General features: G+C 44.5%; 4 protein-coding genes and 1 pseudogene across 24 annotated transcripts; 3 read left to right on the plus strand and 2 right to left on the minus strand.

Annotated features, from left to right (window-relative positions):
* The first annotated feature begins 47,765 nt into the window (after positions 1-47,765).
* LOC129465798 (peptidyl-prolyl cis-trans isomerase A-like) lies at positions 47,766-50,473 on the plus strand. The gene has a single exon (XM_055248376.2). It carries the CDS (start codon positions 47,955-47,957, stop codon positions 48,444-48,446), a length of 492 nt encoding a protein of 163 aa, XP_055104351.1. The 5' UTR covers positions 47,766-47,954; the 3' UTR covers positions 48,447-50,473.
* Positions 50,474-54,284: 3,811 nt separating this feature from the next.
* Positions 54,285-308,580, plus strand: ABLIM1 (actin binding LIM protein 1). Of its 10 annotated transcripts, XM_055248339.2 has the most exons (24): positions 54,285-54,363; positions 137,056-137,190; positions 163,895-164,078; positions 168,066-168,175; positions 191,517-191,643; positions 194,530-194,623; positions 248,389-248,476; positions 252,541-252,599; positions 255,184-255,267; positions 266,588-266,665; positions 267,409-267,564; positions 271,995-272,030; positions 274,396-274,525; positions 286,343-286,447; positions 288,154-288,201; positions 291,734-291,880; positions 294,368-294,459; positions 295,633-295,738; positions 297,935-297,999; positions 298,647-298,707; positions 299,636-299,643; positions 300,496-300,570; positions 301,849-301,929; positions 303,384-308,580. In XM_055248339.2, exons 1-24 carry the CDS (start codon positions 54,300-54,302, stop codon positions 303,495-303,497), a joined length of 2,247 nt encoding a protein of 748 aa, XP_055104314.1. In that variant the 5' UTR covers positions 54,285-54,299; the 3' UTR covers positions 303,498-308,580. The 10 variants fall into 10 exon arrangements, with proteins under 10 accessions (XP_055104314.1, XP_055104325.1, XP_055104334.1 ...); XM_055248350.2 differs by lacking the exon at positions 255,184-255,267 and having other exon boundaries at positions 291,740-291,880; XM_055248310.2 differs by lacking the exons at positions 54,285-54,363; positions 255,184-255,267 and adding an exon at positions 81,210-81,468 and having other exon boundaries at positions 291,740-291,880.
* LOC129478196 (uncharacterized) lies at positions 82,833-82,943 on the minus strand (annotated as a pseudogene).
* Positions 308,581-332,810: 24,230 nt separating the features above from the next.
* AFAP1L2 (actin filament associated protein 1 like 2) lies at positions 332,811-442,751 on the plus strand. 12 transcript variants are annotated; one of them, XM_055248409.2, is made up of 20 exons: positions 332,813-333,162; positions 397,364-397,492; positions 404,475-404,549; positions 405,871-405,965; positions 414,488-414,578; positions 418,057-418,140; positions 421,975-422,180; positions 423,692-423,871; positions 427,319-427,408; positions 429,242-429,326; positions 429,843-429,947; positions 432,723-432,934; positions 435,162-435,307; positions 436,174-436,285; positions 436,927-437,172; positions 437,256-437,424; positions 438,195-438,350; positions 440,200-440,381; positions 440,513-440,635; positions 441,531-442,751. In XM_055248409.2, the coding sequence occupies exons 1-20, from the start codon at positions 333,147-333,149 to the stop codon at positions 441,555-441,557; spliced, it is 2,529 nt and encodes an 842-aa protein (XP_055104384.1). In that variant the 5' UTR covers positions 332,813-333,146; the 3' UTR covers positions 441,558-442,751. The 12 variants fall into 12 exon arrangements, with proteins under 12 accessions (XP_055104452.1, XP_055104487.1, XP_055104384.1 ...); XM_055248419.2 differs by having other exon boundaries at positions 437,259-437,424; XM_055248401.2 differs by having other exon boundaries at positions 332,816-333,162; positions 437,259-437,424; positions 440,200-440,393.
* A 332-nt stretch (positions 442,752-443,083) lies between these two features.
* Positions 443,084-498,990, minus strand: VWA2 (von Willebrand factor A domain containing 2). Its single transcript, XM_055248524.2, has 14 exons — positions 498,678-498,990; positions 489,757-489,818; positions 484,289-484,363; positions 482,957-483,090; positions 476,427-476,536; positions 464,882-465,076; positions 459,817-459,950; positions 459,026-459,158; positions 455,273-455,328; positions 452,874-452,981; positions 451,026-451,598; positions 448,059-448,610; positions 447,187-447,312; positions 443,084-446,330 (listed from the first exon to the last, which is right to left on the minus strand). Exons 2-14 carry the CDS (start codon positions 489,806-489,808, stop codon positions 446,233-446,235), a joined length of 2,346 nt encoding a protein of 781 aa, XP_055104499.2. The 5' UTR covers positions 489,809-489,818; positions 498,678-498,990; the 3' UTR covers positions 443,084-446,232.
* Positions 498,991-504,274: the final 5,284 nt, after the last annotated feature.

The raw sequence follows: 504,274 nt of genomic DNA on the forward strand, positions 1-504,274 counted from the left end.
GTAGCTTAGCGTTGTTGTTTTTTAATATCCAACCCAGTCAGCCAATATACTCATCTAATTCTTTGTCCGTGTTTGGATTGGCTTGATAATCAAACCCAGAATGGCAGTGAAAATTAAGTCACTATGGCCCATTTTATTACATTCTTATTTATGAGGTCTTTGCTTAATGCAAGCAGTATCTGTGTTAAATTTCATATTCTAGGGCCAGGCTATTCTTTACAGGTGACAGATGGTATAATGGTGGACTTCAAAACCAATGCCTTCTGGTTCCTGGGGGGCACTTTAAGGTTATGGAAATGATTCTAGAAAAACATCACCACCTGTCTGAATCTCTTTTGCAGGAAGTTTAGCTCTCTTTTGGGGGTACATTACATAAAATCATTGCCTTGCCAGCATATTTAGATGTCATATTGCTCCACAAGTGGTGATGTGGGGAGATCTTCTGGCCCTTCAAAGGATATTTAGTCAGATATTTTGAGAATAATACAGAAATTTGTGATCACATATTCATACTCTTTCACCTAGTCACTAAAGATAGTGACAGAGGCACACATGCTATGTTGTAATATTTCTTTGACTATTGTATTCCTGTTCCAGCTTTGTATAATAAATATAACTTTGACTTGACCACAACAACAGTTTGACTGAAACATTTTTCATGATAAGACCAACACATTGGCTGGGCACAGTGGCTCACACCTGTAATCCCAGCACTTTGGGAGGCCGAGGGGGGCAGATCATGAGGTCAAAAGATCGAGACCATCCTGACCAACCTGGTGAAACCCTGTCTGTACTAACAATACAAAAATTAGGTGGGCGAGGTAGTGTGTGCATGTAGTCCCAGCTACTCAGGAGGCTGAGGAAGGAGAATCGCTTGAACCTGGGAGGTGGAGGTTGCAGTGAGCCGAGATCGCACCACTACACTCCAGCCTGGTGACAGACCGAGACTCCGTCTCAAAACAACAGCAACAACAAAACCCAGCACATTTATTAACCTAAACCAAAAAACCGTGGGATTGGCTCTCAGTTGGCTCCCAAATCCCTCTAACATACAGAAATTAGAGTTTTTTCATTGTTGTTTATCTGTGTTCAAAGAAATAAAAGACATTTCACTAGAGGCCTATCTGTACTCGATTGCACTACAAAATAATAATCTTAGATACCTGAGGAAACCATTGCTGTTTAGACTGAGATTCTTCATCATTAGCCCAGGTATCTGCCTGCCTTCCTCTCTTCATGTTATTCCGCTGTCTGAAACATATTACAGTAAGTAATCAGGGGCTTGTGCTAGCCTACTCGATTGGGGACTTCTTGAGGTCAGGGACTCAAGAATCTATCTTGTCTTTGTAAACCTTTGAAGTGCCTAGAACTGCATTTTGTATATGGTAGAGAAAAAGAAAAGAATTCCAAGGCTGTACTTGCTAACTTGCTGCATTTTATGTAGTCACTTAAGCCCCTTTAAGTCCATGCGGGCACCAGTGTAGATAGCATGTTCTCACTTAGTTATTTACTAAGTTTTCACTAGATGAAGGGCATTCTGTTGGGCAGTGTGAGATACATGCCAAAGAAACCCGACCCTCAGGAAACTTACCATTTGGTTGTGAAGAGGATTTATCCCTTTTGAAAATTCAATAATCCATGCAGAGTCATCAGATGAGGATTTGGTGCCAGGATAAGTCATGTCACGGGCAGGAAAGCACACAACCTTATTATGTGCCCCGTGGTCTGGGAAGTCTTCCTCCCCCAAGGAGATGAGCTAAGAAAATATTTGCAAATCATTGCAAAGGATTTGGAAAACAGAGGGTGAGGAGGGCCTTCCAGAGAAGGAGGATTGAGGGAACAAAGTGTGAGAGTTAGAGGGGTGTTGTGTTGAAGAAGTGTTTGGGAGAAACTGAAGGAAACCAATTTGGCTAGAATGGAGACTTTGGGAGAGTGTCATTGGAGTAAGGTTGGAAACCTGGGTTAGGACCACATTATAGAGGGCATGAATGTGAGGTTATGGATTTAGCTGTGTAAACAGAAAACCATTTTGAAGGTTTTGAGCAAGGGAGTGCCATCACCTAGGTGGTATTTTAGGGAGATTTGGTGGAGAACCAGTTATAGGGTGAATTATATTAGGTGACAGGGAGCTGGGGCAGGGAACAAAGGCAGGAAGACCAGTTAGAGTTACTGAATCCAGCTATTAAAGTTGCAAGGTCGTGGCCAAGAGCGGTGGCTCATGCCTATAATCCCAGCACTTTGGTAGGCTGAGGTGGGCGGATCACCTGAGGTCAGAAGTTTGAGACCAGCCTGACCAACATGGCGAAACCCCATCTCTACTAAAAAAACAAAAATCAGCCGGGCATGGTGGCACACGCCTGTAATCCCAGCTATTCGGGAGGCTGAGGCAGGAGAATTGCTTGAATCTGGGAGGCAGAGGTTGCAGTGAGCCAAGACTGTGCCACTGTACTCTATCCAGCCTGGGTGACAGAGTGAGACTTCATCTCAAAAAATAATAATAATTTAAAAAAATAAAGTTGCAAGGTTCTCAAATCTGGAGTTGCTGGTTAAAATATAAAAGAAGAATGAAATGCCAGAAACATTTTTATAGAACAAATCAGTAGTGGAGGTGTATGTTTCTGATACAGGTGGTATTTGGCGGATGTACCTGGTCTGCGACTTATTGGGAGCAAACACATCCTTTATCTAATTATAAGAATACTGAATCTGGATGTTGTTAATCGATTTCCCCAGGCACTACCTGTGTTCCTGGGTACTGAAGAAAATGGGGTGTGACATCTTGAAGGGTTTATCTCAGCAGGGTCCAGTTCAGAACATAAATAAACAACTTTAGCTCAGCATGCTACAAGAAGGCTGACTTTACATTGTTTATAGCATGTCTGATTAAATTAATTTCAGAGACTAAACTTTAAATCTTCAAAGGGCATGTTTTCACTCGGGGTACAGCTTTACAGTAGCTGAATTACATATGCTCAAGCCACATCAGCATTAGGTTATTTTGTTCTAAAGGGCAATTTTTTTGGTCCTACTTTGTATTGCTAGAAAATTCAAAGGATTCAGAATGGTTGCTGTTTTCCCTGTGGTCTTTAATTAGGACTCTGTTCCCTCTGTTCTTCCACCCTGGACCTATCAATCACCTATCACCTATTAGTACCTGATTCACACTGTACCTGGCATCCCACCCAATCTTTCTAACCTGCCAATGAGATTGTGTCACTTCCTTGCTGAAAACCCTTCTAAGCAGTTTTGCTTGCAGAGCAAAGTCCAAATTCTGTAACTTCACACTCATGGCCCTCCACAATATAATCAAGCCACTTTTAGGATTCATAATCTGGAATCAGTGATTCCAGCACATTCTTAATTATTATATTTATGCTAGATGGACATCATAATATAGAGGAGAGAATCTGAACATTAAACAAGGCTTATATCACCTGAAGTTCAGTTGGAGCATGAGTCAATGCAAAAGATTCACTTCTACATTTTGAGTTTTATCTTCTTTAGGTTTGTGTTCAAGGATTATTTGTCGTAGATATTTCCATGTATTAAAGTAATTTATATAGTTGTCCTTTTCAGGGACTATGACTTCAAAATTAATTTATTAATCTTTTCCTTTCTTTCTAGAAATAATTTAAGGCAGTTTATAATGATGTATAAGACATACCATGGTAGCATAACTAAAAGTAAGTGAGATAGAAAAAAACATAGGTATAAATCTTTATGACCTTGGACTAGGCAATGATTTCTTAGCACAAGCAACCAAGGAAAAAATAAATGGAATAGACTTCATCAAAATCATAATCTTTTGTGCTTTAAATGACAGTATTGAGAAAGCGAAATTGCAACCTACAGAATGGGAGAAAATATTTGCAAATCATATATCTGATAAGGGTCTATTTTTCAGAATATATAAAGAACTGTTATAACTCAACCAAAAAACCCACAGATAACCTAATTTTAAAATTTGCAAAGGACTTGAATAGACCTTTCTACAAAGAGATATATAAATGACCAACTAGCACATGAAAAGATGTTCGACATCATTAGCCATTAGAAAAATGCAAATCGAGGAGAATCGCTTGAATCTGGGAGGCGGAGGTTGCAGTGAGCCGAGGTGGTGCCACTGCACTCCAGCCTGGGCGACTGAGCGAGACTGTCTCATAAAAAAAAGAAAAGAAAAGAAAAATGCAAATCAAACCCAAAAGATATCACTTCACACTCAATAGGATGGTAGTAATAAAAAAAAGACAGAGAATACAAGTGTTGATGAGAATATAGAGAAATTGGAACACTAGTACATTGCTGGTGAGAATGTAAAATAGTGTGCCACTTTAGAGAACAATTTGGCAGTTCCTCAAAAAGTTAAATATAGAGTTACTATGTGACCTAGCAATTCCACTCCAAGCTATATAACCAAGAGGACTGAAAACACTATGTGCCAGGCGTGGTGGCTCATGCCCGTAATCCTAGCACTTTGGGAGGCCGAGGCATGTGGACATTTGAGGTCAGGGGTTCAAGACCAGCCTGGTCAACATGGTGAAACCCTGTCTCTACTAAAAATACAAAAATTAGCTGGGTGTGGTGGCACCCGCCTGTAATCTTAGCTACTTGGGAGGCTGAGGCAGGAGAATCGCTTGAAACTAGGAGGTGGAGGTTGCAGTGAGCCAAGGTTTGAACCTAGGAGGTGGAGGTTGCCAGTGAGCCAAGGTCATGCCACTGCACTCCAGTGTGGGCGACAGAGTGAGACTCCATCTCCAAAAAGCAAACAGACAAACAAACAAACAAACATGACTAGGTGCGGTGGCTCACGCCCATAGTCCTGGCACTTTGGGAGGCCGAGGCAGGCAGATCACCTGAGGTCAGGAGTTCAAGACTAGCTTGGGCAACATGGTGAAACCGTTTCTACTAAAAATAAAAAAATTGTCTGGGTGTGGTGGTGGGCACCTGTAATCTCAGCTACTAGCGAGGCTGAGCCAGGAGAATTGCTTGAACCCGGGAGGCAGAGGTTGCAGTGAGCCAAGATCGTGCCACTGCACTCCAGCCTGGGCAACAGAGCGAGACTCCAGCTCAAACAAACAAGCACATCTATGCAAAAACTTGTACACAAATGTGTACAGCTGCATTATTCATAATAGGCCAAAATTGCAAACAACTCAAATATACATCAACTGGTGAATGGATAAAGAAAATGTGATATATCTGTACGATGGTATATTATTCAACAGTGAAAAGGAGTTAAGTAGCGCTCATGCATGCTATAATATGGATGGACCTTGAAAACACACTAAGTGAAAGAGACCAGCACCAAAGATCAGATATTGTGTGATTCTATTTATATGAAATATCCAGAATAGGTAAATGCCTAGGGACAGAAAGTAGACTAGTGGTTGCCATGGCCTGGAGGAGGGGGAATGAGGAGTGACTGCAAATGGACACATGGTGTCATTTTGGTGTGATGAAATATTACAGAATTAGGTAGTAGTGATGGTTGCACAACTGCATGAATATACCAAGAACCACTGAATTGTACACTTTAAAAGGGTGAGTTGATATGTACGTTGTATCTCAAAAACAAAGTCAATGAGAAAGTTGAAACAATCATATAGATATTTAATTGATTTATGAATAAAACCAGTATTATTCTTTAAAGATCCATATACTTGCCATTGGTTGGCTATGAACTTAGCTCTAATTTGTGTAATTTAGGGATCAGTTACATAATCCATCAATAGTTTCATTAAGTCCAGTGGCTCCAGATTTCTCTTGGTGACTGATCATAACTTACTCAGCCCTTCTTCTCTACGTGGAATTCTTTTTTCTTTTTTTTCTTTTTTTGAGATGGAGTTTCACTCTGTTGCCCAGGCTGGAGTACGGTGGCACAATCTCGGCTCACTGCAACCTCTGCTTCCTAGGTTCAAGTGATTCTCCTGCCTCAGCCTCCTGAGTAGCTGGGATTACAGGCATGCATCACCACACCTGGCTAATTTCTTATTTTTAGTAGAGATGGGGTTTCACCATGTTTCCCAGGCTGGTCTGGAACTCCTGACCTCAAGGGATCCACCTGCTTTGGCCTCCCAAAGTGCAGGGATCACAGGCATGAGCCACCACGCCCGGCTCCTAAGTGGAATTCTGTACTTCATTATAGGAAACAGCACTCCAGCTACTTATATTCTACATTTTCCATTTACGGAATAAACTATTTGTGTTCACATTATTTCAGAAAAGAAATACAACCGTTTGTATGAAAAGTAAAGGAGTTTTTGGATGAAGAATAGAAAGCCACTGAATTAGGTTGACTTATTTGAATGAAATGAAAGTTAACTGACATAATAATGGCCCTGTTCTCAAAACGTTTGTATTCTAGTGAAGTGGCTTAAAGAGTGAGAAAACTGTTGTTTTTAATTGGCTTATTTTTTACCCAGTAATTGTACTGGCCAACCTGAATAACATGGCTTTTAATTAGCAGAACAGTAGACCACAGGCCAACCATTAGAAGGGAGTTTTGCCTAGCAAACTTCAGTACCGTCAGAATATTGCCTTTTCCCTGTTTCTCAAAATATGGTTGTATGGTCTCATTTTCTCAGTCATGGGTTTCAGAAACACTCTGGATTTGTGTCCAGATTCCATTCCTTACCCACGCCACACAGTTTTCTATGTCCTGTGTCCTTAGGGCAGTCATGGTCATTCACAGTCAAAGAACTTAAACACTCATTCAATAGCTTCTGTTTCAGTTTGGGAATTGGACTGTGCAAATTACTTCCAGATTTGGCCCTTGGGGTATTTTTATACTAGAGATAATTAGCTGTGGTCATGAGAGACCAGAAGCCCTTAATCTTTTTAAAATACAGTCCTCATTTCCCTGGAGCCTTAGAGTTTGATGGTGTGGTCAGCGTGAGAACAGGGTGGTGCTGCCAGGCTGAGTGGAAGGGCCAGCATGTTTTGGAGCTCAGGGTGTATCCATGCATTTAAGCCTCTGGATGTGGAGCGTCATGGTGGAGAACACTGGCTTTGGAGTCCTTCTGGGTCATATCTTAGCTCTGCTGCTTGCTCACTGTGAGACCTTGGTCAAGTACTTTCCCTAGGCCTCACTTTCCTCATGAGAGCATGAGGGTGAAATGAGGATTAAAGGATCTAAAGCGTGTAAGATGCTTAGCACAGGCCTGTAACTTGGGTATGCAGAGTAAATGTTACTGTTGCAATACCTAGAAAGGTGCCTGCTTATGCTCAGTATATTTGAATGAATGAAGGAATGCATGGATGGACTCCTTAACTGCATATTGGAAAACATTACTTCATGAGCACTTTAAAACAAAAAGTGTTTGGAACATACAGAAAAGAACAGAAAAAGTATGATATGCACCCTGCTATATAGAATGTTACAGTTTTGCCATACTTCAGATTGTTTTAAGAAATAAAATGTTACAAATACAGCTGAATTCCAATAGATTACTCTGTCTTTTTAAAATTGACTTGTAGGTGTTGTTTGTAAATTCTGGGTATTCATTCTTTGTTGTATATTTTACACATTTCCCAGTTTGATTTTATGGTGGCTGTTTTTGAACAGAAATTTTATTTATTTATTTTTGAGAAAGGGTCTTGCTCTGTTGCCCAAGCTGGAGTGCAGTGTGGCATGATCATGGCTCGCTGTAGCCTTGACTTCCCAGGTAGCAAGGGCTACAGGCATGAGCCACCATGCCTGGCTAACTTTTGTATTTTTTGTAGAGATGGGGTTTCTTCATGTTGCCCAGGCTGGTCTGAAACCCCTGGGCTCAAGTGATCTGCCCACCTTGGCCTCCCAAAGTGCTGTATTACAGGCGTGGGCCATCACATCCAGCCAGAAATTTTAAGTTTTAATATAGCCAATTTTATTAAATATTTTCTTTATGATTTGAGTTTTTTGACCCCTGTTTAAGAAATTCTTTCTTGCTATGAAGGCATTAAAGCTATTCTGTATTCTCTTCTAAAAGTTTCAGTTTGACTTTTCCTATTATGATTTTTAATGCATTTGGAATTTATTTGTTTGTATACTGTAAAGTGGTTATCCAGCCTTTTTTCTACGACATGGGCAATCCATTGATAAGAGACCACTTTAACATTGGGAAAATTCTCAATTCTTGGATGACTGAGAAATACATTTTTGCATTTGTTTCACATCTTCCTAGATATCATATTATACTCTTTTGATATTGTATGAAGACACAAACACAAAGTTTTGAATTGTCACTTGAGATTTTATGTTGTTCCTAAGGTAAAACTATTCTTTCTGGGTGAAGGCTTTTTAAGCATTTGTTTGTTTTGGCAGGTGACACCATACATTTATCTTGGTATGCCAGCAGACTCACTTCAGAAAAGGTGGCAGGGAGATTAAATGAGCCTGTTGATTTGTTTATACTTTGGTGCATGTCAATTTCCAAAGGAAGGTAAAGGTTTTGATGATGACGTTTTGAGATTCTGTAGAATTCTTTGGCTTGCTTTATTGCTATTCTTTGTATGGGTTCACACTGAACATTGTTTCTGCAAGGTAGACCAAGTTGAATTGCTCTGACTCACTGATGTAGTTTAAATGTATGTCCCTACCCAAATGTCATGTTGAAATGTAACCCCCAGTGTTGGAGGTAGGGCCTGGTGGGAGGTGATTAGATCATGGGGGCGGATTTCTCATGAATGGTTTAGCACCATCCCCTGGGTGCTGTTCTTTTTTGTGTGTTTTTTTTGAGGTGGAGTCTCACTCTGTTGCCCAGACTGGAGTGCAGTAGTGCTATCTCCACTCCCTGCAACCTCTGTCTCCCAGTTCAAGGGATTCTCCTGCCTCAGCCTCCCACGTAGCTGGAATTACAGGCACCCGCCACCACGCTCAGCTAATTTTTTTGTATTTTTAGTGGAGACGGAGTTTCACCATGTTGGTCAGGCTGGTCTGGGACTCCTGACCTCAGGTAATCCACTGAATGTTGTTCTTGTGATAGTGGGGAGTGAGCTATTGTGATCTCTGGTTGTTTAAAATCTCCCCCCGAGCCTCCCTTTCTCCTGCTTTCGCCATGTGATGTGCCTGTTCCTTCCTCCTTTGCCTTATACCATGATTGGAAGCTTCCTGAAGTGTCCCCAGAAGCAGATGCCACTATGCTTCCTGTATAGCCTGTAGAACTGTGAGCCAATTAAATATTTTTTCTTTATTAATTACCCAGTCTGGAGTGTTTCTTTGTAGCAACACAAGAATAGCCTAATACACTCACAAAAACTTTTTGCCCGCTGGCAAAATTGAACATTTTGGTGAAAATTACTTTCTACTTACTCAGGTTCGTTTTGTAACAACAACAACAAATTTCTAAACCTATTCCCTAAAACTTTTTAAAAATCACACACTCATATTTTTTGGAAGTATAAAAAATAATTATTATTAGTTTCTTAAAAATATAGAAATACTTAAAAAAAATGAATTTGAACTCAAGTCACACAAGGCCAGGCATGGTGGCTCATGTCTGTAATCCCAACACTTTGGAAGGCCAAAGTGGGAGGATCACTTGAGCCCAGGGGTTCAAGACCGGCCCAGGCCAAATAGTGAGACCCCATCTCTACAAAAAACAGAAAAAAATTAGCTGTGCCTGGTGGTACGTACCTGTACTTCCAGCTGTTCTGGGAGGCTGAGGTAGGAGAATCGCTTGAGTCTGAGAGGTTGAGGCTGCAGTGAGCTGTGATTGCACCACTGAGCCTTGCCTGGATGACAGAGCAAGTATACACACACACACACACATACATTATATATATTGAATGGCAGAAACCGCAATTACTTTTGCACCAACCTGATACCTACATAGCTCTCATCTGAATGGTTCTTGCAGAGACTTCCTCCTTTCCTAACTCCCAGTGCATCTCCTCAAAAACAGTTTCTTCGTGCTCTTGTATTCTTCCAGAAGAAATACACTTCATTTCCCAAACGCGATCATACTCTACACACCATTTTGTGCTTTCTTTTTTAAATTCGATAATCTCCCTTGGGGTTTTGTCACATTGGCACAGACAAGTATGCTGGGTTCTTGCTAATGAATATGAATTTATTGTATAGATCATCTACATTTTATAAAAACCAGCTCCACATTTCCTGCTAATGGATATTTCAGTGTTTCTAGGATTTTGTCTTTGTCTCTGTTTCTTGTTTGGTTTTGGTATTTATAAACTGTGCTGTAGGAAACATCCTTGTACGTACATCTTTGGCCTGTTTTTGCTGGTATATCCACCAGGTAACTTGCTAGTTGTGGAATTTGTTAGTTCACAAATTATGTGCTCTTTAAATTTGGAGGGATATTGATCAATTTTAAAATTGGAGGTTTTAAAAATACATTCTTAAATGCTAGTTTTGGAATGAGGGCCCGATGCTTGTTGAGAAAGATTTTCTTTCCCTTTTTAAAAATGATATTAAATTATTTTGTGTGGCTGGGGAAGGAGGGAGAAAAGAGAAATGAGAAACATCATTTTACTTGTTTAAATTAATTCTTTTAATTGAATGTACTGCACGTGGCTATAAGAGAATAAGCAGGCCTATTTACTGCCTGAAGCAAGGCAGACATTGGGCATCTGGTGGCTCAGCCTGGTGTGGTCAAGGAGCACCCTGCAGCCAACTCGCCTATTTCCCCTGGGTGGGGAAACTACACAAGCTGTCCCCTGGCCTCATAGCCTTCTTTGAGTCTCTCCTTAGGGCCGGACAGTCCAGGTGAGGGCCTGGCCCTTGGAAAGTCTTTGTGAAAAGTGCCTGCTGTCCTCGTGAGAGGAAGGCAGGACTTCTCAGAGCTCTCCTGGCCTTTATTAGGATGGGACCATCTTCACCTTGGAAGGCCTTGAAAGAATTAATTACAAAATAAATACCTTTCAGTAAAGCCTCTAGGGAATGATGGGAAGGAGATGGGATGAGGGAGAGGGCAAGTTGGGCAAGACAGGGTGACTCTCAGGGCAGGCCTTGTGCAAGGGAATGTCCATTGCCAAAGACAACTTTGCCTGTTTCATGGCCTTAGGCAGAAACAGGAGAGGCTGAGTTTACCTAATTTCAGGAATTCCTTACTTCCATAAAGGTGGTAATGACAGTGAGGATAGCTCTCATTTGACAGCCTTCGTAGCCTTGCTCATACTTTCAACTATATTCTCTCTTGATCCTCGCAGTGGCCACATTTCACAGATGGAGAAACTGAGGCCCAAATAAATTAAGCAACTTACTCAAGGACCAACACCTAGTAAGTGGCAGAACTGAGGACCCCTGTGAGTCTCTTGTTACAGGCTTTTTCTGTTGCACAATAATAATGAATGTGCAATGTAAATATCATCAATCACTTTCCAGATACAAAATGAGGAAGCTTCTTTTTAATAAAGCAACCAAAATTTTGGAGTAGAGGCAATCACAATTGTTAAAAGAGTTTTCATAAATAGGTAAAATCATGACTCTCCTGCAGATATCAAAATGAACATATGTCAAAGATTTTATTTTACTCCACGAATGAAGGAACCACGCAGATGTTATAACCAAGTCAGAAGAGAATTGAAAAACATACATTTCTAGATCACAATATTGAAATGAATATGTAAATGGAGACAAACTGATTTTTCCATAGGGTAGGAGGAAAGATAATTGAATCTCTACCAGGCAAGACAAAGACTGCATATTTATCAGTTAGTTACCTACAATATAAAGAGGTGCAAAAGAGTTCACAGACAATGAACAGGGCTAGAATCAGATAACCCTCAAGTGTGTGCTGTGTAGACAAGGCATACTTTTCCACTGAACCACAAATTATTTCTACTCAATTAATGTAGGCATGTCAGGTGGGCTGCAAAAGCAGTGAAAGCTGCCTGCATGTTAGGTGGTGGAGAGGAGGAGGATGGGCAGGAGTCAGCCAATAATAGGTTGGTGACATTTTGCAAGGTTTTGTCAAGTTCAAGGTGCATTCTGCCCTTTCCCCTCAGCCCTTTGATGCTGGCCCGGCTCAGTGCCCCCAGTAAAATCCCACCTAAATTTGTCCTCCAAGGTAGTAGCCCATGCTTTTATTTATTCCCTTTTCAGCCATTAAAATTTCCCTGCCCCTTTATTCCATTTCCAAAGAACCCAGACTTTGGCCAGGTTACAGATTCCTCTCTCAGATAACCTGAGGATATTTACAGGGGCATGTCCCTCTAACACGGTATGTCCCTCCAGCACCCATAGCTGTCCTCTCACCACTGCACATTGAGATTCTGGTCCTCACCTAAGCCGGCCTCTCCTGGGTACTCCTGTGCTTTGGTTCTGTCAGTTTCTCTCCCTCACCAAAATCTGGTCAGGCACTTAGAAAGGATTGAATAAGCAAATCCACACTCTGGTATGCATTCATTTATTCAGTGGATATGTGTTGTGCTGATCTGTGGCTGTACACTGAGCTAGGTGCTGGAGGTACAATAGCTCGGCAAGGAATTCCTGGTTTACTGGTGAAACAGACATGTAAATAATCATTATGGTACAATGTGCTCAGTCTGCAATCAAGCTATATACACATCCATCCATGATTACAGAAGGAAGGAGTAACTCAGCTTGAGCTGGGTTTTAAAAAAAATTATCTAGCCTAAAGTGTCATTGAGCTGGTCTGGAAGCATAAACGGGATCTTGCCAGAAAAGAGGGGAGAAAGGGAAAAGAACTATCCAGGTACTGAGTCCTCCTGCCTCTCCAGCTAGCAGCACTCATGGCTCTGCATCTGCCCAGGCAAGGACAAAGCATTACCTGCTTAGAGTGACTATTTTGGGCACCAGTGGGATTCCTATAAGCAAATGCTTGGGGAAAAAGAAATACCAGGAAAACAAATTTTCTTCCTCACCTTGTCCCTTAAAATGTGTTCATTTATGTGTGTTTGTGTGTGTATATGTAAATATGAAACGGAAACAGGGTAAATGAAGACAATGGCTTGATTTAGAAGTTTGGATCTCTAGTGTTTTATTTTAAAATATGACTAGACATGTGATATAGTTGGATTTGTGTTTCCACCCAAATCTCATTTCAAATTGTAATCCTCAATGCTGAAGGAGGGGCCTGGTGGGAGGTGATTGGATCATGGGGGCAGATTTCTTCCTGGCTGTTCTCGTGATAGTGAGTGAGTTCTCACGAGATCTGGTTGTTTAAAAGTGTGCAGCACCTCCCCCTTCTCTTCCTCCTGCTCTGACCATGTGAAAACGTGCCTGCTTCCCCTTTGCCTTCCACCATAATTGTAAGTTTCCTGAGACCTCCCCAGCCATGCTTCCTGTGCAACCTATGGAACCATGAGCCAATTAAACCACTTTTCATTATAAATTATCATTATGAACTTTCCTTATAAACTATATCACATGTCTAGTCACATTTTAAAATAAAATTCCAGAGATCTGAACTTCTAAATCAAGCCATTAACCTTAATTAAGAAGTAAAATTGTCTTCATTTACCCAGTTTCCATGTCATATTCACATATACACATGCAAACACACACACATGCACACATTTTAAGGGACAAGGTGAGAAAGACAATTTGTTTTCCTAGTGTTCTTTTTTCCCCAAGGCTTTGCTTATAGGAATCCCACTGGTGCCCAAAAGAAGCCTCTCGGGTATTTCTTTACAGCAGTGCAAGAACAGACTAATCCAACACGGAACTTTGATTATAAGGCTTAAAAATTATCTGCTTGGCCGGGCGTGGTAGCTCATTCCTGTAATCCCAGCACTTTGGGAAGCCGAGGCAGGTGGATTACCTGAGGTCAGGAGTTCAAGACCAGGAGTTCAAGGGCCAACATGGTGAAACCTCATCTCTACTAAAAATACAAAAATTAGCCAGACGTGGTGGTGCATGCCTGTAATCCCAGCTACTCAGGAGGCTGAGGCAGGAGAATCATTTGAACCTGGGAGGCAGAGGTTGCAGTGAGCCGAGATCATGCCACTGCATCCCAGCCTGTGTGACAGAGGGAGACTCTGTCCCAAAAAAAAAAAAAAAAAAATTATCTGCTCAGGGCATTTAGCTGTTCTCAGGGCCTGCTTGGCCATTCACCAAGGATGCCCCTCCAGACTGATATGTCTGGGAACAGCAGGGAGCGATCACCTGGGCACCTCCTTAGACATACGTGCTCAATGGGGTCCTGCTGGCCAGGCTGAGTCCATATCCATCACCCACGAGCTGTGAAAGGACTTATTCCTGAGGCCAAGATTTCCTTGTGCTGCCTCCACTCCCAGAGGTGAAGCTCACCTGTCAGGGAGTTACTGCTAACTAGGGAAGTTGCCCCCAAAGGGATCACGCCAGTAACGTGTTTGGAAAAAAAACACAGTTAATCCTCCAGTGCCACCAAACCAGACTTTGAAAAGCTAGTCGATCTATTAATAAACAGTGTGGCAGCCCTCCTTATCTCAACTGAGCACAAGTGCCAACTAGTTTCCAGGTCAGGCGTTTATGTAGTAATCAGTGACATTTGATGTTAGCCAGATTTACCAGCTGTGCTGACCCTGGCTTAGGATCTTTGAGAGCAAAGTAGGGACTGGGGTCTCAGACCTTCTGGGTTTGGTTCTAAGCCACTGCTGGGAATAACTTCTTTATTTAGACACCATTAGTTATTCTTGCTTGTTTATTTGCACAGCTGGAGTGGTGAAGATTGAAAGTAAGTGGCAGGCAAATGTCTGACATTGAATATAAGGACTGTGTTTGGTGGTTCACGTTGTGCAGAAATCAGGTTTGGTTGTCTTCTTTTCTTTAAGATTGTTTTTATGCTTGCTGTTTTTTTATTTCAATGCATTTTTCCTTGTCTTGTTACTCCCATAGTTGATCCCAGCTAAAAAACGTCAACAAGGAGGTTTCAGGATTATGATTCAAAGATTCCTTCCCAAAGATCTCTCTCTGCATTTTCTCATTGGCTGAAGTAGCCTGTGGATCTCCTAGGAGTCCTGTGAAAATATGTTTCTCCAACAGATGCTGGCAAGGCTGCCAAGAAATAGGAACACTTTTACACTGTTGGTGGGAATGTAAATTAGTTCAACCATTGTGGAAGACAGTGTGGTGATTCCTCAAAGACCTAGAACCAGAAACACCATTTGACCCAGCAATCCCATTACTGGGTATATACCCAAAGGAATATAAATCATTTTGTTATAAAGATACATGTACATTTATGTTCATAGCAACACTATCCACAATAGCAAAGACATGGAATCAACCCAAGTGCCCGTCAATGATAGACTGGATAAAGAAAATGTGGTACATATACACCATGGAATACTATGCAGCCATAAAAAGGAACGAGATCATGTCATTCGCAGGGACACGGATAGAGCTGGAAGCCATTATCCTCAGCAAACTGACACAAGAACAGAAAACCAAATACTGCATGTTCTCACTTATAAATGGGAGCTGAAAAATGAGAACACAGGGACACAGGGAGGGAAACAACACACACTGGGGCCTGTCGTGGGGTGAGGGAAGGGAGAGCATCAGGAAAAATAGCTAATACATGCTGGGCTTAATACCTAGGTGATGGGTTGATAAGTGCAGCAAACCACCGTGGCACACATTTTCTTAAGAAAGGTTAATTGGATTGTTTGTGGTCATAGACACTTCTTCATGGCTTAGTTTTATAAGATAAATTATTGAGAATTATTCTGAAGGAATGGAGGAAAGGGCAGGCATATTTGATTAAAGAGAGGGGATTCTGAAAATGTTTAATTAGCCTTGGGAAGATGGGATTGTTCACAGAGGCCACCAGAATGCTAAAGCAGGGAGGCTGACTTCAGCCAGAACACCCAGCACAAAGCTGCTGGGATCATCCAGCAAAGCACAGACATCAGCCTTTCTGTTTCCTAAGGTCAGCCGCGTGACATCTAAACCTGGGCACAGGGAGAGATGCCCTTATAACTGCAATATCTAGAACTGTATAGTGTACGCCTGACACCAGCCATCCAAAGGTCACTAATCTTTCCCAAATATTCTGAAGAGGGTGAGGTCAGTGACCTTGATAGCGTACTTTCACCTAGCACTCTGGAAATGTGGTGAAGTGTAAGGATAGGATTTGGCATCCAGCCCAAGCCTTTGTGTGGCTGTTTAAACAACTAAGTAACCCTGGACAAGGTCCTTCAGTTCGTAGGTGAATAGAGATCCTCCTTCTCAGGGCTGTTCAAAATTCAGCTGAGATCATCTGTGGAAACTGTCTAGGACTAGGACAGTATCTTGGCCATAGCAGGCAGTCAAAAAATGCTTATTTCACATTTTGCAGAGAAGTCTTAGATATTTAATTTTCAGACTCTTATGAAACTATAGCCAATATAAATTTTATCATTTAAGACAGAGAGATCAATGGTGTTTTTTTGTTTGGTTTTGTTTTTAATCCGTTGGCTTCACATTATCCTCCCTACTTTTCACTGTAACCCAGGCCATTCTTGCCAGGTTTACCCTATGATGGTTGGTCATTATTATATAATAACATACATACATGAACAAAAATCAAACTGCATAAAAGACTCTTCAATGAGCGCATCCTCTGACTATAGGCCCCACTTATACTCCTGGAGGTAGCACTGTTAATACTTTCTTTGGTTTCGGAAACCTTCTAGTAACTTTTCCTGCATGTATACACATATTTATCTTATTCATTTCATACATGAGAGCAACCATACATACTCTTCTGCACCTTGCTTTTTGTTGTTGTTGTGGAATTTATATTAAATTAATATTGAGTGATACAAAGCCAGATTATTTGGAAGGTGTTGGGCAAAAATGAGAGCATTGACGGTTCAATGCAAAAAATGAAATTGTTTAAGAATCTAGGACTTGAGCACCTTTAAAACTGCAAGGGATTTAATTATATTCCTTTGGCTTCTAGTCTGATTCCCCCCGGAAGACCTTCTGGGTTAATTATGGGTCCCAGGGACACTTGGCAGACACAGCTGCTGCATTGCTGTTCTACAGAGGTAATTAATCACCCCGCCTGAATCAGGAGCGAATGCTCTATTCTTTGTCCTCATTACCAATAGTTTTTGGAGAAGGAAAATTTTTGAACAAAATGGAACCACATATGATTCTTTTTAGAATATACAGCAGGTGATTAGGAAGGTGTTTATGTATTGGGCTTACTACTATACAGTAGAGAAAACGTGTGTGTGGGGGCGGGTGGGCTATGGAGAGAGCAGTAAATCACTTAACTCTTTGGGGCTGGCTGCTGATAATTTGAAAGTTTTATTTGAAGGGACACTCTACATACTTATTTCTCCACCATCTAATTAGTTACCTGCCATTTTTAATATTACAGAATCCTAGCTTAAAGAGGCATTAGTGCCTGCCTTTCTTTCTCTCTTTCTTTCTCTTTCTTTTCTTCTTTCTTTCTTTCTTTCTTTCTTTCTTTCTTTCTTTCTTTCTTTCTTCCTTCCTTCCTTCCTTCCTTCCTTCCTTCCTTCCTTCCCTCCTTCCTTCCTTCCTTTCTCTCTCTCTCTCTTTCTTTCTTTCTCCTTCTTTCCTTCCTTCCTCTTTCTTTCTTCCTTCCTTTCTTTCTTTCTTTCTTTCTTTCTTTCTTTCTTTCTTTCTTTCTTTCTTTCTTTCTCTTTCCCTTCTTTCTTTCTCTTTCCCCCTCCCCTCCCCTCCCCTTCCTCCCCTTCTCTCCTCTCCTTTTGACAGGGTCTTTCTCTGTCATCCAGGCTGGAGTGCCATGATGCAACATGGCTGACGGCAGCCTCAACCTCCCAGGCTCAAGCGATCCTCCTGCCTCAGCCTCTTGAGTAGCTGGGACTATAGGTGTGCATCACCATGCCTATTTTTTATTTTTTGTAGAGACAGGCTTTTGCCGTGTTACCCAGGCTGATCTTGAACTCCTGGGCTCAAGTGATCCACCCGCTTCAGCCTCCCAAATTGCTGGGATTACAGGCATGAGCCACTGTGCCCCGCTGATCATCTATTTCAATGAATAATTTCACCTATTTATTTATTTGGAGGCAGTTTTGTCCCCTCAGGGGACATTTGACAATGTCTGAAGATGTTTTTATCACAACTGGGAGAGGGGTGCTACTGGCATCTACTAGGTAGAGGCCAGGGATGTTGCTAAACACCATACAATGTGCATGATAGCCCTCCAAAACAAGATATTATCTGGCCCCAAATGTCAAAAGTGCTGCAATTCCTAGCTGACAGGTTAGTCCAGTGCTCTCCCTACATGATTTCAGTCTTATTGTTTTTGTATTTGGGTGATAGACAGGAATGGCCACCAAGTAATTTATTACAATGCTGAAATATTTCCTAAGACCACAGACTTTCCGTGCAGCTGTTAAGATTCTCAGAATTTCTTCCCACAAGTAGAAGCAAAGACATCAGCACAGAGCAGTTCACTTGCTCCTAACAAATGATAATGGTAAAATTACTTCACTGGTGAATCATTCACAGAGGAGGGCTGTCTTATTTGCTGTAGGTTCCCCAGCCCCAGGCAGTACTAGGGGCTCAGTAGACATTGGTTGAATGAATGAATGAATGAATGAGATACCATGATGCTTTGGCATCAGTGGGATGAACTTAGGGCAGTGATCTGAGCAGAAATTTGGCACACATGTACACTTGGCTTTATGGTAAATATAACTTCCATGTCAGCTCTGTGTTCATGTGGCAGCTCTCATTAATGGAGCTCACTGTTTCTCCTGTGTTTTCCTGCTCTTCTGCTTTTTTTTTTTTTTTTTTTAACAGTTCCAGGAAGTGCAAGCAATTATAGTAAAATTTATACATAATTGGCATCTGCAGAAGAAGCTAGCATGAACTGAATGTTGAAGACCTGCACGAAACCTCTCAAGTAGAGTGTTATTTGTTCTTGGAGTTTTAAAGGACTCACTTTTGCCTCAGATTCCCAAATCTTTGGTGGTATAATTTAGACCAGATGATTCTAACTTGAAAAGTGTACTGATCTTAACAGTTAGCATGTGTGTTCAGATGAGGTATATCAAGTGGAAGAAAACTTAGTACCCTTAAGAAAACATCCCTTGTAAGTTCAGGAGATAGTGGTCCCCACATAAGACAAATCAGAGGAAAAGTTTTACCTTGACACCCGTTTCCTTTTTTTTCTCTTTGAGGCTGTGGGAAGGGGTGTGTGTGTGTGTGTGTGTGTGTGTGTGTGTTTGTGTGTTTCTCTCTACCAATTTGAGAACACTAACTGTGAAAAACCCTTAAACCTCTCATGCATCTACCTACCTTACTTAGCTAATATAGCAGCAGAGTGGCAACCAGAGCTGCAGAAACACTGGCCACAAAAGATAGAATTTTCCTTACATGGAGGAACATGCCAGATGATGACAAAAGTTTCTGTATTTTCTCCACTTCTTATTGGATAGTTACTTCCCTGGCCTGGAGGACTCCAGATCATTGTCTGAGACATATAATGTCAGCTCTTGGGATGGGTGGAAAGTGTGTTTCTCAGAGTGCCAGAGAGATTTCCTTCCCTATTCTCACAATATCATTTTGTGGAAACACTTGATTGTTTGGGTTGGCAAATAGCAGGAGAAGGTAGAGACAGACAGAATTTCTGCAACCTGGATCCCTACGATGGCCTAGTGGAATCTGATTGTGCTGACCTGTGTCCCTAACTCTTAGGATGAATGTCAAGGGCAGTGTATAACATGTTGATGGTTTTTAGGTTTATTTCCATGTATACTTCTAGTAACATTTTCCTCATGCAAATGAAATAATTCTTGCAAATGGAAGTATAATCTTTGATTGCAAATGAAAAATCAGTGTTCAGAAGAAATTCTTTTTTAGATATATGTACTTCAATTTTTAACTTTCAATAGCCAAACACTCTACGTATTAAGTATATTGCTGTATGTTTCTTATGAAAAGGAAAAGTCACAGTGAGGGCTGAGGTCAGGAAGAACGTTGTTGACCTCTTTGAACTGCTTGCTGGTTCCCTCTGCACCTTCTTTTCCTTGGCGACCTGACTTTGTGTATGAGCAGCCAGGCAGTTCTGCCCACTGTGCCAAGGGAGGGTAATCTGAGCTGCAACGTTAGCCTGGGTCTCTTATCAGGGAGGAGGCATTGTTAGGAAATACGTGTCTTTTAAGGAGTGTAATTTGTTTTTGTTTGGTTTCACTAAATGGGTTCTTACTAAGGAAAGAGCAGAAGATTCCCAAACTTCCAGGCTTGTTCTTTTCTAGCGACTGATTTTACTTGGAAAGAATTGAAGGAAGGGGCTCGGATACTGATCTTTGGTGTGTTTGTAAAAATTAATGGTGTTTGGCTAGCTAATTAGGAGGAAAGGGTAACATTCTCTAAGCAGAGCAACTAAGATGACTGGAATTTTCATTCTTGGCTCGCTCTTCTAGTTCCCTTGGCCCTTAGCCTGTCTGGGAAATCTTTTTGCCTTTTTTCCCTGCATCAAAGAAGAAACTCTGTACTCACATGAAAGTTAGTGAGTTTATTAAGGATAATATTATATTAAATATGAGTAACTTTTCAACCTATTGAAATTTTAAGTGTACTTTCTGCTTTGATTTGGGGGTTTTACTTTTCTTCCTTTTATTTTTCTTTCCTTCTCTCCTTCTTTCTTTGAGAGTGCTTAGAAGTTGACATTGGAGTCAATCTTGCCTTCATGGCATAATAGGGAGATGGAATGGGACAAGGGAGAGAAGAAGGGAGACAGAGAGGGATAATCAGAAGATGATTTTTTGAAAAAATAACAATCCCTCATCTAGATATATTATAAGAATATATGTAGGGTCAATTTATTTACTTCTTGTTACAGCAACTGCATAATTGTCTTCTAAAGGCTTTCTCTTAGTTTTCTGAATCTGTAGTTTATATACCATAATCTGCTATTGACTTCTGTGCAGCCTGCTTGAAACCAAGCCAAACCAACCCCTCTGGGTGTATGTATCATTCCAAGGTAAACAAACGGGCGTTTTGCATTCCTCTGTGGAGTTTGCCTGCTCCGGTTACAGGCTGAAGAACAGCACAGCATTGGTAGCACATGAATATTGGACACATCCAGCTCTGATGTGGGAATCTGTTGGTAACCTCAGTCACAATGACATCACATGCCCCGAGTTCCCAAATCTTTCTCAAGTGCGGCTTTCAACTTAAGATGTCAGGATCACTGGCTTCTTTCAGCTCTGCTTGTTGACAGCCCTTTTTAAATGGCTGTGTTTGGCTTGCGACCCAGAAGTGCCATGGCTGAAAAAGCTCTATACTCCGTGTCCACAGACCTGTGCTCTGCTCTCAATTTGATTAGCTGCCTCATCTGCAGCAGGTCACTTAACCTCCGTGAACTTTAGTTTTCTCATCTGTAAAATGAAATGTTCAGTCTGAGGTCCCCAATGGATGATTTCATGATCTAAATGAAGTTAATTAAAAAACCAGTTCCAGCCTTGCGATTAATAAACAGGAAGAGAAGGCATTCAATTCCAGGCTAAACAACGTAGAAGGGCCACTTCAGACAGTGTTCTTTTGGGAAGGATGTTCTACAAAGTAAAATATTTGGGAGGACTGATAATTTTCATGGCTGTTTCTCTCTAGGTATTTCTGGGAGATGATTTTCAAGTCCAAGTTGGTGTGTAGACCCTGTGAATTTAACGCCTTCCCCGTGCAGAATGCAGTTAACACAGACAGGGTTGGAGTCAGCTTCCCGTGTTTGTCTCACTCGGTTCCCTCTTCGTTGCCATTCAATCTGTTGTGTAAATTTTTTGAGTAAGGAGGCATGATGTTCTCTACAACTGTGATATTTAGCTCTTACTATTGTTTGCATTTAGAGAAAGATGTATGTGAATTCCTCACTGTTTTTATTATTCTGTAACTGAAAGGATTGAAGTGTTCTTTAAGGCTGCCTCCTGATGGGAAACAATCCTACTGAATGAAATTGGTTGATTGAAATGGGGAGCAGCCCGTAACTCCCTGAAAGTTCTTTAGTGCTACTAAAAAAAGACCAACACAAATGAAAATGTTATGCTTTCTCTAAGTAAATACCAGTGGTAGGAAATGGGAGGTTAGAAGCCTTTTTATTCCCTTCACTGGGTAAGAAAAACACTGAGGGATAACTTCCGGACAATCCCTGTTTTTGATTTTCCCTTTCTCTTCATCTTGCACTTGGTTTTGATTTCTGTGGGTTGTATAGTTTATTGTTGGATCTTACTACTGTGAACTTAAAAACTATGCTATTTGCCGCCCCAGCTCTACTGTCTCTTAGGGTCATAGCTCCCCTTGAATGCAAGGATTTTATGAATAGTGGGATCTTGGCCATTCCATTTATCCTGGTTCCAGAGCAAAGACCTCCCTCCTGCTCTTCTGCTGTCCTTGGTAAGTAACCCATGTGCCCTAGGAAGAGGACAATACTGTAGCAATTGACTTCCTTCTTCCCAGGCATTTTCTCATACCAGGATAATGTCTCTTTAGCTGCTCCTCTCTTCCTTATTAAATCATGAACCACATATCAAGATATTCTGCCCAGCTATGTTATAGAAAAAACTGGGCAAAAATATGTATATTCTTTCTTTTTTTTAAGAGACAGGGTCTTGCTCTGTCAGGCTGGAGTATAGTAATGTGATCATAGCTACTGCAACTTTGAACTCCCGGGCTTAAGGGAACCTCCCGTCTTGTCCTCCTGAGTAGCTGGGACTACATGTGTGAGCCACTGTGCCTGGCCATGAAGATGTGTGTTTCATTAATGGATGGAGCTCTAAGTCGGGGCAATCCATTGCCCTACAGTTTTATTTGTAATCAATAAGAAGTAATTATAGAAAATCATTGACAGTTTTGCTGGGCAGGTTCAACATTACTCGAAGAAACCCCAAATATTCCCATATTATAGATCATTTTGTACCAGGGTTGTTCTACATACCACTGAAAGTTTTCACTAGTAGCCTCAGACTGTCACCTAATTCTTCCATCCACTTAGCAGGCATGTCTCACAATATGGTGACAACGAAGTAGAAAACCAAACCAAGAAAGCCAGCATGGCTTTGGGGAGCCGGGTAAATAGCAGGTGACCTTGGATAAATACAGCTAATCTGACTGAGGGGAAGCCCATAATAGGCTGTTGCCTTTTTTGTTCCTAAATTTCTTCTTATGCATTTATTATGTTGGCTTGAAAACCATCTTTTATCTCTATATTGTAATTTTTAGGTCTTATGAAGGAACTACTATGGCTTTTAATTATAGTATTCATGTACTTTTTTTTTTTTTTTTGAGACAGAGTCTCGCTCTGTCACCCAGGCTGGAGTGCAGTGGCGAGATCTCAGCTCATTGCAGCCTCTGCCTCCCGGGTTCAAGTTATTCGCCTGCCTCAGCCTCACGAGTAGCTGGGATTACAGGTGCCCACCACCATGCCTGGCTAATTTTTGTATTTTTGGTAAAGATCAGATTGCACCATGTTGGCCAGACTGGTCTTGAACTCCAGACCTCAAATGATCCAACCACCTTGGCCTCCCAAAGTGCTGAGATTATAGGTGTGAGTCACCGAGCCCAGCCATTAATGTGCTTTGTAATGAAAACCTTTTCCCTGTCACCCTGGAGACCCACAGGCAGGGTATGCTTAATATTTTCCGCACGCTCCTCCGATTCCATTCTCCACACTTTGCCCTGCTGTGCTCCTAGAGACTAACCCCGATGGCTATAGCAACGGCTCCCTTGACTTCTGCTTCAAGTTGGGCCCAGTTTATGTGGGGGGCACTTAGCAGGATATCTGAGGGTGGGAGGAGAATGTAGTTGGGGTATTTATTCCCTGGACTCCTTCTCTACCAGGTCACCATTGGTTATCTGTCTATGAAAGGCCACACACAGGTCCTGACAAGCCCCCCTCCCTCTCCACTCAGCTACTCACTTCAGGTTCTAGCATCGACTCCACCCCTTGCCTCTTTAGGCCTAGAGGTAAGCAACAGCGCTCATTGTTGATGGCTCAGGGTAGTGCATGCCCCTTGTGGGTTTACCTGAACCCTGACCACACCTTTGTAAATATCCCCTTTGTTAAACTTTTTTCAAATTCTCCAGTTTGATTGTAACATCTGTTGCCTGCCAAGACTCTGGCTGATATGCAGGTCTAGCATGGGGGCTGGCACACCTGGTGTTAGAGTGGCGTCTGTGACTGTGAGATTTGGGTCTATCATAAGCTTTACACTTGGCTTCTCAATGGTCTTAACACTGTCACCATGGAAACTGAACATCAAAAGACAAGGGAAGGTTATGAATGAAGAGGCTCTGAGACATACCCAGTACCCTATAAAAGCCATTGTATAGCAACAGGAGGGCTCTTGGTAAGTTGAAGTGGGATGACTGCAGACAAATGGCAAAAGAAAATGATGCAAACCCCTAGTGAAACAGAATTTCTAATGGGAGCCTGGAAAGCAGAAGCCATTCCGTTCCTTACGTGTAACAACCAGAAATAAGATGACTTTTGCTACTTTTGTTCTTGTGATTGATAGGCGGAAAACATAGATCCCCAGACAGAAACAGAAGACATATAGGGACAATAGATTCTTCAAAAGAGTAGGAATATCCTGAACATTGTCCTAGTCATGGAGTGGCCTTCTTAGGCCCACATATAAACTGGCATGAGCTTATAGGTCATCTTCGAGTGGAACCCATCAGATGTCTTTGGGATTTTGGAGTGCGTGAGGGATAAGCAAATGCTCCAAAGCCTTGCCTTTCCTACTGATAGAATGGAACACAAATACTTAGTGTGCAAATATGGTCCCTTGTGTTTCTTTCTGGGAAGCCAAAATATGTGTTCTGTGAAGGTTGCTTTATTTTATTTTTATTTATTTTTTGAGACACAGTGGGCTCTGTCGCCCAGGCTGGAGTGCAGTGGCACGATCATGGCTCACTGCAGCCTTGACCTCCTGTGCTCAAGCGATCCTCCCACCCAGCTCCCAAGTAGCTGGGACTACAAGTGCAAGCCACCAAGCCTGTTTAATTTTTGTATTTTTAGTAGAGATGGGTGATATGGTTTGGCTGCGTCCCCACCCAAATCTCATCTTGAATTGTAGCTCCCATAATTTGCACATGTTGTGGGAGGAAACTGGTGGGAGATAATTTAATATGGGGATGGTTTCTCCCATACTGTTCTCATGGTAGTGAATAAGTCTCATGAGATCTGATGGTTTTATAAGGGGTTTCCCCTTTCGCTTGTCTCTCATCCTGTCTTGCCTGCCACCATGTAAGATATCCGTTGCTCTTCTGCCATGATTGTGAGGCTTCCCCAGCCATATCGAACTGTGAGTCAATTAAACCTCTTTCCTTTATAAATTACCCAGTTTTGGGTATGTCTTTATTAGCAGTGTGAGAACAGATTAATACAATGGGATTTCACCATGTTGCCAAGGCTGGTGAAGATTGCATTGTAATACAATTCTGATAGTTGCCAAAGCCCTACTGAGTCACTCTAACTCTGGATCTGTTGGGCAGTTGAGCTGTAAAAGAAGTGGATAGCGAGTCCAGTGGAAATCTTTGACCTGAGTAACCATTTACTTCAGAGAATAGGAGGTTTTAGTTGTATGACAACTCTTGCCCAAGTAAATATGTGTGTGTACACATGTGTGCACATGGTGGGGGTGGTGGTATATGTAGTTATTATCACAGATTAGGGGGAAGTCAAGGTTTTATGGACCCTGAGGCTTATGTAAGTTTGAGAACCCTGTTTAGAAAAAGCATAAAAAATTATGAACACAAAGTTAGATATCAAAGTGAATATTTAGGAAGGGAAAAAAGTCACCACAAATGACAAGATTTCGAAAGTGGTAATTCCTAAATATCATAAAATACAGAAAAATAACAAGTAGCTGATTAATAAACATGTTCTGACGTACCTGTATAATAATTTCCCTGCTACATTTTTGACAGCATATTCCTTGATTGCCTCTTCATATGACATAACTTTGTAGTATTTTCTATGTAGAGAAAAGAGCCTTTCGTCTTTCCTCTAGCATAGTTTATTGAAATTTATCTTTTATTTTTGGTAGCTGGTTTACATAAAACAATCTCATACACAAATGTACTCACTGCTACAGTTTTAGGTCAATAAATATAGGAATTTTGATCATCTCCATTTCATATAGTGGCCATTATAACTGTTTTAAGCATATTTATGACAGGAGAGAACTTTCGTTTTGACTATGTTGATGAAAACAGGATCCTCTGCTCCTAATATTACAGGTCTGATGGCTGGAAGATGTTTTTATAAACCAGCTTTCTGCTTTATACGATTCAAACTTTGTTTCTCTTCCACTACGTAACAAACTCCAGTGTTGGGTGCTAAGGAACACATTCCTATCTAACTCCAGTGTTGGGTGCTAAGGAACACATTCCTATCTAACTCCAGTGTTGGGTGCTAAGGAACACATTCCTATCACAGCATGGCTTCTGGTCTTGCATTTCCATATCATGACTCTAGATGAGTCACCCTAGTAAATAGTAAAAGTTTCTGGAAATCATTTCCACAATTTGCGGTAATAGCTAGCAGTAACTTAACTACGCAGGGAAGTGACCATACAGCCATACAGGTGGTCTATGAAATCTAAAACTAAATACAGCCCTAATCAACTTCCCCTTAGCCAAGTTCTTAAAAAATACTTCTTGAAAAGTACCAACACCAGTGCCATTCCAATGCTGACCTGCAAGAGGGGAGGTCAAAATGGAAAGACATGGTAGTCTTAAAAGATGGTGATTAAAATATCACTTTTTGGTACAGATTTTACAAACCTATGGCCGTGTGGATAAAGATGAGGACTTTGAAGGGGGTCCCTGAACCTTAAGTATGATCAGCTTTGTGCAAAGTTTATCAAGCACTAAAAAACTGACCCCAGATTTTATCACCTAGAATTGACTTTTAGGATACGTAGATTTTATTATTTAGTTGGTTATTTTCTTTGCTCTTCTTTCCTCTTTCTTAACTTTGCTTTTATCCCCCAAATATAGATGGAGAATAGCAACTCCTTTAAAAATTACTCAGTTCATTTGCTTTCCTTTTGTTGTCTTCTTATTCTCCCCATTTTTTCCCCTCTACCCCCTCTTGCTCCTTTCTTTTGCCAGAAATACACAACTTACTTTCATGGGTGTCATGTCTACCTCTATTTACCATCCCCATGTAGTTTTGGGGTCCCATGGAAGGAGGGTCGCTGTCCCTTCCTCCATGCTCCTTGCCAAGCAGGGAGGAGGGAACTGGGACACTCCTTTTTCTGTGGCAGAAGGAGCCTGGAGAGGACTGGAGGAAGCTCTTTCAGGGAAACAGCGGCTGTTTTTCTAGGCCAAGAGATTCGTGATGGCCTTCAGAGGGTGTAGCTGTGTTGCCATCATAATTACAGCTTTGGAATGGTGCCTGTTGAGGTCATTTTGTTTCAGAATGTACCAGAAGCTGGATCACTTTGTCTAGAGGTAGCTCAGCATGCATTTCACGCTTTCCATCATTCTCATGGTGGCTCCTTTTTTAAATGCTCTTTTCCTTAGTGACTGAGGTTGGTTTTAACAATGTTTTCCATCATCCATACCGTTGAGTTGCACCTGTTTTGTCTGCAGCACCACATGTAAACAAATAAAAGACCTGCCACCAGGGCAGGCTTTGAAAAACAGTGGTTAGCGTAAAGGCTTAGTACAAAATTGAAAACTGTTGGTAATTAGTTTTTGTAGTTGTTGTTATTTGTTTGTTTTGAGACGGAGTTTCACTCTTGTCACCCAGGCTAGAGTGCAATGGTGCAATCTCCACTCACCGCAACCTCTGCCTCCCGTGTTCAAGTGATTCTCCTGCCTCAGCCTGCCGAGTAGCTGGGATGATAGGCACCTGCCACCACGCCTGGCTAATTTTTGTATTTTTAGTAGAGACAGTGTTTCACCATGTTGGCCAGGCTGGTCTCGAACACCATGGCCTCCCAAAGTGCTGGGATTATAAATGTGAGCCACCGTGCCCGGCTGGTAATTAGTTTTTTATGACTAGTAGTCAGGAAGCCAGGGGCAGCGGGATTGATGGTTTAGCAAATTTTTCATTAAAACAAATCTGGGCCAGGTGTGGTGGCTTACGCCTGTAATCCCAGCACTTTGGGAGGCCAAGGCAGGTATATCACTTGAGGTCAGGAATTCAAGACCAGCCTGGCCAACATGGTGAAACTTCGTCTCTACTAAAAATTTTAAAATTAGGTGAGTGTGGTGGTGTGCGCCTGTAGTCCCAGCTACTTGGAAGGCTGAGGCTGGAGAATCGCTTGAACCTGGGAGGCGGAGATTGCAGCGAGCTGAGATTGCACCACTGCACTCCATCTTGGGTGACAGTGTGAGACTCCATCAACAGCAACAACAACAAAAAACTGAACCCTTACTGGAGAACTGTGGGATATGATGGTCTCTAATTGCACTGTACGTATGGTAGTCACCACATGTGGTCACTGAGCACATTTGAAATGATAGTATTTTTTTTTTTTTTTTTTTTTTTTTGAGACGGAGTCTTGCTCTGTCACCCAGGCTGGAGTGCAGTGGCGCAATCTCGGCTCACTGCAAGCTCCGCCTCCCGGGTTCACGCCATTCTCCTGCCTCAGCCTCTCCGAGTAGCTGGGACTACAGGCGCCCGCCACCACGCCCGGCTAATTTTTTTGTATTTTTAGTAGAGACGGGGTTTCACCGTGGTCTCGATCTCCTGACCTCGTGATCCACCCGCCTCAGCCTCCCAAAGTGCTGGGATTACAGGCGTGAGCCACCGCGCCCGGCTTGAAATGATAGTATTTTTGATAGGTTAAATAAAAATCTTAAAATTAATTTTACCTGTTTCCTTTTACCTTTCTAATGTAGTTACTAGACAAATTTAAATTACATTTGTATATCACATTCTATTTCCGTTGACGGTGCTGGTCTATAATACACCATTCTGTATGCCCGAAAGTATATTAGTGATGCCTTCCAGGCTCCCTGTAAGTTTCGGGAGAGGTTGTTTTGGTTTTCTGTAGGACTGGGCAGGGCTTAATTTTTTTTTTTTAAGTAGAAGAAAACTGACACATAATGAATCACAGTAGCAGGCCGTTCTCATTATAAGAAATGAGAATTAGGGTTATGAAACCCCTTGGGGGATGTAACAAAAACAACAAAACAAGTTCTCAGCTTTTAGGAAAATACTGCCCTGAAAGGTTATCTCTTGTAACCCTGCTTCCGCAGATTATAATTCAGCAGTTGCTGTGGATGTCTTTAGCCTCAGGCTTCATTACATTGGTGTGGAGAGAGAGAGAGAAATATGTAGTTCTCTCTCCTCCTTCAGACTCTTAAATCATACCTGGCATCCGCCTCCAGGGAAAAACTTTGGTGCTGGGATTTATAGTTGTTTATTGTTTGTGCTTCCAGCATGCGGACTGTGCATTAATTTGTTTCTCAGGGTCAATTTTGGTATCATCATTGCCAGCAGATATTTGTGAGAATAACTCGTAGTTTAGGATTTATTTATTGATAAGTGTATTCCACAAAACTTTGACAATCAGCTGATGACTGAGCTGGTACTGCTCCTGCTAATTTAATATTGTTTATATAACTTGGATGATAAAATGAACCTCGTAAAGGAATGCTGCAAAGTCTGTCCTAGGAAGAGGACTTGTGCCTAAATCAGTTGAACTCCCAAAGTCTTCCCAACTCCTGGCCTTTGCTGTACTGATTTGTATGTAGTTTTCCCTTCTGCTTCTCTAATTATATCTTACCGTTTTTTTACACAGCAGATACTCAACAGATTCTTCTTGCATGGTTGTCAGATTCTGAGATTGTCATCAAGAAGGACTGTAGTCTTTCTTGCACTTGAGATTGAGGTTTAAAGATCTGAGTTTGACTTGGTGATTTTTTAAAGGATCCAGTTCTTTAGGGTAAGAATGATCACTGCCTTGTATTAGAGGTTTCAGGATAAACCTGATCTGTTGCCTCTTCGTCTTGGGAATTAACCTGGTGAAATGTATTAACAAGTAATTTGGTCCATACTTCCACTTCGCTACTCTGTCCTTGCACTGTGGTCTTCTGCACATAAAACAATATATATCATCAAATTTCAAATTTTTTGTTATGATTTTCTCTATTGAAGTTGTCTATGTGATGAAAATATCTTACATAACTTCCTTTGGAAAATAGGGATACAGTTTCTTAACCTTTTCTGCTTTGGCATTGCACTGAATTTTAGAGAGATTGCTTTAGTTTTTGTGCCTATCATGGTGCCCAGCCTTTCTCACCAAGGGTCTGAGTAGATTTTTGTTGAATGAATGACTTCTTGTATTTTCTGTCAGTCTCCTGTGTTTGCCCATCCACAAACCATCTCCATTTCCCGTTTCCTTCATCCTTACTTGTTATGTCAAGCCTCTGCAAACTGTGGCTTTCAGAACATCCCCTCCAGATTCCACTGTTTGAGGTGTTTGCCTTGCCCTCTTCATTTGCATCCTGCCCACTGGTGACCTATCCCCTCATGAGCCATGGCAAGATCCCCGTGGGTGCCCATGTTTCACTTTAGGATATGGGATGATGCCCAGCAACTATTGTGGGTTTTGTATCCTAACCTCAACTCTTTATCAATAAACTTTATTTTAGTAACTGCTTTAAAATATGGCTCACACTGGTTGGTTCTAGTCAAGTCAGAATTCTTCGTACTTCCTGTGTTTTAGCATTTAAAAATGTCCTATGCTGTTCCCTAGAAGTCTTAAATATCCTAATGTCTAAGATAGTTTAAGTACACTTTTACCTGGGGTTGGAGCTTGAACAGATACTTCTCAGGCCCCTCTTGGAGCTGACTCCACACTTGCTTAATCTAAGAACTAGACCTGATGCTAATGAAAAAAAAAAAAAAAAAAGAACTCGAACTTCCCTTTCTTAAACCTCACCGTGTCAAGGCACAGCCATGGGTTTGGAAATTTGGGGCATGACTACCAAATCCTTTGAAAATGTCTTAAGACTGGTATACATGAAGGGAATTCTAAAGTAGTCTTTCTCCTTAAGCTGATGAACTATTCATGAGTTTGTCTTTGAGAATCAGAATGCACTGAAGTTGGGCTTGATGCCTTATTAGAGTCAATGATCCATTAAATCTTTATCCTTGGAAACAATCTGTGGATTCTCTTTGTAGCAATACCCTATAACAGAGAGGACTTTCACACTCCCATGCATGCCAGAGAAAAGACCTTGTACCCCACAGCCTCCGAGGAAGGGAGAGATATTTGCTCTGCCCGATTTCTCTTTCTCCCTGCCCCCACCCCCCTTAGAATGACCAAAGGCAGGCTTTGGCTGTGAATCACTTTATAGAAAGTGATATGAAGCATAAATGAGCTATAACCAATTTAAGGAAAGCTTGAAACCGGGCATTGGGAAATCTCTGCCAATAGGTAATACTCTTACTAAATTCTGGCTTAGTAGCCGCCAAAGCAGATTTATAGATAATCCGCATTTATGAAAATGCTCTACTGAGAAGCACCGTGCAGTTACTTTTTAATAGTTTATGTGGTAACAATTTAGGCTCTTGTTATTCTAAGATACCTCGCAGATGTAATGCGTGCGCGCGCGCGCGAGGGAGAGAGAGAGAGAGAGAGAGTGTATGTCAGAGAGAGAGAGTGTATGTCAGAGAGAGAGAGTGTATGTCAGAGAGAGAGACTGTTCGAGTCACTATCTAGAAAAGCCTAATCACACGAGTGCCAAATAAATTATGCTGGCAGGTGGCCAGCTGAAATTTAGACATAGGTTCTCCGTATTATTCAAAAGTCAGTCCATGTTGATCTAACCACACCAATGAAAAGAAAATAAAGAAAATAAAAAGTGATTCCTGTTTCATGAGAGCATTAAGTCCAGTATCTTTATTTCTGGCACTCCTGGGCATGTCAGTTTACACTTTGCATATTATTTCCACAAAGAGAATCCACACATTTTTCCAGGGATAAAGATTTAGTGAGTACATTCACTCCTTCACATTGACTCTGAAAAGGAGTCAAGCTCACGTGTAGTGAGAAACGTGAATGTTTCCTGTAAGAAACTGATTCTCCAGTAGAGGGTGGTAGTGTTCCGTGCCCCCAGCCTCTATCTGCGACCCTTCTGGGCTCTGTTCAGATGAATGAACTGATAAACGATTTTAATTGAATATCTTATTCTCACAGTACATAATGTAAACAAAGGCCAAAAAGCATTTATAGAGCATGTAACGTGTGGAGCACAGACCAGGTGCATTGGAGGCATTGAAGATGACTGAACGCTGACTTCCCGAGGTGTTCCTGAAGGCAGTGCCCCTTGTAGTCTTTAAGAGAATGGGCTGGAGAGGTGGGCACCTTGTACTGGGATCCTGGTGCTGCCACCGTAGGTGAAGTGATCTTAGAGGAAGTTATTTCACCTTTTTCAGTCTCTGGTTTCTCATCTGTAAAATGGGTACAATTATGCCAACCACTTACTTCACCTCTACTGAACTAAAAACAGGGACCTGCTGGAAGGCGCACACGCAGACAAATACTCCTGTAAGACGAACATGCCATAGTCAAGGTTAGATAAGCTGCTGTGGCAGCAGAGAGTAGGGTGATGCATTCGGACTAGTAATTAGAAGGGATTCAGGGAAAAAGTAACCTTTGAGCTGAGTGTTGAAGGTAATTAAAATTCTTTTGATCAATGGATGGAGAGGATGTCTGTAAGAGTATGAAGGGCATTCCAAACTGAAGGAACATAGACAATTTCATTTTGTTTATTTACATCTAAGACTGTAAAACTCAGAGTATTTTACAAAGGCGGTTCCGTGTATCAAAACTATTAAGTTTCATTCAGCAAAAATTATATGTAGTGTAGAATTTTCCTATTAAGAGATTTCCAAATGTCTGAGTTAATTCATCTAGGCACTCCCGAAGTTTATGTATTTATTTATTTATTTATTTATTTTTTCTTTCTTTTTTCTTTATTAATTTTTTTTTTGCACACAAAAACAATAAACATTTTCTAAAAATACATACAAACAAAAAGATGCATATCAAACATATTAGGTTGCACATGGGAAGTCGGGGAATAGAAATGGGGGGTGGGAGTTAAAATAAATGAGAGAAGGACTTTATATGGATCAGTGATAATAACTCAATCCTCTATTTGACAAAGAAGAGGGAGAAGGAAGAGGAAGAAAAAGAAAGCGGGATAAAGGATCAGAAAGGGAGGAAAATAGAAAAAATTAGAGTATGACTCCAGGGTAGACCTGTTTTGTTGTCACTGAGTTGGTTGGTTGGTTTGTGTGTTGTATTTTTCATGTTTTGCCAAGTTGGCCAGACTGGTCTCGAACTCCTAGCCCGAAGTGATCAACCCGCCTCGCCCCCCAGAGTGCCGGGACCACAGGCGTGAGCCACCACGTCCAGCCCCCACATTGCTTCTGGCCTCCGTGGTAGACCTCCCAGACGGAGCGGCCGGGCAGAGGCGCTCCTCACTTCTTCCCAGACACGGGGCAGCCGGGCAGAGGCGCTCCTCACTTCCCAGACGGGGCGGCCAGGCAGAGACGCTCCTCACTTCTTCCCAGACGATAGGTGGCCGGGCAGAGGCGCTCCTCACTTCCCAGACGATGGGTGGCCGGGCAGAGGCGCTCCTCACTTCCCAGACGGGGCGGCCAGGCAGAGGCGCTCCTCACTTCCCAGACGGGGCGGCTGGGCCGAGGCGCTACTCATTTCCCAGACGATGGGTGGCCGGGCAGAGGCGCTCCTCACTTCCCAGACGATGGGTGGCCGGGCAGAGGCGCTCCTCACTTCCCAGATGGGGCGGCCGGGCAGAGGCGCTCCTCACTTCTTCCCGGACGGGGCGGCCGGGCAGAGGCACTCCTCACTTCTTCCCGGACGGGGCGGCCGGGCAGAGGCACTCCTCACTTCTTCCCGGACGGGGCGGCCGGGCAGAGGCGCTCCTCACTTCTTCCCGGACGAGGCGCCTGGGCAGAGGCGCTCCTCACTTCTTCCCGGACGGGGCGGCCGGGCAGAGGCGCTCCTCACTTCCCAGACGGGGCGGCCGGGCAGAGACGTTCCTCACTTCTTCCCGGACGGGGCGGCCGGGCAGAGGCGCTCCTCACTTCTTCCCAGACGGGGCGGCCGGGCAGAGGCGCTCCTCACTTCCTCCCAGACGGGGCGGCCGGGCAGAGGCGCTCTTCACCTCCCAGACGATAGGTGGCCGGGCAGAGGCGCTCCTCACCTCCCAGACGATAGGTGGCCGGGCAGAGGCGCTCCTCACTTCCCAGACGATGGGTGGCTGGGCAGAGGCGCTCCTCACTTCCCAGATGATGGGTGGCCGGGCAGAGGCGCTCCTCACTTCCCAGATGATGGGTGGCTGGGCAGAGGCACTCCTCACCTCCCAGACGGGGCGGCCGGGCAGAGGCGCTCCTCACCTCCCAGACGGGGCGGCCGGGCAGAGGCACTCCTCACCTCCCAGACGATAGGTGGCCGGGTAGAGGCGCTCCTCACTTCCCAGACGGGGCGGCTGGGCCGAGGCGCTACTCATTTCCCAGACGATGGGTGGCCGGGCAGAGGCGCTCCTCACTTCCCAGACGATGGGTGGCCGGGCAGAGGCGCTCCTCACTTCCCAGATGGGGCGGCCGGGCAGAGGCGCTCCTCACTTCTTCCCGGACGGGGCGGCCGGGCAGAGGCACTCCTCACTTCTTCCCGGACGGGGCGGCCGGGCAGAGGCGCTCCTCACTTCTTCCCGGACGGGGCGGCCGGGCAGAGGCGCTCCTCACTTCTTCCCAGACGAGGCGCCTGGGCAGAGGCGCTCCTCACTTCTTCCCGGACGGGGCGGCCGGGCAGAGGCGCTCCTCACTTCTTCCCAGACGGGGCGGCCGGGCAGAGGCGCTCCTCACTTCCTCCCGGACGTGGCGGCCGGGCAGAGGCGCTCTTCACCTCCCAGACGATAGGTGGCCGGGCAGAGGCGCTCCTCACCTCCCAGACGATAGGTGGCCGGGCAGAGGCGCTCCTCACTTCCCAGACGATGGGTGGCTGGGCAGAGGCGCTCCTCACTTCCCAGATGATGGGTGGCCGGGCAGAGGCACTCCTCACCTCCCAGACGGGGCGGCCGGGCAGAGGCGCTCCTCACCTCCCAGACGGGGCGGCCAGGCAGAGGTGCTCCTCACCTCCCAGACGATAGGTGGCCGGGTAGAGGCGCTCCTCACTTCCCAGACGATGGGTGGCCGGGCAGAGGCGCTCCTCACCTCCCAGACGATGGGCGGCCGGGCAGAGGCGCTCCTCACCTCCCAGACGATGGGTGGCCGGGCAGAGGCGCTCCTCACCTCCCAGATGATGGGTGGCCGGGCAGAGGCGCTCCTCACTTCCTCCCGGACGGGGCGGCCGGGCAGAGGCGCTCCTCACTTCCTCCCGGACGAAGTTTATGTATTTAAAAGCGACAATGGTTTCTAATATACTTTCTATTTGAAAACATCAACAAAAAAAATAATTATTTACATATTTTTCTTTTTAAGAACAAATGACTTGAGAGCTTCTAAATGTCTAGTGAGGGAAAGTATATTATGATTGGTGGAGTTGATTTATTATTTATATGAATAATTCTAGCTATGATGTGTTATGTCATTAAAAAATATTGGCTCACGCTTGTAATCCCAGCACTTTGGGAGGCTGAGGCGGGCGGATCACGAGGTCAGGAGATCGAGACCACGGTGAAACCCCATCTCTACTAAAAATACAAAAAATTAGCCGGGCGTGGTGGCGGGCGCCTGTAGTCCCAGCTACTCGGAGAGGCTGAGGCAGGAGAATGGCGTGAACCCGGGAGGCGGAGCTTGCAGTGAGCCGAGATTGTGCCACTGCACTCCAGCCTGGGTGACAGAGAAAGACTCCATCTCAAAAAAATAAAATAAAAAATAAAAAATTTGTTCTTACTTCTATATTGTTCAGTGTATAATCATGATAGACCAGTGATTAATGACAAGAAACAAAAAAACACTGATGTTAAAATACAAATGAATCACTTTTATCGTTAAAATTATTTTAATTCTGCAAATTGTTGTTCTCAAGTTGATCTTCTCCAGATTTGTATGTTTCACTCATCTCATTAAAATTCTGTAACTCGTTGGAATATCTGTGATATTTCAAAAACCAACGTTTTTTAAAGATCATGTATTAATGATTGTCTTTTTGGTTATTAGCAATATAGGCTTTCACTTGCAATGTGGTATTTAGAGAGAAAATATTTGCAAATAGACAACTGAAATCTTATGTTTTAACTTACTATTCATAAAGAATTAAAGTAATGAAAATCAGCCAGCTGAATTTTTTAAGCCCAAACTATTAGAATTCTAAACATCTGGTCATGTTGCTGTAATGCATAGTTAAAATTCAGTGTACATTTTTTACTTTGCATATGTTTGAATATTTCCATAATAAACAATAAAAAAAATAGTATAATGAACCTCACGTACCCATCGCCCAGCTTCAACACTCTGCCATTCTTATTTTATCTAAATTTCTACACCCTCTGTTATTTTTAACAGTTGTTTTTAAGGTATAATTGACATACATTGAAATGTACAAATCTTGGCTATAGAAGTTTTACAGATAGATACACCTATGTCACCCATAGACCTTTATCACAATATTGAATATTTGCATATCTCTAGAAATTCTCTTGTGTTCTTTGTCAGTGAATCCTCTCACTCCCAGACAACCAAGGTCCTAATTAGGTTAGCCTTTTCTAGAACTTCACATAAATGGACTCATATACTATGCACTGTTTTGTGTAAGGCTTTTTCCACTCAGCGTAAGGTCTGTGTGATGCCTCTATTTTGTTGTGTATGGGAGTAGCTCATTCCTTTTTATTGCTGAGTAATATTCCATTATATAGGTATATCACAATTTGATTATCTAGTCTATTGATGGACATTCATGTTGTTTATAGCTTTTTACTAATATGAATAAAGCTGCTGTGAACATTCTTGGAAAAGTCTTTTTTGTGGATTTATGTTTTCATTTCTCTTGGTAAAAGATCTAGATGTGGAATTGCTATGTCAGAGGGTAGGTGTATATTTATAATAAGAAAAATTGTCAAACCTTTTTCAAAAACTGTTGTAACCATTTTATATTCTCACTAGAAATGTATTAGAGTTACAATTGTCTTACCAATATTTGGTAATCAATGGTACAATCCTCACCAATATTTGGTATTTTAATTTGCCATAGTGGTATCTTGTTGTGATTTTACTTTGCATTTACCTCATGGCTAATTATTTGAGAACTTTTTAATGTGGATAATGGTCATTTGCATATCTAACCCTGTGAAGTATCTATTCAAGTCTCTCTGCCCCTCCGTTTTTAACCTGTATTATTTTTCTTATTGAGTTGTAGGAGTTTTTTTTAAAAATGTATTCTAAATACAAGTTATATGTCTGCTTTACATTTTGCACATACTTTTCTCCCAGCCTGAGGTTTGCCTGTTTATTTTCTTAATAGTGTCTTTTGATGAATGGAGTGTTTAATTTTGGTGAAGTTTAATGTATCAATTTTTATACATTTTTGTGATGTTATTATCCTATCCAAGGAGTTTTTGCCTAATCCAGGATATCCAAGGTATTCTATATTTTTATGACAATATTATAGATTTAGATTTTAAGTTTACATCTATGATTCGTCTCAAAATAATTTTTGTGTATGGTGTGAGGTAGGGGTTGAGGTTAATTTTTTTTTTCACAGGGATATATAATTGTTCCAGCCTTATTTGTTGAAGATTCCCTTCCTCACTGAATTGCACTGGGGCCTTTGCAAAAAACCAATCAATCATTTATAAGTGTAGATCTGTTTCTGGAATTCCTATTCTGTTTCATTGATTAATTTGCCTTTCATTATGGCAGTACTACACCATCTTAATTATGCCATGTAGAGTAAGTTCTCCATCCTTTGAGTGTGTGTGTGTGTGTATGTGTGTTTTAGTTGTTTTTGGCAATCCTAGGCCCTTTACATTTTCATGTCTATTTTGAAACCAGTTTGTCAACTTTTATCTAAAACATCTGCTAAGAATATTATTAGGGTTACATTGAATTCATGAATTAATTTCAGAGAAATGAGGATCTTATATATTGAACCTTGTAATCCATAGACATGATATATATCTTCACTAATTTAGGTTTTCTTTAATTTACCTCAGTGATTATTTGTAGTGTTCTATGTAGATCATTCTCTCTCAGTGAGGTTTTATAAGAGAAGTAATCCATAATGTTCGAATGCATCCTTCATATGTAATGAATTAACTTATTGCTTATGCATCTGGAAATGTATTAGCTTGTTAGACTTCTTTGGTAGAATCAAGAGTAGAGTCCCGGGTTGGATGTGGTGACTTGTGCCTATAATCCCAGCAACTTGGAAGACTGACATGGGAGGATCACTTGAGCCCAGAGTTCATAGACCAGCTTGGATAACATAGTGAGACCCCATCTGAAAAAAAACAAAGAATAGAATCATTAAAATAACTTTTTGCTTAATTCTCTCATGGATTGGGGAAACATCGTGCAATACTGTGGTATAATATCACAACCAGTATATTGACACCAATTCAGTCAAGATATACAACAGTTTCATCACCACAAGGATCCCTTGGGCTGCTCTTTTATAGCAGTGTTTATAAAAGTTTACTTTTTACTTCTGGATGGTAATACTATGATTCTAAGTAATATGTTTGGATTTATATTTATTTCAACAATGTCTCTCAATTGGTTTTACTGTTCACTTCCAGAGTTTTATTAGTTTTAAATCTACTATTGATATAGAGCTATTTTATAACTCTAAATAATATACTGCTATTTTTTATCTGACTCTAGATAATACCTTCTTACCCCCATTATGTAGAATGAGGACATTATCACCCTTCCACCTCAATTCTCTTCTCCTACCCACACTTTCTGTCTTCTGACTGCTGTCAGAAGACACCTTACTTTTACATTGTCAAGGTTTATATATTTTAAATCTAACTTTTATGCTTTCTTGTTTATAATAAGTTGATTTTTAGAGCTGAAAACCAATATAAATTATCTCTAACATTAAAATTATGCAAATATTCTTCACTGCAGAAGCAGATATTGTGACTGGACCCATAGAGAAGGAATTATTCTGAGCACTGAATCCGTCTTGCTTGAAGTACATGTTTAGGCATTATTAAAGCATCATCCAAGGGCCCTTTTCCAACAACCTCCTTTTTTTTTCTCAAAATTTTATGACTCTTTAGTTTGCTTCATATTTAGATTATGGTTTTTTATACAGATTTTTAATTTACATAGAGCTTTTAATTCAAATCCTTTTTTTTTTTGCTAAGCAAAATGAATTTATTAATAGCATTACTAAGATTGTCCAGGCTCTGAATCATAACTTGTTGAATGAAATCTACTTTCTTGAAGATGTTTTCTTGGAGACTCTATCTTCTAATTTGGACTCACTGGCTTCTAGATCTGTTATATAGCTGTCACTGTGGGATTCCCCCTAATCCCATTTTATTTCTAAATGAATTCCACTTTTTCTTGGAATCTATAGTCTTCTGTTTGGGAATTAGTTTTTTCTCCTGTGTGAGTCAGTCTTCAAGTAATTTTTTTCAGTAAGGGTGCATAAGAGGTAAGTGGAATCCTTCCCTGTCAGAAAATTTCTTATTTTCTCCACATGCTGACTTGTTTTCTTCTGACTTCACAGTGGCTACCAAGCCTCATGGTAGCCTGAGTCCTTTTCCCTTCTTGGTAACCTGAACTGCTCTCTGATAGCTTTTAGGGTGTTCTGTGTATGTTCAGAGTTCTAAAATTCCACCAGTGTATGTCTAGCTATTTTGTCATTTTTCTTCATCCTGTCCAGCACTTGGTTTGCTCTTTCATTCTGAAACTTGTGTCTTCCTTCAGGACTGGAGAATTTTGTTTTTTCAGTTTCTCTCCTTTACTCTCTTTGTTCTCTCTTTTTGGAACTCCTATTCAACAGATATTGGACCTCTTCCATATCTCTTAATTCTTTTTTTACATTTTCAATCTCCTTTATTTTGCTCTACTTTCTGGGAGAGTTTCTTGACATTTTGTTTTCTGGCCTGTCTGTTACATTTCTTTTTATTTTCATAATTATTTTTTTTTTATTTCTGTAAACTCTCTTTTTCTCTGATTGCTCTTTTAATTTTTTCCCGGTTTAACTTCATGGATACAGTTTGTTCTCAAATTCCTTAGAGGATATCAATTTGAACTTTTATTTAGTTCTTCTGTTGCTTAAATTATCTATTTTCTCTAGAATTATGTGTTTGTGTATTCGTCTTGGTCCAATTTTGTGCTTTTGTTTTCCTTAAATGTCTTAGTGATTCTTGTTTTTTCATATATGTTAATTAACTAATGGGGGATTAATACAGAGATTTCTATGTGGGGGATTAATGTTTCCTTCTGTCTTTTTGCTGGTGTAATTTTCCTCTATAGTTGTATTAGTCTGCAACCACAAGAGATCTCTAAAATGTAATCTTCAGTGTATTCAATAGTATATTGATTTAAAATAATTACTTTAAAGCACTTACTTATCATATACCAAATGAAATGGCAAAATGATCTTTTAAAACCCTAAGGAAGATGATATAATTTTATATTAATATGAGAAGGTTTTGAGAACCAAGTTTAAAACTTGATGATATGAGGAATAGCTAGATTACTAAAATGGAAAATTAGGCCTAAGTTAATGGATTTATTGATGGGCATAGGTTTTCTTTTTAATAGCATATATCACTCTTGTTCTGTTTCTGTTGTGTCATGGTTTGGATACCTATAAACCCCAAATACCTAATTCGTTTTTAGAAGCCATTGGCACACACCCTGTGTGAAGTGAGCACCTCCTGACAGGTTCGCGCTGTGCAGGTTTTCCTCCCTCCTACTCGCTGGCATTTACAGTGCCGCTGCCCTGGGCTGAGTGGGCTGGCCCGGAGGCTGGCTCTGGTCCCTAGCCCCTACTGCTGGGCAGATCAGCTGCTTGGAAAGCCGCATGCCAGCTCCTGAGGGCTGATCACCACTTGCCCCAGGGCAGGAGAAGCCTTGCAGGCTGCCAGATCGGAGTTCTTTAGTTTGTACTTTTTAGTAACTGGTTGTGTCTCTGACTCAGATTGTTTTATAAGTGCCACTTAAATTCTCAAAAAAACAGAGTGGCCGTACTTGAGCTGTGATGAGTGGGGTGTGGGGAGGAAGGTGGGTTGGGTTGGTGGACAGTGAGACTGAGAATTGTTTTTCTCTGATCCCATGGAGCAGAAATGAGAAGGGAAGGGGCGTGTTTTGTGTCTGACTTGGAATTTTGTTCTCTTCCTTCCTCCCCCAGAGTGCCCTGAGTCATGAGTCTGAGAGATTCAGATTACTGTGAATTCTAGTTCTTACTGAACCCAGACTGGACCAGAAGGCCTCAGCATAGCCCTAGGACTTAGTGATCCATTCAGCATCTGTTATGAGTTGAATTATGTCTCCCCCAAATTTCTGTGTTGCAGCCCTAACTCCCAGTATCTCAGGATGTGACCGTATTTGGAGACAGGATCTATAAAGAAGTAATGTAGTTAAAATAGCCTAATCCAGTATGAATGGTATATTAGTTCATTTTCACACTGCTGATAAAGACATATCTGAGACTGGGTAATTTATAAAGGAAAAGAGGTTTAATGGACTCACAGTTCCATGAGACCGGGGAGGCCTCACAATCAAGGGCAGGAGGTGAAAGGCATGTCTTATGTGGTGGCAGGCAAGAGAGAATGAGAGCCAAGCGAAAGGAGAAACCCCTTATAAAACCATCAGATCCCACGAGACTTACTCACTACCATGAGAACAGTATGGGGAAAACTGCCCCCATGATTCAATTATTTCCCACTGGGTCCCTCCCACAACACATGGGAATTATGGGAGCTACAATTCAAGATGAGATTTGGGTGAGGACACAGCCAAACCATATCAAATCATGTCCTTATAAGAAGAGGAAATCTGGACACAGAGACAGAGAGACCAGACATATCTGTCCAATGAAGCTCATCCATGTGAGGTCACAGCAAGAGGGCCGTCATCTGCAAGCAAGAAGAGACGGCTTAGAAGAAACAAAACCTGCCAGCATTTTGGTCTTGGACTTCTAGAGCCTGTGGTATTTTGTTGTTGTCATCTTAGCAACTAATATAGCGTTTTTAGCCAACAAATCCTGCTTTGTTCCCCCGCTGCCCTCTCCAGGGATGGAGGAGGGAGGCATTCCCTGGGTGGAGCCTTGGCAAGGACCCCTCATCACTGGATCCTAAAACCTGTGTCTCTGATTTTCCATAGACACTGGGGCTATCAAGGAAAGATTTTTGACTCATCTTGCCAAGTTCTAAACTATTTGGATATCAAACTTGGGTAAAGACCTAGTGTAGGAAATCAGGGAGGCTGCAGTTAGGAGAATTTCACAGGCATGCAGAAGTAATGTCGTGTCGGATGCTAGCTGAGATGTGTGGATAAGCATCAGTTGCCACAGTGATGGTGTGATGGCAATAAGAGTCTGGAAACTCTGGTTTCCCAAAGAAACTGACATCCTAATAATCTCTTATGATCAGAGATCGAAATTTGAGGTGCCTTGGTTTGGTTGTATGAAGCTTCATACATGGAAATCCTTCTTTGTGTTGGGTGTGTTTTATTTCCAACAGAACTAAAATGCCATTGCACTGTCTCCAATGCCATTGCATTATCATTGCCATTTCCAGCAGCAGAATTCTTTAATTTGAAAAAGTTGTTGAATTGTAATGGACCCAGTTCTAACCTAAGTTTCAGGTTGGTGACTTTGTATAATTCATTGACTCTCTGTGTCTCAGTTTTCCTTATCTAAAAAGGGGGATAATTATGGCTGCTCCCCAGTGCACAGATACATTATTTTGATGTTGTGGGAGTGGGGTTTGAATTTGTAGAAAAAGAACGGATTTCAAAAAGGCCTTTTTCTCCCATTTAATTTGGTCTTGTGAAAATGATGTAGCCTCTCTGAGCCTCAGTTCTCTCCTCTATAAAATGGGGATAGTAATGGTTACTCCAATGGGGGGCATGAGTATTATTAAATGAGAACATATGGAGAGCACCTTACGTTGATTCCTGCATGTTTTAAGGGCTCTATAAATGTTAGCGCTTGATGATGATATTTTAAAATTATTGAAATTACTAACAAAAGGTGAATTAGTTGCTTTAGATACTTAAGTATTATGCTGCCCCTTAAAGGGGCATCTGCTTAACAGGTGGTTAGTTGACCATTTAGCATGAGGCTAATGGAAAGGAGTGTAAGATTTAGGACAACGTACGGAGATGTAACTAGAGAATGAGGTCTTGTTTCTTTGACCTGTAAATGCTAAACTCTCAGTACATACCATCAAGCAGGCTTCCTCTAACTGTAACATGCACATAAATTCCCCGGAAATCTTGTTGAAATCCGAATTCTGATTCAGGACGTGGAGAGTCCGGGTTGGGTGCTGACATTCTGCATTTCTAAGAGGTTCCCAGGTGAGGGCGCTGCTGCGGCTCAAGGTCTGGGTTTTGAGCGGTGAAGAGAAGATGGTAGAGCCAGCTATGATCCCAATCTGTAAGTTTCACTTTTTATCAGCCAATTATTATTGTCTATCAACTTACATTAAGCTTCAGAAACATTTCATTTTGACTTTTCATGTCAAATTCCCCAGCTCTTGCTACTTTCCCCTGGCCTCTCTATTTAGTACTTAATGTCTTTTTTTTTTCTTGTTTAAAGAATAGTAACAACAATGACTTATATTTGTCAGGAATCAGGAACTGTTTCCTTAAATTTTCACAACATCTCTTGAGGTGGGTATCATAATTATCCCCATCTTACAGGTGGGAATACAGAGGCACGTATAGATAAAATAAAATAACTTGCTAAATCACCCAACTAGTGAGTGGTAAACCAGGACTATTTTAAGAGTTTATTTAAAGGAGCTCTTATGTAAATGAGAATCCCCAGGGATAGCAGGCATAGTGCACCCCCCCTTATCAGTTTTTGTTATGCCTCTTTAGGTTTTTGTCACATTTTAGAAAATGTAGAGCCCCCCTTCCAGGAGCCAGCAACTGTGGCATTCATCCAGAATGCAACCCCAGGTGACTGCAGAGTCTAGGAAGTCCGTGATGTTTTCTCAGAGTGGCACCCGGGCCAGAACCCACACGGCTCAGCTGTGGTTTTCTATCTTTCGAGTGAAGGCTGTAAGAGTGAGGGTCACAGCCAGCAGACAGATCCTGTAGGGTGTGTTCACATCCTTTCCACCTGCTTCTTTCACAATTTGAGTATAAATTCAATTTTTATCAACCGAATATTATTTTCTATTGATTTACTTCTGGAGTACTGACTTCTGAAAACTTCAGAATATTTTTATTTTTCGTCGTACATAGGCAGGGCTTTTGCTACTATTCTGCCTGTGGCCTCTGTGTCTAGTACTTTAAAAATGATTAAAGGCTGGGCGCGGTGGCTCACGCTTGTAATCCCAGCACTTTGGGAGGCCGAGGCGGGCGGATCACGAGGTCAGGAGATCGAGACCATGGTGAAACCCCGTCTCTACTAAAAATACAAAAAATTAGCCGGGCGTGGTGGCGGGCGCCTGTAGTCCCAGCTACTCGGAGAGGCTGAGGCAGGAGAATGGCATGAACCCGGGAGGCAGAGCTTACAGTGAGCCAAGATCGCGCCACTGCACTCCAGCCTGGGTGACAGAGCGAGACTCCATCTCAAAAAAAAAAAAAAAAAAAAAAAAAATGACTAAAATAGACTGGACATGGTGGCTCATGCCTGTAATCCCAGCACTTTGGGAGGGCGAGGCGGGAGGATGGCTTGAGGCCAGGAGCTCAAGACCAGCCTCAGCAACACAGCAAGAACCCAATCTCTACAAAAAAAAATTTTTTTGTTTTAAATCAGCCAGGCATGGTAGCATATGCCTGTGTCCTAGCTGTTTGGGAGGCTGAGGTGGGAGGATCACTTGAGCCTGGGAGTTCGAGGTTACAGTGAGCTATGATCATGCCACTGCACTCCAGCCTAAGTGACAGAGCAAGACCCTGTTTCTGAAAGAAAAAAAAAAAGAAATAAAAAGAAAGAAGAAACGCTTAAAATTATATCAGCAACAACACCCTACCTGCAAGACTGCACTTATATGGCTGTGGGCTGTGTGAGGAAGAGCTGCAGGGGATAGACCTGAACCTGTGATGGATGACAGGGACACGTCCTGTAGGGGCTGTGTGCTTGGCGATCTGGGGAGAGTGCATGCGTGGGAGCACGTTGCTCAGAGCCTGTGGCTGGTCCACCCCTGCCTTGGCTACTCATTCTCTCACTTGCTCCAGTCACTTACACTCACAGGCCTTCATTTTCCTCATTTCTAAAATGAAAGGATTGGGTAGGATGGGGATTTTTCAACGTGTGTGTTTATTTTTAGCTATGGAACCCTTTCTTCAGATGAAGGCTCACCTGGAAGCCCAGAAAATAAAGCATAAGAGCTGAATTTTCTTTGGTGGAAGTTGGGCACAGAACCAACTCTCCGCCTTCCCCGCGCTGCATCCCTCACCAATCCCAATACAGCCTCCTCCTTCTGTTTGCTAGAAAACAGCTGGCCTAGATAATAGGAAGCCTCCCTTTAGCTTCCACACTGTGCCTGTGCACTCAAAGGAATAAAACACGGGGTTTCAGAAAGCTGCTGTTAGGGGGGAGTATTTGCTAAAGGCAGTTTTGTTTTTAACTCCAGTGGCTGGTTATTATAAACCCTAAAATGATTCAGCAAGGTGTCCTTGGTGTTGACTTATTTATTTTGCAAGGTTTAAATGCATTTTGTGTGTGTGTGTGAGAGATGGAGTCTTGCTCTGTTGCCCAGGCAGGAATGCAGTGGCACCACCTCAGCTCACTGCAATCTCCGTCTCCTGGGTTCAAGCAATTCTCCTGCCTCAGCTTCCCGAATAGCTGGGACTACAGGCACCCCCACCACGCCCGGCTAATTTTTTTATTTTTAGTAGAGACGAGGTTTCACCATATTGACCAGGCTGGTCTCAAACTCCTGACCTTGTGATCTGCCCGCCTTGGCCTCCCAAAGTGCTGGGATTACAGCCATGAGCCACTGCACCTGACCCGTTTTTTTACTCTATTATTAAAAAGACTTTATCCTTTTGAATTTAGACTTTTGTGACTGAAAGTTTCTTGTTTTGCGGATGATGGGGGGTAAGGTTTTTTGGGGAAATATGGAAGATCATTGCAAGGGACAAAGTAGAAAGGTTTTGTTTGTTTGTTTGTTTTTGACAAGCTCTATAATGTTGTGATGCGTATTGAGCAGACAAGCCCATCTTTGCTGAAGCAATAATCTTGGAAGAGACAAAAGTTGAAAGGAGGCAGAGATAAGACACGAAGAGTTTCAGAAATCTTTGAAATCTTTGAAAGTCTTTTTGAAAGTCTTCAAAAATCTTTGAAAGTCTTTGGAATAATTAGTTCACTTGAGACCATCAATAAAATGCTTACTTTCATTGGAGACTAGGTATGAATGTTTTACTCTCAGCAGAATTGTTAACTAGAGAGGGTAATACAGAATGTTAAATAAATTTGAAGTCTCCCAAATTAAACTGGAGAGCTGAATTGATGTCAATGATCTGGAGTAGCGTTCTTATTCTCAGTAGAATATGGCATGTTTTCTCTTCCCACTGACTTTGAATGAAGCTTCCACAGAGAAGGTGGTGGAATAGCTTAGAAGTAATACACACTGCGTGAACAGTGCAGGAGAGAGACAACGATGTAGTAACATCTCTTGGGCAGGTATGTGTCTTCTAGGTGTTTATTCTGTTTTCCTACCCTTTCACAACAACAAAAATCTGTATTAAATGTAGCCTTCTGGGTATAGCACAGTCAATAAATATCCTCTTTCATTCTCTGGGGGTGAAGCTATGTGTGGAATATTTTGCAATTGCTGTGGTCATATATCACTCATGTGCCAAATGAAAATGGTAATGAATGTGGAAGTTATAAAAAATCCACACTATATCAAGTCATTATGATTTAACCCAATGCTTCATCTGTTTACAATGAAAGAACATAGAATCTCCTCGTTCTGCAGTAATTTGTTTCCTTTTAGACTTTATCACTACAACTTTTTCAAAGGCACCGCGAGTGGAATCCCCTGATTCCTACAACTTATTTGCATCAAATGAGTCACCAAAGAGAAATGCCTGTTGTTTTTGCAGGGAATACGGCATGCATTTTAATCCTCTCTAACATAGCAGACTGGGAGGGAGTGAGAGGCAGAATGAAATGGATAAAAGGGAGAGGAGAGAGACACAGAAAGTCCATCACTGTAAACTTCTTAGCTGTGTCTGCAAATGTAGAAACTGTTTTATGGATACCACTAAGTGCATTCCGCTTCTAGTTATTCGTTTGTATGAAAAAATTCATGCAAATAACAGCATTGATATTAATTAATTGGCATCCACATATATTCTTTCAGCAGAGCTACAAGAAGAAGCTGTGAGAATGTTGAGGCAGAGCCATTGATCACGTCTCCTAATAGCACAGAGATCAAGACATACAGACCTGAGTTCGAATCTCTGCTCTTCTGCATACAAGATGTGACTCTGAAAAAAGTTACTGTCTTTAGACTTAGTTTTCTCATCTTTTAAAGAGGGATTCATAATTGTCCTTATCTCCTAAGGTTGTTAGAAGGAACAATTGAAAGATACATGTCAGAAATGTTTACTATAGTCAGAATAACTATTTGAAAAATATTAGCCAGGGCCGGGCGAGGTGGCTCGCACCTGTAATTGCAGCACTTTGGGAGGCCAAGGCGGGAGGATCACTTGAGGTCAGGAGTTTGAGACCAGCCTGGCCAACATGGTGAAACCCCGTCTCTATTAAAAATACAAAAATTAGCTGAGTGTAGTGTTGCATGCCTGTAGTCTCAGCTCCTTGGGAGGCTGAGGTGGGAGAATCACTTGAACCTGGGAGGTGGAGGTTACAGGGAGCTGAGGTCACACCACTGCACTCCAGCTTGGGCGACAGGGCAAGACTCCATCTCAAAAAAAAAAAAAAAAAAAAAAAAGGCTTTTGCAGACGCTGCCGCTGCCAGGAGCCCTGTAGTATCAGCCATGGTCAGTCCCATGGTGTTCTTCAACATTGCCATCAATGGTGAGCCCTTGGGCTGCGTCTCCTTTGAGCTGTTTGCAGACAAGCTTCCAAAGACAGCAGAAAACCTTCGTGTTCTGGGCATGGGAGAGAAAGGATTTAGTTGTAAGGGCTCCTGCTTTCACAGAATTATTCCAGGGTTCATGTGTCAGGGTGGTGACTTCACACACCATAATGGCACTGGTGGCAAGTCCATCTATGGGGAGAAATTTGATGATGAGAACTTCATCCTAAAGCATACAGGTCCTAGCATCTTGTCCATGGCAAATGCTGGACCCAACACAAACGGTTCCCAGTTTTTCATCTGCACTGCCAGGAATGAGTGGTTGGATGGCAAGCATGTGGTCTTTGGCAAGATGAAAGAAGGCATAAATATTGTGGAGGCTATGGGGCGCTTTGGGTCCAGGAATGGTAAGACCAGCAAGAAAATCACCATTGCTGACTGGACAACTTGAATAAGTTTGACTTGTGTTTTATCTTAACCACCAGACCATTCCTTTTGTAGCTCAGGAGAGCACCCTCCACCCCATTCGCTCGCAGTATCCTAGAATCTTTGTGCTCTTGCTGCAGTTCCCTTTGGGTTCCATGTTTTCCTTGTTCCCTATGCCTAACTGAATTGAAGAGTTGAGTTAAGTTTATGATTATGAAATTAAAACTAAATAACTATAAAAAGTTAGCCCCATTTTGGGGTGGTGGTGGCAGATGCTAAGGGGCAGCATCAAGCAGTGATTAGGATAAGCATCAAGTCAGGAAATGGATTCCCATGTACTCACTACTCTTCCCTGTCCAGCTTATTGTTGAATGTAGAGTCCAGTTTTCTGTGTGCTAGAAATTTCATCTCGAATCTTTTTTTGAAAGATACTGATCATAAAGAGGAAAAAAAAAGAATTGGGAAAGAAGGAGGCAAGGAAAGGAAAAGAAAAAGAATTAACAGAAAAAGTGCAGCCAGGCGCGGTGGCTCGTACCTATAATCCCAGCACTTTGGGAGGCCAAGATGGGTGGATCACTTGAGACCAGGAGTTCAAGACCAGCCTGGCTAACATGGTGAAACCCTGTCTCTACTAAAAATACAAAAATTAGCTGGGAGTGGTGGTGCACACCTGTAATCCCAGCTACTCGGGAGGCTGAGGCATGAGAAAGGCTTGAACACGGGAGGCGGAGGCTGCAGTGAGCCAAGATCGAGCCACTGCACTCCAACCTGGGCAACAAAGTAAGACTCTGTCAAAAAAAACCCAAAATACAAAAAACAAAAACAGTGGGTGAACTCTGTCATCCTCATTGATTCTAAAGTAGATAGGACGGGTATTATTGGCCCATTTTACAGATTTGGAAGACAGGTGATTTGCCTAGGATCATTGGTGAGCTGATGATAGGACCAGGACAAGAAGCTGGCTCTTCTGCCTCTTCCTGGTCTGGCACATGCTGGATGGCAGCTCCTGCCTGAACTTGATAAACTGCCCTGTACAGTAGCCATGAGGTGAGAGAAGCAGCCTGCTACGATGGCCTCCCTCTCTGCAGCCTCCGTAGAGACAGGGACTACCTGTCAGCCGTCTTTTTGAAAGAGATTAATTCAGGAGAATCTCTTGAAAGCAGAATGTGACTCAGAAAAATGATTCTTCTGACGTCAGTAATAAGAACCCCTCCCTGCACACATACAGTCTTTGAGTATTCAGACTTTTTGGAAAAAGCATAAACAGCCTTTGGGTATACGCTAAATTTTTGGACTGCTGAACTTGTCTTTTATATCACTCTACCATTACTTCAGGCATGAAAATGGCTTTGGCATCTTCTCTGATTACTGATTCATCCTGAGCTGTTTTAATATTCTTGAGAATAGTTTTAGCATCCTGGGCACAGTCTCCGATTCTAGCTGCTTATGTCCAAATCCCAACTGTACTCCTTGTTAGCAGAGTGACTTTGGGCAATTTCTTTAACTTCTCACCTTTTCTCTAACTGCTTCATCTTTAAAATGGAGATGATGATGGTCCCTGTCCTAGAGGGTTATAAGAAATCAATGAGGGAATCTTTGTTCAATGCCTGCAGAGAGTGAGCCCTCAGTCAATGTGAGCTATGAACAATAATGAGGCCATTTTTTTTCTCTCTCTCTCTCTTTCTCTCTTTCTTTCTTTCTTTTTCTTTTTGCAGTTTATGAAGCTTTGCAGTTTATGAAGTTTATAGGACCCATGATTTGGGCTTATAATTGAATATCATTGGAGTACAAGTTCAAGGAAAATGACAAACATTACTTTTTTCCTGTGCCTTTCTAGATAAAGTCTAGAAGTTTCTTGATTACATGAGTTTTTTCATATAAAAAGAATAATTAGAAGCAGAATGCACTTAGGGACCCTATGTAATAGGGGTTGATAACAGAAAAGCTCATGAAGTTTCATTTCCAGTCACAAAAATAATTTCATGGGACCCACCTGGAAATTATAAGCAGAAATTGGAATGAATAGTAGCACGGAGGACGTAGTTGTGTGCTATGAAGACTATTTCTAGGTTAAGCTTTCTGTTTAAGTGTGTGGTGAACTGCACGCTCCTTTTATTAGGTTGGGGCAAAAGTCACTGCGTTTTTTGCCATTACTTTCAATGGCAAAAACCGCAATGACTTTTGCCCCAACCTAATAGTTCTGGAAACTGATCTCCAACAAAGTCGTATAGCTAAGCTTGGGTTGGGACCAGTGATTTGGGCTTATAATTGAATATAATTGGAGGACAAGTTCAGGGAAAATGCCAAATCATTACTTTTTTCCTGTGCCTTTCTAGATAAAGTCTAGAAGTTTCTTCTTTCTTATTGAATCTGACCTTTTAAGAAATTTAGTTTTTATCTTTCCCAAAGGAATCATTTTTCATGTGGAATTCAATTTGCTTCAAGTTTCTGTCTCTTCTGCTTAGCTTAAAAGATGAGGCCAAGGCCCTCTGAATGTTTTGTTACTGATATCTGCTATTTTTCACTCTCAGCCCTGTCATAAATTACATGGTGGTAAGCTTTGTCTCCTATTCTGTAATTGCAAAGCAGACCTAAGCCAGGTCTTTTAACATAATCTGTTGTAAGGTATGCTGTTTGCCTCAGAGCACAGCAGCATCTGTGTTACCAGGGGATGATAGCATCACTATCAGTCATACCTTAATTGCAAACAGGGCCAAGCATGTTGGCCTATTGCAGCCATTCAAAATGTTGCAAGGCAGAAGAGAATTGTTCTCCTTATATATCCTGTGCTGGCCTTGGGCAAGTCCCTAAATTCTTTTGGCTTTGAAACTTCTTATCTTTGAAACTGTGATGGAAATTATCCCTAAAACCCTTTCCAGCCCTCTCCTTCCTCAGAGAAATGTTTTCCAAGCTCTGTTTTGTGAAAAGTTCATAGTTGTACTGGGTTGGGGGTTCTCTGGTTGAATAAATTCAGGAAATGCTTCTTATCTTATTTATCTCTTAGTTACAGGCACACTTGCATATTAATACATAGTAAGTCCATGGTTAAGAAAACTGTTTAACAATATTTAATTAAGCATTTCCCAAATACAGGTGAAGATGCAATTTTAAGCATTTGTATTTGTTTTGCTAAGTGACAGTCACTTTCCTGTGAAGGGTTCTAGAAGCATGGTTGGGAAAGATTTCTGCTCTGTGTTTCTAAGATGACTGAATCAGATAAGGTAAGGAACACACAACCGTGTCTCTGATTTTAAAATGACATGGTATAAGCTCCATTGCTATTTAATTAGAAAGTGGTTGTGTGAGGCCGGGCACTGTGGCTCATGCCTGTAATCGCAGCACTTTGGGAGGCTGAGGCAAGAGGATTATTTGAGTCTGGGAGTTTGAGACCAGCCTGGGCAATATAGGGAGACTCTGTCTCTATTAAAAAAAAAAAAATAGCCGGGCGTGGTGGCACATGCCTGTAGTCCCAGCTACTCGGGAGGCTGAAGCAGGAGAATCACTTGAACCTAGGAGGTCAAAGCTGCAGTGAGCTGTGATTGTGCCAATGCAATACAGCCTAGGTGACAGAGTAAGGCCCTATCTCAAAAAGAAAGAAACAAAGAGAGAGAAAGAGAGAAGGAAGGGAGAAGGAAAAGAGGAAGGAAGAGAGAAAGAAAATTGTGCATTTTAAACAAATTTCTAAGCAGTTGGGGTCACCTCTTTTGTTTTTGTTTTTTTTTTTTGAGACAGGGTCTCACCCTTTCACCCAGGATGGTGTGCAGTGGTGTGATCGTGGCTCACTGCAGCCCCAGTCTTCTGGGCTCAAGCAATCCTCCTGCCTCAGCCACCTGAGTAGCTAGGACTATAGGTGCAGGCCACCATGCCTGCCTATTTTTTTTTTAATTTTTAGTAGAGACAAGGTCCTGCAATACTTCCCAGGCTGGTCTGAAATTCCAGAGCTCAAACTATCCTCCCATCTCGGCCTCCCAAAGTGCTGGGATTACAGGCATGAGTCACCACACCTGGCCAGTTTCTTGACTGTAATAAATCATCAACCAAATTATCTGTGGTTCAACTAACACAAGTCAAATTTGGAGGACTATGATTAGGAAAGAATCACTTTATTGCTTAACATTCAAAAAAATCAAAGTTTCAATATTGGATTGCCTACTCCCCCACTTTGCCCCTGTCCTGCCTTGTAAAAGGCAAGGAACCAATGCAGTGCAGGTTATTTTTAAACTAGAACCCTATTTTAGCCCCTGAAAATAGCTGTAGCTCTGCACTTGGTTTCTTCTCTCATTTAATATCAGGTAGGAATAATACTTCGAGATTTAAAGGAGTAGGAAAAACTAGCCTCCATTACATTTTAAATGAAGGCTAACAAGAATAAAGAATGCAAGGATGAAAGACTTCCATCCTTATGGTAAAAATCCCAAGACACTAACAAAAAACACATTAGGCTAAAATATGGAATCACTATCATGAGAATGCAAGGCATTAGGTGTAATCAGAAGATTTCAGTTGATGCGACTGGCCTTTGGCAGCAGCTGACACATGACAGCTCTGCAAATGGCAAGCATTTTATCAACGAGCAATCCAGTTGTGATTCTTTATCTGGCGCCTGGTGCTACAGCCAAGTCAGGAGGATGTTATCAGAGGCACCAAGTTCCAGGCGGTAGCCTGGACCAGGGGAAGGGCACATAGGGTGACCCATGTGGATGGCTGTCTACCCGAGTCATTTCAAAACAAAACAAAAAAGCCACTTAGCTGGGGAAGAGAGTAAGCCGGGACTCTTCAATTAATCAAACTTTGTATTTGGCCAACGTGTTTCAAATAGTCTTGTTTTTCAGTGGATTGATTATAGGCCTTACATTAAATTAATATCTCACAATGAGTGCTGCTGGTTACATCTTTATTGGAGGAATTAAATGTTTTACCCTCACATTTAAAGCAATTATGCCAGTTTCCTCCTATTTCTTAGCCAATGTGTGTATCTGATGCCAGGGACATTTGTCCTAAGGGTCTTTTTCCATTTAAACTGTCTTCATAACTTTTCCAATATGCAAAATTCCTGGTGTTCAAAAATAACTGGAAGAAAAGTTGGATTGTGGGTGGTGGATAATCCAGCCCAACATCAGGGCATTACTGACGAAAGGAAAAAAATGCCTCTTTCCTGAGTCTTTCCGGATGAGGTCATTGTTTTCAGACAGCGTGTATACCTAATAGAAAAAGGCTCAAAGTCCACGGCTCGTCTCATACCAGGAGTTTGTCAGGGAACTGTTTCCAAAGCCATAATGAATAATCAGGCTGTTAGTAAAAGAAGCATCTCCAAGTTATAGTATTTTTTTAAAATTCTAGTACTGAAGAAAATAATTAAAAGCCCATCTAGATGAGATAGTAATTCATTAAGGAAAAAGAGGAGGCAGGAATAATCGATCCTTTTCTTTCTTTATTTCATGCGTTTCAGTTATTGTGAAATGATAGTGATCAAAATCTGGATTCTGGATTGTGCAGAGTGCAGGAAAATCCTAGAAACATTCTTGGCGTGTTCTAATAGTGGCTTCCCAGAAACGAGAGTTTTCAGTGGGTGTGGCATCAGTGAGCTGATGTGCTTTTGCGAGGGGTCTCTTTAGAAGTAGTGGGGGCAGGGTTGAGAGAAGAAGGGGATGCAGAATCTGTACATGAGGAAGGTGCCAGACTCACTCAGGAAACTCCTCATTCTTCCTGTGCTGGCTGTGACACACCCACCGGTGGCACACCCCTCCCTCGGGTCCAGTTCAGCCCACAGACTCCTGGGAGGAGAGCCAGGGCCCCAGCCTCTCCTTTGAGGAGTGTTGCAGCCTTTCTGTGTGCCAGATGCCTAGTGAAGAAAAGCTGAAACCCTGGAGCTTTGTGCATGTTAATGACCTTGGAAATGACTGAGCTCATGGACCCTCATCACACCGTCGGAGACTACAAAGGTTAGACCGTCCATTTGGTCAACTCAGCATATATTCTGTCTGGGGTCGACCGTGTCTTTAAAGATGAGGAAAGATGCAGGGCTTTTCCATTTGATAAAATTGTTTTACACTTATTATCATAAACGACAATCTATTTCTGTGATAGTATATATCTGTATAAAATGCACAACTTCTTTGTCAACATATTTACAGATATTCTTAATATAATAGGATGTTAAAATCGACATGACTCTTTTGTAGCAGTAGCCCAGCTCAACTCAACCAACAGTAGGTTGGTCCTTTGGGCACATTAAAAGGCATCTTCAGTGACTGTGGGGCAAACACCTGTGATCCTATTTCTGGGCATTTTGTTTGAGTTTGGATGCCATCTCTAGGATGCTTTCCCTACAGTTGTGTTTGATGGGAGAGTTTGTTCCGTGGTGAGGCTGGCTGCCTTCAGGAGTGCTCCAGCTGGTCCTGCTCACCACGTCCAACAGAGCTGCAGAGGGTAGCCCCACACAGTCTCACAGGCTGCTCCGTTGAAACCTAGGGACTGTGGCGATCGGTTGCTGATTCCTTTGATACTGGACCCCTTAAGATAAGAGAGTGTAACTTATTTTGGTTCCTGGAGAGTAGACTCGTGGGTAATTCCAGATAAGGCAGATAGGCTGGGCCCCCTCCCTCCTTCATTTCCGATCTCGCCACTCTTCTCTGTTTCGCAGGACCTCTGGTGAGCTTGGGTTTGCCTTTGTACCCAGGACTGGTAGGACTGGGGAGCCGGGTCTGCTACACTTCACATGTATACACTTGTTAAGAGGTACAAAGGAATCCAAGTTTGGCACACGCTGTAACTGATGAATAATTCATGGTGGCTTTTTATGCCACACAGTTTTCTCCTGTAAATGAGCATGATTTTGAAAGACTATACTGATTTAAAAGTCCAGTAATGTGGTTTCCTATTCCTCACTGGCCTGCCTTAGACGTTTACTGGAAAGATGAAAGTTGACAAACATTAGAATAGTAAAACTTAAAGTTGACGATGGCCCCACATGGGTGGTCAGCCAAGAACAGCCCTCCCCTGTTCTTTCTAAAGGATAACGTCACCTCAGGTTTACACAAGACTGTTTGACATTCTGGACTTTCCTCAAATACAGAATTTGAATTTTAATAAGGACACTATGCATATTAATTAGAATGCATTCGTGTATTCCTGATATATTTAGAGTGGAAAACTGTGATGTTATGTCTTTTCCAACTGAATGGGGTCCTAGTGATAAAATTAGGATATCTCAAGATGTCTAGATGTCTTTATTTAAATGAATTTAAAGTCCTCTGTTTTTCTTGTACTGTACAAAGAGTGGATTTTAGTTTGGCTTTCCAGAAAGATAGAGCAGGTTTTGGAAGAAATCTTACATGCAGAGAGACTGTAAGTAAACAGAGTAAGTGATACATCTAATTATATTTTTAGTGGTCAAGCCAGAAAGAACAACTTTCTTTCTCTTCCTTGTTTTTTAACTACTCTCCTCCCTTCTACTCCGTGGCATATTTTTAAGGTATTTGGAGTCTTTCCACTTGCTACCAGCTGGAATCTACAGAAACCGTATCTCTAGAACACTCAACAGTTGACTTGAAGCTCAGTCATAATTAAATTGGATGTTGGCGAATTATTCCAAGACTTAAAAACAGGCACACCTTATGTTTGGAACATAAGGGGTTTTGCTACTCTGCATTGTTTTAAATGTACTCTCTGTAGGGAATATGGGCAATAATTTTAATTAACTTTTTTTAAACAAAAGGATAATTTGAAAGGATATGTAATAAATAAGTCTGACCCTGCTTACATTTTATTTATTATTCTCAGTAGCTGGTTCCCTGATGTTTTAAAACAACAGCAAAGCTTGCAGCTGTTCATCCATCTCTCTTTAGTAAGAGAAGATCATCCTGTCCTTTCTCTCCTGGCACACCTTGAAAGCATTAGCTAGTTAGGTGGCTGTTGATTTAAGACTTTGATACAGTGACTTACAACCTTCTGCTCTAAAGGATATACTTAGAGCTAGTGTTTGCATACAATTAATAGTAATTTAGGCCTTTGAGATATTCAGCCATTAATTTTATATTAAAATCTGACTGCTGACATGTATGTCTCCATCGTTAACATAGTTTTAAATGTTGGGGTGGTAGCCAGGATAGCAATTCAGAATATTGGGATTTTACAAGACTTATCACTAAATGTCATTCATTTCTAAAAAGAGGGAAAATGCATCTTGCTGATTAGCACTACTTTTAGGTTTCATATGAGAGAATGGAAATGCCAGACCGGTTTTCCTGCTTCCAAAGGCAGTCACAGCTGCCACTGCAAATGAGCGCTGCCACAGTTGGTTAACAGTGGGTCAATCAGAGCATGACATTGCCACGAACGTGCCCAAGGAGTGGGAGCAGGCAGCATGCTGGGAGAATTGGGCACTGGATTTCCATAAAACAGTTAACAACAGAATGAGTCTTGGGAGCTTCTGTCTGAGTCATAGGCTCCCTAGGCTTGTGACCACACCAGGGTACCTTGAATATCTTGCTGGAACAGAAACTCCCCAAGCCTGGTATTACTCTTCTTTATAATATTTTGCCTGGGAAACGTATGTCCTGCTGTCATGTGAATTGAAGTGGCGTAGAGAGTTAGAAGGGGATGTAGTATACACAGTGCTCTTGGGAAAATGCCAGCATGTTAATGGGGTGGCATTATTTTGTGGGAAGCACATCCCTGGTGACTATTTTTAAATGGTTTAGGCTAGGTGTGATGGCTCACGCCTATAATCCCAGCACTTTGGGAGCCCGAGGCGGGCAGATCACTTGAGGTCAGGAGTTCGAGACTAGCCTGGCCAACATGGTGAAACCTCATCTACTAAAAATACAAAATTAGCCAGGCATGGTGGCACACGTCTGGAATCCCAGCTACTCAGGAGGCTGAGGCAGGAGAATCACTTGAACCCGGGAGGCGGAGGTTGCGTTGAGCCGAGATCGCGCCACTGCACTCAAGCCTGGGCAAAAAGAGCGAAACTCTCTCTCTCAATATAAAAATTAAAACAAAAAATATATAAAATGGCTAAAGTGGTCTGGTAGCCCCATTTTCCATATATAAGGTAATGCTGGTTGTATGAATAGCTAAATGTACCTGCAGATTCATGGATTAATCAGCCACTTCACTGATTGTGGCTCTTGGCCCCACCCACATCTTTATTTTTTTACATTTAGAGTGACTCTTACTGTAATAGTCTGTCTCTAATTGGTAGCTTCATCAGGGAGGGTCTGCTGATGAGTCATGGAGCCATCCCTATACTTGGCATTAGAGCCGTTAAGTAACATTCTGCTGTAATTAATTAACAAGCACTTTTCAACAGGTGGCAGGCACCATGCTAGGGACTGTTCGGAATAAATCTGTTATTTAGAATGATAATCCTGGAAGGTCCACTGGCATATATGGGCAACTAATCAACATGAGACATTATGTAATTACCTGAGCAAGAGTGGAGAATGCAAGTGTTGGGATAAATGATGTGAGAGGATGTCATCATCTAAAGATGTTAGAATGCTGGCTAGGGAAAGCCCAGGGGATCCTTTGGGATATAGATGACCTCGCTGGTTACAAGGGGCAGATCTGAGCACGGGTCGCTTCTCACCATGGTCCAGTATGAAGGAAGGGTGCCTCTTGTTCTCAGAAACCATTTCTGCCCCTTCCACACTGCCAGAGCCACAGAGGATTGGGGATTTAGTTTCCCCTTGCTAACATGATTGTTCTTTGGTAAATTTCAAAGTGATTTTAACAAACATAAACGCATAATTATGGACTTGTAGAAGGAAAGCATGCTCCTTTGAGCGTGATGCGCTGGTGAAGTGCTTGAGCTCTAGAAGCAGAGAGATTTGGTCAGGTGGCAGCTTGGATACCTACTGGCTGTGTAACCTTGGCCAAATTTCTCAACTTCTCTAAGCCTCAGTTTCCACATCCATAAAATAGAGATAACAATACTGTCTGCTTTAAAAGATCGTGAGGATGAAGTGAGAATATCTATAAGACTCATGGCATAGTGCCTCCCGCATAATAATGAATGGGTTATATAATTGGCAATTAGAGTTTCATCTGGGAGATTCAGATTCTTGCAAATTATTTATATCATTGAATAGTGCTATGAATCCGAGGCCTTGATTCTAGTTTGGTGATTTTATTTTAGTTTTATGTCTGTGTGTTTTGCTTATTTTTGATTATAAAAATCATACAAGAATAGGCTTTCACTGTAAAAATTTCAAACACTACATGAGAGGCAAAAACTCCCTTTGACCACTGCCCAAACTTAGGGGATAACAACTATTAGCTGTTTTATTTATCTATTTTATTTTCATCAAAGTAATCCATATTCCCAGTTTTAAAAGGCAGATAGTGTCTTCTCGCATGAATGGGAGACAAAGGAATGAGAGAGCCAAGGAGTACAGAGTTTTTCTGGCCTGATTTCTTAGGATGACAAAAACTGGGGCATTTCTGTTCCAGAATGTGGCATTTCCCAATGAGACATTTTGCATTTTTATATTTCATGGTTGAATAAACATGCAATTTATTAAAAGGTTTAAGATACTTCTTTTTTTTTTTTTTCCGAGTTGGAGTTTTGTTCTTGTTGCCCAGGCTGGAGTGCAATGGCACGATCTCGGCTCACTGCAACCTCTACCTCCAGGGTTCAAGCAATTCTTCTGCCTCAGCCTCCTGAGTAGCTGGGACCACAGGCACATGCCACCATGCCTGGCTAATTTTGTAATTTTTAGTAGAGACAAGGTTTCTCCATGTTGGTCAGGCTGGTCTCGAACTCCCGACCTCAGGTGATCCACCCGCCTAGGCCTCCCAGAGTGCTGGGATTACAGATGTGAGCCACCACTCCCGGCAAGGTTTGAGATATTTCTAATTTGGCCTGTTTGGTGGGGAGAAAATTAATAGTAAACAATAGGTGTCTGGCAAGCCCTCAGAAGAGCAGGCAGCACACTTTTTCTGTAAAGAGCCAGATAGTAAGATTTTAAGTTTGATGAGACATAGGGTTGGTGTCATGCTGCTTTCTTTCTCTTTCTTTCTTTCCTTCTTTCCTTCTTTCTTTCTTTCTTTTTCATCAAGCTGACGCAGAAAGGCAAGAGAGCATGTAGAAATATGCGTGACCTTTTGAGGGCTAAGTTCATAACTGGCTCGCTGTCACTTCTTTATTCTATAAGCCAGATGAGTCACATCATCAATTCCAGTCTCAGAGTGAGAGGGCATTCAAAGTTACATGGCAAAGGGCATGGATATAAGGAGGGGTGATAAATTCAGCCACTGATGTAATCCACCATAGCTTCTACGCAGTAGCAGTGGTATTGGCATGAATGGACATTTATTGAGACTCAGTGAAATAAAATTATTATGCTCAGTTAACCTGAAATACTTTATTCTTGGTTTAAAAAAGAAAATAAAAAGACAATCTAACCCTTAGGGAACTTTCTAACAAACTCAAGGAAATGGTACACAGATGAAACCAATAAATAAGATGTTTATAGACGAACAAGCTAAGAAATACAAGATTTGAATGCTTTGTGTGATTAGCCTAAAGCATACTTTTTCTGTAAAGGGCACAATAGTAAATATTTGAGTCTTTGTGAGCCAAATGGTCTCTGCTGCAACTACTCAAGTCTGAGATTACAGCACAAAAGCAGCCATAGACAATACATAAATAAATGGACATGGCTGCTTTCAACAGAACTTCATTTACAAACACAGGCAGCAGGCATGAGTTTACAGACCACTGCCCTAGACTACTAAAAGAGATAAGAAAGAGTCAGCTATGGAAGACTTCTTGAAAAAGAATCCATGGTTTCAAAGGCGATAAAGATTAGTTTAGCTTAACAAGACATGCTTTAGAAATGAAGTCAGAAAACAATTATATGATCGTTCAATTAATTTGCCAACAGGTTAATGTAGTTAGTTCAGTCAGAATGAAAACAATAATGAAAACTCATCATTCTTTCAAAATGTTACTTGGTACAAATTATTTCTGCTCTAAAAGCCTGTTTGAAAACCTGTTTGCTAAGAATGTTCATGTTTTTGCTTAGCTGGAGAATGAGGAAAAAAAGGATTAGAAATAAAATGAAAGAAATACCTAATTAAAGTGATTTGATTTTATGCCACTTTAAAACATTTATTTGATTGATGTGACCTAGATGTGTGTAAAGGAACTAAAGGAATTAAAAAAGAATGGTTGATTTTTAACCATCGGGAAACCATGCAAATTCAAGTGAATATTTTTCTATTGTCAGTTGTATTTCACCTAGATTTTACTCACCAATTTTCATGTGTTTCCTCTCCATATTTGGAGATAGAATGAAGCCTGGAATACTGTTACAAAATGAACAGTTTTTCGCTAGGAATCTTTAGTACCAGTTTACTCAATTACAGTCAGCTTGTAGTTGGGAACCTGTAGTTAGATGATTTCATTTTTATTTTTATTTTTTTGAGACAGAGTCTGGCTGTTGCCCAGGCTGGAGTGCAGTGGCGCAATCTTGGCTCACTGCAACCTCCACCTCCCAAGTTCAAGTGGTTCTCCTGCTTCAGCCTCCCAAGTAGGTGGAATTACAGGCACATGCCACCACACATGGCTCATTTTTTGTATCTTTTGGTAGGGACCAGGGTTTTACCATGCTGGCCAGGATGGTCTTAAACGTCTGGCCTCAAGTGATCTTCCCGCCTCGGCCTCCCAAAGGGCTGGGATTACAGGCATGAGCCACTATACCTAGCCAGTTAGCCAGATTTCTGCTGATTAAACCCAGATACAGAACAGTTTGGAGTGTTGCTTTAGGAAAGGTGGGAAGGCAGAATGCTCCTTGGATAAGAGGCTTAATTCTATCAAGATTTTTCTCAGGCTTTATACTTTTCTCAGGTATTTCTGGGTTTTTTGTCCTGACGGCAATGTCATAATACACACAGAAGAAGGGGCGTGAGGGGGATTGTTTTATTTCATTCATTTCACTATTATTTACTGAGCTCCTACTATGTGCCAGTCACCATGCTAGGACCTGGGGATACAGTCATGAGAAAGGTGGCTGAGTCTTCCCTTTGTGGAGCTCATGGGCCAGCAGCAGTGGCAGACAAGTGGACCATAGCATGCCAAGGGTTCCAGGAGGATCCCCCAGAGGGAGGGAACCAGGCTTTTCAGAAGTAAGAGGGATTTTTCTTGAGGTAGATAAACTTGGCCAGGCACGGTGGCTCATGCCTGTAATCCCAGCACTTTGGGAGGCCAAGGAGGGGCGGATCACCTGAGGTCAGGAGTTCAAGACCAGCCTGACCAACATGGCAAAACCCCATCTGTACTAAAAATACAAAAGTTAGCCAGGCATGCTGGTGCACGCCTGTACTCCCAGCTACTCAGAAGGCTGAGGCAGGAGAAGCACTTGAACCCAGTAGGCAGATGTTGCGGTGAGTCGAGATTATGCCACTGCACTCCAGCCTGGGTGACAGAGACTCCATCTCACAGAAAAAAACTTCATACTGATTTTACATACATGTGATTAAAATAAAACTGCACATTGAAAGGACTTAGGAGGCTCCATTCCTAGTCATAAAGCCTGAGATTGGCAGTAAAATTTAAAGGAATTCTTGAGGGGTTTTGAGAACACAATAATCTGAAATCCCCGAGTTTCTTGGGAATACCATTTCCCCAAGAAACATAATCGTATAAATCCACTCTCATGGTTACTGATTGTTCTCTTACATTTTCTTTTTTTTGTTTTTTCGAGACAGAGTCTTTTTTGAGATGGAGTCTAGCTCTGTCGCCAGGCTGGAGTGCAGTGTCGCGATCTCGGTTCACTGCAATCTCTGCCTCCTGGGTTCAAGCCATTCTCCTGTCTCAGCCTCCCGAGTAGCTGGGATTACAGTCACGTGCCACCACACCCAGCTAATTTTTGTATTTTTAGTAGAGACGGTGTTTCACCACGTTGGCCAGGCTGGTCTTGATCTACTGACCTCGTGATTCACCCACCTCAGCCTCCCAAAGTACTGTGATTACAGGCGTGAGCCATCGCGCCCAGTCACATTTTCTTTTCATTTGTTGTTATACCAGTTGTGTTTCCTTCTTTTCTTGAGAAGTCGTCTTGCCCCACTGTCAGGTAATTTCCTTTCTTGTGGTTATGCATTGAATGGTGTCCTCACAAAAGACACTGAAGTCCTAATCGCCAGTACCTGTGACTGTGACCTTATTTGGATCACCTCAACAGACCATCAAGTTAAGATGAGGTCATGAGGGTAGGCTCTAACCTAACATGAGGTGTCCTTAAAAAAAGGGAAATTTGGATACAGAGATGGACACACATGGGTAGAAAATGGCATGAAGACACAAGGAGAACCATCTCCAAACAAACAAAGGCCTGAGCCTACCAGAGAGCAGCAGAGAGGAATGGAACAGATTCTCCCCCACAGCCCTCAGAAGGAACCGACTCTGCAGACTCTTTGACTTTGAATTTCTAGTCTCCAGAACTGTGAGACAGGTTCTGTTGTTTAAGCCACCCAGTCTACGATACTTTGTAATAGCAGCCCCAGAAAGCTAGTACATCTTAGCTAACATGTAAGGTCCTGGTAAGCATGACGGGAGTTTTATATGTAAATACACGCAAAGGCTAGTGGCTGGTGTATTAGTCTGTTCTCACACTGCTATAAGGACATACCTGAGACTGGGTAATTTATAAAGGAAAGAGGTTTAATGGACTCACATTTCCACATGGCTGGGGAGGCCTCACAATCATGGCGTAAGGCGAAGGAGGAGCACAGTCACCTCTTACATGGTGGCAGGCAAGAGACCACGTTCAGGATAACTGCCCTTTATAAAGCCATCAGATCTTGTGAGACTTATTCACTATCACGAGAATAGCATGGAAAAGACCCACCCCCATGATTCAGTCACCTCCCACCAGGTCCCTCTAGTGACATGTGGGGATTTGTGGGAGCTACAGTTCAAGATGAGATTTGGGTGGGGACACAGCCAAACCATACCAGCTGGTACATACTTGTCATCTTATTGTTATGTAGGCTTCAGCTTGGGAGTCATCAACATGGGGCTCTCTACCCAATGATGACAGCTCTTCAATTATTGTGGATACTTGACTACATAGGGTGAATGGGACATAGGGAACACAGGGAACATCTGGGACATAGGGATGTGCAAGAGGTTCCATCTCAGGACATAGGGAGCATTTGGTTATAACCATGCTGATACAGAGGACTTTCTACCATTATATGAGGGCCATGGAAAGAGCCATGTGTTCAGATAGCAAGAGAGCCAAGAGAGGTTCTAAGGAGAAGGATTAGGTCAGGGAATTCTGGGCAGAAACTGCCTGAGATCCAGCCTCCCACAAACTGTCATCTGTAAAGATTTTCCATCTTTATGAAGAAGAAAATTTTTTTCTAGTCTCTTCATGACTCTCAGAGCATTCTTATAAATTTCTGATTTTGAAGGTTTAACAGTATCCCTTCACTTCAATTCCACTTTTGAGATGGAGCAACACTCTATCTAAAAAAAAAAAAAGAATAACAATTATTAAGATAGCTCAGATCTTTTGAGTCCTCACTCTGTGGCAGGCACTGTGCTATGTCTTTACATATCATATTATCTCATTTAAATCTCATTTAATTGCCTTAACAGTTCTAGGAAGGAGGTGAGGAAACTGTCACTTACAAAAGTATCTTGCCCAGCTTCATGGTAAATAGTGGAGCCAGAGCTTGAACCCAACTTGATTGCAGAACTTACGCTCTCACTACCTTCCGACTCCCTGAACAGCAAGTGGCTGAGAATATGAAACATTTTTACAGTTACGATGTACATTTAAAATAATAACTGCTAAACTGATTCTTAGGAATTGAGACCAAAGGTGTGTACAAAAGGTCTCTCTTCTTTTTAATTTATTTATTTTATTTTTTTTGTGACAGAGTCTTGCTCTGTGGCCCAGGCTGGAATGCAGTGGCATGATCTTGGCTCACTGCAACCTCCACCTCCCAGGTTCAAGCAATTCTGGTGCCTCAGCCTCCTGAGTAGCTGGGACTACAGGCGCATGCCACCACGCCTGGCTGATTTTTGTGTTTTTAGTATAGATGGGGTTTCGCCATGTTGGCCAGGCTGGTCTCGAACTCTTGACCTCAAGTGATCCGCCTGCCTCGGCCTCCCAAATTGCTGGAATTACAGGCATGAGCCACTGCACCCGGCTGATTTTTTAAAATATTAAAATGGAAGAGAGTAGAATCCATAAACAAACCCACTCACATGTGGTCATCTTATTTACAACACAGGTGCCACTACAATTCAGTGCAGAAAGAATGGATTTTTCAGTAAGTGGTGCTGGAGCATGAGATATCTATGTGGGAGAAAAATGAACCTTGATCCCTATCTTATACTATTTATTAAATTTAATTTGAGATGGAACATAAAAGCTAAAACAAGCTTCTGGAATAAAGCATAGAATACCTTCAAAACCATGGATTAAACAAAGATGTTTTAAACAGGACCAAACCCAAACACTAGCCATAAAAGAAAAAAAATACTAATTGAATTACATTAACATTAGGAGCTGTTCATCAAAGGACATCATTAAGAACATGAATAGGCCAGCCATCATCTAGGAGAAGATAGTAACATTATGTTTTTCTGAAAACATACTCATATCCAATATATAAAAAGAATCGGCCATGCGTGGGTGGCTCATGCCTGTAATCCCAGCACTTTGGGAGGCTGAGGCAGGTGGATCACCTGAGGTCAGGAGTTCGAGACCACCCTGGCCAACATGGTAAAACCCCATCTCTACTAAAAATACAAAAATTAGGTGGGCATGGTGGCACATGCCTGTAGTCCCATCTACTTGGCAGGCTGAAGTGGGAGGATTGCTTGAACCTGGGCGGCGGAGGTTGCGGTGAGCAGGAATTACACCACTGCACTCCAGCCTGGGCAACAGAGTGAGACTCCATCTAAAAAAGTAAAAAATAAAAATGAATAAATAAATAAATAAATAAATAAATAAATAAATAACTCCTGGCTAGGTGTTGTGGCTCATACTTGTAATCCAGATCCTTGGGAAGCCAAGATAGGAGGATTACTTGAGGCCAGGAGTTCAAGACCAGCCTGGGCAACATAGCCAGATCCTATCCTAAAAAATTAAAAATAAATAAATAAAACAAAATTAGCTGGGTGTGGTGGCACACATCTGTAGTCTCAGCTAGTCAGAAGGCTGAGGTGGGAGGATTGTTTGATTCCAGGAGTTGGAGGCTGCATTGAGCTATGATCATGCCACTGCACTCCAGCCTGAGTGACAGAGAGAGAACCTGCCTTTAAAAAAAAAAAATCTAAAAAAGGAACTCCTACAAATCAATAAGAAAAAGGTAGATAAGCCATACTTCACAAGGGTGTATACGTCACAAAACGGCATATCCAGAATGGTCAGTAAGCATATGAAAAAAGTCTCACTTTCGTTAGTCACCAGTGAAATGCAAATCAAAACCTCAATGAGACTCCATTTCAATAAAACTTTATTTACGAAGTTTTATATGTCTATCAGCGTGGGTAAAATTAGACGTTCTGATAATACTAAGTATTGTCAAGGATGTGGAACAACTGGAATTCTCCTACATTGCTGGTGGGAGTATAAACTGAACAACTCACTTTGGAAAAGTGTTTGGCAGCACCTTCAGAAGCGAAACGTGCATCTTCTATACATCTATATACACCTGTATGATACATCCGTGTGTGTGTGTAAACATAAACATATACACTATACATCTATAGCATGAATGTCAACCAATGGACATGTACAGTGATATTCATCGCAGCTTATCCAGAATAGCCCCAAACTGGAAAAACGCAATTGTCCCCAAACAGGAGAATGGACGAATGAATTGTGGTATATTCTTTCAACGGAATATTACCCAGAAATAAAAAAGAATAAACTGCAGATACACACAACTGCATGGATGAATCACATAGGCATTATGTTGAGCCAAAGGAGCTAAACATGGAAGAGAACATACTGTCACATGAATCATGCATGAAGTTCAAAACTAGCAAAACTAATCTTTCATGGGATTGAGTCAGAATAGTAGCTATCTGGAGGGATGGGGATGCGGTGTAAGGAAACCTTCTGGGGTGTTAGGTATGTTCTGGATCTTCATCTGACTTGGGAAGTAGTTACATAGTTGTACACACATGTAAAAATTCACTAAGTCATATACTGGAGATTTGTGAACTTTGTAGGTAAGATATATATTTCAATAAAAAATTTAACATTAACAATATTACAATATATTTGAATAAGTGGGGGAAAGTTTCAAAAAAGCAAAGTTAAAAATTGCATATGTAATGTGATCTGAACTCCATTAAAAATTCATGGAAAAAAATCTGTGGAAAGGCTGGGTGCAGTGGCTTACGCCTATAATCCCAACACTTCGAGATTGACTTGAACTTCTCATCGCTTGGGCCCAGGAGTTCAAGACCAGCCTGGGTAATATGGTGAAATGGTCCATGTCTACAAAAAATACAAAAATTAGCTGGGCGTGGTGGCACATCCCTGTAGTCTCAGCTACTCGGGAGGCTGAGGTGGGAGGATTGCTTGAGCCCAGAGGTGGAGGTTGCAGTGAGCCAAGATCGAGTTGCTGCACTCCTGGGTGAGGGAGCAAGACCCTGTCTGAAACAGACAAAAAACAAAAAAAGAAAATTGGCTGAATAATTAATAGTGGTTTCTGGATGGAGGGATTTTATTTCCATTTCTCAATAGATTTTAGTATTTTCTCAGTTTTCTCTAATGTATGTATCTTATTTCCATATCAGAAAAATTGAAATGGGAGAAACAATCACTGAGTTGATTTTGACATAATTTCAGGGAATTGTAAATCAAGTTTGAAACTTTAGGGATGAAATAGCAATTCAGAGATGGGCAAATTTAGAAGGCATCACAGAGGGATAGACCTGAAGGGGAACTGGAACAGCATTTTGGGAAGGATATGAATGAAAGCAGGAATGGGGGATGGTCAAGGAACCTTGTGTGATGTTTCCTTTGGCCCGTGTTCTTCAGCCTGTGCTGGTCTGACTTTGTTTCCATCTAGTTCATGAGTTCTGCAGTCCCTTCTGTGGGCCTTCAAGGATGTACTAGCTTTTTCTTGCACTCTAACGTGGTGATTTGAAACCATTTATGATTTGTATCCTTAACAAGCTCTTTTCCTAGCCTTCTACATTTTTAGGCATTACCATTTGCTCTGTTCTCTATTTTGAGGCTGCCTTTTCTTCCCTGCTGCACCATATGCCAATGTGAGTTTAAAAATTAATTGTGCCAAGCCATTCTCTCCTCCCCCAAAATAAATAAATAACCCCAGATCCCCCTTCCCTCCCGCCACAACACACACACGGAGTTCCAGATGATCCATCTGTCCTATTGAAGATATCCACCACCCACTTCATCCTGAGGCAGGCTATTTTTGTTTGCTTTGTCTTGAAAATTCCTATATTGTAAGCTTTAAAGAGTACATTGGTTTCCATCAGAAAATGAAAAGCAAAGCACTTTGTTCTCCTGTTTCATACCTATTGCAGGGCTGTGCACAAAGAAATGCTCAATAAATGCTGATTGAATTGCCTTGATGCAGATCATGGTCTGTGCCACATTTTAGATTTTTCTGTGCACATTTTTACTGATGATTGCACATTTATAATCATAAAATGGATTATGAAAGGGGTAATATTCCCTGGAATCCAATATTTTCTGGATCTGTTTTTTGCAAATCTGTATCCTCTTAGGTGAGGTTAATTACCAAATTTTCGAATTCTCTGTGGTATCCAAGGATGGCTGGAAGCCTTCTGTGAGTGCTGTTTTGTTTTGTTTTGTTTTGTTTTGTTTTGTTTTCAAACTGCTTCTCTCCCTTTCCTTGACAGGGTAAGTAATAGCATTATGCTGTGTTACTGGAAATTTTAATCAATAAAATGTACATGTCTTTAATTAGGATGCTAGGAAGTACTGCTGAGTTAGATCATTTAGTTAATACAATGAGCTAAGAGGCTCAAGCATTTATGTGCGCAGGGTCAATTTGAGTAAATTTGAGCTTAGATGGGCAGTTTTCATATTTTTTCCAAGATAACCCAAATGAAAGATTCATTTTAAGGTCCAAAGTTCATAAATGTTTGGGAAAGCAGTTCTCCTGAAACAGACATAGAAATGAGGAAGACTAGCCTTGCTTTTAAGAAGTTCACAGTTCAGTGATTCCTTTTCTCTTTCATCTACGCCTGTGGCTCAGCTCTCACCTCTGGGTGGATGGATACTATGAAAGCTATCCCTCCTGCTCTGACTTTTTGTGAGACCTAGAGCAGCATTCTCAGTTGCCAGCTGGACACTACTTCATGGATGTTCTGATGACCTCTTAAGCTTCTTATTACATCTGAAATTAGCTCATTGTTACCTCTTTCCACCAAAACTCATTATCTTTCCTGTGTTTCTTATGTAAATGGCTCTACTTTTTTGCAGTCAGTCTCTAATCTTTGGGATTCTTTTTGATGCCTCCCCTTACATTGAAGGTTGATTTCAAGCTGGGCATGGCAGTGTGTACCTGTAGTCCTAGCTACCTATGAGGCTTAGGTGGGAGGATTCCGTGAGCTCTAGAGTTTGAGTCCAGCCTGGGCAACATAGCAAGACCCCATCTCTTAAAAACTAAATAAATAAATGAGAGAAAGAAAGATTGATTTCCCCCTTATCAAGTATCCATGTCCTTTTTCTTCTGGCTATTTTTCTATTAGGGCCGTCTCCTATAAATAGTATCCATCCTCAGTTTGGCTGGGAATATGAACCCATGTAAGAAAGGAATGGCCCAGTGGGGTACTATTTGTGAGACGATCTTAGATCTTGTTTTCCTTATCTACTAATATCCCTGTCTCACTCCACTTGTCCCTTGGTCATCAAACTTATCCATCTCTCCTCCCACCTCCACCTAGGTTGAGTGTTCTTTCCTTTCTTCCTCCTCTCTAATGCAGATGCATAATTGACTACTTCCCCATTTACAATTTTTTTATTCAGTATTTGTAGAAACAGCTCTTCCAATGGATTCCCTCCCCCAAGCACTGCCCGCTTTCAATCTGGTGCAACCTGAAGTCTGCCCATCCCCTGGTACTGCCCATCTCGAAGGACCCCCAACCATACCCCTCAATGACATGGTGTCAACACTGGCATGCTTTGGGGCTCCAAAGGTAGACATGGCATTTGTTCTCATTTCCGAAATCTCATGGAATGGATGTTTACTGCACACAGATGATGATTTCTAACACACTGGAGAGAAGTGATTATTTTTGCATTGGGATGCATGCTAAAGGTAAAACTCAATGGGGGAATATGGATGAGTCTGAAAAACATGCTGAGTGAAAGAAGCTGGGGTGAAAGGGTACATATTGGATGGTTCTATTTATATGAAGTTCTGGAATGTGCAAAAAATGATAGAAATGGGAACAGTGGCTATGGTGTGAGGGCAGGGATTGACTGGGAAGGAGCACAGAGGAACTTTCTGCAGTGCTGGAAGTGTTCTGTATCTTGACAGACGTGTGGTTTACATATGTGAAAGCACTTGTTAAAACTCATCAAATTGTATACTTAAGATCTATGCTTTTTGCTGTATGTAAATTATACCTTAATTTAATAAAAGAAACAAATTAATTCAAGGGGAAAAATTGTAGAGTAAAATGTGTAATAGTATCCTACTAGTGGTTAAAGAGAAAAGACTGTATGTGTAGGAATAAACAAAATAATATAATAGGGAGAGGAGCAGACATGCTCTTGTATTTGTTATTTGGAAATATTTGCTTTGGAAGTGCTACTAGTTAATATCATACACTGTTTTTGGGAATACATGGTCACTTTTGCAGTGGTTCACAGCAGATTAAAATCTGATTTTAGAAATGGGAAGGTATAGATTTTCTCTGTGGAAACTTCCAATGCTTCTAAAAATCTTGCACCCTGCTACCTTCCCCCGGTACCCAAAATAAATCACAACTGTTTGGTTTAAGCTTGGTGAGTAGGAGGGTTTAAATCACAGCTTTTATAATAACTAATATGTGGATCCCAGACTGATAGCCTAAAGGCCATGGTAGGCCTATGAACATGTTTTGTTCTGTTTTGTTGGAGGGTGGAGACGTGGACAGTGGTGCATTTTTCTTTTTATGAGTTGCAAATGTTTGAAACTTGGGAAATTTCCGATAAAAATGTGAACATCTGGCAATACCTGGCTGGCTTTGATTCTAAAACAGCAATAATGGCTTGAATCTGAGTACTGGCTCCTCCCTTTATAAAATTAAGATATAATTTACTTTATATATATGCCACCATTCACAGTTATCTCAGGACCAATCTACTGCCTCCATTAAAAAAAATTCTACTTTCAGTCCTATTTTAATTTGCAACTTCTGGATTAACATTTATGGAGCCCTTTCTATGTACCAGGAACTATCAAGGATATCAGGAACTATTTGGTATATACACGAGGGAGATATTCTTATATCTGTTTTACAGATGAAGTAACCAAGCTTCAATAAGAACCCACCTGAGGTTGCTCAGCAGCAAGTAGCAAAACCAAGATTTGAGCTAGGTATTCTTACTCCCAGAGCCTACAGATTTACTGACCATGTTGTTGTTTGTTTTTTACTTTTAACTTTAGTTTCATCTATTGTTGAGTAAAAATTTAGTACTTACCTCTGGTTGAGTTCTGATTAGTTTCTTTGTGATTTATTTTGGTAGAATAATCCCTGATCTCCAAACTCTATTGATTTTGCATCCCTAGCAGTAAAAAAGAAAAACAATGCATAATATATATGTATATTATTTATTGGTAAATAATAAACTTGTGCTATATGACCATTATCTACACTTTTAAACATATAGGTAAAGTCTTAAAGAATAAGAATATATATATGAAATCCAGAATTTTCTCTCCACACTGCAGAAAATTATGTTGTAGGTATTGCACACCCTGTCTTGGCAGCCAATAGATTCAGTGATGCCTGGACAATGATTCTGCCCAAAAGCATTTTCATATCAGAGACTGCCAATTTTGTGTCCAATACATTGTCCTTTCTAGATAAAGGATTCAGGAAAAAGGTCACCTGATTTGCCCACACTGTGGGAAGACAGCAGAAAGTTCTCCATTGTTAGAAAAGGTATTGTCTCTCTGTAGCCACATTTAAAAGACTGTATTCTAAAACCTTCTATAACTGTGAACTCCAAAATAGCCAAAGGCATCTTTTATTCCTATTAAGGCCTTGGATTCCCTTTTGGGAAGCTTAGGTTCTTTTCAAACATCTAATTTTGACTGTGGATTTAATGCAGAGAAAAGCAGTACCCTCCTGGGTCTCAGTTTCTCAGTCTGAGATGTGGGGGCTCCATCTCACAGGACTTCTGCTATGATTAACAAATTTGTGGTTTTAAGTACTTGGAAAAAACAAGTGCTGAGAGAGGCTGTTAATATTGAATCAGTGTGAAATGTATTTGTGGATCCATGCCAACAGTTTTCCCAGAATTCTGGTACTCTAAAGAAAGAATGACAATTGAGTATGCTTTTAAAGGCTTGCTTTGTGCCTTCTCAAAGGTCACGCCATGTTATCTCTCTAAATAGAATTGTTTATATGTGGAAGGATAGGTTTTTCTTTCTAAGAGCTTCTCCATGTCCTTTGACCTCCTTCCCATCAACTTGTGTGATCTGAGTGAAGCTTTTTTCTGGAGCATCCTCTGTTTGGAATGTTCTTTTCTGCCCTCCCCTAACCTCCTTATTCCCTTAGTTAGTTTGTCTTCAAGGCCCAGATGGAACAGCAGTATCTTCACAATCCTAGCAGCACCAGGGTGACTTAATCTTTCCCTCTCATGCTCTTTCAAAAAATCAGAGTGCAGCATGGAGGGAATGCAAGGGAGCACATTTGACACACCCCTTGTGGACTGAAAGCCTTGTGTGTGTGCGTGTCATCATTGGGAATGCAATAGAAATACATAAAGTTGTTCATGTAAAGTGTGAAACATACACCACATCTCTGTTCTGGAACATTTTTTTTTTTGAGACAGAGTCTTGCTCTTTCGCCGAGGCTGGAGTGCAGTGGCGCTATCTCAGCTCACTGCAAGCTCTGCCTCCCGGGTTCACGCCATTCTCCTGCCTCAGCCTCCTGAGTAGCTGGGACTACAGGTGCCCGCCACCACACCCGGCTAATTTTTTGTATTTTTAGTAGAGACGGGGTTTCACCATGTTAGCCAGGATGGTCTCGATCTCCTGACCTCGTGATCCGCCCGCCTCGGCCTCCTAAAGTGTGGAACATTTTCTTTTATTATGAAAGAAACATTAGGCTGTGGCTCACACCTGTAATCCCAACACTTTGGGAGGCTGAAGCGGGCAGATCACCTGAGGCCAGGAGTTCGAGACCAGCCTGGCCAACATGGTGAAACCCTGTCTCTACTAAAGATACAAAAATTAGCCAGGCATAGTGGCACACACCTGTAATCCCAGCCACTTGGGAGGCTGAGGCAGGAGAATTGCTTGAACCCAGGAGGCAGAGGTTGCAGTGAGCCAAGATCACACCACTGCACTCCAGCCTGGGTGACAGAGCGAGATTCCGTCTCAAAAAAAAAAAAATGAATAAAATTTTTTTAAAAAGAGAGAAACATTAAAAAAAATTTAAAAGACAGAAAATTAAAAGAGATCATTAACCATATCCCCAAACTCTAAGCCAAACCCCCAAACTCTTACTGCTGTAACGATACACTGGCATGGTATTTACCAAGTTGCACTGTAGTTAGGCACACCCACGCCTGGTTTCCTGCTAATGTGTGTGCTCTTTGTGGGCCCCTACGTTATTCATCATTAAGACTGCTGACACCTGGCCCATCCTGTTGTAGGCACTTAATGAATGTTTTAGTTAGCTCACAGTCTCAAAGGATAGAGAAGGGCCTGGCACTGATTTTAAACCAGTCTCCTGTTCTATTCCTTATCTAGCTTACATATTTCTTGTGATCATAAACTACAGGAGTTCTGTGAAGCTAAAGCTGAAGTCCACATGTGAAAGATCTCAAAAAAGGAAGCCAGTGAGCGAGAAGCCCTGATAATAGCATAGTCAGAAAATAGATTATCTGGGGTATTGGAGATTTCCTAGTAAATTGACAGTGAACATGAGGTTTGCCAGAGTGAGTCAGAGCTTTTCAGTGTTGAGAGAGACGAATTATAAATACTTCAAACGGTGCCATTAGAAATGCTTCCCTCTGCATTTTTCCTCCTGGGAGAGCCATGGTGGGGAACCTGGAGCAGGCAGGCACTGTGCACCTGCTCCAAGGTCAGCACCTCCGTCAGGGGAGGTGCAGAGAAATGCTGATGCTGGGGTTTCTGGTTCTACACTCAGCTATTTATCCCACCAGCAAGGACAGCCTGTCTCCTAATTACCAACCACTGGGACAGCTTCCTATGTCCACAGCTGGCCAGGGCCTCTCGGGCATGTGCCTGCCACTTAGTGCCTTCCAGTTCAGTGGCACTTAGCTATGCTGTAACCAGGAGGATGATAATTATATCTTGCAGCTACATATGTGGTATAGAAGTTCTTAGACACCATGGTATAGAATGTGTACATTTTCCTCTCCTAGCAGAGCGTTAATAATGGCCAGAGTGTGTTTTGTCTTTGATATCTGCCTTTTCAACTATTGGCTACTCATTTCACAGTGACTTATAGAGAATTACCAAATGTTATTTACAAGGCATTGAGCACCAAGTATGTACAGAGCCTCATGTAAAGGAAACAGGGTGACAAAGGCAAGGCTCCTGCACTTCAGCAGCTTAGCAGCTGGCAAGAGAAATAAGACAGTCTATAGATAACCTTATTGCAAGGCAGGATTACAAATACCATGGGAGAGCTGCTATCTGGGGACAACATAGGAAGAAACTGATTCTAGCCAGAGTGATTCTGGAAGCCCGTATGGAGGAGGTAATGTTTGAGCTGCATTTTTAAGCACAGGTGGATTTTCAGAAAGTTCCAATGGGAAGGAGGTTGAGGAATTTCAGGAAAAGCAAAAGAAGCAGGGGAAGGATGAAGAGATATGTTGAGGGCATAGAGAAGGTTTGACCGCTGACAAAGACTGCAGCCTGGTGGATTGTGATGTGTGGGCAGCAACTTAGTGCTCTGATTCTACGGAGAAGATTCATGGGAGAGTCTTGTCTAACATATGGAGTTTGAGCTCAGGGGGTGCCTGTGACCCCACTCTGAGCTGATCTTCATCTGTGGCTGCTTCCTTGAAGGCATTCCAAGCCTGCCTTTCATTCCTCTTTGGGAACGTTGCCTATGCAGAGTATTGTCAGAGAGTAATTTGAGACACTTGATGCCTGTTAAACTAATTATGCTTCAGTCCTCAGAGTGCCGTGGTGCTCTTAATCCTGAATGCTCAGCAGATTTTATGTAGTATCTGAATTATTAATGGAGAAGATATGGAAGAGGGTGTTTGGCTGCTTGTTCCATTTTGAGCGGGTCTTGGGCAAGTGGCATTACGGGAAGAGAAGCAGCTGCATGCAGAGGGATGGAGGAAGCAGGCCTTCCAGAGGAGACCTGCCCAGACCGGAGCCTATGCCAGTATGCTCAGAAAATCACAGCCTGCTTTGGAGGGATGGGTAAGACCCTTTAAAAATTGGGCTTTGCAGAGAAGATGCCCAGGGCTGACCATGCAGAAGGACTGAACTTTAGGACTTGCGGGGAGCAGGGAACAGGGATAGCCACTGCTGAGCAGGAGAACCTCGAATGGGCCGAGTCATCACTGTCTGGAAGTCCAATTGCACCCCCTTTTCACAGCCTTCCCAGTTAATCTGTTCTGTTTAGCAGCAAAGATCATTCTGACTTGTGAGCAACTGCAGGTGTTTTTGGAAGGCATGCTGAGCTCTTTTTGTTCGTTCATTTTGATTAAGAAACAACAACAAAAATGAAAAGTAACCCCATTATCACTGACGAGGCCACAGGCTAACTGCAGACCCTTTCCTTGGCAAACTAAATTCCATAAATATTCACATTGTAAGGTGGCAATTTGCTGTCTGAGAAAATTTTATTCTTTAGTGAGAAGCAAGTAGATCCTAGCAGATGATTTAAGCAGGGAGGGGACACTTGTCTGAGAAAAAAGACTTAAATCACTATATAGAATAAAGTCCGTGTTCATTTGTGGAGAATCACCGTGACTGATGAAGAAAGAGCAGTAATTGAGGCATCTGTTCGCCAAGCACTGTGTAGCCCCCAAACGCCTGGCTTTGGGCTGGGGCTCATCACGTCAGGTGTTTATTGAGCTCCTACAGCATGCAAAGGCTGGGTGTCCTCAGTGCCCCTTGGTGAATTTTCCCACTGATGGTTCATTTTCATAGTTTATCAAAGAAGAGCTTGAGTAGGTACAGTGGAACTGCTTCTAGAAAGATTAGGAATTTTCTATCTGATAAGATACACAGGCCAGCAAAATCTTGGGCAGAAGTTCAACATTTGTAATTATTATTAGCTTTGTAATGTGGTGCATTGTCATATCATATCATAGAACCACAGAAACGGTCACAAAACCCACTGCACTCCTTTGTGATTACTGTGACTGTAGTTTTACGTGGGCTGTGGCAGAAGGCAGCAATGAAAGACCTGAATCCACTGGTGCTTCTTTAGGGTCTTCCCCAACTGTGCTTTCCTGGGTGAAGAGGTTGCTCTCAGGCAGATACCACTGCAAGTCTATTTTTAAGACTGGAGGCTTGGTCTCTGTGAGGTGTTTAACCGGAGCCATGTGGAGGAGGGTAAGTGAAAAGCTCTGAGCACTTGGGGAGTGGAACTTAGTTCACAGGTGTCTGCAGTCACTGCTGCCAGCATCTGAACTCTCATCCCTCTCCACTGCCTGAGAATGGAGTCAGCCCCCTCACGTTTATATGTAGTTCGGTTGTCTTTAAATGCAAGCAACCATTTGTTTTTCTCATTAGCCGTCTTATGATCCATATGTAGTTTACTTTGCATCTTGACCTAAAAAAGTATCAAAATTCTTACATATAATTCTGTTATTGAATAAGAATTTATTTTCTTTTCCTTTTCGCAGGCTCTTAGAAGACAGTTGCATCTTGAACTAAATATATGAATCTGTAAACTTGTAAAAAAAAATTTAGGAGTGTTCTGTGTATGCTCTGCAGCTACAATGGCTAAGCACTGAGGTAGAGTTAATGCAGTGGAAATAGTTTTTGTGGGCAATGCTTGACGAGTTTAGGGACCAAGAAAGCTGAACAGCTTTGTTATGGAAGAGTTACCTTTTTTCCAGGTCAGGAAGATGCTGGGTTTGAAGGAAATAGTCTGTTTTCTGTCCAAAGTCTATGTTTGTGCATTGTTACTGTGTTCCAGAGCCTGCCTTCAAAGTGGCTGTATCATGTTCCTCTATATAAATCATCTATATTTCACAAAAAGACCATGTAAGCACATATAAGCAAGTAGCTGCTCAGGTTCTCAGTTTGCAAAGAGCAGAGCTCTAGGAAACCCAGCAAGAAAGAATGAACAGTGAAAGGCAGGGGTTCCCACACTACAGTGTTTATTAGAAAACACTTTAGAAGAACCTGGTAGGGCTGAGGTGGCCCTCGGGGATCTCCATCTTAAACAAATTGGCCCAGAAATCACATTGTGGGAAATATGGTTTTTTTTGATGGATGAATGCCACTTTGTTTTTTTTCCAGTTGTATATCTTTTCTTATCTTTTTTTTTTTTTTTGGAGATTAAACTAAGCCCTTTTTATTCTTTTTTATTTATTTATTTATTATTATTATTTTTTATTATTATACTTTAGGTTTTAGGGTACATGTGCACAATGTGCAGGTTTGTTACATATGTATCCATGTGCCATGTTGGTGTGCTGCACCCATTAACTCGTCATTTAGCATTAGGTATATCTCCTAATGCTGTCCCTCCCCCCTCCCCCCAACCCACCACAGTCCCCGGAGTGTGATGTTCCCCTTCTTGTGTCCATGAGTTCTCATTGTTCAACTCCCACCTATGAGTGAGAACATGCGGTGTTTGGTTTTTTGTCCTTGCGATAGTTTACTGAGAATGATGTTTTCCAGTTTCATCCATGTCCCTACAAAGGACACGAACTCATCATTTTTTATGGCTGCATAGTATTCCATGGTGTATATGTGCCACATTTTCTTAATCCAGTCTATCGTTGTTGGACATTTGGGTTGATTCCAACTCTTTGCTATTGTGAATAGTGCCGCAACAAACATACGTGTGCATGTGTCTTCATAGCAGCATGATTTATAGTCCTTTGGGTATATACCCAGTAATGGGATGGCTGGATCAAATGGTATTTCTAGTTCTAGATCCCTGAGGAATCGCCACACTGACTTCCACAATGGTTGAACTAGTTTACAGTCCCACCAACAGTGTAAAAGTGTTCCTATTTCTCCACATCCTCTCCAGCACCTGTTATTTCCTCACTTTTTAATGATGGCCATTCTAACTGGTGTGAGATGGTATCTCATTGTGGTTTTGATTTGCATTTCTCTGATGGCCAGTGATGATGAGCATTTTTTCATGTGTTTTTTGGCTGCATAAATGTCTTCTTTTGAGAAATGCCTGTTCATGTCCTTTGCCCACTTTCTGATGGGGTTGTTTTTTTCTTGTAAATTTGTTTGAGTTCATTGTAGATTCTGGATATTAGCCCTTTGTCAGATGAGTAGGTTGCAAAAATTTTCTCCCATTCTGTAGGTTGCCTGTTCACTCTGATGGTAGTTTCTTTTGCTGTGCAGAAGCTCTTTAGTTTAATTAGATCCCATTTGTCAATTTTGGCTTTTGTTGCCATTGCTTTTGGTGTTTTAGACATGAAGTCCTTGCCCACGCCTGTGTCCTGAATGGTATTGCCTAGGCTTTCTTCTAGGGTTTTTATGGTTTTAGGTCTAACATGTAAGTCTTTAATCCATCTTGAATTAATTTTTGTATAAGGTGTAAGGAAGGGATCCAATTTCAGCTTTCTACATATGGCTAGCCAGTTTTCCCAGCACCATTTATTAAATACGGAATCCTTTCCCCATTGCTTGTTTTTGTCAGGTTTGTCAAAGATCAGATAGTTGTAGATATGCGGCATTATTTCTGAGGGCTCTGTTCTGTTCCATTGATCTATGTCTCTGTTGTGGTACCAGTACCATGCTGTTTTGGTTACTGTAGCCTTGTAGTATAGTTTGAAGTCAGGTAGCGTGATGCCTCCAGCTTTGTTCTTTTGGCTTAGGATTGACTTGGCAATGCGGGCTCTTTTTTGGTTCCATATGAACTTTAAAGTAGTTTTTTCCAATTCTGTGAAGAAAGTCATTGGTAGCTTGATGGGGATGGCATTGAATCTATAAATTACTTTGGGCAGTATGGCCATTTTCACAATATTGATTCTTCCAACCCATGAGCATGGAATGTTCTTCCATTTGTTTGTATCCTCTTCTATTTCATTGAGCAGTGGTTTGTAGTTCTCCTTGAAGAGGTCCTTCACATCCCTTGTAAGTTGGATTCCTAGGTATTTTATTCTCTTTGAAGCAATTGTGAATGGGAGTTCACTCATGATTTGGCTGTCTTTTCTTTTTTTTTAATTTCAATAGTTTTGGAGGGAACAGGTGATGTTTGATGACATGGATAAGTTCTTAGTGGTGATTTCTGAGATTTTGGTGCACCCATCACCCGAGCAGTGTACACTGCACCTAATATGTAGTCTTTTATCCCTTACCCCCGTTTTGAGAAACATTGATAGAACATCTTACATTGTATATCTGAAGGTTCTTCAAAATAGGCAAGCAGGGAAAAGAACACATACAGATTGTTTGACCTGCTTTGTAAACTGTTTTTAGAGGAAGACTTCGGAGGTTGGTGTTGGGCTTAATTGCCAGAATTTTGGAGCAGAAATTTTGAGGTGTGACTTCGGTAGTGGTAGAAGTCCCATGTTCCCACTTTCCCCAAGTCCACCTCAGTCTGAGTGCCTCTAGGCAGCATCTGTTTCTTCCATTCCCACAGTGCTTCCCATTGGCATAGAATAATTCTAGCAAATTGGAATTCTCAGGTTCTTGAATTGTGTTGCCAATAGATTAGGAACTAGTAACAAAAGAAGCAAGAATTTCCTTTCTCTGCTTCATCTGCCTGGGGCCTTTGTGGAAGGACCTGACTATTGGATAGGAAGAGTCATAGCATGGGAGTCAGAAGACCTGGCTCCACCCTAGGCTTTCTGCATTGTCCTGAGAAAGTCACATCTTCTCTGAGACTTACCTTCCTCATCTTAAAGGCTGGCATAGATCAGTGCTTCCTGAGTGCTGGCACTAGTCTGGGAGAACGTTTAGAAATGTAAATGACGAGTTAATGGGTGCAGCACACCAACATGGTACATGTATATATACATAACAAACCTGCACATTGTGCACATGTACCCTAGAACTTAAAGTATAAAAAATGAAAAGAAATGTAAGTTCATGACCTCTATGTGCAAGAATCCCATATATATATATTTTGTATTTTTCAAAAGTTCTACAGATTTTTTGTTTTGAGACAGTCTTACCCGGTCACCTAGGAGTACAGTGGCACAACTGTAGCTCACTGTAACCTCAAACTCCTGGGCTCAACCAATCCTCCTGCCTCAGCCTCCCGAGTAGCTGGGACTACAGATGCATGACACCACACTTGGCCAATGTTGTAATTTTTTTTTTTTTTTTCTGTAGCGACAGAGTCTTGCTATGTTGCCAGGGCTGGTCTCGAAGTGGCCTCAAGCAATCCTCCCACCTCAGCCTCCCAAAGTGCTAGGATTACAGACATGAGCAACCGCACCTGCAGATGGTTCTTACGCACAGCAATATTTGGGAACTACTGGACTAGATTACCTTTGATGACCTTTTCAGCTCTATATTTCTATTCTAGGGTTTTAATTAAAAGGAATTTATATTAGAGCATAATAGCCCAATGACAGGAGAAGGAGTGTGAGTTTATTCATTTTGACTTGTGACTTTTGTGTGGTTGTAGATGGTCACATATTGTACTGCATCTTACTGTGTGGATGTTAAAGAGTAAATGATAATTACTGGGGTTGTCCTTTTTATATCAATATACTAATTCCATGAAGGTCCTTCTAGCTTGTAACTTTGTGTAAAGCTGAAGCTACCCACATGTTAATTCTGTCTCCATCATATGATTCTGCCATCACAGAAAACCCATGAAACATTAAGACAGTAAACATTAGCTTAATGGAATGAGGCAGAAGGATTTTCCTGGCACTGAGGGGAGGGGTCCCCTTCTAGAAAATGGAAAGGAAATGATTGTTTACTATGGCTGAGAGCTGGATTTGTCACGAATTGAAGCTGAGGATCTTTATCGAGCCTCCCCCACCTCCACCTGTGAGATCTGAAATACTGGAAAACTTGGAATTATTACTCTGGGATTTTTCTGATAGACATTTTTAGATTATATAAAATATGTGTATATATCCCTAGCCCTATTCTCAATACTCTTACCAGATGATACTGAATATTCTAGGACTATTTGCAGGAGAATTCTTTTAGATATGGCAGCTATATTCTTTCTCTTATTCTGGATATTAATCTGATTTTCAAATATGCATTCATGTCTGAGACTGACAGTCTCGAGTTCCTGGTAGTGGCTGTTTTTATACCTAGTCATCTGACTGAGAATATGGCGCCCTAAGCTCTTGAGGGTAATCACTTAAATACATCTCCCTTAATCTTCTTTGCTGGGCAGTGAGAAAAGGAGACAGTAAGGAGCCAGGGGAACGGAGAGAATTGTGGGGCAGCACCGCTCCTTGGGCCCCCGCTGCCCATTTCTCATTTCTTGGAAATCCATGCCAAGATGCCTGCCTTCCTTGGTCTAAAGTGTCTGGGGAAATTGTGCAGCTCTGAGAAAAGCAAAGTCACCTCATCTGAGAGAACCAGTGCCAGGGGCTCGAACAGAAAGAGACTGATTGTTGAGGACCGGAGGGTCTCTGGGACCTCCTTCGCCGCTCATAGGCGTGCCACTATCACTCATTTGCTGTATCTCTGTCCCGAGGACTACTGCCCACGTGGGCATGTATGTAACAGCGTTGATCCTTTTGGTAAGTAAAATAACCCTCTCTGGACATGGTTTTGTGTTTTGTGATTGGCGTAATTAAGAGAGTACTATCCACATCATTCTTCTGTAATGTGTTCTCAAAGGAAACACTATCCTTAATATATAATTAATGGGGGTGAGAGTGGGAGAGATGGAGAATGTAACATAAGTATAGCTATGGAGCTAAATTCCGAGGATATTTTTGTCCAGGATTTTATGATCTTCAGTAACAAACGTATCTCTTTCCGAACTTGGTATGAGTAATTGTCAGTAATAGGAAGTATGATGGAAAAGAAAGATCTCTATCTGTAGATGCTATTATTTCATATGACAAAGGATGAATGGAAAGGAAATATTCAAGGGGGGAGATGGAGGCTAGCAAAAGATAAGTAAAGTTGAGGTCCAAGTTGTGTCACTGTATAGGGAGGGCTCGTCTTGTGAAATGTTCTAAAAAAATAAAATAAAATAAAAAGAAAGCGTTTTAATATTGAGAGAACTTGTTGAGGCTTCTTTTCAGTGAAGTTCATTAAAACGTGTCACTCATCCCTCTGCCTGGGAAAGAGGCGGAGAAGGCCCACTCTGAGGATAGAGTTATTGCACTTAGGAGTTTTCAGACTTTGAAGTTATCATGGTGCCTTTGTTAATGAAGATGATACCTACCCAACTGCTCACACCTTGTCAAAGTCAGCACTAGAATTGGTACAGGAAGCAGAAAGCGATTAACTATGGTCCCTACGAATGTATGAAGTTAAGTCAAATGAACCAGGAAGCATAATGTATTCCTCAGCATTCTTGGACAGCCAGAGTTGAATTGGATTCAGTTTAGCTGAAGCAAGGGAGTTCAGATGTTCTGTTTTGTTGCAATCAGCTTTCAACAGCTTTATTGAGTTATAATTCATATGCTGTAAAATTCATCCATTTAAAGTCTACAGTTCAGTGTGTTTTAGTATGCAACTGATATGTTACATATATATTTTCATTGCCTCAAAAAGAAACCCTGTACCCTTTAGCTATTGCCTCCCCACCCCAACCTCTTCACCCCTATCTCTCAGCCTTAAGAAATCAAAATCTACTTTCTGCCTCTTAGATTTCCCTATTCTGGATATTTCATGTGAATGGAATTTATAATATGTGATCTTTCGTTTATGGCTTCTTTCACTTAGCATGTTTTCAGGGTTCACCCATGTTGTAGCACGTGTCAGTACTTTATTCCTTGTTATGGCCAAATACTGTTTCACCATATGGAAATTCCACAATTTGTTTCTGCTTACACCAGCTGATGGACATTTGGGATGTTTCCAACTTTTGGCTCTTATGAATAATGCCTCTATGCATATCCATATACAAGGTATTTTTTTTCTTTTTTCATGTCAGATGGGTAATGTGCCAATGTCATAACAAGGTTCGAGGGTGGCACACTTCACACACATGTGTATGAACACATCAAAAGAATCTTCATATACAGGTTTTTATGTGGATATATATGTTCAGGGCTCTTCAGTGTATACCTAGGAGTGGAATTTCTGGGTCATATAATAACTCTATGTCTAACCTTCTGAAGGACTTCTAGATCATTTTACAAAGCAGTTACTCCATTTTACATTCCCACCAGCAGCATATTAAGGTCCCAGTTTCTCCACATCCTTGCTAACACTTGCTATTATCTGCCTTTTTTTTTTTTTTTTTGAGACGGAGTTTTGCTTTGTTGCCCAGGCTGGAGTGCAATAGCCTGATCTCGGCTCACTGCAACCTCTGCCTCATGAGTTCAAATGATTCTCCTGCCTCAGTCTCCCAAGTAGTTTGGATTACAGGCACGTGCCACCACACCTGGCTAATTTTGTACTTTTAGTAGAGATGGGGTTTCACCATGTTGGCCAGGCTGGTCTGGAACTCTTGACCTCAGGTGACCCTCCTGTCTCCACCTCCCAAAGTGCTGGGATTATAGGCGTGAGCCACCGCACCTGGCCTTATCTGACTTGTTTATTCTAGCCATCCTAGTGGGTGTGAAGCAGTATCTCACTGTGACTATACAGAGCTTTGGCTGGGACAGAGAGGGCTGACAAGCAGATCAGTGCTCAGGCAAGACAGGACACTGACTTCAACAGCTGCTGATGGTGACAGCTCCTTGTCTCTTATTCTTAACAGTCTTCTCTTCGTGATTCCAGGCACATCCCTTTTTAGGGGAGCAGGGAGCAGGGATGGAGAAGCCATGCCTTCTGCCCTGTCCCCTTACAAGCTCTGCTAAGAAGACTTTGTTCAGAACCAGCTGAGCATGCCTATTGCAGCAAAGGACACCTCCCTCAAAAATCAGATCCACATATTAGTGGATACCTAGAATCCCTTTATTGAGGAAAAAATGTTTTATTCCACAAATAGGAATAAAAATGAAACATGTAGATTTCTGCTGGAGCTAACACTTTATTCTGAATGACTTCGGTGCTTCTATGGAATGTTTCTACTCAAAGAGACTCAAATCAGATATTTTTGGAATGAGCCACTGTTGCTCTTGAAAGAGATAAGATCTGTTGGGAGGAGAAGGCAGGAAGGCAAGGGGAAGCCAGGTAAGCTGAAGTTTAATGAAAGCATGCTGGATAATGACTTATCAGCAGATTCCCTCACGAGGGAACAAGAGAATTAACAGTATCAGAGAGAATTCTGGATACAGGAAAGGCAGTCATCATTGGGATATCCATATCTTAGTGGAGGCAGATAAGGAAATCTGGGAGATTAGTTAAGTGTGGCTTTGAGGTTGGACATTCCAGAATTTGACTCCCAGCTCTTCTACTCACTAAATGTGTTACTTTGGGAAGTTAGTGATTCCAAGTGCGTTTCTCTGTCCCTAAGGTAGGCAGGGAATGCATACCTTATATGATTGCTTTGAGCAGGCCTATCCCTAGAGTAGATGGGGCCCTGGGCAAATTTTTTTTCTAGGGCTCCTGTTTATATAAACAATTTGAGTCACCCAAAGCAGTGTGTCAACAGCTCAATCTGTTTCAATCACGGAAAAGAAATGCCACACCAGCCTGAGAAAGTGATTGCTTGCTAGGCTTGTCCCCTAGAATAAAGCCAACTCCAGGGCCCCAAGAAACCCATTGGCATGACTCCTGGGGCTCCTTGGGGCATCTGGCCAACCCCTTGCACAGTATAGGAGAGATGCAGAGAATCACTAGAGAGATCTGTGAAGAGGAGGCTCAGAGTCCCCATCCAGACAGCACTGCTGGCCCCAGCGATCCCAGGTACCAGTGCGCACTTAGACATTTTTGAGGAAGGAATGGGGTTAGGGCAGGGGCCCTGCTTGCCTGTGTCTAAGGGTAGTATTGATTATGAGGACTAAATGAGAACCTGGCTGGGCATGGTGGTGTGGGCCTATAGTACCAGCTACTTGAGAGGCTGAGGCAGGAGGATCACTTGGGCCTAGGAGTTCAAGACCAGCCTGGGCAAACTTGCAAGACCCTATCTCAATTTTAAAAATTGTAAAAAAAGATAAAAATAAAGAATGAGAACGTGCATATCAAAGTGTTTGGTGTAGTGGCACACAAAAGCATCCACTAAATGTTAATTTCAGTAATAATAATAGAGTTGCAATATAGTCAGCATTAGTCATTTTTGACAGTCTCTATGGAGGCTGAATTAAAAAATAAGAAAAATTGTTTATTATTGTTAAAAATAATTTCTATTGTTTGCCTTCCATGCTGTGAAACAATAGAGGCCCAGAACTATAGATGCTGCACAGGACGTGGGATTCCCAGGAAGCCACTGTGTGCTCAGAGCATCCTGTTTAGGACAGGTGCTTGGAGGAAGTGCGCCCTCCTGCAGCCATGCGTGTTCCTGTGCTACGAAGCCCCAGAGCGTTCAGGAGCAGCTCCTGGCAGGGTGCTTGGGAATATTTGGCAAAGGCCTCCTGCAGCTGCCAGAAAGATCTCAAGATGCTGCAGCTTCCTGTTGTTGTCTGGTGCTCAATCCCTGCTTTGAGTTGTGCTGGACTCCATGATTTTCCAAGTGTCTCCATGCATATCTGTCCTTTGTCATGCTCCAAACAACCCTTGGATGTTGCAAGGGAAGAAATTGTTTTCCCCACTTAACAACAGCAATGAATTAGCAAGAAGATGGGAAAAGTGGGCAAAACAAATATATCAGTGAATATACAGAATAGCTTCTGCAAAAATATATCAGTGAACATGTATCAGTGAAATAGATCAGTAAACCTACAAAACAGCCTCTGCAGCTTCTGACTGTAGATGTAGTACTGTTCTTGAAGAACGGCTGTCATTCATTGAGGGCCTACTGTGTCTCAAACATTGTGATCAGTATCTTTTTTTGTTTGGTTTTGTTTTTGAGACAGGGTCTCCCTCTGTCTCTGAGGCTGGAGTGCAGTGGTGAGAAGAGGGCTCACTGCAGCCTTCACCTCTTGAGCTCAAGTGATCTTCTTGCCTCAGCCTCCCATGTAGCTGGAACCACAGGCACATGCTACCATGCCTGGCTAATTCTTTGATTTTTTTTAGAGACAGGGTCTCACTTTGTTGCCCAGGCTGGTTTCAAACTCCTGACCTCCAACAGTCCTGCTTTGGCTTCCCAAAGTGTTGAGATTACAGGCGCAAGCCACCACACCTCGCCTGTGCCAAGTGTTTTATGATTTTTCCATGTTTGATATTCTCAATAACTCAACAAAGCAGGAATTACTTTTATTTCATTTTACAGAGAAGGAAACCGGGGCATATGCAGTTAAGAGACCTGCCAAAGGTCACAGAAGTACTAGATTTGGGCCCAGGTCTGCCTGACACCCAGGTGTGTGGTCTCAACCATGATGTCACTCTGCCTCAGCCTGAGGAGCATAAGAGTGGGTCATTCATGAGGTACGCTGAACACTGGCACACCTAAAGTTTGTAAATGATATTGCTAATTACGTACTTCAGCAGCTCAAATTTGAAGACTCGCATAAAGTAAATCGCTGTTGCCAGGAAAATTAGCAAAGATTTCCTTCCTCTAGCTCATAAATACAAGCTGTCTGTAGGAATGTTCCCTTACCCTCCTGTAGGAAATTAGAGTGAACTTTTTAAATCTGTGTTTCTTTCTGTCCTTTGGAGCTTTTGGGTCTTGTACAAGTGGAAGAACATATTTAGGGCAATTACCTTCTTGACAAACAAACAAGAGACTGGCACTATTATCAAAAGCCCCAAGGATATCTGGAGAGGATTCAGTGATTATGTTGTCAGCTGAGTCCAAATCCCAAAGCAGAATGTTCTGGACTGGAGAACAGGGACCAAAGTAGACTTGGCAGTCCCCTCCCTGGAAAAGCAGTTCATATCCCAGAAGAGAGAAAGGTGGTTCATGTCTGATTCAGGCACCTGCTGAGACCTTTCTGTTAGGTGCAGCACACCAGGGGTTGTCTTCACTCGGAATGGTCTCCCAAGACCCAGATACTCAGAGTGTCACGTAAGTGAGAGAACCTCTTGGGTACATTATTGTTTCTTAAAGCAATACCAACCTGTTTGCAAACTAAGCAGAACATGTAACACTATAATATTTTTCTTTTAGTGTGCCCTTCTTACCCTGTTCACTAATCTGCAACCCCAGACCGGTACGTCAGAGGGCTGGGGAAGCGTCTTGGGTATAGCAGGCCAGAGGCCACAAATGGCTTTGTTATCAAAAAGACAGCATATTCTTCAAGACGCTGTGGAGCTTTTCTATAGCATCTTCCTGGTGACATTGAGAGGCTGTGTCAGGGAAAAGGTTTTAATTCTCTGCAAACCCTGAAACTCAGGTGTGAAGGCCCTCTATTACATTTGAGAGAAGTGTTTGAGCTAGCCATGAAAAATATATTCTGGGAAAGTTGTTAAGAAGAACCAGCATGTGGTTCCTGCCCTCAGACCCGCTCTCCTGACTGACGGCTTTGACTAGGCTGCTTTGAGAGGCAAAGTAGTGACAGGCGTCTGCTGCTGGCAAGGAGACGCACTGCATTGTGGCCTCCTGTTCCTCCAGCATGCTGGGTCCCCAGGGCCACATCCAGTTTGTTGATGGGATATGGTTCCCCGCAAACAGCAGTCTTTAACTTTTGTTCTCCTGAGGATGGAGATGATAGGTGGTGGCCAGTTACTTCTACATCTTGCAAGGGCATGAACGGAGAGGGATTTGAGGTTTCAGCTATTTGGGAAAGCATTAGATAGTTTGCATTTTTTTTTATTATTTATAGTTACCAATAACCCCTGTTCAATTCCCTAGGCTTCTCATTCCATTAGTTTAATCATATTTCCCAGAATCATATGTTTCAAGCTCTTGACCGTTAAGCCTTTCTATCGCGTCCCACTCTTAACTCCCAAACACCCGCATCAGTCTTCTTTGTCACAGATGTTTGAAGGACGCTTTCACGTTGGGCCTCTTTGTACGTGCAATTCTGCTGCCTGGCACCGTCTCCCCGGTTCCTCTGAGGCCCAGCAGGATGCAGGTTAAGCTTTTCCTCCTCTGGGGAGGCCTGGTCTTACCTCTTGCCTCGTCCTCCTCTGTGTTTTCATAGCATCCTCTGCACATCTTTGTTCGAGTCGCCTGTTTATAAGCTTCTCCCTTTTCATACACTGAGGTCATTTCTGAAGGCAAGGAGAGAGCTGTGCTCTTATTTTTATTCCATTATAGTACCTGGCATGGAAAAAAAGCTGTGAGTGATGAGTAAATGAATGAGTGAATGTTCGCAGAAATCAAATACTATGTTCGAAGAATACAATTCGTCATTAAATTGTCCCGCTGCCTTCAAGTAGCTGAGGCCAGGAGAAGCTGCAAAGCAAACTGGTTGCAAAGTCAGGGCTATGGGGTCAGACCTCGCTGCCAAGTTCAAAGTCCAGCTCTGCTCTTTGCAGTTCTGTGACCTGGGCAAGTTACTTAATATATCCGAGCCTTCGTTTTCTTGTATATAAAATGTGGATAATACTACCCACATTGCAGCGGTATTATGAGCCCTAAGAGAAAATACATATTTTAGAAATGCTAGCATTTAGTTGGAGCTCAATAAATACTTCCCCCCTTCTTCTCACCCAAATGTGTGAGAAGTTGAATAATTGTCTAGATAAATACAATTAGTTTTCAAAGGAAAGAAATATCACTGAAGGGAAAGAGAAAGTAGGATTTGCTATTTGAGCTGGAAAATAGATATAATTTACCCAAAATACGAGTAAAGGAAAATAGCCCAATGATCTGAAAGTGAAAGAAAAAGGTATAAGTAAGATATGTTTCACCTAGTTCCACTGGCTGAATCTACTTGGTCCAGCTTTTTTTGTTTTATTGATGGTTGCTTTTTGTTTTGTTTCTTTATTTTATTTTTACTCCTAGGAATGTGGGCAAGTAACTATTTTCACATGAAATGTTCCCATATAAATTACTTCCTTGAGTAACTAAATGTGCTGCAATGCCCCATTCATTTTAATTAAATGTACTTAAAAACTAATCTTATTTAAAGTCAGAGGGTAAAGCAGTCTGTTTAAGTTTATTGTTTGACATTGTTTTAATCCAGGCTTTAAACAAATTTGAATCTTACTAAGAGTGACTTACTTTCAAAGAAATCCCTGATTTCCCATCCTTTGATCCTAATCATTCTGGGGCGTGACCCAGTGCTGATGATTATGGATGGACTCCTGTTAACTTGGCAAATTAGCCATGGACGTGTGACGGCCGTGGGTACAAGACAACGCTGCTAACAGAAAGGGAATATGGATTGTGTGGAGGCTGGGCACAGTGGCTCACCCCTGTAATCCCAGCACTTTGGGAGGCCGAGATGGGTGAATCACGAGGTCAGGAGTTTGAGACCAGCCTGGCCAACATAGTGAAACCCCGTCTCTACTAAAAATACAAAAATTAGCCGGGCATGGTGGTAGGCACCTGTAGTCCGAGCTACTCGGGAGGCTGAAGCTGGAGAATTGCTTGAACCTGGGAGGCAGAGGTTGCGGTGAGCCGAGATAGCACCTACTGCACTCCAGCCTGGACAACAGAGTGAGACTTTGTCTCAAAAAAAAAAAAAAAAAAAAGAGGGGGGATACGGATTGTGTGTTACTCATTGGGGTGGACAGGTGGCCAGCACAGGCTTGATTTGTCTATGGGCTACAAGACGAAGGCTACCGGTAAAAACGTAATACAAGGTGAAGAGGTGGTCAACAGATGGGTGATTCTGTCCCTGGGGTGGAAGATGAAGGCTGCCAACAGGAAGGCAGCATAGTCTGTGTGCTGTTTGTTAGGGTGTGTAGAGGTAGCCAGCAGGAAGATTCCTTTCTCAATCTCAGAAAGCAGCACACCCAGAATACACCAGAGAAAACCTTTGCAGAATCAGGATTTAAGTATGTCAGGATTTTAGATAGACCATATGGCATGCATGAGGATTGTAGATATTTCTCAAAGGTAGAAATAAACCTTTGATATCAACACCTTTATTTATTTATTTATTTATTTATTTATTTATTTATTTTGACAGAGTCTTGCTCTGTCACCCAGGCTGGAGCACACTGGCATGATCTTGACTCACTGCAGCCTCTGCCTCCCAGGTTCCAGCGATTCTCTGTGCCTCAGCCTTCTGGGTAGCTAGGATTACAGGCACGCACCACCATGCCTGGCTAATATTTTTGTATTTTTAGTAGAGATGGGGTTTCACCATGTTGGCCAAAGCTGGTCTTGAACTCCTGACCTCAAATGACCTGCCCGCCTCAGCCTCCCAAAGCACTGGGATTATAGGTGTGAGCCACTGCGCCCGGCCAACACCTTATATTTATAGGAAATAAGAGACTGAGGTCCAGAGAAGTAAATGACTTTCCTAAGGTCTATGGTATAATTAGAGGGTAGTGTTAGATTAAGACCCTAGCTCTCCTCTCTCCCTGTTTAATATTACATGAGAAGAGCAAAGGATTATTCTTTTTTTTTTTTTTTTTTTTAAGTTTAGCTGGAGATTCAGCTCAGGTGAAAGTTTCCTGTGGAGTCTCTCCAGACCTCTCCTCTTTTGGGCTCTGTTGTGTACCACACAAATGCCCATCCAAGCACCTCTATGCTTGGCTATTTATATCTGTTTGTTTGCATGTCTCCCTACCAGGTAGTAAGTGCCTTAGTGGCAGGACGGTTTTTTTGTAGTTTCTTCAGGCTATAACACAGTGCTTGGTAAATAAAGGTACTTCATACATTTTAAAATTGAGATGTAATGTAGTACACCATAAAATTCATCACTTTAACACGTACAATCCTGTGCATTTTAGTAGAACCACAAAGTTGTGCAACCATCCCACTATCTAATTCCAGAGCATTTTTATCAGCCCAGAAAGAAACCCTGTGCCCGTTAGAAAACATCCCCGATTACTCACATTCCTCAGCTGCTGGCAACGACTTATCTCCTTTAGGTGTTTGTGGATTTTCCTATTCCAGACATTTCATCTGATTGGAATCATGTAACCTGTGGTTTTTGTGTCTAGCTTCTTTTACTTAGTATAATGTTTTTAAGACTCATCGAGGCGGTAGCATTTATCAATACTGTATTCCTTCTTATGGCTGAATAGTATCCCATTGTAGGGATATATCACATTTTCTTTATCTTTTCATCAGCCGATGGTCATTTGTGTTGTTCCTACTTTCTGGCTATTATGAATAATGCTGCTATGAACACTTGTTACACGTTTTTGTGTGAACATGTTTTCAGTCCCCTGGGGTATATACCTAGGAGTGGAAATCCTGGGTCATACGATAATTCTCTGTTTAACTACTTGAGAAACTGTCAAACTGTTTTCTACAGTGGCTATACTATTTTACATTCCCACCACTTAATACAATTTCAAATTAAATTAAAGCTATTCCCTCAAAGTGAAATAACCAGCTTTCCCATATGTACAAAAATCCTATATGTGCATTCATGTCTATCTACATCCTATATCTTAATCTTCAAAACTGCTTATATCTTTACAACATAAAGGTCTGCAAACATTATATAAAGAAAGGTAGGGCCTTTACTTTGAGAAATCATTTAGCTGGCTTTTAAATTCACTTTCTGTAAGGGCCTTACTGTGGCCCCCCAAGTTTTGTTTGTTTGCTGTTTAGAAGTCTTTCCTTGTCCAAGTTCTGTGGCCATAGATAACAACCAAAATTAATCAGAGGACATCAGAGACATTATGACTCACAGAGCCCAGAAAAATTTAGCTCACAAAGGTTTGTCTGCAGCCCAAGTGGAGAGGGAGAATTCTCATGACACAGAGTAGGATCTCCTGGGATAAAGATGAGCTGGGGAAGAAAAGTCAAATAGCTAGGGCCACAGCCAGCACTCAGCCAGCTCCCTTTCTGTCCATCACGACACGGATCATTTTGTAAGGTCATTTTTGACATCACTAGAATATTCTGGGGTGTTTAATATTTGCTGTCCTTGTGGGACAATTCCCAGTTCTGTTTCATATCGGTCTTTTCCCTGAAGTGCTATCATGTGATTCTAGTGTGCAGCTGGTTATGTTCTGTTATCTTTTCCTTGGGCTCTTGTCCCTAAAGGGCACAGACTCTATCTTCACTTGGTAGCCAGTGGCATTATAGGGGCAGTGGCTACTTAATAACTGCCTAGGCTGGGCACAGTGGCTCATGCCTGTAATCTCAGTACTTTGGGAGGCCGAGGTGGGCGGATTACCTGAGGTCAGGAGTTCAAGACCAGTCTGGCCAACATGGTGAAACCTTGTCTCTGCTAAAAATACAAAAAAATGAGCTGGGCATGGTGGTATGCACCTGTAATCCCAACTACTTGGTAGGCTGAGGCACGAGAATTGCTTGAATCCAGGAGGCAGGGGTTGGAGTGAGCCAAGATCATGCCACTGCACTCCAGCCTGGGTGACAGAGTGAGACCCTGTCTCAAAAATAAATAAATAAATATTAATTAATTAATTTAAAAAACTGTCTAATCTTTGAGGTCATCAATTGGTCCAGTATTATCCATGATGGGAATGCTAAGTGAAGTTAATTGTTTAGTAATACTTCAGCTGAACTTGATTTAACGTAGATCGTGGTTCAGTTGGTCAATTTTAAGAGTTTAAAGAAGATGCAAACAGGATCCAACACATTTCCTGGTTAACTTCTACATCTACATACCAAGAGTGATCCAGTTCATTTTCTATATGTTGCAGCAGCTGGTGAAAAGATGTTGAGCCCAGCCAACCTTCTGTAACTCTTCCTGTAGTTGTGAAGACCACATTAGACTTGAAGCTCTCCTTATCTCTCTTGCTGAGCGGCAAGCATTCCTTCCTTTGAATCTTCATACCATTTGGTCAGTATCTCTGATTCCAGTCCCTTTCTGCCTTGTTTTATAGTTATTTAGGTCCTTGTGCTATTTGCTCTACTTAGATGTAAGGTTGTTGCGGGCTTAGTTTAGGTATCTTTGATCTCTATACCACTTTTGGCTCCTTGAAGGTGATGCTTTGCATATTGCAGATGCTCAGTAAATCAACATTCATTTGTTTCTCTTGATTTCTTCCTTGATTTTTGCCCACCTAGTTCTCAATTGTGGATGCTATGGCTGAATGCTCATCTTGTGACATAGTTGCTTTTTTTTCTGTGTGCAAATTTAATGGCCAATGAAGCATATTGGTAAATGCTCAGTGCTCTTAGTATATGTTATTCAGGAAAAGGAAATATTGTGTAATCCAGATCCAAAACCAAGAAGAATTTAAGTTCTAAATATTTTCCTTCCTGTCCACCCTCTAGTCTCCTCCAAATCCCAACAAATCCAATACATATGCGGAGTGTTTTCATCTTGCTAGAGATAGTGAGAGAAAGGAAGGGAAGAGACCTACCTTCTGTATCTCTTTCGAATGTACAGCCAACTTGGCATATGGCATATAGTACTAGCACAATCTTTGGTTGAATTGTAGCAATATGCAGCTGTTTAAAATTGTAAAAAGAGAGCCCATGTAATATATGTGTAAATGTTATAAAATGACTCATCTTTATAGAGCTTGGTAAATGTCATAAGTCACATCCTTCTGCCTAAAACATAAACACAGGCCAAAAAGACGTTTTGGGGGCATATTTATTTATGAGGCAGTTGGTAGTTCTGACCTCTGCTACCAGAGTTAATCTAAGTTGTCTTCTTTACATATTTTAAAGGAAGAAGTACTTTGGCGTAGTATGTGTGCATACAAGTTCCATTGTGTTTGTATAATAAGATGATTCAGTTAATGATTGATTTTCTTGAGAAAAAAATATATTCTGTCTGATGAACATGCTTGGTCTTTTCAGGATATTGTTCTGTTTAGAATCTATCTCTGTTATCTTTAGATGAAAGTGATCAGTGACTCAAGACAAAATTTTTTTTAGCATAAAAATATGGATCCTAGATTCTCTTTTGTTTAGAACTCCCTGCCAAAAAAAAAGAGACTCTGCAAGGAAAACTTAAAAGCAAGTAATTTATTTGGAAGTTGATCCTAGGAATCACTGGTAGAGGAGTGAAGCTAATAAAAGGTGCAATATCCAGCCAGTTACTAATGTAGGCAGCAATTCTCAATCCACTGGGAAGTCTAAGAGGTAGTGTGGGATGTGCTACAGAGATATCCCAGCCAAGAGGTGAGGAAGCTGGGGTATTTATCTACCACCTCCCCATCACCATTGTTTGACAGCTGCTTTCAGGTACATTAACTCACGCATTTTCATGCTTCTAATAATCACATCTAACTTGTAGAGGCGAGTGCCACGGAGGTATGGGTAGGGCACTGACAGATTCCATTGCAAATGATACCAACTGAGGTATTATTTTGGTAAAAATTCCCTCTCCATTCTAATGTAGGATATTTTGTTTCTGAAGAACAGAACTCCACTTATACTTTTCAATAACCCAATCAAAATAGGTAGAGAGATGGGGGATAGGAACCCAGGAAATGCTGGACAGCCGGGCCTCAGGAAGTACAGAATATATATATACACGTGTATATATATATATATATATATATGTACACGTATATATATATATATACATATATATATACGTATATATATATATATACATATATATATACGTATATATATATATACACGTATATATATATATATACACGTGTATATATATATTTTTTTTTTTTTTTTTTTTTGAGATGGAGTCTCACTCTGTCACCCAGGCTGGAGTGCTGTGGTGTGATCTCAGCTCACTGCAAGCTCCGCCTCCCGGGTTCATGCCATTCTCCTGCCTCAGCCTCCCAAGTAGCTGGGACTACAGACGCCCGCCTCCATGCCCAGCTAATTTTTTGTATTTTTAGTAGAGATGGAGTTTCACTGTGTTAGCCAGGATGGTCTCGATCTCCTGACCTTGTGATCTGACTGCCTCGGCCTCCCAAAGTGCTGGGATTACAGATGTGAGCCACTGTTCCTGGCCAGAACCATGCTATTTTTTAAAAATTATTTATTCATCAGTCTGTCTGAAAGAAACATGCTGTAGAAATCTTAGATGTTAATGAATTAGAAACAATTTTGATTATTGCACTAAGAATCTGGATATAGGCTAGGGTCAGTGACTCACACCTGTAATCCCAGCACTTTGGGAGGCTGAAGCAGGAGGATTGCTTGAGCCCAGAAGTTTAAATCTAGCCTGGGCAATGTAGTGAGACCCCCTCTCTACAAAATAATTAAAAATTAGCTGGATATAATGGTGCATGTCTGTGGTCCCAGCTACTCAGGAGGCTGGGGTGGAAGGATCACTTGAGCCCAGGAGTTTGAGGTTGCAGTGAGCCATGATTTTGCCACTGGACTCCAGCCTGTGTGACAGAGTGAGACACTGTCTCAAAAAAACAAAAAAAAAAAAAAAAAAAAAAAAAAAAAAAAAAGAATCTGGATATAATAATCAGTAAAAAGTTAAAGCTATGTCATCTCCCTTTTCTTAAAAAATCCTGAAGATGTATTTGCCTTATGATACAAGTGCAAGAAACAGGAACTGGGGTATAAACACAGTGATGAGATTTTATATAATCTCTAAGCAAAGTGAAGTGATTGGGTGATGTGATCTGAGGTTGCTTCTGTGAGATGCTTAGATGAAGAATCTTGTACAGTCTGGCGCCAGTCATTACCTCCCTACTGTGTACATGAGGACAATAGCACTCTCATAGTTCTCTCCTACTCACCTCCGATTTTTGTTAGTTGTAATGTTGTTTTCACATTTTCCTTTGCTCAAAACATTTCCATATTCCTCTCTAACCATAATCGGGTAATTGTGTCATTTTCCTATTTAACTGAATTCACTGCTCACTACTAGCACTTTCAGTAGTGTTTGCATTCCTGAGTTTATTTTAATTCATCTCTTAATTGGCTGGGTGTTGTTTTCCAGCAGTTTTCCCAAGGAGGGTTCATGGTGTTGTGCTTCCTGAACACCTTTCTGTTTGTGGTGGTTTGCCCATTGCCCTTATCTCTGAACAACGTTTTGGCAGGTGTAAGTTTCTTGGTTCTTTTGGCAGGTTCTTGGACCATTTTGGCAGGTGTAAGTTTCTTTCTTTCCCTCAAGACATCCAGGTATTGCTTCATCATCTTCTAAGTATCAGTGTTGCTGTTGAGAAGTCTGAGGCTAACCTGAGTTTTTCTCTTTTTGTGAGCAGTAGGGTTTTTCTGCCTGGACATATGGAGAATGATATCTTTTGGAGTTCTAAGGCTTATTCTAGGACTTGGAGTCAGCATTCTGTATCAAATTTTGCTGAAATATATTATATCTGTACTCTTTAAATCTGTGAATTCAGCTGTCTCTTCATTTCAGAGGTATTCTTGTATATTTAATCTTTGAATACATCTGCTTCTTAGGTTCTTTACTTCTAGGATATACATTTAAAAAAATCTTCTGCCAGGCGCGGTGGCTCACGCTTGCAATCCCAGCACTTTGGGAGGCCGAGGCGGGCGGATCACGAGGTCAGGAGATCGAGACCACGGTGAAACCCCGTCTCTACTAAAAATACAAAAAAATTAGCCGGGCGTAGTGGCGGGCGCCTGTAGTCCCAGCTACTCGGAGAGGCTGAGGCAGGAGAATGGCATGAACCTGGGAGGCGGAGCTTGCAGTGAGCCGAGATTGCGCCACTGCACTCCAGCCTGGGCGACAGAGCGAGACTCCGTCTCAAAAAAAAAAAAAAAAAAAAAAAAAAAAATCTTCCTTCATCTTGCACATCTATTGTTTTCTCTCTTTGTTTGAGGCTCTTTCTTCTGCATTCATTGAAACCACTTCAAAGTTTTCACTGTGCTAGGAATTAGGTATTTTATCAGTGTTTCTTTTGTTCTTTGATATTTCCATTCTTACTATTGAAATTATCTTTGTCCTTGGCTTTTATTTCTTAATTTCTCTAACCTTTTTCGTCTAATCCTGTTGTGTCATCATCTCATCCGTGAGCTCTTTTTTATTTCATGCAGTAATTCAGCACTCTGCCTCTGTGCTCACTCTCCTTAACTCTAGTTTCCATAGAGCAGCAGAGGATCCCATGGAGCTGACGATCAGATCATGCTGCTTTCTCTGCTCAAATCCTGCAGTGGCACTGGGTGCAGTGGGCTCACATCTGTAATCCCACCACTTTTGGAAGCCAAGGCTGGAGGATCACTTGAGGCCAGGAGTTCGAGACCAGCCTGTGCAATAGCAAGACCCTGTCACTACGAAAAAAATTAAATATTAAAAATCAGCCGGGTATGGTGGTGCACACCTGTAGTCCCAGCTACTTGGGAGGCTGAGGTGGGAGGGCCACTTGGGCCTTGGAGGTTGGGGCTGCAGTGAGCTACGATCATGCCAGTGCACTCTGGCATGGGTGACAGAGCGAGACCCTGTCTCAAAACAAAACAAAACAAAACAAAACAACTTATGGGAAAAGCCAAGGCCCTTTACAATTACCTGCAGGCCCTCACCCCTCCATGTAACTAACTTCATGCCTCCTGCTGTCTGCTTCCTGATCTCACCAGCCTCCCCACTGCCTTGAACATACCAGGTGGGCTCCCGTCTCAGGACGTTTGCACTTATTGCTCATTCTGTCTGGGGTGGTTTTTCCTCAGAATCTACATGGCTTTTTCTCTTCCCTTCTTCAGGTACTTCTCACATAGCACCTCCTCAAAGAGGCCTTCCTCTACGACTCTACTTAAAACCACAGCTTCTCCCCCAACAGTCTCTGTCCCCGGCCTTGCTTTCTCCATAGTACTTACCGCTTTCTAATATATAATCATACATATTTATATATATGTATACGTTACTCATGTATTTTATTATGTCAACTTCAACCTTCCCAACCAAGACATAGCTTTTTCATGGCAAGGATTTTTGTCTGTTTCCTTTGCTGTGATATCCCAACACCTAGAACAGTTCCTGACAGTTAGTAAACACTTGATAAATATGTGTTGCATGAATGAATAGGCTGAAGATAACAACCATGTCTTCCTGGGAAGATTTTCTAACATCGAAATCCACCCTTTTTTTTTTTTTGGTTGGCTTCACAGTGACTTTCTCATTTGGCAGCAGAGGTCATATAACAAAATATCAGGAGGGGGGTCTAAATTCTTTAAGATGTTACAGGTTAAATCCCCCAGCTTCGATATTATTAAAAGGCTCCTTATACCTTCAAATGCTTTTGAAAACTTGAATTTTACAGTTTTCAAGCTTATCCTATTTTATTGTGAACTGATGAGGCAGTGAGAAATGAAATAACAATAGTTATTACCCTTAACTGCATTCCTTCTTAGTGCTAGGTACTTTCTTTTGGGATAGAACACCTGTTATTCTCACCCAGCACAGGATACATAATTTTCAGGCCCAGTGCAAAAAGGAAAAGGTGGGACCCCTTGTTTAAAATGCAGGAGAAAGTGCCATTAGTGGTACTAAAATATAAAGCTTTTTTCTTTATTCCCCAGATTCTCTCAACTCAATAGTTTTCATTTTCTATTTAATGTCATCCTAAATAAAGTAAAATTAAATTTTTAAATTATTAATGTGAATTTTACCTTTTATTGTGCAATGCCAATTTTAAGTGCAAATATAACGACTTTTAACTCGATGGAATCACTGAAATTACACAATTTGTATTGCACGGGTCATAGATGTTATGTACTTTATTCTTTTTAGAACGGTAGAAATACACAATACACAAATCTGACTCAACTTTTTGTTGTTGTTGTTGTTGTTGTTGTTGTTGTTTGTTTTGAGATGGTGTCTTGCTCTGTCATCCAGGCTGGAGTGCAGTGGCACGATCTCGGCTCGCTGCAGCCTCCGCCTCCTGGGTTTAAGCGATTCTCCTGCCCCAGCCTTCCAAGTAGCTGGGACTACAGGTACCCGTCACCATGCCCGGCTAATTTTTGTATTTTTAGTAGAGACGAGGTTTCGCCATGTTGGCCAGGCTGGTCTTGAACTCCTGGCCTCAGATGATCCTCCCGCCTCGGCCTCTCAAAGTGCTGGGATTATAGGTGTGAGCCACCGTGCCCGACCCTCAACTGTTTTTATTTCACTTCTTGATACGTGCACGTTTTACCAATGTTCTCTACCTTTGACTTATTGATGAATAAGGAAGGGCTAAAAGGAAGACAGCGCTAGTTTCCCTGTCTTTCCCTTTCCTTCTATGTCATCATTTTTGGTGTGAGTGGTTGGCTAATACAGGGAACTAACACGGATAGGAAGGAATATAATAAGATTCCTTGGTTGTTTGTATTTCCTAGAACATCATTGCCTTCTCTGCGCATTAAGCATCCTGGTTTGAAGGGAATGTGACTCAGTTATGGATATAACACGCCTTGTCCTCACTTTGAGTCTCCCTGAATTCCTACACATCGTGACTGCACTGGAATCCTGTGCTCACGGGGTGTTGCAAACACTCTGTGTGCATGGGCAGCAGGAATAGCAAACACACAAACTGCACACATCTCATCTGTTCACATGTGTGCTCCACTGTCCCATCAGACTTCACTTATAAAACACAAGTTCAAAGACTAAATTATTATAAATGTCAGTATAGCAATAGCAAAGCATTAAACCAAACAGAGACATCTTCTGAGCGTAGGACCCTATGCAACGCTGCAGGGTACATGCCATGAAGCTGCCCCTGTCCTCACCACAACCTCACAAGTGGAACGTCTCATACCATTCACAGCTGAGACTGCTGAAACCCAGAGAGAGAAAACAATGTGCCCAGGGTCACTCAGCATGTGGTGGAGCTAGAATTCAAACCCAGCCTGTGTTTAATCAGGCTGCCTGTGTGGCCAGTGTGGCATGATAGAATCACCACTGGGTAGGCGGCAGGATCTGAGGGGTTTTGACCCATTTCTAAGTAATTGTGTAACCATGGACACATCTGCTTTAGGACTTCTGCTTTTATCTTAATTAATGCCTATTTATGAATACAAGTTATAGATTTCCACAAACCAGGGTATGGGTTGCATGGTCTCTTCTCTGTACTAAGAACTAGAGAAACTTGCTGAGACGTGTTAGATGACAAAGCTGCCATTCCTGTGGTAGCACATGCAGTAATGGTTGTGTGTGTTGCATGTTTTACTTGGCTAGTTCCTCCGATGATGACTGACAAATCCAGGAGTATGAGAGAGAGGTTATTTTCTGGGATTGTTCCAGGGCGTAATTAGGAGAATTTATTATAAGGCCAGATGAGGTAGGGGAACAAATGTAGGCTTTGTAAACCTTACAAAATAATTTTTTAAATTTTAACTTGCTGTCTACATAAACCACAGAAATGTCATTCCTTAAGAATGGTTAGTCAGGGTGGATGATTACACTGCACTTTTGAAGTCTTGCTATGTGGGTCTGGGTACATCATCTTCCCCTGTGCAGCCAACGGTGAGTGCCACAGGCCAAGGTTATGATGCTATTCACCTGACAGGTCCTTCCATATGAAGTCCAAGAACCGATAAAGGATAAGGTATCTGGAAAAAGGATTGCTTTACACAGGCAAGGCAAAGGGCAGCATCATTGTTATCAGGCCAGGCCTTTTAGAAATGCCTGTTGATGTACATTGAGTGCACCTTGAGTGCACCTTCAGAAATGCTTGTGTGTGTGTGTGTGTGTGTGTGTATGTGTGTGTATAGACAGGGCATGGGATGGGAGGCCCTTTAACAACCCGTGCAGAAGGGAAGGCCCAGTAACCCAAAGAGAGGACCCATGGCTTTGGCCTCTTACCAACCACTTGTCTCACATATAAAGTATAATAATATGTACTTCATCCAGTTGTTATGAGGACAAGATGAGGTGATACATGTAGAGACTAGAATGGTGGCTGACACATACTGGGCTCTAGTGGTGACCAAAGTAGCTGTGAGGGTAGGTTAAAAAGGGGACTTTGTAAAATGACTGCCTGATGAAGTTCCTCTTTGGCTTACTTTCTCTCCAAAGTAATTATTGGTTTGTATCTTGGCAAATACTTTGAAGCAATCACTAAATTTATTTTTATCTAAGAGACTGAATCTACTCTTAATTTATTTGAGTCAGATTTTGAAATCAGTCTATTTGGTTATGAAAAGGGATATTTATTTATTCATCAAATATTGCATTCCTACTTTGTGCCTTTGTGTATTACTATATGAATACAGTACAAATACAATAACATGTGACCCCTTCCCTCAGAGAGCCCACAATCTTTTGCAAAAATAGATATGTCCATGCTTCATTACAACATAGTCAACTTCAGAGCACTTGGTGGTGGTTAAGTACCAGAAAGAGGGGAGTGTTGTCAGGGAAGGCATTGCAATTCTACCTGATAGAAAGCAATGATTTTTCTGTCCTAATAACTGGATTTCTATCTAGAAAATATTACAATAAAAGAGAAAGCTGGTAGTAAACTGTTTTTAAAAATGGCCTTTTCCCAAATAATTCAGAGAACTATTTTTGTACTTGTGTACTCATGAGTCTGAAGTTAGGCTAAAATCTCTGAAACACTTTACTAGCCCAAGATCCTTAGAATTCTAGTAATAGCTTTTGCTGCTCTTGTAGGAAAATGATTTATTTTTTGTTCACTCTGTCATTTATATCCTTACTGATTTGTTTATAGGGAGCTTTAAATATACCATAGTAATTTTCACAATTTTTCTTGAGGTGCAACAACCTATTGCTTGGGTCCAAACTCAGAATTGGCTTTTGAAAAAGACCATGGAGAAGTTTGGATACAACCATAAAATAGTTCTACTTTAAGAACTCAAGGAAAAGAACTTTGCTGGGCATTGATTCTATGAGATTCATATGGAAAAAATCTTGAGAATTGTCTGTTGAGGACATGAGAGTGAGTAGGATCAAGAGGGATCAGATATTTAGGAATTTGTCCCAGACTGTAGGAAACTTTGGAATCACCACTTCTAATAAATTCTCCTTAAGATTGCAGTGAATGTCCAGCTGATTGTTATCTTGGCCAACAGAGAGTATAAGGATTGTTTTTCAGATCTGATGGCACGGTATATAGCTGTTTGTAAATCTCAGTCTATCCTCGTGCTTTGCAAGCCAGCTTATTAGCAAGGGGTCCTTAGACACTCGGGAAGCTGGCTGCCGCTCAGGCCTCCTTCCCAGAGAATCTGAGTTATCAGTCAGACCTGAGGTGGGGACCAGGTGTCTGCATTTGGAGCACCCCTTGCATTTCTATCCCTGGTGATCTGCAAACCACCACACTCTTTTTTTTTTTTTTTTTAAAGAGACAGAATCTCACTGTGTTGCCCTGGCTGGAATGCAGTGGTGCAATTTTGGCTCACTGCAACCTCTGCCTCCTGGGTTCAAGCGATTCTCCTGCCTCAGCCTCCCAAGTATTTGAGATTACAGGTGCATGCCACCATGTCTGGCTAGTTTTTGTATTTTTAGAAGAGATGGGGTGTCACCATGTTGGCCAGGCTGGTCTCAAACTCGCGACCTCAAGTGATCCACCTGCCTCAACCTCCCAAAGTGCTGGGATTACAGGTATGCACCACCACACCGAGCCTTGCAAACCACACTCTTATCAGCCTAGTGTGAATGAAACCCTCCTTGCCTTCAGAGAGCTTACAACCTACTTGTGAACTTGAAGCCATGACAATAGAAGGGATAAGCCAATCCCAGACGGCTTGTCCTTCTTAAAATACTGTGTGTGAGACATGTATGGCTATCTTTTTATTCTGTTGACCTAGGAAATGTTTAAATAAATGAATAGACACTTCCTATGCATCTATTCCATGTCAAGCTGTCTACTAAACACCAGAAATGCACACACCAACGCAATCCAAATGGAGGGAGGAGGCAATATGGTTGGAAAGAGATCATGCTGTACCTTGAAATGCAGCCAGAGCCTTTGAACTCCATTTAGAAAGAAATAGGTAGCTTAGGTTTGAGACTTTAACCACAACATTTCTAAGGTCCATTCTTTAGAGTGGCCTTGAGGGCCCTCTGTCACCTGTCACCCAGCCTCATCTTGAGCCTCTCCCTGCTCCCCACCAGTAGTGAACTACTGGATGCCTTCTTGCCCTATTACCTCAACTTGGAATGACTTTCCCTCTTTCTGCACTTGACCAGTCATTACTTACCTCCTTACTCTTCCTGGAAGCCCCTCCTGACTCCCCAGGTTGGACTCAGCACTGCCCTGTACCCTGTGCCTACTCCTATCTTAATACCTTCCTCATTTCATTGAGAATATTTGTGTGCATGTATCTCCTCTGCTAGATGGTGAGCACCTCCTGGGCAGTGGTTTCTCTCTTCTTGCTTTTGTACACCCAGCCCAGAACCTGGCACGCAGCAGGTGTCCCATAAATCTCTGAGATGAGACTAATTGATGCCAACACTAAGTAGAAAGCAAATAGGAACTCATTCTCCAGGTTTCTTTCAGCTGAATTCTGCTAGAAAAGATTCTGAGCTTGCTTTTTGCTAAAGAGTCCAGTGGGGGCTGGGTGCAATGGCTCATGCCTGTAACCCCAGCAGTTTGAGAGGCCAAGGCTGGTGGATCACCTGAGGTCAGGAGTTTGAAACCAGTCTGGCCAACATGGCGAAACCCCGTCTCTACTAAAGATACAAAAATTAGCCAGGCATGGTGGCGCACCTGCAATCCCAGCTACTCAGGAGGCTGAAGCAGGAGAATCGCTTGAAACCCAGGAGGCAGAGGTTGCAGTGAGCTGAGATTGTGCCACTGCACTCCAGCCTGGGTGGCAGGTGAGACTCCGTCTCAAAACAACAACAAAAAAATGAGTCCAGTGGTGTTGGGGGGTAGCAACTGGATACCTGATGTTCCAGCCCCACAGAGGGATCCTAAAATTCCTGCACTACAGGTGCACGTACAGTAAGTGACCCATGGCTCTGTAGAGGAGAATAAGCAATGAGGAAGTGGACTCTGCCGGGTTGCTTGTTTCTAGTTGTAATATTTCCCTCCTAATTGGCATCGCTACTGAAATGATGTAAGCTTGAATTTTTGCCAAGAGTGGCTGTATGCTAACAAGCTTTTCTCTCCAACAAAATGGTTTCTGTCCTTTGGTCACTTGTGGACAACCCTTGCTTTATGTTGTAAGTGAATGAGAAGGAGGCAATGGGTCAGTCTGATAGGGCAAAAAACAACAAATAAAACCATGGGTTGGTGTCCATATTATGAAGACTTACATCATCTGAGTGGAATGAGATTGAGATAAGTTCTTTGGAAATCATCCCAAGATATAAGAATAAAAAGTTCTTTCTTATGAACTATAAATTTCATTTTTATTCTTGATTTACTTTGCTGCACTTCTTGCAGCTTTAGCTGTAAAGTAGAAAATGTCTATGCTTTGCTTCTGTTCTTAAAGCTCTTTAGCAATTCTGCCCTGAGGCAAAGAGGCAAAAACAATTTGTTTTACTCTCCCACATTCCAAAAATAACTTTAGTAATACACTCTTTGGTTATCTTAAAAGTGCAGAGTGGATACTTTTATCCCAAAGTAGCAGCGTCTGATTGGCGGGGGGACTTTTGCCGTGTGACTATTACTTAGCAACTAAATGCTGGTGACTCATTCACTTTGACTGTGGTACAGGAAAATTCTTTCCATGGAAAACACAGGCGGGGGGAATATCTCTCTGAACCACTATGTAGTATTTTCCTTTAGAAAAGGCTTCTCTGAAAATGAATAGGCACCAGCTGTTACTCTGCCAGCTTAGTCTCCAAAGCTGCCAGAGAGCCTTTCCAAATTCTGTTTCTGTGCGATTTATCCACCAAGGTATACAGATAGGTTCAGAACTGTAATAAGAGACCAATTTGGTTAGTAAACTTAAATCTCGGAGTTTTAAACTGCCATCCCAAGTAAAAGAAAAATTGAGCTAATGGCATTTACAATATCTGGAACACTTACATATGATCGGGTTTGCTCTAGAAACCAATGGTGTTTTACTGTCACATTATAGTAGCAAGGAAGGGGTGAGCAGGAGTGGGGGCTGGTGGGGGGGAAGGAAAGAGAAAGAAAGCTGCTTCCTTAGCTTTGGGCTGAATAACATGAGAGCTTTGGAGACAAGTGCTTAAGTGAGATGCCGATGTACTTAAGCAGCAAAAATATAAAATAGATTCACCTGCTAGGCTCACAACACAGCCTAATTCCAGCTCTCTGCAGTTAATTTTGCTTGTCAGCATCTCCTTAAATCATCTGAGGGTGATTAGGAGTGGGAAAGTACACAAGTGCAGTTTTAGCCATGAAAATTGGGGAACGTGAAGGGCTTGTTTCCTGGATGCTCTCGAACTCTGCCATCCCTCTGGACTGGAGGTCGAGTCGCTCTCACGCTTGGCTCATATTTATGAATGGAGGTTAGAGAAGCCGCTTAAACGCTCTTCAGTGCTTACACTCCAGCTGGCTGCTGACTTAGGAGAAACATGACCTTATGGGGCTGCCATGGGTGCGGGGAGTGGTGTGGGCGAAGTATGTTGTCATAGAAAAGACAACCCAGGGGCTGGAGGGGACTTAGCTCCTACTTACAGCCTGAGACACCCAAGCTATTAATAGTAAAGCCCTGAGTCACAGATGTAGGAATGTCACAGCTGCCTGAGATGTGCTACTGTTACACATCAGAAAACCAGCAATGAAGACCTGCCCAGGATGAATGTGAAGAAATGGGCATTTTTCCCCCTTCTCCCCAGACCCACCAAATGTAGTTCATTTCATCCATACACACCCTCTGAGTCAAAGAGGAGGCAGGTTGATTGACTTCATTCCTTTCGGTTCCCCTGGCTCTCTTAGACTCAACATGTTACAATATTTGCAGTAAATACCGTCTAATACTGGCTGTGCATTCTGGTTCTGAAGGATGTGTTGGCCATCTGCTGCTCTCCCTGCCATGTGATGCCTGTCGTTTTGTCTCTTGCTCATCCCATTTTTCACACATGGTGGATGTATATGGCATGCGGTCGGGGTCCGGTGAGCTGGATTTGGGAGACAGAGGCTGGAGTCGGGTGGGCGTTGGCTTTGTGAACCAGAAGTCCTCAGCTCACAGGACAGCAGGACAGGTCACAGGACAGCCCATGACCCTTTGGGTCAGAAATCAAAAGCCTCCTGAGGAGTTGCTGCTGTGGGGTCAGGCTTAGGCTGATCCTGGTGGTGGACCGTACTAGATGAGGCTGTTTGTCCCTTAATTGTGACTGGAGTGCATATGCACATCCAAGGGGCTTGTCTAAAAACTCCGATGAAACAGAGGGAGAAGTGGGAAGTCGAAATCCCCCCTAAATGAGTAAATCAGATTTTAACTTTGATCCTGAATTGGATCCTGGATAAGGAATAGAATCCTGAAAGATCCTCTTCCCGGGCTGTCTCTCAGTCTCTACCTTCCGCCAGCCGCATTCAGGTAAATTATAGCGGGGAGCAGCCTTGCAAACCAAATGTCATTATTCATTTTTCATAAGAAAGTGAACTTGAAATTGCCATTAGCATCATTATTCTGTTTTTGTTTTACATTAAGGCCAATTTTATTTATCCAGTTTGCCTGAAAGAAGCCGTAGTAAAAATTGAAAGCGACTGTAACAGGGAGCTAATAAGCCAACCATTGACTAGTTTTACTTATTGGAACCGTCTCTAGCTGGTGCTCGGTCCTCCTCCTCCTGGCAATCATTTATCAGACTGTGGGAGGGGGCCAGCGTTCGGGAGCCTTTCATAGCCCGTCCTCGGTGCGAGGAATACAAGGTGGTGTCAGTGACCAGAGATTAGGACAGTGGAATTTTGCATTTGTTACAGCAGCAGCTGTAGCGAGTGGTTTCAGCCGCAGGGCAGAGTCCCCGAGCAGGGCGCGGCTGCAGCTCGGCGGGCGGGCGGAGAAGAGCGCGGGGGCGATCGCGGGGCGGGCGTGGGAGCGGGGCCCGCCGAGGCGGGGCGGGACTCGAGACCGCAGCCCCGGACCTCACAAGCGGATGCCGGGGCTTCTCCTGGCTGCCCCAGCGCCTGCGGATCTGTCTGCCAAGGCGCGCTTCCACTCCCAGAGTTTATTCCTCGTTCCTTCTTCAGTCCTGCTCGTCGGAGGACCCGGTTGCCATGGTGAAGGAAAAAGGTAATTATAAATATCGATCACTGTGCATGGTTGCAGAAGTTGGAATGGCACCGCAGGGCTCGGCCACCTAACGGGGAATGATCAATCGAAAGCCGGGCGGACATGTTCTCGGTGTGAGAAGCTCCGTATTGTGAAGTCTGGGTTTCCATCGAACCGAGACTTCGTTCAGAATCTTTAATTTCACCACCGCATCGGAAGCACATCCTATTTCTGGAGCACAGCTGAGCTCTGGGGTGTGTGTCTCTTTTGATTGCTGTCGCATTTTGAATTTTTTGTTGTGTTTGAGACTTGCCGTCTTGCCCCCATCCCAGCCATCATTCTCTTCCTCTCTTACCACCGCGCCCCACCAATCAATAAGTTAATTAAGATATGTCATGAAAGGGCCCTTCCTGCCAGGGCTGGGCTGTGTGGTGCTGGGACGTACCCAGGCCTCGCTAGATCCGGCTGAAAGGAGAAGCTGGGCTGTTTTAAAGGCTTCAGGTGCTCTGCGTGTATAACCTGTCATTTCACTATTATCCCTAATCACTCCTCCAAACACCTTCTTAAAGGATGCTGCACATGGCAAAGGAAACCACATCATATCACAAGGAGAGTGTTAAAAGGGAGAGGACAGGTGTGGCCTGAACAGGTGTACATTGTTTATGCACTAGGCGTGGTCCTGAAATGGAAGGTACATCTTTCAGAATTGAATGATAGTTGAAATGATTTGTTTCTCTGGGAAATGTGAAAGAACACCACAGTGCTTGTTTTGAGTTTTTCAAGTAATATATAAATACACCTTGTCTTAAGAAAGTAAAATGTTGCAGGAGAATCGGGAGGGAAAGTGAAAGCCCCTCACTTCTGCCTTGTCAGCTTCAATTCCCCTCTCCTCTCTGGAGATAAAAATTGTTAACAGTTACTGTGTATCTTGCTAGACCCTTCTAGACTGGAATTAGAGAGAGACAGACACATATGAATATAAAAATTGAATCATTCTATGATCGTTTTTCTGTAACTTATTTTTTTCTCTTTTATTATGTCTTAGGGACCTTCACCAAATGATTTTATAATGTAAATAACCACTCTTTAATTTTGCTGTCTAGTACACTTAGATTTACTGTCACATTTTCTTACCGTGGGGACATTCTTTCCTCCCCAAACACAGACATCTATTCTTTCAGGGCGGTCTTGAACCATTTCAATGACTTACCTGTGTTTACTTTGTCTTAAAGCTACTACAGGGAATAGATTTCAGATGAAAATGCTGAATTCAAGTTGATCCTTGTTGCTTGAAACTCAGTTTAGTTCTATTATACTAATGGATGGATTGACTTACAGGATCCTGAGAGCTTAACAGTGTAAAGGCTGCACCTCAGGACAAAAGAGAAACGTGATTCTGCTCTATTCACTCTGCTCCTATAGATCTTTAGTAATCACGTGCTGTAGCTTTGGTTTTTCAGTGGGTAAATGGTAATTGAGTGAAATGATTTGGTGTGAATAAAGGTGCTTCTAATAATATTTCCAGTCTTTTGGGAGTGCTTCCAGGAACCCTCAGTACCAAACACAGATGTTGACATTTACTGCAGGTCAGATCTCTTCATTTGTAGCTCCCACCCAACTATGACATGGCCCTCATCTCTGTTGCTAATGGATTTGAGTTTGTTTCCCTGATATGAGTAATTTATGAGTGATGGGAAAGGGAATTAGAAAGCCCCATCTTCATTCCTGCGGGACTCTTGGAAGACCTAGCGTTGCTATATATGGTATATATTATAGATCAGTAGTCCTCACATAGCAGCTCTTTTTCTAAGTCATTGTAGACTTTCCAAAGCTTAGATTGCCTGGGTTCACATTGCTCTACAAGTCAGTGGCCACCTTCTAACTGGAACAATTTGGACAGGCCACCGAGAGGTCACATACTAGTATTATCTTAACCCTTAGCCACTGATTAAAGGCTGTTCTGTTTTATTTTGAGGTCTGTGCCAGTCCACACCACTGCTTTCTGATTGCACTGACCTCAGCCATCAACAGAGAAGGGCAGGTTTGTTTCATTTTGTTTCATTTTTGTTTGTTTGCTTGTTTTTGGTAGCTACACAAGGGTTTCCACAGGAAAAAGGGAACTTCATCATAGCCCTTAAAGTGAGAAGGGCACTGGGGATCGTTTAGTCCAGGCATTCATCCTAGAGATGAGAAAACTGGGGATCAGAAAGGGTAAGTAAGTTGCACAAGGTCACACAGCAGATCGTGGACAAAGTACTCATTCTGTGTGTCTCATCACACCATGTAGTGGATGAGAGACCACAATTGCCAGTGTGTTGACAGCTGCTATCTCTGTCATAAGATGGTGAGCCTTTCAGAAGTGGCACTGTGTCTCCATCTTTAACTTTCCAGTGCATAGCTTAGTGTCTCCCCCACTGTAGATCTTCAAACAACCAAAACAGGTTGGCCCGTTGTCAGAGCAGGAACAGGAACCTGTGCCTTCTTGATTCGGAAACTTCTCCAATCCTCTCCATTTCTTCTTGTTCCCAGAAAAGTCTAGCTCCTTCCTTTCCTGTGGAGCTGTCAGGAATCAACTCGAGGAGGCTCAGGTCCTGGCAATGTCCATCCCGAGGAACATGGCCGGCCCAAGGAGGAGTGGCGTAGACTCCCTGTTGTGCTTGCCACTTAGAGCTCACACTGGCTTGTCTCGTAGTTTTCTCTCTAGGATAAAATACCTGGTTTGGGGCTGACATGGGCAGGAGAGAAAGCACGCTGGCTGATTGCCTCCACTAGTGTGGAGTGGCATTTGCTGACATCCTTTGACCTCACTATCTTTTGTTCTCCTGACCAGGCACCCATTCACTTCCAGCTGCAGACACTTATTGATTCCGGAATCTTGATGAAATGTTTATTTCTCTTATGTCTTCAAGGGTATCTTACCCTTGCTGTATCCTGTAACAAAGAAGCACAGGAGATTTCTGCGGGTTTATCTGTCAATAACTGCTTTCCTAAATACACGCTCGTCAACCTATACTCCAGAGCCCACTATACTCATTTAAAAAGCTGTAATTTCTAGCTAATGGGTGTTATAGTGCAAGTTTTAAGAATACAAAAGGGATTTATTATTTATTTTTGTTACAGAAAATAAAAATAAGCAAATATTAGAGATTAAGCTCTATAAACACTCATTTCAAATAATAAAGAATGCTTATGGTTTCGGAACCATGTGAAAAGACTAAGAATTTAGTCACAAGACAAAATTCAAGGTAAATAGAATTTTACATTTAGGCACATCATTTTTTGTTGGTTTTGTTTTGTTTCCTGGAAGTTTTCTGACATTGTTGGATGGCCCAACTTGCTTTTGGGATAGAGCGGGACCCAGTGAAACTCATTGCAGTGTCTAAGTGGAAGGATGTTCACCTTCCACCTGACATTCTTGTGTGTAGGGACACACACATACACATACCCACAAGGCAAGTACTTTCTCTAGAGCAAGGTTTTTCAACCTCAGCATCACTGATTATTTTGAGAGATAATTCTTTGTGATTCTGTCTTGTGCATTGTATGATGTTTAGCAGCAATCCTGACCTCTACATACCGGCAACACTGACTTCTTACTCATGACAATCAAGTATGTCTCCAGACATTAGCAAATGCCCTTTGGGGAGCAGGATTGCTCCAGTTTGAGAACTACAGCTGTAGAGAGCGGTGGGGTGCTAAGACACCTTGGTCACAGTTCTCTTTAAGGTTTAGATCAATGGATTCCCTTGAGCACAGAGGGTGACAGATGCGAACAATTAGTCTTTTTTTTTTTTTTTTGAAACAGAGTTTCACTCTTGTTGCCCAGGTTGGCCTGCAATGGCCCTGTCTCAGCTCACTGCAACCTCTGCCTCCCAGGTTCAAGCAATTCTCCTACCTCAGCCTCCTGAGTAGCTGGGATTACAGGCGTGCACCACCACGCCCGGCTAATTTTGTATTTTTATTAGAGATGGGGTTTCACCATGTTGGCCAGGCTGGTCTCGAACTGCTGACATCAGGTGATCCACCCGCCTCGGCCTCCCAAAGTGCTGGGATTACAGGCATGAGCCACTGCGCCTGGGCTAAGATGTGAACAATTTGTATGGAAAGTCAATCAGACCACCACAGCTCCTGCTTGATGCCATTTAGCTTTTGGCAGAAACAGATGCTTCAAATAATAAAGCTACGGAAGGACTAATAAAGTCCTTCCTCCTTCTTTATGGGTCTTATTTCCCAGCTCATTTCAGTTGCTGAAAATGGAAGAATCTTCTTCATCAAAGTAGATATGTCTACAGAGATGTTCTAGCTTAGCCCTTTCTTTTCCTTTAGAATTCTGTAAGCCCCATTCTGGTCAGGAAACTTCCCTATTCTGTTATCATCTCCTGCTTGCCCTTTCTGTGTTAGGCAAAGTGCTGGGTACTCAGGAAGCTCTCAAGGGTTTAGAAGATACAACAGCTGCCCTCTGCTTCTTTACCACCTATCGAGGAAGTAAATAAGCTCACAAATAACTAATATTATGTAGATGTTTAAAGAGGCGTTGGTACAGTGCTCTAGCAGGTCAAAGGTGGGAGACTTAGCTTCCAAGTATGCTGATCAGGAAAGGCTCCCTGAAGCAGGCAGCTCTTAAACTGAGGCTTTAAAGATTGGGGATATGTGGACATATAATAAATTGAAGTGAAAAGAGAATGGTAGATTTGAGAGAAGCCACCACATTAGAATTGATGGGGCCTGACAACAGGTTGGGTGATTGTAATGAGAAGGATTCAGAACGAATGATCTTAAAGTTTTGAGTCCAGGTAGCTCAGGTATCAGTTTGCTAGTGGCACTGTAACAAAGTACCACAGACTGAGCGGCTTAAACCACAGAAATGTATTGTCTCATAGTTCTGGAAGCTACAAGCCTGAGGTCAAGGTGTTGGCTGAGTTGGTTCCTTCTGAGGGCTGTCAGGAGAATCTGTCCTATGCTTCTCCCCTGCCTTCTGGAGGTTTGCTGGTAATCTTTGGTGTTCCTTGGCTTATAGAAGCAACTGTCTTCATGTTCACAAGGCATTCTCCCTGTGCACCTGACTCCGTGTTTCCCCTTTTTAAAAGGACACCAGTCCCAGTGGATTAAGGCCCACCATAATGATCTCATTTTAACTCGATCACCACTGTAAAGACCCTATCTCCAAATAGGGCCACATTCTGAGATACTGGGGGTTCGGACTTCAATAGATGAGTTTGGAGGGTGATGCAGTCCAACCCATTACACGCAGGCACCAGTGTTAGATGTGGCTAGGCTTGGAAAGGAGGACTGAAGAGGAGCAGAGTGGAATCAGATGTGGGATGGGAGAGAGTTGCTAGTGGTGAAGAGGAAGGGAGGAGGTTGATGGGAGGAAGGAGATGAGCTCAGTTTTATAGACCTTAAGCCAGCATTGGGAATAAAGGACTAGGGAGTGATTAGAAGTGAGTAGTCCAGTTCATACCTCTTGGACAGACTCTGAAATTTCTTGGCCGATTTGTACAAACCTGCTACAATCTACCTTAAGGAAGATAACAGTAGAAACAGGCGTTGCTTTCCCTTTGGAATAACAGGAGGCATTCAGATGTTAGGCATCAACAGGGAAGCCAGTACCACACCTTTCTGCCTCAAGCTGCTGGGTCCAGCACCCTTCATGGTTTGATAGTAGCCTCTTCCTGCCGCATCCAAAGACCACTGCAGCCTTGTTCTTGGCAGCTCCTGAGAACAGTGGTATACTGTGTCTCAAATGTGACCTACACCCTGACACCAAAGTAATCCTTTTAGGACATTGAATCATTTCCCAGCTCAAAAACCCAAATAAATGACATAGTAAGGTTCAAAGCTTCCTGCTTGTCATGGAGGGTTCTCCTCAAGTCCTTAAAATACCTCCTCCCTGCTTACTTCTAAAAAAAATTATTCTAAGCCAATCTTATTTTATTTTCATTTTAATATTATTATTAAATCTGTCAGTGATTGAACACATACTAAATGGCAGAGCCTCATATACATTGTCTTTAATCTTCAAACCCATCAAGGTAAGTAGTATCTTCCCCCTAATAGGTGAGGGAAAGGAGACTCACAGGAGATCAGAGATCACTTAGCTAGCAGGTAGAAAAGCTAAGTTTTCTATCCATTTTTCTGCCTATCTGGCTCCGAAACCAGTGCTAATGTCCACCCTGAACCCTTTTACCTTTTGAATAACCACAGGGGTGGTATTTTGTGCTCTAACCTCAGTCATACTGTCTACCTGCCTCGTGAGACATACTGTACCCCCCTTTTATGTATTTATCAAAGATCTAACTCAAGTTTGGCTTTCTTATAGAGCTCTTCAAAGGTCCATCCCTTCTGCGAATTCTTCTAGAATTATTCTGTGCACCTAAGTAAACACCAGATAAACAGCAGTTGTTACCTGTGCAACTTAGGACAGTGCTCTTTTTCTCAAGTATTTGACTTCATATGCAGTCTTGTAAAACAACCTTAGGAGCTGTGAAGTGTTGCTGCCTCTAATGCTATCTGCCTTCCCAAAACACACACCCACACAGACACTACCTACTCAGATGCATGCACACTGCCTGGTGTAATCAATACCCACTTTTATTCCATCCTCAGGAAAGGCTAAGAACAGTAGGTTTTTCACTGTGGTGTAATAATTCCTTATGTGTGTGATGACTATTGAGTCACTATCCAGGCATCTTCTTTCACATATGCTAGCCACTCCTAGCTGTGGGTTGAAGTTTAATGCCTCACCCCTACCTGCCCTTGGATTTGTCTTAACTTCAAAAGCCCCAGTCTTTTAAAGGGGATACCACCAACAAGGTCATTTCCTAAGTAAGGTCTAAAGGGAAGTGATAGATTAAAGGAGACATTACAAGGCTACAAGTTTCAGAATAAATTGTTCTTGATCAGTGACTTATTCACACTACTCAACTGTGAATTTCCCATCTTTGTGGGGAGGGGTGCTTCAGTTTTTGTCATCATATTCTGCTTGAGAGAAAGCAATCCAAGTGTGAATTGCTCGTAGTATTTTATAAATGAAAGTGCTACTCTTACCAGGAAGTGTGGCTCTGCTTCACTCCAGAAGTACTGTCTGAATAATGGGATTTCCAAAGCTAAGGGAAAGGATTTCACATGTTTAAAAGAAAAAAAAAAAAAGATCATAGCAAATCTCCTGCCCTCTAACACCAACTAATTGTTGTCTAAAAAATATTTATCCAGAGAGAAAAAGATGTCATTTCTACAATATAAATAAATATGAGAGAAGGAATACATTGACTTGAATGTGTTCAAGGCTCTTGAGGGCAATTTTTGATGACAGGAATGAAGTCAAGAATATGTAGACAGTGGGCATCTGAAATGGAGGTTGGGCCTCATCTATTGTTAGCTACTCTCAGACTTTGGAGGTGGTATTGCTTCTTGCCTTTCCCATGCCAGGCCAAACGACCAGGAAGGATGAACAACTTATATTGCATCACATAGAGTTTCTTTTAAAGAACGACAAATTGACTTTTCCAAATTCCTGCAGAAGATATACTGCAAGAGACTCATCCCACCAAGAAGCATATCTTGGCATTTGATTCATTTTGAGGAGGTGGCCCTCTTTGCCATCGTATTCACAGCCCTAGGGGTCAAGAAAGAGGATCCTGGTATTGTTGGCTTCTCCTATGCCAAAGTCAAAGTGCTGAGTGTTTTCCTGAGCCAGCATTAAAGAGCCAGAGAACTTTTCAGAAGGTTCAGTGATCAGTGAGTGGTGCAGGATTTCTTCCCATTGTGGTTGAGTTTGATCCGGGCACACCACAGTAAAAACCAGCCCAGCTTCCTATTTCATTGTGTGTTTGTCTGATGGTGACTTATACCGAGAGGTATGTTTATCCCAAACTGGCAGGAGCTGTGTATTCAAGGGCAAATTTTGTTAACAGTGGGGAGAGCGAATATTTGTTATGCATGACCTCTTTTCTCTGAAACATTGTATTTGTGCTCAGACTGACATAATTAATGTTATTATGGTCCAGTGTCCCCTGGGGGTGGACCAGGGGTGAGTCTGTGTGTCCCTGTTGCAATCAAACAGGCTGGCTTGTTTGAATACTTGCATTTAACTATGAAGATCCTGGCTTTTTTAATACTTCTAAGGAAATTACTGTCTAGGACAGTGCTTCTCAAATTTCAGCTGGGATCAGAATCATCTGGAAGGCTTGTGAAAACACGGATTTCTGGGCCCTGCCCTCGGAGTTTCTGATTCAGTAGTTCTGAGAGAAGGCCTGAGATTTTGCATTCCTAACACTTCCCAGATAATGTTGATGTTCTTGATTCAGGGACCACACTTTGACACTGTGCAGGTAATCTGTGGTTTCTGTGGGTAAAATGACCAGCCCTACAGGTGGGTAAGTCAAAATTTTTATAGAAGTAGCTTCTTCATTCCCTTTTGCAAATATCATCTTGCTCACCACGCACAGATGGCAAAAAGAAGGTAAAGAACATCACTGTCACTGGCTCTCCTGCAGGATGAAACAAAGCCATGTTTCATAATGAAGCAGACCTGTGAGATCCCAGCGGCCAAGAAACTGCTGTCAGCATATGATACTGGGAGCAAAGGTTGGCAGGAAGTTTAAGTGACTTTTTCATGGGGGTGAGTTGGGGCTCAGCGTGACTTGGAGAAGGCAACATTAATTCAGAATGAAGGCACAGATGTGCATATTCTGCAGGCATCACTCCTATGTCTCCAAGACTTAGATGAGCATGTTTACCTGGAATCATAGAGCTGTTTGGAATTTTTGGGTAAAAGTTCATTAACAATACAAAAATTAGCCAGGCATGGTGATGCATGCCTGTAGTCTCAGCTACTCAGGAAGCTGAGGTGGGAGGATGGCTTGCGCCCAGGAGGCAGAGGTTGCAGTGAGCTAAGATCACCATGCACTCCAGCCTGAGCAGTAGAGCCAGACTTTGTCTCAGAAAACAAATGAAAAAAAAGGAAAAGAGTTCATCAGCTATCTTGGCTCACACAGGCTACCACTCCCTCTTTAATCTTTGAGGAATTAAAATATGTTATTTAGGCTTGGAGTGTTTCACTTACTACCACTTTACAATATTTACTGTTCATTTGGTGGAAGTAGATCATCATAAAGGCCTTTATCCTCCTTGTCTTTATGCTGAGCAGGTGAGGAGAAGGAAGAAGAGGGTTTGGTCTTGCTGTCTCAGGGGTGGCAGAGGTAGAAGAAAATCTGTGTGCAAGGGGATCTGTGCAGTTCAAACCCATGTTGTTCAAGAGTCAACTGCATTCTGTCTATGTCCTAGTAGTCTGTATTTTTTCTTCTGTTCATTTCTGTGGTTTTCTATTTAAAACATGAGAAGGGAAAAGTTTAAGAAGAATTAAGAAAAGTGGGTCAGGCACAGTGGCTTGTACCTATAATCCCAGCACTTTGGGGGGCTAAAGCAGGCAGATCACTTGAGCCTGGGAGTGCGAGACCCTGTCTCTCCAAAAAACAAAATTCCCCCCTACCACCCCCCGAAAAAAATAATTAGCCATGCATGGTGGTGTGTGCCTGTAGTCCCAGCTACTCAAGAGGCTGCAGTGGTGGGAGGATCATCTGAGCCTGAAGGTCGAGGCTGCGATGAGCCATGATCATACCACTGCACTCCAGCCCAGGCGATAGAGTGAGACCCTGTCTCAAAAAAAAAAAAAAAAAAAAAAAAAAGAAAGAAAAAAGAAAAGTGGATGATAGGAAAAGGTGCCAAGTTTGTTCCTCATTGGAGTGTCTGATGGGGAATGGGAGAGAAAGCTGAGTACTCCCTTCCTGGAAAAATGATAGGGGCTATGGGTGCCTGGGTCCATGGACCATCTCATAGTGACACATGAGCTAGGTGGGTGTCCACTGGACTGCTGCCATGTGCCACTTGAGGGACCCCTTCTGAATGGCCATCAAGGAGCAGTTTTAGGACTGATGGGGATTGGAGTCCGCAGAACGAGAGCCCAGTTATGCTGGGCACTAAAGAAGGAGTGGATGCCCCTCTGTCCCTGCTTACCTGGAAAATGCTACCACTTCTGGCATGTGTAGAGGTCCTAGCCTAAAACTGAGAAATCGCAATGAGCCATAGCAAAGGGCTTCTAGCAGTGGCCTGATCACATTACAATTTTCTTGAGGTCTCTTATCTGTGAGGCACTTCAAGAATAACTTGACACACTGAAAAGATCCTACCTTTAGTGGATGAATGGGTTAGCAGGTGTTGAGAGGGATGCTGATGGAGAATGCAAAATGGAGGGGACACCAGGTGATAGAACAGGGGTGAACAATCTTCTATGGGGGTTCTAAGGAAGGAAGAGCTATAGTCCCAAGGGAATCAGAAAAGGCTTTATGGAAAAGGGGGCATTTAAGATTGGTATTTGAGGAGTTCTGTAGGTTTCTTAATGTTGGTGATGGTGTTTGATTCAACCTGTGTTCGTTACACGGTGTCTGCTCCACAGTAAGCACTCACTGAATGTTGAATGAACTAATAAGTGAATGAATGAGGTGTATGGGTTGGGGAGATGGTTATTCTTATTTGGGAAATTTTTTTTACAATCTGAGATAAGCCATCTAGATATAGCAACAAATAAAATGCAGTTCTTGACCTGAAAGCACTCACTTTCTAGCAAGAAACAGACACACATAGATAAGTCATTATGATACAATGTGAAATGCACTCAAAGGGGAACTATGAAAGTAATATGGGACTGCAGGACAGAAAGTGATGAATGCTGTTGGATGGTCATGGAAGACTGGGCTTTGAAGGATGAACAGGAATGCAATAGTGGATAAAAAGAGGATTGAGAGAAAGGGACTCAAGTGGGTAAAACAGAAGCAATAAAGTATGGCTCCTGTCTGAGGAGATGCAAGCAGCTCAGTTTAGCATTTTGGCCACATCATACATCAATGGACATAAGGAGAGGTAAGTAGGGGGGGTTTGTGGGTCACATTGAGCTAAGGATGATTAGAACTGGGGTCAGACACATGGATGCCCCGAGAATCAGCCAGGTGACCTGAGTGGAGCCTGGGGCAAACTACAGAGCATGGCCCTCCCTAAAGGGAAGAGTTACTTTGTCCTTCATCCTAGGTCCCATGGAGGGATGCACGTCAAGTTGCCAGGCCTTCCACTTTTCAAGAGCAGCTGGAAATAGGGATTTTTATGTAAAATCTCCAGATGTTTAAATATTGGCAAATGATTTCACTTTCTCTTTAAAAAATATTGTGTGTGGCCAGGCACAGTGGCTCATGCCTGTAATTCCACCACTTTGGGTGGCTGAGGTGGGCGGATCACTTGAGGTCAGGAGTTCAAGACCAGCCTGGGCAACATGGTGAAACCCCGTCTCTACTAAAAATACAAAAAAATTAGCTGGGCCTGATGGTGCATAACTGTAATTCCAGCTACTCAGGAGGCTGAGGCAGAAGAATCGCTTGAATCAGGGAGGTGGAGGTTGCAGTGAGCCAAGATCACGCCACTGCGCTCCAGCCTGGGTGATAGAGTGAGACTCCTTCTGAAGAAAAAAAAAATATAGTGTGGGCCAAACAAAACATGTCTGTGGGTAGGACTCAGTCAAAGGGCCTCTCGATTATGGTTTGAAGTTTAATGACATGTCCACCACGCCTACCAGGAAGAAACACACTTTTACACAGCAAGACACAGGATTCATATACACATGCATATAAATGGGTGAAATAAAACTCACATGAAGCAATACTTACCGTTACTCTCTGCTATTTTCTTTTCTACTTTTTAAGTATGCCGGTGATGATCCATTAAACTTATTTTATGTTCCAGTGGTTCAAGACCCGAAGTTTGAAAAGCATTGGCTTAGACCCTGTACACTAACTAATTAAACTTTTATTGATGAAACAGAATAAGGTACTTCTGTGGGCAACCATGTTTCCGTTCTGAGTACTCCTGTTATTGTGATAATAGGTATGTTTGGGTTACGTTGGGTTTCTTCACTTGCAACTGGACAGGTTTTGACAAAAGAATGTCTGAACCTTTCATTTGCCACTTTATCCTTAACAGAAGTTGGCCGGAATTTGGTGTCATCTGTCTTAGGTGCTTGATACAATTAAGAACTAACCCAACTGCTAAATTCAGAGTAAAATACTGTTTGAATTCCAGCTGGAAGTCCAAAGAAAACCCTCGTAGAGCCCATGTCAGCTTTCAAGCCTAGTATTTCTGGAATTGCTTTTTCAGTTGGGATCACTTTTCCCTACGAGTCTGCTTCTCCTCTTTGTGTTCACCACACTCACCTTGTTTCCTTGCTTTTGCATCACAGCCAGGGATAGAGGAGCAAGATCAGGACCGGGACTGTCTGTCATGCATCGTCCCATCCCTCAGTGACCAGCTGTTGATCTACGTTGTCGAGCATTACATGCTGGATAGCATTCATTTTTGACGTATAAGAGCTTTTCCAGAAAAAAAGTATCATTTCAGCCAGGCACAGTGGCTCACGCCTGTAATCCTAGCACTTTGGGAGGCCAAGGCAGGTGGATTGTTTGAGGTCAGGAGTTCGAGACCAGCCTGGGCAACATGGTGAAACCCCGTCTCTACTAAAAATAAAAAAATTGGCCAGGCATGGTGGTGCATGCCTGTAATCCCAGCTACTCGGGAGGCTGAGGCAGGAGAATTGCTTGAACCCGGGAGGTGGAGGTTGCAGTGAGCTAAGATCGTGCCACTGCACTCCAGCTTGGGTGACAGAGCAAGACACTGTCTCAAAAAAAAAAAAAAAAAAAGAAAAGAAAAAGAAAAAAAAAAGAGAAAATATAATTTAAGGGCTTTGGAGAGAGTTCACCCCTCCCTCAGGAATGTCCGAAAGGTGAGTATATGTCAGCAGGCCTTCCATGCAGCAGGAAAGGTTTAACCATTCCTTGGGTGCAGGGCATGTCTGTCATCACCCCTATCTTGACTTGAAAGCACCCTTGCAATATAGAACAGGATTCAAAAAGCACTTGGACTTTTGCAACAAGAGCCCAGGAATGGCTTCTTGCCATTGGAGAGAGTTGATATGATGGAGACACCCCTAGGGAAAGGCCATGCCTGCCATGAAAACCACACGATCACAGTGAGGCAACACTAATATGGTAGTTTTGCATAATAAGTAGGCAAAGATGCCAACTACTAAACATGAATCAGGCAAGCAAGGCCAGCCAGAGAGTCGGCAGTCAACACAGTACTTTCAGGTTGGGGGCTAGTGTGGTGCAAGATGACCAGGAGCAGCATTGGAAACGAGATTGGAAGGCACCTTGTTGACAGGGCTGGCGCCTTGCTGCTCCAGGGCACTGCTGTCATCTGAGTTGGGGGCAGCACCCTCTGGAGTTGTGCAGCCACAGCCTGCACATCTTTACCCAGGGGCAGTGTGCTTCCAGGGAGCTGGCGCTGCAGTTGGTAGCGGGCAAATCACGTCTCTACCACTTCCTGGAGGACGCACAGCCAAGCTCCTAACCTGTCTCAGAGTCAGGGTTTTTTTCAGTTAAAACAATACCGAGAACACCCAATTTTCTCTCCACATCAGGAGGTTTGATAAGTTATCTGGTGAGTTTGAGCATTGGAAAGAATTATTAGTAGATCACAACAAAATAGGTAGAAAACATGATGGATTATTCATCAGGAGCTAGGCAAGTGGGAGAAAGGGAAACGATTAAATCTAAGAGAACAAAAACCATTGTACAAGAAAGGGAATCTATTCCTAGGAAGCACTGCAGAGTCTAGTAGAACAATAATTACATTCTCAAAGTGTAAACACTGACCATGGGTTTAACCAAAATGTGTGGTGTAGGCCTATCAGTAAGAGCCGAATCTTCACCTGCAGAAACAGGATGTCAGTAGCTAATGGCTGAGTTGCTATAAGCATAGTGTTAAGAAAAAACACCAAAAGTTGAGCACATTTGCCTATAGGGGTTGGGAGGAGTGGGGCAGGCAATTACCATCATGCATTGTAAGCATATTTGTTTCTTTGGGTTTTTTAAACTTTTTTTTCTTATAGAGACAGGGTCTTGCTATGTCGCCCAAGCTGGTCTCAAACTCCTGAGCTCAAGCGATCCTACTGCCTTGTACTCCCAAAATGCTGGGATTACACGTGTGAGCCACTGTCCACAGTTAGCCTAAACTTTGATAAAAAATAAATAAATATGGGGTAAAAAACCCATACTTCCCACTCCATATCTTTATTGTTAGGGTTAATTTAAATGAAATAGTGTGCGAAAACTTCAAACGTGGCCTGTGCCATGCGCTCAATAAATGTTAATGAAAGTCAGTTGGTCTGTGCAGTTTCTTTAAGCGTCAGTGTAGGAGCACAGCCCAGAGCCAAAGGAATGGCCCGAGGTCCCTTGCAGATAAAATAGGACTAAGAAGTAGGTGGTGAGGAGCTGAGCACAGTGGCTCATGCCTGTAATCCCAGCACTTTGGGAGGGTGAGGCAGGTGGATCACCTGAGATCAAGAGTTTGAGACCAGCCTGGCCAATGTGGCGAAACCCCAACTCTACTAAAAATACAAAAAAAAAATTAGCCACATGTGTTGGCATACACCTGTAATCCCAGCTACTTGGGAGGCTGAGGCAGGAGAATCGCTTGAACACGGGAGGCAGAGGTTGCAGTGAGCCAAGATCATGCCATGGCACTCCAGCCTGGGCAACAAGAGCAAAACTCCATCTCAAAAAAAAAAAAAGTAGGTAGTGAGAAGAACTGAATTTGTAACCAGAAGGAGAGACAGTGTTCAACTGCCTTCGGCTAGGATTTTCAGAGGCTGGACGCCCTTTCCTGTAGTATATATCCTTCTCTTTCTCACTTGCCCCTTGTGGTACAGTTGTCCTTCAGTTGCCTTGGTGGCTTTGTAAAATTATTTCCTAAAGCTTCAGGATTTTATAAGTTTGCCTAAAAAGTAAGTCGTGTTTATAAATGGAAGCTTTGCAACCAGTCTTCATGGGTTCGAATCCAGCTCACCTGTTTACTAATTGTGCCACCTTGGGCAAGTCACTTAACCTCCTGTTGCCTCAGTTTCCTCATCAGAAAATAAGGACAATAATAGTACCAATTAATAGGGTTATTTTGAAAGTTGAATCAATTAATCCACATAAAGCATTTAAAACAATGCCTGGTCACCCATCGCCTCCCGGCACATAGCTCAGTAATTGCTATTCCTTCTGTTACTACTGTCCTTCCTTTTGACTGAGTAAAATCAGGGCAATGTGTCCAATGAGATGGAGTTTAGTAACAGATTAGTTTGAGGATCCCGGAAAGTAAGTAGAGCTGAGACAGGTGAGTCGAGGAACCCAGGAGGGTCCACCCCTTTTCACTGGACAATGTCTTCCAGCTTGCCTAAGTAGAACAACGCTTTGTCACCTTTGTCATGCCACAGTACTCCAGGACCACATCAATGGCTTCCTGTGGCCAGTAAGCTCTACTGTTCAGTGATGGAAATTCACCAAGGAACTGGACCTGTTGGGTTTTCAGTGCCCAGATCCTTTGGGCAAGCAAGCTGATGAGACTGCTCTTTTTGCTGTGGAATGAAATGAGGTGGCTAATGATGCTTTGATGCAGGAACATGCTGGCATCATATGAACAGTTGCAAAGTGTTTGAGGCTGGAAGCCATGTGTGCTCAGGACACCCACTGGAGGAAGCTGCCCACCTGCTCTGCAGCAGTCCCTGCTGGCTGTTGGCTATAGGGGTTGGGAGGAGTGGGGCAGGCAATTACCATCATGCATTATAAGCATATTTGTTTCTTTGGGTTTTTTAAACTTTTTTTTTTCTTATAGAGACAGGATCTTGCTATGTCGCCCAAGCTGGTCTCAAACTCCTGAGCTCAAGCGATCCTACTGCTTTGTACTCCCAAAATGCTGGGATTACACGTGTGAGCCACCACCCACACTTAGCCTAAACTTTGATAAAAAATAAATAAATATGAGTAGAACACTACTCATCATGTCCTGTTCTGGGGACATGCCACTTAGCGTTTCCAAGGCTCTGGGGCCACCCAAACTCCTCCCTGCAGGTCAGGTCAGCTGGAAATTGTGCTTTGTTGTGTGGTTCTCGTTCAGAGAGCTTAGCCAGGGTTGGTTTGAGACTGGTCCATCAGCTCCTTCCATCAGCTGTTTTTTTTTTTTCTGAGTCAGAGACTTAAATGAGTCTTATATCTTTTGTCATCGGTTGAGTGGTATTGACATCATTCAAATTACCTAACTGATAGTAGATACTGTTGGTGAACCCAAGGTATTTTTCTGACTTTTAGTTTCACCCAGACTGTTGCTCTGGAAAAGAGACAGAAAGCCAGGCTGGTATTCAAAACATGAACATATTGAACATGCATTTATAGAGTGCTGACTTTGTGCATACAACTGTGCCAGACCCTGGGAATACAATGGCAATTAACCTTGTAATGGAGAAGATGGAAAAGAAAAAAGAAATAGAATGTTTAGACTGTGGTAAATATAAAGAGAGGAAACTGAGATGGGGGTCGGAGGGAGACTGCCTTTAATGAGGTAGTTCAGGGAGAAGTCTCAGAGGAGGTGACCTAGAAGCTTGAGGGTGTGACCAGAAGGAGGAGAGGGAGCTGGGTTCACAAACAGCTGGGAAAGAGCCTTCTGGGAAGGGAAAAGCATGCCTGGAGATCTGGAAGCAGCAAGAGACAGAGCTTGGGAGGATGTGGAAAGAGTGTGAGAAGAGGCTGGAAGAGGTGGTGGGGCCAGAGCGCATCTTCCATAGGGCAGTGAAAGAAGGATTAGTGGAGTGATCTGTATATAGTACACACTTAAAAGATCATTCTGGTTGTTGCATGGCAAAGGGATTGAACAAATGAGTTGACAGTCCACACTATTTGAAGATACACACTCATGTTTTTCTTTCTTTCTTTCTTTTCCTTTCCTTTCTTTTTTTTTTTTTTTTTTTTTTTTTTGAGGTAGAGTTTTGCTCTTGTTGCCCAGACTGGAGTGCAATGGCATGATCGTGGCTCACTGCAATCTCTGCCTCCCAGGTTCAAGCGATTCTCCTGCCTCAGCCTCCCAAGTAGCTGAGATTACAGGTGCGCACCACCATGCCTGGCTAATTTTGTATTTTTAGTAGAGATGGGGTTTCTCCATGTTGGTCAGACTGCTCTCGTCCCAACCTCAGGTGATCCGCCCACCTCGGCCTCCCAAAGTGCTGGGATTACAGACGTGAGCCACCACGCCCAGCCCACACTCGTGTTTTTCATAGCTGTGCCCTGAACCCCTCCTAGCACCTTACTTTAGTGAGGGATCAATTACTTATAGGGATATCCTAATGTTTCTAATTTTCCGGCAAATCTCTGGTGCTGACACTGGTGTTGACATTCCTCTAGGCAAGTTGTGTTTGTGAAAACTCCCATGTGAGTGGGAAACTGGTCTGATGGCATCTCGTTCAGATTTTTTTATATCTGTCTTGTTATGGGCTCTTTCCTAAAAAGGTAGCAGAGATGTAATGATATTGAGGACATTTGCTGGGGTGGGGATGTGTTGGTGAAAAACATGTCTAATACTTTAGTGGGGAGGATGGCATGCATTAATAAGGTGTAGGGGGTGCAATCTCAGCCCACTGCAACCTCTGCCTCCTGGGTTCAAGTGGTTCTCCTGTCTCAGCCTCCCCAGTAGCTGGGATTACTGGTGTGTGCCACCACACTTGACTAATTTTTGTATTTTTAGTAGAGACTGGGTTTCGCCATGTTGGCCAGGCTGGCCTGGAACTCCTGACCTCAGGTGATCCACCTGCCTCAGCCTCCCAAAGTGCTGGGAGTACAGGTGTAAGCTACTGCACCCGGCCTATTTTCCAAGTGTTGGAAGGTTACATTTAGGAGTTCCATGGAGGGATTTAAAATTTTTTTCTTCCTCTCCCTTCTCCTCCCAGTCCCATGTTGGACTTTAACATATTTTTTCTTTTCAAGCCATAGTCTTCACTAAGTGCTTTGTTAAACTTTGGGAGATAATCTTTTCTTCTCCACTCAAGCAGAGGCCATTCTGAAGGTAAATAAGAGAATGATCAACCACCAGGGTTATGGTCCCTTGTCACCTGGATGAACAGAAGAATACCTAGCAAGGTGACAGATTATATATGTTTGCATTTTCTTGCAGAGGTTACACCCAGCAAAATTAGGTCATAAGAGAGCTTGAACGAGCCTGAAGTTCAGGTCTGGGAGGAGTCAGGAGCCTAGGTGTCTAGAGAGTAGTTCTAGAATGTGTAGCATTCGAGAATGTCTGACATTGCACGTTGGATGCTGTGAACACAGGTCTCATGCTTTCATCTCCCAGTGGGTGTGCAGACACTGGAGAGACCTAGGGGAAGGCGGGTTTGTGTCTTTATTCACAGTGCAAGAACAAGAGTGCCTTTTCAGAAAGGGTTCACATTCTTGTGTCTGAAATTTATAAGCACTTGAATGAAAAGCTTCACTCTGCAATTTGGAAGCAGTATAACCTTGGGCACAATGGTGTGCAGGTAAATGTTTAACAACCAGCTCTCCAGAGGGCAGGAAGAGGAAAGCCCTGATCTGTAAAGTTTGCCAATTTCCATGGTGTAAATGCTTCCACTGCAGCCAATTTCAAGCTGTCAAGGTGAAGTCAACCATACAGTTGGGAAGGGCTGGGCATAGCTGGCTCTCCCAAGCAGGTTGGAGCTCTCCACTGCAGGGGTGAATCCCTTAAAATTTTATTTTCTTCTCCCCAGAAACCCCCTTAAGATTTTCGAAGTCCAATTTCTGTATCTGAAGAATCAGTATAATTGGGGTTGATGGGATCACAGGAGTTATTATCTTTGAATACCTTTTATAAATTGTGAAGTGCCACGCATGTATTAGCTTTTTTCATTAGTTTGTTTGAAATGCTGTTTTTAAGTACTTAATGATTCTGAGTATGTCCTGGAAGTAGAAGCAGCCAGAAAGAAAAGGCAAGGACAGCTGGGAGACTTCCTGTGCTGGAGACAGACAGATCTGTGCCGCAAAGAGACACATCAATCAATATCTTAGTTCTTTGGTTTTTGTTTTTGTTTTTCATTCCTCTGAGGTGTCTGGATTTGGAATTAGAGGGTAGAAGGTAATGGTGGTACCATGCTTAAACTAAACCCTGTCTCAAGACCCTAGGCCACGTGATAATAGACTCTGAACCTCTCTCTTAACTTGTATTTCTGTAAATGGCTCAGATGGGACCACAATCACTCCTACTCTCAGAATCAGGATGGATGTGGCTCTCTTGTTATCCATAAAGATGGGATGTTCTGCCAGCAGAGTTTAGACTGAAGCCAATGCCCATTTGTTAGACTGGATTCATTTCTAAGTAGAATTGCTGGTGCAGGGATAGTTTGAGATCCCTGGGTGACCTTAAAAGATTCAATCAAATTTCAGAAGGGATTTTTGTAATGCTTCAGAAATTCCTGCTCATACAGGTTAGTGACAGTCTTTCCTGACATTCAGCTGACATGGGCATGTGTGTGCCAGGCTGAGGCTGTGGGGGCTCTGTCTTAGTCCATTTTGTGTTGCTAGAACAGAATATCACAGATTGGGTAATTTATAAAGAAACAGAATTTATTTCTTATGGTTCCTGAGGCTGGGAAGTCCAAGGTCAAGACATTTGTATCTGGCAAGGGCTTTCTTGTTGCGTTATCCCATGGTGGAGGCAGAAGGGCAAGCTAGGGCATGAGAGCGAGGATAGGGGCTGAACTTCATCCTTTTATCAGCAACCTGCTCCTGTGATAATTCACTCACTCCTGCTGTGACGGCATTAATCCATTCATGAGGGCAGAGCCTTTGTGACTGAATCACCTCTTAAAGGTCCCCCTCTTAACGTTTACAATGGCAATGAAATTTCAACATGATTTTGGAAGGGACATTGAAACCATAGCAGGCTCCTAGGAGGATATGGCCTCACACTGTCTCCACTACCACCCTGGAAGGTCAGGCATGTATTCTTGGCCCCTTTTACAGTCTCAGGGAGGTTGAGGCATGTGTCAGGAAAGGCAGGACTGGGAATCCAGTCCCCTAATCCGAGGTCCCTTCTAATTACAATTAGAGAGAAGAGGTGGGAGTTGCATACAAATGGTTGAACATGGTCAGAGAAAGGCTAGGAGAGGTCAAAGAAGGGTGTCATTTCAGTGAGTCATCTCAGTCAAAAGGTGTGTCAAAGGAGTCATGCTTTTAGGAGGAGGAGGAAAAGGCACCAAGCCGATTTTAAAATCCCTTTCTGAGCTTAACCTTCACATAGAGAAGGCAGGTGCAGGACAGCAGGGCAAGTGCGCCAAGTGATTTATAAGAAGGAAATTTCCTGGCTGAATTATGATAATCCTAGTACCTCTTTGCCTTGGGGGAATCAGATTAACTGGATTTGAGCAGAGGCTGTTTCTATAATCAGGAGTCCAGCTGACGGTTGCTGACAGCGTCTTTTATGTTTGGAGGAATAGCAAGGACCTATCACGTAGCCACGGAAAAGGCAAATCAAGTATCAGAAGTATAAGAGTATCTTTTTTTTTTTTTTTTTTTTTTCTAGGCAGAGTCTCACCTATCATCCAGGCTGGTGTGTAGTGGTGTGATCTCAGCTCACTGCAACCTCTGCCTCCTGGGTTCAAGCGATTCTCCTGCCTCAGCCTCTCGAGTAGCTGGGATTACAGGCACCTGCCATCATGCCTGGCTAACTTTTGTATTTTTAGTAGAGACGGGGTTTCGCCATGTTGGCCAGGCTGGTCTCGAACTCCCGACATCAGGTGATTTGCCCACCTTGGCCTCCCAAAATGTTGGGATTACAGGCATGAGCCACCATGCCCGGCCAAGTATCAGGATATCTATTTTTTTTTTTTTTTTTTTTGAGACGGAGTCTTGCTCTGTCCCCAGGCTGGAGTGTGGTGGCACCATCTCAGCTCACTGCAACCTCCGCCTCCCAGGTTCAAGTGGTTCTTCTGCCCCAGCCTCCTGAGTAGCTGGAATTACAGGTGCGTGCCACCACACCTGGCTAATTTTTTGTATTTTTAGTAGAGACAGGGTTTCACCATGTTGGCCAGGCTGGTCTCTAACTCCTGACCTCATGATCTGCCTGCCTGGGCCTCCCAAAGTGCTGGGATTACAGACATGAGCCACTACGCCCGGCCAGTATCAGGGTATCTTAACTGGTGAAAGCCACAAGTGGCAGGGAAGCCCACCATTGTGCTGCCCATCCCCTGGGAGTGTTTGTGCCAACTAATAATTCTGTTTACTGAACTCACATGGTATACGAAAATGAGGTCGTGGAAGCCAATTTAAGAGAAGGATCAGTTTGGACAACTAATGACAGGGTAACTGTGTATGTAGCTTCAAGTAACCACCACTTGCCACAGCAGGAAATGGGCCTTTAGGTAAACTGCAAATTAAGCACTCTATGCATTTATTTAAACTGTTGAGTTTCTTGTTTTCTGGGCTCAATACTAGTGCCGGTCTAGCACAAAGAAAGGGAGTAGGAGGTAGGAGAGTGCACAGCTCTGTGATATGTGTTTACAATTCAGTGGGAACCAATGGGGTAGAAGCAGAGAAAATATTCTAGGTAATGAAGCAGTCTCTCTCAAACGTAGACTGCCATGAGAATAGGACTCCTGTCTTTAAGCAGAAATCAACCTTACCATACAGAGGAGCATCTTAGGATTGCGAATCCAGACCAGTCTCAACCAGAGAGAGATTTCCAATCCAGGCCTCAGCTCAGGCTGGAGGTGGCCGAGAGGGTCCTCCCAGTGGTGGGTCGTGTTTCCTTGCTATCTCACCCTGACTCTGTACATGTTCTTCTCCCATACCTGGTTGCAGCCTGGAAGAATTTCTGTTTGTACTTCAACCATTGTTCCTCATCTGACTAGCAGGTGTTGCTTTTGGAATGATGACGCAGCTGGGCATTCCCCAATTCTGAGCCATGCACCAAGGGCCTAGTGAGGACATTAGACTAGCCTGATTTCCTTCTATGCTAGATAATCTTTTCCTGTGGAAATTCCTTACACAGTGCTTCCAAATGTGGCCAAAGTAAGACGGTTTCTTCTTAGCTGTATCTTCTTGGACAAGGTTTTTAACTCATCTTAGCCTTGGTTTCCTCCTCTGCAAAACAGGAATTGTGCAACAGTCCCCCATACAGCAATCGTGACACCGTTATTTTGATTGTGAGTAGCAATTAATTGTTATAGTGTCTGGAACATCATTAAGTATTCAGTACATTTTACTTGTTGTAATAATATAGTAGTGTTCTGGAGTGATTTATTGCAAATGTCAGAAGTTCAGGACCCTGGACCTTCGCATGGGAGATGTCCCTATAGTGCTATTAGGGGTAACCCTATTTTCCCTAATCCAAACATTGAACTGAGAAGTACAGGGATGACAACTCAGGCTATTTGATATTTGAAATCAATATCAGAACTATTTCAGACATTTGGAGGAACTGACCATTGAGCTTGCAGTTTTGTAGGGCCAGGATTGTGAAATAAAAGCAAAAGAAACACAAACCAAGAGAACCATTGGTGATGGTACAGATATTCAGTGCTGGAGGACATGGAGGAGAAGGAAATATTTTCTCAATCTAAGCCAGCATGAAAGCTTCAGAGAAGCACTAGGACCTGGGCTATGCTGTATGGGTCAAGTTTGATTTGAACAGATGAGAGAAGAGAAACCACAGCAAGTGAGGTTGCAGTGGGAGTGAAGCACTGGCGAGAATGAAGATGCTAGACCAGAAAGTGGTCAGAAGGCCTCTCTCAAGGGAGATTTATAAATTAATACAAATAAATAGTAGAGTATTTTAGTGCTTGGTCTCCAGAGTCAGATTGTCTGCGATCACATCACTTAGCACAGGGATAAGTACTCAGCAGAGGTAGTTGTTTCTTAAACACCTAAAAAGCTGACATGAGCCATGTTATTGAAGATCTCTGAAGTTAGGTAGAGAACTTTAGGCTTGATGATTTGGGACTGAGAGAGCTATTTGGAACTTTTTTTTTTTTTTTTAATTTTGTTTGAGGCAGAGTCTCACCCAGGCTAGAGTGCAGTGGCACGATCTCAGCTCACTGCACCCTCCACCTCCTGTGTTCAAGTGATTCTCTTGTCTCAGCCTCCCGAGTAGCTGGAATAACAGGCACCTGCCACCACGCCCAGCTAATTTTTGCATTTTTAGTAGAGACAGGGTTTTGCCATGTTGACCAGGTTTGTCTGGAACTCCTGACTTCAGTTGCTCCACCTGCCTTGGCCGCCCAAAGTGCTGGGATTACAGGTGTGAGCCACCGTGCCCAGCCTTTGTTTTTCTTTTTAAAATAAGCTTTATTTTATTTGTTTGTTTATTTATTTATTTATTTACTTTTTGAGACAGAGTTTTGCTCTTGTTGCCCAGGCTGGAGTGCAATGGCACGATCTCGGCTCACCACAACCTCCGCCTCCCAGGTTCAAGCGATTCTCCTGCCTCAGCCTCCCAAGTAGCTGGGATTACAGGCATGCACCACTACACCCAGCTAATTTTGTATTTTTAGTAGAGACAGGGTTTCTCTATGTTGGTGAGGCTGGTCACGAACTCCCAACCTCAAGTGATCCGCCCGCCTTGGCCTCCCAAAGTGCTGGGATTACAGGCGTGAGCCACTGCCCCCAGCCGTCTTATTTATTTATTTTTTTTGGTGACAGAATTTTGTTCTTGTCTCCCAGGCTGGAGTGCAGTGGCGCGATCTCGCCTCACTGCAACCTCCACCTCCTGGGTTCAAACAATTCTCCTGCCTCAGCCTCCCATATAGCTGGGACTACAGGCACACGTCACCATGCCTAGCTAATTTTTGTATTTTTAGTAGAGATGGGGTTTTACCATGTTGGCCAGGCTGGTCTTGAACTCCTGACCTCATATGATCCATGTACCTTGGCCTCCCAGAGTTCTGGGATTACAGGCATGAGCCAAGGCGCCCGGCCTATAAGCTTTATTTTCTTAAAACCATTTTAGATGAATAAAAAAATTGAGAAGATAATACAGGTATTTCCTATATACTCAACACTTGGTTTCCCCTGTTAGTAACATTTTGCGTTGGTATAACACAGTTGTTATCATTACTGGACCGTATTGGCACACTGTTATGAACTAAAGTCCACACTATTCAGATTTCCGTAGTTTTTACCTAATGTTCTTTCTCTGTTCTGGGATCCCATCCAGGATCCCACGTTACGTTTAGTCATCACATCTTCGTAGGCTCCTCTTGGCTGTGATCATTTCTCAGACGTTCTTTGTTTTTTATGATCTTTACAGTTTTGAAGAGTACTTGTCAGGTGCTTTTGTTTTGTAGAATGTCCCTCCATTTGGGATTTTTCTCATGATTTCATAGGGATTATGGGTATTGTTTTGTTTTGTTTTTGGGAGGAAGACCACAGAGGCAAAGTGCCCATTTTCATCACATCACATCAAAGGTACATTCTGTCAACATGACTTATCACTGTTGATGTTTACCTTGCTCAGATGGCCGGGGTATTGTCTGTCAGATTTCTCTATTGTAAAGTTAGTCATTTTTTTCTTCCTATCCACATTGTACTCTTTGGGAGGAGATCACTATGTATAGCCCATACTTGAGGAGTGGGGAGTTAGGCTGCACCTCCTTGGGTAGAATACGCTTTGCTGGTTGCATCTGGAGAAAAACGCCAGGGGCCGGGTGTAGTGGCTCACGCCTGTAATCCCAACACTTTGGGAGGCAGAGCCGGGTGGATCATGAGGTCAGGAGATGGAGACCATCCTGGCCAACATGGTGAAACCCCGTCTCTACTAAACTACAAAAATTAGCTGAGCGTGGTGGTGCATGCCTGTAGTCCCAGCTACTTGGGAGGCTGAGGCAGGGGAATCGCTTGAACCCAGGAGGCAGAGATCGCAGTGAGCCAAGATCGCGCCACTGCATTCTAGCCTGGTGACAGAGCGAAACTCAGTCTCAAAAAAAAAAGGAGGGGGCAGGGGGCAAGGGCATAGGAAATTTTCAGCAATCCGAGAAAAAGGAGTTGAGGGCCTGGGTTCATGAGGTGAGAAAAGGGATGAGGCACAGGGGATGTGAGGGTGGACAAAATTTGGTGGGAAATGAAAGAGAGAGCAGAATCAAAGTTCAAGCACTGGTGATTAGGGGATTATTCTGGTATAAAGGGGTCTGGATTAGAAGTCACTGCACTAGGTGACCGCCAACTCTTTATTTCTTGGCTGCGCCACCTTGGGTGAGTCACTTCGTTCCTCTGAGCCTCAGTTTGTCTATTTCTAAGAAGGGGTTGACGGTACCTGTTCTTCCTACCTGAGAACTCCTGTGAGAGTGAAATGAGATAGAGAAGAGGAAAGGGCTTTGGAAGCCATCAAGCACCGTGTTGTTCCAAAGGCTTATGGGTTAGGGAGTGATGGTGCAGTGGGGAAGGAAAGGGGCTTGAGAGGGAGAATGTGTATGTTACCTGCGAGATACTGAGTATTTCAGATGACCCAGAGCAAGCTGTAACTAAGAGTACTCTGGGCCGGGCGCGGTGGCTTACGCCTGTAATCTCAGCACTTTGGGAGGCCAAGGCGGGCAGATCACGAGGTCAGGAGATCGAGACCACGGTGAAACCCCGTCTCTACTAAAAATACAAAAAATTAGCCGGGCGTGGTGGCGGGCGCCTGTAGTCCCAGCTTCTCGGAGAGGCTGAGGCAGGAGAATGGCATGAACCCGGGAGGCGGAGCTTGCAGTGAACCGAGATCGCGCCACTGCACTCCAGCCTGGGCGACAGAGCGAGACTCCGTCTCAAAAAAAAAAAAAAAGAGATTGAAACCATCCTGGCCAACATGGGGAAACTCCGTCTCTACTAAAAATACAAAAATTAGCTGGGCGTGGTGGTGTACACCTATAGTCCCAGCTACTAGGGAGGCTGAGGTAGAAGAATTGTTTGAACCCGGGAGGCAGAGGTTGCAGTGAGCTAACTAACATCGCACCACTGCACTCCAGCCTGGCAACAGAGCAAGACTCTGTCTCAAAAAAAAAAAAAAAATTGGATTCTGTCACAGGTTTGTGATATTTACCTGCTACTGCTAAGGAGATTTTTATTTCAAGTGTGCTTTCCCAGATGTTCTGTTTCTGGCAGTCTAGTTCCACAGTCTGTCCCCCAGGGAGAGGTAGCTTGGGCAAGATGAGGCTAGTCCTGGATTTGGAAAGAGGGACTCTGCTTAGCTTTGTGGACTTCCTCTTATGACCTGTCATGGCCTCTGCTTGACTGCACTGAAGGTTACTGGGATTTCTTTAATGGTCTCATTCCCCGAGTCTCATTGCCTGAGATCGTTAATAGACATTCCAAAAGTAACACATCAAAAATGGCATTTTTGCTTTCTGTCCTGCACTGGAGTTCAGAGACGTGGCTGATCTGCTTTGCTTGACTCTGAAAGACAGTGTGAAACTCCTCAGTAAGCTATGCAATCGGCTACTGTAGCTGAGTAGTGAGAATTCCTCCAAACTGGGTATTCTGCGGTGGAGGAATCCCGTTACCTTTTCAGGCAGGTAGACTCTTGGCTCTGTGTAGGTATTTCCTCATTGTTCAGAGAGTGTGCAACCATGCTTTTGGTTTTTCATTGTACGATCCTTATTTAGGCAACAACATTGATGAGCCATGGAAGGTTTGAACTGTGTCTGCTCAAGTTCCAGGGTAAATCATTGACTACCCGGTACAGTGGAAAGTGCTGGGAGCCTGAGTGCTAAGTATGTCTCTGCCAGTAACTCCTGATGACTTTGGGCAAGGAATGTAAACTCTTTGCTCGTCAGTTTCCCTATCAGTAAAATAAGTAGGGACCGCTTGGGCCTTGAAAGATGGAACAGTCAAGTAAAAATTTGCAGCAGAGCCAGGTGGCAGATAAGGGGGGTGCAGAATCAATGTCACGTCTGTATTGGAAATGACTCAGCATATTTCAAAATTGTAGCATCGAGTCAACAAACATACATTTGGTAATAACAAGACTGTCAAAGACAGTTATATAAAGTTAACCTCTTTATTCGTTTTGGAAAAGGAGAGATATTCCTTTCTTGACACTGACTTGAGTTGGGATGAAATAAGAACTGAATCTTTTGGTCTTTGGATTCTGTCCTGCTCTAGTAAGAAAAGCCCATTTCTTTACAAATAGATTGTTCTGAGATGTGTCTGCCTAGGCTGTTGTGTGAAGGAAAGGCAAGTAAACAGTCTAGTCTCTGGGTGAAGGCAAAGCAAGTCATCTCTGGGCACGGGGGACTTTGTGGTGTAATGTATATTTCCAAAGGGAAATTCTTGCAAAATGCAGACACTGATCCCAGTTCTGACCTTGGTAGCTGGTGCCAGCATTGGCAGTGCCTCCTTTATTTGGACATAGAGAAAAGCCAAGAAGTGAAGTGATATTTTCCTTCCCTCATCATTACTCAGCATGACTGCCTTGCTTAGCAATAAGAAATTCAAGTGTCAAGAGAAACTGCAGTGCATTTTCTTATCCAAAAATGCATTGTCCTGTGTAGTCAAGAGATTCACTATGTTCTCATATTGTTGCTGAAGAGGATGGTCTTTTGAATTACTTTTCAAATTCTAGCTCTTCTCTGTAGCTGGCGTATTCATATTGTCTGAATTCTAAAGGGAAATAGCTCTTAAATTGGAGTATGCGTAAGAATCACTTGAGTAGTTTACTAAAAAGGTAGATGCCTGACTCCCACTCCTAGTCACTGGGGCTGAAGAACCTGCATTCTTAATACATGGTACAGAAGGTTCTGATCTGGGGGATCCATAGAGTTGCCTTGAGTGTTACCACCTGGGTGCCATGCTCAGTTATCAAAAGCCTTATTGGTACATGTGTCCCCTTTACAAGCCAAGCCCTAGCCGCTGTTTTTAGAACGGCACTTGAACCTGCCATATAAATTAAAGGCATAATGATAATACTTATAAATAATAATTATTTTTGACTTACAGCAATTTTCTGATTTATACAAACAGCATGGAAGGAGCATGAACTTAGCAGTCAGAAAGGCCTGGGTGTGGATCTTTCAGCTTCCTCTGCTTCTTGGGCAGGTTGTTCAGCTCTGCGGCTCTGTTTCCTTATCTGTCAGCTGTCAAATGGGAGCAGTATTACTCACTTCACTGAGAGAGAGGGGTGGTGAGGATAGAATAAAGTGGCTTATGTAAACACCCTGCACTATGTGTGGCATTTAGTAGATGCCAATAAATATCACTTGTCTTCTTTCTTCTAAGAAGCAGGAATTAACTTTAACACAAGGACTTAAAGCAGATATTTTTAAGGAAAACTTTTTTTTTTTTTTTTTTGAGACAAAGTCTCGCTCTTGTCCCCCAGGCTGGAGTGCAATGGTGCGATCTCGGCTCACTGCAACCTCTGCCTCCTGGGTTCAAGCGATTCTCCTGCCTCAGCCTCCTGAGTAGCTGGGATTACAGGCGCCTGTCACCACGCCCGGCTAATTTTGTATTTTTAGTAGAGACGGGGTTTCACCATGTTGGCCAGGCTGGTCTCGAACTCCCGACCTCAGGTGATCCGCCCACCTCAGCCTCCCAAAGTGCTGGGATTACAGGCATGAGCCACCGTGCCTGGCCAAGGAAAACTTTTTTTTTTTTTTTATGTGCAAGGGATAGGTTTTTTGGCCTTCACACACATCACTTTAAAAGTCAGTCATTATTTACAGATCTTGAGAGCATGTCCCTCCTGAATTCCTTTCGATAATAATTGAGTTATGTTGTAAATACAGGTTTTCAAGAGAGATCCCAGGAGGTAGATAAGGAATTGCAGGTGAATTGCAACCTTGGTATCTTTGTGGCCATTCCCAGGGTCCATTGCAGAGAACACAGATCAGGTGTTCAACCTGAAACTACACCTGCTCCTAGTCAGAATCTCATAAGAAGAACCTTGTTTCTCAGAAGTTAGCTAGTAATGGATTATTTGGACTATCTTGTTCAAACTCTTGCCAGGCAAAATGAGAACACTGCTGAGGTCTGAGAGAAACAGTGAACTATTATATTGTGGTATACAGCGAGCTCCTTGTTGTAAGGTGTTTTCTAAACTGAGTTTCAGCAATATCTGCCCACATCTACCCCCTGCTCAACCTGGTTTTACCTTTGGACAGAAAATCATCTTTGTGTTGGTTGATTAATTTTAGGTTCAATGTTCTTGTCCCATATAACGCTCATGTCATTCCTTAAGGAGTATGTTTTTATATATCACCATGTTCCTCCTTCTGAGGCCCCACATCAAAAAAGGAATTTGGTAGCAAACACTGCCTATCTGCATTCTCTGGCTGGAGAAACTGCAAGTTAAATGAAGACTCTTGGTGAGCTCAAAGCCACAAGTGTCCCCTCACTGCCTTCTCTCCGGGCCTTTGTAAAGGGGAGGCTGTACATCCCAGTCCCAGGGCTGGGCAGTCACAATAACTTCTAGTCTCTGAAGGCCACACTGGAAACTAAGAGTATTCTTTTAGTATTCTCTTAGTATCCTTGTAAGCCCCATCATGTGATGGTAGGGTCTGAAAAGACCGTATGAATTCCCTGGGCCAATCCCGTTTGTTTTATGGGCAAGGAAACTGAGGTTCAGAGAGATCTATGTCGTTCCTAGTTTATTTTTTAAAAATTTTCTGCCTGCAGTGTGTGTATCAGACACTATGCACATAATGGGAGGCTAATCATAGGCCCGTAACAGGTTAGATGAGTTGCCATTTATGATCAGGAATGACCCTCTGGTAAAGCAGTTAGAAACTGTCCAGCACATACTAATTAATAAGTAAAGAAACATTTACTGAGCACCTTTGGTGCATGAACATTCTGCTACGTCCCAAGAAGCTGGGAGAAGGAGGGAGAAATACAACTGGTGAGACAAAAAGGATAAACTTTAAGAAATGGTCCCCATCTTCAAGGACTTACAGTGCACAGTGAACTCCTTCTGAAGGTGCCTTCTAAATCAAGATAAAGACATATAACAAATCCACATTACAAAATATTGAACTAAGCAAGATTGTGTATTCAATAGTTCAATGATGTCATACTAGAGAAATTTGGGAGGAAGGGAGAAGACAGCAGGCTCCATTGAGGAACATGCCTGGTGTTTTCTCCCCTGGACTGTCAAAGCCACAACTGTCTCAACTGTCTTATGGGTCTTTGTGTCTCCAAGATTATGGCTTGGAGGGACTGCTCCGTTCACACTGTCGAATCAATCTCTGTGCCTCATTTGACACCAAAATTACAGAGATACCGTGATGACCCCTTTTGCAGGAATGCTCTCTACTCACCTGGATCTTTTGTTGATTTTCTTTCAGTGGCCCACCCTCAGGACCCACACCACCCATCAGAGAAGCCTGTCATTCACTGCCATAAATGTGGGGAGCCTTGCAAGGGTGAAGTGCTTCGGGTCCAGACCAAACATTTCCACATCAAGTGTTTCACCTGCAAAGGTATGGTGCCTCCAGCTTCGTGGCTCAGTGGCATGCCACGGTCGGGGCTTGCCTTGGGTCCAGCCCATCCCCTTAACTCCACATCGGGTCATTGGATGATAAGCGAATGCCCTCAGAAGCCCTGACATCATTTACTGCCAGTTTGGGATTCAGTTAGACTCTAGGGTGAGAATGAGTCCTGCTAAAACCAGTGATTCATGGGCCTTTGGGTGCTCACTGAGGCCCCTTCTCCTGGAAGAAGGGACTAACACTGAGAACGAGCAGTAAAAAGGCCAGGCGCGGTGGCTCACACCTATCATCCAAGCACTTTGGGAGGCTGAGGCGGGTGGATCGCCTGAGGTCAGGAGTTCAAGACCAGCCTGGCCAACATAGTGAAACTCCGTCTTTACTAAAAATAAAAAAATTAACTGGGTGCGGTGGCGGGCGCCTGTAATCCCAGCTACTCTGAAGGCTGAGGCAGGAGAATCACTTGAACCTGGGAGGTGGAGGTTGCAGTGAGCCGAGATTGTGCCATTGCACTCCAGCCTGAGCAACAAGAGTGAGACTCCATCTTAAAAAAAAAAAAAAAAGAAAGAGCAGTAAAAATAAAGTTCTGTGGTTTTTGTCTTATTTTTCTTTTTCTCTGAAATGAGGAACTCCTGCTACAAAGTAGCTTGTCCTAATATCCATTAGTTATAGGAGGCCTGGAAAACTTGCAAGATTGGGTGCCAAGTCACTGGCTTCTGTGTGTGTGTGTGTGTGTGTGTGTGTGTGTTGAGATGTGAGAATTAAGCAGGAACACTTGGAAGACTTCTAAGCAGAAGAAGACCTCCCATCCAAGAAGCTACCAGTTTGGTGTTGATTTCCATTAACAAGCCTACCTTTTGGGGTTTACAAAGATTGGCATCTTTGTACGAAATATACCGACCTGTTATTTCAGAGCCAGGGCATGGCCAACTGGGGAAAAACAGGAAGAAGAATGGTTTTGTGTGTTTGTTTGATAAATAGGTTACTTGGGCTGAGGGCATGTCCGGGTAGCTCAAGATGGGGTTCAAGGATGTCAGAGAAGGAAGGGAGGTGAGACTCGGAGTGCACTCTGTAGATTTACTCTGTGCCCTGCACGGGGTAAGCACCCTCATTCCTATGCCCTGCCTGTGGTAAGCACCTTCATTTCTGGAAACTGGGTTTCATTTTGAGTGTCATACGTCACAAAGACTTAGCATTGTCATCCTAAGCCATCTATCCATGGCCACGGGGGCTCTCGGGTAGGTTCCAGTCTTCCTAGTGACCACAAAATACATGAATAAAGGAGGAGGGAGTGCTTTCCTGGAGTCCACAGCTGTTCCTTACACTGAGAGTAAAGTTTTCAGGCGAAAGAACACTAGCATGTGTAGCTAGGGTAAGAAGGTGGAAGGAGTGGAGGGCATGAGCTTGACTCCCACAAATGAGTTCAATGCTCAACGCATGACATGCATTACAAATGCTGTGTCCACATCTCAGGCAGCGATTATTTAATCCTCCTGAAAACCTCTGTGAGTAAGTATGATAAAGCCCAGTTTTCACCCAACCCAAGATGGCCATGAGGAAATATCAAGGTCACACCCAGGGTGCTGGGCTGTCACGCTGGGTGGCTTGAGTCCTGCCTTGCCATTAAGCAGCTGTCTGATTGTGGACAAATTACTTGTCTCTCTGTGGCTCAGTGTCCTTATCTGTAAAATAAAGAGACTAGACCATATGAAACTTGTATCATCCCAGGTCTGAAGTTTGCAGATTCCATATACCAGATAAGTGTATATTAATATAGAACGCAATTAGAGCTTCTCAGGGGTATGTCAGAGAAAAAATGTTTTCTAGTTATATCCAGTTTAGCTAACTTGAAGTCAGCATTGTATTTTTATTTTTCCTCATAAATTTATTGAGACATGACTCAAAGGATAGATTTGGTATGAAATAAATACAATCCATAAATGACTGTAGCCGCATATATTTTTTATTTTATTTATTCTATTTTATTATTTGTTTGTTTATTTGAGATGGAGTCCTACTCTATTGCCAGGCTGGAGTGCAGTGGTGTGATCTCAGCTCACTGCAACCTCCACCTCCTAGGTTCAAGCAATTCTCCTGGCTTGGCCTCCCAAGTAGCTGGGATTACAGGTACCTGCCACCATGCCCAGCTAATTTTTGTGTGTGTGTGTGTGTGTGTGTTTTAGCAGAGATGGGGTTTCATCATGTTGGCCAGGCTGGTCTCAGACTCCTAATCTCAAGGGATTCTCCTACCTCAGCCTCCCAAAGTGCTGGGATTACAGGCGTGAGCCACTGCGCCAGGCTCTCTCTATATTTTATATTTCTACTTTGAAAGTATGAAGTAGTAGACTCAGATCTGGGCACTCACTGTTCAACACATCAAGGTATTTGAATAGACATTCATTTATCCCCTGTGGGGTGAAAGCTCCTTGCTTTTTTTCCCTTTTAGTTTAATTCTATGGACCAAATATAAATTCCTCATCTTGGAAAGTTGTATAATATATCTTGTTTCATGCTATAAATGTGTTCTTGAAAAGTCGAGTTTTTATTTAAATTCTATTTTAAGAATATTTGCTATCTGTAGGAATTATTTTTCAATTTAACAAAATGTTACTAAAATAAATGAGTCATCTATCCTTATAAATTTAGATTTTCTCACACTTAATCTGGCAGTGGCTACTATCTTGTGTCCCAGCATTCTGGAATCACCCTTTTCTTTAATATCTGAAGAAAGTGGTTTAGGTTCCCCATGCCTTATACCATAGGGAGTCCGTGACTTTTCCCAAGATTCTAGAACAGCACTGTCATCACTGCTATAACTGTGGGGAGCCTTGCCAGGGTGAAGTGCTTCAGGTAGAAATATCATGCAAGCTAGCACACGTTTACCTGTGTGACAAACCTGCACATCCTACACGTGCACTCCAAAACTTAAAAAATAAATTTAAAAAAATGCAAGCTACTTGTATAATTCTAAATATTCTAATAGCCATATTGAAAAGGTTAAAAGGGAAAGGTGTAGTTAATTTTCATTAAAATATTTTATTTAACCCTATCCAAAATATTATCAACAAGTAATATAAAAAGTATTGAGATACTTGACATTCTTTTTTTTATACTACTTTAACACATCTCAATTTAGACTAGACACATTTCTTTTTTTGTTTGTTTTTGTTTTTGTTTTGTTTTGTTTTGTTTGATACAGAGTCTCACTCTGTTGCCAGGCTGAAGTGCAATGGCATGATCTCAGCTCACTGCAACCTCCGCCTTCCGGGTTCAAGGGATTCTCCTGCTTCAGCCTCCTGAGTAGCTGGGACTATAGGTGTGCGCCTCCACACCCAGCTAATTTTTGTATTTTTTTTTAGTAGAGACGAGTTTTCACCATGTTGGCCAGGATGGTCTCTATCTCTTAACCTTGTGATCTGCCTGCCTTGGCCTCCCAAAGCACGGGGATACAGGCATGAACCACTGCACCCGGCCGCACGTTTCCCTTTTTTTTTTTTTTTTTTTGAGATGGAGTTTCACTCTTGTCGCCCGGACTGGAGTGTCGGGGAGTGATCTTGGCTCACTGCAACCTCTGCCTTCCAGGTTCAAAGGATTCTCCTATCTCAGCCTCCTGAGTAGCTGGAGTTACAGGGTTGTGTCACCACACCCAGCTAATTTTTTTTGTATTATTTGTAGACACGGGGTTTTACCATGTTGACCAGGCTGGTCTTGAACTCCTGACCTCAGGTGATCCACCCACCTTGGCCTCCCAAAGTGCTGGGATTACAGGGGTGAGCCACCGCGCCTGGCCTGGACTAGACACATTTCAAATGGTCAGTAGCCACATGTGGTTAGTGGCTACTGTATTGGACAGCACAGTTCTAAAGATTCCTTGAGGCGTGCATTCCTGTGGTTCCCTCACTCCAAATTCTTGCCAGTGTCAAAGTCTTGGTCTCCTCCTGTGAGTGCTGTGCCTTTTTCATCGCTTCATCCCACACATTTTTCTTCTCTCTCCTCTTACATAGTACCACTACCCCAAGGCAGCTGTTTTCAGCAGACTTACTGAAGGTCTGGGCTAATGGTGGGAGGTCACAGCACAGAATAGACACCAACTGCCCTCGTATTCTCAGGCCATCTCCGACACCAGACATTTCTCATTAGCTAGAGCCTTTTCTTTTCTTTTCATTTATTTTCTTTTCGTTTTTCTTTTCTTTCTTTCTTTCCTTTCCGTTTCTTCCCTTCTCATTCCATTCTATTTCTTTCCTTTTCCTTCCTTCCTTTCCCTTCCCTTCCCTTCCCTTCCCGTCCCTTCTTTTCTTTTCTTTCATTCTTTCCTTCTTTCATTTCTTTCCTTCATTCTAGAGAGGTTTTAGGTTTATGGGAAAATTGATCAGAAAGTACAAGCCAGGGCCATTTTTCAGACTTATTCCAAACCTCATTCTGCACCATCTTGACAGGACTTGCTCTCTCTACAAAGACCCTTCTCTGTCCATCCTGATCAGATCAGCACTCTGAATTTCCTTAGTGTCTTTACTTTTTATAAGTCCCAGCAGCAATAGCAGTCTTTTACCTGAGGAATGCTGTCTTCCTCCTAGCCCGAGTGACCCAATTGCAGCCAAGTCCTAAAACAACAGTTTCGTTTTCTTCCTGTTTCACCTAGAGTGGCGATGTTCAGGTACTGAGCTGATGTCCTGGGACAGAGGATTTTGGGTGGGGAGCATGTGCCAAAACAAGCCCGGGATTTTGGTCAAGACCTGGCTGAGTGCACAGGGGGCACATTCCAGTTCTGACTGTGACCTCGAGTCCAGCCAAGCTTTCTCCCTGGAATTCCCTTCCCTCCCTCCCACCTGCCTCTCCTTCACATGTATACCTTGTCGACAAAGCCTTCTATTTCTTGAGTGGGGGCAGAGGTTGATTTCCCCTAGAAAGAAAGGCCAAAGATGTAAATGCGTTTGGGAATGAAAAGCAAGGATGAACTCTTTTTGCTAAAAATAGGTTTTGAAAACAAGGAGAAAGGGGACACTGAACATTTTACACAAGAGCTAAACAAATTTGAAGGTGGGAAAGGGTTGCAATGGAGGAGTTAGAGTTGATAGCACAAACTTAGATCGGTTTCAGACCCCATGACTTCACAGGTTTAGCTGTGACAAGGTAGGGATTGGTGAGCAGAAATTGTGTTGGTGAACTCGTGTCACTTTCTAAAATGCCTGACATTGTGGGATCTGATTGTCCATGAGTTACTCATCCATTTACTACTGTTGTATTTTGTGATGGAGGGGGTCTCGCTGTGTTGCCCAGGCTGGTCTCAAACTCCTGAGCTCAAGTGATCCTGAGTAGATGGGAATACAGGCATGTGTCACCACGCCAGGCCCATTTACTAAATGTTAATTGAACACATACTCCATGCAGGACATTGTGCTAAGTGCTAATAATAGAGACAGCATACCAGGTTGTCAACGAACTCCTGGGGTATTAGAAGAGACATATAAGTAAGCAACATTTATGAGACCAAGTAGTAAGTCCTGTGATGGAGAGGTGCATAGCATGCAGGCCGGGAGGGCCACAGGGGAGTTAGAATGGAGATGGGGAGAGCCACAGGTGGGAATAGTGTAAGGTAGTAGCAGGTGCAATAGAAAATAGAAGATTTAAGAGACAAAGTTAGGGTTGATAGAATTTGATGACTGACTGAATGGGAGCAGTGAAGAGGGATTCATGTGTCCAGCTGAGCTGCCTGGGTAGATAGATGGAGTTGCCACCAACTAAGAAAATACAGAAGCACCTTGCAGGGCAGTGCTGGAGAAAGATGAGTTCAGTTTGGGGTATATTGAGGTTGAGTAACATGGTACATCCAGAGTCCAGTAGGGCTCTGAGATAGTGGTCTATGTTGGGAAGAAGAATTCGGAAGCCTTTGGCATGTGGATAATGGCTGAAGCTATATAACTGTGTGTGAAATTTCCCTGGGAAAGAGCAAAAGGCAGGAACTGAATACTGGAAGATGCCAGCATCTGAAGGAAGGAGAACCTAATTCCCACTTGTCACCTCAGAAAATGTACCCAGGTGGTAATGAGATGAAGAAAGCGGTTTAATTGATGGATGGATTCTGTAATTAAATGAAAAGCAGATCCCAAAAGCTTATGGTATTTCTTATAATAACCCAGTGGGAGTAGAACATGGCTGCAGGGTTCTGAGTGGAGCTATTCTATCTTCAGTATTCAGTCGCTTTGTTTTGCATCCTTGTCCATTATAGCCTTCATCCCACTAACTTAAAGGAGTTGTTTTAATGTGATCTGTTCATTCTGTCATATCGTTCCAGTGATAGGTTTTTAATGTTTTACTTTGTCTGTATCATGGTTGTATTTTATACTGTATTAGAGAATAAGAAACCTGAAAACAAAAGGGAAGCATTCATCTCTATTTGGATTTGAATGTGTTGGTATTTGTGCAGATTCTTCTCTAGGGGAATTGCTTCTAACAAAGGACAAATTAGCACTGTCTGGCATTTCTAAGTGTCTCTTTAAATGTGAATTATAGTTCATTTTAAGTATACATATTATATATTTTGTTCATTATTTTGGTCTATAATTCATTATAACTATTGTCATTTATCATGAGCATTTTTTAGGGTAAGGACCAAGATCTATTTTTTTTTTTTTTTTTTTTTTTGCCAGAAAGTTCTAGACCATTTAGAAAAGACCAAGGACCAAGGAGACTGCCCAGAGAATCAAGAAGATTGTTCAGCCAAATTGTCTGTTTTCAGTGATCCTTTCCTGGGCTGTCCCATATATAAAATCAACTACTCCCTATATCACATGTCCCTGCCTTATCTTTTTTCTTTTGCATCATTTAATACATTGTATTAATTTATCTTCACCTCCTACTAGAGAGTAAGCTCTTTGAGGGCAGAGATTTTTGTCTGTTTTATTCACTATAAAGCCAGTGCCTAGAACAATGCCTGACATGGCAGGTACTCATAAGGTGAATGAATGAATGAATGAATGAACAATAACCATATGTTTATTTAGAACTTCGTTATTCATAAATTTGTTTTGTTTTGTTTTGTTTTGTTTTGAGACAGAGTCTCACTCTGTTGCCCAGGCTGGAGTGCAGTGGCACAATCTTGGCTCACTGCAACCTCCACCTCCCAGGTTCGAATGATTCCCCTGCCTCAGCCTCCCTAATAGCTGGGATTACAGGCACTCACCACCATGCCCAGCTAATTTTTGTATTTTTAGTAGAGATGGGGTTTCACCATGTTGGCCAGGCTGGTCTGAAACTCCTGACCTCAGGTGATCCACCTGGCTCTGCCTCCCAAAGGGCTGTGATTACAGGTATGGGCCACGGCACCCAGCCTGGTAAATGTTTTTAATGGCATAGCTAGTTACAAAGATTTATCAGTTACTTTACTATAATGTGTGTCTTCAAATGGCTACTAGACAGTAACATTATCTTCTGAAAAGAAAGAGTGCGAGTAAAGATATCTATCACAGATGACTGAGCTACAAGCCTGCCTGGCAGATACCACAGGTAAGGAAACATATGCTCAGGCAGTTCTTGGTTAAACTGTTGCTGCTGCTTAGTTTCACTCTGGTTTAGACCCTTAGCTTTCTCATCTGGGCTCACAGAGGCAGACTGGATATGGGTTATTTTGGGGCAAAACTAGAAAACTGATAAAACACCAGAAAAATAGAAGTAGTTTCTTGCATTCTCCAAAAGCAGAGCTCAGCATTTTATTACCTATCTAGAGAATCTCAGTCATTCACAAACTGATTAAAAGGCAGGTTAACCAAAATGAGAGAAACATAAGTGTGATATAAATGTGCTCCCTTCTTATTGCAAGTGGGAACCCACTTTCATACTGTCTTTGTTTAGTGAAGGATGATCCTGAGTATTTTATTTTTTGAATTTGTTGCCATGTTGAAGTGTTACCTGGTCAAATAAATATAATTTAGTTTTTAAAACATTTAGGTTTTGAATTCCAAACTGGAACAGGGTAAGGTCTTGTAATCTTTCCAAAATACACTGCTTACTGATTTTGACTCTTGTTGGGAGATAATTATCCATGAGTCTCTTGTGAGCTGAGGTGCTGATAACTTTTTGTTTTGAATTATCTTTTCAAGGACATTTGCACAACAAACAACCCTGGAAGATAGAAATAGTTTTTCCCTCCAGAGTCAAGGGCAGATTTGTTTGCTGTCTAGTACAATAAAGATAATGTCTGCCTCTGGAGGAAGTATTGGGCAGATTTTCTTGCAACTCATTATACAAGAGTGGGGCTTCCTAAGCTCAGGGTTCCTCAGCTCTTATACAAACCCACTGAGAGTGCAGCATCCAGCTAGCCTACTAATGTTGCCCCAAGGGATGTGGGGAGCATGGAGAAACCAGTAACAAATACAAAACTCATGCTGCCCGCTGTGCTGTGAGTCTTTTGTTTCTGATCCAGGAGTTTCATGTCTTCTGCCAGTATCCATTATACTGGAGCAGGTGAGCTTGTTAGCTTGCAAGTAGGGTAAAATCTCAGATTCTTTACAGTTCTTGACAACTCTAAGGTCCTGTCTATGAATGCTTATTTCTTGAGGAAAGGCATGCTAAAGTTCACCCAGCTTTGTCAAGGAAAAACAAATTATCTAAGAAAACGATTAGTACAACCATGGTTGTGAGAGAGTTTGTACTATAGAAGGAAGAAATTTGAAATTTTCATCAATCATTTTTAAAATAAGCATTTCACCACTTATATTGCTGGTTCTTCTTATCTCCTGGCCTTGAACCATTGAGTGCCCCATGCTCAGACCTCTTCTCCCTGTCTACTTTCTAGTGACCTCATCCAGTCTCATGGTTTAAACACCATCTGTTCCCTGACAATTCCCAAGTCTGTACTTCTCCTCTGCAGTCCAGACTAGTATCTTCAACAGCCTTCTCAGCATTTCCAGTAGACATCTCAAATCAAACTCTCCTGATTAGCCCCATACCCACCCCCAACCTTCTTCTCCAGCCTTCTAATTTCAGCAGATATCAAGACTTTCCTTCCACTTGCTCAGGTTAAGAGCCTTGGAGTCATTCTTAACTTCTCTTTTAATCTCATGTGCCACAAATAATCTATCAACAAGACCTGATGGCCCCATCTTCATAGTGTGTACAAAATCTGACCATTTATCTTTATCCCAAAGATAACCACCCTGGTCCAAGCCACCATTACCTCTTGCCTGGATTAAGAATTTTAGTGGGTCTCTCTGCATCTGCCTTTACCCGCAGTCCCACCCCACTTCTCCCTCAGTTTATTTTCAATGCAACAGCTAAGATGATCCTTAAAAAAAGGTCAGATCCTGTCACCTTTCCCAAGAACTTCTCATCTTTTGGAATGAAATCCACAGACCTCAATTTGACCTTCAAATCCCCTCTCCACTGTTACTCTTTGAGCTCGTCTCCCTCCATTTTCTTCCTGGTTCACTCTGCTGAATTCTGCTGTCCTTCCTCAACGTTCTTAAACAAACCAAGTACCAAATAGCCTTAGGACCTTTGCACTTACTATTTCTTTGCCTTGACAAGCTCTTCACTTGAATATGTGTGCCTGGTGCCCTCCCATACCTCCTTTGGGTCTCTTCTCAAATGTCACTTATCAATAAGGCCATCCTTGACACCATCTGATATGTATATGCGTATATATCTGTGCATATGCATGCACATATATATGTATTTATATATTATATAAGTTATGTATGGTTTATTTGTTTATTGCCTGTGTCCTCTGACAAGAATGTAGGTACCAGTGGGGCAGGAAGTTTGTACTAGCAATTCTTAGGAAAATAGTCTAACTTATAGTAGGCACTCAATAATATTTATTGACTTGAATGATTGAGATGTTTATCATTGAATGATATATGGGTTGAATATCCTCGATCCCAAAACTTCAAATTTGAAATGCTCCAAAACTCTAAAACTTTTTGAGAGCTAACAGGACACCCAAAGGAAGTGCTCATGGGAGCGTTTTGGATGTCAGATATTTGAATTAAGGATGCTCAACCAGAAAGTATATAATGCAGATATTCCAAAATCTGAAAAAAATCCAAAGTTTGAAATACTTCTGGTCTCAGGCATTTCAGATAAGAGATGCCATCTGTACTATTTATAGATAGTTATTTACAAATTATTAAATTATTTACAAATTAATAAATTATTAAATCCAGGTCACTAAGACTTGGTTTCAGTTAATATTTTTGTTAAGTATGAGAAGGAAGAATTTTTTTTTTTGTGGTTCCCAGACACAGCATTTTTCACACAGTGAGAAAGTATTCTCTCTTTAATCCTTTTTTTATCCTTCTAATTTCATGAAGCAGAATATCTTTATAACAAAGATAGAATAGCTTTCAGGCCCAGGGATTTTATCAGACAATGGTATCAAAGCTCAAATTTAATTATACCACTTAATATATATTTTTACAGATTATATATAGAGGACATGATAACTGGCTATTGACTTACGACAGTGGTATATATTTGCCTTTTTAAATAGTCATATTTAATAAAGGTAAACTGATTTTTTTAAATTAAGGAAATAGAATAGGTAGATAAAAACTATGGCAAATAATAGTGAGGGTGGTATCTGAGTGAAATTGGAAAATTCCAAGAAACGCCCATCCTGATGGCATGCTTGAATTTGCATCTGAAGTGATGAGGTCATTTTCAATGTAGTCTTCAGAGTCAACTTTACCATATTATAGCCATGACATCTATTGAGAAGTAGAAAAACTGCACTTACCTAAATATAGTCAAACAGTTGAACTATTAGGGTGAGATTGGTCTGTCACTAATTAGATTGAATGAGTGAAATTTGTATTGTAATTTGAAAAGTATGATGTAAGAGTTGACTCTATTTTGGCCATGATTTTCTTCCATTTAATCTGAGAAGGGATTTTGATAATGTCTAGAGAGGTATTCTAGACCAAGTGGGAGGTAGAGGACAATAAGAGGGTTCCTTGATAAGATCAACCAAGACCAAATGAAATAAGCACCTTAAAATTTTTTTGTCCATATTAAACCCATGCAGAAGGGCTTGGAGTGGCCTTTCTCTGTGATGGATGTGTCATTTGGGGGTACCTTCAAGGTGTCTTCTTCATCCTTTCCCTGTAGGTCCCCATTGTCCCACTATCTGCCATGAAGAGCCTGGGCAGGGCATGGGGTGGATCTCACTTTCCTTCCAGGAGATAGTATTTACAATGTACTTCAGAACCAGTGACAGCCTTTCTGCTATGCCTGCAGAACTAAAACTAACTAAAACCCTGGGTTTCTCGTTATTTACATCACAAGTAGCAGAACCTTTAGTGAGAAGAATGGAGAACCTCATAGATATCATGTATCAGGAAATACTGTATATACAATTTAAAAGCTAAATGGAGAGGGGTTAAACTTCTAAAACTCTTTAGTACAGAGTTCATAAAGTGTGGACCAAGAAGAACCTAACCCAGAGTGACCCAGATGCTGATTAATGATTCACATTCCTGACCTCTCACCTCCACTCTCACAGTCAGCATCTCCGTGGTTGGGGTCTAGCATTTTCAACCACCTTCTTAAGTAAGTACATCTTATGTCACTCAACAATGGGGGTATGTTCTAAGAGACACATCATTAGGTCATTCCATTGTGTGTGAACATCATAGAGTGTACCTCCACAAACCTAGCTGTATAGCCTACTGCATAGCTAGGCCATATGGTATAGCCTATTACTGCTAGGCTATGAAGCTGTATAGCATGTTACTGGACTGAATTTTGCAGGCAATTGTAACCCAATGGTAAGTATTTGTGTATCTAAACATATCTAAATATAGATCAGGTATAGTAAAAATATGGTATAAAAACTGAAAATGGTACACCAGTATAGGGCACTTACCATGAATGGAGCTTACAGGGCTAAAGTTGCTCTGTGTGAGTCAGTGAGTGAGTGGAGAGTGACTGTGAAGGCCTAGGACATTACTGTACACTACTGTAGACTTTATCAACACTGTACACATAGACTATGCTACATTTATATATAATGTTTTTCTTTACTAATAAATTAACCTTAGCTCCCTGTAATTTTTACTTTATAAACTTTATTTTTAAAAACTTTTTGACTCTTTTGTAAAACATTTAGCTTAAAACAAACTCTAAAAAAAAGAAAAAAGAAAGAGCTACGCATGGTGGCACATATTTGTTGTCCCACCTACTCAGGAGGCTGAGGCAGGAGGATCAAGTGAGCCCAGTAGTTCAAGGCTGTAATGGACTATGATCGCACCTGTGATTAGCCACTGCACTCCAGCCTGGTCAACATACCAAGTCCCTCTCTCTCTCTCTCTGTTTTTGAGACAGAGTCTCACTCTATTGCCCAGGCTAGAGTGCAGTGGTGTGATCTGGGCTCACTGCAATCTCTGCCTCCCAGGTTCAAGTAATTCTCATGCCTCAGCCTCCCAAGTAGCTGGGATTACAGGCGTGCACCACCATGCCTAGCTAATTTTTGTATTTTTAGGAGAGACGGGTTTCACCATGCTGGCCAGGCCAGTCTCAAACTCCTGACCTCAGGTGATCTACCTGCCTCAGCCTCCCACAGTGCTGGGATTACAGGCATGAGCCACTGTGCCCAGCAAAGACCCTGTCTCTTAAAAAAAAAAAAAAAAATCACAGACAAAAACATACACACACATTGTACAGCTATACAAAATTTTTTTTTTAATATCCTTGTTCTATAAGCTTTTCTCTATCTTTAAAATTTGTGTTTTTAAAACTTTTAAAACTTTTTTTTTGTTAAACTAAGACATAAATGTACACATTATCCTAGGCCAAGACGTCACTAGGTGATAGGAATTTTTCAGCTCCATTATAATCTTATGAGACCACCATCGTATATACATACAATCTGTTGTTGACTGAAATATCATTATGCAGTGCATAAATTAAATATACCAAGTTTGAGAACCACTGCTTTGTTGGACATAGGATAGGAAGTTTCTAGCTTGAATTGGTAGTGGAGTGATGGAGGGGGAAAATATATAGGTCCACGAAAAGGACAAAAGAAAGAGTATTTCAGGCCAGATGCGGTGACTCATGCCTGTAATCCCGATACTTTGGAAGGCCGAGACGGGCAGATCACTTGAGGTCAGGATTTTGAGACCATCCTGGCCAACGTGATGAAACCCCATCTCTACTAAAAATACAAACAAATTAGCCAGGTGTGGTGGTGCACGCCTGTATTCCCAGCTACTCGGGAGGTGGAGGTTGCAGTGAGCTGAGATCGCACCATTGCACTCCAGCCTGGGAGACAGAGCAAGACTCCGTCTCAAAAAAAAAAAAAAAAAAAAGAAGAAGAAGAAGAGTATTTCAGCTACCTGTTCAGTTCCATCTAGATAAAGGTTCTCTGATCATGGCCTTTGTGGCCTAGGAAATTCCCTGGAATTGGGCTTTTTTTCAAAACAGCCTCATTAAATGTAGAATGTAGGTAGGAGACACTCAACTAAAGAATAGACAGAAGAACTCATGCTCTACCCTTACCTGACTGGCAATGGGGAGATGGGAAACGTCCTGGTACCCAGGTGTGCCCTGTGATTCTGAGGAGGAGCAAAGGAGCAAGAGTGAGAAACTCCCTATCGTACAATTTTTCTGCACCCAGAAGTTCAAAGCTGAAAATTGAAACCAAATGAACTTCAATGATGAAAACCCTGGTTAAGCTAGGGGCATAGCATAAATTCTGAGTGCTCAGGCACTCGAAAATAAGTTATACATAATCAAATTACATACAGACGTGATCTCTGCCTTCATAGGGATATTAATCAGACATTCAAATGGTCATAGAAATATGATGAGTTGAAAGGTATATATGACACGGTACCTATCCCTGAAGAACCTGTGAGCTGGAGAGCAAGGTGCTTACTAGCGGAAGCGTAGCTGGTAGCAGGACAGGTGCGGTGAGCAGTTCAGACGCCAGGTGCCAGTGATTCAGAGACCACTTAGAGCTCAGTCTCATTGGTCTGGGGATGTTGCCAAGGAGGAAACAAGATTTGAACATAAACCTCCAGAAAACTGAATAGCCTTCCCAGGACTAAAGAGGGGAGCATGGTAGGCGTAGTCAGGTGTGGGGGCTGCCTTGTTCAAGGCAGTGGGTGGTGAGGACACAGGTGTAGCTAGAGTTGACAGTTACCTTAATTTGAGCAAGCAAACTTTCTACTAGAAATAAACGGAACTGTGATGCTCCTATTGTCATTGAAAAGATGGTATTTAAAACATTAATTAGAATAACTTTATTCCCTTTCAAAAATTGAAGTAGTTTTATCTGTTATTATAGCCATATTATTTTAAAGAGAATTCTGAACACTGGGCGTCTGTGGAAAATTTTTAAAAAATCAGATCATGTAAGCTCTTCTTTCAGGGTAGCATCGGCAGAAATCCTTATGTAGAATAGAATGATATTTTGATAGAGTCTGTTACCACTTAGCAGTGTGAGTCTTAACTATGTGTTAGAGGGTGTGGGAAATGATACCTTTTGATGCTTCTTTAATCCCTTGCTCCTCTATCTGTGATTTTCAATCCATCAAGACAGCCCATAAACATCAAAAGTATTGTTACAGTGTTAATCTAAAGCTATTATAAAATTCAGATTACAACAATGAGTTGGAGTAAATTTTTCAAGAATTAGCCTTTTTAAAAGATTGTTCTCACTCATAGGTGGGAATTGAACAATGAGAACTCATGGACACAGGAAGGGGAACATCACACTTGGGGGACTGTTTTGGGGTTGGGGGAGGGGGGAGGGACAGCATTAGGAGATATACGTAATGCTAAATGACGAGTTAATGGGTGCAGGAAATCAACATGGCACGTGGATACATATGTAACAAACACATTGTGCACATGTACCCTAAAACCTAAAGTATAATAAAAAAAAATAAAAAATAAAAAAGATTGTGTTCTATGAAAGGCTTGGGAAAAACATCCCATCTCCAATAGTACTTTCAATTTTTGCCGTTTTAGGCTAAGATGTTTACCAGGTCAGGATCATTCCATGTAGGACATGTGAACTTATAAAGTGCATGGATATTTGTGCAGTAAAGTGGATGAAGATGGGGGTAGGCAGTTGAAGATACAGATTAAGGGTTTTCTGTGTTTCATTTTTTTAGGTAAAATTGTATTATCTAATTCCTAAGATATAAGAACTAACTATATATCATTTCTGAAATGGAGTTTTGGAAAGTAGTTAAAATGATGAGTTTGGACTTCCTTTCATTGCAGTGTAATCCCTGGGATTTCACCTAGATATTTAGGTCAGGAAAACAGCATGATCATATTGTCCATATCCACAAGGATGAGTGTGCTGGCTGTCCTGGATAGGTGTACCATTTATTCTATCATAAATATTTCCGAATCAAATAGAATAGCTCTCCTCAGGAGCCTGCTCTCATTTGCAGTTGCCTTCAAGGTTAGAATTTATGTAACCTACATCTCTTAGTACATGTAAAACAAATGCTTTCCCATTTTGTCCTCAGATGGAAAAGAGCTGATCATTGATTTCCTTAGAAAAACCCATGATACACTTAAAGACCATCATTACCTTGACTTCTTTTCCTTTGGTCTAATCCTATCTACTTTTTTAAAGTGCTCCTTCCCAGCCCTTTAATTATTCCTGTTGCTACCCTGTGATCCCATTCTAGTTTCTTCTCATTTACCTTAAACTATGGTGCACTTGACTAGCCACAGTCTTGTTCTCTGTAATCAGGGCCTTCTTAGTATAGCTAAACACAAAGTAGAGCATAGCCCAACGCTACACACAGCACATGTGAATGGAAATTGTCTCTTAGGTTATTGAGTTGTGGTCAATTTCAGTTGCTAAAAGAGTTGAGAAGAGCCTTAAGTGACTAGAGAAGTTGGAAGATAAGTGAAGTTTCTACCTTGGCACCACTATTTTGATGCCAATTAGGTAGTTTCAAGGGCAAATATGGAATTACTGGCTTAAAGTCATGCAGAATGCCCTTTACCTGATGCTATGCCAGAGGAACTTGGCTCTCAACACAGGGTCCAGACACCAGCCTGATTTAAAGTAGTATGAAATAGGGGGTTAAGAAAAATAATTGTCCATCTCTGTAAGTATTGTGGAAGACATAAAGCATAAGAAGTGGTCTTTGCCTTCAGTAAGCTTGCAGTTGAGATGAGGAGACAATCACAGTGACAGTGGATGGAGTATCACAAGAGATCATATTAAAAGCCAGATGTCAATCATTGTTCTGTGTCTCAAGGATGCAGAGCCCTGGAGGACAGGAGGAGGCTGTCAGCTTTGCCATAAGGGCGAACCTGAGAGGGGCTGGGAGCCTGGGTGAAGTTGGCATCACCATAGTGGTGAAAAGAATGTCAGTGGGGTGCTGAGGAGATTGACCGGAGTAAAGTGCTGGTGTTTGAGAAGAGTCAGATGAATGTTTGGAAGATGTGGAGGGCTTACATGCAAGATCAAAGCATTTGGCAAAGTGGAGCAGGAAAACCTGTTGATGAAAGCATCGTCTTTACCATATTAATTTGGAAGAGGTAAGCAGGGGAGATCGGGCAGGGGAGCAACTAGAGAAAAAGAGCCCATTAGGAGGGATAATAGACCCCATGCTAATGGCTTCCTGTAGTTGCTGGTAAAAAATGACATTTGTGCCTTTATTTTTTTATAAGGTCAGTTTATAGACACACATATAGCTATGGCTGGGGCTGTCTCTTGTGCCTGGAATTTATAAAAGGCAAAGATACATGACCTTTTATGTATCTTGTCATCCATGTATGTATGGTCGTGTATCTGGAGACTAAAAAAGGGAAAGGGATAGTAGAGAATGTAGACCTTAATAAAACTTACCTTTGAGTCCAAAATTCAAACGTGTGGCCTAGTTTGAAATGTAATTCCCTGGGGTTAGCAAAGTCATTCCTATTAAACATAGCCAGCCATTCATTTCTTTCTTGTGCCTATTTTCAGCCCTAATGCCTGATATTAAAGTAATCTGTGCTATGGTAGAAGACTTATTTTTCTGTTATGGGCCAAATCTTAGAAAGCAAAAAAAAATTGAGTGAGAATATTTATTTCTGGATGATATCATTGTTTCTTCAGCTGTTTATAATTAATATTGTTTTCACATGAAGTTCTACAACAAGTTAAACAACAAGCTTACTGTGCAGTCAAAGATTTTATTAATAGAGGTTTCAAAATGATTTCTTTCCAATCAAGGCTCTTTACTTAATATTGTAAATTCAAACTCTGAATTACGTACAAACTCTCGAATGCCTTGCTGTGGGGCCCATTTTATCATCTGGTTGAGCTTGTAACTATCATGTTTCCAAGAAATGATAATTGATTTTGATGTACATTTAGAAGTTAACGTGAAACACTCTTTTTTTTTTTTTTTGAGACGGAGTCTCACTCTGTCACCCAGGCTAGAGTGCAGTGGCGCAATCTCAGCTCACTGCAAGCTCTCTGTCTGCCAGGTTCATGCCATTCTCCTTCCTCAGCCTCCCGAGTAGCTGGGACTACAGGCGCCTGCCACCACACCCGGCTAATTTTTTTGTATTTTTAGTAGAGACGGGTTTTCACCATGTTAGCCAGGATGGTCTCGATCTCCTGACCTCGTGATCTACCCGCCTTGGCCTCTCAAAGTGCTGGGATTACAGGCGTGAGCCACCGTGCCCAGCCGAAGCACTCTTACAATATGTTTTTTGAGGCTTAGTATTTGCTTTCAGAACAATGCGTTAGCAAAAGATATTTCTGGTGGGAAGCTGCCCCCTCACATTATTGTTGATGAGTCTCTGCTCAGCTATTTTGAGCTCCGGGCTACAGTGGATGGTACTTTTGAGCTGCCGTGTGTGGTACTTTCAGCTACACTGCTCTGGGTTTCAGAGCAAAAATGGATTAACTCAGATCCCACACTGTAATGAAATTTTTGGTGGTTTGAGAAGACATTGTGTCATAGTCTGCTTTTGTATTCTCTAGGAAGATAGGGTGTGATGAATAGATTAACATCTTGGATGAAGTAAAACTTTAAAAAAATTTAGTTGGAGGACAGAGGCAGAGGATGGGAAGCAGTTGGTATTCACAGTGCTAATTGGGGTGAAGTGTTTGAGAGTTCTGTACCCTGCGTTTGCTCCAGCTCGGCTCTAGCACATGACAGCCTAGGAAGGTGCAGGGATGGTGTAGTCCCAGGCAGAGAGGAATAGGACTTTCTTTTCTTCTCTTTTCTTTTTTCTTAATTTTGACTTTTACTTTAGATTCAGTGGGTACATGTGCAGGTTTGCTGCATGGGTGTATTGTGTGATGCTGAAGGTTAGGGTATGATCGAAACCATCACCCAGGTAATGAGCATAGTACCCAATAGGTAGCTTTTCTACCTTTCCCTGCCTGCTTCCCCACCCTTGCATTCCCCGGTGTCCATTGTTCCCATCTTTATGTCCATATGTACCCACAGTTTAGCTCCCAATTATAAGTGAGAACATGCAGTATTTGGTTTTCTGTTTCTGCATTAGTTCGCTTAGGATAATGGACTCCAGCTACATCCATGTTGCTACGGTGGACATGATTTCATTTTCTTTTATGGCTGCATAGTATTCACCGTGTATATGTACCACATTTTCCTTATTCAATCTGCCATCGACAGGCACTTAGATAGATTCCATGTCTTTACTGTTGTAAATAGGGCTGTGATGAACAGACGAGTACATGTGTCTTTTGGTGGAACAATTTATTTTTCTTAGGCTATATCCGTGGTGATGGTATTGCTGGGTTGAATAGCAGTTCCATTTTTAGTTCTTTGAAAAGTCTCCAAACTGCTTTCTACAGTGACTTAACAAATCTACATTCCCACCAACAGTATATATATATATATATATGTGTGTGTGTGTGTGTGTGCGTGCGCGCGCGTGTGTGTGTATGTGTGTGTGTGTGTGTTCATGTGTTCCCTTTTCTCTACAGCCTTGGGGCATCTGTTTTTGTTTGTTTGTTTGTCGTTGTTTCTTTTTGACTTTTTAGTAATAGCCGTTTGGACTGATGTGATATGGTATCTTGTTGTGGTTTTGATTTGCATTTCTCTGATGATGAGTGATGTTGAGCATTTTTTCATATGTCTGTTGGCTTCTTGCATATCTTCTTTTAAGAAGACATGTTTTTTGGCCACTTTTTAATGGAGTTATTTGTTTTTTGCTTGTAGAATTAAATTCCTTATAGATTCTGTATAATAGACTTCCGCTGGATGCACAGTTTGTAAATATTTTCTCCCGTTCTGTAGGCTGTCTGTTTACTCTGTTGATAGTTTCTTTTGCTGTGCAGAAGCTCTTTAGTTTAATTAGATCCCACTTGTCAATTTTTGTTTTTGTTGTAATTGCTTTTAAGGAGTTAGTCATAAATTCTTTGCCAAGGCCGATGTCCAGAAGGGTATTTCTTATCTTTTCTTCTAGAATTTTCATAGTTTTAGGTCTTACCCTTAAGCCTTTAATCTATCTTGAGTTAATTTTTGTATATGGTGATAGGTAGGGGCCTAGTTTCATTCTTCTGCATATGGATAGCCAGTTATCCCAGCACCGTTTATTGAATAGAGTCCTTTCCTCCATTGCTTATTTTTGTCTACTTTGTTGAAGATTAGTTGGTAGTAGGTATGTAACTTTATTTCTGGGTTCTCTATTCTGTTCCATTAGTCTATGTGTCTGTTTTTGTACCCGTACCATGCTCTTTTGGTTACTGTAGCCTTGTAGTATAGTTTGAAGTCAGATAATGTGATGCTTCTAGCTTTGTTCCTTTTGCTTAGGATTGCTTTGGTTATTCAGGCTCTTTTTTGGTTCCATATGAATTTTAGAATAGATTTTTGTAATTCTATGAAAAATGATGTTGGTAGTTTCATAAGAATATCACTGAATCTGTAGATTGCTTTGGGCAGTATAGCCATTTTAACAAGTTTGATTCTTCCAATCCATGAGCATGGAATGTGTTTTTGTTTGTTGCATCATCTATGATTTCTTTCAGCAGTGTTTCATTCTCCTTGTAGACATCTTGCACCTCTTTGGTTAGATGGATTCCTAGGTGTTTTTGTGTGTGTGGCTATTGTAAATGGGATTGCATTCTTGACTTGGCTCTCAGCTTGAACTTTCTTGGTGTGTAGAAATTATACTGGTTTTTGTATATTTATTTTGTACCTGAAACTTTATTGAAATCATTTGTCAGTTCTAGGAGCCTTTTGGTGGAGTCTTCAGGGTTTTCCGGGTATAGAATCATATCAGCAGCAAAGAGAGACCGTTTGACGACTTTTTTTCCTATTTAGTTGCCTTTTATTTATTTATCTTGCCTAATTGCTCTGGCTAGGACTTCCAGCTCTATGGCATGGTGAGAGTTGGCATCGTTGTCTTGTTCCAGTTCTTAATGGAAATGCTTCCAGCTTTTGCCTGTTCAGTATGATATTGGCTGTGAGTTTGTCTTAGACAACTCCTATTATTTTGAAGTATGTGGAACAGGATTTTGGCCTAAGGGTAAATTAGTACAGCTGTAACACATGGCCCTCATCACTGGAAATGAGAAGGGTGTAAGACAGGTCCCAGAACTTTCATGGGGCAAATTCAGAAGGGTTCCTTCTTCCCTGAGAAGAGCTGACCACCTGGCAGCATGCTAGATGGGTTTTCCTAGGAAAGAGAAGAAAGGACTCACCCAAGGCTACTGGCACCCCAATTAAAATGCTCATGTTGCTCAAAACTGAATTGAAAACATTGGTCATGTTTGCTTAGCATCCCCCCTCTCTTACTGGTACAAATTGATTAAAACCTGTATGAGAGCAGTAGCACAAGAAAGAGATGTTCAGTCTACTGATATGGATGAAGAAAATGTCTTTTACATTTTGCCCCCAAACCCACCATTGGGTGGAGTTTTAGGTATGACCCATTCTCTTAAATGTTTGGCAATACGAACTAGTGGACAGGCAGATGGAGTGTTGCTGCAATGAATTTGTTGGAACATAAAATGTTACTACTGTTTTTAGAAGGTTGAAGAAATAGTTGCTACTGCAGCCCTGTTCATGCCATTAAAATACTGTTCTGTTTTCACCCTTATTGGACACCCCCATACTTTGTTCCCCTCCTGTTCCATGGTATTTTTACCACATGGGCAGCTCCTGTTACTTTTTAAAAAAGATTTAAGCTTTTAAAATATGCCTGTTACTAATTTTGCAACTTTTATATAAAATTTCTTGGATGTACATGTTCTTCTTTAGTAGTTGATTGTATTCAGTGGTTTCTAGAGAATGAATTCCAGAGCATAGCATCCACAAGCCACAGGACTTTTTATAGCCAGGCTTTGGTGGTGGCAAAAAACGGCAGGATTGAGTTGGGTCCTTGAGTGGGGAATGTTTTAAATAATTGATCAGAAGAAAGCAATTAATCTCTTTCACTAGAAGCCCTATTTTTTAATGAAAGGAATCTATGCTTTTCCCTGGGCATATGCTAACTGTCAGCTAAAGACTAATGGAGCACCCAAAGTAAAAATCTAAATGTACCCTACTGAAGTTTGACTTTACTAATTGAGATGTTTGTGATCATTTAGATGTGAAAGTTTTGCTTTGTACCACCAGTGAAGAGTATTTGCTAAGTTATTAGTATCAAACAGACCAAAGCTTTTGTTAAAAAAAAAATAATGTTCACCTTTAGATATTTTTGGCTAAAAAGAGTAATGCCTATGTCAAAGTATCATTTTCAAAAAGTATAGGACTCTTATACGAATCTGGAATGAGCATGTATCAAAGATTTATTCAACTTATTAATGACAGAAGCAGCAGGATGTTAAAGTTGGTTCCAAGGAGAAATAATGTTGGGTTGGCTGGGTGCAGTGGTTCATGCCTATATTCCCAGCACTTTGGGAGGCCAAGGCAGGAGATCACTTGAGGCTGAGAGTTCAAGACCAGCCTGTGTAACATAGCAAGAAACCAGCCTGTGTATACAAAAAAATTAAAAATTAGCTGGGCATGGTGGCACACGCCTATAGTCCTAAGCTACTTGGGAGGCTAGGGCAGGAGGTTTTCTTGCACCCAGGAGTTGAAGGCTGCAGTGAGCTATGATCACGTACTCCAGGCTGGGCAACAGAGTAAGACCTTGTCTAAAAAAAATATATATATATAATATTAAAATAAAGGAGTGGGTTATAAAGGCATTCAAAAAGGAATGTCAGAATAAGATGGCTGGGCTAGACGTAAAACTGATTCATGGTTCAACACGATGATAAAACCAGACAGTAGTCATCTGCATCTCTACTGGGCAAGAATAAAAAAGTTAACACTAACTTCTAAAGTCTGGGCCTTTCATCAATAGGAAAGGGCTTGTCCAACACTGATCTAGTCTCCCCTGGATAATGAAATAATCCTTGTATGAGCTGTTAAACAATGCCCCAGTATGACATTTAAAGAACATGCCTTCTTCCCTTTACCTTGTTTACAAGTTTTGGATAATTTTTCTTAACATTACTATGATTAGAGGTGAACTTCTATTTATATGAGGAACCTAGAGGAGTTAAATTCGTAGAGATAGAAAGTAGAATGGGGTTGCCCAGGGCTGGAGGAAGAGGGAATAGGGATTTTAATGGGTGCAGAGTTTCAGTTTTGCAAGATGAAGAGTTCTGTGGATGGATAGCAGTGATGGTTGCACAACAATGTGAATGTATCTAATGCCACTGACCCTGTACACTTAAAAATGATTAAGATGGTAAATTTTTTGTTATATGCATTTTGTCACAATTAAAAATAAAATTACAAAATGGACTGACACGTGGGTATATGAAGAAAAAATTAATAATTCTTTACCCTCCTGAAAGAACCAATTTAATGGTTCTGTTTATGTTAATTCACTTTACCTAGTTCATAAAAACATAACTAGACTTATCTAAAAATGAGATTTTTAAAATTGTTTACTCTGTGACATTTGTTCTTTTCACTGAACAATATATCATAGACAGATCAATATCTGCAACATAGTGGGCTGTCAATATCCACAATCCAGAGGGCTAAATTCATTCTTTTTAATACCAGCTCCATAGACTGGACATAGCAGTAATTTATTCAACTATTTTTCTACTAATGAAAGTTTAGGTTGTTTCCTGTTGTTTTTCTTTTCCTGCCAATACAAATGTTGTTAAAAAAATTGTTTTACTACAGCAGAGCCGTGCTGAAGGCTAGGTTTTGAGTAGCGATAGCAAGAAGGCAGAGGAGGGAATGGATCAAAGAAACACCTCATTGGGCCAGGAGCAGTGTCTCACGCCTGTAATAACAGTACTTTGAGAGGCCAAGATGGGCGGATCACCTGTGGTCAGGAGTTCGAGACCAGCCTGGCCAACGTGGTGAAACCCCATCTCTGCTAAAAATATAAAAATTAGCCAGGCGTAGTGGCAGCGACCTGTAATCCCAACTACTCAGGAGGCTGAGACAGGAGAATCACTTGAACCCGGGAGGCAGAGGTTGCAGTGAGCTGAGATCGTGCGACTGCACTCCAGCCTGGACAACAAAAATGAAACTCCATCTCAAAAAAAAAAAGAAAGGAAAAGAAACACCTCATTGGGGAAATGGGTTGGATTTGGGTCCAGTTGAAGATGTTGATGTCGGCTGGGCATGGTGGCTCACGCCTGTAATCCCAGCACTTTGGGAGGCCGAGGTTGGCAGATCCCCTGAGGTCAGGAGTTCAACACCAGCCTGACCAACATGGTGAAATCCCATCTCTACTAAAAATACAAAATTAGCCGGCTGTGGTGGCACATGCCTGTAATCCCAGCTACTCTGGAGGCTGAGGCAGGAGAATCGCTTGTACTGGGGAGGTGGAGGTTGTAGTGAGACGAGATCGTGCCATTGCACTCCAGCCTGGACAACAAGAGCGAAACTCCATCTCAAAAACAAACAAACAAACAATCAAACAAAAAAACAGAAAATGTTGATGTTGATGTAAGAGTTAGAGAATGGATACAGCTACCATTTTGATGAGAAAGGGAATAGAAAAAGAATAGCAGAAGGTTTTATGGGGGATGACAGAGAAACTGCGAGGAAAGGGTGTGTTTGGAAAATGCTGGGTTTGAGATAGGTATGGGGTCTGCCTGTGCCCAGCATACAGCTACAAATCAGGGTCTAAAACTTCGGGAAGACATCACAGAGAGAGATCATTAATTTGAGCATCCCTCGCATAAAGTCATAGTTGAGACTGTGAGAGTGAATGAGATCTGTTCCCAGGGAGGCCTTACATCATAGAGGGATGAGATGGCACCCATAGGAGTGACCTGCATTTAGGGGCCTGGATACTGAGACTGAGAAGGAGTAGACAGAGGAGGAGAAACAGGGAAGTAAAGCCTGGGGAGGCAAGAGAGGGAAGAGTCTGAAATGATGTGACAGCTGGTCCGTTCTCAGGAAATGTAATAATGTTAAGTATCTTTTAGGTACTGGCATCATAGGCCCCCCCTTCTCACTGCTTGTTGCATATACCTTTAACAACACCTGCCTCTGGGAGTCGCATCAAACACTGGTTTCCTTGCATAAACCACCAGAAATAATGGTATGGTTTGGTAAGCCACCTTGAGCACTACTTTAAGGAAAAAGCCAAATCAAATCATAATAAGGCACAGTTTGAATGTAGCTTGGCATCTCTCAATAGTGTTAAGAATTCATTTTTTAAGGCTATGTTATGTTCACAGAAAGTAGGACTTTATTAATAAAGGATACTGTATGTCAATTTCACAAAACCATGTGATCTGAAAAAGGCTGCAGACAGGTGTCCTAAGAAAGCAATGAATACAAAGAATTTCTAAAACAGTTAGCATTAGCTTTGAAACTATCTCAATCTATTTTTTCTGTATTGCCACCAGATTACCCTTTTGACACCAGATCTTTGTATAAAGACTCTGTGCATTTTTAAGCCATAGCTGACTGGAGGAGAGAATTTAGGGAATTACCAGTAGTCTGGATGCCTTGTTTTGTCACTTCTTAGGGCTCTGAGAAATCCTAAGTTTGGAAAAATAACTGAGTCATCAGAACTTGATGTCACTGAGGAGTGAAATCAGTGGGAACCTGCCAAGTTTCAGACAGGATTCAGTTTATTTCAAACATTGTGTTTCCTGCTTTATATTAGATACAATTAGGTTCCTGAAGAAGAATCAAAAGAAGACTCTCACCCCTCAAATACCTTGCCATCTTGTAGAAAAATAAGATCTGCACATAGACAGATATTAAAGAAAACACTCTAAGGTTCTGTGACCCTCTACCCCCAGACTGCCTCTTGTTGCTGAAGGAATTTGCAATCAGAATGAGGCCAGTCCACACGTGGGTTCCCCTGACCCACAGGACTCATCTGGGGAAGAAGAAGTAGGTGGGAGAACAGCGGGGGCAGAGGAGAGGTTGGCAGGTGAGAGGAGGCAGCAGGTGGTGAATGAGCTGTTTTCCAGATAATATGATCACAGGAGTATTTATAGGGTGGTCAGTTTCAGGCGTGATGGACTCAGGCCATAATCTTGGGTTACTTAATTGTAAATTGCAAAGAAGAAGGTCATGACTGTGGAGTGTTGATCTAAACAAAGACCAATGAATCCACAATGGAAAGCTTGTTTGTGGGTTTCGGGTCACCTTGAACGTCTTCCGTGGCTTGTAGTTAGTGAAGAGTCCTGACTGAAGGTGGAGGAGTCGTGACTTTTATCAGAAACTTACTGAAGCCCTAGTTCATCTAGATGAATTAAGGAGTCATGGGAACTCAGCAGACGAACCCTGGGAGCATTTGAGCAGGTCCTTAGGAAAGCAATTTACTGATTGAACTCACCTTGTCCCCACACCAACTGAATACCAAATAATCAAGAAGAATCCTGGATTCTTTGCCTAAGGAATTATAAACTGGAATCAGTTGACCTTGGAGATAGCGAGGTTAAGGTCAGAGATTTCCCGCTTTGGCTGTTGCTTCTCAGCCATTTGGCAGAGAGAGATCTTTACTGTCAGGGACTGCTTTAGGCTTTATTTGCAGACAAGTTGTTGTGACCTACTCTGGTCTTGTCTGAACACGTAGAACCAGGCCCAAGCTCCCATTGCCTGTTTGCACCATCTCCCTAATCCACAGCTGCACAGTCGGAAGGAGATGCCAAAATCCAGACACAATAAAGCATCCAAATGACAGGTCTTTCCTCTTTTGCCTGTTCATTTTTTATCTCCCTATAATATATAAATAATTGGCTTATTCTATTTACTGCACAAAGAAAAAATGAAACGTCTGAATTTTTCATGGCAGTGGAAAGTAGTTCCAGAGTGTGAAAAAATATAGCTATTGGAAATTTCAGCTACTGCCTTTGGTATAATGGAAATTTATTACTCAACTCCTAAAAATCTTGGCCCAAACCGTGCAGTTGTGTGGGCAGGCAGTGGGCACCTTTCCTAAATAGCACACTGCCAGGGACACCTTTGCTCATATTTGAGACAGCCTGAATGAAGGGTATCTCTCTATCAAAGACTGTTTGATTATCTCAGAATTTTAGACATATCACAAAAGCCGTTGAGACCTAGCCAGTGGATTTTACTTGTATGAGATATTGCATAGCTCCCAAAGGGAGGGTCAGAGCCCAATAATAAATAGCTCTTTGTACCCGTCCCCTCCCTAGCCCCAAACCATTGAGATCACAGGGTAAGCAACTGGTCAGTATTCAGTCAAAGGCAGTGCTGCCCAGCAGTGTGGCAGATAATGACCAGATGTGAACTTTGTCTCTCTACAGTGTGTGGCTGTGACCTGGCACAAGGGGGCTTCTTCATAAAGAACGGAGAGTATCTCTGCACCCTGGACTACCAGAGGATGTACGGGACACGCTGCCATGGCTGTGGGGAGTTCGTGGAGGGCGAAGTGGTGACTGCTCTGGGCAAGACCTACCATCCCAATTGCTTTGCTTGTACTATCTGCAAGTAAGTGAGCCTATCTTCCCAAAGCCTACACCTTCCTCCAACAGAGAAATGCTGGTTTGGGCTGTTAAAGCTTGGATTATATACCTTTTGTCTTGAGTAGCACATAAGCTTATCCTTAGATTTCTTTCTTACTGTACTATCAGCCCTAGTAAAAAAGTAGATTAGTTGGAAACCATATGCGTGATGTCCTCTACAAAGTAATATGACTGATTTTTAGTAGATTGAAACTAATTCTGAAAGCAGCTCTGGGTCTCAAAACATTTTGGAGCAATAAAAATATTGGGGGAAATGGCATAACTGCTTAGAAGGATAAAGCTTATTTGGAAGTATAAATTCCTAGGCATGTGTGTGTGTTTAAAATGGTCTCTTTCATCTGTAATAGGGGGTGGCAAACTGTGTCCCATGGGCTGAATTAGGCCCGATACCGGTTTTTGTGGATAAAGTTCTGTTGGAACGCAGCCACTCCCACTTGTGTGTGGCCTATAGCTGCTTCCGCGCTGCAACAACAGAGTTGAGTCATTGCGACAGAGACCATATTGTCCACAAAGTCTTAAAAAATTTACAATCTCATCTTTGGGGGGAAATATTTGCTAATCCCTGCTCTCTATGTATCTGTCATCTACCAAGGTTGTATCTTAACTGTGCAAACCAGCTTGATTAAAATGGTCAGGCTGGGCGTGGTGGCTCACCCTTATAATCCCAGCACTTTGGGAGGCCAAGGCAGGTGGATCACCTGAGGTCAAGAGTTTGAGACCAGACTGGCCAACATGGTGAAACGCTGTCTCTACTAAAAATACAAAAAAATTAGCCAGGTGAGGTGGCAGGTGACTGTAATCTCAGCTGCTTGGGAGGCTGAGGCAGGAGAATGGCTTGAACCCGGGAGGTGGAGGTTGCAGTGAGCTGAGATTGTGCCACTGCGCTCCAGTCTGGGTGACAGAGTGAGACTCCATCTCAAAAAAAATAATAATAAATAATAAAATAGAATGATCAGTCAGAGAACAGAAGAAAACTATGTGAAGTGTGAGTGGGAAAATGTGGGGCTTTTCGTGGTTTTTGTGTTTTGAGGTCTGCATGTTATAAAACTTAAGATAGGTTTGATTCCTGTAACTAGGAGACTCACCACCAAGGGTCAGCTGCTTTATTGATCAATTCTGATTTGGCAATTTTGCAATTCAGTGCCTTTTCAAGTGGTGATCTATTTGCTATGCCTTTCTAAAAACCCCAATTCAGAGGAGATGTATTGTCTGTTTTTCAGCATTTTATGTTTCTAAGCCAGAGAGATGTAAGCTAGAAGGGAAGATTCAATATTGTATAATTAATTAACAAGATATTACTGATAATTACAAGATACTATTGTATAATTAATTAATTATAATTACAAGATATTATTGTATAATTAACAAGATAATACTGATAAATCATAAGACACAAAATATTCATAATAAAATTATTTAAATAACTTTATAGCTATGTATTAGCTCATTTCTCCATTTCATTTTTTTAAAATCATAATTTAATAATTCTAGATGAATGAACTGAATATTTTTCTGTATTTAATCAAAAGCAAAGTTCTGCCCTGATTTTTCCCTTTTCAGGCTGTGGCACACAGCCTGGTTAAGAGTCCTGGGCTGGCATGGAGCCCCAAGTCCTAGTCTTACTTCCCAGGTTGAATTGAGACCTCTGTGATTTAGCTTTTTCAAGACAATTGAAATTGTCTTCAAATGAGAAGACTGTGAACTAGATGCGAGTCATTTTTCAAGCCTCGCTGATCACTGGAATCTCCTGGATGGGTGGGAGTGGACTAGAGATGGGAGTCTCTCTACAAAGATCAATTTCTAGCCTATTTTCCCCCCAAAACCTGCATGGTAATTTAGTAGTTTCTGGAGGGTTCTCATGTATGTTGTCACTCAGCTGGGTTGGAAGCCCCTGTTCCCAGTAAACTCTAAGAGCCCTTCTGATCCTGACCCTGAGAGGTCATTGCTTTGAAGTTGGTATAATGATAAACAAAGATTTATTAACTATGGCCCTGTCCCTGGACATTTGAGCCAGCAAAGGAGCACTTACTACTACTGCCTCTACTGCTGCTGATTGACAATAATTCTGCCTGAATTGGAGGCCTCCTTTTTAGCTGAGGAGTTATATTTATACAGAAGTTAATTTCACCCTCTTAGCAATTCTTTGAAGGGAACCAGGAGTTAATATCTCTATTTATGAGTGACTTTGAGGCTCACAGTTTAAGGGACATTCCCAAGTTAACGTTAGAACTCAGGTTTTCTAACTCTAAATCCAGGTCTCTTTCTATTATAAAGATGCATGCAAATAAAAGAAGGAAGTTATCCAGTATGGGCAGAGGATATAGGGAGGGAGGAAATTCCTGAAAAGGGCCATTTACAAAACAACAAAACCCACCCTTCAGAAGGCCCAGCCCAAGTTGAGAACTGGACTCTGGCTTGTCCCCTAGAGGATCCACGTGGGACTCGGGTCTAAAAAAATATGCTTGGATGGGATGGAAGGCTTGGGCTTGGGTGGGGTAAGCGAGGTGCCTCTGGGCATGCAACAGGTAAAGGGCACTTATTCTCAGGGTCCTGCAAGTGCAGGGTCAGCCACGGAGCACGAGTGCCTCTTTAAACGCTGTGTCCAAGTCCGCTCCTGGCCTGGTCAGAGGCAAAAGAATCTGTGCGTGTTGTGTCGAGTGGATCCTTAACTTCCTGACTCCCTCCTTACAGAAGAGATTTAAGACTTGTTCAGGTTTAGCTAATGAGTGTGAAGTAGTAGGGCTACTGGCATCCAGCAGAGGGTGATTTTTGATTCTTAAAAATAAAACAAGTTCTAAGTTGGTGGATGCCATCTGCACCTGCCTGTGACTTCATCTCCGTAGCTGGTCAATCCAGGCATGTCACTTCACCTCTCCGAGCCTTCACTGTACTGCAGAAAGTGACACGGCACCACAAGTGGAGAGGACACCACCTCTCCTCGGGACTTCTAAAATGTAAGGGTGTAAGAATTTAAAACTCTCTGTGATGACTGGAGCCAGCCACATTTGTGGGGTTAAGTCCAAATGTACCTATATGTTGTTTATTACAGTTAATTACCAATTGTTAGGCTACTGAGGGACAACTTAAAGGGAATGTAGCAGCTGTGGAAGTAAAAACGAATATAAAAAAGCTGGTACTTGCTCTTAAGTAATTGCTTCTGACTCAGATTTGTGGTGATGTTCAGCTTGTGAGTTTCACATTTCCTAACTGACAGCATCACACATTTGAAAAATTGCGTTGATGAAGATTATTGGCGCATAGGCCAAGGGCAAGTGAGTGGGCATGGAAACTGTCATATGTCTGTTCATTAATGACTTGTTTAAAAGGCTGCCTGCCTGGTGACCTGGGAGAAGAAACTGATCATCTACATGCAGAAGGCAATATTTTTGCAAAATGTGCTGCTATTGATGAATATCTACTATGAAGAGCAATTGTCTTACTGAAAAGAAGCTAATATGAATTCTTAAACAGATATTTACAGCCTGTCCCATTTCTCCCAGTTTATAAGGGACTGGGTCTCCAGCACCATGAAACATATTCTGTTCACCCACGTAGGTGTCCTGCACAAAGTCTAATTCTGCATAATCATCACAGAGGTCTAGGCACGGTCCCAGGGAACTGAAAGGCCTACTGCTTGCTGCTTGACCTGTAGCCAGGTCTCCTGGGGCGGGGCCTTAAGCTTCACTGGGAATTCATGGTATTTAAAATATTTTTTCATGAAGGACTTTCCATTTGGAAACTTACTGTTCTGTGTGCCCTGCTAGGTCACTTGCTGGAATATCCCTTCACTAATGAATGTAGGTAAATCATTCCATTTTACTACCTGGTTGCCCTTATAACCAGTACATTCCCCTTTCTTCTCAAAATGAGGCACATTTATTTGTTTGGACTGTCTCCAGCTGGCTGGCTTGGTTATGCAATAACCTTGAGGGCGATGTCTTTCTGCCTCCAGGCGCCCGTTTCCACCCGGAGACCGAGTCACATTCAATGGGAGAGACTGCCTTTGTCAACTCTGTGCACAGCCGATGTCGTCCAGTCCGAAAGAAACCACCTTCTCCAGCAGTAAGTGCCCCGGCGACCCGCTGACATGAATACCTATGTAGTCCAGAGGTAGCTCAGGCAGGTGCCTTCCTTTTTGAGAAACCCTGTTAGCTGGAAATGAGAGTCATCTATCTACTTGAATAGATATTTCTCCAAAGATGACATTAAAATGGCCAACAGGTACATGAAAAGGTGCTCAATGTTATAAGTCATCAGGGAAATGCAAATCAAAACAACCGTAAGATACCAACTCATACCTGTTAAGATAGCTATTATAAAAAAGACGTGATATGATGAGCATCAGCCTAGGTGTGGAGAAAAGGGAGCCCTTGAACACTGTTGGTGGGAATGTAGATTATTAATGTAGGCATTATGGAAAACAGCATGGAGGTTCCTAAAGAAATTAAAAATAGGCCAGGTGTGGTGGCTTATGCCTGTAATCCCAGTACTTTGAGAGGCTGAGGCGGGAGGATTGCTTGAGCCTCATTTAAAAACAGCCTGGGCAACATGACAAAATCCCGTCTCTACAAAAAATGCAAAAAGTAGCTGGGTATTATAGTGCACATCTGTAGTCCCAGCTACTTGGGAGGCTGAGGTGGGAGGATGGCTTGAGCCTGGGAGGTGAAGGTTGAGATTACAGTGAGCTGAGATTGCACCACTACACTCCAGCCTGTGTGACAAAGCTAGACCATCTCCAAAAAAAAAAAAAAAACCAGAAAAATAGAACTACCATGTGACCCAGAAATTCCTTTGCATACACAAAAATATCTAATATGTGAAAAAAATTAAAGTAGGAATAAAATTAAAGCAGAAAAAAAGAGCTGCATTTATATGGGGCTGAGAAGACTTCTCTCAAATGTGACACCTAAGGAGAGGTTTGAAGAAAGTGTGGGAAAAAGCTGCACATATATCCGGGGACTTGTCATTATTTACAAGGTCTTGTCTGACCTGTCAGAATCCATAGAGAACCTACTTACCCCCAAATAAAAATAGTGGCCAATTGCACCACTTCTGGAAAATAACATTGAGTAGGTCAGTTAACACACATTTTAAGTTGATGCATTATGAACTGTGGGCACCAAGCAAGGAAGCTCTACTCCCATCTCTTTCCTGGGACATTAGGAAGTGAACTAGAGGTTTGCCTTGGTTTCTGTGGCTTTTGCCAGTCCTTGGGAGATTTGGAATAAACCTCTTTAAGCCCTTAAGTGAGTCTTAATACGTAAGAATGAGATAAACCACTTCTGCACCAGAGAAATTCAGTGCAATTTATAATAGTGATTCCAAATCTTCCTATTAAAGAGAAGTGTTATACTTGTTAAAAAGAAGAATGTTCTGACCAAAGCATTTGCATAGAAATTGAATTTTTGACCATTGGGAGGAAAGAAGAAAATACACATATTAGCACATGTTATTCAGCACACATGACTGGATCCTTTGCATGTGAATTTATGTGACCTGCCGACAAATAACAGCAGCTTGGATAGGATAACAGCTACAAAGCAAGGCACCATCCTAGACCCCTAGTAGGGTTTCAAGTCCTTCACCATTCTTGCTACCCTGCCCCAAACACAAGAGATACAGTTAGCCTCTGGTCACTGGGAAGGTAACCTCCAGTGGGAATTGTCACCCCATTATTTGGGAGGGCTTGCTTTGAAAGTACGTTACCAAAAACTTTGAAGGAATTCTTGTCTAGTTAAGAAAAAGAGGCCCTGTAATCCCAGCACTTTGAGAGGCTGAGACGGGTGGATCACGAGGTCAGGAGTTCAAGACTAGCCTGTCCAACATGTTGAAATCCCACCTCTACTAAAAATACAAAAATTAGCCGAGCGTGGTGGCAGGCACCTGTAATCCCAGCTACTCGGGAGGCTAAGGCAGGAGAATCCCTTGAAACTGGAAGGCGGAGGTTGCAGTGAGCCAAGATCGTGCCACTGCACTCCAGCCGGGGCAACAAGAGTGAAACTCCATCTCAAAGAAAAAGAAAAAGAGGCTTTTATGATTTTTATGAGTTCCAGAATATGGTGATAGCTGTAGCAGAGAACATGTCCACGAGGCCCGTCATGAGGAATGGCTGTGTCCTCATTGTGAAGTCCTTTAGTCCAACTATGTTTTTTGATAGGTGGGGAAATTGAGGCCCAAGGGCATACTTAAGGTCACATAAGCTATCTAATATGATGGGGTCAGATGCACGTCTTTTGGCTCCTGGTTTTTTGCTTGCTCTTTCTCTCTTTTTTAAATCTAATACTCTTCATTGTTTGGTTTAAGAAATAGTAGCATGATATCTTTTAAGACTTCCAACCCTCTCTGGCCATGCAATTTGGGAACATGTTTCCTAGTCACAGTTCTACCGAAATGTCGATTCTAATTTTTATTACATTTCTTTATCTATATTTTGTTTTTATATGGCATACATGTTATGCACATGTAAATGAAAATTAAAAACACAAAAATATAATCTCACTCAAGGCCGTTGCATGTTTAATATTAGATTTAACCATCATTTTGCTTATGTGCAAATTGTTGGACCAAGTCGTATTTTCTCCTTTGCTTCCAATGGATGAAATCCCATTTCCATGCAACTGCTTTGGTCAGGACATCTTTATTTTTAACAAGTACTTGTCTATTTAAATAAGTACTCAAATGGCATTTATGGGGTGTGTGTGGGTGTCTATAAAAAAGAAAGCTCTTTTATATGGATACACACTTGCAAGTTACCCAGACTAGACAGGCACACAAATATTAGAGCAATGGGAATTTCTGGTAAGTTTCAGAAATTCATTGGAGCATAATTAGAAAACACTTGTTTGCTAATTGTGACTCTTCAAGAATTGCCCTATACTTTAAAACTAGCCTGGTGACTTTAGTTCCTCTTTTATGACTTTTTAATTTTTTAAAAAAATTCCAGGGTACATGTGCGGGACGTGCAGGTTTGTTACATGGGTAAACGTGTGCCATGGTGGTTTGCTGCACCTGTCAACCCATCACCTAGGTATTAAGCCCCGCATGTCTTAGCCCTTTTCCCTTTTTAAACTTAGTAAAGCTTCCTAAGTGGAAGTAGAAAGTAGCCTTTTTAAAATATGAATCTCTCCCTTGATAATGTTCACAGAGTCGGTGAAATCTACCAGAAAGCCAAGACCAAGGTCCTCTTTTTCCTTTGAAATATTCTGTTCAGAAATGAGTTTGCTCTTCTGAACCACAGTTTTATTTAACATTCTTGACTGGTTTCCCATCATCTCTAAATAGGAGGGGAAGACAGCAGATAGGTAGAGAAATACAAGCGAAGTGGATGGAGTGGACGTTTATATGAAAGAGTCTCTGACCTTATTGAGGAAAGTTGCAGCCTTTTTCTTTCAGCTGCTCAGCAGCTGCCATGTCTGTATTGTTCTGCTTTAGGAAGAGCTCCCACTGCAGTGCTCTGTTCAGTGCTTCCTCCACCTTGCGGTAACTCTTCTAACCTTGATATCTGGTTTATTTCCCTCATCAAGCACTCACATAGTACTTATGATATATCAGGTACTGTGTAACTGGCTTACATTATTAACTCATTTAATCCTCATAACAATCCTATAGCTTGGCACTAATACTATCCCCTTTTCAGAGAAGAAGAAACAAAGGTCCATAGAGGTTAAATAATTTGCCCAAGGTTCCATAGACAATATCAGAGCTGGGATCTAAACGCAGGTGGTCTGGCTCCCGATGCCATGTTCCTGTCCCTGATATTTCTTTGATGATGTAAGTATCACTCTCTGATTTTCAAAGATGTGAGTGCTGAGCCTTGGAGCAGTGGCACATTCATCTGCAGATTATCCAGGTGCCCTGACTCCAAGAGCTGTGCACTTTCTACATGTCACAGCAGCCTCCCTGTTATATCAGGTTTTGGTGAATGGAAACCACAGACAGTTTTTGTTTTTGAGACAAGAGTCTCACTCTGTCGCCCAGGCTGGAGTACAGTGATATGATCCTGGCTCATTGCAACCTCTGCCTCCTAGGTTCAAGCGATTCTCCTGTCTCAGCCTGCTGAGTAGCTGGGATTACAGGCATGTACTACCATACCTGGCTAATTTTTATATTTTTACTAGAGATGTTGTTTCACCATGTTGGCCAGGCTGGTCTCTAACTCCCAACCTCAAGTGATCTGCCCACCTCAGCCTCCCAAAGTGCTGGGATTATAGGCGTGAGCCACCATGCCCAACCAAAATCATTAGGAAGTTATTCATAGACACAAACAATTTCAATGAAAGATTATTGCCTTGAAGTTATTTAAAACTGTTGCTGCATCCAGTCTAATGCAATTTGAATCCAATAAGCAATAAACATTACATGGAAGCAAGATAGTAGTGAAAGTTAGCACACAGGGTTTTGATGAACATTAACTAGATTGTTTTATTAGCTGATTCATATTTTTTTCAAAGTGTTATGCCCAGAAGACATGCTTTACCAGAAGGTTAAGTACAATCTTTGAAAGCTTCATTCCACTCCCTTCTTCATGTATTTACCAATAACGGAGAGAGGGGCTGGATTCCCATGGGTTAAGGAGTGATGTGACAGAAAGTCTGTGTGTGGCAACTGAGAGTGTAGGGAATCGGGTTTGGGTTGTCGTTTCCTACAGGGCTGCTATGTATTTCAGACATCTGAGCAGGAGTGGGCTGCTGTCTATAGCCACCCTTTCCATGTCAAAGGGTGTCTGACTAGTGTCTGATGGCGTGTGGGTTTGCAGGGATTGACAAGATAACACCCACATAAACACATGCAGGCTCATCTTTCTTTTTTCCCTCCTCTGTGTGCCGCATCATTATTCTAACTGCAATTGGAACTCCTACAGGTATCAAGACAAATGCTGTAGTCTGACTGAATTGAAATCATTTCGACCGGGCATGGTGACTCACGCCTGTAATCCCAGCACTTTGGGAGGCCAAGGCGAGCAGATCACGAGGTCAGGAGATCAAGACCATCCTGGCTAACACGGTGAAACCCCGTCTCTACTAAAAATACAAAAAAGTTAGCCAGGCATGGTGGCGGGTGCCTGTAGTCCCAGCTACTCAGGAGGCTGAGGCAGGAGGATGGCATGAACCCAGGAGGCGGAGCTCGCAGTGAGCTGAGATCATGCCACTGCCCTCCAGACTGGGCGACAGATCGAGACTCTGTCTCAAAAAAAAAAAAAAAAAAAAAAAAAATTCAGATAAAGCATCATGTGCATGTTTCCAAAGGGGAGGTAGACATTTCCAATTATTTCACTTTTCTATTTAGTCCAGTAGCCTTTAATACATGCAAGATAACTTTCTTTTATCTTTATGTTCTCTCTGAAAAAAAATCATTGTCAGGTTGAGTGAGAACTGTCTGCCAAGGTAGCGTAGGGAAGATCTGCCCTGGCTTCCGAGTGCCTAGGGTCAGGTCCTGGCTCTTCCACTTACTAGCAACCCTTTACTTCCCCATCCTCCACTTTCTCATCTGTGAAATGGGATGGTCATAGATCCCTACATTGTAGGATTACATGAGTAAATAAAGTGCTGTGTACTTATAAAACAGTAACTTACCATTCAGGCATTGATTTCTGAATTTTCTTGGAGGACGGTTCCCACATTTTGTGACTCTGCTTTTGTCACTCTGCTGGTCGTGACATCTGCCTTTCTCTGCTCATTTGATATTTTCTACCAGTATAAAAACTGACAAAGGCAGGAATGCATCCACACATGTAGCACATGGATTGTTGGAGTTTGACTCATAGTGATGAGTTTTTATGACAGCATCTCCAAAAACAGATCTGCCTCTCCTTCTTTAGACACATTGTCCCTATAGGATGCAATGGCAGAGGAGGCCTGGCAGGGAACTGCTGAAGAGTAGGGGTTCTGGACAAGTTCTTGGCTGGTTCTAATTCCAGCTCTAGCACTTAAAGGATATGTGGCCTTGAGAAATCAATCTGTCTATGTCTCTGTTTCTTTGCCTATACAATGGGAAACAATAGTAGTTCCTTTCTCATAGGGTTGTTGTGAAGATTAATAAAAATGGGGTGCTTAGAAGATTGATGACATATAGGAAGCACATATGTGTGGCCATTATTCTTTAAGGAAGTTGTGAGCCTGGAACTTGAGCCTAGGGATACTCAGGACCAGAACAGAAAGAAAAAAAGAAAAGAGCACAGCATAATGGTTGACAGTGTGGGCTCTGCATTTCAGAGTGCCTGGGTTGGAATCCTGGTCCTACCTCTTCCTAGTCATGTAGGGTTGGGCAAGTCATTTGATATCTCAGAAACTCAGCGCCCTCGTCTATAAATTGGAAAATCTCTGCTTCAAAGAGTTGTTATGATGACTAAGTGAGATACTTCATGGAAGGGCAGTCTAAATGGGGAGAGGGGACCTGTAAAACCCACATAGGAGGCTGGGCGCAGTGGCTCATGCCTGTAATCCCAGTACTTTGGGAGGCCGAGGTGGGTGGATCATGAGGTCAGGAGTTTGAGACCAGCCTGGCCAATATGGTGAAACCCCATCTCTACTAAAAAAAAAAAATATATATATATATATATATATATACACATACAAACATTAGCTGGGTGTGCTTGCATGTGCCGGTAGTCCCAGCTACTTGAGAGGCTAAGGGAGAAGAATTGCTTGAACCCGGGAGGCGGAGGTTGCAGTGAGCCGAGATCATGCCACTGCACTCCAGCCTGGGCGACAGAGCAAGACTTCATCTCAAAAACCAAACAAACAACAAACAAACAAACAAACAAACCCATGCAGGAGGAAACCCACCCAGAACAAAGGCTTTGTTATTGTGTGTCTTGAGAAGTAAAATTGGAAGACAGAGCAACGAGGCCGGGTCCAGGGACGCCTGGAGGAGTTTGGCCACACGGAGTTCCTGAAGATCGTTTTAACCTAGAGGATGACCAGATGAAAACGATGTTCTAGAAAGACTCAGGTAGAGAGAGTGATATGCAAAATCACTGATTTTGGATCAGGGGTCAAGGTTGGGGGGACCATTGATTGTAGTTACCGATAATGGCTGTGGGAAAAGATGAGGAAGGTAAATGAAAATCTCATGTTTATAAAGATCTAGGATGCCATTCACTGATTCAACAAACATCTCATTGAGCACCTACTGTGTTCCAGGCATTGTTCTAGGCACCAGCTAAATTTTTTTTTTTTTTTTTTTGAGGCAGAGCCTCTCTTTGTCACCCAGGCTGGAGTGCAGTGGTGCAATCTTGGCTCACTGCAACTTCCGCCTGCCAGGTTCAAGTGATTCTCCCACATCAGCCTCCCAAGTAGCCAGGACTACAGGCATATGTCACCACGACTGGCTAATTTTTTTTTGTGTGTGTATTTTTTGTAGAGACAGGGTTTCACTATGTTGGCCGGGCTAGTCTCAAATTTCTGACCTCAAATGATCGACCCACCTCGGCCTCCCAAAGTGCTGGGATTACAGGCATTAGCCACCAGTCCTGGTCTAAATTCTTTATTATATACTTAACATATTATATTACTATTATAATACATTTGTCACAACTAAGAAACCGCCATTGGCACATAACCAATTGCATTTTAATTGTTTACATGCGTGCCCACCTCCACTACCAAGAAAATGAAAACTCATGGACAGACAACTCTGTTGTCTGTCTTTCTTATATAAGGCCTAGCACTTAAAGTCCTAGATAAAAGTTCCGGAAATTGAATCAAAGCTTTCTCTCTCTCTAGACAGGGCTAATTACAGTCTTCTTGTTTTAAGTATTCGTTGAAAAACAACACACAGATTACAGAAACATACAAAAGAGATAAAGATCACCCGAAATCCCATCACTAAGAGGTGACCTCTGTTAACATTTTGGTGAACATTCTTCTGAATATCACTCTAAATGCTACAGACATGTACACGGTTTTACATAACTTCTTCCCATAGAATTTTGTTTGCATGTCTTCTTTTCCAAAATCATTTATTCATCTGAGTGTCACACAAAAGGCTGAAAACCTTAAATTTACTTGGGTTGCTTGGCAATGGGGTGAGCTCACGTGTGTCCTGGCAAAGCTGTGCTTTAATTTCCTTTAGAACATATTACCATATAGCCCTGTTACCTCCTGGTATGTTTCTCTCTCTCTGACCAGACCGTCAGCTACTGAATGGCAAGGACTGGTTTTTTTGTTTGTTTGGGGATTTTTGGCTTTTATGAATAGCACTGTGCGCCTAGCAAGCACACACATGTTCATTTAGTGAGTGAATTGATACCACCCCAGGAGAGCCTTTGAGGGAGTAAATCTCAACTCCCAGGTCTGAATGGTGAGGTCTGATTGCTGTTTGAATGAAGATGCAGTTTGCATGCATGTGAAGTAAGGTGTACTAGCATGTTTAAACTCTCTGTCATTTTCTCATCTTACTCACAAGTGTTTTCCCTTACTTAACAGGGGAAGCAGTTATCGCTTCTGATAAATTTGTTAACAGAATCAAAACTTTTTTTTTTTTTTTTTTTTTTTGAGATGGTGCTGTCTCGCTCTGTCGCCCAGGCTGGAGTGCAGTGGCACAATCTTGGCTCACTGCAAGCTCCGCCTCCTGGGTTCACACCATTCTCCTGCCTCAGCCTCCCGAGTAGCTGGGACTACAGGCACCTGCCACCATGCCCGGCTAATTTTTTGTATTTTTGGTAGAGACGGAGTTTCACCGTGTTAGCCCAGATGGTCTCAATCTCCTGACCTTGTGATCCGCCTGCCTCGGCCTCCCAAAGTGCTGGGATTACAGGTGTGAGCCACTGTGCCCGGCCAAAGCATGTTTTTAAGAAAAGGTAGAGGTGTCAGGGGATGGATCTCCTAAACTTTGACTATAACAGTGAAGAGCAGCTACACTTCTCTGAACATACAGGGAGCCAGCCCCTGACCTGGAGGAGGGGTGACCTGGTGTGGCAATTTCAATGTTGTTCTACTGGATATTGAGAGAGGTGTCGAGAGGCTTTGGAATCTTACACAGTAGCCAAAGGTTCATTGCAGAGACAAGGTATAGTGCAAAGAGAAACAATAATATTCAGACTTTTCCTACTGAAATCTGTAACAATTATGACCCAGACATCAAGATCCCAGAGTGATCCATCTTTTCCCTCATCCTGAGCCTGGATTATCTAAGTTTCAAGAATGGAAGAAAAATTCCTGCTTTATAGGGAATGGGTGCAACTCAGGGATTAATTTAAAAGTGCTTTCAGTAGGTGGAAAGCTAGTGGCATTTTGTTATTTGCTGTTTTTGTTTCAGCAGTTATATGTCTTATGTGATAAAGCCCACATCTAAAAACTTATCAGTAGAACTGGAATTTCAGTAGTTGGAACAGCAGTCATTTCCCAGTTTAATTTTAATTTTTAAGTAACAGTAAAAATTTAGCTGTTTAGAAGCACTGGTTTGTATATGTATAATTGTATATTTATACAGATTGTTCCTGGAAGGATATTTGAGCAATTGCTATTAGTAGTTGCCTCTAGGAAGGGAGAGAGAGAACTGGGTGGCTGGGAGACAGGGAGAGAAGGGAAATGATTTTTACTGTATTTTTCACCCTATGTTTTTACCTATTTAAAAGCAAAGTATATTAAAAATAAAATAATGTTCATTTTTTAAAATAAAAGGCTCATTTCAAAGTCTTGCTGATGCCCGCCCTTGCTGTGACCTTCAGCCATGTGTGTATTAAGTGACAGGTCATGTGATGAAAGTACTAAAAGTGACATTCTGCCCCTCCTTTTCTTCTTCCTATCTTTGGAATAGAGTAAATGAGCTGAGGTTTGCTAATGAGTATGAATCTGAGAAGCTGACGTAGAACTCAAGTATAATTTCCTCTTGGGCCAGAGCCCAGGTATGCTAGGTGAATATAGCCAGTTAAAGATTTATCATAAACCTCTTCACCAGGTTAAAGTTTACACCTACATTAGGGAAATCAGCTCAAGAGCAAATTTTCTGGAAACAATTTTTTTTTAATTGAGGTGAAATTCACATAGCATAAAATTGACCATTTTAAAGTGAACGTTTCAGTGGCCTTTGGTGCATTCACTACAAATGTGCTTTTGTACAACTGTCACCTGTATCTAGTTCCAAAACATTTTCATCACCCCATAAGAAAATTCCTGTACCCATTAGGCAGTTACTCCCCTTCCCCCACTTTTTCCCAGTCCCTAGAAACTACCAGTGTGCTTTCTGTCTCTATGGATTTACCTATTCTGGATATTTTATATGAATGGAATTATACACTATTAGCCTTTTGTATCTGGCTTCTTTGTTTAGTATCATGATTTTTAAGGTTGATCCAGTTCGTACCATTTGTCTGTGCAGTTGTGTTGCTCAACAACAGGCATACGTGCTGACAAATGCATCATTAGGTGATGTTGTCATTGTGTGAACCTCATAGGGTGTACTTACACAAACCTAGATGGTATAGCTTACTACACACCGAGGCTATATGGCATAGCCTATTACTCCTAGGCTACAAACCTGTATAGCATGTGGACTATACTGAATACTGTAGGCAGTTATAACACAATAAGTGTTTGTGTGTCTAAACATATCTATACATAGAAAAGGTAATGTATTGTGCTTCATGTTACAGAGGCTACAGTGTCACTAGGCGATAGGAATTTTTCAGCTCCGTTGCAATCTTATGGGACCACTGTCATGTATGCAGTCTGTCACTGACCCAAACATCATTATGTGGTGCATGACTGTACTTCATTTCTTTATGGCTGAATAATGTTACATTGTATGGCTGTATCACATTTTGTTTATCCATTCATCTGTTAATGGGCATTTAGGTCATTTCCATCTTTGGCTATTATGAATAGTTCTGCAATGAACATTCACGTATGAATATTTGTCTGAGTACTTGTTTTTAATCCTTTTGGGTCTTGGTACATTTTAAGGGGAGTTTGCTAAGAATGATCCCAAATCTTGAAAGCAGTGGTGGCCAATTTTCTTAAGCTCTCCCAGAAATTACTGGGCTGGTGCCCACTAAAGTTTATGGCATGGCAGGCTATGGCATGGGCACCATTGAATGGCCTTAGGTGACAGCAGGTAGCAGAGTTCATCTGGGTGCCTTTCTTCCTCTCTTGTTTGCTTTCTCTCCCACTCTTAGATCCTTGCCTCTTTCTACTGCTTTTCTTCTGCTCTATTGCTGGCCATAATTTGAGCAGAGGACCATATGGCCATTGCTTAGCCTGCTGGTAGAAATTTACCTCAGGTTTTCCAAACTCTCCAGAAAAAAGAGTATCAACAGTGCTGAGAACACAGCCTTCAAGCTTCAGCTGTGTTACTTCTGTCTTCCTGCAAAAAGATACAAAGTCCCTTGTGGCTCAGGGATCACACAATGTTTGCAAGGCATGTCTGGATTATATTTTGTAAGCAGAAGGGAGAACAGCTCCAAGCCCACAGAGAAGCACTGGTAGAGCCATGTGCTAGGTGGGTGGTCACTTGCCCTGCCCTGAGGGAGACCCCAGGGTGAGCACACCCTGTCCACTATAGCCATGGCCAGAACTTTTCACCCATGAAGGTTGGAAGTCAGTATCTTTTTCTTTTTTCTTTCTTTTTTTTTTTTTTGAGAGACGAGTTTTTGCTATGTTGTCCAAGCTGGTCTCAAACTCCTGGGCTCAAGTAATCCTCCCACCTCAGCCTCCTGAGTAGCTGGGATTATAGGCATGTGCCACCACACCCAACTGGAAATCAGAATCTTCAAAGTTGCCCCATGTGACCATCACCTTTTCTGAGAGCATCCCGTGATTGGGTGGCGCTTGGCTTTGTTTTGATAGCTTCCCATTTTCCTCTTGCTATGCAAATGGCATTTTCAGGCAAAAGAGAACTCGACTTTTGATTTCAGGTCGGTCCATATGATGTTTACATCCTCAGAAATGATGTGAGCAACCGCATGGGGCCAGTGGAGGAGGGACTGGAAAGCAACGATGCTCCAGACCTGTCCTCCATCAGCTGGGCTTTTGAAATTGTTACCTGGTCATTTTGAAGTTAAGAATATACTTGTTAGGGTGATGGTTCATTCTATACATGTAGCCCCTCCTTTTAATTATAGTTCTGAAAACATACATGTATACAGACACACACACACACACACACACACACTAGTTTTCCCTGACAGGACCTGAAACCTTAAAAATTGGAGCAGGTGACAAAACAGTCTTAATGTTTTGTGCTAGTACTTTTATTTCCCATAAAAGAATCTCTGTTACATTCCCAGGAAATACAGGTTTATTACTATTTCTATTTATTGTTCAGAGAAATGGAAGAGAGGCAGTTTAAGAGATTCTTATCCAAGGCAATAGACCCTGTCTTTAAGCAGATGCTAAATTTCTCAGCTCCTAGCTAGTTTTCAACAGCCTTTCAAAGTACATGTTCTGCTTGATAAATGAATATTCTCAAGTAGCTGGAGTACTTGCTGTCTAGAAGGCACCCGCATCCTTCACCCTGCTCCAAGCAGGCCCTGAGAAATTCAGCCCTCATGGGCTCATCAGATCAGCCATTGAGTCCAGCCCTGATTGCAGTGGCAGGTGTGGGGGCCGTTTAAAGCCTTCCTCCAAACGTCATTAGCAGAAGTTCTCGGATTCTCAATTCTAATACTTCTGGGAATGGGGTCTGAGTTGGTATTAAGTCCACAATAGACTATCTTCTATTTCTTTTGTGCTCACCATCATACATAGAAGCATTTGCCATGGGATTCCTGCGTAATAAATTGTTAATCAGTTAATCCAGAGGAAAGGAAAACAACCTGACTCCTTTTAGTTTCCTGTGCACATCCTGGTCGTGGATATGGGGGGCGGGGGAACACAGTACTAGCTAAAGGAGAAGGGTTCTTGACCTTGAGAAGTGGTTACCGAAACACCAGAGATTTGTTCTAGGTCCTGCTGCTCGCTGCACAGAAAGTCAATGACTGAGACAACAATTATTGCAAGAAGAAGGCTTTAATTGGGTGCTTCAGCCAAGGAGATGGGAGATCAGTCTCAAATCTATCTCCCTGACTGTCCAAAATTAGAGATTTATATAGTACAGAAGAAATGTAACAATGTGTAATGAAACAGGAACTAAGGAAGGGGTAAGGAAGCAATCATGATGAATGAGGAGTCTGGCATCTCATTGTCTGGATGGGTGATCTAGTGAGTTTCAGTTCTTTGATTTTTTTTTTTTTTTTGAGAGTCATAAGGGTCCTTTTCTGAGAAAGGAACTCAGATAAAACAATTATTTTTGGGCCTTGTTACATTTTAAGGGGAGTTTGCTAAGAACTATCCTAACTATCAGGCTTTAAGACCAGAAGGGCCAATTTCTATGTTTATCCAAAAAAAAAAAAAAAACCTCTCCATGGAACTATTGGGTCAGTTTCAAGTCTATAACACTCCTAACAGAATTCTGTGGCACTGGTTTAGAAATAAGAATTAGAAATTCAAAATGTGCCATGGCCTCTATTTATGAAAATTACGACCAAAGTAACTAAAACTCTAAGTATATATGATATATACTTAAAACAGAGGAAAGATTGGATTTATTGCCAAAATCCAGGTTGCAGAGGATTCAGAAAATGGCTGCTGCCCTGCCTGCCTTCTGCTTTCCTGATGAAGGCTGACCCTCTGTTGCTGTTATAGGCCACTCTGTTGCTAAAATTTGTTTGTTGTGCAGTAATTATTTTCCAAAGACAACAAGAACCTTTACTTAAAATAGCACTTCAGAGGCTTGCCCTGGCTTTCAGTGTGTCCAGCATGGCCATTAAGACAGCAAAGTGAGCAACTGACCTACAGGGACATGGGTGACTATGCAAGGTCCAGTTCAAGGTTACATTCTCAGGCTCCACATAAGCCTTTCAAAATCATCGAGGCATTTTTCGTAAATCTGAGATGTAAAATATGTACAGTATTGAGACCCCCTTTTCCCCAGAGTGGGAAGACTTTGCACTCACATGAATGTTTTGACTCCCCCACCCAGTATGTGTCTTCTGACCTTGTATTGCTTTTCTGGCTAATGGCAGCATAGAATTTCAGAAGCTAAAAAGTAGTTTTTAAAAATAATCCTTGAAAAGTGCTTAGCCTAACAACTTTGTGGTTTCACATTCTGTTTTGTACTCTATTCTTTCTTATGTTGACCTCATACCCATGGTGTTTGCCATGACATGCTAAAAAAGAAGATTGTGGACTCATTTGAGTGACTTGCTTTAAATAAAAAACATGGACTGTGGCCAGTCAATATTTGTCAACTCCTAGGTGTCTGATTTGGGACCTGGCAACATTGAACAGCCTGGATGAAGATGAAGGTCAACATTCAACAATATCCACTTGCTAGACCAACATTCTTATCACTATTAATGATGGGGACTTTTTGGTCAAGGAGAGGTTTTCAAGTGCCTAAATCATTTCTGTCTTAAAGATGTTGAAACTGTTGCCCAACTCTTATACAAAAATAACATAAGGAAAGTCTGGGTTTTTTAATCCATGTGTTGCAAACTCATGGTCCTAGGAAGGCAAGGCTAGTAACACAGTTGCATGTGGTCAGTTCAAGCATGAGAACAGGTGGCAACTGACACACTTATGGAGGGATGGAAACTCTTGCTGACTGGAACTATCTGTCCTGTATAAAGTGAGCAGTCACCACGTGTCTCTAAACAGTGATTCCCGTGGTGGAATCCACATGTCAGGGGCTGAGCTAACATGTTGAAGGCTTGTGTTGAAGGCAGCGTGTTAGCAGAATCTGATCCACATTCGGGTCACCCTTCTCTTGTGCCCCTTCTTTCTCTTTTGGATAGAATGAGTATTCTCCCACATTCGACCTCCACCATTTTATTACACAAGATTGGGAAATCCATATTCTGTAGGAACAATTGAATGACAAGATAGATGACATTAAATTCAGGACCTCAACTTACCCAAACCCTAGAACTTAAATTTGTTTTTTTTTTCTTGGAGCGCCTTAGTTTGAGTCCTGGCCAGGGATAAAGTACTATAGTTAACAGTCTATTAAAAGGATATTTTATAAGGTCTCCAAAGTCTTATTCCATTTTCTATTAATAACAACCTAATCTGAAATGATTTTGTTTCTATTTATTTTTTATCCATGTGTGTAGCCATGAACTTATTTCATACTTTTATGACAAATACGGTTTTTTTTTTCTTTTTTTCTTTTTTTTTAAGATCTGTTGTAAAAAAGGATTCCAAGGAAAGCTTGAATTTTCTTGAACATATCTGGGCAACAGTTTCAATTCTGACAATTGATTTTTTAAATGCTTTATTTAAAAATGTTTATAGTAAAGGGCATGCTCTGAACTGTCTTAAAATCATTCTGGATGTTTTATAAGTCTCAGTTATCTCAGTGTCTCAGCAAGCATTGATTAGATGCATAAAGTTTCTCCTTAGTTTTTTAATGTAATGACTTACATTCAGTTCAGAATAGTTCTCTGCATAGTCTTTACCTTTGAAGGAACACCTCATGCTCTTGTTCTATAGTGTCTGTTTTTGCCCATTTACAATGAACGAGGCAGGAACCAGAGAAACAAACCCAGGATCGGAGGTTTAAAGTCAGGGCAGTCCTGTAAGCATCAAAGCCTGGGTTCAAGGGCATTTGAGAAAAGAAGATTTGTCCTCTGTGGTTAATTGGGCAGGCAAAGCCCAGGCCCACTCCAGGCCTTAGTTTCCTGTGTGTAAAATGAAGCATTTGCATCAGATGGTCTATAAAGTCCCTCTGGTTCTCAGATATTCTGTGGTCTGTAAAACGCAGATAATCTCTATTCTCCCAGGTTAGTGGGAGCCCTAGGGTAAACTGAGATAACAGACATGCAAACTTCAGAACACATGTTAATTTTCTTGTGATGATTATGAAACTAATGAGAATCTAAAATGCCTTCCCCAGAAGCTGACAGTGGGCCATTTAAAATGTTTCGAAGGGAAGAGGAAATGTAAGTTATGTTAGATTATCGCAGGTATCAGGACAGTAGAGACACCGAGTGTTTACATGTATGTGACTGAAATTCGGCTCGGCAATTACACATATTACCCAGCCTGGGGAAGCAGGTATTGCTAACCTACTCATTTTACAGATGAAAAAACTGAAGCCCAGTGGTTGCCTAGTTTGCCCAGGGTCCCTCTGTTCAGTGTCAGAGCTGGAATTTGACTCCAGTGCTTTTCAGCTCCATAATCCTTAACTGCTGTGAGTTGCCCAATTAGTGTCTAGAAAAGGCCAAGACACACAGGGGACAAAACAATGAAGACTTTTTTTCCCCTATTGCTACTTTTCTTATCCTCTATCAGAGCTCCCTTTTCCACCTTAATTATGTCTTTTAGAGACAGGTTCTCACTCTGTCATTCTGTCACCCAGGCTGGAGTGCAATGGCGTGATTATAGCTCACTGCAGCCTTGAGTTCCTGTGCTCAAGCAATCCTCCCACCTCAGCCTCCAAAGTAGCTAGGACTTGCAGTGGCCATTTTATTTTCTGTAGAGACGGGGGTCTCACTATGTTGCCTAGGCTGGTCTTGAACTCCCAGCCTCAAGCGATGATCTTCTTGCCTTGGCTTCTCAAAGTGTTAAGATTTAAGGTGTGAGCCACTGTGCCCAGTCTGATGATATCTTAGATTACATAGCTTTCTTGTCACTTTCAGCTCTTCAAAGTCCAGTCCTATTAAAAATTCTCTTCCCACATCCATTTCAGAGCTTCACCCTTTCCTAGGTCAGGCCCAACCCAAATTGGAGACCTGCAATTAGTCTGATCTTTCTTATCTCCTTTCTGTTCTTTGGGGTTCCTTTGGGGTTTTGGACAGGGGGTGGGGAATTAGAAGTTGAGGGGACAAGGTGTTAAATAACTGGTGTTATTGTGCTTCTTTCTGCTAACACTGGCTGGAGATTTTTAGTGGGGATGGGGGATACATTTTGAGTTATTTGACCAAAATTTCTGATTAACCTCTTGCAACCCACCCTTCTCCATTTCGCAGAATCAGCCCCTACTTCCTCATGGTCTCCTCATAGCTTGTTACTAATGAAGTCCCCCTACTCAGCAGGCACCTTTCTCAGTTGGATTCATCAAGATGCTTGGGTGTGGGTACCATCCATGTGATACTCATGCACCCCCAGTAATGTGGGTACCATCCATGGTACATTCATGCACCTCCAGTGAGCTGAACAGTGGAAGTTCACACCACATCACTTCTGTCTTGTCATTCACCTGCAATCAAGGGTGGCTCCAGCCAGCTTCCTGCCTTCCCAATTCAGTAGGCTCCAGACTTTTTGTCCATGAATGCTTCCAAGCTCCAGGATACATCAAAAGCTTCTCTTGACTGGCACAGCAGCGATAGGGCCTGAGTTTCCCCACTCAGTAAACATCTAGGCAGAGTGGGAGGCTGTTCCTCCTTCTAACAGGATCCTGTAACCCTTGCAGCGGAGCAGAGGGGAACACCACTCTCCTGCTGTGTGAAGAGCTCCCTGCTGACTCTCAGCTCTCTGTTTTCCAATGTCTGATTTCAGAGTTGGGTAGGCCATAGGGTTGATAGTCATCAGGTAGAGTCTACCATCTTTTGATAAGTCCTGCAAGGATATTCCTAGCACCCTTCTTTGGAAGATGGGATACTTCTCCCCATCGTTCTCAGCTCGGAGGTTTTAGCCAAAAATTCCAAGACACTAGGAAAAGTCCCATTCTGTATTCTGGAAGCTTTGATCCTGGCTAGGTAGTTGCTCTGAATGGCAATTACTACCTTTATAAATGACTCTGCACATTCGAAGCATGCAGGCCTGGGACGGTAGTGGTGGCTGGGAATTTAGCTAGCACATGGTTCTCTTTTTTTAAAGCTAGCCCCATGTCCTCAGCCTTCTTTTCCAGAGAGGCATCTTCACAGAGTAAGACATTTTTGGGGCCCTTATTCATCTCAAATGGGAAATTCCAGGCAGGCAGAAATAGTTCTCAAGGAGAACATTAGGTGCCTAGGCTGAGAGAAGCTTAATTGCTGCCCAGGAGATGACTTCTCTCTTAACTTTCTATCCCCTAACAGTGGTCTTTATTTTCAAGTTGTGTCTGCTTCTTTCATAGCTCTGGGATGTCTGAGCACTAAGGTGCTTGTAAAGAGCCCAAGACCTAACTCTGCTCCTAACCAAGGAAAAAGGGAGTCTATTGAGTGGCTCACATGTACCAAGCATTGTATTATGCAAAACACTTTACAGTGCATGATCTCTTCTCTTTTTTCCTGAAAGCAACATGTCCCCTTCTTCAACTTACCTTTGCAGCCCAGGTGTCTATAGCCCTATGCTCAAATACATAAATAAACAAATAAATATATTAAGAGTGACAGGCAAGATCCCTATTGTCAAGGATATTAATTGCCTTTGAACAAAATGGTATCAATTTGGAAGCGGCTATGTAGATGGATGTTAATTTAACCTGGACGTGAGTAGCCAAATCCCTGCTTTTTTCTGGCTTTTGATGCCAAGAGTGAAGGGCTCAGGGTCAAGTGTTTAAGGTCAGGCTTTTTCTCTCTCTTTTTTTTTTTTTCCACATTAGGTCATTATTTTTCCTGGGTAGGACACTGGCGAGTTGCTCATGGGTTTTATTTCCTCGATGCCACTGCATATCACCTACTTCTGACGTTGGCAATAATTCCAGTGCCAATCACCAGCTTTCTATATTTATCGGCAGCTGCTTCAGTGATGTGGAAACAATTTTCTCAACAGCTGAAAAACATGAAGATACAGAGTAGGACATTTTGTTCTTTATGAAAGAGCTTAGTTGGAGTGAGCGTGGAAGGAGTGAGCAATCCAGCATGAATCTTTTGTCTCTGCATCTTTTCCACTCTCTCCAGTACAATGTCAGGCTCGAGTGAAGACCATGGCTTTGTCCAGGCAGGAGTGGGTAGGCTCTGTGAAATACACCAGAATACTTCGGGTCAGGATTCTGACGTGGGCTGGTATTCCCTTATCTAGGAGGTGCTCTTTGTTGATTTGCTTGGTGTGTATTGTAGGGTTTGGCAGGAAGGAGGCCTAACCTTAGCCTTAATTTCCAGCCCAAACTTACCAGCTGGCTGGCTTTAAGCATTCAGTGAATATTTTTCCGTAAAACATATAGAGTGGCTGTCCCCATGAGGCACCGTGCAGGGCATGGAGGAGCTCAATGGCATAGATAGCACCTGTGAAGTCAGAGAGCTTCCAGTCTGCAAGGCACTTTGACTAGAATGATTGTGAAAACTAAATGGTACCATGTTTACAAAGCCCTCACATGGTACCTGATTCTAGAAAGCCCTCAGTGCAGAATGATCATAGTGGTGAGGCAGGAAATAGGGTCTAGAGACTGGGAGCCTAAGGCGAATCTGAAGTTGACTTCCTAGAATTAAATCAAAAGGAAAACTTCAGCCTCTGATTGGTCATGGGCCAGTCTTTCACTTCAGTCTCTGATTGTTTGCAGGTCAAGTTTCCACTTCAGCCTCTGATTGGCCATGGGCCAGTCCTTCATTTGTATAGGGTGTAACTCCACTTCAGCCTCTGATTGGCTGCAGGCCAAGGCCTCAAGACTTTCTATCCCCTAACGGTGGTCTTTATTTTCAAATTGTGTCTTTGCTTCTTTCATAGCTCTGGGATGTCTGGGCACTGAGGTGCTTGTAAACAGCCCAAGACCTAACTGCTCCTAACTGAGGAAAAAGGGAGTCTATTGAGTGGCTCACATGTACCAAGCATTGTATTATGCAAAACGCTTTACAGTGCATGATCTCTTTTCTTCCTGATAGCAGCCTAGGCAATGGCTGTTGTCCGCATTTTACAGGTGAAGAAATGAGGGTTCGGAGAGAGTAACTTGCCCAAGTCTTCCTGACACCAGTGCCCATGCTGCTCCTACCTTCCCCACACCATCCACCTCCCTGGACCTCACTTTTGGTGCAGCAGGGAGACTGCAAACTGCTTTGTCAACCTCCCTGAGCCCATCCATTGTCATTTGTAGAAATGAAAAGCCATCTCTGAAAGTTGATTTTCTCCTTTAAAAATTCTATTAAACAGCATCTTCCTTATTATTTAAATCTTTGCTGCCACCTAGTGGGAATTATGTAATTAGGAGAATAAAGAAAAATTTCAGTTAGACTTGGATTAAAAAATTGTCCATTTTGTCCTGGAAAAGGCAAAACTATGTAGACAGTGAAAAGATCAGTGGTTTCCAGGAGTTAGGATGAGGGAGGGATGAATAGGTGGGGTACAGAGAGTTTTTAGGGTAGTGACACTACTCTGTATGATACTATAATAGCGGGTACATGTCATTATACCTTTGTCCAAACTCAATGTCCAACATCAAGACTGAACCCTAATGTAAGCTGTGGACTCTGGGCTATCATGATGTGTCAATGTCAGTTCATCAGTTATAACAATGGTTCCCCTCTGGTGGGGGATGTTGCTAATGGGGGAGGCGGCGCACGGGTAGGGACTGGGGTTTTATTGGAAATCTCTGTACCTTCTGCTCAATTTTGCTGTGAACCTACACCTGCTCTAAATAGTCTTTTTTAAAAAAAACTATCAATTTTCTTATATCCATACTGTGCTCCTAACCTTTAAAAATTATATTTTTAAACAGATATCGTGGCCTTCCATTTTTATCTTTATAGTAAACTACCAGATGTGAGATTCCTTTTATAAAAATTTTGGTCAGATGTTGGAATTCATATAAACCCCAGCTTTTAAAAAAATGCTTAATCTTTTATGACCATCTAATATACACTCATATGCATATGACCATCTAATACACACTCATATGTGTACTAGATAATGGGCTATATGTTAAGAAATTCTAATTTGCAATATTCAGAACTTATATTTTTAAATTTTATAAATAGTCAAATTTTTTACATTATCATGGTTTAAAAATTCAAACACAGAGGATGTGAAGTTAAACAGTAAAGTCCTCCTCCAGAGAGGGAAGTTTCTTAAGAATTTTTAATGTTTTCCCCCAGAAATGTTCTATTCTGGGACTAGGACACACACACCATTTTCTTTACTACTTTTTTATGAATGAGCTTATGCTATGCTTACTGTTCTATGGCCTGCTTTTTTTACTTGATCTATTTTGAACATCTTTCCATGCCAGAGCACAAATCTGCCTCATTCTTTTGAACAGCACATAGTATTCCATTATCGACTATACTATAATTTATTTAACTGGCCCTTCACTGATGTCCATATAGTCTATTTCCAGTTTTTGTTATTAGAGAAGTGCTGTAGGGAACATATGCATGCACATATGTGCTTTTGCAAAATATATTTGTAGAATAAAATCTTAGACATAAAATAATTACTGGATCTCAAGGTTATGTGAACACCCACTGACCAAGATCACCAGAAATACACCTGTCATTAAAAAGAAAAAAAAAAGAGCGGGTCAAACTAGCTGCAGCAAGAGGCAAGCCAGAGGAACTGTGAGTCCACTCTGGATGCAGTTTGGAGGAGTTTTCACAGCATTTGTGCTTGTGCTGGGTAATTTTATTTATTTAATTTATTTATTGAGACAGAGCTTCATTCTTGTTGCCCAGGCTGGAGTGCAATGGCATGATCTCAGCTCATTGCAACCTCTGCCTCCCAGGTTCAAGCAATTCTCCTGCCTCAGCCTCCCGAGTAGCTGGGATTACAGGCGTGCGCCACCATGCCCAGCTAATTTTTTTGTATTTAGTAGAGGTGGGGTTTCACCACGTTAGTCAAGCTGGTCTTGAACTCATGACCTCAGGTGATCCATCCGCCTCGGCCTCCCAAAGTTCTGGAATTACAGGTGTGTGCCACCGCACCCAACCCACGTGCTAGGTAATTTTAAAGAGGATTCAAAGGAGCAGAAGCAGTTCTAGGTTAAGTGTTGTCAAGAAGCAGGACCAGGTCAGTGATTGGGTCTCTTAAGTTTTTCTGGATGGTCAGAGAATTAAAGTTGGGCTAGAAGCGTCATTAGGAAAAAGCAGTGGCAGTCACGGATGTGGTCAGAAGAGGGGGTTGTTTCATCACTTTGTGTACCAAGTGGACTTTGTCTTGGTCCAAACCTGGCTACTAAATGGCCTTGCCAAGACGTGGCTTTATTCTGTGTGTGTTCTGTCTGATCAGCTGGGAACACCGTGGCCAACTTGACACATGCTTGCTTTCATTCTCCCAGATACATTGATTTGGAATGTCTGTAGATGAAGTTGCTTTCCAGAAAGGTTGCACCAATTTACAGTCTTCTGGATTCGTTTAAATACCCAACTTCCCTAACAGAATGAAGCAGTCGATAATCAGATTAATTATGGCAATTGTAATCACAGCAAATGTTTCTAGTCACTTGCAATGCGCCATCTACTGCTAAATCTATTAAATGCACTGAATCCTCCTCAGAGGCCTGAGAGCAGGTGCTGATAACATTCCCACTTCCCTAAGAAGAAACCCAGGCTTCAAAAGGGTGTAACTTGCCTTGATCACATAGCTAGCCAACGAGGAGTTAGCTGGGGTTCAGCGCTGGGATGTCTCATTCCAGGCCCACACTGTTTACCATGAAGAAATAATTTCTCCTTTATTATCCTTCCAGGAGCCTGCCAAGGAGAATTGAGAGCTAAGGAATTAAGAGCCATTTAATTGATGATCACAAATCTTTGAAAGGCTGGTTTGGGTTGATAAGGAAGTAGGGTCCCATTTACAAAAATGAGATTTACGGGCAGCCTTCCAGGAGTAATCACGTATATAGTGTTAGGCGAGGCATCAGCATAAAGTGCTGAGTTGTTCACAGTGCCCTCAATTAATAAATGCCTATGCGCGCTTTCTTAAAATCACAGCCAAGACACTATAATTAAATATTCTCTGCATAATCTGTAGCTCAGAGTGTGCATTAAAAAAACCCCAAGTAAGCAGATGGGTGAAGGACACCCATCCCCTTAGATCCACGGAGGTTAATGAAGCTTCCGTGCTGTGTCCTTCCGAGGACGCAGCCTGTGAGCCTTCACCGAGAAAGATTTTGTGCAGGGAAAGAAACTGACCTGAGACGGTGCTTGAGTAAATATTGATTGAGTGTGTGATGGGCACACAGTGGGGTTGACATTGGGCTGCCTGCTTGGATTTAGCAAAGGAAATGTGTTGGGCCGGGCGCGGTGGCTCAAGCCTGTAATCCCAGCACTTTGGGAGGCCGAGGCGGGCGGATCACGAGGTCAGGAGATCGAGACCATCCTGGCTAACACGGTGAAACCCCGTCTCTACTAAAAATACAAAAAATTAGCCGGGCGTGTTGGCGGGTGCCTGTAGTCCCAGCTACTCGGGAGGCTGAGGCAAGAGAATGGCGTGAACCCGGGAGGCGGAGCTTGCAGTGAGCCGAGATCGCGCCACTGCACTCCAGCCTGGGGGACAGAGCCAGACTCCGTCTCAAAAAAAAAAAAAAAAAAAAAAAAAAAGGAAATGTGTAGTAACCACTGGCGGCTGCTCTTTTTCAGATTGTGCCGGCTGCGGAAGAGATATCAAGAATGGGCAGGCGCTGCTGGCGCTGGATAAGCAGTGGCACTTGGGGTGCTTTAAATGCAAGTCCTGCGGGAAGGTCCTCACCGGGGAGTACATCAGCAAGTAAGGCTGGGCGTGGGCACGCGTTCCTTTCAGTGGGCACCGGGCGTTGTGGTTCTTCTGCAGGTCCTGGTCTCGGGGACCCCACCCCATCAATGATGCTGAAATTGTTCACATCCTACCATCAGAATGAACTTGTTGCTATAAAACTTTTGAAAAGAATTGTGTTCTTTTGCTTTGGCTACTATAAACCTAATGATACGTTAATCATTGCCTAATTTAACAATTAATGAAGCTGACAATGTTACACTGTATGTCATTACCAATTAAGCGTTTAATAATTTCCCTGTTGCTATTCATTCTCCTATGAGGAACTAGTAAGCCTTTGTCCTCCTTCCAGGGCTGGAGTACATTTATAGACGCCCTCCAAAAACACACAAAGCCTAGGTCGTGGGCCCTTTAGGACTGTGCACAAAACAGCCTGCCAGGAAATGGGCTCATGTTCAATAATAGTGGATAACAGCTACAGTTAAGGAAGTGAGGGTTTTTTTTTTTTTTTTAAATGTAGCCTGGCAATAAGGGGAAATTCTTCACTGTATACCTTTTTATGCCTTAAAAAAATTTTCCTGCTGGGCGCGGTGGCTCACACCTGTAATCTCCACACTTGGGAGGCCAAGGTGGGAGGATCACTTGAGCTCAAGAGTTCAAGACCAGCCTGAGCAACATAGCGAGACCTCATCTCTACTAATAAATAAATAAATAAACAAACAAATAAATAAATATGCAAGCCAGGCATGGTGGCACATGCCTGTAATCCCAGCTACTTGGGAGTCTGAGGTGGGAGGATCACTTGAGCCCAGGAGATCAAGGCTGCGGTGAACTATTATCGCACCACTGCACTCCAGCCAGGGCAACTGAGACCCTGTCTCAAAAAATAAACAGATAAATTCATTCATTCATTCATTCATTTCCCCAACCACATGAAATCACCTATTTGAAAATATTCATGAATATAGTTTAAAAATATAGTGAAACAGGCCGGGCGCGGTGGCTCACGCTTGTAATCCCAGCACTTTGGGAGGCCGAGGCGGGCGGATCACGAGGTCAGGAGATCGAGACCACGGTGAAACCCCGTCTCTACTAAAAATACAAAAAATTAGCCGGGTGTAGTGGCGGGTGCCTGTAGTCCCAGCTACTTGGAGAGGCTGAGGCAGGAGAATGGCGTGAACCCGGGAGGCGGAGCTTGCAGTGAGCCGAGATCGCGCCACTGCACTCCAGCCTGGGTGACAGGTGAGACTCTGTCTCAAAAAAAATAAAAAATAAAAAATAAAAAATAAACAAAAAATAAAAATAAAAATATAGTGAAACAAACAAACAAACAAAAGGGCCCCACCCGCTAGAAATCTAATTCTACAGGCCCAGGGTAGGGCTGAAACACCTGCATTGAAAGGGCAAGAAGGCTGGGTGTGGTGGCTCATGCCTGTAATCCCAGTACATTGGGAGGCCGAGGCAGTAGGATCACCTGAGGTCGAGAGTTCAAGACCAGCCTGGCCAATATGGTGAAACCTCATCTCTACTAAAAATACAAAAAATGAGCCGAGCCCGGTGGCAGGCGCCTGCAACCCCAGCTATTTGGGAGGCTGAGGCAGGAGAACTGCTTGAACCTGGGAGGCGGAGGTTGCAGTGAGCCAAGATTGCATCACTGCACTCCAGCCTGGAGACAGAGTGAGACTCCGTCTCAAAAAAAAAAAAAAAAAAAAAGGCAAGAAGCTCTTCGGGTGACCATGATGGACAAAATAAGAAGACAGGTGCCTGGCTTCTAATGGAACACTGCAAGCTATGCAGGGGTGGGTAACTTGGCAGTCTAGGGTGGCACTCTATAGCTTTTCCATGCAATCACACACAGGATATAATATTTTTCCTGTGCTCCAAGGTAAATGGTGGAGGTTGCCTGAGCTGGAGGAGGCGGCCCTGGGCCCCAGAGGCCTCCTGAGAGCTGAGGAGGTGGTGTCTGGAGGCTGTTCAGAGGCTGTAGTCTGGCATGTGGGCCCCTTGTGGGGGGATGAATGCTGAGCCCACATCTGATGGGCTCAGTGGTTTTTTTTTTTTTTTGAGATGGGGTCTTGTGCTGTCACCCAGGCTGGAATGCAATGGTGCGATCTTGGCTCACTGAAACCTCCACCTCCTGGGTTCAAGCAATTCTCCTGCCTCAGCCTTCTGGGTAGCTGGGACTTATAGCTACAACCCACCACACCTGGCTAATTTTTGTATTTTTTTTTTTTAAGTAGAAACAGGGCTTCCCCATATTGTCCAGACTGGTCTCAAACTCCTGACCTCAGCTGTTCCCAAAGTGCCTCGGCTTTCCAAAGTGCTGGGACTACAGGCATGAGCCACCGTGCCTGGCCTCAGTGTCATATTAATAACCGTATGTATTATATACATTAACAATATTTTATAGCTTTGCCTTTATTGTGGTTTTAATGAAATTGTCTCTAGTGTTTTGCCTTCAGGTGTGATATTGCCTATTGATTTGCCAGTATCTTCTTCAGGTTCATTAATACCATTCTTTTTCTGGTTTATTAATTATTGTTATGTGGGCTCAGTGGGCTCAGTGCTCCTCCATGCCCAGGGGGCCTGTGGAAAGAGAATGCTGCCAGGCTTTCTGCTAGTTAGCTCTGAGACAGTAAAAAATCAGCAAGGGTGACCATATGGCAGCATGGCTGTTTCGCCTGTGTGGCACTGAGAGCTGCAGAGCGCTCTCTGTATCGTTTTGTTTGTGGTTTTGATCCTGTCTGGCCAGATCTGACTGGATTGCCAGGCATGTGAACACTGGGCGGGGGAGAAATATGTCCTGTCCTTCTGTGGAAAAGCCTTGGAGAAATGTGGTTTTGGTGTCTTCTCCAGCCCCTGGCCACCTCCTCAGGAGCCGAACACGTTTTTTTCTTGCAGGGATGGTGCCCCGTACTGTGAAAAGGACTACCAGGGACTCTTTGGGGTGAAATGTGAGGCGTGTCACCAGTTTATCACAGGGAAAGTCCTGGAGGTAAGTGGCAGACCGGCTCCCTCACAGCTACCGCCATCTTCCTCAGCGGCCCTCAGAAACACACAAGAGGGGACCCTTTCCCACCTCCTCCATCTTTTTTTCACCTGTGGAGAAAGAAAGTAGTCGCAGGTGACTGTTTTCAAGAATTGAGGTGCTGCACTCTCCTCAAAGGCTCATGTGGAAATTGGAATGATGGAGAATTTGCAAAGGAAAAAAAAAATAATGATAAGGGTTCTGATGGGAGTTATGTAGGAGAGGCTATATTAGACCATTTTCATTTTTAGAAGTTAGATAAGAGTAAATGAAGAGGGTGTGAAATCGTGTGTATACATCCATGTGTGCGTGTGTGCATATGTGTATGCGTGCATCTGTGGGCGTGTGCAGATTCAGGAAGCAGAGGCTCAGAATGGAAGCTAGGAAAGGAAGAGTGGGGGAAAGGTAGAGGCGTTGGCTTCCCCAACCTTCAAAAACCACATCCTGTGTGACCCAGAGCACCCTGTGGCTGGGGCTGAGCTGAAGCCTGTCAAGTTCAGGTGCGACCGCCTCCAGCTAGGGAGCTTTCTTCCTGCTTTCTCAGCAGCTGCCACACAGGCTTCTGCCTCTGGGCTGAGGCAGTTCCTCTGGGGTGAGACACAGAATTCTGGGGCCAGAGTTCAGAAGGAGTCGCTACCCTACTTCTCCCAGGCCTGTGGGGTGTCAGCCAGGTCCAAGGAAAAAGTAAGACTGCCTCATCTGTGGCCCACCTGCCAGCGTGGAGAGTATGGCCCAAGCAGAGGTGGGTCAGGAAGCCCCACAACTAGGGGGATGACTACAGGTCCTGCAGCTTGTCACCTTGCTTAGTCAGGCACCAGGCTGCTGAATCCACGGAGCCATCCATGTTCCACCTTCCCAGCAGGGCACATTTCAGAGACACAGACACAGATCCGAGGCCCCCCCCTCCTCACCACGGTGTTTCTGGGCTGTGCTGTCTCTTCCATGGGGTTTCACAGCAAAGGTCCAGTGTAGCCCCCTAAATCCCACTGTAAGCCCTTTCCATGAAGCACAGAGGGGCCAGCATTGGCTATGTGCTGGGACCTGGGCAGCTGATTGCATTTGGGAGAGAAGGGTGTGGTTGTGGTCAAATGCAGTTGCCTCTTAGCCCCAGGAAGAGGGTTCTGGGAAGAGGGTTCTGGGAAGAGGGAGCAACACCTGCAGAGGCTCAGAGGTGAGGAAAAGCACAGGATACATAAGAAATGTCGGTTGGGCAGGAGCACGGATGTGACAGATGATGCTGGAGAAGTGGGCAGGGTCCCAAGAGTCACATTCTGGAGTTTGGGTGTTACCCTAAAAGCAGTGGGAAGCCATTGCACTGCTTGTAGCTGGAGTGTCATGTGATTAGACCAGGGTGTTGTGTAAAGAATCTATGAGAGTTCTCAAATCTGTGTACACACATGTTCACAGCAGCCCTATTCACATCAGCCGAAAGGTAGAAACAACCCAATGTCCATTAGCAGGTGAATGGATAACAACACGTGGTGTATCCAACTAGTGGAATATTATCCAGCCTTGAAGCAGTGCTGCCGACCACAGGATGAGCCTTTAGGTAAAAGAAACCAGCCACAAAAGGCCACATATTGTATGATGCCATTTATATAAAATATCTAGAATAGGTAAATCCATACAGATAGAAAGCAGATTGGTAGTTGCCAAAGGCTGGGGGAAGGGGAAATAGGAAATTACTGCTTTATGGATGCAGGATTTCCTTTTGGGGTGATGCAAATATTTTGGAATTAGCGGAGGTGGTTGCATAGCATTGTGAATGAATGTACTAAGTGCCACTGAACTGTTCACTTTAAAATGTTTAATTTTATAGTACGTGCATTTCAGCTCAGATGTTTTTTAAATGGCTGGAAAGCGAGTTGGGGTGGAGACAGGCCAGCTAGGAGGCTACTGCAGAACTCTGGGCACAAAATGATGGTGGTGCTGGCTGGAGTGGAGCCTGAGAAATGGCCCCCCACCTCTGCACACACAGGAAGGGTGGAAAGAGGTTCTCTCATAGCCTTTTCAATAAAGCTTTAATTACTGACCCAAGGACACTTCAAAACTAGTGTCTTGACCAGGGAGAAAGAAGCATATCCCCAGGAAGGCTGTTGGAGAAGGTGGATGGGACCCACCTGATGGGGAGCTTGGAGTCCGAGCAGTCCCATTACAGCGCTCAGAGTGTGTTGCACAGGAGGTTGGTGCCTCCCCTCCTGGCCCCAAGTCCATCCCTCATCTCTCACCAGAGAGCTCTTCTCAGAAGTGCCCTGAATGGGGCCTGACACCATTTCCCTTGGGGTTCCTGAGTTTGATCTCTTGTGGAGGACTGAAATAAACCTGTTGAGTTGCGAGCAACTTGGAAATTTCCTTCTCCTCCTCCTTCTTCTTTCTTCTTCTTTCTTCTTCTTCCTCCTTCTGCCTGCTTTCTCCTCCTCCTCCTCATCCTCCTTCTCCTCCTCCTTCCTCCTCCTCTCTCCTCCTCCCTCCTCCTCCCTCCTCCCCCTCCTCCCTTCTCCCTCCTCCTTCCTCCTTTCTTTCTTCTAACTTCTTTCTTCTTTCTTCCTTCTAATTTCTTCGTCGTCTTTCACTTTTCTTTTTTTTCTTTTTTTTTTTTTTTTTTTTTTTTAGAGACAGGGTTTTGCTCTGTTGCCCAGGCTGGAGTGCAGTGGTACAATCATACCTCATTGCAACTTTGAACTCCTGGGCTCAAGCTATCCTCCTGCCACAGCCCCCTGAGTAACTGGGACTACAGGGGCATGCCATCACACCCAACTAATATTGTTATTTTTTGTAAAGAACAGGAGAGTCTCACTCTATTGTCCAGGCTGGTCTCTAACTCCTGCCCTCAGGCAATCCTCCCACCTCAGCCTCCCAAAGTGCTGAGATTACAGGCATGAGCAACCAAGCCTGGCCCTCATAAAAAGAAACAATAAAACATCAGAATGATTTCCCAGATGTCCAGCTGTACAAAGAGAGGCGAGAAAATACTGAACGTGGTCCCCACATTTGTGACAGCCATGTTTGCAGTCTTCTTAGTCCACATGTGGAGCTGTGTTCCCCCAAAACATGTTGGGGAGGGAAAAGGGCTCTGTGTGTATGTGTGTCTGAGTGTGTGTGTGTGTGTGTCTGAGTGTGTGTGTGTGTGTGTGTGTTGATTCCCTTCAGATTTAGCTCAACAGCTGTGGGGAAGAAAATCTAAAATAAAGCTAGATCCAAGAACATGCCATTTGGAAGAAACATCTGCTTACTCTGTTTTCTGCTTCAAGACCTGAGTCATTTGGCATTCACTGTGGCTGCAGAGGCCTCTTCTCAAATTGGCTTCAGGTTTCTGTGAGGCCGTTTTGTGAGGCTTAAGACTTGGAGACTTTCCATGCGGGGCTTTCAGAGTTGAGACGTCTGGGAGTAGTTTGCACCATGTTCAGCCTCAGATTCAGAATCCACCCAGCAGACGTAGTCCTCAGATGGGCGTGTGAGCTAGAAAAATGTCCTGCAGGATTATCACACTGACGTGTGACAGCTTGTGAGTCGGTTTGGCTTGGTTACCAACACAAAGCAGGACGGTCTCCACACACTCCTCCCTCGGCCTCTCATGCTTGGGTCTTGGTGGTGGTGAAAAATTATGATGGTGGATTTGTTGTAAATACTGTGAACCTTGGGTTTTTGTGGTTTTTTATATTTATTTTATCCACAGATGAATTTATTTTATCCCTTTACAAATGTATTAGTTTTCTGTGTCAGCTCTAGCAGTGGTGGCTTAAAACAACAAGCTAAAACAGTTCTAGAGGTTCTTGAGGTTAGTTCTTAAACTGAGTTCTCTCAGTTCTTGAGGTTAGACGTCTGAAAGCAAGGTGCGGGCAAGGCCATGCTGTCTCTGAAGGCTCTAGGGAAGGGCCTTTCTTTGCCTCTCCCAGTTTCTGATGGCTCTGCGTGTTCCTTGGCTTGTGGCAGCCTCCAAATCTCTGGCTTTGTCTTCACATGGCTGCCTTTTCCGTGTTGTCTCCTTTTCTCTGTTACAGTTCCCTCTGCCTCTTTCCTGTAAAGCCACTTGTCGTTGGATTCAGGGCCCACCCAGATAATCCAAGATGACCTCCTCATCTCAAGATCCTTTGCTTAATTACATCTGCAGAGACTCTTCTCCCAAATAAGCTAGCATTCGCAGGTTCCAGGGATTTGATATGGAGTCTCTTTTGGTGACGATCAGGTCACCATTCAACCCGCTCGGGTAAGCCTGGGAAATCATGCAGCGAGGCCTGCAGACCCTGTGTGGTTTTAATTTAACATTCACTGAGCCCTAAGAGGACCCTAAGGCCTCTCTAGGTGTGGTGTCACCAGAGATGCCACCAGACACCTGAGGGTCCTTTGAGAAAGAGAAAGGTCGCTGGACAATGATAGAGAAGAGATGCTCCAGGTCTGGCTGTGTCACTCATTCCTGAGTGACTTAGGGCAGGTTGTTCAGCCTCTTGGGGCTGTCTTCATTTCCCAGGTAAAGAGACTGGCATGTAACCTCCAGCAGCCCTCGAGTTCTCTCTGTCTCTGCCATTCCTTAATCCTTGTAAGCCCTGAAAATTACATCAGCTTGAATGGGTGGGGAGGCGAGCCTGAGCACCAGCGGCTCAGGGAAAAGGCTCTGGGTGGAGCCAATCTGAATCTGTACTCACCAGCTGGGGGCCCTTGGGCAAGGCTTGCCACTTCTTTGAGCCTCAGTTTTCTTTTCTTTAAGTGCAAGAATTGAAAATATACATGTAATTCCAAGACTTGGGCTGCTAGACCTCCTGGAGTCCCTTCGGCTCTAAGGATCTGAGTTCTAGAATTCTCATGTCTTGGCTGTAAGGGATCAGACAGAGCCAATGGTTCTTTTTTTCTGGGAACCAGCACGTAGCACTCAGCACAGAGCATACACTCAAATTGTAGCTTGATTTCTCATCACTTGCTTTCAGTTTTGTTTTCGACAGCAAGATTCTCTTTTTAGGGAGATCTCGCTATAAATGGTACATCTTCAAATGCTTCTGCTGATTAACCTATAAATTTAGGAGCGTTCTGAAGATATTTACAACCTGCCTCCTGATTAAGAAGCACAGGGGCAAATTAGTATGAGATACTTCAGTTTGCTCTCTCCATCTTTTCTCCGAACTTCTCTGAAGCAGCCTTCCTCCCCCTTCCTTCTCCCCTCCTCCTCCCCCTTCCCCTGCCCCCACCTCCTTTCTGCCTAACAGCCTAATGGTAACAGGAAGCTAGAAGAGACTTCAGACTTAGGTCACTAATGTCATGGAGGAGTGGGGCATCTCTTTGGAATGCATTTCTTCCCATCTTTGGTAGATAGCCCTAGGAGAGCTCTCACTCCAGCAGACATCCTTTCCAGGGTACAGGTGGTTAACCTGCTAGCCTCATAAAGAAAAGAAACAGCAACAAAATGGTTGTTATTATCAACAGCAACAGCTAGTTTCAAAATGAAGGCAGCTCATGGTGGGTGCAATCAAGTAAGGACTCCCAAATTTATAAGGGGGTTAGTCTCATCTCTCCAACCCTAAATTTAAGTAAGACAGCAACTGAGTTTCTTGGTCTCTCTTTACAAAGATATGACCATCTCTAGGCACATAGCTAAAAGTAGATTTTTTTTGATGGTGCTTTCTTAAGATATGGAATCTTCTCTGGAACACCACACTCTTATGTAATACTTCCCATACCTCTTTTTGTTGTTGTTGTTGTTTTTGTTGTTTGAGACAGAGTCTTGCTCTGTTGCCCAGGCTGGAGTGCAGTGTTATGATTTCAGCTCACTGCAACCCCCACCTCTTAGGTTCAAGCGATTCTCCTGTCTCTTCCTCCTAAGTAGCTGGTATTACAGGTGCACGCCACCATGCCCAGTTAATTTTTGTATTTTTAGTAGAGATGGGGTTTCACCACATTGGCCAGGCTGGTCTCAAACTCCTGACCTCAGGCGATCTGCCCACCTTGGCTTCCCAAAGTGCTGGGATTATAGGCGTGAGCCACCTCGCCCAGCCCCATACCTCTTTGGATTAGATAGAGGTTGAGTCTATTCTTGACAAGTGTTTGGAAAAAAAAGCAAATGTCCAACTGAAAACAGAAGTCTGGAGGGTAAAGGAAAAGGTTTTGTCCCACGTGTTCTTCCCCTAGTCTTGAGCTGTTTTACCAACAGACTAACAAAGGGTGGGCTTGACTTTCTCTTGGCCTCTCAAGCTGTCTTGCACAATTCCTATGCCCCCAGGGGCTACCTGTGTGCACGGAGCACTGCACTGGTTCACTCAGGACAAAGGTGCTCAGCCCTCTTCCCACACTGCAGAATGGTACTTCCCTGAGCAGGCACCTGCCAGGCTGCACGGGAGCATTCTTTTCTTCTCTTCCCTGAAAGGAAAGTTGTCTTAGGTGCATTCTGACCACAGAGAGAGAGGGCGGGGCTCTGAGTCCCACGATTTCCCTTTCCTCACATCACCGCACCCAGCAATCAGTTGGCCTGGGCTCATCTGGTCTTTCCGGGCGGGCTGGTGACACCTGTCCTTGTGTCGCATGGCATTTACTGTGCCGCCTGTGCTCTCTGGGAACGTACAGTGATGTCTGTGACAGCCTGTACACCCACCACATAAGAAAGAGCCTCAGATGGAGCCGAGGGAAGTCCTCTAGACCCTGGAATGCCTGTCCATTCTGCCCTACGGGGCCACCCTCCCCTGTCTTTATCTGTTAACTTGGAAAGGGTGGATGGTGGGACAGGATTTAGACTCACTTTTAGACTCCTCCTGCTGAACTCCTGGAGTGAAGGAAATGGAATCACAATGGGATTCAACCAAATCCTTTTCCTCGACTCTCAGAGGAATTAAAAACTGGTGGTTCTGTTTTGTTTTGCTTTTGGACTGATTAAAAAAACTGCTTTTTCACAAAGCTGAGGGACAAATGTTTATGACATTTCTGAGGCGAATTCACATTATAAATTGGAGGCCCTTGTCCCCTTCCTTCTTTTTGGCATAGGTATTTTAAGTATGTTATGTTGCAGTAATCATAAGCGGTGAGTAGGTCTTCTTCTGGGCTAAGCTATTCTCTAGTGAGCAAAACATAGGTTATCCTAGGATGCTTGCATGACATCTAATCTTTTTGTCACCATCAGAGATGTAATTTGCAAAAGAGAAGCTGAAATGTCAATTCCCCTTTTCTTGTTCTGTATATATCATACACATGCAAGGAACAAATAATAACCCGTGTCCATGCTGGAGGCTAATTGCATTCTTCTCATTCTCACTGTGCTCAGAGGAATTCATGCTTTCATCCAATTAATTAATTGTAGACCCAAATATTTTTGAGGACCATGGAAGCGAAAAAAAATCAAGTTACCTGAGTATACTGGTTGAGATGGTCTATGTCCCAGTAGACAGTGAGCCACCACTGTCTCCTGACTTTGTATAATATTTTTAAAATCTGCAAGTGATCTCATAAACATTTAATTCTCACCACAGGCCTGCAAGCTGGTCAGGGCAGTTAGTTACTAGTCACCTTCATTTACAGATGAGGCTACTGAGTGCCCGAGACTCTGGAGCTAATTGGTATGACAGAACCATGATTAGAAAATAGATCTCTTAGGTTGGTGTACGGATACGAACATGCAGTTAGAACAAAGAAGTTCAATGTTCAGCAGCAGACTAGGGTGACTACAGTTAACCAGCAATATACTGTATATTTCAAAGTAGCTGGGAGACATAGAGATGATAAATACTGAAGGTGATAAATACTCCAGATACCCTGACTTGAGCATTATACATTATATGCATGTAAAAAAATACTCATATGAACCCCATAAATATTTAAAATATATGTATCAATAAAAGAAAAAAATAAGGAAAATAGATCTCTTTCAATTCTCAGAAGATAGGGACATACACACATAGAGACAGAGAGAGAGAGTGAATGAGACTGAACTTTATTATCTACCTGACAATAATCATTACAGAAAACAAATAATTTGCCCCTTGATATAACCTGCTGAAGGACCAAAACTAACCATTCCTGGTGGATGGCAAAGGCCTGTCTCAGTGGCCCTTTTATACCTATTCTCAGGACAATAAACATGTACTGCTTGGTTGGTTTACTTTTTACCAGTGTAAAATGTCACTGAAAATCAGTGACTTTGCTCATAGAGTCTGCTGTGTTTCTGTGCCTCATAGTCTGGCCTCCTTGAATCATCTGTAGCCTCCACCAGGCCATCTGGCTCTGCCCTTAGAGAATGTTGTGGATGGACGAAGCTGTCTCAAGTTTGAGAGCATATTTTCTTCATGGAGCTCTAGTCTCAGACTCTGTAGATCAATGGACAGTCAGGAGGGCCCTGTGAAACAGGGTCAATATTGAGACACTGGTCACCTTGTCTATCGTCAGACCATCGCTTGACAATAAACTGGAGAAACTGCTTCATTTTAAATATGAATTAAGCAAAAGGTGGTATATTTAGAAAATGGAATATTATTCAGCCATGAAGAGAATGAAGTTGTGATATATACTACAACTTCGAGAAACCTTGAAAACATTATGCGAACAAAAAGTCAGGGCCAGGCGCGGTGGCTTGCGCCGGTAATACCAAGATTTTGGGAGGCTGAGGTGGGCAGATCACCTGAGGTTGGGAGTTCGAGACCAGCCTGGCCAGCATGGTGAAACCCTGTCTCTACTAAAAATACAAAAATTAGCTGAGCGTGGTGGCAGGTGCCTGTGATCCCAGCTACTCGGGAAGCTGAGGCATGAGAATCACTTGAACCTGGGAGGCGGAGGTTGCAGTGAGCTGAGATCATGCCATTGCACTCCAGCCTAGGCGACAGAGTGAGACTCCGTCTCAAAAAAAAAAAAAAAAAAACAAGAAAGAAAGAAAAAGACAGTCACAAAAGACCATAATTGTTCAATTCCATTTGTATGAAATGTGTGGAATAGGCAAATCCACAGAGACAGGCAGTAAGTTAGAGAATGCCAGGGGCTGGGGGAAGGGGGAAATAACGAGTGACTGCTAGTGGGTATGGGGTTTCTTTCTGGAGTAATGAAATGTTCTAGAATTAGACAGTGGTGACGGCTGCACAACTAAATGAGATAGTCATTCCTCAGTATATGCAGGGGATTGGTTCCAGGACCACCATCCCCCTGGTAAATCTGTCAGACTTAAATCCCAAAGTCAGTCCTGAGGAACTGACTTATAGGAAAAGGCAACCCTCTGTGTACAGAGGTTTTGCATCCCTTGAATGCTGTATTTTCAATCCACGTTTGGTTAAAAGAAAGGGAACCATGTGGTTCAAACCCATGCTGTTCAAGGGTCAACTGTATACTAAAAATTACTGAATTATATACTTTAAAAGGGTGAATTGTATGGTATATGATTTATCTCTCAATTTCACATACACACATCTACATATCTAGCTATCTATACAAGAATGGGCATTCAAGTCAATAAATGTCTTAATGCAAGATTCTATGCTAGGCTTGGCTAGGCACGGTGGCTCATGCCTGTAATCTCAGCACTTTGGGAGGCCGAGGTGGGAGATCACCTGAGGTCAGGAGTTCAAGACAGGCCTGGCCAACATGGCGAAACCCCATCTCTACTAAAAATACAAAAATTAGCCGGGCGTGGTGGCGCAAGCCTGTAATCCCAGCTACTCAGGAGCCTGAGGCAGGAGGATCGCTTGAACCCAGGAGGCAGAGGCTGCGGTGAGCCGAGGTCATGCCACTGCACTCCAACCTGGGCAACAGAGCAAGACAACATCTCAGGAAAAAAAAAATCTATGCTAGGCTCTTTCCCTCTGTGGGAGTCTAAACTTTTGTTCCCTTATGTGGCAAGAGGTTGCCACCGCACAGGACGTGGCCTTGATTGTAGAGTGTAGCTTAGTGAATGTAAAATCTCTCCAGTGCTGGGAAAGTAGACTCCAGTTGAAATCCAATACATGGTTTGTGTTGGTTGGTTTTGCAACACTTTATAGGAGAACAACAACCTGGTGCTAATATTTTGTCCCCTTCACGGCTAACAGGTTAGGAATTGACCCAGTAGGGCAGAGCACATTGACTGAATGAATGATTTGAGGAAAATCTATCTGATTCACCCAGAGCTGGCCACTTTCTCTTACTTTCACAACAGGAGGAAACGTGTTGTGACAGGGTACCAGCAGACTGCATTCCCATGCAGTAAAGATTTAATATTTATGGAAAAATCACCCCATTTCCTGTCAGCACAAATGGAAGGGCTTTCTTATCTGGAAATAACAGTTTGAAAAGAATTTCTATTTATCTTGAGTTAAAAGGATGTTTTGTTTTTTTTCAGCGTTATTTAACTTCAGAGAGTTGAGCTCATGGCTGAAATGTGTGAGCAGGGGAATAACTGACCCGGCAGGTCAAGGGAGGCTCTTCCAGGAAGTCAACCAGGATTATTGAGCACGTGCTAGGAGCCCCACATGCGGCGGGATGGTGGCGGGGGCGGGGGGTGGGTCACAAAAGAAAATGTAAGATTTAGGACTTGTTTTCAGAGAGATAAGGCATGCATCTTTAAAAGTCATGAAAACTTCCCGGAGTGTCCCAGGAACCCCCGACCCCCGCCCCCTCAGGGATCATGAGTGCCCGGGGCCGTTACAGCTTCTTCAGAGACCCAGGGCGTATGGCAGTTGAGAAATGGCTGGGATTCAACAACAGCAGAGAGACACAGCCTGCCTGGACAAGTTACCACCAAGTGCAGTAAGGGATAGAGTTCCCGGACTGGCCACTATTCTGGGCACCAAAATGATGTCCGCAGAGTAGTCCTTTCTCCTCTCCCGAACCCAGCACATCAGGGCATCAGAAGGACCCTGCATCTGCTTTCTTAGGGACACAGAGCAGCACCCTTCCCCTTCCTGCTTTTCCCTCCCAGCTCCCATCCCTGGCTCTGCTTACCTCTTCTTTTACCACTATAGACATAAAAGGGGTGATCATGCCCCTTCTTCTAAATGATTGATTCCAGGGTGCCCCACCTACCCGACAGAGGTGATCTTCAGTGAATTCCAAGGTGATTTTCATGACCTTCTCTTGGGGGAGCAGAAAAAGAGTTTAATCTTTGGTGGTGTCTCTCAGTGCACAAAGATAATCCAGGGCCAGATGTGATAGCTCGTGCTTGTAATCCCAGCACTTTGGGAGGCCAAGGCAGGAGGATCACTTGAGACTAAGAGTTCAGGACTAGCCTAGGCAACACAGTAAGACCTCACTTCTACTAAAAATTTAAAAAATTAGCTGGGTGTGGTGGTGCGGGTCTATAGTCCCAGCTATTTGGGAGGCTGAAGCAGGGGGAATGCTAGAGCCCAGGTGTTCGAAGCTGCAGTGCTGCAGTGAGCTATGATCATACGCCACTGCACTCCAGCCTGGGCGACAGAGCAAGACTCTGTCTCAAAACAAATGACAACAACAAAAACACGGTAATTTTGGACCCACAGTATTAAACGGCCAAGTAATGGGCACACGCAGTGAATGTCCTGAGTTCAAGAGAGATTTTTGGTGATTACTAGAAAGAAGTCGACTTTGGTTCTTGAGGAATGGGTAGTCAAGGTGAGAAATTTATCTTTGTTTGATATTGTTACTGAAGGCTTTGTTCACTTTTTGCCAACCTTGTTTCTTTGATTTTAAGCATGTGATTTGATTGTACTGTTTGATTTAATTGCAAGATTATAATAATATGTCCTTTGCTATTCCAAACCAGTAGTCAGCTTATAAATTTTATTTTATTTTTTTTGAGACAGAGTCTCCCTCCATCACCCAGGCTGGAGTGCAGTGGCACTATCTCAGCTCACTGCAACCTCCACCTCCCAGGTTCAAGCAATTCTCCTGCTTTAGCCTCTCGAATAGCTGGGATTACAAGCGCGTATCACCACGCCTGGCTAATTTTTGTATTTTTTACTAGAGACGGGATTTCACCATGTTGGTCAGGCTCATCTTGAACTCCTGACCTCAAATGATCCACCCACCTCAGCCACCCAAAGTGCTGGGATAACAGGCGTGAGCCACTGCACCTGGCCAGTTTAAAATTTTTTTTTAAATATTTTCTACTGCAGATTAATTTTAGCTTAATCATGAGGGAAACAGAATTTTTTGGGTTCACTCAGACCCAATCTCCATTTGAAAGACTGACCCTACTAATCCACTTGTATCTGCCGACCTAGCTGATGGTGGTGGAGAAACAGACAAGTGGGTCTCTACACCCGAGCCAGCCTGATTCCTGGAATCTGGGTTGGGCCTCTGCTGGGCATTGTGACTACCTCCAGCAATCTTCTCTAGCTTTTGGGTTCATAATAAGTCACACCAAAGATGGCATCTCAAGCTACTTTGATTTTGTCCTTGTGATTCCTTGGCTTGATTTTGTCCTTGTGATTCCACCCGCTTGGCCTCTCCATGAATGTTTAACTTGGAGGGGTCTATGTTGAAAAATGGCACCATCCAAAGGTCAGCAGGATAATTTCTGTTCTGGGCACAGTATTACCAGGCTAAGGATATGAAATTTTCCCCAGGGCCCAGGAGATGGTATGTGCTCCAGGGAAAATGGGAGCATTTTGTTCCTTTGGATCCAGTGATGCTGTGCTGAGGGGTCTGCCACCATGGACAGGCTGTCTCCTCGTCTGTTTCACACCTGAATGTGCTTGCTTCCTGGACCTCGTGGCTTCCCGCCTTGGGGAGGATATGGTGCCAATTCCAACAGATGGACTTGCTTGTAGTTTGCCAGCTAGTCAGGTGGAGGGAGTCAGGGCTGGTGCCCATCCAGCCCAGTGGAAATGAACTGGTACAGAAATTCCTCCTGAAAAGGAAAACTTTGGAGTGGCCTTGCAAATGAAAACTCTTCATAAACTATTTTAATGGCTCCATAGCAAAACACAAAGCTGCAGGCACCTTGGAAACAGGGATAGAATTTGGAATTTTGGAGCTTGATGTGGCCTGGATAGGTAAGGTGGAAGGGAGAGAAGAGTGGTTAGCAGAAAGAACTGATACAGGCCAGGTGCCATGGCTCATGCTTGTAATCCCAGCACTTTGTGAGGCCAAAGTGAGCAGATCACTTGAGGCCAGGAGTTCGAGACGAGCCTGACCAACATCATGAAACCCCGTATCTACTAAAAATACAAAAATCAGCCGGGCATGATGGTGTGCACCTGTAATCCCAGCCACTCGGGAGGCTGAGACACGAGAATTGCTTGAACCCAGAAGATGGAGGTTGCAGTGAGCTGAGATGGCACCACTGCATAGACACACCAGGACTTGATCCCAGAAGCCACACTTAAAGCTAAGTAATCTGGTGGGGGGCGGTGGCTCATGCCTGTAATCCCAGCACTTTGGGAGACCGAGTCAGGCAGATCATGAGGTCAGGAGATCAAGACCATCCTGGCCAACATGGTGAAACCCCGTCTCTACTAAAAATACAAAAATTAGCTGGGCATGGTGGCATGTGCCTATAATCCCACCTACTCGGGAAGCTGAGGCAAGAGAATCACTTGAACCAGGGAGTTGGAGGTTGCAGTGAGCTGAGATCACATCACTGCATTCCAGCCTGGGCAACAGAGCCAGACTCCATCTCAAAAAAAAAAAAAGGCTGAGTAATTATCAGCCAGTTGCTTACATGTTGAGTCCCAGCACCTGAAGCTGGGATGTCTTGACCATTCTCATCTGGAAACTCACAAATTTGGAAATTTGCTCAGTAAATCTGAAGATGTCCCATCCTCTAATTATTACGATGTGGGCAATGACACTTACCTTGTACAGGCTTCAAACAGATAGTAAGAGTCATCTGAGACAGTGCCTCACATACCAGGCCTCAAGAAATATTTTTTCCATTTTCTTCATTTATAAAACACAGATTTTGTAAAAGCCCAATATTTGGAATGAACTTACAGCTTCCTGTTTGAATGAAGGAGTCAGGCTCACCCATCTCTGTTTACTCGCTGATGTAGTTATATGGAATTATTTCAGATACGCAAGTTAACAGTCATGTTGATGCTTGGGTTTGAAAATTTCTTAAATCACTTAACTTTAGACATTCACACACATTTATGCCCATAAATTCAATCTGCCATTGTTTCATGGTATATTTTTAATTACTTTTTTACCAGGCATCTGATAACTGCTCAATAAAGGTGTGTGGATAAATGATTATTTTTCCCATAGTGAATTTTTGCCATGTCCTTTAACCAAAAACGTTAAAGACTTCACATACTCTTTAGGCCTAAACTTCTCATCCCTTTACTAAATACCTATTTCTGGCTGATTGTGGTGGCTCACACCTGTAATCCCAGCACTTTGGGAGGCTGAGGTGGGCAGATCACCTAAGTTCAGAAGTTCGAGACCAGCCTGGCCAATAGGGCAAAACTCCGTCTCTAGTAAAAATACAAAAGTTAGCCAGGTATGGTGGCGGATGCCTGTAATCCCAGCCACTTGGGAGGCTGAGGCAGGAGAATTGCTTGAACCCAGGAGGTGAAGGTTGCAGTGAGCCGAGATCACCGCACTGCACTCCAGCCTAGGCGACAGAGTGAGACTCTGTCTCAAAATAAATAAATAAATAAATACCTATTTATTTCACTCACATATGAAATAAAGGCCCAAGTGATTTTTTTCTGTTAATGTTTCTTGTATTGCATCTAGCTGGATATAATCTGTTTAAGTATAAACTCCTGGAGGATTTGCGCTGTCTGTTTAACTGCTCTGTATACTACCCAGCACATTTACTGAGACAGGGCCTTCATCAGTATTTAGTATGACGGTGAAGAGGTCTCTTAACTTCTGTGGACTGCCAAAGTGTGGCTTTTATATCAGCTCCTTGAACCTGAGCCTTAGCACTGAGTCCCTCTGGAACAGATTTTAGCCAAGAACACCTGTGATTAGTAGCAGCTTTGTTGAGGCTTTATTACATACCATAAAATTCACCCATGTTAAGTGTATGATTCAATGACCTTTAGTAAATTCACAGAGTTGTGCAACCATCGTCACAATCCTAATTTAGAACATTTCCATCACTTCAAACACATCCCTCTGCCCACCCTTTGATTATTTTTAATAATATTATTATTTTTTTGAGATGGAGTTTCACTCTTGGCATCCAGGATGGAGTGCAATGGCGCGATCTCAGCTCACTGCAACCTCTGCCTCCCGGGTTCAATGGATTCTCCTGCCTCAGCCTCCCAAGTAGCTGGGATTACAGGCGCATGCAACCATGCCCAGCTAATTTTTGTATTTTTAGTAGAGACAGGGTTTCACCATATTGGCAGGGCTGGTCTTGAACTCCTGACCTCAGGTGATCCGCCCGCCTCAGCCTCCCAAAGTTCTGGGATTACAGGCGTGAGCCACCACGCCTGGCCCACCTTTGGATTATTTCCTCTTCACGTTCTTTCCCCAAATCGTGTGCATGCATGTGCACAGGAGGCATGCCAATGGGAAAGGTGGCTCAGGTCACTCACCAAGGGCTGCCCAACCAGGGAGGTGACTTGAACCTCTTGACTCCACACGGCGGTGTTCTTCACCCTTTTCATCTGGAAACTCACAAATTTGGAAATTTGCTCAGTAAATCTGAAGATGACCCATCCTCTTTGACCCTATCCCAGAAGATATAGAGATACTTCATTTTTATTGTGGTAAGAACACAACATGAGATGTACTGTCTTAAATTTTTAAGTGCACAATACAGTATTGTTAATGATAGGCACTGCGTTGTGCTGGGAATCCATACTTTAAACAAGATATATAGGTGATTGTTAGGCATAGTGGTTTTAGAACCTCAGCCTTAGATGGTAAGACCAATAAAAAATAAAATCCAAAAAGAGAAACCGATCATCCAAATATAGGAGAGTAGAAAGAGGATGAAGAGGCCGGGCGCAGTGGCTCACGCCTGAAATCCTGGCACTTTGGGAGGTTGAGGAGGGCGATCATGAGGTCAAGAGATGGAGACCATCCTGGCCACCATGGTGAAACCCCATCTCTACTAAAAATACAAAAATTAGCTGGGCATGGTGGCGTGTGCCTGTAGTCCCAGCTACTTGGGAGGCTGAGGCAGAGAATCGCTTGAACCCGGGAGGCAGAGGTTGCAGTGAGCCAGTATCGCACCACTGCACTCCAGCCTTGCAACAGAACAAGACTCTGTCTCAAAAAAAAAAAGAGGATGAAGACTCGTGGGTAGTGAGCCTAATTCTAATGCTCAAGTTACTTCTGGCCATGCGACTAGAAGCCTGGGTAAGTGTCTCTTTTTACCTTTGTAAAGGGGGACACCTTCGCTCCTCTGACAGACATTGCATGCTAATGTCTCAAACATGAGGTGAGGTGCAAGGGTTACAGAGGTAAAAGGTACCATCCTTAACCCCAAATGGCCTTACCATCTAAGGCTGAGGTTCTAAAACCACTATGCCTAACAATCACCTGTATATCTTGTTTAAAGTATGGATTCCCAGCACAACGCAGTGCCTATCATTAACAATACTGTATTGTGCACTTAAAAATTTAAGACAGTACATCTCATGTTGTGTTCTTACCACAATAAAAACGAAGTTATTCATGCTTTTAAAAAATAATAAAGTATGGATTCTCAGGCCTCACCCCAGACATTCTGATTCAGGAGGCCTGGGAATCTGCATGTGAACATGCACCCCTGCCCTGGGTGATTCTGGTACAGAGAAGTCCACAGATGCCACTTTGAGGATCTGGCCCTATAAGGGTGTGGTGAGGACACATTGGTGGAGGTTTCTGACTCCTCAGAAGAAAAATGCACTAGAAATTTAGGAAGACCCCTGTAATTATTATAATGTATAAGCCAATAGTTTCCCCTTCATTTTAGAAGCACAGCTTTGTTGCTAAAACCTTACATTTTCTCAGCACTGTTTGGGACTTCTTCCAAACCAGCTTAGAGAGATTCCACATGTCTATATAAAAGGGTCTTTTTATTTCCTGATCTTTGTGGGCAAATAATCTCCATAAAAAATTTCCTAAATCATCCTAGTCTTCTTAAAAATGACAAATGTGGCAGGGCAGGGTGGCTCACATCTATAATCGCAGCACTTTGGGAGGCTGAGGCAGGAAGATCACTTGAGGTGAGGAATTTGAGACCAGCATGGGCAACATAGCGAGATCCTGTCTCCACAAAAAATTTAAAAATTGCCGGGTGCAGTGGCTCATGCCTGTAATCCCAGTACTTTGGGAGGTTGAGGTGGGCAGATCACAAGGTCAAGAAATCGAGACCATCCTGGCCAATGTGGTGAAACCCCACCTCTACTAAAACTACAAAAATTAGCTGGGTGTGGTGGTGCATGCCTGTAGTCCCAGCTACTCAGGAGGCCGAGGCAGGAGAATCGCTTGAAACTGGGAGGTGGAGGTTGCAGTGAGCCAAGATCACACCACTGCACTCTAGCCTGGGCAAGAGCGAGACTCCTCTCAAAAAAAAAATTTTTTTTTAAATTAGCCAGGCATGGTGGCTCACACCTGTAATCCCAGCTACTCAGGAGGCTGAGTTGGGACAATAGCTTGGACCCAGTAGTTGGAGGTTGCAGTGAGCTATGATTGCGCTATGATCGTGCCACTGCACTGTAGCATGGGTGACAGAGATCCCGTCTCAAAAAAAATAAAGACAAGAGTTGTTACAAAAATCTTTCCATCATCCTAAGAAAAAGTACATTAAAAGGGCTGTGCCATCACTGGAGAAACTTCCAGTTCCTCCTCTCTGTTCACACGCATAGAGAGCCTGCAGCTTCCCCTTAGTCACTGGCTCACCTGAGATTTCTGCAGGGATGGTTTCGTTGAAAATGAGGCAGTGTGTATAAAATGCCTGCAACACAGCTAGTAGGTAGCTAGTAATTTTCTGCTACAATTAAAAACACACAGTACAAAATGTACCAAAAATATGAATCAAGAAAGCTTGATAACAGAGGTTTTTCAATCATATTTGTCTCAGACAGTACTGCAGAATAATATGGAAATTCTGAAGTAACAAAGGGGAATAAAAAGTTGAACTCAGTTTTGTTATACTTTTGCATAAGGGGTTCCTTACATGTACCTCAAAAGCAGTGACTTTCGAGAGGAGGCTGCAGGCTGTGTGATGGCTGTGCTCAGCTAGGCACCTTTCCATCATCTCAAATCCGAGAAAGAAACTCAAAAAGCCTAAGAATCTGGTTTCAGTACAAGCTTCTGCCTCAGGGACAATCACTGTCGGTTTCACGTGCAGACAATAGTGAGTGAATGCAAAGAAATGGTACTTTCCTACCTGCATTTAAAAAAAGAAAGAAAGTAAATCTACTCCCCTCCTTTTTTGGGAACATGGACTGGCCCATTGTGGTTGCTGGTGTGTTGATCTAGTAAGTAAAGCGAGGAGAGGAGGCGTGAGAGAGTGTGCCGGCCCTCTGCACACGGGAAGGGTTTCCGGAGTGCGTCTCTAGAGGGATGCACGTTGCCTTAGCCGAGCTTCAGAGAGAAGCCTGGTATGTAACCCAGGCGGGCGGGAGCCTCAGTCTGTCGGGCTGAGGTCTGGCATCTACAAAGCCTCTTGGCTGTGTTCTGAACTTGAAGCCTGGAGGAGTTCTCTGCTCAGCACAGCCAAGGAACAGAATTAGAAGAAAAGGAACCCTGGCCTAAGGTAAAGCGGGCATTGCACAAGGTGACCTATGTCCTTTGCTTTGCGAGGCAGATGTGAGATTTCTGGCTTCCTTCGTGAGGTCGGAGGCCGCTGGGATCCTCCAAGTGTGGTGGCTGGATGCTGGCGACAGAAGTCACTTTCATTGCCCTGACGTACATTTATGTAAACTTTTTGTTTTCCTGATGATACAAAAGAAACGACAGGAGCTTTTGTTCATCGACACAGAACTAGACTGAAGGGCAGGAAAAGCTGGTTATTTATTTCACTGAGAAGTGTAGTGCGTTGACCTTTTAAACAAAGCTTACGTTTTTTTAGGCTGCTACCCACAAGATTGCAAGGAGACTATGGTTTTCAGACTTTGGGGTTGTTTTGTTTTGTCTGTGGTTTGTAGAGCTCTGTGAAATTTACATTTGAGTCCTGTTTGGGGGATTTGGTGGTGGAAGTGGCACGTGGGAATGAGTAGATTTAGCTGTTACTGTAAATTTTTGAGATTTTTTTTTCTTTAAGTAATATCCAATAAATGAAAATAAGGAAACAAAACGTTTGGATGTTATTCATGTTTTATTGCAGCTCTAGGTTGAAAGAGCTTGACAATTGCCTCTCTTTCCACCTTTGATATGCAGTAAAAGAAATCTAGAGATTCTGGCCTTTATATTGAAAATAGTTTTCCTAAAAACCTAGTTATTAATCGAATCATGCTGTAAAGACTTTTTTTTGGGAAAAGTGTTTTAAAATGTGCTATGCTAGCATGAAAGAAGAAATGGGACAAGAAAGTTGTCTCATCTGTGAAAAAAAAAGATTTATGATGTTGGAAAAGAAAACGTGAGTTTGGCCATAACCCAGCAGGAGTGTGGTCGCTATAGCAGCTTCATTTGTCACTCAACTGAGATTGGAGACCTAAAAGAAAATTGAGCCTGTTTTTCTCTGAGACAGCCTCAGAAGGAATGTTAAGAGGATGTGAAGTTATTTAGATTACCAAAACAGGTTCTGACAAGTAAGTGAAAATAACTCATTAAAATATAATTGTTGCCATTCTATAAATGGATCAAAAGGCTTGTTGAGTCACTGCATACTTATAGAATAGGTGAATTTGCCACGGCTCATTGGTATAAATTACTTTTGAGAAGGCTTTTTAAGACTAAGCGTGAGGCCTTGCCAAGCATCCCTTATAACACTTAGAATGAATGTTTTGACCAGTGTTTTCAAGGGGGTTGCCTAAGCATTTTCATGTGTCAGTGAGTCTAATCCTTGCATCAGTGGCTTATCCAGTAAGCTTAGGGAATATTATATCATGACAACAGAAGTCTGCAGATTTTTCTCTTCAACTAAACAATAGCTCACCTAAAAGGACAGAAAGTGAACTACTCAGTTCTTGCAACCTGACTTTCTGGAGGGATGGTCATGATTTTGGCGCCTGTAGACCAGGGTTTCTCAGCCTCAGCATTATCGACATTTTGGATGGGATTATAGTTTGTTGCAGGGGACTGTCTGTGGGATGTCTAGTAGCATCCTTGATCTCCACACACCAGGCAACAGTAGCACTCCCTCCCCAGCTGTGAGAACCAGAAATATCTTCAGACACTGTTAAATATTCCCTGTGGGCAAAACTGCCCCTGGTTGGGAACCACTGCCAGAGGGAAACCCGTCTTGGAGCCTACTGCTGCCAATGAGGGGAAAGGGGCTATGAGAGGAGGCTGGAGTCCCAGGGAGGTCTGGAGGGGTCCAAGGAATGGTGGCAGGACAGGTGTTTTTGCCTGACCATTTGTTTTTTATTTTGTTTGGGTTTTGTTTGAAATCACATCTTGGGAATGGGGGATCAGATTCAAAGACTGCTGCGGATATACATTCTTTTGCCCCCTTTTCCTTCTGTGCCCTTGTGGGACTTATTTTATACAGTGCTATGATTGGTATAGTAGTCAAACTTCTTTCAATTGAATTCTAAAATGCATTCTGGGGATACACTATTTTTTCTTTTTTCAAAAAGAAGCTTATATAGTGATCCATTTTATAAAGCAAATAGTTACCCATACTTTTCCCTTCTGCAAATACAGGGTTTTTTGTTGTTGTTGTTTGTTTGTTTGTAATGTGGGCTTTTAGTAAATCTGGCCATGCCTGTTAGCTTTTTTTTTCTTCTGGAATCTGCAAGTGAATGCTTTCATTTCTTCTTTCTTTTCACCCTCTGTACCAGTGGGTCTCAAACTGTTTTGATTTTTTTAGGAATTGGGCCTTGTTTTGTGAGTGCAATTGAAGAATCACAGCTTTTTTCCAATTTACAGATAACGATGAAGTCAATGGCTGGGATTTTTTCCATTTAAAATTTTTCTTACACCTTTAGTATTAATGCTACTGCTTGTTTGCTCTCAAAGGTTTACAGATTACAAAATGCATGAAGCTGTGTGTGCCACTTTTTCTTGGTGTTTCTCCAAGAATATAGTACATTGCACTGAGCACCGTGACTTCCAGGAGCTACCACCACCACCCAAACCAGATGAGATGTACCACTCCATAGCGCTTAGCAGTGCTTGGCATTGGCTGAACAGACAGGGAAACACCTTGACTTACTGAAGTCTATTCTTGGTGACAGATCGGGACTGGCCCATAATGTTATCAGAGAGCTGTGGTTTCTGCTTTTGATTGCAAAGCAAATCTTGCATTGATCTCCACCTGGAGGTACCAATGTGACACACACCGTGTGCTCTCTAAGTAACAGTTCTTCGTAATTAAAATTCACCCTCTCCCCCCATTCAGTAGACCAAAGATCCCTGAGTGCAGCAGATGTGAGCATTTTAGGTCTATTTGCCCCCAGGATATAGCACAGTGCCTGCTCATACTATTTGCTCAGTCGTTGATGAACAGACAAATGAATGTCAATGATTTCTATGGAAAGACCACCCAGGAGCTTGGTCAGCAAGCTCACATGTCTGCAGCCTGTGTCCATATTTCTGTATTTTTTTTAAGAGGACAAATCCGGTCACCATCCAAGCAGGTTTTAATGTCTGAGGGGCTACCAGAAAACTCTTTGAAGGATACAGGAAGAGTGGGTCTGTGGGTTGTAGAATTTGGGCCTTCATAAGGCCCAGAAGTTAAATTTCTGCTCTTATTCTAAACCCCACAGGTTAATGCTGCTTCATGGTTTCAATAAGATAAAGAGCACACTAACCATAGGGTCTGGCCCAAAGGCAAGGTATTTACCACCTCTTTAAGAAAATTCTCCAGTTGAAAGAGCTTATGATCAGAGGTGAAAAAACAGCCCTTGTTGATCTATGTGTCCTGGGGGGAGTCAGGTGGTGCTGCCCAGAGAACCTACCTGGTTCTCTGAACCAGGTTATCAGGGCAAGGGGGGTGCAGATGGGGCAGACGTCTTGAAATTGGAAGTTTCCAGACTGTGCAGAATGTAAAGATGCCGTAGTGAGAGACAGAGAAGCCAAAGATCCTCTCAATCTTTTGCTTTGGTTCACAAACCAACCCCAGCTCCATGGGTTTTTTTGTTTTGTTTTGTTTTGTTTTTTGAGATGGAGTCTTGCTCTGTTGCCCAGGCTGGAGTGCAGTGGTGCAATCTTGGCTCACTGCAACCTCCACCTCCTGGGTTCAAGCGATTCTCCTGCCTCACCCTCCCGAGTAACTGGGATTACAGGTGTGTGCCACCATGCCCAGCTAATTTTTTGTGTTTTTAGTAGAGATGGGGTTTCACCATGTTGGCTAGGCTGGTCTCAAACTCCTGACCTCAAGTGATCCACCCGCCTCAGCCTCCCAAACTGCTGGGATTACAGGCGTGAGCCACCGCACCTGGCCTAGCTCCATGTTTCTAAGCAGAGCCCTGGGAATGAGCAAGCGTGAGCCTTTCTTGTGCCTTAAGCTGCAGAGGCTTAAGGTGCGGCCTTTGGGGGGAGGGGACCTTCATCAAAGAGGAAACAAATCCTGCTGCTTTATTATTCGCCAAGCCTGGAATGTTTTTAGCAAATACGTGTTTGTGTCCTTTTCAGCATTGCTGGTTCACACTGAGGCCATTTGTTGCTCATAAACACCAGATGAAGCAAAAATACTTGTTTACACTTAAGACTGCTTTTATCTTTCCTCACTGCTGAATAGTAATTTTTTACTAGATTGTCTTGGTTCTGTGCAGCTGGTTCCTTGTGTCTGTGCTCATATCCGTATACCTTGTCCAAATAAACGTACTTTGAAAAGATAGAGAATTGTGTTTTGTGAAGTTTAGAACATCCTCTAACAGAGTTTAAGCTGAGCTTTCTGCTTTATTTTGGCAACTTGTTTAGGATGCCAAATGTATCTGGTCTGGCAACAGATGAAAGAAGATGTTGGCCCTTATATAACCAAGTTTAGGGAATAAGTGGGAGGTGGGGTGGATTCCCAGATTTCCTTTGTGTTTTGAAAAGAGTTCTAAAGCATAAGGAAAAAATGTGTTTGACTGGGTTTTTGTTTTGCCTTTAAACCTTGGGATTTTGAAAATCTATTGAAATATCTTCTCTTGCCTTATGCAGCCATCTGAGATTAAGTTCCTGATTACCTACATCTTCCCTCCTCTTTCATTCCAGCCCTGCTAGCCTTCTTTCTGCCCCTCAAGCATAGACGCTGTCCATCTCTGGGCTTTCACTGCTCCCTGAGCCTGGAACATTCTTCCTCCAGATCTTGGCTTCCTTCTCATTATTCAACCTGCCTATTTTGACTTGGAGAGGTATCCTCTGATCACCTAGCTAAAGTTGCTTCCCCCTGCCCAACCCCTAGGCCATCTTCTCTCACCTGGTTCTGTTTTAGGTTCTTCATGGCACTGTCCCCCGACTATCTGGAATTCTTATCTGCTTGCATCCATGTCTATTATCTGTCATTCATTGCAAGAATGTCTGCTTATGACAGGGACTATCATATCCCCGAAACTAAAACATCATCTGATAGAAGGTTGGTGCCCAATAAGAGAATGAATGGATGGATAGAAGGATGGATGAATGGGAGGGAAAAGGAGAGGGAAGGAAGGAAAGAAGGAGCGGGGAAAGGAGGGAGGTTGACTACCGAGTAAATTTCTACTCTCTTTTATGTCTAAGAGCTTCTCTCCTGTGATTCCTCTTTGACTCCCCAAGACAGTAGCCTTGGAGAATTTTCTCCCCACACCCACCTCATTTTGTACATTACACTAACCATCTTATCCAGTTACAGTCACCTGTTTGCTAAGCTCTGCATACTAAGCTCTTGAGGACAGGAATGTGTAATAAAGGTGGTTATGGTTGTAATTATTGTTTGTTCTTATTGCCTTAGCACTTTATAAGCATACTTCATCAAAGTCCTTTCATCAACTCTATGGCTTGAGTGTGACTCTCATCTTTGTTTTTCAAGTAAGTAAACTGAGGCCCTGAGCAGTTATCAAAAGGCATACAGATGTTTACTGTAGGGCCAGGAATTGAATCCAGATTTCTTCTTGGTAGCGAAGATTATACAGCCTTTCTTTCCTCCTCATCAGGTGCCCAGTGCCTGACTCACAGGTTCATCACGGGCTTTTGCCAAATGAATGAAACCTAAGACCTCACCTCCTCCCTTCTCATCCCTGTTATTTGAGCTTATACATATTATTTATACTATTTGTAATATTATAATATAAACATAAACATGAGCCTATTGGTTCATAATCCAGTGACATCTCTAAGGATAACTAGCTGCTGTATCTTAAGTCACTTATATTTATTATTTTTTTAGAAACAGGGTCTCACTCTGTTATCCAGGCTGGAGCACAGTGGCACAGTCATAACTCACTGCAGCCTCGAACTCCTGGGCTCCAGAGGTTATCTGCCTCAGTCTCCTGAGTCCCGGGACTACAGGTGCATGCCATCATGCCCAGCTAATTTTTTTTATTATTATTTTTTAGAGACAGGGTCTCACTATGTTGCCCAGGCTGGTCTCTTAACTCCTGGCCTCAAGTGGTCCTCCTGCCTTGGCCTCCTGAAGTGCTGGGATTACAGGCATGAAGCACCACACCCAGCCTACATCATTTTTCTTTTTTTTCCTTTTTTTCACTGATAGGAATTCATTGATTGCTTAAACTCTCTCATTCTTCTTGTGTAAACAAATCTATTAGTCAAAAGTTAAGCAGCTGCTGAGTCACATGGTACTTTAATCCAGGGTTACAGTTGGCAGCCCTGGGAATGAGTTCTCCTTTCTTTAGCTCCCACAATGACACTGATTTCCTCTAGAGTATGAAACTTACACCGAGGAAACCACCATGACAACTATAGGTAACAATTTTAAGCAGAAAAGACTAGGAAAATGCCTAAGAATTTTAAACCTGACAGCGTTCTTTTACATTTTTAATATAACCAAGTGCTGCTCATCACCTGCCTTGACACCAGTGTTTGCGAGTTTGATTGGCCCCAGGATGTTCCGTTGCAGAGCAGAAAGCCAAGATCAGAAGCCCTTGTCAACATATAAATGTAATGCTCTAAGCTGGCTTGGAGCTCTGATTCCATGGAGCCAATTCTAAAATGATTAAGACTTCTGTCTATAGAGAGATGAGGTGGAGCTTGTTTACTATGGCCCTGCCCAGAGGCTTCAGCAGCTGAGGGTGTACCCTCTGCAGTGGGAGTCTTCAGGCATGAGCCTGAAGCCTGTGCTGGCCTCTAGGAATAGAGTCCCTTGTTGTCTTACAGCTTGAATATTACAGCACAGGACAACTCCAGATGACAGCTCCAACAGGGCAGAGGCTGCAGCCTTGCCAGACTGGTCCGTCAAAGCTTTCCTTGGCACATAATGCAGTTTCACCCAGGTTTGGGGGTAACCCAGGTGGTTCCTTTTTTCCTGGGTTGGAGGTGAGCTAAGCAGGGAGGTAGTACCCACAGGTTATTTGTGGATGTCAAAAACTCAAAAGGCCCTCAGCACTGGGGGTAGGACCAGTGAGAAGTACTCAGCCATGGCATGTATGAGGGATCTGTGGGCGAACCCCGATGTGTCATTTGGCTCCTCTATCCATCACAAAGAGCACAGACCCCTGAACTCTTTAACCATCCCTGAGCAAGATTGGAGGGATTTTTGCCCTTTTAATACAACTTCTTAAATGGCCTGATGGCCTTGGATGTACTCACTAATAAATATGTCTTGTGGTTTGCAATTTAACTGTGTGATGAGAATATTGGAAAGGAGTTTCTGACTGATTCATTGTTCACACTGGCCGCACCCAGCCGAGGGATAATTGGGGCCTTGCCTAATCTGCACTCACTCACACCCAACATGTGCTGGGCGGGGAAAAAAGGCTGCAATCTGGCCAGCTGATTCCCGGACCTGGCCTTGCACCAACCAGGAAGATCTCTTCTCTACCTCCTTTTTTGTGTTCAAGGTGATACCTGCTTAGGACTCCCAGAAATATCATTAGCAGGAAAGTTCCACAGATTTAATCTAGTCTAACCCTCTGAGAGTTGAGGACACTGAGACCCAGAAAACCTGAGTGACTTTCCTAGGAACACACAGCCCATTGGTTGGCAAGGCAAAAGTAGACCTCAGAGCAGCTCAGTGCTTCTCTATCCCCTCTGCACCTCCCCCAGGCTGCCTCTTGAACTACTTCTCTGCTTGCTGTACAAATCAAAGCTATCTTTCAAAGTCTTTTGGAATATTAAAGCCATTACAGGGAGGCAAGGTATGTGGGGATTGAGTAGATATTCAAAAGATTTTTGCTCAAACCTTTATTTCACTTTGTTTTTTAAACAACTTACCTTTCCTATGCCTATGGAGCTTTTCTTGTCTCATCCTAAAAACTCCCAAGTTCCCACCTGCTTCTAGGAAGATTGTTGATGATTGTCCAGGGATCCCCTGCCACTGTCTGAGCAGACAACTTCTAAAAGTTTTTTTTTTTAAGTAATGTGAGCTCATTGTAAATAAATAAATGAATAACTGAGTAAGTACACTTTTTTATACTTTTCTGAACCACATGTAATGGGGCCAGATAGTACATATTTTCAGCCTTGTGGACTATGCTGTCTCTGTCTCAGCTACTCAAGGCTGGTATGGGCTAAAGCAGACCTACAGACTATGTAAATGAACAGACATGGTTCTGTTCCAATAAAGCTTTATTTACAAAAAACAGGTAGTGGGCCAGGTTTCGCCTATGGGCTGCCAATCTTGGTATCAGGTAAAAAGTAAACATTCTCCACTTACTCCTTAAGTTTTATTGGCACAGGACCGCGTCTGTTCATTTACATAGTCTGTAGGTCTGCTTTAGCCCATACCAGCCTTGAGTAGCTGAGACAGAGACAGCATAGTCCATAAAGCTGAAAGTATGTACTATCTGGCCCATTGCATGTGGTTCAGAGAAGTACAAATAAGTATATTCAGTTATTTATAATAAGCTCACATTACTTTAAAAAACCCCACTCCCAGAGGTAGCTATTGTTGAGAGTTGGGTGTATAGTGTCACTGGCATGCAGGTACTTACAAATACGGGGTCGGATCATGTAAATTTTTTCATATAGGATGTAGAGTTCTGTATCTTGCTTTGCTCCTGTTTCTTGCACATAGATACCTGTGGGAGGGCATGTATTCTTTTATACAAATAGGACCGTTTCATGCATGTTGTTCTACAGTTTCCTTCACTTGGCAGTAACTCAGTGTTGATGCTTATAGGATGATGACATTCTTTTTAATGGCCACATATTGGTAAAATCCTTTACCATACACTAAGAAAACATACCAAATACCAAAAAAAAAAAAAGTATATGTGTAAATAACTACCAGCAGACACAGATGATGTCTTGTTCGCCTCACATGGTCCCATGTGTCTGGTGGGCACCTCCAGGGGGATCCGTGTCAGTCCGTCCAGCGCTACCATGTTTCCAAAGGGGGTTTTGTTTCAGCCTAACTTGCTGCCAGCACAGCACCACATACAAGTGATGAGTTAATAAAAGATTTGCATGACGAGGAAGGTTTCAGACAAACTTTAGGTTCCACATCGTGGTTGATTATGAGGCAATTTCTGGGAAATCCTAAAAATCCCAAGTTTTTTGTCCTGCTGTGAACACAATTTATAGCAAAAAAAGTACAGACCCACATTGTACTGCGGCCCCCTGCCCTTTAAAGTATGTGCTGTCGCCGACGCCTTGAATTCGTTCCTAAGGATATCATAGATTACCACAAACTTGGTGGCTCAAACATGACGGAAATGTATTCTGTCACATTTCTGGAGGCCTGAAGTTTGAAATCAAGGTGTCGTCGTTGTGTGTGGGGGTGTTCTTCTGGGGGCTATGCTTGAGGGTCTGCTTTGTCCTGTCCCCTGGCTTCCAGTGCTGCAGCATCCTTGGTGCTCCGTGGCTTGGAGCTGCATCACTCCAGTCTCTGCCTTCATCTTCATGTGGGTCCAGCTTGCCCTATTGGTCAGTTTCCTTGTCTTGTCTGGTCCCGTCCTGTCCTGTATTTTGTAAGGACTTGTCATTGGATTCAGGGCCCACCTGAACCCAGGATGGCCTTCTCTCGAGATCCTTACCTTAATTACATCTGCAAAGCAGGTTGGACATATCTTTGGGGGACCACGGTTCAACTCAGCACATGCCCTCCCATCTAAAAATCGGAGTGCTTGCTCTTCCCTCTCAGGTTTTTCCTCCTGGAGGTGAGGAAAGGGGCAGAAGCCTTGTTCTTGTCACAATAAACAGCCCTGCTCTTTGAGGATAAAAAACAACAAAAAAAAACAGAGTCCCAAGGAATGGCATCTACTGTTAGTCAATTGCAGGTCCCAGAAAAGCGCTGGCCAGAACTGCAAGCCTTCTAGGAAATTTCTTACTGAATTCAGCAAAATAAGAGGCTAATGAGAAGAGTGTTTGCATATCTGATAGTTTAACTGAAAGGAAACAGAGGAAGAAAAACGTGCTTTTGTAAGCCCTGGGAGTTTTAGCTGAATGGCAGCCTTTCCCTGGGATTAACCAGCATTAATTGTTGTTTCAAAGAGTTTCCAAGGTTGACTGAATCCAGTGTGAAGCTCACAAAACCAACACCATCTATTTGTTTCATTTCTCAGGAGAAAGTTATATTAATGCAGGAATAAAGAATTGTGGCTGGGTTTGTGATCTGTTTTCAATAGTTTCTTTAAATAAGCAGCTGTTTTTTGTGTTGCACAGAGTACTTGGATGCGAAACATTTTTTGTTGTTTTGGCTTTTTTTGGAGACAGAGTCTTGCCCTGTCACCCAGGCTGGAGTGCAGTGATGCGATCTCGGCTCACTGCAACCTCTGCCTCCCCAGTTCAAGCTATTCTCCTGCCTCAGCCTCCCAAGTAGCTGTGATTACAGCCACACAACTACCATGGTTGGCTAATTTTTGTATTTTTATTAGAGACAGGGTTTCGCCACGTTGGCCAGGCTTGTCTTAAACTCCTGGCCTCAAGTGATCTGCCTGCCTTGGCCTCCCAAAGTGCTGGGATTACAGATGTGAGCCACCGCACCTGGCCGCAAAACGTTTTTTGTGTTTAAAATTGAAGAATGATACCTGCTCACCTCACTCCCTTAGACAATGGCTTTGGTCGCAAGGGACAGAAACTCACCTCAACTCAAACCAGCTGTATTTTGGAGCCAGCATAACAAAGCACCACTAGTTGGATGTTTTAAAAAAGACAAATTTAATTTCCAACACCTCTGGAGGCTGGTGAAATCAAGGTGTGGGCAGAGCCCTGTCCTCTCTGAGCCTGTAGAGGAAGATTTTCCCTGGCCTCTTCCAGCTTCTAGTAGCCCCAGGTGTTCCCTCGCTTATGGCAATATAATACCAACCTCTGCCTCTGTTTTTGCTTGGAGTTCTCCTGGTCTGTCTCCCTCCCTCTTCTGTTCTTATAAGGACATCAGTCATAGTGGATTAACAGCCCAACCTATTCCAGTATGAGCTCATCCCAACTAATTAACAAGTGCAATAACCCTATTTCCAAATAAGGTCACACGCTGAGGTATTGGGGGTTAGGGCTTGAACATATCTTTTTGGGGGACACAAGTCAACCAATAACATCAGCTGAAACAGAAAAGGGGCTCACATAGCCAAGCTGCTGGAGGAGACAGGGCCTTAGATGTCATTAGCATCCCGTCAGCTCTGTCTGCTTATCTGTGTGTGTCATTCACACTCACGAACTCACTCTGCATGAAAAGCATAAGTCTGCAGCTCAGGGATTCTTAACTGTGGTGGAAAGGGCTCTTCTACCCCCAGCTCACATCCTGAAGTCCCAGGAAAAGATTCCATCAAAATGTCACCTGCCCAGCGCTGGACCATTCACCGTGGCCAGGGACAGGGTCATGGGAGGGAATGGCAGCTTCCACATCTGGATTTGGGGAAAGATCCCACCACCGCACACCAAAAGCAGGGTAGCCTTGACATGGCCGCTGTGGGAATTGTGAGCTCAGTGTAGCTGGTCCAATTTGTGTGAATCTCAGAACTAACCTAATTCGAATGCAGCAGTGCAGTCACGTGTCACTTAAATGACCCTTGTCTTGACTCACCTTTATGTGATTTTATGCACACGCTCCTTCTCACCCATCTCCTGCTGCATTGACCTGGACTAAACCGCTTTCAGGTTCTGGGAGATCTCCTCAGAAGTTGTGTTAGATTTTTCATTTCTCAAAATGTCAGTGCATTTGCATTCGGGCAGAAGCTCGTGGTGACTATACTAATAATTTTATCTTTCGTCTCCAAGGACACCATGGTGGGTAGGTCTCAATGACAGGCGCTTTTCCTCTCCTTTTTAGTTTTCAATCTGAAGCTTTTATACTTCCAAAAAGAATCACAGTAGTGTAGAAATAGTCTTAACTTCTGCTAAATGGCCTGTGGGAGGCCTGCTTCCTGTACTTTGAGTACCTTTTCATAGGTTTTCATGCAGTCTGCAAGAAAAGACAGTTTTATTTCAACTATAAAAATTAATTCAGGTTGAGAGTCGTGGCCACGCCTGTAATCCCAACACTTTGGGAGATCAAGGCAGGAGGATCACTTGAGCCCAGGAGCTTGAGAGCAGCCTGGGAAACATAGGGAGACCCCGTCTCTACAAATTTTTTTTTAATTAGTGGGGTGTGGTGGCACATGCATTTGTAGACCCAATTACTTGGGAGGCTGAGGTGGGAGAATCACTGAGCCCAGGTGGTCGAGGCTGCAGTGAGCTGTGATCACGCCACTGCATTCCAGCCTGGGTGACATAGTGAGACCCTGTCTCACAAAAGCAATTAATTCAAAGGAATGACTGCAGAAATTACAAAAACAGCTGATAATTCAGAATGCTCATTTCACTTTATTTATTTATTTTTGAGACAGAGTCTCGCTCTGTCACCCAGCTGGAGTGCAGTGGTGCGATCTTGGCTCACTGCAATCTCCAGCTCCCCTTTCCCCCTCCCATTCAAGTGATCCGCCCACCTCGGCCTTCCAAAGTGTTAGGATTACAGGCGTGAGCCACTGCGCCCGGCCTCATTTCACTTAATTATGTTTGCTTCTAGCTAATATTGATTGGAAAGCAACTTTTTTATTCTGTAAGTCTTAGGTGAGCAGCAGTAGAGAAACTTACCTGAGATAACTAATCTGTAGATCCTAAAAGTGATGCTTGTGGAGCCTGTAGGACAGATGCAGTTATTCCTTGCTATCTCTCTGGCAAAAGATAGATTTCTTGGTAGTGTTGGCATTGACACCTTTCATGGAAAAATTGATTGCTTGTATCTACTAGCTCTGTGCTAGACAGGAAGCACTAAGAATTCATTTGGTGGTTCTTTCATTCCTGGCTAATGAGGGATGCCCTTTGCTCCTACCAGCCACCAATGTGAATTCACCTTGACCCTGAGCATACCAGCACGCAGACCAAGTTGGGCTTTGATTGCTGGTCATTTGCAATAGGTTAGAAAGGGGTGAGCTGAAGCTTGTCGACTAGATGAAATTGCCACAGTGTGGTACTAACCTGCTCAGGATAAATTGAGTGTGAAATTGTTACTGCCGGATGTTGCTTGCCAGTGGGGTTTCTTTTTTTATTTTCTTTTATGTGATAAATGTTTTTGCTTGATTTAAGAGGTGGTAGAATACTGGCTGTTACTGAAATGAAGCTAATTTCTTCCTGTTCTGAGCCATTATAGCATATCTTGCAGACATTTGAAACACATTTTTCTTTCTTTTTTTTTTTTTGTGACGGAGTCTCGCTCTGTCGCCCAGGCTGGAGTGCAGTGGCGCAATCTCGGCTCACTGCAAGCTCCGCCTCCTGGGTTCACGCCATTCTCCTGCCTCAGCCTCTCCGAGTAGCTGGGACTACAGGTGCCTGCCACCACGCCCAGCTAATTTTTTGTATTTTTAGTAGAGATGGGGTTTCATCATGGTCTCGATCTCCTGACCTCGTGATCCACCCGCCTCGGCCTCCCAAAGTGCTGGGATTACAAGTGTGAGCCACCGCGCCCAGCCTGAAACACATTTTTCTCCTAAGATAGCTGCATTTCTGAATGAAGAACTGATATGCTTTCATTCTAAATTCATCACATTTATCACTTAAATGTACAAGGGGTAAGAAATGAATTTTCAGCAGATTGTTATACCTGGAAAATTACACAGAAAAGTAACTTTAGGTGAGAAAGTATCTGGTAAGTTTCTCAAAAGTTTAGGTTTTCTCGGTCTGGTTTGGTTTGGTTTGGTTTGCTGGGGAAAGGGAGGATGGATGGAGGAAGATGGATGGAGAGTACAAGTGGCTGTCTTCTTGACTATAGTGTGAGTGATAGGAAAAAACTCTCAGGTTTTGGTATATAAGTAATAAAAGCAAAATTCTGCTTGCTTGCTTCTTTCTTTCTTTCTTTCTTTTTCTCTCTCTCTCTTTCTCTTTCTTTCCCTTTCCCCTTCCTTCCTTCCTTCCTTCCTTCCTTCCTTCCTTCCTTCCTTCCTTTCTTCCTTCCTTCCTTCCTTTTTTGAGATGGAGTCTTACTCTGTCACCCAGGCTGGAGTGCAGTGGCACGATCTCGGCTCACTGCAACCTCCACTTCCTGGGTTCAAGCAATTCTCCTGCCTCAGCGTCCTGAGTAGCTGGGATTCTGGGTGCACACCACCACACCTGGCTAATTTTTGTATTTGTAATAGAGACAGGGTTTCATCATGTTGCCCAGGCTGGTCTTGAACTCCTGACCTCAAGTGATCTGCCCTCCTCGGCCTCCTAAAGTGCTGGGATTACAGGCATGAGCCACCACACCTGGCCTAGATTCTGCTATCCTTCTAATCCCAGTTTACAGGTTCTATCTTCCGTGAAGTCCTGCCTGACCCCTTGAATTATAGTTAGACATTGTCCCTTCCTCTGGATTCAGAAGCAGGGTCTTTCACTCAATGAATGTTTATTGTCCACTTACTATTTGCACACTTCAAGGATGCAAAGATGAATAAGGTTCCTACGTAAAGGCTTTTGGCTTCTCTGCAGAGTGGTCCTCAGAGGACTCAGCATGTCACGAGTGAATAAGAGGTATTCAGTGAGTGCACATTGCATTGGATTGTAACACATTTTCTTTCCCCAGATCGCTAATTTCAGCCCTTTTTACGCACAGGAGAAAAACCTCTTTTTGTTTGGGCTCCTGCCTTTAATAGACTCATTACTTTTGGAATAAGTAGCTTCCCCCCAGGAAAGTTCACTTGAGTCATCTCGCGCTCAGCACGACTGTCCTGCAGCAAGGAAGTGGTACCAAGCAGCTTTACTGTCCTAATTGGACAGAAGGAAATTGACTTGTCTTGGATGGGGATTATCCAGGTCTTTCTGCTCCAGGAAGACACTGAGAGAGCATCTGTCCACCTGAGATTGTTTGTTGATGAGAAAGTGATGCCACTGTGTTCAAGTTTGAGGGAACTGCAGAGCAAGACCTTCTGGGTCCACAGGAAAGAGAGGTCTTTAAACTTAATGATGCTCCGAACAGCTGGAAGGGGAAACTGGAGAATATAGACAGTTGGCTTTTCTGCTGAGAGTTGAGAGTAGTTTCTACAGATGACCCATTTGATGGAAACTGAAAGAATTAGAACGAGTCTTTGCCAAAATATACACTGGGAACAAAATAATAGGAAATGGGACTCTTCTAGAAAGACATGAGAAGGGGCCAGGTGTGGTGGCTCATGCCTGTAATCCCAGCACTTAGGGAGGCGGAGGCGGGTGGATCACTTGAGGTCGGGAGTTTGAGACAGCCTGGCCAACATGGTGAAACTCTGTCTCTACTAAAAATGCAAAAATTAGCTGGGTGTGGTGGTGTGTGCTTGTAGTCCCAGCTACTCAGGAGGCTGAGGCATGAGAATCACTTGAACCCAGGAGGTGGAGGTTGCAGTGAGCTGACATTGCACCACTGCACTCCAGCCTGGGTGACAGAGCAAGACTCTGTCTCAAAAAAAATTTTTTTTAAAGAGGTGAGAAGGGTATAAAAAAAATTAAAATGAAAAACATTGCTTAGAATAGAATAAAATCTCATGGATTCAGCAATACATCTTGCTCTTAAAAATTTGTTCTGCCATTGTTCTGTGACATTAGAATTTTCCTCAGCAATAAACTTACATTTTTTGTATAGTAGTTTGATGTATAATTGATTCTACAAACAAGAATTTAACATTTCATTCTTGTACTATGTTAACTGATTATATAATTATAATGTACGATTATAAAAAGACAACCCCTACCTTAATGGAACTTAAACTTTAGTGGGAGACTTCAAAGATATTGACAAGTTCAAGGCACTACCTGAACAGAATAAATAAATGCTGTAGGAGCACAGAGGAGGGAGGGAACACACTCAGCTAAGACTGAAAAGACCCTGTGGCAGGGCACAGTGGCTCAAGCCTATAATCCCAGCACTTTGGGAGACTGAGGTGGGTGATCCTTTGAGCCCAGGAGTTTGAGACCAGCCTGGGCAACATAGTGAAACCCTATCTCTAATAAAAATACAAAAAGTTAGCTGGGAATGGTGGTGCATGCCTATAGTCCCAGCTACTCAAGAGACTAAGATGGGAGGATCACCTCAGCCTAGGAAGTCAAGGCTACAGTGAACCGAGATCACATCACTGCATTCCACCCTGGGTGATGGGAGTGAGACCTTGTCTCAAAAAATAAAATAAAATAAAATAAAAATAAAATCCCTAGAGAAGGTAGCAGTTGAAGCTCGGAGCATTGGTATTTTGTTATATGAAATAGACTAATTTATACAAAAAAAAAACCTAATATGTGTTCAACACCCATTAGACTCTGGAAATACAAAAAATGAATGAGACAATGTCCTTGTTCCCAAGAAATTAAAGTCTAGTGGGGAAAAATCTGTTAAGTAGACAGCAGTTATAATTCATTGCATTATATAAATGGCATATGCTTTATATGAATATATAAATGTGTATTCGAGTCAAGAAATACATGCAAATCAAAGAAAATGCCTAAGTCCAGGGCTGCTGGAGAAGGCCCATTTCAGTCTAGAAGTTTTCAACCTGGGTTACACCTTGCAGTCACTTTCTCTAGAGGGGCCCCAGGCAACTATAATTTTTAAAAACTACCCTGTTGATTCTTTTTTTTTTTTTTTTTTTTTTTGAGACAGAGTCTTGCTGTTGCCCAGGCTGCAGTGCAGTGGCGCGATCTCGGCTCACTGCAGGCTCTGCCCCCCAGGGTTCACGCCATTCTCCTGCCTCAGCCTCCCAAGTAGCTGGGACTACAGGTGCCTGTCACCTCGCCTGGCTAATTTTTTGTATTTTTAGTAGAGACGGGGTTTCACTGTGTTAGCCAGGATAGTCTCGATCTCCTGACCTCCTGATCCACCCACCTCAGCCTCCCAAAGTGCTGGGATTACAGGCGTGAGCTATCGCGCCCGGCTACCCTGTTGATTCTAATCCACAGACAGGGTTGAGAGTAACTTCTCTCAGGAAATTTAAGATGTGGGAAGGCACAGGCAGTGATATGGTTTGGCTGTGTCCCCACCCAAATCACATCTTGAATTGCAGCTCCCATAATGCCCACATGTCATGGGAGGGACCTGGTGGGAGGTAGTTGAATCATGGGGATGGGTCTTTTCCATGCTGTTCTCGTGGTAGTGAGTAAGTCTCACAAAATCTGATGGTTTTATAAATGGGAGTTCCCCTGCACAAGTTCTCTTGCTGGCTGCCATGTAAGATGTCCCTTTGCTCTTCCTTCATCTTCCGCCATCATTGTGAGGCCTCCCCATGTCAGCCATGTGGAACTATGAGTCCATTAAACCTCTTTCCTTTATAAATTACCTAGTCTCGGCTGTGTCTTTATTAGCAGTGTGAGAACGGACTAATACAGGCAGGTTAACATATTTGAGGCTGAGGCAGAGCCCACATGGCCAAGGCATGGCTGAGGGTGTGGATACCAGGTAGGCAATGAAACTGGACAGGTAGATTGCGACCAGACTGCAGAGAGTATTGAATGCCAGGATTAGGAAACTTAACTTTTTTCAGTAGGCAATGGGAAGACGTTCATGTCTTTTTATCCAGAGTATTGTGATCTACATCGTATTTAATAAAAGTTAGCCTGGTGTTCAGAATGCACATCTTTGGGAGGGAGGGAGAGGAAGAGGTTGTGACTTGTGGTCCAAGTGAGGCCCCGAGGCAGAGGAGCCTCAAAGGATTGGGAAGAACAGCACAGGAGGAAGGATAATAAGAGCCTGGAGACCGACTGGTGGGACAGGGGGAACAAAGAGCTCCTCGGTTGCCTCAACAAATACCACCTGAGCCCTGACTGCTTGAAGACACGAATGGCCACAAAGACCAGGGTCCAGTACCTTAGAGGCTGCTGGTGCCTCACCCTGACTCGTCTTGGGAGTCCTTTCTCACGCCTCACTCTCCATGCCAGCACTTGACTGTATCAAGCAATTTGCCCTCCTTATGTGACCCTGGTTGTCGTAGCCTGGGTAGCTCCAGGGTGTGGGGTTTAGAGTTATCTTTTCCTCTTGCTCTCCTGAGCTGCTCTCTGTATTCTCCATACGAATTTATTCTCATTCTAAATTTCCCAGCCATTAAAGACAACTGTATGCCTCTCTTTGCTCATCCGTAACATGGGGATAGTAATGCTACTTGATGTTCCTATCTCATGATCTGGTGTGAGTATCCAGTGAGGAGAGATACGTGAAAGTACTCTATAAACTGAAAAGCATAGCACAGATACTGACTGTTGCTGTCTTCATCTGTTTGTAGAACTTTCAATTAAATAAAACAGTTTAGGGCTCAAGGACAAAGTTTAATCACTGTGTGGTGACCATTCTGCCAATGCAGTATTTTCCTATATAAGGCTTGTTTAATTCACAGTAACTGCCAGTGAAGATGTCCTAAACCATTCCCATTTTACTCTTTCTTATTTTTTAAAAAATTTTTGTGGGAACATAAAGTCAAGGTCTCACTTTGTTGCCCAGGCTGGAATGCAGTGGCAAGATCATGGCCCATTGCAGCCTTGAACTCCTGGGCTCAAGCAATCCTCCTGAGTAGCCGGGACTGCAAGTGCACCACCACACATGGCTAATTTTTTGAAATTACTTTTTGTAGAGACAGGGCTTTGCTGTGTTGCCCAGGCTGGTGTCCAGCTCCTGGCCTCAAGCAATCATCCTGCCTTGACCTCCCAAGTTGTTGGGATTACAGGCATGAGCCATTGCATCTGGCCAATATTTTTTATCTTTTTTCAGGAATACAGAATTTTGGAGCTAGAATGTATCTTAAAGGTCCTTTAATGTAACCATCTCCTCCTGCAAATAAGGCGCCTGAGAAATGGAGATATTAACCCAGCCCAAGGTTTCACAAGTTAGGACCCGGGTTTCCTGACTTCAGCCTAGGGCTCTTTGACCTGGAAAGTTCTTCCTTTATCATTGGGGCCAGCTCCTAAACAGGATAAATTTGTGATACGTTTGTCCCACTCAGGTAGAAAAAAAATTATGTCATGAAACGCAACAAAACTGGTATTTCAATTAAATGCCGTTAAGGCTCAGTAAAGGGTTTCTGAGTCCAGACTGCTGAGCAGTGGGGATGGAAGCCTGGCCCAAGAGGTACCCCAGCATTTCTTTGCAGAGCAGCTGCTTTGGCTGGGAAGCTGGGCTTTTCTTTCTTTCTGTTGTCACAGGAACCAGCTAACTTAGACTAAGGTCAGCAGACTTTGCCTTGGAGTACCTGGATGCCTTTACTCCAGAACTCAGAGGGGTCTGCTGCCTTGAGGTACAACACAGACTTTTCATCAGCCCAGGTTGCACAGCCTAACACTTGGAGTGTCACCCCAACAGCCATGTGACTGCACACAGTGGAACCCAGAGTTCACAAATCACCTGTTGATGTAAGTGGGTTGGGCTGTCTCCCTTGAGTCTCAGTGTCCAGCCATGGCACGGTCCCTAGATCTCCTCTAACAGGCCCTCCTGTCACCTGACTGTGACTGGCGCCTGGTACAGCAGGTGTGGCTGGCAGGGTGCCCGTTTGCTCAGCACTCCCTGCTTATCCTGGCTCAGGTTTCTGAGGCCTGCCCTTTCAGAAGAATCCAGACGACTTGGGGCAGGGCAGGCACCCACCCAGCATGTAGAGGTCTGGAATGTGAATTGTGTGTCTCTTTCTTTGTGGGATACAGAAATTCTTTGGTTGTCATCCAAAGGTGTGAGCCTTGCCTTAAAAGTACTCTCATTTGGGGCATTGCCAAGCCTAGGGGTCCTGAATTCTTTCATATGTCTCCACTCCTTCTTCAGATGTATTTTTCAATCGGTTTTTGCTTCCTTCTCATGATTGGAACCGCTACTCAATGATTGTTAGATACACCACTCCCCACTGCTCCCAGTGAAATCACAGAATTTGTGCTAGGTAAATTCCAGGCTGGAAGGCATAGTTGTTTATTAAAGGGGATGAAGTCCAGCCACAATAGGAGAGGAAATCAGACAAGGATGTTTTTAAAAGCAAGCTGGGTTTTTCTGACTGCTCCAATATTCATTCCCACCCTGAAGGCTCCTCTAACCCTGGGGAAGAAAAAATATTTTTAGTCTGATAGTGTACTATAGAGCTGAACCATCTGTAAAACAGTCTTGATAACTCAGAGGAATGGTTTTAGTGGAAATAACTTGTAAAGGATCACCCAAGACTCCAAAGCTAAGGCATCAACTACCCACAGAGCACCATGTCCTACCCAGCTCCCATGAAGTCCTTTAAGATTTATTTTAGAACCATTGCAGCCAAACCAGAAATTGACAAGTGGGACTTAATTATTAAAGAGCTTCTGCACAGCAAAAGAAACTACTGGCAGAGTAAACAGACAAGCTACACAATGGGAGAAAATATTCACAAATCGTATATCCGGCAAAGGTCTAATATCCAGAATCTATAAGAAACTTAATTAAAAAATAACCCTATTTAAAAATGGGCAGATACTTCTCAAAAGAAGTCAATTTGCAGCCAAGAAATATATGAAAAAATGCTCATCATCACTAATCATTAGAGAAATGCAAATGAAAACCACAATGAGATACCATCTCACACTAGTCAGAATGGCTATTATTAAAAAGCCAGAAGACAGATGTTGGTGAAGTTGTGGAGAAAAGGGAATGCTTATACACTGCTGGTGGGAGTATAAATTAACTCAGCCACTGTAGAAAGCAGCATGTAGATTCCTTAAAGAACTTAAAACAGAACTACCATTTGACCCAGCAATCCCACTACTGGGTATATACCCAAAGAAAAATAAATCATTCTATCAAAAAGACACATGCACTTGTATGTTCATTGCAGCACTATTCACAATAGCAAAGACATGCAGTCAACCTAGGTGCCCATTCACGGTAGACTGGATAAAGAAAATGTGGTATCTATACACCGTAGAATACTACACAGCCAAAAGCGGAACAAAATCATGTCCTTTGCAACAACATGGATGCAGCTGGAGGCTGTTATCCTAAGTAAACTGACACAAGAACAGAAAAATACCTCGTGTTCTCACTTATGAGCGGGAGCTAAATATTGAATACACATGGACACAAAGGTGGGAACAGCAGACATTAGGGACTACTGGAGGGGAGATGGTGAGGGGGAAAGTGGGTTGAAAAACTACCCATCAGTTATGCTCACTACCTGGGTGATGGGATCATTCATATACCAGACCTCAGCAACATGCAATTTGCCTATGTGACAAACCTGCACATGTACCTGTTGGACCTAAAATAAAAGTCAAGAGAAAACAAGACCTTTTTAAGAATAGAAATACTGAGGAAGGAAATAACAGCAGGGTGGGATGGGAAAATATTTATAATTCATGGGGGAAGGAGAGCTATCACAGAGTTGGAATGTACTTTAGAGATAGCAATATGGTGACGAAAAGCAATTGACAAAGTAGAATCCCACTGAATTGGGATCAGCCATTTGCTGCATACTATAAAACAAGTTTAAACATTTTTAACTTAAAAAGCCTGGCTTCTGAATGTTTATTGCAACTTACAAAGTCATGACTAAGATATTAAATAAAAGGGACTTGTTATGTTATCTGATATTGCCCTATTCCTTCCCACCAGATGCACTTAATTATACTATTTGGCCACTGGGAGATGTGTATTGAGAACTGATTCCCTTAGAGCAGCTGGCATGGGAGCGATTCTTTGGATTGCTGTTATTGTGCATTCCTGACTCCAACATGCTATTGTGTTGGAAAGGAGGCCAGGAATGAGGTCATGAGTAAGAAGAAACCTTAAGTTTTTGCCCTTGCACAAGAGACAAAAATTATCCAGTTGGAGTTAGATTTCAAGAGTGTTGAACTTGAAGGCAAATATTTATCTTCTGGTGTTAAGAAAGGAAAGGATGTGAAACCTTTGACCTTGAGTGTTAGGGCAGTGTCTGAGTTTGGAAAGCAGTCGTCTGAAGCCAGAAGCATGATGAATTTCTCATTGTTCCTTCCCTGGAACTATGCTAATATTTTTTACCACATGCTGAGCAGCACCAGCCGACTTAATAACCTGCTCAATGTCACATTCCATTGGATTTTGGGTCTCTCTCTGGGGTCCAACTTCCTGAAGAGACCCTTTTAGAATTCTAGGTAAGTGTTTGGAAAGAAAATGGCTTAGAGTCATCTGGTGTTTTGCAACCTACTTCATCCTCTCTCCGTGTCATATGACTCAAAGTAGATTTATAAAGAATTAACATTTCTCTTGTCTATACAGCAACCTTGCAAGCTAGGCAGAACCACTACTTTTATACCCTTTTAACATTATGGAATATGCAGCTTTTCATGGACTGAGGATTTTTCAGAAAGTACATACCACTGGGGCATATAAACAGCTGAGTCCAGGTATATCCAGTCATCCCGAAATTTCAGTGCTGAGTCCAGCCTAACAGATTGATCAGACCTCCCCCTTTTTATCATTCTTGATGTTGTACATGCAGAAACTGGTGTAGTCCTTATAACATGTCAAAAATCAAACAAACCATTGTTTCTGGTCCCAGGGACCAGAATCCTTTTCCTGGCCACATTTTCAAATTATCATCACTTTAAGTGACTTGCTATTTTTCAAGGGATGGCCTTAGAAAGAGCCACTGGATCTTACCAGGTGGTTAGCTTCTGTATTCCCTCATGATGATTTATGGAAGGAAAAATGAATACTTACTTTAAACTGTCCAAACGACCAAAGTAATTTCTAGTCCTTCTGAGCCTTAACATGTAGCAGGATGCTAGGGGAGTGGGGAATGGACTTAGGAGAAAACCTTAGATTTGAACTCTAGCCCTGTAACTTTGGAGACTTTTCTTAGCCCACAGACAGGCATAAGAATAACAGGGGCCCACCAAGTGTTGGATGGATTAAATGTGAACATACTTTCTAAGCATTCGACTACAGAACAAGTACAAAGGGTATTATTAACAAAAGTAATTGATAAGGGAAGAAATATTTAAGCTCAATCAGGAGAGGAAACAGTTGATCGTTTGGTAACCACCGCCAAAGTCCTCAAACTTCTAAACCCAATTTTTTTGTGTTTTCACTGAGCCTTGGTCCTGACGAGAAGGAGCCACATTTGAGGCTTCATGGCAAACACGTACAAAAAGTTATCCAACTATTGCAATGTCAACCCTTGCTTGCTGATATCAGGTCAATTTTGGAATTAAATATGGAGGTTATTTGCATACCACCCACGTCTCTCCATCAGTTCAAAGGATACCAGCAACAGAAGGATGAAGATGAAAGGAGGATTGAAAATTGTTCAGTGGCACTCTGGAGGTCCTAGAATAATGGATACCTGATGAGATTAAACTGCACAGCTTTTACTTAGAGAACATTTTATAAAGATCATTCACTTCACAGAGGTTAGAAAAACACTTTGAGAATCCATTTGGCAAAGCGCTGTTAATATGATTCTTCTTACTTAATTCCTTTAAATTCCTCTTGGATTAAAATTGTAATACAAAGCAAAAACCACTTTGGACAATGGTTTGGCAGTAGCTACTGAAGCTAAACATAAACATATCCTATGACCTTGCCACATACTTTCTATTTCCATGCATATATATATATATATATACAACTGAAATATGTATATAATTTACCAAAAGACATGGGCAGGAATTTTCACAGCAACACTATTAAATACAGCCAAAACCATTTTTTTTTTTTTTTTTCCCGGAGGCATCTCTTTCTATTCCAGGCTGGAGTGCAGTGGCATGATCACGGTTCACTGCAGCCTTGACCTCCCAGGCTCAAGCAATCCTCTCACCTCAGCCTACCAAGTAGCTGGGACTACAGGCATGTGCCGCTATGCCTGGCTAATTTTTGTATTTTTTGTAGAGATAGGGTTTTGCCGTGTTACCCAGGCTGGTCTTGAACTTCTGGGCTCAAGCGATCCACCTGCCTCAGCCTCCCAAATTGCTGCCGAGGCATGAGGCACTGTGCCCAGAAAAGCAGCCAAAATTTTTAAACTACCCAAATGCCCATCAAGAGTAGAATGGATAAATAAAAATCTAGTACATTTCCACAAAGGAATTGAGATTTAGTGAAGTATGACTACACACACTAACATGGATAATTCTCACAAAGTGTGGAGTGAAAGAAGTCAGATATATTTGCTTCTATTGATGGAAACTGAAAACAGGCAAAGCTAGCACTTGGGGTTAGAAGTCAACGTAGTGATTGGAAGACATAGTCGTCAACGTAGTGATTGGAAGACACAGTCATCATTGGAAGAGGACACAAGGGGGTTTCCTAGTGCAGATAATGTTCTTTTCTTTTTTAATTTGGGTGCTAGTTACAGAGTGTGTTGCATTTATGGAAACTTATGAAGCTGTGCACTTAGAATCTGTGCATTTTTCTCAACGCTATACTCCAATAAATAATTTTACTTAAAAATATGGCCAGGTGGGTGGATCACTTGAGGCCAGGAGCTCGAGACCAGTCTGGCCTACATGACAAAACCCCGTCTCTACTAAAAATACAAAAATTAGATAGGCGTGGTGGCGCATACCTGTAATCCCAGCTGCTCAGGTGGCTGAGGCACTAGAATCACTTGAACCCGGGAGGAGGAGGTTGCAGTGAGCCAAGATCGCACCATTGCACTCCAACCTGGCAACAGAGTGAATCTCTGTCTCAAAAAATAAATAAAATAAAATAAAATAATTAAAAAGGCATACCTCTTTCCCCCTGCAAAGAAGGTGGGGGGAGGTGTATTGAAGACTTTCTACCTACCTCGTAAGAGAGAGTTGATATAAAAATTTATGGCTTTTTTTGCTGGTGAAGAAAAGAAAAAACTCTATAGAACAGGATGTAGCAAGTGCCAAGGAAATGCCTGGTCAGGGAACATCAGATTCAGCTAACTCCCAAGGAAATTCAACACCACATCCTCAGGTCCCTGGTTACCCTCCAGACTGCGTTGTATTCCTGAATAACTTACCAGAAGAGACTAATGAGGGAATGATGTTTCATGCTATCATATCAGTTCCCTCTTTCAACAAAGTATGTTTGGTACCTGGGAGACATGACATTGCTGTTGTTGAATTTGAAAATGATGGACAGGCCAAAGCTGTCAGGGATGCTTTGCAAGAATTCAGGATCACAGCATCCCATACCATGGGGGTCACCTATGTCAATAAATAATACTGAGGGATGAATAGGTGGAGCACAGAGGATTTTTAGGGCAGGGGAACTATTCCATATGATACTATAATGATGGATACATGTCACTATAAATTTGTCCAAACCCATAGAATGTGCAATACCAAGAGTGAACGCCAGTATCAACTATGGACTTGGGTGATAATGATGTGTCAATGTAGATTCATAATTTGTAGCAAATGCACCACTCTGTTGGGGGACGTTCTTAGTGGGGGAGACTGTGTGTATGGGAGAAGGGATATATGAGAACTCGCTGCAGGTTCCACTCCATTTTTCAGTGAACCTAAAACTGCTCTAACAAAGCCTGCTAAATTAAAAAAAAAATACATTTGGAATAGTTGTCTTTAAAGCACTTGGTGTTATTTATAGTGGTAATTTGTTTCGTTTTTTGTAACATTTGATTAGGCCATTTTAATAGTTGGGAATGGGAAGGGTAAAATTTTTGTTAAGGACTTACAACATGATCTAGTTTTTCTTTAGCCTTGCCAAACTTTGAAATATGAAGGCTCGATTTTATATAACAAACTTTTATTTGTATCCTTTAAAAAAGTTGAAAGAGGATATATAAAGTCATGGGAGATCTGCTTTGCCAGTGCAGATCTTGGCTAGAGCCTTTCCAATATTAACTGAGCTCCTGAGGCCTGGGAAAACAACAGTGGCTCTGGGCGGTCTCTAGAGTTGGACAGACCTGGATTCAGATCATAGCTCCATCCCTTGCTAACTGAGTAGCCTTGGGTGATTTCCTGATCTCTCTAAGTTTTGATTTCCTCATCTGTGAAATGGGCATATTACCTACCTCACACTGTGGCTGGGAGAGTCAGGTGGGGTAAAGTTTGTGAGGTGCCTATTATGGTATCTGGAAACAAGCAAATACTGAAACTATAGCTGAGGCACAGAAGAAGTTGATCTTTTACTCATCTTTTGGCCACAGTAATTGTATAGGGAATGGTTGCAAATCTATTTAGAGGTTTCTGTTGGCATATTAATTCACTGGATACTTCTAGAACACCTTCTTGTGGGAAGCATGAGAGGTGTAGAGTTATGAAGATACAGGTGTGGCCCAAGTCTTTAAGGGAATTTATAACCTAGTGGGAAAGAGAGGAAGAAAGCTCACCTGCTTTGATTGGCACCAGTTGCTTTGCTACCAACCTGCCTTTGATTATTTAACTTTCATAACAATCCTACGTAGCAGGCTCCCTTCCCTTCCCTTCCCTTCCCTTCCCTTCCCTTCCCTTCCCTTCCCTTCCCTTCCCTTCCCTTCCCTTCCCTTCCCTTCTCTCTCTCTCTTTTTTTTTTGTTTTCTTTCGACACAAGGTCTTCCTATGTCACCTGGGGTGGAGCGCAGTGGTGCAATCATGTCTCACTGCAGCCTCAACCTCTGGGCTCAAGTGATCCTCCCACCGCAGCCTCCCCAGCTGCTGAGACTATAGGCACGTACAACCATGCCCAGCTAATGTTTGTGTTGTTTGTAGAGATGGGGTTTCTCCATGTTGCCCAAGCTGGTCTCAAACTCCTGGGCTCAAGTGATCTGCTGGGATTACAGGTACAAACCATTGCACTTTGCCCTTAGTAGGTTTTCTTATACTAGTTTTTACAGGTGAAGAAATGAGTCCAGAAAAGTGCCCGAAGTCCAATTTTCAGTCTAGAATTTAGGCCCTGGGTTCTTTTGCTCCCAAAGCCCATGTCTTTCTACTCTATGATGAAAGTTAGAGTATAACGGTTTATTTCTCCCTAAACTAGTTTATGCACCCTTACTCAGAAGGATGAGCTGCTGACCCTTCCTCTGACATAGCACATGTGTTTAAAGCAGCGTCTGTGAGCTCAGGAACCTCGCAGTTAGTAAGGCTGTAGGGCTACAGGATGTTCTCATTTGTGCAGGCTGGCTTTGCACAGACTTGTATAGAGCCCTCTAGGCTTTGTGAAAGGTGTCTGGGCAGACCGATTTATTCACCTTTGCCCAGAATACATATTTACAGCCAAGGCACGCCCTCATTATCCTGCCTGTTCATGATGCTGCATCAGGAGAAAAGCCACCTGGAACAGGTGAGTGTTTAGCTTAGAGATCAAGCCAGTCCAGTTGCATTGGAAACCTCTCCCAGTTGAGGGCGAAAAAACCAGTAGACGCAAAAAAGCTGAGTCAGCCTCTGCACTGCCTTTCTGCAGGAGCATGACAGGGAACTTGCGTGATTCTGCCTCTCTCTTCCACCTATGCACCTGCCACGTAAGCAGCACATCTCTGTTACTCCCTTTGGCTTCCTCATCTCTTCATCCACCCTCAGGTTTGTGGTTTTGGTACCACCCAGACCAGTGTTTTCCCATCTCGTGGTGATCTGCATAGACTCATTTCAGCGCTTATAGAGGAAAGACGCTCATATCTGGGCCCCACCTTAAGGCCATCGAACCCATTTTTAAAAGGCTCCTTGGGTGTTGCTTAGGCACAATAAAGTGAGAAAACTTCTGATCTAAAGCAACCCACCAGCCTCTAGGTGTTTGTATATCCTTAGTCTGAAATCACCATCCACCAGAGCTGTGTTTGGGAGAGGCTTAGGGACTGGAAAACAATTTGCGTATTCCTTTGGGGATTCTAAGCACCATCTCTGAATCAAGTTTTTAAGATAAAACAAGAAACAAAACTACACACGTAGTCCTTGATAGTTTAACTTCCTCTGTGGAAGTGACTTCATTAGTGATCTTTCAGTGCTACGTCTTTGGTATTTCTCAAGGGTATATGTAAGAAACAACTACTTAAATACTTCCCGTCCTCAGTGAAATTCCTGCGGAAGATGTTTTTCTGTCCCATAACTGAGGGTCCCTGTATGAGAATTCCTTTGGTGCTTTTAGGAGGTACTTTAACAGGGTTAACGTGTGGACCTTGAGTCGAGTTACCTGGGTTCTACCCCTAGCTCTGTCTTCTGGAAGCACTGGTGGGTTTGGGTAAAACAATTTAGTTTCCTTGCTTGTAGAACAAGACTGTAAAATGCACCTACCTACCTCATAGGGTTGTTGTGAGTCACTTAAAGTCTTGATACAAAGCCTTACACAAAGCAAGACCTTATAGAACTTCAGCCTACAGTGACTATTATTAACTTAGAATCAGGAAACCTCGCCTCTGTAGTGACAAGTGTGTGTGGCCATTTTTTCAAACAGTGAGACTTTGGCAGCCTATCAGTTCCTTTTTTGCCCTCATCTGCTAAGAAGCTCACATCACAAAAAACACGTTTGCCTGAGCTTGGGTCTTTTGAATTTTAAGGTTCTTGATCAATTGTTTTAAAATCATGGCCTTCTCTGATAAGCATCAGAGTCCTTTTTGAAAGTAGGCAGAACGTAAGTTATAAGTGGATTAAGGTTGACCTTCAGGGCCATCTTCCCATCTCCTGGGCTCATGCCACAAGTAGAGCACTCCTAGAGAAAGGGAGGCGGTAAAGGAAAGAAACTAAAAGGGACAGTCAGCAGTCCAGGAGCTAAGCAGATTATCAGATGAGCAGATTTTCTCTCCAAGGATGGATTCTAGAATTACAATTCTCTTTTTCTGTTCCCAGGAGCATATTACATGGGCTCGGGGCTTAGGGCATCAGAATTTCTCCTCAGTAACAGACACAGAGGAATCATTAGTTAAACTCCATTTTCTGCCACCAAGAATGTTCTTTCTCTACCAAAATTGCTTTTCTGTTAACACTACTATGTGAGCTTGTAGAGGGTATGGGATTTCACACAGAAACATAGAATTTTACAGCTGAATAGGACTTGAAATTGTCTAGCCCGGCCCTTTGCATTTTTCAGATGTGCATCCTGAGGCTTGGAGATATTAAGTAGTGACGTATTTGAGGCCTTATGGATAGTAAACTGAGGTATGATTCTCGGACTTCCTGATTCCAAAGCTTGTAGACCTTTCCCTGTACCTCATGTCCACAAAGAATTTGGAACTCCTTTCTGCTCTTCCAGACAAAGGGTTTCGTAAAAAATGTTGTGACTTACACTAAATTTTGCATTAGAGTAGATGTTATTTCCCCAGAATCCTGGCTTGTGTGCTAAAGCTCCTACTTCAATTTAGAGATTAACTAAATAGTAATAATAACTACAGATGTCTGATTTAACCAGCACTATTAAAGGCAAACAATTTTTTGCACTTCAAATGTGTAGGCAGGTACTTTGTAAAACTCACCTAAATAAGCAAATTGTCAATTGTTTATAGAGTTTCATGCTAGCCACAATGTAGTCTTTTTATAAAAGCATTTTGAATATGTGAAAATGCAGAAATGGGGACGTGATTTTTTTTTTTTTTTGAGACAGAATCTGGCTCTGTCACCCCGGCTGGAGTGCAGTGGTGCGATCTCAGCTCACTGCAAGCTCCGCCTCCCGGGTTCACGCCATTCTCCTGCCTCAGCCTCCCGAGTAGCTGGGACTACAGGCGCCTGCCACCACACCCGGCTAATTTTTTATATTTTTTTTAGTAGAAACGGGGTTTCACTATGTTGGCCAGGATGGTCTCGATCTCCTGACCTCGTGATCTGCCTGCCTCGGCCTCCCAAAGTGTTGGGATTACAGGCGTGAGCCACCGCGCCTGGCCAGAAACGGGGACGTGATGTTTTTTTAAATTTTATTATTATTATACTTTAAGTTTTAGGGTACATGTGCACAATGTGCAGGTTTGTTACGTATGTATACATGACATGATTTTTTTTAAGGAGCAGGGTATAAAGATAGACAGGGAAGAGCAGTGATGGAGCTCTGGTGAGCTCTCTAGCAGCACCTCCGGCCACTCAGACTCAAGCAGGACGGCTGCCAGTTGTGTACCTGGGGCCAGGTATCTGGTAAACCAACCTTCATGCTGTCGTCTGCCACAACAAAGCTCCTGCTGGGCTTTAAAAGTTTATAGTCAACAGCATCCTCTCTGCAATGAATTGCAAGCTTATTATCTGTTTCTTATATGAGCGCTATTTAGTCTTTCATTTTGCTCATGATCTGAAATACTTTTCCTTCTCCTAAAAATAACTCCAATTTAAATGATTTTGATTCAGCAACATCTGATTTTTGGTGAATTTGCATATGCACTGCCGTCTGTGTTCAGCTCTGTTACTTTTCCTGGCCTTGTGCACATGGCTTCTCTGTGAACCGTCGTGGGTGCCTATGTAAGGAGAAATGAAACAGAAAGGTGGCTCACACATGCAAAGGAGGGGCTCCTTTGTCTTGAGCACCTGACCCTGGAGCCCCTCAAGCCTGCACTGCTACAAAAACAGAAAGACTCCTGAGTGCCTTTTGACTCTGGCTCACCGAATGTCTTGACATGTTCGGCATCTTGGGATGAAGGAAGTGCACAGGTCAAGACATCCCTGGCATTACAATGGGCTAGGGTTAGGTTTTTTAGCAGTGTTTTCTTTTTATATAATTATTTTATTTTATTATATTTTTAAGTTCCATAGTACATGTGCAGGACGTGCAGGTTTGTTACATAGGTAAACGTGTGCCATGGTGGTTTGCTGCACCTGTCAACCCATCACCTAGGTATTAAGCCCAACATGCCTTAGCTCTTCTCCTTAATGCTCTTCCCCTGCCACCCTCCCCCAACAGGCTCCAGTAAGTGTTGTTCCCCTCCCCGTGTCCGTGTGTTCTCATTGTTCAGCTCCCACTTGTAAGTGAGAACATGCGGTATTTAGTTTTCTGTTCCTGTGTTGGTTTGCTGAGGATAATGGCTTCCAGCTTCATCCATGTCCCTGCAAAGGACATGATCTCATTCCTTTTTATGGCTACATAGTATTCCATGGTGTATATATAGCAGTGTTTTTACTGATGATTTATAGAGCGAAGTCCTGCCACATGGGGCCTTGATGTAACTTCCATTCATCTTGTGAGTTGATAGAACTCTTATAAGTTGATGTAACTTCCCTTCATCTTGTCAGTTAATAGAACACAGTGACTCTCCTATGCCTGCCCAGGGCATCCGGAGAGCCTTTTACCAGCATCCAAACCACGCTAATGTGCCTTCTTTTTGTGAATGACCCTGGGACTGTCTCTGAGCAGAGAGTTATTACATTGTTATTCCTATTGTTATTACTTTGTGCAATGTGTCACACCATTTTCAAAATGTCTTTTGGTCATCATACCAGTATCACTATGAGGTAGTTACAGCAGTGACATACTGTATAGTTATTAGTGGTGGTACTGGGTAAGAACACTCACTCCAGAGCCAGACTGCCTGGGTTTGCATCCTGGGTCCACCAGTTCTAACTGTGACTGTAAAGGAGTTATAAAATCTCTCCAGGCCTCAGATTCCTCATCTATAAAATAAGGATAATAATACTTCCTGCCTTCTTAGGTTATTGTGACACAAATTGACTAAATGTTTATGGAGTACGTAAAAGAGTAATTGACACAGAATAATCACAATATCATCACCAGCACTGCCATCAATGTCAGCAGCAGCAGCAGCATCACCGTCATCACCACCACATCATCATTACCATCATCATCACCATCGTCTTCATCATTGTCATCACTGTCACCATCATTACCATCACCTTCACCATTATCACCACCACTACTATCATTATCACCATCACCATCACTACTATCATCATCATCATCATCATCATCACCACCACCCCAGCACCACTCACCATCATCAGTATCATCGTCACCATCACCACCACCATCATCACCATCATCATCATCTCTACTTTACAATAGAGGTTCCAAGAGCTTGTGATCTGCTCAAGATCCCATTTCTGCTACAGGCTGGGGTAAACATTCAAGTTCAGGTGTCACGGTTCCAAAAGAAATGGACTTTTTTTTCCCTTTTAGTCCTTATTTTATTACACAGCAACATACAAATATATTTTTTTATAAAGGGTTGAGATGATATAGCTGTAGAGGAGAATGTGAGGTCCCTTCCTTTACTTATTCCTGACTCTCACCTCTTGCTCCAAAGGTAACCACAGCAAACTAGTTGGTGTACATTTTTCCGTCTTCTCTCCAAGAAGGGCACACATATAAGATCAATATACATACACATGTGTGTCCTCATTGATGTAAATAATCGTAAGAGTGTCTGCCTTACAGGATTGATGAGGGGGTTGAAGAAAATTATGCTTTTAAAGCACTTAACGTGGTGCCAGGCAATATACTAGGTTCCTAATAGTGCTCTCATCAACTGCGTGGGGTAAGTTCTATTATTTCTACCCATGTTATTGATGTGGAAGCTGAAGATCAGAGAGATTGTCACCTGCACAATATCACACAATACTGAAACTGGATTTGAATCCAATCAGACTTACCCCAGTGTCTCAACAGCTTTGGCCACTAGCTTATGTGGTTATTTTATAGGCATTATTTTTCCACTTGATTTTTTTTCTCTTGGTAATATTAGCTTGAACTGTTTCCATGTGTGTACATATGAGTTTACATCAGTCTTGTAATGGCTACATGTGATTCAGTATTCTAAGTACTTCTTTATTGGGGTGTTTTCTGGTTTTGTTGTTGTTGTTTGGTTTGGTTTGCTTTTGAGATGGAGTCTTGCTCTGTCACCCAGGCTGGAGTGCAGTGGCATGATCTCAGCTCACTGCAGCCTCAGCCTCCCGGGCTCAAGCAGTCCCCCCACCTCAGCCTCCAAGTAGCTGTGACTACAGGCGTAAGCCACCATGCCTGGCTAATTTTGTTTATTTTTTTTGTAGAGACAAGGTCTCACTGTTTTGCTCAGGATGGTTTTAAACTCCTGGGCTCAAATGAGCCTCCTGCCTAGGCCTCCCAAAGTGCTGGGATTAGAGGCATGAGCCACCATGCCCAGACTGGAATTGATTTTTGTATAGTTTGTGACTTAGGAATCTAGATTTATCTTTCTCTAAGTGGAAAACCAGTTGTCCTCTCTATTTATTGAGTAATCCATTCTTTTGGCTCATTTGAACCATTACCTTTATCATAAACTGAATTCTCTTGTATGTATGGCTATGCAACTGGTTCCTCTCTTCTGTACTGTTGATTTATTTTCTACTCCCACTGCCCGTACAAAAGTACTTTAATTATTTTAGACTTACAAAAAAATTTTTTGACAGGAAGGGAAAATCCTTCCTTATTGCTGTTCTCTTTCACAAAAAAGTGTGTTTTTTGTGTGTGCGTTTATTCTGTCACGTAAACTTACAGAAGCAGCCTGTCAAGGTCTATAGAGAAAATTCCTGTGGGTATTTAGACTGGGTGTTGCATTAATAGGTTCATTTTTGATAAATCAGCATCTTTACAATATTTAGTTTCTCCGTCTAGAGATATCATACATTTTTATTTAGGTCTTTTATGTTCATCAGTTAAGTTCCATAATTTGCTTTATGTAGATCTTGCATTGGAGGGTTTATTAGTTATTACAAATGGGATCTCATTTTCCCATTACATTTACTTAATTTTTATTGCTAGTGAATAGGAAATAATGGTTTTTATATGTTAATTTTTTATCTAGCCATATGACTCAATTTTTGTGTTCGTGATCTTTATACTTCTTTTTCTTGACATCACATTGGCCAGGAGGAAAATGATGTAGAATGATACTGGTAAAAGTGTACACCTTTGTCTTGTTCCTGTCTTTAATGAGAATGCCTCGAAGGTTTCACCACTAAATATGACAAATACACTTGATCAGCTTGAAGACATTTCTTTCTATTTGTAGCCTACCAAGAGGAATGCTTTTCACTGCAGACAACACCATGGTCTTGCCAAGGGGCCTTTATTTTTGCAGTTACCATTTTCCTTAAGAGTCCAGAGATTGCCCGGACTAACTTGGGCCTCCCAGCACTGGCATCCTAGCTGAGCGAACCTGGTTTAGAACTGAGCACTTAGGACTGAGTAATGTCTTCTTTCTTCCTCCTTTCTGCTCACATTTGACTTCAGATGTCCTACAGGCAGTAGCTACTTTGTGTTGATATTTCCTGCCTTCTCTCACCACTCTCCTCCAGCCCTACCCTTCCTCCTGCAGAAAAGTAAAAAAATTTACAAATAAATAAAAAGTAGCATGTGGATGAGGACAAGAGCACCACTTCTGGAATTTTCTGGCAGGCACCCCTGAAAAGATTTTTATTCCTAACTTCTAATTTAAATAACTTCAATTTTTTTTTCCACCTGATTATCTTAAATGGCTAACCACCACCTCATGTGCTGGTTGCTGAGAGGATCTTGTAGTTTTTACAGTAAGGTATGAGAAAGGAATTACCACGTGACATCTGATTTCCTGTTGCAGTTTCATGCAGGTTCTGATGCAGGATGCAGCCATTTTTAACTCTTTCTCGGCCACTGCCTTGTACATGGTTAATGCAGAATAAATGTTTTGATGGTGGATTGATGGAAATGATTTAACCAGAGTCCATCCGAGAGTTCTTAGGTGGCGATGATTTTTTGCTAGGCTGTGAATGGAAGGATTTGTTCTTGTCAGGCATGTATGTGGAGCATGACTCTAATGTGATTTGGCACCTGTCTAGAAAATTGTCCCAGTATCCAGTGACACTTTGCTTTGGGGAAGTCAACACCTGCTGTGATGGCATCTGTCATATTTAGGAATGTGAAATGCATATGAATAATGCACAGCCACCTTAGTAAAATGCCTTCTCCAGAAAACTCTTCATGTAAGCCACTGGCAAAAGATTGTTGCAAGCTGCATAGAAGAGACTTTGGGCCCCCCTTGTGATAAAAACAGTGGATGATGTATTTTACTATAGCTTTTCTCACCTTGATGCCATTGGGGTAGATTTTATTATTTTCAGATTGTTTAGCCAAGAAAGCAAGAACCTGCTAAATATAAGGGTCATTTATTTTTGGTTGGTTTGTTAGAAACAGCATTAGCTCCCAACAAGGTGGGGTTTTGGGGAGATGGAGTGACTCATCTCAGGCATATGGTGTGTTAGTGGCAGCCATCCAGGTGAAGAGGGAGACATAGAAGCCAGAAAAGCTGAGAGGCAAGGCAGCCCCACCAGGCAGCCATGAGTAGCTGGCCTTTGAGCCCCTCCCGGTTTCAGTGAAGTTGGCTTTAGCTTCCAGGGCTGTTGGTGTAGGAAGTTTGGTCAATTAGACCATTATTTTTCCTTTTTCAGCATCCTGTCTTTCCTTCTAAGTCCTCAAGTCCAGAAAAGATTCTGGAATCCATGACAAGGAGTAGACTCAATGTTCCCTACCTTTTCTCTTGCAGGCAGGTGACAAACATTACCACCCCAGCTGTGCACGATGCAGCAGATGCAACCAGATGTTCACAGAAGGAGAGGAAATGTATCTTCAAGGTGAGGTGGACTCAAGAACACTGGAAGTTTTCCCTGCTGGGGGAAAGGAAATCTTGCTATGTTTGTTTGATTGTTTTTAGGGAAGGAGGCATGTTATTAGCTGTGAGGCTACCCAAATCCAAGAAGATTATGGCCAAAAGTTACCTCATCAGTTAGTATTAATCAGCCAAGGAGTTGACATGCTGGAAGTGAGCCCCTCAGGCTGTTCACGAATGAACTTGGGATGCTGCCTTAATCAAATAAATAGGACTCGACATTTGATGCCTCGGATGTGGGGGAAGAGTGAAAATCAGCAATACCTCCTCTCCAACTCTCCCCAGGAATATGCTTAGGAAACAAAAGATTAAAAGAGAGAATTTCTAGAAATTTCTAGAAATGTTACTTATTTGATGGCTACTTTTTTTCTCCTTTTATTCTCCTGTGAGAGGGGCTATTTGAGGCCTCCCAGGCTGCTGCTGTCTGGGTTTTCAAGAAGAAAATCTCATATTTGATGAATTATGTCACAGACTTGTTTCACCCCATTAAGATGATTAGCTCTTATATTGAGAGAGAGAGAGACAGAGAGAGAATGGGAGATAATAAGAGAGAACCCACTCTCTGAAAGAGAAATTTCTGGTGTCAAAGAGGTACTTTTTACCAGGGAGCCATTGGAATCCCAGCACTTTGGGAAGCTGAGTTGAGAAGATTGCTTGAACCGAGGAGTTCAAGATCATCCTGGGCAACATAGGGAATCCTCAACTCTATTATATATATATATATATATAAAATAGACCATATATATATATGTATATATATATGCCAGGCGTGGTGGCTCACGCCTGTAATCCCAGCTCTCAGGGAGGCAGAGGCGGGAGGATAACTTGAGCTGAGGAGTTCGAGACCTGCCTGGGCAATATAGCGAGACCCCGTTCTCCACAAAAAGGAAGAAAAAAAAACAAGACAAAAAAAAATAAGCGTACATATATATATATATAAGATCATATATATATGATCATAGTTTTTATGAAACTGATTTTATATATATATGTATATATGATCAGTTTTTATGTTCTCTGAAATTCTGGAACTTCTCAGAGAGGCTTTAAGAGAGGATTCCCTTCTAGTCAAACAGCACCATCTGTGCAAGCATTTTACTATTTTTAGCTGGAAAAGAGTTATTAATCAAACAAGGGTTTATCAGTAAAATTAGCAAAACCCATAAGAGCTGTTGCTCATTCCGTTGTGGTAATTACTGGGTCTCAACTACCTGTGCATGTCATTTCTTGATTTCTCTTTGCACATAGCACTATGTGGACCTGTAATGAGTTATTCGCTTTGCTCTCTCAATTTTGTTTTTAGTCAACTTAGAAAAGTCTACAGAAAGGATTCTTGAGTATTAAAGCAAAGCCTGGCTACTCTCCCCTTTAAAAAGGCTAGCTACATGAGAAATTGACAACCCAAACTTCTTTTTGGCTTTAGAATGATCACTCTGAAAAACTGTGATTAAAAACATCACGGAATTTTGAAAGGCCTTATGAAGGCAAGTGACAAGTACCCACATCTGTGGCCTCATGCGGGATTTATATGACACGTTTTCCCAAGGACAACAGGCCTACATCTGCAGTGGCAATAGGCAGGTGTCACTTTGCATTTCTTAGCACAAAGCAGATTTATTCTTTATTTGGTCTGTGGGCTTAGATTTTAGCATGTCAATTCTAGCACTCAAAAACAAAGACACAAGAGTGCCAATCAACCCTGTCTCTGCTAGAAACAGAGACTCAGAGGCTCCGGGTGCAGCTCTGCAATTCAGAGTGGTTCTGGAGGCTGGAGAGAGAAGGTTTCAAGCTGTGCACAAATGCAGCACATTCGAGCTGCAAATAAATGGCTATCTGTTAAGGCTGCATTTGAAATTCCAGGGATTGCTCTAAACCTTCTGGAGTTGTACTTCAGTAGCCTTTGCGTGCCCTCTCGGCACATCTTTGAAGAAAGAGCAGTTTCATCTTCTTCAGCATCTGATGTTCTGTCCGAGTCACATTCCTTGTGTGCCTGACCTCTGGAGAACAATTGTGCCATTGTGTGCAGACCCGGTATCCTGGCCAGTGACTCCTGCTCAGCAGAACCTTCACAGCGAATGCTTCTCCTGAGCCTGCACCTGACCCCTGGGCCCTCTGCATTCAGAGGATTTCCTGTGCTTTGTAGTCAGCCTTTGAGCCAGAGTTAGTGCTGAAGGGACCTATACGTCTGTCTGCTTTTTGTTTGATTTTTTGTTTGTTTATTTTGGCCCTGGCTTAAGAAAATGGAAAAAATGATTGTTAAATAAGGATTAAAGTATTATGCTGATATAAAATGTATTTTTTCTTGCCATTAATTTAATATTAGTTTAGCTCAGTGGTGTGAAATAACTCATGAGTTATTTTAATTTGGTTACTTTTTTTTTTTTTTTTTTTTTTTGAGACAGAGTCTCGCTCTGTCACCCAGGCTGGAGTTCAGTGGCGCAATCTCGGCTCACTGCAAGCTGCGCCTCCCGGGTTCATGCCATTCTCCTGCCTCAGCCTCTCCGAGTAGCTGGGACTACAGGCGCCCGCCACCACGCCCGGCTAATTTTTTTTTGTATTTTTAGTAGAGCCGGGGTTTCACTGTGGTCTCTATCTTCTGACCTCGCGATCCGCCCGCCTCAGCCTCCCGAAGTGCTGGGATTACAAGCGTGAGCCACCGCGCCCGGCCAATTTGGTTACTTTTTAAGTATGCACAGGTTGTTGCTTAAAAGAGATAAAGATTTTGGCCAGGTGTGGTGGCTCATGCCTGTAATGTCAACACTCTGGGAGGCCGACGTGGGTGGATCACTTGAGGTCAGGAGTTCCAAAGAGCCTGGCCAACATGGCGAAAACCTGTCTTTACTAAAAGTACAAAAATTAGCCAGGCATGGTGGTGCGTGCCTGTACTCCCAGCTACTTGGGAGGCTGAGGCAGGAGAATCGCTTGAACCTGGGAGGCAGAGGTTGCAGCAAGCTGAGATTGTGCCACTTGCACTCCAGCCTGGGAGATAGAGCGAGACTGTCTCAAAGGAAAAAAAAAATGAGGTAAATATTTAAGTCATGAAATGTGGAAACTTGGATATTCATACTGTGAATTTTATTTATGTAATTTATGCTTTCAACATAGTAACTTTATTTTCTTAAGTCTTCTTAAGTGCTCATTTAAGTTCTGTCCATCCCCACACTTGAATGTGTCCTTACATGGACGTATCAGCTTTACTCACAATCATATAAATGACATATTTGGTATGTATCTAGTCATACAAAATCATATGAGCAGGCATTGGATTCTTATAAGATAAGGGCTTCTATTGGAGATAGGTGTTTTAATTCTGTGATGCTGGTACCATGCATTAAAGTGCTTCATAATATGAGAAAGTGATACTGTTCACTCAGGAACAGAAAATAACACCTAAATAGTTACTTTACTAGTTTAAAAGCAAAGACTTTTTAGAAAATTACTTAAAAGGTTGAAGGCCAAAGGCAATTTTTGGATTTATAATTTAACTTTCACCCTTTCTACTAGTTGGTTTAAATTCTCATTTCTCTGTAAGTGACTATGTATAATTGAATCAATGAAAAATTCAGTAAGTTTTGCTTCTGGATATAGACTATCTGGTTGACTTTATTCCCCTCAACTAAACTGCTTGATTGTTTTGATGTTATATAAACAATGGCTATTATTTTTAAAATTAAATGCAGCTTGTAGTAAGCACTCAGGCATTCCTTTTAAAGGATGATAATAAGGTTTAAAAATAACAAGACATGATTAAGAACTAAATATCTCTTGCATCAAAAGACTCATGCCCAGTTAGTGGTCTCTGTGGTCTAGAATTATGACCTTTATCAAACATGCTTGGGCTAGATCAGGAAAACTCGCTTAGGCTTTGGACATGTTTGATTTTTGTGCTATGATTCACTTGGACATAAAGCAATAACACCTTCCTATGATGGGGAAAGAGGGATAGGAGCCGTTCTCAGAAGTGCTGTCTAAGAGGACTTTGTATCTTTCCATTTTCCTGGCTCTTAGCAGTGCATTCTGTCTTCTCAGGTTCCACCGTTTGGCATCCCGACTGTAAGCAATCTACGAAGACCGAGGAAAAGCTGCGGGTAAGGACACAATTAAAACATGACGCCAGCTGCATTTGTAGGCCATACGCTCGTGGTCAGTAATTCTTGGGGCTAGGGTTTAGGTGAAATTACTTTTTACTGACTTTTTCCCTTATAGCAAACTAAGTTCAAAGGCCATTTGGCTAGGGAAAGTGTTCCCCTCTGACCTTAAATGTACTGTGGTTTTTGTTCCAAATGCTTGTGTTAGACAAAGTAAGCCTTGGCCTTACTAGTCAGCTTCTTAGAAAAGCATTCAAGAGAAAAGTCAAATCATGCAGATGGGAAAACAATGACTCATCAGGTTCCAGGTGCAGCATCTGCTGACCTCACCGGACTGTTTTGGTGCTTAGTCTATAATGCACTACTCTGACCCCAGCTCTACATTGGTACATTTTACTGGTATCTCATTTTACTGGATCCAAATTCACCAGAATAGACTCTAAAAGCTGATGTCTTGTCAGATAAAACCTTTGGGGAAAATAATAACGAACCAAGATAGGTAAATTCGTCAATTCTCGGAACACCTCCAGATGGCAGTATTTTATGTTTCAGAAGCAAAGCACTGTACACACTTGTAAAACCACGATCATAATCTCTATCCTGTTCAGATGCCCTATTTTTCACACGGGCTAGGAAGTATTTTTCAGTGCAGTAATCAGACTGAATGAATCCCAGTGCCTTGGCTTAACCTAACTTAGTGGTACCCATGGAAAAACTGGAGTTTGACTTCACCCTATTTACTGTCTCAGGGAAAAGAATGGCCTGGATTTATTTTGGAGGCCAGATTCTAGTGCGTAGTGTAATCTCTTCTCGATCTGCTGTTAGCAGGCATCAGCAGCTATGTATGCAATCCCCAGCAGCAGCACGACCAGTTTACTGATGGGGTCTAGTCACTGATGTGTGACTTGTGAAGGGGTGACTTGGCTTTGGAGCAATGATGATCAATGAGACCCATTCGCTCTGCCTTTTTTCAGATCCCTTTGCCTGCCGCCTTGGGAATTACAGCTCTTATTTTCCTAGTGTGTTTGCTTTATTCTCTGAATGAACCACACGTATGCACAGGAGATATTTTTCCTTTGTTTTTTGGTTTTTCTTTTCCTCCTCAATTCGCATCCATCAATCAGAGGGAGACATTTTACCATTTGGATATTTTAGGAACTTGTCCCTTGCCTGTGACCCTGAACAAACGCAACGCTTTTAGAATGCACAATTATTGGTGAACATACTTAAGTTGAGGGGGGAAAAAAAACCACTTTTTCTCTGAATAATTAAATAAAGGTAAGAACAGCCGAAGAGGAATTTGCCCATCAAGCTTAGGGTGGTTTCACTCTCTGTTTTTGACACACACAGTCCTGAAGTCCATCAGCCGGATAGTCACACACAGGCAAAGTCACCTGGTTGTGGGCTCTACGCTCTGGGATTTTTGAGAAACTATTGATGCTTTGGAAATGAGTTACCTTTATAAAATATGAGAACATAAATGATTGTCCTTATTGTGACTTTTATCATAAGAATGTAAAGTTCACAGCATAGCTTGAGGATGCTGCCCAGAAACCACCCAAGGAGCTATAGTAGTTTGTACTCTCTCCTAGTGTTGCTTTTAGGTTTTTTAATAATCAGTTTAACTTCATCTCTGATGAAGTCTTTTGGGAGATGAAGAGAGGAATGCTAATGAGGCCAGACTGAGTGGAATGTGGGTCTTTTCTGTATCAGGATTGCTTGAGCTTGCAGATCATGTGACTAAAATGATTTTTAAAAAACAACACTGATAACATCTTGATGGAAAACTCTGGATAAGCTTATGAAAACAACTAGTGAAATACTTCCACCCATTCTGGCCAAGAGGAGCTATTGTTTTCTTCCTTTAGTAAGCCTTCCAGAGAATTCTAAAGCTCTTCTCCTAAACCCAGCATTCACTACGTGGGAGGTCAGGACAGTGCTCTGGGTCACTGTCTTTGGAAAGCCCAGAAGTGAGGAAGAGGCTCCCATGTACCCAGAGCCGGGGTTCACACTGATGTTGGTAGGGTTTAAAGGAAATAGGTTTTGAACAGAGAAATACATCTTCTGCCCTCTTAAGGGTGTGTCTACACATCACAAATCTTGAGCCAAGATTTCCAGGCCTTCCACTGCATGTCACATTAGTGCAGTTTCCATAGCAAAATGAAAATGTTTTAAGAATCTTTCAGCAACCCCACTGGGTAATCCACATTTTTTATATTTGAGAACTCATGGGGCATTTGTAACAACAGATTCTCAAGGATGTCTCTCAGTTGGCTTCACTGGCTTCTTACCCTTTATATATTATAAGAATGTCTAAGCTAAAATAAATGGAGAGGAATTGAAGGGGGTTGGAGCTTAGATAAATTTACTGTCACTTGAAGATCAGTTAATATGCTTTTAAACATGGGCCCAAAAATTGACCCAAAAATCCACATGTACATCAATGAAAGAATCCCACTTGATGTTTACTCTCAAGTTAGTTTTCCCTAAGGTGGTTGTTGTTTTGTTTTATTTTTTTAAATAATACTTCTGATTTGAGGCTATTTCTGTGTTCATTCTTCCCTTTTCTCATGTTTCATGGCAGCCGCCAAACATTCGGCATTCTTCATCCGATTTCTTTTATCCCAAAAGTCTGATTCGACGCACAGGACGGTCTCCGTCTCTGCAGGTTGGCGCTGTGTCTAGGCTGGGGCTCGAAGCCACTGTCCTGGGTGCAGCTTCTGTTGCTTTTCCCCCGGGCTGCTTTTCTCACATAACTTCTTCGGCTCCTGCAGAAAGCAGTTGCTTTTCTCACACCACAAGCGCCTCTCACACTGACTCTGGCCGTTGTCTTCTTGGATGGATGTTTTCATTCAGAGCAGCAGCTAAAGCTTTGTGTCTGTTAAAGCGAGCACATCAGAAGCTGCCTTTTGGTCCCGTGTTGCCACGTTTGTTCACTGCACAAGTATCTGCTGAGCACGCAGGTATAGAGCTGGGCTGGATGTGGCAGATCCAGCCTCACAGGCAAGAAAAGACAGATAAATAATTGTAAGGGTGGTACAGAAACCTATCCCAGGCTATGGATCGCACAGGCTACGCTCCTTGGAATGTCAGATGAGGAAAAGGTCTCCAGGGTCTCTTCCTAGAAGTGTTCTTGGAGTTGATTTTTGGAGGCTGGCTGAGATTTGCCCATGAGGTGATGAGGAGAAAGTGGCAGACCTGATGAGGAGATGTGAAGTGTGCAGCCAGGAAAGGCAGTGCTTGGGTAGGGAGTGGTTTCACTCAAGAAAGGAAGAGTGAGGCCAGGCACAGTGGCTCACGCCTGTAATCCCAGCACTTTGGGAGGCCAAGGCAGGCAGATCACTTGAGATCAGGAGTTCAAGACCACCCTGGCCAACATGGTGAAACCCCGTCTCTACTAAAAATATAAAAATTAGCCAAGCATGGTTGTGGGTGCCTGTAATCCCAGCTACTCAGGAGGCTGAGGCAGAATTGTTTGAACCCTGGAGATAGAGGTTACGGTGAGCCAAGATTGCACCAGTGCACTCCAGCCTGGGTGACAGAGCAAGACTCTGTCTCAAGAAAAAAAACAAAGGAACAGTGAAGTGGGAAAGGAAGAAACTGAGAACAGGCACCTGCTCTATGGAGACTGGGAGATTTATGTACAATCTCATTTGCTCGCCCTAAGAATTCCTGTGAGGTAGCTAATCTTATTCCCATTTTACAGATGGGGAGACTGAGACCCATCATAGTTAGGTAACTTCTCCAGAGTTACTCTACTGGTAAATGGAAGAGCTAGGATTGAAAACCATGTTTCCGTGAGCCCTTCACTCATATTTGTTCTTCTATACTGCAAGGGGACAGTGAGAGAAAAACCTGAAAGAGGCAGAAGAAGGAGAATATTAAATACTGGCTAAGGCTGTTGTCAGGGGGCCACTGATGGAGTGTAAGGAAGAGAGCAGCGCCACCTGCCCGGGGCGTCCTGCAGGAGAAGGGAGAGGACTCAACCAGCCCAGCAGAGGAACAGCCAGGCTGGAGATTATGCTGCATGCACAGACCTGACCTTCTTTAGGGGTCTCTGAGAATCAGTGGAAACCTTGGCCTGTTAAACTAGAAGCGACTTTCTACAATCTCATCTCGGCCCAGATGAAACCTGTTCTCTAGCTCCGCTAACGATTCAAGGTTGCACTGCAGCACTTTGGCTGGGCTGTGTGCCTGTACATTCTGTGCCTGTCAGAACTGCGCTAAGGATAAGAGGAGTTTGAGTTTCTATTTTTGTTAAACCTTCACCTTCTTTCTTTGCACGATGGAAAAGACAGAAGTATAGAAGCTTAGAGTAGAAGAGAACCTTTTAGAGGTCAACCCCCTGAGTTTCCTCATTGATATAATGAAGTCAGATGGGCTGGGTGTGGTGGCTTATGCCTGTAATCTCAGCACGTTGGGAGGCCAATGTGGGCAGATCACGAGAGCCCAGGAGTTTGAGACCAGCCTGGGCAATATGGCAAAACCCTATGTGTACTCCTCCAAAAATACAAAAATTAGTCAGGCATGGTGGTGCATGCCTGTATTCTTAGCCACTCAGGAGGCTTAGATGGGAAGATCACCTGAGCCTGGGGGGATTGAGGCTGCAGTGAGCCAAGATCATGCCACTGCACTCCAGCCTGGGCAACAGAGTGAGACCCTGTCTTAAAAAAAAAAAAAAAAAAAAAAAGGACAGATAACAGCAGCATGTCTGAGACTGCACAGGCTGTCATAAACAGCAAGCCAACTGCACACTTCAGTTCTTGACCTCAGGCCTCAGTGCCTTGCATTGTCCCGTGATACTGGATTCCTATGATATGATGTATTTTTCATATAATCTTCATTCTGTGTTAAAGTTTCAGCTCCAGTGGCAGAGTTTCCACACTCAGTGAAGTCAAAGTCACATGAATCCAGAGGAACAGCCAAAGATTGTCCCCACTGCAAATGAGTGTTGCTCAGAATTAGTGCTTCCACTTGGCAAGAAGCCACTTTTTCAATAGTTTTTTTATTTTTTCCAGTAGTATACTGTTAAATAGTATTACATTTTGTTAGCCTGTGTCTACAACCAAGTAATAAAATTTTCATGACTTGAAGAAAAATGCCATCATCAAGTGTGAAATTTTTTAGTTTGCTCCAGACCTTTAAGCTTAAGAGATTTGGAGCATCTTGAGAGACAGAGAGGGAGCGAGAGAGGTCTGTTTTCAATAACTTCTCTCCTCCTATCTTCTTGTTCAAAAGGGACATCTGATTCCTATTATCTAGCTGTAACTATCAATGAAGTCAACTTTAGCTTTATCACAGAAAGTTGTAAACAGCTTGGGACCTGGCAGAGAAAATGGACTGTGTGGCAAGGTCTCCCTTCACCCGTTGGCGATTGAAGAATGGTTCACCAATACCTTTAAGATTCCAGAAAACTCCAAAGCAATGCAGTTCTCAAGTCACAGATATTTTATCTTTTAAGTACTTTTGGCTACATGCAGCTCATTTTCCACCACTTAAAACTGAGTACCTTTAGTTATTAGATAAACTATCTTCCTTGCAGGGACATTCAGTACTCTGTGCTTCAGAAATAAGTCCTGATTTTGTTGTAGAGGAAAGTAAAATCTATAGCAGGAAAGTCATTTTTGTTATCTATATTGAGAATGAGCTCCATCTTTTCCTTTTGCCTGAATTACAGGTAAAAGAAAATTATGAAAATAGAATTACCTAAGAAAAACGTATTCTGGTTCTACTCACTTGGAAGTTTTCTATGAATAGCAAATTTTGTCTACAGGTAAAACTCAGTACTGATCATGTGTAATTCATTATACACAAAGCACATGGTATTCCCAGGACCAAGTCTGTAATAATCTGGGGGGTGTCACTTGCTTTCATTCTAAAAGGGAGTTTTTCTCAGCTATGCCTTTGGAGGTTAAAGCATGAATTGACTGACCTAGAAAATGAGCGTGACTTTTTTCTTTGAAACTAATATTCACCTATTATAACATATGCACTTGTCAATATATAATATACCAAACAAATACCATGTATATATTTTTAAAGGAGCTAATTTGAGGCTTTATGTCTGTCTAGAACAAGCAAGTAATGTTAGTGGTGTTTGATTTTTGTTTCGTTCACGTCACTACAACACAGTGTTTTACTCCCAGCTTTCACTTCATCCAAGTATTTCATCCTTTTGAGCATGTCTTTACAATTCATCAGACAGCTGAATGTAGAGGTGTAAAGATTTATACTGGAAAGATTTCGTGTAATAAAGGCTGATGGCATTTGTGAAACTGTCCCCAGAGAAGTGGTGTGTGCCCACAGCATCCTCCTGCCTCCTCTCCAAACACAAAATTCTTTTTTCCAAAGGAGTTGATTTCACTCTTTCTTTGCTTAGCAGCGGGCATTCAGTATGTGCAGGTTTTAAAAGTATTCCTTTTTCTGCAGCTGTTATCACCACCTTGTCTAGTGAACTTCAACAAAAACCCAAGGCAGGTACTGTCAACATCAACAGGACTTAGTATAAGGTGTCAGTCACCTTATATCAGTAGTTGTCCCATCAGTGTTCGTAAGATCATTCTGATCTGGTTGCCAGATGCCTGTAGTTTCTCTCTCCTTAGAGCATGGCTTTGGATAAATGCAAATTAGATGACTATAGTTGTTGCATCCCTGCTCCTGCTGAATGGGGGGAGGGCAGGGGCTACAAAGTGCTTCCCAGCACTGTCCTTCTAGGCGACCCATGTGCATGGTGAAAGTAAATGGAAAATGTCATTTCTCTACTTACTCAACCGGCAGAGCTCTGGTAAGTGTTTTTAATGGTTAGTATTTGAAGAATAATAAGAGCTGGAGTGGAAATGGAAGAGGATGTCTTCAATTAATTTTTGTTCTATGTGCCTTCTGAATGGTAGGACAGGTGGACAAAACCAAGGCATAGGGGAAAAATAGCTGAAAGGTATTTAGAGGGCTTTTCAAAGATATTTCATGAAGAAAACAAAAAGATGTGCTTTTTAAAGCATTTGGCTACTTATTTGTAATTAAATGCCATTTTTTATCTCTCCTGTTGAACTGCTAGTCTTCTGATGAGGCGTCTCTTTGTTAATTTTTTTTGTGTGTGTGGAAAGTAAAAATCGTGTTGAAATCAAAAGTGAAGACATGCAAGTGTGCTGGGGAGATAACTATAGAGTAAATGGACCGCTTCATCATGACAGAGTGAGAACAGCCATATCAATGAGAAGGTTCTTACCGAAGGCTCCTTTCTTCCTTTTGCCAAAATAAGGTTTCAACTACTTGCCTAATCTCACTGGCAAAATACTCTGAGCGATCACTACCATATATAATTCTTTATCCATCTACCTTGCCTGCTTTCTTCACACCACCCCACCCCACCTCCATGCCAAAGATGGCATCAGAAGATGCCAAAGATGGCATCAGAAGATGCCAAAGATAGCATCAAAAGAAAGAACTGAATTTCTCCAACTGCACTTTCAAGTTGGTTTTTCTGCAAGGAAAATGTGCTTAAATGAAAGTAAATAAATTGTACCTGCTTTTAGCATGTTAGCCATAAGTCTTTGCTGTTTCCTTTATTCTGTAGAAGTGGGCTTACCTTTGGTGATAAATATTTGAAATTGTATGCATTTATAACATAGACCAGAGAGTAATTTTTTTTACTGTAACTCTCGTAGAGAATTCCAGAAACAAGGCTTCTGACCCATTGGGTTATTGAGTTCAGTTCATAATTATTGGGTCACTGTTGTTACCCTGGACATCTGAATGGGTGGAAATGGTAACTTAGATTAAATAACTACATGTAAGGATCATCAGTTACATGTCAGGATCACCTGTAAAATTCTGTGATGACCACAGAGATGATGATAGGGTTGGGTTAATGGTAAAGAAGAAACTGTCAGTGGGATTTGAAAGTGGGACAGCATGTCAGTAAGTTAAGTGCTTTCAAGGTGGAGATGGTTTCTGTCTGAGTGGATGTGTGTTAACGTGTTGGAGAACAGCTCTGAGCCTTTTGAAGATATCTTAGCCATGACAGCAAATTATGGATTCATTAGGAAAAGAAAAATAACAGCAGGAAGAATAAAAAGGGTTCTTTTAATAAACAAGATGTTAACTTGAAATGCAACATGTTTAGAATTCTAGATGTTTCAAATTGAAATGTAAAATTCTAAGTAGGATTAAAAGTCCAAAAATAATCGTTCAATTTTTAAAAAGTAATTTTATGATCTTCATAAGGGAGAGACCTCTAACCTCCCGCAGTTGAGCAAATACACTCTGAGAGACATTAGGGACTGTGGCAAAAAGCAGGCAATCCATGTGTGTCACTTAAGCCTTGAGCACAGTTCAGTAGGCAGCAAACCAGGAACTGTCCTGGCAGATAAGACAGACTGTGCAAGGTCATCGTCATCGGCATGGGAAGGGCATTAATTACTAAAGTGGAGACACAGTCACTGTCTCCAAGAGCATTTGGAATCACTTCACAGAGTTCTCAAGGAGGGGAAGGCTATCCGTCAGCTCCTGGCGGGACTGCTGCCTCATATACCGTGATGAATTACTTCACATATCTGAGTTCTGATGGGAAGGAGTCCAAGTGCGGTAGCTGTAGAGAATGCTGGGGAAGCCTAGTTCTACGTAGCTCACATATGAAAGGAATATTCATGAAGAGCAAAACAGAGGCATTATTTGAGATTAACTGCCTAAGAAACCTAGTCTAATCCCAAGTGTCTAGAAAATGCTGACTACTTGCCACGTGCCCAGTAAGGTGCTTGGAGCTTTATATGCATTCTCTCATTTAACCCTGTGACGTAGTTATGCTGGTACACCTTGCTCCATTCTGTACATGAAGAAGTTGAAGCTCAAGGAAGGTAAAAGAAAAAGAGAACGGAAAAGAAAAAAGAAAAACTCATGTAACATCAAACAACTAGTAGAGCCCAGGTTTGAACTGTTATTTGGCACCAAAGCCAGCCTTTTAAGTCCACTGTATTACACTGTATTACATAAAATACATAGATGTGTTTTATCCCATTATTTCAATATAGGCAGGCAAACAGAATTGGGCCATTGTAAGAAAATAAGCAAGCAAGAATGCAACTCAACCCACAAACGAGATGCCCATGGAAGTAAATTTTACCATAAACTTAGGAGGTCAGAATGAAGCAAAAACAAACAATGGTAAATTCAGTGAAAGAAAAAGCAGTTTCCGAATCTCCAAGTGTATTAGTCCATTTTCACACTGCTATAAAGAACTGCCCAAGACGGGGTAATTTATAAAGAAAAGAGGTTTAATTGACCCATAGTTCTGCATGGCTAGGAAGGCCTCAGGAATCTTAACAATCGTGGCAGGAGGCAGAGGGGAAGCAAAGACCTTCTTCACATGGTGGCAGGAAAGAGAGCACGTGAGTGCAATAAAAACTACCATTTGTAAAACCACCAGGTCTTGTGAGTATTCTCTCACTATCATGAGAACAGCATGGGGGAAACTGCCCCCATAATCCAATCACTTCTCTCCCTGGACACATGGATATTACAAATCAAGATGAGATTTGGGTGGGGGCACAGAGCCAAACCATATCACCAAGATACATCAGGGCATTTCTCAACACTAAAGTTTAAAGATGCAAGTAGCAGAGGGATGGCTCTAAGACAAGCCAGAATATCAGCAAATTTGATGGCCAGTTCACCTGACTTTGAAAACTGCCTGACTATTAAAACCTAAAATATTTATTTCTGAATCAGAGAATTTGGGGGGCAAGTGTATGCAAATTGGAGGTAATTTGGATCTGAAAACTTTTAAAAACCAAATGGGACTTGAAAAAATTCAAATTGTTGAATAACTTTTAAAATCTTTAGCTCAACAGTATTAATAGTGTAAATAAAAAAAGATAAATGCTTCCAGGAAAGCCTGCATAACTCACAGGATCCTCTAATCCGGTCAAGAAGGAAGGGAGAGGCCAGGCGTTGTGGCTCACGTCTGTAATCCCAGCACTTTGGGAGGCCGAGGCAGGCAAATCATGAGGTCAGGAGTTTGAGACCATCCTGGCCAATGGGGTGAAACCCCATCTCTACTAAAAATACAAAAATTAGCTGGGTGTGGTGGCACGTGCCCATAGTCCCAGCTACTTGGGAGGCTGAGGCACTAGAATCACTTGAACCTGGGAGGCAGAGGTTGCAGTGAAGCCAAGATCATGCCACTGCACTCCAGGCTGGGCGACAGAGTGAGACTCTGTCTGAAAGAAGGAAGGGAGAGAGAAACTGAACTGAAATAGGCTAGTTCTGCCAAGAGAACTGCCTTTTCTGCCCGCAAAGCTCTACATCTCTGGAAGGTGGTGTTAAAGACCCTTCCCTACATGTGCATGCGTTGTTCTTCAGCTCTTTTTCTACCAGTACATGCAGTACAAGAGCAAATAAAACCATTTAGAGCCATCCTCAGGTGCATCATTACAGCAAAGGCTGAAAGTATCCTTGCCCCACATTTGGCAAAAATAAGGATGAGTAACATACGAGTGACCCCAAAGCCCCAGTGTACACTTTGGCTGTTCACACAATGTCCTGGATGCTTGTTAATGAAAACAGGCCTTTGTCATAGCAACCCCAGTAACCGAAGACATCTGATGCTCCTGCCGCACACCCTCTCCCCACCCCAACCCAGTGAGCTATTGCAGTGTTCTTACAGAGCTAGCACAATAAAAATATTTTCAGTTAGCAGGCATTCTTTTCTGCTACTTGATCTCAATATTTCTTTTTTAGTTTCATCCCATTTGTCCCATAGTTATGTTAATAGGAAATAAATGATCACATTTGCCCTGCAATACAGGCAAAATTTTAGTGCAGGGCTTAAATGCTTGGGCCATGGACCTAGAGTGTCTGAGTTCAAATCCTGACTCTTCATCCCTTTCCTACCTGTGTGGCTTGGAGCACTGATACTTTTTCCTTATCAGTAAAATAGGAATAATAATGGAAGCTACCTCTTAGGGTTACTGAGAAGATTACATGAGATTAAGCCTGGCAAGTGCTTGGCACAGGCCTTCCACATAGTAAGTGGGCAGTAGACATTCGTTGCCATTGATATTCTTGGGTTGCTACTTAAGAGGTTTCATTTTGACATTAAGTTTGGCAAATGTGAGATCCTGGCCACTTGAAACTGAAGGACTACCTGTGGTTAATAATTATCCCACAGAGATGGATACAGGTTCAGCTTTTTCGGGGGTAGCATCTCCTTGTAAAGGAGGAATACATTTTGATTGTGCCACTTCTATATTTTGATTAGGAAATGGATCTAGAAATTGCACTTTATTATTATTATTTTTTTTTTTTTGAGGCAGAGTTTCACTCTTGTTGCCCAGGCTGGAGTGCAGTGGCACAATCTCGGCTCACTGCGCCCTCCACCTCCCAAGTTCAAGCGATTCTCCTACCTCAGCCTCCCAAGTAGCTGGGATTACAGGTGCCCACCACCACACCCAGTTAATTTTTTTTGTATTTTTAGTAGAGATGAGGTTTCACCATGTTGGCCAGGCTGGTCTCGAACTCCTGACCTCAGGTGATCCACCTGCCTCGGCCTCCCAAAGTGCTGGGATTACAGGTGTGAGCCACTGCGTCCAGCCTGCACATTTCTTGAATAGTGTTATGTGAGTCTTTCCTTTTTCAACATACTCAGAGGTAGAATTTTCTCATATTGAGATATGCCTGTGATTGGTATAACTCTAGCAGGAAAGCACTTGTGCACACCAGGTCCTGGGGAGGAGGCCCAGAAGTGATGCACCTGGTGCACCTCCACCTGGGTGTGGTGTGATTTCTCTCACCCACTTCCACCCTAGCATCTCAAAGATACCAGGGGCATTGGCTGAAAAAAGACTGATCACAGTCTTCCAGCGATGAATCTAATCACTGCCTGACCTGAATTGGCCAGATATGTTTGTCTTCGTTGTTTCAACTGTGAACAGCATAGTGAGACAACACCCTTGTCTGAAGGAGTTTCTTTGGCTCAGTGATGCCCACATTCAAGGTATTAAACATCAATAGAAACAGTACTGAGAAGGCAAGGTCTTATTCCTATTTAGAACTATAAGTTATTCTCTTTAGGAAATGGCTGCAACAGAGGCGAGGAAGTGTTCCAAAATGAGGCCTTGAGTTTTCTCTGCAGAGCTTTCCAGAATATGTTAAACAGAAGCAGGAGGCAGCTGATCCTAGTTCATAAGTTTCCTTCCTGCTCACATAACCACCTCTCCCTCTCCACGTTCTTCAAGTATATACTATGAAGTCCAGTTTCTTTCATCCTTCCCAAAGGCCGACCCACCAGCCTTACCTCAGTGACTCTCTGTATAGTTAGGCTCAAATCGTGTAATTAACATAAGTCAAGTGTCTGCGAACTACGTATTTGTTTACAAATAATAAATTCTAGCTCATTCCCTCAACTAGGATTTGTGCCTTCTATGTACCTGTGGAAAGCATTGGGTATAGACAGTGGTTAAAAAATAAACTCTATGAGGGCAGAGAGCATGACTAAAGTTAATGAGGGAGACAGACATGATGCAAGGAAACCAATAAATATATAATTACACATTTTACTCGTGAAGGAAAAAAGAATGACACTATGAGAGAAAACAATAAGGGGAACCAACTCTGGATTGAATCAGGGAGGGCCTCTCTGAGGAGGTGATATTTAAGCCAAGACTGAAGGAAGAGAATCATCTAAGTAAAATTGGGAGCTAGGGCATTTCAGGCAGAGGGAACAGCAAGCGAGGATAAGAACTCCGAGGCAGCTTTGCGCGCTGTGTTCTGTGAGTGATGACAGGTGAGAGATGAGTTAGGAGGGGAAGGCAGGGATAGAATCCCGAGGCCCTGGTTGTTGTGATTTTATTCTGAATGGATGCTTATATTAGGTCTGTTCTCATGCTGCTAGTAAAGATATACCCAAGACTGGGTAATTTATAAAGGAAAGTGGCTTAATGGACTCCAGTTCCACATGGCTGGGGAGGTCTCACAATCATGGCAGAAGGCAGATGAGAAGCAAAGTCATGTCTTATGTGGTGGCAGGCAAGAGAGCTTGTGCAGGGAAACTCCCATTTATAAAACCATCAGTCTCGTGAGACTTATTCACGATCATGAGAATAGTATGGGAGAAACTGCCCCATGATTCAATTATCTCCACCTGGACCCACCCTTGACACGTGGGAATTATTACAATTCAGGGTGAAATTTGGATGGAGACACAGCCAAACTGTATCAATGCTGGAGATAAAATCAGAGTAGGGACCATCCAAATTATGTTCTTGAAAGGTCTCTCGGCGGGGCACGGTGGCTCACACCTGTAATCCCAGCACTTTGGGAGGCCAAGGTGGGCGGACCACTTGGTCAGGAGATCGAGACCATCCTGGCTAACACGGTGAAACCCTGTCTCTACTAAAAATACAAAAAAATTAGCCAGGCATGGTGGCAGGTGCCTGTAGTCCCAGCTACTCGGGAGGCTGAGGCAGGAGAAAGGTGTGAACCCAGGAGGTGGAGCTTGCAGTGAGCTGAGATCACACCACTGCACTCCAGCCTCGGCTGAGACTCCGTCTCAAAAAAAACAAAAAAAAAAAGAACTCTCTATCCATTGCCTGCCAGGTGGATTTGAAGAAGGGAGGGGAGAAGGCAGAAAACTCACAGGGAGGCCATTGCAATAATCTGGATGAATGGAGGTGGTGACTGGGGCTGGGACTCTGGCGGTTGAGAGGGAGAGAAATGGGAAGCTTTGAGGTGGGCTCGAAGGTAAACCAGAAGTTCTCGTAGGGGACAAGGAGCAGGAAGGGCCAGAGAAAGGCGTCCCCATGCTTTTTCAAAACTGGATCATACAACTAGTTTGCATTTACCTTTCCTTCTAGGTTGTGTTTTACCTTATTCGAAAAGGTGATAAATGTTTCTTTTTTTCACTAGCTGAGTTTTTAGTAAAGTTTAAGGGCCCAGGACAGTTTAGATTCTGAAGCCAGGGTCCGAAATCTTACAAGTCACTGTTTATTTTACAGCCTACCAGGACGTCCTCGGAAAGTATTTATTCTAGACCAGGCTCCAGTATTCCTGGCTCACCAGGTCATACTATCTATGTAAGTATCTACTTCTGGAAGTGACATTTCTGGGACAGGTAAATTGGTGGATTGTAATAGCAGAATGGGTAATCCAAAACAAACACTAATTCAAAGTGATTTCTATTTTTGTTACGAGACCTGATTTTCATTTTTGTAGAACAGTGTCCTCAATCATGTTTACCTTTCGGTAATTACATTTATATGTGACCGTCAACAGAGTGATCAGACGACCTGTAAAATGTAGTAATATGTTGTGGGACTTAAAAAATTCTTGCACCTAAGACTCCGTCTCAAAAAAAAACTTCTTGCACCTAAATTGCATATAGATATTTGGGGATTAAATATATATTTTATAATGCTGATACTGAGTGTTCTTAAATTCTACCACAAAGATATTTAAATATTTAGTTTATTAATTATGCAGCTCTTGTTTTTAGCCATCTAAGAGGATTATTGGACCATCTATTTGAGCTTTTTCCTTCACTGTCATAAATTCAGGAAATTATCCTTAAGGTTTGCACGTTTATCTATTTCATGACTTCTACACAGATTTTTTTCCTAAGCATTCAGTGACTTTTTTAAAAAAACATGATTAATATATGGTATAAAGGGCAACTTCTGAAGAGTATAACTGTGCTAGGCAAGATGTTTTGGTTTTTGTTTAAGGCCTTCACTTTTTAAACAACAGGAAATGCGCCAACAATAGTTTCCCAAAGCAGTGAGACTACGAGGTAATTGTTCTTTCTGGTTAACTTTGCCAGGCAAAAGTAGACAATGAGATCCTGGATTACAAGGATTTAGCAGCCATTCCCAAGGTCAAGGCAATTTATGACATTGAACGTCCAGATCTTATTACCTATGAGCCTTTCTACACTTCGGGCTATGATGACAAACAGGAGAGACAGAGCCTCGGAGAGGTAATACATTCCTACTGGTTGTGAGTTGTACAACAATCTACCTTCTCTTTTGTCACATTTGTAATAACTACCATTTGGAGTTCAGGTAAATCAGGTGGTCTTTTGTCTGCCTGGTATTTGCAGATTTCTAGACCAGGTGCTTTGAGGTATTCAGAAGCCCATCATGAAGTGGGAGAACAGACCAATGGCACATCAAACAACAGTGAAGAACGGCTAAGCATTAGCATGCTGGGATGGAAGCTGTTGGGAGGTGGGGAGGGGGTGGGGATTGTGTGAGCTGGGCAGAGCAAATAAGGGAGTGAGGGTCTCCTGGGGGTCTTAGTCTTGTAATAAGCTTTAAGTGTATTCATGGGATCATGAGAAAGAACACAACCCCTAAATTTTGGTAGCTACAGTTTTCAGCAACTTAAGAAAGTTAGAATGTGCAAGAAAAAATAAAGTAGAGAGCATGGGGCAACAGTCTAGCACAGGTGTGTGAGCCAGGATTCTGGAATCAAATTACCCGGTCTCAACCCAGGGATCACCACATGCTGATTGTTTGACTTTGACCATGTGATAGCCATTCTGCTCCTAGTTTCCTGGGCCAGGTACAGTGCTCATACCTGTAATCCCAACATTTTGAGAGGCTGAGGGCAGGAGGATTGCTTCAGGCCAGGAGTTGAAGACCACCCTGGACAACGTAGTGAGACCTCATTTATATATAAAAAAAAAAATAAGAAAAATGGTCCTAGTTTCCTCATCTGTAAAACAGATAGGGTAATGATAGAATCTACCTCATAGGGTGTTAGTGAAGATTAAGCAAGCTAATCTACGTAAAGCAATTATCAGAGGCCAGACTTGGGGGAAATACTGAGCATGTGGCAATTTCTAGCATTGCTGCTACCTGTCCTCTTGGGGCTCGTTAATACTTGGCCTGCAGACCCATCCGCTGCGGGACCAGAGCCTCTCAGCCCCTTGGGGTCCTCCCCTCCCCGGTCCCATCTCAGGGTTGAAGGTTCTCTGTGGTCGGTTGCTACTACCCAAGTCCGTTTCCCCTGGCCAATCGGCTCACTCTCATTTTTTTCTCTTTTATTTTTTAAATTAGAATCATCTGTAGACTGATTTGAGTTCACACAGATGTTAACAAATAGCTGGCAAATCAGCTATTCAACAAAGGTTAAAGCAATATAAACAATCTAGCATCTCACAGTGCTTTGAGATCTTGGAGAAGAAAAGGCATGAAAATGTGATTCTGTTTAATTTGTTCTCAATTCCAGATGTATAATATTATTTGATAATTATATTTATGTTTACTTGTCATTTTATATATATATTGTTCCTTTTATTTATTTACTTTCTAATCCGGGTCTTATTCCAGAGCATAGCTCTGCGTGGAAAAGGTCCCTGTGGCAGGAAGTGGTATCCATTTTCATGTAGTGCCACCTAGTGGTCACTTAGCTGTAGCTGCACTTGCGGCCGCTCTCAAGCGCAGGTGCATTGGCCCGGGTTGTCAGTTGCCATTGAACCCCACAGAGTTTCGTAGGGGATAAGAGGCGAGGGGAAGTTCCTTAACAAAGTGCATAGAGATTGGCCTTGGACCCTGTGGATGAGAATTTACTAATGTTTAACTCATACAAGCAAAGGGATGTGAGTTTTTTAAATGGTGTTAAGGATTTGGGGTTCGTGGTGTGCAGTGTATGTATCTGTGTGCAGTGTACGTATCTGTGTGCGTTTCCCAGCAGCTCCATTCAGGGCAGTAAAACATTAAGCACTCAAGAGTTTGGGCTTTGAGGTGAAAATCTCTGCATTTAAAACCAGACTCTGCCAGACATGGTGACTCACGTCTGTAATCCCAGCACTGTAGGAGGCCAAGGTGGGTGGATTGCTTGAGACCAAGAGTTTGAGACCAGCCTGGGCAACATACCAAAATTCCATCAATACAAAAAAAAAGTACAAAAATTAGCCAGGAATGATGGCACACGCCTGTAGTCCCAGCAACTTGGGAGGCTGAGATGGGAGGATCACTTGAGCCCAGGAGATTGAGGCTGCAGTGAGCCATGATCATGCCATTGTACTCTGGCCTGGGTGACAGAGCGACACCCTGTCTCAAAAACAAAACAAAACAAACCAACAAAACAAAAACCACCACCACAAAAAAAAAAAAAAAAACAGACTGATGCTGACTAACCATATAACTGGGGAAATTATATACCTCAATCTCCTTATCTGCAAACTCAAGATAGAGAACAAGAATACCTATGTTAGAAGCTTTCTGTAAAGAGCAAGTGAGCTATTTATATTAGAACAGTACTGAGCACATAATAAGTGCTTAAGAAAAATGCTGGCTACTCATAATCAGCACTACTGTCATAACCTGGAATCATGTACCACGGTTTTCTCTATGCATAGAGGGTGCCCCTGGGATCAGAAATCAGATATATTAGTGAACTCTTTCCCAATACTTGCATCTTGCAACTGAGAGAACTTTACAAGCTATTCTATTATTTATTCCATTAGTTTTTAACACACTTTTATAGACCTCATATACATATTGCCTTTTGTTTGTTTGTTTGTTTGTTTTTTTGAGATGGAGTCTCGCTGTGTCACCCGGCTGGAGTGTAGTGGTACAGTCTTGGCTCACTGCAACCTCCACCTCCCAGGTTCAAGCAGTTCTCCTGCCTCAGCCTCCCAAGTAGCTGGGACTACAGGCTTGCGCCACCACGCAGGGCTAATTTTTGTAGTTTTAGTAGAGGCGGGGTTTCTCCATGTTGGCCAGGCTGGTCGTGAACTCCTGACCTCAAGTGATCCACCTGCCTCGGCCTCACAAGGTTCTGGGATTATGGGTGTGAGCCACTGCACCTGGCCTTTATACATATTGCTATTTAAGAAACACTGCAAGAGTCAGCTTAGTTCTGTGTAGCCATTGGTGCCTCCAGGGCCTTGCTGTCAGTGCAGGTGCAGACCTGGGCCCTGACCTTGAGACCAGCCGTCACCCAGCTGAGACCCCCTAGAGACAGGCTGTAGCTGCAGAGGAGACCGTGGAGCTTGTGAAGGCTTGGAATACAGAAAGTCTGCCCACTTACTATAGAATGTAGGGAAAAGGGCAAATTCTAAAACTGAGAAGTCCACCCCTGGCTGTGTTCTCCATAGCTCTGTTTGCATTTCATTTCTATTTGAAAGCTTTTTGCATTTTAATTGTAAACATTTTATTCATTTGGAAAATACTTGTTGAGCAACTACTATGTCCCAGGAGCTGCTGTCATCACTGGGAATATGTAGTTGTAAACAAACAGTCCTTGCCCTCATGGAGCTTGTGGCATCATGTGGGAGACAGACGGTAAAGAAACAGATATGTAATATAATTTTACAGAGTGGTAGGGCTCTGAGGAGAAATGAAGCAGAGTAAAGAGAAAGCGTACCAGGGGCTGGGTTGCTCCTCTCGATAGAATAGTCACAGAGATGCTGTGTGACAGTGGGTTTGAGCAGAGACGTCAGCACAGATGGGGAATGAGCCCTGCAGGTGTCTGGGTGAAAAGCACTGGCAGCAGAAGAGACAGCAAGTGCAAAGGCCCTCAGGTGACAGAAGGCTTGGCCTGTTGATGGCCCCAAGGAAGCCTGTGTGCCTAGGAGGATGGAAGCCAGAGGTGAATGGTAGTGAGATTGGGGTGAGGCAGCCCAGGCAGGATGCCCCATGCCTGGTCACCAAAGTCCTATTTTAGTTATCAAACTATTTTATGGTGATTGCTGTGGTTGTAATTTAGTCAACAGCCCTGTGAACAAGATTCTATGTTTCAGTACTGTAACTCATCAGAGTAAAATGAGCATAGTTTGAATATATGAGGGAAATGGTTCCAACTTGTCTAGCTTAATCACCTAAAGTATCACAATCATATCTATTCAAACCATGGTTCTTAGGCAGAGATGTACACCAGAATCTCCCCGGAACTTTGTCAGAGTCTACCTGTCTGAGCCCCCTGGCAGATGCATTTGTACCTGATCAGAAGACAGGGAGATGGGGAGGGATGCTGGCAGGTACATGTTGGCTAATATTTCCAGCTGACTCTGATAAGCAACTGTAATCACAACTGGCAAAGAGGCCAGGCGCGATGACTCACGCCTGTAATCCCAGAACTTTGGGAGGCTGAGGCGGGTGGATCACGAGGTCAGGAGATCGAGACCATCCTGACTAACACGATGAAACCCCGTCTCTACTAAAGATACAAACAATTAGCTGGGCATGGTGGTGGGTGCCTGTAGTCCCAGCTACTTGGAGGCTGAGGCAGGAGAATCGCTTGAACCTGGGAGGCGGAGGTTGCAGTAAGCCGAGATTGTGCCACTGCACTCCCGCCTGGGCGACAGAGCAAGATGCCATCTCAAAAAAACAAAGAAACAAAAAAACCAGCAAAGAGTTAACAAACATTGTGACTTTAAATTCTCTTTTATTCTTCTAGTCTCCGAGGACTTTGTCTCCTACTCCATCAGCAGAAGTAAGTACCATTTCTTTTTACCATTTTAATGGGTGGAATTTGAGAATGCTTGGCCCTTCCCTAGACTGGGATTTTTGAAAAAGGATATAACATACAAAAGAACAGAAAAACTGCATGTGGGATTATGGTGGCTTTGGGGATTACCTCCGTGAAAGAGGAGACTCTAAGACACAGTAGTATATTTCTTTTAAATTGGAGACTGGGGAGTAAAAATGGTCTCACTTTAATCTGTGTCTGTGCCTCTAAGTGGAAAGAAAGTGTCTGCAGGGACATAAGTCACTTGTCTCAATGTGGGGCTCTTTGCCCTCATCTATAATTAATTTTTCTGAACCCCAATATACTGAAATGGCCAACAGCAGTAATGGCGTATTCTATAAGCAGAGCCATCTTGATGGGAGGTTACTCTGTTTAGTCTGACATCAATCATCTGATCCTAAAACCAAGCAACTTTCTGGATATTATGAAACTGGACTACTTTTAGGGAATCTCTGTAATTCAAAGTAGTAAAAGTACCATAATATTTTCATGGTTTATGACTGCTATGAATTATTAATTTCTACCTATAGTCTAATTTGCATTGAATTTATGAAGAATTAATTTCTATTGACCAACTGTGCAAGCTTCAAGCACATAATTTGGGGACTTTTTGTTTTGTTGTTGTTTTATTTAATTTATTGTTAATAGACAACTAGTATCAAGCCAAAGTTTCCCCTTGCCATTTGCTCTCAAATTCCACAAAGCTACGGTTACTGAGGTTTTCCTTTAGTCATTATTAATGCATTCTTTCAAACTTTTTACTTTTATTGTGCTAGGAGACATTTCATAGGACAACAGATTCCTAAAATGTAAAATATTCTTTTTACCCTTTTAACTCTTTAGACAGTTTTATATTGTGTTTGTGTGCATGTGGTTTTTTTGTACTTATTACCTAATATATCCTTTTCTAGATTTGGAGACAGGTGACATTTTAGTGGTGCTATGATATTCCATTGAATTCACATGTCATAATTTCCTTTTTTTTTTTTTTTTTTTGAGACAGAGTCTCATTCTGTTGCCCAGGCTGTGGTGCAGTGGCATGATCTTGGCTCACTGCAACCTCTGTCTCCTGGGTTCACGCCATTCTCCTGCCTCAGCCTCCCGAGTAGCTGGGATTACAGGTGCACACCACCATGCTCAGCTAATTTATGTATGTTTAGTAGAGACAGGATTTCGCCATGTTGGGCAGGCTGGTCGCAAACTCCTGACCTCAGGTGATCCACCCACCTTGGCCTCCCAAACTGCTGAGATTACAGGCATGAGCCACTATGCCTGGCCTGTATGTCATAATTTCTTAATTGTGCCCCAATTTGTTGAACATGTAACGCAAATTTTTGCCTTTATGAATAGTAATACTATAAAAGTATTTGAATAAATTATTCCTTCTTTTAAAGGGCATTTTAAGTTATTTTCTTGGAATATGTTTCCCAAGGTGAGAAGTAAAATACCGGCTTTATGGCAACCATCAACTTGTTATTCAGGAGAATTTATTTAAAATGCCACCAGATCAATGTTGTAGACAGTATAGGTTGGTTGGTGGTCAGAACAAAGGATGAGATTAGAGTCAGGAGGCTGGTTCCGAAGCAGGCTCTGCCCATACCAACCACACACCTACACACAGGGCTCTTACCTGCTTGGAACCATGTTTCTACATTAGTGGGGGAGGGAGGTGATAGTATGTGACCTACCTTTTCTTGTTGTTATGCAGATCTGGTAGGTATGTGAACATACTTATGAAACTGAAAAGTACAATGTCAGCATGGTCATTGGAATGATTATCTCTTGTCCCATAGCCCTATCTCTATTAAGGTTTATATGTTTTCATCTTAAAAAAATTTTTTTTTTTAAGAAACAGTGTCTCACTCTGTTGTCCAGGCTGGAGTGCACTGGCACAATCATAGTTTACTGTAGCCTCGAACTCCTGAGTAGCTGGGACTGCAGGCATGTGCCATCATCCCTGGCTAATTTTTTACACTTTTTTGTAAAGACGAGGTCTTGTTATGTTGCCCAGGCTGTTCTCGAACTCCTGGCTTCAAGCCATCCTCCCACCTTGGCCCCCAAAGTGCTGGGATCACAGGTGTGAGCCACCACACCTGGCTCTTAAAATTTTGTAATAAGCCCAAGTACTGCAGATTTTGGACAAAATATATTAGCCACAGAATGCTCATTTGCATATAAAATACCTGCAAAATTTGCACATAAAAATAAGTGCATATATTAATCAAATATATATAAACAAGTAGACATGATGGTTCCTTGGCAGTGTTTGTGAAGCGTGGTTCCTACTGAGGAATGGTGATAGTCTGAATGTGTTGAACTTTGTTTCCAGGGGTACCAGGATGTTCGGGATCGTATGATCCATCGGTCCACGAGCCAGGGCTCCATCAACTCCCCTGTGTACAGCCGCCACAGCTACACTCCAACCACGTCGCGCTCTCCCCAGCATTTCCACAGACCTGGTAAGGGTGACTGTTCTGGGATTCACTCTATATAACAAACTATTTCTGTGATTTTTTCCCCTACTATTGATAGCACATTCAAAGACCAACGACTAAACATTTCCATCCCTCTCCCAGAGCAAAATGAAAGCTGGTATCCAACTATGTTTTATGCTCTATCTTTTCTTGAAACATCAGTCATCCTAAGGCTATGTTCATTTGATTTATTAAATAATTATATTTTGACAGCTACTGGAAGCAAGGGTTTTTTAAAAAAAAATTTTTTAGGATTAACGAAAATCTCTTCACTTTGAGACTTAAAATGGAGATCTCCCAAAGAAAATATTTTGATGTGCTTTTTAGGCATATCAACACCATCTAAAATTCAGTATTAGCCATTTTTAACAGCTATATTATGTTTCTCTTATCTAGGCACATGGTGTTAGTAAGCATGCTTGGTTAAGCACTTTCTAGAAAGAGAACTCAGGGCTGTTCTTGATCACTTTTAAGATCCTTTCCAACCCTAAGATTTTCAATCAGATTTAGAAAACATAAAATCATTTCCAACCCTAAGATTTTCCATCAGACTTGGAAAACATAAAATCATTTCCAACCCTAAGATTTTCAATCAGACTTGGAAAACATGCAATTATTAGGCATCACTACAGTAGAGAATGCCACAAAGTAGCAGATTTGAGTGGACCTTCATCTGCAGAGAATTTAGTCTCTGTGGCTACTAGTGGGTGTCTCCTGTGTGTAGCAGGAGAAGAATGGAGATCCCAGTACAGATCCAAGATTCCCTGAGAAATAGATTCACAAGGAAGATTCTGGCCTCTAATAAAACTTAATGGTGATGGTGTACATCTGTGAAGACTTCGTGTTAAGCTTCTTGCTTCTGGACACGTAGATGAGAACAAACCCATATGTTACCTTTTTTAAAACGAATTGTACAAGAAATAAAACCAAAGGAATTAACAGGATGATAAAAAGCTACAGTCTTCTAAGACCCTAGATTTAATGCTTGTAGAGAATTCAAACTATTTGATCCTTCGATAATGTATAATTTTCTCTACGCTGATAAATATTTATACTATTTATTGAATTAAATGAAAGTCCTCAGGAATTTTTTTCCCTTATTTCATGGGCTATCATATTCATTTTATTCATGCCCAGGACATGAGTCCCTATTTAAACCTTTGTCCATTTGGGTAATAAGAAATCCTTTATGCTGGGCCAGGCGTGGTGGCTCATGCCTATAATCCCAGCACTTTAGGAGGCTGAGGCAGGTGGATCACCTGAGGTCAAGAGTTCAAGATCAGCCTGACCAATATGGTGAAACCCTGTCTCTACTAAAAATACGAAAATTAGCCGGGCGTGGTGGCATGCGCCTGTAGTCCTGGCTACTTGGGAGGCTGAGACAGGAGAATTGCTTGAACCTGGGAGGCGAAGGTTGCAGTGAGCCGAGACCGCTCCACTGCACTGCAACCTGGGTGACAGAGCAAGACTCCGTCTCAAAAAAAAAAAATCCTTTATGCTGCCACCCTGCTCATGTACATATGCTGAGGTCACTGAGACCCCAGCCATGGAGTTACCGGAGTGGCGTGGGGTTATAGGGGCATCGTTGCTCCAGAGACCCCTGAACAGTGAGGGGAGTGGTCAGTCAACACTCCTTCCCCCAAAAGCTCATGTCCTTACTGAGAAAGTTTCCATCTGTTCCAATCATGGTTCTGATGCCAATAGACTTTAGAACCTTCTCCTTCTCTCCTTTCACAATATATTACATGTATGCCTGATGCCACTTGTTAGGTTTTAGAGTTATTATTTTGAGGTCTGCCCTTCTAAAGTGAAGCTGGAGGGATTCTGATAGCATACTTGTGATCCATATAGAACACCCCAAAGTGTCCACTCCACAAGTTCTAGATGCCAGATGATGATTTAAAAACCTCAGTCTGGGTTGAATTTGAATGGTCCATTCTTCCTGAGATAACTGAGTTTCCAGCCTCCAGTCCTCCTGCTGAAGTTCTCGGGATCATATAGGCCTCTTTGCCACACAGGGAACACAAACAGGTTTTCCTTCTATGTAGGCAAAATAAAATTAAACTTACAGTGGGATAAGTTTGCTTAAGAAAAAAAAAGCCTGACCCTTACATATAAATACAATGATTGTCATTTTTTTATAAGCGTTTCAGAGGGTTCTGTTTTGTCAGGTGCTCTTTAAAAACAGCTGTTGTTGAGTCTAAATGACGTGCCTGCTACTGGCTGAACAGAGACCATGCGGGTGACCATTTCTTCTCACCAAAGCCATTTATTCTCAGAGAGTGACTCTGTACCCACCTGAACCTCTTTGCAAACTCTCCCCCACTTTGCCTCAGCCTTAGCAGGTGCATTCTTAACCCTTTCTCCTTCCTCCCTTTTCAGCCTCCTGATTAACGTTCTTTATTTTGTTTTCCCTTGGAACGATGGCACTTTCCCTGCTCCTGTGTTAATTTCTGTTCTTCTTTTCTGTTTCCACCGTGCCCTGCCCCTGACTCCTTGCTGCACAGAGCTTTTGTCTCCTGGTGTGCAGAGGTTGTCGTACCTGCGCACCAGCAGCCTCAGCCCCACCCACAGCGACTCCCGCCCCAACCCCCCTTTCCGACACCACTTCATTCCCCATATCAAAGGTAAGGAGGCAGGTTTCTCCAGGCAGCACCCTGCATAGTGGAGATTTATTAGCACCCTGGGAAGGCTAATAAGGTGTATCTCCAAGAGTTAGTGCCGAGCTTTTGAGCTCTCAGCATGCCTGCGTGTGTCATGACTATACCCAACAGTTGTCTTAGAATGGGCATAGCATCTCTCATTGGGAGAAATATGTCACTTCTAAGGGCTCTAGATGAAGAAGCAGGAAGTATGTTTAAGACCATAAGATTATCCACTACTTTGAAAAAAGAAAATATGTATATATATTATTATTTTGTTTTTGGATGTACCGAAACAAAATATAATATATATAATTGGAATATTTTCCTGGGTTCAATATGCAACATGTCTCAGCAAAACACAATAGTGTTTAGTAACAGATATCCAAAAGTTGTCTTACCAGTGATAAACTATAACCGTATTAACATGTTTGGGCAGCATTAAAAGATCTATGGCAACATCAGTGTTTCTCTTTGAGCCGACTCTCAGAGCAGTCGTCTTTTGATTTGTCCTAACTCCCACATGATGCGGAAGAGAGGCTTTGCCTTCTGTGCTCTGTTCCTGCCTCACATTTCTGCCCCATCCTTTCTTTTTCATCATTGTCGGCAATGCTTCTGCAGCTGTCCTCAGTTGGGACTCTCCACACTGGGGGAGCCGAGAACCCTGAAGAGGCTACGAAGGGGTCAATTTAAAATTAAGTAGGAGTTCCCAGAATGGTGCGAACTTGATTTGAACCAAATTAACCAATAATAATAGCTGAAGGAGGGAGGAGGAGGCAAGCACAGATGTTATCATAGGTCTTAAAACAGTCCTAAAGGACTCTTAACCATGTGCTACGCCACGTGCCATATCCCTGATGCTTCCAGTGAGGAGCTTGTTCTGGTTTACTGAATTTTCGTTGTCAGTCTACCCAAGCTTTTTCTTTGTGCTCACTTGGTTGTTGAGCGGCTGAATCCTAAAAGGTACATGTACTGTACTTATCAGTATGCAGTGATTTTATAAATTTGCTAATTTCAGCATTCTCTATGTTTTGAAAATAATATTGCTTATTGAGGCAATCATGCTTATCAAAGACACACATGCCTGGAGTTAAGGTACATGTGCCATTTGCCATTAGCAAATTTTTTGATAGGTGCAACACTCTCTAAAACTCTTGACAGATTATTTTACTTTATTTTATTTTTTATTTTTTATTTTTTTTTTGACACAGAGTCTTGCTCTGTCACCCAGGCTGGAGTACAATGGTGCAAACTTGGCTCACTGCAACCTCCACCTCCCAGGCTCAAGCGATTCTTATGCCTCAGCCTCCTGAGTAGCTGGGATTACAGATGTGCACCACCACACCCAGCTAATTTTTGTATTTCTGGTAGAGACAGTTTCACTATGTTGGCCAGGCTGGTCTCAAACTCCTGGCCTCAAGTGATCCACCTGCCTTGACCTCCTAATGTGCTGGGATTATAGGTGTGAGCTATCATGCTCAGCCGACAGAGTATTTTAAATTATAAGTTCTAATTTATTTTGCGGGAAAATTTTTATTTATAAAATGTCAAGATTATACTTTAGAGAATGTTTATAAAATCATAAAGAAATTATGCTGCTTTTTTTTTCTTAAAAAACCCTTCACTTGTGTATTTTAAAGAGACTTTAATATAGCAGCCATTAGCCAAATTAAGATTTAGGTTATTTCTGCTGAGGTGGGCAGATTGCTTGAGCCCAGGAGTTCAAGACCAGCTTGGGCAACATGGCGAAACCCCGTCTCTACCAAAAATACAAAAAAAAATTAGCCAGGCCTGGTGGTGCCTGTGGTCCCAGCTACTCAGAGGCTGAAGCAGGAGGATTGCTTGAGCCCCGGAGGTGGAGGTTGCAGTGAGCCGAGATCGAGCCACTGCACTCCAGCCTAGGTGACAGAGCAAAACCCTGTCTCAAAAAAAACAAAAGAAACAAAAAAAGATTTTGGTTATTTCTGATATTTAAGAAAAAATACATTATTGATTCACTAAAATGTAAACTTCCTCACTTGGCTATTATATATTTCAACTTGTAGAGAGATACTTTTTGTAGAAAGAAAAGTGTCACAGGCCCTATAAAGTTATACAGTTTGTACAAATAACACAGCACAAAGTGTCCATAACTGGTCAATGACTAACACTACCTGGTGTCCATGAGTAGCCATGTGGAGAGTTGAAAAGCCCATGGGCATTGGAATCTGGGTTCACATATGATCTCCGTCACTTGCTAGCTGTGTCACCTTGGGTTGCTTATTTATCCTGTTGAGTGTCACTTGACTCCTCTATAAATCAGGAACAATGAGATTCCTACATCATGAGGTGAAGTGTCTCGGTGTGGGGCACACCCACCTTGGTCAGCGTGGTGCTCTTAAATTGCTTTTGTTTTGTTTTTTTTGGAGACAGAGTCTCACTGTGTTGCCCAGGCTGGCATGCAGTGGCACGATCTCAGCTCACTGCAGCCTCCGCCTCCTGGCTTCAAGCGATTCTTCTGCCTCAGCCTCCCGAGTAGCTGGGATTACAGGCATGCGCCACCACGCCTGGCTAATTTTTGTATTTTTAGTAGGCACAGGGTTTCATCATGTTGACCAGGCTGGTCTCAAACTCTTGACCTCAAGTGATTTGGCCACCTCAGCCTCCCAAAATGCTGGGATTACAGACGTGAGCCACTGTGCCTGACCTTAAATCATTTTTGATGCCATCATTCTGTTCGCTTTTCACAGAATTCTTGGGAAATGCGCTCAGTGAGGAGACCAAGTACAGAGGCCCTGACTAAGTAACTGTCCAGGGGCTCACCACTAGGATGTGGTAGTGCCTAGACTAGACCCAGGCCCCCTCCTCCCCAGGAATGCTCCTTCATATGAGGGCCATGCATTTCAGTATAAATATACGTGAAGATAATTTTTAAAGCACACTTTTATTTTTCATCCTTTTTAGCCAGAAAATTGCATTCTTATTGACTCTTAGACCAAGAATGATCCTCATTTAGATCACAAAATTAAGAAATATTTACTTTTCCATAGAAATATTAAATGGTTATAAAAATTATAGCACCCTTGTGTTCTTATATGGTGCTTTATTAAAAATGTAGATATACATTCTTTTCTGTTTTCAGTCTGCATTTGAAGTGTTTGACACCGTCAGGTATTCTAGATTTAAATGATAAAAAGCATTAGGCCAAAAGGAATTAGTGACCCTGAACTTGAAAACATCTAATAGTCTCTCTCCCCTTTTCTTTTTACTAGACGTGTGCCTATAGTTTGTTCATATGGAATAGTCTTTATGCTTCAGATGCAAAGTGTAATGTACATAACAGTATATACTTAGTTTTTCAATCATATGAGCTTTTTGCCAACCTTAAAGATAAATCATTGGCTGCTTTGGGCACACTGCCTATTGGGCAGTCCTGCTCCACAGGGAGCTGTGTAAAAAAAAAAAAAAAAAAGATATGTGGTGGAGATTTTGTACATTAAAGATATTGCTTTAAAAGCCTAGTGTATTTGGCTAAATGTCAATTCTCCAAGGAATTACGTCTTAGTTATTTTGAAAAACATGCATCCATTTACATGGAAGACCTCTCCAGCACTTAGAAATTTCAGAATGGGGGGAATCTATGGCCATTGATAACACATTCAAGATACCTTTGAGATAAGTCAATGTCTTCCAGGGTTTTTTGTGGCCCTTCATTGACTTTTATCTTGGAGCTTGTCTTGGAACTTGAGGGAGCTTTGTTTGTTTGTTTTGTTTTGTTCTTAATGGATGTGAGCTGGGAGCTTGACCTAAGGTAGGATGTCCATCTCAGAGGCAGGGGGCGCCCTTTGCCACTCTGGCAGCCAGAAGCCCAGCCTTCCATTGCCCAAGTCCACTTCCTGGTCCTTGTTTCTGCAGCATGTGACCCAGGCCAGGGGCTCACTGAGCTGAGGACGCCTGCATGGTTGTAAAGCTGAGATGCATGGCACAGACCATTTCTCTCCTTCACTGGCTTCCCCATTCATTTTCCATAATATCCATTGTTGGTTGGGTGTATTTTTATTTCTGTCCTCCAAACTTCCTTGTAGCCTCATTCTATCTTAGTATATCTTCGGGCCATTTGGACAACCTTATGCCTAGAGATTTGGAAAAACCATTTTCACTTTGTTTCGGGCTTCGTTTGTGAAGTGTCTGCTAAGTTTCTCTTCCTTCCCCTTTGAAATACTGCTAGACATGACATTCTGTGTCCATGAAGTATAAATTGGATTTCTGAGCAGGAGGGCTACATATATTAAGTTTCTTTGAAAGGAATCTTTCCTCTTTTGCTATAAATATGAGTTGCCATGATGTAAATATATATTTGACACTTGCTGAAGGAAACCGTAACTCTTATTGACACTTTAGACAAGAACTGGCAATCTTAAAACTGTCACAAAATTCTGGATGCCGCCAACTTATCTTAAGGTTCCCCTCAAGATGTTCATTTATATTTGGGGATGTAAGCACTCTGAGTCCAGAAAGCTAGGCAGTGCTCCAACAGGTCCCCACAGCAGAATTGCACACCCCCATTTCTATTCACTTGTCTTAGAATTAGTCACTCGGGCTCTCATGGTGCCAAAAAGAAGAATGAAAGTGGAGACAGGCATTTAAATTTGTTAAGTACGGTGGGAGTCCTGTAAGTGAATGCTCCCCTGAGGTCTAAAAAATTGGTTTACTAGGCTAACAGGAAAGGAGGTAAAAATGAAGGCCAAGAAATAGAAATAGAAACATAAATAGAAATATAGTAGCTTGTCACTACAATAGATAAGAACACTAACAACTTAGGGTGGCCCAATCTGAGGACTTAAAGGAACAAAATAGCTATGAGTGTGATATATATATATATAGTATTATGCGCACACACACACACACACAGTAGTTTTGTTTTTTGTTTTGAAACAGAATCTCACTTTGTCGCCCCAGCTGGAGTGCAGTGGGGCGATTTCAGTTCACTGCAATCTCCACCTCCCGGATTCAAGCAATTCTCCTGCCATAGCCTCCTGAGTAGCTGGGATTACAGGTGCCTGCCACCAACGCCCAGCTAATTTCTGTATTTTTAGAAGAGACAGGGTTTCACCAAGTTGGCCAGGCTGATCTCAAACTCCTGACCTCAAGTAATTCACCCGCCTCAGCCTCCCAAAATGCTGGGATTTCAGGCATAAGCCATCATGCCCAGCCTATTATTTTTAAACAGTATCTTATTCTGGGTTGATAGATGATGACAACGATGATGATGATAATGATGATATCTTCCAAATGTGATATTTCATCTGGTGTGTCACACATTACTTTGTCTAAGTAAGGAACTATGCACAGATGACCTCTTAGGGCCCCCATCAGTTATTTCCTGCCAGGGTTGGGTTCAAAGTTATATCATTTAAATAGGGTATTGGCCAGGTGCAGTGGCTCATGCCTGTAATCCCAGCATTTTGGGAGGCCAAGGTGGGCAGATTACTTGAGGTCAGGAGTTTGAGGTCAGCCTGGCCAACATGATGAAACCCCGTCTCTATTAAAAATACAAAAATTAGCTGGATATGGTGGCACACATCTGTAATCCCAGCTACTTGGGAGGCTGAGGCAGGAGAATCCCTTGAACCTGGGAGGCGGAGGTTGCAATGAGCCGAGATTGCACCACTGCACTATAGCTTGGGCAACAGAGCAAGACTCTGTCTCAAAAAAAAAAAAATTAAAAATAAATAAAGATAAGGTGTTTAATTTAGAAAAGGGAAAGAGGCCTCTTCTTGAGAATTTTCCTTTTTCTTTTAAAAATGCCCAAAATTTGTCATGCCTTTGGTATTTCAAGGGCTAAGAATTTGGTACCTAGCAACATTACCTATTCCAAGAACTTATTCCCCAGTGAGCGGTTATGATATGTGAAAAGCACACTCTGCAGAATTGCTGAGATGGGTGTGTCACTGGGTCTCTCTTTACCTGATTTTAAAAAATGCTTTGTGGGAAGTTTTAAATGATTATAGTTAAATCTACTTACAAAATTTGAACAAAGTAGTGTTGTTGTTTTTTTTTTAAACAACTAGAGAGGTGAATGTTTGCTGAAGACATCCAGCCTAATATAGAACCAAACCCAACTGGTGACAGCACTCAGCCAGAATCCACTCCTTGGGAATTCAGACAGCTACTCCATAACCTCTGAGAGGCTTTGACCATATTCAAGAAGTGAGGGGCTTCTACAGGCACTGGCCAACACAGGGTCTTGTTGATAGAAATATTTCAATTCCTGGACAAATGTCTAAATCTAATAACCTTAAAGTTTGTGTCCTGCGTATGCAGATATTTTTGTGTGTGTGTGACACTGGCTAATAATAATAAAAACTGATTTAATGGGGATTCATTTGATTGCGTATTATAACCAAAACCTATGAGAACTTTCCTGGAAACATCTGATTTTCTACAAGGACAGTGGGGGTCTATGTGAAAGAACAAAAGCACGCAGCAGTGTGGTTCAGAAGCAGTAGCAAAAGTTGAGACCCGTTATACCTTATTTTGAGAAAAGACTATAAGAATGATTCTGTTTTTCAGTTATGGATTACTCTTGTTAATTTCTAACGTTCATAGGATTAAATCATTTTTTTTCAGTGAAACAATTAAATTGGAGTTGTCAAGGGTTAGCTGTAATGGGAAAGTTATGAAAGGGGTGTTGTTGTGAACCCAGTGCTGTATACAGTAGGTCTGTACTTATCATCATCAGTAGGTTCTTGGAAACTGTGATTTAAGTGAATTGAAATATTAAAAAAACTAGTTTTTCCCCTCATCAATGTTGTGATGAAATTAGGTTGAAATAAACGACGTTCTTCAAGAACCTGCTATATGTTGTTTTGCTTAAAGTTGCAGTTTCCAATAATGTATTGATATTAAGTGAGGACTTATTGCACTAGCATCTGCCTTCCTTTAATTTGGAGAAAATTGATGGTGAATCTTGCCATGGTGCTTGCAAAATTAGGCCAATAAATAGCTGTGGAGGTAATTAATTGGCCTCCTTCAATCGTTCATTCACAGACATTTATTAAGCACTTACTCCTGGCCAGGCGATACACTGAGCACTGATGATGATAAATGAGACCGTGTTTTAATTCAGCAACAGATTTAAAACACTATTTCCTTGTAAATGCAAATCATAATCTTCCTTCCCCTGTTTTCCTCTGTGTTTTTTATACTCATTTTTTCCCGATATGAACTATTACTTTAGGAGAGGGATAAATGAGATAACATTTTTATAAATTAGCTTTTTAATAGATCAATAGTTTGGGATGATATTTCATAATTTTTAGGAACTAATATATGACTTAAATAATAAAGTCAACGTGATAACATATTTGGGGCTGGATGCTAAACCAACTCTTGAGAAGAAAAGACAAAAGTTTCAGAACACCAATAACCAAAAGCCAGAAATCTAAATTTGACTCAGTAATAGACACAGATCTCATATTTGGAATATCTTAACTGCCCATTTAGTATAGATCTGTACTCTGGTTACTTAAAAATGTACGTGCTGAGACATTAAAATTCTCTTAAATGTATATTCAAACTGTAACAATTGACATCTTTCACACTTGACTGGATAGATTTAGAAAACTTTGACCTGAAGCAACTGGCCAGAGCTCTGTTTTCTGATGATCTATGATTTATTTAAAATTATTAATGTTAATAAATAAATTGGACTTTATCAAAAATTTTAAACTTTTGTGCTTCAAAGAATTCCACCAAAAAAGTGAAAAGACAACCTACAGACTGGGAGAAAATATTTGCAAATTCATATTATTTCTGATAAAAGACTTGTATCCAGAATATATAAAGAGCTCTTACAACTCAACAGTAAAAGTAATTACCACTACTAATTTATCGAGCTTTAATAGTCTTACATCTTCTGGTGTCTTCTTGAGACAAGATGTTTGCCCAGACATAGGGTAGGAGGACAATTTAGGCCAGTTACAGATCTCTTTCTAATTTTGCACAAGCTGAATTAGTTCATCCTGGCCATTCTCCTGGTCAGAAGGGAGTGATGGTGGCTATGGTGGCACTTAAAGCTTTTGCAGCCACCCCTTTGCTCTCTTTTCTGGCCTGGTCCCTCTTCTCTCCTCCAACTCTTGAGGAACACCATGCCTTCCAGACAAGGTGGCCAGTCCTGTTGCTCCTCCAGTCTGCACCCTTCCATATCCTCCTTTCTCATGACATTCCAGCCCTCTGGAATATGGGCTTCCCACCCTCCCATTCACCTACCCTCTCACCGGGTGAGCTTACTCTTTGATGCCCAGCTCAAACCTAGCTTGAAGAATTGGTGGCACCTTCATCTGAGTCTCATAGCATTTTTCTCATACCTCAGAGTAAACAATTGCATGTCATTATATGGTATTTAAGTCTGTCTCCTTAGATAGCCCCTAAGTCTCTTGAGGGCAGGGACTATATCTCATTCATCTATTTGTCCTCAGTAGTACTCAGTGCCCAGCCATAGTAGGTGTTCAATAAATGTTTCAGTGATTGAATCATTGGCCTGGATGGAGCCTCATCTTTGAAGTGAAAGATGGGGAGAGGTGTAAACGGTCACGAAATACCTGGCTGACACGAGTCTGACTCTTATATATTTCAAAGTGAAGAAAACAGAAACATACGCTGCAATTGAAGGCACTTTGTATTCCTAAGGGGAAGGACTTGGTTCCAAGTCTTAACCTTCAGATTGGAGAAACCTCTGCTAATTGCCAGCTGCTGCCATCATGCTTGAGAGTGATTTGTATTTGGGTTTGCCTAGCCCGCTCTTTACACGCTTGGGATTTAACCACCTGACAACGGATCCTGAATCATGAGCAAGCAGCTTTCCATCGCTCCCAATGTCCCCTCCATCTAATCAGTTTGCTGCGAGCTCACAGCTTTCAATGCATGCCATTGGAATGACGCACCTGACCGCTAGCTGCTTCTAACCCAGCTCCACCTGAGTTCAAATCTCTGTAACGGAAAACTAAACCTGATATCACCTTTGCAAGTCAAGTTGATAAATTGAGTTTGTTTCGTTTGTTTCTCCTTTTTGATGAACCTCCTTCCAGTCTGTTGTTTTGAATTTTTATTACACTTGCTTTGTTTTCTTTGTTTCTCTCTCCCTTCTCTCATTTTGTTTTTTCCATTCTTCTCATTGGAGGCAATGAGCCGTCCAGCGGCCGGAACTCCCCTCTCCCTTACCGGCCAGACAGCCGCCCTCTAACTCCAACTTACGCTCAGGCCCCTAAACATTTCCATGTTCCAGGTAGGAGCTGACACAGTCTGTGTCTTGGTGTCCTGTCACAGTGTAGAATGTAGCCTTGTAACCTCGTCTCGTCTCATCTCTCATGCTCTTTTAATTGGGATGCACTGTTAACAAACCCTAAATTGCAGGATCTGACCTAGGGGGACTTTCAAAAGTTTTATGTGTTAAATGCCAGGATTATGTTGAAGGTTTATGTTTTCTAAAATAATTTTTGAAGAGTGTGGGTGATGGGTAAAAGCAGTTGGGTTGTTTTGTTTTTTACTAAAATTTTAATTGTACCTTTTTGTCATTGCCTTCTGAGATATCTTTCTGTGGTTTGCTGTCGTTGACTAATTATGGCAATGGCAGTCTAGTTATCTCCTCATCCTAAAGACTGAACCACAGTATCACCTGAGAGAATACTTTTGTATTTCCTGTTTTTCTCTAACGTGGAGACTTTCTCCAAGGACTTTTCAGAGAGATGTAGAATTGGGTGAATTGGTTGGTCTTTCTGCAGCGCATAACAGACTAGCCACCTCCATAGCCCATGAAGATATCTTGCAATTTAGGCTTGGTGCTGCAAGCTTTGCTCTAGTAGTCACAAGCATTTGCTGTCATCATACAAATAGTAATTTGACATCAGAAACTGAAATAATCAGAGCCCATTAATATAATATCTTAATGTTTAGAATCAGCTCACTTTGTAAGGACAGGATTAGCCATCAGAGGTAATAATATTATATTCCTACCAGCAGTATATTGTTTTTTGCTTGGTTTAGCTACTGAAAGTAGTTTAATAAATTACCCACTATGTTAATGTAAGTGTACATATTTAGAATCTATAATCATTTTTTTCTTTTGCTTCTAAACTTACCTAATAAAACAGGGGAAAGTTCACTGAGATTTATATCACTTAGTTGGGACTGTCCTTTCTAAAAAAGTGTAATTGAATCTTGAAAATTAATGTTCTATATTTGGGATTTTTCAGATAAAAATGCCCCACCAAAAAACAGTGCCCACGGTTCTGGGGAAACAGAAACCTTTTGAAATTTCCTGAGTATTTATAGTTAAAGCAAAATGGTTCCATAATCCAATGGGGTCTTGTATAAATACATAAATAGTGTTTAGCATCTCTTTTCTTTTTCATTCATTCATTCTTTTTTAAAAAAATTTGGCCTGTATAAATTAGGATTTGTTGAACATCCCATCAGCACACCAGGCTAGCCTTGCACATAAAAAGTTTCTATGTTTTTTTAAAAAAACTTTTGATTTTTCTACATTGCTTTCCACTGTTCCACTCATTAGTTGAAAAGTAAATTGAGCCACTGGTATCTACTGGGGGCTCAATTTCTAGACAATAGCAATTTGGGCATTTTCCCCAAACTGGTTATGTCTTTCTCACCGTAAGAGTACCTCCACTGCTTGCATTTCTTCCTGTTTTAATCCCACTTTCAATGAAGTGTGTATTTGAAATAAATGGCTCATGAGTTAATCACATCTTTATATTACTAAGATGTATTACAAAGGCTTCCGTAACACTTGTCTATAGTAAGCCACTCATTTCTATAATTTTTCTTCCAATAAACTCCATCTTTGTAATACAGAAATTAACCTTCTGGGTTATTTTTGTTCAAGATCTTCAGTTTGATTTGCCCCTTGGTTGATCTGTTTTTCCCATTGCTGAACTGGTTCCCATAATCACACATCTTTGCTTTTCATTTCCACAGATCAAGGAATCAACATTTACCGAAAACCACCCATCTACAAACAGCATGGTAAAACCCACTTTCCTCCACGTAGCTTTTAAATAGCAAAGTCAGCTGAACTTCTCCTTGCTGTCCTCTGAAAGGCTTTTCCTGCTGCTGCTTTTGAGAGTAAAACCGGGGCATCCAGCATATTATGCCTTTCTGGTCTACTAAGATGTAAATATTGTAAAATTGATTTTCCTGGATGGAGAGCACTTAGCTTGATTAGAAAGCTTCTAACCTGTTTCTGAGCCCATCAAACATGTATCATTCCATTCCTAGAGAGGGGGAAGTACTGGTCACACAGCAACTCACAAACATCCTAGCAAGACTTTTTTCTTTTTGCCATCAAGTATAGTCACTCTTTAAAATAATTTTGATGAAACTAATTTAAACTAGTGAAAAACCAGCCACTTAGAAAAACTAATTTTACTGAGCCTACATCAACTTGGCTGACCAGGTCTCCAGTTTCTTATTAGGCATGAAGATGTCTGCACAGTGGAGTGGACAGGATACAGGCTAACACAGAGGTCAAGGCTCTGGTCCCACTTTCTCCCTAAATGGCTCTGTGACGTCGTTTCTCTGTGCTTCAGTTTTCTCTTCTGTAAAAACCAGTTAGTTAGATCAGTTTGTCTCTGAACTTCCTGCAAACTAAGAATCACTAACGTGGATGTATAATTCTGTTTTCCTTTTTTTAACTCAGGAACTCACATGACTTTACATAAATCACATTTTCCTCCACCATTATTAAGTCTCTATAGATATATCGACCATAAATCTTTGTGAAAAGATATCCAAAGCTGGTCTTCAGGCGATTTCAGAAAATTCTACACAGATTGTGCCTGGAAATTTGAAGGCTGCCTTTAGAATCCAGCTGACGTTCACGAGTCCTTAAGAATTAGGCGAACATGAGGCCAGGTGCAGTGACTCATGCCTATAATCCCAGCACTGTGGGAGGCTGAGGTGGGTGGGTCATTTGAGGTCAGGAGTTTGAGACCAGCCTAACCAACATGGTGAAACCCTGTCTCCTCTATTAAAAATACAAAAAAAATTAGCTGGGTGTGGTGGCGCACACCTGTAATCTCAGCCACATGGGAGGCTGATGCAGGAGAATCACTTGAATTCAGGAGGCAGAGATTGCAGTGAGCTGAGATCACACCACTGCACTCCAGTCTGGGCCACAGAACAAGACTCTGTTGCCAAAAAAAAAAAAAAAAAAAAAAAAAGAAGAATTAGGACAACGTGAAAATCAAATAACATTGAAAATGCACAAGAAAAAAATTTTAGACCAAAATCAGGAAGACAAAGAGAAATGTATGTATTGTAATGGTTCTAGAGCTATGATTTTTTTCTCATCTTTTTTTTTTTTGAGGTTTTAAACCATACGCTTGCTTTTTAAGTTTGTTAACATTGTTTTTGTTTTTTTTTTTATGGTTTATTGTCTTTCCACACACTCATTAACATGTGAATGTTTAACTACTGACTTCACCAATTCTAATGCGTAAGTACTGTTTGAAGTCATCCTTTTGTTTTTAATTTAAGAATAAAATTCTCAGAGTTTGATTTGTCAACTTAGAGACTTTAAAAAATACTGTCTTTAGGTCCTCCTCTCTGAACAAAAATAATCAAATAATTAAAATTTAAGGAGATTGGATAATGTTAGATTATTTGTTTGGAAGGAATTAGTTGACTTCTTTTCATAATATTTACTTTGACTGAAGTCTTTCAGTCTGTTGTAATTAATTAAAAATAGCCCAGCCAGAGCAGCGCTTTCCAAAGGATCTCTTTGCAAAACAGCCATTCCATGCCAAAGAAATAGTTGTTATGCCCAAAACTGGTGTCTGTGCCCTGATGCATTTGAGAAAGGCTAGATTTAAATAAAGTCACATTTGTTCTTCATAATGCAGAACTTCTGACAACTTCTTATATGCTAATATGTTTTATCCATCTTTAAGAAGGGGATTTCGGATGTAGTGTTTTCCAAGCTGAAATGTTTTTCTCGTGAGGTTAGAGATTCAGAGAAACACTGTTTCATGCCTGGCCAAGACTTTACCTCCTAAACTGGGCACAGTGGCCCACACCCATAGTCTCAGCTACTTGGGAGGCTGAAATGAGAGACCTGCTTGAGTGCAGGAGTTAGAATCCAGCCTGCACAACATAGCAAGACCCTGTCTCCAAGGAAGGGAAAAAAGACTACCCTTTGTATTGAGTGACCTTGGTTGAGTTATTTAAGCAAATTGAGACCCAGAAGATTACTCGAAAAATGGAGGACTTAGAGCTGAAGATTCAAAAGGTTATTTCCAGATTTTAAAATATGTAAGCCCAGAAGAAAAAAGTTATTTAAGGCATTATAAATACATTTTGAAATATTTAGTGACATCCCTGGCCGATTTGCAAAATTAGCCAGAATCAGGGACTGTCCATTTAACCTGGTTTGTTTTGCTCCATCTTTGTAGGTTAGATTTGGGGCTCTAAGCTGTGACTCCTCCTCTAAGCATAGCCAATAAGAACTTTGTGAACTAATATTGCTGCTAGTTTGGCTTTTTGTTGTTTTAAAGTTGGATAACTCACTTGTGTGCACAGACCTTTGAACAAAACAATGAGTGGAAAGGGCAAACATAAGTTTCAATGCCAAATTCCTGCAAGCTGAAAGTGGATTTTCCAATTTCCATTTCTCCTAGGACTCAAGGACACATGTATTTAGTATATAAGGATTAGAATGAAGTGGACCAGACAGGGTGTGGTGGCCCACTCCTGTAATCCCAGCACTTTGGGAGGCCGTGGTGGGTGGATCACCTGAGGTCAGGAGTTCGAGACCAACCTGGCCAGGAGAAACCCTGTCTCTACTAAAAATGCAAAAATCAGCTGGGCATGGTGGTGCATGCCTTTAATCCCAGCTACTTGGGAGGCTGAGGCAGGAGAATCCCTTGAACCCGGGAGACGGAGTTTGCAGTGAGCCAAGATTGCGCCACTGCACTCCAGCCTGGACGACAGAGTGAGACTCTGTCTCAAATAATAATAATAATAATAATAATATAATAATAATAAATAATAAAAGAATGAACTGGACCAACATATTTGTGGCTTCTTGCCCAAAGATGCAAAGCCAGCCAACCCTCTAATGATTAACAACTACAGTCAAGTGACAGCGTCATGCTTTCAACTTAGCTCTTTAATTTTAGATTACTAATTACTCTAGGAACTAATCACATGTGACTACTGAGCAGTTGAAATATGGCTAGTGAAACTGAGCAGCAGAATTTTAATTGTATTAATTTTTTTGTTTAAATAGCCTCATCTAGCTAGTGCTGGGCAGCACTCTAGAATAGGGTTTTTCAGATGTAGAACACATGTAGAATGAAGCTTTGCTTCTGATGTAAAGTAAGGAAAATGAGTTGACTTGTCAATAGGTACCTCTGAGTGACTGGGCCATGGATAATGGTAATAAATAGAACTTTCTGGAACTGAAACTTTTGCCAGAGAACAAGAAAACTACGTTAGTGGGGTTGTACCACCATTGTCTTACAGACCAGTAGCTAAGCAACCCCTGATTCCCATCTAGATGCAGCTGCCTTGGCAGCCCAGAGCAAGTCCTCAGAAGATATCATCAAGTTTTCCAAGTTCCCAGCAGCCCAGGCACCAGACCCCAGCGAGACACCAAAGATTGAGACCGACCACTGGCCTGGTCCCCCCTCATTTGCTGCCGTAGGTATGCAACTGTCACGGCTAAGTCAAAGGGACAAACTGCTAGGAGAGCTCAAGATGAGATACTTAAAAACATGCAAGAAAATGTATCCTATCATGAAGATTTAAAGAAAAGCATGACCAAGACCAAGACGTAGCATAGTGAAAACAACTAACATGGTATTAACTTGTTGTACAAAACGCTTAAAAGTTACAAAAACACATCCACCAGAGTCTTGTTCTAACCAAACCCACTGGGATCCAGAACTGGTCTAAAACCAATGGTTTGCATGGACTCTCAGAGTTAATACTGCAGAATCAGTAACTCTGTTGAACATAGTTGAGTCAAAGCCTTATGGCAAGAACATTGTTGTGTATAATTAGAGTCTAGTGGGTGAATTTACCGAATGTTTGTAGAAGCATGACTTCTTTCAGTTAAATTTGTTTTAGACTATTTCTGGGTTGTAGTTATAATTCTTAACAACCAATCTTAACACTGAAGCACTTCCATTTTTCTCGTGAGATCACGTTGTCCATCATGCAAAAGGGCTATTGCAGAGTAGTGGGTGTTCTGAAATATTACTTCTGTGAAGTTATGTGATTTCACATCTACCATTTTCATGAATTCTGTGCTAAAATGTCATATTTCAGCTGTTTCATTCTTTGCTTCATGCTTTCCAATTATGTCTGTGTCTTTACTATATTATCGGTAGTGAACCCACTTGGCCTAAAAAGAAGTATTAGCAAACCCAGAAGCTAATACTGAAAATTTAGTGAGTCAGCTTTAAAAATATATGATCTTACCACATTTCTGTTGACAACCTATAAGGCCTTCAATTTTCCAAAATGTCCTAATCTTCATTGTGCTATTTTTTATCGAGTTATTTTTGGAATATCTTTCACAAGCAATACAAGTGGATTTTAAATCAATTGATGTTTATAGAAAGAGTTTAAGGAAAATCTACCTCCTAAGTTCATTATTCACAAGTGTTCTGTGCATTATGTTAATGAAATTTGTCTAGTCCTTGCAAACTTGTGCCTATTGATTTTCATTAGTGTAAACCAAAGAGAGAAACTTCACACTGACATTTATAATTGTAAGGACTAAGAACCAATCATCAGCTTTTCTATGCCGATCCATGCCCTTCAGGAAGTTCTTGAGGCCTTGAGGTTGCTAGTTTAGTAAATTGCTTACTGGGACATTAAAGCAGCTACATTTTGGAAAGAGGGAGAATTAAGTTTTTGTTGTTGAATTTATTATCACTAAGTAGTTTAAAGCTCTTTTGGATTCCAAAAGGAGGAAAAATTTCAGGTCCATTAATCAAAATGCTGAAAACTAAGACTATTAGTTAAAGTTTATTTTGATTAGATTAGCAAACTTTCCTGTTTCCTCCCACAGCCAGATTAATCCAAGCAATTTAGGAAAACAATAATTATCTTAACCTCCCAACCATTCAGACAGATTCCTCCTTTCCTTTCCCTGCTCCCCTTTTCCAGAAAGCTAAAAAATTGTACACAATTTACTATATTGTTCCCAAGTAAAATCGTACCTGTATTAATGCTTTTTATTTACCTATTAGTATAAAACTCTTTTGTGACCATTTTTCAAAGGATGAGAAAAAGAAAACATTAGAGACCCATTTCTTGAAAGAAATAGTAAAAGTACGCTTTTTATTGAGTTTACTAAGAGTAGAAGACAGAGTTATAGTATTATGAAATTCTAAATATTCAGAAAAAGAGAAAACTACAAGGTTTAAACACATGTCACAAAACAATGACTATCTTACCTATCTGTTGGTATGTAGATAAATTTGCATTTCTTTCTGTTTGAAAATTGAGGCTGGGCATGGTGGCTCACGCCTGTAATCCCAGCATTTTTGGAGGCCAAGGCAGGAGGATTAGTTGAGCCCTGGAGTTTGAGATCAGCCTGGACAATATAGTGAGACCTTGTCTCTATAAAAAATATTTAAAAATCAGTAGGATGTGGTGGCATGCACCTGTGGTCGCAGCTACCCAGGTGGGTGAGGTGGGAGGATTGCTTGAGCCTGGAGGTGGAGGCTGCAGTGAGCCATGATTGCATCACTGTACTGCAGCCTGGGCAACAGAGTGAAACCTTGTCTCAAAAAAGAAAGGAAAAAGGAAATTGACTTCAAAGACATCAAAATAACAACTGGAGATGCCCTTCCCATTTACTAAAGTGATCTCTGACCAGTGGACTTAGACTAAGTTGCAATGGCAAACCCAGTTCTAATTGAGCAGGGTGGCCTAAATTCAGGCCTTCCTTGCATTACACATTGACCTGGCTTGTCACACAGGGCCATTTTCTTGGGAAACCAGCCAGTAGTGCTGAGTTGGTGGCAGGCACTTTTTTTTCTCTTGTGTTGTTTACTTAAAAGTGTTAAAGACCACTGCTGACCTTGCCAGCCTAACAAATTGAACACAGATGGACTAGCCCGTTAAGATTCCCTTGTCTTGGGGCTGATGTGAGAAGTTGTCTTTGCTGTGGAATTAGGACCTGACATGAGACGCAGATCTAGTGGCAGAGAGGAAGATGATGAGGAACTTCTGAGACGCCGGCAGCTTCAAGAAGAGCAATTAATGAAGGTTTGTCCTTAAACTACCTTGCTGCTGTCTTCAATGCTAGTTACATAAGATCTATATTTTTTGAGTGACTACTATGTATAAACCATCTAGATAGGCAAGAGGTGGTCCCAGTCTTCAAGGGGCTTGAAGTCTGGCAGGCAAGGCAAGGCAGGTGTCTGTTAATAGTAACTAGAATATGGCAGAATACGTGCTGGGCTTTAGAGGAGACCGCATTGATGCTGGAGGTCAGAGGGGCGTGGAAGGTTTGGGGTTTTGTGGGAAGGAAAGAGAGGCCACATGGGGGCGTGTGTGCAGTGCATGTGTTGAAAGGCTGCTGGAGGGCCAGGCAGAGCAAGATGGTATCCACCCAGGTAGTGCCACACCTTCCTTCCCTCATGCAGTTCTACTGAAGGAATGATTATGGGATTGAACATTTCTCCAAGTCTTCCCAGGATATGGGCCAGGAGAAAAGGAATGAAAGGAGCGGCCACCATGAAGGGGTCCTCTTCATACCCTCCTTCCTGTAGCAAGGGCCTGCAGCAGCCCAGAATGACAGTCTGTTATCAATCAAGAGGCTGCTGAATCCTTTCAAATGATGTTTTCTAAGCATATAGGAAATGCACATGATATTAGTCAAAGGATACAAAGTTGCATTTATAGTATGATCTCAGTTTTATATGTGTGTATACAAAAATACTAGATAGATACACATCAAAAGATAGTGTTATTTCTGAGTGACATATTATGGGTTACTCTTCTTTTTTCTAGATATTCCAAAATCTGTAAAATTAGCATGTATTACCTTTATTTCTTGTTTTTAAACAAATCAAGGCAATTTCTTTTTAAAGGATACCATCCCCAGTCTTCCCTTCCCACATAAAAAATCCACACGCACTCACACATGCCTTCTGAGGTCTCCTGGCTCTTTAGGGAAAGCAGAGGAAGGAAAACGTTCTTCTAACGTAGAGCCTGACTTAGGGAAATGGAGCTTTGAAACTGAAAGGGCTAAGAGCGTTTAGGGTCCCAAAGTTGACCTACCTCTTCAGGAACTACCAGGCTCTGGGGCCGCAGGCATTCAGGCCCTCCAGCAAGAGGAACTTCTTGTGGGATCTGCTACAAAGAAACTGCAGCTCCATGAAAGTAATTGCAAGCTTTGCTTTCATTTTTTTTTTTTTTCTTTTTTTCTGTGAATAGCTTAACTCAGGCCTGGGACAGTTGATATTGAAAGAAGAGATGGAGAAAGAGAGCCGGGAAAGGTCATCTCTGTTAGCCAGTCGCTATGATTCGCCCATCAACTCAGGTGAGCAGCCCAACCTTCCCTGATTCGAGAGCCAGCCACCTGCCTGTAAGGAACCTGCCTTGACTGTTCACTTGTGGTGGAACCTACAGAGTATTCCACGGGAAAGGAAGTGTGGGAAACCCACTCCATGTCAACTGAGTTCATAAGCATGTCATGGGTCTTCCATGAATGTGTGAGTTTCCTTTCTTCTGGAAATGGGTGAACCCTTAGAGGTTCTCAAAATCCATGAAGGCCAATCCCCATGTACTAGGTTTGTCTTCTAGAACACTCATCTCCAAGGGAAGCAGCAAAAGGAAATCCTCTAAAAAACATGATGCTTTTTTTTTTTTTTTTAGATAACATGAATAAGACATTTTCTAAGCATTATGATTTTACATTCATATCTTCAATAGAGGCTGGGTGCGGTGGCTCATGCCTGTAATCCCAGCACTTTGGGAGGCCAAGGCAGGCGCATCACCTGAGGTCAGGAGTTCGAGACCAGCCTGGCCAACATGGCGAAACCCCGTCTATACTAAGAATACAGAAATTAGCCAGGCGTGGTGGTGGGCTCCTGTAATCCCAGCTACTCGGGAGGCTGAGGCAGGAGAATCAATTGAACCTGGGAGGTGGAGGTTGCAGTGAGCTGAGATCACGCCATTGCAAAAACAAAACAAAACGAAAATCTTCAATACAACAACTGAGGATGAACAATGTTTTTGATACTTTTGAAGAAGATGACTTATATACTGGGCTGAAATAGTCTATCAGTGTATTTTACCCTGTATCTATTTGTCATAAGCCAATTCTCTCTCAACCCACAAGATTTCTCCTCTCATATTCTGAGCTAGAGCATAATTTTCTCCTCTAAGAGTTCATTTAAAAATGCATTTAATGGGGAGACCAAGCTGGGCAAATCACAAGGTCAGGAGATCGAGACCATCCTGGCTAACACGGTGAAACCCCATCTCTACTAAAAATTACAAAAAAATCAGCCAGGTGTGGTGGTGGACGCCTGTAGTCCCAGCTACTCGGGAGGCTGAGGCAGGAGAATGGTGTGAACCCAGAAGGCCGAGCTTGCAGTGAGCCAAGATCGCACCACTGCACTCCAGCCTGGGTGAGAGTGAGACTCCGTCTCAAAAAAAAAAAAAAAAAAATGCATTTAATGTTCACTCCATGCAAGCACTTTTGCTAAACATTTTATTTAATGTTCACAACCTGCCAATGAAGTAGATGTGGTTGTTATTAGCAACTGCAGCATTTTCATCTCTATTTTAGAAATCAGGAGACGGGTATAGAAATTGAGTTAACATACCCAGTGTCATACTGCCAATAGCTAGCAAGACTAGGATTTAGAAGTCCACATATTATAATCCTGGAGCCCACACCCTTACCTGGAATTCCCGCTACCTTTCATAGATGCCTCACTGGCATTGATCTTAGATTCGGTGGTTTACAAATCTTTAGAGTTCCTTCTAATTCTGAGATTCTGCTCTATAAGAATGTATAACATTGTACCTACATAGATGAAGAAATGAGGACTTCAGAAAGATTAAACACCATGTCCAGAGATACAGAGGTACTAAGTTGCAGAACCAGAATTCAAGCCCAGGGTTGCTCCCTCTCAAGCCCAGCAACCTATCAGGCTTCCATATCATTGACAGATATCCTGTATCAGGCCTCCCAGGAGTCCAACTGTAGACGGCTGATAGATCTTGATAACACACAGGGTTGGCTTGCTTGCAGTTCAGTTACTGCTACCTTATCAACTGGGGCATGGGCTAATGTATTCAGATATCCCTGATTTACATCCTTGCTCAGCTGTTTAGAAGCTTAGTAACTGTTGGCAGGATATTTTTCTTAGCCCCTATTTCTCCTTCTGTAATATGGAACTAATAATCATAGTGTTATTAGGGTTGTATTGAAGATTCAAAGAAATAAAGCATGCTGAACACTTAGCTCTGTGCCAGAGCTATAGGAAGCACAGCCAGCTTTAGCCCCCACTCAACCGCGTGGACTTCTTTCCCTTCCCTCCTCAGTCATATCACTGTCCACCCACTCCTTGCAAATATGGTGGCATATTTTTGAACATTTGAGCCCAATATGATTTGAATTTTTTTGGTATTTCTATCCTGTGAGGCAGAAGATACTGCCAATTTCATTAAAGGATTGGACCTTCTGATTTCCTAACAATTGGTTTTTTACTTTTTTCTTACTCAGCTTCGCATATTCCATCATCTAAAACCGCATCGCTCCCTGGCTATGGAAGAAATGGGCTTCACCGGGTAAGATTTCTCCCCGATTCATTGTTTCTGCCTTTACTCCCACCTCGGCCCTGGTTGAAGTGTTGACACATTGCCTGAATACATCCAACTCTTGATCTCAGTGTTGGAACATAATGAAAATTTTAACCTCCCTTGTTGCCTGGTAAATTAATTTGAGTTACAGGCAAAATAAAATGTTTCTATTGAGAGAAGGAGAAATTAACTTTAGATAAAAGAATGGCCTGTGTATGATTATGGGAAAACTAAATTGCAAAACTGTATGGCAAATATTTTTTACAATGAAACAAAAAGTAATTACTTGAACCATTATCTTTACTGTAAAAAGATATAAGAATGTGTGTTATAACCATCCTCCTCACAAAAGATGGAACAAATGCAATTATGTAACTATGTAGGAAAATGCATTTTTTTTTTATCAGCAAGAGATCCCTGCTTACCGAGAGCCTGCTGAGTGGCGGCATTAGTACACTAAAAAAGACAAAGAGATGGCATAGCAGTAGAAGAATCATAGGGAAAAAAAAAAAAATGAAGGTCTGGCATTTAGCCTGGGAAGAATTCCTAGGATTTTGTAAACCCTTTCTTCCTTTTCACCTGACTCTAAAACAATCACTATGGAGATTCCTAATAATTGTTTTTCCTCATTTCAGCCTGTTTCTACCGACTTCGCTCAGTATAACAGCTATGGGGATGTCAGCGGGGGAGTGCGAGGTGAGGCTCCCGTGGCCAGGCTGAGCGTGGCCACGTCTTCCCTCGAGGCTGAGGTTCATGAGAGTCAAGTATATTGGCTGTGTTCATGCTGTATTGCATCCTTAGAGTAGGATCACATCTGTCTTCTGTGAGCTAATAGGGCAATTATTTACATAATTTCAAAGAATATCTAATGAAATCAAACTATAAGAAGTGAGTTTGTGAGAATTTATTCATTGATCATACTATGTGCTGAATACTCTATCAGAAATCTAGATGCCAGGCACAGTGGCTCATGCCTGCAATCCCAACACTTTGGGAGGCTAAGGCGGAAGGATTACTTGAAGCCAGGAGTTCTAGACTAGCTTGGGCAACAAAGTGAGGCCTGTCTCTTCCAACAACAACAACACATTATAATAATTAGCTGGTGGCACATGCCTGTAGTCCCAGCTACTTGGGAGGCTGAGGCAGGAGGATTGCTTTAAAGCCCAGGAGTTCAAGGCTGCAGTGAGCTATGTTCATACCACTGCACTCCAGCCTGGGTGACAGAGCAAGACTGTCTCTTAAAAAAAAAAAAAAGTAACTGGAGGTACAACAATAAGTGAGACATGGCCCCTGCCCTCAAAATGCATATGGCAGAAAGAAAGAAGGTCTGTGTGATGAACATTGTGATCAGAGATGCAGAGAGAAGGAAGCAGTAAGTACCTTTAGGTTGTCAGTGAAAGCTTCCAGGGGAAAATGATGTTTTAACTGTTAACTAACACTGGAGCAGGCATTTCTTGGCTTTAGGGAGGCTGATGGGATAACATGTGCAGAGTCTGGGAGCAGAAAAAGAACATGGTTTATAGGGAGAATATGTTGGGAATCTCAATATAACATAGTCTATGAATGGTTCCTTCTTTTTCCATGGTCTTTCCCTCATGATATTTTCTTTTCCTTTTCTTTTCAGATTACCAGGTATGGAACACTTTGTCTTTCTTGAATTGGCCACACCAGCAGAACAGCCATGTTCCAACCCAGACTGCTGGCTCCAAGGCAACAGTTTCTGTTGAGAAGATGCTTGTTGTGATTGATCTGTCTGGTCATTACTCTATAGCCGTGAAGAGCAGGCATGCCTGGTGCCTGGGTCAAGCTGTCCCTGCAGGCCTTGGGGACACTGCATGAACCAGGCCAGGTGTAGGGGGTCTCTCTTTGTTTGGCCTTGGAGAGTCCTCTCTGGGGTGGAAGTGGACCAGCATCAAGGGTCTGCTCATATACAGTTTTTCTTCTTTCAATTATAATCTCTCAGTACTTTAGGCCACCCTTTTCCTGCGTGTTCTCAAATGAAAAGACACTGATGTCTTAGCCAATAGGAGAGAGCAGTTTGCCCTCATGACATTCCTTTCTCACTAGAACCTAAATCTTGTTAAAAAAACAAACAAACAAACAAAAAAACAAAAAGCAAGAAATGTGATGGAGAATAAGAAAAGAGGAAAAATGCAGAGAAAATCAAGATTAAAGATAAGAAACTAACAATAATAGACTTAAGCATCTTTTAAATGTGCTATATACTTTCATTCATGGAGCCTAATTCAGGAATTTGTCCATAACCATTAAGCCAAGATCTCTCCCCAACTTGATTGCAAAAGAGCTGTATTCCTGTTCTTATACAGCAAGGATCTCATTTTGAAAAATACATGGTCATTTAGATGACACAAATGAAATAGTGGTTAGGATGGGAGACCCACAGGGAGTTGGGAGCCCAAGAGTACTCCCTTCAGTTCCCTAGACTATTTCATGCCTCACCTGGAACTGGCATTTCTGTTGCAGACGCTCCCAGATGGCCACATGCCTGCAATGAGAATGGACAGAGGAGTGTCTATGCCCAACATGTTGGAACCAAAGGCAAGTGCAGCTGTTCTTTTTCCTCTCATATGGGAATGGCGTAACCCTAAACAGATTCGATGTTCTATCTTTTCATCATTCTCAAAGTGTTATAGGCTGGTGTGTTCAGGTGAGCCATGTCATGAATATGCACCTTGCCATTCTGCTGTTTTGCCCACATCAGGTCAGCAGGTTAAACCCTTACTGGGCATGATGCTGTGTGTTTACAGTGAGGTGCCAGTCCCTCTCTGCCTATGACCGAGGTATTCCCTTGGCCTCTGCCATGTGCATTACAGAGCATATCCAGTACTGAGTGGAGTGGCTGCAGACTCACCATGTAGGGTGACCAACATATCCAAGTTTGCCAGAACATTCCCTGTTTCACCACTGAAAGCCCTGCATTTCAAGAACCTCAGTCCTGGGCACACTGGGGTGCCTGGCCACCCTAGCTCCAGAGCACCCTGTACCTTCAGAGTTGTCCAAGGGCTCATGCTCCCTGGTGACCATAACCAGGGCTTATTTCAATATGGCAGTTGCCAGAGCACTGCTTCTGGGCCTGCCTGGCCCCATAGATTCATCAGCTAGTCATGGGACAAGATTGTTAACCCCAGCACAAATGCACCCTGCCCTATAACAGCATCATATAAAAGGTAACACGTTGGCTGGGCACAGTGGCTCACACCTGTAATCCCAGCACTTTGGAAGGCCAAGGCGGGTAGATTGCTTGAGTTCAGGAATTCAAGACCAGCCTGAGCAACATGGCAAAATCCCATCTCTACTAAAACTATCAAAAAAATTGCTGGGCGTGAAGACATGTGCCTATAGTCCCAGCTACTCGGGAGGCTAAGATAGGAGGATCACCTGGGCCTGATAGGTTGAGGCTGCAGTGAGCTGTGATCACACCATTGCATCCAGCCTGGGCAACAGAGCAAGACCCTGTCTCAAAACAAACAAACAAACAAACAAACAAAAAACCACACGTATCTGTAATTTCCATAATCTTCTGTTTACCTTCATCCCAATACATATTAAGTTAGTGTTCTGCCACTCAACAAAGCCCCCGCTGAGGCTCAGTGCTACCTGAGATGCTGGTGGAGAGTTGAGAATGTCTAAGATTCTGTCCCTGTCCCCTGGAAACTGGAGCTTCCTCTGGCCTTGCAGAAGGAAAACCCATCACTCGGATTCTGTCATGACAGTCTCTTGGAAGCTCTATCTTGGGACTACTAGAGTTTAGGTGGATTCTGCTTGTTAATAAAATGGACTGTGGTGTTCTAGAAGAGGTGTTTTCTTTCTTCTCAGATATTTCCATATGAAATGCTCATGGTGACCAACAGAGGGCGAAACAAAATCCTAAGAGAGGTGGACAGAACCAGGCTGGAGGTAAAACAAAACAGAAAAATCCAGTCCCAACTGCAGATCCCTATGCACTCCCCCAACTCTCCCCTAAGCAATGTTTTATTTCTGCAGTGAAAACAAAAAAAATCAAAAAGATCACCCTCATGTCATAGGTAGAACTAAGAAATAACTTGGGAGAAAAAAAAAATCCAGGTTTTCACTTAGATCAGCATAAAAATGCCTGGTAATATCCAGAAGAATGACCCAGGAGGTGGGCATGGTGGCTCACGCCCATAATCCCAACACTTTAGGAGGCCGAGGTGGGCAGATCACTTGAGGTCAGGAGTTCAAGACCAGCCTGGCCAACACAGTGAAACCCTGTCTCTACTAAAAATACAAAAATTCATGGGGCATGGTGGCAGGCACCTGTAGTCCCAGCTACTTGGGAGGCTGAGGCAGGAGAATCGCTTGAATCCAGGAGGTGGAGATTGCAATGAGCTGAGATCACACCACTGTACTCCAGCTTGGGCAACAGAGCCCAACTCCGTCTCAAAAAAAAAAAAAAAAAAAAAAGAAAAGAAAAAAAAGAATGACCCAGGAGACACAGAATGATTTCAGTCACTTGATGTTGCCATAATTATGGCTGGTGATTCGGAATGGGAGTCGCTATTTCTCTTGAGATAGTCTGAGATCTTTATCTTCCCCTGAGCTGGGGTTGAGTTCATGGGAGGCTGTGGGAGCTGCAAAGGCTCTCAGGAGAGAGATTTATACTGATTTATACTGGACAAGTTTCTTTCTTGGCTGTTTCCACATTCCTTGTTGAAGGGTTATCTGGGTACACATACCCAAGATCTCCTTAGACATGGAAGACTAATCTTTGTATTATAGTTTTCCATCCCAATGATTTTAATGAAGAAAAACCCTGGCTGCCAGTCTCAGAAAGAATGATTACTTTTTCCTGACAAAAGGCAGTACCTTGGCATAGAGGTACAGAGAATAAAGGCTCCAGGATCTTGGCGGAACTTTTCTAGGGGGGAATGACTGACGGGAAGTCTTCTCAGTAGAACAGACATCGACCTTACCTCCTATTCCTCAGCCAGGAGGAAGCCCTGGGGCTCCCCAGGGACCATGCTGGAGGTCATTTTCTTTGGCTTTCTATTGCGGTAGTCCATTTTCCCTGCATCTTCTCAGTGTTCCGAGGACCTGGAATGGAGTTGTCTCCAATGTAATAAATCACCTCTCTGTGTCCCATCACCAGTCAGTGTTATTACTATAATTCCCATTAATACTCTGCCAGCTCTTTTATCTGATGGGAAGGGCTCCTCACCTGGCCCAACCAGGTAAGGAATACTGATGTCACAAGCATTAAAGATCGGCTGCTCTCCCGTCCTCCTGCCTTGTTCTTCAGAACGACTCTGTATAAACTATAGAGCAACGCTCAAGGCCATTTGTGTGGCCATCAGGACTGACAGCTGCTCTTTTTTTCTTCCTCTTCCCAGCGCCACTTAGCCCCTGAAGTGTTTCGGGAAATCTTTGGAATGTCCATACAGGAGTTTGACAAGTTACCTCTTTGGAGACGCAACGACATGAAGAAAAAAGCAAAACTCTTCTAAGTCCCACTCATGAATGGCAATTAGAGAAAGGACTGACAGTGGCGGTGCCCCATAGGATGTCATATTGAGGCCCAAACTTGATTGGAGAATTTGCAAACTACCGTCGCTCAGCAACACCGAAAAGAGAAAGTCTGGTTAAAACACCCATGAGTCAAATGCTGGGCCAGCCAGCAGTAACACTTGCCAAGAAGCATGGCGTAGAGATTTCTATGTTCTGAAACACAGAGTAGTGTCCACATGTGACCTTTTCACCTTACCTTATGTATACAGCAGGAGCTGCGTTCTTTTCTTCTTCTTTTTTCCCTTTATCTGTTGTCCAACAACAGTGCTGACTGTCCGGATAAGAGCCAGCAAGTGCCCTTAGGATGCCGCATGGCAAAAATCGGTTATCATAATTTCAAAGTATAAATAAATTTATTATATAGCTCTGCGGCTAAGAAGGAAGAGTGAGGGGTCTGTCCATGGGGTGGCAGTGATTTCACACCCGCCTTTCTTGAATGGCTTCGTGTTACTCACCTGTGCCCTGGCAGGAATGGAACTCCATCAGGGAACAGGGCAGCTCTGTTTGAATGGGGTGAATAACAGCAAAATTAATTCTTAACAAGCTCCTTGTTCTCTACTGTTCACCGGGACCTGGTTGGCAAATGACTTAGCTATTAGTATATTTAAAAACTGTTCAAAAGCAAAAGAGAAGGAACAGGAATGAAAGGGAACCTTCCCTTAACTCTTTCTGCTTCCCATAGCAGGTCTGGTTCCTGCTCCCCGCCTAGGACAGATTGGCCCGGTGGCATGCCATTAGGTGATTTTGCGTAGGGGCCATATCACTCATGGCCAAAAAAACCCAAAAAACCAAAAACAAAAACAAGTCCCATGTCCTACTGACTCTAGTTCTTCCAGTCATTATCCTCTGCTGTCTCTCTGGCATCCTATGAATCAGATCAAGCCCATGCTGTTGTTGGTTTTTAAGGTTTCTTTCAATAATAGGCTAAGGAAAGACATGTTTTTCTCTTTTAAATCTCTGCAACTCCAAAGTAGACTCCTTCAAACGGATTTAATTTGGCCTTTTCAGCTTTATTCTTGCCCAGCTCTGTCGAATTCATGGGTGTGTGTGCACGTGTTGGTTTCACTCACCCGGAGTAATTTTGTGAGCGTGCATGTGCTTTTAATTTCTGCTTGAATGTTTGTCCCACTGTGTTGCAGCTTCTAAAGACATTTTCACCGAGTGTGTGTGACTTAAAGATCAAGAGTGAGGCTAAACTGCGCCCCCAACATCACTTCCTTCATGGAAAGGTGTTGGCGCTAATGTAGCTAGTGGCAGGATCAGACTGGGAACCACAGAGGAAGGATGAGGTGGGATGTGGAGGTCAGAGCATCTCACGAGAGTCCCTCAGACTCTGCAACACTAGATTTGAATTTGAGCCTAGGGTTTCCCCAACACGTGCGTGCGTATGAAACCACATCATGATTCCCGACGTGAGCTAGATGAGAGAGAGTTTATGTAACTCCACACCCAGGAGGGTAAGCCACTTTGTTATCATCCTTTGGGGCTGTGCTTAAGAATTTAAGCTCTGTTTTAAAGCCAAAGAAGAAAACATTTGAATTTACCTTCATATGCCACTAAGAACAAAAGCTCTGAAGTGCTTCCTGCTGGCACCAAATATTAGGATTACAAGCTGTCTTCTCTGACACCAGGGGTAAAAAAGCGAGTAGAATAGTTTCTGAGTCTGTGTTGTAGCCTCTGACACGTGGCTCACTGCTGTCATTTGGGGGCTGGAATGAACAGTCACTGTTTTATAGCATCCTCCTGTGCTCTTAACTAAGGAATCTAAATTGTCCTAGCCTTCCATTGCTATGCACTGAATGTTTGAGGACTATTCTCTTGTGTGTGTGTGTGTGTGTGTGTGCGCGCGCGCGTGTGCGTGTGTTGGATCTACTAACATATTTAGCAAATGGCTGTGACAGGGTGGCCGTGAGCAGATGAGACCAGCTCTTGCTTGGTTGGAAGCCACACTGCAGTTTGCAGTTTAGCCTTTGGTGTCTCAGTGGCCTCTTGCTTATTCCATGCTTTTTCTCTCCCATCCTCTCTCTGTGCCCTCCTGCAATGGCAGCCTTGGCACAATGCCTGGGTGTCCTCGTCCTTGCTTTACTCTGGAAAGTGTGGGGATGGAGAGGATGGTGCATTTCCAATGTTTCCTTACCTGTCAATAACAATGGTGGCCACATGTGTCCCAGCACTTGGCTGGTGGAGAGACTTTTTCATTATGGAGCTAATAAAGGGTCCCCATGTTTTACATTGATTAATGAATTATCACCCAGACATGTGCAGATCAAACATCAATATAAGAAAAATCAAGGTATTTAGGAAACATGGGCATAATCAGGTGATTTTGCTAAAATGCCTCTTCCTTGGTCTACATAAAGAAGACATGAGTCTGTCATAGAATGGGGACATTAGACTGAAAACTGGGACAACCCCCTTCCTTATTTTATAGAGACTAGGAGTTAAGGGGCCTGCCTAAGATTGCAGTGATAAAGAACTGAACCCTAAATCAGCTCCCACTAATGAAACCCTGCTTTCCTTGTATCTTTTAAACTCAGTTCTGCATCCAACTTGAGAAGAAAAAAACTTTCTTTCCATGTCAAGTACCATATGAGTTCATTTAAACTACATCTTGCAGAAATGCATTGCCAGAAAGCACCAGTAGCTTCCTATCTGCAAGCAGAGTAGTGCTCTGCTCTGGGGAGGGGTCATTGGAAACCATAATGCAGAGTGGGCCCCCTACTCCATTTCCCAGCAGAAGGCTCCAGCTGGAGGGATGGGTCATGGGGCAACCTGGTTCCTGCTAACTGCCAGATCGAATGTGTGGGCTAGAATGCCTGTCCATTTGGTTAAACCGGGCTCAGCATGCTTATCTTCAAAACGTCCAAGTCACAGCACGCAAGATGGGTATTGGTCTGCTTTCACCCCACCCTGTACTACACATGAAAATTCCAGTTATTAACACACTCACACTGGTGGAGCTTGTTCCCCCTAGGAAGGGGATTATAGATGGTAGGCTTCCCTGGTGCCTATGTAAAGGGCTACATTTTGGAACATTTGACTTCCTTGGGAATCTTAAGTGCATACTGATGGCATGAAGTAAAAGGGGCCTCTGATGATAGGAAAATCAGTTCTTTTAAAATGTCTTCAAGAAAATCCAGGCTATCACATAGTCTTTCTGTATGACTTATTAGGAGATAGGAAGAGCATTGGGAAACTTGCACAGCTAGCTATGCGTCTACATTTTGGTTTGGGGTTAGTTATGAAATGTTCTTAATATGACGTATTCAGTAACTTCACATAAACTGCCTGTTCTCCGAAACCTCAAAGAGATGGAGTTAATGAGTTTTGTTTTTTTTTTAAAATGGGGGTAGTTTTCTATCTGTCATGGGCTCTAGCATCTACGCCGCTACCCAATTCTGTCATCTCCAAGCTGAGTTTCCTCTTCTGAGGCAGAGGCTGGAGCAGTTCTTTTTCAGTTCTCATCCTCTCCATCCCAATCCAGTATATCAATCAACTCTAACTCAGAGGCGTCTAGCTGGTAATGTTTCTAAAACTTTCACTGGATTTCTTTAGACATTGAAGCAAACATTTTTTTCTAAGAATTGCTTCTCAGATGATGACATCAAATGTATATGCTTTTGCAAGTTTGAAAAATTCAAATTAACCACTTTTGACTAGGTAAGTCTTTCTGAAAACCATTTAAAGCTAACTGGGTCTTAGCATCCTCCTGTATATGGAAGAGACAGGTGATTGCTCCAGGTTGGGTGCTCATAGAACCCTTTTCCTGACTCTCATGGAAGACGGTGGAAGGAAAATGGACTGTCTCATCAACCCCTCTGTGTCCTCTGAAGCAATCTCAGTTTTTATTAACCACCTCTTCTGTGTTTCTGGTAGCTATTTAATCTGTATTTAATCTGTACGTCTTATGCCAGCCTCAATTTTATTTGATTTTTAAAATTATTCTCTTCTAACCAATGAAGTGTTTGTCAGTATGCCCCAAAGCTTGCTCTTTTGTGCTCCCTTTTGAATAACTTTCTATCCAGAAAAAGAGATTATTTGGGACTTGAGATTTGCAGTGATACCAACTTATAGCAATGATGTACTTTAAGGGAACTACCCAACTATGTTGTGATAGGAGAAAGAGAAACCTTCACTTTGACATTTTTTTTAATCACTTTATTTTTCCATTTGCTGCCCAGGAAGCAGTGGGAGGTGGTGGCAGATATGCTTTGCATATGGATTGTTATGTTTTTATTTGGGCAAGTTTAATCATGGAAAACTCAAAAAGAAGGGGGGAAATGGTCAGTTTAAGCCAAAAGAAACTTTCTAAACAATGTGTATGTACACAGCAAAATTAAACAAATCCAACAATTTCTGAAGCTTAGTGTAATTGAGTGGTGGTTGTTATTCAATAAAATTATTCCCAAAAGTGTTTTTCCTAAGAATGCAGTTCCCATGAGTCACTTCCTGAACCCATTGACCAAAGGTGGACAGAGACAATCCTATAGACGTTGACATTCAGAAAGATGTGAGCTGCTTACTGATCATATATGCATACGTTTCTTTACAGCAGAGGAAACCATTGTCCACAAAACTGATGTTCTTTTGGGGTTTTATGTACAGACTTGTCCAATGATGTGTGTGGTTCCTGTGAGTTGCTGATGACTCTGCATTGAAGCTCTCTGAGTTCTTTCATTTTAAGTTGGGTTTATGGAATTTTTTCAAATGTTGGAAGGCGTATGGTTCTTCCTGCCCTCCCTCCCCTTTTGGAAATATGAAAGCAAATGTTTAGAAGAATTCCTTTTGAAAAGCTGTGTCGTGTTCCCTGTGAAACTGAGCAGGTGTGTGTTGGCGCGCTAAGTGCCATGTGCTTGTGTGCAGAGGAGGAGGTGGTCCTGCCAGCTCCGCGCTGCTGTGCCTGTGATCCCGACCTGCTCCCCGCTCCTGTTGCCAGCAGCACTCACTGCACTCCTTTGTCATATACTCTGCATCACTGTCATACTCACAACTTCGTGAATAAAGTTGTGTGCTTTATTCATAGACGCCTCCATACCTGTGTTTCATTTCTCGTTCCCTGGCTCCCTTTGAAGGTCTATCTCATTTTAAAAAGCACCAACGCAACTTCTAATAACCAAAAACAAAATCAGAATGAACCCAACGCTGTGGGAATGCATTTTTATCATGCAGGTGGAAAAATGCAACAAATAACAACAGGATATTCCAGGACTGTGTGTCCAATAACCCAGACCATATTGACCAAGCTGTCCAAAGGAAAGAAATGTTTAGTAGAGCCATTACACTGTGCTGTGTCGTGGGTGTTTGATTTAGTTTGTGACACAGCAAGGATAGTCCCATCATTTCGACAAAGCTGGGGATTTGAGGAGGTTTGAAGCTTCTGAGCCACTGTGCATGTGGGCCACTTTTTGGTAAGAAGCTAGAATGCAGTAGGAGAAAAGCATCCTTCCAATTTTGGGCATCCCCTGCATGATCAAACTTTACATGAAGAAATTGTAGATGTTAACTTCCTTGTTATCATCACTGCCAAGATTTTAGGCTTGCCAGAAAGTACAAGGATGTATGTCCAAGATGGCCCACTCCAACGATAGCCTTACTTCTGCTCTGTGTCTGCTGAGCCTGCCCAGGACCCAGTCACACTGGGGCATTCACATGACCCTCCCCTGGAAGCGGGATACAGGTTGTCTTCAAGACAGTTGGCATGTTTAGTTCACCACCATGGAAAACAGGCCGGGAGACCTCAGCTCAAGGTCTGTGTTCTACTCACCTCTGCCTCCACCCGTGGGAGAGCATCCCTGCTGTGGTCCATAATTACCGTAGCTAGGGGTCGTCTCCAGTCCTTATGAACTCTGTGGGATTTGGCTCTGGTGGCCACCTCTCCAATGGAAGTTGACCCCTGCCTCACTTCAGTTGCTAGACTTTAGTCAGCGAATCTCACACCGCCTTTGCTGGGAGTGGAAGGATCTCGCCTCACCCACTGCTCAGCTGCCTCTCCCCCAGCACCCTGCCTTCAGATCTTGCCAAACCACTGCAAGTTCCCAGGACATACCACGCTCGCTCCCTCCCAGGCAGCTTTATCAAAGGTATTTCTTCTTTACGATGCTCAACTCTTCAAGGAGGTGGTGGAGCAGAGAGGACCTGGCCCCAGGGAAAGGAAGTAATGATCAATGTTGAATCTTTAAAAACAGCTACCCATCAGCTCTTTGGAGTTACCCATGTGAATTTCCCATGGGCTCCATTTGTTCCAAATTAAAGACAAGCCCAAGTTCACACCCTTTCTATGAGCCTGTCTTAATGGGCCCAGCCCAACCTGCATGTAATTCTTTGCATGCCTCTAGTCGAACCTCAAGTTCAGTACTTAGCAAGTGTTGCCTCAAACTGCTAGCTGTGTGGGTTTCTGCTCTTCAGTTGAACTGTAGTGAGATCTCTGTGCTGAGCGCCAGGCACCCTAGCTTGGCATAACTATATTGCTCATGAGAGCCTTTCAAAGTAGACAATTGTAGCTCCACTATACAGGTAGGAAACCAAAGCTCAGAGTCTAATCAAACATGCCCAATCACTCAGCCAGTGAGCAGCAGAGCTAGAATTCTGCAGGTCTGCCCTCTTCAGATCCCATGCTGTTAGCCTCCACATCCCATTCCCTGTGACTTTCTTAGGGCAAGGACTGTGTCCCACATTCTAAATCTCCCAGGGCACACTGCACAGAGTGGGTTCTTAGTGTGAGACTGGCCAGCGCCCTTCAGTGTGGCCATGAGCCCCAACACTACCACCAAGGCGCATTTCTGAACAGTTTGGGGGTTACTCACCGGCTGTATGTCTCGGAGCCCGTTTAGCCTCTCTTCAGCCTCAATTTGTTCATCTGCAGAATGGACAAGATAATAATATCCATCAAAAGACTGTTGCCAAATTATAGCACATGAGCACTTAGGTGGTTGAATAAGGACTAGTATTATTTTAAATAATCATTTGAGAATGATTTAGTTTTCACTCTGGGTTTTTTACCCCTCCCTCTAGTCATTTTGTTTGTGTTCACAGGGTCTTCCTCATGGATTCTCCTTCTAGTCTTTATGTAAATACTCCAGGATTAAAATAATCCCACAACCTCTTTTATATACTTCAACAACAGCACTCTCTCCACCCAAGCATAGTCTAAGATAGAGATCCCCTGAAGATGTGCTAATTAGTAGTAATAATAACCGGAAGTATTACTCAGCAGCCGAGTGCAGGGTATAGCATCAGGCCACCTGGGTTCGAGTTTCAGCTCCACCAATAGCTATCTGTATAACTAACAAATTGTTTAACTTCTCTAAGCCTCAACTTCCATGTCCATAAAAGAGGAATAATAATGATATCTACCACAAAAGGTTATTATGAGAATTCCTGCAGAACGAGAGCCTGCATGATACAAAACGAGCACTTAAAATGGCTTTTATTCAGGCCTGGCGCAGTGGCTCATGCCTGTAATCCCAGCACTTTGGGAGGCTGCGGCGGCGGATCACGAGGTCAGGAGATCGAGACCATCCTGGCTAACATGGTGAATCCCCATCTCTACTCAAAATACAAAAAATTAGCCGGGTGTGATGACGGGCGCCTGTAGTCCCAGCTACTCGGGAGGCTGAGGCAGTCCTAAACTCTGCCTATGGGCAAGTGTCATGCAGAGAGGGGCACAGGTGTCCCCAGAGCATTGTGGCCACCCAGCATGGCAGACTCCTCAAACTGGAAGGCTTCAAAGGTGCCAGATTGGGACTCAGCGGCTCCAGAGGGTTTTCCTGCATGGGGAGGATTGTCCTAGCCTACTCCAGCGGTGCTTAGAAACACTCCCTGTGGAAGAGCTGAGACTCATTCTCATGAAAGATGGTGTTTGTTCCAGAAAGATCTTTTCAATGGTATGACTCACTTCAAAGCAACCAAAGGCTGTAAAAGTTGAGCTGCTGGTCCTGAGAGGATTGAGGGACATTTCCTCAGTGGGAGAAAGCCACCAATCCTCCCCAGCCCCTCTTGCCCATTGCTGGAAGAAGGCTACTCTTCCCCGCAGGTCATTGCCAGGGTGTTATCTGTCAGCCCCACCCTGCTGGAGGTGGCCCACTGTAGGCTGGAAAGCACTGGGAAGGGCGGGAACTTGGAGCTGCCAGCGTTTGAGAAAGCCAGGGTGGTTGGGAGAATAGCACCCAAAACTTCAGGGAATCTCGACCCCAGCCCTAAGAACTCACTTCCGCACCTTCCTCCCCACAGGAGACCAGGACTCTGTTTGACTCTGAACAAACACTTCCTTTCTACTCTGGCAGAGCTCTGGGATAGGCTGTAGCGAGTCAGGTCTGCAGAAGAGGGGGTAATAGGACCACATTTATTTTACTTTCCAATCTCCACTGGATAGAACTTGCTCTCCAGGGCCTGCTATTGTGCTGAGCACAATCACAGCTCCTGGAGAGGTTTTTCTGTATTTATTTGTGCTGTCCCCTGCTGCTCACTCTTAACTCAGCCCTTCCCATCAGATAAAAAGAAAAAAGTTGGCTTAGGAAACCTCCCCTTCAGAGCAGAGGCTGTTCCTGCTTTGCCCCTAGCATATGTTAGCCATAGGCCCTCCCAGAATATCCGGAAGGGGCTGGAGGCAGGGCAAAGCCTCAGTGGCTTCTAACCCCAAATCTAGCCGGGTTGAGACCCCCAGGTGTCTTGAATCCAGACGCTAAGAAGACAGTGGTCTGATGGCAGCAGCAGCGAACATTCTTTGCAGGCCTCCAAGTGCCAGGTGCTGGGCTAAATACTCTAGGTAGATTATTTTGTTTAATCTGAGAAGGGCAAATCCAAGGCTGGGCAAGCCCCACTGACAAGTGGGTAGGATTCTAGCCCTCTCCCATCAAGTCCAAATGCCACCTTCCTCCTAAGGCAATTACAGCTCTCTGGGGTCTCCACAAGGCCTTCTAAAGATGTCAAAAGGATTGTCTACAAAGACAAATACCAGGCTTTCTCAGCAAGGTGGAGCCTGGCCATGAATAACATTTTGTTCTAAGCTGGACGGATGCTGGCACAGAAAGAATAGGTTCTTTCGTTCCTGCTATTGTTTTAAAACATACGCTTCTTAATGAAAAGTTAGAAAATGTTGATGCCAGTTACATTCCCATCAGATAAGAGCAAGGGTCAGCTGGCTTCTCCTGTTGAAAAAAACAATTATTACGCCCCTCCTTTACATAAAAACAAGGTGCTTCAGACAACTCAGAGTAAATTGCTAGGATTTATTAATCATTTTTTCAATCATATGGCTTCCACTTGCACACACGTGATCTATGATCCTCACAAGCCACCTGGATGAATGTTGATCCCTTCGCTACACAGATGAGAGCCTGCCTGGCTTGTCCAAGCTCAAAGGGAGACTTGGGGAAGGAGCTAAGATCTGGACCCAAGTCAAACCCCAAAGCTCAGGCTTCAGTCCACAAAGAGGCTTTGATTGGGTAGATCTGGGTTAGGAGCTGGGAAGTTGAATCTTACAACAAAGTATAAAAGCCTCTAGATAATTCTGATGATCAACCAAGTTTGGAAACCCTTCCCCACATCCCAGGATCTCAGGTCAGTGGCAGAGCTGGTCTGTGATGAACCAAGCATCCCTTGCCAGGATTTGTTATTCACCGTCGCCCTAATTCACAAGACCACAGTCAGACAAGGCCTGGGAAGCCTGCCCTCGCTGAGACCTCCATGGGAAATCACCCACATCTTCCTTCAGCTCAGCAAGGCTCGGAATGCCCCGGGGAGATTCCACCACAGTCTGCTCAAGTGTCACCTTATTTGCAAGGAGATTATCTCTTGTAAAATACAAAAGTATGAGATGAGAGAATCAGTTAGGTGCACAGTTGCTTAAAGGAAAAGCAATCCACCAGTATCATATTCTCCCTTTCTCCCCTCACAATCTTGAAAAACCTCTGAACATTGAAACAAATGGCCTAGAAATGTTATTATTGTACCAGCTTATTTCCTTTTCAATGTACTCTCATTCTCTTTGTTCTATTGTTTGTTAGGAGGGTGAGTATAATAAATGCTGGTCTTAAGTTTTCTATGGGGACAGTCACTTCAGGGAAACTTAGTAACTGTCCTCAGGGCCTGGCTGGAGGGAGATTAAGAGCAAGCAAGCCAGAAGTTGTGATTACAAACTCTTCTTTTACAGAAAGGTGGCTGTTTTTAGTTTTGAGCCTTTACATCAGTGCATATGCAGCGGGTCGAAATAGTGTCTCCCAAAAGATGTCTACCTGGAACCTCAGAATGTGACTTTATTTGGAGTAAGGGTCTTTGCAGATGTAACTCTACCAAAAGACACATGCACTCAAATGTGCTATTCACTGTGCTATTCACAAGAGCAAAGACAGGGAATCAACCCTCGTGCCCAGCAATGGTAGATTGGATCAGGAAAATGTGGTCCATATACACCATAGAATACTATGCAGCCATAAAAAAGAATGAAGTCATGTGGTTTGCAGCAACATGGATGGAGCTGGAGGCCAGAATCCCAAGCACGTTAACACAGGAACAGAAAACCAAATGCAGCATGTTCTCACTTCTAAGTGGAAAGTAAACATCGAGCACACAGGGACATAAGTATGTGGACTATTAGAAGGTTGGAGAGGTGGGTTAAAAAACTACCTATCGGGTACTACACTCACCACCTGGGTGACGGGATCCATACTCCAAATCTTAGCACCACACAATATTCCCATGTAACAAATCTGCACACGTGCCCCTGTATCTAAAATAAAAGTTGAAAAAAAAAAAGAATCAAGATGAAATCTTAACTAGGAGGTTAGGTAGGAGGAATAAGTTCAGGAGATCTCTTGTGCAACATGGGGGTTATATTGATAACAATGTATTATATACTTGAAAATCAGTAAGAGAGTAAATTTTAAGTTTTCTCACCACAAAAAGTGGTATTTGAGGAAAAGCACTTATCAATTAGCTTGATTTAGCCATTCCACAATGTACACGTTTCAAAACATCACGTTGTATCCCATAAATATATGCAAGTATTATTTGTCAATTCAAAAATTAATTTTTTAAACACTGCCTAAATTAGGCTGTTCCTTTGAAGTATGAAGTAAGTTTGATTATTAATCACTAGAAAGAGACTATATTTGCTTTAAAATTAAAATAGAAATCCTGACATCTCATTTCTATTTTCTGTAATCAGTTATTTTTAAACAATACAAAATGCCAAGTTCATAAAGTTTATTCTAATGAGTCTGTTCTGGCTCCCAGAAGATGCCTTAGTTCAAATCACTAAGCTTTATGCTCTCCATTTCTCAATGTTTGTAATTAAAACAACAACACAGTATTTAAATGGATCCTTTCCATTCTGTGACAAAATGTTCTGTCCAAGACAGGACACGATGGCTCACGCCTGTAATCCCAACACTTTCGGAGGCTGAGGTGGGCAGATCGTTTGAGATCAGGAGTTCAAGACTAGCCCAGCCAACATGGTGAAACCCCATCTCTACTGAAAATACAAGAAGTAGCCAGGTGTGGTGGTGCATGCCTGTAATCCCAGCTACTCAGGAGGATAAGGCAGGAGAATCACGTGAACCCGGGAGGCAGAGGTTGCAGTGAGCCGAGATCGCACCACTGCACTCCAGTTTGGGAAACACAGACTCTGTCTCAAAAAAAAAAAAAAAAAAAAGAGTTCTGTCAAAGCTTTGAAGTTCTTTAAGCTCTTTCCAGCTGGGTGTGGTGGCACTCATCTGCAGTCCTGGCTACTCAGGAGGCTGAGGCGGGAGGGTGGCTTGAACCCAGGAGTTCTGGGCTACAGTCCACTATCCTGATTTGATGTCTGTACTAAGCTCAGCATCAGTATGGTGAACTCTAGAAAGGAGGGACCACCAAGCTGCCTAAGGAGGGGTAAACCAGCCCAGATCGGAAATTGACCAAGTCAAAACTCCCATGCTGATCAGTAGTGGGATCGTGCATGTGACTAGCCACTGCACTCCAGCCTGGGCAACATAGCAAAACCCCATCTCTCAATAGAAAAAAAATTTAAAGGTCTTTCCGGTGGTAAGAAATAGATTTGTTCGTCTTTGGCCATTGTTTCTTCTTTGCCCAAACACATCAGCAGAGGCATGAGGGAGCATCTCCTAGCACACCTAGCACAAGTGAGAGCTCTCTGTCCTTCTCTAAAGACAGCCAAATGCTCCTAGATCTGTAGCTTTGTTGTCCGAGGATGCCCCTCTTTCTCTGTTGCTGACGCAGGAGTACCTCCTGTAAAATGTTCTGAAAACAGGTCAGGAAGTCAGCTTCCAGATGGAATGGGCTTTTCCTTGAATCTCCGAATCTGCAACCCTTGAATGGAGAAAGCCCCCTTCCCTTGTCTCCAAGCAGCCAGGAAGTGGATGTCTCATGAAAACTCATTCATATTGGGAAGAAAAAAGTGCAACTACAGAAAAATTGCCCCTGAATAAATGACCCTTGTCTTTTCATATCTGGGCCTACTCCGACAGGATAGAAAGTTGTCTTTCCATTTTTAGGCCTCACACATTACTCCTGTCTCCATTGCTACTTTCTACCTGAATTTGGTTCCAGATTTTAAAAATACACTATCAGAGCACTTTGGTTAATCATCTAACTCAGCAACACTGTTATAAGAAGGCAACATAGAGGCCGGGTGAGGTGGCTCACACCTGTAATCCCAGCACTTTAGGAGGCTGAGGCAGACGGATTACCTGAGGTAAGGAGCTTAAGACCAGCCTGGCCAACATGGTGAAACCCCATCTCTACTAAAAATATAAAAATTGGATGGTGGCACGCACCTGTAATCCCAGCTACTTGGGAGGCTGAGGCAGGAGAATGGCTTGAGCTCAGGAGGTGGAGTTTGCAGTGAACCAAGATCACGCCACTGCACTCCAGCCTGGGCGACTGAGCGAGACTCTATCTCAAAAAAAAAAAAAAAAAAAAAGAAGAAGGCAATGTAGAATAAAATAACTTTCTGGAGGTCTGGGCTAGCAGGGGGCGTTCGAATGACTGCATATGGGAAGTGTGTCTCATACAGTCAGTGCCTTTGAATGACCACAAATGATGTTTCCTAGTTACACTAATTTGTCTTAATTCTCAGTGGGATACAGAGCCCTAAAGCCTTTCTAAGATCTCATTGTTTAATTTCAGTAACATCTGTACTGTATCTAAAGTGAGAGGTGTGATGCTGGGTGTTGTGGAAAACATGAACATGAACACAGGCTGGGACTATGGGGGCAACTGAGGTGTGTAGGCTCCGAATGTCAGGCGATGCTCACTCTAGGGCTTACGCAAAGGGCCCTTTTATCAGGGCTGACCCTGATAAAACAATCTCTGCCCTCAAAGAGCTTGAAGCCTGGAAAGGCAACACAGGCACGTAACTAATAGACTCGATTTGAGGCTTAAAGCAGATGAAAAAGATCACAGAATAAAAGCAAAAAAGGTGGCCCAAAGACCCAACTATAAAACCAAAAACTATAGAATTTCTTGAAGAAAATACAGGAGAAAATTTCCATGACCTTGGTTTAGGCAAAGGGTTCTTAGAAATGATACCAAAAGCATGATCCAGAGAAGGAAAGAAATTGATAAATTGGTCATCAAAATTAAGAACTTTTGCTCTTTAAAAGATGTTATAAAGAGAATGAAACAAGTCTGAGATTGGAAAAAGCAATTTGCAAATCACATATCTGATCAAGGACTTGAATCCAGAGAAAGTAGACAAAGAACTCTCAATACAAAGTATTGCAAGGATGCAGAACAAGTGGAACTCACACACTGATGGTGGGAGTACAAAATGATACAATATTTTGGAAAACAGTTTGACCATTTCTTTTAAAGATATACACCCCTAACGTAAGACCCAACAACTCCACTCCTATGTATTTATTCAAGTAAAACCAAAACCTTAGTTCACACAAAAACCTGTACATGAATGTTTACACTGACTTTATTCGTAATCACCAAAAACCGGAAACTGCAAATATTCTTCAACTGGGGAATAAATAAACTATAGTTCATCTATACAATGGAATATTACTCAACAACAAAAAGGGATAAACTTTTGCAATAACATGGGTGAATTGCAAGTGCATTACGCTAAGCAAAAGAAAAGCCAAGGGTTTTCAGGGAATAGGATTGAAGGGAGGGGTTGGCCACAAAGGGCCACAGGGAAATTTTGAGGGTGATGAACTGTTCTGTGTCTTAATTGTGGTAGTGATTACACGACTGTATGCATTTGTCAAAAGACACAGAACAATACACTAAAAAAGGTGCATTTTACTGCACATAAATTATAACAATTTAAAAATTGTGAAAAAAGAGAAGCAGTTTAAGACAACAAACTCTTATTGACAATGCTAGTGTATCGGGAGCTGTAAAGGGAGTGTGATACATATCCAGTCTTGAAAAGTTTACATGCCTTGAAACAAACTAGGCACTATGCTAAGCACTTGAGCTAAAACTGTGAGCAAACAGATATTAATCAAACAGCCCCACAAACATAAACACAGGGGTAAAGCATATAAAGAATGAATGACCTGATTGATTCTATCAGCAAAGCTTCTCTGGGAAATACTTCTATTTGAGTTGCAACTGGACTCAACATGGGCTGCAGCAGGGTGGAGGATGAGGAGCTGAGGAAGGTGCGAAGGATGACTTGTAAGTTTCTGGCTTGGGCAACAGGCTAGGTGGTGGAGCCTGCAGTGCACACTGGAGGAGGAGCAGATTTGGGGTGGAGTGAGAGATCGTGAGTCCAGCAAAAAGAGAACAAGTGTGAAACCACAGAGAGCAATGCCTGATTAAGCACAAAACTATGCAGTGGACCCAACAGAAATGAAAACATGGACCTACACAAAAACTTGTACGTGAGTGCTCATAGCAGCATTATTCATAATAGTCCCAAAGTGGAAGCAACCGAATGCCCACCAACTGATGAAAGGATAAATGAAACGTGGTATGTCCATGCCATGGAATATTATTTGGTGATATTAAAAAATGAGGTACTGATACTTGCTACACTGTGGATGAACCTTGAAAATATTCTACTGAGTGAAAGAAGCCACTCACAAAAGAACATGAAATGAAATGGCCTTTTGGAATATTGTGTGATTCCACTTATTATGACATTTCAAAAATAGGGATATCTATAGAGTCAGAAAATAAATTAGTGGTTCCTTAAGGCTGAGGGAGATGGGGAGAATAAAGTGGCTATTAATGGGCATGAGGCTTCTTTTTAGAGTAACGAAGATGTACCAAAACTAATTGTGGTGATAGTTGCAAAGCTTCGTTCTATTAAATACCATTAAATTGTAGATTTTAAATGGATGAACTATGTGGTATGTCAATTATATCTCAATAATGCTGCTTTAAAAAAGAAGATAAATAATCTGCATAAAGATGTTCTTTTTTTTCTTTTTGTTTTTTTTTTTTTTTTTTTTTTTTGAGACGGAGTCTCACTCTGTCGCCCAGGCTGGAGTGCAGTGGCGTGATCTCGGCTCACTGCAAGCTCTGCCTCCTGGGTTCACGCCATTCTCCTGCCTCAGCCTCCCAAGTAGCTGGGATTACAGGCGCCCGCCACCACGCCTGTCTAATTTTTTGTATTTTTAGTAGAGATGGTGTTTCACTGTGTTAGCCAGGATTGTCTCGATCTCCTGACCTCATGATCCGCCCACCTCGGCTTCCCAAAGTGCTGGGATTACAGGCGTGAGCCACAGCGCCTGGCCATAGAGATGTTCTTATATGTTCTATTTAGAATATTGCAACCCCTCAGTGGGAGAATGGTTATAAAAGTTATGACCCATCAGTAAGGTAAAACTCAAGACAATTAAAAACACGTCCAATGACAAAAAAAAGTAATTAATTTGGAAAGATGTAAAGTTTTGTTTTTATTATAAAAAACAAAAAACAAAAAAACTACATAGTAAAGAAAGATGCAATCACTTCGGAGAAGATAGAGATCCTGGAAGTCTGGCAAAGGTGAAACTCAAAAGCAAGGGCCATGCATTTCCAGAGCTCTTGCAGGAGAGCCTCAGAAGTGGCTATGTTGGCTTCTTCTCTGATGGGAAGTGGGCAAGAAGCCTGGGCAGGTGAGAAGTGGGCAAGAAGCTTGTGCGGTGGCTTGCACCTGTATTTATGGCCAAGAGTGAGGGCTTGAATTTGGTTCTCTGCACAGGAAGGAAGGCACTGCTAGAAAAACAACTTGCAGCCAGGCATGGTGGTTCATGCCTGTAATCCTAGCACTTTGGGAGGCCGAGGCAGGCAGATTGCTTGAGCCCAGGAGTTCAAGACCAGCCTGGGCAACATGGTGAAACCCCGTCTCTACAAAAAATACAAAAATTAGCCAGACATGGTGGCACACGCCTATGGTCCCAGCTACTTGGAGGCTGAGGTGGGAGGATCACCTGGTCTCAGGGAAGTTGAGACTGCAGTGAGCCATGATTGTACCACTGCACTCCAGCCTAGGTGACAGAGCAAGACACTGTCTAAAAATAAATAATTTCAAAAAAAAATGTTAAAAGAAAAACAACTTTTTAAGCTCTTAGCTCTTTCATCCAGCTTAGTCCCCCACTCCCCACCTACCCACAGCCTGGGCACTTCCTAAATGTGCTCACTACCATTTTCAAGCACTCACTCTGTCCCAAATACTATGCTAACTTCTTTGTGTGCTTCATCCTACAGAATCCTTACTTGTTTATGAGATAGATATGATTGTAATCCCATATGTTTGTTTCATTTGATGAAGAAACCTGGCCAATATCACAGGGATCATAAATGATGCACCTGTGCTACTTCTAACCCAGGCACACTGACTCTACAACCTGAAGGACACATTTAAATCAATTCATGATCCACACTCAAGAAAACTTTCCTCACAGATTCCCACAACTGTCCCACTTTTACACCCCACCCCAAGGAGGCCCACCTATTGGCTAGACCATAGATTCTAATTCACTCAGCACTTGGGTACTTCCAGTTGTCATTTGAATTAAGCAATAATAGTTGTGTGAGGTAGGATAGGAATCTTCCAAAAGCCCTGTCTTTGTCTTATGCTTCTATAACAGAATCACAGGGACTGGGTAATTTATAATGAACAAATATTTATTTGGCTCATAGTTCTGGTGGCTGGGAAGTCCAAGAGCCTGGCACTGGCATTTGGTGAGGGTCTTCATGCTGCTCATCCCATGGTGGCAGGTGAAAGGGTGAGAGAGAGCAAGACAGAAAGGGGAACGAACTCTTGCTCTGTATCAGGAAACTACTCACTCAATAATATCATTAGCCCACACATGAGGACAGAACCCTCATGACCTAATCAGCTCTTAATGGTCCCATCTTAATTCTCTGTTGCATTGGGGATTAAGTTTTCAGCACAGGGACTTTGAGGGACACATTCAAACCATAGCAAGCTCTCAGGTCAGTCGGGACAGATCAAAGAACAAATCCACAAGCCAAGCACACTTGCAACTTCATTCTCTGAACAGTCCAAGTTGCCACATCTTCATGTACTAACAGGTTAGGCTTCTTCTGAGGAAACTGCTTCTTAAATGCATTTTTTTAAAAAAATTCTGTTTCTTGACATCTTGGAGCTGTGGTTCTTGTCTCTGAATCTTATGCTCTGAATGATTCCAAGACCTTCCATAAACATTACTTGAATTCTACTAAAAATTCTAATCTAGTGATAGAATGGGATCCCTAGACACTGTACAATTATACTGGCCTGGTTTCAAATATTCTGCCCTGCTAGGGCTTCCTCTATAAAAGATTCCCATTTATATTCTCTCAGTCATTTCTGCCAGAAGAAATTATGGCTACCATAGGCTGCTTCCAAAAGTAAGTTAGAAAGTTGTATTACAATGATCCTCCTCTCTCCTTCTCCTCCCCTTCTCCTTCTTTCTCTCCGTCTCTTTTCCCCTCCCTCCTCCTATGTATTTTGATCATAAAAGACAAACATGTATAGCCGTGTGACCCAGCAGGAGCACTGAAGCGATCTCACAGTAACACAATGTTCAAAATACTCAGGACCCACTGTGACTCCTGGTTGCAGGATGAACTCTCTTTGAAGATTTTCTTCCATAATTTACCAATGTGAAATTTTTTAGACACTTTATTGTGGACCCTATCAGATGTCAAAATAATATGCAGCCATTGGCAGAGAAAGAAAAACACCATTTCCCCAGTTTGGCAAACTGTGGAAAAGAGCAGCTCCTTCAACACTTCGCTCCTTAAGCTGTGGCATAAACCACTGGCATTGTTATCACCTGGAGCTTGTCAGAAGTGTCAAATCTCGATTCCAACCCTAGATCTACTGAAGCAGCTCTAAATTTTAAAACGACCCCCAGGTGATTGCTATACAAGTTAAAGTTTGAGAATCACTGCCTTAGATTAGGCTGCTTTTCCAGTGAGGATAGACTTTCTGGCCAAGTGTGGTGGCTTACACCTGTAATCCCAGCACTTTGGGAGGCTGAGGTGGTGGGGGGGATACCTTGAGCCCAGGAGTTCAAGACCAGCATGGGCAGCATAGTGAGATCTCATTTTTACAAGAAATGAACAAAATTACAGAGCATGGTGGCATGTACCCATAGTCCCAGCTGTTCGAGAGGCTGAAGCGAGAGGATTGCTTGAGCTCAGGTGGTTGAGGCTGCAGTAAGCTGTGACGGCACCACCGCACTCCAGCCTGGGTAGCAAAGTGAGACCCTTCTTCAAAAAAAAAAAATAAAAAGGAAAAAGGATAGAGTTTCCTGTCTCCCTCTGGGGCTGTAAGTCCCTTAAAGGGCTCATGCAACTTATTATCCAACAAAGTGCCTGGCACCTTGCTCAGCGAGGTGGAGGGTGGTAACTGAGTGGGTGGTGGATCCGAGCTGGGTGGTTGAAATGAGAGATCCAGTGCCAATACTTAGCACTGAGCAGGACTCTTTTGCCTGTGGGGTGATGGCCATTGGAAAAATTGGTAGCTCTGTTTTATCTGCCACAGGAGTCCTGATTCCTATGACATTATCACAATGGTGGGAAGAGTTCCTCATTTTCAGCCACCTTAATCATTACTGCAACTAATATCAGTTGTGAACTTACGCACAGACACTGAGCTAAACTCTTTCCATGGATTGTCTCACGGAATCCTCACAACAGCCTCTGAGGTGAGTAGAATTTTCATTCCCATTTGACCGAAGGAGACACTGAGGTAAAGAAAGTGGACGTAACTTGTCCAAAGTCACCCAGCTAGAAGGAGATGGAGGGGAGATTCTAACCTGGACTCCAGAGCCCATATTGCTGTGTTTCTCAACCTCTTTTTCATTATTTCATTATTGCCTCCCCCAGGAGTCTTCTTAGACATTTTGTCCTAATTGCTCCCCCATGAAATTTTAGTGCTGCAGATAAACTATATCTGTTTATATTCTTTCTCTCTGTCTCACTCTCTCTCTGTGTGTGCGTGTGTGTGTGTGTGTGTGTGTGTACGTTTATATACTGTAGGTGAAATTTTTTTTCACTCTCCCCCAAGATCCAATTTTCATCCCCTTGAGGGCACATTCGCTCCTGCTGAGAATGCCTTGCTCCTTCATTCCCTCATTCCATGAATAACTTGTGGCCATTTACTATGTGCTAGACTGTACTCACAGTGAGGAGCTTGGTGTTTGGGGTCCTAGAAAGGCTGCCTTTGAGCAGGAGAACAGGACCGGGGCCCTTGGCCAGGTGCAGCAACATTTCCTATCATGGAGGCCGCAGTTACCCTGGGTTCACAATCAGTACAGCAGCTGGGAATCAGGACCACGGAGTCCAGCCCTAGCTCCGCCATGACCTGCTCATTTGGCTCTCGTAAGCCATGCCATCTCTCAGCACCCCGTTTCCAACCGCGAAGATGAGGAGTATGAATTCAATTGGCACTTTTAAGGGAAACACAAGCTGTGTGTCTAAGGGTAGGCAGATTGGTGAGCTGCAGGTAGCACACAGGACCTGTTGGAGAGGTATCTTGTGGCAGGAATACAAAGATGCGTGCCTATGCCCTCCGGACTGCCTTCTGTTTCACTCCCATCTCCCAGGGGGTGGCTTGGCCAGAGCCTCAACAGTACCCACCTCTTTTTCTTGAACACTAATAAAATCTTGTTTCTGCAAGATTGGGCCAATCTCTAAAGTAGTTTCTTCCCCTGTCCCCACCAATTACCTAGATCCATGGCTTTAGAAAAAAAGATAACTGAAAATGTTACTTTATCCGTCCATCCAACCATGGGAAAAGGAGTCCATAAAGAGTTCACCCAGGATCTGAGGAACTGGAAGAGCTTGCAGCCAGGCATGTAAACCAGGAGAGAGTGGTGTTCTGAAACCCAGGAGTGAGAGAGGTGGAAGAAGCTCAGCCATGCTAAATGAAGAAGGATGCAGAAGCTGAGCTTTTCTGGTCTGATGAGGTGCCCAGGCAGCTTCAAGAGGCCTTGGGGAGCTGAGCTTGCTGGCAGCGAGGTGCTGGAGGAAGCACCCACTGCAGAGAAGTGGATGACTCAGTGTGAGTGGCTGTAGGCATGCAGCAGGTCTGCCAACCAACAAATCTATAAACCCAACCACCCGAGGTCTGCCAGCCCTGACTGGCTACGAAGGCGCCTCTGTTGAGTTCCTGTTCACATGCAGTTGTAGTCTGTTTGGAGAGAGAAGACCCAGAAAAATGATCTTTATTTTCTGTTATCAAGCAAGAAATGAATCTTGACTAAAAATGTCACAGGATTGCAAGAATCCTTTCAACTTTTCAATCCTTTCAAGAAGTTCTTGGCACCTTGATGGAAGAGGAAGTCTTGACTGGGTCTGGGAGGGCATTCCAGAAGGGGAAGGCATTGCTCTGCTGATAAGGAAGTGCTTCCAGGCGTGAAGCAATGATTCCTCTCTGAGCTCCCCTGGTCTGGGGACTCTGAGGAATCCGTGGAGCTGCCAGTTCTGGTCCAGCTGCATTTCTGCTTGAGCCTCATCTGAGAAATGATGATCTTAGCAATCACAGGAAGAGTCAGCAAAAAAAAGAAGAAAAAAAGTCATCAAGGAAGTGAATCCAAGATCAAGACCTTGGCAATTGTCCAGGAACCAGAACAACTCAGCCAAATTTCAGCGAAACTGTGAGACTTACTCAGGATGATGTGGGGTTAGGACTGCCCGGTGAGAAAGGTCAGTGGAGCCCTGAAGAGAAGCAGATGGACAAGGAGCCCTTGCTGGGATACTGTGTCTCTGGCTCTGGGGCTGGCATCTCCCTGGGTTCCTGCATGTTGAATGTGAGGTCACAGGGTTGGGTTCAGTATTGACTCTAAGTTTCCAAACATCTCTGAAATAGTCTATACCCATGGGTTAGAAATCATGGTAGGAAATGGGAGGCAAAGGGCCTGCAGGTGAGCCAGGGAGTGTGAGATAAAGACAAGAGGGAAATGGTAGGAGCCAAAGACTGATTGAGGATGTGTCTGTTCACTGAGTGACAGAACCTCTGATTTTGATGGGACGATAACTGCAGAAATGGTCCTTTTGCTTCCTCCAGACCCGACAACTGGAGAAGTAACCCTGTTGGGAGTTTGAGAATCCTACCTGTTAGTTGGGTGTGTGATTCCAGGAGGAAAGTAAGAAAGGTGATGAGGGAGGATCCATTCTTGATCTCTTCCTGAGGGTGGAGGATGACATATCAGAATCTGGAGGGTGGGGGAATCGTTTGCAAAAGCGTCCAGTGTGCTTTCTGGAGTGGGAGAGGAAAAGGTGAGGCTGAGCTAGCGCCCACAGAGCCTCGAGAGGAGGATGCACCTTGTGCACAGTGAGTAGAAACCCATCAGGCTTGCTCATCAAACATCCTAGGGACCAAGGAGGGCCCAGGACACTCAGGCCATAGAAAGGAGGCCCGGGCTCTGGACCATGAGCCCCTGAACCACAGCGTGACGTGGGCAAGCACATTGGTTCTCAGTGTCACCAACGTCTGTATGAAAGCAGGGTCAGAATAGAGATGCCCTACATCTGCCACTTCCAAAACTGACTTTCTTGGGCTCTTTGATCTTCAATTATGTGGGTCTTTAGAAAGTCACCTTTTGTTCACTCTACTTCACAGGAATATAATAAGGAAATTTATAAAAATAAATGGCCCCTTTAGATAAACTAAATCTTTATAGGAATATTGACCAGAATAGACTAGAGGTGTTTTTCTAAGCTGAACACTTCCTAGAGGTGCAGCTAAAAGTAATCGTACTCACCCTGGTTTGTAGGCCTGTAACCCCTGACTTATGTAAGCCATGTCTGCAGAGACGTGGAGGTGAAGCCACCATGAGTCTGGAGAGGGGAACTGATGTGTCTTTCTTTTCCCTATTAAGTCACTGGCTATAGACTGGCACAGAGCCGAACTCAGAAGGACACCCAGGAGTTCTCCCTCTTAGAGCCTCCGCACCCTCCTCCTCTCCTCCTCATCCTCTCAGCCTTTGCTTGCTTTAAGCCAAACATTTATTGTTTCTAAAAATGCTGGAGTATTGCAAACATATTGGCTGAGAGGCTCGATCACCCTCGGTGAACACTTCCAGGTTTGAGATTCTGAGCCTCAGTTTCCTCAAATGTGAAACAATGAGAAGAATGGACCCCAGCCAGTGGTCCTCATTGCATAATATAAAAAGTTCTCATGTACCAACCACTCAGATCTAAGAAATGTTAACTTTAGGCCTCATTGACTTCAGAGTCTTGAAAAACAAATGAAGCCCACTCAGATGAGTATAATTTTTTTTAATGGAAAATAGCAAGTGTTGGTGGGGATGTGGAGAAATTGAAACTCTTGTACATTACAGGCAGGAATGTAAAATGGTGCAACCACTGTGGAAAACAGTTTGGTGGTTCCTCAAAAAGTTACGAATGAATTACCACGTGACTCAGCAACCCCACTCCTAGGTATATTCCTAAAAGAACTGAAAGCAAGGACTCAAATAGATATGTGTACACCAATGTTCATAACAGTATTATGCAAAATAGCCAAAAGTAGTAGCAACCCAAGTGTCCATTGACAAATAAGGGATAAATAAAATGTGGTATATACATACAATGGAATATTATTCATCCCTGAAAGAATGAAATTCTGATATATGCCACAACATGGATGAACCTTGAAGACATGCTAAGTGAAACAAGACAGACACAAAAGGACAAATACTGTATAATTCCACTTATATAAGGTGCCTAGAACATCAAATTCATAGAGATGGAAAGTAGAATAGTAGTTTCCAGGGGCTAGGGAGAGGGAGAATGGGGAGTTACTGTTTAATGGGGTAGAGTTTCAGTTTGGGGTGATGAAAAAGTTCTGGAGATGAATAGTGGTGATAGCTGCACAACAATTTAAATGTATTTAATGGCACTGAACTGTACGCTAAACATTATTAAGATAGTAAATTTTATGTATATTTAACCACAATAAGGAAAAAAAATTAATTCATCCCTTCAAGGCTTTGTTCAAAGGCCACCTCCTCCAGGAAGCCTTCCTCCTGCTTTATCCCAACCCATGCCCAACCAGACCTGATGTGCCCTTTAGTAATGATCTCTTTCACCAATTTGAACTAGCAAAGACATTTCATAGCTTTTATTTTCCTTTTCACAGAAACCCCAAGACGGATAAAAAATGGGACAGTCATTCATTTCTTCATTCAACAGGCATGACTGAGCACCTACTATGTGCCGGGTGCTATACCTAAACACAGCAGCAGGGGATTGACGCAATACACGAGAGCACTATGAGTAGGGGCAGACTGCCTGGAAGAGCCAGAGGGTAGGGCTATGCTGAGAAGGGGGTGAAGGCTTCTTGGGTCGGGGGACATCCTCAGAGGAGTGGCTTTTGAGCTGGCTGTGATAGAATGTGTAGGCATGACGCTGAGAATTGTTGCAGGAATGGCTTTTGACAATGCGTGATCACAAAAGAGTGCCTGGGTGAGAAGTCTGGTCAGAGACACTGCTTCAGTGGGACTGCCTTGTGCCCTGCCCACCTGTGGCCTTGGGCAAGTTACTCAAGGTCTCCATCTGTGAAATGGGGGGAATATCTGCTGCCCAGATCCCTGTGAGAATTAAACAGGATAAAGTCTGTAAAGCAACTGCCTTCTTGTGGGTACCCCCTCCTTCTTGTCTCAGCTGGAGAAGCCCCTGGTGTTTGAAGGAACATCTCTGCTGCTGAGAATTGGTTTAGGACAGTAGGTGATCCTGAAGCTCAGTTCTCTTCCTCTGGACACTTTTAGCCAACACACCCAGGGGGTCTAGAGCCCTCCCACCCCATCTGAGCTCAGTGGAAACACTCACTACCTGGATTGCAGGGCGGGGTTACTCAGTCTGCTCTGAGGACTGTCTGCATTGGAATGGACTGTTTCTGATCCTGTGGTCCGGGGTGGGGTCAATGGTAGCACCCCAGAGGATTGAGCATAAGCTAGGAACCAGATCATCTGATTCCTGAGGCCAAAAACCCAATGAATTTGAATCGGAATGTGAATGAGCCCTGTGTGGACATTGCAAAGCCACAAGGGGTTAAATTGCACCCAGGTTTTGGAGAGGGGGAGACAGTGCTGAGCTTCCAGAGGCCCAAGATTCCTATTGATGGTTGTAAGTGGTGGGGTTTTTTCTTTTTCTTTTTTTCCTTCAGTTTTGTTCTTGGAAAAGGCGATGAATTCCCATTTTAAATTCACTCTGCATACATTTCTGATTGATTTTTGTTTGTCTAGAGCCTCTGAGATTAGCCAAGTCTCCATCAATAAACTAGAGAGGATTTCGGGAAGAGGTAATTAAAAGGGCTGGGGCCAGTGAGGAAAGGGGGAGAGAGGACAGGCAAAATGGAGATATCGAGCTGTCCCCAGCCTGCAGGGAGGGGGCTGCGGTTACAGGAAATGTTCGGGGAGATGGCTATCAAAGGGTTTGCCGGGGTGAAACTGTCCAGTTGGAGCCCTGTGAAAGCCTGAACTAAGGGCCACAGTAAAGTCCAGGAAATTGGAGTCAGGAAACTTCATTTTTGAGTCCTAGTTTTAAAAGAGAGAATACTTTGAGACTTTGGTTGAGTCACCTAACTTCTTTGCTTCCTCATTTGTGAAACAGAGATCGCTCGATTTGCTCCTAGCCACCCTGGTGGGAGTCAACTCAAGCAAAACGGCTGCTGAGTGGGACCTCGTAACCTGGCCCTGCTGGCCCCAGTTGACAGCCAGGGCTGGGACCAGAGACTTGAGGCTTCCTTCGAGAGGAAGAGCTGCACCATCAGATTCACCCTGAGAATTTGAAAGGAAACTAGGACCCGTTGCTAATAGTCTCTTGACACCGGTAGAATAGAGGGTGGATGTCAGGCCGGGCCATTTGCAATATGAGGAAAGGAAGGGAAGGAGAAAGAGAACACAAAAAGGCAAGACACCCTCCGTCCTGCCTCACTTTCCAGGTCCAGCTTGCACGGAGGCCTGCGGAACGCTGTTCCCTCTCCTCTTATCCGTGAGACGTCAGCATTCTTGCCACAGCCTCTGACTTTTCTATTTCTTGAGCCCTCCTGAGCCAGGCCCACATGGAAGAGGGTGCTGATTTAAGGGGCTGAGCTCCAGGGCTCAGACCCAGAGTTCTAACTCCCCTGGGGGCACCATGGGCCTTTCACTTTCTCCCTTCAACTCCCCAACCTGCAGCCACTTCTGAGTGTGACGCTTTTCCTGCTCATTGTCCCCATCCCCACCCCCAAAGCAGCCCAGAAGAGCAGGACTTGTTTGCCCTCCTCATGCTCTGCAGTTCCTGGAGATACCTGGCACGCAGCAGGCCCCACCTCTGAGGGCTGCGTGATGCTGTTCACCGAACCACTCAAATTGCTGGAAACTGCAGAGTCGGCCTCAGCTCTTCTCTCTCACACTCTGCTCGGGCACAACTTCCAGAAGGTTGCTGCCATCAGTCCTCTCTTCCCCATCTGCTTTTCTATCACCCCATAGCTTCTCACCTGGTGGGTACAACTGCCTCCTGTGCTCCCTCTGCTCTCAGCCCCTGGGGGATCCCCAGGGCACCCACACTCTTCAGTGCCATCTAATCACCTCAGCTCAGCACTCTGGGCCCTGGAGCAGTGCTGCACCCACCTTTCCAGCCTCACTTGCTTCATTCCTGGCTTCTCCCTTTCTGCTGCAGCAACAGAGCTGTTTGACCCTGAAAGGGCTCATCTCCCTGCCTCTGTTCCCACTGTCCTTTCTGCCTGGAAAGCTGCACTCACTGTACCTTTCCTGTCACCTCACTAACTCGAACTCATCACACTCAGCCAGCTCATTGCACTCTTCAAATTCATGGAACTCAGTGCAGCCATTGCTGGTTCAGTGTCCTCTTGTGGGTTCCCAGAATCCCTCGTGTTTCTGTCTTATCAGAGCATCTACCTCACTGTGCTGTGTTGTTCACTTGTCTGTGTGCCCTGTGAGATGGTAGCAAAGAGCCTGGCACTTCCTATGAGTGCCAAGAAGTTTTGTGAATATTTGGGGCTGGCACGGTGGCTCACACATATAATCCAAGCGCTATGGGAGGCCGAGGTGGAAGGATCACTTGAGCCTAGGAGTTGGAGGCCCCATCTTTATAAATAATAAATTAATACCAACAGCAAAACTAGGCAAGTGTCATGGTATGTGCCTGTAGTCCTAGCTACCTGGGAGGCCGAGGTGGGAGGATTACTGAAGCCCAGGGGGGTTTTTTATTGTTGTTAGTTTGTAAACATTTTATTTCATTTTAATTTTTTATTTTTATTTATTTATTTATTTTTGAGACAGCTTTGCTCTGTTGCTCAGGCTAGAGTGCAGTGGCGTGGTCTCAGCTCACTGCAACCTCCAATTCCTGGGTTCAAGCAATTCTCATGCCTCAGCCTCCCAAGTAGCTGGGATTACAGGTGTGCACCACCATGCCCAGCTAATTTTTGTATTTTTAGTAGAGACTGGGTTTCACCATGTTGGCCAGGCTGGTCCCGAACTCCTGACCTCAGGTGATCTGCCCGCCTCGGCCTCCCAAAGTGCTGGCAAATACAGGCATGAGCCACCATGCCTGGCCTAAATATTTTATTTCATTTAACACAACACATTCCAGTTTTACCTTAAATATATTTTTAAAAATAGTTAATTTTCTAATTATTATTCTCTTTTTAAACTTTTATTTTAGATTCGGGGCAAATGTGCAAATTTGTTATATAGGTAAATTGTGTGTCATAGGGGTTTGGCGTGGAGATTATTTCATCACTCAGGTAATAAGCATAGTGCTCAATAGGTAATTTTTCAGTCCCCACTCTCCTCTCACCCTCCACCCTCAAGTAGGCTGTGGTGTCTGTTGTTCCCTTTTGTGTGTCCATGTGTACTCAGTATTTAGATCCCACTTAAAAGTAAGAACATGTGGTATTTGGTTATCTGTTCTTGCATTAGTTTGCTTATGAAAATGACCCCCAGCTCCATTCTTCCTTGCTGCAAAGGACATGGTCTTGTTCTTTTTTATGGCTGCACAGTATTCCATGGTATATATGCACCATATTTTGTTTATCCAGTCTACTGTTGATGACATTTAGGTTGATTCCATATCTTTGCTATTATGAGTAGTGCTGCAATAAACATACATGTGCATATGTCTTTATGGTAGAGCCATTTATATTCCTTTGGGTATATACCCAATAATGGGATTTCTGGGTTGAATGGTAGTGCTGTTTTAAGTTCTTTGAGAAATCACCAAACTACTTCTCACAATAGTTGAACTAATTTACATTTCCGCCAGCAGTGTATAAGCATTCCATTTTCTCTGCAACCTCGCCAGCATCTGTTTTTTTTTTGACTTTTTAATAATAGCCATTCTGACGGTATGGCATCTCATTGCAGTTTTGATTTGCTTTTCTGTAATGATCAGTGTGAAGCCCAGGAGTTTGAGGCTGCAGTGAACCAAGATGGTGCCACTGCACTCCAACCTAGGCAACAAAGACCTTGTCTCTAAAAAAATAAAAATTAAAATACACATTTGGAAGCAGACAGATCCGAGTTTAACACCTGCTCCGCTCTTTTCTAGCTGTGTGACTTTGAGCAAATTGCTTAACCTCTTTTTTTTTTTTCTTGAGACGTAGTCTCACACTGTCACCCAGGCTGGAGTGCAATGCGCGATCTCAGCTCACTGCAACCTCCACCTCCTGAGTTCAAACGATTCTCCTGCCTCAGCCTCCCAAGTAGCTGAGTTTACAGGTACCTGCCACCAAGCCCAGCTATTTTTTTTTTTTTTTTTTTTTTTAGTAGAGATGGGGTTTCACCATGTTGGCCAGGCTAGTCTCGAACTCCTGACTTCGTGATCTGCCCGCCTCAGCCTCCCAAAGTGCTGGGATTACAGGCGTGAACCACCGCGCCCAGCTGTAGCTTCTTCACCTCTATGAAAGAGATCATAGTAATACTCATGTCACAGGGATATCGGGGAAACTAAAGGCAGTGATGCACAGCCCTTAGCGCCGTGCCGGGCTTGTGGGGAGGGCTCCAGCCACATTAGGTGCTAGTATAACTAAGAAAAATATTTCTACATGCTGTTGGGAGGTCTCCAAACATCAAAACGAAATCTTCGATTCCAAGGAAGAATTAAGAAGTCTTTTAGAAAACCACCACTGCCAAATCTTCCTTAAGTGTTCCTTCAAGGAAGCTGGGGAACTCAAGAAACCAACCAGGCACCCAGCACAAACCGTGACTGAGATTTTAAAGTGAAAACTGAAAAGTTTAAAAGAACACATAGATCTCTGGGGGCAGGATGGAGAAGACTTGGTCGCATTAAGGGCCTGGAAGGACCGGTGGCAAAAGGTAAAGGATGGAAGTGTGGCACTTGTTGAATGGAGGCAGTGCAGGGTGGAGATTCAGAGCCATGGCCGAGCTTCCTTATGGAACCGGTGCCACCCCTCCAAGGTGGTCAGGTTTACTGGGCGCCCCGGAAACGGCACTCCCTGACTTGTGGTGTTGGCCCTGGAAATTCAGGTAGAAAGCAGCAAGCAGATGTTTTCACACACCCTAAAGTGTGCGCGATTGGCAGCGGCTGCCCAGAGAGGTTCCAAGAGAGTGGAAGCAATCCCCAAAGAACCCGGAGCAGGCTTGGTTGCCCGCCCCACTGCCCTCGTCGCCCCTCCAGGAAGGCCTAGGGCAAAAGCGCGCTGGCTCGGGAGTCAAGCGCGAGGAGCTCTAAGCCAGTCTCAACCTCCTAGCTTGGATCTCAGTCTCCTCCTCCAGGCATTGGGTTTGCAGCGGGCGGGGGCGGGGTGGGGAACAATCTTGGAGGCCCACCCAAGCCCGGCCTCCCGGAGCCTCCCCCAGAGTTTGGGAACGTCCCAGTCTCGTTCCCTCTCGACGCCCCCGGAGCCAAGACGTGAAGGGAGTGCCAAGGCGGTCGGGGGCGGCGAGCGGGGCCGTGGGTGCGCACCGACTCAAGCGCCGACTGTCAGCCTCGGCGGGCTGGAGTTCGCCGGCGCGGGGACAGGGGCGCTGGGGGCGCGCCCTGGCGGGGGCCGGTCCGAGGACCCGGGGCGCGGCGGCCCCGCCAGGAGGTCCGGCCGCGAGCGTGACCTCACGGGGAGGGGCCAGCGCGGCGGCCTGGGCGCTGAGCCGAGCGCCGGGAGAGCAGCGCCGAAGCCGAGCAGCGCCGAAGCCGAGCCGCGAGGAGCGTACTCCGTGGCCCCGATGGAGCGGTACAAAGGTGAGGGCGCGGGTTCCTCGCGCGGCGCACACCCACTGCCTTTCGCCCAGCAACGCGGAGGGCAGGGCTAGGACTGGTCTCGCCAGGACTCGGGATAAGCAGAGCCCGCTGCCCCCACCCAGCCCGGACCTGGGCCTAAGAGGGGCGACAGCGGCGCCGCGGACTGGGCGGGTGGGCTCCTAGGTGGCTGCCGCGGCCTGAGCCCTTTGATCCTCCCGGGAGCGGAAAGAGGGGGTCGTCAGTGGGGGGCGTGGCGGGGCTTCTCACCTGTTGCGGGAGAGAGGGCGCGCCCGGCATCCCACTCCACCCTCAGTCCCACCGCGCAAGAAAGATGCCTGGGGCCGAGGAAGCCCCGAAGAAGGTGGGAACCGTGCTGAGCTGCTGGGGGCAAAGGGGCGGGCTGTTGGGTCCTTTCTCTCGGGCGCCCGCCGGGCTAGGAGCTTCCTGCTCCCGGCAAAGCGCTTGGGCAGCGGAGTGGGCGCGCAGACCCTCCCCGGGCTAGGTCGGGCCTCCCCAAACGTCCTGCCGTTCGGGTCGTCGTTTCTGTCCAAGCCCTTCTCTGCTCCCCCACCCCAAGAAAGGAGGGATGCGAGGGTTGGGGGCCAAATGGAGTGCCCGGCAGGTGGAGCTCCTGGAGGCGTCCCGGTCCGAGGGCTTAGCTCAGTGCGCAGCTGGGCGAGCTTTGGGTTTGGCGGGGGGCCAGGATCTCCGCCAAACTCTGGTGGGCGGGCCGTCCCGGGTGCGCCGGACGCCCAGCTTAGCACCCGCACTCGGAGCCTCGGAGCTGGTCTACAAGTCTCGATTGCGGTTCTTTTGAAAAGGGAGTACAGGGAGTTGCCCCTTAAGAGGAACCCTGCGGGCGCTCTCTCCTCCCCCATCCCCCGGCAGACCCCTTCCCTTTGGAAAAGCCTCTTGCCTTTTCTTTTGCTGGACCGGTCTCCGCCAAACCTGCGGGAGGAAATGCTGCTTCTATATTTGTTTTCCCCTGGGAGAGAGTAATAAAAAGAGAACGCTCAGATTCCCAGGAATCTCACTGCCGGCGAGCTCTGATCCCTGAAACTGACATAAAGGGACCTGTTGGGACCGGCTTCCCTAACGTAGTCATGTCTTTCACTTTCCCATTGCTTTTTCTCATCTGGGTCGCCTGGTTACTGGTGAAGGCAAAAGATCCAAGTCCCAGACAGAGCTTCACATGTTCAGTAAGGGTCTTTGCCGACAGCAGGGAGCCGGCGGGGGGGACAGGGTTAAAGGAGTTGGCCACCTTTGATTTCTTTCTGTGAACCCTCCCTGGAGCTTCTCTCGCATTTGTAACCCGGTGGTTTTCTTCGTCTCAAATTCTACTGGGATCACGTCAGTTTTGTGCTTGAATGACTGAATGCGCGCTTATGCTGTCTCAGGCACTTGAGGAAGCCACAGTCCCGCTCCTTGTAACATGGCCGTTTGCACTCCCTCCCCCACTGGGGCCCCTCCGCCCTTTGGGAGGGACCCTCTCTGGGAATTCAGGCTTTGAGTTGAGCCTGACAGGAAGTGTTGGCCTCTGGGGTGCCTTCCAGCTCCCTGACTTGCAAAGCTGGGGTGTGTGTATGGGGGCGGGGGTGGTGTTAGTTGTAGGTTGCAAACTACTTTCTCAAATCAGCATATTAATCTCTGTAAATCAGGGCAAATCACATTTGGGGTCTTCTTTCCAAATGTCCAGTTATTCTCAGAAGGCTTTTGTATTAATAACTTTTGACTTGGCCCTTGACCTGATAAAAGTCTTCTTAGTTATCTTTCTCTCTCAGGAGCTTAAAATCCTCCCACCCTCGAAGAGGATCAGTTTTTGCCAACTGAAGGGAACTTAGTTTCCAGGTCAGGGTGCTTATGTTTTTGGTAACACATGTGTCTGCCTCATCATTTTGCAGTAAATCAGACACAGAGTGATAAGTGGGTAAACCTGAGAATTATCTAGGTTTCAGAGGCTAATCCAACTCAAATTCCAGTGTTTGAGTCATGAGAAAAATATTTTGTCTCGCTGGTGTCATGCTGCTAATAGGTTTACTACACCTTTCACTGAGGAATTTGGGGATCCCCCAGCCCCAGGATATAGAATTCCCCATTCTCCTGAGAGGCAGATAAGTTGTGCTTTGAACACCCTTTAAATGGAAAAGTTCGTCTGTGCAAAATACAAAATGAAGCCCATCTCTGATTAACCAGTGTAATTGACTAGAATCAGTAGTCTCCTCTTGCTTTTCAGAGCCTGGGGCCATCTACTTAAAGTTGAGACTGAATAGTTATTGGAATAACTAGGAATAGTAGTTTAAACAACAAAGTTAAATGGAAAAAGCAGGTTTATTTAGTTGGGCTCCTGGAGCCTGAGTAAAAATTGTAAAGAAAAATTCTTATTGTGTGTGACACTTTTTAAATGTGTTATTTAAATGCCTCTTCATTCTGTTTCTGTATTTCCAATTTTGAGCTCTCCCTCTCTCAGGTAGGTGGAAATGCCTCATGGCTGTCTTCAGAGTCTCAAAATGTTTTCTCTAATTTGCAAATCTGATAAAGCAGTTCATGTAGGAGAAATTGTCTTTCCATGTTCCTTAGCCTGCGTGTTATATATATTGTACATCCTCCAAAAATAGCCTATCATTTTCAGGCTCTGAGTGGATTTGCCATTGTCTTGTAGGATGTAAAGTGAGGTCTGGAGATGATGGGTGTTTGGAATATCACCCACGTGACATGCCTGATGCAGAGACACTTCCAGACTTTCTTCCCAGTCCCTTCCAAGATTTCTGCTAGATAGCCATGACTCACCCAAGCAAAAATAAGGGATCGGGGAGTATGTGGGAGTCCCTTCCTAGAGAGATGGCACTTTTATGAGAGTTGCCATAAATAGTGATGGTAAAGTGGCTATGTCTTGTATGTGAATCTCTTTGGCGTTGTATAAGCAGTAAGACTCTCACAAATGTCAGGATGTGGGGCCAAGTCCTACAGGGTGCTTTGAGAAGGTTCCCATCCTTATGTGTTTATATATTTATGACTCTCATAAGAGCATCCTTTTATCGCTGTGCATGAGCCCATTGGCTGAACTCACCCAATGTGGTCACGCATTCTGGTTCTGACTGCTCTCCCAGCTGGTGAGTGAGTCTGGGCCAAATGTGACTGACCTACTATCTGTGGATTGTGCTTGGAACATCCATGCCGAAGCTTCCTGAAATTGCATCATACTTGGATACAGATGGGCCTGGTTGAGATATTCAGCTTCAATTTAGATCACAGTAATTGGTTGAAAGTGTAATCGTTCTTTTTCTGTGGTTCTTTTGTTTCTGAATTTGATCATCCAGTCCCCCCACTTAGCTCTAGAGCGCTGGAGGCAGATATGAACTGCAAAGAGTCAATCCAGTAAAATAACTTCAAAGTTTGTATGGGAATCCTGAGATCTGTGGTCAGGGAAGGTCTGGAAAAGAAAAGCAAATTAAAAGAGATGGGCATGCTGCCTTCAGGAATCACCTGTATTTGTTATTTTTCAATGCCTACGAACTCAGATTTTTTTGTGTTGAAGTTCTATCTAAGGCAGTAGTTCTAAACCTTTGCTGTGCATGGAATCATCTGTGGAGCTTTCAAAAATATGGATGTCAAGGCCCCATCCAAGACATTCTGATTTAATTGGTCTAGGGTACAGCTTGGGCATTGTATTTTTTAAAGGTCTTCAGGTGATTCCAATGTGCAGCCAAAGTTGGGAACCAAATTTCCTCCAAAAACATGAAATGTCAAAAGAGCAAAAAAGATCAGTAATTTTATATACACTTTCCTCACCTGGAAAAGTAAAAGCAAGTGTGGGGTGAAAGGGGTGCCCCCCCCATACTCACATGATGTGCCTTAACCAAATCTTGTAATACCTGCAGATATCTACTGTAATCACCTTCAGCTATTAGAGGCTTTAAAAAGCTATGGGAACGTTGCTTAAAAACGATCTCAAATGTGGTGCTTAAAATTCTAAGCTCAGGGTTTGCTCCTTGTACTTGACCCTGAGCTCCCTGACTTTGAAGTTGCGTGGGAGCCCTGGATGATGTGGCAATGAAATGGTCTGAAACAGAAATACTGAGAGGTCGCTTTTGGTGCTGAAAGGCCAAGCAGAGTGGGGGAATTCTGCTTTGGGCCCTTCCTCTCTTCTGAAGGGGTGGGAGCCCTGGGAGCTGGGCTGCTTCCAGCACAATTAAAGGGCCAGGAAAGGCCAAGGAGCTTCAAAGCTGAGGAAGCTGTGCCAGTTTTCTTCCAATTCTCTTTAGTAACGGGAAATGTTTCTTTAAAGGCTTCTGTCATTCAGAGAAGGGAGACTTTCCTCAAGCCAAGGGAGGATGGCTTTTTCTGTCCAGAGCCCTGGCTGAGACATGAAGGCAGTCATGGTGCAATGAAGAAAGTAGCAGCTCAGGAACCTGGAGACCCACGGGCTTCATTTCCTTGGGCAAACTGCTGAGCTTTCCAGACCTCAGTTTCCCCATCTGGAAAACAACCTCCAGTGTTCGCAGTGTTCCTCTATCTGACTTTCCAATGGCTCTTCGATGCTAGTTGTTCTGTGCTCACTGAGGAATCTTTGGAGAGAGGATGTGTCTTGGGGAGGAGAGGGAAATGAGGGAGGGAATGTGGGTGGGTAGCCCAGCAAAGGTCAGTTTAGGATTGTGATTCTTATAAATAAAACCAATTTCCTGTTGAGAGCTGGAGAGTAGCAGACTTAGTGGGAAAGAGAATGTCATAGGCCATGTGAGGAATTCATTTCTCAAGGACTTTTGTGTGACCGTATCTCCAAAGATTGTTCATCCAGCCCAGAACCACCCTCTGCAACACGGAGCATTATTCACTCCCATTTGAGAGACAGGCCAACTGAGGCCTACGGAGATTAAGCAACAGTCCAGACAGTCAGAAATAGGATACAATAGCCCTGAGAACTGAGTCTCTACATGGTAGAATTCCTTTTCAAGGATTTATTTAGGAAAGAAGTGCTCAAAGCAATTTCAGATTCATTCCTTATCAGCGTCCCTTCAGCCAGAGAGGGACTAGCTGCTCGGTTAAACTCTCCTCAATCTTCAGGACCTAGCCCACATGTCTCTTCATCCAGGAAGCCTCCCCTGACTCCCACTGTGTACCCTCATTACTCTTGGGGTAGCCTCATGAATGCCTAGCACATCGCAGGTATGCAACAAATATTTGTGGAATTAGTGTCACATTTGTCTAATAATTGTACATGTCTTATGTTTGTTTCCCTGCCAGGCTGAACTCCTTCAAGACAGGGACTTTGTCTTTCCTTATGTCCCTCTCCAGCCCCTGGCACACTGCCAGCTGCAGAGTAGGTGTCTGGGACATGATTAGGGAATGGGGAAATGAACAAATTCCAGGCAAAGAGATCACATATTCTCCCGTGCTCTAGCTCTGGAGAACAGACCTGGTTCACAAAAAGAAATGAAGCAAAATCTCAAAGGCAGATTCCAGAAATGGAGATGAAAGCCTACAATGGCCACCCTTGGCTTTCCCGACTTGAGCCTTATTTCTGTCTGTTCCAGCACAGGGGTGTTGCTGTCTGGTGGTACAGAGAAGGATCCGGCAGGTTTCTGCGTGTGAGTATGAGCCTGTCTGTGCCCTCTGCAGCAGCTCACCTGGCCTCCAGGGCTCCTGAAGGCGCAGACCTGGCTCTGCCCATGCTCTGGGTGGATGGTTGAGGGAGATCAAGGAGCTGGGCACCGGCCTGGGCACTCAGGGGCTCGGGAGTCTAATCTGGCTTTTGCCACTAACTCGCTATGCGACCTTGGGCAAGTCAATTAATCTTTCTGAGCCTTGTTTCCTCATTGTATGAGTGAGGATAATGATTACTAATCTACCTTGCAGGCCACTTGGTGGAATAACTTGTAAGAGCTATTGGTAAAGACTTTGAGAAAGAGAATGTTAAATTAATGCAGGGGAGCAGATACCCTGAAACCTCTGGCATGTGGTTCTGATCCCACCAGTTCCTGCCTTTCCACAGTTCACTGGGGCTCTGCCCACTGTGTGCTTTTCAATGCTGTTGAGAGATATAAGTCGGGGCTTCTCACCCTCTAGGCATCCTAGCTTCTCAGAGATAGCATCTGTGTATTCTTCACGTCAGTGGGGAAAGAGATAGGCGAGGAATTGCTCATTCCTTATGTGTAGAGCTACATCCTAGCCCTGCCTGACTTTTCTCTGATGTCTCAGTCCATATAGGAGAGACCCTTAAATTCAAATAGTAGCTTTGAGCCCTTTCCTAATTTTCTATCACTTGACTCTCATATTCGCCCCAGTTAGTTTCAACAAACAAACTAACCACAAACTGCATTGAGCGGAGAGAAGGGACAATGTGTAGAAAAACAGGAGCCTGGCTCCCCCTGGACGCGTTGCACTGGAGTGATGCAAAAACACAGTGAGGCCAGGGAACATGGATCTCACATCTCTCAGGGGAGTCTGGTATTAGGGAGGAGTGGGGAGAGGCACCCATGCCAATAGAAGCCCTGTTCTGCTGTTTTCTAAGCAGACCCCTGAGTTCTCTTCTCACTTCCTGGAGCTCCTCCCAGGACTTCAAAGGCAGATACAGTCCTGATGGACCATGGTGAGCTTGTACGGAAGCTCAGCCCTAGCACACTGCAAATCAGCCTTCTGCTGGAGATTAAACCAAGAGAGGCTAGCCAGCTGTTAGCTCGGAGACAGCAACCACTGTGCACCAGGAAGAGTCCAAGCTGGGTGAATGTACGGTCCTACCCTTGGAGGTAGCTGTCCCAAATTGAATGACTAGCCTTCCCGGCTTGCTTGGGACTTTCCTGGTTTTACCACTGAAAGTCTGGTGTCCCAGGAAACCCCTTAGTCCTGGGCAAACTGAGATGGTGAGTTGCCCTATTACCGGACCTAAGCTTTAGTAAAAGCTTCTGAATCAAGAGTTTGATTTCTCCATAGCAAAGATGAGCTAGAACCAATTATTTTGTCTCTTTGACAAGAAAGTGAAAGTCCAAGGCTTAAAAACTGGCAGATCGTAACTTACCACTAATGATACACACCAGTATGCTAAGTGAAAGAAACATACTGCTTTCAAGATTCAAAAGCTTGCACACTGAATGATTCTATGTATATGACTTTCTGGAAAAGGTGGAACTATAGGGAAACAGATCAGTAGTTGCTAGGACTGGGACTGGGGGAAGGTGTGAGCCACAAAGGGTGTGAGGGAAATTTTTGGAATGATAGAGATGTTCAATAGCTTTATTTTGGTAGTGGTTACACAGCCATACATACTTGTCACAATTCAGAACTGTGTAGTTAAAAGGGCTTTTTTTTTCTGTGTGTAAATTAACCTCAATAAAGCTGACTTTTAAAAACACTCTAGCAGTTGTGATGCTGTGGTATAAGATGAAGGGTCAAGGTCAAGGTTGGGTATCATGGGTTGTAATTAGCAACTGAGTCTTGATGTGGGTGTGTCTGCAATGGTTCTGGAGGTGTATACAGCAGAAAAGGGTGAGAAATTTGGTACAAAACAAAAAGGCCAATGGCTCATGCCTGATGACATCCTAAATGCCAGACTTTTTCATTAGGCACAATCAGCGTCATAGTGGAAGCTCTCCCTTTGTTTAGAGAAAAGGCAAAAGCAGCTCCCCCAAAGGCCAGGCAGCCAACAAGCCCAGGAGGACCATGGAATATAAGAGCATTAGACTCAGGTTCCCACCCTGGGAACTCTGCTGCTACCCACACATGGATCTAATGTACTGGCTTTGGCAGCCTGTCTGCAAGTCTTTTTTTTCCACCAATAAAGTTATTGTATTAGAATTGAGTACTCAAGTCTGCAGGATAATTATTTCCTGGTTGACTTTTTGTTTTTGGCAGTCCTGCTTGTCTATGCTAGCTAGGATTGATTTTGAGGGGAAGAACCCATGATTTATCAAAATAACACCCCCAGTTGCATTTGATGTAAGGAATCAGTCCTCTTATTTCTAGACAGGGAGAAGCCTTTTGCTGCAAGGGCAGAATTACCAGTCATCGCTGCACCAGGCCAGCGGACAGGATGTGGAAGTCCCCAAGAAGGAAGAAGTATCACTCTGGTGATCCTAATGGAATCTGAAGATCTTGGTGGTTTCCTTTTTATTTATTTATTTGTTTTTTATCAAAGCCCATGTTGAATTTGCCTGTTCTTCACGTGAATTTTGTCTGGCTCTGTACCCTGGGGAGCTAGGTCTGTGTCTGCATCTCTATTAAGCACAGCTTGTTGGAAGGCTGTGGAACTTCCATCCGTGAGGACTACGTGGGCTGAGGTGATGTTCAACCATGAATTATACAGGAGTATTTCCCACATGCAACTCTTTTAAATCACAAACACATCCAAGCCACTAGTCACCCACAAAGGCAGGTCTCTTCCACCTGTTCCAGGGTTTTCTGGAAGAATTACAGACTCATAGCCAGTGCAGTCCTTAGTTCTAATTGTCTTAGCTTTGTTAGGGGAAAGCATTGATGTTAGAGAGGCAGGGAGTGTTTTTGTGCATATTTGAAGTGAAATTTTCCTGATGCAGGGTCAGGCCTGGCTTGTGGCTGGTCTACCTAAGAAGGGTCGGGTTTGGGGCAGCCCCAAGGCCCGCGTCTGGTTTGAGTGCAAGGGAGAAGCTGGGAGCTTATGAGTGGGGGATTCCAGATGTTTCCTTCCCTGGGCTGCACACCTCTGCCACAATCTCCCCTGGGCTGCCTGGGCACACTGGCATCTGTTTGGGTTTGGGGGACTGCCTTCTTGTTAGCCCAACAAGTGGGAATCCTGCCATTTCCTTCCATCCTCCACCCCCAGTTTTTTTCTCCCCCAGTTTTTATACAACAGGATTTATTCATGTTCACTGTATTCAAGTCCCCAGATGGGGGGAGAAAAAAAAGATTGTTGAATGAGCTTATTGTTTGGAGGTTTCACTGACTTCTTTTATTTAATACCCACAGTCCTAGAACATATTGAACTGATTTACTAAAATTCAAATGTGGTCCTTTGGAAGGAACTCTTCTAGGGTGCTTCGTGTCCCCGGTATCAGAGCTGGGACCTACTGGGTGGCAAGTTTGCTTGGGCCATCTTCATGGTCTTGGGTCTCCTTGGAGGCAAATATTCTGTTACCATCCTAGACTCCTTATCAGCTTACAATGGTCAACACCCTACCGCCCTTTGCATTGTCAGGACTTTTGCAGCACCCAATTCTAGCACATTCTTTGAATAAAGATGAACACCAACATTAGGTACTACAGTTAACAGAAGCCCCCTGTGGCTTCTGCTTGGCAGTTTCCTGTACACTTAGGGAGAATAAAGGGTGGTGAAGTGGCACCTACTGCTTGAATGCCCAGTGCAGGGCAGCTGGCCCTTGACTGACATGGCAGAGTTGGATCACATGTGTTTGGCGTGTTTTAGAGATGGGGTCCCTACCGTTGATGTTACCAGAATTGTGGCTGAGGATCATGGCATGCATGGTGGTCAAGCACGGTTTCTGTATGGCTGTGACACAGTTGTGCTGTGACAGTTCCAGATGTCTGGAGCCCCTGGAAGTCTCCTGAGAGAGCAAGGGCAGGTACTTGAGCTGGGTGAGACTCATGTCTCCCAGGAGTCGATGGAAGCTTGTCTCTGGTTCAAGTCAGTAATATCCCAGATGTTCTGAAAGTAGCCCGGGGCAAAGCAGGAAGGGTGGATCTCAAAACCACACGCACAAGTGTGAGTTATGGGTGCTTCAGGACGCCTCTTGGACGCACAGGCTCACACTGGCTCCTGCACCTGCGTCTCTTGCTTTCTCCCTCCGTCTCTCCCTCCCTCTCCTCTTCCCCTCTCTTTTGTTCCCCTCTTGACTTTCTCCCACTTTTCCACTCTGTTTCTTTCTACCACTTCCATTCAGGTCTCCAGGTCTCCTGGGTCTTGAGTCCAAAGAAGGGATTCCCACTGAGAACCTGAGGCCACAAAGACACAGAGGATAGTCAGACCCGCCCACTCTCTCCTGCTCCCCAGGCCTCTGGTGGTCTCAGGCTCTCATTTCAAATAACCGTGGCTTGAATTTCAGGCTTCCCCCAGGAGGGACTGGTGACCTCAGAGTCAGGGTGGGGAAACTGGGGCTTATTCTCAGTATCTTACTCCCTCCTAGAAGTGCAGGCCTCAATGGAATTTGTTCGCTGTGGCCCCTGCTGCTTCCTCAAGCCCTAAAAGGTGTCACTTCTCATGGCCTGCTGCAAAAAATGGCATCTTCCACAATCCTCAGGTCCAGAGCTACTTGCTAACCCTGGGACTTTGCCGGTGGTCCCCCCTGGCACAGTGCAGGTTAGTGTCACGGTGATTAGGGTCCCAGGAAGGGCACACTTACTCTCTTTCTGTGGGTCCTTAAACAGTGCTATGACTCGCTGACCACCAAGGGGTGGAATCAAAATTCCTGCTCTGTGAGGGCCTCCTCCCACCGCCATCCCAAGTCTCCTGGAACTGACTGTCAGAGGAGGGACTGGTGTCCTCCCAGGGGGAGCATGAGAACGTGTCCATTGTTTGGATAAAAGTTCCAAGCATGAAGGCTCAACGTTGACTGAAATAATTTTTTCCCATTGAGCTCCTTGCTTCTCAGCGGGCAAGCTCCCATCTCCCGCCCTTCTGAGTCTGGTTTGGTGTATGTAATTGTAAACAGCCCTGGCTGGCAGCAAATCTCCAAGAGTTACGGGATTCAGGTGTCGCTCCCAACTCACCACGCACTGGTTCCCTTGAGAGTGGAAAGGCTGTTTTGTTCTCAGAGGGAGAATTCAGGCTGTTGCTTTTGAGATCGGATCCTTCCAAAGCCTGACTCACTCTCCCATTCCACCCCCAACTTCCCTCCCTGCCCCCAGCCTCCAGGTCTCTACCCGTGACGAAAGAGGCTTCGGGGACTCTACTTCATGAATGAAGCCCTTAGCCTGTGGATTTTTGCTTTTCTGACCCAGAGGTAAGAGTGTGGATCACTGAGTGCTCTCAGGTATGCGGGGAGCCACGAGCATGTTTATTGTTGAGCGTAAGAGCAAACCAGCAGCCCGCATTCCCTGTGTGAGAACGGGCTCACCAATCAGGGCAAGAGTGTGGGCTCAGGTCAGTGTCAGCCTCGTTTCTTGGCTACAGCCTCAGCCCTGGTGCAGGTCATGGCAGTATGGGAGTGAAAGCCTCTTGTGCTAAGCAGGAAGCCTCAGGAGAGTGTTGGTGGCTTTGGGGCACTTAGTTACCTCCCTTTGCCTAGCCATAGAGTTGGGAATCATCTCAGAGTGAAAGTGATCCAAGGATTGTGTTGGAAAATGCCTTTGGTAGGTTCAGAGGATATGGGGTGCTCCTATCTTGGGGGCCTTCCTGCTTCCTCCTGTCCTTGCAGCCCTAAGCATTTACTTTCCGGGTATCAGGTATGATAGGGGCACATGCGTGTTGGGGGAAAGGAGATGTGGGATGACAATCAGCCCCTTTTTCTTAAAGTTTCTTAAAGCTATTTACCTAATGTCCTCAAAGCGTAAGACTTGTCCTACAAGATTTATTTTCCTGCCAAGGGAAGGTTGAGGCTGCTTGGAAGAGAGAAAGTGAGAGTGCAAAGGACCGTGTTCTATGGGAGTGGAGAGACTTCAGTTCCTTGCAGGCCTCCTCTGTGCTTTCAGGCTTGGCTGCCCTGTGTCTGTGTGTATAGATTTCTTCTCTGGTTGGAGAAAATAATAAAGGTGGTCACATAGCTTGCAGCAAATATTCTCCCCAAATGGCTTTAAAAAAAATTACCATTATGAGTGTGAAAATGGTTTAGATTTAGGAGGAAACAGCTGGCTGGCAGCGTTCCTGTTAAGTTCCTGGATAAGATTCTGCGGTGTCACTAATGACTTTATTTGGTATATTTCTGACACAAGCACCCTTGAGAGTTGGGGAATTCTGTGGTTGAGAACTGAGGTGAAGGAGGGAAAGTCCTAATTTCATTCAGGACAATCCAGACCTGTCCAATGGATATCTCTTATCCACCTTGATAGTCTAACTTGGATGCACACAAACCCTTTTTCTTTCTTTTTTTTTTTTTTTTTTTGAGACGGAGTCTTGCTCTGTCACCCAGGCTGGAGTGCAGTGGCCCGATCTCAGCTCACTGCAAGCTCTGCCTCCCGGGTTCACGCCATTCTCCTGCCTTAGCCTCTCCGAGTAGCTGGGACTACAGGCGCCCGCCACCACGCCCGGCTAATTTTTTTGTATTTTTGGTAGAGACGGGGTTTCACTATGGTCTCGATCTCCTGACCTCGTGATCCGCCCGCCTCAGCCTCCCAAAGTAAACCCTTTTTCTTTCTTTTTCCCTTTCTTTCTTTCAACAGGGTCTTGCTCTGTCACCCAGGCTGGAGTGTAGTGGCACTATCATGGCTCACTGCAGTCTCAAATTCCTGAGCTCAAGCCATCCTCTGACTCAGTCTCCTGAGCAGCTGGGACTACAGGTGCACACTACCACACCTGGCTAATTTATTTTTCATTTTTTTGTAGAGGCAGGGTCTTGCTATGTTGACTAGGCTGGTCTTGAACTCCTGACCTCAAGCGATCCTCCTGCCTCAGCCTCCCAAAGTGCTGGGATTACAAGTGTAAGCCCCTGTGCTCTTCTTTCTAGGATTCTGTCTATGGGTTTCTCTGAGACTTCAATACATTGCTATCCTAGCTAAGATAAGCCTAGATTTCCTGAGACCCCTGAACCAGGACCTGTCCTTGAGTGCAGGCGGCATCTAGGGCAGCTCACCAGTGGCTGTGGGGAGAGTAAGGAGCTGTGCTGTTCCTTGTACTGCTCTGGAGAAAGCCTGAGCCCCTTCTGTACCTGGCTCATTCCTATTCTTCCAGCCTCTGCAGCCATTCCTCACTTGGCTCTGTGCCACAGTCATGCTGGGCTCCTTGTAGCTCCCTAACTTGGGCTTTTCCATGTGCTGGTCCATTGGTTTGAAATGCTTCAGGGCTGCCTGGTAAGCATGTTTGTCAAGGCTCACTGGGCCTTGACACCTTGACCCTGGCCCCCACTGGATCCCTTAACCCTCACCTCATCTTTTACAACCCTCATGGCCATGGTCATTGTGTCTGTGCTATGGTTGATGGAAGTCTATATTTCTAGTAGGCTGTAAGCTCCTTAAGGGCCAAGGACAGTATTTTTGGTGTTCACGGCACTAATCTCACATGTGGTGTATTGTGAGTAGTCAAGAAACACAAATTGGTTGGGCCCAGTGGCTCACACCTGTAATCCCAGCACTTTGGGAGGCTGAGGCAGGTGGATCACCTAATGTCAGGAATTCGAGACCAGTCTGGCCAACATGGTGAAACCCCATCTCTACTAAAAATACAAAAATTAGCCAGACGTAGTGGCAGACACCTGTAATCCCAGCTACTTGGGAGGCTGAGGCAGGAGAATCGCTTGAATCCGGGAGGTAGAGGTTGCGGTGAACTGAGATCTCACTACTGCACTCCAGCCTGGGTGACAGAAAGAGACTCTGTCTAAAAAAAAAAAAAAAAGAAAGAAAAGAAAGAAACAGGAACTGAATGAGAAATGTTTGCTGTCCTCAGGTTTTCTTAGAGTTGGATTACATCAAAGTTAAGGGCTCTCTTCACTGAGTGACACCCTGGACAAAATTAATAGGCAGCTGGCAGAAAGGAGAGAGAGATTTACAGTGTCTAAAAGCTGTTCTACTAACATTTAGGATATACAAGGAACTCCTGCACATCAACCAGAAAAAGGCAGGAATGTACATAGAAAAGACAGTGAATCAAGGGTATGAACAGGAGTTTACAAGTCAAGGAAGCTGCCAAAAGGCTAACAAGTATCTGAAGAAATGCCTGGGCTCCTTTAGTCATCAGAGGCAAGTCAACCAAAACCACCACCCAGTAGACTGGCAGAAATGAGAAGGTGGCACAGTGCCACATTTTCCCAGGGATGCTGGGTTCAACCATCTTCATGCAGAGCTGAGGGAGTATAGGCTAGTACAGCCAGTCTGGAAGGTAGACTTTTTTTTTTTTTTTGAGACAGAGTCTCGCCCTGTTGTTCAGGCTGGAGTACAGTGGCATGATCTCGGGTCACTGCAACCTCTGCCTCCCAGGTTCAAGGGATTCTCCTGCCTCAGCCTCCTGAGTAGCTGGGATTACAGGTGTGTGCCACCATGCCTGGCTAACTTTCGTATTTTTAGTAGAGATGGGGTTTCACCATGTTGGTCAGGCTGGTCTTGAACTCCTGACCTCGTGATCTGCCCGCCTCAGCCTCCCAAAGTGCTGGGATTACAGGTGTGAGCCACCGCAGCCAGCAGATTTTTCTTAATTGCATTGAAGATTCACATACCATACGATCTAGCAATTCCCAAAGAAATGTCTGCATGGGTCCATAGGGGGCAGGATTGAGGATGATCTCTGCAGCATTATTTGTCATGGTGGAGAATGGGAAGCAGTCTAGGTGTCATTTGGGAGAGGGAACAGGTGAACTGACAGATACATGTCTTAGAGAATTATGTAGCAGTAGAAGTAATGGCTGAGATATACATCCAACGGCATAGATGAACCTTTAATACAGTGCTGATGGAAAGGTAGGAAGCAGAATAGGACGGTTGACAATAGCATTTGCAGTCATTCAAAATTCATGAAGCAGTCTACATTAAGCAAAACACATACAAACAAAAAGTGCATATTAGGAAGGTCATCATTGTTGCGGGAGGAGAATGGGTATGGGGAAGAAAAGGAAATTGCATGAGTTTGCTTGTAGCCTATTGTCACTGCCAGAAGTCTACAAATAATTCTGATTTGGAGCAGAATTTGACATAGTGAGAACAATACCAGAAGCTCAAGCGATGTGCTGTGAAAGGATAAGGAGGAGACTCCCCACCACCCCTCACCCTATGGAGGAGTCATGGAAAGGCCATTTTCCTTCATATTAATTTCTGGACTGTCCAAGAAGTTCTCATGAAGCTGTGATAACAGACTATCCCTACGTTTGACTCTAAAGCTTGCATTTGACTGCAAGGGCTGTAGCAGTGGTTAGCAGTCCACCATTGTCACAGAACAGGGGAGATGCGTGAATAAGCCTGGGGTGGTAGGGCTGGCTTTTCATAGCTGTGTATTTTTTCAGTCGCCTCCAGCCATTCTGAGTGCCTGAGCTCTTAGTCATCCTTGGGTTCACATCACTAAGTACAGGTCATGGCTGAGAGCCAGCGTCCAAATGTTTATCACACTGAGTAAAATGCAGTGGAATTAGATTTTTCTAGTACCTGATTGATTGGACACAAGATCACTAGACTCTGAGCTAGGGGGTTCATTCTGCTCCTCTTCACTCAGGAGATTCACTCAAAATCACTGTATCCAAGCATGATACACTCCCTCTCCCCGCTTCCCACCCTGCGTTGATCTGATCTGGACAGAGTTGGCCCCTGATCTTTTTTGTTCCATCATCTCTATTTCTACTTGAAATAATAGTTGCTTTCTTTTTAAAAAAATCCTTTTTTGAGATTCAAAGGTCCATGTAGAACAGATGACCAGAGTCCCTGTTTGCCTGGCATTGTGTCCTGCCTGGGCCCCAGAGGCAGGACCTGGTGCTGCCTGGGGTCTTGCAAGTGTGGGCAAGAGAAGAGCTAACCCTTTTGGATGTGTGCTCAGGGTGTGGGCAGCAACTCCAATTGCATTTAAAGCCAGTAACTAAAGCTTAAGTTTCCAGAACATAGAAATAACCCCTGAGGTTGGCTCTGGTGGTGTCACTGTTTTCCCAGCATTCTTTCTCATGCCCTGGCCGTTGTTTATTGTTGCCTCTTCCTTCTAGCTGTTCTTCATCCAACCTGTCCATCCTTTACTGACAGTGTTCAGTTTCTGCCCATGTCTCTGAACCTGCATTTCCAATTACTGGGTCCCTTGGAATATTGATATCTTAAGTGAGGGGACAACAGAAATCCTCATTTCTATTTTCTCAAGCTCAAGTATCAGCCCCAGGGTCCTTTCCAGTTCAAAGGATGTGTGATTTTGTAATGAATGTGCTGATGTCCTTAATTAGCCCCTTTAAATGGGAGAATATCCAGGTATTCACACAATGGACATTTTCTAAGCTTTACTTTGTGCCAAGCGTTGTCTCAGTGCAGTGGTAGGCCGGACGCAGTACTGACACTGACGAGGCCCCTGTCCTGATGGGGCTTGTGTTCTAGTGGAGGAAAGCAGACCACAAACATGTAAGCACCATTCTAGAACAGGTTAATTTCAGAGAGTAATGAGTCACGTGAAGAAAGAAAGCAGGGTGTTGTGGGAGTAACTTGGTGATGGTGGGGGGTGGTGTCCAACATTAGCCTGGGGGTGATGGAGAGTCTCTCTGGGGAGGTGACATTTGGGTTGAGACCTCAGGGAAGAGGAAGAGCCTGCCGTGGGGAGAACCAGGCCCAGGCAGTGGCAGGTGCGAAGGTTCTGAGGCCATCCCAAGCTAGAATGGGTGTGTGTGTGTGTGTGTGCGTGTGTGTTCATGAGGGCTGAGAGAGGCTTGTCATTGAGAGGGAATGTAGAGAGAGATGAGGTGGGAGAGCAGGATGGTGTGAGGGAGCTTTCATGCAGTGAAACTGAGCTTCCCTGCCACCCATCTGAGTGGCCACTGTCCCTTCCAAATGGGTAAAGTCACCGCCAGGTAGACCACCTTGGATCCATCTATTTTCCACAGGAAAAATTTGAGCATATCCTAAAATAATATCCTCCTTCATCTTTCTCCCAAGAGGTCAAGGTGCCACAAACCTATTGCAGTTGTCCACTTTTCACTGAAGGGGGCACTGTGGTGAGAGAGGGCATGAAGGATGCTCGTACTTACTGGGGGTAGGGGTAGGAAAATTGCCTGAGATCCCTGCATTGTGGTCCTGTGTCCTTCCCACCAGGTAAAGCCAAGGAAGGAAAGGAGCTTTTTGATCCCTGACCTACCCAGAGTCTTCCAAGTGCTTCCTTCCATGAGGCATGAATGCTTCATCCCCCACTGTTCAGACTGTCTGAGGTCTGTGTTTAGCTATAGGAAATAGAATACTGTTCGAAAGTTGCAGGGTGTGGCTTCGTGCAGATCGGGTTCATAACAGGCTTGGACATTGCAACCATGAGCAATTACTTACTCTTTCTGAACCTCAGTTTCTTTATCTGAAAGGGTTGATAGCTTCTTCCTTGGGGATTTGTAAGGTTGGAGTGAAATTTTGCACTTAGAGAGCTTGGCTATAGGTTCAGCACATGGTCAGAGCCCCGTAGTGCTAGCCGGTGGTGGTGAAACAAGGAATTGGGCTGAATGTGCCATGGGTCTGCCATGTTTATTTCTGATGCCTACAGCCTTTGCTTTCAGTAATGCTGCCATTAGGTTCTATGTGGGGCAGGGGAAGCTGAATCATGAAGGAGAGCTGTTTCCTGTTTCTGACCCCATCAGTGTGGAAAACTTATTAGTCTTTTATCACGTGAGCCTCAGTTTCCCCCATCTTTAATAATCACCACTTGCCTCACAATGCAGAATGCTGGGAAGATCAATGAAAAACTATGCATAAAAGTGTTTTGAAAACTGGAAATCACTGAACAGATGTGTAAGATGACTCCACCATTGCATCAGGAATTGCAATTCCAGGCTAAGGGAAGCCTGCAGTGCTACCATAGCTATTGCTAATTTGCTCCTGACTAATGATCAGTTCTAGAGTATTTATGGCCAGAAGGCAGACTCCTCTGGCCATGGAGACCCAGGGTTGGGTGGAATTGTGTTTGAGATTGGCTGATGAGATGAGCAATTAGATACAGGATCACTTGGACAGGGAAGTGAAGGCTCAATAAGGGATTCAGTCAGGCCAGTGAGGTTCATTCCAGTCCTGCAGGGAATGGACCCTTCCATGCCAGGGTGCCTGTCTGCAATGGGAGTGCCCTCATTTTGCAAAGTATGGAGGCCGGTAAGCCCTCTGCAGTCCCAGGACCGAGGCCCACATGGCCTGAGCACGAGTTGCAACTCTAGAAGGACATCTGCTGGGGGACGTGCTGTTGCTGGGTGTGCTTTGTTTGGTCACTCCCTGGCTGCTGATTCCTTAGCCTGGCCAGGAGGGCCTGCTGGGCCTAAGGAACCCCTGGGCCTCCTGGCAGCTGCTGTGGAGCAGGTGCAGTTCCGGCTGCTGCCTGGGTAGGGCAGAGCTGCTTGGGACACATTCATCTCACCTCTCCTAACTTCTAGCACCATCTCTGCCGGGGGAAGAGCCCCCACCTGTCAGCCCTGATTCTCTTCATCTTCCTTGCTTTGCAGCTGCTGCTGCCTTGTTGATATTAAGCAGGGCATCACAATCAAGAGCAGTTATTAAAAATAATAATGCTAGTACTTTTTTCTTTTTTGTTGTTTTTTTTTGGAGACGGGGTTTTGCTCTGTTGCCCAGTCTGGAGTGCAGTGGTGCCATCATAGCTCACTGCAGCCTTGACCTCCTGGGCTCAAGCGATCCTCCCACCTCGACTTCTTGAGTAGTTGGGACTACACGTGCATGCCACCATGCCCATTCCTTTTCCTTTTTTATTTCAAAAATGTTCCATCGTTTCCCTCATTTCCCCTCACAAATATCCCACTGAAGGTGTCAGAAGTCCTACAATAGACATTTTCTCCATGAGGTTACCGAGGGCCTGGGACCTTAACTTACCTGTCTCACAGCAACAGACTGGGAAGCTGTTACTACCAGATGGTGGGTTTTCAGACTCTCAGCCGAGTCTCGGCCTGGCTGCCCACATCTGGTATTGACCGCGCTGCCTGGCTTCTCGTTCTTTCCTTGGACATTTTCTACTCATTTTCTCAGTGAATCCTCAGGGACTCCTGAGAGGGGGGCTGGTGAGAACCTGAACTGTTCAACTCCCACCCTCCACCAGGTACCTGTAGCCTCCGTGGAGTGGCTGAACACCTGGAAGGGTTACAATAAGAAAAGCCTTTTAGAATCTTTCACTGACGTTCTTTGCATTGCTTTGCTCAGGGAGATGTCCCTTGGAATGCTGGAACTTGTTTGTCTGAGCTAGGCTGAGTTAAGAATGTTAATCAAAGGCTTCCCAAGGCTTTTCTGTCAGACACTTTCATTTTATTACAGGCTGGCAAATCACAATGGGGTGTGGGGGCAGGGAGGCAGGCATCCAGGGGTAATTGTCATTATCCTGATTCTGAGGATGGAAGACATTGAGGCTGGACACTGAGGCCAGAGGCAACCCCAGCAAAAGCCCACAGCCAACCTGGCAGCATCCAAACCCAGCTCTGTCTGACTCTCCGGCACATTCTGCTGCCTGGTCTAGCTTGATCAAGCTGGACATGACCTCCATCTTCAGATCGCTTCGACCCTGACCTGCAGCCATGTTTGGATCTGATGTTAACTGGGGCGTCAAGTCCTCCAGCTGCAGTCAAGTCATCTTGGTGCATTCCTTTAGGATGGGGAAGAAGGTGCCCCAGCATCACTCACAGCTGAGCTTGGGACTCTATGGCTATCTCTGAAGAGATCCCTGGCCTGATGAAATAGCCTCTCCTAAAACGGGGCTTCTCTGTGTGCCTGGCTTCCAGCCCTCCTGTCTCCATGTCCTGTCCCTGCTGGTCCAGCCAGGACTTTGTTCATGCTGTTCCTCATGACAGGGACCTGCTTCCATCCCTTCACCTTCCCGATCACACCCACCTTCACCGCCCCCCTGCCTCCTCCTGGAAGCCAGCCCTGGTTGATCACCTCTGGCCCCTGCTGCTTATACTTCATATGGGGCTCAGTCAGTGCTTCATGCCCCTGGCCTATGTGGGTCTCTGTTCCTGGTGTCTCTGTTTTACAGCTCCTAAAATGTGCTGCAGAGTGTCTGGCACACAGTTGGGCATCTGCTTTGTTCCTGATCATTCCCAGGAGGTTCTGTTGAGTTTCCCATCTGCCCCTCTCAACCAGGCCTGCAGCCTTTGGAAGTCCCCGCTGAGTGTGTGGGCCCTGCACTGCTGTGGGCACATGGAGGATCACAGGAGGTGAGGCGTGGTCCCTGGCCACAGGGCACAGCCCCCAGCAGGCCGTGGGCTAGGCTGTGGCTGTACCTCTCTCTGGAAGTAGGTGTTTAACCGGTGCTGCTGGGTTCCCCACGGGCCTTACGTACTATGTGATTAGTGGGATGGCCCTGGACTCTTGCTTGGCAAAGGAAGGTGAGTATTTTTCCTGTTTCTTAAAATTTGGAAGGAAAAATAAGTGAGGTTGTTCTCACTCGAAAAATAAATTTCACCCCAGGCAACGTTCAGCCACATGCCATTCGGGCCCAACAGCTGTCTCTCATTTGTTGGCAAATGTTCCCAGTGATGAATGTCCTCCATCCACGCTCACAGCAGCCCTAAATGGAGGCTTTGGACAAGTGTGGGGGGAACAATGGCCCTTCTCAGAAAGCCTGCAGCAGACGCTCCAGTGAAGTTGGTTCATCACTTGGAGCAGGGTGGGGACGACAGACAAGATGCCATTGATGAAGCAAGGAAGACCAAGCAGCCTCAGAGAGGGTGCAGCTGAAGACAGAGGCGGAGGCAAGGATGGGATTAATGGCTGCCAAGAAAGGTCCTGAATAATCAGAGTGAATGATGGTGCCTCTCACGTACTGTCTTCTGGAAGCTTCCTTATGGGATGATGGCTCCTCCTCTTGACATATTTGTAAAACCCTCTGCAGTTGTCACTGGATCATGGGGTTTGAGAGGGTCCAGTCCTATTAGGGCAGACCATGTTGTTGCATCCATTGTCATTGAATGGACAAGGGCACTGGGGCCAAGGGAGAAGCGCTAGGGGCAGGACCAGAAGGCGGGGCCTGCTTCATTCTTCCTGTGATGAGGTTGGAGGTGGGAGGGGAAGACTGAGAAGAAGAGAAGATGGACTGAGGGTTCAGGAAGAGAGAGGGAGAGCCTCTGTCAGCCTCCGGGCTACGCATTGGCAATCCCCACTTCCACCAAGCTCTGCTTCCGTTTGCCTCCCTGGTTATGTCTCCCCCAACTTTCCAGGGCAAAGAGAAAGGGTCAGATTTCCAAGTTGGTTGGACCTAGTGTGGTAAATCTAGTTTTCCTTTCTCCTCTTCTTTTTGTTGTTTTTGGTTTTCAGATGGAGTTATTTTAAATAATTTAAAATAGCATACACAACAGCTACACATTTCAAATTGCTATTTCACTCTGTAAGGACTTCAGTGTAGTAATTTTACATCTATATTTTTGTGGCAAAGTCATACATGCTTATTAGAAAATATGCATATGTGGCAGAAATTTGTAATATAGAATATGAAAATCCCTAGAATTCCACCCTCCATGATAATATCTGTCAGGGATGTGTTACACTCTCCAGATCTTTTTCTCATCTCTGCAATAATATAAAAGCTCCTTTCCTCTCTCTTTTCTTCTCCTTCTCTCCCTTCACCCTTCTTTTGTTCCCTCCCTTCCATCTTTCCTTCCCTTCCTCCTTTTCCTCCCCTCCTGTCCCTGTTTTTTGCCTGCTCCTTCTTTCCAACCCCTATGGTAAAAAGTTCTAAAAAGCAACAGAGCACAGCAAAATGGAAGCCCCTCATAGCCAGGTTCATTCACCTGCCCTTGCCAGAGGCAAACACTTCCCCAGATTTTATGTATCTTTCAAAACATCGTCCACATATAAGCAGCCATGTATGTACAACTTTTTTTCTTTCTCCCAAACAAAGCATACCACTGTTGATCTTTTTTTTCCTCTTTCATGGCTATATAGTAATTTATGTATTTATGGAGTACATGTGAGTGTTTGTTACATACATAGAAAGTGTAATGATCCAGTCAGGGTATCTGGGATATCCATCACCTGAAGTGGTTATCATTTTTATGTGTTGGTATCCTTTGAAGTCCTTTCTTCTAGTTACTTTGAAATACACATAATATTGCTGGGCTTGGTGGCTCATGCCTATAATCCCAGGACTTTGGGAGTCCAAGGCGAACGGATCACCTAAGGTCAGGAGTTTGAGACCAGCCTGACCAACATGGAGAGACCCCATCTCTACTAAAAATACAAAATTAACCAGGTGTGGTGGCAAATGCCTGTAATCCCAGCTACTAGGAATGCTGAGGCAGGAGAATCGCTTCAACCCAGGAGGTGGAGGTTGCAGTGAGCCAAGATCTTGCCATTGCACTCCAGCCTGGGCAACAAGAGCAAAACTCGGTCTCAAAAAAAAAATAAAAAGAAATATACATAATATCATTGCTAAATTGATAGAGTGCTATCAAACATTAGAACTTATTTCTTCTCTTAATGTATGTTTGAACTCATTAGCCAGCCTCTCTTCGTCCTTCCCGTTCTTCTACCCACCCTTCCTGACCGGTCCCTGATATCTGTCACTCTATTCTCCATGTCCATGTGATCAACTTTTTTAGCTCTCCCATGTAAGTGAGGGTGGACCTTCTTTCTTGAGTCAAGGCTGTTATCTTGAGCTCATTCCTGATAGATATGCTGCTGTGTTCTTCGTACTTCTGCTCTGTCTTTCCTTTATATGGCAAGCACCAGTTCATATAATCACTGGGCATTTACATTTTCCCCCAATCCTTTGCCATGACAAACAACACGTCCATGAATTGCCTTGCATGTAGGTTATTTCAGACACATAAAAAATATCTGTAGCATAAAATCTCAGAATAGAATTGCTGGATTGAAGGATATGTGTGCTTACAATTTGCAAAGATGTTACCAAATTGCTTTCTGGGGAGGCTGTGTCCTTTTTCATTCTCATCAGCAAAATGTCTTGTTTGTTTCCCCAAACCTTCATCAACAAAATGGTATCAAACTTAGTCATCTTTGCTCCAGAGAAGGGGCAAAGCTATCTCTTTATGGGATCTCTTCCTGATAATTTATACTTTTTTTATGAGTGAAATGGAACATCTTTCCATATGTTGAAGAGCTGTGTGTGTGTGTGTGTGTGTGTGTGTACACTCTCTTCATATGCATTATCCTTTTTTGTTGTTGTTGGATTGTTGGTCTTTTAATTTTTTAGGAGTTTTTTATGTGTAAAGGAAATTAACCCTTTAAGTATGAGTTGCAAAGATTTCTCCAGTTTCTTATCCTTTGACTTGTTTTATATTTATTTTTCTGAAATAGGATTTTTTAAAAATTATTTTGTGGTCAAATTTATTTCCTTTTATGGCTCTGGGTTTTGCTTATACTTAGAAAGTCTTTCCCTAGAATTATACTTTAAAAAATCTCCTGTGTTTTCTTTGTGTTTTTAAAAAACAGCTTTATTGAGGAATTATTCACATACCATACAATTCGCCCATTTAAAGTGTACAATTTGATGGCTTTTGGTATATTCACGGACATGGGCCACCATCATCACAGTTAATTTCAGAACATTTTTGTCATCTCAAAAAGAAACCTTGTACCTTTTAGTGATCACCCCTTCATCCTTACATCCTCCTCTCCTCATCTCCATCCCTAAACAATTCTACTAATCTACTTTCTGTTCCTACAGATTTCCCTATTCTGAACTTTCTTTTGAATGGAATCATATACTATGTAGACTCTTGTGACAGAGTTCTTTGACTTGGCATAATGTTTTCAAGGTTCAATCCAAGTTGAAGCCTGTATCAGTATTTCATTGCTTTTCATGGCTTAATAATATTCCATTGTATGGCTATAACACCTCTTGTTTATCCGTTTGAGCACTGATGGAAATGCGAGTTGTTTCCACTTTTTAGCTATTGTGAATAATGCTGCTACGCTGCTGTAACCATTCATGTACAAGTTTTTGAATGGACATATGCTTTCATTTTTCTTGGGTGTGAAATAAACACACACGCATATACATACACACACACCTAAGAGCGAAATTGTTGGGTCATGTGGTAATCTATGTTTCATCATTTGGGAAACTGACAGACTGTTTTCTAAAGCAGCTGCACCATTTTACATACCCACTAGCTGTGTTCTCTTCCATATTTTTGTAATCTTATATTTCATGTTTAAAACTTTTGAACCATCTAAAATTCTTCCTAATGTATGATACAAGGGTCCAAATTTGTATTTTTCCAGATGGCTACCCCATTGTAGTAATGTCTTCTCAATGTCTTTATTATAAATGAGATCACTGTCCACATTAGGGTCTATTCTGTATAATCTAGCCTTTTCCATTGATCTCTCTGTCCATTCATGTGCTGTGGATGTACTGCTTTAATTATTGTAGCTTTATGATATGTTCCCTCATTCTTACTTTTGAAAAACACACTCATCATAAGCATTTATTAGACCTTTATATATAGTGCAGGGGTAGAGACTGTGTAAATCAAACCCAACATTGTTCCTGCTGCCTAGAAGCTTGTAATGAATAAAAGCTAGTTCTGCTCCCATGACCTCTGACAAATGCATTATATAAATTGCCCTATTTAATCCTTACAAGTCTATGAGGAAAGGTAGAGTTTTTCATTCCTAGTTTAAATACAAGGAAACTCAGGCTTTGAGACAAATCTGGAGACAGAAACCTACAGTACTGCTTTTCAAAAAGCAACTGCCTCAGGTGTTCTTGTGCACCTTGTCAAGAGAGGAACAGTCCAGGGAAGTGTGGTGGAAAATTCCATGTAATGTGTTCACTGGAGCCATTGGCTTTCTCATGGTAGAAGGACTGCGGTGAGTGAGTCTTGTGAGGACAGCTCCACATCTTGGAATGAAAGCCTCTCGGACATAAATATGGTCATCACCCAGTGCTAAATTGCCATTGAGAACCTAGATAGTAAGGAAGTGAGGGTTTAACTTTGGCTATATTCTCTTCTCAGATTGTGTAACTCAAGATCCCTGGCAGGGATGGAGTTTGAGGTTCCCTCGCCCCTGCTGCCTCGCAAAGGGATAGCAAAAGTATTTGCCACATAAAACATACAAAGCCCCATAAAGTCCCAACCAATGAAATCATCATCTCTTCCCAGGCAGACCAAGTCTTTGACCTTGGCCAGTTTCCACTTTCTGGGAGTTGTAAGGCAAGGAAACTGATTCACTCAAGGAAAAGACCTGCTTAACTTTCATATCCTCAGACTTATCAAACACTTGGGGTTTGGGGGTTATGGGATTAGTACAGCATCATATCACTGCCCTGGAAGTGTTCATGTGTAAGAATGTGAGGTAAAACCATGCGGAACATAAAACCTCAAAAGGATTTTGCCTGGAACTAGCAATAAACATGCAATCCAAGTTGTCTTAATATTTCAAAACTTCCTCTAAAGGAAAAAAACGTTCATCTGTCTGTCTTCTTCCTCCCTCTCTCTATCATTCCTCAAGACCGTTTGTTTTATGGGATGCATTTTTCCGAAGTTTTAACTATTCCATCTGGTGGTGGGTGACTCATTCTTTATTATTATTATTTTTTATCATGGGAAAATAGTATATTTAGTCCAGGTCAGTGTGACCTGGTTTTGAAGAGCCCAATTTTGCTGACTTTGTTTTAGATATCACTGTGGTGGAGGAGCTGGGTAGGTAGTCACTTCTTTATTTGGTGCATAGCCTGGAACAGGGCAGGTGTTATGGTTGACAGGTCTGGGGCTCTCTGGTCCAGACTCCCTCAGTGATGGCCAGTGATGATCAGGTTATTCCTTTTTTTTTTTTTTTTGAGACAGAGTCTCACTCTGTCATCCAGGCTGGAGTGCAGTGGTACGATCGTGGCTCACCAAAACCTCCGCCTCCCGGGCTCAACCAATTCTCATGCCTCAGCCTCCTGAGTAGCTGGGATTACAGGCACCCAGCACCACACCTGGCTATTTTTTTGTATTTTTAGTAGGGACGGAGTTTCACCATATTGGCCAGGTTGGTTTTGAACTCCTGACCTCAGGCAATCTGCCCGCCTTGGCCTCCCAAAGTACTGGGATTACAGGCATGAGCTGCCGTGCCTGTTATCGTCGGAAAATAGTATATTTAGTCCAGATCAGAGTGACCTGGTTTTGAAGATCCCAGTGTTGTTGACTTTGTCTTAGACATCACTGTGGTGGAGGAGCTGGATAGGTAGTCACTTCTCTATCTGGTGCATGGCCTGGAACAAGCTTCTTTCTCCATGGGTTCTCTCTGGAAATTTCTTGGACTGTCTTAGGGAGCTGGAAGATGGGGAGCCATTGCTTCTCCTCCTTTAGGCCATTTTCTTGGCTTTGGTATTTTGAGGGACAGCTAATTTAATTTCAGTCACTATCTTAGATTTAGAGGTGCACTGAAAATCTGGAAGAAGCGAGATACCACTGCAGAAGGAGCAAGACTCCATTGCTTGAGGGAGACAGACCATTTCTCGCATAGAAATTATAGTCCACTATACTAGAAGACACTCATTTATGTTCTAAATCTCTTGGCCTCTGAGGATATAATGAGGACAATGGCAATATTTTAAACATTTGCCCATGGAAAGTGTATCAGCTCATCCTGGAAGGGGCTCTGATTTTGGTGTGTCTTCCACCTTTTCTGGATTCCATCCAGGCATTTACAAGTGTGTCAGCTGGAAAGAGCTAATAGAATAATAAGGTATAGGTATAAGCTTCAGTAGGATGACACAGTTTTGCCCCTGATTGACTGAAAATTCCCAGTCAATTTCTTGTGTCAATACAGAGCTAATGCTTATTTTAGAAACATGCTTAGCATTGAAGCGGGAAAGAATTGTAAGCAGCTGTCTTGAGAATTCCGTGAATAAGGTAAAGAAGAATCCTTCTTCAGGTTCTTCCAAGCAGAGCAATCCACTTGCAGGTGGCAGAACACCTGGTGATTGGTACCCTCATTCTGAAGGTCTTTTCCCTTAACATGGGTTCTGTTTTTGCTGTGGCAGCCCTCCTTGCCTGGGAGCCTTTACGGCAAATAGCGACACAGCCTACTGTAGGGGTGGCACCAGTGAAGACCCAGAAAAACCATGATACAGTTTCTTGGGAAGTACTCCTGAGAAGTGTAGAAAACACATCTGAGCTCTCTGTAGAATCCCTCCGACATATGGAGGACTTCAGTCTCCCTCGGAAATGAACCACCTATGTGATGCTCTCTCCTTAAGCCTCTCAGGCCAACAGGTCCTCCTTCCTCTGTGCTTCTCAGCACTTGGTTCACAGATATCTTGCCGAGTTGAAATTAAGGCATTTGAGGGCAGAAATGCATCTTGCTCATTTTTGTGTCTTGAAGTATGACAGCTCAATAAATAATTATTGAATAAACCCCATCATCACACTGGGGAAGTTGTATAACCACTCTATACCATTGACTGCTATTTTGCCAAGACCTTGGTTCCATAAGCAACATTGACCACTGATGCCTAAGTTATGCTCCCTTGATTAAGTACATATGGCATATGGTACAGTGTCTGTGATACAGCAATCAGTCAACAAATGTTTGTGTCCTTCCAATCCACCACCCCACCACACCTTGATGGATACGGTGGTGACTTCTTTCCAAGAAGTACCTCACTGTCCTTGATCAGACTTGACCCAGAGTCATCTAGTTTACAAATCATGCTTTGAGCCACATTTGATTCTTGCCTTGGAACTGGCCTCTCTGAAGGGTCTTAAGGCAGAATATCTCTACTAGGCTTTCCAGATACTCTGGTAAAACATTCCTTCTGCTACACTTGTGTGATAACTCTTTGTGTGCTGCGTTAGATGGAGTTCATAGTATCTCATATTTGGTTGTTCAGAAGTGTTCTTTGACTTGGGAAGTCTGGGACTAGGAAGGAGATGGGTGAGTGTGAATTAGTAAACCATGGACCAAAGGAGATGTTTCACATGTATTATGACCTTGTCTTGTACAATGCCCCCAGTGATATTTGAAAACACCAAGGTGAGTGCCCTTCACCTTCCCTGTGCTGGGTCAGCAGGTGAGGGATATGCCAAGCCCAGTCTCCTGGGGTCTCTACTCCATCTTGCTCCTATCCCTCCTAGCTCATGGCTCTGTGGGTGGTGACTTCTAGGGAGGCCCAAAAGCTGCAGTGGTTTCTCAGTCTCTAGCTGATTCTGTTTGGGTGGTCTATTATTCTTCCCATGTTTCTCTATTCTTAAGTCTTCAGTATTTCTATCCCTTGGATAGTGTTGAAATTGTGAGTGTTTTTAACTGAGTGTCGACAGTTCTGGATGTAACAAGTTCAGCAACTGCATTATCAGGGTCTGAATTGGCAGTGTTGTTTCAGCCCCTGTGATCATTTCAAAATGCTCTTCCTTGTGGCTTTTGAGTTAGGTAATTGCTGGAATTCTCCTCCAAGTGGAGCAGTGATTGTAGATTCTTTTGAGTTAGGTAATTGCTGGAATTCTCCTCCAATGGGAGCAGTGATTCTTCTGAGTAAGAGAAGCTGAATAGGCTCTACCCCATGTTAAAACAAATGTGCATTTATAGGATCCAATCCAGACTGTCTATATGCTAGTCAGATGCTACTTTAGTAGAATCATCAGCATCACGGTCTAGTTCTCTTAATTGGCATTGATTCCCTCTCTTCCCCACTAAATTGGAAGTCCTTAAGTGTAGATGACATTTCATACTGATTTGTATTGCATTTGCCACCCCTGTTCCACCTCCACTGGATCCAAGCACAAGGTCTGGTCATAGTTAATGCTCCACATATATTGATTTATTTCACAAGTCAAAGTGTTTATGCAGCAATGAATAAACATATTTCTTCCCCTGGAAGATCTCACAGTCTCTCCAACAAGGTTTAGTGTGTGCAGTTCCTTTAAGGGGGTGGTTTTTTGGCAGAGGTAGAAGGAAACTGTACAACTGGTCATGTAATATTTTCTTGTCCCAGATTCCATTTAAAATTTTTATATTTGTTCCTAATTAGACTCTTAGAGGACTGGAGTATGAAATTAGAAAATTGAAGTCACTTTTCTGGTTTTTGTTTTTTGGTATTTTTTGTTTTGAGACAGGGTCTCACTCTGTCTCCCAGGCTGGAATGCAGTGGTGTGATTATAGCTCACTGCGGCCTCTGTCTCCTGGGCTCAAGTGATCCTTCTGCCTCAGCCTCCCGTGTAGCTGGGACTATGCCTGGCTAATTTTTCAAAATTTTTACTAGAGACAAGATCTTGCTATATTGCCCAGGCTGGTCTGGAACTCCTGAACTCAAGCAATCCTTTCCCTCCTCATCCTTCAAAAATGCTGGAATTACAGGTGTGAGCTCTGATGCCTAGCCACTTTTTCTTTTTGTCTTAGGGCATGAGTTGGAAAACTACCTCAGCAAATGGCCTTCAAGCTAAGAATGATTTTTACGAATAAACGTTTGCAATTGATTTAATGACAGGAAGTGCTAATGTTGAACCCCAGTTAAGCAAAATGTTACCCCCACTAAAACAAATTTCCACTCCCATTGGTAGATCTGTATTCCAAAGCATTGGAATAAAGTATTATTATTATATTTTGAATTTTGTCAATAAAAAGTTTGTGGACATTTGTATTCTCTCTGGCTATAGTAGGAGTACCTGCATAATAACCTTGATTTTGACTGTTGGCCTGCTCTGCAATTGGGGCTGGCAAGCTTTCCTGTAATGAGCAGATAGGAAATATTCTAGAATTTGTGGTCATATATTCTGTGTTGCAATGACTCAATTCTGGCATTGTAGCCTGGAAGTAGCCACTGATGCTATGTAAACAAAAGTGCATGGCTGTGTTCCAATAAATATCTATGGATGCCAAAGTTGAAATTTCATATAATTTTCATGCGTCATGAAATATTATCCTTCTTTTGATTTTCCCCAGTCATTTAAAAATATAAAAGCCATTTGTATGGCTTGAGGGCCATATAAAAACAGGTGTTGAGTCTGATTTAGGTATATAGTTCACTGACCCCTGTTCTAGAGGATCAGGCAGTAGCCCCGAGTAATGCCTGACCTGACCAGGTTAGCTCAGACACTCTAGTGAACCTGGAAGAATATGCAGGTTATGTCTGGTCTAATGACAAACTCCCTTCTCACCAAAGCCATGCCCCTGTTCCATGGCCCTAAGGGACCTAAACCACCTCTCTGCCCACCCCCACCCCCTCCCTCCCTCTGCCCCCATCCTCCATTCCTTCCCATCCCACACGCCTAGCTCTCTAAAATCTGTCTAGGAAACAGTTTCTTCAGGATGCAGCATCAGCGCTGGGCCCCTTCCAGCTCTTAGTTGGAAGCTCTTTCCAAGGATGGAGAAGCTGAAACAGCTGCATTTTTTTTTCTTCTTCTAGAATCATCCAGTGAGGGGGTGAGTTCAGGACTCTGGCAGCTCCTGTGTAAATGCTGAGCAACTAAAGACAGCACAAATCCGGAGCAAACGCTGCTACTCCCAAACCAGGGAGAATGGCTCATCAAAGCCAGCGCTCCAAGCATCTGCGTTTATTTTGAGGCCAGGGCTGGGGAAGGGGAGTCTCTCTCGCTCAGCTGGGTGTCCATGAAGAGGCTCCAGGGCAGGATCACATCTGCGGCTCCTTCAATGAGACCACTGTCCTGATTGTCAGCCCTGTTGCCCCTGGCATTATGGTTCTGTGCCAGAGGTTTAGCCAGCTGTGCTGTTTGTCTCACGAAGAAAGTTTCCAGAAACACTTTTTCCCTTTCTGCTTGAATGACCAAGTTTCAGAAAAATCCAATGATAATGTGCAGGCGTTTCAAATCTGTAATTTTAGCTGGGATGTTTGGGGTTGCGTTGCCTGGGAGATTTAAGGGGTGAACATGTTAAAGTCTATGAAATAACAGACAAAATATCCTCCCAAGCCCAGAATGCTGAAGCAACAGAGGAGGAGTGAGAATGAGCTGGGCTCGCAGAGTTTATAGGAGATGGTTTTAGCTTATGGGGCTGTGTGTTGTCACTCTTTGATATGACACAGAAGGTCCATGAAGGCAGGGGCTCTATTTTTTGTATCCTGTACATATCTTAGGAAGGGGTGGTCTTGGGACTTCGCTGCATCCCAACCAGCATCTTCTGTCTACTGTGGACCTAGGCTGTGCTGATTGTATGGGCAGAGAAGGGTCAAGATTATCTTGCTACTTGGGGGATAAGGGGTTGGCAGGTAACTATGGTGACAAAGGCCTGGAGACTTCAAGAGGGAGACAAGGGAGCAGAGATGAGCTCTGGGGGCGTGGCCTTGATCTTCTCTCTGCTGGCCACCAAGTGAATGTCTCAGTGTCCTCCTTTTGGGGAAGCCTGTGGTCAGGGGACTTTGAAGTGCTAGGATTGAAAGATTTTTTTGTTTTGTTTTGTTGTTTTTTTTTTTTGTCATTGGTGGTGGTGTTTGAGATGGAGTCTGTCTCTGTCACCCAGGCTGGAATGCAATAGCACAATCCCCGCTCACTGCAACCTCCACCTCCTGGGTTCAAGTGATTCTCCTGCCTCAGCCTCCCAAGTAGCTGGGATTACAGGCGTGCACCACCACGCCCAGCTAATTTTTGTATTTTTAGTAGAGACAGGTTTCGCCTTTTTGCCAGGCTGGTCTTGAACGCCTGACCTCAGGTGATCTGCCCACCTCAGCCTCCCAAAGTGCTGAGATTACAGGCGTGAGCTACTGCACTCAGCCAAAAGTTTAAAAAAGTGGAGAGGAAGGGATTTTCCTCGTTGACATGCATTTCCTGTAATGCAAATTTTGCAAAATAAGAATTATGTAGGAATTTTAAAAATTTGAGACAGGGTCTCACTGCCACACAGGCAGGAGTGCAGCGGCATGATCGTGGCTCACTGTAGCCTTGACTTCCTGGGCTCAAGCGATCTTCCCACCTCAGCCTCCTGAGTAGCTGGGACCACAGGTGCATGGTACCAAGTCTGGCTAATTTTAAAACTTTTTATAGAGTCAGGGTCTCACCTTGTTGCCCGGGATGGAATTATGTAGTATTTTATGAAGAAAAGGATATATTTTGAAACAGACATTGCATCCATTCAATGGAATACCATGTAGCTGGTAAAAGGAATGGGGCACAGCTGTCTGTTGCCTCCAAGGCACATTAGCAAGGGAAAATAGCAAGGTACAGGATGCTAGAATAGTGTGAGCTTACTTGTATAAAATAACTTTATCTGTATTTTTCTATGACTATTTTATATAGAGAATATTATGCATAGGAAATTCCTGGAAGGATGCACAGTTTATTGATAGTCATTGCCAGGAAGGGGCTGATGCTGGGAGGGTTTTAAGATGGGGGAAATTTTCATTGCATATGTTTTAACTGTTCCTTTATATATGTACATATATATGCATATAAATATGTATACATATATGTGTATATATATTATATATGTATATATAAATATGTTTTCATCATATGCATACACTCCATTTTTCCAATAAAAGCTTAATAAAAATAGAAGGAAATATAAAAAAGAAGTCATTGAGAAGGTATTTGGCATCATGGAAGCTTCCGGAGCTGGCTACCCTTGGCCTGTTCTGGACATTGAGATATGGAGAATGAAGCAAAAGACAATACTGGGTCATTTCACGGGTGGCAAACCCTGCCCCTCCCACCCGGCCCAGCCCTGTGCAGCTTCCCTTATCTGAGCCATAAATTCTCAGACACACAATGGCAAGTCAGCCCAAGGCTGGGCTTGGTGTTTACAGAGGGAAAATCTGGGAACTGTTGGAATGAAGAATGGCATCCCAAGCTCCTGGCTAGAAGTAGGGGCTCCCAGGGCATCCCCAGAGACCAAGGGACTGGACCAGCAGTGGTCAATCTGGGGTTAACCTCTCCAGCTATCCTGAGATTCTCCACCAAAGAATTTAGAGCATCAATCCCCAAGCCCAAGAAGAAACTTCAATTTGGGACAAATTAGTCAAGAATTTTGCTGTTTCGTCCAAGTTAAGGGAAAGAACCTTTGTTGTTGCTTTCTCTGCAAGATGTGACTTGCTGGGGAGAAGTTAATGTAGTGGTTCCCATGGAGAGAGGCCTTCCATTTTATCTTTTTTTCCTTGATAAAATATAGAAGACTCACCCATATTATCCATACACTGGAGTCTTATTTAGTTCACTATGTATAAGAGCTATAAAGGGACTTTCCCCTGCGCCCCTCCAAAAAAAATCTTCCCTTTGCTCTTGTGCTGTTTATTTTTTATTTTTTTCTATAATTATACTTTAAGTCCTGGGATACATGTGCAGAACATGCAGGTTTACACGTGCATAGGTATACACGTGCCATGGTGGTTTGCTGCGCCCATCAACCCGTCATCTGCATTAGGTATTTCTCCTAATGCTCTCCCTCCCCTGGCCCCCCACCCCACAACAGGCCCCGGTGTGTGATGTTCCCTCCCTGTGTCCATGTGTTCTCATTGTTCAACTCCCACTTATGGGTGAGAACATGCGGTGTTTGGTTTTCTTTGTGCTGTTTTGTTTTTGTTTTTGTTTTTTAAAAAAAAGAAAAAGTAAACATAGGAGATTTTCCACGGCCCAAATTCTGAGCTTGGTAAATCATCTCTCTTTGTGGGGGGACTGATGAGGGGCTTTGCCCTGCCAGTCTACTTTCTTCAGAATCAGTGTTTACAACTACACACCTCAAAGCCTTTCCTTCCCTGATTTGCCTCTTCCCAGCTGAGCTGAATTTCTTCTTTCCAGGATGGTGACCAAATCCCCACCTTTCTCCTTTCCATCACCTTCTCAGCACAAACCCACCTGGCTCTCTCCTTTGAGAACTGAGTATCAACAACCAGGCTGAACAAAGTGTTCGGCATGATTTCAGCTGCTTCTGTCCAGCAGCTGATGAGGAGAGATGAGAGAGAAGGAGCAACTCCAGCTTGGCCCTGCCAGCCAGCGGCCAGGCACTTAGGGAGTGTCCTCTCCATGGGCCCCGCAGGTGGCCCAGTGGACACCAGCCTGTCACAGCGAGGACTCACAGTATTGCTGCAGTCCCCAAGTAGATGTCATGGTCATGAGAGACTTAAGGTTCCGTTTAATATGGTCTTGCTGTCATCTAAGTCCCAACGGTTGGAGAAGGCTTTTTGGAGAAAGCAGGACTTGAACTGGGCTTTAACGGTTACATGGGATTTATGGAAAAGTGAGGAAAAATAAGGAATTCCAGATGGAGAGAAATAGTGCAAGTGGATAACCATACCAAAGGTGCTTTCGATGAACCCAGTGACCTCCAATGGCAAGATACAGAAGGGGGGCACAGGTCCCCTCCACAGAATTTCATCCCCAATTGATGTTCAAATGAGAGCAAGTCTCAGACCAAATTTAGCTGTACTCCAAAAATCTGTTAGCAAGCAGGCCCCAAAACAGTCTTACAGTTTATCCTCTGGGCCCCAGCTCTCTGGCATTTAGGTATTCTGCCCAAAAAACACCTGGCTTAAGGTAAGTGCAAGAAAATACCAGGGCCAGGATTTAGCTACCCTAGTGGATCAGGCAACAGAATCTTCCAACCTTCTGTGGACCCTGCACTGCATTTTGTCCTGAGCCTAGGATACAACTGTGAATGGTATGGCCTGCTGGGCTTACCCAGACTCTTAGATCCTGTTCATGCGAGGGTGGAAGTGCTGGAACAGTATTTCCAGCCACTCCATTTATCCTGAGCACCACTCATTTCAGCAAAGAAACATTTTTAGCAACGACGAAAATAACTGAAGGCTTGTAGTAGCTGCTTCTGGGTGTGAACTTCTGATTGGAGTCCTTCAACCAACCAGCAGCCTCTGGTGTGTGTGATCTGATTAGGATACTTCAACTATGAGCTCCTCAGTCTTGCAGAGTGGATTTAATTAACCTATAGGCACATATATATTAGACTATTCAAAGAGGAGAATTAAAGTGAATTATAAACACTATTTGGAGAATTTTTGAATTGGAGAAAACTTGAGACACTAGTATCTCTAATTTTCTATTAGTGGTGGGGAAACAGAGGCATGGAGGGGGATCAGCTGGCCTGGGGTCACCCTGCTTGGTGGTGGCAAAAGAGAACTGGGTATTTCAACTCCAGAAAAGACTCTCTTCCCGTTACTACCCTCTACATCCTGTATGTGGGCAGGTAGAACCCAAAATAACAGAAGAATACAATGTGCATGTTAATTTTGTTGGGTGTGGTCACTGGTTTTGGACTGAAGTGCAAAGGTTTTATCTGGTAGAGGCACAATGAAGTATTTATACATATCGCAGTACGTATACATATTATATTTTAAATGTTCTTGTTTTAAGTAGTTTGGCTCAAAATGTGGAGGCGTAGGTAAAACCAGAATGGCAAAATGTTTATAACTGATAAAGCTCAGAAATGGGTTCATGAGGGTTCATTATTCTCTACTTCGTATGTGTGAAAATTTTCATAATAAAAAGTTTTGTTTGTTTTTTGTGGGTTTTGTTTTGTTTTGCTTTTTTTTTTGAGTCGGAGTCTCACTCTGTCGCCCAGGCTGGAGTGCAGTGGCACTATCTCGGCTCACTGCAAGCTCCCCCTCCCAGGTTCACGCCATTCTCCTGCCTCAGCCTCCCGAGTAGCTGGGACTACAGGCGCCCGCCACCACGCCCAGCTAATTTTTTTATTTTTAGTAGAGACGGGGTTTCACCATGTTAGCCAGGATGGTCTCGATCTCTTGACCTCGTGACCCACCTGCCTCAGCCTCCCAAAGTGCTCGGATTACAGGCATGATCCACTGTGCCCGGCCTGTTTGTTTGTTTTTTTAAATAGAGACGGGCATCTCACTATGTTGCCAGGGCTGATCTTGAACTCCTGACTTCAATGTTTCCCACCACCTTGGCCTCTCAAAGTGCTGGGATTACAAGCGTGAGTTACTACACCCAGCCAATAAAAAGTTTTTAAAAATCAGAAGTGATTTTTCACACCCAGCCAAGGTAACCACTGTCAATGAGGAACACCCGTAGTTGGCCCCAAAAAATCTCATAATTGGATTTTATGAAAGATAGGACTTTGTTCCTTTTCTAATTTTGTTATAGTTATTAAATAGTGGCATCAGTTTTGCCATGGCCAACTCCTTGAGGGCAGGTGCAATCTTTTCCCCCCTAGCTTTATTGAGGCATAATTGACAAATAAAAATTGTATACATTTAAGGTATACAATGTGAAAATTTGATATACATGTACATTGTGACTTGATTACCAATATCAAGCTAATTAACACAGCCATCATCTCATGTAGTTACTGTGTGCGTGTGTGTGTGTGTGTGTGTGTGTGTGTGTGTGTGTGTTGTAAGGACACTTAAGATCCATGTTTAGGAAAATTTCAAGTAAACAATACATTGGCTGGGTGTGGTGATTCATGCCTGCAATCCCAGCACATTGGGAGGCAGAGGAGGGTGGATTGCTTGAGTTCAGAAGTTTGAGACCAGGCTGGGCAACATGGCAAAACCCCATCTCTACAGAAAATACAAAAATTAGCCAGTTTTGGTGGCACCTGTAGTCCCAGCTACTCAGGAGGCTGAGGCAGGAGATTGATTAATCCTGGGAGGTGGAGGCTGCAGTGAGCCATGATCCTGCCATTGCATTCCAGCCTGGGTGATGGTATGAGACCCTGTCTCAAACAAACAAACAAACAAACAAACAAACAGAACCCCCAAACCAATACACTGTTATTATTAACTATAGTGAGTTGCTGTGCTATACATTCGACCTCCAGACCTTATCCATCTTATAACTGAAACTTTCACCCTTTGACCAACATCTCTCCATTTCCCCCACCCCCCAGCAACCATCATTCTACTCCCTGCTTCTGTGGGTTTACCTTTTTCAGATTCTGTATATGAGTCAGATCATGCAGTATTTGGCTTATTTTACTTAGCGTAATGTCCTCCAGGTCCATCCATGTTGTTGCCAATGGCAGGATTTCCTTGTTTTTAAGGCTTGATAATATTCCATTGTGTATATATGCCACATTTTCTTTACCCATCCATCTGCCTTACATGTCCTCTTATCTACAGTGCCAAGCAGGACAGTGTTGCACCAACTCACTTTTAGCAGCCATTCGTGGAATCCCACTCCTGGTGACTCAGGCTTCTTATCTCTGCTCCCTGTCTGTGCATGGTGTACATTAATGTGTTCATGTAGTTAATTATTCCAAATGCCATGCTTCAGCCCAGGCTGCAAAAGTGGGAAGAATAAGCGAACTTTCTGTTTGTATTAAATTAAATTTGTGTGCGCCTTCCCATAGCCATCAGCGGCTGCTGTTGATGTTGCAAAACATTATCCCACAGTTAGAAAAGGGGTGGGGAGCAGTCTCTCTTCCACCGCCTCTGCCCGTTCTGCCTCCTTGCCCGGGAAAGCTTGGAATAACCTGAAATAAACTTGCAAGTTCAAGCAGAGCCTTCTTTCCTGTCTTACTGGCAATTAACAGTGATTTACTGGGGGTTGCATTCTAGCTGGGCCTCAGTCCCCTGTTATCAGCTGCTTCGAGGACTGGACTCATTATTGGTCAGTTTCTTGCTGCTCTGCAAACAACCCTTTTCACATTTAGCTCTTGCCCACAACCACATCCTGTATTGTACAGTGTTGGACTGCCCTATGTTGAAGTAGGGGAGGGATATGCAGTGAAGACAGCCCCAGACAGATGGGCCAAATCCCTGGGTAATATTTCCCCTGGCATTGTAGGGATGGAATACACCCCCAAATTTGCTCTCTGGAACAAGTTCTCAGAGAACATGAAGCTGGCCTGATACAAATCTAAATTCCCACATGCCTGTCTGCAAACAGCTGGTGAGGTTTTGCCCTGGTATAGACAGGGTGTTTCCAGAAGGGCTATTTGTCTTCTTGCCTTTTGTCAAGAAGGCTCCTGTTACACAGAAGAGATGGGAAGTCACCCAAAGCTCTATTTTCCTTTCAGCTCAGCCAGTAAGCGATGTGTTGGCCTTCACCTCCCACACATTTGGGGCCTTATTCATTGGTGTGGTGCAGCCCAGACATCTTAGCTGACCAGCCCGGCCCTGACACTGCGTTAATATGAAAACACATGGGGGGGAGGCTCGATTTGTCAAATGTGAAGAATTCTTTTTTGTTGTTGTTTTTTTGAGACAGGAGTCTCACTCTGTCACCCAGGCTGGAGTGAGTGTAGTGTCGTGATCTCAACTCACTACACCACCACCTCCTGGGTTCAAGCGATTCTCCTGCCTCAGCCCCCTGAGTAGCTGAGACTAAAGGCGCGCAACACCATGCCTGACTAATTTTGTTGTATTTTTAGTAGAGACAGGGTTTCACCATATTGTCCAGGCTGGTCTTGAACTCCTGACCTCGTGATCCGCCCGCCTTGGCCTCCCAAAGTGCTGGGATTACAGGCGTGAGCCACCGCGCCCAGCCGAGGAATTCTTCTTACAACTGAGTATCAGAAAGAAAATAGTCGGCCACCCCTGAAGAACTGATAGGTTTCTTCTTATCAGATAAGAATAACTACTTCCCTTCCTTTACCTCCCTTCCTTGACTGCCTTGAAAGGTGGAGCTCCATTTGATATTCTTTACAACTGTAGTTGAAGTGTGGAGTATATTTTCTTCCTCCTTCTTCAGGCTCAGGTTTTGGTCTTCTGTTTCCATTTTCAGAAATCCTTTAGGAAGTGTGTAGGGCACAAATAAATAACATGGTCACAGCCAGTGGGTCCTGCACTGCCCTTCCATTGATCATCTCCACCCTTGGGTCTTGAGTACTCTGCACAGCACTATCCACTGGTGTCTGCTGTGGAATTCCTCTTCCCAGAATCCCTACCGAGCATGCCTTTTACAGCTAGGCCTGCCTCCATTGCGTATTTCATGTATTTCACGTGTATATGACAATCTTGGCTTTTTGGTTAGAAGTAGCATCTTGTTACTGGGAATAAAGGCACACAGCTCTTCTCTGTAATTAATGAATCTACTCACTAAATATTTATCTTAGGAACACACTTACTTCTGTTATCCATTGCAGCCCCAAAGATAGAGATGGTTATAAGTACATGATGAGCATCTAGAAAATTAAGGATGGGCTGGGTGCAGTGGCTCATACCTGTAATCTCGGCACTTTGGGAGGCCGAGGCAGGAGGATCACTTGAGGCCTGGAGTTTGAGACCAGCCTGGGCAATATAGCAAGACCCTCCATCTCTATACAAAAAAATTAAAAATTATCTGGGCATGGTGGCCATGCTGTATGTAGTCCTAGCTACTTGAAAGACTGAGGCAGGAAGATCACTTGAGCCCAGGAGTTCAAGGCTGCAGTAAGCCATGATCATGCCACTGCATTCCAGTCTGGGCAAAAGAGTAGGACCCTGTCTCAGAAAAACAAAGAAAAAAAAGAGAAAGAAAAAAGAAAATTAAGGGTGGTCAAAGAAAGGCTGCCCCTTAGATCCATCATGGCAACTGGATTTGGAAGAAATTGGGCTAGAAAGGCATTTGTAGGGGCCATGAGCCTCATGGGGAGTATCACTGAGGAAGGAGACCAGTTCATTGGGGCTACTGTAGGCAGTTTTCTACACAGGATAAAGATTATCTTTCTCAACCTGATCCTAGATATTATTTGTTTCTAGGAATTCTCTATGAGGATTTAAAATTTTATCTTTTCATTCTAGTAAAATTTAAAAAAAAATTTGAAACATATTCTGGATCATCTGAATGGCCGCCTAATGACTGAGAGTTTGGTGCCTCATTTATATTTCCTCTCAGGTTGGTGCCCAGGGATCACCAAGAATAACAGTACCAACTAGACTCCCCAGAGGAGCCACGAGCTTATGCCTGGGGGTTCCTTCATTATGTGTTGGGTTGGGAATGGAAGAGAACAATGTCCATACCAGAAGAGAACAATGTCCATACCTAGACACTTCTGGGCCAGGGGGAGTAGGAGAGGAGAGGCAGGCCTTAAACAGACCTTGACTGCTAAGGAATGTTAGGGTACACAGAGCTGGGGAAAGCCTGGAAGCATGGTGCACAGGGGTGCCAGCCCTCGGCTGCATATGACTTACCACCTGTCTTGAACCAATGACTTAGCACATTTATGCCCCCGGACTCTGGCTGTTCATCCTGTCATGTTATTTGACTCAACTAGGAGGTCTCCAGGTACTTGAACCCCCCCAAGATAGGTTTGGTCTGGAGCATGGATGTTAAAACAAAACAAAATTCATGACCTGAGAAGGAGCATGAGGACTCAGAAGGCTCCCCCTCCCATTCCTGGCCCTCTGTAGCCAGCCTGGTAAATCAGGTCAGCCCCTGGTAGCGGAGGAGGAAGGACCTTGCTCATTGCAGGGGCCACAGGTGAGAGGGCTCAAAGAAGGGGCTTTATTAATTTGGGCTTCCCTGTGTCCTGTTGTGGGTTGAACTGTATTCCCCTCAAAGACATATTCAGGTCCTAAGCCCTGGAATGTGATTGGAAAAAGGTCTTAGCAAATGTAATCAAGTGAAGATAAGGTCATACTGGATTAGGGCAGGCACTTATCCCGTGACTGGTGTCCTTATAAGAAGAAGAGAATTTGGACACAGAGACATACAGGGAGACACATGTCATACCATGTGACAACAGAGGCAGAGATGGGAGGGATGCAGCCACAAGCCAGGGAATGTTGAGGATGACCAGCAACCTCCAGGGACCAGGCAGAGCCAAGTAAGCTTCTTCCCCAGAGACTCCAGAGGGAGTGGGACCCTGTCAATGTGTGATTTTTGGACTTCCAGCCTCCAGAACTGCGAGAGAATAAACGTCTGTTGTTTTAAGCCATTTAATCTGTGGTACGTTGTTGTGTCAGCCCTGGGATGTGGATACAGGCCCCCAGGATCTCGGCTCACGTGAGGGGTGACTGCCAGGTTCCTCCCCTGACCTGGACAGCAGCAGGAGCCCAGGGGCAGACTCTCCGCAGTTGTCACAGCTGTGACTGAGTTTTAACAAAGCGGCAGCCTGCACAGGAGAATGTCAGCATGCGAAGAGGGACTCAAAGAATGAAATGTTAGTGACATTAACCTTTAACTAGCCCCACAGCAACAATTGCTGCTCAAAGATGCCTTGGTATCGAGTCAGCAGCACAGACAGGGTTCTGTTTGGGGAAAAGGAATGGGCTTTGGGATCCTGGCTCAAATCCTGTTCTGCACATTAGCTGTGTGTCTTTGGGCAAGGCACTTTCTCTGTCAGAGACCTCAGTTTTGCCATCTGTAAAATGGGGATAATGCTATATTTCACATAGGGTTGTGGTAGGATTAAATAAAACAATGTGAGTAGAATGGGCATAGCAGGCCATCACACAACAGCACTGTTCTTTCGTGATATGAACAGAACCGGCTGAATGTTGGAGGACAGAGGCCAAATGGACTGATCAAGGAAGGCCTCCCAGAGGTGGTAGGTGAGCAATGAATGCCAGGCCACAGATCTAGGCTTTGACTTTAACTCTGGCACCTGTTTCTTCTACAACCTTAGGAAACTTACTTAACTCAGCATTCTCAGCTTTACAATTGGATAATAAAATCTCATTTCATCTCACAAGCTTGTGGAAGATTAAATGAAATTTAATTAAACTACACAAGTGCCCAGCCCAGCACCTCTGCGTTTGGTAAATGTTGGTTGGAGCCACAATAGGGCATCAAGGACCAGGGGCCAGGATCGGAGATCCTCATTCTTCCTGCTTGGGACTGGTGAGGACCCAGCGGACTAGCTCTCAAGAATGGCACAGTGGACAGCTGGCCTGATTCTGGGCCAGTGAAATGCTGCCTCAGAGCATGTGTGGCGAATTCTGCAGGCTACGTGTTACAGTAAAGAAGCCGGGGTGGGCTCAAGGACCATCTAAGAGATGCAACTTGGAATTTCTAAGTCCGGCATACATTTCAAGAGTTGCCTCTCTTTGATTCCCAGGAACCCGTTTCCCCAGTTTGCTGCTTATGTGTTCAGAACTTGCTCCTGCAAGACGCCGCTGCCCAGTGCTGAGAGCCCCAGATCCCACTGTCACCAAGTGAGGGGCCGACCCCGGCGGAGGGCAGCCTGGGCACGGTCCTCTCTGGTGGGCTCCATGCAGCTGTCCCTCCCCACCTGTCGGACTCCCACCAGGGAATCCCCCAGGCCCACTGTGTGTCAGCTTTTCATGAGTGTCATTCATAATTATCTATGGCACAGATGGAGGGCCTTGTTTCAGCAGAGTGAATGTTTTCAAATCAGAAGTTTTTGTCTGACTGATTTGAAACATAATCAAATTCTTATAATCCAGTGGAAAATCAGATTTTTTCTGATGAGGTTAATCTTCTGTAAGTCTGTTCCTCACAGGGGGTCTTTGTTTTCTTCCTAAATCCGTGAGTTGATGGGGGTGTATTAATTTTCCGGGACTACAATAACGAATAACCATGACAGCTTATGTTGGTTTAAAACAGGTGGAATTTATTCTCTTATGGTTCCGGAGGCCAGAGTCCAAAATCAAGGTGTCAGCAGGGCCATGCTCCCTCTGCTGACTCTAGGGAAGAATCCCTCCTTGCCTCTTCTAGCTTTTGGGAGTGCCCTGTGTTCCTTGGCCAGGGTGGCATCACTCCCATCTCTGCCTTTGTCTTCACAAGAACTTATTCTCTGTGTCTTGGATCTCCCTCTTCTTTCTCTTATAAGGACCCCAGTCATTGGGTGCACAGCCCTCCCTAAACCCAGGATAACCTTATCTCAAGATCCTTAATCTAATTACATCTGCAAAGATCCAACTTTAAATAAGATCATATTCACAGGCATTAGGGGTTAGGGCTTAGACATATCTTTTTTGGGGAGGGCACAAATCAACCCACTGCAGTGGGCAGTAATAACATGTATTGAATAGTGCTTTGTGTCTGGCAATTTTCATGTGTCATTGCATTTAATTCCCATACCAACCTTGAGACATAGATATGATTTCTCCCTCCCTTCTATGGGTATGGAAACCAAAGCTCAAAGAAGTGATAAAACTTGTTGAAGTTCACAGCACTTGTTAGTGAAACTCCTAAATTCCAATCCAGCTGTCCCCACTATACAGGGTCCACCCTTTATCATAAGAAAGAAAAAATTGAATAGCTGTCATGGTAAGATAGTAAAATATCCTACCATCCATTTTTGCATAGAGAATCACAGAAGAATACCAGAAATTTTGCATGGAGGCTCATCCAAAAGGTGCAGAAAAGCTAATATAACCTAATTCTAGGTTATAGCAGGATAACCTATACTGAGACATGTGGATGTACACTCCAAGAGGGCCATACCCATTTTATTTAGTGGCAAAATCTAAGGGTCTAATACATATTCGGTGCTCCATACATATTTGGTGCAGAAGTGAGTTCCCAAGGAAATGAAGCCGTGGGAAGCACAAAGATGTAGCTGGCTTGGGACAGGACTCCACTATAGGATGTGACCTCTTAGTTGCTGAAGGGAAGCTGAGATGTTTCCATCACTTTGCAAACCCAACACCAGAGGTGCCCTAGCCTCTCTGTTCAGATTTCCTGTGTCTGATGGGAGCACTGATCTGGAGTGAGTACTATCCCCCAGCTTTCGGTTTAAAGTTTTGCAGGGTACCTTCAGGGTAGGAGTCTGTGTTAAAAGTCAGGTGCCCGGAGTTTGGGAACAATCTCCAGACATTCCCATTGATATTTCTGGACTGGGATTGGTTAAGGCATCACAGGAATGCTACTGAATTCCACACCTTCCCAGACAGAAACTTGCCCACCTTTTTCTGCTCATGTTGATTTTCTGACCCTTGGTCCTGTGATTCCACCAGAAGAGAATATATGTAAGTGGGGGTGATATGGTTTGGCTGTGTCCCCACTCAAATCTCATCTTGAATTCCCATGTGTTGTGGGAGGGACCTAGTGGGAGGTAATTGAATCATGGGGGCAGGTCTTTCCCCATGCTGTTCTTGTGACAGTAAGTCTCACAAGATTTGATGGTTATTGTAAGGGGGAGTTTTCCTGCTAAGTTCTCTTCTCTTGTCTGCTGATATGTGAGACGTGCTTTTCATCTTCCACCATGATTGTGAGGCTTCCCCAGCCATGTGGAACTGTGAGTTCTCCATTAAAGCTCTTTCCTTTGTAAATTGCCTAGTCTCAGGTATATCTTTATCAGCAGCATGAAAACGGACTAATGCAGGAGGAAATCATTGTACTGATGCAGGAATTTTGCTTGAAAAAGAAAATGCATGTGGAAAGTTCTGAGAACTTCTGAGCCTCAACCCCAAGATATTGTCCTGATCTGTGGGGTTTTGAACTATGTTCACTGGAATAAATTTGGGAGAGAAAAGTACCTAGGAAGTTTTAGGTTTCAGAATAATAGTGGTAAATGGTTTAATTTCCAACTGTGTAACATTTTTCTTGCCATTTAAAAAATGTATTTCAAATTGAACAGATTATCTCCTTGGTTTGCAGAAGCTCTCTGTACTAGTCAGGTTCTCCAGAGAAACAGAACCAATAGGTCGGTCGGTCGGTCTGTCTGTCTATCTGTCTGTCTGTCTGTCTGTCTATCTATCGAGATATCGAGGTATCTATTTGGGAAGAGATTTCCTATAAGGAAATGACTCACACAATTATAGAGGCTGAGAAATCCTAGGATCTGTGGCTGGCAAGCTAGAAACCTAAGAGAGTCAATGGTGTAGTTCTAGTTTGAGTCTGAAGGTCTGAGAACCAGAAGAGCCGATCAGAGTTCCAGTCTGAAAGCCTGCAGGTTTGAGACCCAAGAAGAGCCAACTTTTTAGTCCAAAGGCAGAACAAGACTGATGTCCCAGCTCAGACCGACAGGCAGGAGGAATTCCTTCTTAGTCTTTTGGTCCTATTCAAGTCTTCAGTTGATTGGATGAGGGCCAGTCACATTAGAGGGGCCATCTGCTTTCCTCAGTCCACTGATTCAAATGTTCCTGTCACCCAGAAAGATCCTCACCAGCACACCCAGAAGAATGTTTGACCAAATGTCTGGGCACCCTGTGACCCAGTGAAGTTGATGCATAAAATTAACCATCACACTCTCTTTGTGGGCAAATGTTTGTCCTTAGCTCTGATAAGGTGGCAATGTCATATACATGACCCTTTTTGGTGTCCTTGGTGAAGGATACCAGTTAAAACAGGATTGGAGGGGCCAAGGCAGAAATCCAAAAGAGGAGCCCTTAAGATGGGATGTTTACTTAGCCTTCTGAGTTTCCACTGGCTTCCTTTGCCTCTTGCCCTGACCACGTCAGCACCTTTAGTTAAATGAATGAAAGAGATGATGGATAGGATGTACTATTACAGTGTGCCAAGAACTATCTGGGTTTCTTTGTCCAGGTCCATACTAAGCCAACAGATTACTTGTTTGAAGCCTAAAATCCAGAGGAAAAGGCTTTGATTAAAACATTATTTGCCAGCCAACCTTTACCTTTCCTTTAGCAGTTCCAACTCCCCATGAACTCATTCTGATGAGTAGACTTGCTCTGCGGAGTGCGGGGAATGTTGATCCATTTGCAGATGACTCAGATGAATGACACCAGCAGTACTGGTCTGTGGATGTTCGTTCAGCCTCCTTCCCGCCATCTTTCATTTCCCAGTTGCTCCATTAAGAAGTACAAGGAAAGTTTACACATGTGCTCACAAAATGCATTTGAGTGGTGGATTTGTTTTCTTATTAGCTAACTTCATCAGAAGTCATATAGCCTTTTGAATACCAAAAGTCATTTTAAACCCAATTATAACATTGTTATGGTTTGCGGTTTGGCCACCCATGCTTAACAAATATTATACTAACAAAATCATTACCATGCTGGGTTTGCTCATAAACTTGTCAAGTGTTTGAACAACTCAATGTTACACACCAGGAATCCTAATAACAGTAGTCTCAGTTCTTACATTACCTCTCGTAATGTATTTCTTGAGTCTTTTTACCATTTCCTTTTACTGTTTGTTCTCAGAGGATATGATTTGATCACTGACAACTTGTACTAATAACCAGGGTCAAAATGGACCATAATTCTCCTGTATGTAAATATGAATCTAGGCAAACAATCGTCTCTTAGATATACCTTCTCTGCTAAGACTCTATATTCTTTTTTTTTATTTTAAGATGGAGTCTTGCTCCTATTGCCCAGGCTGGAGGGCAGTGGTGCAGTCTCGGCTCACTGCAACCTCTGTCTCCCGGGTTCAAGCGATTCTCCTGCCTCAGCTTTCCTAGTAGCTGGGATTACAGGTACCTGCCACCACACCCGGCTAATTTTTGTATTTTTAGTAGAGACGGGGTTTCGCCATGTTGGCCATGCTGGTCTTGAACTCCTGACCTCAGGTGATCCACCCACCTCGGGCTCCCAAAGTGCTGGAATTACAGGTGTGAGCCACCGTGCCCAGCCTAAGGCTCTATTTTCAAATGACTCTGGTTTTTATTATCATTATTATTATTATTGTTATTGTATTTGTCATTGAAAGAAGAAAATGTAAGGGAGGCTAGCTGAGGTGATGGTGGCAGGAGTTAGAGTGATTTGAATTCAGATTTGGATTTTCTGGCCGTGTGACTTTGGCCAAGTTATTTAACCTCCCTGAGTCTGTTTCTTCATCTAAGGGATGATGAGATATACCATGTAGTTTTATTATAAGTCTGAGTTCAGTGAGATATCCTTTGTCATCATTTGGCTGACTTTATTATTAATAAAAGCAATTTCCCTTGTTTGGGTTGTAGACTTATTTTTCTTTGACTGCTTTATTATTGATAGCATTTTGTGTTATTTCCTTAACTGTAATTCTATCTTCCTATTTATTTCAATAGAAAATTACCCATCATAAAATCTATTAATCCTTGTTGCCGAATTTAGAGGTCATTGAATTTTTGCTTTACTTTATGCCAAATTATATTCAGAACAACAGAAAACAAAAGAGAGGCTTGTTTATTCCCAGGTTTTTCTAATTCGACTTCACTTTGAAGTGGGCAACTCCTGAACCACACTGGGATTCAGAGCTAGGATTGTTCTGGGGAGGCTGAACTCTCAGACCTGATGCTTATACTGTGGGAATCTGGTTTGAGATTTGAGACAGACACAATTTTAGCATTTAAGGCCCTTAAAAACACTTAGAAAGTGTGTATTGTCGAAAGAAACTTAACACACTGCAAATAAGCCCCTGTGAGGGAGTGGAAAATAACCGTGGTTGGAAGGACAGGAGCTGACTGACTAATGATTGATTCTAAAATGTCACTGATTCTAAGAGACATTTTCTTTTAGTAGCACCCTATTTGAGGGACACAACTATATTAATGCAAACAGAATTGCAACACGCGTTCTTCTTTTATGATTTCAAGGAATACATGTAAATTAGAAGTGGGGAAATTGGAATGTTCATGTTTATCTTCTTCACTGCACTGCTTAGCAAGACCCAGGCAGAGAGAGAGAGCCGATACTCACCACTGCTTTCAATGGAATATTGGAAGGGCAGTCGCCACCTGGGAAATGCTTGTGGAATAATTGTTGTGGGTAGACAGGGGTGCTGTGAGATTGGGACAGGGAGGGGCTGAAATGCTGACCACACCTTGGGCCCTTGTTAAAGCCTGGTTTCAAGGTCAAGAGGATAACAGTTCAGAGTGAGTATGAGTGTGCGTGGGTGTTGCATTAGAGAATGTGGTTACACCAGAGAAAGAGTAGTTAAAGACAATTTCAGGGTGTTTGAAGTTGGAGGCCACAGTGTTGGAAAAATTATAACAAGGAGCACAGGCAGGGCAGGGAGGTGAGGATCCGAGGGTCCTTTTGAGACTGGCCAGAAAGGGAAGAGAAAAGTTGATTAAAGAGCCAAATGCAAACTATTCCCCAAATGAAATGCTCTGGAAGAGTCTGAAATTGTACATCAGCAGTTTCTTTTGACAAATTTTGGCTGAAACATTAAACAAAAACAATGGTCCAACTCAAAACTCTGTGATACCTTTAGCTTGTTTATATAATAGGGCTTCAAGGGTTTAATTTAGAATATTTCTGTGATGAATAACTGGCTCTTGTTCATGTAAACAAAGTACAGCCTGCGCGGAGTAACCAAATCTTTTTCATCCAGGGCACAGCTGTTTTCCTGAGGAGAGAACTTTCCTTTTTTAGTGCCTTCTCACCTTGGTAAATCATGACCAACACATGTAAAAGCCCTTTTCCAAGCTTTACTCACTGCTCCCATGGAATTCTCATTCAAGAATAAGCTTTCTTCTCTCCTTTGCTCTCTAGGATACAAAACTACTCGAAATTGGGTTTAGAAAGCCTTGGGCGGGAGTAGGAAATTTGGGTTTTCTGTGCAACTTGGATGAAGTCCCTTTCTCTCTCTGAACATTGTTTTGTTTTGTTTTAATAAGAGGGATGACTTTTAAAAATGCTTTAAAAATGCTCTGATGTTTTAGATCAGTGCTATCCAATAGAAATAAAATTTAAAACACATATGTAATTTTAATGACACATTTAAATTACATTTAACATTTTTAAACTTGAAAAATAGATGAAATTAATTTTAAGAATAGACTTTATTTAACTCAACACATCCAAAATATCATCATTTCAACATGTCATCAATATTTAAAAAATGTTTATTTTACATTCTTTTTGTTTGTTTGGTGGGGGAAACCAGAAGTTTCTTGGAAACCAGAAGTTTTTTGTAAAGCAGGCACAAGCTAATTTGGAGATAAAAACGGCCCTGAAATGATGTGAGGCGACTCATTATCTGTTTATCCCACTTACTATAAATAATTGTGTATTTTATTATAGAAATATTAATGCACTTTATTCCTGAGTATTTCCCCAGACTCTGCTGGGGGAATATGCACCATGTTACTTTTCCAAAATACACTGAATTTCAAAATATCTCTGGCTTTGGGAGTTTCAGATAAATGTTTTTCAAACTTTTTGATTGTGACCATGGTAAGAAATGTATTTTATATTGTTTCCCAGGGTGTGCACACACACATACACACACACTGATGCACACACACATACACCTGAAGCAATTTTTTTTTTGAGACAGGGTCTCACTCTATCACCCAGGCTAGAGTGCAGTGGCGCAATTACTGCTCACTGCAGCCTCGACCTCCTGGGCTCAGATTCTCCTCCTACCTCAGCCTCCCTGGTAGCTGAAACCACAGTCATGTGCCACCATGCCTGGCTAGTTTTTTGTATTTTTTGTAGAGATAGGGTTTTTCCATGTTGCCCAGGCTGGTCTCAAGCTCCTGGGCTCAAGTGATCCGATCACCTTGGTCCCCCAAAGTGCTGGGGTTACAGGTATGAGCCACTGTGCCCAGACCCGACAGAAATTTTTTGAAACGGTATGTGCCTTTATTAGATGGTATGCATTCAAATATTTTCTACTACATATATTTAAAAGACTTTATTTTTAGAGCAGTTTTAAGTTCACAGCAAAACTCAGCAAAACTTTTTTTTTTTTTTTTTAAAGCTACCACTGCTAATGCACTGAATTAACAGCACAGCCCACCTAAAAAGCCCATAGTTTCCAAAGCACTGCTGTGGGCCCTGTAGTGGGGACCATGGAGAGTCGCACAGGGATGTGAGCGTCAGTCAGAAAAAAGAGAGAGGAGAGCCGGGCACGGTGGCTCATGCCTATAACCCCAGCACTTTGCGTGAATCCGGGAGGTGGAGCTTGCAGTGAGGTGAGATCGTGCCACTGCACTCCAGCCTGGGCGACAGAGTGAGACTCCGTCTCAAAAAAGAGAGAGAGAGAGAGAAGAGAAAGGCTTCTGCGGGGGAGGCAACCTCCCCCCACCCGCATCCATCCCTAGGCCTGCTATACTCCACTGTGGTTTAAATAGCACCGATTACAGCCATACCCCTCGGTGTTTGTTGACCATCGTCAGCAGTTTTCTAGTGGTTTGGCCACGGTTTATCCAGGATAATTACCTGGTCCTGTCGATTTTGTGCTTGGACTTTTCAAAGGGAGCAAGAAAGTTAGATTCTATGGGGCCATTGTATGACCTTGAAAAATTGGGGTATGCCTTATATAGGGAATGGTTTATATGGAGCCACCATTTGTTCAACCTTCACTTCTATATTAAAAAAGGCCTTTTGGTCATCAGTGACTAAAGTCTAGCTTATGTGAAAAAGGGAATTTGTTGGTTCTTGTAGATGGCAGGTGCGAAGTTAGCTTCAGGCATGGCTGGACCTACGGACCCTAGCTATGTGGTCAGGGCTTTGTCTCTTTCTCTAGTTATTAGCTTTGTTCCTTCTGAGCACTGGCTTAATCCTTAGACTGGAAAAAGAGCGGTTTCCTCTAACTCCAATTATGCATCCTTGTGGCTTGCAATCCCCAAGAGAAGAAAGATCTCTTTCTCCCAAAGCCCATATAGCAAATCCCAGACAACAGTCTTGCTTGAATTAGTTGAACTCATCACCAGGGCGTGAGGGATGGCCAGACCTCAACTACATCCCCTTCTCCTATGGCTTAGGTGGGGCCTTTCAAATCTGAACCATATGGGATAGGTCCTCTCATTATACAAAGAAGGAGAAAAATAGACCAAATGATTAATTTCCACTCAATATTGATCTCTGACTTCTTCAAGGCTTAAGAGGACTGGTTTCAAGTTGATGTGGTTCAGATAAAGGAATTACACACAGGCTCTCTCCTGATTATTGGTTATTGTCCATTAGAGGTGCTACGATCAGCAGAAGCAAGTTAGTCTAAGCTTGACAGCCATTCAGAACCACCTGCTATATTAAAATTGCTCCTTTGTGTGGCGGCTTTTGCTCTTCCACACTTCCTAATATTAAGGATCATTTTAGGCAGATCCTTTTCTTGTGGTGCCTCATAATTTAACAATCACGTTCCATCCATTTCATCAGCTATTTTGGCCTCTAGGTTCTGGCCCCTGGCACTGAGGACTCAGGCACAAAGGTTCTGGGATGGCATTCTTTCCACAGCTGTCGTTCTCCATAAGCCAAGAGTTGCAGCTTCCACTCTTGTATCTCCCATCAGGCTACCCCAGAGGGCTCCACAATCTTGAAATCCATCAGCACTCCCTGGAATAAGTGAAGGTCTTTCTTTACATCCTTCTGTCTCCCAAGATGCCATGCCTCTGCTCTACTTGGCCTCCTGGGTCTTTGGAATTCCCCCTTCCATTTCCACCCTTTTTTTCCTAAGGCTGGTGGAAGTTTGTCTTCGCTGTCCTCTATTCACTTATCCTCTGTCCCCCACCCCAGGACTTGGTGACATTATATCCCAGGCTTCTCAAGTTGCTTTTATCTGGATCTTTCCCCACACTTTGCTGTCCTTAGAATGTTTTTGAAGTCCACTCTCTGTACAGTCTGTTTTAATAAGCAAATCCTTACCAATGTAAGGTCGACTCAGAGTAATGGAATAAACTCTAGGCTTGGGGCTAGAAGGACCTGTTGATTCTAAGCGCTGAGACTTGCTGTGTGACCCTGGTGGAACCACATGGCCTCATTTGGCTTCAAATCTGGGGATGGTAATACCTACTTCACAGAATGAACTAGAATTGGATCTGCAGACTGCCTGGTCCAGATTTTGGGGTCCAACAATGTGCTAGTAGTTCACTCTGAGTTTGCAAGCAAAGGAAACCTAATTCAGGCTGGCTTAAACAAACAAATAGGGTGCTTTGGCCACATATTACTGAGTGGTATAGAAGAACAGCTAGTTTGAGTCATGGCTGAATCTAAGTGCTGAAATGATGCTGTCAGGAATCTCCAGGCCCCGTTTCCCTCCTCAGGCAGACTGTTTCTGGAGATGGCCACAGAAGTTGCAGGCCAACATTCTATAAGCTCAACCCTGAGGAAGGAGAAGCCCACTTCCTAGTAGTTCCAGGAAGAGTCCCATGGCTGGTGCTCATTGGCTTGGCTCTGGTCATGGGTCTGTCTCTAAGCCAATCATTGTGGCTGGGGAATGAAATGCTCTGACTGGTTAGGTCCAAGGTCATGTGACTGCCCATGGAGTTGGGTGTGGAGTTTTAGTTCCACAAGTATAGACAGTAAGGAAAGGGGGTTTCCCAAGGGAAATTTGGCTCTAAATATGAGTGAATGGATGAGGCGGAAGGGGGAAAAGCAACAGGTATCCACTGTACACACTCATGGATTATTCCTTCCAGGGCAGTGTTGATAGTGCTGTGCTGTTTGCCGAAAGGAACACTGCCTGTTGTGGCTGTCGGAGGAGTGGAAAGGGGGCAGACAGGCAGAAGGATGGAGAAAAACACCAAAGGACCTGGTAGCCACCTCTCAAATCATAGCCTCGAGCTGACTCTCATTCTTTCGACCTGTTTCTAGTGTTGGCTTTAACCTGTTGAAACCTGGGCTAAGCTACGGAAAACTTTGAAAACCTTCACTCGTTCATTCTCAGTACTGTGTGTTTCTATGAAGGTGGTTTCCTGCAAGGGTTTAACCCAAATTCCTCCTCACCTGCCCCTGTTGCTGTCTACCAGAACATAATTTAGCAGTCCTGTAAAATCAAACAGGACATCTCCAGTTGCCTTATTATTTTTTTTTTTTTAAATTTGGAGACAGAGTCTTGCTCTGTCACCCAGGCTGGAGTGCAGTGGCTCCATCTCAGCTCACTGCAACCTCTTTCTCCCTGGCTCAAGCGATTCTCCTGCTTGAGCCTCCCGAGTAGCTGGGACTACAGGCCTGCACCACCATGCCCAGCTAATTTTTTGTATTTTTAGTAGAGACGGGGTTTCACCATATTGGCCAGGCTGGTCTCAAAGTCCTGACCTCAGGTGATCTGCCTTCCTTGGCCACCCAAAGTGCTGGGATTACAGGTGTGAGCCGCTGCACCCAGCTTACAGCTGCTTTTTCAAAGCTGTCTGCTAGAATTGTAATGTGTGTGTGTGTATTTAGAATCTATGGAGAGTTTTTTCTACCACTCCTATAGGAGGAATGAGGATTTTATTTAGCAACTAACATTTAATTTAGTATAAGCACTTTAGGAGGTTATTTTGTGATCTTCACATTAATCCCACGAACTAATCCCTAGGTACTATTATTAGCCCTATTTTACAAACCAGGAAACTGAAGCATAGAGAGGCTCATTAAGCTCCCCAAGGCCACGCAGCCAGTATATGGTGCAGCCAAGAGTGAGTCGAGATGTGGAACTAATATTTAGGCAATTTGAATCTGGAATGTGGTACCTGTGGGAAGGGTGGAGGTGGCTGCTTCTTGCAAGATCAAGAACCCAGGGCAAGGGGAACTTGACTCTTAGGGCACTTCTGGTTCAGAGGGAGCATAAGTTCAGCTGAGAGACACTGCAGGTTCCAGCAGCCACCAGGGGCCAAAGAGGCTTGGGGCAGGGGGGTGGCCCAGGAGGCCTTTGTTTCTCCTGCCCAGGTTCCTTGAAGCCCCAAGGAAGGGCTTTTGCCTGGTGGTCCGGTGGGCACCTAATCAGCCTCATGTGCCTCCCCCCGGCTGACTCCAATGTCAGAGTGGTGGTCATTTTGGATTGCTGGGGCTGATTTTGACCTACTCGGAGGCAGGGGCCTGGACAGGATGAAAAGGTCCCGACCAGCACATCAGTCCAATGGTATCTCATTAGTTTTGCCAAATGCTGGAAGGAAACAGTAAATCTGGACATACGGTGATTTTTCCCCTTCCATCCGTCTTTAATATGTGTCTTTTTTCTCTGGTACAAATATCAAGTAAACAGGGACAACCTTAGATTTACGGCTCCAAATGAAAAACATAGCGGCCACTGCACAACTTCTTTTCTCTGCGTAAAAACTCCATGCTCTTCTGTGTTGAGGAACGGGGGAGGCTATAAAGAAGGAGTGAAAATTTCCCATAGCCCCCTCCACCAAAAGATAATTGCCGTTATCATTTTCCAGCCTTCTTTTTTCCTATCCAACACAGCCTTTCCAATGTGAACTCGAGTGACCCCCGTCAGCCTCTTGTTCTGAGGCTAAAATGGTTTGTGCTGGTTGTGGGACTTGCTGCGCAGGGAGATACCCAGGCAAACCTTTGTGCCTCCCACCCGCATAACTGGCCCCCGCTGGCTCTGAATGAAGCCACTCTTCTGGTAGATTGCATTTAAGGAATGTCTTAAATGGGCTGAGGAACAAAGGCCTCCCGGGACCCAAAGCCTCTTTGTCTGGCCTGGACCCTGGTGGCCACTGGAACCTGGAGTGTCTCGAGTCTGCCCTCACGTGCCCTCTGAACTGCTAGAGTGCCTCAGGGGTCAGGTTTCTTTCACCCCGGGTTCTCTCTGCTTCTGATCCCTAGGGGAGCAAGCCACCTCCATGCCCTTCCCACCTGTACCCTTGAGAAAATTCTCCCACCAGAGTACCATCCAAGAGTGAGATGCCTCCTGTCCTTCCAGCCCATCAGCTGCCAGGGGCTGCCTCTGGTGGCTCATTTTAGAGATGTTAACTGGCCCAGATGGGACTTGTGAGCCCTTTGCCCACGTCTACTGGACTGACCAGCCCAGACCCTTTAAATAGGGGAGCTTTCGTTAGTGAAGGCAGGTGGTATGTGTCTATCTGTTTAGAAGCCTTATGTTCAGCAGATGTTCTCCAAGCACTGACCCTAGCAAAGAACTATCTAGGCACAGTGGGAGAGAGGAAATCAAACCAGAAGATATGGTCCCTACCCACACAGAGCTTTCGATTTCATTTGGGGACAAAGGACTTGCATCCATGGGACAACAGAGAACAATAAAGACGACTGAATTGTCAAGTAACAGCCCTGTGTGCTATTGGGCTGGATGGACAGGCAGTGCTTCTGGGCAGTTCCAGACAGAGTGGATGTGGCCCTTGGTAGGACTGAGGTCTTTTCTCCTTCTGTGTGCTTGGTTTCGTGTCTTCAGCTGTGACTGTCTGAATTTTCAAAGGCCCTATCTGAGAAGCTCTGGTTCCAGCTGGCTCCTAGGCTGGGGTTGGAATTCTGCTTTTGGGGAGTTTTGTTCCATTGGAAAGGTCGGCAGTGAGCAACTCGAGTTGTTTTTCCAGTAGTGCAAGCCACGGCCCAGCATCTGTCCTGTCTCAGTTTCAACGGCTAATCTGGGAATGCGGAGGGTGGGCTGTTCTGGGGAAAGTGTTTGAAGTGATGAGACTCAAAGATAGGTGAGAAAAAGCAGATCTTGCAAAGATGATGGCAAGATGACCCTTGCAGGCCAGGCTTGGTGGGAGCAGAGCATTCACAGTGCTAGCAAGTGAAGCAAACCCCCCCGTCCCCCTCGCCATTTCTTGGAGATGGAGATAAAGAAAAACTTCTTGAGTATTTACACTGGAGAAAGTTATTTACATTTCTGGCTCAGTTTACTGGGTTTCAAGCAGACAGAAATGACTACAGTCTGCTTTGGGTGCTGATTTTCAGGGATAAGAGCTTAAGCAGGACAAAAAAACTGAGTACAGTGATATGTAAACATATAGATATCTTGAGACATCTTGACCCTTGCTTTCTACACTGTGTTCTTTTTTTTTTTTTTTTTCCAAGAGACAAGCTCTCATTATGTTGCCCAGGCTGGATTTGAACTCCTGGGCTCAAGCAATCCTCCCACCTCCAGGGTAGCTGGGACTACAGGTGCATGCCACCACACCTGGCTCAGCCTTCTTTTTTCTTTTTTCTCTTTTCTTTTTTTTTTTTTTTTTTTTTTTTTTTTTTTTGAGACCGAGTTTCACTCTTGTTGCCCATGCTGGAGTGGAGAGCAATGGTGCGATCTTGGCTCACTGCAAACTCCGCCTCCTGGGTTCAAGTGATTCTTATGGTTCAGCCTCCTGAGTGGCTGGGATTACAGGTGTGTGTCATCACGCCCAGCTTAATTTTGTATTTTCAGTAGAGGCAGGGTTTTGCCATGCTGGCCAGGCTGGTCTCAAACTCTTGACCTCAAGTGATCCATCTACCTCGGCCTCCCAAAGTGCTGGGGTTACAGGTGTGAGCCACCGCACCCAGCCCCAGCCTGGCCTTCTGCACTCTTACTGTCCAGAAGGAAAAGGACTTTAGGAGAAAACATATTTTGAAGTATATCTGACTTTTTTTTTTTTTTTTTTTTGAGAAGGAGTCTCGCTCTGTCGCCCAGGCTGGAGTGCAGTGGCGCGATCTCGGCTCACTGCAAGCTCCGCCTCCCGGGTTCACGCCATTCTCCTGCCTCAGCCTCTCCGAGTAGCTGGGACTACAGGCGCCCGCCACCACACCCAGCTAATTTTTTGTATTTTTAGTAGAGACGAGGTTTCACCGTGGTCTCGATCTACTGACCTCGTGATCCACCCGCCTCGGCCTCCCAAAGTGCTGGGATTACAAGCGTGAGCCACCGCGCCCGGCCTGAAGTATATCTGACTTTCTATAACAGGCGTGAGCCTAGAAAGTTCTACATGTAGGTCAGAAGCATCATATAGGAGCACTTTGAAAGTTTGCATTTTAAGGAACTTTGCACATAATTTTATTAGGTAAAAAGACTTCGTAAAGCAAATCATCACAACTTTAGCTAGGTAGTTCTTGAACTTGGCTGTGCATTAGACTCACCTGGGAAGATTGAAAAGTGCTGCCCCAGGTCACACCCAGAGGAATGACAGCAGAATCTCTGGGGGTGCACCCAGGCATCAGGATTCTTGTAAGTTTCCCCAGTGATTCCAGTGTGCAGCCCGGGCTGAGAATCACTGCTTTACCTCTTGTATGCATGTCTCTGAGTGGCCACACATTACGTGAACTTAAAGTAGAGCACGCCCTGTAAAGTCAGCAGTGAGGTGCCTTTGAGAGCATGGCAATCTGGTGTGGGAAAGCAGGAACTGCTGTTCTGTGCAGAAGTGCCCAGCAGAGGGGCTATAAAGATTCTTCCTACATCTACATGATGGAATGCTATGTAGCAAGAAAAAGGAGCAAACTTCTCATGCATTACAACCTGGATGAATCTCATATGCCTTATGTTAAGTAAAAGAAGTCAGATTCCAAAAGCTATTCCTGCTGCCATGCTGTGGGAGTAGGGAGGGGGCTGCCTATAAAAGGCACAAAGAAACTTTCTCGGGTAGTGCAAAGGTTCTGTGCCTAACACAGCTGAGGGTGTTTGTCAAAACAAATAGAATTGCACAGTAAAAACAGGAGCATTTACTGTATTTAAATTATATCCCAATAAAAAAGTTTTTTGTTTAAAAAAGCCATTGCTTTATCAACAATGAATGGGTAAGTAGAATGTAGTATATCCATATAATAGAATTGTATTCAGTCTTAAGAAGGAAGGAAGTAGCCATACCTACTACAACATGGATGAACCTTGAAAACATAATGCTAAGTGAAAGAAGCCAAATGCAAAATGTATATGAAATACCCAGAATAGGCAAATCCACTGGACTGAAAGCAGATTTGTGGTTGCCAGCATCTGAGCCTGGGGGAAATAGGGAAGTCACTGCCTAATGAGTTCTCCTTTGGAACTGTAGTTCCAAAAAAAGGTCTGGAACTAGATAGTGGTAATGGTTGCACACATTGGGAATCTTAACACCACTGAACTGTAAACTTTAAGATGGTTAAAGTAGTGAATTTTATATTATCTATATTTTACCATCACAAAAACAAAGAAGGCTGGGTGTGGTGGCTCACGCCTGCCATCCCAGCTGTTTGGGAGGCCAAGGCAGGAGGATCCCCTGAGGCCAGGAGCTCAAGACCAGCCTGGGCTGCATAGCAAGACTCTGTCTCTACAAAAAATTTAAAAATTAGCAGGGCGTGGTGGTACATGCCTGTAGTCCCAGCTACTTGAGACTATATAGTCTCAAGTGGTACATGCCTGTAGTCCCAGCTACTCAAGGAGAATCACTTGAGTCCAGGAGGTCGAGGGTGCAGTGGGTCATGATTGCACCACTGCACTCCAGCCTGGATGACAGAGCAACACCTTGTCTCAAAAAAAAAAAAAGTAAAGTAAAATAAAAATAAGAAAAAAATCCCACTTTCTATGAACAGGCCAGACATATAGTAGGTACGTGGTAAAGGCTGACTCAGTGTTTTACATTTTTGAAGACAAGGGGCATTTGCTCTGAGGTCACCCTTCTTAAGTGGTATGAGGAGTGTATTCTTCCAGAAGCTCATCTTGAGAACTTGAGAGCTGTCTCTGATCAGGAGGAAGACCTTCGACATTTTCCACCCTCCCTGGCATCTACAGGATGCTGTTGCTTCTCACAGAAAGCTTCACGAGGCTCCTAACTCTGACTGCTCCCCAGCAGTTGGGCTCATGAGGATAATATACCCAGTGGCTTGATCTTGGGAACTGTTGGGGCAGAGGGGTGCAGTCTTGCTATATAAAGCGCAGGTCTGCTCAGTTTGACATTGGGAAGGAAAATCATGCTCCATCTCAGGTCTTCAGCAAATGCAGCTGAATAAATAAAAATGTGTGCATAAAACAGCAGGGAAACCGTGAAGAGTGGCTTTTTCGGCATGTTGGGAAGACGCTTATGGTTGGGAACTTAGTGGCCAAAAAGCAAGACAGCCTCAAGATGAGAAAAGCTGGGGGAGGAGGTCATCTGGAGGAAGAGCTTCACCACAGCCGAGGGCAATGAATCGAGCAGTTGAACCGCCCAGCCCTGCGTGGGCCTTGGAAGTCTCGAACAAGAATCTTATTGACCCTAAGCAGACAACCCTGAACTTTAACAGAGCCGGGATGGAAAGCCTGCACAAGGGCCTACAGTTTCCAGAATGAACAACACATTTATTTCTCCCTCCCTCCACGGGAGGACGAGGAAGAGACCAAAATGAAAGTGTGGGGGATGGTGGGGGAGAAAGGAAATGTGGTGAGCGAGTTCCAGGGCCTCAGGGCAATAGCCAGATTCCTCTAAGGGATGCCCACCCCTCCCAGCCCTGGGGGTTGATAAATGTCACTGAGGTTGGCACACTGGGGCCTTGCCTTTGTTGATTGTTATTTCCCCAAGCCTGTGGCTGGATCCCAAAAGGGTGTGTCTGGAGGAGAATCGCCGATGGCCTCCGGTGTGCTTAGCACCTTGTCGGACACCCAAATCTATAAATCTTGACCCTTGACCGGAAAGAGCTTCTGCCCTGGAGATAGACACACACCCAGATGACTATGGGCAACTGGTTTTGATAGTCCACAACCTAGGGAGTCAGACGCCAGCAAGAGAGCTGAGTGCTGCTGGTCACAGTGGCTTTATGGAGAAGGGGCCTGGCTGGACCTGGAACAATGATATGGATCCAGAGAGGAAGGGAAGGAACATCCTTCCCTTTTGACTCTCTCTCATCCTTGGGCCTGTGCTCCTTCAACCCTGGGGCTTCCCCTTCACCTGCCACAGCCTAGAAGAAAAGGAGGGTATCCACGTTGTCCTCAGCAGACAGCACCCAAGAGCTGCTCTCCCTGACACATCTGGCTGGCCCACCCGCTCCCCGATGGGCAGGCACCACAGCTGCCTGGTTCACCACGGTGTCTGATGGCTTTCCACGTCTCCACCACCCAGTCCCTACATCGGGCAGGCACCACGGCTGCCTGGTTCACCATGGTGTCTCATGGCTTTCCACGTCTCCACCACCCAGTGCCTACATCAGCAGGTCCTGTGGGCTCTCCCTGTCTCATGTCTCCAGTCCACTCTTTCTCTTCATCCCTACACCCTTTGCCTTGTGGAGTATGAAGGACTGATGGGCAGGGGCCATGACGCAGATACACTTTCCTGGCTCCCTGGGAATGACTACAGCCGACGGATGGATGGCAGACACAAGTGCTTTGAACTTGGATATGCTTGGATTTGATCCCCCATGCCACTGCTCATCAGGGATGTGGCCAAATTGGTTTGTAATCCAGCCTCCTTAGCTCATTCCCACAGCTGTGCACTTGCAGGGTGGTTGTGAGAATTGAGGTGGTAGGGGCACAGCTGATGGCTTGGTGCCCAGCTGCCGTGATTAGCTCACACCCTCATCATTCCGTATGCACTAATGAGTTTATCTAACTGTCCTCCCTGCCTCCACTGCCAGTCCCCTTCCATCCCTCCTCTTGAGGACCCACAGCTTCAGGATTATTCTCTCTAGTCTGCTTAAAGAACAGCCTTGCATGGCCCTGCAGAATAAGGCACTGACTCCTGAGCAGAACAATAAAACCCTCTTCATCTGCATCACCCCCAAACCACAGTTCTGGCCTCAGAGCCCACCTTCTCCCCTTTGAGGCCCACCCACACCCACCTCCATGCTCCATGTTCCCCCGATACACAGAGCCACTGGGTGGTTTCCCAAACACACATTACTTTCAGGGCTCAAGTTTTCTGAGCATCTCATCCCTTTTTCTTTCTTTCCTTTTTTTTTTTTTTTTTTTTTGAGATGGAGTCTTGCTGTGTTGCCCAGGCTGGAGGGCAGTGGTGTGATCTCAGCTCACTGCAACCTCTGCCTCCCAGGTTCAAGCGGTTCTCCTGCCTCAGCCCCCCGGGTAGCTGCAATTACAGGTGCACGCTACCACCCCTGGCTAGTTTTTGTATTTTTAGTAGAGACAGGGTTTTGCCAGGTTGGCCAGGCTGGTCTCGAACTCCTGACCTCAGGTGATCCGCCCACCTTGGCCTCCCAAAGTGCTGGGATTACAAACGTGAGCCACTGCACCCAGCCATCCCTTTTTCTTAAAATGCCTCTGCCCCTTTCCAGTGAGCTCCTATGCATTCCTCAATGACGAGCTACAATTCCTTTCCCTGATAAACTCAGTTTGCCTCACTTTCCTTATTGCATTGCTGGTCCTTGGAGACATCCCTGGATTAGTTCTCTTCTCACCCTGGGTTCACTAGGCCCCTGGAAGGGCTGAGGACCCCTTGGGGTCACCTTTGTCTCCCCAGGGCCAGGCCCAGCACTTTCCACCCTTTGGCTTGGTACATATTGGCTCACGTGAAATAGAAACAAAGGCTATTTTCCAGGAATTGGGCAGCTTTTGGGAATAGCCAAGGATGCGGAAGTGAAAAGAGACTTACAGTTTTTATGGGGTTTTTTTTTTTTTTTTGAAGTGGCAGCAGAGGGACAGCCTTGAGAAGTTCAGAAGTCAGGAAAAATGCAGCTTGAGACCCCGATTGCCTTGCAAGGCCCTTTCACTTTCCCTTGTCCCCTGAAGCTGAGTTCAAGGCTCACTGTCGTTGTCCTCAATTTATTTTCCCTGGTTTGGCTTCTTTAAGCTCACTACTTTTGAGTTCCTGTGGCCGACAGGAAACTCACGAATAGCTGTTAGAAACAAAACGCAACGCAAGCTAAGCCCTTGAAGTTGGGAGAACATGCTTTATTCTTTCTTGTAAATGCTTCTGTGGGCCAGCCTAGCAGATGCTGCATCAATGCTCGTGGACTTCATAGTAGGAAATGTTTGTTTGCAGACCATCAGGGCTCACATTTATAAAGCTGGATTATGGTCCCTCCTGACTTTATCTCAGACAAGAGTTGGAATTTTGCCACCATCGCCCCACTTTCATTTCCTTGTTTAATTCAGTTTCTCCGCCTTGGTGTTGTCTCCCGTTCTTCTCCGGTTCGGCTCAGTCATCCAGGCCCAGCAGCACCATTGCCTTGGATGAGGGTGCGGTGATGCTGGCAGTGTGGCTCTTGGCCCTTGGTGAGCAAGTCTGGTCACAGCAGGGCGTGGGGCTGAGGCCTCCAGCTCCAGCAGAGAAGCTCCCCTGGGTCAGATGGTGGGAGGCCCTACTGGTTAAGGTCAAGGTCAACAGGGCAACTTTTGCCAGGGGCAACCTCTAGTGATGCCCATAGTAACTGATCCCGCCGATGCTTCTCTGTCTGCTGAGAAGCTCCTGTGGCCCATGCTCTTTGGGCAAACACTTAACTACCTGGAAGAGCTTAGTCTCTGCCCTGCACTCTGGTGTGCCCAGTGCCAGCCTCTCTCCCTCCCTCCTTGCTGGTTATTTGTAAATCTGCTCAGTGTCATGGTGGGGCTGATCAGCAATGCCAGGGAGACAAAGGAGCAGGGGTGAGGTGAGCAAATGAACGCAGGCTTCCCACAAAGTGCCTGTTTCTCCTGAGCCACTGACTTGCCCCTAGGGTGACACAAATGAAGGGCTGCCCATGCAGGTGGGGAGCTCATGCTGGTCTGGAGCAGAGTGATCACGAGGAAAGCAGGAGGTGCCAAGGGTTCTGGATGGTGGGCAAGTTGCTGGGGTCCAGGTTTCAGAACAGCTCATTCATGCAGTAAACTCTAGGAGTTGTTTTCATGGAGGCCATTTAGGGGAAGAATTGTTTGGGTTCTCAGTGTTGTGACTCTATTATGTAAGCTAGATAAGTAGAGGAGAGGCTTTTTAAAATCCCATCTGTTCCAGTATTTTGGCTAGATAGGACCTGCCAGATACCTGGATTTTTAGTGGACTTCTCTTTACTCTTAATCCAGGCCACTAATTTATTTTTCTTATAATTCAGCCATGGAATTCTTTCATGTACAAAGTAAGTGGATAGATTTGCTTTGCTTTCATTTACTCATTTAGTCAACAAATATTTATTGGATATTGTGCTGGGCCCTGGAAATGTGAGCTCCGCACAAAGCCCGTCCTTGGAGCTTGCAGCTAAATGGTGACACAGACAGCTACACTATGCCACAGTCAGAGCTGTGAGAGGATGTCTCAGTTTCTTATTGCTGCAGTAACAAATTACCAAACTTAGTGACGTAAAGCAACACGAACTCATTAATTTACCGTTCTGGAGATCAGAATCTGAGAGGGGGCCACAGGGCTCTATTCCTCCTGGAGGCTGTAGGAAAGAGTCTACTTCTTCACCTTTTCCAGATTCCAGAAGCCACCTGTGTTGCTCGGCTCATGGTCCCTTCTTCCATCCCCAAAGCCAACATAGTAGCATCTTATCTCCCTGACTCTTACCCTCCTACCTCCCCCCTTATAAGGGCCACTGTGATTACACTGTGCTCACCTGCACAAACCAGGATAATCTCCTAATTAAATCACATCTGTGAAGTCCCTTTGCCATGTCAAGTAGCATATTCACAGATTCGAGGGGTTAGGTCATGGATATCATTAGGGGCCCAATATTTAGCCCACCACAGAGGCCAGTGCTGGTAACATGGATCTGTTAAAGAGGCCCAGAGAAGGTGTGTAAGGAGGAATGTTATCTAGACCAAGACCTGAGGTGTTACAGCGGATAGCTAGTTAGGTATGAGCAGGGCAGGAGAGGTCTCCCCACCCCGCCCCATACACTAGGAGTGTTGGATGACCACCAGGTGATGGTCAGGCAGTTGTTAACTGTTTCTCTAAAGGAATGATTGGTCACAGCTCGTGCCAGAGAAAGGCAGGCTCCTCATAGAAAACACCTGAAAGCAATCAGCAGCTTCCCAATAAGATCTCAGGAGCGGGAGAAGTAAGGCAAGATCCCAGAAGTATGCCAGCGTAGAAAACCCCAAGTCAAGCAGTCAAGCCTCACACTTGGTTTCTCAGGTCGCCCACGTAGCCGTCTTCCAAGTTGGACTTTGCTTCTTTTCCTTTCCTTACTGTTCTAAATCTTTCTAATAAACTTTCACTTCTGCTCTGAGACTTGTCTCAGTTTCCCCTTCTGCCTTATGCCCCTCAAATTCTTTCTTCTGAGGAGGCAAGAATTGAGGTTGCTGCAGATCTGTACGGATAACTACCACTGGTAGCACAGGGACAAGTGTGATTTAGCAGAGGGGGAGAAGACCATGTGTGAAGGCCAGAGAAGGAAAGAGGGGTGCTGTGTCTGGGCCGTGGAGTATGACGGTGACCACGGGGGAGGCTGCTGCAGTCTGCAGGGCTTTGGAGGCCAGGTGGGGCCTCTGAGGAACCAGGTGTGGCCTTTTTTTTTCTTTTTTTTTTTTTTTTTTTGAGATGGAGTCTCACTCTGTCGCCAGGCTGGAGTGCAGTGGTGTGATCTTGGCTCACTGCAACCTCCACCTCCTGGGTTCAGGCGATTCTCCTGCCCCAGCCTCCCAAGTAGCTGGGACAACAGGCACAGGCCACCACGCCCAGCTAATTTTTGTATTTTTAGTAGAGACGGGGTTTCACCATGTTGGCCAGGATGATCTCGATCTCCTGACCTTGTGATCCACCCGCCTCGGCCTCCCAAAGTGCTGGGATTACAGGTGTGAGCTACCACGCCCGGCTCAGGTGTGGCTGTTAATCATGGACAACCTGTGAACAGATTGGTACTTTAAAGCCGTGCAGCCAAGCCAAGATGAGGCTTAGAACCATAAAACTTCAGAGCTGGAAGGAACTTTACAAAGCATTTGACCTAAAAGACTTAAGAAGTAAATGGGCCCACAGCCACCCAGAGAGGATCAAGATGAGAGTAACCCTCATTCTAGCCACAGCTCTAAGAGCAGAGCTCAACGGTCCTCAAAGCACTTTGGATGTAGTGCCCTCTTAGTTTTCGCAAGAGCCCTGTGAGGGCAGACGTTTGCAGTGGAGGAGATAGAAAGTTGGCGGACGAGGCCATTGTCATTCTTCCAGCACCTGGTAGGGCTGGGGCTTCAGCGGAGGCTGTTCATTCCAAGCCAAGGGCCTGTTTCTCTCTCCCTGTGGCCCTGGAGCTGAGAATCCCATCTTCTTTCTAGTCCCCCCAACACGCTGCCAGACCTCACACCAAACCCTTCCTCTTGGGACGAGAGGGTTCGAGGTGTATCTAAGCTGGGCTTTGGAGAGAGGGCAGCCACTCTAAGTTTCTTCTGTTTCCTCTCCCTAGCCCTGGAACAGCTGCTGACGGAGTTGGATGACTTCCTCAAGATTCTTGACCAGGAGAACCTGAGCAGCACAGCCCTGGTGAAGAAGAGCTGCCTGGCAGAGCTCCTCCGGCTTTACACCAAAAGCAGCAGTGAGTGTGGGCCCCGGGCGGTGCAGAGGCCTCCACGCCAACAGAGATGGTTGTGAGTCAGTGCAGGCTGCCATAGCTAAGGATCACAGACTGGATGCTATAAACGACACTTATTTTCTCACACTTCTGGAGGCCAGAAGTCTAACCTCAAGGGATCAGCAGGTTTGGTCCCTTCTGAGGCCTCTCTCCCTGGCGTGCTGATGGCTGTCTTCTCCCTGTGTCCTCACATGGGTTTTCCTCTATGTCTGTGTCCCAGTCACCTCTTCTTATTTAACTTTTTTGAAGCAGGGGCTCACTCTGTCACCCAGTCTGGAGTGCAGTGGCGCAATCATGGTTCACTGTAGCCTCAACCTCCTGGGCTCCCAAGTAGCTGGGTCTACAGGTGCATGCCACCATGCCCAGCTATTTTTTTTTTTTTTTGTATTTGTTTTTTTGTATAGGTGGGATTTCGCCATGTTGCCCAGGCTAGTCTCGAGCTCCTGGGCTCAAGCTATCCGCCCTGCCTGGGCCCCTGAAAGTGCTGGGATTACAGGCGTGAGCCACCGTGCCTAACCCTAATCTCCTCTCTCTCTCTCTTTTTTTTTTTTTTTGAGATGGGGTCTTGCTCTGTTGCCAAGGCTGGAGTGCAGTGGCATGATCTCAGTCCACTGCAACCTCCACCTCCCAGGTTCAAGCGATTCTCCTGCCTCAGCTTCCGGAGTAGCTGGGATTACAGGCGCCCACCACCATGCCCAGCTAATTGTGTATTTTTAGTAGACAGGGTTTCACTATGTTGGCCAGGCTGGTCTCAAACTCCTGACCTCAGGTGATCCACCCACCTCAGCCTCCCAAAGTGCTGGGATTACAGGCGTGAGCCACCGTGACTGGCCTTAATCTCCTCTCTTTATAAGGATATCAGTCATAGTGGATTAGGGCCACCCTAATTATCTTATTTTAACTTAGTTACCTCTTTGAAGATCCTGTCTCCAAATGCAATCACATTCCGAGATATACTGGGTGCTAGGATTTAATATATGAATTTTGAGGGGACTTCACCCCCTAACAATGGTGCAGGAATGACCCGACTTGGGCCAGAGCCCCAGAAATCTCTGGTCACTTGACACAGCAGCCCACGAGTGAGGTTTTAAATGAAGTATTTTCAAAGCACTCTTCCATGCTGGTTGAAAGTAGAGATGGAATAATAAATTATAACAATAGCTAGGGCTTACTGAGCATTCCCCTGAGCATATGGAATAACCCATTTCATATTTAAGACATCCCTGTGAGGCTCGTGCTATTGTTATAGAGGGGGAAACTGAGACCTGGAGAGTTTAACCTGCCCAATATTATACAACCCAAGGGAAAACATAGTTGGAAGACTTTGTAAATTACAGAACCCTGAGTCCATAATTTTTCTGTCTTTTTTAAATTGAGATAGTTTACGTATAAAGTGCACATATGTGAAATAATTCAGTGAGTTTTGATAATTGTATACCCCTGTGTCCTCATCACCCAAAACAAGATATAGAACATTTCCATCATCCAGAAAGTTCTGTCTTGGCCATTCCCAGCTGCCCAACACAAGCAACCATTGTGCTGATTGATATTGCCTGTGCTGGAGCTCTGTATAAATGGATTCATATGATGTGTACTATATGTCTGGCTTCTCTGGAGATTCATCCATGCTGTTGAGTGTGTCTGTAGTTTGTTCCTTTTACTGCTGAGTAGTATTCCATTCTGTGAATACATCACAATCTGTTTATCCTTTCACTTACTGATGGCCATTTGGGTTGTTCACAGATTTGAACTATTACGAATGAGGCGGCTAGGAACATTCTTGAAAAAAAGTCGTCTTGTGGACATATGGTTTTATTTCTAGCAAATTCAGACTCTTTTAAAAAAGGAAAACCCTTTTTGTGAAGTCATAACAGTTGATTTTTATGTCAGATGTTTGAGAACTGGAAATGCTGTTTGGGGACGGTCAGGGACTGTGTGAGGGCATCTAATCCATCTGCCTCCCAGCGGGAAGAGGCCAGGTCCTGCCAGGGAAGGGAAGTCTCCACCTGCCCCGGCTATCACAGTCCAGAAATGCTTCCTTGTGTCCAACCTGAATCTGCCAGGCTACATTTCAAGGACTTTCTCCTTCCCTGTTCCCTGTGGAACTAGTTTCTATTCTCTGAATAAGCAGTCGTAAAGCCGAGGCATGTTGCTATATGCCCATCTGTCTTCTCTTCTGGAGGAATCATCTGCCTTAGGCTCTCATCAGAGGTGTTTTTCTTCAGCCTTTGCAGCTTCCCATGCTCCTGAAGGCTTTATAGGGAGCGTCCGCCTGCCTGCCGCCGCGAGTGCTGGTCAGCAGCAAATCAAAGCAGCCCATCGTGGGAACGCAGATGGGAAATCCACATTACAAAGCGGGAAAGTTGGAGGGGGGATGGTTCACTCCATGCAGGATTCATCAGTGGAATCCTCTAAAAAGCACACTCCCCACACCACTTCGATATGCTCCACCTTGAACGCTCAATGATAAAAAACACCTGTGTTGGGAACTGGAAACCACCTGTTTGTGATAAGTCTGAGCCGTGGATCTTGGTGCTAACCACTCTGGCAGCGCCTCCTACATGTGGTCTCTTTTTTGAATTAACCTGTGATGTGGCTTCCTGTAGGATGACCTTTTTGTTCTGCCCTTGATCGGCTCTTATAAAGTCAGGCCTTCCCCTCTCCATGGACTCTGCAGCTCGTAGGGGGTGGGAAGCTGCTGAGAACTGGTCATGGGTTCCCCAAGGTGAATCACCTCCAGAGTGCCACCCATGCACAGCCACACTGAGGCCTGGGGCCTGTATTCTCAGAAGCAAAGCCCACTTGTTAATAGCCACTGTTTAACGGAACTTCCCTTCCGGTCCTCTTTGTACCCCTTAGACTGTAGAGTGGGTACAATAGCAGCCAACATTTATTGTGTACTTTCTGTGTCCCTGTACTTAATGCAGTAAATGACATGGATGACATCATCCTTTATCCCAAAGTATATTCCCATTTTACCAACAAGGAAACCAAGCCTCTGAAAGTCACTTGCCTGAGGGCACACGGCTGTAAGGGCAGAGCCAGGGCTTGGACATGGACAGGTGGACCTAACCTTATCTCCCCCTGCTCCACTGCACTGCAGTTAACTGTTGTGTCGCACAGGACAGAATCGTAAACACACGTACCGCACCTGAAATTACAGCATTCTTTCCCTCGGCCTCCCAGGCCCACCTCTACCCAAAAATTAGCTCAGCCTGTTGAGACTTGTAAGTGGAGGCAAGGTGATCATCTCAAGATAGCCGTGGTCCAACAGGCCGAGCTGCTGGGACTTCCACACATTTTGGGCAGGATGTGTATGTGTGCATTTACACTTCGCAAAGGGAATTGTCTCTGAGTTTTCTGATCTTCGTTTCTTTTTTCTCAATGTAACACAAATTTTTCTACCCTCTTTGCTTTTTGTCTGGATGGAGAGGTCCAGGCATAGACTAAGATCTGTTTATTGAGGGCTTGGCTCCCTGTTGTCTATTCCAGCCTTCACCAGTGACAGCTGTGTCCCCACCATACCAGCCCCCACTCCTGCCTCGCATTCCCATCCCACCCTCAGAGGCTCCAGGGACGTTTCAGTGGCTGCCCCTCTGGTCAAAAGCACTTCAAATGTTCTGTATCCAGTGGTAGCAAAGAGGTTCATGTTCCTGCTCCCCACCCTACGCCAGTTCTCTGGGAAGGACCACCCTCTGCAGACCTCCAAGCACTTCGGGCTCATCTTCCCAATACCTTCAGGTCGTAGTCATTTCCCACCCGCTGTGTGATGGTCAGATTCAGGTATGTCTTTCCTGCCGGACTGTGGGGTTCACAAAGGCAGAGGTAACATCTATTTTCTGCTGTATCCCCAATACTTAGCACAGTGCTGATGCTGAATGCACTTTGTTAGATAGTTGAGTGAATGACAGAAAGTTCTCTAGCCCAAGGCTGCTGCCTCCCAGACAGGACTGAGCAGTCTGGCCTTCCTGTCTGCAGCCTCCCTGTCTAGGGCCAGGTTTACTGTATTTTCCCCACAATTGCAGAAGGTCTTGGGAGCCTCTTACTTCCCACCCTGGAGAGTCCTAGATTAGCAACCCTCTGAGAATCAAAACCAAGTCAGCCTCAGCCTGCAGCCCACCCAAGGTGGGCCGATGCACCCTCATGAAGTGGCCAGTGTGAGTTTTCTCTGCAACTTACAAATCATCATCTTAGAGAGAAAACACCTGCTCAGAATCCAACATTTAAAACAATAACGTCTTTTATTTTTTTGTATAGGTATGTGAACTTAGTTAATGATATAAAAAAAAATGAACACTGAGCACTATTTATGTTCTTCCAGTTCCTTTTTTGATCCTTATCAGCATTATCTGAATATTTTGGAGTAGCTGTGGTTTGCCTCTGTTTCTGCTTTACATTATTTTTATATTTAGAATTGCTGCATGAACACATTTCCATGTGTTGACAATTCATATACTTTGTCTTTTTTTGCTATTCTGAAACATGATCTTACAATTAAACTCTAGGTCTTGGGTATCTTTATAAACAGACACTGAGCTACCTTGCTAGTTTTCACGATTGGGTAGAGTTCAATGCTGGATGAATCCTAATGTTTAACCTATTGGTAGACATTTAAGTTGTTTTTTTTTTTTTTTTTTTTTTGAGACAGAGTCTTGCTCTGTTGACCAGGCTGGAGTGCAGTGGCACTATCTCGGCTCACTGCAAGCTCCGCCTCCTGGGCTGGGTTCACGCCATTCTCCTGCCTCAGCCTCCCAAGTAGCTGGGACTACAGGCGCCCGGCTAATTTTTTGTATTTTTAGTAGAGATGGGGTTTCACCATGTTAGCCAGGATGGTCTCGATCTCCTGACCTCGTGATCCACCCACCTTGGCCTCCCAAAGTCCTGGGATTACAGATGTGAGCCACTGTGCCCAGCCATATGTTGTATTCTTTTTTTAAAAAAAAATTCGTGCAATATTGTAGTGAATGTCCTCAAATACAATTTTCTTTAAATGCTAGAGTTTATCTGTAGGATAAGTTTCTAGCAGTAGAAATGCTGGGTCAAAGAATATGAACACAAAAATGTATCCTCCAAAATCATCTCTAGAATGGCCATGCCAATTTATACACTCTTCAGTAATCCATTTAGTTTTTAAAGGTGACTTGCTGTTATATATGTTGATGTGCCATGGTTTGTTACCATTTTCCTATTGTTGAGCCTTTGAGTCATGTCCCATGTTTTAAGCTGTCATTTTTCATCTTAGTTGTAAGGTTACCTTACCTTTCCAAACTCCCTAGTATCTGAGTTTTGTACTCTTGAAAACTGAAGAGTTTGGTTGAAACAGGCAGTATTTTGTCATGCAGACAAGAAAACGGAGGCACAAGGGTTAGGTGCTTTGCCCAGAATTATGCCATTATGGCAAAGCTTTGGTTGAGACCCCATCTCCTGCCTCTCCCTGCAGGGCACTTTTCCGCTCTGCCGTGCTCTGGAGAAGGGACTGACTCAGCCCTCTTTGAGTCTCAGTGGGAGTCTGGTGGGAGTCTGTGAGTTCCGGTTCACTCCATTTGTACCTCACAGCTCCCACCCATAAACTGCTGCAGTCCCTGGCACAGGGGTGACATTTCTTGTCCTGGCAGGGCAAGGCACTAAGGTGACAACCCCAGGTGCTGATCACTGAGGCTGTATCCAGCCCCCTCCTGTTCCTCTTGGCTCTCGGGGCCCTGCCTTTGCAGGCCTGTTGGCTGGAGTTTGGGCGGTCTGTGGCCACGGAACAGAGTGACGCTGAACTGCTTCCTTTGCCAGAGGTTAGAACTGGGTCCTTTGGCTCAGTAACGCGGTCTCTAACCACTGGAATTTATCAGCCACAAGTTTCTAGGAAATGCAAATTAAGGCGGCAGAAGAAATTCAAGAGGATTTTGATGAAGAGAAACACTAGAATGAGCTTCCTCTGAAGACTTCTGAAGAAAGGGTCTTTGGGGGATTGGAAATGGAGCAAGTTAGGAGGCCAACTTTTCTCTGCCCAGGCAGGCATGGGAAAGGTGACTTAACCTGCACAGAAGTGGTTTTAAAGGAGGGCATGGGTTGTGCCACTGCAGGGTATAATCTATAGGGTAGAGCAGGTGGCTGGTGGCTCTTCAGTTATTATTCTCAGGATACTCACCCCTTTAAACTCAACTCATGTGATTTGGCTATTCAGGTCCCCTTCACCCATCCAATGGCCCCCTACCTAGAGGCCTGCGAGCTGAACTTCCAGGTCCTCAGTGTGACCTGGCTTATCTACACACACTGGATCAGCCCATTCAAGTAATTTCAGACTAGGGTGAGAATGACAGGAAATATTTTACAATTTAAATGAAATGCTAGGAAGCCCAGAGACATCTCTACTTGGTGGGATACAAGGCAGATCTTGAACTTAAGATTTCTTTTCTCTTTTCTTTCTTTTTTTTTTTTTGAAGATGGGGTCTCACTCTGTTGCCCAGGCTGGAGTGCAGTGGTGCGATCTCGGCTCACTGCAAACTCTGTCTCCCAGATTCGAGTGATTCTCCTGCTTCAGTCTCCTGAGTAGCTAGGATTATAGCTACTATGCCTGGCTAACTTTTGTATTTTTAGTAGAGACAGGGTTTCACCATGTTGGCCAGGCCGGTCTCCAACTCCTGACCTCAAGTGATCCGCCCGCCTCAGCCTCCCAAAGTGCAGGATTTTTATACCATAAGCTCTCCTTCTGTATCTTACCTGCCCCCACACCCTCGGCCAGGCTAGAAAACTAGCAGTCAGCAACTTGTCATTTCTCTTTTGGAAATCTGTCAGCTCTTTCCATGTTGGACTATTCTTTCAATCCACTGAAAATGCTGTGTGCTTTTACTGGAACCCAGGCAGATGAAAACGGCTCTGGGGTAACAGGGTTTCTAGCTAGGGTCCCTTTCTCTTCATGAAGTCACACAAAGCCTGTGTCTCCTTCCTTCTGCAGGCTCTGATGAGGAGTACATTTATATGAACAAAGTGACCATCAACAAGCAACAGAATGCAGAGTCTCAAGGCAAAGGTATGAGGCTGGGATCACTGACGCGGGTATGGTGGCCACTCCTGGGATGGGGGAAGGTCCAAGCTGGTTCTGTCCCACGTCTCTTTCCTCCCAGCCGGCACACAGACCGCCTGGCGGAGTTATTTTTGGAAGCCACATTTTTGTTGGTCGTATTTTGGGTTGATGTATTTTGGGATGTTTCAACAGGCCACCCCCTCCTTGCCCATTGGATAAGGAATCTGGCCCTAAAACTTTTTGGCTGTTCCCAGCATCATCCCAGGAACAGGAAGTCATAATTCAGATGCTCGAAGAAAGCAGCTGTGTGTGGTGCTGATCCCACGGTTCTGCCTTTATGTCTTTTGATAGAAGTCTGTTTTGAGGAAGAGGAGAGAGAAATAAATGGTGGTGTCAGCAACTGCCTTAATAGTCAAAGATGATGTTTGAAGGTGCTGTCTTTGGTGGAATGTTTTGTCTCCCATGGGAAGGACATATGTTGTCTTCCATGGTGCCTCACTCTTCTGCTCTGTTCTGCTCTCTGCTTTTCCCTTAAAACCTCCAGGGAGGGGCCTGGCAAGACCCCGGGGAGGCCCAGAGGTATGCAGAGCTGCCTAGTTGCAGAAGAGGCAGGCTAAGAAGCTCCATCTCCTAATTCCCAAACCTGTGACTTAACCACAAAGGCTTAGAGAGGGGTGGGAACACAGCATTGCAAAGCACTCAGTCCTGTTGAAGGCTTGACTTTGAGACATCAGCCACCAAATCCCCGACGTCGGGCCTGCCTGAGCCTGTCTGTCCCAGGGCTGGCTGAAATGGACAGGCTCAGAAGTGTCTTCGGCACCTTTCCTTACAAGTGCACCGAGGGTTGGTGGCCTCACTTCCCCAGCATGCCTCCTTCACTTCCTGCCCCTCACCAAGCCTGGGACATGGCAGAGCTCATCCAGATGAGGTTGGCCACTCTGGCGGGGGTCACTTGCCTTCCGGGTAAACTGTGGGAGGAAAGAGCCATAATCACAGGGTCCGTGCTGAGAGTGGCTCAATATAGTGGCCACCAGGCAGCTCCTCTGCTGGCCGAAGCTCTGTGGCTAGACCATTTTTTTGACATGGGATGGGTAGGGGAGCAGGTACAGAGGCTGCCAGAAACCCCAGGCACATGGCTGGGGCACTCCTGCACCCTATTATTGGAAGGAGGAAAAACAACTTCGGCTCCAGGGACCGCCTGCCTGGGTAATTAACACCTGCTCAAAAAGAACTCACGGGGTGCATGTGACCGGGCATTCCTGAGGAAGGAGACCCTGTGTAAGGCTGGTCACCCCTCACCGAAGCCTTTTCCTTTTGCTGCCCACAGCGCCTGAGGAGCAGGGCCTGCTGCCAAATGGGGAGCCCAGCCAGCACTCCTCGGCCCCTCAGAAGAGCCTTCCAGACCTGCCGCCACCCAAGATGGTAAGTGTCAGTCCAGGACCCCTGATTTCCCTGACATGAGCCCCTTGAACTTCCAGTTGTCCTCACAGGTGTCAGCTCACTAAGTGTCTGGCATTTTCTGAGCAGCTACTGTGTTCAGGGACTGGGACAAGGCACATGTAGGGACAGAGCAAAAGGAAACTTGCCTACAGGTGATTTGCCTGGGGCCACAGTACTCCGGATGCTGAGGGTGATGGGTCTGGGGAAATTTGATTGAGTGCCAGCTGACGCTAGTCACGCTCTTTATCCAGCACTATGTGAACAGGGCCATGAACAGCTGTGGTCACCAGCCTAGGCCATGGTGATCTTTAAAAAATTTGCAATAGCCAGGTGCAGTGGTGCGTACCTGTATTCCCAGCTACTCATGAGGCTGAGGCAGGAGGATTGCTTGAGGCCAGGAATTTGAGGCTGTAGTGCACTGTGATCACACTTGTGAATAGCCACTGCAGGCCAACCTGGGCAACATAGCAAGACCCCATCTCTAACATATAAAATAAGCGAATAAATAAATACATAATTTAATTCCCCTACATTGTTCTGGAGTTTAAAGGAAAAGTAAAAATTCATAAATCATATCACACTGTACTACCTGCTTGAACCTTACCAGTAGTTCTTATTAAACATAGAAAAAAAAAATCCCGTTCCTTAGCATGGCCTCAGGGCCTATGACCTGGCTCTGCTGCATGTCCTGCCTCCTCATACAGGGTCTTCACTGGCCTCCTTTCTGCCCCTGGATTCTGTCACTCTGGTCAGAACTGCTTTAGGGACTTTGTACCTCCTGGTCCCCTACCAATTTCTCATCTCTCCAGAGTTCTTAAGAGAGACTCCTGCTGACCTGGCTAAGTAAGACATCCCTCCCCCATCTGCACCCGGGTTGCTATCTACCCACCACCCAGTTACCCGCTCCATGGCATCTGCTACTGGAACAGTCTTGTTTGCTGTCTCCTCTCCTGATGTCAGCTCCTGAGGACAAGGACCTTGTCTCTCGTTTATTATTTTGTGTCCAGTATCTGCAGACATGGACAGATGTAGGCCATACATAAATATCCATTAATTTGGATGGAGTTGTAAAATCATATGGATGTGGGTTCAAATCCCAGTTCTGCATGCCACTAGCTCTCTGACCTTGAGCAAGTTATTTAAAGTCTCTAATCCTCTATTTCCTGGTTTATATGGAAGAAATGCTCACATCTGTCTTGTCAGATGGGCTTATCCAATGGGCTAAGGCTGGCAGCCCCTCACCACCGTGTGTGGCATACTGTGCTAGTATTCAGTGAGGTAAGTGGTAGTATTTATATTTTAAGGGTGAGGAAACCTAATGTCACACAGCCTGTAAGTGACAGAGTCAGCATTTGAACCCAGGTTCTTTCCTCTTAGGGCATGGCTGGGGAGGGATCCTGGGGGCAGGACTGGGGTCTCAGCTTAGAAGGGTTTATATGGGTAGCCAGGGGGTCTTGGGTCAGCGCCAGCAGGAAGCTAAGCTCCTGCCAACTGACCGTCACCTGATCTGTGGGCTCATGTTTCCGTGGAGGGGGTCCCAGCCCCAGAATGGCTCTGGACTGGCCCCTTTATTCGTGCCTTCCTGGGGGGCAGGGGCCACAGCTGAGGATCTGACTCCACCATGTGGGGTGGGTGGGCAGTTCTGGAGAACCTGGGACAGTGTCCCATTGCATGCCGTCCCTTGAGCTGGGTGACAGCTGGTGGGGACTCCTCATCTCAGGCTGAGTGAGGCTTGACATCAAGACTGAAGCTGAGTCCCTGGTGTCCCTGTGATGCTGGCAATGTAGCGACTGCTACACCCTGAGCCTCAACCCCATCCCATGCACACACACCATCCGCCCACCACCCATCGAGGGATAGGTATTTTCATCACTGTTTCTCATATGAAGAAACAGACTCAGAGTTAAAAACCACTGGCCATGGTCCCACAGTTGGGAGGTACTAGGCCAGGATTTAAATGCAGATTTTTGTTGTTGTTCCCAATTCCTCCCCCAGCCTGGGCCTCCCTGACATTTGCTCCTCTCTGTAGCAGAGCAAGGGCTCAAGCTATGCTCCCTCCAGCGCCAGGCTCCCCTCACTCACTTTCAGCCCCGATATTTTGGGGAAGAGCACAGCCCCTCTGCTGTCCCATCTGTTGGCTGATGGCTTTAACCAGAGGTTTTCTGGTGTGGCCCAGGCATTGCTTGCTGGGTGGTGGGCATGGAAAGGTGGCTGTTCTGAGCCATGGCTGGAATTTTTTATCCTAAATCCAGTGTCTGATTCTGACCAAGGTACCTTGGGCTTTGCTAGTGGAAGTGCCATCTTCTGCCCCACCAGGGGCAGCTGCTGGTGGGTCCCCACCTGGTGGGTAGGGGCAGAGTTTTATGAGCACCGCGTACTGTGTGAGTGTTCTAGAAATTGTGTTTTACAAACACAGCATGGTCTGAGGGGCCCAGGGTCTGGGACCTGGCTACAGCTGTAAGTTAATTGAGCCACGGTGAGTCCCTGCGGGCCCTGGGATTCTGATGCTGGCTTCTGTTCCTCGTCCAGTGCCCTGTGCCTCAGACACTGCGTGTGGGGAGGGGCACGTGGCCCCCTCTAGAGTAGACTTCCTGGATTGTCGTCTGTGACTAGGGCTTGTGTCCCTGTTTGAAAGAAACTGGTGCTGCAGTTGGGGAAAATATCAGCACCCAGGAATGGCACAATCCCAAGGAGGCCTTTCAGCCAAGTGGTAACTTCCTGTGGACAGTTTCCAGGCCCCAGGGAGACTTCTAGCAAAGCCAGCTGACTTGACAGGAAAAGGCAGCTCCCTCCCACTTTGTGGACTTTCTCTGCTGTGAAGGACAAGAGACGGGTGTGGACTGCGAGTCCTCTGGCTAGGTCCCACCTGGTCTTGTGCAAGGCACCCACCTCTACCCCAGGGGGTTCCAGATGTGGTGTGGGGATGTAGGTGGTGTCCACCGGGCACTCTCCCTGTCCTTGCGCACACACATGAGCACACATCCTCAGTCTCTCAGGCCTCCTCTCTGGTTGAATCAGGCTGAAGCTGCCATCACTCTTAGTCCAAGGGCCCCAGAGGAGCAGTGTCAGGGTGGAGCCATGTCTGTGGCTCTGAAGGAGGAGGAGAACCACAGCAGGGAGAGGCTGTGGCCGCTGGAACCCCATGGCCATGCTAGCCAGACCATCAACCGTGGCCAATGAACATCTGTTTCTCCTGCAAGGACCATGGCACCTGGCTGTGTAGACAGCAGCCTGGAGAGGCAACAGCTGCCTGAGTCACTGTCCAGCTCAGGCTGGAACCCTGAGCCTGGAGTGCCCTGTGGCCTCTCTTCCTCAGACAGAAAACCCACCCTTCCTCCCTTGATCCCAGAACTTCAGGGAGGCTTCTCCACCTGAGGGCTGGGCCCTGCACAGCTGCCTGGCCCTGGGCTCACTGGCACCTGCAGCAGCACCTGGACATCCACCTGGGGTCCTCAGGGCCTATGGCTGGGCCAGGATCATGCCTCGGTCACAGGCGCGGGATGCTTATTGGCCAGGAGCCCAGATGTCCTCACTCCAACCCCTACAGACTCAGTAGGGAGTAGGTCTGTCCAGCGATAGAAAGGGCAGCCAGGGGTTTGGAGCAACCTCGTGGGTGTGGACAGTGACTCAGGCATCTGTGGCCTCTCCAGGCTGCTGTCTGCACAGCCAGGTGCCGTGGTCCTTGCATGCAGACGAAACAGATGTTTGTTGGCCACGGTTGATGGTCTGGCTAGCATGGCCATCTCCACCCCATCATCCCTCTGAGGCCTGGCCATGCGCTGGCCTGCTCTTACATGAGCTGCTCTGTGGGGGAAACCACTTAATCCCTAAAAGGACGTTGCCATGGCTAGCCTCGGAGGCCGGGCCTGTCCTGTCCACTCACCCCCACCTGGCAGCCTTCTGCAGTGTACTCTGAGGCAGGGTGGTTAGAGCTGTGAGGATGCCTCGGGTCCTCTGAGCCACACCCCTCATCAGCTCTTGTGTCTAGTCTAAGCCAGGGGTTGGCAAATTGTAGCTCACTGGCCAAATCTGATCTGCAACATGCTTTAGTAAATAGTGTTTTATTAGAACACAGCCAACCTTATTTAGTTGTATTAGTCTGTGGACTTCTGAGCTACAGCAAGCAATAGAGTTGAATAGCTGAGATGAGACAGAGGTCCCGAGTGGCCCACAAGTCCCTAAAATATTTACTTTTTGGCCCTTTCCTGAAAAGATTTGCGGCCCTCTGGACCTCTGGTCTGGTCAGTCCTGCCAAGCCTGACTCGCTCACGCAGTCCCTTCCTCCAAACAGTCAAAGTTCTTCAGGTTTGATGTTAAATCTCTTCTGGATCTTCATTTAATATTCACAGTCTTCCTGTAATCCCAGCACTTTGAGAGGCTGAGGCGGGCAGATCACCTGAAGTCAGGAGTTTGAGACCAGCCTGGCTGACATGGCGAAAACCACGTCTCTATTAAAAATACAAAAATTAGCCAAGCGTGGTGGCACGCAGCTACTCAGGAGGCTGAGGCAGGAGAATCACTTGAACGTGGGAGCTGAAAGTTGCGGTGAACTGAGATCACACCACTGCACTCCAGCCTGGGCAACACAGCAAGACTCTGCCTAAAAAATATATATATAAATATATATATAATTCACAGTCTTCACCATCATAATGATAATAATTAAAATAATAGTCCTTTTTCCTTAACCCTGTGAGATGAGGATCTGTCTCCTTGAAGCTCTGATAATAGGTCATTGTGTCTGTTTCATCATGTGACTCATCATTTAACCCAGCATTCTTAAGAGCTGGGATTCCATCCTATGGTGTCCTCTGTACCCACCCCCAGAGTACACTGGTTTATCCTCCACCAAACACATATATGCAAAACTTTTCTCCCTTTCTTATTTTTACGTTTTATTTTTTAGATGAGTAAAAACTAATATGTATTGAATATTGAATAGTGATAGGCACACTTCAATCCTTACAGCAACCCCATGTGACAGATATTTCTATTCTCCCCTTCTTATGCCAAGTCCAGAGAGGTCAAGCGAATTGGTCAGAATCACACAGCAAGGATGTCCCAGTGTCAGAATTCAAGCCTGGTTCTGGAGATCGGACTCCACTCCTGCCCTGCACTGTCTCTGCATAGCGAGCCATTTTCAGATTTTGCAGTGTCAACCTACAGGCAAAAAATGGAGACAAAATAAATATAAGTAGAGAGTTTATTCTGACCAAATTTGAGGGTTGCAGCCCAGGAGCACAGATTCAAGTTACCCTGAATCCATGTTCCTATTGGCAGCAGTTACAAGTGGGTTTTCAAAGGAAAAAGAAGAGGCAGTTTTTAAGTTGTTTACCAATACTTTATCTTCAAATACTGTAAGCTATCGATCAGCTAAACATTGTTCTTTGTATCATAAATTCCAGGAACCTGAAGATAATGGATGAGGCAGCTAGTGAGGAATAAAATGCCTTTAAACAGTTGCCCCCAGGAATGGGGAGGGGAGAAAACGGTGCCGGAAGCCCCATACTCCTGTCTCTCTGGGCTTGATACATTTTGCACACCTCACGTAGCTCAAACTCTTCTGAGCTATTTTTCTTCTCAACAGAAGCTTAGGAGACACTCAGAAAACACTGCCTGGCTCCACCCTAGACAGGACAGGAGGCCCCCAGGGACAGACCCTGTGGTGATGATGACCCACGGGGAGCTCCTGCAGAAGGGTTCACTCCTCCCTTTGTCCTGTTCGACTCTCGAGAATCCTGACCTTGGGGGGCCAGATCCTGGGTGCCCAGAGCTTTTCTCCAGATGGGACCCACCTGATGGGAATGGAGCTTCTTGGAGGCTGGAGCTGGAGGCCCAGCCAGATCAGGCTGATGAGCCCTGGGACCCACTGGGGAGACCTTACTGCCACAAAGGCGAGAGGACCCTTTCCCTGTGGACCCTAGGGAGCTTGTTGTTAGTGGACCACGGGCAGTCTGTCACTGTCTCAGCCTTTTCTCAGGCTGCTGGCTGGCCAGGGGACCAGGGAAAGCTGAGAGAGCAAAGATATCGCACCAGGCTGGGGCTGGCAAAGAGGGAGGACCAGACACTAGAAGTTACCAATGGCACGCCCATTGTCTGCTAGGGCCTGGCTGCCAGGCAGGAGCCTGGGCAGAGGTGTACAACCTGGCTCCCTCAGCAGTGCGTCTGTCAGCCCAGTACGGTGTCAGGTTTGCTTATGAAATGACCAAATTCTTTGATTCCTTCCTTTGTAGGGGGTGCCACATGCCAGAGGAGGGCTGAAAGCTGTTCTGTGCCTGCCCTGTGCCTCGTATCAGCTCTGTTGGTACAGGACCAGAACTGGTGCTGGACCCAGGCTGTGGCCTGGCGTCAGCCAACCCTCTGTGATGCCCTGACAGGGTCGATCCTCTTCATCTCAGCTTGCAGGACAACAGTCTAGTAGTTTGGCTCCTGTCACATTAACTGCCCTCACTGCCCAACCTACAGACCCTGGAACTGTGGAGGGGCCCCAGACAGTGATAACAATGGCCTCCTTGTATTTAATATGGGCCAGGCCCTGTGGAAACACTATCACGTTTTGTCTCATTGAATTTTCAAAACAACCCTAGTATTATAAAGAAGGAAAACAAGGCTCAGAGAAGCTGTCACATACCCAAGGTTAAATCTATAAGGTCCTAAAGCCTGGATTGAAATCAAGTTACATGAACTCCAGGGTCTACATAAACAGACTGTAGAGTCCAAACCACACAGGACTGGGCTCTGGGGGACCCTGGTATCCTCACCCTGGGGAAGCTGGAAGGGATACTCTTGCAGCCCAGGCTGAGGACTGTCCCACAGGGGCTAAGCACAGGCTGCCTGTCCTCCCACTGTCTCCTGGGCCAGGAGTAGGGGAGCTACCTCCATCCTGGGTCCCCCAAATCCATTTTTCATGGCAGGAGTTTCTGGATTCCTAGCGTTACCCTCTCCCCCAAAACACAGGGGTCCGCCTGAGCTCAGGGCCCTGCAGGGTCCTTCCATTGGCTGCTGCTTCCATCCTCTCCCCCTACAACCTCCCCCACCTTACAGCCTGCCTGTGCTTTCATGTGGAGCCTCCTTGAAGGCCCAGGCCTTCCCTCTTATGCGGAGGGCCCAGCACAAGGACTTCTCAAAATCAAGAGTGGGAGGGAATGCATTTCCAGCTCTGCCACTTCTGTTGTGAACTCATCATGCATATTCCCATGGAGTTTCATGATTCAGAAAGACACTGGGGACCAGGCATGGTGGCTCGCACCTGTAATCCCAACAATTTGGGAGGCCAAGGTGGGCAATCAGTTGAGGTCAGGAGTTTGAGACCAGCCTGGCCAACATGATGAAACCCCATCTCTGCTAAAAATACAAAAATTAGCCAGGCGTGGTGGTGCACCCCTGTAATCCCAGCTACTCGGGAAACTGAAGCAAGAGAATTGCTTGAACCTGGGAGGCAGAGGTTGCAGTGAGCCAAGATTGCACCACTGCACTCCAGCCTGGGAGACAGTGAGACTCCGTCAGAAAAACAAAGGACAGTGGAGACCCACGTTCAAGGATGCTTACACATTCATGACCTGTCTCTCATAATAGTAATGCAACAAATTACCTCTTTTACTCCCCCATGGTTGCTTATAAAGGTAGCTTATTGAAGCATAGCTTCATAGTCTAGTGCCTACTATGCAGGTGGAATAAGGGAGGAACAGAATGATTTCACGTTCTATGCTTTCGACACAGTTGCAGGTGTTTTTTATTCTACTCGAATTGCACACGTTCATCCTCATCCCACATAAGCTCAGGGTCATCTTTGAGACTCGGCACAAAGATCACACACCCTGGGCACCGTTCCTTTGTCCTAAATATTCCTCACACCTTCCTCTGGTTCTCACAGAACTTTGACCTTGTCCATTATAGCACTACTGTATCACAATGCACTTGACCAGGAGCTGTTAAAAATCTACCAGCTACTCAAGCTTTTCTTAGGACTGACTCCTGAAGTTTCGATGTGTCCCTCTCAGCTAGTATATGGAAGTCATCCAATATTTGCTGAATGAGTGATTGAACTACATTATGGTAAAAGTGTAGGATTTAGAAACCTGGTCCTCTTTCTCCATGGGCTATTGATTAGCACTTGTCTTTTTAGAAAATATATTCTATTTAAAAGCTGCAATAGCTATTCCAACAGCCTGGCACTCTCTGGACTGCTAAGTGCATGATATATCATGTACATAATGATATTTTGTGTGTGTGGTAGGAGGTTTGAGCCTCATTTTGCAGGGGAGAAAGCTGAGTCTTGGCAAGGTTAAACAACGTGCCCACAGCCCTTCCGTGGCTACCGACCAAACACTATGGACTGTGACTGATGGGATTCATGACATTGCATGTTCTCCCTCCCAACTTGCTTAAAGTTTAAAGTCCAGCTGGGCATTTTTGTCTTCTAGACTTCCACCCAAAGAGTTATTTCCAAGTTGCTCCCAGTGTACCATATCTGCAAATGTTTGTCTTATTTGTTCATACCACAGATTCCAGAACGGAAACAGCTTGCCATCCCAAAGACGGAGTCTCCAGAGGGCTACTATGAAGAGGCTGAGCCATATGACACATCCCTCAATGGTACATCCCAGCGGCTAGGGCTTGGGAGGGTGACTTACTGCTTCCTGCACAGATGTTGGTGCAGACTTACCTGGGGGTAACAGATATGCTCATCCTGGGCTGGGTGACAGAGGGTAGTCTGGTCTGCTGTGACAGGAAAGCATGGTCCAAATTGAGAACTGGCCACAGAGCATTCAGCCTTTAGTCTGAATGGGGAGCCAAGACCCACAGCAGACCTAGCTTTCCTGCAAGGAGGAATGAGGGATGGTACACAACAAATAGATTGACTGCGTCTGATGTTTTCTGTGGTTCCTGCCTGCAAGTTGTGAGATTTCAACACAAAGGTGACGGAAGAGAGGAGTGTTGGCCAACAGGCCCAAGGCCCTGGTCAGCAATGGAAGTGGCGGTCAGGCTGAGTCTGAGCCCAGTTTCCACGTTCTTTCGCTGGACTCATAGTTATGGTGGTCCCGCTGTGTCAGGGACAGGAGCCCAGTCGTCCCAGCACTGACATTCAGTGAGAGAAAACAGACAACAAATAAACAGCATGTGTTGGTGGTGATAAGTGAGAGGATGGAAAACAGAACAGGAGCTGGGCTTCTGCAGGACAGGGGAGTTACTTTAGATAGGGAAGGCTTCTCTGATAGCATGACTTAAACAGATTCCTGAATGAAGTGGAGAGTGAGTCAGGCAGATACATTCAGGAAGAACTTTCCAGACAGAGAACATGGTATCTGCAAAAGCACCGAGGCAGGAGAGCTCTGGGTGTGTCTGAGGAACAGCAAGGAGGCCAGCATGGCAGGAGCAGGGGAGAGTGACAGGAGGTGGGGACGCAGATGGGGCTGCCAGCTGCAGGAATGACTTTGGCCTTTCTCTGAATGAGGAAAGACTGCAAACCTCCAGAGGGTTACTTAGGCACTGATCTGTGCTCATGCTGCTAATAAAGACATGCCCGAGACTAGGTAACTTATTAAGGAAAGAGGTTTAATGGACTCACAGTTCCACATGGTTGGAGAGGCCTCACAATCATGGCGGAAGATGAAGAGCAAAGAACTCTTACATGGCAGTAGCAAGAGAGATCGTGTACAGGGAAACTCCCCTTTATAAAACTGTCAGATCTTGTGAGACTTATTCACGATCACGAGAACAGCATGGGAAAGACTCACCCCCATGATTCAATTACCTCCCACCAGGTCCCTCCCACAACACGTGAGAATTATGGGAGCTACAATTCAAGCTGAGATTTGGGTTGAGACACAGCCAAACTATATCACTTAGGTATTGAAAAGATTGCCCTGGACACTGTGTGAGCGGCTCTGCAGGCAGGGCTCATGCTAACACCCTCTGTCCTTGGCTCATGGTTCTCAGCCTGAGGAAGTTGGGTCCAAAGTGCTCTTGGTTTGGGGATTTGATTACACAGGAAGGCTTTGAGGTTCAGGAAGAGGTGGTTGTGACCCTCATCTCTGGGGCAGCTGGACTGTGGTCCTCCCCTTCTGGCCTCCTTCTCTTTCCTTCCTTTGTAAGTGAAAGGGCTTTCAAAGCATAAATCAATCAGCAGATATGAAAGGCTAGGGCCCCTGGGGCTGGGAATGAACTAGGCTGAGGAAGGTGTTGGTTCCAGATGGAACCAACCTAAGTGCCATCAACCAATGAGGGGATAAAGAAAATGTGGTACATACACACCACAGAATACTACTCAGCCAGAAAAAAGTATAAAATAATGTTTTTTGCAGAAACTTGGATGGAGCTAGAGGCCATTAGTCTAAGTGAAGTAACTCAGGATGAAAAACCAAATATCCTATGTTCTCACTTATAAGTGGGAGCTAAGCAATGAAGACCCAGAGGCAGAAGAGTGATATAATGGGCTTTGGGGACTAGTGGGGGAAGATTGGGAGCGGGGGTGAGGGATAAAAGACTACATATTTGGTACAGTGTACACCACTCAGATGACAGTGCAGTATCTCAGAAATCTGCATTAAAGAACGCATCCACCTGAACCCCAGAAACTATTGAAATAAAAATAAAAAAGAACAGGACCAGGGATGAGATGGGACCGGTGACTGGGAGTGGGATGGGATTCCCGTGCCCTTCCTTCACACTTACCTGCCGCCTCCTGCTGGGAGCTCTGTGGGAGGTGAGCGCCTGTTTGGGCTGAGTCTATTCTAAGACACTGGCTTTGTGGGCAGCCAGCACTTAGCATTGACCCACTGAGTGTGCGAGGTGGTGCCAACTCACCAGTCGGGCTGTGATTTCAGACCAAAGGTGAGGGTGCGGTGCTGCTGTCTGGATGCGCGTTGAAGGTGGAAACAGTGACTCACCGTGGTGAGCACCTCCCTGCTCTCAGGTGTGGCCAGGCCAGCAGGGGCCTGCCTGCCAGACGCACCAGGGGGCCGGTTTGTCGGGCAGACGCTCCATCTCGACACAAACAAGTGGTCAGAAAGGCCAGTGCTTCTTGGTTTTGTCTCTCAACTGTGAGTTCATACTGGTCGTAGCCACGACTAGGGGTCATCCCAAGGACAGCTTGAACTCACTGTGTGGAGTGGGTCAGGAAAGCTCCGAGATGGAGGAAATCCAGCTGCGAGGTGGGAGGGAACATAGTGCTGCCTGTCCTGCCAGGCAGAGGCCTGGGGATGACTTGGGGAGAAGCAGTCATGGTCAGCACAGAGGGAGGCCTTCACCTGCCTTAAAAGCTGGCCTGACCTCAGGTCCTGCCTGGTCAAACAGTGTGACATGCAGGTTGTGGCTGGAGGAATGGGCATGGGGCCCCAGCCCCTTGCTATAGTTGATGGCCAGAGTGATTTGCTGACTTCCTGCGAAAGGCCAGTTGCTCGGATTCTTGACCTGCTCTATCAGCCCTGTCCCCACACTGCTCCCCTGGGTCATGTCCCTCTCTCTGAGCACACGTGTAATGAGTGCCCTGCTGGCCTGTGCTAGGGATACCGGGATCTGCCCTGCTTGCCAGAGATACCAGGTTCTTCACTGATGGTGTCTCACCCTGGGGTAATGCTAGCGGCTGTAACAAATAACCCAGCAGCTCCTGTTTATAGTAACGCAATAGAAACCTGTTTCTCACTTGGGTATTTCAGTGTGAGGCATCACTCATCCTCATGTAGATTAGGTGCCCAGGCTCCTTCCGTGTTTGTCTCGGCCATCCTCGAGGGCCACAAAATCCTCTGCAAAGAGAGAGCAGAGAACCGCTATCTGCTTCTTAACAGCACCAGCCAGAAGTCATGCACATCACTTCTGCCCACAGTCCCTTGGTGACAAGTAGTCACATGGTCATCTCTGGATGTGAAGGGGTCTGGATCTAGGAAATGATGTCCTTGGCTCAGCGGTGGCCTCACCCAACAGCCCACACCTCTGATGGGCAAGCACTAACCTCTGGTGGACTGGCAGCCGAGCTGCCACATCTGGGTCTCTCTCTGTGTCTCTGCACTTGGGTGTGCTCCTCTCTTCATTCTGTCTCTCTTCTCTTCCCTCTGTGCTCCTGGATGTTATGCAGGTCACTCTGGCGGATTTCTCCCCACTGGAGTCCCCAGATGGGTGCAGGTGCCCGAAGGAGTCATTTATGCCACGATCACCTTGGGTACTGCCTACTCCCCGAGCTGGAATGCCAGTGATTCTTGCCTGCTGCCTGGCTCTCAAAGATGTGTGCATGCCCCAAGGGTGGCCACTGTCTTCTTCCTGATCTTGTGCATGAGTCTTGCATGTGCATGCTGTGTGCAATCCTCCAGAGGAGTGACCTACTAGGCTTTCCACAGCCCCCACCCCCCACCCATGTGGTACCAAAACACATGGCTAAAAGACCCACAGTGTGTACGGCTGTTCTGCCCTCAGTTCCACAGGACACAGTGAGGTAGAGTCTACCTAGGGATGGCAAATGGGGGTGGAATTATCTCAGCATCCTGCCTCTCATTCTTGTTCACCCTCAACCTCCTAGAAGCAAAGTGTCTGTTTCAAGAATATCATACTGTTTTGTTTTGTTTTTGAGACGGAGTCTGGCTCTGTCACCCAGGCTGAAGTGCAGTGGCATGATCTTGGCTCACTGCAACCTTCACCTCCCAGGTTCAAGCGATTCTCCTGTCTTCACCTCCCAAGTAGCTGGTATTACAGGCGCGCATCACCGTGCCCAAATTTTTGTATCTTTAGTAGAAACGGGGTTTTGTCATATTGGCTAGACTGGTTTGAAACTCCTGGCCTCAAGTGATCTGCCCTCCTCAGCCTCCCAAAGTACTGGAATTACAGGCATGAGCCACCATGCCTGGCCAAGAATATCCAATGTTTATGGTGTGCTATGATCCCTCTTAGGGGTAAAAACAATTATTAATATATTTGCTCTAAATTTCCTCCAAGCTACTCCAGGAGTATGATTTGTTGTTCTTTTTTTTTCCTTCTTTTTCTTTTTTTTTTTTTTTTAGACAGAGTCTCACTCTGCCGCCAGGCTGGAGTACAGTGGTGCAATCTCAGCTCACCACAACCTCCACTTCCTGGTTCAAGCGATTCTCCTGCCTCAGCCTCCTGAGTAGCTGGGATTACAGGCATCCACCACCATGCCTGGCTAATTTTTTTTTTTTTTTGTATTTTTAGAAAAGACAGAGTTTCACCATGTTGGCCAGGCTGGTCTCAACCTCCTGACCTCAAGTGATCTGCCCGCCTTGGCCTCCCAAATTGCTGGGATTACAGGTGTGAGCCACCATGCCCAGCCTCTTTTTTTTCCTCAATGTTTTTTCTTTCATACCTAGTCCTGTCGATGATTTGCGGTTCTTAGTTTCCTAATACCCCCATGGAGGAGGATGGGCAGATGTTAGAATTCTTCATGAAACATGTGGGGCAACCCCAGAAGCACAGAACGGTGGAGACTTACCCAAATTCTTCACACTAAACTCTGTAGCCTCCTCCATTAATTTTTGTTACTGAAGGAAGAATCCCAATGACAGTATATCATTTTTTAAATGTCGCTTATTATACAGATAATGCAATACTGGCAATAAGGAAAAACATTTTTAAATCACCCTGATCCTACCACCCATCAAATCAACTATTTTGAGCTTTTTCTATGTTGCTTGCAGTGCTGATCTGTTTGCATGTATAGTTCTAATTGTGCTTTCTCCCTTATCATACCTTAGGGAGTTTATCCAGCTGCACACTAATTTTCAGAGTTTTAAATGATTACAGTTGCATGGACATGACTAAGTGGGTAAAATCATGCTTTACTTACCCAGTCGCCTTCTGCTGACTGCTAAACAGCATTTGAATGACTATCCTAATGCATGTAACATTCCTTCCCACCCCCACCTTTTTTTTTGAGACAGTGTCTCACTCTGTTGCCAGGCTGGAGTGCAGTGGCACGATCTCAGTTCATTGTAACCTTCGCCTCCTGGGCTCAAGCCATCCTCCCACCTCAGCCTCCCAAGTAGCTGGGACTACAGGTGCCTACCACCATGCCCAGCTAATTTTTGTATTTTTTGTAGAGATGGGGTTCTGCCATGCTGCCCAGACTGGTCTTGAACTCCTGAGCTCAAGTGATCCACCTGCCTTGGCCTCCCAGAGTGCCAGAATTACAGGCGTGAGCAACCACGCCTGGTCCCTTCTCTTTTTAAAAAACTAGTTTCCTAGGATAAAATACCAGGACTGGGATTATTGGATCAAAGAGTACGGGTGTTTTTTATGGCTCTTTAAACAGGCTGCCAGGATGCTTTCTGAGAAGCCTGTGTTAATTTACGTTGTCACCTGTAATCTAAGAGTTCAGGGTTCCATCCTGGGTAATACTGCTATTTTCAGTCTTATTTAATAGGTATAAATTATACACTTTTATATTAAGCCATTAAGAGAAGTAGTGTCACACGGCTTTTAAAGAAAATTGATACTAAAATATTTAAAATGTTGTTTTTAGAAATATTAAAACACATTTTCATTGGCACTGTTGCTAGAATAACTATTGCAGGGGCCTCATCCCATTTTTCTATATTCTAATGCAAATGTGCTTCTTAGTAAAATCAAACGTGCTTCTTAGTAAAATCAAATGTGCTTCTTAGTAAAATCAGCAATATTTTATTTAGCTATACAGATAGGAGAATGGGTTTCTGGATTCTTCTGCCAAGACTTACGAGCCTATGGGCTGGTCCTCTTCAGAAGGGTGTCATGGGAATGAAGGCAGAGTGTCATTCAGCCTGACTCAAGGGGACAGAACAAGGACTGCCATGCAGAAGTCAGGGAAATAGATGCTGAGTCCATTTCCTAACTGACAGGGCTGCCGGGAATGGGAGTATCCAGGGATCGGGAGATAGTGAGCCCTCTGCAGGAAATTCGGGCAGAGCATCAAGGTTATGATAGACAGGACTCCTGTGCCAGGGGTTGCACTGAAATCCTGCGGTTCCCTTTCCTCCATGCCCTGCTTTTCAGGGATAGATGGATGGATGAATAGAGAGACAGAGAGATCGATCAATCGATGGACAGATGAACTGATTAATGATTTTTCTTCACATGGTTTTTGTTTTGTCCTTGAATAGGGCAGTGGGACTTGGGAACAGAACAGCTCTTGCAGGATGGTGGGGGCAGAAACTAGAAACTGAGGCAGTTGGGGTGTGGGTAGAATCGTGCATGATTTGTGCTCTGATGAGTTTTGGGATTCTTTCAAAACAAAAGAGGAAGGGTTTAAGTTAGAAACTAGTAAAAGGAGCTCCATTTGTGCCAGGAGGTATTAGGCAGGGAGGGAGGGCAAGCAGTGTCTGTGGAGGATATGAGTGGAGGTTTGAAGAAGGGCTATGACTGGGAGAGGGTATTTGGGAGTAAGAAGGTGGCCCCTTTCCCCAGAAAGTGTTTCCTGCTGTGGTTTATTTGGACTTTTATTTCTGAGGAGCCACAGCCCCTTCCCCAGATCTAGGACTGAGCCAGGCCCAGCCAGGCCGGCGGCCATCAGAGGCCTGCCTCGCGTACAGCTCAGGTGGAGCATGGATGGCGTTCTCTTCCTCCTGAGGCCTTGGACTGCCAGAGGCCAGGCCTGGGAGAGCCTGGCAACATCCCACCCCATGCCCTTCAGCTTTCATTTGAGGAATTAGAGGCCCCGAGTAGGAGAACTGGCCTTGTCAAGAGCAGACAGTTGGTCTGTGGGGCAGTGTCTTCTCAGGGTTTCTGTGGAGTTGGGAGTGACAGGATTTGAGGAAGAAAAGGGAGACTTTGGTTTTAAGTTATTTGTGTTTTGTGGCCAGAGGCGGCATCCAAGAAGCCTTGCTGAGGGGTTTGGGGGCAGGAAAGCCAGCCCTGGGATCTGGCTGGTGGCTGTGGAGCTGGTTTGAGGGCAGGGAAAGTCAAGGGCTGTGGTCTGGCTGCTGCTGCTCCTGCCTGCTGCCCTCCCCAGCGATGTTGCTTCAGGACTGTCCCCTGCCCCATGGGGCCCTGACCGAGCTGGTCTTCCTTGCAGAGGACGGAGAGGCTGTGAGCAGCTCCTACGAGTCCTACGATGAAGAGGACGGCAGCAAGGGCAAGTCGGCCCCTTACCAGTGGCCCTCGCCAGAGGCCGGCATCGAGCTGATGCGCGACGCCCGCATCTGCGCCTTCCTGTGGCGCAAGAAGTGGCTGGGACAGTGGGCCAAGCAGCTCTGTGTCATCAAGGACAACAGGCTTCTGGTAGGTCTGCCTCACGTTGTCTTGTCCCCTGGCTCCTCTCCTTGGGGAAGGGGCAGGGACAGGGAAGGAGGGACAGGATGGTCCCTGACCCCAGAGGTTTTGATCTTGTTTGTATCAGGAGATTTGAACTTCTCCCTTATCTGAAATTGTATACAGGATTTTGTGTGTATGGATGAATGTACTTTTTCTGAACGCCAGAAAGGTCTAGTAGTTTCATCAAGTTCTCAAAGGCGGCTGTGACTACCACCGCCTCCCCCATCCCCATCCCATCCTCCTCTTTGTGAGACAGATACATCTTTCTGTCCCCTGGTCCTTTTTCACATCCTGTCTGCTGGAGTCCAGTCAGGCTTCTCTAGCCCAGCACCAATTCTGGCTACTGTTTTTTGTTGTTTTGTTTTGTTTGTTTGTTGTTGTTTTTGAGACGGAGTCTTGCTCTGTCGCCCAGGCTGCAGTGCAGTGATGCGATCTTGGCTCACTGCAAGCTCTACCTCCTGGGTTCAAGTGATTCTCCTGCCTCAGCCTCCTGAGTGGCTGGGATTACAGGTGCCCGCCACCATGCCTGGCTAATTTATGTATTTTTAGTAGAGACGGGGTTTCACCATGTTGGTCAGGCTGGACTCAAACTCCGGACTTTGTGATCTGCCTGCCTCAGCCTCCCAAAGTGCTGGGTTTACAGGCGTGAGCCACTGCGCCCGACCCTGCCTACTGTTTTTATCTGTGCAGCATGAGAATGCTAGGTATCTTCTCAGAAGTAACAATATTTTGAATTACTGATTACAAGACCAGACCCAGCAAGGAACCAGATATTACTCTGACAACAGTCCTGTTTCCTGCTATTTTAAATTAAAATTCCCAGTTGCGTGTCCTGATTTGAAATTCCACGGAATTATTATAAACACCTTTTCTTGCCTGGTTACAACAGGCCCTGCTCCGTGCCAATGTTATTTCAAGTAATCCTTTTAAGCAACCCTGTAACCCCATTTTACAAATGGGAAGCCAAGGGGTAAAGTATTTTCTCTGGTAGGGGAAGAGAGTCCTTCCTTTCTTTGTTAACACATCATCTTCCTAACTAGGCAGATAAGAAGCTTAGTTTTTGTGCCTTATGGACCCTTTACTCCAGAAGCCAAGCAAGCAATACAGAGAGGTGGAGAAACGGTGAAAGTCTGTCCACTTTGGAGAACTGACAGGTGAACACAGAGGATGTATTTTAGGCCCCCCAGGGCCTGGGGCAAGTTTGAGCCTTTTGGATAGCAGCATCCTGGAGCATTCTTGGCTGAGGCCAGTGAGAAGGAGGCTTGAGGGAGACAGGGACAATCTGATGTGAAGAACAGGAGTTGCTGATATTTGAGGTTAAGGCTCCAGGCCTGCTTCGGGGTGTCCAGCCTCTTAGTCTTGCTGGGTAAAGTCAGGCTCTTGGTGAGTCCTGCAAGGTCCAGCGGCACCTCCTTTGCAGACATCACCTCTGCCCGGCACCCACGGCAAAGTGGTGTATCTTCTCTCTTTCCTTCCAGTGCTACAAATCCTCCAAGGACCACAGCCCTCAGCTGGATGTGAACCTACTGGGCAGCAGTGTCATTCACAAGGAGAAGCAAGTGCGGAAGAAGGAGCACAAGCTGAAGATCACGCCGATGAATGCCGACGTGATTGTGCTGGGCCTGCAGAGCAAGGACCAGGCTGAGCAGTGGCTCAGGGTGAGGGGGACACCGAGCCACTTGGCGGGGTTCCTAGAGTTGTGGCCCCCAGCTTTTCTAAAGGGATGGATGATAGGGTCAGGGGTAGAGGATTTGTGATCCTTCAAGTTTGCAGGGCTTCCTGTGTTCTAAGTGGTAGCAATCTGTCTTGTGCAAATGGGTTACAGCATGCTGCTGCTAGTTCTGAATCCCCAGTACCCTGGACTTGGGTGCAGTTGAAATCCATTTCCCTTTTTGCCTCTAGTGAGGCATCCCCCTCCTCCTTGTTAAAGAAGAGTACACGTCCCTGCCATTTGCCACATATTTGCCATAGACCAAGGACTGTTAGCAACTTTAACCCATGTAACCACACTGGGGATGGCTGGGGAATGTTAATGTCCCCATTTTACAGTAGTGGTGATTAAGGCTCAAAGGGTGGAGGTGATGGATCAAAGTCGTCTGCCAAGTGGTGGCAGCATTGGTTCTCAGACCGAGGCCCATCTGACACAGTGCTGTGCCTCCTCCCACCACGAATGCACGTGGCCCACTCTGCCCACGCGTCCCCGGGTGTGATGATGAGGCATTTGGGGAGGGGCTTGCCTGCCCCAGGTGAAAGCTGGGCTTGATGCTTCCAGCAGGTGTAAAGTGTGCACCAGGAATGGATCCCCAGTTCCAGAGGGACCTCCAAACCGAGCAGGGACCCTGGTGAGGCCAGTGAGAGCCAGAGCAGCCCTTCCCCTCCTTCCTGCTGTCCCTCCCCTCCTTCCTGCTGTCCCTCCCCTCCTTCCTGCTGCCTCCTCTCCCATCACAACCACTTCAGCCCAGAAGCGTTCTATCCACCCCACACCCCACCCCACTCCACCTGCCACCCAGCTAAACATAACCACCTTGGCCAGCCTGTCAGAAACAGATCTGGACCACCTTGGTAAAACATGACCAAAATGTACCCTCCTGAGGCACTGGTCCACCCCTAGGCTGAGTACCCTAGATTTGGAGCAGGCAGGCTGTTTTTGTAAACCCACTAATTGTTTTGGAAATGCCAGGCCTGTCCTAACCAAGATTCTAGAAGGTGCTGACAGATGTCTCCATCTTTACTGCAAAATCTTCAAGCGGTGAAAGACAGTGGTATATAGAAAAAGAAGGGCAACTGCATAGACAGGTTTATGGTTTGGCTTCACAGATCTCCACGTGGGGTGGGGTTCCTGAGACAGCTAACCAGCTCTGAAAGGCCAGCCCTGGGCATTTAAGAGCCAGGGCTCTGAGTTCAAATCCTGGCTTCACCCCTTTTTTAGCTGAGTGATTTGGGGCTGGATCCTTTAATGTGCACAAAGTGCTTAGCACTGTGCCTGGTATATACTGAGTGCTCCATGAAACTTGGATAGTACAGATAAGACCACTGAGGCCCAGAGGGAGTGGGGGGCTTGTCCTGGGCTGCAGAGCTGATTAGGACCCAGAGCTCCGGGCTGTTGGTTTCTTACCCCAGTCTCCTGCCTTACCCACTACACACACACACACTCATTTGCACACACACATGCACACATGCAGATTCATGTACACATTTATACACACATGGACAAATGCACACGTATGCACATTTGCATACACATTTTTGCACATGCAGGCATTGCGCATGTGTGTACACACACACACACACACACACACACACACTCTCTGCTCTTGCCCCCAGTTCCCTGCTCTGTTCCTCTGACTGCTCAGATCCACTCATCCTCTCCCTGGCCCCTAGCCTCCCTCCCCAAACTCTCACGCCCTCTTCCTGAGACCCCTGGCCCCATAGCCTCTGCTGGTGGTTTCAAAGACAAGAACGCTTTCAGAAGGCACAGACTTTCTGTGTCCGGCCTCCACAGAGAGACCCTTTCCCCGGGTCAGATAAGTGCAGAGGTGGACTTGGCTGGAAACGCCTGCTCTGAGAAGCTGCCCACTCTTGTGCTTTGGCAGTGGGGGCTGGTCCACCTGTCTGATGGGCTCTCCACCTAGCTGCGTTGGGTTTATGAAGCCCATCGACCTTCCTTGGGCCTCTGTGTCCCAATTCTGCATACTGACACCCATGCCCAGGGTAAGACAGGCATATGACAGTAAACGGGAGATGCTGACTATGGGACGAGGGTCCCAGTAAAGGAAGGCACAAGGCAGGGCTCTTCCCAGGAAGCATGACCCTGCCCCCACCCCACTCCTGAACTCCTCCTGGCTTAGTGGCACTTTCCCTGGGCAGGGGCATCCATGTATTTGGCCCAAGCTAATAGGGATGGTAATCCATGTGCCTGCCCTGTGCTGGGTACTTGACACAAAAGCGCTCGCAGCTGGCTCATGGCAAAGGTATTGACCCAGTTTACAGATGCAGTGGCTGAGGCTCGGGCTCAGTGTCACACAGGTGCCAACTCTAGTGCCTGTGCTCTTCCTGTGACACTGGGTTGCATATTCAGTGTGGACTACAGTCTGGAACTGGAGTTCTTGGGCTCTTCTGATTTGAAACCCATTTCCACAAACTACTCTAGGCATAGACTGAAAGAGGGGGATCTTTGAAGTCACTCTAACTAATTCTGCATTTCCAAAGGGCTTCCAGGTGGGTAGTGTGTTTCTGGTCGCCCTGGGAGTTCCCCCGGGAAGAAGGGAGTGCCCCTGGCTCAGACTGAGGCAATGCTTTGCCTAGTCAGAGCCACTGCTGACTTTCTGCATCTGCCACCAGCCCAGGCTCTGTTCCTCTGACTGCCCAGTCCCACCCATCCTCTTCCGGACCCAGCCTCCCTTCCCAGAGTCTCATGCCCTCTTCCTGAGACCCCTGCCCCATAGCCTCTGCTCGGGGTTTCAAAGACAAGAACGCTTTCAGAAGGCACAGCCTCTCTGTGTCCAGCCTTTACAGAGAGACCCTCTTCCTCCACTGGTCAATGAAGCCAGTGAAGAGGTCCCTTCCCAGAGGAGGGAGGGTGGGTGGGTGGGCGGCGGCAGGCGAGTCGGGAGAGCCAGTGGGTGGTTGGAACAAGGCAGTTTGCAGGCCTGCTCCTCAGGCAGCGTGGAGACTCCACAGAGAGTTGCATGATCTCTGAAAAGCCAGAGGACTGTCTAGCAAGGCAGTTGTTCATCACGCCTGCAACAGAACAGTAGCCCTGCCTGGAATGGTGGCAGGAAAGGGGCTCGCGGAGCCCTGGGCTGGTGGCTGTGGTCATCTTTGGCCTTTGCTGCCAAGGCCCCCCTCGCATGCCCATGAACGTGTGGGACCTGCAGAAAGGAGCCTGAACAACGAGCCCTCCCCACTGCAGCCTGCCCAGCTGGGTCCGAGGCCACATGCAGGCCTTGGGGCTGGGGTAGGGGTGAGTCCTCTTGCTTGGAAATTCATCTTCTCTCTCACCTCCACCCGCTCTCCCCTGACCTGCAGGAGCCCTGGCTTCGGCCTGGCTGTGAGTGCTGGCCAGAGGACCTCAGCCTCTGCTGATGGCTTCCCTCTCGCCTCAGGTCATCCAGGAAGTGAGCGGCCTGCCTTCCGAAGTAGCATCTGAAGGAAACCAGTACACCCCGGATGCCCAGCGCTTTAACTGCCAGAAAGTAAGCCTCTGCCCTGCCTGGAGGGAGAGTCCCCTTCCATGTTTTCTCTGTAAAAATTAAAAGTGTAAAATTGGGAGCTTCGTTTTTATATTTCAGTCCAATTAATAAGAAACACACAATGCTTGAGGCCGGGCAGGGTGGGCTCACGCATGTAATCCCAGCACTTTGGGAGGCTGAGGTGGGTGGATCACCTGAGGTCAGGGATTCGAGACCAGCCTGGCCAACATGGTGAAACCCTGTCTCTACTAAAAATATAAAAATTAGCCGGGCGTGGTGGTGGGTGCCTGTAATCCCAGCTACTCGGGAGCCTGAGGCAGGAGAATCGCTTGAACCCAGGAGACGGAGGTTGCAGTGAGCTGAGATAGCGCCACTGTACTCCAGCCTGTGTGACAGAGGGAGACTCCAACTCAAAAAAAGAAAAAAGAGAAAAAGAAAGGTACACTGCTTGGAAAAGAGGAGTAACTCTAGCTTGGCAGGAAGATGGAGGAACAGATACAGACCTAAAATGTTTTCTTGCTGGTAGGTGCCGGGGGTGGGCGGGTGAGGGGACAGGGGGAAGCTTTATTGGAACAAAAGTCACTTTGGCCTGCATTCTTAAGTAGGGAGACTGAGTTTATGAGGCACTTCCTTCCCCGTTATTCCTCAGTAGCGCCTCTGGGCTTGGGGCACTGTCTCAAGGCTGACTGCAACCAAAGGGCTGTAGTCCTCATTTGCATGGTGCTTGCAGGGAGCTTTAGGCTTAAAGGTCAAGGTTGAAAAAGTTGAATTAGGTTCTGGCCAAAAGGAGGAATTGTCATCTGTGGGGTCACATTTCCTGTCCCTGAGCACCTGCAGGTAGGTATCCTGAAGCGTCGGCACACGCAGAACAGCCAGAACGTCACTGTGGCTCCTCTTGGGGTCCCCACCCCAGCAGGGAGGAAAGCAAGAGGCACACAGAGGGCTTGAGCAGAAAGGAGGCCACTTACTCTCCAGAAGGCACGGGTCATCCCACACGGAGAAATAGCCCACAGTCCTTCCAGATTCCAGAGTGACTCAGGAGGGGCCATTTTTCATTGTCTCATTTGTTCCTTGGCCACTGACAAGAAAACAAAAGTTGGAATGAATATGGGTTTTCTTCAAAGACTTGGCATGCAGTGCTTCCCTGGCCAGGGACTGCTGGCCCTGGACCCTGCCTAAGGCCGGTCCTGTTGCTTGGGAGACTGTCAGCTTGTTTTCTAGAGGTCTGCAGTCGGTGACTCTCTCAACGCAGCTTGATTGGAATATTCTGAGGGTTTCATGTTCTAACAGTAGCAGCAGCTACACTTTTCTAGGGATCATCTTGAGTCCCCAACACCCCTGTGAGCAGACGGGGATGTCATCCCTATGTGACACATGCAGAGTGAGGCTCAGGCTCATTTAACTCGGGCACCGGCCTGGCAGCAGAATGCTCCAGCCAGGACTCAGATCACATGGTCTGCTCCTGTGCAGATGAACCAGCTCACGTTGCTAGAACAGTCAGCTCTCAAAAGACTTCTTCACACTCTCAGTATGAGTGGTTTCTAGCTTGACAGTTAACATCATCGGGGACGCAGACTCTAATGCCACCCCTGAGCAGCCTGCTCGCCCTGCCCACTGGCTACAGGGTCACTGTCACATCAGGTTGAACAGCCATTTAGAAGGTGGGCCAATGTCCTACCAGTGACCTGGATTCTGCCATTTAGGTGGCCGGCAGGGGTTTGCTCAGCTGACTTCTGGCATAAAACCAAGAGCCATCTATTATTTTCCCTTAAACTGTGGCCTCCAAGGTAACTGTTTCCAGCCAGTGATCCCCATTCATGTCTCTTTTGTCCATAGCCAGATATAGCTGAGAAGTACTTGTCAGCTTCAGAGTATGGGAGCTCCGTGGATGGCCACCCTGAGGTCCCAGAAACCAAAGACGGTAACATCGTGTGGTTGGGAGGGGAATGGTGTCCCAGGCTGTGAGTCTGGGCTGTCAGGCTCAGCCCTAATGGGTTTTAGCAGCTGATTCTAACATGGCCTCCCATTAATAAACCACTCGGAAATATTGCTGATAGATCCAGGAAAAAGGGAGACTCGGCCAAATTGAAGTTAAGCTTCATGAAATGCTGGGGGTAGAATATTCTTCCATCTCTTTTTGTTTGCTAACCCTATTTCAAATCTCTTTGAGCCAGTAGTGTGTAAAGATTCTCAAGTGGTTGCATATTCTATAAGAAGTCTATGTACCCCTCTTGAGTGTGTGACTTTAAGGACACCTGACTCTGGCCTGCGGGTCCTGGTTTGGGGAGATGTGTGTGTGTGTGTGCATATGTGTGCGCATAGTAGCGGGGAGGGATGGGTGGATGGAGTGGAAATGGGTTTGCTATGTTCTCCATCTCTCATGGGCACATGGGTGGACCACGTGCAATACGAATTGCTTTCTATCTCATCTTGACAGTCAAGAAGAAATGTTCTGCTGGCCTCAAACTGAGCAACCTAATGAATCTGGGCAGGAAGAAATCCACCTCACTGGAGCCTGTGGAGAGGTCCCTCGAGACGTCCAGTAAGAATTGTAGCTACCTCCGGGACCACAGGCTCATTCCCTGGGCTGGAACCTGCAGGAAGGCAAGCTCAGACAGTGAAGGCAGGGGGTTTTAGGTCTTCCGTGAACATCTCTAGGGATGGAGAGCCTGCAGTCCTTAGGTTCCCGACTGTTGTTACTGCAGGCAGTTCTTTATGCCTGATCCAACTCTCTTGCTGCAATGTTGGGGACTTTGTGGAAGTGAAGGGTAACTGATTGGTGTCCTCCTAGTATTCTTTTAAAAATGATGTTCATTTGATCTATATTTACCGGTTATAGCAGGGACCGTGTTAAAACGGGACCAAGCAGAAGGATGGCAGGCACAGTACTGAGAGCTCACAGCCTGCCTGGGGGAGGTGATGATTTTATACCCATAAGCACGCACTGTGCCATCTTCGTAGCTATCAGGACTCAGGGACAGAGAGAACTTTTCTTGCCCTGTGGTCAGAGATAGCTTTGTGGACCTGAGCCTTGAGGGGCATGTAGGAGTGGAATGGGCTGGAATGATGCCTGTGGACAGGAGCAATGACTCTGAAATGGGAACAACCGAGACTATGAAGGGGACAGTGAGAACCCTGTACTGGTGCAGAGGGTATGGGTGCAGGTAGGCTCTTGGAGGTCATCTCTACAGCCTTCGCTCATACTTGCGGAAACTGAGGTTAGGAGGAGCGATAAGCCTTTCTTGGGAAATATCTTGGGGTGGGACTGGTATCTTGATCCCCAAGCTGGTCCCACATTGGGGGTCATCCTTCCAGGGGCCTGAAGCCCATTATTGTCCCATCTCTGGGTTCCCTTCCTGAGTCCCAGTTGAGTTTTCTTGTGTTTTGAGGCTGGCAGGGTGGTGGGGGTGGGCTAGGAGGTGTGTCTTTGCATTCTCCTGCTTCTCCAGCCAGGGTGCCAGGCAGTGGCCTCGGGGGGCATGATGTTTAGCCTGGGAGCTCGGTCCCTGTGAGTCACTGTTTAAGAGATGTGGCTGGGTGATTGCTGGATGTCTACTCAGCAGTAAAGCATGCTCCCTGCAGCTAGGGGAGGGCCGAGAGAGAACACAGCTGCTCTCCTTCCCAGGACTGGGGGTGCTTAACAGATCTGAGATCCCACCTCTCATGATCCAAAGTTCTCTTGGGTACAGAGGATTGTGATGGGTGTGTGTGGCATCTCAGTCCTGGTCCCTAATTCTTCCACTTTGTGTTAATGTGGCTTGGCGATATGCATGATCCCCACTGTGTGTCTGGCACTGGGCCAGGCAGGAAGGTAGCTGTGCACTTTCACCCTATTGCCTGGTTCAGCCAGCCAAAGCTCAGGGCAGCTTCCAATCCCTTAGGACAGGGAAGGTGTCTGATGGGTTCTGAAGCTGAGATTCTGGGGGACTCTAAGGAAGCCCAGAGGCAGTGCCAGCCCAGGACACACCTAGACACCCAGCCCTCCTGCCCCTGCATCCCCTCCTGCCCCCAAGTCCCCTCCTGCCCCTTCGTCCCCTCCTGCCCCTTCGTCCCCTCCTGCACCCGCGTCCCCTCCTGCACCCGCGTCCCCTCCTGCAGCCCTGACCCCTCCTGCATCTGCGTCCCCTTCTGCAGCCCCATCGCCTCCTGCATCTGTGTCCCCTTCTGCATCTGCGTCCCCTTCTGCATCTGCGTCCTCTCCTGCAGCCCCGCTCCCTCCTGCAGCCCCGTCCCCTCCTGCAGCCCCGTCCCCTCCTGCAGCCCCGTCCCCTCCTGCAGCCCCGTCCCCTCCTGCACCTGCATCCCCTCCTGCACCTGCATCCCCTCCTGCACCTGCATCCCCTCCTGCATCTGCATCTCCTTCTGCAGCCCCGTCCCCTCCTGCAGCCCCGTCCCCTCCTGCACCTACATCCCCTCCTGCACCTACATCCCCTCCTGCATCTGCATCTCCTTCTGCATCTGCATCTCCTTCTGCAGCGCTGTCCCCTCCTGCAGCCCCGCTCCCTCCTGCAGCCCCGTCCCCTCCTGCAGCCCCGTCCCCTCCTGCATCTGCCACCCCTCCTGCAGCCCCGTCCCCTCCCGCATCCGCATCCCCTCCCGCATCCGCGTCCCCTCCCGCATCGTCGTCCCCTCCCGCATCCGCGTCCCCTCCCGCAGCCCCGGCCCATCCTGTAACTGCACCCCCTCCTGCATCTGCATCTCCTCCTGCAGCACCGCTCCCTCCTGCAGCCCCGCTCCCTCCCGCAGCCCCGTCCCCTCCCGCACCTGCGTCCCCTCCGGCACCTGCGTCCCCTCCCGCACCTGCGTCCCCTCCTGCACCTGCATCCCCTCCTGCATCTGCATCTCCTTCTGCGGCCCCGTCCCCTCCTGCAGCCCCGTACCCTCCTGCACCTGCATCCCGTCCTGCACCTGCATCCCCTCCTGCACCTGCATCCCCTCCTGCACCTGCATCCCCTCCTGCATCTGCATCTCATTCTGCAGCACTGGTCCCCTCCTGCAGCCCCGCTCCCTCCTGCAGCCCCGCTCCCTCCTGCAGCCCCGTCCCCTCCTGTATCTGCCACCCCTCCTGCAGCCCCATCCCCTCCTGCATCTGCATCCCCTCCTCCATCCGCGTCCCCTCCCGCAGCCGCGCCCCCTCCATCTGTATGCCCTCCCGCAGCCCCGCCCCCTCCATCTGTAAGCCCTACCGCAGCCCCGCCCCCTCCTGCATCTGCGTCCCCTCCTGCAGCCCTGTTCCCTCCTGCAGCCCTGTCCCCTCCTGCAGCCCTGTCCCCTCCTGCAGCCCTGTCCCCTCCTGCATCTGCACTTCCTCCTGCAGGTTACCTGAACGTGCTGGTGAACAGCCAGTGGAAGTCTCGCTGGTGCTCTGTCAGGGACAATCACCTGCACTTCTACCAGGACCGGAACCGGAGCAAGGTGGCCCAGCAACCCCTCAGCCTGGTGGGCTGCGAGGTGGTCCCAGATCCCAGCCCCGACCACCTCTACTCCTTCCGCATCCTCCACAAGGGCGAGGAGCTGGCCAAGCTTGAGGTACCACCGGCCTGCAGGGGGAGCAGGGCCAGCCAGGGTGTGGCGATGGTGGCTGTTTGCTGCCAGTCTCCAGGACTGTAATCCTACTAAGGGAGAATCAATGTCCCCGCGTGTTATTTTTACTTCGTTTGCCTGAGATTGTTTGCATTTTTAAAAATTTCCATTCCTTTTCTGACCTCAGAGTGGTTGCGTCGTAAGAGTGGAACCATGCGCTACTTCCTGCACTTAGGGCAGGAGGAGTATTTTTAGTTCCCTGAGCTACTGGAAAAGCTGCTGGGGATTCAAAGTGGGTGTTGTTTTGTTTGGGTATCACCAGCTGGGAGAGCTTCTAGGCCCAGTACGTAAAAACCACACTGTTAGAGCTTATCTGGGGGAAAAAATTCGCTTTGTGATACAATTGCATTCCTCTCACTCCCCATCCTCCGTTTGATGTGATGTTACATTTACAAAAATAAGAAGTGACATAATGCCTTGCAAGCTGCGGCAGGCGGAGACCGAGTCCCTTCCACGCATGGAAGCACACGCTTGCCCTTGAATGCCCGTTCACTTAGTCTTTGATGAGGAGGTCCTCATCCAAACTTTGCTCCAATCCTGCCCTCTGGTGGCTGAAAGACCCACATCGCAATTGCTTCCCAGGGTCCAGCTTGTAGCTTATATTCATCCATTCAGAGGTTCCCCATCAACAAATATCTCCTCAGCACAGGAATATGGTGGACAAGAGCGATGTGGGCTCCCTGTCCTTGTGGCACTTACATCCTAGTTTGGGAGTGTGATGTTATTCAGCAAATTACCCAGCCAATCGCTGAGCTACAATGGCTGGAAAGAAGTGGGGAGGGTGCTATAGATTTGTAATGGTGGCTGGGTGACAGGCTGGAGGGGAAGGGACAGGGCTTGATCCTAGGAGCAACGGAGCCCTGATGGCTTTCAGGGGAGGGTGGCAAGCTCAGATCGGGGTTTTGAGATGCTTCCTCCAGCTACTGGGGTGGGAGTGGATGGGAGGGGGCAAGAAGGGACGTGTTAGGAAGCTGTCACAGCTGTCCAGGGCAGAGATGCAGCCTGGACTAGGGGAAGCCCATGAAAAGCTGTATTTAGAATCCAGTTGAAACTAAGTGGGGGCAGGGCGTGATGACCCATGCCTGTAACCCCAGCACTTTGGGAGGCTGAGGCGGGCGGATCACCTGAGGTCAGGAGTTTGAAACCAGCCTGGCCAACATGGTGAAACCCTGTCTCTACTAAAACACAAAAATTAGCTGGGTGTGGTGGTGGTCACCTGTAGTCCCAGCTACTTGGGAGGCTGACACAGGAGAATTGCTTGAAGCTGGGAGGCAGAGGCTGCAGTGAGCCAAGATCCCACCACTGCACTCCAGCCTAGGTGACAGAACAAGATTCTGTCTTAAAAAAAAAACAAAAAAAAAAACTGGGAAAAGGAAACAAACTGTCAAATTCTGCTCATCATGGCCTCTTTGATGAAGGGAATGTAGCAGCAAATGTGATGGAGCTATGGGTTATACCAAAGGGGGCTGATTTTCCTCATGAAAATAAACCTATAGCTTTGATTAAATGGGCAGTTTTTCTCATTATAAAGGTAAGAAACAGTGTGGACATTTTAATTGAGGCACCTAGTGGATGAATTTGATTAGAATGCATTGTCCCCTGGGAAAAAAAAATACCAAATTCACTGGGATTTTGATCACGATTTAGCAGCTGAGCTAGTGTAAGGCATTTAAAAGATGTCCCGACTTTACTGAAGCAACGAACAAAAATAAATTTGAATGTTGTTATTTTGGGGGGATCCAGGAAGTCTTGTTGTATGTGGGATTAGTGGGATGACATGCATTGTTCATAAAATACAAGTGTCAACTTAAAAGACATACAATTTTTAAATCATTTTAAAAACTATTAACAGTTGGTCACTAACAATTTTTAATAGTGACCACCTGGTGATGTTTTCACCTCCTAGAAACACAATGTATATACATCTCATATGGCCCTTGGGACAAAAGTCCACAGCATTATTGAGGTGGCATCAAGATGTCACAGGAAATATTATCTGGGGCCACTGGGGGGTGGGATAGGCTGGTGAACAGGAGGAGCACAGCCCCGGGCTGTTACAGAGGCTTTCGTGGGCAGGCTCTGGGTTAGGGGTACGGTCATGGCCTGGTGGGGAGGGGCTGGCATCAGGCAGCACTGCCTGGCCCTGCTCATGTCTCTCTCGGCCTCGTTCCAGGCCAAGTCTTCCGAGGAAATGGGCCACTGGCTGGGTCTCTTGCTCTCCGAGTCAGGCTCCAAGACAGACCCAGAAGAGTTCACCTACGACTATGTGGATGCTGATAGGGTTTCCTGTATTGTGAGTGCGGCCAAAAACTCTCTCTTGTGAGTAATTTGGGCCCTTCCTCTGTACACTGTCTTATTCCTGGCCATGCTGTAGGCCCTGGGTCAGAGTCGGGGGCAGCAGGGAGCACAGGGTCCCACCCTACTCTGCCCAGCAGCAGGAAGATGTGAAGCCAAGGAGTGGCCCTCAGGGAGGCCTGGCCAAGAGCCAGGAGCTGAGCTAAGAGCAAGGAGCCAAGCCAGGCTTTGGGCCCCGGGGGCGGCTTTGGCGTCCTCGGAGGCAGTTAGATTCTCCAGCTCCTCCAGGCAGAGCTGTCACCTTTCCTGACCTCCTCCTTGTCCTTCCGGTGAATCCCTCACTGGGTCTCCAGCACACCCTGGAGAAAAGCAGGTCAGGGGGTAGTGCTTCTGTTTCCAGATGAGCAAACTGGGGCTGAGGGAGAGGCCTTCTCTGGTCAGGGTGGTAGAGCCAGTCTCGTGGAAGCCGGCCGAGCCACTGAAACACAATCAGTTTTCTCATGGACCAAACAGGGACAGTGTCTGGCCTGCACCACCCCAAGTGTATGGTGAAGATGAAATGAGAAGGGGTTTTTTGTTGTGGTTCCTGGAAGGAGATCCTAGAAGGGAGGAATCGGGGAGAAGATGGCAAAGGGGTCCTAAGATGAGGTGTATGGGCAAGGGAAGGTTGTCTTTCTGGGAGGAAAATCTTGAGCCAAGAATTCCAGGAGGAAGGCACTGGTAAAAGAGGGAGGAGGTGCCCTCAGATCCATGGAGGTGAGTGTCAGCCCCCAGATCTCTTGTGTGGCCACCACTTTCACGGCAGCCACTCATCACTGGGAATCCTGAGTCTGGTGCTTTCGCCACCCTGCCCCGGCTGCTTCATGCATGCCACCTTGCCCTGTTTCCAGACTGATGCAGAGAAAGTTCTCAGAGCCCAACACTTACATCGATGGCCTGCCTAGCCAGGACCTCCAGGAGGAGCTGTATGATGACGTGGAACTGTCGGAGCTCACAGCTGCGGTAAGGACCTGGCCAGGCAGCGGCCTGGGGCTCTCCAGCCCTCCTCCTACAAACCTCAACGCCTGGATGCCAGAGATCATTAGAGTATCCCTGAGATGAGTGGGTTCTGAGTCACCTACTAGGCCATTAGCGCAGACACCTAAGTGCAACAAGGCTGTCTCCTATATGTGAGGCTGTGCAGTTTGCTAGATGAAACACCGGTGAACCACTCTGGTCAGGGCTAGGGGTGGGTGGTGGGATTGGGAGTGGAGGCACCAGTAGGCTTCCAGGTCCAAATCGATTGTTGAGTGGGATGATCACACCGATGGCAGCTTCCACGTGCTGGGCACTGAACCCTGTGCTGAGCTGAGGACCTCCTGCAGATGATCTCCTTGAATCCTAATCACCTTTTGGGGAGGTGCTGCTCTTTTCCTCTTTACAGATGAGGAAATAAGGTTCAGGGAAGTTAAGTGCTCTGTCTGGGTCTTCCATCTCGAGTGACATATCTAGGACTCAACCAGTGGGCTCCCCCCAGGAGGGAGGGAGATCTCTTGGGAACACTGTGAGGTGGGCACCAGAGCTGTGAGGCAGGGCTGGTGCCCCCTCCACAGCTGAGGGAGTAGAGGTGATGGTGAATGCCCCAGACTCACTCTTTTCTGCAGGTGGAGCCTACCGAGGAAGCCACCCCTGTTGCGGATGACCCAAATGAGAGAGAATCTGACCGAGTGTACCTGGACCTCACACCTGTCAAGTCCTTTCTGCACGGCCCCAGCAGTGCACAGGCCCAGGCCTCCTCCCCGACGTTGTCCTGCCTGGACAATGCGACTGAGGCCCTCCCTGCAGACCCAGGCCCAGGTCCCACCCCAGATGAGCCCTGCATAAAGTGTCCAGAGAATCTGGGAGAACAGGTACAGGCCCTCCCCTGCAGGACAGCCAGACCACCTTCCCATGCCCCTTCAGTCAGCTGAGTCAGGTCTGCTTTCCCCCAAAGCAGCTGGAGAGTTTGGAGCCAGAGGAGGCTTCCCTGAGAATCACCACCGTCAAAATCCAGACTGAACAGCAGAGAATCTCCTTCCCACCAAGCTGCCCGGAGGCCGTGGTGGCCACCCCACCTGGTGCCAGCCCACCTGTGAAGGACAGGTTGCGCGTGACCAGTGCAGGTACCTGTGCTTGGGGAAGTTAGCCCGATTCCATCTGTATTAGTCAGGGTTCTCTAGAGGGACAAAACTAATAGGATAGTTGCATATATGAAAGGGCGTTTATTAAGGAGGATTGACTCACACGATCACAAGGTCAAGTCCCACAATAGGCCTTCTGCAAGTTGAGGAGCAAGGAAGCCAGTGGTGGATCAGTCTGAGTCCCAAAGCCTCAAGTAGGGAAGCTGACAGTGCAGCCTTCAGTCTGTGGCCAAAGGCCTGAGAGCCCCTGGCAAACCACTGGTGTAGGTCCAAGAGTCCAAAAGCTGAAGAACTTGGGAGTCTGATGTTCAAGGGCCAGGAAGCATCCAGCATGGGAGAAAGATGAAGGCTGGGGAAGACTCAGCAAGTCAAGTCCTTCCGCGTTCCTCTGCCTGCTTTACTCTAGCCACGCTGCCAGCTGATTAGGTGGTGCCCAGAGAGCGGGTCTGCCTCTCCCAGTCCATTGATTCAAATGTTAATCTCCTTTGGCAACACCCTCACAGACACACCCAGCAACAATACTTTGCATCCTTCAATCCAATCAAGTTGACACTCAATATTAACCATCACACCATCCTTCTCAGATTAGAAAACAAATTCAGAGAGGTAGAGGGACCTGTCCAGTTCTGGCATCCAGCCTAGCAGGGCTTTGTGCCAAAGCCCCAGGTTCTATCTGAGCCTGGGGAGTAGACTGGGGACAGCCCTCATGATCCAGCTGTGCTGACCTGGGGCTCCCCTCTCTGGGTCTGTAGAGATCAAGCTTGGCAAGAATCGGACAGAAGCTGAGGTGAAGCGGTACACAGAGGAGAAGGAGAGGCTTGAAAAGAAGAAGGAAGAAATCCGGGGACACCTGGCTCAGCTCCGGAAAGAGAAACGAGAGCTAAAGGAAACCCTACTGAAATGCACAGGTAAGGGGACCCCCAGTGGGGAGGGACCCTCCGCTCAGAGGGCTGTGTAGGCTTAACTTTTTGGCGGAAGATCTGGCTGTCACCTGCCTTCCCAATCAGTGGGCCCTGGCCCCTTCAACCCTTGGCCTGGGTGGGTGCTCCCTTGTGTGTCCTTTGTTCCAATCCTGTCTGAAAGGTCATTCTCCTGGACATAGAGAGAAAGCCTCTGACGGAACATCAATAGGACCAGCAGGTCATCATGAAAGCTAGTTATAGGAGGAAGTTTTATAGGATTATGCATAGGCCGTGTTTTATTGTCACTTAAGTGCATATTCCTTGGCCCATCTTTTGAGGACCTGGCACTGCAGATTTTTTGAGCTCTGGTCAGCTGACTGGAGTCTCATGTCATCCTTCATGCGTTACCTACACCTGTTAACGCATCAGCCTTCATTTCTTTAAAGTCAACAAAAATGTAAGATACGTGCCAAGAAGTCTTTCTAGATTATCTTCCACATCACACTTATCTTCCACATCACACTCATATCATTTGACAGCTATTTCCTGGCAATCTGCTGCATTTAAAATTTCAAAATTAAAAAAAATTGAGATGGGGTCTTGCAGTGTTGCCCAGGCTGGTCTAGAGCTCCTGAGCCCAAGGGACACCTGCCTTGGCCTCCCAAAGTGCTGGGATTACAGGTGTGAGCCACCATGCCCAGCTGCAACCTGCCTCTTCTAGAACCTTTCCAAAGTATTTGACTTAGTTTTCATGGAGTAACTTTGTGCTTATTTAAATTGTAGAGGTGTATGAACAAGCAAGAGCAGCAGTGCAGGTTTGAGGACAAACTCAGCTGACTGGTGAGGGAAGGTCTTGAGGGTGCAAAGTCACCCACTGGCTTTTTTTCTTTTTTTGAGATAGTATTGCTCTGTTGCCCAGGCTGGAGTGCAGTGGTGTGATCTTGGGTCACTGCAACCTCTGCCTCCCGGGTTCAAGCGATTCTCCTGTCTCAACCTCCTGAGTAGCTGGGATTACAGGCACCCGCCACCATGTCTAGCTAATTTTTGTATTTTTAGTAGAGATGGGGGTTTCACCATGTTGGCCAGGATGGTCTCAAACTGGCCTCAAGTGATCTGCCCGCCTCAGCCTCCCAAAGTACTGGGATTATACAGGCGTGAACCACCACACCCAGCTTGAACTGTATTTTTTTAAACTCCAATCTTCAAAACATTATTAGTATATGTTTTCTTTTCCTTCCCTCTTTAGAGATGGTCCTTCAATAGCATCTGTGAATTTTTCTTAAACAGTGGCCCTGTGCTCAGGACTTTATGTGGTACATATGTGACACCATCCTTTCCTCCAGCCGTGAGCTTCCAGGATACAGGCCCTAGGCATCATTTCATGGTGTGGCAGCATCAACCTGAGAGGTCCAGGGTTAAGAGGAGGAGCCAGGGCTGAGGACTCCTGCTCTGTTAGGCCTAGGGAAGCCAGAGGATTGAGGGAACTTGGTGGGGCAGGTCAAGCTACCCAGCCCTCCTCCACGGGCCATGAATAAAGCCCCTCACCCTTTTGGATCACTGTCAAAACAACCAAGAGTCTCTGAGAACCTACAAGAATGGACTTAGGCCTCAGACTCATGCCCTTTAGTGAAGCCAGAGCTCTCCTCCCCAGGAGCCTCCCAGCCTTTGCAGAATGCTAGCTAGAGCAGGCCTCCAGGCTGCCCTGGCATACAGGCCCCTCCTGGCTCTGAGTGTTGGGGCCAGACCTGTGGTCCTTCTTGGGTGGTGGGGTATGTAGATCCTGCCTCCACTCAGCAGGGCTCCCTGGCCTGGGCTGAGATGCTGTTCTCTGATGCCTGCATAATTCTCTCTCCAGACAAGGAAGTCCTGGCCAGCCTGGAGCAGAAGCTGAAGGAAATTGACGAGGAGTGCCGGGGCGAGGAGAGCAGGCGCGTGGACCTGGAGCTCAGCATCATGGAGGTGAAGGACAACCTGAAGAAGGCTGAGGCAGGGCCTGTGACGTTAGGCACCACCGTGGACACCACCCACCTGGAGAACGTGAGCCCCCGCGTAAGTGCTAGAGCCAAGGCCTCTGGGCTGCTTGCAGGGCTCCCTGGACATGGGTTGGGGCAGGTGGGTCACATCTCCCTCCCTTTGACTCAGCCCTTGGTCTCCTCCTGTAACCACAGCCCAAAGCTGTCACACCCGCCTCTGCCCCAGACTGTACCCCAGTCAACTCTGCAACCACACTCAAGAACAGGCCTCTCTCGGTCATGGTCACAGGCAAAGGCACTGTCCTCCAGAAAGCCAAGGTAAGCAGTGACTCCCAGCCTCCCTTGGGGCCAGTAGAAATGTCACTAAGGTAGGGGCCCATCTTCTGACCCAGGTGGTGCTTTGTGGCTTTTGGCACCAGCTCTGAGCAAGGGCTCGGCATTCACCAAGGAGTAGCAATGGCTTTGCCGTGCCTTCGGCTCAGTCTCTGGCACTGACCAACCAGAAAGGTGCCTGCACTTGGTTCAAGTGTCCTTCCCTGTGAGCTTGGGGATGCTTCAGTTCTTGCCCTCCACACAGGTATGGGTAGATTCCAGGGGGACAGCTGCAGCTCAGGGACAGATTATGACTGAGTTTTCAAACCAAAAAGTCAGTGACTCCACAGGACTTCTACCATTAAAACTAAAGAAACAGACTCACATAGGTGGTTTGAATTGCCCAAAGTTGCCCACCCAACTAGTGGCAAAATTCTCAGCAAGTTGTGAATGAGGAATCCATGCTATGATGGGGTTTCTCCCTGATGGCTAGTCAAAAAGTATCATTAATCATTTACTCATTTGTACACTAAAGAACATGCCTAGGGCTGCCTTTGCTTTTGGCAAATTCTGCTCTTTATTCCTATCCTCCTTACCTGCTGGAGATATTTGGAGGTCCCACAACAATGGCTAGCCAATAAATCCATGCAAGCATCTGAACCTCCACTCCCTTGTTGCTGTGAGAGACATCACTTATAGGCACTCGCTGTTGTGCCACAGTCTCAAAATCTCTGAATAGGCACTCTAAGCAGTGATGAACACACAGGGTTTGAAACATTTGTCACCTCTATGCCTAAAATAGTTTTTCTCACATTTTTTCTATGTATATCAAGGTTGCTACAGTGGATATCTAACTATCTTTTTGTGGGGGGTGGGTGCTGGTATTTGAATGGTACCCTAGGAATGGGAGAAGAAAGGAGCAAGTTAGAAAACAAGCTTCATCTAAAGACTGTCATGTCAATGTGAACCTTGGTGACAATCCTGCTTTGTTAAAGCAAAAACTCTGCAAAAGGGTGAGTCTGTTTAGAAGAAAAAGCAAAGACTGAGGTACTGTGAATGGAGCGCTTTGGCTAAGAGGAGGCTCTGTCCCTTTTCAGAGCCAAAGGAAATAATACAACAAAAAGGAGGCTTCTTTGGAGACCTAAGTCTATTGGATGTAAACAAGACGTTGTATTTAGGGATGTTCTGTGTTTCCTTCTTTTTTCAAGTTGTCATCAATTGCTTTACTAAGATTTTTAAATAGTGAAAACCTCGTGTTTAGACTTTGGTGGAAGATGAATCAAGGAAGCAGGGCCCCGTCTTATGGGTCACGTGGCTTTGGTGAGTGAGAAGACCTAAAGTCCTGGCCATCATCTCTTATCCAATACTTAGCCGTTGGGGATTAAACCATCCTTGCCTTCAATTCTCTCCAATATTACCAGGCCCAACTCAGTCTTCAGTGATTTTAAACAGCATTGACATCATCTGTAAAACCATCTATGACATGAGTTTTGAGAAACAATAACGGGAAAATATTTGGGACCAAGCTGAAGCACTGATCTCACTAAGTTAAAGACTTCTTTCCAGTCCAAGGCAGGCCTGAATCAACTGTCTCTTTAAATAAAATTTTAAGTGATGCTGTATTATATATAGGAAAAAAATGCTTAAAATCCTGTCATTTAGAACAGTGAAAAGTATCTTTTGAGATTAAACTGACTCTTTACTGTAGGGGAAAAAAAATTACTGTGTTTACAGATTCATTGCTGTGGTCGGGCCATTTTTAAGGGACGAGTTATTTAATATAAATAGTCCCTGATTTTAAGTTCTGTTTAATGTTCATTCCCCTTCCAAGAACAAAGTGGTGATTTTTGGTTAGGGTGATTGCCCTCTTAAAATTGGCAGTGCTGTTCCTTGTGCTGCCCGTCTTTTCCTCTGATGGCATTTTTTTTTTTTTAACACAGGTTGAAACATTTCATCTATTATCACTGCCTCATTTCTGAAGGGTTGTGTTTCAGTTCTTTAACACTTGTTCCTGAGAACTAAAGGTCTTTTTTATTCTTATTTCCTCTCTCATAAACATTTGGTGACCTTTTACCAAGTGGTGAGTTAGGTTTTTTAAAATAAAATGTTCATTGTATTTGAAGTTTTCCTTTAGTTCATGAAATGACTTGGGGCAGGGCCTGGGGGGTTCTCAAGGGAGGAAATGTTTTGGTTATTTACACACTGAACTACAAGATGGGATCCTAGCAGGAAACTCAGCCTCCTTGAATCAAAGAGCACAGATAAGGCTGAAAGCAAATTTTAGTTGTACAGTTAACAACATACCAAAGACACAGGAAACATCTGCAGAAATTGATCATATATAAGTGAATGAAAAATCAGTACTCCCAGAAGTTAAATATACTCCTAAAGAATTCTTGGGAAAAAAGAAACATACCAATACTGGGAAGGTTGCCTAAGTAGTAATTAAGGAAGTTTATAGCATAAATGTGTTTATTTTAAAAATGACAAAACCAAAATCTGGTTCATTAAAGAGACAAATAGACAACCTAAGGCAATATGAAATAGCAGAACTGAAATGGAGGCCTTAATACAGATACTGACAAGATTTTTCAAATTATAAGAAAATACTATGAATATATCAGTGTAAAAGTTTGAGAAATATGTATTTTCCATTATAAGGTTTGTATAGCTCTGATACCAAAAATTCAAAACAAATTGCAAAAGAAAACAAATCTCATTGTTGGACACAGATTAAAAGAATCTGAAATAAAATGTTGGCAAATGAAAAATTCAGCAGGGTTTATAGAATGATGCATAATGACCAAATAGAGTTTATCCAAAAAAATCAAGGGTTGTTCAATGACTGAAAACACACAAATGGATAACCTATCACATTAACAGACTAAATATAAAAAATGCATTATCTTGAAGGAAGAAGAAAAAGCATACCATAAATCTCAACACATAATAAACACTCTTAGTTCATCTAGGAATTAAGCATTCTTAAACTGATAAGTAACCCATAGAAAACAATTATAAGGATGAAAAAGTCAAGAACCAGATATGGATACATGCTACTTCATGAAACATTATTCTGGAGGTCCCAGGCAATGCAAAATGACAAGAAAAAGAAGTGATATACAACTTTAAAAGGAAGAGACAAAACTAGCATCATTTGGAAATATTTCTCTAGAAAAGCAAGAGTCAATTATTAGAACTATGGTATTCAATAAGATGACTGGAATCAGGATCGTCCAGAGAAAATAAGGAAATTTATGGCCTATATGCAATGTTTTAATTATTGCAAGGAAAATATATTTCTGTCTTATTTGAATAAGTAATTAAAGGTAAAAATTAAAGCTAATTTCTTTTAAATGAAAGAAAAAAGGCTTGGCTAGTTAGGCCATAGGATAGCACTTTCCTGGGGGACTGACAAAAGCTGAACCATTCAGTGGCACTGTCACTACAAAAGGGGAAAAAATGTTTCAAAGGCGAGAAACCCATTTCCTACAAAGAAACAGTAAAAGCCTTTACTATGTAAGTCCAGAGCCCACAGTTTGCTGTTTAAATCCAAGTAATTCAATCAGGGCACCCAAATACCAGCCCGGAACAAGACAAAAAGCCTACATTATAACATCGTTAAACTGCTATTTAAAGACAATGCATTCATGTAATTTCTATGACATCACTGATCAGCATCTGCTAGGGAGCATGTGATCCTGCCCCAGACGTTGTCTTCTGTGAAGGGCAGCATAATAACAAAGTTATCAATGAAAGTATCCCTTGAATATAGATGATTATGACTCAACATCTGGTACACCAGACTTTTTAATATCTAAAATCATGGTGATACTGCTTCAAGCACTTTTCTAGCACCAGAAATCCTGAAGTTCTTAAAGCCAAAGTACCCTTGAATGTTTGTCTATAAAACATTATGTTAAAATATTTATAAAGAAAAATGGGCCAGGCACGGTGGTTCACCCCTGTAATCCCAGCACTTTGGTAGGCCAAGGCAGGGGGATCACCTGAGGTCAGGAGTTCGAGACTAGCCTGGCCAACATGGTGAAACCCTAACTAAAAATACAAAAATTAGCCAGGCGTGGTGGCATGTGCCTGTAATCCCAGCTACTCAAGAGGCTGAGGCATGAGAATCACTTGAACCTAGGAGGCAAAGGTTGCAGTGAGCCGAGATTGTGCCACTGCACTCCAGCCTGGGCAGCAAGAGTGAAACTCCATCTCAAAAAAAAGAAAAATGATAAAGTGTCTGGAGTTACATCAGAGCTCTAGAAAGATTTCTACTGAAAATCCAACTCTAAACAACACAACCAAAGAGAAGAAGTAATTCCTAAATACTGCAGGGATAGGTAAGTAAGTATCTAGTTTGCCAGAGAATATTCCAAATATGCCTCTTTGCCACATAGGTACAAATATCCCTGTTTAATAAATAACCAACATTTCTTGAAATATTTCTTTAAAAACTGTATAGAAAAGCAAAGCAAAACAAAACTAAAACCTAGACAGCGTAAGATCAATGCTTTAAAAAGCAAAATCTCTAAGTTTCTTTATCCTGTATTTTTGAGTTTAAGAATCTTACTTCTCTTTGCCCCACTAAAAGGAGAATAAGGAAAGAATTCCATAAACACACCACAATTAACCCCTCCTAAGTACATTTTTTTCTTTTTGAGACAGATTTTCACTCTTGTGGCCCAGGCTGGAGTGCAGTGGTGAGAGCTCACTACAACTTCTGCCTCCCAGGTTCAAGCCATTCTCCTGCCTCAGCCTCCCGAGTAGCTGGGATTATAGGCATCCGCCACCACCTCCTGCTACTTTTTGTATTTTTAGTAAAGACAAAGTTTCACCATGTTGGCCAGGGTGGTCTCAAACCCCGGACCTCAGGTGATCCACCTGCCTCAGCCCCTAAAGTGCTGGGATTACAAGCGTGAGCCACAGTCTCTGGCCGTAGCCTCTTTTGAAAGGAAGACCCTTCAAGTGGACACTGCTCACGACTCAGAACAATTTCAGGTGGCCCCTCCAGACCTGGGCCAATTGCACACTCAGCCCCTCCCCCATCATATAACAAGCTGGTTAATTGGTCACATTTCAGTCTGAGACCTTTCCAAGTCTCTTCCACACACAAAAGGCAGTCGCCAGAAGTCACAAATGTCCCTCAAGCCCCCTTTCAGACTCAATGCAAATGCATCCAGAATGTCTTTGGGGAAGTGGAAAAGCTGCTGCTTTCCATCTTGGAAGGCTGTGGCCTTCGCGGTCCAAAGGATGCTCTAGTAAAGGCCTCTGCTTGGCATTACTGTGTCAACAACATTCTGGCTAGCATTGACTGTGGGCAAAGGAACGTCAGACAGGCCGCTAAATTTAAGTCTTCAGGACCCCTTGTTTATCCTCAAGGGAAAGGTGGCAGATGACATAGCCTCAACAAGGCACAGCAGGTGCAAAAAGTCAGTATTTACTTACACATCAAAGGTTTTCAACATCATTTGTGGGTGACATCAGCTGCTTTCTTGTCTCTAAGCAGCATGGCTGCAGTTGGGACATCCTCCTCCCTCAGTGAGAATAGTGGTCCTGGCCACAGCGGGAAGCAGACATTCCAGAAGGTAGGCACCATTTCAGTGCCCAGGCCTTCTCTGTAGTTGCTGGGAGGGGTACGGCTGCTGCCCTCCTGCACGGGAGCCACGTGCCTCGGGGGCATCTCCTCTCAAGAATCCTGGGGAAGGAAGTGAACTCTGAGGACAGGAGTGTCTGCATCCCCTTCTCAGCCCTCCAGCAGCCTCTAAGGACCCCTTCAGGTCCTGCTCTTACTCTACAACCCACCTCGCCCCCAGCAGAAGATGCCAGATCAGAGACCCCATCTGATTGTCCTCCAGAGCTTCTCTCTGGCCTTAGGAAGCCAACCTCTGCCCATGGCCAAAAAACCAAGGCTCCGACTAGGCTTGTCTTCTCATTTCTGGCTGTTCTAACTTCAAACTCATGAACAGGAACCATAAGTGGACCTCTAATGCCTCCCAACAATCACTCTCTAGGTCCTAATCTGTTACCCTTGACAGTCACTTCTTTTCTCTCAAACCTCTAGCACCTCCTCCTCGTCCTCACTTAGCTGTTCCTCCCATTTTACTGAGCAAACAAAAAGCACCCCAAAAAGAGCTTCCAGCAGCTCCCACCACCGCATTTACCCATCCCTGCCTCCGTCTGCATCCTTGTCCCCTGGATCCACTGTGCTCCTAACCGTGGCCTCCCTCCTAGTTGTCATGACTTTCTCCAGGGTGCTTAGCACCGTCTACCACACCACATGTTGTATTATTTGCTTATTGTCTGTCTTCCCATTAGAATGGAAGCTCCATGAGGGCAGAGGTTTTATTCATTTGTTTACTGCTATGTTCCTGCACTGAGAACGATGCCTGGGATGCAGGAGGTACTCACTAAATGTTTCATGGGTAAATGACTGAATAATTCCTTCCACTGAACGAATGTTTTAGAACCTGCCTTCAGCTGAGTTTGTGGGACTTGGCAGGACTCGCAATACCATCCCTGGCTCACACATACAGAGCAAGAGTTCCACTCACGGTTCTCGCAGTGGGGGCCCTCCCAGCCATCCCGACACTCGCAGCGGTAGCTCCCATTCTGCAGGACGCAGCTGCCGTCATTCATGCACGGGCTGGGTTTGCAGAGGTTGACTGGCCGCTTGGCTTCTACAATGGAAAACACCACACCCACCAGGCCGGCCAGGCACGGGTTAGACCCAAAGACCCCTACCCTAAGTAAGCCCAGTAGAGGTGCAAGGCTACTAGAGTCATGTCTCCCTTTGCCCTGGTAGCTCATGGTTGGTGCTGCATGCCACTTGGCTAGGTTAGTAAGACCCAGCTCTCCTACAGACTCATGGAGAGTCCATTGCTCAGATGTGCCACACACATGCAGACTTTTTTTTTTTTTTGAGGCAGAGTCTTGCTCTTGTTGCCCAGGCTGGAGTACAATGGCACGATCTTGGCTCACCACAACCTCCACCTCCCGGGTTCAAGTGATTCTCCTGTCTCTTTTAAGAAGGTGAAGAGGAGGTCACTGGATTTGGGCTGGCCTGGTCCTGTTTGCTCTGGGCTCTGTCACTGCCCAAGTCAGTGTCAATGTGGGATCTTTAGAACCTTAGGAAGCTTGTGGATATTCTAAAAGTGTGTTCTGTTTAAAGGGAATGCATACATTCTCAAGTTTGGGAGGGAGTATCTATGTTAGTTAAACTTTCTGTACCTTAAATGTCAAATGGGGATGGTTATGCCTACTGTAGGATTTTATGTGAGCATGGCATTTAGCACAGAACCTGGCACTTGGGAAGCAAGTGCTCAGTAGCTGGGAAGAGCTGCCATCCTTGTCATGATGTATGTGAAGGCTAAGGCTGAGGGCCTGCCATGGGGGCAGCCCTGAGGGTGTGGATTCCCCCACTCACCTCCACACAGCCACTCAATGAGCACGTCCTGGTGGTACCGCAGGTCGGCGTAAGCTGCCACGTGGATCAGCGAATCCCGGGGACCTGCAAGCCTCCGCAGACCCTCGCTTAGGACAGGCCCCACGCCCACGACCAAGACAGAGATGCCATTGTTCCTCAGCTTCTGGGCAGGGACGGCCGCATCCTCTGTGCCTCTCCCGCCTGTGAGCACCACCACAGCTTTGGGGACACCAGGCCGGGCGCCCCTCTGGACAGTCATCACTTTGTCATAGATGTGCAGCAGGGCGGTGCCGGCTGAACCCACCCCACCCAGGTAGGGGGCCTGGCTAATGGCCCGCAGCAGCGCAGCCTGGGTGGGTTTGGTGTCCAGCCTGAAGGCAGTCTGCACCTGGCTGCCATACACCACCAGGCCGACCTGTGTCACGTCAGGGTTCACCTCAAACTGGAGGGCACAGCTTCGCACAAAGCTCTGCATCTGAGCAAAATTCTCGGGCCCTACTGAGGCAGAGGTGTCCAACATAAAGACAAGGTCCAGGGCTTGTGTCCGGCACCCTGCAGGAGCAAGCAGAGGGGCTTCAGCAGTGGATCTGCCAGTGAGAGCCCCTCGACGGGACCCAGGGACTGCCAGGTTGGGTAGGGCCCAGGTCAGCCAGGGTGCTCTGTTCACTGCAGAATCCACCCTCTATGTCTTCCTTTAGCCACAGAACAGCACTTTCCTAGAATATTAGCAGGAAGATGAGTGACTGCCAGACCACATTTCCCAGCCTTCCTGGCAGCTAGGGTGGCCACGTGTCTAAGTTCTGGCTGACTGACCTGATCAATTTCAAACTCATGCAGCTGGAAGCTGCTTACCTTCCACTTCCCCTCTCCCCCTTCCTGCTGGCTGAGAAATGGTGACCTCGGACCTCAGGAAGCCATAAGATGACCAAGACCTGCTGGCCCAGGCCACTCACCTCTGAACTGTACGTGAGAGAAATAAGTTCCTGTCTTATGTAACCCATGGAGTTTGTGGGCAACCCTTTGTGACAACATCTTCACCTGTGCCTTCATCCATCCCCAGTATGTAGGGCACTAATTAGATGCTGTATGGACAAAATGGGCCCATGCCTGCTGTCAACAGGCTGACAGTCTAGGGGAACAGACATGAAATGAACACAGAATTACAAATGATGTCGGCAGCGTGGAGGGAAAAGCAGGGGACTTCGAGAGAGACCAGTAGGGTAACATAACAAGACTGGGAAAGGGTTCAGAGCTTCTCTGGGGAGGTGACATTTCACCTAAGAACTGAAAGACAAGTAAGTATGAGCCAGAAGGCCTCTCCCGTGCAGGGGATGCAGAGAGGCCTGTGGGGACCAGGCTACAGGGAGCTCTCAGAAGCCAGGGGAAGGAGTTTGGGTTTTATTTCAAGTGCAAAGGGGAACCACTGGAAATTCTAAGTATGGAGTTAGAGGAGCTGATGCTCTGATTATTGGTTTTTAAAACCACTCCCACACCAGGAATGTCTGAGAAACTATCACAGCTACAGGGAAGGCGGCTGACTACATGTACTGTGGGGTCCTGGATGGGATTCTGGAACAGAAAAAAGACATTAGGTAAAAACTAAACAAATATGAATCAAGCATGGATTCACTAAATAATAATGTATCAATACTGGTTCATTAATGGTAACACTGTGCCATGCTAATGCTAATGCAAGGTGTTAATAGGAGGGAAACTGGGTGTGGGGTATAGGGAACTCTCCACTATTGTCAATTTTTTTTCCTATAAATCTACAACTATTATTTTTTTTTAAAAAATCCAACCAAACAAGCAGAACAAAACCACTTAGACCAGCCTGGAGGGGCAGGGTGGGAGTGGGCAGCCAATCCCTGTCCTTCCCCCTTACAGGAGGGAAAGCCTCTCGCCTTGGAGAGAGTGGTGGCATCAGGGCTGAGAAGCAGAATCACATCTGTAGCTTCCCACGCCCACCTACCATGGGAGAACTCCAGGAGCCCTGTAAAAGATGCATTTCACTCAAGCCTGTAATCCCTCCAATTTGGGAGGCTGAGGTGGGAGGATTGCTTGAGCCCAGGAGTTCGAGACCAGCCTGGGCAACATAGTAAGACCACCTCTCTATAAAAAATAAAACAATTAGCTGGGCATGGTATTGTGCACCTGTAGTCCTGGCTATTCTGGAGGCTGAGGTGGAAGGATCACATGAGCCCAGGAGTTCCAGGCTGCAGTGAGCTATGATCGTGCCACTGCATTCCAGCCTGGGTAACAGAGAGAGACCCTGTCTCAAAAGAAAAAAAGGACGTGTTTCAGCTACTACATCTCTGGCCATGGGCCAGGCCTCTGCATGGGGACAGTGTTCTCTAGAGTGCCTTCCAATAGGGGTCATAAAAAATCAACTTCATGGCTTGCAAAACAGAACAGAAGAGAAAAATGTCAGAATGCATCCCAGGCAGACAGGGTAAGTATCCTCTCAGGAAGCGTTTGTTTCAGTTGTGTGTGGCTGCACCAGTGCGTGCGCATGCACGTGCATCCGTGTGTGTGTGTGTGCATACATGTGCATGTGTGCACCAGGAATGCACTTCTTTCTGTGGATTGCCATCAGAGGAGCTGGAAGCTGCTGCTCTGGAGCCTGCTTAGTAGATTCAGAGCTCTTAGTAACAACAATAATAAAATCGTGATTAATAATGATAACAGCAACACCTAGAGTTTGCTGAGTGCTTACTCTGTACTAAGCATGTACACCACCCATCTTATCTGATTCTCACTAAAGATCTCTCAGGAGGTACTACTATTAGTCCCATTTTATTGACAGGTAAACTGAAAATTATTTATGTGACTGGTACCTGAAAGAGCGGGGCTGTGGTTTCAGCCCCTAGAAGAGGAACTGGCAGAGAATGATGGTTAGGTGGTGGCCAAAAGGAGGAAGGACCTGCCCACTGACCAGCGGCCCTGGGTTAGGCACTGGGACCTTACCTGGCCGCCGCCAGCTGCACAGCTTCCCCTGCAGCTCAAGGATTTGGTTGAGCAGATCCTGAGGGTCCGAGTAGACCATCACCTGCTTTGGGCTGCCCGTGATCTCCTCCAGCTCTGCCCGCACGGCCTCACTGCCTACACCCAGCAGGAGCAGCTCTCGCGCCCTTGCGTGACGCGCTGGGCCCGCAACCTCATCCTCGGAGCGTGACTCAGTGAGCAAAACCACCACTCTGCGTGGCCGGTCCTGGCCTGTCCTGGTGGCGCTCCCAAAGCCACGGTCTGCTGCCTGCTGCAAGGCACTGCCCGTCAGGGTGGGGCCACCAAGGAAGGAAATGCCATCGAGGCTCCTGACCAGATCAGGCACATCCTGGTACTCCCCCACAGGCACCGCCACCAGCAGCTCCCTGCTGTACGCGGCCACACCCACTCGGGCCCGAGAGTCCCCGCTCAGCACGGCCTGCACAAATCGCTTCACGAAGGCTTTGGCCCGCAGGAAGCCGTCCAGAGTGGCGCCCGCAGAGCTGTCCAGCAGGAAGAGGACGTCGACCCTGCATTCCAGGCTCAGCTTCAGGGCTGCGTGGATCACAGCAACACCCACTGTCAAGCCATGGCCATGCGGCATGGATCTGTCCCACCCGAGACGCTGAACTACCATGCAGGGCAGGAGAAACTCCCTCCCAGGAGGGAGATGGGGCACAGAAACTGTGGGCCCCTGAGCTTAAGTGACTGGTGCTCGTCACAGAGTTAGAGACAAGGCCAGACATGGCACTCCTGGCACTAAGGGTGTCCATCTAGCCACTTTTTAAAAAGAAAAATGCCATCTATATTATCACTTTTTTCCATTATGGTTAGTCCTGTGTGTGTCCTGAGAAATCTTTGTCTACCTCAAGATCATGAAGACATGCTCCTGTATTTGCTTCTACAGGCTTCACTGCTTTGCCTTTTGCATGGAGGTCTATACCCACGCTAGAATTGACTTCTGCTAGGGTTGTGAGGTACAGGGTCAAGATTAATTGTTTTCATATAGATCTTCAACTAACCCAGTATCACGTTTTTAAAAGTTATTATTCAGGCCGGGCGCGGTGGCTCACACTTGTAATCCCAGCACTTTGAGAGGCCGAGGCGGGTGGATCACGAGGTCAGGAGATCGAGACCATCCTGGCTAACATGGTGAAACCCCGTCTCTACTAAAAATACAAAAAATTAGCCGGGAGTGGTGGCGGGCGCCTGTAGTCCCAGCTACTGGGGAGGCTGAGGCAGGAGAATGGCATGAACCCAGGAGGCGGAGCTTGCAGTGAGCCGAGATTGCACCACTGCACTTCAGCCTGGGTGACAGAGTGAGACTCTGTCTCAAAAAAAAAAAAAAAGTTATGATTTAGCAAGCCCTTATATGCGTCAAGCATGGTACTAAGCACTTCGCATAATCTTATTTAAAACTCTCAACCACCCAGTGAGGTAAAGCCTACTATCATCTTCATTTCACACCTCTAAAATCAAAAGGAATTGGGGCTCCTTGCTCTGCTTTCATAGAATAGAGAAGAAAAGACTCTGTCCAGGACTGGGAGCCAGAGTTGGGTGGACTCCTGCCTTCAGCTGGGCTGGGCAGCACTCAAACTTCGAGCAATGACCGTTCTGCAGCTAATAAGCTGGGAGCCACCGTCTCATCCAGAGCTCAGCCACCCCAATTATGTACTGCACCACGTGAACTGCAGACCAGTGGTGCATTGGAAAGCAGATGGCTCGAGGGCCAGTTTCTACCCAGCAGCTGGAAGGGTGTGCAGTGAAAAGGGGAGCCCGTCCTCTCCTTGCTCCCCAGTGGTCAGTCTTGCAGTGCCGGTGCATACCTACCACAGTTAGCCTCCCCTCTGAAGGCCAGCGGGCAGAGGCACCGGTAGCCATCCAGTCCTTCTGGAACACACGTGCCTCCATTCTGGCAGGGCTGCGAGTCACAGGGGCCTATCGGAGAGATGCCTATTAACCGCTAAGCACCACAGCACAGAGGAGTGGAGAGGACTGCCAGAGGTGTGGGTGCAGCTGGCTTCCTGTTCTAGCAGTGACCAGCCCCTCCCTTCCCCCACAGTCCACCAGGAAACCTGTAGCAGAGAGGGGAAAGCACTGCCGAGTTCATAAATGAGGGGCTGGGCACAGGTGGTAAAGGATGCTCTGTAGCAGGCTTGGTAAGGCCCTGTGTGATGAACTGGTGTTAGACTGGAGCTTCACAAGGAGGAAGCTCCCCGTAGCATCAAGTGTGGCTGCCTCAAGACTGAGAGAGAGCTGTGGTGCCAATGGGGCCCTGTCTTCTAAGTTCTACACAGGGTTGTCTTAATGGCCTCTGCACCTGGCACAGCAAAACACACCAGCCTTCGGATCCTGCGGTCAGGCTGCTCAGCACTGAACATGGCCTCTTGGACTTCCTCCGGCACCTTAATTAACCTCTCCCATCTTCGTATCCTCATCTAAAAAGGAGTGATGGGAACTGAACTTGTTCTGTGGGGTTATTGTGAGGATTAAATGAATGAATCCACAGAAAGTCTCAGCACTAAAAAAACACTCCCCAACAGCTAATGACAGTATTGACTTTTGGATGTGAGATGCAAATTATGAGCAAGTCCTCTTCAAAGCTGAAAGTTTACACTGGAAACCACAGCCTGTGTCAAATCTGGCCCATTCTGAAGTGTCTGATCTATGATTCCCTGTGGTCCATGCCTGAGCATCTCACCACTTTCCTTATCAAGTATTACAAAATGCAGCTAAAACCACATGACCTCTTTCCCAGGGTTACAGAAAACAAACAGAGTCTTCATGTGATCATGTATTCCAAGGGCTGTATAAGCAGCTGAGTGTGGTCACAATTGGGACTGGCATTTTCTTGTCCTTTTTGCTTACAAATATTAATCTGTTTCTTGATGGCCACATCATTGTAATTAAGGTATAGACTTTTCAAAGGCAGAAAAGATTAAGGCTAAGATTAAGCACCTCACTGGGGCTGCTGTTGTATCAGCCAGAAGACTGTGGAAATAGCTGGGGGCTCACTGACATTGACAACAGTGGCCTTTAACTGAGCATCTATTATGTGCTGGGGACTGTGCTAAGCACAATACACGCATGGTCTCATTTCATTGTCACAACCTTAGGTAGGAACTATAAAAACCCTATATGACAGATGAGGAAGCTGAAGCTCAATGAATAGAAGTCACGTGCCCTAGGTCAGATCATTGGTAAGAGGCAAAGCTGGGACTGAAAGCCATTTCACTCTAGTTTCTAAACCATAAGTCCTCAAACCCTAATTTCTGAGCAGAAACAGCTCCACTCTCAGATTCTCCTATGCTTAGAGGCCGTGGTGCTGGAACTGTAAACCTTGAGAACATACTGAAGGGATCACCTAACCCCAAATAGGGACGCTCGCTACCCTGCCTGTGTGTCTATCTGCTCGCTACCCTGCCTGTGTGTCTATCTGCTCGCTACCCTGCCTGTGTGTCTAACTGCTCGCTACCCTGCCTGTGTGTCTAACTGCTCGCTACCCTGCCTGTGTGTCTATCTGCTCGCTACCCTGCTTGTGTGTCTAACTGCTGGCATTCTGGGAGATGGCCTACTCATCGGGAGTAGCGAATCCACCCCAGGACTGACACCTACACATTCAAGTGCAATTTCGAGCTCCCAGGTCAATGGGGTCACTAGCACCCCAGGTGAGGGATGGTGACAGACAGTGAGGGCACACCGGGGAACCATGCTGAATGATACATAATGGCATTGATGATTCCTCACGTTAATTTGGGATTTTACAGCTGAGGGATTACTTCCATGGGCATTATCTACTGAATCTTCACCAGGACATCATATACGATGCCCCCCTTTCATATGGAGGAGGGAAATGGGCTTCCAGACATCGGACAAACATCGCTGCATTTTACAGAGGAGGAAATCACTCAGGTATCTTGCCCTGAGTTTGGTGCTGGCTTTGAGGATGTCTGCAAAGCTGGTGCTCGATGCCTGCCTCTCAGCCTCTCACCAATGCACACAACACTGGTTCAGGGGAGTAATCCCAAAGCCACCACTCCATTCTTAATGAGCAAACACCGTTGAGGGAGTCAAGAGCACACTCTCCTCTGCCCCCCAAGTGCCCCATCCCTCTGCCCTAGAGCCAGTCACAACCCCACCCTCTGTCCCAGGATTGTAAAAGCCACTTTACAAAGCAGCCTGGGCCCAGGGCCCTGAAAGAACCAGTAAATCCAAGAGGCAGACCATACCTGGGCAGGTGGTCCTGTAGCAGGTGGCAGGGTGGGTTAGGAACACTCTCTTCCAGCTACAATCCAAGGAAACAGAATTATAGACAGATCAGAGGTGTAAGGGGAGGGCAGAAAACAGAAGATGATTTACAACACCAAAAGCTGACAGAAGATTCCAATGCAGAAATAAGAAAGACTTCCTGGTTTTCTTTCTTGGTTCTACCCTAACTTTTCTCTGCACATAGAGTAGGGAATGTTTCAAACTATCCAGTGACAAAAAAAATAGGCTGGGCATGGTGGCTCACGCTTGTAATCCCAACACTTTGGGAGGCCAAGGTAGGCAAATCACTTGAGGTCAGGAGTTCGAGACCAGCCTGGCCAACATGGTGAAACCCCGTCTCTGCTAAAAATACAAAAATTAGCCGGGCGTGGTGGCGTGTGCCTGTAATCCCAGCTACTTAGCAGGCTGAGGCCAGAGAATCGCTTGAACTCAGGAGGCTGAGATTGCGGTGAGCTGAGATTGCACAACTGCCACTCTAGCCTGGGTAAGAGTAAGACTCCATCTCAAAAAAAAAAAAGGTAACATAAGCTGGCTATCACATTTGAAATTAGAGACATCCACAGGCAAAACCCCAAACTGTAGCAACAGCTTTTTATTATAAGTTACTTTCTGAGGCTCACAATGCAGTAGGGAGAGAAATATTGGGAACTGGGCAGCCGGATTTTGGCTGTGTGACCACAGACATGTTACTTTCCTCCTCTGGTCTTCGCTTTCCTCTTTGTATAGTAATTCTATCTGCAGTTTCAACTGTATTCCTTAAAGCTTCAATGGGGAAGAGAAGAGGACTGAAGGAACAAGGCTCCAGGCCTCCCACAGTGCCCCAGCCCCGCCGCCTCCACCCCAGGTGTGCTGCGTCTATCTGGTCTGCACAACAAGTGTCCACACGAGGCTCTGCAGGTCAAGACATGTAAGCCACTGGACTTAATGACTTCTCAGGTCTGCTGGAGAACTAACGTTCTGTGATAACACAGCAGCCACCATTCCTGGGGTGGCTTCCACCTGCCGGTGTTCCATGAACCACAACTACCTGAAGAGATGGTTCCCTCCATGTTCCAGATAGGGAAATGGGTTCTGACAGCTGACTTAGGGCCCCTGAGGTCACACAGTTACTGGAACACAGCACAGCTGGGGTCCCAACCCTGACCATGACTCCAAATCCCCCCACTCTGCCCTGTGGGCCTCATCCTCGCCTCTGCTGAGTCTCCGGGGCCATGTGCCCTGCTGCCACAGGAGCAGTTCCTCATCTGGGGACAGAAAGCCCCACTCTGGGTTGGCAGCAGCTCCTGGGATGGCCTCACCTGAGGAGACTCTTGGGCCTTGGCAGAAACATTCCCTAAAGTTCTCCAAATAAGGCTTCTTCCAACAAGATCCCGCCCTGGGCTACCCACACAGGGGCAGGCCAATCAGGCGCTCCTCTAGGACAGGGTCTTCCCTGGGGTGAAATGGAGTACACGCCAAGTCAATTCAGAGCTCATGGAGTTGCTGAAATAGAGGTTGCCAAGGCTGGGCGTGGTGGCTCACGCCTGTAATCCCAGCACTATGAAAGGCCAAGGCAGGAATTGAGCTCAGGAGTTTAAGACCAGCCTGGGCGACATAGTGAGACCCATCTATACAAAAAAAAAAAAAAAAAAAAAACCTTAAAAAATTAGCCAGCCACAGTGGTGTGTGTCTGTAGTCCCAACTACTTAGGAGGCTGAAATGGGAGGATGACTTGAGCCTGGAAGTTTGAGGCTGCACTGAGCCATGATCCTGCCACTGTACTCCATCCTGGTGACACAGCAAGACCTTGTCTGAAAAAAATGATTATAATAAAGACAAAGTTTGCCAAACTGCCAGCTCATTCAAGAGAAATCGTCTTCTCTTCCATGTCTATCCTAGTGACCTCATAAAGCCACAAGTCCTAGCCCAGAAAGCTCCCTGGGCCCCTCCCCCTCCCTGATTCAGGCCTCCCTGGGAATTGGCATTTATAGAGCAGACACTACCAACAGGGCTTTGCAGGGACCTGCACACAGTTTGCCCCCCACCTCCCTCAGGTCTGGACACAAATGCCACACGCTCTGCAAGGCCCTCCCTGGCCACTCCACTGCAAACTGTGACCTTGCCCCAAACCCCCGCCTACCCCACCGCATCCCCATCTTGCTGTTGTGTTCCTCCACAGCACCTGCTACCACTTTTATTTTCTGTATTCATTTTGGAATGCCTGCCTTCCATCACTGGAGTGTCAACTTGTGAGGGTAGATGTGTTTCTGAGATGCTGGTTCTGATTTCCCAGGACCTGGGTGAGTGCTGGGAGCACAGGAGGCCCTCAGTGGGTATTTCTTGAGTGAAGAAATGGGTGAAAAGCTCCCAAATGCTTCATTCTAGGAGCCTGCAATATTAACGCATCTACCTATTAAATCACCGCCTGCTCTCAACAACCCTGTAGGGCAGGTATGATTATTATCACACCCCTTTTCAAACGTAGAAACATGCAATGGTAAGTTCACAGCTCCCTAGTGGTGCTGCTAGGATTAAAAATTCAGCAGCCTGACAGCAGAGTCTGAATGCAAGGCCCAGGAAGTAAACACTGCAGCCACCAGCCTCTCCCAGCTGCTCCTGGCTCTGAGCGCCTTGCCCACTGCCACAGTTCCAAATCTTGCAAAACTGCTCGAGCAGCCCCTTCTCTGTGACATCCCAGAGAGGACAGACTCCATCCCAGCACCTAGGATGCCTCAGGGTGGCTGCTGGTCTCCTTTTCCAATGCCCCCCTCTAGACCACGATTCCTTGGGGGCAGCAACTGTACTGTCTCCTTATCGCACATTGCCTGGCTCTGAGCAGGCGCTTAGAACGTGGCCACCAAGGAATCAATCAACTCCTCCTTTCGAATCAACTCCTCCTTTCACTTGAGAGCTTGGGTTCTGAGGAGAGCCTCTGGTGGCCCCGGCATGGCATGAGGCCTCATCTCCTCTGACCCTCATGTAGGCGGCTGGCCTTTCCCAGAGAAACAGTCTTTGGATTCTCCATCAGCCCAGCAGAGCCCTGAGGCTTCTCAGCCAATCCATTTCACTGCTGTTTGCTGTGCTGTGAGCTCTTTGCTGGGGGAGGACCAATGGGCAAAGATGTAGCTGATTCCAACACTGCCCCAGGCCCCCAGAAAGGGAGAGTGTCAGGGTCACCGGTCTCCGGACAGAGGTGCTGAATGGCAGGTAGTCTAAAGAAAGTGCCCGGGAACAGTGCGGGGGGTGTTTGGGAGGGATGAGCTGGCGGCTGGGCAGCAGGTGCTCTTGGGTGCCTGGGCTCCAATCCCGAAGAACCCAGCATCCCACAGCCTCCCTGACTGGAACTCATCTGAGGATCTCGATCCTCTTGCCTCACTCAGCCCCCGTAATGTGGAAACTGGTGCTCAGAGGAACCAAATTGTCAAATCAGTATCACAAGTGCAGACCACTGTCCTGCAGGGCCAGCGCTTGGCTCACTCACCAGCCTTCCAGAATGCCTGTGACCCTGCCACTGGCGCTCGCCCTGGGTACCTGGGCTGTGTTAAGGGATGCTGACACTGAGTAGCTGTGCCTCTCCCTGTTCTCCCGTGGCTATGTCCCTGGCTCCCTCCCAGGTCTCCTTCGATCCCCGTCACAATCTCCATGGCAGGGCCCTAAAGTGCCATCCTCCCCGCAGCTTGGGGGTGGGGGGCCTTCATCCCCACCCAGGCCGAGCCCAGACCGCGCAGACAAACCTGTAGAAGGGACAGTGTGCAGCCAGCACCGCACGGCTCCGCCGCGATCCTCTCCAGCACGGGGCATTGCCGGCGAACTCCCGGACCATCTCCAGCGTCCTGCGCTCACAAGGATGAGGCTCGACCCTGCAGTCTGTGTATACAACACACACCCGCACCCAAGGAGGAGACAGGGTTCCACCTCCTCCTGCCACACACACTTCCCCAGCAGCTGCTCCCGCTCCTGGGAGGTTCCACCACACCCCACCTTCTGCTCTCTCAGGTCTGGGCACATCTCCGGGTGAGGGGCCCTGCTCTGCCTGTTCAGTGGGGCATCCAGTCTCTGAGCATCTCCTCTGCTGGGCCCCATCCCATACAGTTTTTACATAATGTGCACACATGTACATTCCACATAACGTCATCACTCTGGCTCCTGGGTGGACCCTGACAAGGATGACTAGAATGCAGGGATCTCGCACCAAGCACAAAGCCTCCTTGTGCTCCTCTGTGTGGTCCAAGGCAGGGGGAGGAGACTTGGCTCTGTCTCTTGAGCAGGGGACAGGGAACCTACTAAATCTGGGTCTCAAGCCCTGGGCCCTCTACCTCCACGAAGACAAGCTCGGGGCTCCCAGCTGGGAAACCCACAGGGCAGGGCACAGGGAGATGCAGAGCGCCCAGGGTGGAGGCTGCTGGTCTGTTTCTCTTGCCTGCCCTCCCTCCCTGGAAGGCTCCTGGGTCCCGACCTCTTGCCTCAGGGATCCCTCCCAGACCCCACATGGCACTTCCACTCCCTCCGGGCTGGAAGGTCTTACCTGGCCTGGTGCTGGAGCAGATGGCAGAGCTGCTGAGGGTGCTGAAGAGGCCGTTGGTGGCGTCCTCCACCTGCTCAGCCAATAGCACGTGCTGCTCTCTCGGTTCGCTGGCCAGTGCATGCAGCTCCTCCCACCTGTGCCAAGGGGCTGTGACAGCTTGTGGTCCTGTACCCACCCTCCTCCTGCCCGCTCATCTCCTAGGCCGTGGGTTCCTTGTGGATGGCAGCACAGATTTAGTGTTTGGTTTTGTCAGACCCATAGCTGGTGAGGAAAACAGTTAACCAGAATGGAAATGAAAGAAAGTGGTTCTAGGTGACAGCAAGCAAAGAACAAAGAAGCACAGCTGGTAACAGAAAGAACACTGAAGAATGATAAACAGTGGACGTAAGAGCTCCAAGGCCAGCAACAGGAGGCCATCTAGAGGAAGTGGCCAGCACACCTCGATAGCCGTAGGGCAGCATTGTTTCTGCCAGGAGGAAAATGATGTGCAGATGGTGACACTAGGACATGAAGAAAGGGTTAAGTGATGTTGAGAAACCTCATTTTAAGAAGACACACAGGCAGGGCGGGTGTGGTGGCTCACGCCTGTAATCCCAGCACTTTGGGAGGCTGAGGTGGGTGGATCATTTGAGGTCAGGAGTTTGGGACCAGCCTGGCTAACATGATGAAACCCCATCTCTACTAAAAATACAAAAATTAGCCGGGTGTGGTGGTGGGCGCCTGTAGTCCCAGCTACTTGGGAGGCTGAGACAGGAGAACCACTTGAACCTGGGAGGCAGAGGTTGCAGTGAGCTGAGATTGTGCCACTGCACTCCAGCCTGGGCAACAGAGTGACATTCTGTCCCGCCCCCCCCCCAAAAAAAAAAGACACACAGTAATGTCAGTAATGCATCTAGAAGAATGCTGTCCTTGAAAAGTCATCAGGGTGGACCAAGGTTTGACGATAGGGCAAAAATCCCATTCATTTCTAAAATTCAGGTATGTAAAACTTCCCATTCTCCTCTGAATGCACATAAAACAGATTCTCCTCCCAGGACCCAGGACTGAGCCCTGAGGGCACATGTGCACAGGGGAGGCGTTGCACAGCCACGATCTGTAGGCAGTGCTGCCAGCCCTGGAGCCCCCCAGCCCTGCAATGGACTTTCTTACAAGCTGCCAGGTAATTCGGATGCTGAGCCAGAGCTGAGAACTGTCAGAGAAGGGGCTCAAAAGGGGGAAAGAGACCAGGTGCGGTGGCTCACGCCTGTTATCCCAGTACTTTGGGAGGCCGAGGTGGGAGAATCCCTTGAGCTTAGGAGTTTGAGACCAGCCTGGGCAACACAGTGAAACCCTGTCTCTACAAAAAAAAAAAAAAAAAAAAAAAAAAAAAAAAAATAGCTGGGTGTCGTGGCAGACATCTGTATTCCCAGCTACTTCAGCTACTTGGGTGGCTGAGGTGGGAAGATCACTTGAGCCCAGGAGGTCAGGGCTGCAGTGAGTCATGATCGTGCCACTGCATTCCAGCCTGGGTGACAGAGCGGGACCCTGTCTCAAAAAAAAAATAAAAGTAGAAAAGAGACTGAACCAGTATCAGTTTTTTGCTTTATTGCTAGTAGAGTTTCACGCTGCCCTTGGCAGTGACCCTCAAACTCTGGTGGGCATCAGAGTCACTGAAGGCAGGATGAAGGGCAGACCAAGGCTCTCTGACTCTGAGTTCCGGATTCAGTGGTGTGGGGCCCCAGGCTGTGCGTTTCCAGCAGGCTCCCAGGTGATGAAGATACTGTGTCCAGGGAGCACACGCTGAGAACCAGTGGGCAACAGTGACTCAGCCCTTCAGTGGGAGTTGGGAGGGGTGGGTCAGGTGGTCCTGGGAGCCCTACATGGCCCTCAGCTCAGCCCATCCTCCTCCCAAGAATGGCTTCTCATCTCTCTAGGCCAGGGCTGCTCAAAGAGCAATGGGTGGGCAGAGCAGCTCCTTAGCATTAAATGCTGGTGCACAGGGGACAAGCGCAGACACTGAGAGGAAGCACTGACAAACTAACTGGACAGCGATGAGACAGTCATTTTATGTCTGCTGAATCAAATAATAAACATTTGAATTTATATTGTGTTTATTTCATTTTTCCCCTAATTAATTCATTTTTGTTTTATGAGACGGAGTTACCTTCTGTCACCCAGGCTGGACTGCAGTGGCGTAATCTTGGCTCATTGTAACCTCTGCTTCCCGGGTTCAAGTGACTCTCTTGCCCCAGCCTCCCGAGTAGCTGGGATTACAGGCACCCACCACCATGCCTGGCTAATTTTCATATTGTTAGTAGAGATAGGGTTTCACCATGTTTGCTAGGCTGGTTTCAAACTCCTGACCTCAAGTAATCCACCCTCCTTGGCCTCCCAAAGTGCTGGGATTACAGGCATGAGCCACCATGCCCGGCCTCATTTTTATTGTATTTTTAAAAAGTTATCAGTTCATGGTATATCTGGGTGGCGGGGGGTGGACTGGTCCTGACAGTTTGAGAGGCACTGTTCCAGCTACCGGCTGAAGAAGAAAGCACTGGAAGGAGACAGGGATTCTCACCGTGTGGTAGGTTCTACCCTCATGGACAAATCTTTGGCAATGGTTATGCTCAAGGCACTGTGTCTGGCACAATGTGGGAAACGGCGGGCAGAGGGCCATGAGGCAAAGTCCCTCTCTCCTCCCTCCAGGAGTTTGTATTGCCTATATTTGAGAAGACAAAATGAGCCTTCTGCCAACTTGCTGATCACAATGATTGATGACAATGATGTCATCACCATTTCCAGGACATGGCATAATCCTGGATGTCCCCACCTTACTGGCCACTCTTTAGTCTCCATCACTCTATCTTCTTCCTCTCTCCGACCTGCACTTGCTGGCCGTTGGTCATCTCTCCCTGTCCCCACTACCTAGATGACCTTATATCAGATTTAAAAACCACCTCAAACTTCAATCTCCATGCCTATCCCCTCCTCCATGCTCCAGATTCTCACACCCAACTGTCTGCTCAGCTCCCACACTGAGCTGTCCGATGTGCACCTCAAACTTCCTCTGTCTGAAACAGAACACAATGTCCCGTGCTCTTCCCCTGTTGTCATCTTTCTCATGTCGGGAGATGGCACCACTATTCACTCTGGGGCTCAAGTCAAAATCCTCAATTATTCTCTCACACACCCACCTCCAATTCAGTGGCGGCCGCTCACTGCTCTGCCTTCAAAACATATCCTAAGCCAACGCCAGGCGCAGTGGCTCACGCCTGTAATCCCAGCACTATGGAAGGCTGAGACGGGTGGATCACTTGAGGCCAGGAGTTCAAGACTAGCCTGGCCAACATGGTGAAACCCTATCTCTATTTAAAAAAAAAAAAAGTAGCCAGGTGTGGTGGCGTGCACAGGTGTGGTGGTACGCACCTATAATCCCAGCTACTCAGAAGGCTGAAGCATGAGAATCGCTTGAACCCAGGAGGCGGAGGTTGCAGTGAGCAGAGATCACGCCACTGCACTCCAGCCTGGGTGACAAAGCGAGGCTGTCTCAAAAACAACAACAAACAACAAACAAACATATCCTAAGTTGAGGCTGCAGCTGCTTCCCTCTAGGAGCCACCATGATCTCTTTCGTGAGCCACGCCAAAGGCCTCCTAATCAGTTTCCCCTCTCCCCTTATTATTTCCTCTCCCACCCCTATCCTGTCGGTCTATTTCATACACAGCAGCCAATGTGATTCTCTGAAGACATCATTCCCCTGCTTAAAACCTTCCAAAGGCTGTCATCCTACTCACAATAAACTAACATCTTCTCTATGCCCACCAAGTCTCTGTGGCTAACTCCTGGCTCTTCCACCCTTACTTCTTGTGTTTCTGCCACTTGCTTGCTGGGCTTCCGCCCCTCCCTGGCCGTCTGGCTGTTCCTTCCTATTACTCACCAGCCTACCTGCTACCCCAGGGCCTTTGCACTTGCCATCCACCTGCCTGCCTTGCCCTGCCTTCCCCTGATATTTGGAAGGCCTACTCCTCACTTCACTCAAGTTTCTGCTCAAAAATCAATTTCTCAAAGAAGCCTTGACTGACCTCCCGATCTAAAATAGCTTTCCTCTCTATTCCCCATCATTCTTTAGCCTCTTACCCTACTTTATTTTTCCCTTTTGCATTTTACTTCCACCTGAAATTATGTTATTTATTTATTATCTAGTTCCTTTCCGAGAATGGAAACTCCATGAGGGCAGGGACTTTGTATTATTGTCTCTGTATTCTAAGCACCTAGAATAATGCCCAGCATGAGAAAGACAACCCTGTATTTATTAACTGAGAAATTAAATAATGTACTAAAATAAAGATTTCTGTGCGCAAACACAGTGCCCAGACCAGAGTCATTTCACTTAACACCCACAATAACTATTGGTCCATGGCATAAGTGACGTCCATTTTTTGGTCTGAGAGCATTAAGGATCTGTACCCTCCTCTCTTCTAGGAAAGCCTATTTGCTAGACAAATGGGGTAAAGGGGGAGTGGCCAGTCAGACTCCTACTCCCTTGGCCCCAAGAGTGGGCTCTGCCTCAGGCTGATTAGAATATTTTATTGGATTGTTAAACTGTGGAAAGGGGTCTTTTCTCTCCAGGGTGGAGCTCTGAAGACGTGAGCTGGGCACCGTCCACAGCTCTAGTTCCAGCTTCCTAATAAAGTCAGGGTAAGAGAGGAGGCAACAGGCAGAGAACAGCAGAGATATGTGGAAGAATCTTGATGACACTGAAGTCCCTGGCTCCTGCACGCCCCGAGGGACCCCCATCCCACCCAGTGAATGAGATCACTCCATGAATTTCCATTTTTGCCCAAATAAATTTCAGCAAAGTTTCTGGTACTTGCAACCAAGTGTTCAAACAAAACCAAAGTCAATGCAAATGCTTAGGCTCCCAAAGATTGGAGCTTCCTGTGTACTGGAGCCAAAATGGCAAAGTGAGGAGAAGACAGATCCAGGGAAGGACCCTGACAGCTCTTCCAGTCCCCTCCCTTCCCATGGCCATGTCACGATCCCCAGGCTGACCACCTGAGGGCTGATCCAGGGTGACTGAGGCTCTTACCTGGGAAACCTGACCCCCACAGCAAACACAGTGACACCCCTTTCCTTCAGCTGCTTGGCTGGCAGTGCCACATCCCCCTGGGACTTCCCATCAGTGACGATGATGAGGATCTGGGGCACAGAGGCATTTCTGCCTCCAGGGAACCCTCTGTGCAGAAGGTATTTCAGAGCAAGTCCCGTCTCCGTGCGCCCTCCTCTGTGCACACCCAGAAGGAAAAAAGAAAGAAGAAAAGTGAATGATGTGGGGAGGTGAAGTTGGGATGAGAGTCTGAAATCGAAGAGCTCTTCCGTTATTAGTGAAAGGTCGCTTTCTCCTAGCAGAGGCTGAAAGTGATAGTTCTACCATCTAAACCACAACAACGAACAAATTATTTTTTCCATACACTTGAGATTCACCCTGTACATCTCTGTTGTATTCTATCATAATGTCATTGTGTGTTGGGTGTGTTTTTCTCCTCCCCGAGTGACGACTCTGGGCTGACAGCTCTTGTCATTTGTCTAACACATGCCTCCCACCTCCTCATCCCTGCATCATCTCCTTCTTGTTACGGCTCAACATCTTGGGTTGGGAAAACAGATAAATGAGCTTAGGAAAACTGTGTGAGGAAGGATCCATAAGAGTGAAAGACAGGGCTTCAAGGCAAGGGTGTGATGAGAGTCTTTTCTGTGATCCAGGCCTTTGTGGGCCATGTCCAAATTCAGGGTTGGGAGCTGGAAGGCTGAGCTGTCTGACCACCTCCAGATCAGGGCAGGTTACAGGGGTCCCATCTCATCGGGATGCCAATGGTCCTCTATTTGCTGTGGCTTGAGATTCTCTCATCCTCACAGCTGTTTTTGACCGATCCTGGAATCCCAGAGCAGGAGCTCTGCTAAATCTCAAATTAGGAGGCTCCTGTAAGCGTCCTGTCAGAGAGAGGACTGCAAGCTTTGAGTGTCAGCTGGACAGAAAATAATGACTCACTACAGTGGATTTTAGGTTACTGAATTGTGAGTCAGTCTCTGTTGCAGCCAAACCATTCAGCGGATGGTAGCCCATCCAAACATGATCAACAATGCGAGGCTGATGGAATTACTGTGGTTATCAACTGTACACACAGAGAAAACTCTGTGGGAGCATTATTCTGAAATAGTGACTAACCACAGACTCTAGATGGGGGACACATTTACACTCAGATTGTACTAACCATAAATTAAGGCAATGCCTACCTTTAATTCAGCCCTAACTATGGTCATTCTTCTAATGTGAAAACATCCAACTGACAAGAGGCATGGGCATTACCTGCTGTGAGTGTGTGCGTGCGTGTGTGTGTGTGTGTGTGTGCGTGTGTGTGTGTGGTTTTATTTCTCATGCAAGTCTGACATGAGTCCTCCTGCCCAGGCATCTCTCCTTGTTGGCTCCCCTCCAAGCAGCTACTCAGGAATCCAGGCTCCCTTCATGTTGTGGTTCCACCTTCCCCTCAGTTCTCAAAATGCTCTCCATTCAGCAGGAAGACAAGGAAAGAGCATGAAGATTGTGCTTGGGAAGGATTTATGGACCAGGCCTAGAATATTCTTCACTTTTATTGCTTTCTAACTTAAGCAAGCTCTTAAAGGGCAGTTTTCTTTGTGGTGCTCCATAAAGTTAAAAAATGTCAACAAGAGTTGACAACTCCTAGAACTAACAGTCTTGCCTACAATATATATATTGACATTTGCATGGGTTAAAAATTCAGTTACTTTTTTTCAACCCGTGAGTATTTACTTGTGGATCCACTAGAGGGAAGATAGTGAAATGGAGACCAGGAAGTATAACCACGATCCCACCCCTTAAAGAACTCCCAGTCTAGTTGAAGAAATGGGATCTACAAGACAGCAAATAAACAGGAATGCAAGGATGCAAATAGGAATTCAGAGGAGCAGATTCATTGTGGGGTGAAGCTGTCAGGGAACAGGCTTCAGAGGGGAAAAAGCTTTTAAATGGGGTCTCAGTGAATCAGCTGATGAGGAAAGGAAGAGGCCATTCTGATTACAGGAAGGGGTTAAAGCAAAGACACAGGTAAGCAATGCAACCTGTGTTCTGGAGCTAGCGAGCAGAGTTTGGCTTGGGCAACGGGCTTATCAAAGAAAAACAGAGCATACCAACATGGATGAATCTTCGATGAGGAAGACTACACCCACACCACTGACTCCCAAGCGCCCCCAACTCCTCTCACTCCTTGCTGGATCACACATCAGACACCCAAGACCACCAACCCGATTCTGATTTCCACTAATACTGTTTCCTTCACCAAAGAGCTCTTGTGTTTAAAAAGAGTGTTCCTCCAGGGCTCCTGGGAGGGCAGAATGGCTTCCATTTCTAAAGGATAATATTAGTGCTGACATTTTACTTTGTGCCAGACACTACACACACACACCTGTTACTGAATGTAATCCTTACATCCATGGTAAAAGGTACTAATCTTACCCGCATTTAAAAAACGAGGAAACCCCACTCAGAGAATAGTGATAACTGGTAATATTTCCTGGGCATTTAGCATGTGCCAGACGCTGTGCTCAACCCATGTTTATTTACATATGCTTAGCATATTATCATATAATTCTCGCCACAGCTCTCTGGCATAGAGGAGTCCAGAGAAGGGTCAAAACTAAGGTTATGCCACTCATGAGTAGTGAGGGCAGGACTTGAACCTAGGGCCCTTCACTTCCAAAGCCCAAGTTCTTAAACAGATAGTTACATACTCTTGAAGGCACCTGACTCTCATCTGGCTAGTGGACGTCGGAACTGGAGTTTAAGCCCAGTCTCACTGAATTTGAAGCCGATGCTCTTTCGTTTCCAGGGGTCAGCTTAATCTGGCCTGGTGTCCATTTTTGTAAAGTTTTATTGGAAAACAGCCACACGCACTGATTTATGTACTGTCTACAAAGAGACCATTGGCCTGAAAATTAAAATTATGTACTATACAACCTTTTACTGAAAAAGTTTGCCAACCCCTGTTCTACACTGTCCTGCTTAAATGTTCACAAGACTTTCTTCTCACCCAAAGCCAAGGTGCTTCGGTGGCTTTGAAGCAACCTGCACCTATACCCACTGGCCAGTGAGCCCTATGGCCTCCTGGCTATGTTCTTAGATCCTGAGGTTCTCAACCAGTCCTTGCCTTCTTTCCCCAAAGCCTCCCCTCCCTTGTAGTCCATCTGATTGTTACCACTCCTACAGGCTCACAGCTTCAGGAGTGAAAAGAAAAAGTACTTGTTCCCCATACTCTGTGCTGTTTCTCACAGGGTCCTTGGCCCCTTCAGAGTTAAACTGTTTCTCCTTTCCATCTACTACCTTCAGGGGAAGGCTTAGATTCCATCCAGATTTTGTTTTCTTATTTTGTGAGACAGAGTCTCACTCTGTCACCCAGGCTGGAGTGTTGTGGCATACTCTCAGCTCACTGCAACCTCCACCACCTGGGCTTAAGTGATTCTCCTGCCTCAGCCTCCCGAGTAGCTGGGACTACAGGCACTCACCACCATGCCCTGCTAATTTTTGTATTTTTAGTAGAGACAGGGTTTCACCATGTTGGCCAGGCTGGTCTCAAACTCCTGACCTCAGGTGATCTGCCCGCCCTGGTCTCCCAAAGTGCTGGGATTACAGGCGTGAGCCACCGTGTCTGGCCCATCCAGATTTTCTAACGGGTCTGGGCCTCCCTCTTCACAACCATCAGCCTGTGGTTATGGAGAAATTAAGTTTCAGGGACATGAGAGCCCAGGCTGCCCACTGCACAGGCCTGACAGTACTTACCCTTCACATTGCTCAGCACAGTGATACCAATACTGTCACCCTCTATACCTCAGCACCCTGTTAAGGGTTCCCACAAGAAAACTGTCTGCTGGCTTGCGACCAAGGTAAGGTGAGATTCCCCATGGCTTGACCTCTGATAAGTGAGAAGAAATCCCTCTGCTTAGCCGGGCGCGGTGGCTCACGCCTGTAATCCCAGCATTTTGGGAGGCTGAGGCAGGCAGATCACGAGGTCAGGAGATCGTGACCATCCTGGCTAACATGGTGAAACCCCATCTCTACTAAAAATACAAAAAGTTAGCCGGGCGTGGTGGCGGGCGCCTGTAGTCCCAGCTACTCAGGAGGCTGAGGCAGGAGAAAGGCGTGAACCCGGGAAGCAAAGCTTGCAGTGAGCCGAGATCGTGCCACTGCACTCCAGCCTGGGAGACAGAGCAAGACTCCGTCTCAAAAAAAAAATAAAAAAAATAAAAAGAAATCCCTTCGCTTACTCCAGGAAGCATTTCTGCCTAAGAGTCTGTTCTGAGTTCAGGGTCTACTTCTACATTTAACACACGAGGAAACCCCACTCAGAGAATAGTGATAATAACTGCTAATATTTCCTGGGCACTTAGTGTGTGCCAGGCGCTGTGCTCAACCTATGTTTACCTATATATGCTCAGCATATTCTCATATAATTCTCACCAACCTCTGGAATAGGAGAGTCCAGAGAACGGTCTAAACTAAGGTTATGCCGCTCATGAGTGGTGAAGGCAGGACTTGAACTCAGACAGGGGGCTCCAAGGCCAGAGTGTCAGCAGAATTTTTCTAATTTCTCTCAAATTGAACTAAACTAGGTTGCAAGTTGAAGGTTCACAGATCAGCTACTGTCTTGGGGGTTATGATTGCCATGTATGAACTTTTGGAGGGGGGCGGTGGGAGGGCTAGAATCAAAACATTTTGCTATCAGTGCAGACAAGCAATTAAGAACATGAGTTCCAGAGGTGGAGGGGCTCAAATATTAGTTCTGAAACATTTTAGCAGGTAAACTTGGAAAAGTTACTTGACCTGAGTCCCAGTTTCCTTCCATGTTAAAAGGGGAAATAAATAGTATTGTTAGAGGATGAAATGCTGGGTCTAGCGCCTCTGAGGACCTAGTGGGTGGCTGTTACCAAAATGAACCCACAGCGGCCTACTGTAAGAAGTTTATCTTTTGAGTCTAGTCTCAAGTTCTAGTGTTCATAAAAATCTCTCAGGAGACTTAATGATGTAGATTTTCAGGTCCTATTCCCTGACAGTCCAAATTGGTGGGTCTGTAACCTGGCCTGAGAATCTAGATTTCAAACCAGCACTCCCTCCCCTCCTCCCTCACCTCCCTGCAGGTCATTCTGATGTCAGCAGGCCATGAAACAGGCTATGAAAAATAATTCATAAGAAGCCAGGCACTGTGGCTCATGCCTGTAATCTCAGCACTTTGGGAGGCCGAGGTGGGCGGATCACCTGAGGTCAGGAGTTTGAGACCAGCCTGGCCAACATGGCGAAACTTCATCTCTACTAAAAATACAAAAAAAAAAAAAAATTAGCCAGGTGTGGTGGCGGGGGCCTGTAATCCCAGCTATCGGGAGGCTGAGGCAGGAGAATCACTTGAACCAGGTAGGCGGAGGTTGCAGTGAGCTGAGATTGCCCCACTGCATTCCAGACTGGGTGACAGAGAAAGACCCTGTTAACAATAACAATAATAATAATTCATCAGAAAACCCAGCTGGCGCGGTGGCTCACAACTGTAATCTCAGCACTTTGGGAGGCCGAAGCAGGTGGATCACCTGAGGTCAGGAGTTCAAGACCAGCCTGGCCAAAATGGTGAAACCCCATCTCTACTAAAAATACAAAAATTAGCCCGGCATGGTGGCAGGTGCCTGTAATCCCAGCTACTCGGGAGAGTCTGAGGCAGGAGAATCACTTGAACCTGGGAGGCAGAGGTTGCAGTGAGCTGAGATCGCGCCACTGCACTCCAGTCTGGGTGGCAAGAGCGAAACTCCATCTCAAAACGAAAAAAAAGAAAAGAAAACCCACTGTAGGTACAGGGATGTTGATTACACCTTTTTTTTTCAGCAATAGACAAAAATTCTGGAATCAACCTAAATGTTACCTTTTAGGAGAATAATTAAATATATTGTGATAGCTGAACTTGGATTATTAAATAATCATTAAAAACGATCAACATGAAAAATAATACAGCTTTATGTAAAAGCACATACCAAATAATATTAAGGGGGAAAAAAAAGGACAAAATGCTTTGTAATTCTAACTAACCTAAAAGCCATATTTAAACATTAATGTGGTTTGAAAGGGGCCAGGGAAGGCTATCAACAGTTTTGTGCCAAGGTAAAGTGGAGACAAAGCTATGGAGGGAGTCCAAAAAATTCAGTCTCAGTAAACACAAGGTTGTGTTACTATGAGATTAATGAAATGAGCAAGCCCAGGAAGCCAGCAGGCCAGGAGCTCTGTGCATTCAGGAACCAATCACCAGCCAGGTCTTACCTTGATTTTATGTCATCGTGGGGCGCAATGTTGGAAGGTTTGACTGCAATGTTTTTTAAACTTCTTGCAAAGTAGCAATAAGGTGGTTGTCAGAGTAGTTTCTTAACTACCTCAAAACATACTTTTGGGGGACTGCCTTGGTCTGGAAAGCAAGTGTCCTGGGTTTGGGTCAAGCTGTCCTAATCAGTCAAGCATCTAACATTTCACTGTCACTTGAGGGTATGGATACCCCATTCTCCCTGACGTGATTATTACTCATTGCATGCCTGTATCAAAACATCTCACATACCCTATATGTATATATACCTACTATGTACCTACAAAAGTTTAATTTTTTTTTTTTTTTTTTTTGAGACGGAGTCTCACTCTGTCTCCCAGGCTGGAGTACAGTGGCACGATCTCGGCTCACCATGAGCTCCACCTCCCGGGTTCACGCCATTCTCCTGCCTCAGCCTCCTGAGTAGCTGGGAATACAGGCGCCCGCCACCACGCCCAGCTAATTTTTTGTATTTTTAGTAGAGATGGGGTTTCACCATTTTAGCCAGGATGGTCTCGATATCCTGACCTCGTGATCCACCCACCTCGGCCTCCCAAAGTGCTGGGATTACAGGCGTGAGCCACTGCGCACGGCCAAAAGTTTAAAATTTAAAAACAAAACTTCACTGTAGAAAAAGAACAAAGTGCCCCGGGGAGGTCATCACTCCCATTTGGCCCATGTTCCTCTGTTCTGATTCATAACAGCCTGTCTTCATTTTTAGTGTCCTCAGTGACTTCACAACTGGGGCCAAAAATCAGTGCCTCCTTTCCTTGTTTGTTGTCACTTACAGTTGTCCTAGGAAACGTAAGTGCTAATCATACACAGCCCCAGAAGAGCTGACCTTGTTCAGACACATAAGAAGTCTTCATTCTCCACCCTCAATGTCCTCAATCTTAGTGTGTCTCTCCATTTCATATGTCATAAATAATGCTCTCAAGCCCTTAGTTATGACCTCAACACAGCTGAAAAGCAGCTCAACTAATCATCTGGGGGGTGTAGGAGAGGGAGCGTGGTGAGAGGTGGGAAAGGACAGCTGGGTGGGGCCTATTGGATTGGCAGTGTAACCCACTGGTTCTGGCCAGGGCCCCTGTTTCTTCTCGGCCTCAATATCCTCCTCTGTAAAATAAGAGAGGGAAAACATACTAGATGATCTCTAATGCTCCTTGCTCCTTTTTGTACCAATTCTTTGAGATTTGATTAGGTTTTCAGACAAGAGCAGAGCTGAATTCTTTGAGTCAAAGTCACTCAAATGGTCTTTGACTTTTAGCCCCAAACTTAAACCAACAGCCTTTTTCCTTTGAAAATGCATACTGCATATAATGGATAAATTTTTTTTTAAAACTACCTTATTGATATAACTTATATAACATAAAATTCACACTTTTAAAGTGTACAATTCAGTGATATTTAGTGTATTCACAAAGCTGTGCAACCATCACCACTATATAAGTCCAAAACATATTCTTTACCCCAGAAAGAAGCCCTGTACCATTAGCAGCCATTCCTCATTCCCGTCAGCCCCTGGCAATGACTAATTCACTTTTTATCTTCATGGATTTGCCTATTCTAGACACTTTATAAAAAGTAGAATCATGGCCAGGCATGGTCCCAGCACTTTGGGAGGCCAAGGCGGGTGGATCACCTGAGGTCAGGAGTTCGAGACCAGCCTAGCCAACATGGCAAAACCCTGTCTCTACTAAAATTACAAAAATTAGCCAGGTATGGTGACAGACGCCTATAGTCCCAGCTACTTGGGAGGCTGAGGCAGGAGAATTGCTTGAACCCAGGAGGCGGAGGTGGTAGTGAGCCAAGATCACGCCACTGCACTCCAGCCAAGGCGACAGAATGAGACTCCATCTCAAAAAAAGAAAAAAAGTTGGCCAGGCACGGTGGCTCACGCCTGTAATCCCAGCATTTTGGGAGGCTGAGGCAGGCAGATCATGAGGTCAGGAGATCGTGACCATCCTGGCTAACACGGTGAAATCCCATCTCTACTAAAAATACCAAAAAAATTAGCCGGGCGAGGTGGCGGGCACCTGCAGTCCCAGCTATTTGGGAGGCTGAGGCAGAAGAATGGCGTGAACCCAGGAGGCGGAGCTTGCAGTGAGCCGAGATAGCACCACTGCACTCTAGCCTGGGTGACAGAGCGAGACTCCATCTCAGAAAAAACAAAAAAAAACAAAACGTGGAATCATATAGTATGTGACCTGTTATGCCTGGCTTCTTTCACTTAGCCTAATGTTTTCAAGATTCCTCCATGCTGTACCATGAATCAGTACTTCATTCATTCTTACAGTTGAATAGTATTCCATTGTTTGGAATATACCACATTTTGTTTATACATGCATTAGTTGGATATTTTGTATTGTTTCTGTTTTGGAGCTGCTATAAACAGCACTAGTATGAACATTAGCATACAACTATTTTTGTGTGCATGTTTTTAACTCTCATGAAATGGAATTGCTGGGTCATATGCTAAATGTATGTTTAACATTTTGAGGAACTGCCAAACTTTTTTCCAATGTGGCAGGCACCACTTACAATCCCACAAGCAATGGATGAGGGCTGCACTTCCTATCCCCAGCTTTACCAACACTTGTTTTTGTCAGTCTCTGAGCCATTGTAGTGGCTACGACATGGTAGCTCACTGAGGTTCTGATCTGCATTTCCTTAACAGGTAATGATGTTGACAGTCTTTTCGTGTACTTATTGGCCATTTGTCTATCTTGTTTGGAAAAATGTCTACTTACAAGGTTTCTTTGTGAGGTGATAAAAATGTTCAAAAATTAGAATAGGGTAAAAGTTGTTTAACTCTGTAAATATATTCAAAACTATTGAATTGTACACATTAAATGTGTTAACTTTATGGCATATAAAATATATCTCCATAAAGCTGTTTTCAAAAAGTTAGTGTGTATAACAGTCACAGGGAGGGTGGGGAGAGGCCTTTTAAAAGTGCAGATTTGGCCGGGCACGGTGGCTCACATCTGTAATCCCAGCACTTTGGGAAGCAGAGGCGGGCAGATCACAAGGTCAGGAGATCGAGACCATCCTGGCTAACACAGTGAAACCCCGTCTCTACTAAAAAATAGTCCCGGCTACTCGGGAGGCTGAGGCAGGAGAATGGTGTGAACCCAGGAGGCAGAGCTTGCAGTGAGCAGAGATCGTGTCACTGCACTCCAGGCTGGGCACAGAGTGAGACTCCGTCTCAAAAAAAAAAAAAAAAAAAAGGGGGGGGGGCAGATTCCTGGCTGGGCACGGTGACTCACACCTGTAATCCCAGCACCTTGGGAGGGCAAGGCAGGTGGATTGCTTGAGCTCAGCAGTTTAAGACCAGCCTGGGCAACATGGGGAAACCCCATCTCTACAAAAATAGAAAAATTAGCCCAGTGTGGGGGCGCATGCCTGCAGTCCCAGCTACTTGGGAGGCTGAGGTGGGAGGATGGCTTGAGCCTGGGAGGTGGAGGTTGCAGTGAGCCAATACAGTGCCACTGCACTCCAGCCTAGGCAACAGAGTGAGACTGTGCTTCGAAAACAAAGTGAGTATTCCTAAATATACCAAGAGCAAAGAGTGATTCCACAAACCTGGGAGGAAGCCCCTGCACTGTGTGTCTTAGTTAGAGATATGAAGCAAGGCTGAGACCATTCTCTGTAAGAAGCCAGTTCTTGGGGGCCCCAGGGGCACAAGGCTCCAGGGGAAGAAGAAAAGGTCGATGTGCACTACTGTATTTTATAAACACATATTAATGAGCTCTTTCCTTTTGTACTTTCTTGCATGATGATTTGCCCCTTAATCTGTTCAAGGGCAGAGGAAAGGGCTGGGATAGATAGTCTAAGATAAAAGTCAGTGAGGGTTACTAGGACATTCTTGAGGCCTGCAGAGCTCCCAGAGTCCCTGCTGTACCCATTGTGGGGCCTCAGGCTTTTTGAGAGCACTGGTAGACCTACAGAGGCTTGCAACTGGAAAAAGGCCCTCAGAGCTCAGAGCCTTTGCAATGGGAGGAGACAGCCATAAATGGCTGTGACCATGGACTTCAGTGGACACTAGTACAAGGGGCAGCAGGAGCCCAGAGTGGCAAGGGGCAAATCAAAGTCATTATTCTGTGAGGGCTTGTGAAGAACATTATATATATGTGTGTATGTATATACATGCACGTGTCAATATGTGCATATGTATATATGCATATATGTATCACATGCAAATAGATTATATGTATATATAATATATAAAATATACACAAAATATAAGTGTATAAAAACATATGAGCATAAACACACATCATATTCAGATGTACACATCAGCTAACTTATAATGTAAGTAAACATATGACTATATATATATTTAGAGGGTGATATTGTTTGGATGTTTGTCCCCTCCAAATCTCATGTTGAACTGTAATCCAGTGTTGGAGGTGGGGCCTGGTAAGAGGTGTCTGGATCATGGGGGCGGATCCCTCATGAATGGCGTAGCACCGTCCCTTGGTGATGAGTGAGTTCACATAAGATCTGGTTGTTTTAAAATGTGTGTCACCTCCTCCTCTCTCTTGCTCCTGCTCTCGCCATGTGATGCACCTGCTCCCCCTTTGCCTTCCGCCATAATTGGAAGCTTCCCGAGGCCCTTACCAGGAGCAGATGTTGGCATTATGCTTCCTGTACAGCCTGCACAACCATGAGCCAATAAAAGTTTTCTTCATAATTTACCCAGCCTCAGGTATTTCTTTACAGCAATGCAAGAACAGACTAACACATAAGGTGTGTATATGTATGAGCACATAACCAGATATTCATAATTTTTAAAGCACTCTCAATAACAGGGGGGCACTTACTCTTTTTAGACCACAAAAATGAGGCTCAGAGAAGTGTGGTGAACTGTCCAAGCTGCAGTGGTCACAAGGGACAGAAATGGGATTAAGACTCAGTGTTCCTCCTATTCCTCCAGGCTCTTAATCCCATTCGTGACCTTCAGTAGCACTCTCTCCCAGGTAACTGACAACTATACATCACAGCAGCAGTTTTTTAACTTGCATTTAAATTCCTACCTGGGACATTATCATGCAATAAGGAGGGGCAGCCTTGAGAATGGAATTCATGTGACCAACTGTGCCCAGCTGGACTCCTGAAAGCAGCCCACAGTCCTCTCTGTGAGCCCAGAGCAGGACCAAACCCTTCAAGGGAGCAATTTTAAGAGCAGTTGGCCTCACCCTAACCACAGCAGTATCTGATCATACATACTTGAAAACCATCCTCTTGATTTCTGCCTTCACTTCCTGTTGGGTTGAAAATGAATCCAAGGGGAATTCCAGATGAGGAGTAGAACTGAACTGGAACGCTCCCACTCTGACCTGCAGTAGGAGACACGGGGCTCAGGGCCCCAAGACTGGGGTTGAGTCAAAAACATTCCTAAGAGGAAAGAAGGGGCAAGAAAGGTTAACAATCCTGCTTCCCATCCACTCAACAAACACCAGTGCCAGAGCTTTCTCCAGTCTCCCTAGAAGGAGGTTCCAAAGACCCATTTGGAGAACCTGGAGAAAAAAACAGCCAAATCTGTTTGTGCTCTGCACTGATGACCCCCAATTCAATCTTCTTGACTTACCTACTGCTAGGCAGCTGAACATTCTGGCAGTGTTCTCAGCTGAGCTTGTGCATCTTTAGGGCTCGGTCTCTGCTCACTTTTACCAACTGCCTCCTAGCTGCCAGTGCTGTCTTGAGCAGTTTCAGGCACTATCTCATTTAATCCACAGAGGCACTATTAACACCCACATGATGGTTGGAGAAACCCTAACGTGGAGAATATATACCTCTGGCCCAAGGCAAATGCTTACTCGCCCAGGACTAGTAAGAAAGGCAGCCAGGCCATTGGACTTTGTGCCTATAGTCTTCCCTAAGGCCCAGTTATACCTCCTGCCTTCTAAGCAGCCAGCACAGGCCAGCAGCAAAACACTTACTGACCCAACTGGGGCTGCTGCAGAAGCTAACCACAGCTACCATCACTGATAACTCATCACTAACCACAGCCATCCCACAACCCGGTCCTTCATTGAGTGGTCAGCCCCGCCAGACCTGCCCCAGCCAAGCTAGAGAATGGCCAGGTCTCTAGACCACAGTCAGACTTGGGGGACAATCAGCATCTACAACTGAGATGACCAGTACGGGGGCTGAAGTTCTTCTGTAATGAAGGAGAACACTGGTGAATCCACATAGATTTTGTGTCCTAACTGAGGAGGCCATAGGAGATCCAATACCTTGCAAAACTGGAGAAAGGAAACCGAATAAAGTCGCTCTCTGGATCCTTAAGGCACTAGCATGTCTTGAGCAGAGAAGGCTACAAACATTCAGGTTTCCTCCCAAGGGCCCAAGGCCTGCTCCTAATCATTGGTTCTCCAAAAGCCCTGGAGAAACAACATTCTCTGTTACTATTCTCAAAACCCTAGTTCTGACCAAGAGTGCAAATAGGCCAAGTGAGTCATATTTAAGCAATGATGCTGCCCTCTGCTCCCCACTTGAATTCCCTCGCTGCCGTTCCCTGGACAGGCCTGGGACGTGGGAGATGATGGAAACGCCCTGCCACACCAAGCCGGCTGCATCTGCTCCGGATCAGCTGGGTGGGGTTCCCTTTTGCAGGCAGGATGCTCTGGGGAGGAGCTGCTGGGCACCTTAAGCAGAAAGAAATCTCAGTCTTCAGTGGACACATGGGGGAGACGGACACAGGAAGACGGACCAGTAGGTGATCTCAGGAAGAAGCTTCTGGGAGGAAGCGCTTCCTAGGTTTTCCTTGAAGTTAGTGTGTGATTAAAAAGGGGCATCTCAAACCAGGGGGAAAAGATGATCTAGTCAATGATATTGGGACAACTGGAGAGCAATCTACAAAAAATAAAGGATAAACTGCAAATGAATTCAAGATTTTGGTGTGAAAAATCGAAATATGAAAGTTCTAAAAAAACTCAAGAGAATTTCTAAAATTTCAACGTGTAAAAAGACCTATTACTTAAAATCCAGAAGGCATAAAGGAAAGATTGATAAATGTGATCGCATGAAGAAAAAAACAACTTCTGCAGGACGAAACATACCTTAATGGCATAAAAAAATAAAGACAAAATGGAGAAATTGTGTGCAATTCATGTTAAAGGGTTAGCTTCCTCAATATATAAAAAAGTGTGTGGGAATCAACATATACAAGACCAACAATCCAACAGAAAATGGGCAAAAGATTTGAACAGAGATCACAGAACAGGAAATACAAATAACTCTTTGATGGAAAGACACCTGGCCTCACCATAATGAAATAGCATTTTTCCCCATCCATTTAGCAAAAAACCATATACAATGTTTACAGGGTGAAACAAGCATTCTCAAACATTGCTTGTAGAAATGTAAATTGGTGCAACATCCATGGAAGGCAATTTTTTAATATTTATTGAAAATTAAAAATAAAATTTAAAAAATATATAGGGCTACTGGAAATGTATCCTACTTTTATGTGTGAAATGATGTTATTTACAAAATCACAGTTTATTTGTAATAGCAAATATCCATCAGTAGGGGTTAATTAGACCTTGATAAATCCTTATGATGAAACATTTTAATGACCTGTAAAAAAATTATACCTGTATACAGATATGCAAAGATTTCCATGAAAATGTGAGGAGGAAAAAGGCATAAGAGAATAATGTGTATGGTAGGCTACCCTTTGTGTAGTAAGGGAGAAAGAAGAATATTTATTCATATTGCCTGTATTTGCACAAAGTGATTCCGGAAGGGACTCAAGAACACAAGTTGAGGGACAGAGCAAATGGAAAATGTGTGGGTGAAAGGGAGACTTTTCACTGTACATCTTTTTATTGAACTCATGTGAATGAATTACTTAGTTGAAAAAATAACCTCCCCTGAGACCAACAGCTGGGTGTATTTACTTGAGTTAAACAGGAAGAAACAGAACTTCAAAACGGGAAGGAAGCAGCTTAAGTCAGTAGTTAAAGCATTTTGTTTAATTGATGACTTGGGAACAAAATAGTTGCCTTTTATCTTCAGTTTACTGTACGCTCAGAAACAGGCCCGCCCAGCTATCTCACCAGCCATAATCTCTCTGCCCCAGTCACTACATTAGAGCCGGGAAGTGAACCTCTCAGCTTTTAAGTGTTAAGAGGAAGACTTCAAACACCTTAAATCCACCTTAACAACACAGCATCCATAAAAGTCTTAATTTACAGCTACTTGACATTTCTTCTTGAAAACTAAAGTTAAAGAAAGTAAAACACGGCACAAATGAAATCCCTTGTACACGGAGACAACAAAAAGAGAATACAAAAAAATGCAGCAGCAAAAACATAAAGCCTGAAGCTACAAGTCAGACTAAACCATCTTAAATCGCCCTCACGCAAAAATCCTTCTGCAGCATGCCAAGGGGTCCACCTGACCTTGGAGGTCAAGACACTAATTCACTCACCCAAGTAAACAATTCCTCTGCTTCCCAAGTCTTGCTGCGGGAAAGCTTTTCTCAAGTTAAGCCCAAATCTAACTCCCTGAACACCCAGATTCTACCCTTAAAAAACAGAGCCATTGTCTGCTCTCTTTCACATGAAAATTATAATCATGTTCCCTCATTCATAGAGGTTTCCAGGCCTCTGGCTGTCCTGGCTCCCTCTCATGGGCACTGACTGACTGTTTGGCCCATGTCTAACCAAGAAGTCAGCCCCCAGAACTCAATGACACTTTCTACATGTGGTCCAGCAATGCCCAGGTTAAATTCCCTGAACTCTGGGATCTGCTCCCAATAGCATCAGCCAGGAAATTTCCTGTCACGGTTTTCTTACACCACTCCCTCCACATACACACATACACTGCCACACTGCTGGCCATTTGCTGTGTGATAACAGGGTGTCAATTCTGAGGGTAAAGACAAATGGCCTAATGGAGCAAGTCCTGGTCTGTGAGTCAAAAGCCCCAGTTCTTCCATACTTAGCTCTCTCCTGAGGTTGCTGTGTGACCCTCGGCAGTCACTTAGCCTCTCTAAGCCTGTTCCCTCATCTGTGAAACATGCACTACTAATCCACAGGACTCTTCGTTCCCAACTAGCCAACCCCAGGGTCTCCAGGCTACTCATTTCAGGACACACTACATCAATGCCAAGGTCAACAGTGTTTAATCCTCATGCTACTTATCTTTATGTTATTCCTCTGTGAGTAACTAGTGACACTTGATAAGGAACCCTTTTAAAAGCAGGGTCCTGTGCAGAGGATGGTGGGGAAATGGCACTTCTTGCCTGGCCCTTTTAGGGTCTATGCTGGGTTAACATCATGGTTAGAAATCTTCTGGGCTGCTTGTGCCTAGATTAAATGATGCCTGCTATGGTGTCCCCAGGTGCAAGATGGTCTAAGGTCCAGGGAGTGTGCTCCAGCTCCCCAAATGACACACCATTCTGCAGAAGATCTGGCCCTCATTAAAAGTCATGTATATTCCTAAATCCTAGAGGTTTTACTAGGATTAATCTAGGAATGTTATCTTGGAAAACCACTTCCTTCCTTAACCTGTATGCAACCGGTCTCTCATCCAAGTAATGATAGATTTTCCAGGCTATACCTTTTTTTTTTTTTTTTTTTTTTGAGATGGCATTTCACTCTGTCGCCCAGGTTGAAGTGCAGTGGCACCATCTCAGCTCACTGCAACCTCTGCCTCCTGGGTTCAAGCGATTTTCCTGCCTCACTCTTCCGAGTAGCTGGGACTACAGGCACGTGCCACCATGCCCGGCTAATTTTTTGTATTTTTAGTAGAGACAAGGTTTCACTATGTTAGCTAGGATGGTCTCGATCTCCTGACCTCGTGATCCACCTGCCTCGGCCTCCTGAAGTGCTGGGATTACAGGCGTGACCCACCGTGCCCGACCTCTCTTAATTTTTAAGTTGCCATTTTTTTTTTTTTTTTTTTTTTTGAGACGGTGTCTCGTGCTCTCACCCTGGCTGGACTGCAGTGGCGCGATCTCGGCTCACTGCAAGCTCCGCCTCCCGGGTTCACGCCATTCTCCTGCCTCAGCCTCTCCGAGTAGCTGGGACTACAGGCGCCCGCCACCACACCCAGCTAATTTTTTTTGTATTTTTAGTAGAGACGGGGTTTCACCATGGTCTCGATCTCCTGACCTCGTGATCCACCACCTCGGACTCCCAAAGTGCTGGGATTACAAGCATGAGCCACCGCGCCCGGCCTTAAGTTGACTTTTGAGTAGGTTCACGTGATTCAAAATCCAGAAAATATTTAAGTCCGTATTGATGAGTCTCCCTCTGGCCTTGTGCCCTGTCAACTGACTTCCCAACCTCCCCCTTAATGAAAACCACTGTCCTCAGCCTCTTACAAATCCATCCAGAGTGTATACAGATAAAAAAAAAAAATACAAAGATAGATTTTCATTCATCCCCCTTTATCTTTTACATAGAAAGTAACATATTATACACACCATTTGCGCCTTACTTTGACACTTCACTTGTTCTGGTGTTTTTCCATATCAGAGAGCTTCCTCACTCACTCACTGGACCTGCCTAGTGTTTCAATATATGAATGCATCATAATGGATTTATCTGTCCCCCCTCAGTGTACATCTGGATTGCCTGAAATCTTTTACAGTTTATCCACATAATGCTGCAATGAATAACTCTGTATGGGTACTATTTTGCATGGGTGTGTGTATTGTAGAAAAAATTCCTTTATGTAGAATTGCTGGGTTAAAGGGTCCGAGTCTTTGTAACTGGGATGAATACTATTGGACTCCCCCCTAGAGGCTGCACCATTTCACACTCCACCAGCAGCATATGAGAACACCAGTTTTTTTCAAGATTTGCCAATAAAGCACGTCACCAAATTTAGGATTTTTTTGCTAACTCAGTAAGTGAAAAACTGTATGTTAGGCACAGGGTTTGCTGACCCTCTGAGTGAGTGAGGTGGGCTTCTTTTCGTATGCCTAAAGGCCTTGTGTGTTTCATTTTCTGGGAACTGTCTGTGTTCCTTGCCCATTTTTCTACTGGATTGTTAAAAAAAAAAAAATGCCCCTTTTAGAAATAAGAGCCACAGCTACCACACTCTGCTATATTTAAGACCTATATTTGAAGAACAAGAAATTAGGATACCGGCTGGATCCACTCAAGCAGGAGTAGTTCCTCTCAAGTGCAAGAGAGAGTAGGAGCTGTGCTTCATATTCAGTCCGCTGAGGTAGTAACAGCTTTAGTCTGCTTAGCATGCTTTCCCTTTCCTACTGTTCTGCAAACACAATCCAACCTCTCTTTGTAGAGGAAAGTCAAAACCACTCCCTACCCCCAAAACATGGCGGAGCTCTTGACCGAGGTCTGGCCAGCAACTCTCTTCCCTCTGACTGCTGTGATTGGTTAGTGGATTATCATGTGACCTAGGCCTGCCCAATCAGAGCCCTCCCTGGGACTTTGGCCAGATCCACAGAGTAATAAGCCCCCCTAATTTTTACCAGGGTCACCAGTTTGAGGAACAATGCAGGACAACTTGGCTATGTCAGGAAAACCTGCCTGGGAAGGAAGTCAACGAAAAGAAAACAAAATTGAGAGAAGGAAAAAAAAAAAAAAAAAAAGAAGAGAAAGATGTCTTATAGCCTCAACTCAGCCCTTGGATCCCATGCCAAGAACCAGTATTCAGCCCCTTGATCTTCCCAGCTCCACAAGCCAGTAGATGCCTCCTCTGCTTGAGACCGGGTTTCTGTCCCTTGTCACAGAAGACGCCCTAACACAAACACCCACAAGACTTGCACTCACCCTCTCAGGGCTGATGTCCAGAGCGTCACAGACTGTGATGGCAAAGTGCTTGGACCTTTCAAAGCTCCCTTTCCCGACGCTGTTAGACCCATCTAACAAAAACAGGATGTCCACTGCAGCCGAGCACCACATCACTAGGGAGAGCGGGACAGACAGGTGACAACCAGTAGCAAGTCGGTCTCACTTCTGAAGCAGAGTGAAGGCACAAACAGCCTTGTGGTGGGCCAGGCTGCTGCCCCTCTTAGCATGAAAGGGGAGAACTAACCTGCAGAAGTCAGCCCTCCTCTGAAGCAGGCAGCACACGCACCATGGGTGTGAAGCTCACAAATGGGCCTTTACATGAAAGCCTTTGTATTATAATAATGGAAGGACCCAGTTCAACAATACCAATTAAGCTCTGTGAGGGGGTCTACTGGGCCAGTGAGCAGCACTGAAAAGACTTGGTCCCAGGCCTCGGGGGACCGCAATCTAGTGTGGACACAGGCACCCTGATATGTGAGGCCATGTTACCCAAGAGTTCAGTAGCAGTAACAGCAGCCATGTGGAGCGATACTGATGAGGGTGGAAGAGGAAGGAATATGGTGGGAGATGGACATGGCAAGTAGTCACCCCCTGTTACCTGGTGAGCAGATAACAGAAAACCTTGAGGCACAGGCCAAGTAATTCAATAATAAAGGTTTCCTGAGGCTGGGCATGGTGGCTCACACCTGGAATCTCAGCACTTTGGGAGGCCAAGGCTGGCGGATAGATTCAGTTCAGGAGTTCAAGATCAGCCTAGGTAACATGGTGAAACCCCATCTCTACTAAAAACACAAAAACTAGCCGGGCATGGTGATGCATGCCTATGGTCCCAGCTATTTGGGAGGCCGAGGCAGGAGGATCACTTGAGCCCAGAAGGTTGAGGCTGCAGTGAGCTGATATTGTGTCATTGCACTCCAGCCTGGGTGACAAGAGCAAGACCCTGACTTTAAAACAAAACAAAAAAAAGGTTTACTGAGCTGTTTTGTTTGTTTTTGAGATGGAGTTTCCCTCTTGTTACCCAGGCTGAAGTGCAATGGCACCATGTCGGCTCACTGCAACCTCTGCCTCCTGGGTTCAAGCAATTCTCCTGCCTCAGCCTCCCGAGTAGCTGGGATTACAGGCACCCACTTTTGTTTGTTTTTAAACCAAGTGACTTGGTCAGATCCCTGTTTGGGGAAAATGACTCTGGCCAGAGTATGAAAGGAAGATGGGAAAGGGACAGAAACTCTCTGGGAGAACACGGTTCTCATCCAGTCCATCACACAGAGGTCTGAGTGGGCATCTGGAGGGTTAAGAAGAACCTGGGCTTACTTTTGCTGGCAGCTGAAATCTTCCCGATGGTTTCTCTGCTTACATGGACTTCCTGGAGAGGGAGAGATGGGGGCACTAGGAGAGAAAACACCAGAAGCAACCATTAAAATGCTGAGAGGGGAGGAGGCTCAATCTCCACCTTAAGTGACCGGACTAAAAAGGGAACAGCAGAGAAACCTAGAATGTGGGGGAGTGATGATTCTTGCATCTCAAAAATTACCAGACGGATAACATAAAGAAACCCCCCAATTACCTCACTTCTATGAGATATCTTTGTATTTAAATGTGGGTAGTTCAAAGAGAAAGAATAAAACTAACACACAGTGGGGTTCTAGAGAGCCTGTGATTCTGAAAACTTTTGTCCCTGGTCAGGTGTAATAACCAGGGAGGGGGGAGAGGTGTGAGGTCAGGTGTAATAACCAGGAGGAGGGGGAGAGAGGGAGGGGAGAGGAGGGAGGGGAGGGAGGGGAGGGAGGGGAGAGGAGGGAGGGGAGGGAGGGGAGAGGAGGGAGGGGAGGGAGGGGAGGGAGGGGAGGGAGGGGACAGAGGGGAGAGGAGGGAGGGGAGGGAGGGGAGAGGAGGGAGGGGAGGGAGGGGAGAGGGGAGGGGGGACAGGGGGAGAGAGGGGAGGGGGGACAGGGGGAGAGAGGAGAGAGGGGACAGGGGGAGAGAGGAGAGAGGGGACAGGGGGAGAGGGGGGGAGAGGGGGTGGGAGGGGGAGAGGGGGTGGGAGGGGGAGAGGGGGGGAGAGGGGGCAGGAGGGGGAGAGGGGGGGAGAGGGGGAGGGGGAGAGGGGGAGAGGGGGAGAGGGGGAGAGAGGGGGAGGGGGAGAGAGGGGGAGAGGGGGAGGGGGGAGGGGGGAGGGGAGAGGGGGGAGAGGGGAGAGGGGGAGAGGTGGGAGAGGGGAGAGGGGGAGAGGTGGGAGAGGGGAGAGGGGGAGAGGTGGGAGAGGGGAGAGGGGGAGAGGTGGGAGAGGGGAGAGGGGGAGAGGTGGGAGAGGGGAGAGGGGGAGAGGAAATGAAATTGGAGGGTGGAGGTAAGACACTGAGGAGGTCACAGGATTACTGAACAGTGAGCCAACCATGATGGAAGTCCTGAAGACAATAAGGGGTCCCCGGAAGGGACATTTGGAAAAGCCAACATCCTCTCTGCAACTGCACCTGGTATGTGTCTAGCGGCAGAAGAGAAGTACACTCAGATACTTTGTAAATGTCAATGTGCAGTGACTAAGCGCAGAGGAAACAAAGCTAGGGGGCAGAGCCCAGGAGTGGCCAGGTCACAGAAGTGGGGCAGACGAAGGAACATGAGCAGGCCGGGCAGGGTGGCTCACGCCTGTAAACCCAGCACTTTGGGAGGCCGAGGTGGGCCCATCACCTTAGGTCAGGAGTTCAAGACCAGCCTCGCCAACATGGTGAAACCCCATCTGTACTAAAAATACAAAAATTAGCCGAGTGTGTTGGTGGGCGCCTATAGTTCCAGCTACTCGGGAGGCTGAGGCAGGAGAACTGCTTGAACCTGAGTGGCAGATGAGCATGGGGGCTGCTGTGGAGAGAGGTGAAGGAGATTCAGCAGGGAGGCCAGGAGGAATCACACAGTACAGGGCACCTGGTCTCAAGGTTTGCAACTGCCAGGAAATTGATGACAAGAGGAATGTCAAAAGAGGGTTTCAGTCTGGGGGAGTGACACCAATGACCCACGTTATTGGTCAACCTGCTAACTCAGTACCCCCTCGGCTGGTTCCAGCTCTGTCTTTCCCGGCTCCTTCCCGTTCACTAGTCCCCCATGCAAACTAAACTAGTCTTTCCCCCTACCATATCTTTGAGCAGACAGTTCCTGCTCACCTAATACTCCCTCCTCCCCTCAATCTCTACTCATAGAGATTCTAAGTCAATGTGCTAAGCCAGCAGTCAGCTCCACAGCCAAAAGCTGCCAGGCAAATCTCTCTCATTAGATCTGGCAGTCTGCCGCAGCTGTTTTGCCACCAGAGACAGAAACGAGACTTAGACTAGAAAGAAAGACAGTAGACAAGATTAAAGAAAAGAAAAATCTACTTGCATTAAAAAAATGGCAGTTATTGGGACAGAGGCAGGGGCAGCATTAAAAACAAAAACAGGCCAGCGGGGTGGCTCACGCCTGTAATCCCAGCACTTTGGGAGGCTGGGGTGGCGGGGATCACCTGAGGTCAGGGGTTTGAGAACAGCCTGGCCAGCAGGGTGAAACCCCATCTCTACTAAAAACACAAAAATTAGGTGGGTGTGGTGGCAGGTGCCTGTAATCCTAGCTACTTGCCAGGCTGAGGCAGTTGAATCACTTGAACCTGGGAGGCGGAGGTTGCAGTGAGCCAAGAGTGCACCACTGCACTCCAGCCTGGGCGACAGAGCAAGACTCCATCTCAAAAAAAAAAAAAAAAAAAAATTATAGGCTTTCTGCTCACTGCATTCAGAGATCACGACCATGCCAACTCCTGGGCCCATTGCGGCCCACCCCATAATGCGGTGCTGTTCCCACGAGCCCCTCACCTTGCTGCCTAGAAGCTCCCTGAGGGCAGAAACACTTCCACCCAGTCCACAGAGCCTCGCCCAGCCCTCTGCATAAACACACAGGCACTAAGGTTTCCTGAGCTGAGTCCATGAATTATTCTCCTGACAAAGGGCCCAGTAGCCAAGGAATCCTAAAGACCCCACAAGGAACAGAAAAATACAGTTTCTTTTTAAATATCTTACCAGCAAACTCTCCAGCTGAAGGCAGGCCAGCCATCTCCCCAGGATAGGAAGGCAGGGGAGCTCTGTGAGCAGAGACCACTCACTAAAGATGTCACTCAGCTAACTAACTGTGCCTCTGTGCCCTGTGCTCAGCTGTCATGGCAGGTGCCAGGCTTCAGGTGGGCCCACCTTGAGCCTGGGTGACATCCCCAGTGCTCCCTGTGAAATGTCCTCAGGACTGCAGAGGCTCCCCCTCAACAGGCAGCTGCTTCATGTGTGATTGCTGTTGCTTTTTCCAACCAAGTCGGCAGCCCCCTCTAAAGACCAGCTGCCTGGGCTCCGGAACTTCAGTCTGCAAGATGGGTGACGCTATTGAGCAGGCAGGGTTGAGAATCACTAATCTAGTCCAATTCTTTCACCTTACAGATGTGACAGCCAAGTCTTAGAGAGAACTTTTGTACATTCTTATCTTTCCAGAGAAGCTGAGCGGTACAGCCAGCCCAGGAGTAGGGAGAACTGGGTGTTAGTCTCATGTCTGCTACATAGCTGTGTGACCTTGGGCAAGTCACAGGGCCTCTCTGGGCCTCCCCTGCCTCATCTGTACAACCCAAGGATGATCAGAACAAGTGCATGTGATCGCAATTTGGAGGCTGGACAGGGCCACAGAAGGCAAAGGTCCATGACAAGCTGGAATAGAACCGGGACTGTGCCCGGGACTCCAGAGACTTTATTCAGGCCCTGGCCCCAAACACATCTCACCACTCCCCAACCCCTTGGCCATGAAGCTGCTGTGTTACACTTCCCATCCACCCCACCTGGCTCAGAGACAGAGAGAAACAGGTGGGCTGGGCAGCCAGGCTGGAGCCACCAGCCCTCAACTTCCACCAGCCTTTCTGATCCCCGCTAGGTTCCAGGAAACAGGCAGGTATTAACAGTAGCCAATTCAGCAGAGAACAAATACCTACTCATGGAAACACAGACCAGGGAGGAACTGCAAGAAAGAATCCCAGAGGCCACTGTGCAACCCCTTGGCTTTACAGAAGGGGACCCCGAGCCTCAGGAGGCTGGGACAGCTTGGCCGCCCAGTCCACCTGTTCTTACTTGTAAGACAACAATCTGCAGACACATCAATTCCTTCCTACCTTCTCATATTTCAAAGAGACTAGAACTTGAAAGGGACAAAGTGGGAAGTAAAAAGAAAGTGGATTTGCTCCATTATTTATTCATTAATCTATTTCTGGAGCATAAACCATGAGCCATGCCCAGTGCAGGCCCTGAAATAATATAGTGGTGAATAAAGAATGTTAAAGAATGTACAGTCTCTTTCCTTGAGGAGCTTACATCTTATGGAAAAGATGTCATTTTAAAAAATGCACACGAAACTCATATCTGTGTTAAGTGCTACAGAGCAAGGGCTACAAGGGGTTTGAAGAGGGGGATGTGACTTGATCAGGAGGTCCCAGGGGAACTGTGCTGGGGCCAAAGGATGGGGAGGAGTTTGCCAGGGTGGCAGTGTTGGGGCGAGGGGGTGATCCAAGCAGAGGGGCAACGTAATTCAGAAACTTTTTGGTGGCGGGGAGCAAGGATGCAGGGCAGGACTGGAAGGAGAGTGAGCTGTGGTGCAGAGGGCGCAGAGGGGACTCACGATGGCCACAGGCTAAGATGAGACAAAGCCTCTTAAGAGCCACAGAAAGTCACTGAAAAGTTTTAGTTGGGGGTAAAGAAGGCTCCAGACATGATCCGATTTGCATTTTGAAATGGCCGCTGTAAAGACATGGAATCAACCCAAATGCCCATCAATGATAGACTGGATAGAGAACATGTGGCACATATACACCATGGAATACTATGCAGCCATTAAAAGGAACGAGACCATGTCCTTTGCAAGGACATGTGTGGAGCTAGAAGCCATTCTCCTCAGCAAACTGACGCAGGAACAGAAAACCAAACACTGCATTTTCTTACTTATAAGTGGGAGCTGAGGGCTGAGCACAGTGGGTCACGCCTATAATCCCAGCACTTTGGGAAGCCAAGACAGTCAGATCACCTGAGGTCAGGAGTTCAAGACCAGCCTGACCAATATGGTGAAACCCCTTCTCTACTAAAAATACAAAAATTAGCCGGGTGTGGTGGTGCGTGCCTCTAATCTCAGCTACTCAGGAGGCTGAGACAGGAGAATCGCTTGAACCTGGGAGGCGGAAGTTACCGTGAGCAGAGATCGCACCATTGCACTCCAGCCTGGGTGACAGAGATTCCGTCTCAAATAAATAAATAAATAAATAGGAGCTGAACAATGAGAACATATGGACACGGGGAGGGAAACAACACACACTGGGGCCTGTCGAGGGGTGGGGTGGAGGAGGGAGAGCATCAGGATAAATAGCTAATGCATGCTGGGCTCAATACCTAAGTGATGGGTTGATAGGTGCAGCAAACCATCATGGCACACACCATGGCACACATTGACCTATGTAATGAACCTGCACATCCTGCACATGTACCCTGGAACTCAAAAATAAAAAAAGAAATAGCCACTGCATGGAGAATGGGTTGGAGGAGGACCGGGGGACCCAGGGAGGCCAGGCAGGAGGCTACTGCAGTGGTCCAAGCACAAGATGACATGGCTTGGACTAAGGAGGTGGCCACGGAGGGGAGATGCAGGTGGATTCAAGAGACCTTTAGAATTGAAAATCAACAGGATTTGAAGCAAGCAACCCCCCTACCCAACACCCCAGTACTTCCCCATCACCAATAAACACATCTTACCTCTGGAAAACAGGAAAATACAGATGGTTTCCAGCAACAGGAAAGGGGGCATGTTGATATAACTACAGGGACAGCAAAAGAAAGAATCAGCAATTAGTTCTGTGAACGCCCCAAGTCACACGGCCAAACAAGATGCCAACTCAGCCTTTTCCAGGTCACAGATATAACCCTAGAGACCCTCGGCACAATAACTACAGTAGCCTGGAAAAGTTCCCAATTCCCAAGTCATGGAAGACTTTACTCCAATTACTTTGGTTTTAGACACCAATCTAACATCTTCCCCAAGATACCTCTGTCATCCACCCCCAAATGCACCCCAGCCCTCCACAGGCCCTGGGAAGGTGTGCTCTCCTGCTCTCCCCAGAGTTAAGAGGCCTGGGTGTTGGCTCTGCCTGGGCCCTGACTAGCCACGTGACCCTGGGCAGTTACTCCTTTCTCAGGGTCTCCATTTCTTCATGAGGAGCTAGAATTCAACAGGCTGAAGATCTGATTTTCAATGTCCTCATCTCCTGAAACCTTCTAATGCTGTTAACAAATCTTCCCCTAGCTAAGAAGACAACATCTGCAGAAAGCTTGCACTATCTAAATTGTCCACTAATCATCTAAATTATTTATAAATCGTAATCTGGCTGAAGGAGGAGGACTTTTTCTTTTTTTTTTTTTTTTTAGATGGAGTCTCACTCTGTAGCCCAGGCTGGAGTGCAGCGGCGCAATCTTGGCTCACTGCAACCTCCGCCTCCGGGGCTCAAGTGATTTTTGTGCCTCAGCCTACCGAGTAGCTGAGACTATAGGTACATGCCACCATACCTGGCTAAGAAAAATTATTTTTTAACAAGTTTTTTTTAAAAAAAACTTCACCACCCAGGCAGGAGCCACACCTGCCCCATGCCCCATGGTGGCAGAGAGCCTACATGAACCCAGGGGCCCTAGTCCTCATCCTGGTGCCCTGTGACCTCGAGAGAGGCTGTGATTCCTCCCTTACAAAGTGAAGAGAAGGGTCCCGCCATGGCTAAGCTGTCTTATGGTTTTAAAAGTCCCGTTGGATCCTGCCTCCATCGTGGACCTATGATGTTTGGACCTCAAGATACATCCAGCTCTGTGGTTTTTTTTTTTTTTTTTTTTGACATACTTGCATATTTAAAGTTTACACACATGCCATAACTCCAATGTTTTTTTTTTAAAAATAAGCCCTTCACGGTGGCTCATGCCTGTAATCCCAGCACTTCGGGAGGCCAAGGCAGGTGGATCACCTGAGTTCAGGAGTTTGTGACCAGCCTGGCCAACACAGTGAAACATCTCTACTGAAAATACAAAAAATTAGCCAGGCATGGTGGCGAGTGCCTATAATCCCAGGAACTCGGTAGGCTGAGGCAGGAGAATCTCTTGAACCCGGGATGCAGAGGTTGCAAGTCCCTAAATGGAGGTAGAGCATGTGTTCCTATTTTATACACTCTCATCTGGGAGATAAGTGGTTAAGGAGAACTGGAAACCCAACCAGGCCTACCAGGGTGCTGGGCAGACACAGAACACTCCTAAGGGAATGCCACCAGAGAAAAAATACAAATCTGTCCAAAAATCTTTCACACTTAAAAAGAATCACATTCTCATTCCAACAGCTTTACTAGGCTTGGCCAACCCAATAAGTGACACACTCATGTACTGGGAAGGTTATTGCACAGCTCCTTAACCGATCGAGTCAGGGCAAAGTGGTCACTTTCCCCACAGCCACACTCTGGATTTGTCTCCTGGGAGGACACCATGTGTGGCACAGGCTGAGGGGGCGGCTGCAGTGGAACCTTGCCTCCAGATTACGAACCAGTGTAAATAGCACAATTCTCGTGGCTACTTTCACTTCAGAGTGTCATGTTTATTTATGTGGAGCTTTCTGAATAGGGAGGTTGAGGCATTGTCAGGTGCTCAGTAAAACAAATATTTCTTGTAGCGCTCTAGATTGAGGGCAGCAGTCAATGGTAAAACAAATTTCAGTAGCATGTTCCTGACAGGTTATACAACAGCCCAGGCTCAAGGATTTCTCCCCCTGCATGATTCCTAAGACTGTTTGCTAGTTGATTCTTTGTTCTGGGAATTTGATAGTTTTGATGAATTTGCTGTGATCCAAGGGTGTTCAAGTACTTCTCTGAGCATTGGCCTCTGGCTGGGATTATGCTTCAACAGTCTTGAAATGAGGTCCCTGGGTCCCTCTGTTACAGTCAGGGAATGTGAATTCAATCTGTGATACTCTTTTTTTTTTTTTTTTTTTTTTTTTGAGATGGAGTTGCTTTCGCTCTTGCTGCCCAGGCTGGAATGCAATGGCATGGTCTCAGCTCACTGCTACCTCTGCCTCCCGGGTTCAAGCGATTCTCCTGTCTCAGCCTTCCGAGTAGCTGGGATTACAGGCATGCGCCACCATGCCCAGCTAATTTTTGTATTTTTAGTAGAGACGGGGTTTCACCATGTTGATCAGGCTGGTCTTAAACTCCTGACCTCAGGCGATACGACCGCCTCAGCCTCCCAAAGTGCTGGGATTACAGGCGTGAGCCACCATGCCCAGCCCAACCCATGATATTCTTTTGTAGGTCTCTTGGTGTGTTTGCCTCAAAAGGAGGCTTCCCAACTAAAAATTCATAGCAAAGAACACCAAGGCTCCAGAAATCTACCTTCTCACCATGCATCCGACCTCCAATCATCTCGGGTGGGGGGTGGGGGCCGGTAGTCCAGGGTGCCACGGAGAGTGGTCCTCCTGGAGGATGGAGCATGTACTGACCACCCAATATTCTCAGACTGTGTGGTTATTTCCATGATGCCACCAGATTCTACCTAATTCTAGAATATGCACCACTTGGAACTGTCTATAGAGCTCCTTGGATTTCAAAGCAGTCATAAAACAATTATAAAACAAATGTCCCTGCCAGCTGAGCGTCTTCGTGCAGGGTCTTCCTGCTTCAAATGACTAAGCGGCTCAAGTCTTCTCCTGATCTAAGTGAAAATCAGACACCTAACATGGCAAGAGCCAGTATGTCAGGTGCTCTCCAGACACGATCAAAGGGAGAAAGGTGGCGGGAAGGATACTGGCCTGCAGCACATACTTCCTGCTAGCTTCCAGCCCTGCGCATGCCAGCAAGAAAGACTCATTTTCCCCTAAGGACATTTTTTTTTATCCCTCTTACTCCACACCACAGAGGCAGAACAAGCCCCCACCTGCCGCCTGTGAGTCAGGCAACGGCAAGGCATCGAGGATGCGGTGAAGAGCTTTTCAATGCTGTCTCTATTCCTTAGGTTCAGGATGATTTTACGGAGTTACAGCTTCTGACCCTGGGCACTGGCAGGAGACTGAGGCTCAGGCCTGTTATTTATAAAACAAGGATTCTGGTAGCCACCTCCCCAGGCTGCTGTGAGGATAAAGTAGAAGGAAGTACAGAAGGTTCCTGCCACATAGGAAGGCACCCAGTAAACACAGGCCCCTTCCCTCCGTGCTATGAGACCAACTTAAGCAGCTTGATCTCGATCCACTATGTGCCTCTGCTTGCCCAGCTGCATGTTTTTCCAGAGTCGCCCAAGTTTCTGCTCATTAAAATAGAATGTACGTTGGCAATCTGCAAATGCACACAGGATGTCAAATGCCTTCTCCTAGCTGTTTGGATCAATCAGACGGTGTTGGTTCTGCAACCTCTGCAGCACCTCCCTCCCCTGTCCCCCTCAATACAACCCCTACTGTCACACAGCCCACGCTGAAACTGCCCAGTGATACGTTTGTCTTGGCTGCCGGGTGGCAAATGCCTGAGACTACAGACTGTATCTAATCTCTGCTGGAGCTCCAGAGACCTGCATGTGCCTGATGTATAGTAGGGGAGGTCCTTGCTTGCTAGATAAACAAAGCACCAGAATACCTCCTGTAGGAGGGCTAGAGGGACCCTTCCAGGGCATCGTTGCACTCACTGTGTTCACTGCATTCTTTTTTATACCAAGATTAATGAAATGAACGCTATTGCGATGCTGGTGAAGTATTGTTTGCACTCTATTCCCATCCAGTCATCTCAAATAGGCAGCTCATTCCCCTCTCATATCAAAATTTTCCTACAATACTAATTTGACCTCCACAATACAGCCCTACACCTGGAAAGCTTTTTTTTTTTTTTTTAAAGGGTGAATTCCACAATAAAAATCAACAGCTACTACCATGTAATGAGCATTTCTTGTGTGCCTGCCACCAGGCTCCGCCCTTCGTGTCTTCTCTCCTAATCCTCGCAGCCAGCCAGGGAGGGTGTATTATCCCCATTTCACAGGTGAGAAAGCTGAGACATGGAGAAGTGAAGTGTTCTGCCCCAGCTTACACAGCTAATCAGTGGATCAGATTCCATTCTGGCCTCCTAGCGTCACCTTCCCGGTTCTGGGGGAAGCTGCCACAGAATGTTCAACAAGGGAGAGGTGTTGGGGCTGCCGGTAAGAGGCGACACTCTGGCAGAAGTCCAGGATCCAGAAAACAGGCTATGAACTAGGGGGCAGTTCAGAAGCACAGAAGCATAATTTTAAAAATCTGCCACCCTGAATCCTGCACGTTGGCAATTTCTCTCCCAGCTAATACCTGCCAGCAGCTCCCACACTCCATCCGGCATAAGATGAGAGTTACCAGGGCCCTCTGGCTTCCTACAAAGTAGTTGGGAGTGATCTGCAAGCCAGGGGCTGGAACAGACCACCCATTCTCAGGTACGCCTTGCCAAGCCTTTTCCATTACACCTCGCTCATCACCTTGTTCCCTTCTGTTCCATTACTCATGCTAATCCCCCGTGTTATTCCTGGCTTCTGGAGTTCTCATCCATGGATGTAGATGCTCCCCACGCCCCCGATCTCCTCATCAGAGTGTGGCCTTCGGATCCTGGTTCCACGCAGCACCACCTGCACTTGGGACAGCAGGCATGTGAAGTCTGCTGCAGGATGCCACAAAAATTTCCACTGTGCACTACCCAGGAATTACATTTCCCGTGACACAGGAAGAAATAAAAGCCAATACACAGCTACTTTTAAAAAAAAGAAGAGCCGATTAGGGATAGCTGAAGGCAGTTTTGCAGGATAATGTCTGCCTTCTCTACCATCGGAAATGAAATGAGTGTAGGGAAAAAGAGGAAACCACTTCTACCTCCTTACAAAATACAATTCCAACCCCAAATAGATTAGCCCTTGGCAGCCTCCTCCAAATCAGCAGGATGGAAATCTGAGCCCTTTATAAGTACAGTACGCACCTGAATGGGAAGACTAAAATCAGAGGTAAAAATCTCCGGTGGGGAAGTCTTTGCTGTAACAATCATCTTCCTTGTAAACTTTGGCAAAATATTTGGCTCAAGCTCAGAGTGTCAACGGATGTAGATGACACATTTCTAGTCTGATATGGCAGAGAGAGCATTTAAAAAGCTGCTTGGGAAAAGTCATGCTCCCCCTAAAAGAATTAGTAAATTTTCAGAACCCAGTGTCCTGACAACCAAAAGTCAGCACCAAGGAATGGGCAACATGCCATTTGAGAGCTCCCTGGAGGGTTAGGGAGAAAAGCTGGGAAGATAGGCATAGATCACAAGCTCTCCCACACTCTCTGCATCTGAAGACACATTTTTAGCCAGAAGAGAGTTCATGTTTGTTTTGATGGATGATATTTGAAAATGCTTTAAATTGTACACAACCCGATTTCACTGTATGGGACAATGGGATTAGCCCTGAGGTGTGGGAGAACACACACAGGACCCAAAGTCCAGAAACAGGATTCCAACCTAGCTCTGCTCCTAGCAGCTGGGTGACTGCAAGCAACAACCTCCCCTGCCTTAGTTCCTCATCTGCCAAATGGGGAGAATCTCAGTTTCATAAACTCCCCCAGTGTTGTAAAGATCCAGCGAGACAGGGTAGAGAAGTCTCTGCTAAATAGTAAAATGCTTTCTAAATAAATGATGTTAAAAGTTTCTCATTACATTTAATATATTCATTTCATTTAACAACACCCATAACCTGTAGGGTAGATATTATCATTTCCATTTTTATAGATGAGGAAATGGTCTTGGAGAAGATGAGACCCAAGGCCACAGAGCGAGAAAAACCCAAGCTTAGAGTCCAGCCCAGGACTTCTCAGCTATGACCAGAGGCACACGGTACACAGATGCACTGGTACACAGAGGTGTGTGGTACACAGAGACACGCGGTACACAGAGGCACCAGTATGCAGAGGCATGCGGCACACAGATGCACTGGTATGCAGAGGCACCGACACACAGATTTACTGGTACACAGAGGCACTGCAGTATGCAGAGGCACGTGGTACACAGAGGCATTGGCATGCAGATGCACCTGGTACTAGGAGGCATGTGGTACGCAGATACACTGAAAAGAGCAACCATCTGATGGCAGGACACCTGAGCATGAGCCTCCTGGGTAAATTCCTCCACTTCAGTCTCTCAATTTCCTTCTCTCTAAAATGGAGGTAAAACCATCCATCCTATTTCCCTGGAAAGGTTGTCGCCAGGATCCCATGAAACCATGATGCGAAGGCTCCCAGGGCAAGGGCAAAGTTTCCTAATTTGAGAGCAGAGAAATCTAGTTCAAGAGAAGAGACTCATGATCAGCAAAGGAAGGGGAGGACTGAGGGTCACATTCAAGGAAAGTCAACAGGTAATGTGGTGGGTGGAAGAGGAAAAGTAAGCAGTCCAGAGCTGTTTAAAAGATGAAAGGGCACACAAAGGAAGGGGCTTCAAATGTATTCAGCTGTCCCAGTGTGCTGCCTTGGGGTTATACAGAAACATTTTGCAGGGAATGCACACACACAAGCACAATCACCAAGAGACGTCCAGTAGCCTCCTTGATGATGGAGGGTGGGGTGGGAATTTGTTTGATTTTAAAATAGCCTTATTGGATAAAATTAAAAATGAGCAATTCCATTGCAGCTCTCTCAATTAAACTAGGTTTTCATTTACTGATATGTGAACTGCAAGTTTGAGGACCACTGTTCTAAAACCTCATAGTGTTGCTGACCCTCTCATTGCTATAATTATATGAAATTTCATTTATCCAGTAAAAATTATTAAGCATCTGCCCTGTGCCCAGTACCCTTCCAGGTACTGAGGATCCAAGGACAATGCTTTGTAAGATGCACACACATCAGGGGAGTTATTAACAAAAAGGCATTTTCACCAGGAGCTTATGATGCCATCACTGCCAAATAACTATTCTGTTGTTTATGATGCTCATTAAAAAGCCAGGAGGGGAAATGTCAATGTGTATTACTGAGCAAAAGACACCAATCTGGGAAGGCTATGTACTACATGATTCCAATCATAAGACATTCTGGAAAAGGTAAAACTATTGAGACAGTAGAAAGATCAGTGATTACCACGTGTTGTAGGGAGGGTGGGATGCACAGAGGATTTTTAGGGTAGTGAAACTATGCTGTTTGATACCATAATGGCAGGTTTATGTCATTTTACATTTGTCCAAAGCCATAGAATGTACAATAGGAGCAAACCCCAGTGCAAACTGTGAACTTTGGGTCATAATGATGTGCCAATGTCGGTTCATCAGTTGGAACAAATGTACCACGGCAGTGGGGGATGCTGATAATGGGGGAGGCTGTGCATAGGTGAGGACAGGAGGTATATGGGAAATCTGTACCTTCTGCTCAATTTTGCTTTGAACTTAACATTCTAAAACTGGGTCTCAGTTTCCTCATCTGTAAAAACATGGGCTTCTGACTATGATTCAGATATCCCAGGGGCTTGTGCCTATTGAAGAGAGGGAAATAGTGGCTGTAATCTCTATACGGTAGACCAAAAACCAGATTTAATGAAAATACACTGATGGTTTTCAGCCAGACAGAGATGATGAGGAAAGCAAACCTCTTCTCCAGCCTGGGATTTGCCTGGGGACCTAGTCTGAGAAATTCTTATACTACTAGGAGATGGCTCTGGCCTGGATTTCTACAAAAGAAGAGTAAGGCCTGAGGAGCTCTGAACTCCCATCAGTCACAAGAGATGATGGCTTCAGCCTGCTGAAAGCCAGCAGCATTTACAAATTCATGCCTGTGGCTTTTGTCAATTCTAGTGGTACCTTTCTGACCTCTTCTCTTTTCTGACTCTTCAATAAATCGACATTTCTTAATATAGTGTCACCTTGACAGCAAAAGAGACCTTGAATTTTTGGGACTGAATCTATAAAACACTTAGAGGTTCTGGGGTTTTACTTAAAGTAGCTTATAATTTGAAAAGTGTACACGTTCTAATTATTCCAATTTCCAAGACATCAAACACATGGCATGGGGTCCCCATCACCAAGGCCACCCCTCAGCTGGAGCCCTTGATTCCACAATCACAAGCAACAAGGTGCCCTCCTCCCTTCTCTTCTGTCTGGTGCCCCCAACAAGTTTTCAAGGTTCAATTCTGAGACTCTCCCATTCACCGTCCCAGCAGGTGGCCAAGGGCCCAAGGCGGGAGGGAGGGAAAGGTCGGCTTAGCTAGGGAAAGTTTTGTTAGCCTTACTGGAAGGGAAGGAGACATGCAGGAAGCAGGGCTGAGCCAGTTGGGGGAAGTCACCAGAATGGCAAACCCCTGGACTTCCCACTGCCCAAGCGCGAGGACTCTCACGGGGCAGCTGGCCCCTCTCAGGTTCTGCTTGCAGACACTTCGCTGGGGGCACTCGTTCTGCCTGGGAAAACTGCCCCAAGTCCCCTTAACACCTGTATATGTCCTGTAGGGGGGTGTGGGGTGGAGGCCAGCATGTCACCAAAGCCTTTATTCAAAGGGCGAGTCCCTTTCCGCGGCCGCCAGGGAAGGAGGCCCCGCTACTGTGCCAGGAGGGCAGCTTGGGTTTAATACATGCCCTCCTCCACCCCTGTATCCGGAGCCCCTACTCACTTACCTGCAGACCGCACCCCTCCCAAAACCCCGCCAGCTCACCTGGGGCGGACCGCGAGTGGCTACGAGGGAGGCGCGCGCCAGGTGCGCTCTTCCCCCGACGCCGCCGTCCCGGGAAGGCCGCGCTCAGGTGCGCGCAGACAATGCGAACAAAGCCCGCACCCTCGGCGGGGCCGCGCAGCCCGGGTGCTCTGGGTAGGGGTGGCCGGGCAGAGGGGGCCCCAGTCCTGGGAGCGTGAATCAGTCATCGGCAGCCGGCACTGGCAGGTACCCGGACGCCAGAGCCAACTCGGGGCTGGGACTCACCCGGAGGAGCGCGGCGACCAGCGCTCGGGGCCCGGGCGGCTCTACTCACAGGCGCGGGCGCGGCTCGGGCCAGGGGGCGCTACGGGATCACAGGAGGGGCGCCCGGGGCGCGGCTGCCACGTGGGACACCTGTTTGTCTCTCCTGGGAGAGGGCGGCACGACCCGACCCGGCTGAGGTCGGAGGAACTACCGCCAGGGAGGTGCATAGAGCCCCTCGCGTTTTTTAACGCGGCATCGGCCAAGGTCTGCAAATAAAAAAGTACTTACTTCCACGCGGGTCACCTAGCCTCTGAGCGGTGCAGCAGCGAACACTGTGCCATGAGCTGACTCCTCCGCGGGCTTTATAGCTCCTTGAAAAAATGTTGACTTTGGCATCTTTTCTATTTGTCATGGCAATTGGCTTTTAATTACTTGTCCCTCCTATTATTGCAGTTGGGTAATATGCGGACCTTTTGGCCATCATCCTTAAGTTTGGAGGGCGTTTGATTTTTAAAAATTCAAATGCCACAAAGCACAATGCCGAGCATGATGCTTTATATAAAGTAAGCTCTCAATGAACGTTGACTATGACTGCACAATCCATAATTTCCATACTTCATTTAAAAACTGCCAGAGCATGCCTGTTCATTGCAAAAAAAAAGGAAAGAACAGTAAAAAAGTTGATAAATCAATCATTTTCCAACACCCAGAGATAATCACTGTTAACATTGTGGTATATGTTCTTCTAATGTCATTCTACCTATGCAAAAATTTATATGTTTTTAGTTCATTCCATACAAGCTGTACATTACTCAGGTTTTCCACTTCCTTTTTTTGAATGTCTATGTTTTGAGCCACTACATAATGTCCTAATGTATTTAACCTATTGTTGAATATTAAACTTTCAATTTTAATAATACAATTAGATGTCTTTGTGCTTTTGTCCAATTAATTCCTTAGAATAAACTACGAAAAGATAAATTTGTAGGATACAGGTTTTATACAACTTAAGACTTTTGATGCATATTATCAAATTGTCAAGGAAGGTTGACCTGCTTCCTCTTTTCCATGCTCCTTCCCATTATTCTTGTAAATGTCAATTTGATAGGAAAATAATTTGCTTTACACCTTTCCAGTCTGTAGTTCTCAGTCAATTTCCAAACCTCCCGACACTGACAGCTTCCAGTGAAAGTGGCCCATGGTGACTTTGATGTTGCAAACCTCATTGAAAGAGGCTAGGGAAGGGCTCATTTTTCCTGTAATTCATTTCTCCCAGTAACATTTACTGAGCACCCAAAAATAAAAACAGGGCCACACCAGAGCAGCAGACATAATGTACCACCACCATGTCATCCCCGCAGGGGACAGCAGTTAGTCTTGAGGTCTAACTGCTGGGGAGGAATGGTCTCTGCCTCTAGATCAGCATTGCCCCAGAGAAATACTGAGCAAGCCACGTGTGTAATTTTAAATGTTGTAGTGGTCATTTAATAAAAAGTGAAAAGAAACAGGCAAGCTGGATTTCAGTATTAACCTAAACATCTGGAACATTATCTCAACATGTAATCAATAAAGATGTTTTATACTGTCTTCAAAGTCCTTTTTTATTGTTTTGTTTGAAACAGAGTCTCACTCTGTTGCCTGGGCTGGAGTGCAATGGCATGATCTTGGCTCACTGCAACCTCTGCCTCCCAGGTTCAAGCGGTTCTCCTGCCTCAGCCTCCCGAGTAGCTGGGATTACAGGTGCACGCCACCATGCCCGGCTAATTTTTGTATTTTTAGTAAAGACGGTTTTGCCATGTTGGCCAGGCTGGTCTCAAACTCCAGACCTCAGGTAAACCACCCGCCTCAGCCTCCCAAAATGCTGGGATCATAGGCGTGAGCCACCAAGCCTGGCCAATCCTGTTGTATTCTATACTCACAAGTACATCTCAATTTGGACTCGAGGCATTTTTAAGTGCTGTATAGTCACATGGGGTGAGTGGCCTGTGCTGCTCCAGAAGAGATGTCCAACAAGGGCAGATCCCAGGTCCTCAAGGAAGTGGAAATTCTACCTGACAACCCTCTCCCTGTACCCTTTATGCTGTTTAACAGGTACCAGCATACTTTGGCCTTATCAGGCTTACCTTGGAGAAGCCAAATTTCAATCCTAGTTGTTCCTGAAGTATTTGGCATGTCTTTAATTGGGGGCGGGGGGGTATTTCACATTTTCGTTCCATGATTATGAAGAACTGAAAGTATAAATACAGTGAAGATACCTGTTGCTTCAGACTTCTTCACATCAATGTATAATCAGTCTGTCCCGGGTGTGCACTCTGGCAGGAGGGAAGGCAGGTGGTGCAGGCCCTGGTGAGTGCTGAGTGGGTGACCAGCAGGGGTGGAAGCTTTTTATGCAGAAAGCTGGGTAGCTACTTTTGTCATCCATGACATCCCTTCCTTTGTGAAGATTTACAAGGATTTAAAAAATAAAGTTATTATGAATTACCATCATTCTAAGGGGCATGTAAGCTTCTTGCTTCCCAGGAGCTTGCCTTACTCATCTTTGCAGCCCAATGCCTGGTAACTTACACACAGTAAATGCCCTCAGAAATAAAATCCCATGTCCTCCACTGACTGAAAGGACCCCCTCTTGTCCGAGGGGACCCCAGAGAAATATTTTTAAGACTGAGTCTCGCTTTACTGCCCAGGCTGGAGTACAGTAGCTGGATCTCAGCTTACTGCAACCTCTGCCTCCCAGTTCAAAGGACTCTCATGCCTCAGCCTCCCAAGTGACTGGGATTATAGGCGCCCACCACCAGGCCTGGCTAATTTTCGTATTTTTAGTAGAGATGGGGTTTCACCATGTTGGCCAGGCTGGTCTCGACCTCCTGACCTTAAATTATCCCGACAAATCTTAAAAGCAGAGTTCCCAGATATGACTGGAAGGGAGGTGGGACATAGCTTGTTATACCCGCTCCTTCACTATCAGCCGTTTTTTTTTTTTTTTTTTTTTTTGAGAAAGGGTCTTGCTCTGTTGCCCAGCCTGGAGTACAGTGGTGTGACCTTGGCTCACTGAAGCCAAGACCTGCCTCGACCTCCTGGGCTCAATGAATCCTCCCATCTCAGCCTCCCGAGTAGTTAGAACTACAGGTACGTGCCACCACACCAGGTTTTTTTTTTTTTTTTTTGGTAGAGATGAAGTTTCCTTGTGTTGCCCAGGCTGGTCTTGAGCTCCTGGGCTCAAGCAATCTGTCTACCTCACACTCCCAAAGTGCTGAGGTTACAGGCATGAGCCACAGTACCCAGCCTTCTTTCTTAAGGGTTAAACAGAAACCGGCCCTTTGGGAGACTTGCTCCACCCCTGCTATCTTTGAGGGTCTCACTGTATCCCCCAGGCTGAAGTACAGTGGCACAATCATAGCTCACCACAGCCTTGACCTCCTGGGCTCAAGCAGTCCTCTTACCTCAGCCTCCAAAGTAGCTGGGATTACAGCCACGTACCATTGCACTGGTGGTTTTTTTGTTCTGGGTAGAGATGAGGTGTTGCTCTGTTGCCCAAGCTGGTCTTGAACTCCTCAAACTCAAGGAATCCTCCCAGTGCTGGGACTGCAGGTGTGAGCCACTGTGCCTGGCCTCTACTGTTAATATGAACCAACCACCTGATGCTGCCCCTTCCTTTTAAAGTTTCAACAAACCAAGCAACCAGCACTCCTTCCTAAGAGACAATGGACCATGGAGTGGTTTTGGCTAGTCTATAGAAGATCCACCATGAGGGTTGTGTCCTTTGCTTCACCTTTTGACCCAAGAGGGCCAAAAACTCCACCCCAGAATCGTGCTAATGCCATTTTTTGTACATGTAACCCATCGAGAGGCATGAAGCTTAATTGCACATGTACATCTTTCATAAATATTCATGACTCCTCCTATAGTTTACTGTGTATTTGGCCACTCCATTCAGCATAAATTCCTTATTTTTCCCAACCTGGAAGTGTGTTTCTGGTTTCTGGCTGGAGGCTACACTTCCCAGACTGTAGCAATGGCTACCCTGCCAGTGGCCACCCTTTATGAAAAATAAAGCTCTCCTTTCCAAATTCATGAACTTTCTCATTCTTCAGTTGACAACTTCTATGATGTTAATTCTCAAGTTGCCCTGTCCCATGTGTCTCAGTTGTAAACACAAGAGGTGTAAACACAGTCTTAGTGTAAGCTGAGACAGTGTAAACACAGAGGTGACTGAATTTCATTCAGGGATAAATGGAGACATCCGTACTCGGTGACATGCATCATCCAGAGGCACCCATTGTAGTAGAGTGACTGTGGCTTCAGAGATTAGGGGGCTCCTGCCTATTGGCTTCGTAACACAGAAAAGATACTTAATTTTGATTGCTCAGTTTCCTGACATATAAAGCGTGATGGGTACAACAGTTCCTAAGTCTAGAATCCCAACTATAATTTTGATCCAGTCCCTCAAATGAAAAGGAACAGACAAAAAGGAGGATGCTTAATAGAGCTGCAAGAGTTCTATATTTTCCAGAAGCCACATAGTAGCCACTAACCAGAGCCCTCTTATTGAGAAATAAAAGAACAGGAAACAGTACCTACTAAACAGCAAAGAAACCATCCCCCAGGAAACAAAGCCTGACTCAGAAGTGCTCAACAAACAGCAAATTAAGCCAGAGCTCCATTTGGTCTGTGGTCTCTTAATTGTGGAGCCAAGAACAAGGAGAACAAAGTTGGGGGCAGAGAGAGACACAGGACATGAGGAGCAGAAATACTGCCATCTCTAAGCCAAAGCCACTTAGGTATGGAATAGGCAGCAATTGTTCTAAGGGTTAATGCATCCATCCCAGCTCCTACTTAAGACAGTGAGAATTATGCACAAAGTTGTATTGGATTTGCTTTTGGGAAATGTGCTTTCTGGCTGAATCAAGTAAACATGGAATAAAGGCACAGGCTTGTGTAATAATCACTCAGCCAACATATGAAACTTTCTAAGTGCTCTACCTCAAACTGTCAATACTTCCATGTTATTTCCATCTCCTCTCCAAATTCCCAGTATCATGAATTTTAGTCATCACATGTCTGCCTTAACGTAAGTATGCATGGAACACATTTAGAGGCATCTGGGTGTACTCTGGAGGCAGAGTAGGCTCCTGCCTTATAATAAGCATCAGAGTCTGTCTCACTTCCTGGAAGGTTCTCATCACAGGAGATAGGGGCCTCTTCATCAAAAGGTTAACACCACAAGGTGTTAAAAATAGCATCCCCTCGGGGTGTTAAGGGAAGCAAGCAAGCATGGAAAAAATGGCTGAGGCTTGGCAGCTAGCTAACACCTTAAATGAAGCCAGTTTTAGGTTACCTGAAACTATAGCCAAAAT

The sequence above is a fragment of the Symphalangus syndactylus genome, chromosome 2, assembly GCF_028878055.3.
Source record: "Symphalangus syndactylus isolate Jambi chromosome 2, NHGRI_mSymSyn1-v2.1_pri, whole genome shotgun sequence".
NCBI classification, from domain to species: Eukaryota; Metazoa; Chordata; class Mammalia; order Primates; family Hylobatidae; genus Symphalangus; species Symphalangus syndactylus.

Excerpts from the sequence above, each read along its gene's own strand:
- LOC129465798 (XM_055248376.2), top strand. The coding sequence starts at position 47,955 with ATGGTCAGTCCCATGGTGTTCTTCAACATTGCCATCAATGGTGAGCCC.
- VWA2 (XM_055248524.2), bottom strand. The coding sequence starts at position 489,808 with ATGCCCCCTTTCCTGTTGCTGGAAACCATCTGTATTTTCCTGTTTTCC. Across the intron at positions 483,091-484,288 it reads GATTTCAGCTGCCAGCAAAA|TGATGTGGTGCTCGGCTGCA; the intron begins GTAAGCCCAGGT and ends CGCTCTCCCTAG. Across the intron at positions 476,537-482,956 it reads TGGACATCAGCCCTGAGAGG|GTCAGAGTGGGAGCGTTCCA; the intron begins GTGAGTGCAAGT and ends CTCCTACTGCAG.
- ABLIM1 (XM_055248310.2), top strand. The coding sequence starts at position 81,225 with ATGCCTGCCTTCCTTGGTCTAAAGTGTCTGGGGAAATTGTGCAGCTCT. Across the intron at positions 168,176-191,516 it reads AGAAACCACCTTCTCCAGCA|ATTGTGCCGGCTGCGGAAGA; the intron begins GTAAGTGCCCCG and ends GCTCTTTTTCAG. Across the intron at positions 248,477-252,540 it reads AGAGGAAATGTATCTTCAAG|GTTCCACCGTTTGGCATCCC; the intron begins GTGAGGTGGACT and ends CTGTCTTCTCAG.
- AFAP1L2 (XM_055248393.2), top strand. Across the intron at positions 397,493-404,474 it reads GCTTTACACCAAAAGCAGCA|GCTCTGATGAGGAGTACATT; the intron begins GTGAGTGTGGGC and ends TTCCTTCTGCAG. Across the intron at positions 435,308-436,173 it reads GCGGCCAAAAACTCTCTCTT|ACTGATGCAGAGAAAGTTCT; the intron begins GTGAGTAATTTG and ends CCCTGTTTCCAG.